The sequence below is a fragment of the Schistocerca cancellata genome, chromosome 7 (assembly GCF_023864275.1).
Source record: "Schistocerca cancellata isolate TAMUIC-IGC-003103 chromosome 7, iqSchCanc2.1, whole genome shotgun sequence".
NCBI lineage: Eukaryota > Metazoa > Arthropoda > Insecta > Orthoptera > Acrididae > Schistocerca > Schistocerca cancellata.
In genome coordinates, this window is record NC_064632.1 from 488441353 (window position 1) to 489018068 (window position 576716).

A 576716-nucleotide genomic window follows, 5' to 3' on the forward strand; every position below is an offset into this window, starting at 1 on the left:
TAACTGCTAAGGAACAGAGGCATTGTTGGACAGGAATAATCGCGAGCAATGATGGATGACATAAAATATGTATATAATAGAGGTGGAGTGGTATATTTATAAGGAATAGTGGATAGATTTCACCACAAGGGAAAGCAGGATAACAGACATATACAACTTTCATCTTTGACACAGATCAGAGCCCCAACATAAAAGTCGATGTCGGACTCTCAGTAAAGAATATGCCCTCATTGGGCATTAATGCACATTTTGCACCTGTTATCAGTGCCGGCTACCAGACTGTTGAAGAGTCTTTGGGAGATATTGTCAAAGTTCTTTCTGAAGCTGATTTTCAGTTCTTACACGGTGCGGGGAGCGGAGTGTTCGTTCAGAAACGCGTGTGCCTTCAATCTCTTCAGTTTCCAGTATGTCCGACACGTCGCCCATAAACAGAAAGTAGGGACCCAGCTCACCCCTAAACAGACGGACGCGATGCTGAATAATTACCGTGCAACACTGCTGTGCTGTAACGGTAGCTCTCGCAAAGATGTGCAGTAGTGTTTGGCCATTGCGCATAATGCCTGCCCTTACCATCACGCCTTGGCCGTACCGATGACCTTCATGAACATTCTGTGGAATGCGCCACGTCCTCCCCCTCCCCCCTCTCTCTCCATCCTATATGGTGGCCAGAATATCTTGCCACGATGAAGGGGAATTCGTTGGAGAACATCACTCTGGATCACTGTTGCTGACAGGAAACGTACATGGTCCCTACACCAACGAACTCTTTCTCGACGACGGTGTGGGTGAAGTGGGATGCATGTAACAGGCTTCCGAGCATACAAACCAGCCTGGTAGCAGTTGCAAGGTCTGCAGGGATCTGTCTAGGAGTGAGATACCTGTTCCTCCTCGCCACTAGGGCTATGTAGCGACCCTCTTGGAATGTCGTGGTCCGTTTACGAGCATTGGCATGCTTTTGCATAGCATTTCCAAGTTCAGCGACCTTTTTCAATTGGAAGATGATACTTTTGGACACACCCATTACTGTGGCCACAGTAGTGACACTTCGAGCCGTCCAGCTGCTTGTCCGCGATCGTAAACATGCAAATAATGTCTTTTAGGCATGTTGTCGTACTGAGCCGTGCGTGGCTCGTTTTCCCGCCGTCATGTATTTTACACCCTTTTTTTAACGTACTTCCATCTCTATACAAGAGCGATGTACTAGAGGACAATATTATGGAATGGAAGAGGATGTAGATGAAGATGAAATGGGAGATATGATACTGCGTGAAGAGTTTGACAGAGCACTGAAAGACCTGAGTCGCAACAAAGCTCCGGGAGTAGACAACATTCCATTAGAACTACTGACAGCCTTGGGAGAGCCAGTCCTGACAAAACTCTACCATCTGGTGAGCAAGATGTATGAGACAGGCGAAATACCCTCAGACTTCAAGAAGAATATAATAATCCCAATCCCAAAGAAAGCAGGTGTTGACAGATGTGAAAATTACCGAACTATCAGTTTAATAAGTCACGGCTGCAAAATACTAAAACGAATTCTATACAGACGAATGGAAAAACTGGTAGAAGCCGACCTCGGGGAGGATCAGTTAATATCGGAACACGTGAGGCAATACTGACCCTACGACTTATCTTAGAAGCTAGATTAAGGAAAGGCAAACCTACGTTTCTAGCATTAGTAGACTTAGAGAAAGCTTTTGACAATGTTGACTCGAATACTCTCTTTCAAATTATGAAGGTGGCAGGGGTAAAATACAGGGAGCGAAAAGCTATTTACAATTTGTACAGAAACCAGATGGCAGTTACAAGAGTCGAGGGACATGAAAGGGAAGCAGTGGTTGGGAAGGGAGTGAGACAGAGTTGTAGCCTCTCCCGGATGTTATTCAATCTCTTTATTGACCAAGCAGTGAAGGAAACAAAAGAAAAATTTGGAGTAGGTATTAAAATCCATGGAGAAGTAATAAAAACTTTGAGGTTCGCCGATGACATTGTAATTCTGTCAGAGACACCAAAGGACTTGGAAGAGCAGTTGAACGGAATGGATAGTGTCTTGAAAGGAGGATATAAGATGAACATCAACAAAAGCAAAACAAGGATAATGGAATGTAGTCGAATTAAGTAGGGTGATGCTGAGGGAATTAGATTAGAAATGAGACACTTAAAGTAGTAAAGGAGTTTTGCTATTTGGGGAGCAAAATAACTGATGATGGTCGAAGTAGAGAGGATATAAAATGTAGACTGGCAATGGCAAGGAAAGCATTTCTGAAGAAGAGAAATTTGCTAACATCGAGTATAGATTTAAGTGTCAGGAAGTCGTTTCTGAAAGTATTTGTATGGAGTGTAGCCATGTATGGAAGTGAAACATGGACGATAAATAGTTTGGACATGAAGAGAATAGAAGCTTTCGAAATGTGGTGCTACAGACGAATGCTGAAGATTAGATGGGTAGATCACATAACTAATGAGGAGGTATTGAATAGGATTGGGGAGAAGAGAAGTTTGTGGCACAACTTGACTAGAAGAAGGGATCGGTTGGTAGGACATGTTCTGAGGCATCAAGGGATCACCAGTTTACTATTGGAGGGCAGTGTGGAGGGTAAAAATCGTAGAGGGAGACCAAGAGATGAATACACTAAGCAGATTCAGAAGGATGTAGGTTGCAGTAGGTACTGGGAGATGAAGAAGCTTGCACAGGATAGAGTAGCATAGAGAGCTGCATCAAACCAGTCTCAGGACTGAAGACCACAACAACAACAACTTCCATCTCACTACGTTAATTTAAATTACTACTGTTACTGAGTTGCTGCTTTGCCTGACCGTGAGCAGCGCTAGCAGTGCTTATCGATGTATCCCCTCTCGTAGTATCTTTGCTCGACTGCTATTACTCCAGCCCGCATCTTGTGGTCGTGCGGTAGCGTTCTCGCTTCCCACGCCCGGGTTCCCGGGTTCGATTTCCGGCGGGATCAGGGATTTTCTCTGCCTCGTGATGGCTGGGTGTTGTGTGCTGTCCTTAGGTTAGTTGGGTTTAAGTAGTTCTAAGTTCTAGGGGACTTATGACCACAGCAGTTGAGTACCATAGTGCTCAGAGCCATTTGAGCCATTTGCTATTACTCCCCAGTGGTTGTCTGACGTAAGGAGTTCCGGTCGCGAGTTCGGGCTGCCAGTCAGTTGGAAAGCGTCTGGAGCGCAGTCCGGACCTGCCAGAGGCGGAGTTGCAATGCGGCACTAGTATAGACGGTTGGAGGAGCAGTGAGGTCTGCGACGACATGGATCGCCCGACCATTGCCGCCACGCATCACTTGAGCCGTGCCACGGTCTTGGTGGATCGTCGGTCGGTCGTCCAACCGGGCGACGCGTTTTGGCTCGCCGATCGTTCATGAGTCGGCTGTGTGTGTGTGTGTGCATCGGCTCCTGATTTGTCTTCATGTGTGCTTAGTTACTCTTTGGTATCGTTCAGGTCTTCATGCAAGTGTTCGTCAGGTTGTGTGTGTAGTTGGCGTTATTTCTATTGACGACTATTTTAGATGTTGTCGGCATTCTGAGAGGAGTCGGTCGGTTCCTGCGGACGAGGGAAGTTATCGCTGCGCGGTGCAGTCGGCTGGGTCCGCTGGCGGTCCCTGCGCAGTGTCGGAGCGTGTGTGGAGCTGTCCGATCGCTACGAGCTTCGTGGTTCACCGACCCAGGGCATCATAACTGAGTAGTGGTTTCAACTACCCAAGCCACGTTCATTCATGTTGTGTGATTCGTTTCGGTGGTTCGCTGTTGGGGGAGGTTTTCGTGTGAGCAACACCGAGTGTTTCTATTGCTGACATGTAGCCGCCATGCGGTGGAATTAACTATATTGGTTGACTACAATTCAAGTGCACCAGCGGAATTTTTTGCCTTGTGGCCGTTACTGTTCTGGTTACCTGTTGTGGCCACTAACGCAATTTCAGGCAGAGTCCTTTCCTCGCCTGTTGTCGCTGTCCAACATGCTGTGTAGTTTTGACAGCTAATACATATTTCATTGTGGATAATCACGTTCGTAGCTTTTGGTGTTTGAGTTCTCATGTACTGATTGGTGGCAAGCTAGTCGTTGTGTCGGTCGGCCCGTGGCTGTACCCTGGTTGGGTTCTGACGGATCAAGTGTAGTTGGGCTCACCACCTGTCTCACCTGAGTGAACGAGGGCAGACCGACCTCCCTGCAGACTCTTGAGTGCCGTTCTCTTAATTATCCTTTTAGCAGTGTTAATGTTGTAATTCAACTGTATTTTATATTTTCAATTTGGCAAGTTAGTTGTGAGCCTTCAGCCCTGGAAACATGTTCTCAGAGTTTCCTTCAAGTGCAAACATTATCGCCTTCTTCTCTTGAAAGGTTATTGTAATTCCGTCTGAAACATTTTGCAAGTTATTGTGGGCCTTCCGCCGTTGGTGTTACAAAATGGAAATCTTTAAACTTTCGTATTTTTTTTGTATTTGTTTTGTATTGCTTTGTATTGTAGTGTTTTTGTATTGTTGTACCTATTGTTGCAATATATATTTCCTTAATTTTCAGAATATAACCTTGCGGCCTTCAGCCATGTTATTGCGTTTGTTTATCTCTTTCTGTGCACCTTGTGGGCCATCAGCCCTGTTAGCATCTTAAAACATTGTGGCCTTCTGCCTTCAGTAATCATAATAGTATATTTGGAATTTTGAAGATTTAATCCGGCGGCCTTCAGCCGCTCCGCATGCTGATTTCATATACGTATACGATTTATCTTATTCGTAAATTTAACTGTGTGTCGTGTCTTTTCAAAATTGAACTTATTCTAAAGCATCTGTTTGGAGTCCTTTAGCCGCGAAGCAAATTTAATTCTTTCAAAAGTGTATTTGTGAGCTAAATGATAATAAATTACAATTGTGAAATGAATCCGACCGCAACTCCCTTGGCCCTGTCCACAATCCTTATTACCTGCTAGCCCTGCGTGATATAGCGTGCGTTTCACGTACCACACACGGAGTGTCGCACTAATCAGTTCCACAACAAACTTCAGCAAACACTGTACTTCATGAACTGGCAAATGCGTACAGAGCGTTCGTGCACGGACTTCACTGCAGTTAATACATATCGCCCCCCTATATTTTCTTTTTACTATCATTATTGCGTAGCTATTTTGTTTCTTAGAAAGTGTCAGTTGTTCCTCAGTGAGCTATGGCGCTCGATTCGGTACACCACAAGCGCGCTGGTTCGCGACCCTTGCGTACACAATTGGCTGGTTGGTGGTGTGAGGAAGGTGTGGTGTCACCGCCAGACAAGTGTGGACTTGCCAGGTGGTAGCCTTTAAATCGGCCGCGGTCAGTTAGTATACGTCGGACCCGCGTGTCGCCACTATCAGTGATTGCAGACCGAGCGCCGCCATACGGCAGGTCAAGTGTAGGGAGGCTCCCTAGCAATCGCCCCAGTTGTACAGCCGACTTTGCTAGCGATGGTTCACTGCCTGCATACGCTCTCATTTGCAGAGACGACAGTTAAGCATAGCCTTCAGCTACGTCATTTGCTACGACCTAGCAAGGCGCCATTTTCAGTTGCTATTTATCCTGAACAGATAATATTGTGAATCATGTACCGTCATGGTCGACGTTCATCATTAATGGATTCAAGTTAAGTATCAAACTAATTACGTCCGCTTTCTGAATTCAAATTCCTTTTCATGTTCCAGACCTCACGTCAGTATAGTCCTTCCCTCCTCATGCCAGCCTGCGTGAGCTAAAACGCGTGCATTTCGGCCTCCACTAGTAACACGGTGTTGGCTCTTCTGCCAACACAAAAGAAGGTCCAAAAAGGGCGCGAGCGGTTCGGCGGCGACGAGTGAGGTCACGAGATATACGGCGGACTCGCATGGTGGAAAAGGGAGGCTATTGGGAACTTGAAGTGGATGCGGCGTGTGGCGTGCGTGGAGCTGAGAAGAAAAATCGAGCCCTGGTCGGTGGGGTCGCCGCCTTTGTGTTGGCACGTGTGGTGTTTGGACGCCTGCATCACCACTGGTAGGAGCGACAACCCTCAGGTGCTGATTTCCATCCAGGACTTCTTGGCAACCCATGTGGCCAGTTCCAGTTTCTGAGTATGGTGAGACATTTCGTCAGATAAGTGTGTGTTTACACATAAAGGACAACGTCTTGCACTGCTTGGAAGTTCCAGTGGGGCTTAAGTATAACAATTCTACCAATTGTTGAGGTGCAATAAACTCCATTTAAGACAGCCAATGTTCCGAAGCAGTGTAATATGTGACAGTCAAAATGTTAGATAGTCTTGACTATTAGACAGATAGCTGTGCCCTTAAAGCCCAATATTCTACCCTGAGTTCGGTGACCAGTGGTACGGGAGCAGCATTAATTGCCTGACTTGTGGCTGAGTTCCCAATTTATTGTGTAAAACGTGTATATTTCTATTAACTATTGTCAAATCACAATTTATGAAAGATGTTTATATTTTATTAATAGGATTAAGTAGGAATAATTAATATTTGTCATTTTGGAAATAATTGTGGTAGCAGGGAATGTCTGCACCAAAGTATTGTTGGCGGGAGAGACCGCACATTGATATAATTTTAAAAAGGGCGGGAGAGACCGCGTATGGATACATTTTAAGAAAAGAGCGGGAAAGACCGCGCATTGATACATTTTGTAATGGTAGCAGGGACTGTCTGCACCAGAAAGCAATGTTGGCAGGAGAGGCCGCACTTTAGCGTTCGTAGGAAGTCAGTAGTAAGCGAGATGTGAAGCGAGTCGGTAGCAGGTCTGAAGCGAGAGGTTGAGAGGAGCGGTGTGCCTGCCAGCCATCAGCTATGATTTACACGAGATTATGAACGGATGTACAGAGATATCAGCTAACTATTATCATAAGAGGAACTAATATTTTTGAATTTTTTTTGTTTTGAGAAACTTGAGACTACTGAAGGTATGTTTGAGCAACGCTAGTTGTAAAAAGTAAGTCCCATTTGAACGTTTGTAAAATCATTTCATTACCAACAGTAAATATTTGAAGAAACGTTTTCAGAATATAATTAATTTTTGCCAGCAATATTGAATAACTGATTATAATCCATCCCAAAAACCATCAACGTAAAACTTCGCAAAATTTTATTGTTGTCAAGAAATAGTTTAATTATGAATTACGTAACTTCAGTCAAATTAATTAAAGAATAAAGTCAGCTTTGCTATTAAAGAATAACGTCAGCTTTGGTAATAAATACAGCCACTTACTACGACAACCCACCAGCAGCTAATAGAGTATAGTAAAACAGAGTAAGTATATTAATGTCGCAGTTCGATGTAGCAATCAGATGGCGATCCAGTAACAGTAAAAAAGGTAAGGAACAGTTTTGGGTTATTGCAGGTAACGACTGAGGGCTACGGCGACGACACATTCTATGTTTCGTCGAAATAATCAGCAAAAAAAAAAAAAAAATGTTCAGATGTGTGTGAAATCTTATGGACTTAACTGCTAAGGTCATCAGTCCCTAAGCTTACACACTACTTAACTTAAATTATCCTAAGGACAAACACACACACCCATGCCCCAGGGAGGACTCGAACATCCGCCGGGACCAGCCTCACAGTCCACGACTGCAGCGCCTTAGACCGCTCGTATAGTAATCAGCAAATCACTTTTAGAAAGCAGCATTTAAATCTGTATGCGAAGATTGCACTTATTATTATTGAGAAAGAGAATTAATATCAAAGGGAAGCCAACCGGAGTCGCCGAGCGGTTCTAGGCGCTACAGTCTGGAACCGCGCGACCGCTACAGTCGCAGGTTCGAATCCTGCCTCGGGCATGGATATGTGTGATGTCCTTTGGTTAGTTAGGTTTAAGTAGTTCTAAGTTCTGGGGGACTGATGGCCTCAGAAGTTAACTCCCATAGTGCTCAGAGCCAGCATTTTTTCAAAGGGAAGGTTTCATTTGTTATAATTAAGCAAGAGGTAGAAATCCTAAGGGAAGGTTGCGTAACAAAAGAGATATAGAGGAGACGGGAATGTTTCAATTGTAGCTTAAATTCAAAGCCACCGCTAACGTTTATAGACATTGTTTGTGTGCTGGAACCTCACTCTCACTCCCACTAACTGGAACTGGTTTGTTCTTCATTTGCAATTGTTCACCCTCGTGTTTAACAATTTGTTAATTTAGAATCTTAGTCTGGTATGGTTCAGCCCATCCATGGCCTGTGTAGTCTCCGAAGTTAACAGGCGAGACCTTAGCGCAGGTTTCCGCTGCCCCGGTCGGCCACGGGTTTGGCGCCGCACTCTTAGCGACAGAGCGATGTGCCGCTGATAGAAAAGGCCGAGCCATCTCATGTCGGTCTGCTGACGGTTCGAGGCCGCAGCTGTAAAACCGTAATAACTTAACTGTAACTATCTTACTTTCTTAAACACAACTGTTTTTATTCTGATGGCTGATAACATTTAAATTCGGAGCCTACTTAGCAGTGACCTAGTGATATGTAGTTAATCATTTATTGAGGGCCGTGGCGCGTTTTGATTCTCACTATCTTGCAACCTGAATTGCTATCAGTTAAAGACTTAGTGGGTGAGGTGGCGGACGTTGCTTGGTTGCAGTTGTTAGCTGGAAGGTTGTTAACAGTGTTTGGTAAGAGCCAGGAGCGCATTTTTCTAAAAATGCACATATTATTGAAATTATTTTAACAAGATTAATTGTTGTTGGTAGATGGTTAAGCACCAGGTGTATGTTTAGCTAAAATTGAGCATTTGGTTCAAATTGGTTTGAAAAGACAAATTGTTATTGACAGACAGATTAGTAAGTGGTAGGTGCATATTTTCTAATATCTGAAATTTATTGAAATTCTTACGAACATACGCTTTTCTGAGTGTTGCGGCGTATTTTTCTTAACTAGAAATTGTTTACTGTGTAATCAGCATTTCATTCGAGTATTTCATACACGAAGAAATTTGCTAAATTTTGTCCATGCACTCACTGGTTAAACTTGAACAAATAATTTGTCATATTGCGAACTGTAAAATATGTTGCTGTTGCTGGGATAAACTTCCCACTGCACAGCCTTGTATGCTGACCCCTGTTACCTTTCTCTATGACCATCATTTCATTTAGGAATTGTGAAGCAGTATAAATTTACCCAAGCTATAGAAACAACGGACTCGGTACGGCGTAAAGAGGGAGAATTAGTAATAAAGGTCGAATCTTCTAATTTCTTCTTTCCACGGATTTAAACTGAAAAAGAAACCCACCTGGATATTAATTAACGACTTAGTTCAACGGCCTTCTTGTCATTATAAGTCTTCGACAGTTGTAAACAAACTTATGAATGCTCCGTGGGCTGTATTCACTTTTGTAAGACTGAGTTCCTGGATTATTTTTACTCAGTTTTTCGCTTAAGAATAATGATTACATACTCATGAGTTGTTTATTGAACAGGAGGACTATCTAACTTTGTACAACAAAGCCGTAAAATTTCTTGGTCAGTGAGTGAATATTATGCTCCAGAGAATCACTTTTTAATCCCCTGCTATGTGTTACAAACTGAGTTGCAATTATGTATACAACGTGAAATACAATCATTATTTTCACTCCCCTCTATTCCACTTTTTCCCTTTGTGCTCTTGTGGTAATACTATGAACTGTAAGGCACGGGCTGTATCACATCCGATCTCTTTCAAGTAATGTTCAACATTTTCTACTCGAAGGACACTGCGTGTCAACATAAGATATTTTGATAATGTAAACCCTTCCATAACCTGTTGCAGTAGATATTGCTCCATGTGACACAAAACAAAAAAATACTCGATCTTCCTTGTGGGACTAATACCGTTTTATATTGCGGCTACAAATTCTCTAAGTGTGGTGGTACCACTTATTTTTCAGAAAAATCCGAGCGATTTCAGCGTAAAAATGAGATGCAAAAGAATTGAAAAGATTTAAAAATGAGATAAAACTTTATTTCTGTCAGAGAGAAGAAACGGTGTGACCATAAGAGCTCATGAAAATTCACAACAATGTGTTAACTCCGTTCGACCGATGTTGCCTGTCTGAATGGGATCCACCAAAGGGAAGGAGCATACGCACACATGGAATCGTTGATCATACTCATTCACTCGCTCTCAAAGAACATACGCGATCACAGAGATAGATGGATGACGTACGCCTTGTGTTCTTGTGCAGACTCGCGCCTTTTTACGAGTGGCAATTCAGATAGGTACGAGTCCGACAGAACAAAGACCCTGGCGCTCTCTTCGCTCGCGAATGTTTGACATCTCCCTTTAGACTCACGGGAGTTGTTTTCTACTCGCAATTTCCTGGAGATAATGTTAGCTTCTACATCTACAGCTACATGGTTGCTCTGCAATTCACACTTAAGTGCCTGGCAGAGGGTTCATCGAACCATTTTCATACTACTTCTCTACCATTCCACTCTCGAATGGCACATGGGAAAAAGGAACAACTAAATCTTTCCGTTCGAGCTCTGATTTCTCTTATTTTATTATGATGATCATTTCTCCCTACGTAGGCGGGTATAAACCAAATATTAATGCATTCGGAAGAGAAAGTTGGTGATTGAAATTTCGTAAATAGATCCCGCCGCAAAGAAAACCGCCTTTGTTTCAGTGACTGCCACCCCAACTCGCGTATCGTATCAGTGACACTCTCACCACTATTGCGCGATAACACGAAATGAGCTGCCCTTCTTTGCACTTTTTCGATGTACTCCGCCAATGCTACCTGGTAAGGATCCAATACCGCGCAGCAGTATTCCAGCAGCGGACGGACAAGTGTAATCTAGGCTGTCTCTTTAGTGGATTTGTCGCATCTTCTAAGTGTTCTGCCAACAAAGCGCAGTCTTTGTTCGCCTTCCCCACAATCTCTTTCTATGTGGTCTTTCCAATTTACGTTGCTCGTAATTGTAATTCCTAGGTATTTAGTCGATTTGACAGCCCTTAGATTTGTGCGAATTATCGTACATCCAAAATTTATCGGATTTCTTTTAGCACCCATGTGGATGACTTCGCACTTTTCTTTGTTTAGTGCTTATTGCCACTTTTTGTACCATACAGAAATTATCTCTAGATCATTTTGTAATTGGAACTGATCGTCTGATGATTTTACTAGTCGGTAAATTACAGCGTCATCTGCAAACAATCTAAGGGGGCTGCTCAGATTATCACCTAAGTCATTTATATAAATCAGGAACAGCAGAGGGTCTATGACACTACCTTGCGGAACGCCAGATATCACTTCTGTTCTACTCGATGATTTACCGTCTATCACTATCAACTGTGACCTCTATGAGAGGAAATCACGAATCCAGTCACACAACTGAGACGATACTCCATGTGCACGCAATTTGATTAATAGTCGCTTGTGAGGAACGGTATCAAAAGCCTTCTGGAAATCTAGGAATATGGAATCGATCCGAGATCCCTTGTCGGCAGCACTCATTACTTCATTGGAATAAAGAGCTGGCTGCGTTGCACAAAAATGATATCTTCTGAATCCGTGTTGGCTATGTATCAATAAGTTATTTTCTGATAATGCTCGAGTACAGTATATGCTCCAAAATACTACTGCAAATTCAGGTCAGTGATATGGGTCTGTAATTCAATGAGTTACTCCTATTTCCTTTCTTGAATATTGGTGTGACCTGTGCTACTTTTCAGTCTTTAGGAACAGACCTTTCGTCAAGTGATCGGTTGTATATGATTGCTAAGAAAGGCGCTATTGTGTCTGCATACTCTGAAAGGATATACATCTGGATTGGAAGACTTGCCTTTCTTAAGTGATTTGAGTTGTTTCGCAACACCTGAGATATCTACTTTTATGCCACTCATGCTAACAGCTCCTCTGGTTTCGAATTCTGGAATATTTACTTCGACTTATTACGGAAAACTGTATTTAGTAACTCCGCTTTAGTGGCACCATCATCGGTAACATTTCCAGCGCTGTCGCGCAGTGACGGTATTGTCTTTTGTCACTGCTTGTTTCAAGCAATAATATAAAATAATTATAGATTTTTGAGATTAAGGAACAAATATTCCAATAGGAATGTTGATATCAGGTTTTTCCACCATAATGAATCTATGATGCAAAATTAAAGCGTCAAGAAATTCCTGTCTGTCTTGCCACGACTTTCTTTGACTAAGGTTATCGAAACTGTTAAAACATTTCCCTTTCCTCGCGATGGGATTCGGAAAGCATAACAGATTCGAATCTCAGACAGCTACAACAGTCTGATTTTGGCAACAGCATTTCAGTCCTTCAGCACAGTGAGTTTTGCGTCGTGTATGTATTGAATGCTGAATTATCAAGAGAATAAGTTGATGTGTAGAAAAATATCCGCTACCAGACACAATAAAAGGTTATTTATTTGTCACACGACCGGTTTCGGGCTTGCGCCCATCCTCAGGTGTTTATACATTCATGTAAACGTTTCGACTGTTGGATATCAACAAAGATGAAGCACCATTATTACAGTTACGTTGTGGTGACAGATTTGCCACTCAGTTACACACTTATTAACTAAGTGGCAAAACTGTCACCACAGTGTAATTGTAATAATGGTGCTTCATCTTTGTTGATATCCAACAGTCGAAACGTTTACATGAATGTATAATCACCTGAGGATGGGCGCAAGCCCGAAACCGGTCATGTGACAAATAAATAACCTTTCATTGTGACTGGCAGCGGATAGTTTTCTACACCCTATAAAGAAGGAACAGTCACGGAGTTCGAAAGCATCCACTGTGGATAAAATTCATATAAGTTGATGTTCATGAATATGATGATGTGGATTCTCGGTGGTTGTATGTTAAATATCTACTTAAGTTGATTTGTACCTGGCCGTTCCCATTTACTACAAACATTCTGTTCCTATTTAATGCAGATAAAATTAATGTTTGCGACGTGAAGCATAGAGCTTAGTAGAATCTTTTGATGATGACTAAACACTTGAAATTGACCAATAGAAAATAAACTGAATTTGTACAACCCAAAAGGACGTTCTTTTGTTCACAATAATTTACATGGTTGTATAACAATCTCACGGCTCCTCTTTCTTATAGATTCCTCTTAGCTGCGACAACAACGCACCTGATGCGCACTGCTTATTTGTAAATTATGCCCCAGCAAATCATGTCCATAACATTTGTCTGGTCCTGGAGATATTTCCATATCACTCTAATGAGATAATGTCTGAGATCTCAATCCATCCTGCACCTGAACTGGTGTGGGTCTACTACACGACAGAGAAAGGAAAAAAAAGTGAAAGAGACGAAAATGTGCCACTTTCCAAAATGTGAGTTCCGTACTAACAATAATAACTTCTTACAAGACAAATACAGTTTCCTATAAATGAGCCGTACGTAAGTTACTATTTAAAAATACACATTTGGAACTTTAGTAAATGTGTATTTTTAGTTGAGTACTATTATAGGCCTTACCAACGCTGATGAAAGAAACAAACCAGGCTCCGAATGAGCTGCTTTTGAAATGAATTTCAGTCCATCAAAATGCGTTAGCGAATTTGTCTACCAAGACGAGTACTGGAGGCTAAGCAGTCAAGGCGAACAACTATTCTTTCTGTAATCTCCTTCTCTAACACGACTTAATTGTGTAATTTCTCTCTGATATAGCAAATTTTGGATTTTCCATTTTATTGTGCGTTGGTTTTTTCCACTCTTTATTTGCAGGTTTTACCGAACATAAGCTCGATTTACATTGCAAATGTTATTTTCGAACAGGGATACTGTCTTCCTAGAAGACAACAGTGTAGCTGTAACTGTTAGCCCAGTCTATGTGTTACAGTGTCTGAGATGGGGAACATACCCTTTCTTGATCAATCCCTTTGCTAGAGAACCGTCTATGATTATGCGTTGATTGATATGCGGATCTTCCCACCATGATTTGCAGCAAATATAAATACAGAACATAACAATGATGGAAATGCAGTTCCTACAGAAACAAGTAGCGGACGGTATTGAACTACTTTGTCGTGGAACCAAGAAATAAGAACATATTTCCATAACAGCTTATCAGAATGGTTACAGAATTAGATGATGCTATGTCAAAAGACATTCGACAGACAGTATTGCGCTATTCATATAAATAAGAAAAAAATTGGAAACAGAACGTGGCAAAAATGTTCCACAGCAACACAACAGTTAATAGTGGATGTACAGGGTGTTTCAAAAATGACCGGTATATTTGAAACGGCAATAAAAACTAAACGAGCAGCGATAGAAATACACCGTTTGTTGCAATATGCTTGGGACAACAGTACATTTTCAGGCAGACAAACTTTCGAAATTACAGTAGTTACAATTTTCAACAACAGATGGCGCTGCGGTCTGGGAAACTCTATAGTACGATATTTTCCACATATCCACCATGCGTAGCAGTAATATGGCGTAGTATCTGAATGAAATTACCCGAAACCTTTGACAACGTGTCTGGCGGAATGGCTTCACATGCAGATGAGATGTACTGCTTCAGCTGTTCAATTGTTTCTGGATTCTGGAGGTACACCGGGTCTTTCAAGTGTCCCCACAGAAAGAAGTCACAGGGGTTCATGTCTGGCGAATAGGGAGGCCAATCCACGCCGCCTCCTGTATGTTTCGGATAGCCCAAAGCAATCACACGATCATCGAAATATTCATTCAGGAAATTAAAGACGTCGGCCGTGCGATGTGGCCGGGCACCATCTTGCATAAACCACGAGGTGTTCGCAGTGTCGTCTAAGGCAGTTTGTACCGCCACAAATTCACGAAGAATGTCCAGATAGCGTGATGCAGTAATCGTTTCGGATCTGAAAAATGGGCCAATGATTCCTTTGGAAGAAATGGCGGCCCAGACCAGTACTTTTTGAGGATGCAGGGACGATGGGACTGCAACATGGGGCTTTTCGGTTCCCCATATGCGCCAGTTCTGTTTATTGACGAAGCCGTCCAGGTAAAAATAAGCTTCGTCAGTAAACCAAATGCTGTCCACATGCATATCGCCGTCATCAATCCTGTGCACTATATCGTTAGCGAATGTCTCTCGTGCAGCAATGGTAGCGGCGCTGAGGGGATGCCGCGTTTGAATTTTGTATGGATAGAGGTGTAAACTCTGGCGCATGAGACGATACGTGGACGTTGGCATCATTTGGACCGCAGCTGCAACACGGCGAATGGAAACCCGAGGCCGCTGTCGGATCACCTGCTGCACTAGCTGCGCGTTGCCCTCTGTGGTTGCCGTACGCGGTCGCCCTACCTTTCCAGCACGTTCATCCGTTACGTTCCCAGTCCGTTGAAATTTTTCAAACAGATCCTTTATTGTATCGCTTTTCGATCCTTTGGTTACATTAAACCTCCGTTGAAAACTTCGTCTTGTTGCAACAACACTGTGTTCTAGGCGGTGGAATTCCAACACCAGAAAAATCCTCTGTTCTAAGGAATAAACCATGTTGTCTACAGCACACTTGCACGTTGTGAACAGCACACGCTTACAGCAGAAAGACGACGTACAGAATGGCGCACCCACAGACTGCGTTGTCTTCTATATCTTTCAGATCACTTGCAGCGCCATCTGTTGTTGAAAACTGTAACTACTGTAATTTCGAAAGTTTGTCCGCCTGAAAATGTACTGTTGTCCCAAGCATATTGCAACAAACGGTGTATTTCTATCGCTGCTCGTTTAGTTTTTATTGCCATTTCATATATACCGGTCATTTTTGAAACACCCTGTATTTACCAGTTGTTTTCAGAAACGCTCGTTAGTGATTTTTTTTTATTCTAGGATGTTGGTCAAGACCTCTTTTTGCAGTCGATCCAGTTCCTGCGGAATTGCCTGTGGCAGTTTATCATTCTGATGGACAGTAAGTACGATCTGAAGCATCTACTGTGTCATCAGTTTACTCTGTAAAGGCACGCATATTTCTGTTGAACTCTGACCATTCGCATGAGACCATATAACAAGAAAAAGCCCTAGTAATCCTGTTTTATTCCTAAACTCCGTGTGGCCTCCCTCTTGAGGCTGTTATGGCCCGACGATACTACAATCGATTAGTCGTAACTGTGGCTTCTTTGATTGCTCTGGGAGATGGTCGATCGGTACTACAACATGCGAAACATCAGTTCACTTTATTACAAGAATGATAAAGATTTACTTAACTTTATACGGTCCATTTCTGCAGGAACGAGCCGAAGATTTACGGCTGCATTTGAACAGTAAAGCATCATTCGATGCACATAATTACTAACTCTTATCTTGAAGTATAAGGCCAAAATTTACTAAAGTACAGTTCCATCTGAGGCATGAATAGCACTGGTGTCCTAACTACACTCATGCTCATAAATTAAGGATAATGCTGATACATGGTGAAACAAAGCTCTGGTGGGCGGTTTGCGGGTTTAAATCACTTCGGGATATGACCATGCGGTGCATTTGACCTGCGGTCATCGCACGGTGGCGCTGGCAGCAGTCCACATACACAGAGGTGTGTTGGTGAATGTCAGAGTACGGTGTAACGAGTAAGTGAGCAGATGTTTTCAGATGTGCTAATGGTGACTCTGTATTGAAAATGGCTCAAAGAACACATATTGATGACTTTATGAGGGGTAGAATACTAGGGCGACTGGAGGCTGGTCAAACACAGCAGGTCATAGCACGGGCCACCCGTGTGCCACAAAGTGTGATCTCAAGATTATGGCAACAATTCCAGCAGAGAGGAAACGTGTCCAGGCGCTACAGTACGGGACGTCCACAGTGTACAACACCACAAGAAGACCGATATCTCACCATCAGTGCCCGCAGACGGCCACAGAGTACTGCAGGTAGCCTTTCTCGGGACCTTACCGCAGCCACTGGAACAGTTGTCTCCAGACACACAGTCTTCAGACGACTGAACAGACATAGTTTGTTCGCCCGGAGACCTGCAAGGTGCATTCCACTGACCACTGATCACAGGAGAGCCCGTAAAGCCTGGTGTCAAGAACACAGTACATGGTCATTGGAACAATGGTCTCAAGTTATGTTCACGAACGAGTTCAGGTATAGTCTGAATAGTGATTCTCGCCGGGTTTTCATCTGGCGTGAACCAGGAACCAGATACCAACCCCTTAATGTTCTTGAAAGGGACCTGTATGGAGGTCGTGGTTTGATGGTTTGGGTGCACGTACACCCCTGCATGTCTTTGACAGAGGAACTGTAACAGGTCAGGTGTATCGGGACGTCATTTTGCACCAGTATGTTCGCCTTTTCAGGGGTGCAGTTGGTCCCACCTTCCTCCTGATGGATGATAACGCTCGGCCCCACCGAGCTGCCATCGTGGAGGAGTACCTTGAAACAGAAGACAGGTGAATGGAGTGGTCTGCCTGTTCTTCAGACCTAAACCCCATCGAGCAAGTCTCGGATGCTCTCGGTCGAGAATCGCTGCGCGTTTTCAAACCCCTACGCCACTTCAAGGGCTCCGACAAGCACTGGTACAAGAATGGGAGGCTATACCCCAGCAACTGCTCGACCACCTGATCCAGAGTATGACAACCCGTTGTGCAGCCTTTGTACGTGTGCATGGTCATCATATCCCATATTGATGTCGGGGTACATCCGCGGGAAACAGTGGCGTTTTGTAGCATATGTGTTTAAGGACGGTTTTCTCAACTTATCACCAGTACCATGGACTTACAGATATGTGTTGTGTGTGTTCCCTATGTGCCTATGCTATTAGCGTCAGTTTTGTGTAGTGCCACGTTGTGAGGCATCACATTCTGCAATTATCCTTAATTTATGAGCATGAGTGTAGATGATGTTGACTGCTTCATCGGGGGTCACGAAGTGGACCATAGCGCTTTCATGATCAGCTCTATGTTGAACTCCGTGTGATGTCGCTGCTAAGCTGAGAGAGAGGACGTGTCTCCAGGAACATTCAATTCGTTGTTGCGGGTTGCAGCGAGACGTCACTAATGTCTGTGACACCGATGCACGTTGTCCACGCTGACGTGGCACCATGATCGTTGGACGATACGATGCAGATAATGCGCTGTGAACTTGAACTGCATAAGATACCGTATTATTCAACAGTTCTTCATGTGTTGCTAGTGCACATGAAGTTGTGATCTCTGACAGCTTCTGGAAGGGATGTATCACTTCAGAACAACTTGTGTGTCCTTAAATATGACGTTCAGCACTGTTGAACTTTACCTCGATACATAATCCTACCAGTATAAACAATATTTAATACAATTACAGGTCTGATTGGCTGTAATAGACTTTTTTCGCAAAGTACACATTTTTTGTGTAATTTAGGACAGGATATTAAATGAATGCAGAATGAACTTAAAATGCTATCATAATCTACTCGTTAAAGGCTTAACACAGAAAGTCAAGTATTGAAGTTAGAAACTGTGGCAGTGTGAGTCATGGTGCACAACTTACCCACACTACATTCGTCCAATGTTTCAGAATGAGAGCACTTAGCGACTGCCAAAAAACTTTACACATAATTTCAAACCTTTCTGAAAATTTTTCTCTCCGACATCGCCCACAAATAATATAAGGAATAAAGTTTCAAACACTACATTTTCGCCGATTATGCAAGAACACTTCAGTTTCAGACATGACGTGTTAATTTATTACTTCTTTACTAATAACTCTATTTATAGCGTATGTTTCGTCTTCAGTCATAAAGATTTTACGCCCTTAACGTCAAATATGTAAAACATTAACTCATATGTAAAGCAATCACACGTGTGGAACTGCGTTCTACATGGGAGATCGATTCGTTAAAGAAACGGGGATGGGGCTGTGAGGGTGGTTATTGGGTAATGATATTTCGTGAAGTGTTGTAGTCACTTTGCTAACCTTTTCTAAATAGCAGTACTAAACTTGTAGTTTATCTTAGTTATACGTCAAAGTTGGTTACAAGGACTGTGGAAGAGCTGGGAATATAGTTGAGCTAACATGATTTTTAACTCTTATCATTGGCACAGCCAACTAAATCGTCAATAAAAACAATCCTCAGCTGGATAGCTAATAGACATAATAATAGATAAGGCTAAAGAGTAATCCAATCTTTAGTAATTAATTTGCACTATCTGCCTTCTTATATCTACCTCTGCTGTCGAGGACGCTGAAATATACACTAATGCAAGGGTCTCGATCCGTATGTAGCCGATTGGTGTCACGCCCCTGTCTGAGTTTTCATCACTCAGATGTGGTCGGTAAACGGAGCGGATCTGTGAAGCTCTAAATTACCAAACTATGCACCAGTGTTATGTGTCAGGTCCTAGTTAGCTTCATACCACCTCATGGGCTGGAAGTGTAACACTACCTCCTTGGATGGGTTTGTGTAGCTTAATACGAGGGTACTCCCAAAAGTAACGTCTCCTATTTTTATAAGTACATAGACCTGTTTATTTCTACAATGGTTTACATCAGTTTACACCTTGAACATTTAGCTATTTTTCGACATAATCACCATTTCTGTCGATGCATTTTTGTAGACGCTGTGGCAGTTTTTGTATGCCCATGTCATACCAGGTCGCCGCCATGCTGTTCAGAAGTTATGGACCTCTTCTTTCACCTCGTCGTCGGAGCTGAATCGCTTTCCGGCCAAATGTTCTTTTAACCTAGGGAACAGGTGATAGTCACTGGGGAGCCAAATCAGGACTATAGGGTGGGTAGGTGATTATGTTCCACTGAAACTGTTGCAGGAGAGCAACGATTTGCCGAGCGATGTGTGGGCGAGCGTTGTCATGGCGAGTGTGTGCGCCCTTGCTGAACATCCCTCTTCTCCGGTTTTGAATTGCCCATTTGAGTTTTTTCAGAGTCTCACAGTACCTTTCAGCGTTAATTGTGGTCCAAGCGATTCAACTCCGACGACGAAATGAAAGAAGAGGTTCATAACTCTCTGAACAGCATGGCGGCGAGCAGTTATGACATTGGCATACAAAAACTGCCACAGCATCGAGAAAAAAGCATCAACAGAAATGGTGATTATGTCGAAAAGTAGCTAAATGTTCAAGCTGTAAACTGATGTAAACCATTGTAGAAATAAACAGGTCTAAGTACTTATTAAGAAACAGGAGACCTTACTTTTGGCAGTAGCCTCGTAGATCACGATATCGTACGAATATTTCCCAGTTGAAGACGGACAGACGAGAAACGGCACTGATCTAACTGGAAGAAGGAGTGGATTTTAACATGGGTCCTGGATAATTATTTTTATAAAAAAGCTCCGCCTGTAAGGTAAAGGGAGACATATCCGTGGCAGTTTTATATTCACAACATTTGTCCAATCTCTGACATGAAACAATTTCATACAGTTATATATTTATCATATTAACATGATCAACTATATGCAACAGTTGTTATGTTACAAGGACAACTGGAATTTTAAATGATGATCAAGTGCCAAGTGCCAAGAGGTAATTAATTTCGTGATGTGGGCAGATAATTTCGTAATAAGTTTAAGTGATTTCTTGATGTTTGTTACGTCGTTTCATGGCATTTATAAGATGGTTAGTAGAGTGAACCTAAGTCAACAATACCTACCAACAATGGTTTCCTAGAAACTTCAGGCCAAAGTTGCGCGTTGCCCCTCCAACACGTGTTGCAATGAGTTAACAAAAAAAGTCACAAAATTAACTGAACTGTCTGTATAACGAAACCACCTCCGTTTTTCCTTAATCCACGCTCGGTTGTAAGAAACTTACACAGGCACGTCGCAAGTCAATTCTTCTTTGATATTTTCCAATTTTTTTTTATTTTGGCGTATTTTGATCTGAAATACGAAGACAGACGGTAGGTAATTTCGTATTACGCCTAAACGAAAAAATGTACGTGAACATGAAGCCAATTATACAACAACTTAAATTTGCTTCGTACACCACTTAAAGTAGAAAGGAACCGAATTAAGGAGCAAAACAGTGGGCAGCTAGTAAACTCCACTCCACGTTAAAGAACCACGAATTTCCTTCAAAAAACTTGGGCTGTAACTTTTGTCACGTAAATAATGAAACTAAATGCGGTACATAACACATTAGCAACATTCTTGACTAAGAATATGATATGTAGTTTTCGCTCTTACCTTGACTGGTTATCTCAAATTTTCAGAAACAGGGCACGCACTACTACAACTATTGACTCTTACGGCGAACAACGGCACAAACACTATCTTTTTTCTCTCCTTGACTGAGTGCTTGCAGCCAGGTAAAAAATAGCTTTTGCTGACAATAAAGATGTCCCGAGAAATTACAAACCGAAGTCGCTCGCCTCTCCAACAGGTATGGTCGCAGTGAGCTAATGAACAAATATCACGAGATTACCTGAGTGATGAAAACAACTTCCATTACCTTACTTGAGCAAAAAACACTACTTTTACATCCGCATTAAAATAATGACTTCGCTGAGGAAGATGGCTATCGATGAAAACGGCTCTCTCTCTCTCTCGTTTTACAGAAGTTTCAGCGTTCAACTCGAGTTCTTATATACGCCCGATGGCACTGAGGAAGTTTGATTAATGTATTCCTACTTCAGTAACAGAAGAACGAGCCGTTTCACTACCAGTAAGTCAGGCTTCAGAAGTGAAATCCTCACACAGAAAAAATAGTTCCTGGGCATCGCGAATGTTCGCAGAGCCCTGCAAGAGGACGTTCTCTGCCTCTCTGAATTTTATTGGGAGTGCAGTTGGGAAGGAAGGTGGATGGAAGAGAGCCGATTTGCGAGACAGTAAGTCGCAGAATGGACTCACGAGTAATTTATTTTGTTCGCATTATAGTATACCAATAGAGCTCATAAACTGATCGGGTCGAAACGACCCATTTAAGAACGTTGCGTAGTGTCTCTCTTCCGTTTATACGTCCCGTTCCTCCATTTTACGGCCTTTTATCCGTTTTATTGTTCCGGGAAGGGCAAGGGCAGGACTGTCAACTTGATGGCTGCCTGGAACTACTTGGCTTTTGTCCAGTTCTGGATTGGTGATACGGCAGCAAGTGTTCGGCACCATCCAACGTCAGCAGCAAAGCACTATCGACAAAAGAATGTAAGAGAACCACTTGTAATTTCTCGTGCTTACTGCTATCAGTACAACTGTACACTTAATAAAATGTTCCCTACACTATACGCAGGATATGTATCGAAACGAGGATCGAGTCAGTATGTCTGTTTATGGGGCTGCACGCAGCCAATTTACAGGATACTAAATAGTATACTGGCTCAAATTTAGTAAACATTATCTTAAAACACTTTATTACTTCTCATTACCCAATCGAAATACAGATGTAATGAAAAAGTAAAAAAAAATTCTGTAATACTACTCATACCACCAGTGTTTAAGTAAATATTCATCTATAGAATAGAATTAGGTGTCCACAGAAAAGTGTTCAGATTAGATTAAAATTTTCCTTGCTACCGTTTAAATGGTTTCTTATTGGGCAAATGATAAAATATTTTTTGGGTGCGTTTTTGCGGTGATTTTTCGGGTGCAGTTCCTTTCTAACCCACAGACATATTTAACAATGAACTACGAAAGTAACATTTTCCCTACAGTAGTTACTGTGGATGTTACTATTCTTCTCTGAAATTGTTATGAATTATTTATTACAAGCTTCGTAGTGAGTGTTTCTGTCCATGCTGTACGTAGTATGCCGTGCTGAAGTTATTACAGTTGTTGGCTGGCGACTAGCGAGTCACCTGATCAATTCCCGCCCCGACATCAGCAGTTATTTATGATTTAACATTCCTGATTTCTAGATGGTCCTGAGACCTACTTATTTATTATATTTTTTGATATGCTACAGTATTCTGTTTTTGTATAAATAGATACCTTCTCTGCTTATATGGAAAGTTCAGGTCCGTCTACAAATGACCAACAGACATGCTTTCTGTGTGACCCAGCTTTCGTAAGTGGTACCTGAGTCCAGGTTCTACGCGACAGAGATGTAAAAGTTGCGATAGAATATCTAACTCTTGGAAGAGGTCCCTACGGGATGACTACGTACACTCCTGGAAATGGAAAAAAGAACACATTGACACCGGTGTGTCAGACCCACCTTACTTGCTCCGGACACTGCGAGAGTGCTGTACAAGCAATGATCACACGCACGGCACAGCGGACACACCAGGAACCGCGGTGTTGGCCGTCGAATGGCGCTAGCTGCGCAGCATTTGTGCACCGCCGCCGTCAGTGTCAGCCAGTTTGCCGTGGCATACGGAGCTCCTTCGCAGTCTTTAACACTGGTAGCATGCCGCGACAGCGTGGACGTGAACCGTATGTGCAGTTGACGGACTTTGAGCGAGGGCGTATAGTGGGCATGCGGGAGGCCGGGTGGACGTACCGCCGAATTGCTCAACACGTGGGGCGTGAGGTCTCCACAGTACATCGATGTTGTCGCCAGTGGTCGGCGGAAGGTGCACGTGCCCGTCGACCTGGGACCGGACCGCAGCGACGCACGGATGCACGCCAAGACTGTAGGATCCTACGCAGTGCCGTAGGGGACCGCACCGCCACTTCCCAGCAAATTAGGGACACTGTTGCTCCTGGGGTATCGGCGAGGACCATTCGCAACCGTCTCCATGAAGCTGGGCTACGGTTCCGCACACCGTTAGGCCGTCTTCCGCTCACGCCCCAACATCGTGTAGCCCGCCTCCAGTGGTGTCGCGACAGGCGTGAATGGAGGGACGAATGGAGACGTGTCGTCTTCAGCGATGAGAGTCGCTTCTGCCTTGGTGCCAATGATGGTCGTATGCGTGTTTGGCGCCGTGCAGGTGAGCGCCACAATCAGGACTGCATACGACCGAGGCACACAGGGCCAACACCCGGCATCATGGTGTGGGGAGCGATTTCCTACACTGGCCGTACACCACTGGTGATCGTCGAGGGGACACTGAATAGTGCACGGTACATCCAAACCGTCATCGAACCCATCGTTCTACCATTCCTAGACCGGCAAGGGAACTTGCTGTTCCAACAGGACAATGCACGTCCGCATGTATCCCGTGCCACCCAACGTGCTCTAGAAGGTGTAAGTCAACTACCCTGGCCAGCAAGATCTCCGGATCTGTCCCCCATTGAGCATGTTTGGGACTGGATGAAGCGTCGTCTCACACGGTCTGCACGTCCAGCACGAACGCTGGTCCAACTGAGGCGCCAGGTGGAAATGGCATGGCAAGCCGTTCCACAGGACTACATCCAGCATCTCTACGATCGTCTCCATGGGAGAATAGCAGCCTGCATTGCTGCGAAAGGTGGATATACACTGTACTAGTGCCGACATTGTGCATGCTCTGTTGCCTGTGTCTATGTGCCTGTGGTTCTGTCAGTGTGATCATGTGATGTATCTGACCCCAGGAATGTGTCACTAAAGTTTCCCCATCCTGGGACAATGAATTCACGGTGTTCTTATTTCAATTTCCGGGAGAGTATTATTATTGCTGCTCTATTTTGTGTAATCCATACTTTCATCGTACGTGATAAGCTGCCTCAGAAAATGATGCCATAAGATATTAAGGAGAAGAAATATGCAAAATATGTTAAGGTGTTAAGAGCAGTACAACTGTTCGAGAAGCGCAATAAAAGATACTAACACAGGCAATAAATAAACGGTAAATTGAACTACGAATGCATTGTCCTCATTTTCCACGTGGCCTTTGGGTGCAACTATAAAGCAGCCAGTGAATCTTTCTCAAGGGCGAGAGAAACAACAAATGATCAACTAATGAGAGCCCAGTGAACCGGTTTCAAATTTCAAGGTAACCAGCTACTTTTCCTGCAACTTTATTTATACCAAACCCGTTCCGGGCTTTCACCGATCTTCAGTAGTTGGCATAATGCTTTTATACTCTGTGATACGTCCCCTTTAAAAAAATTAATGAATTACTGTGCTGTAAACCTCTTACATTATTTGATTTTCAAACAGCTGAGAAGAACTGAACGTACTCAGACATTTCGCTCTTTACCTATTCTGATCAACACTAAACTGACACAATATTTTTTAGCGCAACGCAGTTTGACTTTCAATAATCCCTACAAAAGAACGGCCCTGACTAACATTAACCTAGATCTTTCACAAATCACTTACCTCACAAAAATCTTCGTTACTCGAACTACTGCAATACAGCGAGCGCCACTACTGCCAGCTACATAAAAGATTCAAACTACTGAAGGCACTAACTACTGACAGTCGTAGCTAGAAAATGAAAGATTTTGATAAAGAACAAACAATGTATTTACCTTAATAGTATTAAAAAGTCATAATATATGTATCAGTTCATGACATCCAGTCTTACAAATTTACTGTCTCTGATGGACACACGTCCAGATCATCCACTCTCTGAACTCCGCCATCTCTCTCCCCACACTGCTGGCGGCTCACCTCCAACTGCGCAACGCTACGCGCTGTTAACAGCCAGCTGCCCAACAGTACAATAGCAAACAACAATACAAACCAGCCACAGACTGCACACAGCACAGCCAGTGATTTTCATACAGAGCGCTACATGGCGTTACCAATAAAAAAACCTAAACAGCCTGAACATTATGACCACCGTCCTACTATCGGTACAAACCCGTCCAGGCGAAAGCAGCGTCACCTGACGGGGAATGACTGCTAGTCAGACACAGGCACGTTGCAATATAGTATCAGTGAGCGTGCTGTCCACATGTAGAATGGAATATATCTGAGTTTGACCGAGAGCAGACTGTGTCCGGCCCGAGGCTCGGGACGAGCATTTCGTAAACTGGGCGAGGAGTGCTGTCGTGGGTGTCTCCAGCACGGGGCGGAAACATGGTGAAACCTCGCCCAGACGTTGCGGATTTGGGTGGCCACCCCTCTTTACAGATGTCGGATGCCGTAGGCTGAGCAGACTGGCGGCGAACTGCGGCGGTAGTAACATCAGACTTTGATACTAGGCAGCGTTCAAGTGTGTGTGAACACACAGTGCTCCGAAAACTCCTAACACCCCAGAGCGTTGCATGGTCTGATGAATCCCGACACCTTTTTCATCAAGTGGATGGGTGGGAGCACATCCGTCATCTTCCAGGGGAGCAGGTCCTTGACACCTATAGTGCGGCACGGAGACAAGCTGGTGGCGGCTCCATTATGCTCTGGGGAACATTCAGGATATCCATGGGTCCAGTGCAGCTTGTGCAAGCCACCATGACGACCAGGGAGTATTGTACACTGGTTGGAAGCCACGTACACCCCCTTCAAGACGTCCGCAGCTAGTGGGCGTGCGGTAGCGTTCTCGCTTCCCACGCCCGGGTTCCCGGGTTCGATTCCCGGCGGGGTCAGGGATTTTCTCTGCTTCGTGATGACTGGGTGTTGTATGCTGTCCTTAGGTTAGTTAGGTTTAAGTAGTCCTAAGTTCTAGGGGACTGATGACCATAGATGTTAAGTCCCATAGTGCTCAGAGCCATTTGAACCCCTTCATAACGAGCATGTTTCTCGACGGCAGTGGAATTTTTCAGCAAGCTAATGCGCCATGTCACTAGGTCAGAAGTGAGATGGGATGGTTCGAGGAACACAGTGTCAGTTCCAGTTGATGTTCTGGATCCCCGACTCGCCAGATCTGAACCCGATCGAACACATGTGGGATGTGATTGAAAGTGGTGTCAGAGGTCATCGCCCAATTTCCCCCCCCCCCCACACCCCACACCCCTCGCCATTCCCGGACCGGAAATTACGGGAATGTACCTGGTGTGTGCAGATATGAACTCCCTCCATTGACTACCAAGGCCTCATTGCTCCCATGCCATGACGCGTCGCCGCTGTTATCTGTGCCAAAGATGGACATACCTACTATTAAGTAGATGGTCATAATCTTCTGGCTGATCAGTGTATATTAGTAAGTATGACGTTTTTGTCGACTGCATTTTGAGCTCCTCCGCTCAGTGATTGTCACACTGGGGCCCGCGTGCAGAATCCGGCCCGAATCAATTGTTCGTGTGGCTCACGGTCCTCAGCGGTATTTTATAATAATGCACCTAGCAACTAATAGTCGAATCCAAAAATACCAACTAATATTAGGAGGTTCTTAAGAGTGTAGTGCCGGCCGTGGTGGCCGAGCGGCTCTAGGCGCTTCAGTTTGGAACCGCGCGACTGCTGCGGTCGCAGGTTCGAATCCTGCCTCGGACAAGGATGTGTATGATGTCGTTAGGTTAGTTAGGTTTAAGTAGTTCAAAGTTCTAGGGGACTGATGACCTCAGATGTTAAGTCCCACAGTGCTCAGAGCTATTTGAACCATTTTTAAGGGTGTAGTATTCCTGTTCAGTAACAAACAAAGATACTTACAGAGGCAATAATATTTTAAGATATGCTAAATTTCAATTGACTTGTTGGATTCGGCCGTGACGTAAGTCAAGCTGGCCTCTTACCTCAGTTGCTGGAGGGTACGTAGCGCAACGACTGCGGGGTTGGTGGGTGTGACAGAATCTGTTTGGCTTTGGGAAAGGTAAGGGCACCAGGGAGGCAGTTCTGACCTTCCCTCTGACGTTGCAACTGATGTTAGAAACCGGAATTCAGAAAAGAAAATCGAAACACGTTCATAGGATCTGTCTACCTGGAAAAAACGATCGAAATTGTAAAACGATGCAAAATGTTCGAAATTTTTTTTTTTAAAAAGGCGTAATTTGTGGGTGGACACGGTTAGCATATAATATGTACGAGAAGCAAGAACTAAGACCAAGAAGTGGTCAAACTGAATGTAAGACAGGGCTGCAGTTTTCCGCCCCTTCTGTACAAGGTATCTACGGTGGAGAAGCACTGGCGGCAATAAAAGAAAGGTTCAGAGTGTGATTACAATTCGAGGCTGAAGGGTGTTAATGATAAGATTCGCTAATGACATTACTATCGTCAGTGAAAATGAAAAAGAATTACAGGACGTACTGAATGCAATGAATAGCCTGAGTATGGAATTGGATTGAGAGTAGACTGAAGAGAGAAGAAAGTAATGAGGAGTGGCAGATAAAGACGTTGTAACCTCCCAACAGATAAATTCCGTAACCTCCCAATAAAGAAGAAGGGATAAAAGAGGGAGCTATGGAGGGTAAAAACAGTAGAGGGAGCTGAAGAGCGTAAAAATTGCAGGAAAACAAACACTTGTTCGGAGCATTCACATACCCGGTTCAACCACTCATCATCCGAGGAAATGGAAAAAGCATTTATGATGATTTTCTGATGCGAATAACTTTTAATTCTATCTTTCAGATAACCGTCACTGCAATTTTGTCAGATTTTCCAGAATGAATCAGTCCGTAGCTCAGTGTGAGCTGTTTTGAAACTTTATAGGAGATTGAAACTATGTGACTGATCGAGCCTGAAACACAGAACCTTGTGTTTCGGCGACAGCAATCATGTCCGCTTTCTTTCACGACTCGCGGCTCGTCCTCATAGCGAAGACAGAGCTCAGGGTTCGAGTCTCATCCTTTTTTAATCTGCCACGAGTTTGCCAGACTTTTCTTCAGGATATCTTTCAGTTGAGCTGTTCAGTGCGAATAGTTTTCCTATTATCTACACCTTGGTCGGATTACGTTGTAACGAAATGCTAAAAAATATCTGGACTTATTTTTATTTTGACCGACCTGTATGTTTTACCGCCCACTGTCCTTGGACAAGATGATGACGTGATAAAGGAGGATCTTCACGCAAGCGGGTGACGTCAGCTTCTGAGTGACACTATATGTGCTGTTTTCGGTGCTTGCCGCCACAAAATTCCATTCTACGACCACATCCGGCGTCTACAAACTTACATCCAATACTACTCTGATAATTTATCACGTGTACCTTTGTCTGAAAGTGAGTTACGTGTGAAGCTGCACGAAGAGACACATTTGAAATTTGCTAGCTCAGGCTGCGATTCTATCCTGAAAATCACAGTACGCCAGGACCCTTAAGCCAAAGCTAGCTTCTGCTCTATCAAAAGAAGGGTCAAATACGTCGCTTAAAGACGCTGTAACCTCCCAACAGTAAATTCCGTAACCTCCCAATAAAAAAGTGACTAACCTCCCAATAAAAATGTGACTCATATACAGGGTGTTACAAAAAGATACGGCCAAACTTTCAGGAAACATTCCTCACACACAAAGAAAGAAAATATGTTATGTGGACATGTGTCCGGAAACGCTTACTTTCCATGTTAGAGCTCATTTTATTACTTCTCTTCAAATCACATTAATCATGGAATGGAAACACACAGCAAAAGAACGTACCAGCGTGACTTCAAACACTTTGTTACAGGAAATGTTCAAAATGTCCTCCGTTAGCGAGGATACATGCATCCAGCATCCACCCTCCGTCGCATAGAATCCCTGATGCGCTGATGCAGCCCTGGAGAATGGCGTAATGTATCACAGCCGTCCACAATACGAGCACGAAGAGTCTCTACATTTGGTACCGGGGTTGCGTAGAGAAGAGCTTTCAAATGCCCCCATAAATGAAAGTCAAGAGGTTTGAGGTCAGGAGAGCGTGGAGGCCATGGAATTGGTCCGCCTCTACCAATCCATCGGTAATCGAATCTGTTGTTGAGAAGCGTACGAACACTTCGACTGAAATGTGCAGGAGCTCCATCGTGCATGAACCACATGTTGTGTCGTACTTGTAAAGGCACATGTTCTAGCAGCACAGGTAGAGTATCCCGTATGAAATCATGGCGGTGAATCGAGGAAGTACAGTACATACTGACGAAACTAAAATGAGCTCTAACATGGAAATTAAGCGTTTCCGGACACATGTCCACATAACATCTTTTCTTTATTTGTGTGTGAGGAATGTTTCCTGAAAGTTTGGCCGTACCTTTTTGTAACACCCTGTATATAACCTTTCAACAGAACTCTCGTAATGTAACCATTTAATAATTAACTAACTGTGACTCTAAACTGGTAAATCTGGACGTCAGCAGTGCTGCGTCATGGCCCTGAAAAATCATTCTGAATAAATCGAAAATTCTTACCTAAATGATGTCGCCGGATAACGCGTATATATCTGCTCCTGTAAGAAATTTTTCTGGCGCAGCCCAGTGCAATGCTGGCCACTCGATTTTGTTATATATGAAAAACAACTGATTTTCTTTACGATAATCGGCATGACCATGGATAGGAGAAATTTTAAAAACTTTAAATTCAGATGAATGATTGTCAAAAATTATTTTGATAAGAAAGATTATTATTAAAAGATTTTTTTTAAAAACTTTTACATGGGACTTTGATATAGCAATAGTTCAAAAATCAGTTGTAGCAATTAACATTTGCGCGCAGCTATAAAGAACAATAATATTTTACTTTTACCTTATACTACATCGTTTAGGCACCGCCATTGTTCTCCACGACCGGCCTTGGTAAATTCATAACTCTACTGCTCTTCTCGAGCACTACTGGACTGCATTGTCCAAACTCGAGGACACAGGTGGTCTCTGCGAGCTATGCAACTCGACAACTGCTGTCTACGAGCGACCTGACCCAACCGCCCGACTACGAGCTACTACTACTGCTGCTGACACTGCTCTATGGTCTGCGATTCTATTGTAGCTTACATATCGCAGGCAGCGCGTGAGCAATCCATCGAACTTACATCTGCTCGAGTGCGCTAGCAATAAATTCCTTAGTCATGGACCTCTTACAACGTGATCACGGCTGTTGAACCTGTGAAGCGTTTCGTGTATTAAACAGCTGAACAAACGTTGTGACGCTTTCTTATATCGATGTCCTTTAATGCGTCCAAAAATGTATTTCGGTTAAGTTTCATATGAGTAAATCTAAGAAACTAAAGATACAATTTAACCGTGTTAATCACGTTTAAGAGTAGTGCATGTCCTGCAAAAGTACTTCATCTTAACCTTGTCAGGTTTAAACTCCAATGAAAACGGCGCAGCGCTCCTTCGTTTCATTCCTTTACACACGTTTGTGAACTGCAACATAAAAATGCTTAAACCAGAGAGCTTTCCGGTACCTGCTACACGTTGGAAACTTCGCTCTTTGCCGCAATGGACAAAGCATGTTACCAACGTCACAGCAATATTTCACAAACCTCTCATCCACTCCACTGTGCTCGAGCATTAAATGGCTGCAGTAGGGTGGAGCGAGTGACAAACACCAGCTGCGCGCGAAATTTAAAAATTGGAAATTTATGGACATGTCTTATGGGGCCAAACTGCTGAGGTCATCGGTGCCTAAGCTTACACACTTCTTAATCTAACTGAAACTAACTTACGCTATGGACAAGACATACACCCATGCCTGAGGGAGGACTCTAACCTCCGACGGGGGGACGAAATTTAAAAGCTGTACATTCAGTCCATAACTGTGCACTATCGGAATTATGGCCAAAAGTTCCACGAGAGTCGATTGCTGGAACTGATAACTTGCAAGTGTCTTTTTTCCCTTAAAATATGAAGTCAAATAGATGGTATAAGTTTGAAAAGAAATCCAAACGAATTCTCCTTGCTCCCAGTACAACTGCATTTTGCTATCCCATGAATTGGTACATGGGAAGGCATGAGGTTTATAAAATAAATAAAATAAAAATATTATTTAAATATTAATTTTTCTATCTGTATGATGGTGATTGTAATTGTAATTGATATTTGCTTATCTGGAACGTGGACGTTTAATTATTCGGTATCAGACGCTTGACAATGGCTTTTTCGTAAAGGCAATGTTACTCGTAGTTGACCGTGAAATAAAACTGAAATAATCGGACTTCGTAATTAAATCGTTTCCAAAGACTGCTGCGGTAGGTGCGGACTCATAATCTAAATCTCAATATTTCAATAATTTGCCAGCCATGCCAATACGTCGTACAGAGGTGATTGTCTACTAAACATAAGAAAAATTACACAGTTAGTTAAATCAGATATATTCATTGAATAAGCCTACAGTTCATAATCCTACTTACTTTTATAAATGTAAATTCTTTACAGAATCGAGTGCCTAGTCTGGTTGCAACTCGCAGTATTCTTCTACATATAACATGAAGTATGGCGGTGTGCCAGACAATAAAATAAAATACGTGCTTCTCGCACCACTTCTACCAGAGCTCTCTCCTTTTCTTAATCAAACATAAGAGTAACGTAATTGTGCTTTTGTTTTATCAGCGACACAGCGCTGCAGTTGTGTGCCATAGGCTTTATTTATTTGTCACTGATTATTTATTTAATTAATATTTCGCGTTTCCGAGGAAACTCACGCTCGGCATGCAAATGTGCCTTTATATTGCCCCCTGAATTGCGAGGCGAAAGGACACACCTGCAGGCGAGCAATTCACCTAAAGGCACAAGAAAATCTAAGTTATCTACAACTATTTACATGACCTACATTATACACATTATATACAAAATTTGAATGACGCGGGTGGGCCGTAAAAGTTCTTATGTTGGCAGATAGAGTGCGCGCATGCGCAGAAGCGTCTGTGTGACTCCGGCACTGCCGTTATATCGTACAGTTAGATCACGCGGCACAGTATTGCAGTTCATATTGTTCGTGTGCGCGCGTATCTCAGTCGTTGCACAAAGTAAATATTCAACCAAGATTACATATGAAGACTACATTCTATGACAGGTAACTTAGTTTTAAATTTACAATATTTGTTATAACACAATACAACTTAGATTGTTGAATGTTCTTAGTTACATAGTATTGTTTTGAAATACTTCAAAGAAAAATGTCCGTATGTTTCAGGTGCGTTGACCTATACACATCGTGTCGTTATTACAGTTCATATTCATCTGCTGCACAATAATTTTTTACAGGTTAGTATCGTCGTGGTAAAGTTTTTTTGATCACAGTAACATCGTTGTATAACAACGTGATTAATACATAAGCGTGTCCATTTCCCATTTCCATTATAGTCGTTGTGATGCAGTTCGTTGTGACTAAAAGCATTGCTTATTACAGATCAGACGTGACCCGTCGAGTAATTGGTCCACGTGCAGTTCGTTTTTTACATTCCGTGGAAGCTTGGTTGCAGAACCTCGGACGGCACATAGCTGGCGTCGATCCTTGGACAGTCCAGGTAAGAGTGTCCGTCACATTTCGAGAACATTTCATTCCCTGAAGTTCCAACCAAAATTCTTCCACCCGTCGTGTTGTTTTCTGGACAGGCACCTTGTGTCCATTTAATCCAGTTAACATCTTGAAGTTAGGTACTGTAGTAATGTCACTAGACGATGCACGAATTATGCCCTTCACATTTTCAGGTTTTTTTTTTTTTTTTTTTTTTTTTTGAATATAGCTCACCTCAATGTTCGTAGTTATTAATCAAAGAAATCATTCATTGCGTTTACATAGATACGCTGCATAATGAATGGCATTAACCGTTTTTTTTTTTACATAGGTTTCTGCGTAGTTGCAGAGTTAGTAATGTTCGTTAATGTCTGTGAACAGAGGTTCACTATGCAATGTCTTTTTGGCACTCGTTTTGTTCAAATTTTTTACATAGTAACAGTTACATGATACATCAGTTAAAAAAATAAGTAATTATACATACACACGTCACATATTTTCTTAGCATAAACATAATACAGTTGCAGATAAACATGTTTGCATCATCATTACATAGCTATAGGTTATTACATTGTGTCACGTGATGATATCTGAAATTAAGATAGGTTAGACACAACATTCATTACATCAGTAGGCAAGACCAGGCGTTTTCACTACTCAATAAATATTCAAAATAGTAAGAGAGAAAAAATGTTCGATTCCTCGCGTTTTGTGCGTGTGTGTAGAGTGTCTGTGTGGCCTTGACTACTGATAGATGCTTTTCGTGTTAAGAGATGTGCGTCTAATCTATTTCTCAAAGTAAAAGATCGCTTCACAGATGACGTCTGTCAGTTCGTCAGGTGTCATACCAAGTCAGTGGTACCTACAATAACAAATGTTCCGTGAAAAATTAATATATCATTCACTGCTACGTAATCATAAATTTTATTTTAATATTCCGTCTTCCAGGTGGAGGCGCGCGCTGAAAGAAGAGTTCTTCTGCCTTCAACTGCGACTCTGGAACCGCTGAAATGAAAATTTCTACACCACTTATTATCTGTGTTGTGACAACAGAGTTTTTCGAGTTGCTTAGCAATATTTCGATGGGTATGACTTTGACATTATTCAGCATGAAATGCTCTAAGATCTCGGTGTGCGTATTTTTCTAAAATTCTTTGAAGTGTGTCAACGTGTTCCTTCCAAGACTGTGTAGCTATCAGTATATCATCTACATAGTGTGTGACTGTCTCAACTAAATCGTCGCCAAGCACGGTATCCAGGGCTGTAATGAATACCCCAGAGCTGACATTCAGTCCGAAAGGTAGAACACAAAACTGATAGGTTCGCCCCCCGAACATAAATGCAGTATATTTCCGTGAATCAGGAGTGATACCCACCTGCCAAAACGAATTAGCGAGATCTATTGTGGAAAAATATTTTGCATCTAGAAATTTCTGTAATTGCTCTTCTAAATTTTCGGGTTTTGTGTGAACCGGTAAAATTATTTCATTAATTGCTCGTGTGTCTAACACTAACCTAATGCTTCCATTTAATTTTTTGACAACAAGTAGAGGACTACAATAAGGTGAGGTGGATGGTTCAATGACCTTCCAGTCTAACATTTGCTTTAATTCTTGCCACACAGCAGGTCGTTGAGATAACGGTACGTTATATGTCTTGTGGTAGAAGATCTTGTGAGGCTTAACTTCAATCTTGTATACATACGTGTTGATAACACCTAATCGTTTGGTAAAAACTTGTAAATATTTGGATAACACTTCCTGTAGTTTTATACGTTCATGTACACTGAGAGCTGTAGCTTCACTTATCTTATGATCAAGCAATGTTTTCAAGTCCATTAGCTCTGTGTCAGATGAGTGTGTTTGCATATCTTGAATGTCATTGTCAAGTACTAACTGAACCTTGTACCCTGTACAGTGTTTGTCATGCTTTAGAGTTCTCCTGTCCAAATCAATAATAATTACACTGCCTTTATCATTTAAAATACATTTACCTTTGGAGAAGTCTATAATACAGTCCTTCTCGCTCATAATATCTATTCCTAATATGCAATTAGTCACAAGGTTTTGTACAACCAGGAATGGCCATTGTACGGTTCCATTACCTATTTTAACGTTTACAAAAACTTGCTTCGTAACCCTACATGACTTATTACCTAGTGCAGTAGTTATTTTACAGTTTTGGGCAGGAAACTCAGGCACAGGTTCCAATTCACACATCTTTTTATAGAAATTAAAAGACAAAACGCTCACAGCTGCACCTTTATCTAGGATAATAGTAGTTGGAATCCCACCTACTACACCAGTAGTAGATGCTAAAACAATTTCATTTGTGTTTGAATGACATTGTGTACTGTCTTGTAAAAGTTCATCTGATATATTCTCATTGTGGTTGTATCTTATAAATAAAACAGGTAATTTTTGTTTAGAATTATTCGGCATATCATTATTCTGTTGTTCAAGTGTGGTGTCAAATAACTGATTAACATTGCAGTCGCCCCGCAAGAATTCTTCAGCCACGACCTGGGGCATAGAAGTGACTGTTTCTAGTTTGTTGGATTAGCATTTGTACTAGGTACTGACACAGATTGAGGTTGTGCATCAGGTGTCATTTCTATTATATTCACATTCGGATATTGCCTATTATGATCTCCAAACTTTTGCGGTTGTTGTTGCTGTTGCGCATTATAACTTACCTGTCGGTCGTAAGGTATGCTCCAATTTTGTCCTGGTGGCTGCTGTGGTAAAGCAGAGTTTGAATGAAAGTACTGATCGTTACGAGTCCAACCTTGATGCTGTCTTGGCTCGTAGTTATTATTATTTCTATTTCTGTTTGTGTTTTTGTTGTTGCCTTTGTATCCGTTGTTACCGTTGTAGTTATTACCGCGGTGCCTTATGTATGGATTGCCGCATGAAGTGTTATTACTGTTGTAACTATTGTTTGTATTGGAATACGCGTGTTGATTTTGATTTTCGTATTGAGACGGCATGTCAATTTGCTGTTTTTGCTGTACCGCGTATCCAACTGTGGGCGCGCCAGAATTGAGTTGGCAAGCCTGCATGTTTTGCATACCACTAGTGTAAACATTGTGGCTGCTGTTTTGCCGCGCGAAGCGCTGATCTTCAAGTAACATGTCAACCGAATCTAAGGCTGTTAAAAAATAATCTGAATCGTCATCCGGGATATGTAGGAGTTTTTCTTTAATGTTGAAAGGCAATTTGGCCTTCAACGCACGGAGTATATCACGCGTTGCGACTGGTTCGTCTAAAAAGTGTCCCATGTTCAAGTATTTTTCAAAATATCTGCGTAAGTTGCCATTTTTACTGTTAAAAGTTTCAGGTTCTAAAATTTGTCTTCTGAGTCGCTCCTGGACGGATTGCGACCAGAATTTGTTCAGAAAAGCACGCTCAAACTCACTGTACGTGGTACATACGTCAGCTTGACTGTATGCCCAGACAGCTGCATCGCCTTGGATGTAACCGACAATATATGAAATCTTTTTCCGGTCACTCCAAGTGCGTGGAAATGCGTTACTAAAAGATTTAAGAAAAATCACCGGATGAATGGTTCGTTTTTCTGGGATAAAAATCTGAAATTGCCTGTGTTTCATTAAGCTTTCTTCTTCCTTCGCATTGTGATATGGATTTATTCCACTGTAATTACTGGTATGTTCAGTTGGCGAATAATTACGATAATGTTGCTGTGGTTTACCATGATAATAGCTTGTGTTTGTGTTTGCACATCGTGGTATGTGTTGTAGTCGTGGTGTGTTTTGTTCTTGTGTGTTTGTCGTGTGCGGTATGTGTGTGTCATACTCGAATGTATATTGGTTCCTGAACTGTGCATTTTGACTGATATTTTCGTTACATTCAGACTGTGGTCGATCGGTGAATTGTCTCATGGGTGCAGTGACGGATTGTACTGCGTCACTGATCAGCTGTTTGTTATTAGTAATGTATTGCGCTACGGAGTCGTGCACAATTGTTGGTAAATTTTCACGTAAGCATCTATCAAAATGTTTGTCTTTGTTCACTACCCAATCATGAAATTCTTTATTAATATTTTGAAAATGAGCTGTGGCATCAGATTGTAAGATGTCAGTCAGGTGTTGTTCAACATTGTCAAATTTATTCTGTACGTCAGTAATTCGTTTTTCAAGGTTGTCATGTACTGAAGGATATGTTTGAATTTGTTCAGTAAGAACTTCACACGTGACATTAAGGTTTTTTACTTGTGTCTGTAAAAGTGCTACGTCAGTTGTAGTCTTTTCTTGTCTCGTATTAAGCTGGGAAAATTTAGTACTGAGTTCAGTCATCTGTTTGGTCAGTGTGGCGTCTATAAGTTCCACACGTTTACATAAAGTGTCATTACCTGTCTTGAGTGCTATGAGGTCAGATTTAATTGCATCATTTTGTGTCTGTAAGGTTGCCATGTTTTCGGCGTTCTGTTTCCTTATGTATGCCATATTTTCTGCGTTTTGTTTCATTAGCATTTGTAACATGTCGGCAATGTTTACTGTTTGCAAGGTCTGTGCCCCCGTCGCGTCATTAGACGTGACGTCATGCATCAACATGGGCTCTGACTGAGACTTTGAAATTTTTGTAGTGGACGGCCTATTGCCAAAATTTCCGTCAACACTTGCGTCAATGTTTGATAAATCGTCACTACCGGTTGCTGTCGTAAAGTCATTTTCTAACATTTGTCTCTCGTCCGAGTCGGATTGCGTCTGAATAGTACGTCTTTGCTGTTCCATTTTTGCGTATTGATTTCTAGTTATTACCATGCCACACGTGATATATGTTTCAAGAAAATATTTGACACTGATTTTAAAATAAAATGCAGTTGCGCATGAATCGCTCGTAGCAACAATGGCTGTCTGTTAATTTAAAAATATAAACTGAATTTGAGATTATTGGTAATGGCTGCTGTCCATGTTACTACGTATCGTACAGAAGTCGGCCATATTGTACACTCGTGTATTGGTATTGTTGCATACGTTATTGTTTAAGGAAAAGTACTGAGAATGAAATTTATCACTGAAAACTGTTATGCGCGAAAGAAACACTACAGAATCTACTGAAAAGCTAATACACTGAATTATACGTCTGGTCAAGCCTGCTAATGCAAAGATGCTGCGTCTTACCTTATTTTGCTGGAAGTTTCATTGCGTCTTCCCGCAAAATTTTAGAATTGGAAAATATCTTCAGATTTTTTTGTTATCTCTCATACATTCACGTCCAGGTCCAGAAAGTTGATTTTTCACATGAAACAAAGAGAACAATGTAACAAATGACAAAATAACAAGTCCGACACGCAGTCGCCAATATAAAATAAATAAAATAAAAATGTTATTTAAATATTAATTTTTCTATCTGTATGATGGTGATTGTAATTGTAATTGATATTTGCTTATCTGGAACGTGGACGTTTAATTATTCGGTATCAGACGCTTGACAATGGCTTTTTCGTAAAGGCAATGTTACTCGTAGTTGACCGTGAAATAAAACTGAAATAATCGGACTTCGTAATTAAATCGTTTCCAAAGACTGCTGCGGTAGGTGCGGACTCATAATCTAAATCTCAATATTTCAATAATTTGCCAGCCATGCCAATACGTCGTACAGAGGTGATTGTCTACTAAACATAAGAAAAATTACACAGTTAGTTAAATCAGATATATTCATTGAATAAGCCTACAGTTCATAATCCTACTTACTTTTATAAATGTAAATTCTTTACAGAATCGAGTGCCTAGTCTGGTTGCAACTCGCAGTATTCTTCTACATATAACATGAAGTATGGCGGTGTGCCAGACAATAAAATAAAATACGTGCTTCTCGCACCACTTCTACCAGAGCTCTCTCCTTTTCTTAATCAAACATAAGAGTAACGTAATTGTACTTTTGTTTTATCAGCGACACAGCGCTGCAGTTGTGTGCCATAGGCTTTATTTATTTGTCACTGATTATTTATTTAATTAATATTTCGCGTTTCCGAGGAAACTCACGCTCGGCATGCAAATGTGCCTTTATATGTTGCTGATCAGAAATGACTATACAGAAAAACAAAATAAAATATCCTACAGAATTCGACCTCCAAGCATGGCCATGTAAAAGAAAAAAGTTAATACTGCTCAGTAACAAGTCAGTAAATGTCATAATTATGGACGAGATCGAAAGCAACGTACGTCTTTCACATGTATTGAAACTTTTGTTTTTATTTTCCACTTCTAAACAATGCTACAGGCGAACAGAAATCATATTTGGTACTTCAGCTTTAGATAAATCGATTTGACGATGGTGATTTAACCACCTGATACTAGTTGCATTGATACGTGCATATTGCGTAAGGATGGGCGGAGCAAGGAGGACATAAAAAGCAGACTGGTACTGGGCATTCCAGGCCAAGAGAAATCTATTTACTATCAAATTTAGGTGTTAATGTGAGGAAAAAATTTCTGAGACTGTAAGTCTGGATTACAGCATTTTATGGTAGTAAAACATGGACTGTGAGGAACCGGAACAGAAGAAAATCGAAGGATTTGAGATATGGTGCTACAGAAGAATATTGAAAATTAGGTGGATTGGTAAGGTAAGGAATGAGCAGATTCTCCGCAGAAACGGCGAGGAAAGGGATATATGTAAAACGCTGACAAGAAGAAGTGACAGGAAGATAGGACATCTGTTTAGACATCGGGGAATAACTTCCACGGTGTTAGAGGAAGTTGAAGAAAGTAAAAACTGTAGAAGACAGAGACTGTAATACATTCAGCAAATAAATGAGGATGTAGGTTACAACTGCTACTCTGAGGTGAAGATGATGGCACAACAGAGGAATTCGTCGTGGGTGTCATCAAACAAGTCAGAACACTGACGGAAAAAAAAAATTTGAGGCAAATTGTTGTTTACCTAAATTTCCATGACGATGCAAAAGTAACATCTGCCTGGTGGTTATAGGCACTGGCTGCAAATTTCAAAGAAGAGTATACAAAATCTTATCCCAATCTACGATGCTCCCTCAGTAATTAAGACAATGTATGAAGGTAGAGGGGTGTTATGATGTTTCTCTATTATCAGAGTCAAAAGGGTAGACAGTTCAGTCCGACACCCACTTACGAAAAACACGTGTACACACACACACACATACACACACACAAAAACACGCACACACACACACACACACACACACACACACACACACACTCTATCAGATATTTCAAACATATTATATTTTATTTATTTATGATAAATAAACAGTATATATATATATATATATATATATATATATATATATATATATATATATATTGGAATATCGTTTTCGAAAGTTATAGCTGGAGTTGGCCCAAATACTGTTCATTATGAGTTTCATGCTTCACTTAGTGTCAACGGGAACCGTCTGTTTATTTTCCACAAATAAATAAAATATAATATTAGTTTGAAATATTTGACAGTGTATGTGTGTATGTGTGTGTGTGTGTGTGTGTGTGTGTGTGTGTATGTGTGTGTGTGTGTGTGTGTTTTTCGTTGGTAGGTGTCGGACTGAAGTAATTTCCCTTTTGATTCTGATAATAGTGCAACATCATGACGGTCATTACCTTCATAATTTATGAAAGTTTATTGGAATGTGAAGTAGTATCTAGTTGCAAGAAGGTATTTCAGAAACGAGTGAGATCAACTCGTATCTTTAGTAAATGGAAGTGAGCGAATGGCATCGTTTTCTATCTTTAGTGACAGCAAAGCAAGGCGAAGGAAATCTGTTGGGAAACGGTTTCCGCTGCATGAATTCCGAGAATCAATATTCCTTCATCAGTCAAGTGAAGACTTAACTGAAATCTGGCTGAAATGTAATTATTTCGTATAAAAATAAGGTGAAGCAATTACGATTTGTTTTCGCCGTTTCGGATTGCTTTGATCTTTTCCGCTGCTCTTACCAATGGGACGCCTCATCGACTGGAATAGCTTTCTCTTGTTATGAAGAGGCAGCTCATTATCTCACAGGCAGGCTTCCTATCTGCCAGCTGATTGCTGTATTTACTGTGACATTCGGAAACAAGCAAGGCCGTTGCTAACGAGAAGAATAAAGCGTCCTATATTTCCGGTTGACAGGCTGTGAAGTGGAAAGTTATTAAGTCCGAGTAAAAACAACGGATACCATTGCGTGCCACACAGTGTCCAAATGCTGACTGGTCCTATCGATGAGAACGTGTGATTGGAAAAGTCATGAGAACATAATCTTCCCCTTAAGTAGCAGAAAGTACCAGCCCTATGAACGGCAAAAATAAATAATGCAGCGTAAATGGAGTGATAAAATTTGAAAAAAAAAAAGAATTAGGCGAAGCGGATGAAAACATACGTGGATATATCTATACCCATTAACTTTAAGTAAGGGCATTATACAGGGTGTTACAAAAAGATACGGCCAAACTTTCAGGAAACATTCCTCACACACAAAGAAAGAAAATATGTTATGTGGACATGTGTCCGGAAACGCTTACTTTCCATGTTAGAGCTCATTTTATTACTTCTCTTCAAATCACATTAATCATGGAATGGAAACACACAGCAAAAGAACGTACCAGCGTGACTTCAAACACTTTGTTACAGGAAATGTTCAAAATGTCCTCCGTTAGCGAGGATACATGCATCCAGCATCCACCCTCCGTCGCATAGAATCCCTGATGCGCTGATGCAGCCCTGGAGAATGGCGTAATGTATCACAGCCGTCCACAATACGAGCACGAAGAGTCTCTACATTTGGTACCGGGGTTGCGTAGAGAAGAGCTTTCAAATGCCCCCATAAATGAAAGTCAAGAGGTTTGAGGTCAGGAGAGCGTGGAGGCCATGGAATTGGTCCGCCTCTACCAATCCATCGGTAATCGAATCTGTTGTTGAGAAGCGTACGAACACTTCGACTGAAATGTGCAGGAGCTCCATCGTGCATGAACCACATGTTGTGTCGTACTTGTAAAGGCACATGTTCTAGCAGCACAGGTAGAGTATCCCGTATGAAATCATGGCGGTGAATCGAGGAAGTACAGTACATACTGACGAAACTAAAATGAGCTCTAACATGGAAATTAAGCGTTTCCAGACACATGTCCACATAACATCTTTTCTTTATTTGTGTGTGAGGAATGTTTCCAAGTTTGGCCGTACCTTTTTGTAACACCCTGTATACAGTTACCACTACCTGCATCTACTACATCTGCAGATTTTTTATTGTTCGTCTTGACTGCATTAATTAAACTAAAGTTGCGTCATCAGATACATATTCAAATCATTCACAGCTGCTGCGGTTTTTAAATTTGCTTAAGAATTATGTACTTTTAAAACATATTCGGTTTTCGCGTTCCGGTAGTTGTTTCAAAGAACTGTAGCGAAGATGGTTCCGTTAGAAGCTGTTGGCTATCTTAAGCCATGCTGGGTAGTGGCTTCAGCAGCTGTTGGAAGATACGTAGTGGAGGATTCCAATATGTTCGAGCACGGATTTAGAAACTAACTCCCGTGCGAAACTCAGCTTGCTCTTCCCTTGCACGGCATCCTGTGAACTATGGATGTTGGGCAACAGGCAGAATCCACATTCCTAGATTTTCGGAAAGCATTTGATTAGATGCCCCACTGAAGTATGAACATACAGAATGGATTTCCAGATATGGGAGTGGCTCGAACCCAGTACGTTGCCCTTGATAGAGAGTGTTCATCAAAGGAAAGGCAATCGCCAGGAGTAAGTGTGACAGGATCGCTCTTGTTCCCTACACAGAGTCGAATACTTTGAGAGATGGTAGTGCTCATCGAAACAAGAAAAATAAATCTAGTGAACATGGAACTGGAAATTCCCACTGTCTGAGATAAGTCCAATAAGCATGGGTTGTAAGGTGCTTCTTACGTGAAAAGACATTTTTACCAGTTTCAATAAATTACTGTCTCGTATTGATGTATTCATGACAATTAGGAACTGCTGTAGTCCGTAGCCGGCCATGAGTCGGAGAGCATTTCCCACGCTGGCTGGCTAGGTGACGAAGCGACCATATGTCGCGCGTAGTGGGGTGGTGCTCGCCTCTGGACCGTAGCAACAAGCGTCAGCCTGGGAAATATACGTGGCGGGAATTACCGCCATCTTGGCGCCCAAGCCACCGATTTTGTTTATTTATATTTAATAATTAAAGTCATTTATGACAACATAAATACTAGGAGCAGCCTCTGGATGTTTAAAACTACACTCCTGGAAATTGAAATAAGAACACCGTGAATTCATTGTCCCAGGAAGGGGAAACTTTATTGACACATTCCTGGGGTCAGATACATCACATGATCACACTGACAGAACCACAGGCACATAGACACAGGCAACAGAGCATGCACAATGTCGGCACTAGTACAGTGTATATCCACCTTTCGCAGCAATGCAGGCTGCTATTCTCCCATGGAGACGATCGTAGAGATGCTGGATGTAGTCCTGTGGAACAGCTTGCCATGCCATTTCCACCTGGCGCCTCAGTGGGACCAGCGTTCGTGCTGGACGTGCAGACCGCGTGAGACGACGCTTCATCCAGTCCCAAACATGCTCAATGGGGGACAGATCCGGAGATCTTGCTGGCCAGGGTAGTTGACTTACACCTTCTAGAGCACGTTGGGTGGCATGGGATACATGCGGACGTGCATTGTCCTGTTGGAACAGCAAGTTCCCTTGCCGGTCTAGGAATGGTAGAACGATGGGTTCGATGACGGTTTGGATGTACCGTGCACTATTCAGTGTCCCCTCGACGATCACCAGTGGTGTACGGCCAGTGTAGGAGATCGCTCCCCACACCATGATGCCGGGTGTTGGCCCTGTGTGCCTCGGTCTTATGCAGTCCTGATTGTAGCGCTCACCTGCACGGCGCCAAACACGCATACGACCATCATTGGCACCAAGGCAGAAGCGACTCTCATCGCTGAAGACGACACGTCTACATTCGTCCCTCCATTCACGCCTGTCGCGACACCACTGGAGGCGGGCTGCACGATGTTGGGGCGTGGGCGGAAGACGGCCTAACGGTGTGCGGGACCGTAGCCCAGCTTCATGGAGACGGTTGCGAATGGTCCTCGCCGATACCCCAGGAGCAACAGTGTCCCTAATTTGCTGGGAAGTGGCGGTGCGGTCCCCTACGGCACTGCGTAGGATCCTACGGTCTTGGCGTGCATCCGTGCGTCGCTGCGGTCCGGTCCCAGGTCGACGGGCACGTGCACCTTCCGCCGACCACTGGCGACAACATCGATGTACTGTGGAGACCTCACGCCCCACGTGTTGAGCAATTCGGCGGTACGTCCACCCGGCCTCCCGCATGCCCACTATACGCCCTCGCTCAAAGTCCGTCAACTGCACATACGGTTCACGTCCACGCTGTCGCGGCATGCTAACAGTGTTAAAGACTGCGATGGAGCTCCGTATGGCACGGCAAACTGGCTGACACTGACGGCGGCGGTGCACAAATGCTGCGCAGCTAGCGCCATTCGACGGCCAACACCGCGGTTCCTGGTGTGTCCGCTGTGCCGTGCATGTGATCATTGCTTGTACAGCCTTCTCGCAGTGTCCGGTGCAAGTATGGTGGGTCTGACACACCGGTGTCAATGTGTTCTTTTTTCCATTTCCAGGAGTGTATTTATCGTAATTTTGCCTTGTTAAAATTCACACCCGTTCATTAACAAGTGCATATCTTAGTAAGTACGAACTTGATCGGGAATCCACGAACTGTGACGAAACTAGTAAGAGATGCGGACTGCGCGCCAAAGTCGGCAGTCGGCGTTAAGAGCTCTTCCTGTCTTGCTCGACGGTAGCCAAGCTCTCGGTTACGAGTAGTTTGTGACACGAGTGTTTCATTAGTGATCTAATAGGAATAAAAGTGATATTACATAATTCTGACTGTTAATTTCGAGTAAATAGATACCGCAAAGTTGATCGACAGCAATTTCAGATAATTAGCTTCTACCGACAGAGACATTCAATGCGCCAATGAAGAATCTGCACGGGACGACATTTACGAGAGCTGCACCGCGCACAGGTAGTAGGAAGTCCGACGACACGACCCACCAAGACGGATCAAGGAAGGTCCGACTTACACTTGCAAATTCCGGGTGGAAATGCTGACCAGTTATACTGTACGTCACATATACCACCCTCTACGGACTCGCGGCTAAGCTGAGTAATAACAGTATCAGTTTAGAAGCGAGGGGATCTTACAGGGTCCAGGAACGCATTCTTTCTACGATAAACATGTATTTACAGCAGGTGTTCAACGCGGCGTCCATTCATGACCACGCATCCCTCCGCACTCCAGTGCAAGGAATGACTTACCCTTTGAAGTATAGCCTGTTGCTGTACCTGCTGGCAGTCACTGAAGACGTGATCCTATAGGGTCCGCACATCGTTGATTGGCGTGGGGTAGTGTGTTCCCATAACCAAAAGTCTAGGGGATTTAGGTCTGCGGAACGAGCAAAAGAAGGTACGCCTCTCCCCCCCCCCCCCCCCCCAATCCAGCGGTGCAGAAATGTCTGTCAGATGTTCGTGCTCGTTGTGACGCAATTGTGCTGGTGCGCCATCGTTCATGGACCACATTCGTATTCGTTGTTGCAGTGGCACAGTCTCCAGCAGAATAGGCAATACATTAATGAGAAAGTCCAGATAACACGTCCCAGTTAACCTTTGTGGTAGTAAGGCCCTATTAATCTATCGCCAAGTACGCCTGTGCAAATGTTAATTGAGAATCGGTGTTGACGCCCTCTTTCCTGAACTGCTTGGGGATTTACACTACTGGCCATTAAAATTGCTACACTAAGAAGAAATGCAGATGATAAACGGGTATTCAGTGGACAAATATATTATACTAGAACTGACATGTGATTACATTTTCATGCAGTTTGGGTGCATAGATCCTGAGAAATCAATACCCAGAAGAACCACCTCTGGCCGTAATAACAGCCTTGATACGCCTGGGCATTGAGTCAAACAGAGCTTGGATGGCGTGTACAGGTACAGCTGCCCATGCAGCTTCAACACGATACCACGGCTCATCAAGAGTTGTGACTGACGTATTGTGACGAGCCAGTTGCTCGGCCATCATTGACCAGACGTTTTCAATCGGTGAGAGATCTGGAGAATGTGCTGGACAGGGCAGCAGTCGAACATTTTCTGAATCCAGAAAGGGCCGTACAGGACCTGCAACATGCGATCGTGCATTATCCTGCTGAAATGTAGGGTTTCGCGGGGACCGAATGAAGGATCGTAACACATCTGAAGTTAAACGTCAACTGTTCAAAGTGCCGTCAATGCGAACAAGAGGTGACCGAGACGTGTAACCAATGGCACCCCATACCATCACGCCGGGTGATACGCCAGTATGGCGATGACGAATACACGCTTCCAATGTGCGTTCACCGCGATGTCGTCAAACACGGATGCGACCATCACGATGCTGTAAACAGAACCTGGATTCATCCGAAAAAATGACGTTTTGCCATTCGTGCACCCAGGTTCGTAGTTGAGTACGTCATCGCAGGCGCTCCTGTCTGTGATGCAGCGTCGTGGCTGCACGATACGTTACAGCCATGCGGATAAGTTGCCTGTCATCTCGACTCCTAGTGATACGAGGCCGTTGGGATCCAGCACGGCGTTCCGTATTACCCTCCTGAACCCACCGATTCCATATTCTGCTAACAGTCATTGCATCTCGGTCAACGCGAGCAGCAATGTCGCGATACGATAAACCGCAGTCACGATAGGCCACAATCCGACCTTTATAAAAGTCGGAAACGTGATGGTATGCTTTTCTCCTCCTTACACGAGCATCACAACAACGTTTCACCAGGCAACGCCGGTCGACTGCTGTTTGTGTTGTGGGTTGGCAGGAGAGCCAACACCGTATTATTAGAGGAAGCCGAAAGGCACGCGTTTTAGCTCACGCAGGCTGGCGTGGGGTAGTATCAATAGTAACTGGTACTGGTGCCTTGCTAGGTCGTAGCAAATGACGTAGCTGAAGGCTATGCAAACATCTGCTCGGCAAGTGAGAGCGTATTTTGTCAGTGAACCATCGCTAGCAAAGTCGGTTGTACAACTGGGGTGAGTGCTAGGAAGTCTCTCTAGACCTGCCGTGTGGCGGCGCTCGGTCTGCAATCACTGATAGTGGCGACACGCGGGTCCGACGTATACTAACGGACCGCGGCCGATTTAAAGGTTACCACCTAGCAAGTGTGGGGTCTGGCGGTGACACCACAGTTTGTGTATGAGAAATCGGTTGGAAACTTTCCTCATGTCAGCACGTTGTACGTGTCGCCACCGGCGCCAACCTTGTGTCAATGCTCTGAGAAGCTAATCATTTGCATATCACAGCATCCTCTTCCTGTCGGTTAAATTTCGCGTCTGTAGCACGTCATCTTCGTGGTGTAGCAATTTTAACGGCCAGTAGTGTACATATGCCCATACATGTTGGTGATATGTATCACAACACCATCTCTTGCGAATCCTGTCTCATCGGTAAATAATCTCTTGGATGTGAACACTGGATCTGCGACAGTCTTCTGCAACAGCCATTGACAAAACTGCCGTCTGTCATAATGATCGTGTGGCCTGAACGTGCTGTAGATGGTATGGGTACAGTGACTGTTCATGAATTCCCCCCCCCCCCCCCCCCAGACAAGAGAGTGAGGCACGCCTTCTGCTGCTGCTAATCGTCGCACACTGGTCCCAGGGGTTTCTTCCATCTAACGAAGCACACGCTCCTCCATGTCAGGCGTGCGAACTGTACTGGGCCTTCCACTGTCAGTCTTCTGAGCTGGAAGCGTACCTGTGTCCCTCAGACGCTGTAAAAGTATGGCGAGCAGCTTATCGGAGGGCAATCTGCGCTGTAAATTTTTTCAGCGCAGTGGGCACTGGCTCGCAGGCTACGTCCATTTTCTAAACCATAGCTGAATATAATACCTGCCTTTTTACTTGTCGAGTAGTAGGCATCTAACAAGTGGTAGAAGAGAGGAATACCAAGATATTGCTACACAAATCATTACCAAACTCCCACCATGTTTCACTCTTGAGTAGGGCAACCAGATGTTCAAAATCGAAATATGGGACAAAAATTATAAGTTGAAATGAATCAACATAGCAGATTTGTGTTCAGATATGTGGTTTATGCTACAACTACATACACTGACGGAAGAAAATCGCAACAGCAACAACTAATTAACACGGAATAATGAAATTTCGGGAATACATCTGTCTAGGTAACATATTTAAACGATAAAATTGCAAGAGCACAGGTGAAGGTAAGCGATGTATCGCGAGGTAAGCCATTGCCAATGTGTAATGCTGGTACATTAAAAACGATGTAACCGCCTGATTATTGAACACAAGTGCATACATTGAGTTTGTAAAGACATTGCTTTCCCCGAAAGTCGATAATGTTTTTTTTTTTTTGTGCATTGCCTTGTCATAGGACGTATGTATCATTTATTTCAACTATTCTTTATTTGTTAATACGTCACATTGTTTCTTTATTCATTTTGCTACTGTTTTATGTTTTATATTGTACGAATATGAATGTTCTGGTTCTATATGCTTTGTAAATCTTTGGTTAGGCTCGGAGAAGTATTGTGTCAGAGAGAGAACGAACGACTATCGATAGAGAGCGTGCGAGTTGTTGTTGTATCGTGGTCGGTTCGCGAGTGTAAAACGTTGCAAATTTCGGCATGAAAGACGGTGATACGCGGAGGAACAATTAATTACAGCGCGTCCGCTGTGTTAATAGGAGATTGTGCGTTATTAAGTGAACAGTAAAACCTGAAAAGTATATCGATTGTTTGCGGTGACGATTTAACAAACTGTGTGAACATGTGACAATTAGCGATCAACCAGACACCATTGTTGTGTGGAGACACTGACTGTTAGAATTGCCTGAAAATGGACCAAACCAAAATGTTAAGTAAAAGAACAGTGCTGTGATTTGAGCAAGAAACATTTATTATATCGTCCAAACTGTCTTAAAGACGACGACGTAATTGAAATGATGTTTAACGGACTGTTATAGTGAAAAACACGTGACTGTTTTCCTGTGGCAACACGGTGAAAGAACTGTACGAAGTATTGGCACTAACCAGATATATATCTTGAATGCTAAAGACGTTGCATAATTCCGACCTACCCGCACCTCGTGAATAATAAACTTTTAATAATAAAACGTCGCGCGCGTAACGACAACGCGCGTACTGGAACTATCATCGCGTCAGTGCTGCCAGCTGATTCGACTACAACGGAGACGCGGACCACCGCCGTAACTGGAATATTAATGAAACAGGAGGATCCATCATCATCTTCACGCCACGACCCAGGATTAACATCACACATCGTCCGCGCGGACCACCACTGACGTGATCGCACTGCCTGCAGCAACAGTTAAGACATTAAAAGAAAATTATTACACTCTCTCTCATCTCAAAATAAAAAGACAATTGCAGTTAAATTAAGTATTTTAAAAATACTCTCACAATGTTTCAATTTTGTTTAGTCCCAATAAATATTCTTTCCATTATTTCGTCTTGTTGACAGTGTTGAAAACCCGCCAAATTAAAGTTCAATTAATAATTTCCTTTCAAAATTCTTCTCAGACATTTTGCTGCTCATTATAATTTTATTTTAATGTTTGTTTGTAACTTCTTTTGGAGGGAGTAGATATTTTAATTTTGTGTGGTAAAATTAGCTACCATAAAATTACGTGTATTACCAGCTGACGCTGTCCGCCACTGCTGCTTGAAAGCTGAACCTATTTTCTCATTGGCTGTCAGCTTCAAAACAAAATTACGTATTTCGTGGGTATCTAGCAGATGCGCGATGTCTATGTAGGCCCCTACAATAATTTGTTTTTACTTTTGCAGGTTTACTGGAATTATATTGACTTTGATTATTCATTTGGCCCCGTTAAAGTGATTTATCGCATCTATATAATAATGGTACTGAATTACGTAATTTATTTTTTTATCATGTTAACATTGGCATACCATATTTAGATTAAAATTGACGTCTTATTGGTCTCACATAAGATTCTACACGTTCTGACAAAGACTATTCCAATTACTTTTTTTTGGTCCATGACTAACATGTGTAATCAAATTCCTTGTATAGGTCATGTTTTATTATTTAAAAGTTTTTTATTTAAAGTAGAGAACCAGTTTCTTTACAAGTTGTACAGGTGGGAGATGTCAGATTGTTGGGTGGAGTTCCACGCCTGTTCCATTTGGTCGGTCAAAACAGGGACGAATAAAGTTATGTGTGGACGACGCTGGAGTTGACGTCCCAAGATGTTCTTTATGTGCTTGATTGGAGACATATCTGTGATCGAGCAGGCCAAGACAACATGTCGATACTCTGTAGAGCATATTGGTTTACAACAGCGGTATGTGGGCGAGCTTTATCCAGTTGGAAAACGACCCCTGGAATGCTGTTCGTCAATGGCAGCACAACAGATCGAATCACCAGATTGACGTACAAATTTGCAGTCAGTGGAATAACTCCGAGAGTGCTACTGCTGTCATACGAAATCGCTCCCCGGCCCACAATCCCAGGTGTGGATGCAGGTTGATTGCAGGCCCTCAAGTAGTCTCCTCCTAACCAACACACGGCCATCACTGGCTCCGTGGCAGAACCAACTTTCATCAGAAAACACAGCAGACCTCCACTCTGCCCTTCGATGAGCTCTCGAGACAACTGAAGTCACAAATGGGGTGGTCTGTGGTCAGTGCTACAGGGTATCTCGCTCGGAACTGTCCTTAAAGTAACCGATTTGTAACTGTTCGTTGTGGCGCCAACTGCTGCTCAAGTTGCTGCTGCAGATGCAGTACGATGAACCAGAGCCACACGCCGAACACGACAGTCTTACCTCTCGGTAGCCACGTGGTCTACTGACCGTACATTCTCGTGACCAATGCTGCCAGAAAACACGCATTGCCAGCCTCGAAAGAAAGAAAGGAAAATGATTCTAGTAGATATAATTTTTCCCTTTCACTGGCCAAATGCGTTATTATTTAACTGGATACTTATACCGATGTAACTAGGAATTGGTTCCACTGACATTTGATAACAGCGAGATATCAGACACTTCAATTTCACGTTTTGGTGACATTGAGTTTCTTTTGGTGGAAGGAATATGGGGTACCTCTACTGAACTTCTATCACGGACTATCCTGCGGCACAGAACCAAACTTCAGTTACACTTCTGTAGAATGTTACGCAACGGAAAGTTTACATGCAGATGACTGAATGTGGCCCTCAGCAGAGAAGCTAAAGTTGACATTATGTATGATATTCCAAAACAATTCCTATCAAGTCCCACATAAATAAATAAGGTAAACAATTTCTTCCTGATTAAGAGATGACATTTTAAGTAACTATAAATTTCTTACAACAGAGAATGAAACTGGACATTAATTGACATAAACAACATTAATTACATTCAAATGCTTCTGCAATCAAATGCTCTCTGTGTACCGATGTATGTTTGACAAAGATTGGGTGTGAAAGAAAAATTAACTTCTACTTAATCATTAACTACCGTAACGCGACGTGACTGAAACTAGTTTATAGACAGTGATTGTGTGCTGCAAACTGCAAGCTACCACGAAAAGCAAACTGGGAAACGGCTGCTGTTGCCTGAAAATGCTCGTTGAGGGCGGTGAGAATTCACCTTGAAAGCTCCTACTGTGCCGGAGGTGCAGAACACTTACTGTACGTCTGGTGTAGAGAGCGACCTACATCGACTCGAACGATGGACTTCTGTCTCGTTCTCTCTGTCCAAGTCCCAAATCCTTGCTCTTTTTGAGTAGTATCAGTAAGCTAAAATGACCAATTATAATGCGACAGCGCTTCCACACGCCAATTGCAAAATTTTCCGCTCTCCATGCAGCCACCTTCCAGAAGATGGCCAGATCCTCCTTCTCCAGCCCTACTGCTGCACCTCACAAGGAGTAGGCGCCCACCAGGATGCCCTCTGACACTACAGATGGCGTCTGAATCAAGAAAGTTTCTCCACCTACCCAGGAAGCAGCTTAGCTAGGGATCCTACGTGATACTGTGAGGGCGTCCTGCCGTGTCGGCCCATTTCAACCGCCACGATTCTTGCAGATACGAATCTCGGGAAGAAGGTCCACGGGAAGCATCAGGTGGGTACCTGGAGATACACAAGAATGCTGTCTCCCTGGCCAGGAACAATTATTACAAAGGTACCAAGGAGTAACGACTAACCTAAAGAAGTAAAAACTTCTTCAGTCTGGATCCTCTGGGACAACGCACTGTGGCCTGCTAGCCTGCTGAAAGCACTCTCCGTGAGGCTGGGACCTACTACACCCCCCCCCCCCCCCGTCCCACGCGTTCGGTCGACTGCATGGCTGCATGATGGAAGCGTCAGCCTGGCATCCCAGGCCCATTCCACATACCTGCGTCTGCATTCCTCAATTCCTCATTGTTCCAAAAAGTGATACTGTATCCGAACATTACACGTTTGATCTTCCTATTCATCCGCATTAACTTACCTTCTTCCACAATTAGGGATAGCTGCCATTCACCGCACCAACTGCAAATTTTGTCTGTCTTGTATTTCCTACAGTCACTCAACTTCTATTCCTTACTGAACACCAAGGCAAACAACCACAGACACTCCTGACGAAATTCTTGTCTCTGATGAACACTCGCCGCCGGGGACAACTTACTGGGTTCTATTATTAATTTTTTACTCGTGAAATTGAAAGACGCTAGAGCAGAAAACTGTGCACCGCCACTCTGTCTTTATCTGATTAATTTTATGCTTCTGACCACTACCCTGTGGATTTAATCGTTTACATTTGAAATAACTGCGATAGAATGACAGAAAAAATTCCGGAATCGTATTTCTACATAAGTTCCTACACTGAATACTTCAGTAGGATTAAAAACATTATATTGAGGAAGTATGATTGAAGCACCACAGTTTAGATTGTAGATGCAAAGGGTACCGGATTCAATTAGGATGAATAATCACTCAGTGCAGATACTCTGCATAATACTTTTATTGTCAACACGGACACACACTGCGAAAGTAACTGAAGGTGAAAAAATCATGAGATCGACTGCTGGTCAAAGAGTTTCCTGCATGGGACCCAGATCGACCGCCAGCAATGTTGCTTGGTGGAGCAGTGTTCCCAAAACCTCGTGTCGTGATTGGGAGGATACCTTAGCTGCGAGATATAGCAGATTGGCAGTCTTGCAGAAGTGCCATGCAATGGAGCCATCGGCGTACTGTTCTCTGATAAGGGAGTCACTGCCTATGAGCTTGACGTGGAGGTATTCAAGAAGGAAGACATGTACATCTAGTCGTAAGAAGTAGATCGACGGTGCCGCGTTGCTAGTGCGAGTGTCAGCTAGTATGAGAGAGGAGGTTGTTTGGCGCATGTTGAGGTCCAGGGAGGCGTCTTAAAGTGTCCACTTGGGTTAGAATCAGTTGACAGGCACCGTTGTATGTTTTCCGTTTACTAATACATGGGCGGTACGATAATCTCTTCAGAGCACTCTGTCAGAACTTGAGTGCTTTGTGAACAAAGACTTTAGGCGACGAATGTGGGAGGCGCGGTGGTAGTTGGTGGCATGCTATGTGAGTCTTACTCATGCGCTACTACGGTAAGTCTGGGTAAGTAGCCGAGGGTTCTTGGAGTACGAAGGACGCTGGGAGGGCTAGCGTCGCACTGCATAGACCTTCGGACAGTGACGCTCCAAGGTCGTGTTTTTGTATTGTGCAAACTTCGTCTTAATGACGTGATGGATTTGCTCCTACGGGAAGCGGGTGAGGCGGCGGAGTAGTGCATTCTGTTCGGGAGGAAGAGGGGGAGCCAGAAGGATATCACTTATTTTGTCTGCATGTTACCCCATCCACGCGGCTTAATGAAGTCACGAATTTGGCGGCATCAATAACGACGTCACTCGATGTGAAGATATTGTCCACGATGGCGAACCCCAAAGTAGGTTGGTTTGCCAGAAAAAGCAGTAGTTTGACATGTGTTTTGTGGGCGGAAGATTTCCTGGGAGATGTCAGAGATATTGTCCATACGTGGCACGATGTGATACGTGGGGGGAGATGCAGCCGGCTGCATGCGTTCGGGAGCGATCACGTTCGCGCACGGCGCGGTTGTCTCTTCGAAGGCGACTAAGCACGAATCAAACCTCTAGGATTGCTTTGGTTCGCAAGTAGCCCGCTTTGCAAAGGGAACTGGGTCCCGTGCGAGGTACATTGTTTATTATCTTCCACTGTTCGGCGGTGTTACACACTAGTCCAGGAGAGTGTCACTATCACATTTTATCACACGAGCTGCATGTGGGTTGTTTTCCATAACGACTGATTTAGTAGTTTGAGAAACCGAAAATTGCGCTGCACATTGTGGGCACGTTGGCAGCTTTGTTGTTGTGCAATAATCGAAACTTTGAAATTTGCATGTGATCACGTCGGGGAGGGCAGTATAGATCCACAAGGTATAGAAGCCAATTACGATGAATAGTCACGCGATCCAGATACTGCCTAAAACACTTTAATTGACAATATGAACTTACACAGGAAAAGCAACCGAAAATGACGAAGCCAAGAGATCGATTGCTGGTCAAAGAGTTTCCTGCGTGGGACTGATGTCGACTGCCAATGATGTGACTTCGTGGAACATTGTTTCCACGAGATCTTTCTTCTACATTTTCTTTAAAGCACTATTACTGCGGGTAATCACATGCCTTCTTAGTAATTTTACACTTGAGAGAGAGAGAGAGAGAGAGAGAGAGAGAGAGAGAGAGAGATGTTTACATAAACTGATTTTATATTAGCAATCAACAAAGATGCTTTCTTGTAAGTTTTCTTTATTCTGGCCTGTAGCCATTAAACACTTGATTATTTTATCTCAGTTGATTCTTTTGGAGTTACGAGGGTGAGCCAAATGAAAACCTTAAATTTGTAATAACAAATCGAAATTTCGCGCCGTTATCCTGTAAGCTGGTAAGCGTGCTACAAACAGCGTGCAGAATGGCCTGTAGGTGGCAGCATAGTGCAGATGCACACATACCGTCGCAGTATCAGTATAAAGATGGCCGCCCCACTTGCGACTTGCACCAGGGAAGAAGCGTTCTGTTATTCGGTTTTAGCGTGGAGAAGGTGTGAAACCTATTGAAATTCATCGACGAATGAAGGTTCAGTTCGGTGATGCATATTTGTCACAGCAGCAAGTCTACGAATGGAATAGGAAGTTTGCAAATGGTGTGACTTCAGTGGAAGATGCTCCTCGTCCAGGTCAGGCACAAAGAGTTGTGACTCCACAGAACATTGCAGCAGCTGAAGCCATAGTGAAGGAAAACCGCCGAGTGACACTGAATGACATTGCAGCATGTTTACAGATTAGTCATGGGTCAGCACACCACATTGTGCATGATGTGCTCCAGTTTCACAAAGTGTCTGCAAGATGGGTGCCACAGCAGCTGACTCCTGAAATGAGAGAACGACGTGTTGATGCTTGTGAAGAACTTCTTCGGCGCTTTGAACGAGAAGGTGATGGCTTCCTTAGAAGAATCATTACTGAGGAGGAAATCTGGGTTCACTTCCACCAACCGGAAACGAAGAGAGCTAGCAAGGAATGGCGCTATTCCTCATCACCAAAACCAAAGAAGTTTCGAACAGAACCATCAGCAGGGTTTGACTGACTCTCTTTTGGTACGAAAAAGGCGTCATTTTGGAGCATTACATGCCTAGAGGGACGTCTGTCACCAGTGCATCATACACAGATCTTCTAAAAATCATCTGCGGCTTGCAATCAAATCAAAGCGACGTGGATTGCTGTCAGCAGGTGTCATTTTGCAACATGATAATGCAAGGCCCCACACTGTCCGTACACCCGTTGCAACAATCACAGACCTGCATTTTGAGTGTCTTCCTCATCCACCATACTGACCAGACCTTGCCCCAAGTGATTTCCATATGTTTGGACCACTGAAAGACGCAGTTGGAGGAAAGAAGTTCCGTTCTGATGAAGAGGTACCCCACGCGGTGCATGAGAGGTTGCGCGGGCTACCAACAGAATTTTTTTCTAAAGGAATTTATGCACTTTGTAAGCGCTGGAGGACTTGCATTGAGCGTGGGGGAGATTATGTTGAAAAGTGATACAGGTTTGTACCACTTCTGCACAATAAATAATATTTAAAAAATATTTAAGGTTTTCATTTGACACACCGTCGTATAATATTACATTGACTGCTTCCACTGTTAAGTTACCAATTTTGTCAAAATAACGCGCCACAGTGTGTCCCTCTGCGTATTGCTTGGTTGGCTCAAATCACGTAGTGCACACGGAAAAAAAAAAAAAATTCGCATATCAGAAATTAGTCTTGTGTGAGGAACGATAGCTCTTTGTCATAAGGAAATCTAAAGCAAAATAAGTAAATAGATGAAATAAATGTGGCCCCTCACATACCGTACGTGACCACTTGGAATTCTTTCACGCACAACTGCGAATCAACAAGGAACTGGACTGGAAGGCCTTTTTCTGTGAGTGCATGCACGTTGCCGTTGAAAACTGTCTCTGCAAGAAATCTTCGGTGAGTAGCAACAAGCTTGGCACAGTGCAAAGAAGACTACCGTTCTTTGAAAACTACTGCCTGGACCTGTTTTCAGCCAGAGTCATTCTTATTGTCCGTGGAACAGACACAGTAGGCGTACTGTTTCCGCGAGGCGCCACTGGCTGCGCCGTGCAGATGACAAGCAGCAGTGTTTCCTCTGCAGTTGGCAGCGCTGCTCTTGTAAGCTGCTTAAAGAGCCTCTTCTCGTAGCCGCATCGCTCGCAGAGAGAGGAGCTGCCAGAGGCGGCGACCGTGGTACCAGTGCGGTTCCTCCCCGCTAACCGCCGTCTTCTGTCGTCGGCGCCACTTACCGCCGTGGCGCTACCAAAAGCTGAGCAAAGTGGCGGCACTCTCGGAGAACGAACGCACTGACAGCGCGTTTGCTTTGTGCGAGATCTCCCAGTCCGTTTCCAGCGGCGCGGTCGCACTCGCGGATCCTTTCAGCAAAACAAAGTTTTTATTGGCACCGTTCCTCCCAACGGTGTCGCTGTTCCTTTCAGAGATCTAATGTTTTAGAAATGCAGCACCATGAAACCGACGTGCCTGACTCTGTTTCGTAATATGCTGCGTGATTCAGCTGATCCTACTGCTGGGTTTTATGCAGCCCGCAACGCCTTCAAATACGACGCACAACATTTTTATCTGTCAGAGACAGCAAAGGACTTGGAAGAACAGTTGAACGGAATGGACAGTGTCTTGAAAGGAGGATATAAGATGAACATCAACAAAAGCAAAACGAGGATAATGGAATGTAGTCAAGTTAAGTCGGGTGATGCTGAGGGAATTAGATTAGGAAATGAGACACTTAAAGTAGTAAAGGAGTTTTGCTATTTAGGGAGTAAAATAACCGATGATGGTCGAAGTAGAGAGGATATAAAATGTAGACTGGCAATGGCAAGGAAAGTGTTTCTCAAGAAGAGGAATGTGTTAACATCGAGTATAGATTTAAGTGTCAGGAAGTCGTTTCTGAAAGTATTTGTATGGAGTGTAGCCATGTATGGAAGTGAAACATGGACGATAACTAGTTTGGACAAGAAGAGAATAGAAGCTTTCGAAATGTGGTGCTACAGAAGAATGCTGAAGATAAGGTGGGTAGATTACGTAACTAATGAGGAGGTATTGAGTAGGATTGGGGAGAAGAGAAGTTCGTGGTACAACTTGACTAGAAGAAGGGATCAGTTGGTAGGACATGTTTTGAGGCATCAAGGGATCACAAATTTAGCATTGGAGGGCAGTGTGGAGGGTAAAAATCGTAGAGGGAGACGAAGAGATGAATACACTAAGCAGATTCAGAAGGATGTAGGTTGCAGTAGATACTGGGAGATGAAGAAGCTTGCACAGGATAGAGTAGCATGGAGAGCTGCATCAAACCAGTCTCAGGACTGAAGACCACAACAACAACAACAACAGCATTTTTATTCTCTCTCTGTCTCACTTCACGCAACCTAGCATTCCTACAGATAAACTCTCTCTCTCTCTCTCTCTATTCGTTTAGTCGGTTCCGACTCTTCGTGACCCCATGAACCAAATCACGCCACTTTTTCCTGTCTTGCACTTTTTCCCGTAGACTTTCCAGGTTGGAACACATTGATTCTGTGATGCCATCGATCCATCTCATCCTCTGACGTCCTCTTCTTCTAGTTCCTTCAATCTTCCCCAGCATTAGTGTTTTTTCCAGCGAGGCATGCCTTCGCATTGTGTGTCCAAAGTAGGTCAGCTTTTGTTTTAACATTAGACCTTCCAGGGAGAAACCTGGTTTAATTTGCTCCAATATTGATCTGTTGGTTCTCTTTGTAGTCCATGGAACTCTAAGAAGTTTCCTCCAACACCACAATTCGAAGGAGTCAATTCTTCGCCGTTCAGCCATTCTAATGGTCCAGGTCTCACGTCCATACATCACAACTGGAAAGACCATAGCCCTCACAATACGGATCTTTGTTGCTAGTGTTATATCTCTGGACCTTATAACCTTGTCAAGGTTTGACATCGCCTGTCTACCGAGCAACAGGCGTCTCCGGATTTCATGGCTGCAGTCGCCATCAGCAGAGATCTGGGAACCGAGATAACTGAATGTGGTCACTACCTCCATGGTTTCTCCTGCTATATCCCACGAATTGGTAGGAGTAGTTGCCATAATTTTCGTTTTCTTCACGTTCAGCATAAGACCGGCCTTTTCACTTTCGTCTTTCACCTTCAGTAAGAGTGTTCTCAATTCTTCTTCACTTTCTGCCAACAGGATCGTATCATCCGCGTACCTGAGGTTGTTTACATTTATTCCAGCTATTTTAATTCCTGTTTCTCCTTCATCTAGCCTCGCATTCCTCATAACATGTTCTGCATACAGATTGAATAAGTACGGTGACAGTATGCAGCCTTGCCGGACCCCTTTCTGAATCTTTATCAATTTCGTTGTTCCATACATAGTTCTCACCGTGGCTTCTTGGTCAAGGTATAAACTCCGTATCAGATGAATGAGGTGATCTGGTACACCCATGTTTTTCAGTACAGATAAACTAGCAGGACCTTTTTGTAGGAAATGTACGAGCGGCGTTTTAAAAGTCCGCGCAAAAATAATAACTACTTACGTGTTTGGGGTGAACCTTTTTTATTCTTCAACATAGTCTCCTTTTATACTTACACACTTCGTCCAACGCTGTTCTAATTTGTTGATCCCTTCCGAATAATAGGAATTGTCCAAGTCTGTAAAATAGCTATTAGTTGCTGCAATCACCTCTTCGTTTGAATAAAATCTTTGTCCCGCCAGCCATTTCCTCAAACTGGGGAACAAATAGTAGTCTGAGGGAGCCAAGTCTGCAGAACAGGTGGGTTGTGAACGAGTTGGAATCCTGTTTCCAATAATTTTGCGACCACAACTGCTGAGGTGTGTGCTGGTGCATTATCGTGATGGAAAGGACTTTTTTGCGGTCCAATCGCGGCGTTTTCCTTGCAGCTCAGTTTTCAAACGGTCCAATAACGATGAATAATATGCACCTGTAATAGTTTTACCCTTTTCCAGGTAGTCGATGAGGATTATGCCTTGCGAATCCCAAAAGACAGTCGCCATAACCTTTCCGACCGAAGGAATGGTCTTCGCCTTTTTTGGTGTAGATTCTCCCTTGGTAACCCATTGTTTAGATTGTTCAAATGGCTCTGAGCACTATGGGACTTAACATCTATGGTCATCAGTCCCCTAGAACTTAGAACTACTTATACCTAACTAACCTAAGGACATCACGCAACACCCAGTCATCAAGAGGCAGAGAAAATCCCTGACCCCGCCGGGAATCGAACCCGGGAACCCGGGCGTGGGAAGCGAGAACGCTACCGCACTGTTTAGATTGTTTTTTGGTCTCAGGAGTATAGTAATGTATCCATGTTTCATTCACAGTGACGAAACGACACTTGAAGTCCTGCGGATTCTTCCTGAACAGCTGCAAACCATCCTTGCAACACTTCGTATAATTCCGTTTCTGGTCAGACGTGAGCAATCGCGGAACCCATCTTACGGATAGCTTTCTCATGTCCAAAAGTTTGTGCAAAATATTATGTACCCGTTCATTCGAGATGCCCACAGCACTAGCAATCTCGTGCACCTGAACACTTCTGTCATCCATCACCATATGATGGATTTTATCAATGGTTTCTGGAGTGGTAACCTCCACATGGTGTCCAGAACGTTCAGCAACACTTGTGCAAATACGGCCACTCCGAAAATTTTGAAACCAGTTATAAACTGTTCTAATCGAAGGTGCAGAGTCAATATAATGTTTATCAAGCTTCTCTTTAGTCTCCTGTGGCGTTTTTACTTTCATAAACTAATGTTTAATCACCAAACGAAATTCTTTTTCGTCCATTTTTTGATAATTACTCGACTTTCTTGAGCCACACGAATGCCAAACACAAAGAAATAGACCAATATGGCTGAAACTTGGTATGCGTTCTTTCCAAAGATGCTACTAACTAAACATGACCTCGATACATGCCGGTGGTTCCATCTCTTGGACTTTGCACGGACTTTTCAAACGCCCCCCGTAATACAATTAAATTTTGTATTGGGATGCTTTTACGCTGGATGCCACGGTTTTCCTGTTATTCAAGAAAGACGCATTTGAAGGTCAGTTTTGTACATTTTTCTTGAATAATTAGAATCTACAGCCCATAGCGAAAACTGATTCCTGTAGAAAATTTAACTACATTAAATTTCCTACAAAAAGGTCCTGTTTGTTTATTCTTTAGGACCAATAGTTTGCACACAGTGAGCAAGAGAATATGAAAATCTTGCAAGTGATATTTGAAGGTGTTGTGGGTTGCATCAAATCCAGAGGTAAGGCAGCTGAATCGCTCTGTAAAAGTAACTTCGCATAAATTACGTACAAGCAGCTGCTTCGGAAGATAAGGGAGCATATACATATATACATACTTCGAAAACCACTGTGAAGTAGAAGGCAGAGGGTACTCAACATTGTATCATACTTATGTTTTTCTTCCCATTGTTGTCGCGAACTGGCATTTGTGGCTGACTGCAGAGAGACTGTACTGCCGACAGCGTACATTTGTGGGAACGAAGTCTTTCGCGACGGTACTTATATGTAAAACATTCTCGGTTTTCTTGCCGCGTCAATTCGGGATAAAATCTCAAGCTTTCGACGATTATCTCCATCTTCATCGTCAGGAGCAACTGACTGTCTTCACTGCTGCTGTGGTAGCCTTTTTTTATAGCCTGTGGACGGCTTATGACTGGTCGGCTTGTGATTTGTTGGCGATTACGTACTGCTGTCGCAGACGGTGTCAATGTGTGCGCTGGTGGCGCCACCGCTTCTGTTGGAACGTAAACCTTGGAAGGAACGTCTCTGCTGCTTCTCTGCATCAAGCGCTCGTTTCCATGCACAGCTCAGATGGTATCCGCAATCGCGGTTAAAGTTCTTTTGGCTCATTCTTGTTTCAACAGCCTACTTAATAACAGAATCCCAATACGCGGAGGCATGGGACAGAATTTTTATTTCATCGAACAATATTTCATGTTCGTGAGTGAGGCTGTGCTCCGCAATTACCGATTTCTCCAGTTCTCTATTTTTAATACGGCGTTGGTGTTCTGCACAGCGGTCGGAAACGGTACGAATGGTCTGACCTATATAATTACTTCCACACTCACAGGGGATATTATAAACTCCAAGGACGCTGAGGCTGAGATTGTCCTTAACAGGGTGCATCATCACCTTAATTTTCTTAGGTGGACGACAAATCGATCTTATACCTCGTCTACGCAGGACTCTTCCTATTTTGCTGGAAATAGCGCCACAAAAAGGAAGAACCGCAATCGGTGTTTCATCCTTTTTTTGGAGAACGCTGCCTTTATATCGCGTGTACCATAGCCATTCTTTCGGAACACGTACTTCAGACGGTTAATCTCGGACTTTAAGTGGTCCTCGTCAGAAACATTTTTTGCTCTATATACCAACGTGTTCAAAGCGGCTCTCTTCTGAGCAGGATGATGGAAACTCTGTGCATTCAGGTATAAATTGGTATGCGTCGGCTTACGGTATACAGAGTGGCCAAGACGCCCGTCCGCCTGTCGTTGTACTAAATCGTCTAAGAAAGGCAGTCTCCCTTCCTTCTCCGTCTCGACGGTGAACTGGATGTTCGAATATATGCTGTTCATGTGTTTCATGAATTGTTCGAGAGCTTCTGCGCCGTGTGGTCAGATCATAAATGTATTGTCAACATAACGATAAAATGAGGATGGACGGAGGGGAGCCGAATTTGATGCACGTTCCTCAAAATTCTCCATAAACATGTTAGCCAGTGATGGAAACAACGGAGAGCCCATCGCCATACCGTCCGTCATTTCATAAAATTTGTAACGTTACAAGAAGTAGGTGGTCGGCATCACGTACCGGAACAACTTTATAGTTTCAAGAGGAAAAACATCCGCCAGCATTTTCAAAGTGTCCTCCACAGTAACTTTTGTGAACAGTGGCCTCAAGGTCCCTGGAGTTTATAATATCCCCTATGAGTGTGGAAGCAATTATATAGGTCAGACCATTCGTACCGTTTCCGACCGCTGTGCAGAACCCCAACGCCACATTAAAAATAGAGAACTAGAGAGGTCGGAAATTGCGGAGCACAGCCTCACGAACAAACATACACCACTGGCCATTAAAATTGCTACACCAGGAAGAAATGCGGATGATAAACGGGTATTCATTGGACACATATATTATACTAGAACTCACATGTGATTACATTTTCATGCAATTTCGGTGCATAGATCCTGAGAAATCAGTACCCAGAACAGCCACCTCTGGCCGTAATAACGGCCTTGATACGCCTGGGCATTGAGTCAAACAGAGCTTGGATGGCGTGTACAGGTACAGCTGCCCATGCAGCTTCAACACGATACCACAGTTCATCAAGAGTAGTGACTGACGTATTGTGACGAGCCAGTTGCTCAGCCACCATTGACCAGACGTTTTCAATTGGTGAGAGATTTGGAGAATGTGCTGGCCGGGGCAATAGTCGAACATTTCTGTACCTAGAAAGGCCCGTACAGGACCTGCAACTTGCGGTCGTTCATTATCCTGCTGAAATGTAGGATTTCGCTGGGCTCGAATGAAGGGTAGAGCCACGGTTCGTAACACATCTGAAATGTAACGTCCACTGTTCAAAGTGCCTTCAATGCGAACAAGAGGTGACCGAGACGTGTAACCAGTGGCATCCCATACCATCACGCCAGATTGGCGATTACGAATACACGCTTCCAATGTGTGTTCACTGCGATGTCGCCAAACACGGATGCGACCCTCATGATGCTGTAAACAGAACCTGGATTCATTCGGAAAAATGACGTTTTGCCATTCGTGCACCCAGGTTCGTCGTTGAGTACCCCATCACATGCACTCCTGTCTGTGATGCAGCGTCAAGGGTAACCGCAGCCATGGTCTCCGAGCTGATAGCCCATGCTGCTGCAAACGTCGTCGAACTGTTCGTGCAGATGGTTGTTGTCTTGCAAACGTCCCCGTCTGTTGACTCAGGTTCTAGGCGCTCAGTCCGGAACCGCGCGACTGCTACGGTCGCAGGTTCGAATCCTGCCACGGGCATGGATGTGTGTGATGTCCTTAGGTTAGTTAGGTTTAATTAGTTCTAAGTTCTCGGGGACTGATGACCACAGATGTTAAGTCCCATAGTGCTCAGAGCCATTTTTTTTTTGTTGACTCAGGGATCGAGACTTGGCTGCACGATCCGTTACAGCCATGCGGATAAGATTCCTGTCATCTCGACTGCTAGTGATACGAGGCCGTTGGGATCCAGCACGGCGTTCCGTATTACCCTTCTGAACCCACCGATTCCATATTCTGCTAACAATCATTGGATCTCGACCAACGCGAGCAGCATTGTCGCGTTACTATAAACCGCAATCGTGATAGGCTACAATCCGACCTTTATCAAAGTCGGAAACGTGATGGTACGCATTTCTCCTCCTTACACGAGGCATCACAACAACGTTTCACAATGCAAAGCCGGTCAACTGCTGCTTGTGTATGAGAAATCGGTTGGAAACTTTCCTCATGTCAGCACGTTGTAGGTGTCGCCATCGGCGCCAACCTTGTGTGAATGCTCTGAAAAGCTAATCATTTGCATATCACAGCATCTTCTTCCTGTCGGTTAAATTTCGCGTCTGTAGCACGTCATCTGTAGAAATTTTAATGGCCAGTAGTGTACAAAAGCGGACGACATTATTAGCAACTTATCTGCAGTGCTTGGCCCTCGGCCATCTGTCATAATACATGACACCGTTTTTCTCCGACTGGTTTGATGCGACTCGTCACGAATTCGTCTCATGTGGCAACCTTTTCATCTCAGAGAATCACTTGCACCCTACATCCTTAGTTATTTGCTGGACTAATTCCAGGCTCTGTCTTCCACTGATGTTGTTACCCTCTACAGTTCTCTCTAGTACACTGGAGGTCATTACCTGATACCTTAGATGTCCTGTCATCGAGTTCATTCTTCTTGACAGCGTTTTCCATATGTTCCTTTCTTCGCCGCATCTGAGGAGAACCTCCTCGTTTCATACCATATCGCCGTGCGGGGTAGCCGCGCGGTCTGAGGCGTCTTGTCGCGGTCCGGGAGGCTCCCTCCGTCGGAGGTTCGAGTCCTCCCTCGTGCATGGGTGTGTGTGTGTTGTCCTTAGCGTGAGTTCGTTTAAGTTAGATTAAGTAGTGCGTAAGCTTAGGGACCGATGATCTCAGCAGTTTGGTCCCATAAGACCTTACCACAAATTTCCAGTTTCATACCTTATCAGTCCATCTGATTTGCAACATTCTTCTGCACCACAACTCAAACGCTTCGATTCTCTTTTTATTCACTGTCCATGGTTAACTACCATTCACGGCTTTGTGCAGAACCCGCTCGTTCGTCTCCGTGCAGTGACTGACACCAAACCTTCAGGCACAGCCCGCTGTTGTGGGCACCTCGGCCGTCATTTCAGTCTGATTCCTAGCGACGCGCCGCTGGCTCGTCCATCGCTTCTGTGTTGCTGGTTCCACCAGCTGCAGCAGACTGACTACTGCATGAAATAACCGCAGTAGTCAATTTGGGATGTACGACGAATGTATCCGTCAAGACAGTATGGCAGCACTCGACGGACGCGAATGCCTTTGCTAATAGTACGACATCACCTGCAGCAACTCTCATGGGCTCGTTACCAAATCGGTTACATCCCAGAAAGGCCCCACGAACTCAAGGACCCAAGTTGTCAACAAGGCACTGTGCGATATGGTGGTGGCTCCATAATAGTGTGAGCTGTGTTTACGTGGAATGGACTGGGTCCTCTGGTCCAACTGAACCGTTCACTGACTCGAAATGTTTGTGTTCGGCCACTTGGAGACCATTTGCAGCCGTTCATGGAATTCACGTACACAAACGACGAAGGAACTTTGACGGATGACAATGTGCCATGTCTACATGTCACAACTATTTTCGACTGGTTTGAAGAAAATTCTAGACAGCTTGAGCGAATGATTTGGCAACCCAGATCACCCAGCATGAATCCTGTGGTGTCACCGCCAGACACCACACTTGCTAGGTGGTAGCTTTAAATCGGCCGCGGTCCATTAGTACATGTCGGACCCGCGTGTCGCCACAGTCAGTATTTGCAGACCGAGCGCCACCACACGGCAGGTCTAGAGAGACGTACTAGCACTCGCCCCAGTTGTACGACGACTTTGCTAGCGACTACACTGACGAAGCCCTTCTCTCATTTGCCGAGAGACAGAATAGCCTTCAGCTAAGTCCATGACTACGACCTAGCAAGGCGCCATTAGCCTTACAGTGCTTGTATTTAAAGACTCTCAATTGTTTCGTCAAGAGCGATGTACCACAATGATGGAATAAAGTTAAGTATTCGAGGAGCTACGTACTTTTCTTTATAGCATTCATTAAGTATCCTGTTTCAGACCTCACGCCAGCCGGCGTGTGTGTACGCGTGCCTTTCTGTCACCCGTCACTGTGGACTGGCTGTCTTGTCAGTCCACAACAAATCCCACCAAACATTTACGGGATATAATCGAGAGGTCAGTTCCTTAATTCTTTTTCCAATTCACTGAGGATAACAATGTCATCAGCAAATCTTGTCGCTGATACCCTTTTACCCTGAAATTTTATCCTAATCTTGAACCTTTCCTTTATTTTCGTCATTGTTTCTTTGATGTAGGGATTAAACAGTAGAGAAGGGAGGTAACGTCTCTGTCTTACGCCCTATGTAATCCGAGCACTTCCTTCTTGGTCTCCCAGTTTTATTGTTCCGTCTTGGTTCTTGTAGCTGTTGTGTATCACCCGTCTTTCTCTGTAGCTTACACTTATTTTTCTCAGAATTTCGAATATCTCGCACACTTCTACGATGTCAAAAACTTTTTCCAGGTCGGCAAATCCTATTAGTGTGTCTCAATTTTTCTTCAATCTTACTTCCATTATCAAGTGGAATGCATAGGCAACCCTTCCGCAATTATGGACAGCAATAGAGGCAACATGGCTCAATAATTCTGCAGGGGACTTCCAATGACTTGTTGAGTCCATGCCAAGTTTAGTTACTGTACTACGCTGGGCAAAAGGATTTCCGATGTATATTAGAAAGCTTCTGTATCTTTCCTCCTTGTAAGGTGACACTATACACTAAAAACTATAGATGGGTACCTGTTATTTATATGCTAGTAACCTATTTATTATTGTAGACACAACTGCCCCAAATATCAGATAAATACACTTAGTATTATACTGTATTATCGCATTAAGTCTCTATTCTTGAAGTTGCGTAATCAGTTGTTTAGGGATTGTACATTAAACGATATGCTTTGAAGCTTTGACTGTGTATTATGAGCCAGCCGGTGTGGCCGACCGTTTCTAGGCGCTTCAGTCTGGAACCGCGCGACTGCTACGGTCGCAGGTTCGAATCCTGCCTCCGGCATGGATGTGTGTAATGTCCTTAGGTTAATTAGGGTTAAGTAGTTCTAAGTGCTAGGGCACTGATGACCTCAGATGTTAAGTCCCATAGTGCTCAGAGCCGTTTGAACTACACTCCTGGAAATGGAAAAAAGAACACATTGACACCGGTGTGTCAGACCCACCATACTTGCTCCGGACACTGCGAGAAGGCTGTACAAGCAATGATCACACGCACGGCACAGCGGACACACCAGGAACCGCGGTGTTGGCCGTCGAATGGCGCTAGCTGCGCAGCATTTGTGCACCGCCGCCGTCAGTGTCAGCCAGTTTGCCGTGGCATACGGAGCTCCATCGCAGTCTTTAACACTGGTAGCATGCCGCGACAGCGTGGACGTGAACCGTATGTGCAGTTGACAGACTTTGAGCGAGGGCGTATAGTGGGCATGCGGGAGGCCGGGTGGACGTACCGCCGAATTGCTCAACACGTGGGGTGTGAGGTCTCCACAGTACATCGATGTTGTCGCCAGTGGTCGGCGGAAGGTGCACGCGCCCGTCGACCTGGGACCGGACCGCAGCGACGCACGGATGCACGCCAAGACCGTAGGATCCTACGCAGTGCCGTAGGGGACCGCACCGCCACTTCCCAGCAAATTAGGGACACTGTTGCTCCTGGGGTATCGGCGAGGACCATTCGCAACCGTCTCCATGAAGCTGGGCTACGGTCCCTCACACCGTTAGGCCGTCTTCCGCTCACGCCCCAACATCGTGCAGCCCGCCTCAAGTGGTGTCGCGACAGGCGTGAATGGAGGGACGAATGGAGACGTGTCGTCTTCAGCGATGAGAGTCGCTTCTGCCTTGGTGCCAATGATGGTCGTATGCGTGTTTGGCGCCGTACAGGTGAGCGCCACAATCAGGACTGCATACGACCGAGGCACACAGGGCCAACACCCGGCATCATGGTGTGGGGAGCGATCTCCTACACTGGCCGTACACCACTGGTGTTCGTCGAGGGGACACTGAATAGTGCACGGTACATCCAAACCGTCATCGAACCCATCGTTCTACCATTCCTAGACCGGCAAGGGAACTTGCTGTTCCAACAGGACAATGCACGTCCGCATGTATCCCGTGCCACCCAACGTGCTCTAGAAGGTGTAAGTCAACTACCCTGGCCAGCAAGATCTCCGGATCTGTCCCCCATTGAGCATGTTTGGGACTGGATGAAGCGTCGTCTCACGCGGTCTGCACGTCCAGCACGATCGCTGGTCCAACTGAGGCGCCAGGTGGAAATGGCATGGCAAGCCGTTCCACAGGACTACATCCAGCATCTCTACGATCGTCTCCATGGGAGAATAGCAGCCTGCATTTCTGCGAAAGGTGGATATACACTGTACTAGTGCCGACATTGTGAATGCTCTGTTGCCTGTGTCTATGTGGCTGTGGTTCTGTCAGTGTGATCGTGTGAAGTATCTGACCCCAGGAATGTGTCAATAAATTTCCAGGAGTGTATGTATTATGAAACTCCCCGCAGTATGCGGGCTAGGAGGATACGATATCTGTGGCTGTATATACGTAAAATACTATAAAGCTAATAGTAAATCATAATTATCACGGGTGAAAAATCCAAAATTGAGTTAATATTCAAAAATTCCCATGAGAATTAACTTACTATTTTTTATGTATAATGAAGCTGAAAACTGCGAGCGATTCTCCGTCTTTGTTCCGAGTTTACAATTTCTCACGAACAAAAATTTAATGTCGACCAATCAGCGGCCGCTTTGCAACGTTGTTATTATTAGCTAGTTTCAGTTTTCACGGTCCTCTGGTACTGATTCCGTTGTCAAGTTGTTGACAGGAATTCTGGAAGTAAATATATAGTTGTAGTGCTGACGATAGTCTTTTTGTGCAGTAGAGATATCACAATGAGCTTTACCTATAATTTTACTGAAATATTTATTTATTTAAGTAAACTAAAATAAAAAGTAGACTCTTAATTTTCTTATTCGAAATTCCACATCAAATGTGTTTTTATTCAAAACGTGTATCCGTGTTCACCCAAACCTATCAATGAGCTGGTCTATTAATCAACAAGGAAAAAATAAATATACGAGAGTCATTCCAAAAGAAATGCACACTATTTTTGTAAAAATACAGTTTTCATTCTGCATGTGTGAAAGTTTTACAGTGTGTAGATACATCCTTCCCGAATGATTTCGAACTGAGTTCGACCTGTTCCCGTGAGTGGCGCCGTCACAGTATGTCTTCAAGATGGCTGCTACACTTGACGTTCGTCAGAAGCAACGTACTGTCATAGAATTCCTGTGCTGTGAAAACGAGACAGTGGGAAACATCCACAAGAGGTTGAAAAATGTGTATGGAGATGCTGCTGTCGATCGCAGTACAGTTAGTCGGTGGGCAAGCACGTTACGTGATGAAAGCGGGCACGGCAATGTTGAGGATTGTCCTCGCGGCGGCAGGCCTCGTACTGCACACACTCCAGACAATGTGCAGAGAGTTAACGAATTGGTGGCTGCTGACAGACGCATCACAGTGAACGAATTGTCACGCTACGTTGGGATAGGGGAAGGAACTGTTTGCAGAATACTGAAAGCGTTGGCGTTAAAAAAGGTTTGTGCCAGGTGGAGTATGAGAATGGAGGAGATGAATTTCTTGGAAGAACTGTGACAGGTGATGAAACATGGCTCCATCATTTTTCACAAGAGACGAAGAGGCAATCAATGGAGTGGCATCATGCAAATTCACCCAAGAAAAAAAATTCAAAACCACACCATCTGCTGGAACAGTGTTTTTCGATTCCGAAGGACTCTTGCTTGTGGACATCATGCCAAGTGGAACCACTAAAAATTCTGATGCGTATGTGACGACACTGAAGAAACTTCAAGCTCGACCACATCGGCAAAAGCAGGATGTTTTGCTGTTGCACGATAATGCACGGCCACATGTCAGTCAAAAAACCATGGAAGCGATCACAAACCTCGGCTGGTCAACACTGAAACACCCGCCTTACAGTCCTGACCTGGCTCCATGTGACTATCATCTCTTTGGGAAACTGAAAGACTCTCTTCGTGGAACAAGGTTTGAAGATGATGTCTCCCTTGTGCACGCTGCCAAACAGTGGCTCCAACAGGTTGGTCCAGAATTTTACAGTGCGGGTATACAGGCGCTGGTTCCAAGATGGCGTAAGACACTTGAGAGGGATGGAAATTATGTGGAGAAGTGAAAATATTGTTCGTAAAGGATGTATCTACACACTGTATAACTTTCAAACATGTAGAATAAAAGACGGATTTTAAAAAAAATTGTGTGCATTTCTTTTGGAGTGACCCTCAAACGGATCTGAGCACTATGGGACTCAACATATGAGGTCATCAGTCCCCTAGAACTTAGAACTACTTAAAACTAACTAACCTAAGGACATGACACACATCCAAGCCAGAGGCAGAATTCGAACCTGCGACCGTAGCGGTCGCGCGGTTCCAGACTGAAGCGCCTAGAACCGCTCGGCCACTCCGGCCGGCTAAGGAGTGACCCTCGTAAATACTAATTTGCCACCGCTACTTTGACCCTAAAGTAAGTAGGATTTATCAGAGCTAAGCCTCTTGATGCGTTGGTGTCTACCTTATAATACTGTTCTCAATTTTTACACTTGTATGGACAAACGATGCAGTTATTTTTTAAGTGGGTACTAACATTATGCTTCCTTTTATTCCAACATTAATCAACTGACAGCCATAGATCTTGCTTGTTAGTGTACTAAGAATGGGTATCACGAAGCGAAGTAATTCTAGTAAGACTCATGTAATGCATGCCTACCAAACTCAGCACAAACAGTCGTCCTTCGATCTGACGGATACCAAATACCACAGTCATCAATAAATCGGAACAGCTCTCCCATCGAGAGTGTTCGCAACAGGGCACTAGCTTTGAAAACTGGAACAGAATCTGAAACGAATCGACGCGAAATAACTGCCCATCAAACTTTCCGCACCACCTCCGGCGGTTCAGGATAAAACCGCTTTCCATCTGAAATATTGAACCGAATTAATACGCCCTAGCACCTCGTCAAAGCTGCGCAAGTTCGAAAGTGAATTTGCTGCCTTTATAATGATCTCACTCACACAAGTTACACTACGCAACCACTGCAAAACTTTTCTGAACTTCCCTACTTATAGTGACTGAACCACGAGTGCAATCAGTAATTGAACGTTCCGTTGGACTCCAAGGGAACGTGAGGGTAGGTATAGTTATCGTCAAGAGTCTTTTTGACCAGAACTGACCATCCCAAGGGAGTACCGCCATATGTGCACCATGCTCACCATTCACATCTACTCCTGAACACAAGTCGTATATATTAGCAATCCATTTCGGCCAATACTAGGCCCTACCTGATGACTCATCCTCAGGTAAGAACATACCACAGAACTTAGCGATACTTCTGATATGATGAGATACAACTACAACCCTCAGTACAAACGAAGCCACTATTGTGCGCACAGCGATAATCTGTGTAGGGGAAGGTTAGGGAAGGAGACAGACACAAAGAAAGAGAGAGAGAGACAGAGAGAAAGAGAGAGAGAGAACTGCATCGTAACCCTCATTCACCCAACCACCACTTTACTTCCTCTCGTAAATTAAGTACTAAGTTAATAACAACCGTGGTAATAATCACTAGCGGTATTCCATTTATTCATCTGCACGCTGTATGTAAGCAATACTCGTTTTATTCGAATCAAGAGATTTACACTGGTACAGTTTTTAAGAATATTGCAAGATAATTTAGAGATGTTCTTCCTGGTAATATTATTTCATTATAGAATAAGGACTTTACTCCGAAAAAAAAACATAACAGCAAACTAAGCTTATAGAACCTTGAAATTCTGAAGGTACATCTTTGTCAGCTTGCTGTTGTGTAAAGGTAATGTACTGTATCGGTGAAGAGGGACGTTTATTTTACTCAACAACGGTGTCAGGACTGTATTAAGAGAAGCGTAGATCGCTGACCGTAGTAATTGGTCATTGGTGTGTGTTCGCAAGGTTTCTCATCACCCGTTCACATTTTTCGCATAATAAGTGTCACAGAAAACCATTTACACACCGCCGATGGTGTATGCGTGCACAAACTTATATTGGCATCCACCCTCGTGTCGTCAGGTAGTGTATTTCTTCTTCTCTTTCACTGCACAAAAAAGCCTTTCCTCCATATTAGCCGACATTGTTCAAAGCTTGTAGGAAACTTACAACAAACCGACAACCCTAGCACGGTTTAAAAACGATTGAACATCGACATGGGAGAGTACATCGATTGTGGAAGAGGAAATCTGGCCACCAAAACTGCATTTCCGGGATCGATACTGGAGTGTTTAGGTGGTCAGCCAGATGCGATAGCCGGCCGTGGTGGCCGAGCGGCTCTAGGCGCTACAGTCTAGAACCGCGCGACCGCTACGGTCGCAGGTTCGAATCCCGCCTCGGGTATGGATGTGTGTGATGTCTTTAGGTTAGTTAGGTTTAAGTAGTTCTAAATTCTAGGGACTGATGACCTCCGAAGTTAAGTCCCATAGTGCTCAGAGCCATTTGAACCCAGATGCGATATTGAAAAATAGGTTTACGAAAACGGGACCTGGGAGCATCATGTAAACGATTTATTTATATGGACAGGGTAGTATCGCTGGTCAGCGACTGTACTATTGCTAAAACGTGTACGCACGAAAGCGACGATTCTCTGAAGACTCTGTGCAGAGTCGTGTAACAGAGCAGACGCGTACTGGCAGAGGGCTTCACTTGACCACACACTTCCAGGGAGGAAGAAAAATGGAAATCAGGACACAGGACGTGCACATAAGAATGAAAAAAATAAATGTATAGAGCCATATTGCTTCTACAGGCATGCGATTGTAGAGCTGAGATTAATTAGTTGCATAACTCATTTTTTAAATCATGTAACGACACTGTAGGGAAGCAGCCTACTCACGCCGTATAAAATTCACATCAGTCTTTCCACTGTGTGCCAGCCTAGTCCGCTGTAACTAGCTCTGACGTCATAAATGTTGCGCAATACTTTAAAAATCAAGTAAATAACCTGAAACGTTTCTAGCATGTCAGGAGTAATGTTGTTGTTGTGGTCTTCAGTCCTGAGACTGGTTTGATGCAGCTCTCCATGCTACTCTATCCTGTGCAAGCTTCTTCATCTCCCAGTATCTACTGCAACCTACATCCTTCTGAATCTGCTTAGTGTATTCATCTCTTGGTCTCCCTCTACCATTTTTACCCTCCACACTGCCCTCCAATGCTAAATTTGTGATCCCTTGATGCCTCAAAACATGTCCTACCAACCGATCCCTTCTTCTAGTCAAGTTGTGCCACAAACTTCTCTTCTCCCCAATCCTATTCAATACCTCCTCATTAGTTACGTGATCTACCCACCTTATCTTCAGCATTCTTCTGTAGCACCACATTTCGAAAGCTTCTATTCTCTTCTTGTCCAAACTAGTTATCGTCCATGTTTCACTTCCATACATGGCTACACTCCATACAAATACTTTCAGAAACGACTTCCTGACACTTAAATCTATACTCGATGTTAACAAGTTCCTCTTCTTGAGAAACGCTTTCCTTGCCATTGCCAGTCTACATTTTATATCCTCTCTACTTCGACCATCATCGGTTATTTTACTCCCTAAATAGCAAAACTCCTTTACTACTTTAAGTGTCTCATTTCCTAATCTAATTCCCTCAGCATCACCCGACTTAATTTGACTACATTCCATTATCCTCGTTTTACTTTTGTTGATGTTCATCTTATATCCTCTTTTCAAGACACTGTCCATTCCGTTCAACTGCTCTTCCAAGTCCTTTGCTGTCTCTGACAGAATTACAATGTCATCGGCGAACCTCAAAGTTTTTACTTCTTCTCCATGAATTTTAATACCTACTCCGAATTTTTCTTTTGTTTCCTTTACTGCTTGCTCAATATACAGATTGAATAACATCGGGGAGAGGCTACAACCCTGTCTTACTCCTTTCCCAACCACTGTTTCCCTTTCATGCCCCTCGACTCTTATAACTGCCATCTGATTTCTGTACAAACTGTAAATAGCCTTTCGCTCCCTGTATTTTACCCCTGCCACCTTCAGAATTTGAAAGAGAGTATTCCAGTTAACATTGTCAAAAGCTTTCTCTAAGTCTACAAATGCTAGAAACGTAGGTTTGCCTTTTCTTAATCTTTCTTCTAAGATAAGTCGTAAGGTCAGTATTGCCTCACGTGTTCCAACATTTCTACGGAATCCAAACTGATCTTCCCCGAGGTCGGCTTCTACCAGTTTCTCCATTCGTCTGTAAAGAATTCGTGCTAGTATTTTGCAGCTGTGACTTATTAAACTGATAGTTCAGTAATTTTCACATCTGTCAACACCTGCTTTCTTTGGGATTGGAATTATTATATTCTTCTTGAAGTCTGAGGGTATTTCGCCTGTCTCATACATCGTGCTCACCAGATGGTAGAGTTTTGTCATGACTGGCTCTCCCGAGGCCATCAGTAGTTCAAATGGAATGTTGTCTACTCCCGGGGCCTTGTTTCGACTCAGGTCTTTCAGTGCTCTGTCAAACTCTTCACGCAGTATCTTATCTCCCATTTCGTCTTCATCTACATCCTCTTCCATTTCCATAATATTGTCCTCAAGTACATCGCCCTTGTATAAACCCTCTATATACTCCTTCCACCTTTCTGCCTTCCCTTCTTTGCTTAGAACTGGGTTGCCATCTGAGCTCTTGATATTCATACATCTACATCTACATCTACATTTATACTCCGCAAGCCACCCAACGGTGTGTGGCGGAGGGCACTTTACGTGCCACTGTCATTATCTCCCTTTCCTGTTCCAGTCGCGTATGGTTCGCGGGAAGAACGACTGTCTGAAAGCCTCTGTGCGCGCTCTAATCTCTCTAATTTTACATTCGTGATCTCCTCGGGAGGTATAAGTAGGGGGAAGCAATATATTCGATACCTCATCCAGAAACGCACCCTCTCGAAACCTGGCGAGCAAGCTACACCGCGATGCAGAGCGCCTCTCTTGCAGAGTCTGCCACTTGAGTTTGTTAAACATCTCCGTAACGCTATCACGGTTACCAAATAACCCTGTGACGAAACGCGCCGCTCTTCTTTGGATCTTCTCTATCTCCACCGTCAACCCGATCTGGTACGGATCCCACACTGATGAGCAATACTCAAGTATAGGTCGAACGAGTGTTTTGTAAGCCACCTCCTTTGTTGATGGACTACATTTTCTAAGGACTCTCCCAATGAATCTCAACCTGGTACCCGCCTTACCAACAATTAATTTTATATGATCATTCCACTTCAAATCGTTCCGCACGCATACTCCCAGATATTTTACAGAAGTAACTGCTACCAGTGTTTGTTCCGCTATCATATAATCATACAATAAAGGATCCTTCTTTCTATGTATTCGCAATACATTACATTTGTCTATGTTAAGGGTCAGTTGCCACTCCCTGCACCAAGTGCCTATCCGCTGCAGATCTTCCTGCATTTCGCTACAATTTTCTAATGCTGCAACTTCTCTGTATACTACAGCATCATCCGCGAAAAGCCGCATGGAACTTCCGACACTATCTACTAGGTCATTTATATATATTGTGAAAAGCAATGGTCCCATAACACTCCCCTGTGGCACGCCAGAGGTTACTTTAACGTCTGTAGATGTCTCTCCATTGAGAACAACATGCTGTGTTCTGTTTGCTAAAAACTCTTCAATCCAGCCACACAGCTGGTCTGATATTCCGTAGGCTCTTACTTTGTTTATCAGACGACAGTGCGGAACTGTATCGAACGCCTTCCGGAAGTCAAGGAAAATGGCATCTACCTGGGAGCCTGTATCTAATATTTTCTGGGTTTCATGTACAAATAATGCGAGTTGGGTTTCACACGATCGCTGTTTCCGGAATCCATGTTGATTCCTACATAGTAGATTCTGAGTTTCCAAAAACGACATGATACTCGAGCAAAAGACATGTTCTAAAATTCTACAACAGATCGACGTCAGAGAGATAGGTCTATAGTTTTGCGCATCTGCTCGACGACCCTTCTTGAAGACTGGGACTACCTGTGCTCTTTTCCAATCATTTGGAACCTTCTGTTCCTCTAGAACAAGTGGTTCTCTTCTCTCCAAAGGTCTCTTTAATTTTCCTGTAGGCAGTATCTATCTTACCCCTAGTGAGACAAGCCTCTACATCCTTACATTTGTCCTCTAGCCATCCCTGCTTAGCCATTTTGCACTTCCTGTCGATATCATTTTTGAGACGTTTGTATTCCTTTTTGCCTTCTTCATTTACTGCATTTTTACATTTTCTCCTTTCATCAATTAAATTCAATATTTCTTCTGTTACCCAAGGATTTCTATTAGCCCTCGTCTTTTTACCTACTTGATCCTCTGCTGCCTTCACTACTTCATCCCTCAGAGCTACCCATTCTTCTTCTACTGTATTTCTTTCCCCCATTCCTGTCAATTATTCCCTTATGCTCTCCCTGAAACTCTCTACAACCTCTGGTTCTTTCAGTTTATCCAGGTCCCATCTCCTTAAATTCCCACCTTTTTGCAGTTTCTTCAATTTCAATCTGCAGTTCATAACCAATAGATTGTGGTCAGAATCCACATCTGCCCAAGGAAATGTCTTACAATTTAAAACCTGGTTCCTAAATCTCTGTCTTACCATTATATAATCTATCTGATACCTTTTAGTATCTCCAGGATTCTTCCAGGTATACAACCTTCTTTTATGATTCTTGAACCAAGTGTTGGCTATGATTAAGTTATGCTCTGTGCAAAATTCTACAAGGCGGCTTCCTCTTTTATTCCTTCCCCCCAATCCATATTCACCTACTATGTTTCCTTCTCTCCCTTTTCCTACTGACGAATTCCAGTCACCCATGACTATTAAATTTTCGTCTCCCTTCACTACCTGAATAATTTCTTTTATCTCGTCATACATTTCATCTATTTCTTCATCATCTGCAGAGGTAGTTGGCATATAAACTTGTACTACTGTAGTAGGCATGGGCTTTGTGTCTATCTTGGCCACAATAATGCGTTCACTATGCTGTTTGTAGTAGCTAACCCGCACTCCTATTTTTTTATTCATTATTAAACCTACACCTGCATTACCCCTATTTGATTTTGTGTTTATAACCCTGTGATCACCTGACCAAAAGTCTTGTTCCTCCTGCCACCGAACTTCACTAATTCCCACTATATCTAACTTTAACCTATCCATTTCCCTTTTTAAATTTTCTAACCTACCTGCCCGATTAAGGGATCTGACATTCCACGCTCCGATCCGTAGAACGCCAGTTTTCTTTCTCCTGATAACGACGTCCTCCTGAGTAGTCCCCGCCCGGAGATCCGAATGGGGGACTATTTCACCTCCGGAATATTTTACCCAAGAGGACGCCATCATCATTTAATCATACAGTAGAGCTGCATGTCCTCGGGAAAAATTACGGCTGTAGTTTCCCCTTGCTTTCAGCCGTTCGCAGTACCAGCACAGCAAGGCCGTTTTGGTTAATGTTACAAGGCCAGATCAGTCAGTCATCCAGACTGTTGCCCCTGCAACTACTGAAAAGGCTGCTGCCCCTCTTCAGGAACCACATGTTTGTCTGGCCTCTCAACAGATACCCCTCCGTTGTGGTTGCACCTACGGTACGGCCATCTGTATCGCTGAGGCGCGTAAGCCTCCCCACCAACGGCAAGGTCCATGGTTCATGGGGGGGTCAGGAGTAATACTAAATCAATATGTGTTGAATGTCAGTTCAATAACTTTAACCATTTTCGAAATTTGGACGTTTTTCTGTAAAAATCATTGGCGCAACAGAAAAGAGCTAGAAACTTAAAAATTTATATTTGGATTCCTTTTGCATAATAATTTAGTAGAAACAGTATTCTGGATCTCACAAATTAAAATTTTAGTTGAAATTCATGATTTTTTGGTTTTTGTCTTAAAAATTAAGGAAGCAAGATAAATTAAGTAGGCGAATAAATAAGGCTTGGATGTTTAAATTTAAGTAGAAGGGAGATCCGCTATAATCATAAAGATGTGAGAAGTTTCAATTGAATAACTATAAAACTATAGCGATAGCGTATCTCCAAAGGGCAAGTTCAGAGCTCGTCTACTGCGTGTAGTGTAATTAAATTAATTCTCTCGCCGAAAATATTTGACTTAGCCACGTCAGACTTTTATTATGATTACTTACCTGTGTGCTGAATGCGCATTTAAATTGAGAGCTTCATCGGCCTTCAGCAAAGGTAGCGATGATTTATTCAGTAACTTAAAGTGGTGCATTACTAGCCCAGCGGCTAGTCGGGAGAGCGGAATTGATCAGGCGTTCCCTTAGCCGTCCGCACCGCGGCTTTATACACTCCTGGAAATTGAAATAAGAACACCGTGAATTCATTGTCCCAGGAAGGGGAAACTTTATTGACACATTCCTGGGGTCAGATACATCACATGATCACACTGACAGAACCACAGCCACATAGACACAGGCAACAGAGCATGCACAATGTCGGCACTAGTACAGTGTATATCCACCTTTCGCAGCAATGCAGGCTGCTATTCTCCCATGGAGACGATCGTAGAGATGCTGGATGTAGTCCTGTGGAACGGCTTGCCATGCCATTTCCACCTAGCGCCTCAGTTGGACCAGCGTTCGTGCTGGACGTGCAGACCGCGTGAGACGACGCTTCATCCAGTCCCAAACATGCTCAATGGGGAACAGATCCGGAGATCTTGCTGGCTAGGGTAGTTGACTTACACCTTCTAGAGCACGTTGGGTGGCACGGGATACATGCGGACGTGCATTGACCTGTTGGAACAGCAAGTTCCCTTGCCGGTCTAGGAATGGTAGAACGATGGGTTCGATGACGGTTTGGATGTACCGTGCACTATTCAGTGTCCCCTCGACGAACACCAGTGGTGTACGGCCAGTGTAGGAGATCGCTCCCCACACCATGATGCCGGGTGTTGGCCCTGTGTGCCTCGGTCGTATGCAGTCCTGATTGTGGCGCTCACCTGCACGGCGCCAAACACGCATACGACCATCATTGGCACCAAGGCAGAAGCGACTCTCATCGCTGAAGACGACACGTCTCCATTCGTCCCTCCATTCACGCCTGTCGCGACACCACTGGAGGCGGGCTGCACGATGTTGGGGCGTGAGCGGAAGACGGCCTAACGGTGTGCGGGACCGTAGCCCAGCTTCATGGAGACGGTTGCGAATGGTCCTCGCCGATACCCCAGGAGCAACAGTGTCCCTAATTTGCTGGGAAGTGGCGGTTAGGTCCCCTACGGCACTGCGTAGGATCCTACGGTCTTGGCGTGCATCCGTGCGTCGCTGCGGTCCGGTCCCAGGTCGACGGGCGCGTGCACCTTCCGCCGACCACTGGCGACAACATCGATGTACTGTGGAGACCTCACGCCCCACGTGTTGAGCAATTCGGCGGTACGTCCACCCGGCCTCCCGCATGCCCACTATACGCCCTCGCTCAAAGTCCGTCAACTGCACATACGGTTCACGTCCACGCTGTCGCGGCATGCTACCAGTGTTAAAGACTGCGATGGAGCTCCGTATGCCACGGCAAACTGGCTGACACTGACGGCGGCGGTGCACAAATGCTGCGCAGCTAGCGCCATTCGACGGCCAACACCGCGGTTCCTGGTGTGTTCGCTGTGCCGTGCGTGTGATCATTGCTTGTACAGCCCTCTCGCAGTGTCCGGAGCAAGTATGGTGGGTCTGACACACCGGTGTCAATGTGTTCTTTTTTCCATTTCCAGGAGTGTATATAAGAACGCTGCGCGAGAGAAAAAGGCCCCAGTTCTCTCCAGATGCTGAATAGCACACCACCTGTGCCGGGAGTCGCGTCGCGTCGCGTCGGTATCATTGCTATAAACAGCCTCAGATGCCGTAATAAGTTACTCGGGATACGCGTAACCATGAAATCGTTTTCGAGTTAAGTGTTAATTCTGGGATGACTTTAACGATCTATCTTCAGTTTGCGTATGTCGCAGTTTCACGTGCCGTCGCGGGACAGACATTCTACCATTATAAAGCGTGGCGTTTGATGAACATTATATTCAAATTATGGCGAGCATTCACTTAAACATTTAATTTGAACAGTTATAGTTGTATGAGCGCATTAGACTCTGAACTGCTCTATTAGTTGAATTGTGTGGATACTTTTTGGTCTGTGACTTTCAGAATTAGTGAGCATTTTTAGAGAATCGTTTTTGATTATGAATCCCAGACAATCTCCTAATTCCTCGGAGCTATAAGCTGTAGCTATAAGTGTATTTCTCCAATGAAGTGGACATTAGGAATTCTAATTACAGGCTTCACGTTTTGTTAATCACTTTCTGGTTGCCAATATTGTAGTTAGAGAGCCAGTGTTGAGAACAGCAAAAGACTGCATAAATAATAGGAACATTTTTATAACAATTAATTCCACCCGTCGCCCCACATATGGTTAATCGGCCAGGAAATGCATCTTTTCTACTTAACATTCTACATAAACCAACATTTAATTCCACCCGCCACCTCACATATGGTGCATTGGCTGGGAACTGCATCTTTTCTACTTTACATTCTACATTATATATGAACAAATAAATTCCACCCGCCGCCCCACAACACCTATTGTGATGTTACACCGCAACCTGAATCTGATGGCCTGTGTGCCGGCATGGTACCATTCTACCGGTCTACGTCTTGCTGCATCAGTAACCTTCCCAGCCTCGTTCTTTATCTCGTCGAGTGCGTCCTTTACTGGGCCAAACAGATGGAAGTCGGAAGGTGCGAGATCCGGGCTGTAGGCTGGATCAAGCAGAACAGTCCAACGATGATTTGTGAGCTCCTCTCGGGTGCACAGACTTGTACGTGGTGTTGATTTGTCGCACAGGAGGAGAAGTTAGTTTGCATTTCTGTGGCTGCGAACACGCACGTTCCAACACTGCAGGAGTCGCAGCTGTGTGCGGCCAGCCAGCGTGTGAGAGATGGGACAAGTTGGTGTGACTTTGTTGCGATGATGGCAGACACCTCGCCCAGCGACTCACCGTGCTTTTTGTTCATTGGCAGGTCTCCGTAGACATTATGAAAGCGCCCATGAATATCTGGAATGCTCTGGTTTTCCTCCAAAAGAATCTCCATGACAGGTCTCTGCTTGAAACGCACGTTCGCTACAGATGCCATTTTTAAGGCTACGTATAGCGCTGCCACCCATAGGAACTTCATGAAGCCATAGGGACTGGAGCGGAATTGTTCCACGATGTCCCACAACAAATTCTGCAGTTTTCTAACCGATATCGGCAGTGAAAAAAATGTGTTGCATTTACTTATTGAAAGCCCGTCGTAACTGTATCAGATCGAAACATGTTTAGTTGGATGGTTGGAGGCGAAAGTCTGTAAATACTGGAAAGAAAGAATATTGATTCCATACGCAGCAAGAAAAATGAATGGAACTGTCTGTTTGGCTGTGATAATTATGAAAGAAAAAGCGAGGAATCGAATGAACTTGCAGCATAACTTATGATGTGTGGAGCCTAACCAAATATAGAGTACTATGCAGTACAAAAATTCTCATTCGCTTATTTCTTACACCAGTAAATCATTAACATAAAATCGAATTGTGTTTGATTAAATGTTAACTGAATATTATTTATCTGTTGTTATTCTAAAAGTAACAATGTTAATTTGGTTTTTTTAATTATAAAGTTCAGTTAGATACTAAAACTTCTTGGGACTATTGGCTGAAATCTGGACCCATTGAGAGGAAGGTTACAAACTACTGTGGAAGAGCAATGAATCGACTGTGTGTCCACTGCAGAGTATCACTGCTGTCGTGAGGGCAGAGCACTAAAGTCATCACGTAATTTCATTTCAGCGTTATATCGCTCCTCTGAAATTTAATGGTTCCTCCAATAAGCGTCAATAATAGCAAATAGCAGCGTCTTTGGAAGAGGGAAACAGTTAACCGCCGCAAACTCGATTACGTTCAGACCGGAACCGTAACTGTGTAACTGGAGTGTCTGTCAAATTGCCTGTTAAGTTGGCAGAATCGTCACTAACTGTTTCCCGCTCCTTTGACGCTGGCTAAACTGATTATCGAAACTCGATTGACTAACAGCAACACAACGCAAAAGTCCATTGACTGGCCATCCAATACAATTACTCTGCCGCTCAGCGGGTCGAATAGAACGAAATCGTATCTCTACACAAGAACTTTTTTTATGACACATTAAACTCGAAACGTTCTGGATACAACCGCTACTATTCAAGAACGCAGTATTTTCAGCTGAAATGAAATGATCTTCCAACATACAGTAAAAATATGAATAAGGCTACACCACTAACAATATGACAAGAAAACAATTTTATCAAAACTAGACATAGTTGTCTCACTGGGAATTCCGCGATCGTTCAATAAGTAAAATATGGAGTTTCAGTCTTCGATCGCTATTCTTTATTTTCAATTACCGGTTTCGGGCTAGCTGCCCATCTTCAGATCATATGTTGTAGTTACAGAGTAACTTGTCCGTACAGAACACACTGTTCACTGTCATAAGTAAAGTAAATTTACTTTACTTATGAACTTCAAGAACTAAATTTACTTTACTTATGACAGTGAACAGTGTGTTCTGTACGGACAAGTTACTCTGTAACTACAACATATGATCTGAAGATGGGCAGCTAGCCCGAAACCGGTAATTGAAAATAAAGAATAGCGATCGAAGACTGAAACTCCATATTTTACTTTTAGAAAACAATTTAAAACAAAAAATAGAGTATGTATAATTCACTATTAAGAGAACTGAACTAGAGGAAAAGTATTATTAGTGGATCAGAAAGGAGCGGACAGATCCAATCACAATACAGAAGGAAAAGTATACGAACATCATAACGCTGCATATATAGTTTCGGAAGAGCTTCAAAAAGAAAGAAAATAAAACTGCAAGTACAAAAATGTTTTAAAGAAGAGGTCTTGGAGGTAACGTAACATAAAGTCATAGTGCCATAAAATTGGCATTTCACTCACATGTTTGTTGCCTAACAAGGTCGTTGGAAAGATCTCATTCAGTTATAATAAATACACTCCTTCTGATGATACTGTCTTTGTATTAACTATGTACGACTCATCATGAAAGATTTTTCCAACTTCTTTAACATTTCCTGTTACAGGGAGCAAGAGATGAGGAAAACATCACCGGTTCAAAAGTTTCATAAGTATGCTCAGCAGCAGTTAACAGACCAATCAGTCAATCCAGATTAAGACAAGGGTAGTTTAATTTAAGAAAAAGACGTTAGTATGTAAAAATCAGTTTCAACATTTACAAGTAAACAAAAACAAAGAAAGTTGTCATGTAGACATTTTTATTATATCGACAGAATTTAAAAGGGAAAAAGTATTTGTCTAACACACGCTTCTTTAGAAAATACCACAAGAAGATGGATATCAAGAAAGCGTTCCAAACAAATTAGAACTCTGTACGGGAGAAAAGTAGTGCGGTATCTGTCCGTTTCAGTCTGTGGACAAATTTGTATATATGAAGCTGGCGACCTGGAAAGTAGTCTCTCTCTCTCTTCCGCTTCTTGTACTTCCATTTGATGACAAACACAATAGGATCCTTTAAAATAACACGCTCAAACTAACAAGAAAGGCAAGTTTTGAAAAAGGTCATTTAGCAGGAAAGGGTACGAAGATCCACTGGAATTCTCCAACTGCAAGTCAAAAAAGTTCAGGTCTATCTATAATCTATATATTTTAAATAAATGAAGGCCAAGTAATCGCATTCCACGGAAGGTAAACATGTAAATCAGTAACAATCACTGATAATAAGCAAATGAATACGTTTTTATTATTAAGAATATTGGGTTTGTTATGTGTCCACTTAACTGCACTGTGCAGTTAAATTAAAGGAATACTTGTTGAAACTCCATACCTGTCACCCACTGCGACGCGGAAGTTTGCAGTTTGGCTCAGAGATGCCTCCAACTCCTCTGTAACGGCGAAAAAACACATAGCTCTGAGACGTCACCCTCACACTCGGCGACGCTTCAAACAGCAAGGTGTCGACACAAGCAAGTAAAAGGCCAAAGCTCAGAAGTTCATATAAGGTATAATTGGCACTAAATTTCAGCAAAATTCTGCATAACGCCATTGTGGACCTGTCATACGATGGGAATTTTACTACACCCACTCTTAACCATACGAGGTGCATTCAAGTTCTAAGGCATCCGATTTTTTTTCTAATTAACTACTCACCCGAAATCGATGAAACTGGCATTACTTCTCGACGTAATCGCCCTGCAGACGTACACATTTTTCACAACGCTGACGCCATAATTCCATGGCAGCGGCGAAGGCTTCTATAGGAGTCTGTTTTGACCACTGTAAAATCGCTGAGGCAATAGCAGCAGGGCTGGTGAATGTGCGGCCACGGAGAGTGTCTTTCATTGTTGGAAAAAGCCAAAAGTCACTAGGAGCCAGGTCAGGTGAGTAGGGAACATGAGGAATCACTTCAAAGTTGTTATCACGAAGAAACTGTTGCGTAACGTTAGCTCGATGTGCGGGTGCGTTGTCTTGGTGAAACAGCACACGCGCAGCCCTTCCCGGACGTTTTTGTTGCAGTGCAGGAAGGAATTTGTTCTTCAAAACATTTTCGTAGGATGCACCTGTTACCGTAGTGCCCTTTGGAACGCAATGGGTAAGGATTACGCCCTCGCTGTCCCAGAACATGGACACCATCATTTTTCCAGCACTGGCGGTTACCTGAAATTTTTTTGGTGGTGGTGAATCTGTGTGCTTCCATTGAGCTGACTGGCGCTTTGTTTCTGGATTGAAAAATGGCATCCACATCTATCCATTGTCACAACCGACGAAAAGAAAGTCCCATTCGTGCTGTCATTGCGTGGCAACATTGCTTGGCAACATGCCACACGGGCAGCCATGTGGTCGTCCGTCAGCATTCGTGGCACTCACCTGGATGACACTTTTCGCATTTTCAGGTCGTCATGCAGGATTGTGTGCACAGAACCCACAGAAATGCCAACTCTGGAGGCGATCTGTTCAACAGTCATTCGGCGATCCCCCCAAACAATTCTCTCCACTTTCTCGATCATGTCGTCAGACCGGCTTGTGCGAGCCTGAGGTTGTTTCGGTTTGTTGTCACTCGATGTTTTGCCTTCATTAAACTGTCGCACCCACGAACGCACTTTCGACACATCCATAACTCCATCACCACATGTCTCCTCCAACTGTCGATGAATTTCAATTGGTTTCACACCACGCAAATTCAGAAAACGAATGAATGCATGCTGTTCAAGTAAGGAAAACGTCGCCATTTTAAGTATTTAAAACAGTTCTCATTCTCGCCGCTGGCGATAAAATTCCATCTGCCTTACGGTGCTGCCATCTCTGGAACGTATTGAAATGAACGTGGCCTCATTTTAAAACAATGCGCATGTTTCTATCTCTTTCCCACCCGGAGAAAATAATCGGTGGCCTTAGAACTTGAATGCACCTCGTATTTCACTCCTTCGTTCGACGTCTCTGCGATGGAGGTCAGAATCGCGTCAGCTATCGTTGAAGTCGGGCGGGTTTCTTACAAGTGGACAAGGAAAACATTCCGAACACCCGCCGTTCACAATCGACACGAAATGGTCTCAGAAGGTGGTATAAAGGGCGACAATGAAACCACTGCTTCCCTAGGGGCGTTTATTATCACACATTTCGCGCTGGAAACGACAGTTTGCAGTGCGATGTATAACAGGACGCCGTCCTTGACAAATTCTCCCCCAGCTGACACTCCAACACTATTCAACTATTCCCTAACGACATCGTCGGGCTGCCATCCTATTGAACGTGATGGCACCCCTATGGAGTGTAGCATGATCTCAAGTTTTGCTTTGGTAAACACAGTGGAACCACAAGGGACCGTTCTTTCGAAGGGTGTCAGCAGTGTCGAAGACTGTTGAGAACGTCGTCCTGTTTTACATCACACTGCTAACTGTCATTTCCGACTGCTAAAAGTGTTAAAATGAACGCCCCTAGGGAAGGTGTAGTTTCATTGATGCTCTTAATGCCACCACCTGAGACCTTTTTGCGTCGATTATGAGCGGCGATGTGATCAGAATGTTTCCCTCGGCCACCCCTAAGAAACCCTTGTGACTTGAACGTCGGCCTCTGTAGCCGAGCGGTTCTAGGCGCTTCAGTCCGGAACCGCGCTGCTGCTACGGTCGCCGGTTCGAATCCTGCCTCGGGCATGGATGTGTTTGATGTCCTTAGGTTTATTATATTTAAGTAGTTCTAAGTCTAGGGGAGTGATGACCTCAGAAGTTAAGTCCCATAGTGCTTAGAGCTATCTGATTTTTGACTTGAACGCTAGGCATCGCAGTTCTGACGTCCATCGCAGAGGCGGCAAATGATGTGGTTAAATGGGGGTGAGAGGGAGTACAATGACCTTCCCATCTTTTGACACGTCCACAATGGCGTTGGGCAGAGTTGTGGTGAAATTTTGTGCCAACGTGCCATCATTAACCCATTGCACAGCTAACATGAACTTCTGAGCTTTGGCCTTTTATCTGCATGTGTCGACGCCTTGCTGTCTGAAGAGTTGCCAAGCCCGAGGGTAATGCTGATGCGTTGCGCCATACATCGCGCCTATTAAAATTGGACGTAACAGCGGTGAACAGGCCTGCAGTATGAGCCACGCGCATGGTAGGTGGCGTCAGGTGACCCGGTGTATTCAGTTTCTACGCGATCTAGCTCATAGACAATACTTGAGCTGCAGTCAAAATACTGTCATTTTTATTTGCAGTTCTATTTGTTTAATTTTCTATTTGTTTATTGATTATTATAATAATTGTGATTTGTTATGAGAGTGAATCCCGATTCCCGTGAGATTACCGAAGTTAAGCGCTGTTGGGCGTGGCCGGCACTTGGATGGGTGACCATCGAGCCGCCATGCGCTGTTGCCATTTTTCGGGGTGCACTCAGCCTCGTGATGCCACTTGAGGAGCTACTCGACCGAATAGTAGCGTCTTCGGTCAAGAATACCATCATAACGACGGGGAGAGCAGTGTGCTGACCCCACGCCCCTCCTATCCACATTCTCCTCCGAGGATGGACCCAGTAGGCCACTCGTGGCCTGAAGACGGAGTGCTTTTCTTTTTTATGAGAGTGAATGAAGGTGTGAATGTGAAATAATTTTATATGTATAGTTTTTATGCTATACACTAAACTAACTGGTCTCGTAAGGAATGCTCGAGAATGACGCTTCTGTTATTCTTTTGTACGGGGGAATTTGTTATAAACTATTTCGTCAGTTTATGGTACTGGGGAAATGAGATTACGGCCGGCCGTTGTGGCCGAGCGGTTCTAGGTGATTCAGTCCGGAACCGCGGTGCTGCTATGGTCGCAGGTTCGAATCCTGACTCGGGCATGGATGTGTGTGATGTCCTCAGGTTAGTTAGGTATAAGTAGTTCTAATTGTAGGGGAATGATGAACTCAGATGCTAAGTCCCATAGTGCTTAGAGCCATTTGAATCATTTTTTGAGATTACGATTTCGGTAAAGTAGTTTTTTGAGAGGGAGTTAATTTTATATTTGTGGGTTTCCAAAATTTATTTATATTAATTTGTAGTGTATTGTATTGTGTGTTAACCGGGGACCTAGAAACGACGGAGAGGCTCCGTCCCCGCCGCAGCCACAGTGGTCCACAATCTCACGACGATTACCGAAGTCCACTTCACCCCTCCGCCTCCCCACACCGAACCCAGGCTTATTGTGTGGTTCGGCCGCCGGTGGACCCCCCCTCCACCCAGGGAACGTCTCACACCAGACGAGTGTAACCCCTATGTTTGCGTGGTAGAGTAATGGTGGTGTACGCCTACGTGGAGAACTTGTTTGCGCAGCTATCGCCGACAGTGTAACTGAGGCGGAATGAGGGGAACCAGCCCGCATTCGCCGAGGCAGATGGAAAACCGCCTAAAAACCATCCACAGACTGGCCGGTTCACCGGACCTCGACACAAATCCGCGGGGCGAATTCGTGTCGGGGACCAGGCGCTCCTTCCCGGCCGGAAAGCCGTGCGTTAGACCGCACAGCCCACCGGGCAGGCTTATATTAATTTACTATTCTGACAGAGCGAAAAATTTTGATTGGTTCTGTATATGTGAGCGGCATTGAGCGGGTTTGACGCTACTTTCCGATTGGCTGTGATGTTTCTCTGGCAACCAGGAATTAGCATATTCGAGCATATTCGCACGTGTTTTGGGAACTAGAAACTTCTTTTGTGTAGAGAGATGAGGGTCGCTACTTTGATCTCATAGTGATGAGACCTACTGATAAGTGCTCCCATGAAAATTATTAATATTGTGACTTTCGTCATAAAAATGTTTGAGAAGTGCCGTAAAGTGTGGAAGAGAGTTCGATTTAATGCACAGTGTGAAATTCAGAACTTTCGGTGACACTTTAAATAGCTAAATTCCGTGTTGCATGTTGCTTACCAGCGACCATCAACATTTTGTTTCGTGAGGCTGATTATAGCTACATCTGAGTGAGATATTCTAAAAGAAAGACCGCCTTTGAAAACTTTCTGTGAAGGATAACTAATAATTATCATTAACTGGGTACGGTTATGAATGATGTCTGCTTGTGGACTTATCAAACATTCTACAGCTTCGTTAACGCTTGGTAGTAACTGGTGTGTGCAAGTCTACCGTAATAGACTCACATTTCATGCACATAAATACTTTCACTGAACTACTGTTAACCTTCCACCGACAAAACAATTCTGAGGGCGACTAGTGGTTGGGAGGCTGTTTTTTTTTTCTTGTTTCTATAGCTGAGATTTGCATTTCAATAACTTGAAGGAGGTGCGTGTGAGAAAAGGTTCAACAGAAGGTGAATAGAACCTTATTCGCAGCAGTGCAGTACCACGCCGCCGCAATGTCGCAGGTTGCCACAATTTTGCACCGTAAATGTACGTTGTCCAAGGCGTCACAGCGGCCTGCGGTAGGGACAGACTCTCTGCAGCGAAACGAGCTGCGTGCTCGTTCAGGTATGAGGCGACGCGACAGAATTTCGTCAGTAGTTGCTGTTTCCCAGGGTGCGACACAGCGGCAACGGGATGGAGAGAAGCGCGGCTAAATTGACTCTGACTTCGGGCCACTTAGGTATTTTAATGCAAGAAAAAAATGACGAGGTAAATTATCGTGGCTCCTCAACTTGATGATGAAGCAGAAGAAGATTAGTAGTTTTTTTACAGTACAGGGCAGTGAAAGTTGTTATAAAATTTTGATTAACAGCCAACTTCTAAAAGATGACACCAAATTCAGATTTCATTTACGCTCGGCTGCGCATATTTTGTACCGTACAGAAAAAAGGTGCAACCTGTTCAGGAAACCCATCAGATTAGCGGAAAAACTTGTAGTGATGCTTATTTTCTTCAGTAACAATCAAATTTTTTGTTGTGACTTGGCAAGACAGCCAAGTCACTATGCGAGGAAGCTGAAAGGCACGTGTTAAGCTCACGCAGACTGGCGTGAGGTCTGGAACAGGGCAATGTAATTAATATAGCAAATAAAGTACGTAGTTGATGTAATACTTAACTTTATTCCATAATTGGTGAACATCGGTCTGACGGTACAGGCTTTACAAGATACATATCAAATGTGACTGGCGCCTTGCTAGGTCGTAGCAAATGACGTAGCTGAAGGCTATGCTAACTATCGTCTCGGCAAATGAGAGCGTAATCCGTTAGTGAAATATTGCTAGCAATGTCGGCTGTCCAACTGGGGCGAGTGCTAGGAAGTGTGTCTAGACCTGCCGTGGGGCGGCGCTCGGTCTGCAATCACTGACAGTGGCGACACGCGGGTCCGACGTATACTAGCGGACCGCAGCCGATTTAAAGGCTACCACCTAGCAAGTGTGGTGTCTGGCGGTGACACCACATTTTTGGTTGAAATAATGAACATAATTTTTCTCTTTGTCTCGGTCGTAATAGTTTAACAAGCCATAACGATTTAATACACCATGGAACAGGCTGTTCCAACCGAGCTCCAGGAAGCCGGAGCGCTCCGGAGCGCTCACTGCGGCAGCTCGGAGCCCGCGTGGAGGGGGAAAGCGAACTCACTGCCCCCTGGCCGCATGCAGCCGCAACTGACGCAATATTCCGTGTTCAGTGACAGCTATGACTAGCCGCGGGAGCCCTGTACGCTGTACCTCTATTGGAGGATACCTTTCTGTTCATTGAGAGGGACGGTCGTCCGCAGTGTCTTTTATGTCTTAAAGTATTTAATTCTGCGAAGAGGTACAATATACAACGACATTGTACACGTCTTCAAGTAGCGCACTACGATCAGGTAGAAGGCGTTGCACGCAGAGAACAGGTAACCAGGTTTAAGAACGACATACCAGGAGACCTAAGTCTAAAAACGGTTTCGTAATACGGAGGGTATCAAAACATGCAACATAGTTCGTGTTCTGTAATGCGTTTATAATTTTCAGGCGAATGAGAGTAGAGAAAACACTACTGAATGTGCAATTCGAGTAAGCTACAGGGTGGCTCACATCATTGCGAGGTCGCTCACATCATTGCGACGAGTGGCAAGCCGTTTTCGGAGGGACCACTCGTAAAATCGTGCATGGTAGCAGTTGCAGAATGTTTGTTTCCAAGGGATGTGCAGGCAATAGAAGGGGTTTGCCTGTCGAAGCAAACAATGTCCCGTCAAATCCTGGACATGACAGCGGATTTAGAGACACAGCTCAGGGAAAAGGCGGAGAGCTTTGTTGCATTTTCGCTAGCGCTTGAAGAAAGCACCGACATATCGGACTGTGCTCAGCTTGCAGTCTTTGTGCGTGGTATCGACGTGGAGCTGCAAGTAACTGATGAACTCTTGGATGTGGTACCATTCGATTACAGCGCGACAGGACGTGACATTTTTAAAGCTGTTTGTGAATCATTGGACAATATGAATTTGCCGTGGGATAAGCTCCATTCTGTAGCGAGAGACGGTGCACCACAAATGATCGGGCGTCACCCAGGTTTTGCTTCTCGTTTGAAAAATAAACTCGGGGACGAACTCGGGAAAGACATTTTGACTCTTCATTGTTTTATTCACCAAGAGGCACTGTGTGCTGAAACAGTAGAGCCTGGTTGCGTAACGAATGATGCCGTGAAGTGTGTGAATTCTGTGCGGCGTCACAGTATGAATCATCGCCAATTCAATTCCTGAAAGATATGGAAGCGGAGTATGGGGATATACCTTACCACAGTACAGTTCGTTAGCTGAGTCGGGGAAAAGTTCTTGATCTTTTCTTTGCCATTTGTGAGAAGTATCCCTTTTTCTCGAAATGAAAGGCAAAGAAATGCGTTGTCTGGAAGGTATAAAATGTATATCAGACCTGGCGTTCCTAGCTGACATAACTATGCATCTCAGTAATTTAAATCTGTCATTGCAGGGCAAAAGGCAGCTAATTGTTGACATGCACGACCAGATCAAAGCGTTCATGCAAAAGTTACGTTTATTTCAGAGGCAGACGAGTAATGGACATTTAACGTTCTTCAATCGTCTTGCTTCTTTAAAACTACCTGAAGGTACTACTTTCGGTGATTACCAAGCAAAGTTAAAGCAGCTCATCACGTCGTTTGAAACACGATTCCGAGACCTCACTAGTTTGGAAATGGAACTTAAGGTGTTCAGCACTCCTTTTTCAGTTTCCCCCGATGACTTGTCATTGTCACTTCAATTGGAGATTATTGATTTGCAAAATTCAACTTTGTTGAAAGAGAGGTACTGCAACAAGTTGAATTTGTCACGATGGTATCGTACATTACAGCAAAAAACATTTCCCAAGCTTCACAACAATGCCGCTCAGATCATGTGCATGTTTGGATCTACGTATTGTTGTGAGCAGCTTTTCTCAGCAATGAAGAGTAAAAAGTAAGGAACAATCGTTTCTTCAGGATGCAACAATGAAGGCCATCCTCCGCATTAACGCTGCCAACACTTTGACGCCTGATATTTCCGATCTTGTAATGAAAAGAAAATGTCAAGCTAGAAAGGCCCAATAAATGTAGTATGCAATTTCTTGTAAAACAGTTGTTTCTTATTTATTTCCTGAACATCGTATACATTCTGGTGTAGCATGTCACCACGTCTTAGCAGATAAGAGTATGGGGTTGTCGATCTTGTAAGACGCAGCTGGCACATCAAAACGCTTGCCTTCCTGAGCCAGCAGTGCCACGTGCCAGCGTGCCGGCCCACTTGAATGGTCACAGCGAGCGACACGGCTCCGTGGAGCAGGGAGCGCTCCGCGGCTCACAACGGAGCCGAAGAGCTGGAACAGCCTGCCATGGAACGTTAAGTAATTCCTCATTTATTATTAAGGATGAATGTTTTCAGATGGTAATTGAACCCCTTCCTGCTTCATGCTGCCACATTTCTCCTTTAAGGGTCAAACAGTGAAACGTTTGGAAAATGAAACGTTTGTAAAGTAGCTATTTATGAACATTCTTGCACCTCATTTAAGTAATAAAGTCTGCATAGTACTGACTCACTGTATAAAAGCCCTTATTTACTCTTCCACCATCGACAGGTTTACTGTAACAGAGAGGGAGAGACAGGGAACTTGATATAAACTGTATTTTAAAAATGGTAAGCTGCTTTTAAGAAACTTACAAAATGTAGTAAAAATTTTATTTTAAAAGGAAATACACCATGCCCCTAAGATTACCATTCTCAAACAATATCAGTCTGTTCTGACACTATCAACCTTCTCATTTCTGAGTTTTGTATACATCACTTAATTCATAAATTCCGTAACAGATAAAATGGTGAGGCTCTGATGGTCTCATAGTCATTCCCGTGCTCATTAGAAGTAAGTGTATACATAACTTTGTCGGCGCCTTTAGGTACTTTATTTTGAATTCTCTTTCTCCCTTTCGGTTTTTTTTGTATCTTGTCCTAAACACTCATTTTCTTCCTCTTACGCTTTCTTCGGATGAAGACCATTGTTTATCTGATCTGCACGGAAGCTGTATGTCCATCTTCAAACAGTTAATGGAGCTAGTATCTTTTGTAAAGGCCTCGTCGCTACAGCTGTGGAGGCCGAGTTGCCGCTGTTGTTACGGTAGGCCGAGTTTGTGAGTTCGTGAAACGGATTCTGATGCAGTACACCGCTAAGACAATTTCTCCCTGCCACTACTACACAGCTATTCCCCAGGGTCAGGTAAAGGGATAGGACAACGAAGGTTCTACAACATTCCAACAAATTAGTAACAAAGTCACACAAATGAGTGAAAGAGGTTTACTTTGCTTTGTGACTTGTTGAATGATTAAGTCTGCAACACTGCATTTAATATGACACAAAAAAGGCCCTAAATAGCTAAGTGCAAATAATCGTTGGTCAACTGTACAGTACATAGTAAATACAGTTTTACAACAACTGTCTGTGATCTTCTAAGAGTTCACTAAACGACGTTCCCTGTCTAAGTCAGCCCCAGTCGATGATCTATAACCGAGTAGGCGAGAGTTGCTCTTCTGTTTTCCGAGTGGATTTATGTACACTGCCGTCCGGTAATTGGCGGATTGTACTCGGTCTTCAGTTGGCCGAGGCGAAGTCGATATCTTCATCCTCAGCGCCGCCCGTGGGGCTGGTGGACTCGCGCAAGTGGCGGGTGTCTATAGCACTGGCAGCAGCTCACATCTTTGTGCCTGTGGTGCTTCTTCCCTGGCTGAATCTTGTTCGGACGACACAGCACTATCTCTCTCTCATCTCTGGCTCTCCCGGGTCTATGGATACAGATATAACTCCTACATTGTCTCTGTAATCACCCGCAATGTTTGAAACGATACTGTTGGCCTTTTCTTCCGACTGAAAGAGTGAAATATTGGAGACAGACCTGCAACAAAATGTATCCCGTTTCAGTTCGTCAAATGTGTCAATACTTGCAGAAAGTTTAGGGAGACATCTAAAGTTTGTTGAATCCACATGTCACCTAAGTAACAATATTTCAGTCAATGTGTTACGTGATGTTATTAGGGATTAGAATTACGTGAACAGTTGAAATTTCACTGCTCTAGTTCTAATACTTTTGGAGATTTAACGTTTTTCTTGTTTGTAAACAGAGCTAAAAGTCCTGTTTTCCGACAAAAATGTTTTGTTTCTCTAAAACTGCTGGTTTTAGTGTTCTTAAATTTTAAAAGCCGCTTCATTACATCATAGCAATCACAAGAGTCATAATACAACGTGGGAAAAAATTCGTACTGATTGGTTACCTCTCAAACAAGATTATTTTTAAATTACACTGTAGCAAATACCGCAACTACCCACAAGTATTCTTTAAATGATTTTATTATACCATTACTACTAGTTCCAGGTCAGAGCCCATCGTCAGATAGCAGCGATGGCTTCTTTTACGTTTGTGTCATCCTGAAAAGCCCTCCTATATGTAAAGGGGAGCTTTCCAGGATAACACAAATGTAAAAGAAGTCATCGCTGCTATCTGACGACGGGCTAAGGCCTAAAACTGGTAATGGTATAATAAAATCATTCCAAGAATACTTGTGGCTAGTTGCAGTATTTCCTACAGTATAATTTACGAAAACAGCTGCGGTGTTCCCCAACCACAATGGATAAAATAATACGATTATTTTTCCCCAGTGAATTGGGTGTCAAGATTGGTCAGTTTGTTGCATGATAACTACTGACCTGCAACACTTAGACGAATACTGACCTCGCGTATGTTTTCTCTGTGTCTTGTTTGTAATGGATCAGCGGTCAAAATGGGCTAACCTGTTGCCAATTGGGAGTTGTCGCGGAGCGAACATGACTGGAATTCTGCCACCGAAAATATGGGGGAAAATATTGTTTGAGAAGCGACGATATGAGTAATTAGTATTTTTATGATTTATATGTTGCAATAAAATACCTGTAAACATTTCATAGACGTAGAAGTAGCGGTTTTCGAGAAAGGTAACATTTTAGTCAGAAAAACAGGTTTTTCACCTCTGTCTACAAATAGGTAAAACATCTCATTATTAGGGCCATAGCAGTGAAATTTAACTGAATACCCGTAATTAAGATGTCTAATAATGTCATGTAAAACATTGACTGAAATGTTGTTACTTTAGGGACACGAGCGGACTCAACGAAATTTAGGCCTGTCCTTAAATTTCCTGCAAGCGCTTTAACAGCCCAAATTTATTTTTCCCGAAGGCAGAGAAGTGAAAACTTCTGGCATAGGGAAGTAGTGTCCTCAAAATCAAGAAATATACTTATTATCTTCCGTGTTGAACTGTACTCAGGAAAACTTAGTGATCATTCAAAATCCATTTCTTTGGTTTCACTGACATTTGATCCTGTTCCAAGCATTCTTTCTCTTCTATTTCTACGGCATGAGTCACTACTGTTCCTCCATAAGTTCTTGAAATTATCACTTAAATTCCGTGAAATATAGACTTATTAAAAATAAAAGCGTACTAGCTGAATCATCTTTTTTTTTAGGTTTTTGGCAACAGGAGCATCTTCCCCATCTCTAGTACCTTCCGTCCGAATCTCTACAGAGTATGTCAGCAAAATTATGGAAGAAGTACTGTCCGCATTTTTCTACAAACTTTCTCTTATTTATTTCCAATTCCTTGAAGAGGAAATCTTTTGGGACAAGCAAAAGAATTTCTTGACCAAATGGCTTTTTTCCAACTGTGACAGTGCTTGAACAAAGCGCTCTTGTACTTATAATTGAAATCTAAAGACAATGACGCAGAGAGACTAACTTACAGGGTCTTAGTTTCTGAGAGTGTCTCATTTTAGTTTTCTTTGGGTAGACACCATGCGACAACAGTGGCGGATTTACATACAGGCCCACTAGGAACGGGCCTAGGGGCGGCACCTTAAGGGGGGGGGGCGGAATTTTTTGATCTGTACTCATTTTAACCTTTTATGTTTTAAAATAACTGCGCTTACAAACGACAAAATTTTTTAATATTGTTAAACAACTCGCTAGTTAAAAATAAGCCTTAAGAACGAAAATCGACAATAAAAGCTTGGAAATATACATAATTTACTTGGTGACTGACGGAAATTTAAAATTGGGTTTCTATCTGGTATCATCTTCATGATCGTTCAAAATATTCTGAAGTAAGCTGTTTGGACGGCAATCTACAATGCAATGTTTGAAACGTTATTGCTCCGAGAATGTTGTTGGCTTCTACTTAACTCTACCATATTTTCCCCACGAAAATACCGGGACCCCTGAATAGCTGTGATAAAGTAATCAGCTGTTTCTCAAATACAGTAACATGTGTGGGCCTCAGTACGTAAAACCCGACTCTACTTAAATTTCTTATAGAAATTACGGGAAAGTATCAAGTCAACCCTTCATTACTGTAATTAATGGCCTCGTACCTCCGACCGTGACAGGACGCCTAAGACCGCGAGGCTACCCCGCGTGGCTTAAAAATTTTATTTATTTATTAACTTAGTTACTTTTTTGGCGAGAAAAGAAGAAGAAACCAACTTTCGTTTGTCTCATTTATTGTGCTACAGCCTGCACGATATCAAAGTTCCCACTCTGTGCAATCGAATAGTATGTGGCATTGCAAATTTTATGTTAAACTTCTTAACCAAGCTTTTTTTCTTCGAGGAAAGGTTAATTTTATTTTATGATGGAACAAAAGGTTCATTTGCATGTAGACATAACAGCAGTTTTCACACAAATGACAACAGACCATATCAGCTGCCAACAAGACTACTCAAACTTTGTAGTCTGTCTTCTCTGCCCACAGAAACCGCTAAAATGTTATAAGAATAAGTGGGCTAAGAGACGATCCAGCACACCTCACTGCAAGAAATTGAAAAAAATTATTTGCTTTTTAAATTAGAAAGACAGTGTCAAGAATATTCAGAACATACTAGCGTCCCAGCTAAAATCCCGGCGACGGAGGAAACACAAGCCAAGAAAGGGACTGTCCTGTTTTCTTTATGAGATGAAAAAATTCCAGCCGGCAGGTGTGATTCTAATGTTTACTGAAAACAGAGAAACAGGGGAGAATGAAATTAAATTATTATGCATTGTCGTCCTTTCGTAGCATAGTTACGTCGAGTAATCCAAGTTGGTCAGGTCATCGCTCCGTGTTTAAAGGAAAAATCTTTGTGCTTGTATGCTGTGTTTAAAGTAAAAAGCTTTGTGCTCATGTGCGGTGTAGTACGAGTGGAAATTTCTTTCTTTACTTTCACAAATTTTTTCTTTTGTTTTGACTGTTGGTTGACAAATTTGTAACTGCCTTGACATGAATAACAGTGAGAAAGTAAACGTGCAAAATTAAGTGGGGCGGCATTTCGGAAATTATCGAAGGAAAAGCGAGAACGAGAAGCCAATGTTCTAAAAACGCTTGACAGAGTAGATAAATTTTTCGCAAAAAATTTTGCTGGTTCGACTTCGAGTTCAAGTAGTACGGATGATATTTCTGGCACTGCAGCTGTTGTAAAAGAAGCAAATACAGACGGAAAAAGTTAAAAATGAAGAAAAACAAATTGTTCCTGATTTCGAATTCTACAAAAAACTAAGCGTCGAGTCAGACATTACAAAAAGAAATAACATTGTTAGTGATGATGCTGCAGAATGGTGTGTCAATGAATCAACAATCGACATTCTCTTACAACGTGGCATTAATAAAAATTGTAATGGTGATTTATTAATTCAAGAAGATCAATAGTCGATAAAACCAGATATTTGAACAAAAATGTATTTTACCGTAAACTTTTAAATGATGAATAAACTTTGTGTGAGTTTCTAGTATACTCCTGTAGCAACGGTGCTGTTTTCTGTGCACCATGTAAATTGCTCGGAAGTACGGCCGCGATTGCTATTAATGGTAATTCAGATTGGAAACATATTTCTAACATTTGATCTCATCATGAGAATTCACTTGAATACAAAAAATACTGAGTTATCACTCTTAACAAGAAAAAGTCACTTGGAACAATAGATAACCATTTCGAGTCACATGGTGAGATAGAAAAAAATACTGGCGGAGTGTGTTGAAAAGAGTTTCTGAGAAGAAGCTAATAAGTTATGGACTTCCCCACGTGGACACGCTGAAAGAGTCTATTCATTACATCATAGTCAATTTATGATGTCTCTTGAACTTATAGCCGAGGTTGATCCTTTTATCGCAGAGCACATTGAACGTACAAGTTATCTTTCTCCATCAATCTATGGTGAAATAATAGACCTTCTTTCTGAACGAATAAAAAGAATTATCGTAAGCGAAATAAAACAGGCCACATATTTCTCTGTAATAGTAGATTCTACTGTGGATATTTCACATATAGATCTTATCTTTCATATTAAGGTATGTGGACGAGAATGGTGAACCTATTGAACATTTCCTTCTGTTTTTACCAAACCCGGGACACAAGTCCGAAAACAGCTGAGGCAGTACTAAAAGTACTGTCTACAAATTCCATTGATATTACTGACTGTAGAGGCCAGTCATATGACAACGCAAGCAATATGTCAGGAACATACACTGGTTTGCCGGCACGCATTAAAGAATGAAATCCGAAAGGGCATTATGTGCCTTGTGAAGCAGATGTTTTGAATTTATTCGGCACTAATACTGCGAGCTGTTGTCGGGAAGCATGTTCATTTTTCATTGTAGTGCAAAACCTTTATAGTGTTTCTCTGCTTCTACACCTCTTTGGCGTTAAACACTTCTCCTTTCAATTTCTGCTGAGAATATTATTAATGACTCTATGACTCAATATGACCACACAAAAATAAACACAATTAAAAAGACCGACATAAAAATGCTCATTCACCGCACCGCATTGCTTCCGTTATACGTCCAGAGGTGATGACGACGTATGCTGCACAGTTGGTTCCACTGTTCAAATGGTTCAGTTGGCTCTGAGCACTATGGGACTTAACTTATGAGGTCATCAGTCCCCTAGAACTTAGAACTAATTAAACCTAACTAACCTAAGGACATCACACACATCCATTCCCGAGGCACGATTCGAACCTGCGACCGTAGCGGTCGCGCGGGTCCAGATTGTAGCGCCTAGAACCGCTCGGCCACCCTGGCTGGCGGTTCCACTGTCACCGAAGACCTGAGGTGATAGCCAGTTCTGACACCAATAAATAAGGATCAATGGGCTGCGACACTTGCGGATGCGGAATGACGAAGTGTGGAGCACGATGGTGAGAGCCTGTCGTGCACCATGGGTGCTATCTAAACAACATTAGCGGATTATACTTTTGTTACACTCATGCTCACAAATTAGGGATAATTGCAGAATGTGATGCCACACAACGTGGCACTACACAAAACTGGCGGTAAAAGCTTAGGCACATAGGGAACACACACGACACAGATCTTTAAGTCCACGGTATTGGTGATAAGTTGAGAAAACCGTCCTGAAACACATGTGCTACAAAACGCCACTGTTTTCTGCGCATGTACCCCGACATCAATATGGGATATGATCACCATGCACACGTACACAGGCCGCACAACGGGTTGGGATACTCTGATCAGGTGGTCGTGCAGCTGCTGGGGTATAGCCTCCCATTCGTGCACCAGTGCCTATCGCAGCTCCGGAAGTGTCGTAGGGGTTTGAAGACGTGCAGTGATAAGTCGACCGAGAGCATCCCAGACGCGCTCGATGGGGTTTAGGGCTGGAGAACAGGCAGGCCACTCCATTCGCCTGATATCTTCTGTTTCAAGGTACTCCTCCACGATGGCAACTTGGTGGGGCCGTGCGTTATCATCCATCAGGAGGAAGGTGAGACCCAATGCATCCCTGAAAAGGCGGACATACTGGCGCAAAATGACATCCCGATACACCTGACCTGTTAAGTTCCTCCGTGAAAGACGGGTGTACGTGTACCAATCATAATCCCACCCCACACCATAAAACCACGACCTCCATACAGGTCCCTTTTAAGGACATTAAGGGGTTGGTATCTGGTTCCTGGTTCACGCCAGATGAAAACCCGGCGAGAATCACTGTTCAGACTATACCTGGACTCGTCCTTGAACATAACCTGGGACCACTGTTCCAATGACCATGTACTGTATTCTGGACACCAGGCTTTACGGGCTCTCCTGCGACCAGGGGTCAGTGGAATGCACCTTTCAGGTCTCCGGGCGAATAAACCATGTCTGTTCAGTCGTCTGACTGTGTGTCTGGAGACAACTGTTCCAGTGGTTGCGGTAAGGTCCCGAGCAAGGCTACCTGCAGTACTCCGTGGCCGTCTGCGGGCACTGATGGTGAGATATCGGTCTTCTTGTGGTGTTGTACACTGTGGACGTCCCGTACTGTAGCGCCTGGACACTTTTGCTGTCTGCTGGAATCGTTGCCATAATCTTGAGATCACACTTTGTGGCACATGGAGGCCCCGTGCTATGACCTGCTGTGTTTGATCAGCCTCCAGTCGCTCCTCGTACTCTACCCCTCATAACGTCATCAATATGAGTTCTTTGAGCCATTTTCAACAAACACTCACCATTAGCACGTCTGATAACCTCTGAACACTTACTTGCTGCACCGTACTCTGACATGCACCAACACACCTCTGCGTTTATGGACTGTTGCCAGCGCCACCGTGTGACGACCGCAGGTCAAATGCACCGCATGGTCATACCCCGAGGTGATTTAAACCTGCAAACTGCCCACCAGAGCGTTGTTTCACCATGTATCAGCATTATCCTTAATTTATGAGCATGAGTGTAGATTTAGTTGATGCTTAAGCTGGATGTATGGATATGGTGTTATGGGCGCTCAACAGTGTAGTCTTTAGCGCCCGCATGCGTCAGCTGTCTTCTCCACAGAGCAAAAAGAAGGACTATGAATGAAGAATGCAGAGTGAAACGCGCTGATGTGCGCAACTTTGCAGTTTCACGAGGGGTTTGGTGAGGTCACACTGGTTCACGCAACAGAGTGGCGCTGTGAATGGTAACCAACTCAGTTGGCAGTAGGTATTGCTCTTGCGGCGTCTAAGCATAACAGCTCGATACCGCTTTTGTCTGGGGTACACTCGAGGACCTCGTAGGGAGCGCCCCAGTCAGCTTACGGCAGTTCTGCACGGGATGGTGACAATAATGCGGAGTTACAACATAGCCTCTCCACCAGAGGAAGGACGTAGACGCCAGCGTCAGCTCGCAGATGGGCAGCAGCAAGTGCGCCTCCTGGGTACAGCAACAGTGTGATGGCGACCGGGTGATAGTGCATCAAGCAACATCAGTTCGACCTCAGTGAGGCGGTGGTGGAGGTTTCAAGTTTTCACGTCAGTAGACGAGAGGCTGGCAGCTTACAGCGGCTAAATCCAGCAGACTAGGCCAGCTGCAGTCTCAAAAGTAGTAGTCGTCTGGCGATTGGCAGACAGGGCATCATAGATCCTGACTCGAGCTGGCGCACTGCAACTAGAAGACAGAGGATCCCGGGAGCCCGAGTGTTTATAGTTGTCTGTCGTGCGCAATGATGTGACGCCTGTATGAGAATGACCCAATGTGGCCTCGTTTTCTAGGTTCGTCAGCAGTCTCCACTGCATCTCGGTGTCTCAGCTGTGATTTTCAGCTCTTCAGCTTGATGCTTTTTCCGAAGTATCAGCTGGTTGAAACATGTTCTTGCGTAAGAGTTACATGTAGTTATGGTATCTTGCAGCGTTGTCAAAAGGACGCTAAGCTCCATCCACACTGGGGTCACCTTGCCGAACTGACGATTCACACCTGTTGCTCAAGCGATGTGTGCCACTATACTGCAGTATTGGCTCTCATGCCCTTTGTCATTCCAGTTTCAACGTTGTGTCACCCCTGCCTTCTCAGGGATTAGTGCTAGCTGGGAAACACTTCAAAAAATTTTCACATTCGCCCAGTGTATCTGCCTGTAGTACAACAGAGCAAAACTATATTCAGTTTAACAATTTACCTATTTACAAAGGGAGTCCAGTGTCATACATACTGGCAAATATCTTAATGAATCACACTGAACAAAAATTTTTTTGATATACACTGATGTGCTATACTGCCACACACACACACACACACACACACACACACACACACACACAGACAGACAAAGCACAACAACCTCTCAGGCATATTGTCACACACACACACACACACACACACACGCACAGACACACACACATACACACACAAATGGTTCAAATGGCTCTGAGCACTATGCGACTTAACTTCTGAGGTCATCAGTCGCCTAGAACTTAGAACTAATTAAACCTAACTAACCTAAGGACATCACACACATCCATGCCCGAGGCAGGATTCGAACCTGCGACCGTAGCGGTCACGCGGTTCCAGACTGAAGCGCCTTTAACCGCACGGCGACACCGGCCGGCGCACACACACACACACACACACACACACACACACACACACACACACACACACACACGTGTGTGTGTGTGTGCTGTAATATGCCTGAGAGACAAAGCACAACAACAACCCAAAATCCGACAATGGACAGGGCATAAGCGTATTCAGAGCCGAAACTGCTACAGCCATGATAATGTACGAGAAATCAAACCAGCCATGTTCTCAAAAAATAGCAGCCATCAGACACATGGTGTAAAGACAGCCAGAACACCTCTAAGCAAGAACACAGGTCAAGAAGAGCTGCACATGATCATCAACATAGCATTAAAGAATGGACGCAACTGCAAAATAGTAGACAAGCTATAAAACAATTAAAATAACATATAGACAGAATAAAGCAGAAATGAGAATGGTCCATAGTACTAGCACATAACGCTAGCACACAATGCATACTCACAATAGCAAACTCATCCCACATCACAAACACAAAATAACACATCCTAACATACCACAACCAGTCACACATGACATTATTAATATCTTCAAAATACATAGAAGACGAACTGCAAAAAAGCCGTTAAAAACTTTTCATGAAGAGAAAGATAAGTACAATGTACTAGTTCATAAATATATGAATTAAGCTGTAGTAGCTGCAGTTGTTAATACATTGAGATGACTACAAGAAATTTTAGTATGAAATACAAAGCGCATATAAGGACAATGAAGAGTGAAGTGACCCATTCCACACGTGGAGAACGCCTAAAGAAAGGAACTCACCATCACACTAAGAAAAAAAGAACATGGCTATTTTATTCCATAATAATAAATGAAATCATATTCGTCATGGACTGGACTATTTATTTCAATATCGACTACCGCAATTTCGACCTTGTGTCGTTTTCAAGTGGTTAAAGATGCCGAAAACACAACAAATACAATTTTGTCATTTAAATGAAAGAGAGTGATGCCTCTCCAGGAAAATCGTTTCACGCTGATAGACATAAAGAAAATTGGAAATATTCTCAATCACCAAAAATAGGTAATACGGAAATGTTGGAGACTGGGCAGCATTTCAGGCATAATACTTGTCGCAAATGGGGAAGTCCACTGACTGAAACGCCACTGACGAAGTAGAGATTGTTATGGCCCTCCACCTGGAAAGAAGTATCTCGGAAGCGGTGAAGAGGTCGGCTGTGTTCATTCTACTGTCGCGAAAGTCAGTTGCTACACTAGACTGGACAAAAGAAGGCCCGACGCGATATTATTGTCACTGTAGCATACACCACCCAGTGCATTGTACCAACCATGAAGCCACCAGCGTGGAAACATCCGCCCCAAACAGCACTCAGGAGCACACTTCTTGACATGCAGCAGTACTTTCCTCCGCCATCTCGGGATTGCTGTCCATCCGGCTGGGGAAGGACACAAACCTCTCCACCAGGCTGTTGTGTCCACTGGTGGGCACATCCCGCGTAGACCGTAGTGATGTCTGGTTGACAATACTGCAGCACACCAGATTCTCGACGCCCGCGCTCTCAGCTGTGCCCTAAACTCTCTCATTCGTCTTCGCCCAGCGACTAATTATACCAACACCTACAAGACCAGCCCACCGTTATGGACACAGCCGCTGCGTCAATGTGGCCACTGGCGACTCACTGCAGACTTGTTCACCGTTATCTCCATCAGCTACAGCATGTAACATCAGCAATTTTTGTCTCGTGGCTCCAGCGCAACCCTCTGCTCAAAATGCCTGTCTGGCGGTAGGGAAAACAAGAATGTCGTTCAAGACGGCACATAGTTTTTCTCCACGTAAAATACTGGCTACTATTCCTCTCAGTGACGTTCACTGTTTTCTACAAACTTAATTGCTGATCGCCCAGTATGTCATTGTACACTTTCTTGAGCTTCCTTTTTAATCTTCCATTGCAATTTTGGAACATCATTTGCATGGAGTAATTTTAAGACAAGTGCGGCCACATTAAAATTCAGCCATCCAGCATTAGCTTTTGGAACGTAATTATAAGACTACTCACAAGTCTTCACTAACTTTTGACCAATTTCCATTGCTGATATTACGTATAAAATAAAATTTTTATGATGGTATGGATTCTAATTTATCAATTTGGATGACGTGTACAATATATTTTAGAAAGCCCTACAAACTTTTTCATGCGTGCAATATGCGATTTATTTACCAAACACAAACATACCACAGAGGTCTAGCACAGCTAATACGTCGCAAATGAGGGTTCTATATTTGAAGACAACAATCCTGTAGAAGTGGCCCAGATGTTGTAAAGTTGCTGATCTGGCGTATTTGTGGGGGTAGTTACTGGTAAGAAGACGGATATACACCTTACGTCACTGTAGGATGGTCACAGTAGGCAAGGGAGTGCATTTAACTAGTTTCTGGATTTGAAGGAATACATAGGTCAAACGTCGTTGGTTAAATTAGAAAATATCAAACTATCTCAAGCTGAATATCGTAAATGTCTATATCGCCATTTGTTACCATGCTTAAAAAATGTCTTGATATCGATGGTAAACGTGTATGTGAGTAAATAACAGTAGTACGGTAACCAGCGGAAATATGCTCCTATCAGAGCACAAAAAAGTGTTATCCGTTCCCGTAGTGAAATACTCTGACTGAAAGTTGAGGTGCCAGCTGCCTCATTCTACCTCCCTCAGCAACTTTAAAAAATTTCCCAAAAATTATTTGCAAACATATTCGCATTCTTTTTGACTCACAGATCACATCTAGCTCCTAGAAGCTCCCATAACTGTAACTCACTCACGCCTACTAGTTCATAGCTGTTAAGTAGCTCTTACCCATCCACTCCAACTTGCCCATTCTTACTCACTCATTCAGTCCAACTCGTTGTAGTTATTTCTTTGAGTCTCTCTAATTGTCACTGTCTTCTGTCTCACAGACAAAGTCCCCTTCGTTCTGTCCTATCACTATTGTTTCCTATCACTGTCACCGTTTCCTCCTGCTCTCTCTTACTACTCATCAATTCCTTCCCATTGTTGCTGACCCTTCTCACTGTCCCTACATCTCTCTTCCTCAACGTCATTGTCACAGACACTGTCTCTCATTATCACTGACTCTCATTCACTTCCACTTCCTTCTTTATTCCTTTCCTACTAGCGCTGACTTCCTTCACTATTTTCCTAGCACTGTTCTGTCACTGTCAACTGCGTTCCATTGCCTCTGTGTCCCTCTGTTGCTCTCATACTGCCCTTGTCGCCTTCACTCTTCCTATACCACAACCACTGTCTGGTATCTTCCAGTATTTATTACGAGGGTCGTCCAATAAGTAATGCCCCACATTTTTTTTCTCAGGACATATTTACTGTTAAGAGTCAGAATTTGGTGACAATATACATCAACACGTATTGTTCATGTCCTATTTTTCAACGTAGTGTCTATCACGTTCTACGGCTGTACGCCAACATTGTCGAAGAGTGTGTATTCCCTGCTGGTAAAAGCTCTTGTCCAGTAGGCGCAGCAATGTTTGCACTGCATGACTGACACTCTCGTCATCTTCAAAGTGTGTTCCCCGTAGAGAATCTTTAAGCTCCAACAATTCAGATGAAATCTCCTTTCTTTGAATCTTGTTGTCCGCTGTAAGCACTGTTGGAACCCATCCTGAGCGCCTCTTTGAGTATCCGGGAGTCTCGATCATTGCAGACGTACTTCCAATGCTGACCGACAACTGTAGAGCTAATTGTCGAGTTGTGATGCGCCGGTTGGCACGAATAATGGTATCTACACGATTGAGCATGTCTGCAGCAGTGGCTGTGACAGGACGTCGCGAGCGTGGCTGATCATGGAACTCTGTTTCCGCATTTCCTGAGGTTGTAACTTTCTTTACCCATCGCCCAACTGTGCTCCTATCAACTGCAGCATCGCCATGCACTGCGCACAAACGTTTATGGATGTTCACCATGGTTTCTTATTCTGCACACAATAATTCAGTAACAGCACGCTGCTTGTAACGTGAGTCTCGTGTAGATGCCATTTTGACTACGGCTCTGCCATCTGCCAGAATGGTTCTAAACTTCACCGGAGCACAGAACAAACATCAAATGTGAAGCACGAACAAGGACGTTTGTCTATGTACACTACTGGCCATTAAAATTGTTACACCAAGAAGAAATGCAGATGATAAACGGGTATTCATTGGACAAATATATTATACTAGAACTGACACGTGATTAATTTTCACGCAATTTTTGGTGCATAGATCCTGAGAAATCAGTATCCAGAACAACCACCTCTGGCCGTAATAACGGCCTTGATACGGTCTTGATATCCAGAAAGGCCCGTACAGGACCTGGAACATGCGGTCGTGCATTATCCTGCTGAAATGTAAGGTTTCGCAGGGATCGAATGAAGGGTACAGCCACGAGCCGTAACGCATCTGAAATGTAACGTCCACTGTTCAAAGTGCCGTCAATGCGAACAAGAGGTGACCGAGACGTGTAACCAATGGCACCCCATACCATCACGCCGGGTGGTACGCCAGTACGGCGATGACGAAAACACGCTTCCAATGTGCGTTCATCGCGATGTCGCGAAACACGTATGTGACCATCATGATGCTGTAAACAGAACCCGGATTCATCCGTAAAAATGACGTTTCGCCATTCGTGCCCCCAGGTTCGTCGTTGAGTACACCATCGCAGGCGCATCTGTCTTTGATGCAGCGTCAAGGGTAACCGCAGCCATGGTCTCCGAGCTGATAGTCCATGCTGCTGCAAATGTCGTCGAACTCTTCGTGCAGTTGGTTGTTGTCTTGCAAACGTCCTCATCTGTTGACTCAGGGATCGAGACGTGACTGCACGATCCGTTACAGCCATGCGGATAAGATACCTGTCATCTCAACTGCTAGTGATACGAGGCCGTTGGGAGCCAGCACGGCGTTCCGTATTTCCCTCCTGAACCCACCGATTCCATATTCCGCTAACAGTCATTGGATCTCGACCAACGCGAGCAGCAATGTCGCGATACGATGGACCGCAATCGCGATAGGCTACAATCCGACCTTTATCAAAGTGGGAAACGTGATGGTACGCATTTCTCTTCCTTACACGAGGCTTCACAACAACGTTTCACCAGGCAACGCCGGTCAACTGCTGTTTGTGTATGAGAAATCGGCTGGAAACTTTCCTCATGTCAGCACGTTGTAGGTGTCGCCACCGGCGCCAGCCTTGTGTGAAAGCTCTGAAAAGCGAACCATCTGCATATCACAGCATCTCCTTCCTGTCGGTTAAATTTCGCGTCTGTAGCACGTCATCTTCATGGTGTAGCAATTTTAATGGCCAGTGGTCTATATTAATGCCTTTTTAAAAAAGTATGGGGCATTGATTATAGAACGACCCTCACTCTTTTCTGTACCTTTCAGACTGTCACTGTCTCCTTCACTCTCAGTATAAAAAAGAGCGAATATGTTACCATGCAAAAAAATTGGGAAAAATTTGTAAACGTGACGAGAAAGGTAGAATGAGGCAGCTGGTGTCACATTTGGCAGTCAGTCTTTTAAAACGGGAGCATATTAGCATTTCTGTGCTCAGATAGGAGCATTTTCCGCTGGTTCCTTTCGTTTTCCTGCTACAGCAAGGCATGTCATTGACATGAAAAGAACTTTAGTGATCAGAAAAATTTAGAATGTTTACTTACGTGAAAGTGAAATAACGCAAAACTAAGTTTACACCCTCAGACCAGATTTTAGATGCACAAAATTTTTGCATGTGCTTGAGTATTACAACACAGCCTTTCCAGATATCTTCTGAAGATAACGGAGACACTTTACAGTACATTTCTGCGTACTACGTCACAGTATAAACGACATTTTCGCCTCTTACCTGAAAATAAGTGCATATTTTACGCGCACAAGTAAGGTAACTTTGAACCTCTGTATCTCGGAGGCGGATAGAGATAACAGGAAAATTTTTGTCATTCAAGTCATAGAAGACATTGAAGTCAGTAAACCAATTCAAAAACTAAAAAAATAAAAAGTCAGTAGGCTTAGATGAAGTACCAATGTGTGAAGTGAAACAATGCATAGGGATTATACAAGGCCCCTTAGCAAATATAATAAACGAATCCTTCACATCAGTGACATTTCCAGAGCAGTTAAAACAGGCAAGAGTTGTACCCTTGCTTAAGAAAGGTAATGCAGAAGACATAGAAAATTACCGGCCCATTTCCGTGCTGTCAGCATTCTCAAAAATAATAGCAGCAATTACGAAAGACAGATTAATGAATTACCTGAAAAAATACAATCATTTAAGCGAATCACAGTTTGATTTCCGAAGTGGCAAAAATGCGGAGTCAGCGATAGTAGAATTCTCAAAAGTTGTACTTGATGCTCTTGATAAAGATGAGTGTGTCACTGGCATATTTTTGGGTCTTTCTAAGGCGTTTGATACAGTCGACCACAAGATTCTATTAAATAAATTAGAAGCATTAGGAATAAGAGGGGTAGCTAACGATTGGTTTCGATCATACCTAACAGATAATGTACAAAGAGTAGAAATAACACATACTTCAAATAGATCTAAACATTGAGTAAAACACTTATCAGAACCAAAATACATTAATATAGGGGTTCCGCTAGGTAGCATATTAGGACCAATACTGTTCCTGATATACATCAATGACTTTCCCAGTAGTGTTACTCATGGTGAAAAAATCCTCTTCGCTGATGACACCAATATTCTAGTCACTGTAAAAACAAGAGAGCTCCTTGCCGAGAAAGCAAATGAAACTCTCAAGGAAGTTTATAATTGGTCAATAAGTAATAAAGTTTCATTGAATATAAAGAAAACTAACACCATGAATTTCAGTTTGAAGAGGAAAAATGACAATGTTAAATTAAATGTGGATGGCATCTCTATAGACTGTGTAACATATGCAAAATTTCTAGGAATGAATATTGATTCTCAGTTGAAGTGGTGTGAACACACAAAGGTACATGCAAACAGAATGTCATCAGCATGTTATGCCTTTAGTATCCTATCATCAGTGTGTAACATTCAGTGTCTTTTAGTTACATATTATTCATATGTACACTCAATTCTTAGCTATGGAATTCTTTTTTGGAAACAAATGCACAAAATATGAACACAGTTTTGAAACTCCAGAAAAGAGCCATAAGAATAAGAACCAAAAATACTAGTCGAGCTCATTGTAAAGATCTGTTTAGAACACTGGGGATTTTAACTGCTCCATGTGCATACTTTTGCGAGTCAGTTGTACACATCAAAAAAAAACATTTGTAATTACTGCACAAACGGCTCTGTCCATGACCATGCAACAAGAGATAGACTAAACTTACATTTACCAAGACAAAATAAACATATAACTCAAAACAGCATTTTCTACCAAGGAATAAAACTGTACAATAAATTACCAAAAGAGATTAAAGAAATTGCCGAAATACACTTATTTAAAAAGGCAGCTAAAAAGTACCTGTTATGCAATACATTTTATACATTGAAGGATAACTTAGCTAAAACAGAGTAGGGGTTTGATAAAAAATGTTATAAAAATAAATAATAACAATAATAATGATTGTAAAAGTCTAAAATTCCACATAATACCTTAACTTTATGTTTTTTTTCCTTCTTTTTTTCCTTTCTAGAAATACTTACCCCCAAGCTATGGATAGCACAATACTAACACCTCTTCCTCTTTCTGAGCTCAACATCTCACTCATTATGGAGGGATGCTGACTCAGTTTTTCAGGATAGCAAATGGGAAGTTGCGGTACAGAAAATGGCCCAGAGATCACCAGTGTGTGTGTGTGTGTGTGTGTGTGTGTGTGTGTGTGCGTGTGTGATGAGTGAAGTGTTATGAAACAATGTGTGTATAGTGTGTACAGTGACTGATAGTGAGATATGAGTGAACAATGTGGCATTACATTATTTAATAAGTTATTTGTAAGAAAGGTATTGTATACCAGGAGTAAATCTAATGATTGTCTCTAACTAGATGTCTGAAAATATATTTGAATACGAATTAGCTAATTTTAAATTTATCTATATTTGTAAATACTTTGACATGTCCTATATCCTTGTAAAAAGAGATCAACGGACGAATAAAGCTACTACTACTACTACTACTAGTACTACAACTACAATTCAGGACTACCATCAGCTGTAGAATGTAATGACAACAAAGAAAATTTGCGCTGAACCCGGATTTCCCGCTTATCGCGAGCGGTGGCCTTACCATTTGGCTATCCGTGCAATGCTCACGGCTAGATCCAGGCTTCCATATGTAGTCAACCAACGTATTTTCGAGACTGTTCGAGGTCATGATCTTGAGAATGTATAGTAGAAATTACAGTCACTTGCAGTGCATAACCGTCTTGCAATCTGCGGCTAGGGTTTCGTAACCAGAAACCATGTTTTGGGGTGCTTCTCGATAATGGATAAACATTTTTGATAACGGGAAAATGGCACTTCAGATAAAGGCCTAGAGATCATACTGTTAAAATCTGAGCAATTTTCAGCGGGGTTTATTATTTAGATTTCACATCAGACCGGATACTACGTTGGTTCTTTACGTGTACATGTAGCGTATCTTTGATCCTCTGTATCTCAGAAACGATAAAGATATCAAGAAAATTTTCGAGGTTGTTCGACATCTGGATCTCTGGGATTTATCGTCAAATTTTGGCCATTTTCAGTGTGTATCTGCCTTCGAATCGGCGGCTCGGCTTTTGTACCCAAAAACAGTGTTTATTTGGTATTCTCAGGAACCGCCCACAAAATAAATGCTGCCTCCATAAGCCCCTTCAGCTGCACCATAAAGCACATACAATGGAGAAAGATCCGACCCGATTTAGTCCGATTGCCGAAGCTGGAGGATGTATGTAACTTTTGATCTTTGACCCTGTACTCTAGGGTAGTTACACTAAGACGATACTTCTCTTGGGTATAAAAATAGTCCCTAGAACTATACAAAGCATCTGGGGCTAGCTTCCTAAGACCAATAGATATGAGCCGCGGAGGTATCCCATTTTAAAGCGTGGCTTTTTGGTACATACTGAGTGATATTGCATGCATATCAGTAAAAATGCCACTGCATCTTTAACCGAATCTCTAGACGTACTGCAAAGTAAGTTCATATTAACAGTATCGTACAAAATGTAACAATCAGCTTCACTGATAAGCCACGGCATTGTGCCCATCTCCATGATAGCGTGTTGATCCACCTTTAGATCGTAATACACAACGATTCTGCGTGGAATGGATTGGCAGTCCTTTCTAGCTTTCTGGAGTTACTTGGCGCCAGATGTACAAGGGGCGTTCAATAATTAATGCGATACCTTTTTTCCTCAGCCAATTTCCGATGAAAAAAAAGAGGAATGTATTGCGGGACCTCGTGGAATATTCCCACTGTAGGCCCTCTAGTTTAATGAAGTTCGGAAAGGTGGCGGCGCTATACGTAACACTGAAAACTGTAACGGAGAAAACTATCATTGATATACTTGAAAAAAGAGACAGCATTGGTCGTATATTTTTTACTATTGCAAAATCGATTTTCTGTCACTGAGTGACCATCTTCAGTGCTATATTGTATAACTTAAATTAGGGTGCACTGTTGTCACTAAGCTTACGGCAATCACATAGACTCACTGCGTTATAGGTACAGAAAGCTGGCTGAAGCCAGAGATAAATTCTGCCGAAATTTTTACAAAGGCACAGACGGTGTTTAGAAAGGATAGATTGCATGCAACCGGTGGCGGAGTGTTCGTCGCTGTTAGTAGTAGTTTATCCTGTAGTGAAGTAGAAGTGGATAGTTCCTGTGAATTATTATGGGTGGAGGTTACACTCAACAACCGAGCAAGGTTAATAATTGGCTCCTTTTACCGACCCCCCGACTCAGCAGCATTAGTGGCAGAACAACTGAGAGAAAATTTGGAATACATTTCACATAAATTTTCTCAGCATGTTATGGTCTTAGGTGGAGATTTCAATTTACCAGATATAGACTGGGACACTCAGATGTTTAGGACGGGTGGTAGGGACAGAGCATCGAGTGACATTATACTGAGTGCACTATCCGAAAATTACCTCGAGCAATTAAACAGAGAACCGACTCGTGGAGATAACATCTTGGACCTACTGATAACAAACAGACCCGAACTTTTCGACTCTGTAAGTGCAGAACAGGGAATCAGTGATCATAAGGCCGTTGCAGCATCCCTGAATATGGAAGTTAATAGGAATATAAAAAAAGGGAGGAAGGTTTATCTGTTTAGCAAGAGTAATAGAAGGCAGATTTCAGACTACCTAACAGATCAAAACGAAAATTTCTGACAATGTTGAGTGTTTATGGAAAAAGTTCAAGGCAATCGTTAAATGCGTTTTAGACAGGTACGTGCCGAGCAAAACTGTGAGGGACGGGAAAAACCCACCGTGGTACAACAACAAAGTTAGGAAACTACTGCGAAAGCAAAGAGAGCTTCACTCCAAGTTTAAACGCAGCCAAAACCTCTCAGACAAACAGAAGCTAAACGATGTCAAAGTTAGCGTAAGGAGGGCTATGCGTGAAGCGTTCAGTGAATTCGAAAGTAAAATACTAGGTACCGACTTGACAGAAAATCCTAGGAAGTTCTGGTCTTACGTTAAATCAGTAAGTGGCTCGAAACATCATGTCCAGACACTCTGGGATGAGGATGGCATTGAAACAGAGGATGACAAGCGTAAAGCTGAAATACTAAACACCTTTTTCCAAAGCTGTTTCACAGAGGAAGACCGCACTGCAGTTCCTTCTCTAAATCCTCGCACCAACGAAAAAATGGCTGACATTGAAATAAGTGTCCAAGGAATAGAAAAGCAACTGGAATCACTCAACAGAGGAAAGTCCACTGGACCTGACGGGATACCAATTCGATTCTACACAGAGTACTCGAAAGAACTTGCCCCCCTTCTAACAGCCGTGTACCGCAAGTCTCTAGAGGAACAGAAGGTTCCAAATGATTGGAAAAGAGCACAGGTAGTCCCAGTCTTCAAGAAGGGTCGTCGAGCAGATGCGCAAAACTATAGACCTATCTCTCTGACGTCGATCTGTTGTAGAATTTTAGAACATGTCTTTTGCTCGAGTATCATGTCGTTTTTGGAAACTCAGAATCTACTATGTAGGAATCAACATGGATTCCGGAAACAGCGATCGTGTGAAACCCAACTCGCATTATTTGTTCATGAAACCCAGAAAATATTAGATACAGGCTCCCAGGTAGATGCCATTTTCCTTGACTTCCGGAAGGCGTTCGATACAGTTCCGCACTGTCGTCTGATAAACAAAGTAAGAGCCTACGGAATATCAGACCAGCTGTGTGGCTGGATTGAAGAGTTTTTAGCAAACAGAACACAGCATGTTGTTCTCAATGGAGAGACATCTACAGACGTTAAAGTAACCTCTGGCGTGCCACAGGGGAGTGTTATGGGACCATTGCTTTTCACAATATATATAAATGACCTAGTAGATAGTGTCGGAAGTTCCATGCGGCTTTTCGCGGATGATGCTGTAGTATACAGAGAAGTTGCAGCATTAGAAAATTGTAGCGAAATGCAGGAAGATCTGCAGCGGATAGGCACTTGGTGCAGGGAGTGGCAACTGACCCTTAACATAGACAAATGTAATGTATTGCGAATACATAGAAAGAAGGATCCTTTATTGTATGATTATATGATAGCGGAACAAACACTGGTAGCAGTTACTTCTGTAAAATATCTGGGAGTATGCGTGCGGAACGATTTGAAGTGGAATGATCATATAAAATTAATTGTTGGTAAGGCGGGTACCAGGTTGAGATTCATTGGGAGAGTCCTTAGAAAATGTAGTCCATCAACAAAGGAGGTGGCTTACAAAACACTCGTTCGACCTATACTTGAGTATTGCTCATCAGTGTGGGATCCGTACCAGATCGGGTTGACGGAGGAGATAGAGAAGATCCAAAGAAGAGCGGCGCGTTTCGTCACAGGGTTATTTGGTAACCGTGATAGCGTTACGGAGATGTTTAACAAACTCAAGTGGCAGACTCTGCAAGAGAGGCGCTCTGCATCGCGGTGTAGCTTGCTCGCCAGGTTTCGAGAGGGTGCGTTTCTGGATGAGGTATCGAATATATTGCTTCCCCCTACTTATACCTCCCGAGGAGATCACGAATGTAAAATTAGAGAGATTAGAGCGCGCACAGAGGCTTTCAGACAGTCGTTCTTCCCGCGAACCATACGCGACTGGAACAGGAAAGGGAGATAATGACAGTGGCACGTAAAGTGCCCTCCGCCACACACCGTTGGGTGGCTTGCGGAGTATAAATGTAGAATGTAGATGTAGATGCTTACGGCAATCACATAGACTTAGTCTATGTGATTGCCGTAAGCTTAGTGACAACAGTGCATCCTAATTTAAGTTATACAATATAGCACTGAAGATGGTCAGTCAGTGACAGAAAATCGATTTTGCGATAGTAAAAAATATACGACCAATGCTGTCTCTTTTTTCAAGTATACCTGTTATCTGGTCGTAGTGCACAAGACAACATGGAGTCGCCAATCAATAACTATCATTGAGTTTCTTTCGACGGGAAACCAGAGCATCATAGATATTCATAGGCGCTTGCAGAATGTCTACGGAGACATCTTACTGAACAATAGTGCTCGCTGAGTTCTTTGGCGAGCCGTCTGTCGGTATCGCAACAAGCTTGCACAGACCTGTCCCATCTGCCGTGTGCCGGCCGGCCGCGGACAACTATGACCCTCGCAGTGTTGGAAAGTGCGGACACTCTCATTGGAGGTGATCGACAGGTCACAAACACCTGGTTGCACAATTGGACGTCTCTGTTGGTAGTGCTGATTCGCTCCTCCACCAATTGTTGTACTCTAAGGTGTTTGCCGGCTGGATTCAAAAAATGGTTCAAATGGCTCTGAGCACTATGGGACTTAACATCTGAGGTCATCAGTCCCATACAACTTAGAACTACTTAAACCTAACTAACCTAAGGACATCACACGCATTCAGGCCCGAGGCAGGATTCGAACCTCCGACCGTAGCGGTCGCCTGGTTCCAGACTGAAGCGCCTAGAACCGCCCGGCCACATCGGCCGGCCCTGCTGGATTCCTCGGCGCCTCACAGAAAACCATAAAAGTCATCAAAGGACCATTTGTGCCAATTACTAACGAGTTACGAGGCTTTTTGTCGGACGTTGTTACCGGCGATGAAACATGTATTCATCACATCGACTCGGAAACAAAATGGCAATCCAAGGAACGGCACCACACCACCTCTCCGCCGCAGATGTGTAAGTAGGCTGTTTAGGTTTTGATGTTGGTAACGCCACGTAGCGCTCTGTATGAAAATCACTGGCTGTGCTGTGTGAAGTCTGTGGCTGGTTGGCATTGTTGGAATATGCGCTATTGTAGTGTTGGGCAGTGGGATGTGAACAGCGCATAGCGTTGTGCAGTTGGAAGTGAGCCGCCAGCAGTGGTGGATATGGAGAGAGATGACAGAGTTTTGAGAGGTTGCTATAAGCGGACGATCTGGACGTGTGTCCGCCAGAAAAAGTAAACTTGTAAAGATGGATGTCATGAAGTGATAGATATACAGGGTATTACAAAAAGGTACGGCCAAACTTTCAGGAAACATTCCTCACACACAAAGAAAGAAAATATGTTATGTGGACATGTGTCTAGAAACGCTTACTTTCCATGTTAGAGCTCATTTTATTACCTCCACCCTCCGTCCATGCGACGGAGGGTGGATGCATGTATCCTCGCTAACGGAGGACATTTCGAACATTTCCTGTAACAAAGTGTTTGAAGTCACGCTGGTACGTTCTGTTGCTGTGTGTTTCCATTCCATGATTAATGTGATTTGAAGAGAAGTTATAAAATGAGCTCTAACATGGAAAGTAAGCGTTTCTGGACACATGTCCACATAACATCTTTTCTTCTTTTGTGTGTGAGGAATGTTTCCTGAAAGTTTGGCCGTACCTTTTGGTAACACCCTGTATATCTATCACTTCATGACATCCATCTTTACAAGTTTCCTTTTTCTGGCGGACACACGTCCAGATCGTTTTTGTACCTTTTTGTAACACCCTGTATATATGATGACTTTTGAACACAATTAAGGTAAATACATTGTTTGTTCTCTATCAAAATCTTTCATTTGCTAACTATGGCTATCAGTAGTTAGTGCCTTCAGTAGTTAGAATCTTTTATCTAGCTGGCAATATTGGCGTTCGCTGTATTGCAGTAGCTCGAGTAACGAAGATTTTTTTGAGGTAAGTGATTCATGAAAGGTATAGGTTATTGTTAGTCAGGGTCATTCTTTTGTAGGGATTTTTGAAAGTCAGATTGTTGTCAGTTTAGTGACGATCAGAATAAGTAAAGAGAAAATTGTTTGAGAACGTTGACTTTTGCTCAGCTGTTTGAAAATCAAATAACGTAGAAGTTTACCAGCACAGTCATTCATAATTTTTCTAAGGGGACGTTTCAGATGAAGTTCAAGGCCGCATCTTCAGCCTGTAACGTCGTGGCGACGGCCATCTGGGACTCTGGCGGAGTTACTCTGTTTGATGTACTCGCTCATGGTGCAGCGATCAACTCTGCATTGCGCTACCCTCAGTAAAGGGAAGAAACGATTTCAATGTGTTAGTTGCCGGAAAAATTCAAACGAAATTTTTCTTCTCCATGACAACGTAATCCCTCATAGAACTTTGCGCCCCCGAGAGGACTTCACAAAACGTCTTTCCACGCTACAGCCTGTATCGCGTACCTTCTGACTTTCATCTGTTTGTCCCATAGTAGGATGCACTCCGTCGGATGCAATAAGCGGATGATGGGAATACAACTGACACAACAACACGTTGGCTTCATCATCGACCAGTAGGGTGGTACCATGTGGGCGTACAGGCGTTGCCTGTAAGGTGGCGTAGGGCTATCGCGTTGACCCCATATTATATTGAAAAATACGATTTTGTAGCCCAAAGAGACCGTAATAATATGTTGTATTGGAATCCTGAACAAAACGAACTTGCTTTCGGAAAAAAATGTGTTGCATTACCTACTGAACGCCCCTTACACATGGTCAGGTCGCCCACTTTACTGATCAGTGGATTGTGAGTGTGGAGCTGGTGCGCAGTAAGCGTCGCAGAGAGGCGAATTTTGTAGACGGGACATCAACGTGAGTTTACTACCAGCTCCTCAAGCCACAGTGTCACGATTTTAGGCTTGTGACACAGTGACACAATGGGAATGTATGAAGGGATGCATATGATGCATGTGGCCCTCAATAATGGTGCCTTCGGTTACTACCACACTACCACAGGTATCGTGGAAGTGAGGTGAATGTGTCTCCTTAGCACAATACTGCCTGCCAATAGCCTGCGTCCATGGTGCGGTGTAGGTTGCGAGCTGCCACTCGCCAGTGGATTGGGGCGGTGCAGGTGGCACCCGATAGCGCCCCAAATTGGTACCAATGCGTTCAGAAGAGGAAAATATGATGGACAAGATATCAACATGAGTCTACTACCACACTCTTCAAGCCACTGTAGCACGAGTCCTGTCTTGTGACATGGACAATTATCCTGCGGGAAGATGCCTAGCTGTCAGGGAAAACACCAAGCATGAAGGGATGCAGATGGTCCGCAATAAACTTCTCGAAGTCCACAGTTGTGAGGGGCCAACGATTAACGCCGTACTACTACAGATCCTGTGGAAGCCCTAGTGAATGTGCTCCCTCACTCCCCCGCCCAAAGCATAATACTGCCACCAAAGGACTGCGTTTCCATTGTGGGTGCACGTTTCGACCAGCCATTTTCCTGGATAATGGCTTATCCAGACACTACTGTCGTTCAAAAAGCGCAAGAAAAGTGATTCATCCGACCAAGCGACACGTTTCCGTTGCCCGTAGTGCAGTTTCGATGATCCAACGCACACTGTACTCGTAACTGAGACTTTATCAGGAAGAAAGGCTCGTAAGACAAAATGATTACTCTTTGTACATCCATATATAAATTGGATGATGGTGGGAAATCAGGGGGGTATAATTTTTGTTATTGAAAATGAAACTCCTCCAGCTGTACTTAAGATTTCATATTTATTTGGCTTCTAGTTTCGACGTTGCGTCAACGTCATCTTCAGGCCCGTACACTTTGACCATATGAGTTGTGTGTGGCTGAGTACTAGACGTCCGCGGTGAGACCAATACGTGCTCCACATGGATGTTCAGGCCACACACAACTGATAGCATCAAAGTATATCGGCTGAAGATGACGTTGACGCAACGTCGAAACCAGTAGCCAAACAAATATGAAATCTTAAGTACACCTGGAGGACTTACATTTTCAATAAAAAGTGATTAGTATATTTTAAGAGTGTGTGTACTACTGTCAAGTAGATTAGTGTCGAGGTCCGGTGAGCCGGCCAGCCTGTGGATGGTTTTTACGGCGGTTTTCCATCTGCCTCGGCGAATGCGGGAAGGGTCTCCTCATTCTGCCTCAGTCACACTAGTTGGCGATTGCTGCATGAACACTATCTCCACGTAAGTGCACACCATAATTACTCACTCAACCATACAAACATTTGGGGTTACACTCGTCCAGTATGACACGTTCCTGGGTAGGGGAGGGGGGGGGGTCCCTGGGACCCGAAACGCACAATAACCCTGGGTTTGGTGTGGGGCGGCGGTGGGGCGGATGGACTGCTGTGACCTTTTGTGGGGTTGTGAACCACTGAGGGCCGCGGTGGGACGAATCCTCTCCGTCTTTCTAGGTCCCCAGTTCAATACACAACACACAAAAATATTGTCTAGCAAATCTTTCCATAATACTTTTTCACTTATGTTTTTAATGTGATCATCATCATCATCATCATCATCATCATCATTTAAGACTGATTATGCCTTTCAGCGTTCAGTCTGGAGCATAGCCCCCCTTATACAGTTCCTCCATGATCCCCTATTCAGTGCTAACATTGGTGCCTCTTCTGATGTTAAACCTATTACTTCAAAATCATTCTTAACCGAATCCAGGTACCTTCTCCTCGGTCTGCCCCGACTCCTCCTAACCTCTACTGCTGAATCCATGAGTCTCTTGGGTAACCTTGCTTCTCCCATGCGTGTAACATGACCCCACCATCTAAGCCTGTTCGCCCTGACTGCTACATCTATAGAGTTCATTCCCAGTTTTTCTTTGATTTCCTCATTGTGGACACCCTCCTGCCATTGTTCCCATCTACTAGTACCTGCAATCATCCTAGCTACTTTCATATCCGTAACCTCAACCTTGTTGATAAGGTAACCTGAATCCACCCAGCTTTCGCTCCCATACAACAAAGTTGGTCGAAAGATTGAACGGTGCACAGATAACTTAGTCTTGGTACTGACTTCCTTCTTGCAGAAGAGAGTAAATCGTAGCTGAGCGCTCACTACATTAGCTTTGCTACACCTCGCTTCCAGTTCTTTCACTATGTTGCCATCCCTCTTTTCCCAAAAATAAGTGTTCGTATGTTATAATGAGTAAACATTTCTGTCATCAAATTTTATTTTAACCCTCAGAACACATTAAAACGTAAGAGTAATAATACGTACGATCAAGAAAACTTCAGAAAGGTACATATTCTACAACTGTCATAAGACTGTCGTCGTTTGATACCCACTACTACTATTTACTGTTGCACAACTTTGACGGATTTCTTCGTGACGTAAACACAGCGCTGACTGCCGATGCTCCAAGTAAGCTGACTGAGCCGTGGCGGCTCCAGTTCATTTTGTCTGTCTTCCCGGTGCCTTCTTTAACTGGCGTTCCGATAAGCGGCAAGAATTTATCTTGCAGATTTCGTAGACGATGGCTGTCTCAGGGAGTTTGAAATAGGCCGGCAGTGGGTTGTGAGGTAAGAACAGGCAGGTGGGCGCAGCGTGGGGGTATCACGCGTGGGTTTTCGCACGCAACGGTTTCTTCCGCTGTTTGTTCTGTTTGTGCCGAGATCGACTTGTCACTCCTTTGGGTAGTGGCAATCACAGTGCTGCATCGACGGTGTCATCCTATGACCTTCAGTGGATTTTCGCTTCCGTGTTTATCCACGCTGTGCGGTTCTGGACGTTTGCAGTTTCGCCGTCAAAGTTCCCGCATATGCAACGACCGTTACTGAAAAATTTTGTTCAGTTGCTTCAAATGGCTCTAAGTACTATGGGGCTTAACATCTGAGGTCACCATTCCCGCGGGCCGGTGTGGCCGAGCGGTTCTAGGCGCTTCAGTCTGGAACCGCACGACCGCTACGCTCGCAGGTTCGAATCCTGTCTCGGGCACGGATGTGTGTGGTGTCCAGAGGTTAGTTAGGTTTAAGTTGTTCTAAGTTCGAGGGGACTGATGACGTCAGATGTTAAGTCCCATATTGCTCACAGCCATTTGGCCCATTTTTTCATCATTCCCCTAGACATAGAACTACTTAAGCCTAATTAACTTATGGACAGCACACAGATCCATGCCCGAGGCAGGATTCGGATCTGCGACGGTAGGAGCGGCCACGTTCCGGACTGAAGCGCCTAGAAGCGCTCGGCCACAAAAATTTTGCGGTCAGTGTTGCTCGCTCTCTGATATCTGTGCCTCTCCAGTTGGTGCCTTATGGATCACTGGAAAATATTAATTTACTGCGATTAATCTCGGTCCCAACAGTATTGTACCTCTGGATGTATTTCATTGGTAGAAATTTTGAGTGTAAATTAGTGACCGTCCCTGCGTTGGTGATAAAGTGTACCATTGAGACCTTTACTTCCTGTGGATTACCAAGCCCATAAGCCGTGCAGCAATTTCAGTTCAGTGGTTTACTAGTGAAACACCTTTCGCCTCGTCTGTATGGGAGTTTGTTCTTCGAACTTTAGTGTTTAATAAGTCCTTACTCAAATATTAACTTGGTCATGAGCTGTGTGGCATAATTCCTGTTCACTAAGTTCAAGATTTTTTATGTTTTGTACGGTTAGTAATTTCACTTCTTAATTACAGTATTTTGAGGGGAATTCCTTATATTAATGTATGTTCTGAAACTAGGTTCCAGATGATGTTAAGCCTGGGGACTGATTCAAGGAAACACTCTTTGTAATGTCTAGTCACTAACTATTCCCTTGGAGGGGCAAGGTTAATCATTTATTTGTTCTATCTGTTTGATTCAGGTAGGCATTTAGCCCTGCACTTTTGGTGTACAGTTTACCTAAATTTTCTGTGGAGACGTTAGTTACTACATTTTTATAGTCTCTTACCAGTGATTTAAGATCTATTTCCTTTAGACGAATTTTTTGGGGGTAATATTTGCTACCTTATTTTATGATGCGCATTTTTGGTCTTACAGCTGTGATCTCTTAAGAAAGTGGCGATTGTTATTCATGTAGTTTGTATTTATCTAGCTTGTAACTAATGTGTTGTTTGTCAGCAGCGCCTCTTAGCCTCGTGAATCGCGAGCCCGACGTTTCGACGTGTTGCTGTTGTACCCCTGCACGTGCCTCCCGGCTTTGTTTCAGGCGTGTCCGCTATGGCTATAGTGGAACCGTTCACCCCTGCAGCTTGCCTTCCTTGAGTTAACTTTTGCCTTTCCCTTCTTAAGACTTTGATGTACTTGCTTTAACTTTTAACTATTCTGCCTAAAGGCCTGTATGTGAGCGACGTTGTAATTAAATTTTGAAGTAGTTCCTTTGCCTGTGCAGATATTTGCGTATATACTTGGTGTGTTGGGGGAAATTTTAATATAATTTACATTCTGATTACCCTCTCCTTAGATTTATATTTTTAATTATAACTCACTATTCTTTGCGTGAGCTTGATTTGTCACTAGATCCGTTCTATGGATATAAGAAAATTTGTCAGATTTGCCATGTTTGGAAGACAGCCGTTGTGGCCGAGCGGTCCTAGGCGCTTCACTCCGGAACCGCGCGATTGTTGCGGTCGCAGGTTCGAATCCTGCCTTGGGCATGGATGTGTGTGTTGTCCTTAGGTTAGTTAGGTTTAAGTAGTTCTAAGTTCTAGGGGACTGATGATCTCAGACGTTACATTCCAAAGTACTCAGCTCCATTTGAACAATTTGAACCATGTTTGGATATTTATTCTAAATTACCAGTTCTGAACTTAATAACTGTGACTATTAAAGAAGACTGTGCAAGAGTTGTCGTTTACTTCTTTATTGTTCAATTTTTTTGTTTTTTGCTGGACTGATTCCTTGGGGTAGTAAGAATTGTAAGTTTAGTCATGTCAGTTTGCGGATAAAATCTAAAAAGGCTTATTTTCATTTAACAACCTCTCTTATTCAGAGATATTTGATGATTAGTGTATATGTGCATTGTAAATAAATGTGACAATTTAAAGGACAAAAGATGTAGAAATTGTGGACTCACCTTCCCATGTGATTCCTTTCCTATCCCAACCTGCATATTCAGGTTTCACTTGCCCACACATAAGCACTCGCTACATTAAACTCGCGCTATTCGTCCACGAGACTCAGAGGGCCATAGACACGGGTTCCCAGGTAGATGCCGTGTTTTCTGACTTCCGCAAGGCGTTTGATACGGTTCCCCACAGTCGTTTAATGAACAAAGTAAGAGCATATGGACTATCAGGCCAATTGTGTGATTGGACTGAAGAGTTCCTAGATAACAAAACGCAGCATGTCATTCTCAATGGAGAGAAGTCTTACGAAGTAAGAGTGATTTCAGGTGTGCCGCAGGGGAGTGTCGTAGGACCGTTGCTATTGACAATATACATAAATGACCTTCGGAAGTTCACTGAGACTTTTAGCGGATGATGCTGTAGTATATCTAGAGGTTGTAACAATGGAAAATTGTACTGAAATGCAGGAGTATCTGCAACGAATTGACGCATGGCGCAGGGAATGGCAATTGAATCTCAATGTAGAAAAGTGTAATGTGCTGCGAATACATAGAAAGAAAGATCCTTTATCATTTAGCTGCAATATAGCAGGTGAGCAACTGGAAGCAATTAATTCCATAAATTATCTGGGAGTACGCATTAGGAGTGATTTAAAATGGAATGACCAATAAAATTAATCGTCGGTAAAGCAGATGCCAGACTGAGATTCATTGGAATAATCCTAAGGAAATGCAATCCCAAAACAAAGGAAGTAGGTTACAGTATACTTGTTCGCCCACTGCTTGAATACTGCTCGCCGGTGTGGGATCCGTACCAGATAGGGTTGATAGAAGAGATAGAGAAGATCCAACGGAGAGCAGCGCGCTTCGTTACAGGATCATTTAGTATTCGCGAAATCTTTACGGAGATGATAGATAAACTCCAGTGGAAGACTCTGCAAGAGAGGATACGGGCTTTTGTTGAAGAGTCGAGAACATACCTTCACTGAGGAGTCAAGCAGTATATTACTCCCTCCTACGTATATCTCGCGAAGAGACAATGAGGATAAAATCAGAGCTGTTAGAGCCCACACAGAGGCATACCGACAATCTTTCTTTCCACGAACAATACGAGACTGGAATAGAAAGGAGAACCGATAGAGGTACTCAAAGTACCCTCCGCCACACACCGTCAGGTGGCTTGCGGAGCATGGATGTACGTGTAGGTGTAGAATGGGAAGTGCTACACGCAAAAGCATAAAGAAAACTCTTCCATGACCTCTAGCACTGAGATAATGAAACAAAACCTTGGTAGAAAAAGGGCCTATAGAAGGAAACTGCCTTAAGTCCCGATGTCGGGTCAACATGCAAATACATAGCGGTCGTCAGCTGTGTACCCACCCCATATTCAACAGTTCGTACTGAACAGTGGGCTCGGAAACACTCCTGCCTGTACTAGCATTATAGTCTGTCGTGACATGTGCCATAGATCGCTGTCTATTCTGCTTTGCAGGAATTACAGCACTACGAATTTCGCGATCCGTGATGCAGTGTCCACATCTAACAACTTGTCGCCTTCTTGTGGTTTCACCGTCCGTTAATAATTTTCCACTCGACGAGGCACGGACCCAACAAATATTTGGAAGTCCCCTGCAGGAACAAAGAGCCGTGCTGCCTCCATATAGCAGTCCATGATTGCGAAAGTGATGCCAGTGTCCCACAAACGTTCGATGGGATTCATGTCGGGCGATCTGGATGGTCAAATCATTCACTCGAATAGTCCAGATTATGCTTCAAACTAACCGCGAATAACTGTAGCCAGGTGAAATGGCGAATGATCATCCACAAAAATTCCATCGCTCTGTAGGAACATCAAGTCCGTGAATAGCTGCAAAAGGTCAATGGTCAGTTCAGACGGACCAGATAGATGCAGTCCATTCCATGTAAACACTGCTCACACCATTAGGACTCTTGCCAACTGAAATCGGGAGCCATCGTACCAGGCCACTGTTCTCCAGTGGTCTAGGGTCCAGGTGATATGGTCACGAGTCCCGGAGAGGCACTGCAGGCGATGTCGTGCTGTTAGCAAAGACACGCGCGTCGGACGTCTGCTGCCATAGCTCATTAACGCCAAATTCCGCCGAGCTGTCCTAAGCGATACGTCCGTCGTACGTACCACCTTGATTTCCGAGGTTATTTTACGGATTGTTGCTTGTCTGTTAGCACTCACAACTCTACGCACAACTCTCGTTAAATGGTTGGCTCTGAGTACTATGCGACTTAACTTCTAAGGTCATCAGTCGCCTAGAACTTAGAACTAATTAAACCTAACTAACCTAAGGACATCACACACATCCATGCCCGAGGCAGGATTCGAACCTGCGACGGTAGCGGTCGCTCGGTTCCAGACTGTAGCGCCCAGAACCGCACGGCCACTTCGGCCGGCAACTCTCGTTAAGTGAAGCCCGTCGGTCATTGCGTTGTCCGAGGTGACAGGTGTTGTTGTTGTTGTGGTCTTCAGTCCCGAGACTGCTTTGATGCAGCTCTCCATGCTACTCTATCCTGTGCAAGCTTCTTCATCTCCCAGTACCTACTGCAACCTAAATCCTTCTGAATCTGCTTAATGTATTCATCTCTTAGCCTCCTCCTACGATTTTTACCCTCCACGCTGCCCTCCAATACTAAATTGGTGATCCCTTGATGCCTCAGAACATGTCCTACCAACCGATCCCTTCTTCTGGTCAAGTTGTGCCACAAACTTCTCTTCTTCCCAATCCTATTCAATACTTCTTCATTAGTTATGTGATCTACCCATCTAATCTTCAGCATTCTTCTCTAGCACCACATTTCGAAAGCTTCTATTCTCTTCTTGACCAAACTATTTACCGTCCACGTTTCACTTCCATACATGGCTACACTCCATACAAATACTTTCAGAAATGACTTCCTGACACTTAAATCTATACTCGATGTTAACAAAATTCTTTTCTTCAGAAACGCTTTCCTTGCCATTGCCAGTGTACATTTTATATCCTCTCTACTTCGACCATCATCAGTTATTTTGCTCCCCAAATAGCAAAACTCCTTTACTACTTTAAGTGTCTCATTTCCTGATCTAATACCCTCAACATCACCCGACTTAATTCGACTACATTCCATTATCCTCGTTTTGCTTTTGTTGATGTTCATCTTATATCCTCCCTTCAAGACACCATCCATTCCGTTCAACTGCTCTTCCAAGTCCTTTGCTGTCTCTGACAGAATTACAATCACATCGGCGAACCTCAAAGTTTTTATTTCTTCTCCATGGATTTTAATACCTACTCCGAATTTTTCTTTTGTTTCCTTTACTGCTTGCTCAATATACAGATTGAATAACATCAGGGAGAGGCTACAACCCTGTCTTACTCCCTTCCCAACCACTGCTTCCCTTTCATGTCCCTCGACTCTTATAACTGCCATCTGGTTTCTGTACAAATTGTAAATAGCCTTTCGCTCCCTGTATTTTACCCCTGCCACCTTTAGAATTTCAAAGAGAGTATTCCAGTCAACATTGTCAAAAGCTTTCTCTAAGTCTACAAATGTTAGAAACGTAGGTTTGCCTTTCCTTAATCTTTCTTCTAAGATAAGTCGTAAGGTCAGTATTGCCTCACGTGTTCCAGTATTTCTACGGAATCCAAACTGATCTTCCCCGAGGTCGGCTTCTACTAGTTTTTTCATTCGTCTGTAAAGAATTCGCGTTAGTATTTTGCAGCTGTGACTTATTAAACTCATTTTTCGGTAATTTTCACATCTGTCAACACCTGCTTTCTTTGGGATTGGAATTATTATGTTCTTCTTGAAGTCTGAGGGTATTTCGCCTGTTTCATACATCTTGCTCACCAGATGGTAGAGTTTTGTCAGGACTGGCTCTCCCAAGGCCGTCAGTAGTTCCAATGGAATGTTGTCTACTCCGGGGGCCTTGTTTCGACTCAGGTCTTTCAGTGCTCTGTCAAACTCTTCACGCGGTATCGTATCTCCCATTTCATCTTCATCTACATCCTCTTCCATTTCCGTAATATTGTCCTCAAGTACATCGCCCTTGTATAGACCCTCTGTATACTCCTTCCACCTTTCTGCTTTCCCTTCTTTGCTTAGAACTGGTTTTCCATCTGAGCTCTTGATGTTCATACAAGTGTTTCTCTTATCTCCAAAGGTCTCTTTAATTTTCCTGTAGGCAGTATCTATCTTACCCCTAGTGAGATAAGCCTCTACAACCTTACATTTGTCGTCTAGCCATCCCTGCTTAGCCATTTTGCACTTCCTGTCGATCTCATTTTTGAGACGTTTGTATTCCTTTTTGCCTGCTTCATTTATTGCATTTTTATATTTTCTCCTTCCATCAATTAAATTCAATATTTATTCTGTTACCCAAGGATTTCTACTAGCCCTCGTCTTTTTACCTACTTGATCCTCTGCTGCCTTCTACTACTATATCCCTCAAAGCTACCCATTCTTCTTCTACTGTATTTCTTTCCCCCATTCCTGTCAGTTGTTCTCTTATGCTCTCCCTGAAACTCTGTACAACCTCTGGTCCTTTCAGTTTATCCAGGTCCCATCTCCTTAAACTCCCACCTTTTTGTAGTTTCTTCAGTTTTAATCTACAGGTGACAGGTAATGCCTGAAATTTGTATTCTCGGTGCGCTCTTGACACGGTGGATATCAGAATACTGAATTCCCTAAAGATTTCCGGAAATGAATGTCCCTTGCGTCTAGAGCTAACTACCATTCTTCGTTCAAGGTCTGTTAATTCCCATCTTGCAACCATTATCACGTCGGAAGCCTTTTCACGTCAGTCATCTGAGTACAAATGATAGGTCAACCAATGCACTGACCTTTTATACTGTGTATGGGACACTTCCGACATCTGTGTGAGTCCATATCGTTACCCCATCACTTTTGTCATCTTACTGTACGAGTGGTGCATTAGGTGCACTTGCAAATGAAAATGTTCTGCACGGAAGAATGTGGTTGCCCAGTGACAAGTTACGGTTGTTGTTTGATGGCAACCGGAAGTGCGACTGCATATGTTGCGAGCGAGAGCAATTCTGCTTGTTAATTACATATTGTCAATGCGATACTTTGTATGAATACAAGAGTGTTGTATTCACAGAACCTTGTGAATGTGAGTGCTGAGAAATCCTCTTGTTACTTGTTCTATGTGAAAAATCGGATCAGTGTGGGAGTGAATGTATGACTCTTTGTTGGAGTTTGTTATTGGTAGAGAAACCACACAATAGCATACCCTATAAAAGATCTGGAATTTATAAACTTAAGTGTAACAACTGTCCTAAATTCTACATTGGCCAAACAGGTAGTGCTTTTGAAACAAGATTCAAGGAACACCTTGATGCCCTACGTCTGAAAAACTAAGCAAATCTGCTTTTGCCACCCATCTTGTAGAAAACAATCATACAGTTGAGAATATAGAAAACAACCAGCAGATATTACACCTCAAAGACAAGGGTTTCACATTGAATCTCTTAGAGGAGATTGAGATTCATACACATAAAAACAGGTTCCCTGATCTCATTCTGAATGAACAGACAGAGTCAGTTAACACCCCCTTCTTAAATAACTTTGAAGAAGCTTTCAATTTTTAAAATAACTTAAGCCTAATATTCCATTAAAAACATTCAGTATATAGGCCCCGAAAAACTGTTTATATGTCATTGCATAATGAAAACATGTGCATTGCTTATCATGTCATATATTAGAATTTATCTCCTAAAATTGTAACAACTAATTAGTAACACACAGTATTTCTGTACTACATATAATGTTTGTAATCTTATTTGTATGTAATTTTATTTTTCCGTTTTAGATTAATCTCATACAATAGCAAAGAGATATTTTACTGTACCCATATCGACTATACAGCAACTGTAAGTTAACATCGTTATGACTGTAAGCTCTTTGCAAATATTGTTCTCGTTTGAAATATGAAGCTGGGCCACGTTTTGTAAACGTTATTCGTGTGTGCTGCGTGTGTAATTAAGATGATGAGGTTGGAAGTGACGTCCATTGACTGGAATAGCACTCAGATAGTGCATATTGAAAAGTGTATTAAGTTTGCGCTCGAAAACATAAACGCACGAATATTTCGTCAGGCAGAACTACATAGCTCGTAAGTACAATAACCTGCACGTTTACTAAGTTTAAAACAGAAAACTATCTCATGGGCAATTAGATTTTGTAAAAGAAGTAAATTTTTTGTAAAAATACCATTACCGATATGACAACAAAAATATTTCTTTTCTTTCCCAGTGCAGCAAACGAATAACAAAAACAAAACTAGGTCCACCTTAGAATGCTTGTAACTGCCATCTGAAGATGGATTTGTAAAGAAAAATCCGAAACCGGTCATGGTCTGAAGATAATAAACCTTTTTAAACCATACAAGTGGCTGGTAGCTGTTTTTTATAAATTATAAACCTTAGTACAACAGCCAACATGTCGATTTTCGACAAAATAGGATTTTGTGTATTGAAAGCGTATTTTTACTCTGAGAATGAAAACATGGTCTAAGTATGATTGTATTGTGTGTGTTATCCGTGTAATTCCAGTTTTCACTGTGGGTCATTTTCAAGCACATATTTTAAGCTCCACGCTTCATTTCACATTGTAAAACAGCGTTTGTACATGTGTTACAATGTGGAGTGAAGCGTGGAGATTTAAATATGTGCTTGAAAATGACCCACGGTTGAAACTGGCCAATTGCATGGATAATAAACAGAATGCAGCTATACTTCGACCATGTCTTCATTCTCAAAACACTTTGAGGCTGTAGACGCCCACAAAACCACAATTTTGAAAATATTTCCATTTTGATATCAAAATTTTTTGTGCTGTTAAAGAAAAGGACTGTGAAATTAAGCCCAAAGTTTGCAAAGCATGAACTCCACTCTACCTAAATCTTACACTACAGCTACACGAAAGCTTACTACAGGTCGGGTGCCACAAGTGTTGAATGCAGACAAAAATCAGAAGTGAAAACGATTGTGTAAGCAATTTACGAACTGTTTGGGAAGGAATCCAACTGATTTCCCGTATCGGTTGATTCCTGCAATTATGACGTGAGTCGACGATTTCACGCCACATACGAAGCCAGAGTGAAGCTCGAAATCACTGGCACAACACCGAAGTGGGTGAAATAAATTGCATCTAGAGCCTGTACGAAGTCTCCTGTGTTTCGGCCCTTTTCCTGAGAAACTGTTAGCGCAATGAATGGTTGCAGTAATCACGCTCCTGGATGATTTGGAGATACGACGTTTCACGCAATTTCGAGAACACGCCGAAAAATTCATTCCTTTTTGTAGACCGGAGTACAAATGGACTGGTACCTGAAAGTGAAAGGATTTATTAATAACTAGCTGTACCCAGCCTCGCTGTGCTGCGCTTCAGTCTGCTTAAACGGAAAAGAAATAAAAGAGAAAGCAGAAGTTTCTAATATGTCAGGGAATTGGATATACGCCCTTATCTCCTTCTCTCCCCTGTCTCTGTCTCTGTCCCTCTCCCTCTACCCCTCTCTTTGTCCATCTCCTCTTCCTTCCCCCTCTTTCTATCCATCACCTCCTCCCCCTTTCTCTCCACCTTCTCCTCCCCATCTCTCTCCCCCTTCTCCTCCCCTTTTCTCTCCACTTCTTCTCTCTCCACTTCTTCTTGCCCCCCTCCCTCACCATCTCTCAGTTCATCACCTCCTCCCCCTTTCTCTGACCATGTTCTCCTCCCTCCCTCTCCCTACATTCCCTCCTGCCCCCTCTCTCTGTCTGGCTGGTTCAAATGGCTCTGAGCACTATGGGACTTAACATCTGTGGTCATCAGTCCCCTAGAACTTAGAACTACTTAGACCTAAGTAAGCTAAGGACATCACACACATCCATGCCCGAGGCAGGATTCGAACCTGCGACCGTAGCGGTCACGCGGTTCCAGGCTGAAGCGCCTAGAACCGCACGGCCACACCGGCCGTCTGTCTCTGTCTGCTTCCTCATTTCCGCTTTCTCTGTCCGTTTACTCCTACCCCTCTGTCCATTTCCTCTTCACCCCTCTCTTTCCTCTTGAGCCCTCTTTACTGTTATTGCAAATTCAGGTACTGTAGTAGTTTCTAATCATAAACGAATAAGGCTTAAATATAACTTCGTTTGCTAACAACTTCTCATTGTTGTATATTTTATATATGTATATATATTCATATACTAAAAGGTACGTAGTATACATGTGTCTAAAGGCTTATTGCAGTAAGGTGTAAAAATCTGAAGTAAATCGGAGAGGTACATTTTGAGATTGACAGTATATACATATTAAAATACACATGTATTATAGAATCAGGCACCTAAAAACACGCCTGTATTAGAATTCAACGTTTGCCAAAATTTCAAAGCAACTGGTCAAGAGTTTTCGGAGATTAAGTATCTTGAACAAACGAACATTTACATTTTTATAATGTTTCCCCTTTTCTTAGACATGTATTACACATATATCAGATGGCGTTCCAGTAGGTACTTAAAAACACGCTAGTACTTGAATGCAATGTCATGCCAAAATTTCGAACCAGTCTGTAAGGAATTTCATAGATTTGAGATTTTGAAGAAACACAGATCGGCAGGCCGATGTGGCCGAGCGGTTCTAGGAGCTAACTATGAGACATAGTTTTCAACTTCATACTTCTACCTGTTCGCGAGAAAAAGGGGTCTTAACAGTCGCACGGACAGACAGTCTTATAACAAGTTACAAAAGAAATTGTTTTCGCGTGGTATAATTACAAATTCACAATCTTCGCGGCTTTTTTCCTTTACTTGCACAGTGAAACTTTACTTTTTGACAAATTTCATGATTCTGGACCAACGGGTAGTACCATATAGGTTTTGATGAGTGACTTTGCGAGAGTCAAAATATATCACATAAATGGCCTTATCTTTTGGTTACATTGAGTTAGATGTTTCAATTTTTTTCACCGCCAAGTTATCACAAACCTTAGTAAGTGACATAAGTTTCACTTGATAACGTCTACATGTTCCTGAGAAAAAGAGTTTTTAACGGTCTGACAGACAGACAGACGGATGACGAAGTGATCCTCCTAGGGTTCCATTTTTATTGAGTGAGGCACAGAACCCTAAAAAGTAATATTAGTGTGAAAATAAAAGCTTCGTGGCTCCATACGTAACTTCTAATTAACCCAAAGTTTTGATCTTCATTCTTGTAGAAGATGCAGACTTGTGTAATTGAATAAAGTTTGTCTTGGAAAATAAAAACTAGTCTCAGGATCTCTAATGTAACTACACTCCTGGAAATGGAAAAAAGAACACATTGACACCGGTGTGTCAGACCCACCATACTTGCTCCGGACACTGCGAGAGGGCTGTACAAGCAATGATCACACGCACGGCACAGCGGACACACCAGGAACCGCGATGTTGGCCGTCGAATGGCGCTAGCTGCGCAGCATTTGTGCACCGCCGCCGTCAGTGTCAGCCAGTTTGCCGTGGCATACGGAGCTCCATCGCAGTCTTTAACACTGGTAGCATGCCGCGACAGCGTGGACGTGAACCGTATGTGCAGTTGACGGACTTTGAGCGAGGGCGTATAGTGGGCATGCGGGAGGCCGGGTGGACGTACCGCCGAATTGCTCAACACGTGGGGCGTGAGGTCTCCACAGTACATCGATGTTGTCGCCAGTGGTCGGCGGAAGGTGCACGTGCCCGTCGACCTGGGACCGGACCGCAGCGACGCACGGATGCACGCCAAGACCGTAGGATCCTACGCAGTGCCGTAGGGGACCGCACCGCCACTTCGCAGCAAATTAGGGACACTGTTGCTCCTGGGGTATCGGCGAGGACCATTCGCAACCGTCTCCATGAAGCTGGGCTACGGTCCCGCACACCGTTAGGCCGTCTTCCGCTCACGCCCCAACATCGTGCAGCCCGCCTCCAGTGGTGTCGCGACAGGCGTGAATGGAGGGACGAATGGAGACGTGTCGTCTTCAGCGATTAGAGTCGCTTCTGCCTTGGTGCCAATGATGGTCGTATGCGTGTTTGGCGCCGTGCAGGTGAGCGCCACAATCAGGGCTGCATACGACCGAGGCACACAGGGCCAACACCCGGCATCATGGTGTGGGGAGCGATCTCCTACACTGGCCGTACACCACTGGTGATCGTCGATGGGACACTGAATAGTGCACGGTACATCCAAACCGTCATCGAACCCATCGTTCTACCATTCCTAGACCGGCAAGGGAACTTGCTGTTCCAACAGGACAATGCACGTCCGCATGTATCCCGTGCCACCCAAAGTGCTCTAGAAGGTGTAAGTCAACTACCCTGGCCAGCAAGATCTCCGGATCTGTCCCCCATTGAGCATGTTTGGGACTGGATGAAGCGTCGTCTCACGCGGTCTGCGCGTCCAGCACGAACGCTGGTCCAACTGAGGCGCCAGGTGGAAATGGCATGGCAAGCCGTTCCACAGGACTACATCCAGCATCTGTACGATCGTCTCCATGGGAGAATAGCAGCCTGCATTGCTGCGAAAGGTGGATATACACTGTACTAGTGCCGACATTGTGCATGCTCTGTTGCCTGTGTCTATGTGCCTGTGGTTCTGTCAGTGTGATCATGTGATGTATCTGACCCCAGGAATGTGTCAATAAAGTTTCCCCTTCCTGGGACAATGAATTCACGGTGTTCTTATTTCAATTTCCAGGAGTGTATTTGTTTCATGCATATACGTAAACGTAATCGGCTGAACATTAACGTCGTTGTAACATATTCAGTCAACAACACTGAAATTGGGGAATGTATGGGAATTCCCTCGGCATTACGCAAGGTACAGTAAGTACGTATTGCAGTGAATTTACACTTTAAATGCACATTCAAATTCGAAATTATTTAGAGAATTACGAGGAATGCTTTTGTTAAATGTAAATACCACGATAAATACGGATATTTTAAAATGCTCATTCACAGCCATTTTAATATGATTAAAAATTCTTTCCAATGTCACAGAGCAGCTTTTCTTTTGTACTGGGAAATAAAAATGCGACGCTTAAATCAGTGAATATTTGAATTTATTAGGAGCAGCGTATTTTGGAAAACCCAATAATAGCGCCAGCCTGTAACGGTGAACTGAAAGTTCCAATAACTTTGTATAAAAAAATCTTCAGATGTAATTACCATATGGCTCCAGATGTTAATTACATTTTATTCAAGAGGTGCCAGATTTGTAACTAACATCCTGTACCACTTTCTGTTACTGCTTTTTTATGCGTTCAACCTCCTGCTGCCTCGTGAAGACTGGGTGTTGTGTGACGTCCTTAGGTTAGTTAGGTTTAAGTAATTCTCAGTTCTAGGGGACTGATGACCGTAGATGTTAAGCCCCATAGTGCTCAGAGCCATTTGAACCATTTTTGAACCTCCTGCTTAGCCTCAATATTTATATACAACAATTTCAAATTTTCTCCCGCGACTTTAGGAAGCATGGCTGACAGCGATTCCAGTTTAATAACCACATCTCTCGCCTGATGAGCATAATACGCTGCTTCTGCTACTGCTGCAATTTATGAGTTGCGCGGTGCATTTTGAGGCTTTTATTCGCTCATCTTCAAGTGACCGGTCTTGTTAAACTGAAGTGAGCTGTGGCGTAGCGCACAGAAACGATGGCTGGCGTTCTGCGGGATCCAGTTCAAATCCGATCGCCATCAAATATTTGTTACTTTGTATTTATCATTTCTAGAAGGTCTTCGAAATTTCTTATGTTTGTAACGGTTGCACATTCTGGAATACGCCATGTTTGCATAAATAGCGCCACTCCCTGTCCAGGAGGCAGTTCTATTCTGTCTGTTTGTTGCTCCCTGTAATATATCGGTATTCAGTCCTGTACATCATTGACGACGCTGATTTCAGATTTGCGCCTCATTGTGATTAAGACGTGACAATATTACAACATTAGTATTGAACTTTAACTTTGCTTTGTAGTCTTGCTTGCCACCACAAATATTACATAAAATAATTAAAATTCATATGCTTCCTAATGATACATAGATAATATTATTTATGTAACGTACTAGCATAGGTAATCAGTTCTTAGCGGTCACCTGAAGATGAGTGAATAAAAGCCTCAAAACGCACGACGCAGCTCACATATACACTCCTGGAAATGGAAAAAAGAACACATTGACACCGGTGTGTCAGACCCACCATACTTGCTCCGGACACTGCGAGAGGGCTGTACAAGCAATGATCACACGCACGGCACAGCGAACACACCAGGAACCGCGGTGTTGGCCGTCGAATGGCGCTAACTGCGCAGCATTTGTGCACCGCCGCCGTCAGTGTCAGCCAGTTTGCCGTGGCATACGGAGCTCCATCGCAGTCTTTAACACTGGTAGCATGCCGCGACAGCGTGGACGTGAACCGTATGTGCAGTTGACGGACTTTGAGCGAGGGCGTGTAGTGGGCATGCGGGAGGCCGGGTGGACGTACCGCCGAATTGCTAAACACGTGGGGCGTGAGGTCTCCACAGTACATCGATATTGTCGCCAGTGGTCGGCGGAAGGTGCACGTGCCCGTCGACCTGGGACCGGACCGCAGCGACGCACGGATACACGCCAAGACCGTAGGATCCTACGCAGTGCCGTAGGGGACCGCACCGCCACTTCCCAGCAAATTAGGGACACTGTTGCTCCTGGGGTATCGGCGAGGACCATTCGCAACCGTCTCCATGAAGCTGGGCTACGGTCCCGCACACCGTTAGGCCGTCTTCCGCTCACGCCCCAACATCGTGCAGCCCGCCTCCAGTGGTGTCGCGACAGGCGTGAATGGAGGGACGAATGGAGACGTGTCGTCTTCAGCGATGAGAGTCGCTTCTGCCTTGGTGCCAATGATGGTCGTATGCGTGTTTGGCGCCGTGCAGGTGAGCGCCACAATCAGGACTGCATACGACCGAGGCACACAGGGCCAACACCCGGCATCATGGTGTGGGGAGCGATCTCCTACACTGGCCGTACACCACTGGTGATCGTCGAGGGGACACTGAATAGTGCACGGTACATCCAAACCGTCATCGAACCCATCGTTCTACCATTCCTAGACCGGCAAGGGAACTTGCTGTTCCAACAGGACAATGCACGTCCGCATGTATCCCGTGCCACCCAACGTGCTCTAGAAGGTGTAAGTCAACTACCCTGGCCAGCAAGATCTCCGGATCTGTCCCCCATTGAGCATGTTTGGGACTGGATGAAGCGTCGTCTCACGCGGTCTGCACGTCCAGCACGAACGCTGGTCCAACTGAGGCGCCAGGTGGAAATGGCATGGCAAGCCGTTCCACAGGACTACATCCAGCATCTGTACGATCGTCTCCATGGGAGAATAGCAGCCTGCATTGCTGCGAAAGGTGGATATACACTGTACTAGTGCCGACATTGTGCATGCTCTGTTGCCTGTGTCTATGTGCCTGTGGTTCTGTCAGTGTGATCATGTGATGTATCTGACCCCAGGAATGTGTCAATAAAGTTTCCCCTTCCTGGGACAATGAATTCACGGTGTTCTTATTTCAATTTCCAGGAGTGTAGATTCCTAAAGTAGCAGGCGAAAATTTGACAGTGTTGTATGTGAGTAGTGACGCAAAGCTTGAGGTTGGAGACATAAAATGCAGTGGACAGTAAATACCTCATATAAGAGAGAAGCTTTTGGAATTTGGCACTGCAGAAAATTGTTGCAGATTAGATGGGGAGATCGGACAAAATGGTTCAAATGGCTCTGAGCACTATGGGACCCAACATCTTAGGTCATAAGTCCCCTAGAACTTAGAACTACTTAAACTTAACTAACCTAAGGACATCACACACACCCATGCCCGAGGCAGGATTCGAACCTGCGACCGTAGCAGTCCCGCGGGAGATCGGACAACTAACGAGGAAATATACATGCTGACTGAAGCGACTAACGAAAATTCGTACCAACACAAGGATTCAATCAGCCGTCCTCTGCTCAGTAGTCAGATGCGCTAACTATTACACCATCATGTCACAGCGGATTCACGCAATAGCGTGGATTACACCAGTACACCTCCCGCCTCAATCCAAATCTCTGTTTACAATTTGGTCCACTGGTTCCCACTAAACTCTGAGCATTGCGGTATTTGGATTGAGGAGGGAGGCATACTGGGGTAAACTATGCAGTATTGTGATTGCGCTGTGACATGACGGTGTAATAGTTAGGGCATCTGCCTACTGAGCAGGCGACCTCTGTTTGAATCCTTGCCTTGGTATGAATTTTCATTCGTCGCTTCAGTCTGCCAATATAGATGATAGATATTTGAAACATGAAAATGTCTTGACCCATACAGTTTCATTTAATGAGGAAGTATTGAATCGAAGAGGGGAGAAATGAAATGTATCACACTGTGACTAGAATTGTGGGCACGTCTCGAGGAGACGTCTTGAGGCATTAATGGTAATTAATATGGTAATTGAAGCCCGCCTGGCTAGCCGCGCGTTCTAACACTCTGCTTCCTGAGCGAGAAGGTGAGCGATCCGCGGCACGAATCCGCTCTGCGGATTAGTGGCGAGGTCCGGTGTGCCGGCCAGCCTGTAGACGGTTTTTACGACGGTTTTCCATCTGCGTCGGCGAATGCAGGCTGGTTACCCTTGATCCGATTTTCTGCGCAAACACCGTTTTCACGTACGTGTATGCCATCATTATTCTTGTGGTTACACTCGTCTGGTGTGAGACGTTGCCGGGGGAGTCCACTGGGGGCCGAACTGCACAATAACCCAGGGTTCGGTGTGGGGCGGCGGTGTGATGAGTGGACTGCTGTAGCCTGTTGTGGGGTTGTGAACCACTGAGGGCTACGGCGGGACGAAGCCTCTACGTGGTTTCTACATACATACATGGTAATGGAATGAATGGTGTGGAAGGAGACAGGGTTAAAATTGTATACGGAGTTCAAGATTTGAGTACAATAAGTAGACTCAGATGGATCTAATCTGCTGTATTTATGAAGAGATGAACATATTTGTACAGGAGAGATAGCGCGAAGAGCACCGCAAAACGAGTGTTCGGAATAAGCGTTTTCTCAGGTTTCATTCGGAAGAAGTTTCGACAACTGCTCTGACTAATTGCACAAGGCAACCAAAAAGTTGCTGGTCCACAAAATAAACGCTTGAAATCAGTTTCGCATCATCTGTGTGTCTGCATATGTGAGTGGATTTAGATACAAGTAGTGCAGGAAATAAACTAAAAAAAAAAGAAAAGAAAAGACGACCTAGTTGTCAAATAACAACAAAGCAATAACCAAAATAAAGACAGTTGAAAAATGTGTTCAAATGTGTCTGAAATCTTATGGGACTTAACTGCTAAGGTCATCAGTCCCTAAGCTTACACACTACTTAACCTAAATTATCCTAAGGACAAACACACACACCCATGCCCAAGGGAGGACTCGAACCTCCGCCAGGACCAGCCGCACAGTCCATGACTGCAGCGCTTAAGACCGGTCGGCTGATCCTGCCCGGCGATAAAGACAGTCTTTTCGGATTTTCACATGTTTGCACATCTGTGAAGTCGACATTTGAGGCAGGCACCGTCCAAAACAGTGTTACACCTCCCCATAGACTGAAACATCCTTAGATCCACTTTGCCATGCAGTCCACAAGGGTTCTGATTTATCATTGCGCATATCTGTCCGAGTCTTCGACGGCAGCCGTATTGTAGTTGTGCAGTGTGAACAAGGCTCGTATGACGAGTCACTGTAAGTTTAAACTAATATGGTACGTGCTCAGTCGGCTTCATGTCAGCAGGTACCACAGGCCATTCCTTTCAGTTGTTCGTTATCTCCCAGATGAAGGCGTTCTTGATGTGGACGTGGTGCCTTCGTGCATTATCGTACTGAAACACGTACCAATCGCCGAAATGTTTAGGCTGGACAATAGTTTGGAGTATCCTGTCCCAAAATTGCTCGGTCTTCAAATTAGACTAAATACCGATCAGAGGTACAAGATGCTGGCCCGAAAGATGACTGACCCACTTCCCTTCTGAACCCGTCGGGCTGTATGTGTAACACGTGCACCGGCGCCTGGCAGCCTGTTCAAGCTTCTGCGACTGGAATCAGGCGTCAGACAAATCCTGCACTAGTCGAAGTTAAATTCATTGATCCAAGTTATACTCCAAGCGTTCCCTTCTTTAGTTTCTTCACGCACCACGGTGCTCGGGGGCTTTCAAATCTCGTTTGCAATAGATGCCAAACCCATCGTGTGGTTCGGCAAAAGTCTCCCATCTTACTTCCAAACAGATGGCGTAAAGTTGTGTTGTAGTATTTTAGTTAGAGTATCAGCCTGCTATTGAGCACGGACAACGACATCGAGGCAAATCATCAAGGTTTTTAAAATTTTTTGAAGCATAATTCTTGGAAATAACAGCGCTCGTAAAATGCTACAAGTATTCTTTATGTAATAAAAAACAGTCTAGGCTGCATACAATAATTTTATTTATGAAAAATGTGACCGAGTTTGATCACTGTTTGATGATCGGAGTGTAACTCCATGCTGACTGCCACAGATGATGCATGGAGCATAACCACCCTAGGGTATCGAGAAGAACAACTGCAGTTGAGGAGCTTTTGTTGTTGGTGGGCTTGAAGTTGTGTTTAGCGCCGCGTTTGTAAAAACTTCGAACTCTACGTATTTAAATTCTATACAAGCGTGCGGCGCTTAAATCCGGTCAAATGAAACTTTTTTTAAAGTAAATTTATTAAAACAAAATGCGAATGAAAATGGAAATCCTTTTGTATATATGTGGTGGTATCTTTCAACATTAACATTACCGTATGTAGCCCCCTCCAGCGTCAATGACCGCCTCCAGCCTTATCCTGAAGCGATAGCACGCACTCTTTAAAACAGCGCTGTCCATATCCGCGAATGCTGCTTCGGTAGCGGCGCCTAGAAATCCGACATTAGTATGCCTTATCTTATTAGTAACTCTTTTGACAGTACCCCAAACAAAGTAGTCGAGAATCCGGGCTATTCGGGGGCCAGAACTCCTTTGATCAGATCATGTCAGTGTTATCCCAGAGCCAGTCTTGGACTAAATGGTTCTTATGAGCCGCTGCACCGTCCTGTTGAAGACATGTTGTCTCCCCGAGGCCATTCACGGTTTCAAGACATTAGTCAAAACCTGCAGATAAACTTCTTTTGTCACAATTTGTCGCTTTTCAAAGAAATGTGACGGCATGATATCGCCCTCACTGGACTCAGCACCTAGGACGTGAACCCCGTACTTCTCCGAAGCATTGTACTTTGCCACAATATCGCAAAAAGTTAATCTCGGGTATCCGAAGGCTCGATCTATTTCAGTGGGCGAACGCGCAGCGCCAAGACATTAGGTAATCGCGGCTCTTCGGTTGTACTCCGCACTTGTCCGTAACATCTCGGCCATTTTGAGGTTCTGACTGATTACTAGACGCCTATGGCTGTCAACAACGCCAGTCTTGACCTCCCGCGGAAGTACGATGTGGCGGGAAATTCAAATTGAAATTTGTCCGGATTTAAACGCCGCATCCTGTACAATATATTAAAGCTATCTGGAGTATACTGTTAATTGCTCAGTTTAGGAACTTGATGGCAACTAAAATTCTTTATATTTTTAAAACTGCTCTTCAGCGGCTAAGCAATACTCCAGCGGTTGTGCACCATATTGTAACTTGGAACAAAATCTATTTAACTTGTGACTGATTTTTGATAATACTTCTGCTACGTTTCATTTCAGTTACTGCTGATTTGTCCGTACTAAATAACGTAACAGACAGACAACTAAATACAGTATTGACAAGACTTTCTCAATAGCAACGCTTGCTAATTTCAATATAATATTTATTCCTAGGTACAGGACAATGTTGTAACTTGGAACATGTTTTCGCATTTGGAAGAGCCTTAATTTTCCGGAGTAATTTTTGTAGTTTCAGAAAAAGACCGAATCACTTAAAAAGTGCTGCCGTCATTTCGAAATGGAATAAGAAAATATATTAAACTTCTATTACTGGGCTGTTTACAACCGAACGTCTGAAAAGTGTTCCATGGTACAACCCCCTCCACTACTGAAGTTTTCGAAAAAAGAAAAGAAAAAGTAATCTACGTAATGTTATGAACTAATCGTTCAAATTAATACCGTAGGGCCGGTCGGGGTGGCCGAGCGGTTCTAGGCGCTACAATCTGGAACCGCGCGACCGCTACGGTCGCAGGTTCGAATCCTGCGTCGGGCATGGATGTGTGTGATGTCCTTAGGTTAGTTAGGTTTAAGTAGTTCTTAGTTCTAGGGGATTGATGGCCTCAGAAGTTAAGTCCCGTAGTGCTCAGAACCATGTGAACCATTTAATACCGTAGGTAAAGAACATCAGAACAAATATATTTCGATAAGAAATATATGATCTCTAAAGTGTACTTGTAATGTCAGAGAACATTTTGTCAGTGCTACTGAGGTAAGCTGTTGTGTCGGTGTCGGTGACTGGGAATGAGTTGCCGACCGTTGTGGCCAAGCGGTTCTAGGCGCTTCAGTCTGGAACCGCGCGCTGCTACGGTCGCAGGTTCGAATCCGGCCTCGGGCATGGATGTGCGTGATGTCTTTAGTTAGGTTTAAGTAGTACTAAGTCTAGGGGACTGATGACCTCAGATGATAAGTCCCATAGTGCTTAGAGCCATTTGAACCATTTGGGAATGTAATTAGAATTATATTAATACTGTCAGGTGCTCACGGCCGTTGATATATATCAACGGGGACGGGTGAAAATGTGTGCCCCGACCGGGACTCGAACCCGGGATCTCCTGCTTACATGGTAGACGCTCTATCCATCCGAGCCACCGAGGGCACAGAGGATAGTGCGACTGCAGGGACTAACTCGCGCACACCTCCCGCGAGACTCACATTCTCACCTTGTATATCCACACACTACGTCGTAGTGTCCCACCCCAACACACTCATTACTCGTGGAAGACATTCATTCCAAGTCCCGTAAGAGTTCGGAGAATATGTGTGCATCCGCACAGAAGAAGGAGGTCATGGCCGGTATTGCCAGAACTATATACGAGGTGCATTCAAGTTCTAAGGCCTCCGATTTTTTTTTCTAATTAACTACTCACCCGAAATCGATGAAACTGGCGTTACTTCTCGGCGTAATCGCCCTGCAGACGTACACATTTTTCACAACGCTGACGCCATGATTCCATGGCAGCGGCGAAGGCTTCTTTAGGAGTCTGTTTTGACCACTGGAAAATCGCTGAGGCAATAGCAGCACGGCTGGTGAATGTGCGATCACGGAGAGTGTCTTTCATTGTTGGAAAAAGCCAAAAGTTACTAGGAGCCAGGTCAGGTGAGTAGTGAGCATGAGGAATCACTTCAAAGTTGTTATCAAGAAGAAACTGTTGCGTAACGTTAGCTCGATGTGCGGGTGCGTTGTCTTGGTGAAACAGCACACGCGCAGCCCTTCCCGGACGTTTTTGTTGCAGTGCAGGAAGAAATTTGCTCTTCAAAAAAATTTCGTAGGATGCATCTGTTACCGTTGTGCCCTTTGGAACGAAATGGGTAAGGATTACGCCCTCGCTGTCCCAGAACATGGACACCATAATTTTTTCAGCACTGGCGGTTACCCGAAATTTTTTTGGTGGCGGTGAATCTGTGTGCTTCCATTGAGCTGACTGGCGCTTTGTTTCTGGATTGAAAAATGGCATCCACGTCTCATCCTTTGTCACAACCGACGAAAAGAAAGTCCCATTCATTCTGTCGTTACGCGTCAACATTGCTTGGCAACATGCCACACGGGCAGCCGTGTGGTCGTCCGTCAGCATTCGTGGCACCCACCTGGATGACACTTTTCGCATTTTCAGGTCATCATGCAGGATTGTGTGCACAGAACCCACAGAAATGCCAACTCTGGAGGCGATCTGTTCGACAGTCATTCGGCGATCCCCCAAACCAATTCTCTACACTTTGTAGATCATGTCGTCAGACCGGCTTGTACGAGCCCGAGGTTGTTTCAGTTTGTTGTCACACGATGTTCTGCGTTCATTATACTGTCGCACCCACGAACGCACTTTCGACACATCCATAACTCCATCACCACATGTCTCCATCAACTGTCGATGAATTTCAATTGGTTTCACACCACACAAATTCAGAAAACGAATGATTGAACGCTGTTCAAGTAAGGAAAACGTCGCCATTTTAAGTATTTAAAACAGTTCTCGTTCTCGCCGCTGGTAAAATTCCATCTGCCGTACGGTGCTGCCATCTCAGGGACGTATTGACAATGAACACGGCCTCATTTTAAAACAATGCGCATGTTTCTATCTCTTTCCAGTCCGGAGAAAAAAAATCGGAGGCCTTAGAACTTGAATGCACCTCGTATTTATATGGATACGGTGTCTGTGCTTTAGGACATGTCCATATCCATATATCCCTGCAGTTGCTCTATACTCTGTGCCGACGGTGGCTTAGATGGATAGAGCGTCTGCCCTGTGAGGAAGAGATCCCGGGCTCGAGTTCCGGTCGGGGCACACATTTTCACCTGTCCCCATTGATATATATCAACGCCCGTGAGCAGCTGACGGTATTAATATAATTCTAATTTCATTCTAGACGGCTGCAGGTCATCAATGGTGTCTGTTCTTTCCGACATGTCCAAAAGAACAGACACCATATCAATATAAATATTTGGGAATGTGTTCTGACTTTCAAACATGCACAGTTCGCATGTTTGGGCATATTTGAACCTTTCAACAGCGATTCAGCAATCGTTGACTTATTAGACCATATATTCTTCCATTCCGCCTCAACTGGTTCAGATATTGTATTTTCATGGAACACGTGTTGCCACGACTGGTGGAGAATGTGCCGCCAAATGTTAGATAAAGGATGTACTTCCAGCACGATGGGGTGCCGGCCCATTTCAGCATTGCTATGAGGAATCGTCTGAGAGCCATCTTCGGGAATTGATGGATCCGCCGAGGTGACCCTGTGGTCTGACCACCTGCGGCCATATGAAGCAGCTGGTGAATGAAACCGTTGTGGAAATGGAAGAAACCTCATCGCTCGAATTGCTTTCGCTGCTGGTACCATTAAGATCATGGCAGGAATCTTCGAACGGACACGACAGTCAACGGTCCAACGATGTACTGAGTAAATCAGGCCAATGGTCGCGCATTCGAGCAGTTCTTGTGAATGCTACTACTCTAATCAGCATGGTGAACCACCTTCTGTGTCAATCGTCCCTAGTTTCAGAAATGCCATCGGGGAACATACGTATCTTTACTAAATATAAATGTTGTGATGTCCTCTACCTCCGGTATGCCGGCCGCGGTGGTCGTGCGGTTCTAGGCGCTCCAGTCCGGAGCCGCGCTGCTGCTACGGTCGCAGGTTCGAATCCTGCCTCGGGCATGGATGTGTGTGATGTCCTTAGGTTAGTTAGGTTTAATTAGTTCTAAGTTCTAGGGGACTGATGACCACAGCAGTTGAGTCCCATAGTGCTCAGAGCCATTTGAACCATTTGAACCTTCGGTATTAATTTGAACGAATAGTTTAGGAACACCCTGTACTTACAAAATGGTGCAATATGTTTCAACTTCTCAGAAAAAATAGGTGTAAGCTGTGGGGAAACACTGGTAATATACAGTACCTGTGAGAAGCAAGAAGAAATAATGGGAGCGGAAGACGATAAACGAAATGCTCGGATTAAAAGGGGTGTAAGATGCAGCCGTTCTCCTATTCAATCTCTACGTCGGAGAAGGAATGACGGAAACGAAAGGTAGGTACAGAAGCAAGATTAAAAGAGAGGGTAGAAGAATATAAACGATAAGAATCGCTGATGAGATTGCTATGCTCTGTGGAGGGAAGAATGTATACAGGACAGACTGAAGGAATGAGCTCAAAATACGGGCTGAGAGTAAACCGTAGAAAGACAGAAGTGATGAGGAGTAGCAGAAATGAGGTTAGCGATAAATATTACCATTAAAATTGGGGACCACCAAGTCGAGAAAGTGAAGGAATTTTCCTATCTCGGAATCAAGGCAAGGCATGAGGGATGAAACAACGGGGACATAAAGAAGCAGGAAAAGAGGGCATTTCTAGTCAGAAGAAGTCTACTGACACAAAACACCTGCCTTAGAGGAAGGAATTCCCGAGAGTGTGCGTCTGGAGCACAGCATTGTATGATAGCGAAACATGGACTGTAGGGGAAGCTGAGAAGAGAACGGTAACGTTTGAGAGGTGTTAGAAGGATGTTGGAAATTAGGTGAAGTGATGACATAACAAATGAGGAGGTTCTGCGCAGAATCGCCAATGCTAGAAACATGTGGACCACATTGACAAGGAGGAGGAACACGATAAGAGGACATGTATTTTCAGGAGATAACTTCTATGATAGTAGAGGGACCTATATAGGGTAAAAACCGAAAGGGAAGAATGAAATTAGAATACATCCAACAAATAATTGTGGATGTCTTGCGTAAGACCTACTCTAAGATGAAAAGGTTGGCACAGGAGAGGAAGTTGTGGCGGGCCGCATCACACCAGTCAGATGAGAGATGTTAAAAAGAACCATGAGTAGTTAAATTTACATGTGTGACAAGGAATAAGCGAGGCTAAATACTCTTAATAACCTGGATAACTACTCGTAAGAGAAAATGTTAGTCATGATCACCATTGATAGCCATTCAAAGTTACTTACAACTTATGAAACCACCGAGCGATGGCAGCAATAGCGTTCTCATTGTTCTGTGGCAGCTCTAAGTGCGTTGCTATTATATGAGTACATCTGACCCTTCAACAACCCCTCCTTCTGTCTCCATTTACGAGCCGAAATCATTTGTTACCGTTGCATTTTCTCCTCTCTACTCTTTACCCCAAGAATGCGTGCCAACGATGTACGTTGTGTGCTTAACCTTGTCGAATCTTGCTTCGTGTGATCGCTTTTTCACGTTCACCTTCCTTTGTCTCGGAATACCGAATACGCTTATGGAAGCAATTTTACTTTGGACACATTGTATCTGAGCAAACTACTCAACTTCACCTAAAAGGTAACGCTGAAACAGGATCGCTTCGAACGGACAAACAGCCAATCCCGCGGTCTTCTAGATATTCAGCAGAAACGTCTACGGCAATAAACACGTGGTCCGGAACCGAGCAACTGCTACGGTCGCAGGTTCGAATCCTGCCTCGGGCATGGATGTCTGTGATGTCCTTAGGTTAGTTAGGTTTAAGTAGTTCTAAGTTCTAGGGGACTGATGACCTCAGATGTTAAGTCCCATAGTGATCAGGGCCATTTGAATCAATAAACACATGTCACGCAGCGTTTGACGGAAACATGTGAGTGAAAAATGGTTCAAATGGCTCTGACCACTATCGGACTTAATATCTGAGGTCATCATCCCTCTAGACTTAGAACTACTTGAACCTAACTGCCCGAGGCAGGATTCGGACCTGCGACCGTAGCAGCAGCGCGATTCCGGACTGAAGCGCCTAGAACCGCTCGGCCACAGCGGCCGGCCTTGTGAGTGATGTAGACCTACCATGTCATCATTCTTTGTCACCCTCGCCGTCCTCCAAATGAGCCTGCTTTACAACACAATTGAGCATATCAAATCTATGGTGTATACAGTATCCCCTCTGCTTTTAGAAACAAGCCAAATATGAGCATCAGCAACCGTTGTAGAGCTCATACCGCCACAACACGGGCCACCTGTTCAGTACTTGCCGCAGACGCTCTAGGCGGTTCTGTACTTTTTTCTCTCATCACCGTTTACAGTCCACTGACGAAAAACACTATACGGCTGCGTGTAATCCGAAAACAGTGAGCCGAGTAAATTATCGCACAGCAGATAAACTGGTTGTCTATCCCGTCAGAAGTGGACACTGACGAATCAGTCTCTCTAGCAACATACGCTGATGACCCAAATGGTCATGACAACTGCCCACCTCGATTTTAAATGCTGCCTGGTTGCGGCCAGGTGACGCTGTGAGAAAAATGTACAGGGTTATTACAAATGATTGAAGCGATTTCACAGCTCCACAATAACTTTATTATTTGAGATATTTTCACGATTTTTTTGGCATTCACAAATGTTCGATATGTGCCCCTTTAGTGATTCGGCAGACATCAAGCCGATAATCAAGTTCCTCTCACACTCGGCGCAGCATGTCCCCATCAATGAGTTCGAAAGCATCGTTGATGCGAGCTCGCAGTTCTGGCGCGTTTCTTGGTAGAGGAGGTTTAAACACTGAATCTTTCACATAACCCCGCGGAAAGAAATCGCATGGGGCTAAGTCGGGAGAGCGTGGAGCCCATGAAATGAATTGCTGATCATGATCTCCACCACGACCGATCCATCGGTTTTCCAATCTCCTGTTTAAGAAATGCCGAATATCATGATGGAAGTGCGGTGGAGCACCATCCTGTTGAAAGATGAAATCGGCGCTGTCGGTCTCCAGTTGTGGCATGAGCCAATTTTCCAGCATGTCCAGATACACGTGTCCTGTAACGTTTTCTTCGCAGAAGAAAAAGGGGCCGTAAACTTTAAACCGTGAGATTGCACAAAACACGTTTACTGTTGGTGAATTGCGAATTTGCTGCACGAATGCGTGAGGATTCTCTACCGCCCAGATTCGCACATTGTGTCTGTTCACTTCACCATTAAGAAAAAATGTTGCTTCATCACTGAAAACAAGTTTAGCACTGAACGCATCCTCTTCCATGAGCTGTTGCACCGAAAATTCAAAGAGTTTGACTTTGTCATCGGGTGTCAGCAATTGTTAACGGTAAGGCTTCTGCTTTAGCCTTTTCCACAAGATTTTCCAAACCGTCGGCTGTGGTACGTTTAGCTCCCTGCTTGCTTTATTCGTCGACTTCCGCGGGCTACGCGTGAAACTTGTCCGCACGCGTTCAACCGTTTCTTCGCTCACAGCAGGCCGACCCGTTGATTTCCCCTTACAGAGGCATCCAGAAGCTTTAAACTGCGCATACCATCGCCGAATGGAGTTAGCAGTTGGTGGATCTTTGTTGACCTTCGTCCTGAAGTGTCGTTGCACTGTTATGACTGACTGATGTGAGTGCATTTCAAGCACGACATACGCTTTCTCGGCTCCTGTCGCCATTTTGTCTCACTGCGGTCTCAAGCGCGCTGGCGGCAGAAACCTGAAGTGCGGCTTCAGCCAAACAAAACTTTTCAAAAATGGCTCTGAGCACTATGGGACATAACATCTATGGTCATCAGTCCCCTAGAACTTAGAACTACTTAAACCTAACTAACCTAAGGACAGCACACAACACCCAGTCATCACGAGGCAGAGAGAATCCCTGACCCCGCCGGGAATCGAACCCGGGAACCCGGGCGTGGGAAGCGAGAACGCTACCGCACGACCACGAGCTGCGGACAACAAAACTTTATGAGTTTTTCTACGTATCTGTAGTGTGTCGTGACCATATGTCAGTCAATGGACCTACAGTGAATTTATGAAATCGCTTCAATCATTTGTAATAGCCCTGTATACTGAGATGACTAAAGTTGTGGGATACCTGCTAATATCGTGTCGGATTTCCTTACGCACGGAATAGTGCAGCATCTCGACGTGGCGTGGACTCAGCAATCCGTTGGAAGTTCCCTGCGGAAATATTGAACCACGTTGCCTCCATAGCCGTCCATAATTGCGAAAGTATTGCCAGAGTAGGGTTTTTAGTATGATATGACCTCTCGATTATGCGCCCCCATCGATATGATCCATGGCGGGCGATCACGGTAGCGAAATCATACGCTCGAAATTACCAGGATGCGATCAGTTGCGGTCCAGTATCATGGAGCATCGTTGTCTGGGAAGGAATCTATGAGTAGCTGCAAATGGTCTCCAAGTAGCCGAACATAACCATTTCCAGTCAGTCATCAGTTCAGTTCGACCAGAGGACCCAGCCCATTCCATTGGGAACACAGCCCACACCATTATGAAGCTACCACCAGCTTCCGTAGTGCCTTGTTGCGACTAAGGTGCAGGACTTCGTGGGCCCTGTGCCACACTCCAACCCTACTATCAACTCTTACTAACTAAAATCGGGACTTATCAGACCACGCCACGGTTTCCCGTTATCCTAGAGGCGGACAATATGGGAACAAGCCCAGGAGAGGCGCAGCAAAAAAATGGTTCAAATGGCTCTGAGCACTATGGGACTCAACTGCTGTGGTCATAAGTCCCCTAGAACTTAGAACTACTTAAACCTAACCAACCGAAGGACAGCACACACATCCATGTCCGAGGCAGGATTCGAACCTGCGACAGTAGCGGTCGTGCGGTTCCAGACAGTAGCGCCTTTAACCGTCGGCCACTCCGGCCGGCAGAAGAGGCGCAGCAGGCGATGTACTGTTAGCAAACGCATTCGCGTCGTTCGTCTGCTACCATAGCTCATTAACGCCATATTTCACTGTACTGTCCTCACGGATACATTCGTCGTTATTTTCCGCAGAGTTGCTTGTCTGTTACCTCCGAAAATTCTACGCAAACGCCGCTGCTCTCGGTCGTTAAGTGAAGGTTGTCGGCGACAGAGTCGTCCGTGGTGACAGGTAACGCCTAAATTCTCTATTCTCGTCACATTCTTGACACTGTGGATCTCGGAATATTGAGTTCCCTAACGATTTCCGAAATGGAGTGCACCATGCCGCTAGCTCCAACTACCATTCCGCATTCAAAGTCTGTTAATTCCTGCGTGCGGCCATAGTGGCGTCGGAAATCTTTTCGCATGTATCACCTTAGTACAAATGACAGCCATTTTATACCTTGTGTAGCCGACACGACCACCACCTACATATTTGCATATCGCCATAGTATGACTTTGATACCTCAGTGCAAATGGAGCAAAAACGAATGGGAAATCATTCCAGCGACGATACGGACTGCAGATCGGGAGATACACCAACATAAACGACTTTGATAAAGGGCTTATTGGGAACAATCTAAATTTTCTTATGAGCTACAGTCAGACCTTCGACACCTACTAGCCACATAAAAGACAGCAACACTGGTTTACGTGGAGGAACCCTGCAGCTACCATGAAAGCACGGCTTGGCTGAGCAGAGAAGGAGAACCCACTAGAAAAAGTGAGACAAACTGAAGCCACATCTCGGTTATGGTGACAATGATTGACTTTAATGGAACGAAACCGACTTATGCAATTCTATTTGTCACAAACACTGTAATATGTTTAGTCATATATAAAGGGTTCAAGTGGCACAAAAGTTAGTATCTGTCATCCCTGAGACCGCAGTTGTCTATTGGAAAAATTAAACCGTGAATTCCGTTTCCAAATGATCCCTCACAAAGACATTCATGATATGTTACCGGCATTCAACTGCCGTACGGCTGTAACTATGAATGATCTACGCTAAGGTGATAAAAGTCATGGGATAATGATATGCACGTCTACAGGAGGCGGCAGTATCGCGTACACAAAGTATAAGAGAGTTGTGCAGTGGCGGAGCTATGGGCTGAAAATGAAGATTTGTTCAATGTTACAATATAGCATAGCATCTTTGACACTCATATGTTTGTAAGCACTTTGTATGTATCAAAATATGTAGTGCATATTAGAAATCTATTCCGAGAGAAATCTAACGCGTTCAGTGAGAAAAATTTACATGTGCAACGATAAGAATGCAGTGGGAATGTATTCCCATCTGTTGGACGAGAACTATGAAAACAAACACTCCAAACCGACATTTCACGTGTAAGTCACATCCAATGCAAATCTGTAACGCAACCATCTGTGTGATGTGCTTATAATTACGTTTTATATATGTTTTAGGACAACTAATCTGATTAAAAAACGCACCACATGTTGTAACGAAAGCATGAAAACCGTCTGAAGATGAATCGTAATGATTAGAAACCGGTAACGGTACCTTTTGAATAAAGGAACTGAAAATAAATTTGTAGCTGGTTGCTGTCTCAACACCATCAACAAAACATATCTCCTGCGTCAAACGAAAACTGTGCACAGAGAAATGTCACTGTTATGTTCTGCGATAAAAAAAGAGATATTTCAGTATTGTTTGCTCATGGCAACCTGCATTTACTGGTTAGCGAGTGGTGTAGCTTAGCCTATCGTACTTACCCGTAAATGTGTCGGAGACTGTTCTAAATTTATTTTAATAATGAATCACCATTTAGTGATTGAGCTTTATCCTCATGTCATGTTATCTGGCACTGTTGTTACAGACTCAGTAAAGTCACGAAGATGTGTGTTTGTCAACGTAATTGTCAGACATATTCAGAATAGGTATTAAATACTAAAACAGATTTACAGCAGTCTTTGAAAAAGTTCAAAAATGGCTCTGAGCACTATGGGACTCAACATCTTAGGTCATAAGTCCCCTAGAACTTAGAACTACTTAAACCTAACTAACCTAAGGACATCACACACACCCATGCCCGAGGCAGGATTCGAACCTGCGACCGTAGCAGTCCCGCGGTTCCGGACTGCAGCGCCAGAACCGCTAGACCACCGCGGCCGGCTTTGAAAAAGTTTTACGCATACTTGTATACATATACTTTATACTGAAGAGCCAAAGAATCTGTTACATCTGCACGCAGAAGTGCCGCAATACTACGTGGCAAGGACTCGACTAATGTCTGAAGTAGCGCTGGAGGGAACTGACACCATGAATACTGCAGTTCTGTCCATAAATCCGTAAGAGTACGAGGGGGCGGAGATCTCTTCTGAACAGCACGTTGCAAGGCATCACTGATATGCTCAATAATGTTCATGTTCGGGGAGTTTGTTGGCCAGCGGAAGTGTTTAAACTCAGAAGAGTATTCCTGGACCCTCTCTGTAGCAATTATGGAGGTGTGGGGTATCACATTGTCCTGCTGGAATTGCCTAAATCAGTCGGAATGCACAATGGACATGAACGGATGCAGGTAATCAGACAGGATGCTTACGTACATGTCACCTGTCAGAGTCGTATGTAGACGTATCAGGGACCAATGTCACTCCAACTGCACACACACCACACCACTAAAGAGCGTCCACCTGCTTGAACAGTCCCCTACTGACACGCAGGGTCTGTGGATTCATGAGGTTGTCTCCATAGCCGCATACGTCTATCCGCTCGATACAATTTGAAATGAGACTCGTCCGACCAGGCAACATGTTTCCAATCATCAACAGTCCAATGTCTACATCTACATCTACATGTCTACTCCGCAATTCACATTTAAGTGCTTGGCAGAGGGTTCATCGAACCACAATCATTCTATCTCTCTACCATTCCACTCCCGAACAGCGCGCGGGAAAACGAACATCTAAACCTTTCTGTTCGAGCTCTGATTTCTCTTATTTTATTTTGATGATCATTCCTACCTGTGTAGGTTGGGCTCAACAAAATATTTTCGCATTCGGAAGAGAAAGTTGGTGACTGAAATTTCGTAAATAGATCTCGCCGCGACGAAAAACGTCTTTGCTTTAATGACTTCCATCCCCGCTCGCGTATCATATCTGCCACACTCTCTCCGCTATTACGTGATAATACAAAACGAGCTGCCCTTTTTTGCACCCTTTCGATGTCCTCCGTCAATCCCACCTGGTAAGGATCCCACACTGCGCAGCAATATTCTAACAGAAGACGAACGAGTGTAGTGTAAGCTGTCTCTTTAGTAGACTTGTTGCATCTTCTAAGTGTCCTGCCAATGAAACGCAACCTTTGGCTCGCCTTCCCCACAATATTATCTATGTGGTCTTTCCAGCTGAAGTTGTTCGTAATTTTAACACCCAGGTACTTAGTTGAATTGACAGCCTTGAGAATTGTACTATTTATCGAGTAATCGAATTCCAACGGATTTCTTTTGGAACTCATGTGGATCACCTCACACTATTCGTTATTTAGCGTCAATTGCCACATGCCACACCATACAGCAATCTTTTTCTAAATCGCTTTGCAACTGATACTGGTCTTCGGATGACCTTACTAGACGGTAAATTACAGCATCATCTGCGAACAACGTAAGAGAACTGCTCAGATTGTCACCCAGGTCATTTATATACACTCCTGGAAATGGAAAAAAAAACACATTGACACCGGTGTGTCAGACCCACCATACTTGCTCCGGACACTGCGAGAGGGCTGTACAAGCAATGATCACACGCACGGCACAGCGGACACACCAGCACACCAGGAACCGCGGTGTTGGCCGTCGAATGGCGCTAGCTGCGCAGCATTTGTGCACCGCCGCCGTCAGTGTCAGCCAGTTTGCCGTGGCATACGGAGCTCCATCGCAGTCTTTAACACTGGTAGCATGCCGCGACAGCGTGGACGTGAACCGTATGTGCAGTTGACGGACTTTGAGCGAGGGCGTGTAGTGGGCATGCGGGAGGCCGGGTGGACGTACCGCCGAATTGCTAAACACGTGGGGCGTGAGGTCTCCACAGTACATCGATATTGTCGCCAGTGGTCGGCGGAAGGTGCACGTGCCCGTCGACCTGGGACCGGACCGCAGCGACGCACGGATACACGCCAAGACCGTAGGATCCTACGCAGTGCCGTAGGGGACCGCACCGCCACTTCCCAGCAAATTAGGGACACTGTTGCTCCTGGGGTATCGGCGAGGACCATTCGCAACCGTCTCCATGAAGCTGGGCTACGGTCCCGCACACCGTTAGGCCGTCTTCCGCTCACGCCCCAACATCGTGCAGCCCGCCTCCAGTGGTGTCGCGACAGGCGTGAATGGAGGGACGAATGGAGACGTGTCGTCTTCAGCGATGAGAGTCGCTTCTGCCTTGGTGCCAATGATGGTCGTATGCGTGTTTGGCGCCGTGCAGGTGAGCGCCACAATCAGGACTGCATACGACCGAGGCACACAGGGCCAACACCCGGCATCATGGTGTGGGGAGCGATCTCCTACACTGGCCGTACACCACTGGTGATCGTCGAGGGGACACTGAATAGTGCACGGTACATCCAAACCGTCATCGAACCCATCGTTCTACCATTCCTAGACCGGCAAGGGAACTTGCTGTTCCAACAGGACAATGCACGTCCGCATGTATCCCGTGCCACCCAACGTGCTCTAGAAGGTGTAAGTCAACTACCCTGGCCAGCAAGATCTCCGGATCTGTCCCCCATTGAGCATGTTTGGGACTGGATGAAGCGTCGTCTCACGCGGTCTGCACGTCCAGCACGAACGCTGGTCCAACTGAGGCGCCAGGTGGAAATTGCATGGCAAGCCGTTCCACAGGACTACATCCAGCATCTGTACGATCGTCTCCATGGGAGGATAGCAGCCTGCATTGCTGCGAAAGGTGGATATACACTGTACTAGTGCCTACATTGTGCATGCTCTGTTGCCTGTGTCTATGTGCCTGTGGTTCCGTCAGTGTGATCATGTGATGTATCTGACCCCAGGAATGTGTCAATAAAGTTTCCCCTTCCTGGGACAATGAATTCACGGTGTTCTTATTTCAATTTCCAGGAGTGTAGATCAGGAACAGCAGAGGTCCCAGGAACACCTGATACCACTTCAGTTTTACTCGATGATTTGCCGTCTATTACTACGAACTGCGACCTTCCTGATAGGAAATCACGAATTCAGTCGCACAACTGAGACGATACCCCATAGGCCCGCAGCTTGATTAGAAGTCGCTTGTGAAGAACGGTGTCAAAAGCTTTCCGGAAATCTAGAAATACGGAATCAACTTGAGATCCCCTGTCGATAGCGGCCATTACTTCGTGCGAAGAAAGAGCTAGCTGCGTTGCACAAGAACGATGTTTTCTGAAACCATGCTGATTACGTATCAATAGATCGTTCCCTTCGAGGTGATTCATAATGTTTGAATACAGTACATGCTCCAAAACCCTGCTGCAAACCGACGTCAATGATATAGGTCTGTAGTTCGATGGATTACTCCTACTATCCTTCTTAAACACTGGTGCGACCTGCGCAATTTTCCAATCTGTAGTTACAGATCTATCGGTGAGCGAGCGGTTGTATATGATTGCTAAGTAGGGAGCTATTGTATCAGCGTAATCTGAAAGGAACCTAATCGGTATACAATCTGGACCTGAAGACTTGCCCGTATCAAGCGATTTGAGTTGCTTCACAACCCATAAGGTATATACTTCTAAGAAACTCATGCTAGCAGCTGTTCGTGTTTCAAATTCTGGAATATTCCATTCGTCTTCTGATGAAGGAATTTCGGAAAACTGCGTTCAATAACTCCGCATTAGCGGCACAGTCGTCGGTAACAGTACCATCGGCACTGCGCAGCGAAGGTATGGACTGCGTCTTACCGCTTGTGTACTTTACATACACATGTCGGTGTTGACGGGCCCAGGCGAGGCGTAATGCTTCGTGTCGTGCAGTGATCAAGGGCAGAAGAGTGTGCCTTCGGCTCCGAAAGCCCATATGGATGATGTTTCGTTGAATAGTTCGCACGCTGACTCTTGTTGTGGTTCAGCATTGAAAGCTGTAAAAATTTTCGGAAAGGTTGCACTTCTGTCACGTTCAACGATTTTATTGAGTCGTCGGCCCAGTTCTTGCAGGACCTTTTTCCGGCCGCAGTGGTGTGCGAGATTTGAGGTTTTACCTGATTCCTGATATTCACGGTACATTCGCGAATTGGTTGTAAGGGAAAATCCCCACTTCATCGCTACCTCGGAGATATTGAGTCCCATTGCTCGTGCGCCTATTGTAACACCACGTTCAAACTCCCTTAAATCTTGATAACCTGCCATTTTAGCAGCAGTAATCGATCTAGCAACTGCGCCAGACACGTGTTGTCTTATATAGGCATTGCCAACCGCAGCGCCGTATTGTGGCTGTTTACATATCTCTGTATTTGAATACGCATGCCTATACCAGTTTCAGTGTATATACACATACACAGGGTGAATCACATAAAATTTGCTTCGGAAATACTGCGGAAATGGAAAATGCTATTGATGTGTGTATTTCACAGAATGGATTGGTGATTTGGCGCGCGCCGCTATTCTGCGATCTTGTTTAGAGCGCGCGCTATAATCGATTATAGTTCGCTGTTCTGGTGCGGGTGGCGCTCCGGTGGTGATTTGCTATTACGTCACTGGCGTGTGTTTGCGGTGGCCGGCGAGAGGGTCTTCGGTTTCCGGGTATTGCACGGAACGCGAAGTTCGCTCTGCCTCACCTGCTGGTGACTAGCGCTAAGGTTGTTGTGCCTCGCAATATGAGGAAAGTGGTCTGGGGCGGAGGCGACTCGCCGCTGTGCTGGCCATGCGGTGGTGGATGAATTGGAGTCGGCATACTTGTTCTGCCTGTCTGTCTGATGTGGAGGTCCTGTGATACTCTGGTCCGGAGACAACTAGTTGCTGAATTTTGGAGTCGTCTGCCAGGTTAGGGTGTGGGCTCGGTTGGCTAGTCAGATTTTCCGCTGGAAGCTCCAGCAGTGGTTTCTGAACTTCATTCTGATGCGGGACGGCGTTGTTGGAAGTTTTCGCTGTGCGTGTGTGGCACGTTACGATATTTGTTGGTACTAAAGTGCGCGTCATTTATGTTGGCGGCCGAGTTTAGGTTCGTTCTGCGCATCTGACGTCACAAAACACAGTCAGCCAATGAACAGAGAACGACGTTGCCACATCTCGACTGCAGTGCAGAGCATGGACGAGTGTCTTCAGTTTTAGAAACGTTCAGTCATAAATAAAGTAATTGAACAAAAGCAATGTCTTGATAGCAGACATGCTTTTATAGAAAGTTTGGAAAAAGCATTCTTTATACCAATTGATTCATATTCTATTAATTAAGTAAACCAAACAAGCAATAAGACTCCTAATTCAGGCGATAGCAAGGAAAAGTGTTTGTATCACTCTCACGAACCGCTTTTTCGCAATAAAGAACAGCGGTAATTGTTTATTTCCTATTGTACTTCGCCGAAGCGTGAATAATTCATAATCATACCAACAGCGTTTGTCAGTATTTTGCGTGATGTATTATAGTCCTCATGGGGTTATGTAGTCAGATGAGGTGCATTAGCGTAATGGTTAAAGTGTTGGGCTGCTATGTGAAGGGTTGTGAGTTCAAACCTTGTGGGGTACGTAATATTTTCATTATTTAAAAACAATATCGAAGTGCCTTACTTCACGAATTATATTCGTTTGAATGCAATTTTTTGAAATTCCTAGTGCTTTGTCTCTTCATTAACCCTTTCGCTGCTGCAGACACGTGCTCCCCGCATTCCGCGCTGTGCGCGATTTTGTCATCACTGCACTGCTCGCCTGTGCAGACACATGGTGTTCCCACTGCTTTGACACACTTATCATTCGATTTCACATAAACTATTTGGCCCAAAAATTTGATTTTTACACGTCTTCTTGACTGATACCTTCCCCCCATAAATGACATAATTTTGTTTCGATGTTCAACGCAGTTATTATGCAGCATTAAATGTAGTAAACCATTGCACGAAATTTTGAAGAGTTTGCAGAGGTAGAAGTCCATAGCGTATACTTTCCGTATGGTCGATTTTAGTTGCCACAATGTTGAGAATGAAATGTGGACAAGATACCTAAATTTCATATAAAATTTACTGTATAACAATATCTCATTTAATTTAAGTACGACATAGGTGTAGTATGTAATACTGAGAAATATTCCGTCTTTCGCGACTGTAATAAAAGTATTATTTACACCGGACGCATTTGGCTTTATTTTAAAGCACTTCAATCAAGGAAAGGTATGGCACATACACAATGGTACTCATGTTCTCTTTCTTGTTTTTGTTCCACAGTTGCAGTTTTACCAATGGTACTGAAATATATTCCTTTTCTGCAACTGTAATAAGGGACTTATTTAGACCAGACGCGTTTCTCTCTTTTGAAGCATCTTCAGTGGACAGTATTTTGTCTCCTCCATTGCCAAGTCACCTTTCGTAGTTTTGTGCTGCGGTAACACAATATTCAACGTTTGTGTTGGCAGATCAGTGTTTTAGCAAATAAATGATGTTTGTATGTGCCACACACAAAAATTATATTTGACATAGCTCAGAGCACTTCACTGATAGACGGTATATTCAAGTCCTAATGTTTTTGAAAGTCCACAGTTTTGTTTAATGTATTTTGTTTACTTCCTTTTGATTGATTGAAGTGCTTTAAAATAAAGCCAAACGTGCTCAGTGTAAATAAAACTTTTGTTACAGTCGGGAAAGACGGAATATTTCTCAATATTACATACGACCCCTATGTGGTACTTAAATGAGCTATTGTTACACAGTAAATTTTATATGAAATTTAGGTATCTTGTCCACATTTCATTCTCAACATTGTGGCAACTAAAATCGACCATACGGAAAGTATACTCTATGGACTTCTACCTCTGCAAAGTCCTCAAAATTTCGTGCAATGGTTTACTATATTTAATGCTGCATAATAACTGCGTTGAACATCGAAACAAAATTAAGTCATTTATGGGGGGAAGGTATCAGTCAAGAAGATGTGTAAAAATCTAATTTTTGGGCCAAATAGTTTTTGTGGAATCGATTGATAAGAGTGTCAAAGCAGTCGGAACACGATGTGTCTGCACAGGCGAGCAGTGCAGTGACAAAATCGCGCACAGCGCGGAATGCAGGGAGCACGTCTTTGTAGCAGCGAAAGGGCTAATGCGGCCGTGGTGGCTTTACTTCATGAACTGCGCGCTCCCCCCTACACGTAAGCTTGCGAACTATGCTATACTATGGCGCTGCTTCTATTGGCGCGTGCGTCGTGTGCAACTGGCAACGCAGCAATCTCCCACGTCTGGGCGGGCATGCGCGAGCCGCCAAGATAAAAGAATTGAACTATAATTTATTTGATCAACTGGAATATCTTTTGGTTATCCCGGTGAGTGGGTCGTTGCCCACCCGGTCTGCTCAGCGTTACCTTTGGTGGTGCCTGTTTGTTCCTTTTTGAAGGAATTCACGTAGGTGGTTCCTGTTACCTGTCCGGAGTTGCGTTCATATATGGTATATTTGGCATTTCATGTGTTAGGTAAAGTCTGCCTAAGAAAAGCGGTTTTGGACAGTATATGCATAGTGAATTACTGCTGCTTGGTATATGTGGTCTTCTGGGACCTGAACAACACGATCTCGTCAATTTGGATTGTGTAACAGTATTTAGTGGTATGTTCTGTATTTTTATCTCACTCTTTTATTATTAACTTAGTGGAATAGTCGCGTTTGGTGTCGTTAAGGCACTTCTAAGACTGTGGTTTGACTATTCATGTGCGCTTGGCTTTTATTGTTTTGTTTTAAGAAGCGAGAATTGTTTATTAAGATTTGTGTGTGTTGGATTCCTGCACTTGTTAAGAGCACCCGAGTTAATGGAGCCGTGGTTATCATGTGCTGTCGGCATGTTATATTATTATTTGACTTCTGAATTTTATCTTGTGTTGATATTATCTGTCGTGTGTTACAGAACATAACCAAGGTGAGTAAGTGATGGGCAGTTGTGGGAGGCATGTCGGGGAGCTCTCAGCGGTTTATTTCGGGGACCGTTTCTAGTGGGAAGGCTCCGAGTGTAGAGAGCTCGCTCGTCTGTGATTCCGTTGGGAGTTGCCCTTGCCCTTTTGTTTTATCAAATTACTATTTTGTTATTATATTTATTGGTTGTGTGTTGCGCTTCTTTGATTTTATGGTGCCAAGTGCCATTATCTTTCCCAAGGTTTTTTTATATGATTGATTTTAAATTGTAATGCCAAGTTAACTTATTATTGGATCTTGGTCTGTGGAGTAAAATCTTTTAAAGCACCATTGTAATTTGTTCTTGCAGAAGAAATTTCTCTTATTTTATGGTGCCAAGTTTGAAACGCGTACGCAGCGGTGGTGAGCCATAACAATCCTTGACCAGAGAGCATGTAGTCAGCTCAGTTGCGAGAGAGTAATAGCGCGCGAGAGTTCAGTGCAGTTGCATGTAGCGAGACGGTAGGTACAGTTGCGAGTTAGCTGTTGTGTGTGACGAGTCGGCGGGCGTCGACATGACTCTGGTCAAGATTCAGGACGAGGTATATTGTTAAATAAGGTAATGAAGCAGCTTTGCGCACATCTGATAATGTAATGTAAATTAACTGTAACTAATTTGTTCAAGAATCGCCCCAATAATAATTTCGTTTTGAAACCAACCATTTTTAACAAAGAATCCCTTTTTTGAAATAATATTTTCCTTGCATTTCCTTAAAGAAAAGTTTCCCTTAAATTAAAAAAAATATATATATTTGCGATACATTTTTTCCAAGCTATGGCGAAAAATAAGAGCAGATGCAGTTTTACTGAGGTAAGAATTTGAGTTTAACCAGGGCCTAAAGATCGACATTTCGGTCTATTTGCGTTTTGATTGTCATTGAGATTCCATTCATATTTAATAATAGTTTCATAAAATTTTTCTTGGGAGGTTACACTTGGCGACATCCGGTCCAGGGTCGTATTTTTGAGAATCTTCTGAGAAATAGTCAGATATCTGCTCTTACTTGCTTAAATATAATTAGCATTTGGCGCAACGCTTTTACTAATTGTGTGACCTTCTTTCCACAGATCATCGGCAATTCGTTGCTTTGTTGTATTTGTGTGTTGCTTTTGCATTGTGCTTATTTCTTTTGTGAATAATTGTGACTATTGTAAAAATGCCGCGAAAGACTGTGAATAGTGTATCGCGAGGTATTATGAACGAAATTACCGACTTAAACAACATGACCGATAGTAATTGTGACACGCAGTGTAATGATGACAATCCTGCGTTCACCGACAATCAGTGCGTTCCAACCACTAATGATGATTTTTGTCTTAATGATGTACAAACGAACTCAATTGTCTCCTCTGTTAATTTGACGACAATTGATGACGCGGGGCGCTCTATTGTAATGAGCGCTGTCCAGCTTAACACACACGGTTTAGAAAATTCAAGTAACGCACAGACAAATTTTTCTAATGAAAAGGAACAGGATACTCAAAGTACGACGGATTTATTTAATTCCGAAATAGTGTCTGACAGTGTACATCCGACTGATAATCCTTTTTGTAAATTACAGAATGACCAAATGGTCACACAAAACGTGACAATTGCAGGTACACTATCAAACAACACAGAGAATAGAAATACTAATTTTGGCTCGGATCAAATTATGGCACTATTGCTACAACGAGTTAACGAAATTATTGAAAAACAAGACAACCTTAAGGAAGACAACAAACAACAGAGTGAAGATTTCAAACAACAACTTAGTAAACAGAACGAACAGTTAAATGAAAAATTAGACAACAATTCCAGACAGTTAAATGAAAAATTAGACAACAATTCCAGACAGTTAAATGAAAAATTTGACAACAATTCCAGACAGCTTAGTGAACAAATTAGAGACGTTGCTGCGCAATGTCATGATACTAAAAAACAGTTACGCGAGGAAATTGAGGCTTGTTCAAGAAAAAGTAGCGAAGAAATTAGATCTGTTGCTCAAGAATTACGGGATATGCATACAGCTACAACAGAAACACTTAGAGAGGAAATTAGCGCAGTCGGTAAACAATGCTCTGAAAAAGCAACACAATTACGCGACGAGTTTAAAGCAATGACAGCAGAACTTTCGCGCACAATGGATGAAAAGATTGACGCGAAATTCGACCAACAGAACACTCAGATTGACGAACGTTTTAATCTTCACATAGAAAACAGTAATACCCGTTTCCGCAAATTTATTCAGGATTAAAATAAAGTAAAACGTCAGGTAATGGAAACAATCACAGCTCAGAGACAGGAAGACAAACGTAAAATGTTTGCGAAGGCAAAGAAATACATAGACAACATTATTGCTACAATGTCCGACGAAATTAATACCATCAAACAGTCGAACACAGAATTACGTGACGAAATTTCCGATCTTAAATCGAAAACAGACACATACACAACAGATTTTCAAACAGTGACCGACAGACTCGAACAATTAGAACTAACACAGGATTCCGATGTCGTCAAAGCTGATGTTAAAAAATTGAACGAAACCACACGTAAATTACAAAAACAGATTAATGCTTCTGACAGTAAAAACGATGATCAGGCAAAAATACTGACTGAAAAATGTGATGAATTGGCCAGTCGTATTGATCTTATTGAAAGTAATAATGACAGCAAATCAGACGATACCTCACCGGTTTCATTTAACCAAACACCTGAATTCCAAAATTTACAGCAGACAATTAATGAGATCGATTCGTCTAATAACACGTTGCGTAGAAAATTGGCAAGTTTAGAGCAAGAGGTAACAGAGATAAAAAATATTTCAGTTAATAACACATCACAGCAGACGCCACTTTGCGAACATTTGTCAGACTCACGCAGCGCGTATAACTTGGGTAATCTGCAGAGAATACGGGACTTCGATTCAGAACAGACACAGACAAATAGATTCTCTTACAATAAAGAACCTGTTCCATCATACAGAGACGATAATTTCGATTACAAACATTTTCTATCAGTGAGAAAGTTTAAAGTATTTAAAAATGACAGAACACAGATTCACCCACTCGATTGGATACAACAGTTTAGCTTTGCATTTCCACCGAATTGGCCTGTAACGCATAAACTTGAATTTATTTGCAGTTTTTTGGAAGGCGAACCGGCAACTCGTATGAGACCGATCGCGAGACAATGCTACTCGCTAGAAGAATTTCAGAATGCTTTTCTGTCAGCGTACTCGTCGAAGACGACACAGCGCGGAATTAAAGACCAGTTAATTAGTTTGCCAAATTATGAGAACTCCAATTTTCCCAGTGTGACGCAATTTTTTGAGCATATGGTCCAGCAAAACCAGTACCTAAGTGAACCGTACAGTGAATCTGCACTTATACAATTATGCATCTCTAAATTGCCACGATCATTAAGAGTGTCACTTTTAACGGGTCAGCAAAAAGAAAATATTTCGGCATTCAGGGATCTGTTGCAGCTTTTAGAAGTGCAGCAATCAGATTATTCCTCCGTAAACAAAAATTTTTCATATAACAACCAAGGCCAACAAACGTACAGTAATTACGGTCAGACACGTAATTTCAATATGAAAGGTAACAGACGCTTTAGGAACGACAACCACCAGGACTTTAATAGCAGACAAAATTTTGATTATCAATATCGTCAAAATTTTCAGCAACAGGAACCACATTTTAGTAACAACAGACGTTTTCCACCACAACAGCATGATAATCAGCCGGTTAGCATACCTAACCAACAATGGAATGCACAAGGTCAACCAGGCTTTAATGTTTCGCCGCGTGCACGTATAGTCCCAGATCCAACAAATAGTAACTCACGGCAGCAAAGGAACAACTGTGTACAGAAAACACAGTATTTCAATTCCTATCGCAATGCACCGTATAAGAATGACTATTACGACAGACGTAAAAATAACGAACACAATTTTCAGCGTACATCTAACAACAGTCGGTCTTAGTAACAGCAAAATTATCCACAAGAACATATTATCATGAATGAACCCGACAGTAGATTTCATCCAGAGCGTAATACGTCTGGAAGAAGTAATAGAACAGTTCAAATTGTAGAAATGCCACAGAATCGTCCTGACAATAATAACACGTCAGATAGAATCTGACTAGATACTGTACAGGCCGCATCTTCCAGTAACACAAGCACTTCTTTTGACACGCAGAATGTTGTTCACGAAAATGTAATTACTTTTGACGATATCCGAGACACTCTTTTCCAGGAAAGACCAGTTGTTCAAAAAACTATTTCACACCCTGTCATCGAAATTAAAATTGGTTCATCAAAATTTTCAGCAGTAATCGATTCTGGATCACCTATGTCAGTAATAAATGAAGAAACTTTTAACGAGTGTAATAAAGAGAATACGTATCCTACATTACCACTAGGTAAAACGAAAGTAAAAGGAGCAGTATCGAGTAAAGGAGTAGACGTTAAATTACAGACACATTTATCATTTTGTATTGCAGGTCACACATTTCACTCAAATTTTTGGATTGTTCCTTTATTGACAACAGACGTTATTTTAGGTACTAATTTTCTCGTACAACACGACGCAGTGGTTGATTTTCAGAATTCCTATTTAATGCTAAAGGATGAAGATGTACAATTGGCTTTAGATTTTCAGCACTCATTATCTGCGGAAGAACAAACAATTAATCGCACAGAGGTCATTTCCGTATCACGTGGCATAGACTGTAATTCCACATTGTTCACGGATACGTACGTACATAACTATAACACCCCAGACGAAGCTGACTATGATGTAATGCAGATGATTTCTGATAAGGTTAAACAGAGTTGTGCAAATACAGACGACGAACGTACACAACTACAGAAAATTCTCTTACAGCAAGCTCCAGTTTTCGACAACATTCCTGGTACTATGTCCGGTTTTATGTATGAATTTCAAGTCAAACCGCATGATACATTTAAAGCTAAGCATTATCCTATTCCCTATATTCATAGAGAGTAGGTTAAGAAAGAATTGCAAGATATGCTCGACCAAGGAATTATTGAACCAGCAGTTAGTCCGTACATAAACCCGCTCCATATTGTTAAGAAAAAGGATGGCTCACTTCGCCTCGTACTTGATTCACGTCACATTAATGACATAATTATTAATGAAACAGATCGACCACAGACATTAGAGGAACTGCTACAGAAATTTCACGGTACTGCTATTTATTCTACATTAGATTTGAAATCGGGATTTTGGCAAATTCAACTTCATCCGAATTGCAGAAAGTATACAGCTTTTCTCTGTTTTGGTGATTGTTATCAATTTTGTAAATTACCGTTCGGTTTAACAATTTCTTCTGCAGCTTTTATTCGCGGCTTGAACACAGTACTTCCGACAGAACTTAAAGACAGAATCACGACGTACGTAGACGACATTCTTATTGCAGAAGCTAACTGGTCTGAACACAATCTGATTTTAGAACGACTGTTACAAACTTTTCATGCACAAGGACTTACAGTTAATCTTAGTAAATCGCATTTTGGCAAAACTTCTATAAAATTTCTTGGACACGTAATTTCAGCAGAAGGCATTGCGCCTGATCCGGAAAAACTTCAAGCTCTACGTGATATTACTGTTCCTACGACAAAGAAACAATTACGCAGCTTTTTGGGCTTAATTAACTTTTTTCGTAAATTTATTCATCACTCTGCTTTAGACACACCTAGATTATGTCAATTGACAGGTAAAACAGTATTTGGTCTTGGGATAAGCAAGCACATTCTGAATTTGTGAACCTGAGAGAAGCCTTGTTGAATGCACCACTTTTATCGCACCCAGATCTTACCAGAAATTTTTCCATTGCCACCGACAGTTCCAACACAGCTTTAGGCGTACATATTTTTCAGGAAATTGAAGAAGATGGTTCTACAGTAATTAAAAACATCGCATTTGCAAGCCGCATTCTATCACCTGCTGAACGTAATTATTCCGTTACTGAACTTGAAACATTATGTGTTGTTTGGGCTTTCACGAGATTTCGGCACTTTCTTTACGGAAGACATACCACCGTCTATACAGACCACAGAGCGATACAATTTTTACTTTCAGCTAAATTCACTCACGACAGATTAAGTAGATGGAAGCTTTATTTACAGGAATTTAATTTTACAATAGTTCATATTCCCGGTACACAAAATGTTGTAGCAGACGCACTATCTCGTTCTCTCAGCAACAATCAGCAAGACGTCGCAACCAACTTCTGCAAAGCAAATTTCAGCGTCATGTACATCCAACAAGTTGCATTTGAAAATTTTATTTCATCGTCATTACAGGACATAGCAAAAGAGCAAAATAAAGACAATGTGTGGAAAGAAATTAAACAGCTTTGGCAAGATAAGAATAACGTTACAATTAGAAACCATTACACTGTACGCAATGACATTCTGTTTCGCCGCTCTCATCCAGACAGCAACAATTGGTTATTATGCATTCCTGACGAACTGATTAATAAATTAATCTGGTATACTCATTTAAGTTACGCACATTACGGAGCTAGAAAATGTTTTCTTATACTGAGACAGAACTGTTATTTTACGAACATGGAGAAACGTATACGACGAGTTTTAGCGTCATGTAAAATTTGCCAGAAAGCTAAGTCAGACACCACTTCACATATACCTCCATTATATCCCATTATACCTGTTAAATTAAGGCATATGGCCGCTGTAGATATTTTTGGTCCGATTCCCAGAACTAATAGAGGTTTTTGATACATCTAATTTCTGATAATGGATCACAATTTCGTTCTACTGTATGGACACGCATGTTACGAGCTAGAAACATTTCTCCGATCTATATATCCAAGTACCACGCTTCTTCGAACCCCTGTGAGCGACTAATGAAAGAAATTGGTAAACTGTGTAGAATATACTGCCACAAAAGACATATTGATTGGGACACACACATACACTCATTCCAGGATGTAATTAACTCCATACCAAATGAATCCACTATGCTATCTCCGTCTGTTATACTGAAAAATATTGAACCACCAAACAAAATTAAAGAATTAGTAAACTTTCCTACATCTCGTCGACTACGACACCGTGAAATAATTGACATTGCACTGAACAACATCAAACGTGCCGCAGAGCGCCAGAGAAGACAGCAAAAACAGGTTTGTACACGCCGAGACTTCCACGTTGGACAGAAGATATTAGTACGAACACACTATTTATCCAACAAAATAAAAGGTAAGTGCAGTAAATTTGAACTTCTATACGCAGGTCCGTATCGGATTCGCAGCATTCCTCATCCCAATGTTGTACACGTCGAAACTTTGAGAACCAGTAAAAGTAAGGGGAACCATCATGTGTCAAACATTACACCCTTTATTGAGTGAATGCCATTTTCTAATTTTTTTTATGACCGCTTATGCAATTATATTCACATGAACACCTAATGATGATTATCGTATTTTTTCTTGGCAAGTGCCTGGCAAGGTAAGGTTAGCAGGTCGCTTTTCTTGTCGTTACACATCAGACCGTGCACATTTTCCATATTTTTTATGTATGTATGATTATTTTCCTGTTTTGTTCGTATGCACTATGAATTGGTTAAGATATAACACACACCAGTTGACTTTGACATTTTTTGCCCTATGATATCTCAACATCGTGACTATTTTACATTTTTCTTTTTTTTTGGTGCTGCATTGTGATATTCTGTGTACATTTTTGCCTTTGAACACTGTCTATGCTTTTGATAGATTACGTTTTTTGTCATGTTATGCTGTATGCTTAATTATGTTACCGTTAATCAGTAATTATTTAGTGAGTATATGATGTAAATGCAAGGCATTAATCTCTGTTCATCAATTTCAGAAAGAAATGATGCGTAAATGAAATAAATTAAACGGAAATGGGAATTTCAACTACGGAATAGACGAGAGAGGATACAAAAACCATATGAAGAAGAGTAAATGGATCAGAATTAACAAGCATTAACAAGAATATACAATACACATCGCAGAATAGCAGTCTTAACTAATTTTTTCTTTCAGAATACGAGGCGATTGATGCAGGCTGTCAGACAGAACTACACATCTTAGTTTTAGTGATGAAATATGATAGAAATAAGGAATAATTGTATAATGAATAATGAGGTGATTTTTTTTTTGCAGATGATAATGAGTGATGATGAATAATGATGAAGAATATTCTACTATGAATAATGAAGCTTTTCTTTACAGGTGATGATAATGATGGAGTTATGGATAATGAAGTGATGGATAATGAAGTTTTTTTCTTTACAGATGAGGATGATGTTGAAGTTTATGTATTTATGCTATGTAGTTATTTAAGTATTTGTTGCAGTTCGTTTTGACAGTAGGTATTTTATTGCTTAGTAGGATGACTAAATGATTTGGAAGGGACAGCTATGGAACACATTTTTTATACACATTTCACTACCTGTTAATTCGAAGTTCACTACTTTTCAGCATAGTATACGTTTTTCTTTCAGCTCAATAATCCATTTTGTATTTTTTCGAGCAGAAGCTTTTCATGATACTTACTAAACCTGTTAATTATTATACCGTTCTAGTACTTGCATTTTTATTTTTTATCCATTTGTGTCTCTCATTTATAAATGTGATCACATATACTGCCTTGTTTCATAACCTTGCTGCAGCTGACTCATGACGAATGACGTTACCTATCCTCATTTGCAGCAATAGGTCAAAAGCAATTATTGTTATGCCTCAGCAATTAATTGTCGATCCCAACGCAATGCATTGCTAGCACAAAAACAAAATGTATTACCAGTCCCGAATAATGCTACTACTTTAAGAGAATTCTGAATGATACTGATTAGCTCTGAATAGTATGTTACTTCAGTATTGACTTCTTAATGATACAAAAAAATATATATATAAAATAATGCTTTGTAACTGGCTAATAACTGCACTGTTTATTGTAATGAGACTACTTATAATGCGCATGATTATTAATGCTATGACTGTAAGTAACTGATTTTTAGTAATGACTTCTTAATGACACATAAAAAAGAGGAGGTTTATATCACCAGTTTCAAATAATGCTACTCATTTAAGAGAGTTCTGAATAATACTGAATGATGAAAAATGTTTTGTACTATTAAATACTTGCTGGCCACTGAGTGCCAATAATTAATGTAACTAAATGAATTGTTAGCAATTATGCCATTAATTAGCTCCTGTTTTCAATGATGACTTCTCATGATAATACTGAATGATGATAAATGTTTTGTACTATTTAATACTTGCAGGCCACTGAGTGCCAATAATTAATGTAACTAAATGAATTGTTAGTAATTATGCCATTAATTAGCTCCTGTTTTCAATGATGATTATGCCAATAATTGACTCTCCTTTTCAATGATGACTTCTGATGAACATTATTCTGTCATGCTAAATATGCTTTGTAACTGGCCAAGGACTGCCACTGTTTATTGTAATACGATTATCCATGATGCCAATAATTTAATTTTATGAACATTTTTCTGTAATACTACATTCATGGTACAGAAATGTTCAATAGTTAGGCTATGAATGCCGCAAACTACTAATGTAATTACTAATGACGACTTGTATGTGACTTAATGTCCTTCACCTTCTGAGATAACTACCCTGAATTACTGTAATATCCATTTGTCCTGTCCATCCTCATGATCATGGAGCACTATATTTGGTTTTTGCACTAATTCTACGTTGATGTGCCTTGTAAAAGCGTGGTGTTGACACGACATGTTGTCCACCAACGTGAGCGATGGAGACGTTATTATGGTCCCACTGTTTGGTGTACCTGATGTAATGCTAAAATGTTAACTGGGAATATTACTACGACATTTTAGTGTCTTGGATACGCTGATAAATACTTCTGGGAAAAGAACTGCAGATTGTCTCACTTGGTGTTGTATTTCTGTGGAAAGATATGGACTTTCAGTGCAGCTGCGTGCAACCTAAGTGCTACAACCATGACGCAATCCTTCCTATTCCTTTCCTAATTATTGTGAAATGAAAAAGTCATATACAGTGCGTGTGCACTTTTCTTTTGTTGATGAGATCAGTTATCCTGAAAATACTAAAGACTTCGATAGTGCATGTGCACGTATGTCATGTTAATATGTTTTCTACTGAACTTCAGTGCCTGTGCACTTTTCTCATTTTTCAATATGATCTGTACTCATTACGTATACATTCTGTAATTCCCAGATATGTTCTGTACTGCAGTATATCTGCACTCTTGTCATTTGTAAACATGAATTGTACTTATGTATACATTTTGTGATTTCGTGATATGTCCAATACTTCAGTGAGTATGCACTTATGTCATGAGTTAATATGTTTACTACTGAACTTCAGTGCCTGTGCACTTTTCTCATTTTTCAATATGATCTGTATACATTTTGTGATTTCCTGATATGTTCAATACTTCAGTGCGTATGCACTTATATCATGTGTTATTCATTGTATATATATTTCGTCATTTAGTGAGATATTCTGTACTTATGCCATTTGTGAATATGTTTTGTACTCATTGTGTATATTTTGCCCTTGTCTGAAATATTTTGTACTCGGTGCATGTGCACCATATATATTTCATGTTCTATATCTGTATTTTCTTTGTAATTGTAAAATTTATTAGTTAAGAAAAAATTTTGCCGCGATTGGCAAGTCCAAATGACTCACCATCGCTGCCAAATTTTTGCCCCCCCCCCCCCAGTGGAGGGTTATGAAACGCGTACGCAGCGGTGGTGAGCCATAACAATCCTTGACCAGAGAGCATGTAGTCAGCTCAGTTGCGAGAGAGTAATAGCGCGCGAGAGTTCAGTGCAGTTGCATGTAGCGAGACGGTAGGTACAGTTGCGAGTTAGCTGTTGTGTGTGACGAGTCGGCGGGCGTCGACATGACTCTGGTCAAGATTCAGGACGAGGTATATTGTTAAATAAGGTAATGAAGCAGCTTTGCGCACATCTGATAATGTAATGTAAATTAACTGTAACTAATTTGTTCAAGAATCGCCCCAATAATAATTTCGTTTTGAAACCAACCATTTTTAACAAAGAATCCCTTTTTTGAAATAATATTTTCCTTGCATTTCCTTAAAGAAAAGTTTCCCTTGAATTAAAAAAAATATATATATATATATTTGCGATACATTTCCTCCAAGCTATGGCGAAAAGTAAGAGCAGATGCAGTTTTACTGAGGTAAGAATTTGAGTTTAATCAGGGCCTAAAGATCGACATTTCGGTCTATTTGCGTTTTGATTGTCATTGAGATTCCATTCATATTTAATAATAGTTTCATAAAATTTTTCTTGGGAGGTTACACTTGGCGACATCCGGTCCAGGGTCGTATTTTTGAGAATCTTCTGAGAAATAGTCAGATATCTGCTCTTACTTGCTTAAATATAATTAGCATTTGGCGCAACGCTTTTACTAATTGTGTGACCTTCTTTCCACAGATCATCGGCAATTCGTTGCTTTGTTGTATTTGTGTGTTGCTTTTGCATTGTGCTTATTTCTTTTGTGAATAATTGTGACTATTGTAAAAATGCCGCGAAAGACTGTGAATAGTGTATCGCGAGGTATTATGAACGAAATTACCGACTTAAACAACATGACCGATAGTAATTGTGACACGCAGTGTAATGATGACAATCCTGCGTTCACCGACAATCAGTGCGTTCCAACCACTAATGATGATTTTTGTCTTAATGATGTACAAACGAACTCAATTGTCTCCTCTGTTAATTTGACGACAATTGATGACGCGGGGCGCTCTATTGTAATGAGCGCTGTCCAGCTTAACACACACGGTTTAGAAAATTCAAGTAACGCACAGACAAATTTTTCTAATGAAAAGGAACAGGATACTCAAAGTACGACGGATTTATTTAATTCCGAAATAGTGTCTGACAGTGTACATCCGACTGATAATCCTTTTTGTAAATTACAGAATGACCAAATGGTCACACAAAACGTGACAATTGCAGGTACACTATCAAACAACACAGAGAATAGAAATACTAATTTTGGCTCGGATCAAATTATGGCACTATTGCTACAACGAGTTAACGAAATTATTGAAAAACAAGACAACCTTAAGGAAGACAACAAACAACAGAGTGAAGATTTCAAACAACAACTTAGTAAACAGAACGAACAGTTAAATGAAAAATTAGACAACAATTCCAGACAGTTAAATGAAAAATTAGACAACAATTCCAGACAGTTAAATGAAAAATTTGACAACAATTCCAGACAGCTTAGTGAACAAATTAGAGACGTTGCTGCGCAATGTCATGATACTAAAAAACAGTTACGCGAGGAAATTGAGGCTTGTTCAAGAAAAAGTAGCGAAGAAATTAGATCTGTTGCTCAAGAATTACGGGATATGCATACAGCTACAACAGAAACACTTAGAGAGGAAATTAGCGCAGTCGGTAAACAATGCTCTGAAAAAGCAACACAATTACGCGACGAGTTTAAAGCAATGACAGCAGAACTTTCGCGCACAATGGATGAAAAGATTGACGCGAAATTCGACCAACAGAACACTCAGATTGACGAACGTTTTAATCTTCACATAGAAAACAGTAATACCCGTTTCCGCAAATTTATTCAGGATTAAAATAAAGTAAAACGTCAGGTAATGGAAACAATCACAGCTCAGAGACAGGAAGACAAACGTAAAATGTTTGCGAAGGCAAAGAAATACATAGACAACATTATTGCTACAATGTCCGACGAAATTAATACCATCAAACAGTCGAACACAGAATTACGTGACGAAATTTCCGATCTTAAATCGAAAACAGACACATACACAACAGATTTTCAAACAGTGACCGACAGACTCGAACAATTAGAACTAACACAGGATTCCGATGTCGTCAAAGCTGATGTTAAAAAATTGAACGAAACCACACGTAAATTACAAAAACAGATTAATGCTTCTGACAGTAAAAACGATGATCAGGCAAAAATACTGACTGAAAAATGTGATGAATTGGCCAGTCGTATTGATCTTATTGAAAGTAATAATGACAGCAAATCAGACGATACCTCACCGGTTTCATTTAACCAAACACCTGAATTCCAAAATTTACAGCAGACAATTAATGAGATCGATTCGTCTAATAACACGTTGCGTAGAAAATTGGCAAGTTTAGAGCAAGAGGTAACAGAGATAAAAAATATTTCAGTTAATAACACATCACAGCAGACGCCACTTTGCGAACATTTGTCAGACTCACGCAGCGCGTATAACTTGGGTAATCTGCAGAGAATACGGGACTTCGATTCAGAACAGACACAGACAAATAGATTCTCTTACAATAAAGAACCTGTTCCATCATACAGAGACGATAATTTCGATTACAAACATTTTCTATCAGTGAGAAAGTTTAAAGTATTTAAAAATGACAGAACACAGATTCACCCACTCGATTGGATACAACAGTTTAGCTTTGCATTTCCACCGAATTGGCCTGTAACGCATAAACTTGAATTTATTTGCAGTTTTTTGGAAGGCGAACCGGCAACTCGTATGAGACCGATCGCGAGACAATGCTACTCGCTAGAAGAATTTCAGAATGCTTTTCTGTCAGCGTACTCGTCGAAGACGACACAGCGCGGAATTAAAGACCAGTTAATTAGTTTGCCAAATTATGAGAACTCCAATTTTCCCAGTGTGACGCAATTTTTTGAGCATATGGTCCAGCAAAACCAGTACCTAAGTGAACCGTACAGTGAATCTGCACTTATACAATTATGCATCTCTAAATTGCCACGATCATTAAGAGTGTCACTTTTAACGGGTCAGCAAAAAGAAAATATTTCGGCATTCAGGGATCTGTTGCAGCTTTTAGAAGTGCAGCAATCAGATTATTCCTCCGTAAACAAAAATTTTTCATATAACAACCAAGGCCAACAAACGTACAGTAATTACGGTCAGACACGTAATTTCAATATGAAAGGTAACAGACGCTTTAGGAACGACAACCACCAGGACTTTAATAGCAGACAAAATTTTGATTATCAATATCGTCAAAATTTTCAGCAACAGGAACCACATTTTAGTAACAACAGACGTTTTCCACCACAACAGCATGATAATCAGCCGGTTAGCATACCTAACCAACAATGGAATGCACAAGGTCAACCAGGCTTTAATGTTTCGCCGCGTGCACGTATAGTCCCAGATCCAACAAATAGTAACTCACGGCAGCAAAGGAACAACTGTGTACAGAAAACACAGTATTTCAATTCCTATCGCAATGCACCGTATAAGAATGACTATTACGACAGACGTAAAAATAACGAACACAATTTTCAGCGTACATCTAACAACAGTCGGTCTTAGTAACAGCAAAATTATCCACAAGAACATATTATCATGAATGAACCCGACAGTAGATTTCATCCAGAGCGTAATACGTCTGGAAGAAGTAATAGAACAGTTCAAATTGTAGAAATGCCACAGAATCGTCCTGACAATAATAACACGTCAGATAGAATCTGACTAGATACTGTACAGGCCGCATCTTCCAGTAACACAAGCACTTCTTTTGACACGCAGAATGTTGTTCACGAAAATGTAATTACTTTTGACGATATCCGAGACACTCTTTTCCAGGAAAGACCAGTTGTTCAAAAAACTATTTCACACCCTGTCATCGAAATTAAAATTGGTTCATCAAAATTTTCAGCAGTAATCGATTCTGGATCACCTATGTCAGTAATAAATGAAGAAACTTTTAACGAGTGTAATAAAGAGAATACGTATCCTACATTACCACTAGGTAAAACGAAAGTAAAAGGAGCAGTATCGAGTAAAGGAGTAGACGTTAAATTACAGACACATTTATCATTTTGTATTGCAGGTCACACATTTCACTCAAATTTTTGGATTGTTCCTTTATTGACAACAGACGTTATTTTAGGTACTAATTTTCTCGTACAACACGACGCAGTGGTTGATTTTCAGAATTCCTATTTAATGCTAAAGGATGAAGATGTACAATTGGCTTTAGATTTTCAGCACTCATTATCTGCGGAAGAACAAACAATTAATCGCACAGAGGTCATTTCCGTATCACGTGGCATAGACTGTAATTCCACATTGTTCACGGATACGTACGTACATAACTATAACACCCCAGACGAAGCTGACTATGATGTAATGCAGATGATTTCTGATAAGGTTAAACGGAGTTGTGCAAATACAGACGACGAACGTACACAACTACAGAAAATTCTCTTACAGCAAGCTCCAGTTTTCGACAACATTCCTGGTACTATGTCCGGTTTTATGTATGAATTTCAAGTCAAACCGCATGATACATTTAAAGCTAAGCATTATCCTATTCCCTATATTCATAGAGAGTAGGTTAAGAAAGAATTGCAAGATATGCTCGACCAAGGAATTATTGAACCAGCAGTTAGTCCGTACATAAACCCGCTCCATATTGTTAAGAAAAAGGATGGCTCACTTCGCCTCGTACTTGATTCACGTCACATTAATGACATAATTATTAATGAAACAGATCGACCACAGACATTAGAGGAACTGCTACAGAAATTTCACGGTACTGCTATTTATTCTACATTAGATTTGAAATCGGGATTTTGGCAAATTCAACTTCATCCGAATTGCAGAAAGTATACAGCTTTTCTCTGTTTTGGTGATTGTTATCAATTTTGTAAATTACCGTTCGGTTTAACAATTTCTTCTGCAGCTTTTATTCGCGGCTTGAACACAGTACTTCCGACAGAACTTAAAGACAGAATCACGACGTACGTAGACGACATTCTTATTGCAGAAGCTAACTGGTCTGAACACAATCTGATTTTAGAACGACTGTTACAAACTTTTCATGCACAAGGACTTACAGTTAATCTTAGTAAATCGCATTTTGGCAAAACTTCTATAAAATTTCTTGGACACGTAATTTCAGCAGAAGGCATTGCGCCTGATCCGGAAAAACTTCAAGCTCTACGTGATATTACTGTTCCTACGACAAAGAAACAATTACGCAGCTTTTTGGGCTTAATTAACTTTTTTCGTAAATTTATTCATCACTCTGCTTTAGACACACCTAGATTATGTCAATTGACAGGTAAAACAGTATTTGGTCTTGGGATAAGCAAGCACATTCTGAATTTGTGAACCTGAGAGAAGCCTTGTTGAATGCACCACTTTTATCGCACCCAGATCTTACCAGAAATTTTTCCATTGCCACCGACAGTTCCAACACAGCTTTAGGCGTACATATTTTTCAGGAAATTGAAGAAGATGGTTCTACAGTAATTAAAAACATCGCATTTGCAAGCCGCATTCTATCACCTGCTGAACGTAATTATTCCGTTACTGAACTTGAAACATTATGTGTTGTTTGGGCTTTCACGAGATTTCGGCACTTTCTTTACGGAAGACATACCACCGTCTATACAGACCACAGAGCGATACAATTTTTACTTTCAGCTAAATTCACTCACGACAGATTAAGTAGATGGAAGCTTTATTTACAGGAATTTAATTTTACAATAGTTCATATTCCCGGTACACAAAATGTTGTAGCAGACGCACTATCTCGTTCTCTCAGCAACAATCAGCAAGACGTCGCAACCAACTTCTGCAAAGCAAATTTCAGCGTCATGTACATCCAACAAGTTGCATTTGAAAATTTTATTTCATCGTCATTACAGGACATAGCAAAAGAGCAAAATAAAGACAATGTGTGGAAAGAAATTAAACAGCTTTGGCAAGATAAGAATAACGTTACAATTAGAAACCATTACACTGTACGCAATGACATTCTGTTTCGCCGCTCTCATCCAGACAGCAACAATTGGTTATTATGCATTCCTGACGAACTGATTAATAAATTAATCTGGTATACTCATTTAAGTTACGCACATTACGGAGCTAGAAAATGTTTTCTTATACTGAGACAGAACTGTTATTTTACGAACATGGAGAAACGTATACGACGAGTTTTAGCGTCATGTAAAATTTGCCAGAAAGCTAAGTCAGACACCACTTCACATATACCTCCATTATATCCCATTATACCTGTTAAATTAAGACATATGGCCGCTGTAGATATTTTTGGTCCGATTCCCAGAACTAATAGAGGTTTTTGATACATCTAATTTCTGATAATGGATCACAATTTCGTTCTACTGTATGGACACGCATGTTACGAGCTAGAAACATTTCTCCGATCTATATATCCAAGTACCACGCTTCTTCGAACCCCTGTGAGCGACTAATGAAAGAAATTGGTAAACTGTGTAGAATATACTGCCACAAAAGACATATTGATTGGGACACACACATACACTCATTCCAGGATGTAATTAACTCCATACCAAATGAATCCACTATGCTATCTCCGTCTGTTATACTGAAAAATATTGAACCACCAAACAAAATTAAAGAATTAGTAAACTTTCCTACATCTCGTCGACTACGACACCGTGAAATAATTGACATTGCACTGAACAACATCAAACGTGCCGCAGAGCGCCAGAGAAGACAGCAAAAACAGGTTTGTACACGCCGAGACTTCCACGTTGGACAGAAGATATTAGTACGAACACACTATTTATCCAACAAAATAAAAGGTAAGTGCAGTAAATTTGAACTTCTATACGCAGGTCCGTATCGGATTCGCAGCATTCCTCATCCCAATGTTGTACACGTCGAAACTTTGAGAACCAGTAAAAGTAAGGGGAACCATCATGTGTCAAACATTACACCCTTTATTGAGTGAACATACTTTATGATTTATCACACTGTAATGCCATTTTCTAATTTTTTTTATGACCGCTTATGCAATTATATTCACATGAACACCTAATGATGATTATCGTATTTTTTCTTGGCAAGTGCCTGGCAAGGTAAGGTTAGCAGGTCGCTTTTCTTGTCGTTACACATCAGACCGTGCACATTTTCCATATTTTTTATGTATGTATGATTATTTTCCTGTTTTGTTCGTATGCACTATGAATTGGTTAAGATATAACACACACCAGTTGACTTTGACATTTTTTGCCCTATGATATCTCAACATCGTGACTATTTTACATTTTTCTTTTTTTTTGGTGCTGCATTGTGATATTCTGTGTACATTTTTGCCTTTGAACACTGTCTATGCTTTTGATAGATTACGTTTTTTGTCATGTTATGCTGTATGCTTAATTATGTTACCGTTAATCAGTAATTATTTAGTGAGTATATGATGTAAATGCAAGGCATTAATCTCTGTTCATCAATTTCAGAAAGAAATGATGCGTAAATGAAATAAATTAAACGGAAATGGGAATTTCAACTACGGAATAGACGAGAGAGGATACAAAAACCATATGAAGAAGAGTAAATGGATCAGAATTAACAAGCATTAACAAGAATATACAATACACATCGCAGAATAGCAGTCTTAACTAATTTTTTCTTTCAGAATACGAGGCGATTGATGCAGGCTGTCAGACAGAACTACACATCTTAGTTTTAGTGATGAAATATGATAGAAATAAGGAATAATTGTATAATGAATAATGAGGTGATTTTTTTTTTGCAGATGATAATGAGTGATGATGAATAATGATGAAGAATATTCTACTATGAATAATGAAGCTTTTCTTTACAGGTGATGATAATGATGGAGTTATGGATAATGAAGTGATGGATAATGAAGTTTTTTTCTTTACAGATGAGGATGATGTTGAAGTTTATGTATTTATGCTATGTAGTTATTTAAGTATTTGTTGCAGTTCGTTTTGACAGTAGGTATTTTATTGCTTAGTAGGATGACTAAATGATTTGGAAGGGACAGCTATGGAACACATTTTTTATACACATTTCACTACCTGTTAATTCGAAGTTCACTACTTTTCAGCATAGTATACGTTTTTCTTTCAGCTCAATAATCCATTTTGTATTTTTTCGAGCAGAAGCTTTTCATGATACTTACTAAACCTGTTAATTATTATACCGTTCTAGTACTTGCATTTTTATTTTTTATCCATTTGTGTCTCTCATTTATAAATGTGATCACATATACTGCCTTGTTTCATAACCTTGCTGCAGCTGACTCATGACGAATGACGTTACCTATCCTCATTTGCAGCAATAGGTCAAAAGCAATTATTGTTATGCCTCAGCAATTAATTGTCGATCCCAACGCAATGCATTGCTAGCACAAAAACAAAATGTATTACCAGTCCCGAATAATGCTACTACTTTAAGAGAATTCTGAATGATACTGATTAGCTCTGAATAGTATGTTACTTCAGTATTGACTTCTTAATGATACAAAAAAATATATATATAAAATAATGCTTTGTAACTGGCTAATAACTGCACTGTTTATTGTAATGAGACTACTTATAATGCGCATGATTATTAATGCTATGACTGTAAGTAACTGATTTTTAGTAATGACTTCTTAATGACACATAAAAAAGAGGAGGTTTATATCACCAGTTTCAAATAATGCTACTCATTTAAGAGAGTTCTGAATAATACTGAATGATGAAAAATGTTTTGTACTATTAAATACTTGCTGGCCACTGAGTGCCAATAATTAATGTAACTAAATGAATTGTTAGCAATTATGCCATTAATTAGCTCCTGTTTTCAATGATGACTTCTCATGATAATACTGAATGATGATAAATGTTTTGTACTATTTAATACTTGCAGGCCACTGAGTGCCAATAATTAATGTAACTAAATGAATTGTTAGTAATTATGCCATTAATTAGCTCCTGTTTTCAATGATGATTATGCCAATAATTGACTCTCCTTTTCAATGATGACTTCTGATGAACATTATTCTGTCATGCTAAATATGCTTTGTAACTGGCCAAGGACTGCCACTGTTTATTGTAATACGATTATCCATGATGCCAATAATTTAATTTTATGAACATTTTTCTGTAATACTACATTCATGGTACAGAAATGTTCAATAGTTAGGCTATGAATGCCGCAAACTACTAATGTAATTACTAATGACGACTTGTATGTGACTTAATGTCCTTCACCTTCTGAGATAACTACCCTGAATTACTGTAATATCCATTTGTCCTGTCCATCCTCATGATCATGGAGCACTATATTTGGTTTTTGCACTAATTCTACGTTGATGTGCCTTGTAAAAGCGTGGTGTTGACACGACATGTTGTCCACCAACGTGAGCGATGGAGACGTTATTATGGTCCCACTGTTTGGTGTACCTGATGTAATGCTAAAATGTTAACTGGGAATATTACTACGACATTTTAGTGTCTTGGATACGCTGATAAATACTTCTGGGAAAAGAACTGCAGATTGTCTCACTTGGTGTTGTATTTCTGTGGAAAGATATGGACTTTCAGTGCAGCTGCGTGCAACCTAAGTGCTACAACCATGACGCAATCCTTCCTATTCCTTTCCTAATTATTGTGAAATGAAAAAGTCATATACAGTGCGTGTGCACTTTTCTTTTGTTGATGAGATCAGTTATCCTGAAAATACTAAAGACTTCGATAGTGCATGTGCACGTATGTCATGTTAATATGTTTTCTACTGAACTTCAGTGCCTGTGCACTTTTCTCATTTTTCAATATGATCTGTACTCATTACGTATACATTCTGTAATTCCCAGATATGTTCTGTACTGCAGTATATCTGCACTCTTGTCATTTGTAAACATGAATTGTACTTATGTATACATTTTGTGATTTCGTGATATGTCCAATACTTCAGTGAGTATGCACTTATGTCATGAGTTAATATGTTTACTACTGAACTTCAGTGCCTGTGCACTTTTCTCATTTTTCAATATGATCTGTATACATTTTGTGATTTCCTGATATGTTCAATACTTCAGTGCGTATGCACTTATATCATGTGTTATTCATTGTATATATATTTCGTCATTTAGTGAGATATTCTGTACTCATGCCATTTGTGAATATGTTTTGTACTCATTGTGTATATTTTGCCCTTGTCTGAAATATTTTGTACTCGGTGCATGTGCACCATATATATTTCATGTTCTATATCTGTATTTTCTTTGTAATTGTAAAATTTATTAGTTAAGAAAAAATTTTGCCGCGATTGGCAAGTCCAAATGACTCACCATCGCTGCCAAATTTTTGCCCCCCCCCCCCCCCCCCCAGTGGAGGGTTATGAAACGCGTACGCAGCGGTGGTGAGCCATAACAATCCTTGACCAGAGAGCATGTAGTCAGCTCAGTTGCGAGAGAGTAATAGCGCGCGAGAGTTCAGTGCAGTTGCATGTAGCGAGACGGTAGGTACAGTTGCGAGTTAGCTGTTGTGTGTGACGAGTCGGCGGGCGTCGACATGACTCTGGTCAAGATTCAGGACGAGGTATATTGTTAAATAAGGTAATGAAGCAGCTTTGCGCACATCTGATAATGTAATGTAAATTAACTGTAACTAATTTGTTCAAGAATCGCCCCAATAATAATTTCGTTTTGAAACCAACCATTTTTAACAAAGAATCCCTTTTTTGAAATAATATTTTCCTTGCATTTCCTTAAAGAAAAGTTTCCCTTGAATTAAAAAAAAATATATATATATATATTTGCGATACATTTCCTCCAAGCTATGGCGAAAAGTAAGAGCAGATGCAGTTTTACTGAGGTAAGAATTTGAGTTTAATCAGGGCCTAAAGATCGACATTTCGGTCTATTTGCGTTTTGATTGTCATTGAGATTCCATTCATATTTAATAATAGTTTCATAAAATTTTTCTTGGGAGGTTACAAATTGCCATTATTTTTTTTTTTTAGTTTATTACTGCTCTTAATGTTTTCCGATTTTATGGTGCCAAGTGTCATTATCATTCTTAAAGGTTTTTGTAAATCATCTTAAGTTGTATTGTGGATTTAACTTATTATTGGATTTTGTCTCTTGGGTAAACTCTAAAAGCACTATTGTAAAAGGTTCTTTGATTTTATGGTGGCAAGCCGCCGTTATTGTTTTTTAAAGCTCATTCTTTTAACCATTTGTTAAGTTCTGTAAGTTATATAAATTTGTTGTTATTTAAAAGCGTTTAGTTTTTGCCAATTTAATAAATTGTGTACAGAGTCTGCTGTTTGGATATTATTGGGTGGAAATCCTTGGATAGTTGTCCTATAAGAACACACATTCCAGATTGGTATTCAGGGGCTCATATTGTTAGCTAATCAACAGATTGTAGTAATGCTTAGAGAGTTTATTTTTGTGCAAACATACTCTTTTAAAATGGAACAATGCATATTAATATTTACAAACTGAAAGTAGGGTAAATTAGTATGTCGGTGGTGTCTGTTGCAGGATTCTAGTGCTAGTTGTTTGGGAGATATCGTATTTAGAAAAGTTCCCACATCGACACTTGTGCAATACCTGTGGTAGCACATATTAAAGAACAACACAAGTGCATACGCTAGTTATGTCGATTGTTACCAGTAACGAGAGAACTGATCGCCGCAGGTTGTGCTCAAAATTAACAACCAGAAACGGCAATACAAGCTTCCTCTCAGGTATGGAACAACCGCTCCGCATTTGCTAGCATTTGAGCAGAGGTGTCCGAGCAGGCTGCGGTAATAAGTCGCTGCATATCATCGGGTGTAGTTGGTATGTCCTTGTAGGCAGAGTCTTTTAGCATTCCCACAGGAAGAGCCTGCAGACATCAAATGTGGGGAACAGGTCGGTCAAAGGAGAGCTCCTCTGTATCCAGTCCAGCGATTTGGAAACAATTCATGAAGACTTACTGTAGTACTTCGTGCACTATCGGATGGACAGATATCATGTTGGTACCACAGGTTCCTCCTATTCTGCAGAGGAACGTCTTCTAGCATCCGTGGAAGATGGTCCGTCTATGAAAAATGAGCCTATGAGCTGTAGAGTATCCTGTCTTAATGGCTATGTGCAGAAGTTAACATAATTCTCATAATCGCTTCGATGCAGCTGTTGATTGAGAGAGGTGTGACAGGTATGGAACCTATGTCGATGGAGAATGTGTAGGATAGTTGCCTGACTAAAGTCACTTCCTTGTGCTATTGTGCGGGAGCTAACGTGCGGGTCAGCGAGAACATTTATTTTCTCCTCTTCCATCGTCAGTTGCTTTCTTCTGTTACGTTGTCTAGGAATTACACTACCACTTTCGAGTAGCTGGTTGAAGAGACTCATAAATAACTGACGAGATGGTTTTCATCTATTGGGATGTCTTGCCGCAACCACCGTGCAAGAGTGGACTACATTCTTCCTACACTCTCCATACACCATAAGCACGTCGACTTTTTCTACGTTGATAAATGCCAGTTTCCACTCATGACCTACTGCTTGGGCTGTCACACACACACTGACTGGCACGCCGAAATGCGCTCAAGGAACACTAGCGACACTGTAAGCAAACATCGTACCTAGCAACTATGCAGATTGAATTGCACAAACAAGTGTCAGGGTGACAAATTTTCAGAATGAGATATCTCATAAATGGATCGCAACAAACGAGAATGACAGTCTAATCTGCACTACTTTCAGTTTGTCAACGTCAATAGGCATTGTTACATTTCAAAAAAGTGTATATTTGGACCAAGAAGACATATACTAAGTATTAGTACAATCTGTTTATTGGATGGTTCAAATGGCTCTAAGCACTATGGGACTATGAGGTCATCAGTCCCATAGAGCCGGCCGGAGTGGCCGTGCGGTTCTAGGCGCTACAGTCTGGTTCTAGGGGACTGATGACCTCTGCAGTTCAGTCCCAGCGCTCAGAGCCATTTGAACCAGTTTTTTGATGTCCTGTAGACTTACAAACTACTTAAACCTAACTAACCTAAGGGCATCACACACATCCATGCCCGAGGCAGGATTCGAACCTGCGACCATAGCAGCACGGGGTTCCGGACTGAAGCGCCTAGAACTGAATATGCCACCCGTAAATGCTAGATGCATGATTCACTAATGCGATTGCCTCTTGAAGGTACCTAACGCAATACACTCGTTTTTAGAATTCCGTACCTCAACCGCTGGCTGACAAGTGCTAGAATTATCGTACAATCAGCTTAACAGCTCATGCATCGAAGCTGCTTACAAGAATAATATACAGAAGAATGGAAAAGAAAATTGAGAATGCGCTAGGTGACGATCAGTTTGGCTTTAGGAAAAGTAAAGGGACGAGAGAGGCAAATCTTACGTTACGGCTAATAATGGAAGCAAGGCTAAAGAAAAATCAAGACACTTTCATAGGATTTGTCGACCTGGAAAAAGCGTTCGACAATATAAAATGGTGCAAGCTGTTCGAGATTCAGAAAAAAGTAGGGGTAAGCTATAGGGAGAGACGGGTCATATACAATATGTACAACAACCAAGAGGGAATAATAAGAGTGGGCGATCAAGAACGAAGTGCTCGTATTAAGAAGGGTGTAAGACAAGGCTGTAGCCTTTCGCCCCTACTCTTCAATCTGTACATCGAGGAAGCAATGATGGAAATAAAAGAAAGGTTCAGGAGTGGAATTAAAATACAAGGTGAAAGGATATCAATGATATGATTCGCTGGTGACATTGCTATCCTGAGTGAAAGTGAAGAAGAATTAAATGATCTGGTGAACGGAATGAACAGTCTAATGAGTACACAGTATGGTTTGAGAGTAATTGGAGAAAGACGAAGGTAATGAGAAGTAGTAGAAATGAGAACAGCGAGAAACTTAACATCAGGATTGATGGTCACGAAGTCAATGAAGTTAAGGAATTCTGCTACCTAGGCAGTAAAATAACCAGTGACTGACGGAGCAAGGAGGACATCAAAAGCAGACTCGCTATGGCAAAAAGGCATTTCTGGCCAAGAGAAGTCTACTAATAACAAATACCAGCCTTAATTTGAGGAAGAAATTTCTGAGGATGTACGTCTGGAGTACAGCATTGTATGGTAGTGAAACATGGACTGTGGGAAAACCGGAACAGAAGAGAATCGAAGCATTTGAGATGTGGTGCTATAGACGAATGTTGAAAATTAGGTGGACTGATAAGGTAAGGAATGAGGAGGTTCTACGCAGAATCGGAGAGGAAAGGAAGATGTGGAAAACACTGACAAGGAGAAGGGACAGGATGATAGGACATCTGCTAAGACATGTAAGAATGACTTCCATGGTACTAGAGGGAGCTGTAGAGGGCAAAAACTGTAGAGGAAGACAGAGATTGGAATACGTCAAGCAAATAATTGAGGACGTACGTTGCAAGTGCTACTCTGAGATGAAGAGGTTAGCACAGGAACCTCAACCGCTAAAATACAAAGTGTTCCCAGCACCGTGCGCACCGGAAGCCGAGATGTCGGGCCTGTCAGGAGTCGCGACAGCTGTGTGCACCGGAGGCAGCACATAAGAACACAGTCCTGAGAAGGGCAACGTGCTGACAACAACCACAAGTGAAGCAACACGTCTTGTGCACAGTCTACAGGTAGCCGTGGAGGCAAAGTAGGACTCGGCATAACCAGGAGTCGGGGAGTCCCTGATGAAGTCCGGTCTGGTCGAGGTCCGCTGCCAACACTCTTGCGACGACGGGAAGGCTGCCGAAGCAGAACAGCAAAGCTGCCGATGCAACGATGTCAACATATGCCAAATGACAAACAGCGAAACAAGTTTGATAAACTGGTTATCACTGTTAGCATTCAACCGCGATTCTTATACATATATTTTAACAACGCGTTTCAAGAGACAATGCTCCCATCATCTGGTTGTAAAATCTATGTCATGAAATTAAACGGACTAAAAAGACAAAATACCATCTCAAATAGTTGGGAAGTCCATAGAGTTAAACAGAATTAAAAGTATGTTGGACTGTGGGTCCTCGTCTTAGATTGAAGTTGTTGACACAAGTCGATGGCCGTCCCATAGCTACCAAATATGCTGTCGCACTGTGCCGGCTCGGGAGCTGTTGTGGACTGGCATGCCTAGGTGTTGTGGCGTGGTTACAGCCGTGTGCTTGACGGTAACGCTATGCTATTGGGCGCCTGATTTCCTTATTGCATTGGTCTGCTATCGTTAGCCTCTCGCAACTCCGTCAGTGACATGCTACAAGTTTAAAGTCGCATACCGACCCTAAAATAATTCTAAAAACCCGCTAAAAAATCTCATTTCTTTAAAGTTATCTTGTGCATTTAGAATATTGCTTTGTTTCTTTTCATGGATAGCTATCTCGAATTTCTCTAGTAAATCAAGTTTCCTCCCTTTCTTTTCTACATGCAATATTTCTACGTTGTCTTCTATGCTATTAAGGGGATGGCCTGTTTCATATATATGGTTCGCAACAGCTGATTTGTCATAATTTCCTAACCTGAGCTCATCTTTATGTTCTTTATAGCGGATCGCGAATGATCTTCCTGTCTGCCTTATATATATATATATATATATATATATATATATATATATATATATATATATATTTAAAAAGAAAGATGATGAGACTTACCAAACAAAAGCGCTGGCAGGTCGATAGACACACAAACAAACACAAACATACACACAAAATCTAGCTTTCGCAACCAATGGTTGCCTCGTCAGGAAAGAGGGAAGGAGAGGGAAAGACAAAAGGATTTGGGTTTTAAGGGAGAGGGTAAGGAGTCATTCCAATCCCGGGAGCGGAAACTCTTTGCCTTTACAAATGTCTGCTTGTGTCTGTGTATATGAGGATGGATATGTGTGTGTGTGCGAGTGTATACCTGTCCTTTTTTCCCCCTAAGGTAAGTCTTTCCGCTCCCGGGATTGGAATGACTCCTTACCCTCTCCCTTAAAACCCAAATCCTTTTGTCTTTCCCTCTCCTTCCCTCTTTCCTGACGAGGCAACCATTGGTTGCGAAAGCTAGATTTTGTGTGTATGTTTGTGTTTGTTTGTGTGTCTATCGACCTGCCAGCGCTTTTGTTTGGTAAGTCTCATCATCTTTCTTTTTAAATATATTTTTCCCACGTGGAACGTTTCCCTCTATTATATATATATATATATATATATATATATATATATATATATATATATATATATATAAGAATCGCGGTGATAACCAGTATAACGACAACTGCTACCTCGACTACATAATGGATTATATTAAAAAATTTGATAAAAGTTAACATACACAGTAATACTTAAACGGACAATTGAAAACTCAACTATTAAAACTTCAGTATGGAGGCGGCCCGCTCATAACCTTCTCAGCAATAATAGGAAAAAATGTACAAGGTCGTTTGAAAGAATAATTACATAATAATTCCAGTAAGATTTACAAAAATGAAGGTATGGTCGGTTAAACTGTACAATTATAACCCTAAGGGCTCCTCAGTAAGAGACGAAGAGACGGTGCAAATACAAGCAGACATACACACACACACGGGCGCGCAAAAAATGGTTCAAATGGCTCTGAGCACTATGGGACTCAACTGCTGTGGTCATAAGTCCCCTAGAACTTAGAACTACTTAAACCTAACTAACCTAAGGACATCACACACATCCATGCCCGAGGCAGGATTCAAACCTGCGACCGTAGCGGTCGTGCGGTTCCAGACTGTAGCGCCTTTAACCGCTCGGCCACCTCGGCCGGCCGGGCGCGCGCGCAAACGCACACACACACACACACACACACACACACACACACACACACACACGATCCACACATGCGCACACAACTTTAGTTACAGGCCAAATCCATTAACTCGCCCCAGAAAGAGCCATAACGTCTGCAACAAACGGAAATTGCAATAGCTAATATTAAGTGCTCAATGATAATAAACACAGATTTCAAGTACCAGATTAACATTGCAAAATACTGTAAGAGGTCCATGACTAAGGAATTTATTGCTAGCGCACTCGAGCAGATGTAAGTTCGATGGATTGCTCACTCGCTGCCTGCGATATGTAAGCTACAATAGAATCGCAGACCATAGAGCAGTGTCGGCAGCAGTAGTGGTAGTAGCTGGCAGTCGGGTGGTTCCGCCGGTCGTGGGCAGCGATGGCGGTGCCTGATCGATGTAGTATAAGGTAAAAGCAGCCGCGTGCGTGTGTAATCTGTAACAACTGATTTTGTACTATTGTTATATCAATTACCATGTAAACTTTTTAAAAAAATCTTTTAATAATAATCTTTCTTATAAAATTAACTTTTGACAATCACTCTTCTCAATTTAAAGATTTTATTAATTTATCCTATCTATGCTCATCCCGACTATCGTATAGAATAATCAGCTGTTTCTTTTTTATACGTGACAAATCCAGCGGACAGCATTACACTGGGCTGTGCCAGAAAGAATTTCTTATAGGAGCAGATGTGTACGCATTATCCGGCGACATAATTGAGGTAAGAATTTTCAGTTTACTCAGAATGACTTTTCAGGGCCATGACGGAGCACTGCTGACGTCCAGACTTACCAGTTTAGATTCACAGTCAAGTAATTATTGGAAGGTTATATTGTTGTTGTTGTTGTGGTCTTCAGTCTTGAGACTGCTTTGATGCAGCTCTCCATGCTACTCTATCCTGTGCAAGCTTCTTCATCTCCCAGTACCTACTGCAACCTACATCCTTTTGAATCTGCTTAGTGTATTCATCTCTTGGTCTCCCTCTACGATTTTTACCCTCCACGCTGCCCTCCAATACTAAATTCGTGATCCCTTGATGCCTCAGAACATGTTCAACCAACCGGTCCCTTCTTCTGGTCAAGTTGTGCCACAAACTTCTCTTCTCCCCAATCCTATTCAATACTTCCTCATTAGCTATGTGATCTACCCATCTAATCTTCAGCATTCTTCTGTAGCACCACATCTCGAAAGCTTCTATTCTCTTCTTGTCCAAACTATTTATCGTCCATGTTTCACTTTCGTACATGGCTACACTCCATACAAATACTTTCAGAAATGACTTCCTGACACTTAAGTCTATACTCGATGTTAACAAATTTCTCTTCTTCAGAAACGCTTTCCTTGCCATTGCCAGTCTACATTTTATATCCTCTCTACTTCGACCATCATCAGCTATTTTGCTCCCCAAATAGCAAAACTCCTTTACTACTTTAAGTGTCTCATTTCCTAACCTAATTCCCTCAGCATCACCCGACTTAATTCGACTACATTCCATTATCCTCGTTTTGCTTTTGTTGATGTTCATCTTATATCCTCCTTTCAAGACACTGTCCATTCCATTCAACTGCTCTTCCAAGTCCTTTGCTGTCTCTGACAGAATTACAATCACATCGGCGAACCTCAAAGTTTTTATTTCTTCTCCATGGATTTTAATACCTACTCCGAATTTTTCTTTTGTTTCCTTTACTGCTTGCTCAATATACAGATTGAATAACATCGGGGAGAGGCTACAACCCTGTCTTACTCCCTTCCCAACCACTGCTTCCCTTTCATGTCCCTCGACTCTTATAACTGCCATCTGGTTTCTGTACAAATTGTAAGTAGCCTTTCGCTCCCTGTATTTTACCCCTGACACCTTTAGAATTTGAAAGAGAGTATTCCAGTGAACATTGTCAAAAGCTTTCTCTAAGTCTACAAATGCTAGAAACGTAGGTTTGCCTTTCCTTAATCTTTCTTCTAAGGTAAGTCGTAAGGTCAGTATTGCCTCATGGCGCAGATGTGGACTCTGATACAATCTATTGGTTATGACCTGTAAATTAAAACTGAAGAAACTGCAAAAAGGTGGGAATTTAAGGAGATGGGACCTGGATAAACTGACTAAACCAGAGGTTGTACAGAGTTTCAGGGAGAGCATAAGGGAACAATTGACAGGAATGGGGGAAAGAAATACAGTAGAAGAAGAATGGGTAGCTTTGAGGGATGAAGTAGTGAAGGCAGCTGAGGAGCAAGTAGGCAAAAAGACGAGGGCTAGTAGAAATCCTTGGGTAACAGAAGAAATATTGAATTTAATTGATGAAAGGAGAAAATATAAAAATGCAGTAAATGAAGCAGGCAAAAAGGAATACAAACGTCTCAAAAATGAGATCGACAGGAAGTGCAAAATGGCTAAGCAGGGATGGCTAGAGGACAAATGTAAGGATGTAGAGGCTTATCTCACTAGGGGTAAGATAGATACTGACTACAGGAAAATTAGAGAGACCTTTGGAGATAAGAGAACCACTTGTATGAACATCAAGAGCTCAGATGGAAACCCAGTTCTAAGCAAAGAAGGGAAAGCAGAAAGGTGGAAGGAGTATATAGAGGGTCTATACAAGGGCGATGTACTTGAGGACAATATTATGGAAATGGAAGAGGATGTAGATGAAGATGAAATGGGAGATATGATACTGCGTGAAGAGTTTGACAGAGCACTGAAAGACCTGAGTCGGAACAAGGCCCCCGGAGTAGACAACATTCCATTGGAACTACTGACGGCCTTGGGAGAGCCAGTCCTGTCAAAACTCTACCATCTGGTGAGCAAGATGTATGAAACAGGCGAAATACCCTCAGACTTCAAGAACAATATAATAATTCCAATCATAAAGAAAGCAGGTGTTGACAGATGTGAAAATTACCGAACTATCAGTTTAATCAGCCACAGCTGCAACATACTAACACGAATTCTTTACAGACGAATGGAAGGTTATATATGAGTCACAATTTTATTGAGAGGACAGCCACCATTTTTATTCCGAGGTTATGGAAACAATTTAACTGTTGGGAGGTTCCACTACTAGCTTCGGGCTTACAGAAACCTCAGCCGAAAAGGGGTCACTGAAAGGCATAAAGAAACCCGATTCCTGGCCAGCTCACACCGGACAGAGTTAACAGTCTTCAGGTACAGTACTTACTAAACAGTACCGAGCGAGGTGGTGCAGTGGTTAGTACACTGCTCTCGCATTCGGGAGGGTGACGGTTCAATCCAGCGTCCAGTCATCCTGATTTAGGTTTTCTGTGATTTCCCTAAATCGCTTCAGGCAAATGCTGGGATGGTTCCTTCGACAGCGCACGACCGACTTCCTTTCCCATCCTTCCCTAATCCGATGAAACCGATGACCTCGCTGTTTGATCTCTGCCAGCAAGTCATACGCGGTGCATTCAAGTTCTAAGGCCTCCGATTTTTTTCTAATTAACTACTCACCCGAAATCGATGAAACTGGCGTTACTTCTCGACGTAATCGCCCTGCAGACGTACACATTTTTCACAACGCTGACGCCATGATTCCATGGCAGCGGCGAAGGCTTCTTTAGGAGTCTGTTTTGACCACTGGAAAATCGTTGAGGCAATAGCAGCACGGCTGGTGAATGTGCGGCCACAGAGAGTGTCTTTCATTGTTGGAAAAAGCCAAAGTCACTAGGAGCCAGGTCAGGTGAGTAGGGAGCATGAGGAATCACTTCAAAGTTGTTATCACGAAGAAACTGTTGCGTAACGTTAGCTCGATGTGCGGGTGCATTGTCTTGGTGAAACAGCACACGCGCAGCCCTTCTCGGACGTTTTTGTTGCAGTGCAGGAAGGAATTTGTTCTTCAAAACATTTTCGTAAGATGCACCTGTTACCGTAGTGCCCTTTGGAACGCAATGGGTAAGGATTACGCCCTCGCTGTCCCAGAACATGGACACCATCATTTTTTCAGCACTGACGGTTACCCGAAATTTTTTTGGTGGCGGTGAATCTGTGTGCTTCCATTGAGCTGACTGGCGCTTTGTTTCTGGATTGAAAAATGGCATCCACATATCATCCATTGTCACAACCGACGAAAAGAAAATCCCATTCGTGCTGTCGTTGCGCGTCAACATTGCTTGGCAACATGCCACATGGGCAGCCATGTGGTCATCCGTCAGCATTTGTGGCACCCACCTGGATGACACTTCTCGCATTTTCAGGTCGTCATGCAGGATTGTGTGCACAGAACCCACAGAAATGCCAACTCTGGAGGCGATCTGTTCAACAGTCATTCGGCGAGCCCCCAAAACAATTCTCTCCACTTTCTCGATCATGTCGTCAGACCGACATGTGCGAGCCCGAGGTTGTTTCGATTTGTTGTCACATGATGTTCTGCCTTCATTAAACTGTCGCACCCACGAACGAACTTTCGACAAATCCATAACTCCATCACCACATGTCTCCTTCAACTGTCGATGAATTTCAAGTGGTTTCACACCACGCAAATTCAGAAAACGAATGATTGCACGCTGTTCAAGTAAGGAAAACGTCGCCATTTTAAGTATTTAAAACAGTTCTCATTCTCGCCACTGGCGGTAAAATTCCATCTGCCGTACGGTGCTGCCATCTCTGGGACGTATTGACAATGAACGCATGTTTCTATCTCTTTCCAGTCCGGAGAAAAAAAATCGGAGGCCTTAGAACTTGAATGCACCTCGTATGTACGATACGTGTTTTTTTAAGTAAGTATTGTTTTGAAATTAAAAAACGACATGCTAAGATAGCTTAATAATTTTATTTTTACATGAAAGCCTGTACCTTAATCTACGCACTGACGCCATTACAGTCTGATTCTTCCTTGTTTACGTTGTGTACTGAGTGTTTAAGATGCCTCCGATAATCGTGAGTCCCACCGACTGTGAAGTACGGGCTGTTATAAGATTTCTTAGTGCTAAAGGCCTAAAAGCGATCCATATTCATCGTGAGATCTGTGCATTTTACGGAGAAAACATTATGAGTGATGGAATGGTAAGAAAGTGGGTGAGAGCATTTAAAGATGGCCGCACAAATGTGCATGATGAACAACGGAGTGGGCGTCCTTCGGTCGTTAATGAAAGTTTGTTGCAGGAAGTGGACAATAAGGTGAGACGCTTTACGATTTCCTCCTTGTAGGATGGCTTTCCTAATGTTTCTCGTAATGTTTTGTTCAAATGGCTCTGAGCACTATGGGACTCAACTGCTGAGGTCATTAGTCCCCTAGAACTTAGAACTAGTTAAACCTAACTAACCTAAGGACATCACAAACATCCATGCCCGAGGCAGGATTCGAACCTGCGACCGTAGCGGTCTTGCGGTTCCAGACTGCAGCGCCTTTAACCGCACGGCCACTTCGGCCGGCCGTAATGTTTTGTGTGGCATTGTGACCGAAAATTGTGCGCACTTTGGGTACCGAAAATGTTGACGGATGTGCACAAAACCAAACGTTTAGACAGTGCACTGACTTTTCTTCAGCGGTACCACAACGACGATGATGATTTCTTAAGTCGAACTGTTACGGTCGATGAAACATGGGTGGCTTACGTCACACCAGAATCAAAGCAACAGTCCATGGAAGTTGAGCAAGGGCATCGTTTTGCTGCAAGACAATGCCCGTCCGCATGTGGCGAATCAGACCAAATATCTCATCACATCTTTTCGATGGGAAACTCTAGATCATCCTCCGTACAGCCCAGATCTTGCTCCCAGTGACTACCATCTGTTCCTGCACTTGAAGAAACAGCTGGGCGGTCAGCGATTCAAGACGATGACGAAGTCAAAACAGTGGTGATGCAGTGGTTAACAAGTCAGGCGGCAGATTTCTACGAGGTGGGTATTCAAAAACTGGTACAACGTTATGACAAGTGCCTCAATATTGACGGAAATTATGTAGAAAAGTAGATTAAGGTACAGGATTTCATGTAAAACTAAACTTATTGAGATATCTTAGCACGTCTTTTTTTGATTTCAAAACGGTACTTACTTAAAAAACACGCCTCGTATAACTTTGAACAAATGCCAAGGGGACCAATAGCTTCAGGACTCCAGGTAGGCAACGGATAATACTGCCCTGCCGCTCGTGGCTGCTAAAGATTTAAATACATCTCGGTGAATTTAGCACACCACAACTGACTGATGCACTTCGTAACCAGGTTTCACGCGACGAAGCCTTTCCTTACCCGCTAAACTCTGCGGTAGCAACGGTCGACGCTGCAGAAAAACGCGGGCCCCATGGCCATTGGTGTTAACTCGCTGCAGTCGCCCGGGTGCCGAGTATTCAAGCACACCCGTCCAACACCGTCTCCGACACACCACTCTCCCTCACACGGCCACAGAAGAAACTCATAACCCAGCAAAAGATGGTAAGACGAGGGCCAGAGTCGATGGAACGAACGCACTAGTGGCGCCTGTAGGATCACGCGCGCACCTCACGGAAGCCGCCAGGATTCAAAAACATTTTCGTCCCCCAGTTTGTCTGTCTGTATGTTCGACTCTTAAGAACACTTTTTCTCAGGAACGGGAAGACGTATCAAGTTCAAATTTATATCACTTACTGAGGTAAGGAATGACGAGGTTCTCCGGAAAATCGGGAGGAAAGGAGTACCGTTTAGGGAGAGCACTGACAAGGAAAGCGACGGGATGTAGGAAAGCTGTTAATGCAAGACCAAATTTACTTCCGTGGTACTAGGGGGAGCTGTAGAGGGTAAAAACTGTAAAGGATGACAGACTTGGAATACATGTAGCAAATTATTGAGGACGCAGGTTGTAAGTGCTACTCTGAGATGAAGAGGTTGGCACATGAGAGGAATTCGTGGAGGGCGCATGAAACCAGTCGGACGACTGGTGAATCAAAAAAAGTAAGATCTACGTCCCTTGGTGGTGTATTGCTGTCAAAAGACACGACCATTTCTGCCACATATTTCGATACTCACAAACTCAATTATCAAAACCTATAACATACTCGTATTACAAATGGCTCTGAGCACTATGGGATTTAACTGCTGAGGTCATCAGTCCCCTAGAACTTAGAACTACTTAAAGCTAACTAACCTAAGGACACCAAACACATCCATGCCCGAGGCAGGATTCGAACCTGCGCCGACCGCGGTGGCCACGCGGTTCTAGGCGCTGCAGTCCGGAACCTCGCGACTGCTATGGTCGCAGGTTCGAATCCTGCCTCGGGCATGGATGTGTGTGATGTCCTTAGGTTAGTTAGGTTTAAGTAGTTCTAAGTTCTATGGGACTGATGACCTCAGATGTTAAGTCCCACAGTGCTCAGAGCATTTTTTGATTCGAACCTGCGACCGTAGCGGTCACGCAGTTCCAGACTGTAGGGCCTAGAACCGCTCGGCCACTCCGGCCGGCATACTCGTATTGCACTTTGACCTAGAATTACCAAATTCCACAAGCAGCAAGGTTTCACAGTACAAGTAAAGGAATGGCTCTGAGCACTATGGGACTTAACATCTGTGGTCATCAGTCCCCTAGAACTTAGAACTACTTAAAGCTAACTAACCTAGGGACATCACACAACACCCATTCATCACGAGGCAGAGAAAATCCCTGACCCCGCCGGGAATCGAACCCGGGAACCCGGGCGTGGGAAGCGAGAACGCTACCGCACGACCACGAGCTGCGGACAAGTAAAGGAATAAATCAGATGTATAGATAGACAGATATTCAGCGATCACACGCCCTGCAGACCACTCGCTGCTTCCACAAACTGCCTCCATAGCTTTCTCTTTTGTGCCCGGTTCCTCCAGGTGTATTCAATTCCCAGGGCTGCTAGGTCCTTCGCCAGGTCGTCCATCCAGCGCTACCTTGGTCGTCCAATGGAGCGTTTGGTGTTTGGTGTCCACGCTAGTGCCATTTTCGCCTGTCTTCCATCTGGCACACGGGCTACATGGCCCAACCATTGTATTCTTTTGCTCTTTACCTTCTGTAGGATAGTTGGTTGTATCATCAGAATGTAGATTTCCTCGTTTTTCCTTCTCCTCCTCCGTTCTCTGTTATCTAAAACTGGTCCCCATATCTTCCTCATTACTCTTATTTCAAATATTAATAGTTTTTCCCTTTCTCGATTAGCCATGCTCCATGTTTCTGAACCGTACGTTACTGCTGGGCACATCACTGTGTTGTAGATTTTCATCTTAGTGTTCACTGAGATCGATTTAGAGCCGAGCGTCTCTCTGAGGGAATACAAGCATTTCGTTTCCACTGCTATTCTTTCCTTGATGTCCATTTTTATGTTGTTACCAGTGGTAAACCGAGATCCCAATAATTGAACTGGGGTACTCTCCTGAACCTCGTGACATCTCTCTCAAGAAATTCTTCCTGCAAGAACTCTGTTTTGTCTCGATTCACTTTGAGCCCTACTTTCTGTGCATAATTGTCCATTTTCTGATACATTTCTTTCGACTCGTACTTTGATTCACTTAAGAAAATGTTCAAATGTGTGTGAAATCTTATGGGACTTAACTGCTAAGGTCATCAGTCGCTAAGCTTACACACTACTTAACCTAAATTATCCTAAGAACAAACACACACACCCATGCCCGAGGGAGGACTCGAACCGCCGCCGGGACCAACCGCACAGTTCATGACTGCAGCGGCTCGGCTAATCCCGCGCGGCTATTCACTTAAGACAATTGAAGTTACCATCCATCTCTTCTCCAGCCCACTCCTTTTGCTTACACTCTTTTATTACTTTCTCTAAGATGACATTGAACAGAACACATGAGAGAGCATCACCTTGTCTGAGGCCTGTCTCAGCCTCGAATGTTTCTGATGTGGCTCCTCGGAAACATACTGCTGCCTTCGACCCTTCCATACACGCTTGCACCATTCTCACTAGCTTCTCAGGGATTCTGAAGTTACGCATTGCATTGTATAGGCTATTTCTCTGGATTCTGTCATATGCCCGTTGAAAATCGACGAACAGGCTGTAGATATCTTTATCATATTCCCAGTGTTTTTCAAAGAATTGTCTTAGCGTGAAAATGTGATCTATTGTCGATCGGTTTGGTGGGAAGCCAGCTTGGTACTCCTGTATGTTGTACTCTATGAATGGTTACAATTTTCTGAGGATAATGATGGACAGCACCTTATACGTTTCATTCAACAAGCTGATTCCTTTGTAGTTACCGCATTCTATTTTGCTTCCCTTCTTGTATATTGGGCATATCACAGCCATTCTTCTGGCAGTATCTCCTTCTCCCATATGAAATGGATCAGCTCATATATCTTTAAGTGTAAGCTCTCACCTCCATCCTTGATTAATTATGATGTTATTCCGTCCTCCCCTGGGGCTTTGTTGTTTCTGAGGCCTTTGATTCCTATCTTCAAGTCTTCTTCACTAACTTCCCATTCTTCCTCATCCTTCCTTTCCTCCGTAGTGTTTGCAGGTAATCTCTCATCTTGGTCTGGCCGATTCAACAGTTCTGAGAAGCATTCTTTCCGTCTTTCTACAATTCTTTCCTTGTCAATTTAGCAAAATTGCCGTTCTTATCTCTAATGAAAAAAGTTGGACTCTGAAATCCACGTTTGCGATTAAAATCATAAGATTGTTAATTTGTAATTATATCACTACAAAAACTTTTTTTTATTTGTTATCCGTCTGTGTGTCTGTCGGTTAAGACCCCTTTTTCTCAAGCATTACAGTAACGAATCCGAAACTATGCAAAAAATTAATTTTTTGGAGCCTCTGTATGTACGTACATAAATTTGTACGGAATCCTCAGAGCGCGAATCCTAGTCTCATTTGGCCAATTTCTTCATTCTTGCTGTTGATCTTAGAAAAGTTCAGCAAGCGGTATGTTATTCTATGAATTTTCGTAACGTTTATTAGAAGATTAATTTAATTCTTCTGTTATTGGGATTATAGGTGGTGACTGTTCACTCACACTTGCCCAACAGATCTGAGAATTTAATTGTAAGGAAACTAGTTCAGTTTTCTATGATTAAGGATATGGTTTTTTATTATGTGCTCATGCTTTTGATATTTATTCACATTATATATGGTTATTGTGTCCTTGTGAAAAAGATTTTGTTAGTAAAAGTATATTCCTAGTAAAATATATTTGCTGCCCCACAAGCTCCTCCCACTTCCATTCTGCAGCCAGTGCTACTGCTTAGTCCCTCGTGTCAATCGTAAGATCGGTAAACTGCTCGTAGCCCCTTTGCAGGACCTCCTGTATCGGCGCCCCACGGATTGTTGGCCAGTGCAGGGAGCAGCCGGAATCAACAGCCCTACTCCCTCCTCACAAAGGCCGGCCAGATCAAAGTTGTCCAAATGTATGCGGAGTGTGGGGGCGGTCTGATCTTGCCGCGACGCCAAGAAAATTGGCAATATCGGGGGCACCACACAGGCTGGGGACTTGGAGCGTGTGAGATTACTCATCCGAGCAGGCACTCCCGGTGGGTCGATCACCTACTCCGCTGGATGCCAGGCCCGGTTGCTAGGCAACAAGGAGCTATGAATGGAGGGCCGCTCTCGTCTGGAGGTACGTCGAGAGGACAACAGAACGCACGTTATCGAACATTTTACGCTTCAACGAAACTCTACAGCTCCTCACGAGGAGGTAGTTGATCCAGACACGTGCCACGAATAGATCAAGCAACGCAGCATGTAATCCCCCCCCCCCCAAAAAAAGTATTAAATTAACTAGGACGAAGGAATCTAATGAATGTTATGTAGATGTCGTGTGATGAGAAAAGGCCGACAAGTGGAAAAATCCATTTATTAATATTCTTGAGCGTATTTACGTTCTGTCGATGCAACTACAAAATATGCGTGCTTTTATTTTCACCACATGCGTTTCGCCTCATCGAGGTAAAGCATCATCAGTGGTCTGTAATTAAATTATTCACATTTTGACTTGCTTTAAGGTCGAAAAACAGTTCGTTAGCAGTATGTTGGTTTTTACTTACGGCGATTTCCGCTTGATTTCTAGCCTACATAGGGAAATTCGTCTGCTAGCAATTCGTCGATGTTTTTCTACTTTAGACACTGATAGATGTAGGCTGATTTTTAGTTGCTGTGCAGAACTATGCATTTTTTTATGTTTTACACAGCATACTTTCTCGCACTCTACTGTTTCTGTTTGCTTTTATACTTCTAGGTATGTATTGTGTTTTGTGTTTTGTAGTGTTGTCAACATAACATCTTTGACCTATACCTCCTTTTTGTCTGTTGTTTCTGTGTAATTATATTTAATTATGTTGCTGTGTATTTATACACTGTGTAAGAGTAGTGAAGGAATTGTGAAGGAGTTTTTGTTGTGGGAGGGTGATGCAGTGTTGTTTGGAGGAGAAGATGAGAAGCAAGAAGTGAAACGAAATTGGGAGGGCGGGGGATTTGGTAGGAGAGTGAGAGAGATTGAAGGGTGGAAAAGGCTCTTATTTTTCATTTATTTTCATCAATTACTTTATGAGGAGTCTGTTTTCCAATATTTATTTGGTCAATGAGCAACTGTTTATTTTGTGTTAATGGTTTGTGTATGTCGAAATTTTCTTGGAAAGGAAGGAGGTGCCTGTCTTTACTAATTCTTATGATGTTTTATCTTTTTCAATATTGCTTGGTCGATGATGCTCTTGTTTTAAATGATCTGCAAATGTTGTGTGATTTATACCGTATGTAAATGCTCTAACGTGTTCCTTATGTCTTGTGTCGAATGTTCTGGCCGTCATTCCTGTGTACATCTTTTCACAACCCGTGCACTTGAGCTGATAGATACAAGACTGTTGGTATCTGTCCGGTATTCATTTCAGCTTTGGGATGTGCTTCTGTATTGAGGTGTTTGTTTATTAAATTACCTATTTTAAGTGAGAATTTGTTGTGGTAGGTCACTGTATGCCATTTCTAGCAGTAGTGCAGGTTGTATGTGTTCGTGTTGTTTGCTAAGTTGTTTTTCTTTATTTGTGTCTTCATTTTTCTGTTAGGTTGTCTAAAATAGTTTCCTTGCGTCCATTTTTAATGCTTTTTTATAATGGCTAGCTCTTTCTTGTAATCACAAGAGTTTAGGGGGTTACTGTTCAGTCTGTTTAACATATATCTGACAGCAGACTGTTTCTGATTCTGCGGTTGGTTTGAGGTTGCATTTAAGGTAGTGTCACTTGTGGGTTTCCTATATACACTGCTGGCCATTAAAATTGCTACACCAAGAAGAAATGCAGATGATAAACGGGTATTCATTGCACAAATATATATTATATTAGAACTGACATGTGATTACATTTTCACGCAAGTATGTTGTTGTTGTTGTGGTCTTCAGTCCTGAGACTGGTTTGATGCAGCTCTCCATGCTACTCTATCCTGTGCAAGCTTCTTCATCTCCCAGTATCTACTGCAACCTACATCCTTCTGAATCTGCTTAGTGTATTCATCTCTTGGTCTCCCTCTACGATTTTTACCCTCCACACTGCCCTCCAATGCTAAATTTGTGATCCCTTGATGCCTCAAAACATGTCCTACCAACCGATCCCTTCTTCTAGTCAAGTTGTGCCACAAACTTCTCTTCTCCCCAATCCTATTCAATACCTCCTCATTAGTTACGTGATCTACCCACCTTATCTTCAGCATTCTTCTGTAGCACCACATTTCGAAAGCTTCTATTCTCTTCTTGTCCAAACTATTTATCGTCCATGTTTCACTTTCGTACATGGCTACACTCCATACAAATACTTTCAGAAATGACTTCCTGACACTTAAGTCTATACTCGATGTTAACAAATTTCTCTTCTTCAGAAACGCTTTCCTTGCCATTGCCAGTCTACATTTTATATCCTCTCTACTTCGACCATCATCAGCTATTTTGCTTCCCAAATAGCAAAACTCCTTTACTACTTTAAGTGTCTCATTTCCTAATCTAATTCCCTCAGCATCACCCGACTTAATTCGACTACATTCCATTATCCTCGTTTTGCTTTTGTTGATGTTCATCTTATATCCTCCTTTCAAGACACTGTCCATTCCATTCAACTGCTCTTCCAAGTCCTTTGCTGTCTCTGACAGAATTACAATGTCATCGGCGAACCTCAAAGTTTCTATTTCTTCTCCATGGATTTTAATACCTACTCCGAATTTTTCTTTTGTTTCCTTTACTGCTTGCTCAATATACAGATTGAATAACATCGGGGAGAGGCTACAACCCTGTCTTACTCCTTTCCCAACCACTGCTTCCCTTTCATGTCCCTCGACTCTTATAACTGCCATCTGGTTTCTGTACCAACTGTAAATAGCCTTTCGTTCCCTGTATTTTACCCCTGCCACCTTCAGAATTTGAAAGAGAGTATTCCAGTTAACATTGTCAAAAGCTTTCTCTAAGTCTACAAATGCTAGAAACGTAGGTTTGCCTTTTCTTAATCTTTCTTCTAAGATAAGTCGTAAGGTCAGTATTGCCTCACGTGTTCCAACATTTCTACGGAATCCAAACTGATCTTCCCCGAGGTCGGCTTCTACCAGTTTTTCCATTCGTCTGTAAAGAATTCGCGTTAGTATTTTGCAGCCGTGACTTATTAAACTGATAGTTCGGTAATTTTCACATCTGTCAACACCTGCTTTCTTTGGGATTGGAATTATTATATTCTTCTTGAAGTCTGAGGGTATTTTGCCTGTCTCATACATCGTGCTCACCAGATGGTAGAGTTTTGTCATGACTGGCTCTCCCGAGGCCATCAGTAGTTCAAATGGAATGTTGTCTACTCCCGGGGCCTTGTTTCGACTCAGGTCTTTCAGTGCTCTGTCAAACTCTTCACGCAGTATCTTATCTCCCATTTCGTCTTCATCTACATCCTCTTCCATTTCCATAATATTGTCCTCAAGTACATCGCCCTTGTATAAACCCTCTATATACTCCTTCCACCTTTCTGCCTTCCCTTCTTTGCTTAGAACTGGGTTGTCATCTGAGCTCTTGATATTCATACAAGTGGTTCTCTTCTCTCCAAAGGTCTCTTTAATTTTCCTGTAGGCAGTATCTATCTTACCCCTAGTGAGACAAGCCTCTACATCCTTACATTTGTCCTCTAGCCATCCCTGCTTAGCCATTTTGCACTTCCTGTCGATATCATTTTTGAGACGTCTGTATTCCTTTTTGCTTGCTTCATTTACTGCATTTTTGTATTTTCTCCTTTCATCAATTAAATTCAATATTTCTTCTGTTACCCAAGGATTTCTATTAGCCCTCGTCTTTTTACCTACTTGATCCTCTGCTGCCTTCACTACTTCATCCATCAGAGCTACCCATTCTTCTTCTACTGTATTTCTTTCCCCCATTCCTGTCAATTGTTCCCTTATGCTCTTCCTGAAACTCTCTACAACCTCTGGTTCTTTCAGTTTATCCAGGTCCCATCTCCTTAAATTCCCACCTTTTTGCAGTTTCTTCAGTTTCAATCTGCAGTTCATAACCAATAGATTGTGGTCAGAATCCACATCTGCCCCAGGAAATGTCTTACAATTTAAAACCTGGTTCCTAAATCTCTGTCTTACCATTATATAATCTATCTGATACCTACTAGTATCTCCAGGATTCCTCCAGGTATACAACCTTCTTTTATGATTCTTGAACCAAGTGTTGGCTATGATTAAGTTATGCTCTGTGCAAAATTCTACAAGGCGGCTTCCTCTTTCATTCCTTCCCCCCAATCCATATTCACCTACTATGTTTCCTTCTCTCCCTTTTCCTACTGACGAATTCCAGTCACCCATGACTATTAAATTTTCGTCTCCTTTCACTACCTGAATAATTTCTTTTATCTCGTCATACATTTCATCTATTTCTTCATCATCTGCAGAGGTAGTTGGCATATAAACTTGTACTACTGTAGTAGGCATGGGCTTTGTGTCTATCTTGGCCACAATAATGCGTTAACTATGCTGTTTGTAGTAGCTAACCCGCACTCCTATTTTTTTATTCATTATTAAACCTACTCCTGCATTACCCCTATTTGATTTTGTATTTATAACCCTGTAATCACCCGACCAAAAGTCTTGTTCCTCCTGCCACCGAACTTCACTAATTCCCACTATATCTAACTTTAACCTATCCATTTCCCTTTTTAAATTTTCTAACCTACCTGCCCGATTAAGGGATCTGACATTCCACGCTCCGATCCGTAGAACGCCAGTTTTCTTTCTCCTGATAACGACGTCCTCCTGAGTAGTCCCCGCCCGGAGATCCGAATGGGGGACTATTTTACCTCCGGAATATTTTACCCAAGAGGACGCCATCATCATTTAATCATACAGTAGAGCTGCATGTCCTCGGGAAAAATTACGGCTGTAGTTTCCCCTTGCTTTCAGCCGTTCGCAGTACCAGCACAGCAAGGCCGTTTTGGTTAATGTTACAAGGCCAGATCAGTCAATTATCCAGACTGTTGCCCCTGCAACTACTGAAAAGGCTGCTGCCCCTCTTCAGGAACCACATGTTTGTCTGGCCTCTCAACAGATACCCCTCCGTTGTGGTTGCACCTACGGTACGGCCATCTGTATCGCTGAGGCACGCAAGCCTCCCCACCAGCGGCAAGGTCCATGGTTCATGGGGGGGACACGCAAGTATGGCGATGACGAATACACGCTTCCAATGTGCCTTCACCGCGATGTCGCCAACCACGGATGCAACCATCATGATACTGTAAACAGAACCTGGATTCATCCGAAAAATGACGTTTTGCTATTCGTACACCCAGGTTCGTCACTGAGTACACCGTCACAGGCGCTCCTGTCATGTGATGCAGCGTCAAGGGTAACCGCAGCCATGGTTGCCGAGCTGATAGTCCATGCTGCTGCAAACGTCTTCGAACTGTTCGTGCAGATGGTTGTTGTCTTGCAAACGTCCCCATCTGTTGATTCAGAGATCGAGACGTGGCTGCACGATCCGTTACAGCCATGCGGATAAGATGCCTGTCATCTCGATTGCTAGTGATACGAGGCGGTTGGCATCCAGCACGGCGTTCCGTATTACGCTCCTGAACCCACCGATTCCATATTCTGCTAACAGTCATTGGATCTCGACCAACGCGAACAGTAATGTCGCGTTACGATAAACCGCAATCTCGATAGGCTACAATCCCACCTTTATCGAAGTCGGTAACGTGATGGTACGCATTTCTCCTCCTTACTCGAGGCTTCACAACAACGATTCACCAGGCAACGTCGATCAACTGCTGTTTGTGTATGAGAAATTGGTTGGAAACTTTCCTCATGTCAGCACGTTGTAGGTGTCGCCACCGGCGCCAACCTTGTGTGAATGCTCTGAAAAGCTAATGATTTGCATATCACAGCATCTTCTTCCTGTCGGTTAAATTTCGCGTCTGTAGAACGTCGTCTTCATAGTGTAGCAATTTTAATGGCCAGTGGTGTATATTAACGCCTTTTTAAAAAAGTATGGGGCATTGATTATAGAACGACCCTCATTCTTTTCTGTACCTTTCAGATTGTCACTGTCTCCTTCTCTCTCAGTATAAAAAAGAGCGAATCTTCGTGGTGTAGCAATTTTAATGGCCAGTAGTGTATGTCAAATGTGTGTTTGTTTTTGTCTTTTCTGATGGTTATGTCTAGAAAGTTAAGTGAGTTTTCTTTTTCTTCTTCTATTATGAACTTTGTGTTTTTGTGTACAATATTTACGTATTTGTGTAGTTGCTACATTCTATTTTTAGTTTCATCTACGGTGGATGTTATGTCATCCTTGTACCTGTACCAGTAGATGATGGTATAGCTTTTCTTTTTAATTGTGTCTTCAAATATTATTTTTTCTGTATGCTTCATGAGAATATTGACAAAGACAAACCAGTGGCAATATTATATTGGCAACACTACAAAATACACACCATAATAATACCTAGAAGTATAAAAACAAACAAAAACAGTGGTGTGATAAAACGTATGCCGTGTAAAACATAAAAAAATGCAAAGTTCTGCAGAGCAACTAAAAATTAATAAACAGCTATCAGTGTCTAAACAAGAAAAACATGAAAGACGTGTTAGCAAATGGCATTTCGCGATGTAGGCGGGAAATCAAGTGGAAATTACCGTAAATATAAACCAACATATTGCTAACGAACTGTTTTTCGATCTTAAAGCAAATCAGAATGTAAATAACTTATTTACAGACCACTGATGACGCTTTACCTCAATCTGGTGAAAAAAACAAACATTTTTTGTAGTTGCAACGACAGAACTAAAATTCCCTCTAAAATTATAAAGCAATTATGGACCATACGGGCTCACAAATAAACATTTGTTGATAGTTTTGTAAAAATCCGTGGCAAAGGTCATCCGAGCCACCTCTCAGCGTCGCGTTCCTGGCACTGGTGTTGTCTGCGGATGTGGATGCGGTGCAGGGTCGGAACGACCAGCATGGGACAATAGGCACTGCATATCCCGGCAATGAGTACTTTTCTGAGAAGAAACAAAATTTTGTATGTAAAATCGTTACTTCTTGTTTGGTGTTCATCTTAGATTGACATTTGAGAAATCTGCACCACGTCAGGACTATTGCACTTATTACTGGTACAATTTATTGAAAAAGATTACTTCTATGGTACACAGTGGCTATATATTAATGGATTATTATTATTATTATTATTATTATTAATATTCTTTTACGTATCAGCCTGCCGGCCGCTGTGGCTGAGCGGTTCTAGGCGCTTCAGTCCGGAACCGCGCTGCTGCTACGGTCGCAGGCTCGAATCCTGCCTCGGACATGAATGTGTGTGATGTCATTAGGCTAGTTAGGTTTAAGTAGCTCTAAGTCTAGGGGACTGATGACCTCTAGAGATGGGCAAAGTCGTTCATCCTTGGGAACTAGTTCACTGGTGATCGCTCTTGTTTGGGAACCGTTCATTTTTACTCGTTCCCGTTCATTGTACTTGGCACATGGTTCTTATGAAAAATTGAAAATTAGTAGCATAGTTGACTGAAGATGGAAGGCGCCAAGAGGGGTACTTGCCTCCCCCCTGGAGTACAGAATTTTTATTCATAACAGAATTCTCTCACACTTGTAATTTTCGTGATTGTGCAAAACATCTCGTTTACCCAACTGTAGCGTTATGTGGCTGGTCGCAGTGAAATAATATAACTTAAAAGAGAAGTTAATGAAATAATATAAGGTGGGGCACGAAAAAACGGCCCCGAGTACAGACCGCTCGTCAGTTACGCGGGATTCGTTGATCGCTACGAGCAGAATACATAAACATGTAATAATTTGGCAGTGAAGAAATAACCAGTAAACTAATGCAAACAACTTTGAAACAATAGATAACGATTGGTAAGCGACAATGAGCATTCTAGTGCTAGGGGAAGATTTTTCGTGCGCCACCCTGTGCCACTGAAATAACATTGTAGGAGTTATCACATTCTCTTTACAAAATGTTACACCATACACTCGATTACGAAGTGAGGTCTTTATTCGGTTATGAGTCGGTCTGCCTTCCATAATAATGAACATGCTCTTTTACCTTGGATCAAAAAAAGACGGAAAATGGCCACTCGTGTCTGCCGTGCCAACGTCCTTTGCATGTGTATAATGACAAAAAATCTTTCCTTTTTACAAGTATTTCTTCTACTGTTTATCGAAACAGTGAAGCAAGTCCATACGCCGGTTTTTAACCTGAAAAGATGTATGTATTACATACCACGTAATTTTTATGTAGTTTAAGTAATTATAAAATACATTTTAATTACCGGTCGTGGACGCTGAATAGAATACGAAAAGAACCAGAAGTTCATAGTTCAAAAAAGGTTTGAAAAAGATCTAGAATGGGCGTTCGAAGTGAACGAAACGAACAACAACAACTCTATACTGAACTATGAGCAGTCGGCAGTGGAACTGTGACGAGTGGCCACGCGAAGAAGGACGAGTCCGGGCGAGCGAGACCGAGACAGACGGGAACGGGACCGAAGCTGGAACCAGACCGACCGACGTGCCGTTGGAGTAACGAGACCGACTGTTTCCCGTTCCCGGCAACTATAAGTAGAAAGCCGCGACCGAAGTGAACTATGAAAGACCGTTCCTTAGAATTCGTTCCTCGCTCGTTCCGGTTATCTTGGTGAACTGTTCCTTTGGAACCGTTAGTTCGCGAACGACCCATCTCTAATGACCTCAGATGTTTAGCCCCATAGTGCTCAGAGCCATTTGAACCATCAGCAGCTTTGGCCTACGTTTAGTTCAACTGTTTCTCCTTTCTTTTTTCCACGTTTCTCTCATCATTTCTCGATGTTTCTCTCTTCTTTTTTTCTGTCCAAGTGGTTCCAGTCTTCTACTAGGGTTTTTCACAAAAACCTTTGGAGTCCTGTAGTCCCGTAACTTCTTTCTGAGTGGCAGTCGTTCCTCAATATCTCCCTTACAACTCCTTTGCACTGCATCTTACCCATCTTTAATTTACCGTGAACAGTCTTTTTGTCAGTCTGTTGGGATTTATCCTTTGGATGTGGACGTAGAAAGCTATTCATCTTCTTCTAATCATGTCTGTGATTATTTCTGTGTCTGCATCAGGTTAATTATTTTCATGTCGCCTCTATTGCGATTGCTCTTTAACTGATCCAAAAATTTTCCTTAGTATTTTCTCCAGATTTTAAACATGGCTGAAATAGCAACTGTTGAAATTCTTCACGGTAAATGATAACAGCCAAACAGTTGCAGGATAAAGATGTTTTAACTACTGACGACACCTTTGGCACGAAGGTTTTATTTATCTCCACTGCATGATGTGATCTTAGTGTATTTTACTTCTGATGAAGGTATATTTAGATATACCGAAACCGTGGTCAAGGATTTTAATAAATCTTTATCCTGCAACTGTTTAGCTGTTATCATTTACCATGATTTTTCTTTCTGTTATTTACAGTGCTTCCATCATCGCATTTTTGTTTAGACTAAAAAATTCTGCTTTATAAAATGCTTTTGGGCGAATTACTGTACAGTAGTATGTAAGTTTAGCGTTATTGATTTATTATTCAGTGGTCCGTAGTCACGTAGTATGATGTTTTCATCTTTTTAACTCTTTCTTCAATGGCTTCTTTCACCAAAATGTCTTGTTCAGTTACTTTTCCTAGATATCTGAACTTAGAAGTTTCAATTTTTCCATACATAGTTTTCATTATGTTTTGGACTGCTTTAACTTTAGTCATAAATTGCGGTTTCTCAAAGGAGATTTGTATCCTGCTTTTTGAGCTTGTTTTCTGAGAAGTTCTATTTGTCTAGCTGATGTTTCCATTGTGCCTGAAAAAATAGCTAGGTCATCTGCAAACGCTGAATAGTGTATTTGTCGGTTGTCTGTTTTGTAACCTAATCTAATTCTCTCATTGGTTTGTCTACTTCTCCATTACCTTACGACTTTTTCTATCGGATCATTCAATTTTCGGCGTTTCCAAGCAGCTCTCATGTTTTTTACGTCATTTCGTTTTGTTGGTACACTGCACTTTGTCCCTAGTGGGGTGGTAACTTCATTCTCTGGCAGTACTTCCCGTTTGCTAAATTCTTGTCTGTAGGAGTTTCTGTTGAAAATTTATGATGATCTTTTCTGAGCCTTCTATAAATCCTTTTGGATCTGTTAGCTCCAAGTTATGGTTATGAATTGTTCTACGTTTGTCGCTTTTGTAAATCCTTGAGGATCTGTCAGCTCCAGGTTCAAGGTTATGAGCTGTTCTCTGTAAGTCGCAAATTTTGCTATTTTGTGAGTTTTGTTATTGGGAGTCCTTGTATACGCACATAAAATTTCAGTTTTCTTTTTCTGATGTCTGCCACGAGACTATTCACTTTCTCGGTGGTTTTGCGGGATTGTAGTCTGTATCTATCTTCTGTTCTTTTTTAGAATTTAGCGTCCTTCCTCTAGGATATCATTCAGATCTCCTTTTCTTTTTAGTTTCACTAAGAACTTGATAACTGTGTTACAATGCCTCATTTTCATTTGTAATGACATAATTTTTCTGTTTTAAATGTTGCAGAATATACTTAAGCTCTTCTAAATTCTCGGATTGGAATTTTCTGTTGCACTTCCCTCCCCATGTAGGCTCAAGGATTTCCCCTAAATACTTGAAGTATGGACCTCTCTCAATCTGTCAATATTTTTAGATCAATTCTGAGTGTTTTTTTTTTTTTTTTTAGGAGATGTAGGCTTACTTGGTTTTTTGGCAGGATATTAGGAGGCCAACTGTTTCTGCGCATTCCTTGAGAGTTTCTATCTGATTTTTGTCCTGTCGTCGTCTGTAGTCTGCACTTCTCAAATCGCTGCGTAAAGGTATGGCAATCGTTTACTCCTTGGGTTTACAGTTTTTGATCACTTGCTTAGTTAGCGGCGCCGGAGCAGAGGGACATTTTTATTGCTGCCAGATCCAAACCCGGGAGCCTCGTTACAACTTTTATACTGGTAACGTAATTTTTAATTCGATCCCCTAATACGGTGGTTCACCCGAACCAAAGTATGATAAACTTTATGCTGAAGATGAACGCTCGGGATGGCTATCAAATGTCATTTAAATAAAATTCTCATTTTAAGAAAGTAAACCGTTACAACATTACTACTATCTTGTACGTTACCTAGGCCAGGGAAACAATATGCAGCTTTAAATACTATTTCTGAAACGGTCTATTTGAATGTTCGTTAGCATTTAAAAGGTAGCATATAAGAAACTAGCTCAAAACAACAATGAATAGAAATAAAATAGAGAGCGGACAGAATAATTAATCTCTGAGCACATTTTTATGTAAACATTGTAAATGAAGTGATAATAAAAAAAAATACGGTGTTCAGAAAGCTGACCTACGCTGTATGGCCTAAAGCTCCCTGATCACACTATGCATGATCCATGCTATACAACCAGCCACGAGTGTGTACAAGGAGTTTCTCCTGTGACTGTCACCGTCCCTTCTTTTACGTATCTCGTACAACAGGTGGTCTGTCTTCGACCACCAATGCTTCCAGTTTCCGTCTTTCCCCGACGCGACCAGACACGAAATTCGTTAGCGCACGCACTCTGTCCCTCTTTCCACCTTGTAACGACGTGCACGCAACACTCAGGTACACGAGATCCATAGCCTAGATTTCGAATGCGGTGTAATGTCGGGTCCCAGAAGCTAGTGTCAACTATTGATAACTAGCGAAACTGATAAATACGTACTGCATACTCTGACGTCTCTATTTTATGTTTAATTCATACCGAAAGCTGTTAAATTGTGTGTGATATTTATTAACATTTAACGAGTAGATCGCGAAGAGATAAAAATGCAAAAACAGTTGAGAAAACTTGATGTTATATCTATGATAGACTCGTGCTATAAAAATTAGTCTCGCAAGATATGAGTAATCTTGAGTTCCAAGGTGTGTCTATTGACGAAGTCAATAAAGGCGTACTAAAGGAATAAGATAAGTATTTTAATGATTTGTTGAACAGAAACCTCTCAGTTGTGTGAATCTTTGTAACAGTAATGTGTCAAAACTTTCATGTGCCTTTTCGTGAGCTGATTTCGATTCATACTACAAAACAGTATCGTATTTTGAATCACAACATTCCCCAGATAATTCCTGATTTGCACTGAGACTGAAAATCATTAATAATTACTGAACAGGCTTGAAGCTTGCTGGGAAACATCCCATATGTATATCACGAGGCTGTAGCAACTAGAGTACTACAGTTGTAAATGATTCATAAAGTGAAATTAATTCAAACTGTAGTTAAGTCAGTGAAAATACTAATGCCCACTTTTCAGTTTTCACTCCACGTAATTTTTTCCAGGACACAGTACAGTGTTTCCAATATTTTTACAATTTGTGTCGCTTCAGTTATTATTACATGAACAAAGTTACAAAGTGCTTGTTTTTATTTCTGCTTGGTTTACTAACGACTGATTCTTGCGAACAGCGGTCACGAAAGCAAACACTGAACCTTTTGTACAACGTGATAGCATTACAATCAGTATCTTGCTTATATTATGAGAAATGTTGTTGAGTGTCTCTTTAAGTTTTGTGACCTAGCATGTGTGGCCATCTGAAAATGGTGTCTGGATTAACACTGTGAATGCTGCTAGTATAAAGGTTTCAGTTATAACAGTGGCCAACTTCTTCCCTCCCTTTCTCATGACAGATTGCCCAAGGATTCACTTAACTCATTAGTAAATTACTGTAATACTGCACTAGGAAGTGCGTGCTGTATTGATATTACAATAGGCTCTGAGCACTATGGGACTCAACTGCTGTGGTCATAAGTCCCCTAGAACTTAGAACTACTTAAACCTAACTAACCTAAGGACAACACACACATCCATGCCCGAGGCAGGATTCGAACCTGCGACCGTAGCGGTCGTGCGGTTCCAGACTGTAGCGCCTTTAACCGCTCGGCCACTCCGGTATTACAATAGGATTTGTAGGTTAACTGAGTGACTGATTATTATTACAGGCAATGTGATGGTTGTCGTCCGATAGCCCAGGGTGTACGCAAAATTGTTCTTAATTAAGAAGATGAACGTAAAGAGCGCGTTGCAAACTGTGAATACAGGAGATTTTAGAATCCCACTCTGCAAACAGTTTTTCGTAAGTAAGGCTACTATTGTGGTAACTCACGGTGTCTGATTCACAAATTCTTACTGTAGCAGTCATTATCCCAAACTTTCCTTTGGCCACTAGGACAGCGAAATTTTTGCGACTTCACTAATTCTGACAAGGAACCCCTTGAGTGCGTAGTCGCAAGTTCAATCTTTAGTAAGTGTTGCGTTAACAGTTGACAGGAAAAATATTAGCCGGCTGATGGTTCACCATTTACATCAGAAGCGCGGCAAAAAATGAATGTCCGGGAGGTGCAGAGGTCAAACCTGTGGGATGTATGTGTTACATTTCACAAAATGGGGTATCGTCTCAGTTGTGCGACTGGATTCGTGATTTCCTGTCAGGAAGGTCGCAGTTCGTAGTAATAGACGGCAAATCATCGAGTAAAACTGAAGTGATATCAGGCGTTCCCCAGGGAAGCGCCCTGGGACCTCTGCTGTTCCTGATCCATATAAATGACCTGAGTGACAATCTGAGCAGTTCTCTTAGGTTGCTCGCAGATGATGCTGTAGTTTACCGTCTAGTGAAGTCATCCGAAGACCAGTATCAGTTGCAAAGCGGTTTAGAAAAGATTGCTGTATGGTGTGGCAGGTGGCAGATGACGCTAAATAACGAAAAGTGTGAGATGATCCACATGAGTTCCAAAAGAAATCCGTTGGAATTCGATTACTCGATAAATAGTACAATTCTCAAGGCTGTCAATTCAACTAAGTGCCTGAGTGTTAAAATTACGAACAACTTCAGTTGGAAAGACCACATAGATAATATTGTGGGGAAGGCGAGCCAAAGGTTGCGTTTCATTGGCAAGACACTTAGAAGATGCAACAAGTCCACTAAAGAGACAGCTTACACTACACTCGTTCGTCCTCTGTTAGAATATTGCTGCGCAGTGTGGGATCCTTACCAGGTGGGATTGACGGAGGACATCGAAAGGGTGCAAAAAAGGGCAGCTCGTTATGTATTATCACGTAATAGGGGAGAGAGTGTGGCAGATATGATACGCGAGTTGGGATGGAAGTCATTAAAGCAAAGACTTTTTCGTCGCGGTGAGATCTATTTACGAAATTTCAGTCACCAACTTTCTCTTCCAAAAGCGAAAATATTTTGTTGAGCCTAACCTACATAGGTAGGAATGATCATCAAAATAAAATAAGAGAAATCAGAACTCGAACAGAAAGGTTTAGGTGTTCGTTTTTCCCGCGCGCTGTTCGGAAGTGGAATGGTAGAGAGATAGTATGATTGTGGTTTGATGAACCCTCTGCCAAGCACATAAATGTGAATTGCAGAATAATCATGTAGATGTAGATGTAGAAATGGACATGATAGACATTTACCAAATGTTCAAAAGAAATCATTAACTTGCACCATGAACAGTGAATGCAAAGTGGCGCGCCACAGTGATCATGAAGATTCGCACCATCTGTGATATTCGCTATTTTTGGTTTAATTAAAACAGCAAATTCAGCCAGAAGGCAGATACTTGTTTATAAAGAATGATTAATATATAATAAGGCGTCGCATGGCGACGGTGGAATTTTCTAGATAATGTAATTCGTCGTCTTTGGGCGGCAATATAAACAGAAAAGTACGGATGGATATGCGATCCTTCACTATTTTGTTCGCTGGAGAACAAATGAAGCCTTGAGCGCTAAAAAGACTTGTACTGTTTTTCTCGAGTAAGACGGACGCAGATTTGTGGCGGTCCGATCTAATTATTTTTACTAAATAAATAAAAACGTGTTCCGTCTAAGTTTTGAGTGAAGTGTAGGAAGAAGAACTGTGGTAACTTACCGTGACGAAGCACGAGCGACTCAAGAGGACAATGGCTATATAAAAGAGCGCTCAATGGACATGATATGGACATAAAAATCTACCGTCATTGTAGTATTAAGCTTAAGGTACGATATATGTTTTAGTTATAATAAATATTTGTTCTGGGAATACGGAATCATTTAGCAGTGCTCATTTCTATTATCTCCTCAGTATTATTTTCATTTTAATTATGCATTTTGCTAATATTACAGACTCCAAGATCAGCAGTCCAATGTGCGTGTTACATTGATAAAAAGAAAACTGTTTTATCGTCTTCTTGCATCAGCTTTAATATTGAATTTCCCTTTTGTGTGATGTTACAGTTGTTTTTGCGCCCTTAAGAACTTTCTGGTCCCTTAGGAAATTGTTTTGTGATAACAATAACTTCACAACCGGGTATGATCGTATCTACGATCATGAAGTAATTAGAAAGACGATAACGCAACTTCTTAATCAATAGCACGCTAGTTGTGACTGCCTCAAGCCACGCGAAACCGCAAGTAAAAACTATTCACATCTCATAATGCAATATTTTATGACAATGGTCAATCCATGATTCTTACGCCAATTGTGATTGATAAAGCAGTTAGTTAAATCTCAATTTCCAACTTCCCATTGAATAACAACATCACTTCTATTTTGTAACATCACACATCAAAATCTAAGGCGAACTCCTTGGGTGTTACAAATAGTGCAGGCGTTCAGATAGGTATCCACTTTTAAAGAATGCATATAGTATCCTGTCGGTGTAACGGGGAGATAAGAACTGATGGAATGTGACGGCATACAAGAACGGATGGAATGTGATGGCATGCAACCGAATGCGGAGTAGTGCGTCGTGGAGTTTATAGTGAAACAGGCTATCCTCTAAGGTGTAGCAGCAGATAATGCAAGGAGAAAACAATTATCCAGAGACTGAATAGGGATAGTTTGCTCTAAAGGAGTATAATTTTTACACGCAGACCAGGAATCAAGCAAAAGCAAGTTGTTTTGGCCAGCTATTGGCCAAAATCAGTGGTCGTAGCATAGTTGTAGTTCTCTTAAGTCCGTTTTTCACTCTTGCTTGCTGTGACGCACACATTCAATACTGTCCTCACAAGACCACACACGCGAGAAAGAATTATAGTGGACAGAGCACTTCCAGCTTCTCCCAGCACAGTAAATAACTTTCCAGTCAGTTTACTACCCAGATTAACAGCTGGCATAATTGTAAATGAATGCGTTGAGGTGTTGATGTTAGCTGATATTGATAAAACCCTCTTGGTACCTCTAATTTTCAGGGTTCCTTTCACATGCATTTCCTCTTCAAATCCTGATTGGTTGACGCTGAAAACAAGTTCCTTACTGGACGAAGAGATTAGTTTATTTATCTCATCTATAAATTTTGGGTCGGATTCCGCAGTTTGCTGTGCATCGTCAGGGTCACGCTTTGTTTGAAATTTTGCTATCTTACATCTTCCAGTTCAGTGGCGCTGTTTGAAGCTATGCAACCATCCACTGTGAGCCGTGGTAGCGCGGTTTGCTGCCCTAACTACCTCTGGCACCGGTAGCGATAGTCACCTCCCTTATGAGTTATCTTTGGTTTTCCTGGTTGAAGTGGAGACTCGGCGCGGCGGAGTGAGTTGTGAAGGGCACGTGACGCAAGGAGGAGGGCTGGAGCAGCAGTGCCTGGCGGCGGGATTTGGTTGGGCCGATTTGGGATGGACAACGCATGTACCCAGCCGGATCGCTGAGCGACTTGTCGAATATAGGGCAGCCGCTAAAGAAGGTGACGAAGGTCGTGCTCTGGAACCCTGGTGATGGGGGCCTCCTCCTGTTAGAGAGTTATAAGGATAATTCACGGTGGGGAGACGGCACCGTAACATAATACCTATGGACGTCCTGGCCCTGTGGTTTCATTGTTTGAAGGAAAACTGGCGCAGTATTATTGTGTCGTGTTCAGTCAATAATACACTCCTGGAAATGGAAAAAAGAACACATTGACACCGGTGTGTCAGACCCACCATACTTGCTCCGGACACTGCGAGAGGGCTGTACAAGCAATGATCACACGCACGGCACAGCGGACACACCAGGAACCGCAGTGTTGGCCGTCGAATGGCGCTAGCTGCGCAGCATTTGTGCACCGCCGCCGTCAGTGTCAGCCAGTTTGCCGTGGCATACGGAGCTCCATCGCAGTCTTTAACACTGGTAGCATGCCGCGACAGCGTGGACGTGAACCGTATGTGCAGTTGACGGACTTTGAGCGAGGGCGTATAGTGGGCATGCGGGAGGCCGGGTGGACGTACCGCCGAATTGCTCAACACGTGGGGCATGAGGTCTCCACAGTACATCGATGTTGTCGCCAGTGGTCGGCGCAAGGTGCACGTTTCCGTCGACCTGGGACCGGACCGCAGCGACGCACGGATGCACGCCAAGACCGTAGGATCCTACGCAGTGCCGTAGGGGACCGCACCGCCATTTCCCAGCAAATTAGGGACACTGTTGCTCCTGGGGTATCGGCGAGGACCATTCGCAACCGTCTCCATGAAGCTGGGCTACGGTCCTGCACACCGTTAGCCCGTCTTCCGCTCACGCCCCAACATCGTGCAGCCCGCCTCCAGTGGTGTCGCGACAGGCGTGAATGGAGGGGCGAATGGAGACGTGTCGTCTTCAGCGATGAGAGTCGCTTCTGCCTTGGTGCCAATGATGGTCGTATGCGTGTTTGGCGCCGTGCAGGTGAGCGCCACAATCAGGACTGCATACGACCGAGGCACACAGGGCCAACACCCGGCATCATGGTGTGGGGAGCGATCTCCTATACTGGCCGTACACCACTGGTGATCGTCGAGGGGACACTGAATAATGCACGGTACATCCAAACCGTCATCGAACCCATCGTTCTACCATTCCTAGACCGGCAAGGGAACTTGCTGTTCCAACAGGACAATGCACGTCCGCATGCATCCCGTGCCACCCAACGTGCTCTAGAAGGTGTAAGTCAACTACCCTGGCCAGCAAGATCTCCGGATCTGTCCCCCATTGAGCATGTTTGGGACTGGATGAAGCATCGTCTCACGCGGTCTGCACGTCCAGCACAAACGCTGGTCCAACTGAGGCGCCAGGTGGAAATGGCATGGCAAGCCGTTCCACAGGACTACATCCAGCATCTCTACGATCGTCTCCATGGGCGAATAGCAGCCTGCATTGCTGCGAAAGGTGGATATACACTGTACTAGTGCCGACATTGTGCATGCTCTGTTGCCTGTGTCTATGTGCCTGTGGTTCTGTCAGTGTGATCATGTGATGTATCTGACCCCAGGAATGTGTCAATAAAGTGTCCCCTTTCTGGGACAATGAATTCACGGTGTTCTTATTTCAATTTCCAGGAGTGTATGTACACTACTGGCCATTAAAATTGCTACACCAACAAGAAATGCAGATGCTTAACGGGTAGTCATTGGACAAACATATAATACTAGAACTGACATGTGATTACATTTTCACGCAATTTCGGTTCATAGATCCTGAAAAAATCGGTACCCAGAAGAACCACCTCTGGCCGTAATAACGGCCTTGATACGCTTGGGCATTGAGTCAAACAGAGCTTGGATGGCCTGCCGGTGTGGCCGAGCGGTTCTAGGCGCTTCAGTCTGGAACCGCGCTACCGCTACGGTCGCAGGTTCGAATCCTGCCTGGGGCGTGGATGTGTGTGATGTCCTTAGGTTAGTTACGTTTAATTAGTTCTAAGTTCTAGGGGACTGATGACCTCTGATGTTGAGTCCCATAGTGCTCAGAGCCATTTTTTGAGCTTGGATGGCTTGTACAGGTACAGCTGCCCATGCAGCTTCAACACGATACCACAGTTCATGAAGAGTAGTGACTGGCGTATTGTGACGAGCCAGTTGCTCAGCCACCATTGACCAGACGTTTTCATTTGGTGAGAGATTTGGAGAATGTGCTGTCCAGGGCAGTAGTCGAACATTTTCTGTACCCAGAAAGGCCCGTACAGGACGTGCAACATGCGTTCGTGCATTATTCTGCTGAAATGTAAGGTTTCGCAGTGGTCGAATGAAGGGTAGAGCCACGGGTCGTAATACATCTGAAATGTAACTTCCACTGTTCAAAGTGCCGTCAATGCGAAGAAGAGGTGACCGAGACGTGTAACCCATTTCACCCCATACCATTACGCCGGGTGATACGCCAGTATGGCGATGACGAATACACGTTTCCAATGTGCGTTCACCGCGATGTCGCCAACAAGGATGCGACCATCATGATGCTGTAAACAGAACCTGGATTCATTCGTGCACCCAGGTTCGTCGTTGAGTACAACATCGCAGACGCTCTTTTCTGTGATGCAGCGTCAAGGGTAACGGCAACCACGGTCTCCGAGCTGATAGTCCGTGCTGCTGCAAACGTCGTCGAACATGCGGATGAGATGCCTGTCATCTCGACTGCTAGTGATACGAGGCCGTTGGGATCCAGCACGGCGTTTCGTATTACCCTCCTGAACCCACCGATTCCATATTCTGCTAACAGTCATTGGATCTCGACCAACGCGAGCAGCAATGTCGCGATACGATAAACCGCAATCGCGATAGGCTAAATCCGACCTTTATCAGTCGGAAACGTGGTGGTACGCATTTCTCCTCCTTACACGAGGCATCACAACAACGTTTCACCAGGCAACGCCGATCAACTGCTATTTGTGTATGAGAAATCGGTTGGAAACTTTTCTCATGTCAGCACGTTGTAGGTGTCACCACCGGCGCCAGCCTTGTGTGAATGCTCTGAAAAGCTCATCATTTGCATGTCACAGCATCTTCTTCCTGTCGGTTAAATTTCGCGTCTGTAGCGCGTCACCTTCGTGATGTAGCAGTTTTAATGGCCAGTAGCGTAAAATGGTTTACATCTTTAACTGTTCTTTGCAGCAGTACAATATCCCTTCCATCTCCTCCAGCAACTAGATATTCGGTTTTGCTCACATTTATTCTCATGCCTCGCTCAAATGCTTCCATTGACTTCTTTATCGTAAATTTGACATTCTCTCAACTTTGCGTTATCAGTACTTGATCGTCGGTTAATAATAATGAGTAGATAGATGCAATCTGGAAATAATTCCCGAACCTACGTTCCAAAATATGTATTTTATGTATGTTCTGAACAGAGTCGGTGACATAATGGAGTCCTGTCTGAGTCCTTTTGATGTCTGGTACGGCTCACTCAACTTTCTCTCTGTTTTAACTGCCGCGAGGATGGGTGATATATTTTCCGAGTTAGTGATATTTGTTGTGCTTCTACACCTATATACTTCATTGCTTCCCATAGCGCGGTGATGAGTACAGAATCATACACTTTTTCTAAATCCACAGGTATTTGGTATACTTCCTGACCCTTAGAAACGTCTTCTAACTTACTTGCCTAAGACCAAAAATATGACCTTCCGATTAAGTTCTTCCAGTGGTTTACTAATCGTTCAGTCCTTTTTTGTTCAGTTAAACTAGCCTCTGCGGTTGTTATCTCTCAGAATGTTTTTCACTCACTCTCCAGGTCCGAGTGGTTTCACACAGTGTGTGAGAAGCGACTGACTAAAGTCCATGTGGTCTTACTTGTTCAGCCTTGTCGGTTACACATGAACTATGTCTAAGTTGTCAACGTTTTTAGACGCGAATGAGGTATCTTATTTCCAGGAGAGGGAAAAAACCATACATCTAAAAATGAAGCATTTTCAAAATTCGAGTATTTATTTACTTGAACACGAATTTTTCGTCCTGCTGACACTAAATAACAATTTTTGGTTGATTTTAAAACTTTAATAACTGATGCTTCATTTTAAATTTATCCATACTAATATCACCTAGGCAAAAATAGCTCTGTTACTTTTTGTCGACTATAGGCTGCACCGATTCTGATAAAATTTGGTATGAAGACAGCTTGAACGCCTAGGATGAACGTAGGCTACTTAAGGAAGTGTGCGAGATCTGTTAAAAAAATCTGGTAGATTTGTAATTTCGCTCCAATGGTGAGTTGGGGCGAAATACTGCTGGCACCTCTGTGCGCGCCTGTGATTGATGTGTAACTGCCAAAAGTTTGATTGTCGTATGTCTGTTAATTATTGTTCAGTACTGTATTGAGTAGAATGCTGTGTCGCAGTGTTTGCGAATTTCGAAATGGTAGAGTTAGATGAACAACGCGTCTTCATTACATTTTGCATCAAACTCATGAAAACCTTTACAGAGACTCACCAAATGATGGAAGCTTATGACGATGAGTTCTTAAGCCGTACTCGGTGTTGCGAATGGTTCACACAGCTTAAAATGGTCGGACGTATGTTAAAGATGACCACCGTCCAGGACGGCCTTCAACGTTTGCCGACGACGCTCATGCCAGGGACGTCAACGAAATTGCGCTAACAGTCACAGACTGACTGTCTGTAAGGTTGCAGAAGAATGTAACATTTCAGTTGGATCATCTCATGAAATCTTGACGCTGCGTCTTGGAATACATCTTCAAGTCAGGTCAAGTGTCAAAGCCATGATGGTAGTTTACTTTGAAGGGACGAACTATCAATCGATGGTACTATCGGTGATGTGTTGTGATACCTGTGAGAACGTCCCGAAATGTGGCGAGGCAATTCATGGCTCTTGCATCACGATGACGTATCCGCACATTCATCCCTATTGGTGCGTGACTACTGCACAAAAAACGAAATCGCAGTACTGCCTCATCATCCGTACCCTCCAAACCTGCTCCCTGAAGACTTTCGTTTATTTCTAAAGCTGAAAACCCCGTTAAAAGGACGAATATTTGCAATGATAGATGAGATTACAAAAAAAAAAAAAAAATCTCAGGTGGTGCTTCACAAAATCCAGCAAGTGGCGTACCAAGACTGTTTTCGCAAGTGAAAACGACTTTGGGAGCGGTGTATCAGTTCTGGTGGAGAGTATTTCGAAAAGACGATGTACAATAAGTAAAAGGTAAGCGTATAAAAATTTTGTGGACAAAGTTCCGGAATTTTTTGAAGAGACCTCGTATTTATTAATTTGAAGAATATAAAGCGAAATATGAAACAACAATTACTTTACAAAAAGCTATTTACTCTTTGACTTTGGAACTTTATCTTACTAATAGTGAAAATGCTTTAACTGTTTGATATATTCCACATGATATGATTCAACGTAATGAATGAAACGCTTATACAGTCCTGTAAGTGTTTAATCCACACTTATGTACTAATGCCAGTAAATCACTCTTTTCGCGACTCTACCGCTAAACCAATTACGATGGCATCTGGTATGGAGATAACCTCAGGAAGACCATAGACTACTTTAGGAAGTTGTACCTTTTTGAGTATTATTAACGTTTTTAAATATGATATATGTGAGTGGCATGCAGACGACGCTGGCGTGATGGTCCACCAGTGTTAGTGTTTATACAATATTCCGTGACAGTGCAAATCCAACGTTACTGCGCGCGTTGTTTATGGTATTGAGTTGTTACACCACCTGGCATTTCTGGAAAGTTTTGGTCGAGACACAGCAATAAAATCGGACGTTAACGCCAAGAACTATATTTAAAACTGTTACAACAAGCTCGCTTACGCAAGTCTGATTTAGCGCATAGCTCTAAGAGAGCTCAAGCTGCGAAAGTTACACGAATCCAACAAACTTCAGAGCAATCTCATATCCTCCGGAAATTGGATGCAGAACGTCACGCGGCCTTAAGAGATACAGACTCACTAGAACAGTCACAAGCCCGTCGCATTTTAGACTCGGAGCGCAGCGAGTCACTTACAGCTTCCGAGATGCTTCAAGACTGCCAAAAACAGCGTCATATGAAGGCTGTACTACAAAGAGAGGCTTTCGGAGAGGCTGCGTTTGACTATGCTCTATGAACTGACTATGATCGAGCGAGGTGGCGCAGTGGTTAGCACACTGGCCTCGCATTCTGGATGCATGACGCATGGTGCAGGGAATGGCAATTCAATCTCAATGTAGACAAGTGTATGTGCTGCGAATACATAGAAAGAAAGATCCTTTATCATTTAGCTACAATATAACAGGTCAGCAACTGGAAGCAGTTAATTCCGTGAATTATCTGGGAGTAGGCATTAGGAGTGATTTAAAATGGTATGATCATATAAAGTTGATCGTCGGTAAAGCAGATGACTAACAAAGGGTGTCACAACGCCATTTGTTAACAGTCGCACTGACGGCTGCTTTGTTTCTTTCACACGTGATGTGCCATGTTCACTTCAGAGAACTCTAGTGGAAGCGTGTAATCTACGATTAAATTCCTAGGCCCAGAGAGATATTCTAACGCCCTCTCTGAAATCTGATTTTAGAATCTGAAAAAAAAAAAAAAAAAAAAACAGAAACCGAGATTCATTGGAAGAACCCTAAGGAAATGCAATCCCAAAGCAAAGAAAGTAGGTTACAGTACACTTGTTCGCCCACTGCTTGAATATTGCTCACCAGTGTGGGATCCGTAGTAGATAGGGTTGATGGAAGAGATAGAGAAGATGTAACGGAAAGCAGCGCGCTACGTTACAGGATCATTTAGTAATCGCGAAAGCGTTACGGAGATGATAGATAAACTCCAATGGAAGACGCTGCAGGAGAGACGCTCAGTAGCTCGGTACGGGCTTTTGTTGAAGTTTCGAGAACATACCTTCATCAAGCAGTATATTGCTCCCTCCTACGTATATCTCGCGAAGAGACCACGATGATAAAATCAGAGAGATTAGAGCCCACACAGAGGCATACCGTCAATCTTTTTTTCCACGAACAATACGAGACTGGAATAGAAAGGAGAACCGATAGAGGTAATCACACCATCAGGTGGCTTGCGGAGTATGGATGTAGATGTAGATGTAGACGATGGTTCAATCCCGCGTGCGGCCATCCTGATTTTGGTTTCTCGTTATTTCCCTAAACCGCTTCAGGCAAATGCCGGGATGGTTCCTTTGAAAGGGCACGGCCGACTTCCTTCCCCATCCTACCCGAATCCGAAGTGACCGATGACCTCGCAGTTTGGTCTCCTCCCCCAAATCAACCCCAACCCCCAACTGACTATGTAAATCATAAATTAGTCATCGAAAGGGGATTGATCAAAAATGGAGACACTATAATGCATTGAAGGAAGAAACGGTCGGTACGTGTTGCTCTGGTTGCACATCCAATACTAGGTTATCCAGAACAACCCCCAGGAGATCTACTTCTGCACGAATGTAATGAATCGAGGCATTTTCTAAAATATAATTAGAAAATATAATGCATTATTTCATAGTCGGCAAACAGCAAAATAATAAAAAACACATTCATTATATACCTACATGCCCGCATTGCATACACTTTTATACATACGTCACTAAATCTCTATATACACAGACGTTTGGTAAAATTACTATAATTCTTACTCACCATCGCTCATTACAACAAAGTTACTCATATACAAACGAAGCAGCGACTAACAGCTAGTATTTACATAAATGAACAATTCGTTTTTTTATCTAAATTTATTGAAGCTCTGTTTTTCTTCTCTCATTAGTTTACATAAGTGCCGATAATTACCTTTTCTGATGAGACTCGAGCAGGAAGCATACGTAATACAATATTTTTTCTATTGATTCGTAACTTACGCGGTTGATTTGTAAGCGTATACTGCCATTTGTCGGAAGTCTTTTTGGTGAAAAATATTCGTTTTCATTCATCGTCAGCATATTACTTTAACTAATACAGATTCAGAACATGAATCTACCTTGGGGATACTGTATACTGTATATCAGATTGGATTTGTCTCGGCAAGTCTTTATGCAGTCATATGGGGTCTCGCTTTACTATGCCACTGAATGTCTCAGCATTTTGATCCGGACATGAAGTACACTGATAAGTAAATGCGCTATTCATAAACATGCACCGAGCGAGGTGGCGCAGTGGCTAGCACACTGGACTCGCATTCGGGAGGACGACGGTGCAATCCCGCGTCCGGCCATCCTGATTTAGGTTTTCCGTGATTTCCCTAAATCACTCCAGGCAAATGCCGGGATGGTTCCTTTGAAAGGGCACGGCCGACTTCCTTATCCGTCCTTCCCTAACCCGATGAGACCGATGACCTCGCTGTTTGGTCTCTTCCCCCAAACCAACCAACCAACCATAAACATGCACGAAAAACTGAACTAATAGACACTTATTGACAAGAAATAGAAACTAATTATTTTAACAATGTTTTGATGAAGCTGGCATTGGTAACAATCTTGCAGCTGTACTAAATTTATAAGATTTATTTGCAGTTGCAGAATCTTTCTGACAGTAGCTGATATTAGCTATTGGTGACACAGAAATTTGTGCCAGACCGGGACTCGAACCCGGACTTCCTCCTTCTCACGAGCACTGGCTTTAACCTCTTCAGCTGTTCGAGCACGCTTCCACCACCGACAAAAACTACCACAAGTCGTACTGTCTATGATCCCATCACTCGCAACTTAAATTCAGATTCGCACCACGGGATTTGTCTCTTTGAAACCCTGTGGCAAGAATGCACGTCAAGTTGCGAGCGATGGGGACGTTGATACTGCATCGCCAATAACGCTCTAAGACCGGAGCAATTCGGCTTTAGGAATCACCACTCAACAACACAACTCCTCCGCGTAGGCGAACATATAACACACGGCTACAACACGAACAAAGTCACAGGGATAGGATGTGCTGGACATCGAAAAAACTTTCGACCGTCTCTGGCACAACGACCTTATACGCTAACTAAACAGTGCTGGTTTCTCCACCGGACTCATACGTCTCATAGACTTATATCTCATGAACAGATGTTTTAACATCGACGTGCAGAGCAAACAACGGCATAACACGGTATCCAAGCTGGAGTTCCCCAGGGAAGCATCTTATTCAACCTCTACATTAATGAATTTCCAGCAACACAAAACACGACTGAGCCATGTGCAGCTCGCATTGGTGGCGTTGGTAGGTCGGCATCGTGTAATAGGGATAGTGGCGTCTCGTTTTCTTCTGTGTTTACTGGGGCCACCACGTTTGCTAGTGTTGTCTTTCTGCGAGCGCCACAACCTCGTTGTCCACCGGACCCAGGCTGCATGAGTTGAGTGAACATTAACCCAGTAGTGAAACCTCCACTGTTTTGAGATCAAGCCCTTTGTTCATGCGTTGCTGCTCGCAGGGTCACTGAGACGAAGAGGAACGGTGGAGTGTTTGGAGCTGGCGAAATTAATTGGCCGTCCTCCACTTCTTATTATTAATCATTGAATTCCTTGTGTTTATTCATGAAGTTCAACCAGCGGTATTTTTCTGCCTAGTGGCCGCTAACGCCCCAGTTACCTGCCCTGGAGGTTAGCGTATTTTCGCGGCAGTGTACCTTTCCTCTCCTTGCCGCTGCTGTTCGTTGAGGCACGTAGTTCGACAGCCTCGTTGATTGTGTTTCTGATAGTTTAGTTCTTTTGGACTACTTTGGTCGTAGGGGGTCCTTCTGCTTCTGGATGTTCTAAACACCTGATTCTGAAGACGCAGTGCTGTCCGTCATTTTCGCCTTGCCTGGGTTATTCCATCATTGTGTTCGTTACCAGATGTTAGGTACATTTTGCAAGAGTTTTGGTCGGCATTTAAAATGTCACTAGTTTGAGTTGCCGTGCAGTCAAGTGAATACAGCTCTTGGCTGCCTGCCTCATCGGTTACGAAGTTGAACGACTTTTCCCAGGCTGATCCTGGGACCACTGTCTGTCTAAAGTATTCTTGATTTATTATTACTTCTTTTGCAACTGGTGAAAACGATAACTGCTGTTTGTAATATGGGATATGGTTTGTAATCTACATGAAAAGATATAAAATGAATGTGAACCGTGAATTTACTGTCAAAATCTTTTCTTGAAGAATTTACTTTATTATTTACTAACGATTCATCACGAACATTAACACATTTAATCACACTTTGTGAGCGTGGAAGTAGTTGCCAGTGGATAACTGATGAAAACAAATTAAATTTCAACAAATAGAAATTTCATTCCTAAAAACCCTTTCTTTTAAAAAAAAAAAAAGATTTAAATATTATAATCAGAAAGCACCCTCTAAATATCAAGTTAAAATTTATTCAGAGGCAGAAATAACAATTTTTTTTGACAGTATGAGCTTTCGGGCTGAGGAGCTTGCCGCTCCTTTTTAACACGGCCGTAGTCACGACCGCTCACAACAACCTCTGACAGACTACACTGGTGCACATCTGCAACACATCAGATTACTTTAAACTAAAAATTTTAACAACTCACACAAACACATGAACTATGCACCCCGTAGGAGGGATGAAAATGGTGCAAAACACTCACATAAAAAAAATACTTGCCGCCGAAAGTGCAACTTGTTTTTAAAAGAAAACTCTTACGGTGGAGGGGTGGCAACTTTATATGCTAAAATGACCATTTACATAAAAACCCACGAAATGCAGACTTACATAAAATGTACAAGCATGCTCCACGTTACACATATACACCTCTCAAGATGATAGGCAAGACAAAAACATATTTCAGGAATTCGGCCTTTACACCTTAAGCAATAATTTTGTTAACGCCAAAACCGACAAACATGACAGAGGCAGCTATTAAGGTATGGCAGATTGACAGGGGGATTACTGAACAACCCGAACAGCAGATTGCTCTAACCCGCCCCAACTCCACAAGGGAAAAACGGACTATCCAATTCATAAATAACCACCACCGCCAGAAACGGAGGGCTACCGCTTCACACAACGCGCTGCAGCGCGCTCTTCAAAACAGAAACTTATACCACGGCTCAACCTCCTCCCCTCAAACCAGAACAGGCGCCCGAACTCAGAGACTCAAATGGACTCGATATTCCCTACCGGTCTGATCATGTCTGACTAACAGGTTTACCGGCCCTAACACACGGAGCACCGTGCATGGACCTATAAAGCGGAGTGTGAACCTCCCTACTCGGCCCCCCATCCTTCCTCGACCCTGGACATTCTTAATATAGACTTGATCCCCCGGTTTTCCCTGAGAAGGACGCTTATTGCGGTTGTACCGCACGGCTTGGCGACCATGGGCAGCCGCTATATTGCGACGAGACCGATTCCAGTTCTTTCTAATTAACCCCGGGGATACCTGCTCAGGAAGTAAGTCTTGGATGCGCCATAAGTTAGACAAAGGCGAACTGATAGGACAGGCCAATAATACAGAGACGGAGTAGTCTTCAATGCCTCATGAACCGCAGTGTTAAACGCAAAATTAATCCAGGGCAAGTTAGTATCCCACTTACTCGGTTTAACTTGATGGTAAATTATTAAAGCAGATTTTAAGTTGCGATTCACACGTTCAGCAAAGGACCCCTGAGGGTAATACGATGTTGTGTTTATGTGCTTGATGCCATTCCTGAAACAAAAGGCCTTAAACTTATCTAACACAAAATCAGGAGCATTATCACTAACCAAGTTCTTAGGAGGCCCAAAGATCGAAAAGATGTTAGTAAGATGAGAAATAGGTACGTTGGTTGTACTACTTCTACTGGGAATAATCCAAGTAAAGCGAGAAAAGGCATCAATTGCCACCAAAATATACATATTCCCTCTACTGGAACGTGGCAACGGACCCACATAATCAATATAAAGACGATCCATCGGATAATTTTCACGTTCCGAATACAATAGACCTTGCTGTAGGGCATTGCTAGGTTTCGCGGCCTGGCACAAATGACAACCGGCTACTAATTTCTTAATGTCACGCTCAAGATGAGGCCAGGTCACATACTGCTTAATTTTCTGAATCGTTTTACATGTGCCTAAGTGACCTCCCACCGAAGAGCAATGATAATACTGGAATATTGGCTGGATTAATATTTGTGGCATACAAATTCGGATGTGGCGCTCTGGAAATGCTTCAAGGTCATCATAATCTGCTTGATTGCCCTATACAACAGCAAGTGTCAACCATGTGCTACCTCCAGACACTGCTTGTACATCACAGGTAAAGTTCAGATGGAGTCCACGAAAAACATTTGGACCTCCAATCAATTGGTGTTTATTAAACTGCCCAGCCAAGTCAATATCAATAGCCTTCAAACTGCGATACACAGGTACACTCCGCCGCCAGCGACGACGGTAACCACGTCGCAGAGGCATTGCTGTGGCACGTTAACACAAGTGGTACTCTTGTTCCAAGCATGCCATTTGTTTTGACTACGAGAAGGAAGAAGAAGTTAAATGCTGATGAGAACCTCTTTTTATGGGCGAAAGTCGGCAATGGCAATTGTAAAATAAAGATCAACGATGATTGTATGATTTATTATAGACAATAAAGTGTGTTCTGTCCTTTCCTTATCTCTTTTCCTCATCTCCTTCGCTTTTATTATTAAAAAAATCTATTCTATTGTTTGTTGTCCAGCTGCGCCGCCGCACCATTCGCTCTGCGAACGTCGAGGAGTGCGGACGCTAAGCTCTGGGTGTCTCGCTGGGCGTTGGCTTGCTACGTTCACTTGTGTTAATTAACGTATGCCTCTGCGACGTGGTTACCGTCGTCGCTGGCGGCGCAGTGTACCTGTGTATCGCAGTTTGAAGGCGATTGATATTGACTTGGATGGGCAGTTTAATAAACAGCAATTGATTGGAGGTCCAAATGTTTTTCGTGGACTCCATCTGAACTTTACCTTTGAAGTACAAGCAGTGTTTGGAGGTAGTACCTGGTTGACACTTGCTGTTGTATGGGGCAATCAAGCAGATTATGGTGGCCTTGAAGCATTTCCAGATGCTAACATTTTGGCTTGGAAGACATGGAGTATAGCTGAGACTACAGGACTCTTGGCTAAACAGCCTTATGGTACTCTTGTTCCAAGCATGCCATTTGTTTTGACTACGAGAAGGACGAAGAAGTTAAATGCTGATAAGTACCTCTTTTTATGGGCGAAAGTCGGCAATGGCAATTGTAAAATAAAGATCAACGGTGATTGTATGATTTATTATAGACAATAATAAATACCTTTCCTCAAGCTGTTACCTTCGACTACCTCACCCGACCTAATCCGCTGTTTGATGGAACCCAATTCAACATCCTGTTCCTGGTTTTCTTCGAGATTAGTAAACAGTCGGGGTACTTCCCCCAAAACCAAAAGCTGACCCTGAAGTGGACCCTGGTGGTGCTCCTTCGAACAATCGGTTGGTGGGTCAAACATGCGGCTGAGGGCATCTGCGACCACATTCTCAAAACCCTTGATGTGCCTAACCTTAAATTTAAAGGCTGAGATTCTCACGGCCCAACGTGCGATCCGACCGGTCTTACGTGGCCCAGCAAAGACCCAACTCAAGGCTTGATTATCAGTCTCCAGCAAAAAAGGTTTGTGCTCAAGGTAAAAACGGAATTTTTCTAATGCAAATAGGACAGCCAAGGCCTCACATTTGTAGACTGAGTATTTTGCCTCAGCATCATTCAAACGGCGCGAGGCATAGACCAAAGGTTGCCGCTGACCTTGCCATTCTTGTAATAAGACGGCTGACACACCCGCACTCGACGTGTCCGTCTGAGCTATAAAAGGCTTATCAAAATCAGGCACCACAAGCACCGGTGGGTTAGCAATGGCGGTTTTGATCTGTTCGAAGCTTGCCTGCTGGGTGGGACCCCAAGTAAATTTGACTCCTTTTTTACGAAGCTGATTCAAAGGGGCAGATGAGGCCACACCAATGAACTTAGCGACTCCCCGCTTATCAGTCGGGGGTGGGAGCGCGCGCAAGGCTTTAGTACGATCTTGATCGATCCAAACCGCATCGCCTGAAACAATATGGCCTAAGAAGGAAATCTGGGGCCTAGCAAGTGTGTGACCTTGGAGAGTTTAACGCTTAGACCAGCCTGCTGAAGTTTAGTAAATGCTTGGTGCAAATGACTCAAATGCTCTTCAAACGATTTACTGTGTACCACAAGGTCATCCAGGTAGTTACAGACAAAGCGTAGTTTAAATTCACCCAGTATACTACCTAATAAACGAGTCAAAACAGCAACTCCGGTGGCCAGGCCAAAGGGCACCCGGTGAATTCAAAGAGATTCCAATCAGTGCAAAACGCTGTGACATGTTTACACTCCTCTGTCAACGGGATTTGGTAATAAGCCTGATTTAAGTCAAGAACCGTAAACCAAGACGCGCCTGAAAACCAAGTAAAGGAATTGTGTAGATCAGGCAATGGGACTGATTCCAAAATCACCTTTTCATTTAAACGACGGTAATCTACCACCGCCTGAAATCACTACCCGGATCCTTCGGTACCAAGAACATCGGAGAGGCATACGGAGAAGTCGAGGGACGGATAACCCCTTAATCTAACATCTTCTGTACCTTTTCCCGCAATATTTTCAACTTAGGTGGTGAGAGACGATATGGGGAGTATCTAACCGGAATATTGTCAGTCAAACGAATATCATATTATAATTTATTCGTTACCCGACGTTTATCACTAAATAAGCCAGGAAACGCATCCAACAACCATGGACTTGTTGATCCTGCCGCGGAGAAAGATGACAGAGATCAATATCATTAATGGGAGTGACTGACAAGGAAGGAGGCGTGGATGTTAACGCCGCTCGACATTCACAAAATCCAAACTTCTGATTTGGCGCAAACTTAAAAGAAAACTTACCCCCGGAATAATCCAAAACTAGTTGAGTTTTAGAAATGAAATCACAACCCAGCACCATATTTACCGGCAAGCTAGCAAAGAGAGCAAAGGTCATTGGCCACGAAAACTGTAATACGGTAACACTACCCTTAACCCAACCCGCCAGAGGCAAAACCTGACCATTGGCCACATGACATCTCCGAAGCGGAATTTTTTTAGGTCTCAGGTTGGTAAGATTGCCAGATTCCAGAAACCAAGCCTCATTAAGCAAGGAATACGTGCTACCCGTATCTAATAAAGCGCGCAGAGGTTCCTGATTCAAATGAAGACAAATGTAAGGTAGGCGTAACCGGGAATCGGCAACTACGGCACGCCCCTCACTAAACAATAAGTTACTACCGGAAACGTGCCGTCTGCCCTTATGTCGTTTAGTATTTCTTGCCCCACGTGAAACCGGACAACCCCTAACTAAATGCGTAATAGCACCACATCGAAAACATTTCCTAGGTGTGCCCTGATAACTTCTTCTTGGATTGTGTCTTTCCACCTAAAAATTTTGCTTCTCTCGCCGCAACACATTAACACTCTGTAAGTCCTCACTCAACTTCAATGCAGAAGCAGAAGTAACAGTAACAGAGAGTTCTTCCCATGTCGTACTACCGGTAACGTGCCGTCTGCTCTTATATCGTATTTCTTACCCCACGTGAAACCGGACAAGTCCTAACCAAATGCGTATTAGCACCACATCGAAAACATTTCTTGTGTACGCCTTGATAATTACTACTCGGACGATCTCTCTTCACTCCAAAATTTTCCTTCGCTTGTCCCGACACACTAACATTGCTAGAGTCCTCTCTTAACTTTAGCGCAGATGTAGAAGTAACAAGAACAGAGAGTTCTTCCCAGGTCTTCGGGGGTGAGTTGAAAATAAAATTTATTTTGTCAGCAGCCGCCATCCCTTCCAGAACTACTGCAATGAATTGTTCATCTGATAAATTGATCAACACAAAACCGGTCTAAATGTTGTTGAAACTCACCGACCTCTCCTGACGCCGCTGCCATCGCTGTCGGAAAGGAACCAACAACATCTGGTGAAATTTGGACCAGATTGAGCAAGGCATCTTTTAAATCCGCAAGCAACTCAGGAACAGTGCCTTGTTTGTTTGCCGGCCGGAGTGTCCGAGCGGTTCTAAGCGATAGAGTCTGGAACCGCGCGACCTCTACGGTCGCAGGCTCGAATCCTGCCTCGGGCATGGATGTGTGTGATGTCCTTAGGTTAGTTAGGTTTAAGCAGTTCTAAGTTCTAGGGGACTGATGACCTCAGTAGTTAAGTCCCATAGTGCTCAGAGCCATTTGAACCATTTGAACCTTGTTTGTTTATATTACGAATGCGCAACTCATATAATATTTGATTTTTGCGCAATAAGCCGAATCCTGGACATTCTCTGGGCGCCATGACAACCTGAAACATGCAGCTAAACTGTTACTTCGCCAAAGTGAAATATTACAAAAAATGGTTCAAATGGCTCTGAGCACTATGGGACTTAACTTCTAAGGTCATCAGTCCCCTAGAACTTAGAACTACTTAAACCTAACTAACCTAAGGACATCACACACATCCATGCCCGAGGCAGGATTCGAACCTGCGACCGTAGCGATCACGCGGTTCCAGACTGTAGCGCCTTTAACCGCTTGGCCACCCCGGCCGGCTGAAATATTACAAAATTATAAAATAAGTACAACTATAATTCCATCCAAGAGTAGTAGCAAGAACACTAACAAGCTCTGCTACCTCTAATGAACCGTGAATTTACTGTCAAAATATTTCTTAAAGAAGATACTTTATTTACCAACAATTCATCAAGAACATTAACACATTTAATCACACTACGTGAGCGTGGAAGTAGTTGCCAGTGAGTAACTGATGACAACAAATTAAATTTCAACAAATAGAAATTTTATTCCTAAAAACCCTTTTTTAAAAAAAAAAAAAACAGATTTAAATATTATAATCAGAAAGCACTCTCTAAATATCAAGTTACAATTTATTCAGAGGCGGAAATAACAGCTTTTTTTTTGACAGTATGAGCTTTCGGGCTGAGAAGCTTGCCGCTTCCTTTTAATACGGCCGTAGTCACAATCGCTCACAGCAACCTCTGAGAGACTACACTGGTGCAAATCTGCAACACACCAGATTACTTTAAACTAAAAATTTTAACAACTCACACAAACACATGAACTATGCACCCCGTAGGAGGGATGAAAATGGTGCAAAACACTCACATAAAAAAAAATACTTGCCGCCGAAAGTGCAACTTGTTTTTAAAAGAAAACTCTTACGGTGGAGGGGTGGCAACTTTATATGCTAAAATGACACATTTAAATAAAAACCCACGAAATGCAGACTTACATAAAATGTACAAGCATGCTCCACGTTACACATATACACCTCTCAAGATGATAGACAAGACAAAAACATATTTCAGGAATTCGGCCTTTACACCTTAGGCAATGAATTCGTTAACGCCGAATCCGACCTACATGACAGAGGCAGCTATTAACGTATAGAAGATTGACAGGGGGATTACTGAACAACCCGAACCGCAGACTCCTCTAACCCGCCCCAACCCCACAAGGGAAAAACGGACTATCCAATTCATAAATAACCACCTTCCCGCGGGTGGGCAAACGGAGAAGAATGGTGGGATGATCCCAAAACAAAGCGGCGGGTGACCTCACTAAGAAAACAAGTAGAATTTAACAAGTAAATGAAACAACATATCTCCAATCACTTAACTTCTAATAAACTGCGATTTCTGGCGAAGACCTGGCGCAGCACCCCCAATGCTCTCCCGCGAAGCCACTACCCCTTTCTATACGGCGCGGCCCACTGCACTCACGTGGGGACCTCACGTGTGCCGACGCTCAAGGCGGACAAGTCATCTCGTGTCTCAGCGCGCGACGGACCAACCGACCAATTCAACCGCCAATGACCATTGCCCGAGCAACTCGAGCAGACTGGCGGCCTAACGCGCAGACTCAGATACAGGAACTCAGTCCCGAACGGGCGACCAATAGCTGAGTTCTGCTACTGGCGGAGTGGCAAGACTCTCATTTTCTGGCTTTAAAGATTGATCCAAACGACAGACATACCACACTCCTGGAAATTGAAATAAGAACACCGTGAATTCATTGTCCCAGGAAGGGGAAACTTTATTGACACATTCCTGGGGTCAGATACATCACATGATCACACTGACAGAACCACAGGCACATAGACACAGGCAACAGAGCATGCACAATGTCGGCACTAGTACAGTGTATATCCACCTTTCGCAGCAATGCAGGCTGCTATTCTCCCATGGAGACGATCGTAGAGATGCTGGATGTAGTCCTGTGGAACGGCTTGCCATGCCATTTCCACCTGGCGCCTCAGTTGGACCAGCGTTCGTGCTGGACGTGCAGACCGCGTGAGACGACGCTTCATCCAGTCCCAAACATGCTCAATGGGGGACAGATCCGGAGATCTTGCTGGCCAGGGTAGTTGACTTACACCTTCTAGAGCACGTTGGGTGGCACGGGATACATGCGGACGTGCATTGTCCTGTTGGAACAGCAAGTTCCCTTGCCGGTCTAGGAATGGTAGAACGATGGGTTCGATGACGATTTGGATGTACCGTGCACTATTCAGTGTCCCCTCGACGATCACCAGTGGTGTACGGCCAGTGTAGGAGATCGCTCCCCACACCATGATGCCGGGTGTTGGCCCTGTGTGCCTCGGTCGTATGCAGTCCTGATTGTGGCGCTCACCTGCACGGCGCCAAACACGCATACGACCATCATTGGCACCAAGGCAGAAGCGACTCTCATCGCTGAAGACGACACGTCTCCATTCGTCCCTCCATTCACGCCTGTCGCGACACCACTGGAGGCGGGCTGCACGATGTTGGGGCGTGAGCGGAAGACGGCCTAACGGTGTGCGGGACCGTAGCCCAGCTTCATGGAGACGGTTGCGAATGGTCCTCGCCGATACCCCAGGAGCAACAGTGTCCCTAATTTGCTGGGAAGTGGCGGTGCGGTCCCCTACGGCACTGCGTAGGATCCTACGGTCTTGGCGTGCATCCGTGCGTCGCTGCGGTCCGGTCCCAGGTCGACGGGCACGTGCACCTTCCGCCGACCACTGGCGACAACATCGATGTACTGTGGAGACCTCACGCCCCACGTGTTGAGCAATTCGGCGGTACGTCCACCCGGCCTCCCACATGCCCACTACGCGCCCTCGCTCAAAGTCCGTCAACTGCACATACGGTTCACGTCCACGCTGTCGCGGCATGCTACCAGTGTTAAAGACTGCGATGGAGCTCCGTATGCCACGGCAAACTGGCTGACACTGACGGCGGCGGTGCACAAATGCTGCGCAGCTAGCGCCATTCGACGGCCAACACCGCGGTTCCTGGTGTGTCCGCTGTGCCGTGCGTGTGATCATTGCTTGTACAGCCCTCTCGCAGTGTCCGGAGCAAGTATGGTGGGTCTGACACACCGGTGTCAATGTGTTCTTTTTTCCATTTCCAGGAGTGTATGTTGCCAACAGAGCGCACGCGAGGCTCAAAGAACTCTACCCAATGCTCAACATGGAAAGCACACTGAATAGGGGGGTGTCGAGGTCCACATACATGACACTGATTAGACCAGGGCTTAACAACTGGCCGGTTTTGAGCGCGAGTACTCGCGTCTGCTCAGGCACGTGCTCACGAGCAGGTGCAAGGTCGCGGAGTAGGGAGAGAGGGGAGGGAGATCTCGCGTTCTTAGCAGATTTAACTAGTCATCTGAATGCTTTGAACATTTTACTACAAGGTAAAGATCTGCTAATTACTCATTTCATAGATCGAATACGAGCTTTTAAAATGACATTGACACTTTGGGTGAGTCAGCTGGAAACAGGAAACCTAGCTCATTTTCCTAAATTATCATCTATGTAAGATGTTCACAAAGACTGTGAACGTTATTCACATAGTTTAGTTGATCAGCGCTTTCAAGATCTGACAGCACTAGACAGTGATTTTGATCTGTTCTCTCCATATTCAGCGAATATTTAAGAGATTCGTGCTGAGCTGCAGCAAGAAATTATTGACCTGCAGTGTGACAGAGAATACAGAGACAAATTTCAGAACAAGAAAAACATTTTGGAATTCTACAGACACTTCCCTCAGGATACATTTCCTCGTTTGCACAAACTGGCGGCTACAATAATATCAATGTTCGGTTCCACGTATGTTTGTGACAACTGTTCTCTGCAATGAAATGTAACTAGACACGCCTGAAAAACGCATTGTCTGATCGAAATTTAAACTGCACGCTGCGCCTAAAATGCACAAGAACAATTACTCCGAACATAGACGCAATTGTAAAGGGCAAAAAGTACAAGATAACCGAGAATCCCACACTTCAGTGACACCTTTTATTGTGTAACAGTTCACAAATTAATGCGAATGTAGAGGCATACACTAAGCTAATAAAATTATGTGGCATTTGTACATTCTCCTTTATTTGTTTCATTTGTCGGAGTAACAACAATTCGTGAGTGATATCCCTGAAGGTGGCCGCGGATTTACATTGACTGGCGGCAGCTGTTGTGTGCCCCACGTGACTTTCCCCACTCTCCGCTCTGGTCCGGTAGTGGGGGTAGCGTGCTCGCGCTGCTCCGTGCTCGCGCCTTGCTGCTCACAGCTTGCTCCGCAAGCACGTATGTTGTGAAGCCCTGGATTAGACCTCTGATGACGTACGCAGCGGCTACACGCCTGCGCCGCGTGCAGATCAAACAGAAAAGTGCTACACATCATTAGCAACGCTCCACGCTACACACGCACCGTGCATCATCACAATGAATACCGCCTTGAAACCCTCAAGCAAATATTCAAAAAAACACGCCACTCGACTCTACAGGAACTAGAGACTCTCGAACAATCCTTTCATCCTTACTCTGGGAAACTAAGATCACAACCATAGGTGGAAGCATATGTAGCCAAAGATTCTACTAGCTGGGGCATAACCACCTATGGAAGCTAACATACACCCACAAGCGACATCGGCAAACCGCTGCAAATCAGCAACAGTGACTGGATAAGCCAGATGCTATTAAAGCCGACCAACAGGCTACAGCAGGGAACCAACGCACCAACAAACCACCAACACTACCCTACACTGGCGCTTCTGGCGCTGCGGGCCGGAGCCGCGGGACTGCTACGGTCGCAGGTTCGAATCCTGCCTCGGGCATGGGTGTGTGTGATGTCCTTAGGTTAGTTAGGTTTAAGTAGTTCTAAGTTCTAGGGGACTTATGACCTAAGATGTTGAGTCCCATAGTGCTCAGAGCCATTTGAACCATTTTTTTACCCTACACTGTGAATCCGTCATATGACCTATCGGACATAAAACGATGATGAACCTAACTGTTACAGGTATGCTGACGCTGACCGACCGAGAAGCCAACATCGGCACCCAGCAGCAGCCGCCGGGTAACACCACCGCACAGCGTCAGAGGTATCAACCTGCATAATACCCACTACTAACAAGGCCTACACTTACATCTTCTCTCTCAGGCACCAAGAAAACCTCTACTGCTCTTACAAACCGATCAAACTATCGCAGAAGTTTTTTTTTTTCCTTGGTTCTTTCCTTTGCACATTTTTTCCTCTCTCCTCCAAACCGCTACCCTTCGTTCAAATTTCGACCTAATCTATCTCCAGATGAGCGCTTATTAATGGTTAATCTTAACCAGACATACGCAAACATCGCAGTACTCATATCCTGCGAGACCCCACTTTAGTGAAAGTTAATCTTTATGCAGAGATGGCATCAGACCTTTTGTGTTGGGCCGGCCGCGGTGGTCTAGCGGTTCTGGCGCTGCAGTCCGGAACCGCGGGACTGCTACGGTCGCAGGTTCGAATCCTGCCTCGGGCATGGGTGTGTGTGATGTCCTTAGGTTAGTTAGGTTTAAGTAGTTCTAAGTTCTAGGGGACTTATGACCTAAGATGTTGAGTCCCATAGTGCTCAGAGCCATTTTTTTTAACCTTTTGTGTTGACCATCACGTCGGTGTGGGCGCGGAGGGGCTCCACCCATATTAAAGGGTCGTTGACATTGTGACTAATGGAAGATTTTGGTTTGATTTGATTTATTGCTCATTTAGAGACCTTTTCCTTACATTTTATAACAGTTCATTCTGAGCCGTGATAAAAATTGTAAAAATTGCTGTTTTGAAGAGCGCGCCACAGCGCGTTGTGTGAAGCAGTCGCCCTCCGTTTATGGCGGTGGCGCCGCTGTGGCAATCGCAGCTTTGGTGTCTCCCACTGGTGGGAAAGGGGAATGGTTGCCTGTTCACGTGCATTTAAGGGGCGCTATCAGCGGCAGTTGGTCAGTCGGAGTGAGGCTGGGTCAGTCTCGCGTCACCAGTAGCTGGTCTGTCTCTCGTTCACATTTATGCGGCAGTTAGTGTCTGTCTGTCGTCGGAGAGCAACACTCCTGGAAATGGAAAAAAGAACACATTGACACCGGTGTGTCAGACCCACCATACTTGCTCCGGACACTGCGAGAGGGCTGTACAAGCAATGATCACACGCACGGCACAGCGGACACACCAGGAACCGCGGTGTTGGCCGTCGAATGGCGCTAGCTGCGCAGCATTTGTGCACCGCCGCCGTCAGTGTCAGCCAGTTTGCCGTGGCATACGGAGCTCCATCGCAGTCTTTAACACTGGTAGCATGCCGCGACAGCGTGGACGTGAACCGTATGTGCAGTTGACGGACTTTGAGCGAGGGCGCGTAGTGGGCATGTGGGAGGCCGGGTGGACGTACCGCCGAATTGCTCAACACGTGGGGCGTGAGGTCTCCACAGTACATCGATGTTGTCGCCAGTGGTCGGCGGAAGGTGCACGTGCCCGTCGACCTGGGACCGGACCGCAGCGACGCACGGATGCACGCCAAGACCGTAGGATCCTACGCAGTGCCGTAGGGGACCGCACCGCCACTTCCCAGCAAATTAGGGACACTGTTGCTCCTGGGGTATCGGCGAGGACCATTCGCAACCGTCTCCATGAAGCTGGGCTACGGTCCCGCACACCGTTAGGCCGTCTTCCGCTCACGCCCCAACATCGTGCAGCCCGCCTCCAGTGGTGTCGCGACAGGCGTGAATGGAGGGACGAATGGAGACGTGTCGTCTTCAGCGATGAGAGTCGCTTCTGCCTTGGTGCCAATGATGGTCGTATGCGTGTTTGGCGCCGTGCAGGTGAGCGCCACAATCAGGACTGCATACGACCGAGGCACACAGGGCCAACACCCGGCATCATGGTGTGGGGAGCGATCTCCTACACTGGCCGTACACCACTGGTGATCGTCGAGGGGACAGTGAATAGTGCACGGTACATCCAAACCGTCATCGAACCCATCGTTCTACCATTCCTAGACCGGCAAGGGAACTTGCTGTTCCAACAGGACAATGCACGTCCGCATGTATCCCGTGCCACCCAACGTGCTCTAGAAGGTGTAAGTCAACTACCCTGGCCAGCAAGATCTCCGGATCTGTCCCCCATTGAGCATGTTTGGGACTGGATGAAGCGTCGTCTCACACGGTCTGCACGTCCAGCACGAACGCTGGTCCAACTGAGGCGCCAGGTGGAAATGGCATGGCAAGCCGTTCCACAGGACTACATCCAGCATCTCTACGATCGTCTCCATGGGAGAATAGCAGCCTGCATTGCTGCGAAAGGTGGATATACACTGTACTAGTGCCGACATTGTGCATGCTCTGTTGCCTGTGTCTATGTGCCTGTGGTTCTGTCAGTGTGATCATGTGATGTATCTGACCCCAGGAATGTGTCAATAAAGTTTCCCCTTCCTGGGACAATGAATTCACGGTGTTCTTATTTCAATTTCCAGGAGTGTATTTAGTGTGGTCCCCCATGTAAGTTTCCGGTCCAGCCAGACACCGAGATATCTTACTTTCTCTGGGAAACGTATTGGGCGTGCATGTAGTTTTGCCTGTCGACAGTGTTGATGTTTGCGCAGCAGTTTCGGTCCGAATGTGAACATAACTGCTTCGCACTTGTCGTCGTTTACTTTAAAACGCCATCGTTCCAACCAAGGCTCGCATTCCTGGGCGCCGTCTCGACCGAGCTCTCCCCGGCCATTGTCAAGTGCATGACTTCCGTGTCGCCATGGTCACGTTGTTGTATAGTCGCGCTGCTGGCTGTGGTGTTTTCTACCTCGCCAAGTGTGGCAATGTTTTCATCCCACACCCGTCGCGCATACTTCAAACCTCGCGATGGCTAGGTCCCAGGCTACACTGAGCTGCAGATCGCCTTTCTGGTTGATGGTTTTCCCGGGTTCGATTCCCGGCGGGGTCAGGGATTTTCTCTGACTCGTGATGACTGGGTGTTGAGTGCTGTGGTTCTAAGTTTTAGGGGACTGATGACCATAGATGTTAAGTCCCATAGTGCTCAGAGCCATTTGAACCATTTGGTTGATGGTTTTTCAGATTTTTCTTTCTACTGGTTCTTTTATGACGCTATATCAAAATCCCTTCATCCTAATGACAGATGTTTCGTAGAATAGAATTCGGTGTCGATTTTCTAAAGCGTGCCCTGCCACGACTGATTTTTCAGGATAGCGTAGGCATAGGCACCTCTCGTGTTCTATCTTGCATTGATCCACAATGTTTACTGTTGGCAGACATAGTAGCAGCCACATTTGACACGGTATTTTTCTCACTCCAGGCATTCTAAGCCCTAGATCATCCTCATGAGCCGTGGTATTTTCGCTGGGGGTCTGACCACTGATGGGATGTTGTGTGTCTTTAGGAGCTGGCTAATCTTTTCGACACAGGACTTCAGTCAGGCAAAAGGTGCAAGTATCTTGTTCTCTTCTTGCATTGTTTTTCCTATGTGTCTCGTCACAAGTAGCCTGTGATGCCTAGCGGTGAGTGCAGCCGTTTTCCGGAAGACTTTTAAGAGGTGGCTTTGTTCTAGTGGCCACTTCCGACACATCTGCAAAGTCTTCCGGGAAAACAGCTACAGTCACAACCAGGCATCACTGTCTACTTCTGGCGAGACATGCAGAAAAAACACCACCGAAAAAAAGAACAAGAAACTTGTGGTTTTCGTATGTTTGTTGCACCATGTCGGGAAAGATTGTTTTGGTGCTGAAGAGACACAACATCTTATCGATGTTTAGGCCTCCAGCGAAAATTCAACAGCTCATGAAGCATGTCAAGGATGATCTAGGGCTTAGAACGTCTGGCGTGTACAGAATGGCATGTCAGTGTGGCTGCTACTATATCAGCCAAACAGTACGCACTGTGGAGCAATGCTGGACGGAAGACGAGAGGTGCTTACGCCTACGCTGTCCTGAAAATCAGCCGTGGCAGAATATGCTATAGAAAATCGACACCAAATTCCATTCGACGAATCATCTGTCATTGTGAGGACGGTGGGATTTTGGGATGGCGTCATAAAAGAAGCGGTAGAAAAAAATCTAAAAACAGCATCAACGAGAATGGCGATTTGCAGCTCAGTGCAGCCTGCGACCCCGACATCGAGAGGCTGAAGCGTGCTAGAAGGACGCGGGGCGAAAACATTGCCACATTAGACGAGGAAGAGAGCGCCTGTGACGTCACAGCCAGCAGTGCGGCCATATAACGGCGAGACCACGGCGACACGGCATTCACTACTTGACAAAGGCAGAGGAGAGCTCGGTCGAAAGCTCGTGGGTTTTAACCACCTGAGGCGACTGGAGGCCTGAGAAGATTGTCTGGGAGTTAACTGAAAAATCTGTTTGTTAAAATCATTTCATCTGCTATATCTGAATATATCCATGAACCATGGACCTTGCCGTTGGTGGGGAGGCTTGCGTGCCTCAGCGATACAGATAGCCGTACCGTAGGTGCAACCACAACGGAGGGGTATCTGTTGAAAGGCCAGACAAACGTGTGGTTCCTGAAGAGCCGTAATATTTCCCGAGAGCATGCAGCTTTACTGTACGGTTAAATGATGATGGCGTCCTCTTGGGTAAAACATTCCGGAGGTAAAATAGTCCCCCATTCGGATCTCCGGGCGGGGACTACTCAAGAGGATGTCGTTATCAGGAGGAAGAAAACTGGCGTTCTACGGATCGGAGCGTGGAATGTCAGATCCCTTAATTGGGCAGGTAGGTTAGAAAATTTAAAAAGGGAAATGGATAGGTTAAAGTTAGATATAGTGGGAATTAGTGAAGTTCGGTGGCAGGAGGAACAAGACTTCTGGTCAGGTGAATACAGGGTTATAAACACAAAATCAAATAGGGGTAATGTAGTGGGTTTAATAATGAATAGGAAAATAGGAATGCGGGTAAGCTACTACAAACAGCATAGTGAACGCATTATTGTGGCCAAGATAGATACGAAGCTCATGCCTACCACAGTAGTACAAGTTTATATGCCAACTAGCTCTGCAGATGACGAAGAAATTGAAAAAATGTATGAGGAAATAAAAGAAATTATTCAGATAGTGAAGGGAGACGAAAATTTAATAGTCATGGGTGACTGGAATTCGTCAGTAGGAAAAGGGAGAGAAGGAAACATAGTAGGTGAATATGGATTGGGGGTAAGAAACGAAAGAGGAAGCCGCCTGGTAGAATTTTGCACAGAGCACAACTTAATCATAGCTAACACTTGGTTCAAGAATCATAAAAGAAGATTGTATACATGGAAGAAGCCTGGAGATACTAAAAGGTATCAGATAGACTATATAATGGTAAGACAGAGATTTAGGAACCAGGTTTTAAATTGTAAGACATTTCCAGGGGCAGATGTGGACTCTGACCACAATCTATTGGTTATGAACTGTAGATTAAAACTGAAGAAACTGCAAAAAGGTGGGAATTTAAGGAGATGGGACCTGGATAAACTGAAAGAACCAGAGGTTGTACAGAGTTTCAGGGAGAGCATAAGGAAACAATTGACAAGAATTGGGGAAAGAAATACAGTAGAAGAAGAATGGGTAGCTTTGAGGGATGAAGTAGTGAAGGCAGCAGAGGATCAAGTAGGTAAAAAGACGAGGGCTAGAAGAAATCCTTGGGAAATAGAAGAAATATTGAATTTAATTGACGAAAGGAGAAAATATAAAAATGCAGTAAATGAAGCAGGCAAAAAGGAATACAAACGTCTCAAAAATGAGATCGACAGGAAGTGCAAAATGGCTAAGCAGGGATGGCTAGAGGACAAATGTAAGGATGTAGAGGCTTATCTCACTAGGGATACGATAGATACTGCCTACAGGAAAATTAAAGAGACCTTTGGAGAAAAGAGAACCACTTGTATGAATATCAAGAGCTCAGATGGAAACACAGTTCTAAGCAAAGAAGGGAAAGCAGAAAGGTGGAAGAATATATAGAGGGTCTATACAAGGGCGATGTACTTGAGGACAATATTATGGAAATGGAAGAGGATGTAGATGAAGATGAAATGGGGCGTACGATACTGTGTGAAGAGTTTGACAGAGCACTGAAAGACCTGAGTCGATACAAAGCTCCGGGAGTAGACAACATTCCATTAGAACTACTGACAGCCTTGGGAGAGCCAGTCCTGACAAAACTCTACCATCTGGTGACCAAGATGTATGAGACAAGTGAAATGCCCTCAGACTTCAAGAAGAATATAATAATTCCAATCCCAAAGAAAGCAGATGTTGACAGATGTGAAAATTACCGACTATCAGTTTAATAAGTCACGGCTGCAAAATACTAACACGAATTCTTTACATACGAATGGAAAAACTAGTAGAAGCCGACCTCGGGGAAGATCAGTTTGAATTTCGTAGAAATATCGGAACACGTGAGGCAATACTGACCCTACGACTTATCTTAGAAGCTAGATTAAGGAAAGGCAAACCTACTTTTCTAGCATTTGTAGATTTAGAGAAAGATTTGACAATGTTGACTGGAATACTCTCTTTCAAATTCTGAAGATGGCAGGGGTAAAATACAGGGTGCGAAAAGCTATTTTCAGTTTGTACAGAAACCAGATGGCAGTTACAAGAGTCGAGGGACATGAAAGGGAAGCAGTGGTTGGGAAGGGAGTGAGACAGGGTTGTAGCCTCTCCCTGATGTTGTTCAATCTCTATATTGAGCAAGCAGTAAAGGAAACAAAAGAAAAATTCAGAGTAGGTATTAAAATCCATGGAGAAGAAATAAAAACTTTGAGGTTCGCCGATGACATTGTAATTCTGACAGAAACAGCAAAGGACTTGGAAGAGCAGTTGAACGGAATGGATAGTGCCTTGTAAGGAGGATATAAGATGAACATCAATAAAATCAAAACGAGGATAATGGTATGTAGTCGAATTAAGTCGGGTGATGCTGAGGGAATTAGATTAGGAAATGAGGCACTTAAAGTAGTAAAGGAGTTTTGCTATTTGGGGAGCAAAATAACTGATGATGGTCGAAGTAGAGAGGATATAAAATGTAGACTGGCTATGGAAAGGAAAGCATTTCTGAAGAAGAGAAATTTGTTAACATTGAGTATAGGTTTAAGTGTCAGGAAGTTGTTTCTGAAAGTATTAGTATGGAGTGTAGCCATGTATGGAAGTGAAACGTGGACGATAAATGGTTTGGACAAGAAGAGAATAGAGGCTTTCGAAATGTGGTGCTACAGAAGAATGCTGAAGATTAGATGGGTAGATCACATAACTAATGAGGAAGTATTGAATAGGATTGGGGAGAAGAGAAGTTTGTGGCACAACTTGACTAGAAGAAGGGGTGATAGGACATGTTCTGAGGCATCAAGGGATCACCAGTTTAGTATTGGAGGGCAGCGTGGAGGGTAAAAATCGTAGAGGGAGACCAAGAGATGAGTACACTAAGCAGATTCAGAAGGATGTAGGTTGCAGTAGGTACTGGGAGATGAAGAAGCTTGCACAGGATAGAGTGGCATGGAGAGCTCCACCAAACCAGTCTCAGGACTGAAGACCACAACAACAACATATCTGAATACAGTGCATGCAGTCACTCACTCTGAAAAAAATATCCATCTTTTTTTTCACAAAAAGAAAGAGAAAGACAACATAAATTACAAGTTTCAGGTACCAGTATGTATAGTAAGATACAGTTCTGCCCAAAACCTTTACGTGACATGTCAGATGTTTGGTAATATAATTGTAGTTCTTTCATTGCTGTTTCCTGTTATTTCCAGATGAGGATAAAGTACATCATCATGTTCTTTCAGATGTCCATAACATTTTTCGAATGAGGAATTTCGGAGGAAACATTGAACGTTTTCTGTGGGATACTTTGTAAAACAGACTGAAAAATACTATCTTTCGTATCTCCTGGTAGTCTGCTAGCACAGAATGTCTCTTTAGTTCCGCTTCAGCTCTATACTGTATCCCAAAATTCTAAATAGTTACTGAATTCAGTATCTCATATTATTTGTAATTGAACGCAATGTTTGCAAAACATTCTACGTACATGTCAAGGTGACTGCTTCACTAGTCTTGGTGAAATGCAACATTGTCAACACATGACTGAAAGGAAAGAATAGTTAAGTTATATTTGCCATTTCCTGTCCAGAATTAGGAAAGATCGTACAAATTGTCTTCAAACAACTAACTACTGGTACACAATTCGCTTAGGATGTAACTATGTTTCAGGTCTCATTCTCAAATATCACGGACACTTGTTCCGAAGTCGTTAAGAAAAAAAAGCTTCATAAAATGTGATCTTTCTGACATTTCAGCATGAGAGACGAAATCTCGAAACTAGTAATGTCGGAAATATATGGTATATTGATGAATGTTTGGAGGTAATTTAAATCACATTTTAAAATTTGATCACCCACTTAATCTGCTTCCACCATCATGATAAATGACACCGTATAATACTTTTAAAAGGCGACGTACAAACTAAAAACCGAGCAGTCATACGGTTAAAGCTTATTGAATATATCTGTCAATTAAATTTACCGTCTGTAAAAATTATAACACCAAGAAGGATACAGTCCTGTAACTAAACTTAATATCACAGGTTGGATACGTGATAATACATACTTTCAGGATTTTCTGACATTAAGCGTCATGGCAGTGGAAGGAAGAAAATTAAACATGTTCCTGGGTAACCTATGTGTACACGGTTTGTAGACGATTCACCTAAGTACCAATAGTGGTCGCTGAAAGGTCGTGAAGACCAACTAGCCAGCCAAGCAAATCTCACATATCTGCAGTGGGCAAATAGAGATCGAATTAGGTCAGAGCAGCTGCGACACGTGTCGTTCATCGAAGACACATGTATCCTGCTGATATATGTCGCGAACAATTCAGAACGAGATGCAGTAGCTCGAGCTGTAAACCCTCCCTGTCGTAGCTGTTCCTATTCAGATGACCCTTAGCATGTAGTTGCCGTCATCCAATAGCGCCCCACACAAGTCACTTGTCGTTTGTCCTCTACACCTGGTGTAAGGTTGTGGACAGCACGGTAGTGACTAGCACATATGCTACCATAAAGCATGACGGGTTCAAATGGAACTTGTTCGAAAACAATATGCTTTGGCTTCCTGACAGATAGAAACTGTGTTCACGCACCATTTCAGAGGGAGACATTTCTGGATAATGAAAGTCAATTGAATAGCATGCGTGCCTCCAGTTTGGCCCCAGCATCGATCTGTCGAAACAGACAAAACGTTAACTGGTAGTACATTACGAAGGCTTCCAGTATGGTGCAAACAGAAATATTGCTTCCGGTTCAAAGCACACTCAAATTATAATACAGCAATCAGGCAAAGAAACAACTATGAAATTCACGACCTTCGTTAGTAAAGGATAACTACAGTAGGAATAGACTCTACATTATAAATGAACACACCGGTAAGCCAACATAAATTTTAAACGACGAATAATATTCGCGTTGCTCGAGATTAGAAATGAGAGAGCTGTCTGTGGAATCCACAAGTACTTGGCAGTGTTTCTGCGAGTGCTCGTTATCAGAGATTCCCAGTGCGAACCAAACTGAGAAATAAATAGCGTACAAAGAACTTAGTTTAGTTTTTTTTGCATGCTCTGTGGGCTTTATTCACGACAGCTTGTTATAATGTGGGACGTGTCAGCAAGTCTACAGTTAAGATAGATTTTCTCTGTGAAAACATCGCTACATGCTGGCCATTTACATAGCTGGACCTTTTGTCAACTTTAAATTAAATGAACTTGATTTATACAACACATACTCATACCTCCTCTCTAATCAGGAACTCAATTTTGGAGTAGAAACAGTCATCAAGTAAATTCAATTTTCTACTAGCACTTTTAATTCACAAATGAGGTAATCAGATATTTTTATGGCGGCATACTGTGTACCATTTTGTGCAGGAGTAAACTAAGTTGTTGGTTCCTAGCGTTATAATTACAAATGAAATTATTATTTTGAAGTTGTGGCTGATTATTCACAACAAGCTTCGATGTGAGAGTAAATGTGTTGTGATTCTATTGGTAGTATGCTTAAGTTTAAACAGTTGTCTAGTTCAAGTTAAAAGATAGACTATGGAAATTATCGTTAGACCACGTTCCTGCACAACGAATAATTTGTGTCTGTGTGAAATTGTCTCAAACAACTATTTCATATGACACCAGTGAATGGATGTACCCAAAGTAAGCTAATTAATGCATCACTCTGACAAGGCATCTTTCCAGGCAGTATACCATTGTTAGACCCATCTCCAAGAAAAGTTATGGGACAAATATAATTAACTATCAACCCGATTCACTTTTAACTTCCTTCTCAGAAGTTTCAGAAAAGTAATATAATTAAGAACGATTTCGTCACAAAAATCAGACAGCAAACGTAAAGCAAATGTTCCAGAGCTCAAGCATTTGAAAGATGTCATTTCCAAGTTTTGATCAATATACCCAGAAATAACAGATTATCAGTCTTACGTATTTCTTTTTCCATGTGCTGTGTTGCTGTTGTTCATGATCATATATTTAGCCTTGTACAAAACGCAATGTACTAAGTGTTTCTATGTTAAATGATAAACCATTTACTAAGTCTCAATCAATAATACAGGGTGATTCAAAAAGAATACCACAACTTTAAAAATGTGTATTTAATGAAAGAAACATAATATAACCTTCTGTTATACATCATTACAAAGAGTATTTAAAAAGGTTTTTTTTCACTCAAAAACAAGTTCAGAGATGTTCAATATGGCCCCCTCCAGACACTCGAGCAATATCAACCCGATACTCCAACTCGTTCCACACTCTCTGTAGCATATCAGGCGTAACAGTTTAGATAGCTGCTGTTATTTCTCGTTTCAAATCATCAATGGTGGCTGGGAGAGGTGGCCGAAACACCATATTCTTAACATACCCCCATAAGAAAAAATCGCAGGGGGTAAGATCAGGGCTTCTTGGAGGCCAGTGATGAAGTGCTCTGTCACGGGCTGCCTGGCGGCTGATCCATCGCCTCGGGTAGTTGACGTTCAGGTAGTTACGGACAGATAAGTGCCAATGTGGTGGCGCTCCATCCTGCTGAAATATGAATTGTTGTGCTTCTTGTTCGAGCTGAGGGAACAGCCAATTCTCTAACATCTGGATGCGTGCTACATTTTCATCACTCGTTCTCGGCTGTCCAGAACTTTTCCCTTTGCACAAACACCCATTCTCTGTAAACTGTTTATACCAACGTTTAATACACCACCTATCAGGAGGTTTAACACCATACTTCGTTCGAAATGCACGCTGAACAACTGTCATCGATTCACTTCTGCCGTACTAAATAACACAAAAAGCTTTCTGTTGAGCGGTCGCCATCTTAGCATGAACTGACGCTGACGCCTAGTCAACAGCGCCTCAAGCGAACAAATGTACAACTAAATGAAACTTTATAGCTCCCTTAATTCGCCGACAGATAGTGCTTAGCTCTGCCTTTTGCCGTTGCAGAGTTTTAAATTCCTAAAGTTGTGGTATTCTTTTTGAATCACCCTGTACTTTGGAGTGTTTCAAGCATTGCTCTTTCTGTTGTTACATTTCTGTTGGGCCTGATCATGGTGTTTGCAGTGACACTAAAGAGCAATATTTCTGTTCTATCTGTGTAAGGCAGAAGGTCATTTATGCATAGCAAGGACAGGAGCTGTCCCAAAACACCAGTAATAATTTGTCGTCACTCATGAAGGTTGCATGAATTATTTCGCATAACCATTTGCTTTCTGTTAATTAAAATAAAGTGAACCACTTACTAACTATACACTTACACTAAAAGTCATAAATATCAGGATTCTCCAATACAATTTTGTAATTTGCGCAGTGAAATGTCGTAGACAGCTGAAAAAAGTCTGGTGGGTGAAATCTGGTCATTCACGTACTGTAATACACGATCTGGCAACTGGTAGGTGGCAAGTTCAGTGTAGAGACCTCACTGGAATCCAAATTATGGCTGACTCAGAATCTTATATCTGCAGATATGCATAACCATCCTTAATTACGTTACCTTTCTCGAAACGCTTGAGAGGGAAGTTAATGGTGAAATGGTTTGATAGTTAATTGCATTTGTACAGGTAGGTCATAAAGTCACATAGGAAGCTAGTGGCCGTTCTAGTAAATATGCGTAAATCTGTACTTAAACTGACTAGGTCACATAACTGATCACAATGGAATTATTTCCAACGTCCTAAATCTACAATAAAAATATAATAAACGAATTGCTATACAAAAATAAAGTACGATAACTTTTCGGACAGTATTAACTAAACAACATTTAACAAAAGTGCAAACAAAGTCCCTTTCTACTTAAACAAGTGCAAAGGTAGCACAAGAGTATGAGAGCTACCAGATCAGTTCGTTACATGACATGACAGACTGCTAAGCAATTTCTCATAAACACGGGATAAGAAGACAAAATTGCCACTAGGTGGCAGCAGAGCGCCGTATCCTATGTTCCATGATAATGAATAAAATAAAATGACGAAATTAAAAGAGGGACATCAGTGCGCATGAGAATTATATAATACAATGAGCTATTTTCATAAAATAATAAAGGAAACATTGGAAAGAGAACTTTTATATGTAAATCATACGATCTGTGTATGTGGCACTACGCTTTCAGAGACATAGCTAGATCGTTGACCACTAATCATAAGAATGGTATAGTTTACTGTCAAACGATATCAAACCAACATCAACAATACGCTGTGGTAATATTGTAATATAAAGTGGAACAAAACCATTAATACAAAACTGACATTTGCAATCAAGCAGGCAAATGGATGCGCGAATAGCAGGACATTAAAATAACAAATGTCAGTAGTGTGGGTTTAAAATGTTGTATTATGGATATAAAATAGAAAAGCAGCAAATAAATAGGCAATAAAGTTGTATATGGATGATGGAGGGGGGGGGGGAGGGAGGACGGATAGGGGAAGATAGAGTAAGAGGGACTGAGATCGATGCAGATGAAGAAATGTGCGGCTTGTCAGTGATTCCTTCGACTGCCGGCCGCGGTGGCCGAGCGGTTCTAGACGCTTCAGTCCGGAACCGCGCGACTGCTACGGTCGCAGGTTCGAATCCTGCCTCGGGCATGTATGTGTGTGACGTCCTTAGGTTAGTTAGGTTTAAGTAGTTCTAAATTCTAGGGGACTGATGACCTCAGATGTTAAGTGCCATAGTGCTCAGAGCCATTTGAACCATTCCTTCGACTGATTTCATGCAATTTTTTACATCCACCCTCTGGAATGCTCGATGGTCCCAGTCCGTCAGTACATGTAATCTACCTGCTCTCGGTTTAGCTGTAGTTGTTCCTTCACGTTTCCATTTCACAGTGACATCACCAACAGTCAGGTAGGGCAGCTTTAGATGGGTTCAAATGTCCGTAATGAATTTGTTACTCCGGTCTACTCTAATGCCTAGTCCACTTTCGAAATCACTGAACTCTTCTCTGCTTGTACTGCTTCTCACAATACATTACTCGAAGACTCCATTTACACTGGAGTGTCCGCGTCTCGTGACATCTGGTGGTCAATTACGCATTACGTAGGGACGTCCGGATACTTTTGATCGGATACTGTATGTTAGTTTTGGCTTATGGCCGTGGGACATGAACATTTGAAACTATTCTGAAACTGCAGGTTGTTAAGTGACAATGGGAAGAGACGGGCAGTCAAATGGATCAAGGATCTGACTGGGGCGGACAACATAACTGTGACCACCAAGTAAATAAAATGGAGGCGGAAGAGACATGTAGGCTGGCTAATCTACTATGTGATCAAAAGTATCCGGACACCCCCAAAAACATACGTTTTTAGGTGCATTGTGTTGCCATCTACTGCCAGGTACTCCATATCAGCAACATCAGTAGTCATAACACAACGTGAGGCAGCAGAATGGATCGCTCCGCGGAACTCAAGGACTTCTTACGTAGTAATGTGCTTGGGTGTCACTTGTGTCATACGTCTCTACGCATGACTTCCACACTTCTAAACATCCCTAGGATCACTGTTTCCGATGTGATAGTGAAGTGGAAGCGTGAAGGGACACGTACAGCACAAAAGCTACGCGGGAGGTGAGAAAACTCAGTTTTCATGGTCTAGCGGCTGCTCATAAGCCCCCCATCACACCGGTAAATGTCAAACGACGCCTCGCTTGTTGTAACGAGAGTAAACATTGGACGATTGAACAGTGGAAAAACATTCTGTGGAGTGACGAAACACGGTATACAATGTGGCGATCCGATGGCACGGTGTGGGTATGGCGAATGCCCAGTGAACTTCATCTGCCAGCGTGTGTAGCGCCAAAAGCAAAATTCGGAGGCGGTGGTGTCATGGTGTGGTCGTGCTTTTCATGGAAGGGGCTTTCACCCCTTGTTGTTTTGCGTGGCACTATCATAGCACAAGCCTACATTGATGTTTTAAGCACCTTCTTGCTTCCCACTGTTGAAGAGCAAGTCGGGGATGGTGACTGAATCTTTCAACACGATGGAGCACCTGCTCATAATGCACGGCTTGTGGTTACACGACAATAATATTCCTGTAATGTACTGCCTGCACAGAGTCCTGACCTGAATCCTATAGCACACCTTGGGAATGTTTTGGAATGCGACTTCGTGCCAGGGCTCACCGACCGACATCGATACCTCTCCTCAGTGCAGCACCCCGCGAAGAATGGGCTGCCATTCTCCAAGAAAACTTCCAGCACATGATTGAACGTATGCCTGCGAGAGTGGAAGCTGTCGTGAAGGCTAAGGGTAAGCCAACACCATATTGAATTCCAGCATTACCTATGGAGGGCGCCAGGAACTTGTAAGTCGTTATCAGCCAGTTTTCCGGATACTTTTGATCACATAATGTAGTTGCTCGATTAAAGAAGAAATCTGGTTTCCATGTTCTAAGGAACGACCGCGACATCGACCAATCAGAAAATGGGCAAGCGGCTATACAAAAAGTGCAGGAGCGAAAATAAATGCGTATAGCTGAAAAGAGTAACACATGGAAAACTGCAGTGGAAGCTTTTAATCAGTTTTGGATGTCAAATGGATGAGTATGGTGATATTTACAGGTACAGGGGTTGGACAAAAGTATGGAAACATCACGATAAATGCATTCTTGAACATAACTGCAGATGCTAGCCAAGAACGCAGATTACGCTATTGTATATGACCAGGAACGACACCTGTGAAATTTCCTCATTAGGTTTCAAGTGTCATTCGTGGTGGGAATAGTGTTCCGTGTTGATGTGAGTGCTCTGAGTCGAAGCTAAGTGAGTTCGAACTTGGGAAAATTGTTGATGCTATGATGGGTTCATCCGTAGCCTTAGTATACTGTGTTTCCAGAGGCTCCATAGTGAAGATTTATACCGCATATAGAGAAAATGGATGACTGCTGCGAAAGTCAAACTGAATGTCACACTCACGTTGTAAGATGTCGTGGTCTGCTGACCTTCATTGCTTACATATTCCGAACTCACAATTATATTCCGCACATCAAGACGCTTCATTCGAACCCAAACTCGATAACATAAAGTCAATGTTGTATGAATTCATGTAAATGATATGCAAATAACAAGTGCGCACCGGGGTTGAGATACTCGAGGGTGGCAAACACACACACACATTCAAGACACAATGGTGACAAGAGTTTTTAGTTCGGCAGAGGCAGACCACATGCCGAGAGGCTGGTCCCTTCAGAGGACGATTCAGCCTATCTACGTCGGACAGCGACCGTCCGTGGAGTGGACAGCGTTTGCCCGAGTAAAAGGGGAGAACGACTCCATGTTCGGCTTAAAAGCAAATTCCGCTACATTGTGTGGGAGTGCCCAGCCTACGCATTCTTTACAAACATAGCACGTAGTTTCAGAGGTTTTCACAGTGAGACAGCAAACGCCAAACACCAATGCTACAGATTTCCAGATTGGTCGCCTTAAACAAAACGTCATTCTCTCGTTTTAGAAGAGCAATGCTGATTGGCAGACGATATTTCTGACGCTTTGAGCTGAAGGAGTAATGTAAGAGACCGAAAGATATACCCCTTCATGTCTGGCATGGAGAGGGGCCATTCCGTTGTCACTCTTGGAGCGAGAACACGTAACGTGAGCGTGTGTGCTCGTACGTGTACTCAAAGAGTAAGGAACAAGTCTCTCCTCAGTACTTCACTGGGAGAGCACCTCTGTCGAGAGCGAATCGGAGTGCGACTCTATATTGAGTCCTTGCAATTAAGCATTGTTCACTGTGTTGGCTGCCACACTTATTGTGCAGTGTGAACGGGCAGAGTTATAGTTAAACTATTACGAGCGAATTTTTGAGTGGCATCGCTATGGACTGGTTATCTGACTGGTGTACCATGCCAATAGTTAGACTAGGGGCGAATAGGAGTCCTTGACTTCATCAAGGCGTAGGGAGAGTTTGATTGGCAAAGGTCAATCCAGATAGAATGAGAGTTATCTTATTTGTCAGCAGCGAGCGGCGCAGACAGCAATCATCATAGCTTACGGTATTGTGCGCTACAGCTCTTGCGAGCCCCATATTTCCTCCACAACAATACACTTCACTGCATTTCACACGCGACAGCCTCGACCATACCTAGCAACATTCAAACGGATAATTATTCAAGTTGAGTAGGCACGGCTCTCAGCCATTCTGCCAAGTCAATTACAATCTTAAACTTTGTACAGAAATTTCATTAGCGAATCCTATCCTCAAGAGGTAACTTCACATTCCAAAAAGAACCCAGAAATAACTTGTTCAGTTCATAACTAAAAGTGCCATTGTGATTTCTCAGAATTTTTGCAAATTAAATAATAATTTTCGTTAGTTTCATGTTTTTATTACACTAACTAGCACTACACCAGTACCCAAGTATCCCACTAGTTACGTGAGAAATTTTGTGAATTTTTATGTCATTTCCTTACAGTGGATGACTCCAGAAGGTATTTATTGCTGAAAGTTTTTCAGGCATTTTTCTTTAGAACGTTAGGAACGCCTGTCTGTCTTCTGTAGTAGTGTGGGGGTGGAAATTGCATCTTGCAGGAGCCACAGGGTAAAGGGTATATCTCAGATTAACCCATTGCGCAGAATGACAAAATGGCACCCACACGCTCACAACGTACTGAGTCAGCATCAAAACACTACAAAGGGAGCTCCATAAGCAGGGAATAGCAGGGCCATCTGAAATTCCCAAACCACTCATTAACGATGAAAATGTTCTTAGCGGAAAAACATTGTGCTGAAGCCGTAAAAACTAGACTATGTTGCAAAGGAAGATTGTCATTTGATCGGATGAGTCTTGTTTTACACTGTTTCCAACTTCGCTCTGAGTTTACAACCCAAGAATGAAACACGGCGGAGATACGGACCATATCGTGGTGTTCTACAGACCCCACGGTTTTTCTGCAAGGTCGCAATGCCGGCAAGGGTTAAGTGACCGTTCTGGCTATCAGATGCATCCCATTCTACAACATTTGCCCTCCACTGGTGGCACTGGACTCCAAGATGACTGTTGCTCATTCGCATAGCTTGCATCGTCCAAGACTGGTGTATGACCACAGGAATGAATTGTCGCCTCTCCACTGGCCACCTGACCACATAGTAACCTGACCACAATATTATTGAGCCTTTGTTGTCTACTTAGGAGAGAAGTGTGTGTGTGTGACCACTATAACTCCATCAAAGTGCTGCTTGCCACTTGCCACTTGCCACTATTTTTACCTTGAAACTACTTCAGGAGCATTAATTATCCATTGCTGTTTTGAATAGCAACGGTTTTCCTACACGGTATCAGGCATGGTAACTTGTTGTGTATTTGGGTCCTCCATATTTGCACCTATCCCCTGTAGAATTCTTTTGTTAAAAATAATTCACTGAAAACTACGTCGACGTCTGGTTTCCGAAAGTTGTTAATATGATTTCCAGTCAGAATAATTAAACCTCAGCAGCACAGTAGTTTTGTAACTTGACATACACCTTTCCATATACTATCTATATATATATACTAGTTTAAATAGACATTCGTTGTATAAGAACAACATACCATTCAAAGACAAAGAACTCTTAACATTTTGCAGCGTATTATAAGGTAGCAAACGCTTTTCCGATTTACTTTTTAGTTCCTTGTAAATTGAATTTTGCTCCCAATAATTCTTATATTTGTGCTCTAGTACTCACGGTTTTAAATAGCGAAGTGTGAGCGACAAAAGTAGTCTAACATATAATATTCGTTTATTATGGACGTATAACTATGTTTATTTCCGTTTGGTTTTATTCTAATCCACGGGAATGTAGTTTTTCAAATCATTATATTCACGGTATTTGAATCTCATGTGTGTGATATGAAAATTTCAGGATCGCAGGTTTATTAGTTTTCAGTGTCCGAATTGTTGGTGTCATATCTTTCTCAGTGGGACAGATTTACGTCCCGCGAAAACTGTTTTACTCGGGAGTCCTAAAAGATTTTACTCCAGAAATTTAAGTTTTCTAAACAGTCGAAGATTCAGTCTGTTTTAGGTAAGAATTACTCTTTTGTTTAAATTGTAGTGCATGTTCAGAGTTGATTAATCGAAACTAATAACCAAAGAAATTTGCTTTCCACGCAGTGATAGCTGATAGAGGCTCCTTATGGGCAATAAAACAAATTAATTATGCCTTACGCATCATCTCCAATAATGCCAGTAAACTACTGCACGAAGAGTCTCTGCTGATTAAGGGAAGTTGGCTTTATGCCAGAAGCTCATCAGATACGCTCCATTGTGAGAGCTGTTTTGTCTAACGCCGTCTTGGAAGTCTTTGGGGGCTGTTAGCGCTTCCTCGGTTCCACAAGCAGAGGACAGAGGAAGCTTTATGCTGTGAATGATGTTACTCCGGGGCTCTTCCCACGCTGACTTCCACTGAGGATCACAATAAAAAAAAATCGAGTACGGCGGAATCAAATGTCAAAGGCTAAAAGCTAGAGAAGAAACACCCACAGAGACAAACTCTATTAGGTCGAACAGCGGCAGACAGAGATCAATACAGGTTCAAGACGTCAACAGAAACCAATAAAGCAGCCACGTAATGTTCGATCTCCGTTCTACGATGCCTGCGAGGTACACGCTGCGTACTCGTAATCCGTTTGTTTAAACTGAGACGCATACGTTTCAACTTTTAATATCTAAATTTAATTAAATACTAAACTTAAAATCTGTAGTACACTAATATCAATAACAAAAACAAAATACATACTTCTTATGTATTTGTATCACTGTAAACTGGAACTAGTTTGAACAATCTTCTGATACCTGAAGTTCTAATTTGTAGACTGGCGGGTTTGTCAATGCCTGAAATATCTATGAAGAATACACAAAACACGGAGGACCCTGTACATGTGACGCTACACAATGAGGTAAAGACAGTGATTTTTCAACAGCGGTCGGATGCTGCCGATATGGTGCATTCACGTATCGTACAGCCTTTCATGACCACCAGCGGCGTACGTCGTCCCCTCTAATACCAACCAAAAACAGCAGGGAACCTCCACCTGGCTTCACTCGCTGGAGAGTGCGTCTAAGACGTTCAGCCTGACCGGGTTGCTTCGAAACACGTCTCCGCCTATTGTCTGGTTGAAGACATATGTTACACTCATCGGTGAAGAGAACGTGATGCCAATCCTGAGCAGTCAATTCGATATGGTGCACTATCAGTCGGAGGATGGTATTCACGTATCGTACAGCCTTTCATGACCACCAGCGGCGTACGTCGTCCCCTCATAATACCAACCAAAAACAGCAGGGAACCTCCACCTGGCTTCACTCGCTGGAGAGTGCGTCTAAGACGTTCAGCCTGACCGGGTTGCTTCGAAACACGTCTCCGCCTATTGTCTGGTTGAAGACATATGTTACACTCATCGGTGAAGAGAACGTGATGCCAATCCTGAGCAGTCAATTCGGCATGTTGTTGGGCCCATCAAATGGTTCAAATGGCTCTGAGCACTATGGGACTTAACATCGGAGGTCATCAGTCCCCTAGAACTCAGAACTACTTAAACCTAACTAACATCCATGCCCGAAGCAGGATTCGAACCTGCGACCGTAGCGGTCGCGCGGTTACAGACTCCAGCGCCTAGAACCGCTCGGCCACCGCGGCCGGCAAGGGCCCATCTGTACCGCGCTGCATGGCGTCGTGGTTACGAAGATGGACCTCGCCATGGACGTCGGGAATGAAGTTGCACATCATGCAGCTTATTGCGCACATGTCGAGTCGTAACACGACGTTCTGTGGCTGCTCGAAAAGCATTATTCAACATGGTGGCGCTGCTGTCAGGGTTCCTCCGAGCCACAATCCGTAGGTAGCGGTCATCCACTGCAGTAATAGCCCTTTGGCAGACTGAGCGAGGTATGTCATCGACAGTCCCTGTCTCTCTGTATCTCCTCCGTGTCCGAACAACATCGCTTTGGTTCACTCCGAGATGCCTGGTCACTTCCGTTGTTGGGAGCCCTTCCTGGCACACAGCAACAATGCGGACCCCTTCGAATCGCGGTACAGACCGTCTAGGCATGGTTGTACTACAGACAACACGAGCTGTGTACCTCGTTTCTGATAGAATGACTGGAACGGACCGGCTGTCGGACCCCCTCCGTCTAATAGGCGCTGCTCATGCATGGTTGTTTACACCTTTGGGCGGGTTTAGTGACATCTCTGAACAGTCAAAGGGACCTTGTCTGTGATACAATATCCACAGTCAACGTCTATCTTCAAGAGTTCTGGGAACCGGGGTGACGCAAAACTTTTTTTGATGTGTGTATCTAGTGGTCAGTTCCGCATTACATAGGTGAGGTCGGCCTCTATCGATCGCGTAATGTATGTACGTCGGTTGGTTGTGCTGCGAGATCTTTAAGGGAGTGGAAGGAGTTGATATATCGTGTTTTATGACAGGTTTCTAGAAATGAACCTCGAACACGAAACACAAATAATTAGTACTATAAGCTTTTTGATCTGGAGGAGATTATCTTCGCTTGATGAATCATCACAGAGCACTATAATATACACTAAAGCGCCAAAGAAACTGATATAGGCATGACTACTCGAATATACTGCTCTTGGGTCGGCAACGCCTCAACAAGTCTCTGGCGCAGTTGTCAGATCAATACTACTGCTACAATGACAGCTTATCAGAATTTGAGTTTGAAAGTGGTGTTATAGTCTACGCGCGAGCGATGGGACACAGTATCTCCGAGGTAGCGATAAAGCGGCGATTTTCCCGTACGACCATTTCACGAGTGTACCGTAAATATCAGGTATCCGGTAAAACATCAAATCTGCGACATCGCTGCGGCCGTAACAAGATCCTGCAAGAACAGGACCAACGGTGACTGAAGAGAATCGTTCAACGTGACAGAAGTGCAACCCTTCCACAAATTGCTGCAGATTTCGAAGCAGGACCATCAACAAGTGTCAGCGTGCAAACCATTCAACAAACATAATCAGTATGGGCTTTCGGAGCCGAAGGCCCACTCGTGTATCCTTGATGACTGCACGACACAAAGTCTTACTCCTCGCCTGGGCCCGTTAACACCGACATTGCACTGTTGATGATTGGAAAAATATTACCTGGTTGGACGAGTCTCGTTTCAAATTGTACCGAGTGGATGGACAGGTACGGGTATGGAGACAACCTCACGGATCCATGGACCCTGCATGTTTGCAGGGGACTGTTGAAGCTAGCGGAGGCTCTTTAATGGTGTGGCGCGTATGCAGATGGAATGATATGGGACTTCTGGTACATCTAGATACGACTCTGACGCCGGCCGCGGTGGCCGTGCGGTTATAGGCGCTCCAGTCCGGAGCCGCGCTGCTGCTACGGTCGCAGGTTCGAATCCTGCCTCTTGCATGGGTGTGTGTGATGTCCTTATGTTAGTTAGGTTTAAGTAGTTCTAAGTTCTATGGGACTGATGACCACAGCAGTTGAGTCCCATAGTGCTCAGAGCCATTTGAACCATTTGAATGACTCTGACAGTTGACACGCACGAAAGCATCCTGTCTGATCACGTGCATCCATTCCGACGGACTTGGGCAATTCCAACAGGGTAATACGACGCCCCACTGGTCCAGAATTGCTACAGAGTGGCTCCAGGAACACTCTTCCGAGTTTAAACACTTCCGCTGGCCGCAGCCTCCCCAGACATTAATATTACTGAGCACATCTGGGATGCCTTGCAATGTGCTGTTTACAAAAGATCTTCACCCCTTCGTACTCTTATGGATTTAGGAACAGCCCTGAAGGATTCATGGTATCAGTTTCCTCCAGCACTACTTCAGACATCAGTCGAGTCCATGCCATTTCGTGTTGCGGCATTTATGTGTGCCCGCGGGGGCCTTACCACGTGTTAGGCAGGTGTACCAGTTTCTTTGGCTCTTCAGTGTAGTACATTTTGGAATGAAAAAAGAAATAAAAGAAATACGTCAGACTTAATACTTTTACATTTATATCTGAAAACATTTGCAATGCAAATAAATATTTCTTCAAGCATTACGACAGTACTGTGATACGCTGCTGTTCACTGATTTTATTACTAAATGTAATATGACGGCGTTAACAGTGTTTTGCGTTTCTATCCTCTTTATTTATTTATTTATTTAACCTGATATGACTAGGGCCACCAGGACCTCTCTTACATCGGATCAGGCCTTCACACAGTACCTGTTATACGTAATAGTTTCCTAAGAAATAACAGCATTACTATGAAAAATAGCACTAAAGTGATTTGACAGTCTGTAATGACAATGCGAGTAAATAATACTTACTGTGAACTACCAAAGTTAATGCTGGCAGTACTTGTATTACTCCTGCTGCTGCCATCAATAGTGATAACCGTAATAATAGTAATGATGACAATAATAATAATAATGATAGCGGAAGGTATAAACGAAATTTATGAGTGTACAAAATAAATTTTTTGTGTGCAGTGAGTTGACGGTCGGAGTTGCCGAACGGCTCTAAGCGCTTCAGTCTGCAACCGCGCGATCGCTACGGTCGCAGGATCGAATCCTGCCTCGGGCATGGATGTGTGTGATGTCCTTAGGTTAGTTAGGTTTAAGTAGTTCTAAGTTCTAGGAGACTGATGACCTTAGAAGTTATGTTCCATAGTGCTCAGAGCCATTTGAACCATTTTTTGCATTGAGTTCTATGGAGGGAAATATGAGGAGAGTGCACCAACTGAGAATACTGGAAAATGAGGAAGATCTGATTGCAAGGTAGGATGTACGAGGGTAACGACTGGGTAGGGACATTGGTAATCCTTATTGTTGCTTTGGTAGGTACCTCATGAACTGTCTTCTGAGGCTGGAGATGTTACTCATTTCGCTAATATAGTGCGGAACGTTATTCCAAAGTCGGGTTCCTACTATTGATATGCATTTTGAGAAAGTGGCTGTACGGTGGAGTGGGACAGAAAAGGTTTTGCTCTGATGGGAACGGGTGTTTTACCATTTTGTTCAGGCAATAACGTTAAGGTCGAGGTCGTTGGTAAGACAGTAGAAAAGACAGAAGCTATGGGAATGTCTGCGCTTGTATGCACGCAGCCAGTGTAGCTGTGCATATGATTGTGATATATGATGAAAGAGTCAAACATCACAGATATAACGAACACAGGCACAGTGAGCTTTCCTGACAAAGAACTTCTGGGATAACTTTGGACCAGTAACTGGAAGTACACTGATGTCCAAAACTAAAGCAACAAACGTAAATTTTGCAAGGTTGCGTTTATTTTCTCACTAAACGGTAGAAACAGGCGATTGTAAAGTAGAAATAATGTAAAGAATACAGAAACTTAACAATTGCAACATGCATAATGGTAGCAAAAATGTTCTTCGTTTTTTTTTTCAATTTAACGGATTTGCATACACATTCTGACAACTGGTTAATGTGCTCAGTATCGGGTATGACCACCTCAGGCACCAAATCGGGCCTGACACATGCTGTGTATCTTGTCGTCAATCTCATATAGAGGCAGTAACGCCAGTTCTTCTTGAAGAGCTGCTCACAAATCTTGGAGGGTGGTCGGTGGATGCTGACGTGATGCGACCTGCCTCTCTAGTGCATCCCGTACTGCTCTATGGGATTCAAATCCGGAGAGCGAGCAGGCCACGCCATGCAAGCAATATCTTCCGTTTTGAAAAACCCATCAACGACCCTTGCTGTATGATGTCAAGTATTATCGCCAAATGGTTCAATTGGCTCTGAGCACTACGCGACTTAACTTCTGAGGTCATCAGTCTACTAGAACTTAGAACTAATTAAACCTAACTAACCTAAGGACATCACACACATCCATGCCCGAAGCAGGATTCGAACCTGCGACCGTAGCGGTCGCTCGGCTCCAGACTGTAGCGCCTAGAACCGCACGGCCACTCCGGCCGGCTATTATCGCCCATCAATGCGAAGTCGGCCCACAGGACCTTGCAACAACCGTACATGAGATCCCAAGGTCTCCTCACGTTACCTGACAGTAGTTAACGCTTGCTGATTCACCCGTATAGTTTCATGAAGAGGTGTTCGAGTGGTCAATTTTATCCCTGCCCACACCATTAGGGATCCTCCCAGATATCGGTATCTTTCCACAATGTTTGGGTCCCGAAATGGTGTTCCACGTGCTCTCCAGATGCGAATGCGTCGAGAATCACTCTCCAGACCAAATCGGGACTCATCTGTGAAAATAATATTAGCCCACCGTTCGACCAAACAGATGGCATGTTGACGGCTCCACTCTACACGTCCCCTTCTGTGAAGAGACGCCAGAGCTGAAGAAACTACAGGTCTCCAATAATAAAGGCCACTCTGCTGAAGCCTTCTGTACACAGTTTGCCTCGATACAATACGTCCATGCGGAATCTGCGAAGTCAGATGCCAGTTGCAGCGCAATACTAACGCGGCAACATCGTGCCCTTCCAGCCAAATAACGGTTCACTTTTTCTTTGTCACAGGCAACGGCCTTGCCGCAGTGGATACACCGGTTCCCGTCAGATCACCGAAGTTAAGCGCTGTCGGGTGCGGCCGGCACTTGGATGGGTGACCAACAGGGCTGTGATGCGCTGTTGCCATTTTTCGGGGTGCACTCAGCCTCGTGATGCCAATTGAGGAGCTACTCGACCGAATAGTAGCGGCTCCGGTCAAAGAAAACCATCATAACGAGTGGGAGAGCGGTGTGCTGACCACACGGCCCTCCTATCCGCATCCTCACCTGAGGATGACACGGCGGTCGGATGGTGCCGATGAGCCACTTGTGGCCTGAAAACGGAGTGCTTTCTTTGTCACACGTTGCCGGCCCTGTGGTGGTCTCCACGATACAGTTTCGTTCTCATCTGGGAAACAACAGAACGATTCACATCACGCCATCGGGCCACATCAGTTTGCAACTCTTCTGCTTCCATGCTTCCTATGACCCTCCACAGCTGAGATTCTATAGGCGTCTTCTCTGTGCCATACTGCACCGTATCTGGCTGTGTACACAGCGATTGTGAATGTGGGACTACCTTGAAAACACTACGCTGATTCATCGGGCTCTGACGTCATTTCAAGCGTGGTTGTCCATTCATCGGAATGCCGTCTTCCGTGCAGAACACGATAGTAACGACAACTATTGACAGTTTGTATGGTTTTATCGCGAATTAGACACAACAGGGGGAAACAGCAGTTTGTCGCTTTAATTTTGGGCACCAGTGCATATGTGTTCGTACAAGTTTCTTTTTCAGATCAGAAGGGAAGAGCTTTTGATATTTGTGTAAGGAATGGAGAGATGCTGATACCCTCTTGCACACTGTAGTTACGTGCTCTGTCCAGTTTAGGTTATCATCGATTATTACTCCTATTCCCTTTTCGGAAGGAAAGAAGTTGATATTCGTTCCATTTAGCAGAAATTTGGTTTTGTGGGCTACATAAGCTGTAGAATAGCACCATGTTGAATAAAACGGCTTCAGCTGTATGAAGTGTCTTTATTTATGATTCGGCTAATTACGCTGCTCTAGAGCCACATCTTCAAAGATGCATATTAACTTTACTATTTATTCCAAACGATAAGCAGTAGATGACCCAACATTCTTTGTACCGTTGTGACAAAAAATTTTAACCGTCAAGAGGTCGTTTGTCCAATTTAAAACAGAACAGAATGCAGGTAAACATCATAATGATAGAGGAAAACAGGCTTAACATCGTCGTGACAATACGAGATCCACAGCAGCCACGTACGTCGCCTATATGGCTATCCGATGTAGGCAGGCGTCTGAAACAGGTAAGTGGAGCTCTGAACTGAGCCGTGCCAAGGGCTAGCAGCAGTCGCTGGTGCACCCTGTCTGCAGTTCTCAAGTCGGTAAGTGTCCTCTCAGCAAACGTTATGCAGCGCGGGATTAGCGTAAGCTTAGGGACTGATGACCTTAGCAGTGAAGTCCCATAAGATTTCACACACATTTGAACATTTGAACAGTCTCGTGGGCTCACTTTACCTGTCCATCTTCCATCCCCACTCTTCCTCCTACTAGCACCCGCGAGGCTCTCCCCTCCCAGCTAGTCCCTCTCCAGTGGCTGAAGCTAGCAATAGGTCGGTTTACTCGGAACTGAAGTTCAAATGACGTGTCACTCAAAACGGCAGATATATCGTCGTATTTCGCTGTTTCCCTGTTACAACCAGCAGTATTCCGTTTCGGCGCAACAACGATGTATCACAAAAAGTCAACTTTGGTACGACTTTTTACAAATAAATGTCACCGGCGGCAAAAGCCTTTAGCAGATGCAGTTATAAATAATACAGAAGTTTAAATTCTACATGCTTTTGGCTTATCACAATGACCAAGAGTTCAGCTTAGTGCGCCGAGCGGGGAGGTTCTTGTTTATTTCACTTTCCGCAGCGTCGCTTGTGTGAAGTTTCCTTCGTTAGTGTAGTTCTGTCTGCCGAGTGAGTCCTAGCTCCTCCGGTCCGCTTTTACTTTCTGTTTGTGTTCGTCTACTTGCAGCGGCGTCGGCCGCTCCGCTATGGCTACCATGGTTTCCACGTGTATTCCATGAAAATGTACTGTGAGCTTTACTTTCGATAAAACAACGCGACACGTGCAGCCCGGGTTTCTAGAAATCCACGACTGCCTTGTCGATACGATTCACGTGAATTCTGATCAGGTCACACCGCTTATTTTGATGCAGACGAGTATGTGTTTTGCGTGAAATTTATGGATCCCCTTCATGTCGAAAGATTATTCTCTCGACATGAGTCTCAAGTCCCGTTCAAGCATCGCGACAATTCCGTTAGTACGGTGTCACTTGCAGATGCTGAAATTCACGGTACCTATATTCGAGTATTCAACCTCCCGCTGGAACTCGATGATAACTTTCTAAAGAACATATTGACTCCTTATGGTACCGTAAAAAACGTCCGTCGTGAACGCTGGTCTACTCAACACAGATTACAGTGTTACAGTGGAATTTGTTCCGTGGAAATGCATGTCAAACGCAATATTCCATCACATTTACAAGGGTGTGGTTACCGCGTTCGCGTCATGTATACTGGTCAAGAGGGAATCTGAAAGTGGACACGTTCGGTTTCATTGCCCACGGATGGTTTTTGTTTAAAGCCGTCATTAGTGCAGCGTCGAAAACTGACATTTGCTGATCTTGTTCCTTCCACTCCTGCCGTCAAACCTACTTCTGCTTTGGAACATAATGAACAAAAGTCAATTCTGATAAACGTGTCAATGAATTTCCCCCTTTCCTCCGTGACAGGTTCGGAATCCTATTGCCGGCCGAAGTGGCCGAGCGGTTAAAGGCGCTACAGTCTGGAACCGCACGACCGCTACGGTCGCAGGTTCGAATCCTGCCTCGGGCATGGATGTGTGTGATGTCCTTAGGTTAGTTAGGTTTAAGTAGTTCTAAGTTCTAGGGGACTTACGACCACAGCAGTTGAGTCCCATAGTGCTCAGAGCCATTTGAACCATTTGAACCAGAATCCTATTGCTCCCAGGACAGAACATGTAACTGTGACAAACAAGTGACGTCCCACTCGAGATGGCGATGGTAAGGATTTGACTGTGCCTTCTGCGCCGCCGGCTAGAGTGGTCGAGCGGTTCTAGGCGCTTCAGTCTGGAACCACGCGACCGCTATGGTCGCAGGTTCGAATCCTGCTTCGGGCATGGATGTGTGTGATGTCCTTAGGTTAGTTAGGTTTAAGTAGTCCTGAGTTCTAGGAGACTGATGACCTCAGACGTTAAATCCCATAGTGCTCAGAGCCATTTGAACCGTTTCAACCTTCTGCGCCAATCATCTCCGCATCGATTGCGTCCCCTGCTCCTCTCTATGCTACGATGCCTCCCGTAGTACGGTGAGTGGCGGAGAAGTTATCACCGGCCGCTGTGACAGAGCGGTTCTAGGCACTTCAGTCTCGAACCGCGCGACCGCTACGGTCGCAGGTTCGAATCCTGCCTCGGGCATGGACGTGTGTGATGTCCTTAGGTTAGTTAGGCTTAAGTAGTTCTAAGTTCTAGGGGACTGATGATCTTAGATGTTAAGTCCTTTAGTGCTTAGAGACATTTGAACCATTTTTGAAGAAGTTATCTCCATCGTTCCTTCTGCTTGCGAAGTGGCTCCTTCTGAGCTGCCTGTGGGTGGAGAGGGAGTGGAGTTCCCCCCTTCGTCCTCCGTTACGGTCTGAGACGATGCAATGTTCTCGTGCTCCTTCGTCTTCAGCCGCCGAAGGTTTCCTGAATTTCCTGTCTACAGCAACTCCCGAGGAGTATAAAATTAGCGACCAAGTATTACCTGTTGCTTTGGCAGTTCCACAGAATGCTCGCCTTAGTGACTGGAACTGCATTGCATGACCCTTGTTCTGAGGGCCAGGAAGCTTTGCCTATGACCCCTCCCACACCTCCCGTCTGCAGAGACCGCCATGCCACGTAGCCGACGGAACAGCGTATACAACCTGACCGTGTGGTGGCACGTAAGAAATCTAAGAAAAAAGATTGAGATGACGGGGGTTCTGGTCCTCCAATGTCTGATTTCTCTGTGGATTCCGCAATGGACCTTGACTCTCAGCTGTCTACCTAGTTCTGCTCGGACTTCCCGCACATCCCTGTATAGCTGGGATCAAATGGTTCAAATGGCTCTGAGCACTATGGGACTTAACAGCTGAGGTCATCAGTCCCCTAGAACTTAGAATTACTTAAACCTAACTAACCTAAGGACATCACACACATCCATGCCCGAAGCAGGATTCGATCTTGCGACCGTAGCGGTCGCGCGGTTCCAGACTGAAACTCCTAGAACCGCTCGGCCACACCGGCCGGCTGGGATCAATGACTCAAACCTACAAGTTCCTTTCCTTGAATATTAATCATGTGGAATGAGAACTGCGATTGGCTTCACTGCGTCAGTTCATTTATGATTAATGTGCGGGCATAGTCTTCTTGCAGGAGGTGTTATTTAGGCATTTTTCCTTATCTGGTTTTCGTGTCATCTTTAATGTAGCATTCGAATTTGCTACTGGGACCGCCTTATTTTTTCGCGAAGGCATTCCTATTTCTGAGGTGGAAATGTTAAATTCTGGCAGGTGCATAGGTTGTCAACTTTTTAATCGTATCTTGGTCCTTTTATATGCTCCTTCTGGCAATGGATCGTTCGCGTTTTTACAAATTGTTTATCTGTTGCGTAAGTGCCCTCCGGGTATTCTGTTGGTTGGTGATATTAACTGTGTGTTGCGTCCTGCATATCAATCTCCAAAATTTATTTTCTGTCGCGTATTACATGAATTGGTCCGCTCCTAACGCCTAAGGGTCTGGATATGTAAATACCCGACGTTATTTAAATTTACCCACTTTACTGCGACTTCTACTAGCAGGGTAGATAGGTTTTACTGATCAGACTGCCTGCGCGACTGTATTCTTAATGTTGAAGTCATCCCAGCTTCTTTTGCGGATCACTGTGCTCTGACTACAACACTCAATCTAGAACGGCAACCAGTCAAATTGTTTCGCACTCCGTGGATGTTGAACGTCCCTCGCCTAGCTGACCCCTCTCTCGATGACGTGATGCGAGCCGTGTGGGAGCGTACTCTGCGGTCCACTGGGAAGTACTCTTCCATCCTTGACTGGTGGACACAGCTGGCAAAACCAAGGCTCAAGCAAACTTTGATACTGTTCTGTGCTGCCAAAGCGCGAGACTTTCGAGGAACTTACGAATACTACTATTCCATCCTTCGTGAACTTTATGATGCCGCGGATCACGCCCCTCTGCGAATTGCGGATGTACGGCGTGTAAAGGCAAAATGGTTGACCTTGAAAAGAATAAAAATGGAAGCGTTGAAAATGTGATCCAGGCCACGATCGTTGGTGAAGGAAGAACTGACTTCCCCGTATCATTTTCTTCGTCATCAGACCCATCGCCGACACGCTTGTATTCATTCTCTCACGCCAAATGATGGACGTGTCGTATCGGAGCAAGCTGATATAGTGCGTGCCTTACAGCAATACTGCGAAGACATCTACGACATCGATGAGTCCAGTGCAATCTTTTACTACCCACTTGTCAGCTTCTTGGATACGGCACTTACATCTGAATATAATGAAACGCTCTTAGCTGAATTTCAGCCTGAGGAAGTTTACAAACTTATTGTGGGATCGCCTTCTCAAAAGTCTCCGGGTCTGGATGGACTTCCCATGGAATTTTACGTGCGCTTTTAGCTGTTATTGGGTGCTATCTTTACGTCTCTTTTGAATGAAGTGTTACAGGGTAGAGTTATGCCGACCCCGTTCAAAGTGGGAAAAATTGTTTTAATCCGTACACCGGCTTCTCCTGATAGCTCTCGTCCAATTACTTTGCTAAACGTTGATTATAGCACTGTGGCGAGGGAAATTAATAGTAGGGTGTCGGCTCTGATGGAGATGATTGTCACAAAACCTCAAAGCTGCTTACCTGGTCGTACCACTCTTACCCTATAGTCGAGTGTCGTGACGTTGTTGCTGCTGTAACGTCCGCCTCTTGTGCCCTTGCTTTCCTAAACTTGGATAAGGCATTTGATAGTGTTAGTCAGGACTTTTTGCTTCAGATTCTGGAAGCAGTTGGTTTTACTGTTGACACAAGGCGAATGCTCTCAAATCTTTTTACGGGTATTTCAGATTCGGTGGCTGTTAATGGCCAACTGACGCCCCCGATAGATATCCGTCGGGGAGTGCCTCAAGGAAGCCCGCTGTCAATGACTTTGTTTGTGTTGTCTCTGGAGCCCCTACTTCGGATGCTAGCATCCCATCTGTAAGGCTCGACGCTATCCGAAGGGACTATAGCTGTTCGTGCATACGCGGATGACGTGATGGTTCTACACCGCAGTTCTGCGGAGATGCCGGCCGGAGTGGCCGAGCGGTTCTAGGCGCTACAGTCTCGAATCGCGCGACCGCTATGGTCGCAGGTTCGAATCATGCCTCGGGCATGGATGTGTGCGATGTCCTTAGGTTAGTTAGGTTTAAGTAGTTCTAAGTTCTAGGGGACTGATGACCTGAGATGTTAAGTCCCATAGTGCTCAGAGCCATTTGAACCATCTGCGGAGATATCTCGACTGAAGACTGTAATCGATGATTAGTGCTGGCGACACTCGCAAGATATGGCTACGAAGGGTTTCCCGGCGTAATAATTGATAATATTCTTCTCGGGTATGCAGCCGGATCATAACGTCTTCATGGCCGCCATCTTCAGGTGAGAGTGCTGGTGCACGATCTCGCCGGAACTGACTTCCTAGCGCAAGCGGCGGCCCCTATATAGGCCGCAGAAGACCCACAATGCATGCGCGAGAGGTGCCGTAACTGCCCTCTAGCGCAGTAAACATACCGTGCCGCCAGTGGTGGAAATAGGAAATGCGCTAGGAAGTCATTTCCGGCGAGGTCGTGCACCAGCACTCTCACCTGAAGATGGCGGCCAGTTGGACCGCGGAAATATTGTGTCATGAAGACGTTATGATCCGGCTGCATACCCGAGAAGAATATTATCAGTCGCAAGGTAGTTTGTAGATTCCAGGTGTTCTGAGACCTGCTGCGTCTTTAACTGGTCTGAGTAATTGACAGATTTTTGTTAGGGGCCGAAAGGTCGAGTGGTTCTTGTTTCGTTTCAGCAGGCGGCTTATCTGGCCAAAACTGAGCCGCAGAATGACAAAAAAGCTAGTTTCTTTTCCTTCTCCCTGTGGGTGGTGTTATTGCGATTACTGTTTGCAACCACTTCATTTACTTGACGAACGCCTTAGCCGTTGTTCCAAGACCTTGCGTAGGTGCCTCAGCTCATGGGGAAGGTTATCAGCCTTTGATATCATTCTATTCGCAATGTTCCTAGTGTCCCACTTGTGGAGCGACGTGATTGGCCAGGTACTTCGCAACCTTTTACGATGGTGGACCGACATCGTATTGACATCATATAAAAAGTGAGCAGACCTTATCAGACGAATTAACTGCCTTCGCCTTATGTGGGTGACACTGTTGTTAATTCTGATGTGGTAGTGCCTATCAATTACCCTTTGGACCTGGTATCCCATCTCTTTGAAAGTGACGTGGTCGAGCTATTTAGGAACATTCTTACGTCTTATTTTCTATTCAACGGCCAGGATTACGATCAGAAGGACGGAGTTGCACTGGGTAACCCGAAAGCTCCAGCTGTTGCGAACCTGTTCGTGGAGAATTTTGAGGATATTTCCTTAATAATAGGCCTACACACTTATTATTACAGTAGTATTTGTAAGCACTTCAGTTATATCTTACGTGCTGTCCTTCTCTTTCGGGTTCTCTGAGAAACATAGCCTTGATGTTAACATGTTTAATAACACATCAGACTGGGCGGAGGGCGTTGCAGAACTGGAGAAGGAGCTTAAGTACAGTGGGCGGGACTCCTTCACGCTTACCCTTCTGATATACGTAAGCTTTAAGCTCATGTGTCCGCTCTGTCTGCTCAGCAAGCAACACCAGCATCGCTAGAGGATGTCAGCACCGATATACGAATACATAAAATATTCAATAAAAACAGTAAAATTAGTTCCAGAGTAGGTACAATATTTATGGTTACATCTTTGATGTCCTATAAAAGGTCTATTCCGATAAAAAAAACCTCATCACCCATGTAATGCCATTATTAGTAATGTTATTAATTTTCATAAGTAAACTGTAGTAGAAGTATTTTCGATTACATACATCTTTCATAGACAGATGACATTCTGTCTGAAAGAGAATGAGGCTGGGAGAGAAGTGTCTGACAGCGTCTTTTCTTCTTTATATTCTGACACACAAAAAATTATCACCTTTTACTCGTTACTACTACTAGAGACCTACTGTACTGAACTTATTTTTCACGAACAGGCAGAAAACTCAAAATAATAACTGTTGCCGGATACTTATCAGAAACTCAGACGTAGTTCCTCGAATGTGTATATATTTCTCGTAGTTTTTACACATTTTTCACATGATATCTTGCGAACAATGGATGAAGGGTATCAAACGGATGCCATATTCCTTGACTTCCGGAAAGCGTTTGACTCGGTGGCCCACTGCAGACTCCTAACTAAGGTACGAGCATATGGGATTGGTTCCCAAGTATGCGAGTGGCTCGAAGACTTCTTAATTAATAGAACCCAGTACGTAGTCCTCGATGGTGAGTGTTCAGCGGAGGTGAGAGTATCATCTGGAGTGCCTCAGGGGAGTTTGGTAGGTCTGCTGTTGTTTTCTATCTACATAAATGATCTTTTGGATAGGGTGGATAGCAATGTGCGGCTGTTTGCTGATGATGCTGTGGCGTACGGGAAGGTGTCGTCGTTGAGTGACTGTAGGAGGATACAAGATGACTTGGACAGGATTTGTGATTGGTGTAAAGAATGGCAGCTAACTCTAAATATAGATAAATGTAAATTAATGCAGATGAATAGGAAAAAGAATCCCATAATGTTTGAATACTCCATTAGTAGTGTAGCGCTTGACACGATCACATCGATTAAATATTTGGGCGTAACAATGCAGAGCGATATGAAGTGGGACAAGCATGTAATGGCAATTGTGGGGAAGGCGGATAGTCGTCTTCGGTTCATGGGTAGAATTTTGGGAAGATGTGGTTCATCTGTGAAGGAGACCGCTTATGAAACACTAATACGACCTATTCTTGAGTACTGCTCGAGCGTTTGGGATCCCTATCAGGTCGGATTGAGGGAGGACATAGAAGCAATTCAGACGCGGGCTGCTAGATTTGTTACTGGCAGGTTTGATCATCTTTCGAGTGTTACGGAAATGCTTCAGGAACTCGGGTGGGAGTCTCTAGAGGAAAGGAGGCGTTCTTTTCGCGAATCGCTGCTGAGGAAATTTAGACAACCAGCATTTGAGGCTGACTGCAGTACAATTTTACTGCCACCAACTTATATTTCGCGGAAAGACTACAAAGATAAGATGAGAGAGATTAGGGCTCTTACAGCGGCATATAGGCAGTCATTTTTCCCTCGTTCTGTTTGGGAGTGGAACAGGTTCAAATGGTTCTAATGGCTCTGAGCACTATGCGACTTAACTTCTGAGGTCATCAGTCGCCTAGAACTTACAACTACTTAAACCTAACTAACCTAAGGACATCACACACATCCACGCCCGAGGCAGGATTCGAACCTGCGACCGTAGCGGTCGCCCGGTTCCAGATTGTAGCGCCTAGAACCGCACGGCCACTACAGCCGGCGCAGTGGAACAGGGAGAGAGATACCCTCCGCCACGCACCGTATGGTGGATTGCGGAGTATGTAAGTAGATGTAGATGTAGATCTAGATGTACTGCGTCAGCATCAAAGTGTCACTGTATGGCATGTATTCCCGATAACTCACCCGTTGCACTTCTCCTAGCTGCTTTCTAGTAGTGACTGTCTTGCTCCCCTGCACCGGCCGTTTATATAATTACTCCTGTAGGGCTGTTTTTCCTAAAGATTGTCTCAGAACTAGAAGGTTCTCGAACATTGTGGTTTATCATCCGGCAGGCCCTTTGGTTTCCCGGTGTGTTGTCGTCCCTGAGGCATTACAGCACCAATACTTCCTCAGCAGGTTGCCAACATGTCTGGCTTCATGTGGAGCACTGGCCCACTTTCTGATGTCTGCCTGACACAACGCCTTGTGTGTTGTCTGAAGTATTACTCTTAATAGAGCATCTCTCCTTTCCTCACGGCCACGCCACTTCTTGCATTAATGAAATTCAAAAGCCGCGGTAGTTCTTGGTGCATTCTGAATAGGTTAAAATATACTGCAGATAGTATACAGCTAATATTATAAAGAAAAATGTTGCGGGAATTTACTTCTGCTGCGGTTTTTTCCGCATTCTGCTCCAAACAAAATCTAACAACACAAATGTACTTAATTGTGTGGCAATTTCTGATGAATGCGTTAGCTCCTCATTTTGCCTTCTTTGTCCGCTCTTAAGTGGTGTACAGCTGTTTTGGCCTTCAGTCTAAAGACCGGTTGGATGGAGTTATCCACAGTAGTCTATCCTGTACATGTATCTTCATTTCTCCATAACTACTGCATTCCACAACTATCTGAACCTGCTCACTGTATTCGGGGCTTTGCCTGCAATCTAAAAGTTTCTGCTCATTCCCTCTACCTCCCCCCTTCCGCCTCCCCTCACCACTCCGCACTTTCCTCCATTATCAAACTGACATTTCCTTGATGACACAGGATTTGTCCTCAACCGACCCTTTCTTTTAATCAGGTTATGTTATGATTATTACTTTTTCCCCAGTTCGGTTGTGTACTTTATCATCGGTTATGCGATCTACCCGATCTACATGCGCAACCTTCAACATTTTCCTGTAGTTCTACATTTCAAAAGCTCATATTCTCTTACTCTCTGAATTGATTATTGGCCTCATTTCACTTCCACACGCTAGAATTCCTAGACAGATACCTTCAGATGACATCTTAACATCTAAATGTGAGTTGTTAAGAAGTTTTTTCTTTCGTAAATGCCTTTCGTGCTATTGCCAGTCTCCATTTTATATCCTCTCTAGTTCAGTAATCACCATTTATTTTGATGTGCAATCAGGAAACCTGATCCATTACTTTTAGCGTCTCAATTCCTAATCTAATTCCCTTATCATCGTCTGATTTAATTCGACTGCATTCCTGATGATACCTGGCATTGTCATCTGTCTCGGAGGCGATCTCAGAATCTAAAAACGGTTGTTCTTCTTATAGCTACTAGTTTCAACGGAATTAAAATGTCATCTTCACTTCATTTGTATAAACTGTTAAAAACTTTTACAGGGCCAATCCATTTCGTCGACTGTTCACATTAACTGGACACAGCTGTAAGTACATAAAGAAAAAATTATGGATATTTCTAACGTCAAACCAACTTAAAATGCATACGAATTCGAAGTAGATGTACCTTGCAGAGGCGGCATTCCATAGTCCTTATCTCGTCGACAATAAGAAAATAGCTGTGCGAATAGTGCATAATAGGCATAAATAAAATACCCAAGACATTTCTAAAACGTTTTCACATTGTGTCCTTGTTGACATCTGATAGGAAAATTATGAGACAACCAACGGAATACATTGTGTTACGACGTGCCACCAGATGGCAGCAAACTTTTACAACATACGATTACATCTTCGAAATAGAATGTAAAGAATTTTCTATTTTTAATATTCTTTATACATACCGAAATCCATAAATGTAAAAGGATTATATACCTGGTTTCCCAAAATGTACACGTCAAAAAATTAATACAAAAACAATTTTAATGTGTCTTATATCATTGTTATGGTCATTTTTACCAGATATATAAAGTATAAACTATTAACGTTGCAATAATCAATTCTTGGTATAAAGATAGAGTTTGGTCCGAAACTTTTGTATGATGAGTAAATATGCAACGTATGTCGTAACCTAGACCATGACTCAGACAACAGACTTAACGCATTAGGACCACAACCTCGGCCTCGAGCTAATCAGCATGCATCAGCTCACCGCTGAAGACACTTCATTATACAAGATTCTACAAACCCATGTCGCACAAAACCGTTTTCGTATTTTTAATCCCTATGCGTCAAGCATTTATTACTGTGACGTTGATACACACATCAAAAAAGTTTTGCATCACCCTGGTTCCCAGAACTCCTGAAGATAGACGTTAATTGTGGGTATTGTATCACAGACACAGTCCCTTTGACTGTTCAAAGATGTCACAGACCCGGCCCAAGATGTAAACAACCATGCATGAGCGGCGCCTATTAGACGGAGGGGTCCGACAGTCGATCAGTTCCAGTCATTCCACCGGGAAGGAGGTACAGGACTCGTGTTGTCTGTAGTTCAAAGATGCCTAGACGGTCAATACCGTAGTTAGAACGTGTCCGCATTGTTACTTTGTGCCAGGAAGGGCTCCCAACAACGGAAGAGACCAGACATCTCAGAGTGAACCAAAGCGATGTTGTTCGGACATGGAGGAGATACAGAGAGACAGGAACTGTCGATGATGTGCCTCGCTCAGTCTGCCCTATGGCTACTACTGCATTGGATGACCACTACCTAAGGATTATGGCTCGCAGGAACCCTGACAGCACGCCACCATGTTGAATGATGCTTTTCGTGCAGCCATAGGACGTCGTATTACAACTCAAACTGTGCGTAATAGGCTGCATGATGCGCAACATCACTCCCAAAGTCCATCGGGAGGTCCATCTTTGTAACCGCGACACCATGCAGTGTTGTACAGATGGGCCCAACAACATGCCAAATGGACCGCTCAGGATTGGCATCATGTTCTCTTCAACGATGAGTGTCGCATATGCCTTCAACCAGACAATCGTCGGAGACATGTTTGGAGGCAACCCATTCAGGCTGAACGCCTTTGTCCAGCGAGTACAGCAAAGTGGAGGTTCCCTGCTGTTTTGGGGTGGCATTATGTGGGGCCGACGTGCGCCGCTGGTGGTCATGGAAGGCGCCGTAGCGGCTGTACGATACGTGAATGCCATCCTCCAACCGATAATGCAACCATATCGGCAGTATATTGGCGAGGCATTCGTCTTCATGGACGACAAGTCGCGCCCCCATCGTACACACCTTGTGAATGACTTCCTTCAGGATAACGACATCGCTCGACTAGAGTGGTCAGCATGTTCTCCTGACGTGGACTCTATCGAACATGTCTGGGATAGATTGAAAAGGCCTGTTTATGGCCGGCGTGACCCACAAACCACTCTGAGGGATCTACGCCGAATCGCCGTTAAGGGGTGGGACAATCTGGAGCAACAGTGCCTTGATGAACTTGTGGACAGTATGCCATGGCGAATACAGGCATGCGTCAATGCAAGAGTATTAGATGTACCGGTGTGAACAGCAGTCTGGACCACCACCTCTGAAGGTCTCGCTGTACGGTGGTACAACATGCGATGTGTGGTTTTCATGAGCAATAAAAAAAGCGGAAATGATGTTTGTGTTGATCTCTATTCCAATTTTCTGTAATGTTCCTGAACTCTCAGAAACGAGGTGATGCAAATTTTTTTTTTATGTGTGTAGTTTACCATTTATGCGTCTGGTAACAGTGACCATAACACTGACATAAGATACAGTAAAAATAATTTTGTAATAAACTTTTTGACGTATACATTTGGAAAAACAGGTATATAATACTTTTATTTGCGTGGGGTTTTATATGTATAAAGAATATAAAAAATACACTCCTGGAAATGGAAAAAAGAACACATTGACACCGGTGTGTCAGACCCACCATACTTGCTCCGGACACTGCGAGAGGGCTGTACAAGCAATGATCACACGCACGGCACAGCGGACACACCAGGAACCGCGGTGTTGGCCGTCGAATGGCGCTAGCTGCGCAGCATTTGTGCACCGCCGCCGTCAGTGTCAGCCAGTTTGCCGTGGCATACGGAGCTCCATCGCAGTCTTTAACACTGGTAGCATGCCGCGACAGCGTGGATGTGAACCGTATGTGCAGTTGACGGACTTTGAGCGAGGGCGTATAGTGGGCATGCGGGAGGCCGGGTGGACGTACCGCGGAATTGCTCAACACGTGGGGCGTGAGGTCTCCACAGTACATCGATGTTGTCGCCAGTGGTCGGCGGAAGGTGCACGTGCCCGTCGACCTGGGACCGGACCGCAGCGACGCACGGATGCACGCCAAGACCGTAGGATCCTACGCAGTGCCGTAGGGGACCGCACCGCCACTTCCCAGCAAATTAGGGACACTGTTGCTCCTGGGGTATCGGCGAGGACCATTCACAACCGTCTCCATGAAGCTGGGCTACGGTCTCGCACACCGTTAAGCCGTCTTCCGCTCACGCCCCAACATCGTGCAGCCCGCCTCCAGTGGTGTCGCGACAGGCGTGAATGGAGGGACGAATGGAGACGTGTCGTCTTCAGCGATGAGAGTCGCTTCTGCCTTGGTGCCAATGATGGTCGTATGCGTGTTTGGCGCCGTGCAGGTGAGCGCCACAATCAGGACTGCATACGACCGAGGCACACAGGGCCAACACCCGGCATCATGGCGTGGGGAGCGATCTCCTACACTGGCCGTACACCACTGGTGATCGTCGAGGGGACACTGAATAGTGCACGGTACATCCAAACCGTCATCGAACCCATCGTTCTACCATTCGTAGACCGGCAAGGGAACTTGCTGTTCCAAAAGGACAATGCACGTCCGCATGTATCCCGTGCCACCCAACGTGCTCTAGAAGGTGTAAGTCAACTACCCTGGCCAGCAAGATCTCCGGATCTGTCCCCCATTGAGCATGTTTGGGACTGGATGAAGCGTCGTCTCACGCGGTCTGCACGTCCAGCACGAACGCTGGTCCAACTGAGGCGCCAGGTGGAAATGGCATGGCAAGCCGTTCCACAGGACTACATCCAGCATCTCTACGATCGTCTCCATGGGAGAATAGCAGCCTGCATTGCTGCGAAAGGTGGATATACACTGTACTAGTGCCGACATTGTGCATGCTCTGTTGCCTGTGTCTATGTGCCTGTGGTTCTGTCAGTGTGATCATGTGATGTATCTGACCCCAGGAATGTGTCAATAAAGTTTCCCCTTCCTGGGACAATGAATTCACGGTGTTCTTATTTCAATTTCCAGGAGTGTAGATAATTCTTTACATTCTATTTCGAAGATATAATAGTATACTGTAAAAGATTGCTGCTATCTGGTGTACTATCTGAACACAGCGTATTCCTCTGATTTGTTCATACGTTTCCTTTCAGATGTCAACAAGAGTACAACATAGAATACTACATGAAAGGATTTTGTGCATGTCTTACGTACTGTATTTGCGACTACTGTGCACTTTTCGCACAGATATTCTCTTGTTGTATGACGAGAGACGGTACTGTGGAATATCGATTTTGTGAGGTTTGTTTACTCTGAATTTGTATGCATTTTATGTCGGTTTGACGTTAGAATTTTCCGTAATTGTTTCTTTATATGCAATACAATTCTGTCCAGTTAATGCGAAGCGTCGACGAAATGAATTGGCTCTGTAGAATGATGAGCAGATGGCGATTTAATTTCACTGAAACTAATAATTATTGTGTATTTTTATGTGATCTGGGTGAATAAACTTATGTACAGGAAGTACAATGTGTTTCGGCTGCATTCCATTACCGTTGTTTTACTTCTCATTATATAGTCTCTTTTCAAGACCATTTCTTCCATCCCATCTGCCCTTCTAAATCCTTGGCCACATGTGTCGAAAATATAGTGTTTTTTCGGCGAGCTTTAATTGCCTTTCTAAATGTCTCCTTCGATCGCTTCATAGTTTGCACAATGTGCAGATTGAGCAACACCAGGGACTAGTTACAATGGTAACTCCTTTCTTATGCAATGTCTCCATAAGAATACATATATGGTGTATGTGCCACCTACCTTCTTAACTAAGAATTGTTCGTTTGAAGTAGAGATGGTGGCGGAAAGGACGCTTTTTAAAATTCCGTTCAGATGCAAAATGCGGAATTTAGGCGCCGCTCGCCGACCTGTAAATTAATTAGAGCCCGTAGCAGCATTCTGTGAAACAATAAACTTTAAACTAGGTTTGTTCCTTCCTCTTGCTCTCCCCCTAACTAGATTACAGAATCTCTGAAAGCTAAGAGAATTAAGCAAGAAATATTTTGCAGTTATTTTATGGCACTCCCCGTATTGTACGGAGGTCGATTACAAGGGAAATGAACTGTCAAGACGAAAATAAACCCAGCCACCTTCATTGAATTCGTTCATTCAGGTTCGTGAATTTCATTGAGAACTGTTTTTTTGCTTGTGAAACTGTTCCGGGGTAATGTTAGCAAAATGGAGTATTTTAATCATTCCATCTTTTGTTGGAGGTGTTGGAAAAACTCAAGGCCTTCAGGATATAAAAAACGTAAAGGACAAATACCATCAGAGAAGAATATGATTTACAGAAATGAAAATCCATTCAGCTTCAAGAATAAATCGTAAAATCCCGTTTAAGATGGGATTCATTCTTACCGGCCAAGGGCTAAATTTACAATATTGTCTCCAAACGTAAAATTTAATTTCAGAAGACGCAAGACTACGCAGAATTTCAACAGCATTTTTCAGCACACATGAAATGAGTAGGAATACGATGCGTACAAAAATGTACAGAGAATAGGATTTTTTAAATATAAGGAGACGTACTCATGTTAGTCTCTCTCAACATGAAAAGTAACGCAAAAATGCCAAAGGAGATACCATGAGGTAACTTCTGCTGTACTGATCGCATTCTCACATTAATCGTCTGTGCACTACCGACATTGAGCGATACATCTGAGCAAACCAAGAACATCGCTGTAGCGTCGCTAACAAACAATATTTTCCTCTATTTGCATAGATTTTTTTCCTTGTTCCAAGAAGCCCCTCTGTTGTCCTGAGCGGCCAATCGCTGTGTTAATCGCTATTGTTATACATAATTATACAGTTTTTCTGCATTAATATTAGTCAGCTATTAATAGCCCTGTTCCATGAAGTTTGCATCCAAGTGTATTATACATGGGCAGTTTCCGAAATGTATTGAGCGGTTTACAATTTTTTCAAAAACTAATTCGTCGGCGTCCGACACAACTGTGAAAGACGCCCGCGCGCACGCACGCACGCACACACACACACACACACACACACACACACACACTCACACGGACACACACACATACAATTTAGGGAGTATCAAGTGATGGCTGAAACGGTTAATGTACACTTAAATGCTTCTGATCATTTCACTGTTTCAGTTGTTCCTCGCGTAGTCCTTCTGATGATTTTGCGTTTCTTCTGTATATATCGGGCCTCTGTAAGAATATAATGAAGTCTTAACATTGGCTTATATTGTAACCTTCTTATGTCAAAAAATTATTGTGCTGTGATTGGTGTTTGAAAATCTGAAACTCTACACAGGCGGATTTGATGTACGGTTTCTTTTGATAGATTCTTCGTAGTAACAAAGTGAATGCTAAAGACGGCATATGCATGATATCTAAACGTAAATTTCAAAATTCCATTTACTTGTGTACCTAAAAGGACGCAGAAACTTCTTCCACTTTTAAAATAAAATGTACGCCAACCTCATACAGCTATGTAACAAAAGAAATCATGTATTGATGTGTTGTGTTGTTGCTCTACATAATTACGGTTGAATATTTTACTTAATGAAACAAGCGGCTACAGACTTGGACGCATGCTAATTCAGTCTGGTGCAATTTGCAATATTTCAAACTAGATTGTATGACAGCCTATCTGTAAGCAAATAGTATAAATTACTGTTTATTATTTAAATGACCTCCTGAAAACAGATTTGGGCACGAAGATATTTGCAGAAACTGGAGTAATCATGCTACATAAAGGAACAAGTGGGACACTTTAAAGCGGAATGATAATGTAAGTCCTGAAAAGAATACAGGCTATCAACATAAATAAACTCTTAAAAAGTGCAAAAAGCTTAAATAAAATAAAAAATAACGAATTGTCACCATTTGTCGGTACAATCAGCGAACTGTCAGACCTGCTGTGTTTATTTGATAAACTATATTTAGAAAGATGATTTTTTTAATTCTCTGTTTGATATATAATTGTATTAGAATCAGCTGGTAAAAATCTGACAAGCATTCTATCCGTACGCAACAAATTCTTACTTTACTTACGAATACAGGAATGTTGTTTTATACTGAACGAATGTTCACAGCATTTAAGACTGCAAGATATTGGCTCAGAACTCTTTACACCAATATAATAACCTGTTACACTCCTGTTTCACGAAAAGAAATATTCATCAGTAGGAAAATGTTAATAATTTCTGCCTTTGGCGTATGTAAATAAACGTTTCGCACCAATTTTATGATGAAGATCTTTGCTTAAAATTTCTTTAAGAAATTGGTAATTAAAGTCTGACTGCCACCAGATCTCGTTATTCTTCTCCAGATAACGTTTCGGACGAAGAATACAGTCTCAGAAACAGGTTACGAAAGTTTTATCGATATTACATCTACGGCAATCGCTAAACGCTCTCTAGTAGGAATCTGGTAACACATCAAATCTCCGACATCGCTGCGGCCGGAAGAAGATACTGCGAGAACGGGACCAACGACGCCTGAAGAGAATCGTTCAACTTGACAAGTCAACCATTTCGCAAGTTGCTGCAGATTTCATTGCTGAGCCATAAACAAGTGTCAGTGTGCGAACTATCCAAGGAAATATCATCGATATGGGCTTTCGGAGCCGAAGACCAATTCGTGTATCCTTCATGCCCGACAAAAAGCTCTATGCCTCGCCTGGGCCCGTCAACACCGACAAAGGACCGTTGACGAATGGAAACATGTTGCCTCGTCGGATGAGTCTCGTTTCATATTTTATCGAGCGGGTGGACGTGTACGTATGGAGACAACCTAATGAATTCATGGATTCTGAATGTCAGCAGGGGAGCCGGCCGAAGTGGCCGTGCGGTTAAAGGCGCTGCAGCCTGGAACCGCAAGACCGCTACGGTCGCAGGTTCGAATCCTGCCTCGGGCATGGATGTTTGTGATGTGCTTAGGTTAGTTAGGTTTAACTAGTTCTAAGTTCTAGGGGACTAATGACCTCAGCAGTTGAGTCCCATAGTGCTCAGAGCCATTTGAACCATTTTGTCAGCAGGGGACTGTTCAAGCTGGTGGAGACTACGTAATGGTGTGGAGCGTGTGCAGTTGGAGTCATACAGGACCATTGGTTTGTCTAGATACGACTATGACAGTGAGAAGCACGTAAGCATCCTGTACGGTCACCTCCATCCATTCATGTCCATTGTGCATTCTGACGAACTTGGGCAATTCCAGCAGGACAATGCGACACGCCAACCGTCCAGAATTGCTACAGAGAGGCATCTTCTGAGTTTAAATGCTTCCGTTGGCCAGAAACTCCTCAGACATGAACATTATTGAGCATATCTGGGATGCCTTTCAACGTGCTGCTCAGAAGAGATCTCCACCCCCTCGTAGTCTTACGGGTTTATGGACAGCCCTGCAGGATTCTTGGTGTCAGTTCCCTCCAGCACTACTTCAGACATTATTCGGGTCCATGCCATGTCGTGTTACTGCACTTGTGAGTGCTCGCGGGAGCCCTACACGATATTGGGCAGGTGTACCGGTTTCTTTGACTGTTCAATGTATTACAGTATACTATTCGTTCTTTATGATTTATTTTACGACTTCCCTCATAACATCAAAACTACACCCACATTTATACTCAACAAACCACAATATATTGTGTGGTGGAGAATAATTTGTATACAGCTATCACGCCCTCTTTCCTGTAGTGTCGCGAATAGTGTGCGGGATGATTAATTGTTGGTAAACCACCGTGTGAGCCCGAATTTCTCTACTTTATATTCGTAATCCTTTCACGAGTTTTATGCAGGAGGAAGCAGAGCTTCTCAATTGTAGTGTTCGCCACTGGAGTTGGCTGAGGATCACTGTGATGTATGCATGCTTATTGAAAGAACCTACGACGAAAGGCACCGCTGTTCTTTACATATTCCTTGTTTCCTCTATCAGTCTGGTAAGGATTGCAGGAAGACGAACAACAGTCAAGCATCCATTGAACGACGCTTTTGCAGCTTTTTGCAGCTACACTGACAGAAAAAATCGCAATGCCAGGGAGTTGTTCGACATAAACGAAAGTTGGCAAGTATGTATCTACACCTGAAACCTGATGTCTACTCAAATTTCGCCAGTCGCTGTAACACCCCAAATATAGAACCCATAATGACCACCCTTTTGTTGCAGAAGAAATAGGAAAATTAGTCATCCTGAGAGTGACAGCAACTACTGACAACAAAATTTACACTCTTTTCAGTTTGATTGACAGGAATGTTATACAAATACTAATGATTATCACAAAGAAAGGACTGAGTGAAAGAATACCATGTGATACAAAACAGAAACTTTAAAGAAGGAATTCAAAAATTATTATTTACGAAGGTTAAAGCCCAGACCATAAATCGACCAAAGATAACATTTAACATAGAAGAGAGTTGTAGCCGCATCGAGCTGTAAGTTCGCTCTGACTACAATGTAACTCGGCAATGGAGATGTTAACTTCACTTCTCTCTTGTACTCGGGCAGCAGTAGTACGCATGTTAAGCGCTTCTAGATTGTTTTAAAACTGATTCGAAGTTTAAAGTTTTACGTTATAGACTGGGAATATTAGTCAGAAGTCGGACTAAAGTAGGACCATCTTTGCCGTTCGACAAATAACGGGATTTTGATGTATGTGACAGAAAAGTGAATCGTGTGATCACTGATTTGTGATGGGACTCGGCCTTCGTGATACTTAATGGTCACGAACGACAAAGGACACAGAAAGAGACTGATCGCCGACGTAAACTCGATTATTAGACTTGAGTAGGCTACAACTAAACGCAGTCACGAAGAAATTACAATTTCGCCGTTTTGTCAGACGTTAACGTCAAAGTCAGAATTACTGATGTTAACGTATGTAATTCCCTGAATGACATATCGCTGTGTGTGCTCAGCTTAGTGACAAACAATAATTGCTAAAGACAATAAACCGTAAGTCAACTTTAATTCTTCGTGTCGCCTACATCATTTAATGGACATTTAAAGAGTATTTGTGGAACTGACTGAGTCTTCGGATAACATAAAAGTGCCAAGTGAATTAGTGATAATTTAAGTGTGAACAACAATAACTTTACACCAAAATTACGACGCATTCTGAACATTGCTGAACGGTATGCTATCTCTCGAGTTACGTCGTGGTATTGTTGAATACGCGACGTAGCGACGCCTTGACGATGGAATAATAATTAACAGCTTAATATCCTCGCAAAATTCATAATGTGGCCTTGGCTTGGGTGATGGAATGATGATTCAAGACCAAAAAATGGTTCAAATGACTCTGAGCACTATGGGACTTAACATCTATGGTCATCAGTCCCCTAGAACTTAGAACTACTTAAACCTAACTAACCTAAGGACAGCACACAACACCCAGTCATCACGAGGCAGAGAAAATCCCTGACCCCATCGGGAATCGAACCCGGGAACCCGGGCGCGGGAAGCGAGAACGCTACCGCACGACCACGAGCTGCGGACTATGATTCAAGACACTGTTTGTTAACGTTTGAGTGACCATTCTCAAACCGGGCATAAGAACTATAGTCAGCAAGTTCGCGTAAACTGAACGGTCTGTCGCGAACGCGCAAGGGACTTTTAGTTATTTCAGGTCAATGGAGGCATGGCGTTATCGAGTGTTGCAATCGCTACGTTTATAAGTGAAGAAGATCGACAGACAACGAAAAAAATTGCTTTCATTACAAGCAAGGGTGACGCACACACTCCGGCGTGCTGCTCCATCGAGACAGTGATATCGTTTTCGAGCTATAGTATCTCAAAGTAGCCAAACCACACGAGGAGTACTTTTTTTTGTAATACACTCCTGGAAATGGAAAAAAGAACACATTGACACCGGTGTGTCAGACCCACCATACTTGCTCCGGACACTGCGAGAGGGCTGTACAAGCAATGATCACACGCACGGCACAGCGGACACACCAGGAACCGCGGTGTTGGCCGTCGAATGGCGCTAGCTGCGCAGCATTTGTGCACCGCCGCCGTCAGTGTCAGCCAGTTTGCCGTGGCATACGGAGCTCCATCGCAGTCTTTAACACTGGTAGCATGCCGCGACAGCGTGGACGTGAACCGTATGTGCAGTTGACGGACTTTGAGCGAGGGCGTATAGTGGGCATGCGGGAGGCCGGGTGGACGTACCGCGGAATTGCTCAACACGTGGGGCGTGAGGTCTCCACAGTACATCGATGTTGTCGCCAGTGGTCGGCGGAAGGTGCACGTGCCCGTCGACCTGGGACCGGACCGCAGCGACGCACGGATGCACGCCAAGACCGTAGGATCCTACGCAGTGTCGTAGGGGACCGCACCGCCACTTCCCAGCAAATTAGGGACACTGTTGCTCCTGGGGTATCGGCGAGGACCATTCGCAACCGTCTCCATGAAGCTGCGCTACGGTCCCGCACACCGTTAGGCCGTCTTCCGCTCACGCCCCAACATCGTGCAGCCCGCCTCCAGTGGTGTCGCGACAGGCGTGAATGGAGGGACGAATGGAGACGTGTCGTCTTCAGCGATGAGAGTCGCTTCTGCCTTGGTGCCAATGATGGTCGTATGCGTGTTTGGCGCCGTGCAGGTGAGCGCCACAATCAGGACTGCATACGCCCAAGGCACACAGGGCCAACACCCGGCATCATGGTGTGGGGAACGATCTCCTACACTGGCCGTACACCACTGGTGATCGTCGAGGGGACACTGAATAGTGCACCGTGCATCCAAACCGTCATCGAACCCATCGTTCTACCATTCCTAGACCGGCAAGGGAACTTGCTGTTCCAACAGGACAATGCACGTCCGCATGTATCCCGTGCCACCCAACGTGCTCTAGAAGGTGTAAGTCAACTACCCTGGCCAGCAAGATCTCCGGATCTGTCCCCCATTGAGCATGTTTGGGACTGGATGAAGCGTCGTCTCACGCGGTCTGCACGTCCAGCACGAACGCTGGTCCAACTGAGGCGCCAGGTGGAAATGGCATGGCAAGCCGTTCCACAGGACTACATCCAGCATCTCTACGATCGTCTCCATGGGAGAATAGCAGCCTGCATTGCTGCGAAAGGTGGATATACACTGTAGTAGTGCCGACATTGTGCATGCTCTGTTGCCTGTGTCTATGTGCCTGTGGTTCTGTCAGTGTGATCATGTGATGTATATGACCCCAGGAATGTGTCAATAAAGTTTCCCCTTCCTGGGACAATGAATTCACGGTGTTCTTATTTCAATTTCCAGGAGTGTAGTTACAGATTGGCGTTGTCGTGATCGACGGACGCCGTTCCACGTCATCTCGACTGGGACACACACCGCCGTCGAGCTGAGAGAGAACAGCGCCACATCGCATAAGAGTGCGCCACTTTGAGGTTTCAAGTCAGGTTTGCTTTAAATAAACGCTATAACGGTCGGGAGCGTTAATTACCTTTGAGATGGGACGTGGTAAGTTGTGGTAGTCAAACCGGCCGTTGTGGCCGAGCGGTTCTAGGCGCTTCTGTCCGGAACCGCCCTGCTGCTACGGTTGCAGGTTCGAATCCTGTCTCGGGCATGGATATGTGTGATGTCCTTAGATTAGTTAGTTTTAAGTAATTCTAAGTCTTTGGGACTGATGACCTCAGATGTTAAAGCCCATAGTGCTTAGAGCCATTTCAATCATTTGTGGTAGTCAAGCATGCCTTAAGGCAGGGGTGGGCAAACGCTGCACGCGGCTCATGAGCACACAGCGCTGCACGTGTTCTGCTCGCGTGCAATCGTCGAACGGGACAGTGGCGACAGCCTGCAGGTTGCGGCAGTGTAGTACCAGGCTAAGCTGCGGACGTTGAAGCGAAGCGACCACTACGTGGTGAGCGTTGTATTTCAATAACCGGAAAATGCAGAGTGAATCAAGGAAACGGAGAATTGGAGATCTGCCATCTTTTAAAAAGGAATGGGAGAATCATTTGTTCTCTGTGGAAAAACGTGGAAATTGGAAATGTATAATATGTGACAGTATTCTCGCTGGTGAGCGGAAGTTTAATATTGAACGCCATTATAATAATTTTCAGTATGTTGCCGTTCTTAGTGCAATAAAAGAGGAATTTCTCAAGCGATTTGGGGATATATCTTACTTATCCCAAGGTTTTGAATAGTTCTCGAGAGAATCTGGTTTCTGTAGATGATATTCATCTCAGTTTGCAAATGGAATTAATAGATCTACAGTGTAATTCTCGTCTGAGTGACAAGTTCCTTTTGGCAAGACGTGTAATAGATTTCTATCACGACTTTCCACAGCAAGAGTTTCCTCGTCTCCATCGTGAAGCCATGAAGATAGTCAATGTTGGGCTAGACATACTTTTGTGAGAGATTTTTTTCTGTTATGGAAATTAATAAGTCTCGGTTAAGAGCAAACATCAGTAATGAAAATTTACGTAACTGTTTGCGTTTGTCTATATGTAGAAATTTTGTTCCAGACATTAAACGTATTGTAAACTCCACCTGTGATAATTAAATAAAACGTATCGTAGGTAATAGGTACTCTTTCAAACCATGATTTCTGTCAAGCACTCCTATTAACCTTATTCCTTCATTTAATAAAGCAGGCCAGGAAACAAAACGCATTACAGAGGAAGAAGCGGAGAGACTGTATGGTGGGGAGGGGTGAGAAGCGGGTGGCCAGCTTGCTCCTGAGTGCACGCAGAGGCAGAACACCTGTTAACTGCACACGTGCATGTGCACCGCACACGTGCAGAATTGCTGCCCGCCCCTGCCTTAAGGCGACAAAGACACCATTATCAAAACCTCACTGAGTCTGAACATGGTCGTTTAACAGGGCTACGAGAAGTTGGATGGTCCTTCTTTGATAATGCAGAAAGACTTGACAAGAATGTAGCTACTGTACATGATTGCTGGTAGTGGTGGTCACGACATAGGACGGTCGGAAGAAGGCCAGGCTTCGGATAGCCACGTGGTAATACCGAGAGGGAAGATAATCTGTTACGCAAATGGCCTTGGCTCATCGTACTGCATCTGCAGCAGCGATTTGACCAGCACCACAGTGACATAACAAATTGTTACAATGCCGTTAGGTCAAGGGAAGCTTCGAGACAGACGCCGTGTAGCATGCGTTCTTCGGACCGCAAACCATCGCCAATTACGGCTTCAGTGGTGTAAAGGGGCAGCTCATTTGATGGCAGGGTGGAGGTCTGTTGTTTTTTCTGATGAAGGCTGGTTCTGCCTCTTTTTCAGTGATAGCCGTGTGTTGTTTAGGGGGCCAGTTGAGCGCCTATAACCAGCTTGTCTGCGTGCTATACACACTGGAGACACACCTGGAGCTATGGTCTGGGCTGCCATTTCGCAAGACAGCAGTAGCACTCTTGTGATTAATCCACGCACCCTGATTGCAAATTTGTTCGTCGGTCCTGTGATTCGACCTGCTAAATCACCACTGATAAACCGCATTCCAGGAGGTGTTTTCCAACTGGATAACGCTCACCCACATACCGCTGTTGTAACCCAAGATGCAAAATTCCTTCCATGGACCAGGTAACCACAGGTGGACATGTAAACAATACATAAAAAATTAAAATAACAAAGAATAACAAACGATATCACATATAATATAAAATGAACGGTTCAAATGAAGAAACTGTGTTCTCGGTGGGTACCCAGACTCCTCACAGAGGACACAAAGGCAAGAGATTTGCCACTTCATTGGACTTTTTGATTCGTTACGAGGAAGAAGGGGATGACATGTTGAGTCAAATTGTCACTGGAGATGAAACATGGGTATCCCATATCACTCCCGAAAGCAAGCGACAATCGATGGAATGGCGACACAAAACCTCACCCGTCAAGGTCAAAGCCAAACAGACGCTGTCAAAGCGCAAGATTATGGCAACTGTGTTCTGGGATCGGCGCGGTGTTTTGCTAGTGGACTTTATGCCACGAGGAACGACAATTAACTCAGATGCCTACTGTGCAACTCTAAAGAAGCTCCGCAGAGCAATTCAAAACAAAAGGCGCGGCGTGCTGACAAAAGGAGTTTTGCTCTTGCACGATAACGCTAGGCCTCACACCTCTCAAAAGACTCGGGATTTGATTGATTCTTTTGGCTGGGAAGTTTTGGACCATGCACCATACAGCCCCGACCTTGCTCCTAGCGATTTTCACCTTTTCCGGTACCTGAAACACTATCTTGGCGGGCAGCGCTTCAATGACGACGATGAAGTGAAACCGGCCGTGAACTCTTGGCTGTCGGAGCAGGCGGCCGAATTCTTTGAAGAGGGAATTAAAAACTTAGTTGTACGGTATGACAAGTACTTAAATAAACAAGACAACTATGTAGAAAAATAGGTAAAAGTGTGTAGAATCAGAAAATAAAAGTTTTTTTTTACAAAAGTATTTGTATCTTTTTTTAAAAATAAAAACGGCCCTCACTTAAAAAACAACCCTCGTATAATTTAGTAGTGAAGTGCACCAGCGGTATCTTCTGCCTTGTGGTCGTTAACATTCTGGTTACCTGCCCTGGTCGTTGGCGTAGTTTCCGGGCAGTGTGTTGATACTGTCCAGCACGGTGTGAAGTTCGGCAGTTTGATGTTGTTCTCCCTTTTTCTTTGAGTGGTTATTGTGCCTTGACTTTGTTTAGACGCCAATTATTAAGACATTGTCCTGCTGCGATCCTAGTTCTCGCTGTTATTTTTGGTTGTCGTGCCACTGGTCGAGTGGAAGGAAATTGATTAGGTTGTTGGTTGGTTCTTCAGCCGTCCCTGGGTCGTGCTGCTACCCGATTACTTAGTGTTACGCTTGGCTGCCTGTATCACCTAAACTGTTGTTAGTTTCCTCCCCAGGCCGACCCTTGCAACACTTCTAACAAGGGAACCTCCCCATCGCACCCCCCTCAGATTTAGTTATAAGTTGGCACAGTGGATAGGCCTTGAAAAACTGAACACAGATCAATCGAGAAAACAGGAAGAAGTTGTGTGGAACTATAAAAAAATAAGCAAAATATACAAACTGATTAGTCCATGCGGAAGATATGATCCATCAAGGAGGAACAGAATTCAGGAGCACCGTGGTACCGTGGTTAGCGTGAGCAGCTGCGGAACGAGAGGTCCTTGGTTCAAGTCTCCCCTCGAGAGAAAAATTTTGCTTTATATTCGCAAAGTTATGAACTGTCCGTTCGTTCATTGACGTCTCTGTTCACTGTAATAAGTTTAGTGTATGTGTTTTGCGACCGCACCGCAAAACCGTGCGATTAGTAGACGAAAGGACGTGCCTCTCCAATGGGAACCGAAAACATTTGATCGCAAGGTCATAGGTCAACCGATTCCTCCACAGGAAAACACGTATGATATATTATATACGACACTGGTGACGGCATGTGCATCACATGACAGAAATATGTTGTCGACCCACCTAACTTGTACACTTGGCGAATGGGTAAAAAGATTCATCTACGTTGCACGATTTAGGTTTTCTTGTGGAGGTGATAATTACTCCCAAAAAAGTGATGAAAACATCAGAGTTTGTCACATAAACTGCAACAAATGAATCCAAAAGTCTCACAGTCGCACACTTTTCCCTGTGCTCTGTCAAAAGATATGTTTTTAACTTTTTCAAATTTTTCCGTGTGTAGACCGTCAAATCCTGCATATGTCCAAGCAAATCTGAACATGTCCTGGAATTTTGGAGAGCGAAGTTGATTTATGTGTGAGTGCCTGAAATCTGATAATTGTCTGAAAATAAAAAATTTAAATTGTCGCTCGAAGGAAGACTTCAACCAAGGATCTCTCGTTCCATAGCTGCTCACGCTAACCACGGTACCACGGCGTTACTGAGTTATGTATCTCCTTAATGGGGCATATCTTACACATGGACTAATCAGTTTGTATATTTTGCTTATTTTTTCATAGTTCCACACAACTTCTTCCTGTTTTCTCGATTGATCTGTGTTCAGTTTTTCAGGGTCTATCCACTGTGGCAACTTATAACTAAATCTGAGGGGGGTGCTATGGGGAGGTTCCCTTGTGAGCACCACTGTTCTGTTGTTTGTGATTTTGATTTCCTGTTGTCAGTAGTACTGTGCCAGTCCTTTAGCCGTGTATTAATTTGGTCTGTTCTATGTTCAGTATATGGCCTTCAGCTGAACCTTAAGTGAAGTATTTTAAGATTAGGCCTTCAGTCGTGTTTTATTCAAAATTCTTGTTTGCCCTGTATTTAGACCTTCAGCCGCATTTGTTTTAAAATCTGTGGCTTTCAGCCGTAGTGTGTAAATCCCTGCCTGTAAGGTTTCTCTTCAATTATCTTGAATTGTTAAATGGCCATCAGCCATACTGTGTAAATGCTTAAGGTTTGTCTTTAATTATTTTAAATAATTGTTTGGGCCTTCAGCCGTCAAGATATTTCAATTTTCCTTAAGATGGTTTTCTGTTGTACTGTGTAAATGTTTGTCTTTAAAGGTTACCTTTTATTATGTTGAAATATTATTGGGCTTTCAGGTGAGGAATTAATTTGAATTTCCTTTGCTGGTCTGAAATATTATTTGGGCCTTTAGCCGAGAAGATATTTTAATTTCGCTTAAGTAAGGCCTTCAGCCGTTTCTCTAAAACCTTGTGTTTTTAAAAGGAATTATTTAAACTTTATTATTGAGAAGTTACTTGGGCCCTCAGCCGTGAATTGATCCTTGTTGTTTTAAAGAGAAAACCGTGCATTGGTTTGAGGAATAAAGTTGTGTGTGTTCTGGTACAACGAACAGTAATTGACCTTGGACCCTTTCCACAACCTGACCCGCTCTGTCCTGCGAAACCAGATTTCAGAAGCTGCGTGTGGTCCTCCGCAGGAGGCGTCTGCTTCATGCAGCCATGCTGACTACTGTTCATCGCTGAGACGGCTGGAATTTACACTCCAGTGCCGTAACTAGACGCCCACTGGGTAGCAACAGGTGGCCTTTTCAGATGATTCATGTTTCATGCTCAATCGGGCAATGCCGTAGGCGTGTGCAGCGGACCGTACGGGGTAGCCGTGTGGTCTAAGGGCGTCTTGTCAAGGTTCGCGCGGCTCCCGCCGTCGGGGTTCGAGTCCTCCCTCGGGCACGGGTGTGTGTGTAGTCCTTAGCGTAAGTTAGTTTAAATTAAATTGTGTGTAAGGCTAGGGATCGATGAACTCAGCAGTTTGGTCCCATAGAACTTACCACAAAGTTCCAAAATTTCCCTTTGCGGCGTGAAACGCCAGAAAGCAAACTTCCTCCAACAATTGTCAAAAGTGAGATCTGAAGTTTTCCCGGCGTATTTCCAGTTTGAACAGTTCTCTGGTATCCGACCGAGTAGCGTCATAATTTCTCTATAATATTTCGGCAGACGTACACGCTTCCATTTTCAGGTGGTTCCTGACGAATGCTGTGCTGTTCCTCTCGGCGCCCTATATATACTAACCGTTACCCCCTCCACCGTTCCTCTCCTGGTGTCTTCGGTGCGGCCTGCGCGGCGCCTGGGTCTGAACTGGGGTCTGCAGTCTCCCTGCTGCCGCCGTCGGGGGCGGTCCTCGATCTCTGGGACCGCATCTTTCTCTCCAGGCTGAGTGCAGGGTTCCAAGCCTGACTAAGTTGAAGGCCGCTGTCTTTATTAATGAGATCGTCCTGTAGTCGGACTTCGATGGCCTCTTCAGTAACGCAGTCCCAGAAGTAGGAGAATTGACAGAGTATTTTTGTTTTTTCATAGTCCATAGTATAGCCAGTCTTTATACAATGATCAGCCACGGCTCATTTAGTGGCCTGGCGTAATTCAATATGGCGCGTGTTCGCGGCACCTCTCTTCTACAGTGCGAACTGTCTCCCCAATGTATGATTTTTCGCACTGACAGGGAATTTGATAAACGCCTGATTTTCGAAGGCCTAGGTCATCTTTCACTGAACCCAGTAGAGTCAAGGTTTTTGCAGGCGGTCGGAATACACATTTCACATTGTGTTTCTCCAGGATTCTGCCGATTTTCCTTGAGGTGTTTCCGAAAAACGGAATGCACGCCAACGACTTGTGTTCTTCTGTTTCTTCTTCTTGTTCTCTTGGCGCAGTCTGTCTGAGTGCGTGTCTTATTTGCTTCTGGTTGTACCAATTTTTCCGAAATGTTGTCTCGAGGTGCTGCAGTTCTGCTGGAAGGCTCTCCTGATCGCAGATCGATCGTGCCCTGTGAACAAGTGTGCGCAAAACGCCTTCACGCTGGGAGCTGTGGTGGCAACTGAAGACATTTAGATACTAATCTGTGTGTGTAGAAAACACAGCATTCGTCAGGAACCACCAGAAGATGGCAGCGTGTAAGTCTGCCGAAATATTACGACGCTACCCGGTCGGATACCCGAGAACTGTTCAAATTGTCAGAAGTGTCCAGGCTGGAGTAGAGAGCGTCCTGCTCTGCGGTATCTTTTCATGGTATTCCCTGGGTGATCTATGAGGTATCATACCATCTCACGGACGTCACAGCAAAGGACTTGAAAGTTTCTGTCAGACGACGATACCAGCATCACGGAATCTGGTGGACCCAATCGTGCGCGCCCTCTGAACCACACCTCCAGCAGTTCTGTACTTCGAGCGCCCTCTGCTACCTCAGTATAGGATGACCGGCGGCAGCAACGCGACCCACTCGCGCTGTGAGCCTCTACGGGACACCACTGAGACACCGCCGGTCACGGGTCTGTCACCATCGTTGTTACTCTTGTATCAGCTGGACTCTACCTCTTGCTGCATTATTTGCATTGTCTTCGCTCGCTTGGGAGACAAACAAGTTTAGTAAATCTTCTGATTGCTGTGGTAGTTGTTTACTAATCATTTGTGCTCCTATCCCGTGAAATCTGGTTTCGCAGGGCAGAGCGGATCAGTTCATGGAAAGGGGCCCATATCAGTTGCTGTTAGTTGCACAAAGATACAGACTTTATTTTGCTAAAACACTTAGTCACATATGCCCTTAAAAGAATTCAGAAACAATACGGCTAAAGGACAGAACACAAGTTATTAAAATTGCCTTAAGGAAACACACGGCTGAAGGCCTTACTTACAAAATAGAATGAGGGCTTAAGGCCTGGATGACAAGAATTTCAGTAAGAAATTTTAAAAAGTTTTAAACAAATGACCTTTCAATTTTAATTTAAGACGGCTGAAGGCCTTATCGTAAAATATTTCACATAAGTTTCGGCTGAAGGCCATATACTGAACATACAACAACTCAAGGCTTAAGGCGTGGATAAGAAAATTAAAATAATAATAATAATCATCATCATCATCATTTAAGACTGATTATGCCTTTCAGCGTTCAGTCTGGAGCATAGCCCCCTTATAAAGTTCCTCCATGATCCCCTATTCAGTGCTAACATTGGTGCCTCTTCTGATGTTAAACCTATTACTTCAAAATCATTCTTAACCGAATCCAGGTACCTTCTCCTTGGTCTGCCACGACTCCTCCTACCCTCTACTGCTGAACCCTTTCCTTCTTACCTCCCTTTCGAAGACTGCTAATTACACTCCAGAATGGTTTTCCAGCAGCTTGACCCATAGTCTCCAACCTGTTCCCAAAGTCTTCCCAAGATTTCTTCTTGGATGCTGCAATTATCTGTTTGGCTTTGTTTCTTTCTTCAACATAACTTTCTCTGTCTACCTGAGTTCTAGTATGTAGCCATTTTTGATACGCCTTCTTTTTCCTTTTACAGGCTGCCTTGACTGTGTCATTCCACCAAGCTGTTTGCTTCATCCTACTTTTACACACTACTGTTCCAAGACATTCAGTCAGAAAATTAAAATTGAAAGGAAAATTCTCAAATATTCAAATGACTTTTCAAATTTTAATGTAAGACGTCTGAAGGCCTTATCTTAAAATATTTCACTTAGAAGTTCGGCTGAAGGCCACATACTGAACATTAAAAAAAAACTAAATTAATACATGGCTGAAGGCACAGTACTTGAGACTAAAAGAAAATCACAACCCAAAACAACAGAACAGTGGTGCTCAGAAGTGTTCCAAGGGTCGGCCTGGGGAGGAAACTCTAACATACGTTTAGGGGAGACAGGTATCCAAGCGTCAGACTAAATAATCGGATGGCAACCAGACCCAGGGACGGCTGAAGGACCGACCAACAATCTAATCAATTCGCTTCCGCCCGACCAACGGCACGATAACGGAATAATCAGGGAAGACGGAGATACCAGCAGCAGCACTGCGTCTTCAAAATTGGCTTCTAAATACAGCCAATGCACAATGACCACTCAAAATATAAACAAACACCAAAGGCTGTCGGACTACACGCCTTGCCGGACAGCATCAACACGGCGAGGAAACTCACACTCGCTGTTCTGTCACAACCGACCGACCATCTACTCCAGTACGCAGACAGCATTCATAACTGCTCAGTGGAAATCACAAAAGCTACACACAGTTCCACGTAAACACTTCCACCAAGACTTCGACAATCCTAAAACCAATCACTGTAGAACAACAAGGACGTATCACAAGTCGACCCACACAGAGTTTCCTTAAGCGATCGACGACCAAATGCACATCGTCCGATGAGGCGACCGACCGAACGACCAACCAAAGTCGTTCCCACTCAAGTTATGTGTGTCGGCAACGGTGAGGCTAGTCATGGCTGTCCGTAGCTGACTGCAGCTCCATCCCGACTCCCTTGTTGTCCATTCGGATCTCGGAGACACGGCGACCCGGGCACACTGGCACGGACCCAACCATGCACAGGGAACTTGCCCATTGGCCGCCCGACATCTCTGCACAAGGAAGGAACCGACCCACGTCCGGCAAGATGACCAACTGAGGAGGCCCAGAAACGGTCAAAAGACCAAATAAGACGACCGACCTAACGACCAACCAACGGTCGTTCCCGCTTCACTCTCCTTCAGTCCTCGACTTGCGCCATAGGGTGATGGGGTTTCGGGTTCCGCTGGATAGGTCAGGAGTCCACTACACGCAACAAGCGGCTACACGGGTAGCAGGGGTTGTGTGGCGTGGGCTGGGCGGTTTTTTAGGTTAGATGGCCTCGGGCAAGTACAGAAAGGGCAACAGTCTCAACGGGTGCGGGGCAAAGTCAGGACATGCGGGGACCAAGCAGCAATCGGTATTGTAATTGTAAACTGTCGAAGCTGCGTTGGTAAAGTACCGGAACTTCAAGCGCTGATAGAAAGCACCGAAGCTGAAATCGTTATAGGTACAGAAAGCTGGCTGAAGCCAGAGATAAATTCTGCCGAAATTTTTACAAACGTACAGACGGTGTTTAGAAAGGATAGATTGCATGCAACCGGTGGTGGAGTGTTCGTTGCTGTTAGTAGTAGTTTATCCTGTAGTGAAGTAGAAGTGGATAGTTCCTGTGAATTATTATGGGTGGAGGTTACACTGAACAACCGAGCTAGGTTAATAATTGGCTCCTTTTACCGACCCCCGACTCAGCAGCATTAGTGGCAGAACACCTGAGAGAAAATTTGGAATACATTTCACAGAAATTTTCTCAGCATGTTATAGTCTTAGGTGGAGATTTCAATTTACCAGATATAGACTGGGACACTCAGATGTTTAGGACGGGTGGTAGGGACAGAGCATCGAGTGACATTATACTGAGTGCACTATCCGAAAATTACCTCGAGCAATTAAACAGAGAACCGACCCGTGGAGATAACATCTTGGACCTACTGATAACAAACAGACCCGAACTTTTCGACTCTGTAAGCGCAGAACAGGGAATCAGTGATCATAAGGCCGTTGCAGCATCCCTGAATATGGAAGTTAATAGGAATATAAAAAAGGGAGGAAGGTTTATCCGTTTAGCAAGAGTAATAGAAGGCAGATTTCAGGCTACCTAACAGATCAAAACGAAAATTTCTGTTCCGACACTGAAAATGTTCAGTGTTTATGGAAAAAGTTCAAGGCAATCGTAAAATGCGTTTTAGACAGGTACGTGCCGAGTAAAAGTGTGAGGGACGGGAAAAACCCACCGCGGTACAACAACAAAGTTAGGAAATTACTGCGAAAGCAAAGAGAGCTTCACTCCAAATTTAAACGCAGCCAAAACCTCTCAGACAAACAGAAGCTAAACGATGTCAAAGTTAGCGTAAGGAGGGCTATGCGTGAAGCGTTTAGTGAATTCGAAAGTAAAATACTAGGTACCGACTTGACAGAAAATCCTAGGAAGTTCTGGTCTTACGTTAAATCAGTAAGTGGCTCGAAACAGCATGTCCAGACACTCCGGGATGATGATGGCATTGAAACAGAGGATGACAAGCGTAAAGCTGAAATACTAAACACCTTTTTCCAAAGCTGTTTCACAGAGGAAGACCGCACTGCAGTTCCTTCTCTAAATCCTCGCACAAACGAAAAAATGGCTGACATCGAAATAAGTGTCCAAGGAATAGAAAAGCAACTGGAATCACTCAACAGAGGAAAGTCTACTGGACCTGACGGGATACCAGTTCGATTCTACACAGAGTACGCGAAAGAACTTGCCCCCTTCTAACAGCCGTGTACCGCAAGTCTCTAGAGGAACGGAAGGTTCCAAATGATTGGAAAAGAGCACAGGTAGTCCCAGTCTTCAAGAAGGGTCGTCGAGCAGATGCGCAAAACTATAGACCTATATCTATGACGTCGATCTGTTGTAGAATTTTAGAACATGTTTTTTGCTCGAGTATCATGTCGTTTTTGGAAACTCAGAATCTACTATGTAGGAATAAACATGGATTCCGGAAACAGCGATCGTGTGAGACCCAACTCGCTCTATTTGTTCATGAGACCCAGAAAATATTAGATACAGGCTCCCAGGTAGATGCTATTTTTCTTGACTTCCGGAAGGCGTTCGATACAGTTCCGCACTGTCGCCTGATAAACAAAGTAAGAGCCTACGGAATATCAGACCAGCTGTGTGGCTGGATTGAAGAGTTTTTAGCAAACAGAACACAGCATGTTGTTATCAATGGAGAGACGTCTACAGACGTTAAAGTAACCTCTGGCGTGCCACAGGGGAGTGTTATGGGACCATTTCTTTTCACAATATATATAAATGACCTAGTAGATAGTGTCGGAAGTTCCATGCGGCTTTTCGCGGATGATGCTGTAGTATACAGAGAAGTTGCAGCATTAGAAAACTGTAGCGAAATGCAGGAAGATCTGCAGCGGATAGGCACTTGGTGCAGGGAGTGGCAACTGACCCTTAACGTAGACAAATGTAATGTATTGAGAATACATAGAAAGAAGGATCCTTTATTGTATGATTATATGATAGCGGAACAAACACTGGTAGCAGTTACTTCTGTAAAATATCTGGGAGTATGCGTGCGGAACGATTTGAAGTGGAATGGTCATATAAAATTAATTGTTGGTAAGGCGGGTACCGGGTTGAGATTCATTGGGAGAGTCCTTAGAAAATGTAGTCCATCAACAAAGGAGGTGGCTTACAAAACACTCGTTCGACCTATACTTGAGTATTGCTCATCAGTGTGGGATCCGCACCAGATCGGGTTGAAGGAGGAGATAGAGAAGATCCAAAGAAGAGTGGCGCGTTTCGTCACAGGGTTATTTGGTAACCGTGATAGCGTTACGGAGATGTTGAACAAACTCAAGTGGCAGACTCTGCAAGAGAGGCGCTCTGCATCGCGGTGTAGCTTGTTCGCCAGGTTTCGAGAGGGTGCGTTTCTGGATGAGGTATCGAATATATTGCTTCCCCCTACTTATACCTCCCGAGGAGATCACGAATGTAAAATTAGAGAGATTAGAGCGCGCACAGAGGCTTTCAGACAGTCGTTCTTCCCGCGAACCATACGCGACTGGAACAGGAAAGGGAGGTAATGAGAGTGGCACGTAAAGTGCCCTCCGCCACTCACCGTTGGGTGGCTTGCGGAGTATAGATGTAGATGTAGATGTAGACAGTGGATGTGTGTCGCCAGCGGTCAGCGAGTACTGGCTGCCCGGACCTCACTGGCGCTGCGTGCCGATTGAACTCCCAATAGACGGCGACCCGGAAATACTAGCGGTCACTCGACACTCCCGGGATAACAAGGCCGCCCAGCAGTGTTAGTGACGTCACACTAAGCGGCCCATAGCCGACGCAGCAGTCCACGGACACCTCTGTACAGACGCGCCTGATGCTAACGATCTTCTGTCCGTCATACAGAAAGGAGCGAACTATAATTCGAACCAAAGACCAAATTATATATATTCTTGTAAACAGCATAAAGGTTCATAACGAAATACCGATTACATATACGGGCAAGAATAGGTTCTAGAACTCCTCTGAAAAGTGTTTATCTTCAGTACCAGAATGAACGTCAAATCGTCAGGTTTTCTAAATAGAAAAGCACTTTGTTAGTAACAGACAGCAATAATGAGACTTGCAGTTGGTGATTTCTACGTGGAAAAGGAAATAAGCTGTAGAGAGATTGAAAATGGTAAGTAAAGAGAGCCTCAGCCTTTTGCTCACACTCTTACACGTAATGCACTTGGTTGTTTTTCATTTCCTTACCTTTCATAACATTTTTAATATTATTTCAAGAAGTGTATCTTCAATAGCAGAGTGAACTTCAAATTGTCAGGCTTTTCTTAAAGGAAAGAGCAGTCCCCTAGTATCACAGTGCAAGACAGAATCTTGTGTTCAGTGATGTCTATGTTAAAAGGAGAATATTTGATATCTATCTTTTGTTTCCATTCTTTATTACTGGGGATACACTTGTAAAAATTCTTGAAAAGAGCTGTCACCGTGAACATATGAGTAAATTCACAATAGTCATGTGTTTTATGAGATAAAGCGAACTCTTGTTACCTTATTGTAAACGAAAGTTGTGAGGGTTTTGCTATGTATGACAGTGTTTAAGATAATTTACTTTCAGTGTAATAGCTTGAAAATGTTAAGTCCTGCTGTCAGTTGGCATTTGTCACCATCTGTATGCGAGTTTTAGAGTTAAATAGTGTTCTGACAATTATAAAATAGTGGCAAAGTTCCTCAATCGATTAAACTTATTCGTGCCAATATATGTGATCGGTATTTCGTTATGAACTTTTATGGTGTTTACAAGAATATATATAATTTTGTCTTTGGTTCGAATTACAGTTCGTTCCTTTCTGTATGAGGGACAGAAGATCGTTAGCATCAGGCGTGTCTGTACGGAGGTGTCCGTGGACTGCTGCGTCGGCTATGGGCCGCTTAGTGTGACGTCACTAACGCTGCTGGGCGGCCTTGTTATCCCGGGGGTGTCGGGTCACTCCAGAGATAGTACGACAGTGCACTTATCGATAAGCGCTGCTGCTGCCACTTACGGGCTAGCAAACCAGCAACTTAGTGACGCCAGTCAATCGAATAAGAAACGAGACAGCGGCACCACAAAGACAAGCTGTCAATATATAAACGGTACGAACGGTTCTACCTGCTTTCTACGACGACAGCGCACACAACAGTCTCGTCATTCGGGAAGGCATAGTGGATCAACAAGAGTATGCATCTATCCTTGGGGACCATGTCTACTCCTACATGCGGTTTGTTTTCCCTCGGCACTATGTCATCTGCCAGCAGGACAACGCAACGTATCACACAGCTCGCAGTGTATGTACGTAGTTCAAACACCAGGAGGACGACTTTACGGTACGAACACAACACACAGCAACGCAATCTGCAGGCTTTCCTACCGCCTGCGTTTACGCTGAGGCATACATTTCTTGTGGTATGCTTGTATGTGTCATGTTGTTTGGTGCAAAATTAAAAATTCTCGTGGTCTGTGTTCAAGGAAGCTCAATTACATCGTAAATATATCGCTCTTATTTGATGTATTAGCCGAATACATAACAATCATTTTTCCTTCGATCACAATCTCACCCCTATAATAAACCTAATAAACGACATACAAATATTATGAAGTAGCCTATGTGACAGGTCGTATTACGCATACATTAATCGTATGTTATTGACGTTACCTTTCTTGCATGCACTATAATCCAACATGAGTGCTCTGCAAATGGAAAAGCAGACATCTGAAATAAAGCATCTATTGGAAGAAAGTATAACGTATCTCAAGTTACTAAGACCCAAAGTTCAAAAGCTAGCTTTCTATTTGGTTTATACTGCTCGTCAGCAGTTAGTATCCTGGTTTGAAGTTTTCCTCTCATTACAATGGGAACGCAGGGAAAATTGTCAGAAGATATATTTTTTTTTATTATGAATTTGGCCAGCTATGGACCGCATACAACTTAAGACTTGTGTTTCTTTTCCTTCCGTTCTTCCCAGTACTTCTTCATTTTCTCGCCAACTGCTCCTCTCTGCTCATCTGTCCACACTCTCTTGGGTCGAGGTTTTGGCGCATCTTCTTCATAGTTTGCGTTTTCTATAAGTAGCCTAAAGTTATTCCTGTCACGTATTATTTCTTCTGTAACACCTATTTTGTTGGCGTCTTTCTTTACTTTTTCTATCTAACCTACAGTGTTTTTCAGCTTACTAACGTAATTAAAAATTTTCTTTGTAATCCGTGTTTCTTCCATTCTTTTTAAATGTCCATAAAATTTTAGCCGTCTCTTCCTCATTGTATCTGTGACCTTTTCTGTATTTTTGTATAGGTCTTCATTTCTCCTTTTAATCCACCTATTTTCCTTGTTTTTCTCAGGACCTAGAATTTTTCTTAATATTTTTCTCTCTCTTTTTTCTAGTTCTCTTAATTCGCCTTTCTTATTCAATGTTAGGCACTCTGATCCATATGTTGCTTGTGTCCTAATAACTGAATTATAATGTTTAATCTTTGCTTGTATGGATATTGATTCTTATTGTAGTAGTTTTGTGTTAATTTACATGCAAATTCCAACTTCTTTTTTCTTCTTTATTTGTTGTTTTATCCAGTCCAATGGCTTGGATCCACTCCCCCAGGTATTTGAATCTATCAACTCTTTTAATTTTTCCATACTTTGTTTTCATAAACTTTTCTGTATTATTTTTGTGTTCTATATATTCGGTTTTTTCGTAGGATATTTTTAGCCCAGTCTTTTCAGCAATCTCGTGTAACATATCAAGCATAACTGTTGCGTCTGTTCGGTTTTCAGTTATCAATGCCATATCATCCGCAAAGGCTAAACATTTTACTTCAAATTTGTTCTTTCCTTGGCCCATGCTTATACCCTTTGTGCCTCTGTTTTTAATGTGTTTTCCCACGTTTTTACTACTTTATCTAAAAGCAAGTTAAAGAGAATTGGGGACAGTCCGTCACCTTGTCGAACTCCTGTTTTGATTTTGAATGGTTCAGAAATTTCGCCTTGAAACTTAATTCTTGATGTTGTATCTGTGAGCGTTTGTTCAACAAGTCTTCTGGTGTTTTCATCTATCCGTGATTCATAAAGTATCTGGAACAGTGTTTGTCTGTCAACTGAGTCGTAGGCCTTCTTGAAGTCTACGAAAGTAACTACTGTATTTGTATTTTGTATAGCTCTCACTCTCAAAATTGTTTTTAAATTAAGAATCTGTTCTGCACATGATTTACCTTTTCTAAATCCTGCTTGATAATCTCCCATATTAGGTATATATATATATATATATATATATATATATATATATATATATATATATATATATATATATATATATATATATATATATATATATAAGATTTTCGAATAACGCTGAAAAAGGCTGTGGAGCTGCAGTCGAGTGATAAGTGCAGTTTATCCACAAGTTTCACACTTACATATAAATATCGAAAACCTGCATTTTCTTTTCCTAGGATATTTTACTTCCTTTGTGACCAATAGCGTGGTCGCTATACGAAATAATCCTGCCTGAATATAACAGTGATCGCACTGAGTGAAACCTTAGTGGCCAAAAGAACGCACAGCATTCATATGGTTAGCACTTTTAAAGTGCGTGTCCCAAGGTTCCGCTCTCAACTTATGGTGTTGCCGTAAGACAGGGAGTCAGAAGTAATCGGAAGGAGTCAGTCACAGGACATAATTAATTATGGGTTAGTCTCACATCATCAGTGACTTCATTATTAAAGTTGTCTAATGTTATCCTTAATGCAATTCACTGAAATACGAATGACTTTCACTAGCAAAAAATGAAATTAAATTAAAAGAATAATAAAGTCGCACATCCTATTTCACATTTATTTTTCTTTCTGACAGAACGCAAATATTTTATGAAACGAACTAAATTAGCAAAACAAGTAGGCTACACTTCAGAATTGGAATTATTTGTTTTTAGTTATAACAGCTACGAACTTCAGATTATTGTATTGTTCCTATTTACATTAGTATGAGTTTGTCGATAGTGTAAGGTTAAATGGATTGCAGGATGACGCCGAAATTGTAACCAAATTAGAGAGTTATGGTCCCTAGACTTGAAGCCCTTCCTTTTTTTCTTCAGAGGTTAGTCAGTAGCAAAACTATATATCGCCTACACTTCCCTTGTTGCTTCATTTACCAAAACAGTTGAAATTGCAACGGAATACAGACTGCTTAATAAAAACACTGCTGCAGCTGTTTGATTACTTTATTACAAAAAAATGGTTCAAATGGTTCTGAGCACTATGGGACTTAACTGCTGTGGTCATCAGTCCCCGAGAACTTAGAACTACTTAAACCTAACTAACCTAAGGACAGCACACACATCCATGCCCGAGGCAGGCAGGATTCGAACCTGCGACCGTAGCGGTCGCGCGGTTCCAGACTGTAGACTTTATTGCAAAAGAACTTTATTCAACATGAAGTTTTTCTATCTGTGGATGTCCGTTAAGTAAACATTTATGGACTACAGAGTGTGCTATTAAACAAGCCGCTGAGGACAGGACTTCTCAATAGCTCACGAAAAAGGTCCTGTTCAGTATAAAAAGACAAGTGTAATTTCTACATTTAGTGGTTGCAATACAACACAAACGATCTTTTCATGAGCTATCGGAGGTTCTTAGAGAATTGCGTTATCCCATTGAAAAACTATAGTCACTTTTTTCTCACGATAGATAAGAAAATTTCACATTTTAACTACACTCCTGGAAATGGAAAAAAGAACACATTGACACCGGTGTGTCAGACCCACCATACTTGCTCCGGACACTGCGAGAGGGCTGTACAAGCAATGATCACACGCACGGCACAGCGGACACACCAGGAACCGCGGTGTTGGCCGTCGAATGGCGCTAGCTGCGCAGCATTTGTGCACCGCCGCCGTCAGTGTCAGCCAGTTTGCCGTGGCATATGGAGCTCCATCGCAGTCTTTAACACTGGTAGCATGCCGCGACAGCGTGGACGTGAACCGTATGTGCAGTTGACGGACTTTGAGCGAGGGCGTATAGTGGGCATGCGGGAGGCCGGGTGGACGTACCGCCGAATTGCTCAACACGTGGGGCGTGAGGTCTCCACAGTACATCGATGTTGTCGCCAGTGGTCGGCGGAAGGTGCACGTGCCCGTCGACCTGGGACCGGACCGCAGCGACGCACGGATGCACGCCAAGACCGTAGGATCCTACGCAGTGTCGTAGGGGACCGCACCGCCACTTCCCAGCAAATTAGGGACACTGTTGCTCCTGGGGTATCGGCGAGGACCATTCGCAACCGTCTCCATGAAGCTGGGCTACGGTCCCGCACACCGTTAGGCCGTCTTCCGCTCACGCCCCAACATCGTGCAGCCCGCCTCCAGTGGTGTCGCGACAGGCGTGAATGGAGGGACGAATGGAGACGTGTCGTTTTCAGCGATGAGAGTCGCTTCTGCCTTGGTGCCAATGATGGTCGTATGCGTGTTTGGCGCCGTGCAGGTGAGCGCCACAATCAGGACTGCATACGACCGAGGCACACAGGGCCAACACCCGGCATCATGGTGTGGGGAGCGATCTCCTACACTGGCCGTACACCACTGGTGATCGTCGAGGGGACACTGAATAGTGCACGGTACATCCAAACCGTCATCGAACCCATCGTTCTACCATTCCTAGACCGGCAAGGGAACTTGCTGTTCCAACAGGACAATGCACGTCCGCATGTATCCCGTGCCACCCAACGTGCTCTAGAAGGTGTAAGTCAACTACCCTGGCCAGCAAGATCTCCGGATCTGTCCCCCATTGAGCATGTTTGGGACTGGATGAAGCGTCGTCTCACGCGGTCTGCACGTCCAGCACGAACGCTGGTCCAACTGAGGTGCCAGGTGGAAATGGCATGGCAAGCCGTTCCACAGGACTACATCCAGCATCTCTACGATCGTCTCCATGGGAGAATAGCAGCCTGCATTGCTGCGAAAGGTGGATATACACTGTACTAGTGCCGACATTGTGCATGCTCTGTTGCCTGTGTCTATGTGCCTGTGGTTCTGTCAGTGTGATCATGTGATGTATCTGACCCCAGGAATGTGTCAATAAAGTTTCCCCTTCCTGGGACAATGAATTCACGGTGTTCTTATTTCAATTTCCAGGAGTGTATATGATAAAATAATGCACTTTTTGGCCGTTATCATTCGCCCAAATGTCGACAGATCATCTTGAACTATTTAAGAACTACAATCGATATTATGAAAAATTAGTCTCGCTGTATTGCGTTATGTAATTGCGGAAGTGGGATCACTACGAGAGCGTGCTGAAAAGTAATGCCTCCGAATTTTTTTATTTTGTTCTCAGTATCGGTTGAGGTATTACATCTCACATATTACTCGGTCGACTTTACCGTTTCGCTGACGCTAGTTGCAACCCTCTGTCGCTAGAGGCCTCCGAATTACACCTGCAGTAAGGCAGTGTGTAACGTGAGTATGTCGGTGCTCAGAAATCTAGAAACACGAGTTCTAGAACTTCGTCCACACGTGGAGAAACTTCTCCTTCAGCGTGACAAAGCCTGAGCGCACACGAGCGCTTCGGCATCTGCAACAATCCGACGCCATAGGTTCACTGTGATCCGTCATTTTCCATAAGACTTGGTCCCATCCGATTTTCATCTCTTCCGAAAACATAAATGTCTTTGAGGTCTTTACTTTGATGGTGATGAAGGATTGCAAGCAGAGGTGAGGCTGTGGCTTCATCAGCAGAGTCAAACATTCTGCAGTGGAGGTATCAATAAACAGGTGTCTCGTTGGGAGAATTGTGTTGATCACCGTGTTTTTTTTACTTTTTTTTCTTTATTGTTATTCTTTACCTCATACAAAGGTGGGCTGCCAGCGGATAAATCTATTGCGCTCTTCAGCCGCAAGCATTACAATAAAAGAGACAAGGAAGACAGAAAAGTAACAGATTGGTGGGTAAAAAACAGTAGATACAAAAATTAAAAACACGAAGCCGTTCACACTCGAAGAGAAAAACATGAAAAACCGTCGGCACTGCGCACAAACACTGATGACGTAGACGGTACAAGCGAACGAAGGAGCGTGGCGGCGAAAAACACTAAATCACAAACACGATGGCACACGCACGAGTAACTGATGGCGATGATCTCCGGCGCGCGAATGTCCACTTAACATGTGCGAGTCGGGGGACCTGCCAAGAGGGGAAGAAGGTGGTGGGAGAGGGAGAGGGGAAAGCAAAGATGACAATGGCCGAGGAGAAGGTGGGAGGAATGAAGGTACGGGGTAGAGGAAGTCTGGGGCAGGAGGGGGGAAAAAGAGAATAGGGGGGGAAGGGGGAGAGAAGGGAGAGGGATGCCCATAGGAACAAACACAGGAAGTGGGAGGGGAGTATCAAAGTTGGTAGGAGTGCTAGATGGAGGGGAGGAGGGCATCATCAGGGAGGGGAAGCTGGTGGAAGCCACCTTGGGAGAGGGTAAGGAGAGTGGAGGGATGTAGAACAGGCGGGACATGGAAATACAGGTGTGGCAGTGGGTGGAGGTGGGAGAGGATGGGAGAGACAAGGGGGTGAGGATGATTGAGTTTACGGGAGGTGTAGAGGATCCGTATCTGTTCGAGGAAAAGGAGGAGGTGGGGGAACGGAATAAGGTCGTACAGGATCTTCGTGGGGGAGGGGAGATGGATGCGATAGGCGAGGCGAAGAGCATGGCGTTCGAGGATCTGAAGGGATTTGTAAAAGGTAGAAGGAGCGGAGATCCAGGCAGGGTGGGCGTAGCAGAGGATAGGGTGGATGAGGGATTTAAAGGTGTGGAGGATGGTGGAGGGGTCCAGACCCCATGTACGGCCAGAAAGAAGCTTGAGGAGACGGAGTCGGGAGCGTGCCTTGGCTTGGATGGTCTGGAGGTGGGGAGTCCAGGAGAGGCGACGGTCAAGGGTGACGCCTAGGTACTTAAGGGTGGGGTTGAGAGCGATAGGACGGCCATAGATGGTGATATGGAAGGAGGCGGAAGGAAGGGGTGGTTTTGCCTACAATGATCGCCTGGGTTTTGGAAGGATTGACCTTAAGCAACTACTGGTTGCACCAGGTGGTGAATCGATCAAGGTGGGACTGGAGAAGGTGTTGGGAGCGCTGCAGGGTGGGGGCGAGAGCGAGAAAGGCGGTGTCATCGGCGTACTGGAGAAGGTGGACAGGGGGTGAAGACAGCGGCATGTCCGCCGTATACAAAAGATACAGAAGAGGGGAGAGGACGGAACCTTAGGGCACACTGGCGGAGGGGAAGAAGGTGTAGGAATCCGTGTTATGACGTAGAAAGGACGTTGGGAGAGAAAGGAGCCGATCAGACGGACATAATTAATAGGAAGGGCGAAGGTTTGGAGCTTGAAGAGGAGACCGGAATGCGACACTCGGTCATAGGCGCGTTCGAGGTCGAGGGAGAGGAAGATAGCGGAGCGACGGGAATTGAGCTGTTCGGAGAGGAAATGAGTGAGGTGAAGGAGAAGGTCATCGGTTGAGAAGGACGGCCAAAAGCCACACTAGGTAACGGGAAGGAGGCGGTGCTGGCGGAGATGCTGGTGGATGCGTCGGGTGAGGTTGGATTCCAGGACCTTGCTGAAGACAGAGGTAAGGCTGATGGGACGGTAGGAGGAGACAGCGGACGGCGGTTTGTCGGGTTTAAGAAACATCAGGATGCGGGAGGTTTTCCACAGGGCGGGGTAGTAGCCGGTGGACAGGACCACATTATAGAGCCTGGCCAGACTGGAGAGGAAGAAGGCAGGAGCTTCACGAAGGTGGCGATAGGTGACACGATCGTGACCAGGAGCGGTGTTGCGTTTCGTGCAGAGTGTAGCGATGAGATCCTGAGTAGTGATGGGGGCATTGAGTTCGGTATGTGCAATGTTGTCCAAGTACTGGAAACCAGGGGCGAGGGGAAGGACAGAGGTGTCAGTTCGATCGTGGACATCTGGGAAGAGGGAGTAAACGAACTGGGGATCGTCGGGGGTGGTAAAGACATCGGAAAGGTAGGAGGCAAAGTGATTGGCCTTACTAAGGTTGACAGGGAAGGGTTGATCATTATGAAGGAGAGGGTAGTAGGGAGGGGGCTTAGATCGGGTAAGGCGGCGGAAGGCTGACCAGTACGTGGACGAGTTGGTAGGAAGTGTAGCATTAAGACGGGTGGGCTCACCGTGGTGAGTACGTTGAGAAATAAGTATGTAGACGTGAAGAATAAAGGTGTGGAATGTCAATAAAGTTTGTTTTATTTAAAGTGCTGTAAGAGTTTTCGCATAAAAAAGTACACAGTCATCATTTTTCGATACGCCCTCATATACAGCGTGCTCCATTGACAGTGACAGGGCCAAATATCACACGATATAAGGAACAAACGAAAAAAACTACAAAGTACGAAACTCGTCTAACTTGAAGGGGGAAACCAGACAGCGCTATGGTTGGCCCGCTAGATGGAGCTGCCATAGGTAAACGGATATCAACTGTTTTTTTTTTTTTTAAATAGGAACCCCCTTTTTTATTACATATTCATGAAGTACGTAAAGAAGTATGAATGTTTTAGTTGTACCACTTTTTTCGCTTTGTGATAGATGGCGCTGTAATGGTCCCAAACGTATAAGTACGTGGTATCAAGTAACATTCCGCCAGTGCGGACGGTATTTGCTTCGTGATAAATTACCCATGTTAAAATGGACCGTTTACCAATTGTGGAAAAGGTCGATATCGTGTTGATGTATGGCTATTGTGACCAAAATGCCCAACGGGCGTGTGCTGTGTATGCATGGCGACGACTTTGAACGTCGTGTACAGTTCTGCTACTGGGAACAAGAGAAATTATGGGACGAGATTTTTTGCACGCGTTCTATTTAGCGACGAAGTGTCATTCACCAACAGCGGTAATGTAAACCGGCATAATATGCACTACTGGGCAACGGAAAATTCACGGTGGCTGCAACAAGTGGAACATCAGCGACCTTGGCGGGTTAATGTATGATGCGGCATTATGAGAGGAAAGATAATTGGCCCGAATTTTATCGATGGCAATCTAAATATTACAGTGTATGCTGATTTCCTACTTAATGCTCTACCGATGTTACTACAAGATGTTTCACTGCATGACAGAATGGCGATGTACTTCCAACATGATGGATGTCCGGCACATAGCTCGCGTGCGGTTGAAGCGGTATTGAACAGCATATTTCATGACAGGTGGATTGCTCGTCGAAGCACCATACCATGGCTCGCACGTTCACCGGGTCTGACGTCCCCAGATTTCTTTCTGTGGGGAAAGTTGAAGGATATCTGTTGTCGTGATCCACCGACAACGCCTGACAACATGCGTCACCGCATTGTCAATGCATGTGCGAACATTACGGAAGGCGAACTACTAGCTGTTGAGAGGAATGTCGTTATACGTATTGCCAAATGCACTGAGGTTGACGGAAATCATTTTGAGCATTTATTGCATTAATGTGGTATTTACAGGTAATCACGCTGCAACAGCATACTTTCTCAGACATGATAAGTTCACAAAGGTACATGTATCACATTAAAACAACCGAAATAACATGTTCAAACGTACCTACGTTCTGTATTTTAATTTAAAAAACCTACATGTTACCAACTGTTCGTCTAAAATTGTGAGCCATGTGTTTGTGACTATTACAGTGCAATCTATCACAAAGGGAAAAAGTGGTCCAACTTAAACATTCATATTTCTTTACGTACTACACGAATATGTAATAAATATGGGGGTTACTATTTAAAAAAACGCAGTTGATATCCGTTTGACCTATTGCAGCGCCATCTAGCGGGCCAACCATAGCGCCATCTAGTTTCCCTCTTCAAGCTAGACAAGTTTCGTTCCTCGTAGTTTTTTCGTTTGACGCTTATTTCGTGAGATACTTGGCCCGGTCACGATCGATGCACCACCCTGTATAGTGCCGGTTCATATTGTTTGCAGAATTAAATTCCGGATTTATCCCTTGAAAGACGGAGACGCGAAGTTTTTGTACCCTCGCCATGTATAAATGAATGATGTGTTGTAAATAATTTTATGTTAAAAATTACGTCTCTTTAACAGTACGCAACCCTCCTATCAACTCTGATCCTCACTCCCCCTCCTTTCCTCTGTCCTTTTCCCGGGCTCCCTCTCTCCCCCTTCCATCCTCGCATTCGGGAGGACGGCGGTTTAATCCCGTCTCCGGCCATCCTAATTTAGGTTTTCCGTGATTTCCCTAAATCGCTTCAGGCAAATGACGAGATGGTTCCTTTGAAAGGGCACGGCCGATTTCCTTCCCCATCCTTCCCTTACCCGAGCTTCCGCTCCGTCTCTAATGACCTCGTTGTCGACGGGACGTTAAACACCAATCTCCTCCTCCTCCTCCTCTTTCTTCCCCACCACCCTTCTCTTTGCCCCCTTCTCTCCATCGCGTCCTTTTACATTTCCCTCCTCTGCCTCCTCTCATTCCCTCTCGCGTCTGCCCTTCTCCCCCATTATTAGTCCTCTCCCTCCTTGGTTCCCCCCCCCCTTTTCGTTTTTTCCTCTCCTCCCTCCTTGTTTTTCCTCCTACTCCAGGTCCCCCCCCCCCCCATCTGCCTTGGGTCGGGAGTGCCATCTTTGTGCCGCCTTTTTCGTGCAGTGTTTTACAGTGTGTTTTTCCAGTGCGTGCTCCGTGTTGTGTCTTTTGGGAAGTGTAGCGAACAGCCATCATACTGTCGCTGGGTGTGCTTTTTATTACTTGCGAACAGAAACCAGACTGTCGCAATGTTTTTTAATTGTGTGTCTACTGTGTTACTTGTCTGATTCCTGTGTCTTTTATCTACATTACCAACCCCCTTTGCTTTCTGTTTTAACTTTCCGCAATTTTACGCCATTTTTCACTTTAAATCGCCATTTTATCGCCTGTTTTTCCTTGTTTCTTTCTTCTTCCTTTATTTAAAAAAAGTCTGTAGGCTGTAGAGCAGCGTAGTAAGCTGCTGCCGGCCCGCCTCCTTCGGGGGGAATTGAAAATCAATAAAGAAAAAAAAAAAAAACAGTACGCAAGCGTGTATTTCTAAGCAAGTTATGGTACTTGTTACTGCAAGTATTTGTTTTGTTTTGTATTATTTATTTGATGTAATCTTTGGGTGGTACGCAGCTGCTGGAGATCGCCACGGAGCTTCCATCATCGCATGGACTGCATCGTCGAGAGTCGTCAACTGGGTAATGAAAGTATAAAAACGGTTTGTGAAGTATCGGCTGATCATTTTAGTGTTAATGGTATCTCCACTCGCAATGCATATCTGTACATGGTTACGTAATAAAAGTTCATAAATATATGTAGTCGAAAGTTATTTTAATAAAGCAGTTGATAGTTATTTTAAGAATATGGAAGAACAGTTACTAAGTAATAAGATTAAAATAGTACTAATGTATTTTAACGATTTTTGCTACCCAGATTCCTCTCAACATACAGTCCATTTTCTCATGACTGGAGATTGATACACATACCTGTATGCCTCCTAAATAAAAAAAGAAAAGTTCATTACGTTAGGTATATTTCGTGCACGACAGTGTAGGAGCTAAAGTACATCAAATGTAAACTCATACTGACTCCTGTTTTTCTTTCCAAACGATTCAGATTTTGTACAGTAGGGCACTTGATTTCGAATTGTCAGAAAAACTATGAGCATTAATAAAAATACACATTGTTCACCACGGGGTTCCATGTGTGTCTACAAGATGCGAAAAAAAAACAGTTGTTTCCTCTAATGGTGTCTTTCAAATAATTGAGAAAATTATTGGAGCAGCTGGCGAGTAGGGTAGGAAGAAGGGCTCTGCACTGGGCTTCAGCAGTCTCGGACGGGACGAGCTCGTGACGTCACCGTAAGGGCCGGGAGGGCCACCCGGCTGTGATCGGAGTACTGGTGGCCTGCGGCCCTTTAAATCAGCCCGTGGCACTGCTCCTCAGCGGGCAATAAATAGTCGGACGAAGCGAGGCCATGACCTCACTGCGTAGGCCTGGCTGCTCAACACAGTATTTTACCCTTTATTCCGACAACTCGGAAACACATGCTTTTATCGTTAAGTAACGTAATTCTGTTTCACAAACTAAATTTTGCTCTCGCAATTCAATCAAAACTACATGTCGTGGGCGTCGCTTCACGTAGTATAATTAGTGTTACGCCGGGAAGAACGTTTCAGTCAACAAATGCAACTCGGTGTCATAACTGCAGCATCTACACGTCGCTGTCACGTCGTAAGGCTCAGTTTAATTTTTATAATAGTTATCTAATAGATTTTTTAAAATTAATTTTAGCATACTACGGGTTCTGAAACTATGTATAGTTTTCGTAGTGTCTGAACCTGGAATATGACGAAGTAGATTGTAAGAAATCGTAATATGGCGTCTTACGTTTATTTGGATTGAAAAAAAAAATCCACAATTCTGCTATCCCGTTGCTGGTGTTTGTCGTTGTGAACTAGCAAATATTTGCTTCTGTTGGTGAAAGTTGTAAAATGGTTCAAATGGCTCTGAGCACTATGGGACTTAACTTCTGAGGTCATCAGTCCCCTAGAAAACTACTTTAACCTAACTAAGGACATCACACACATCCATGCCCGAGGCAGGATTCGAACCTGCGGCCGTAGCGATCGTGCGCTTGCAGACTGTAGCGCGTAGAACCGCTCTGCCACCCCAGCCGGTTCAAAGTTGTAGGTTTGGCCCCATCGGTACACGGGACTTTAAATAATGATCTTTTTCCCAGTGATGTATGCGTTACTGGAATAGTAAGAAATTGTAGGATTCAATACAAAATGTTAATACGTAATCATGTATGTAACATCAGAAATACCGCATGGTATGTGAAAACGAAGTTAATCTGTTCACAATTCGATAGTGAATGTTGACCATGGTTATTGTTAATGGAACTCGAATCAATATACGTTGAAAAATTCTTGTTAAAAAAAAATAGAGGCGAAAACGTTCATTCAGGAAAATACATTGAGGAATTCACTGTTGGAGACAAAGCGTCAAAGATATTATTTTGGTTGTATTTGTGAATTCAGAGTGCCTGCATGACAGCTGCGTCGCTATTTATCAAGGGAAATTATTTGTATTAACGACCTTGTGCCAAAACATCGATAAACTTATCCAGATGTGGGTTTTCTTATCTTCCTACTATAGCGAAGAACTACGAGGGTTGTAACTTTAATAGTGACAACTATTTATTTACAGCTCGTACAAAATAGATACGTGTTTCAAAGTTTTACTGACCTTCAGTGTAGTCACCAGAAATGTGTATAACCCGTTGCCAGCAATGTGGAAGTCGTAGGATACTCTTAGCAGTGCCAGTTGTGTTGACAGTTCGAGCGGCGCGGTCTATTGCCCGACGAATTTATAGCAATTCTGAAACGAATGCCAAGAAGTATTTCCTTCAGTTTAGAAATCGAATTGAAATTACGAGGGCTGAAGTCAGGGGAGTGCAGTAGGTGGTATAGCACTTAGCAGCCCTGTCAGTCAATCAAATCAGTAACAGCTTGCACTGTACGTGCTTGAGTATTGTCCTGCAAAATGATGGTCAGGTACTGCAGGAAGTGTCATCACTTCTGTCTCTAAGCTGGTCGTAGGTTGTGTTCCACATTACTGTTGACTACTTTGAAGGTCAGTAAAACTTTGAAACACGTATCTATTTTGTACGAGGTGTAAATAAATAGTTGGCACTATTAAAGTTCCAACCCTCGTATTATTAATTTCATTAGATGCATCTGCAGCCGTCATTCAGTACTAAATTAAGTAGTTTTATTGCTTCGATGTACACAGTCATACAATAATACGTTCCCTGTCTTTTCTCGATTTCTTTATCTTTTTCTGAGTCTGTTTTCTTCCATGTATAGGCCTATTCATATTATTCCATGTGCAATCTAGATTGTTATCAGACAGTCACTGTCTTCCTTTCTCAACGTATTGCGATTTTTGTGTTATTACCCAGAAAAATACGTATTATATCGGAAATCTTAGAGTTTCACTTTAGAGTTTAATCCAAAAGAGATACGACTTTGCAGAAGCAGTTGTAGAAAAACTGGCTTCTGTGTTTTGCAACATACTGCTATTTACTTTGTTGCCGTCTTTCCTCACATCGCCCTGTTTATTGCGTTGCCTAATGACACTGATTGCTTCGGCCACTTTCGTGCGCTCGGTTTAAGCTGTTCTAATTTTTATAACCAGGATAGCGGCAATTGTACGGCATTGTGACGACAATACACGTCTAAAACAGCTGCTCCGCCACAATTAGTAGCAATCGTACTGCGATGGACACAGATAAATGAGGCGAGAATTGTTAATAAATTATAGGAAATCGTTTACAAAAGTCCTTATTTAAGAAAACGGAAATAAAACAAAAATTAATGGCTGGCGAATACAGAACCATAGAGCCTGATCCACATCCCAAAAGTTCAATCTGGTCAGTGTTTAAGCCTGTAGCAGACGGTGTTGGCAACGGTGTTAACTATACTTGGTGTGTGAAGTGCAACGAAATTTATATGCGTGCTATTCGCGCTTGTCTAACAAACAAGAGGCACGGTTGACCGAAAACGCCTCCCAAATCTTCTCAGGGCAATATAACTGACAAACCTGAGACCTTATGGAGCTATTGGAGGTGAAGGATTTTTGGATCCGGCTCAGATATTAGTCGACACTGCAGCGATTCATGGAAAAGTATCCGTAAAACGTATTATGCCTCTCCCCCCCCCCCCCCCACTACCACAAATGTCCTACGAAATATCCCTGTAAAAGTGAAAAACCTTAAAAAGGAAATTATGCCTGAAGTAATTTATTACGTGAACGGAGGTGAGTGCTGGGCGACACAGATATATGGATTTTTTTTTTTTTTTGGTCATCAGTCTACTGACTGGTTTGAATTCCTTTCCTGTGCTAACCTCTTCATCTCAGAGTAGCACTTGCAACCTACGTCCTCAATTATTTGCTTGACGTATTCCAATCTCTGTCTCCTCTACAGTTTTTGCCCTCTACAGCTCCCTCTAGTACCATGGAAGTCATTCCCTCATGTCTTAGCAGATGTCCTATCATCCTGTCCCTTCTCCTTATCAGTGTTTTCCACATATTACTTTCCTCTCCGATTCTGCGTAGAACCTCCTCATTCCTTACCTTATCAGTCCACCTAATTTTCAACATTCGTCTATAGCACCACATCTCAAATACTTCGATTCTCTTCTGTTCCGGTTTTCCCACAGTCCATGTTTCACTACCATACAATGCTGTACTCCACACGTACACCCTCTGAAATTTCTTCCTCAAATTAAGGCTGGTATTTGATATTAGTAGACTTCTCTTGGCCAGAAATGCCTTTTTTGCCATAGCGAGTCTGCTTTTGATGTCCTCCTTGCTCCGTCCGTCATTGCTCATTTTACTGCCTAGGTAGCAGAATTCCTTAACTTCATTGACTTCGTGACCATCAATCCTGATGTTAAGTTTCTCGCTGTTCTCATTACTACTACTTCTCATTACCTTCGTCTTTCTCCGATTTACTCTCAAACCATACTGTGTACTCATTAGACTGTTCATTCCGTTCAGCAGATCATTTAATTCTTCTTCACTTTCACTCAGGATAGCAATGTCATCAGCAAATCGTATCATTGATATCCTTTCACCTTGTATTTTAATTCCACTCCTAAACCTTTCTTTTATTTCCATCATTGCTTCCTCGATGTACAGATTGAAGAGTAGGGGCGAAAGGCTACAGCCTTGTCTTACACCCTTCTTAATACGAGCACTTCGTTCTTGATCGTCCACTCTTATTATTCCCTCTTGGTTGTTGTACATATTGTATATGAGCCGTCTCTCCCTATAGCTTACCCCTATTTTTTTCAGAATCTCGAACAGCTTGCACCATTTTATATTGTCGAACGCTTTTTCCAGGTCGACAAATCCTATGAAAGTGTCTTGATTTTTCTTTAGCCTTGCTTCCATTATTAGCCGTAACGTCAGAATTGCCTCTCTCGTCCATTTACTTTTCCTAAAGCCAAACTGATCGTCACCTAGCGCATTCTCAATTTTCTTTTCCATTCTTCTGTATATTATTCTTGTAAGCAGCTTCGATACATGAGCTGTTAAGCTGATTGTGCGATAATTCTCGCACTTGTCAGCTCTTGCCGTCTTCGGAATTATGTGGATGATGCTTTTCCGAAAGTCAGATGGTATATCGCCAGACTCATATATCTACACACCAACGTAAATAGTCGTTTTGTTGCCACTTCCCCCAATGATATGTGGATATGAAGCGCAAAGAGGATTCATTACCTGACATGTCAGTTCCTCAGTTTGTTAATTGGGGCCTAAAATCAAGCTTCCTGTTTACGACCCGGTTTCCAGATGAGTCTAAAACAGGTGAAAATATTAGATACGAATTTTTGAGACTATTTATCTCAAACTTGTACCTTTTACAGCTGACCACCGAATGGCATTCTGATGTACTGGTAATAGCTCCAGGAGTAGAGAAAGCAGTTTTTGGACGATCCTCTGGAGCCACAGCTAACTGATGATAACCACTTGTCAAATTCATTGTAGGAAAGTGCTGGCACTGTCCTAAGTGATCCGATATGTTTCGAATGGGGTATGCGTCCGTTACTGTCTTATTATTGAGATATCGGTAGTCACAACAGTACCTGTATTTCTTAGTTCCATCCATAGATATTTCAGGCACAACGACAATGCCCGCTCCCCAGCAACTATTACTATGCTCTATAATCCATCTGCAAGCTGCTGATCAATGAAATCCTCCACTATCGGCTGCAAATACCTCAGTATTCTGTATGGTTTACTGTAAGCAAATGCTTCGTTCACTATTGGTATCCTATGTTGAACTAATGGAGTTACTGGTAACGGCCCTCGCGGAAAAAAGAAATCCTTAAATTCATACAACAGTTCTTCCACATGCTCTTTTTCTCCTCCTTTCAAATGCTCATTTTTGTTACGCAGTGCAGTTCCATCGGGAGTTAGTGGTTGATTGCTACGCCTATCTCTCGAACACCAGCCTTCGTCATCCGGTACATCCAAATTCTGTACTGAAACTCCTTTTTCCAAATTCGCGTCTACAGCGCTAAAATTATCCACGTTCATGGGGACTACTCGCCCGTCGTTTACCTCTTGTACGCGTACAATACTACGTTTCACAAAACAACTTAATGGATCCAAAACTTCATTATTCTCCAATGGTTCAATAACACATACTGTACCCACAGATAGATCTGACCCCACACTCACCCAAAGCGACTTCCCGGTGCCACCAGACACACACTCATGCGAATTAACTCTTAATACTAATGTACGCGGCTCCATTGGTTTGTTCATTATGTTGAACTCCCCCGTGACAGCTCTGCATTGACAACAGTTTCCCCTAGCTGAGATAACATTCCACCAAGTTCTACGGTTCGTTTTCCAAAGTCAATTTTGGCGTGATGTTGATGCAAGAAATCTACTCCTAGGATCATGTCATAGCCCTCGCTTACCCATGGTACTACCTCTAAGCATGCATCAAATCTGACTTTCCCTATGCGAAAGTCAACTGCCACTGACCCCAAACGTGAGACCTCCTTATCCCCCACTCCAAGCAGCCTATGACGTGGTGGGTCTAACTTCCTTCATCCCACTAAACTCTTAGTAGCCACTGACAGCTGCGCTCCTGAGTCCAACAAAACGTTAAACTTTTTAGTTCCTATGGATCCTACCACTGAACATTCCACCTCTGCATACATATTTGTAGCACTGAGATTAAATGGGAGCTCCCTTAGGTGGGTCCTGGGCTCCCTCTGCCGTTTAACGATTGTCCACCTCTACTAACTCCTTCATCCTCCACGATGCTGATTTCCAGCCCTTCCTCTATTTCTTGGTGACTGGGTACATTGCCTCTGCACTTGTCCCACACAACCACACTCATAACATTTTATACCCTCTGTAAACACTGTTCGTCTATCACGTACTCCCGTTGCCACGTCCATTTCCTCACATTGGATTGCCAGCTGAATGGCCATATACGACGGTAACCTCCTCATAAATACAACAAGTGCCCTTAGCTCGGCCATCTGTAACAGAACACCATTAGCTTCATCGCTCTGACCCAATCTGTAAGTATACTGTTAATTTCTCTTACTCTGTCCGCAAATTTCTCTACCATTCCCCCTGTCTCTTCGTCATTGTACTCAACCTCTCCCTAAAGTACCGAGCGCTATTTTGTTTCTTGTACCTCTGTAAAAAGCCCCTCCTTCAACTGCTTAAACTGTCTTGCCTTCCTTGAGGCCTGAGAACACCTCACATATGTCTTCGCTTCGCCCGTTAATCTAATCTTGCCTACATGTAACAACTGTTCATCAGACCAAACATTCATCACAGCTGAAGTTTCCAAGTCCTCCACAAACGACCTCCATATGGTCACACACCATGACAACTGTCGGGAAAGGAAGTGTCGTATCGTACTGGCGCAAGAGAGGCAATGGGGACCTACCTACCATGCTGGGCGCCAAGAAGAGAATCTTTTATTATTTACCATTACTGCTGATGACTTACTTGCACTAATAAAGTGTTAATTCACTCAATTCATCAGGAAATAATAATTACAAATTTTATTTACTCTCAGTGTTTATTGACGGAAAGGATGGACTAATCACAAGTGCGTCTTGAGAATACTAGTGTACGATCGGCATCCAAGGAAGTAATACGTCAATGCGTGCATAGAATGTGATCGCCTGTAAGTTTGCCTCGGATGACGCAATTATGCGATGCTCTGTTAATCCCAGGCAGAATACGATCGGTTTTCGAGGTGGCAACACGTGATCTTGTGTGTGAAGTGCTGCTCCACATAAAGACGGAAGTTACTGCTATAGTTGCCTCGGAAAACATATTTGTGCGAGCTAATATTGATTCTGAGATCGTGTGAAGTATGTTTGTGTCTTTTGCGGTGCTCGGGAACTAATGATTGATGACCGGGAATCCTGTTATGCATATTAAAGACAGACTGGCTCTAGAAATCGATTTACTAATTTTACAATTAGTGAAATTAAACAAAATTAGTTAGCATCCTAACATTTTACGGTTATTAATATGCTTAGCATCTAAACCTATCCACTTGTCACATTACATTACGCCGATTATGGCTGAAGCGTTAGAGTTAGCGACCGACGGAGAAGAAACTAAGCGGGACAGCGGCTATGGGACATCTTTAGAAGATGTGAGGTCAGCAAGTTGCCTCCAGTTGTGATGGGGAAAGTCTTCGCAGACATTGGTTGTTAAAATCCATCGTGTTTGTTAGTCCCGGCACATCTTGAAGGTGGGATTTACTGTAACCCAACGTGTAACTTATGGGGATCAAATCCGCGTTTAGTGCGAGACAAAATTGTACCGCTGACTGTAACATTTGTTACACTTGGCATCCCTTGTATGGGGAAAAATACATGCAAACAGCGGTTAATTTGAATAACATGCAGTAAACCCGCATAATATTCGTTTCAACATCCATTAGGATTCCTGCATCTGTATCTACACTTATGGGACCCTATATTTGTATTTAGTGGTTTTTCTCTCAATCCTCATTTCAGTTTCATATCATTTTCTAGTCTAAGACAATGCAGTCGGAAACTTCTTACTCACGTTTTTATCTCTGATGCGAATCTTGCCTTCTTGCCTTCCACACTCCCCCCTTTTTGCACTGCGCTGTGATACATCCGCAAAACACGTTCCTTTACTTGGATAAGTCATCTTGCAACATTTTGATGTAGGATATTTGTCTTTTTTCTTTCCTCTCGCTAGTCATTACTATAATTCTACTTCTTTTTATGCGATACTCATTGCAATGCTATAGCGATTCCTTTGCCTAGTATTAGTTCTCAGATTCGTGAAGAAGGTCGAAAAATTCTACAGACTTAAGCAATGGTATCGGTTTCCTGCTATTGATTTTCTCTGAATATCTATTTGAGTTGGGAACGTATCTTTCAATTTCTGCGTTTCTTCTGCGACTAAACGTTGAACTTCGTATAATTTGGCCCAGTATATACGAGGGTCACTCCAAAAGAAATGCACACTATTTTTTTAAAATCCATCTTTTATTCTACATGTTTGAAAGTTTTACAGTTTGTAGATACACCCTTTAGGAACAATATTTTCATTTCTCCACATAATTTACATCCCTCTCAACTGCCTTACGCCATTTTGGAAGCAGCGCCTGTATACACGCACGGTTAAATTCTAGACGAACCTGTTGGAGGCACTGTTTGGCAGCGTGCACAAGGGAGTCATCATCTTTAAAACTTGTTCCACGAAGAGAGTCTTTCAGATTCCCAAAGAGATGATAGTCACATGGAGCCAGGTCAGGACTGTAAGGCGTGTGTTACAGTGCTGTCCATCCGAGTTTTGTGATCGCTTCCATGATTTTTTCCGCGCATGTTTTAACGCCAACACTTTCAGTATTCTACAAAGACTTCCTTCCCCTATCCCAACGTAGCGTGACAATGCGTTCACTGTGATGCGTCTGTCAGCAGTCACCAATTCGTTAACTCTCTGCATATTGTCTGGAGTGTGTGCAGCACGAGGCCTGCCGTTGCGAGGACAATCCTGAATATTGCCGTGCCCGCTTTCATCACGTAACTTCCTTGCCCACCGTCTAACTGTACTGCGATAGACAGCAGCATCTCCATACACCTTTTTCAACCTCTTGTGGATGTTACCCACGTCTCGTTTTCACAACCCAGGAATTCTATGACAGCACATTGCTTCTGACAAACTTCAAGTCTAGCAGCCATCTTGAAGACATGCTGTGACGGCGTCACTCACGGGAACAGGTTGAACTATGTTTGAAAACAAGCGGGAAGGATGTATCTACACACTGCATAACTTTCACACATGCAGAATGAAAACTTTTTTTTATAAAAAATTGTGTGCATTTCTTTAGGAGTGACCCTCGTATAATACTTTTTCAGTTTTAGCTCGTCGTTACCAAAATTCCACTCTTTCTGTCTGCACTCTTCTTCTGTAGTGGTCAATCCAAGGATTGGTTTGCAACAGCTACAATGGCAGCTTGTCTGCATTCTGTGCGTCTTTCAGCTTTTCTCTTCATTTCTTTATAGGTGTTACATCCCACATCTTTCACGATTTGATCCATGTACCTCAGTCGTGGTCTTCCTCTTGGTCTTTTTCCCTCGACATATCCCTCTATGATTGTGCTCAGGAGTCCTTTATGTCTTAATAGATGACCTGTAAATAGCACTCTTCTTTTAACAATGAAACTGCAGAAGCTTCTCTTCTCACCTGCTCTTTCCAGAACCACTTAGCTTGCGACCTTGTCGATATATTTTATTTTGAGCATGCGTCTATAGCATCACATTTCAAAAGAATTTAGCTTCTGGTCTTCCTCTGTCCCGAGAGTCCATGTTTCACACCCATAGCATGCCACACTCCACACATAAGATTTCAAAAATCTTTTCCTGATTTTAAGGCTGATGCTCTTAGATGTTAAGATGTTTTTCTTCTGGTTAAAAGCAGCCTTTGCTTAAGCAATTCTACTTCTCACTTCTGCCTTGCTCCTTCCATCCCTGGTAATATTACTGCCCAGATAAGTAAATTTATAAACTTGTTCAAGCAGTTCATTGCCTACATGAACTTGGACATAGACTTGATCTTTTTTGTCGCATGCCATTACTTTTGTTTTTGCTTTATTAATTCTCATATTACATTCTTCCCCCATAACTTTATCCATTCTATTCAGTAGGACTACAAGATCTTCTTCACTTTCAGCCAGGACAGCTATATCATCGGCATATCTTATCATATGTATTCGTTGACCATGAATTACTGCACCTGTCTGTGAATTCTCCCTTACTTTTTTCAGCGCTCGACTACTGCAAATACTGAAAACAGAGTTGCCCTGCGGATACCCCAACGCTCGTCACCGTTCCTTGCCTTTGTTCTCTTTCTTGTGGTAAGGGAGACCTGGAGCGGAGTTCAGGCAACATTGAGAGGTCAACGTAACAGCAGGTAGCGCCAGGATGCAGCACACGTGTCTCTAAAGCGATGCTACATCAAAAGATTTTGCGTATAATCACATGAAGTCGCCTCTTTGTTGACAATATCACAGCCCGTGAGCTGAAACAGCATCTGGTCTCAAAGGCGTCGTTACGGCAGCAGTCGCTTTGGAGTCGATAACGTATTGGTAACACTCAGCTTGGCAGAGGCATCCTCTGCTGTGTCCCCGCGCCTTTTGCTACGTACGTACCTGTTCCTCCCGTTCCCTTACCCTCCCACCACCCCTCCCTCCTGCCACTCCTCGAGGCAGCGCATGTATAGAAAGCAGACGGGTGGCAAGTCATAACAGGGTATAACACCAGTTTTTCAGCTGTTACCGGGTATTCATGGTGTTTGTACTACCTTTCAATTAAGTAAGACAGCTGCAGCCCTTCCTCGACTGTTTGCCACCGTGGTGATGTGACATATATTTTCTGACGAAGTCTTTGCATGTATATCCTTTTAATGTGGCCGATGAAGCACGTAGCACGTAAAGGAAAACTTAAGATGAAATTTTCTCAGTGGAAAGCTGTTGAATGTAATGCAGATTCTGATTGAATATGGTAACTGCAAAAGCATATTGACATTTGTAATTACGCATAACTTTCTCAGTCGCCTACAGTGAGTCGCAAAATAATTTGTCGAGATGTGTTTCACTTTTTATTTATTGCTATTGACCTCTTGTTTTCTCATTTTCAAATCAGTGTTCATTCTATACTTTTTATTTATAGCTATTGTCCTCTTGTTTTCTCATTTTCAAATCAGTCTTCATTCTTTACTTGATTTTTGCTTTTCGTCCACTAGCCGTCTCTTTCTTCTTCTTCTATTACAACCATTTAAATTTTGTATATATTGCAAGTTTCTAAACATATTTTTGTATAGTATCATTTATTTTGTTACAGTTAACACAGGCATTAAGTTCTGAGACTGAATGTCAAGCCTTGAAAGTCTCACAGATGATTTGCTGTGAACAGTTGACAATTTGAAAGGTGCCTCGGCGGCCATTGTGGCGGAAAACTTTCGTGCCTTTGCTTATAACACTTCTTCCTCTGACCTGTATCACGAACATAATGTCTCATTGAAACAAGTAATTACAATATAGCAATTTAATTTATGAAAAAACGACAAACAGTAACTGTTTACCAATTCTTTCTTTACGTACTAGAATAAATGTTTGTTCAGAACCAAATGCACGTTATTGAGATACCACGAGCGCAAATTGTAACATTTTGTTGTTTAGTGTTCCTAATTTTTGAAGTGAACTGTATTTAGCATTACATGATTTTATCGGTATCTGGTACACCACGTTATTATCGTTTTGTGCCATAAGCAGTATTCAGGTAATCATGATAAATACCCCGTGATGTTCTCACCACATCTGAACTATTTTACAGAACCACAAAATGAAATTTTCGTCCACCAGTACTGTCAAAAAAGCAGCTATTGTTAAAAAACTATAAAGTCAATGATGTGTCCCTTCTGGAATTGTGTGTGCCTGAAAGTCATTAATACAAAACATCTAAACATATCGATGTGCTTGTGGAACTTAATATCGGTCCTTTTCCCGACTTTATTCGTGCAGTTAAAAGCTGCACAACTCTCCACCATTGCTCTTCACGCAATCTGGAATGTGTATACAGTACAATTGCTATTAACAAATATTGTACGTACGCACCGATCTGTGTCCCTACAAGCCACAATGCACTTCAACTAACCGCACTCTAACCGCAATGGCGTCCAGCCGAATGTTCAAAATATCGCGCGTCCGCAGCACCCTCCGGGAACTTGGTTATTTTTACAATGTCTTTGCCGGGCACGTATGGTGCGCTAGAACGCATCAGTGGAGAAATGGTATGGTACGTAGTTAATTGGTCTCTTGTCCACGGGGAGACAGTTGAGTGTACGCGCTATAAGCAGAACTATCGTTTTTATTGTGCCGTTGATCTGACTGCGCACGCTGGCACTCGAGTATATTGCAACTGCAAAACGGACAAACATGAAGGTCTGTCAGAAATCAGGAAAAACCGCTACTGAAGCATTTCAGATGATGCAGCAAGTTTACGGTGACGACGCACTGACCCGTACGGTTGAGTTCATGTGGAACCGGAGTTTTCACGAGAGAGGGACAGTTTGGAGGACGATGTGAGCACTGGTCCCCCACCGCGGTGTGTCAAGCATCCTGACGCTAGATCAACGTGATGTTCAGGTGACGATTTGTGGGGACCTGATAGGCAGCGCTGCGATGATCTCACTTCTCAGCCGCATCATAACTGGAGACGAAACATGCTTTTCCCTGTGCGACCCGCAACCCACCACCTGGCAAACGCCAAATTGTCACAACAGTAAAAACCGCATATAGACAGGTCAAAGAGCAAGTTGATGCCTGAACTGTTTTTCGATTCAAATGGAACTGTTCACAAGCAATTCATCCCATACGGTACAACGTAAACAAAACCCACTACAAGGAAATCCTTGGCCGTCCACGCTTTTCAAATGGTTCAAATGGCTCTGAGCACTATGGGACTTAACAGCTATGGTCATCAGTCCCCTAGAACATAGAACTACTTAAACCTAACTAACCTAAGGACATCACACAACACCCAGCCATCACGAGGCAGAGAAAATCCCTGACCCCGCCGGGAATCGAACCCGGGAACCCGGGCGTGGGAAGCGAGAACGCTACCGCACGACCACGAGATCCACGCTTTTCAGTTCATCGTAAGAGTCCTGAGGTTTGCATGGGATGAACTGGCTGTTCCTACACGACAACGCCCCTGCAGTTCGCTCTTTTTTTCCACCCTCGTTGAAGGTCTAACAAGGCAACAGGTCACCGCTTTGCCTCGCCCTTCGTACTCAGTCGACCTCGGAGCGTGCAATTTTTGTCTCTTTCCTCGCATGATAGCACTCCTACTTGGGCATAGATTATTTCAAATCGACCGAAATGGTTATGACGACCACAAGAGAAGCCGTATGGGATCTTTCCTTCAAAACGCTTCAGCGGTGCTTCCAGTATCTTTACTAACGTTGGCAGATATGCGTAGTGACCAGTGGCAACGCGACTGTCTTTTGACGGAGGATGTGGGGCATTAAAGAAGTGTGCTCTGTTTCATGAATATCTTTGTGACACATCTAGTTTATTGTGGACGCCTACTCTCCAGGTGACAGTCTCAAAACTTGAGGAGACATTCTACATGAAATTCGTTGAAAATTGACATTTTCTGTTTTCTACTCCATAATCTACTTTGGACTTGAAACTTCCTGGCAGATTTAAACTGTGTACCGGATCGAGACTCGAACTCGGGACCTCTGCCTTTCGCGGGCAAGTTCTCTGGCATCTGAGCTACCCAAGCATGACTCACGCGCAGTCCTCAGAGCTGTACTTCTGCCAGTACCTCGTCTCCTAGTTTCCAAACTTTACAGAAGCTCTCCAGCTAGTAACATACCACAAACTGTGGCTAAGCCGTGTCTACGCAATATTCTTTCGTTTGCTAGTTCTGCAAGGTTCGCAGGAGAGCTTCTGTAAAGTTTGGAAGGTAGGAGACGAGGTACTGGCAGAAGTAAAGCTGTGAGGACAGGGCGTGAGTCGTGCTTGGGTAGCACAGATAGTAGAGCACTTGCCCGCGAAAGGCAAAGGTCACGAGTTCGAGACTCGGTCTGGCACACAGTTTTAATCTGTCAGGAAGTTTCATATCAGCGCACACTCCGCTGCAGAGTGAAAATCTCATACTTTGGACGTTCCTGAACATTTTTGTATATAATACATTAAAATCATACAATTGTGAAGCCTTCAAACAATATTTTGAATGTTGACGTGTGACTGTCAAATTTCGCAGCTATGCATATATTGTCACAGCTGAGCAGTCATATCTTGGGAACTACACAGTCTAGAAGGCGTTAATTGCTTTGTTTTGTGCCTATTGCTACGTCTCGGAAGTTGGCATGTCAGAAAAAGGATGGGAACACGTCTGCATAACCTAAAAACAAGCTGGGTAACACAAAACTGTCTGATGGCAAGACAATAAAAAGTGCTGGAAGACTAACATACAAAGTAATTGATGATTACGGGAATATTATGGAAAGCCCATTAGAGATAACTGTGACAATTTAGAGAAGATGAAAAGAGCTGTGTGGAGCACTTTCTTTCATCGAATATCAACCGATTAAAAGCCATGTCATGCTTTGTGTCCACCTCCTTCAAACACTTGGTGTAAATATAGGCAAGCTGAATTTTGTGGCACCCTGCATGAATTTACACATAAACATTCTCTTCCTTTGGCAGTAATGGAGGCAATCAAACCTATTTACAGAGATTTGGCAAATCCTGAGCTACTAAAGAAGTGTTTACATGGTAAGATCCAGAATGTGAATGAGTCCTTCAGTAATGTTCTGGGTGCCGTGTGCCTAAAATGTGTTTGTTGGCCTTATGACTCTAAAGTTAGCAGTGTCTGATACTGTAATAACTTTTAATGGTGGGAACTATGAAAGACTTAAGGTTCTGGCGAAGTTAGGGCTAAGATTTGGACAGAATACAGCTAAAGGACTGCGGAAACTGGATGAGCTTCGTGTACGTGAAGCAGAGTTAGCTGCTCAGCAAAAGACAAAAAAAAAGCAAGAAAGAAAAGGAGGAGCCAAGCACTGGGCTGTTGTGACACTGAAGAAGACACACAGTATGGGCCAGGGCAATTATAGTGCATAAAAGACGCAGAAATGTATCTCTGTATAAGAATTTGTAATAAAAAAGTTTTAAAACTCAATATCTCTGAACTACTTTTATCGCAATAAATGCCCCGTTTTCTAAAAAAGTTCTGACGGTAGAGACATGAAATTTTCACAGCATGCCAAGTGTGAGGTTCGACAAATATGAAACTAGAATAATTAAAATAACGTGAGTTGTTTTCTTTTTATTTTCATTTATTTACAAAATTCTGTCAAAAAATTGAGTGTTTAAAAAAATATAACATGCCCCACAATACAATTTTAGTAATAATTCTAGTTCAGTGTATCTGAAAATGTACGTTCAATAATTATTGAAAATTGTAAGTTGGAGTCAAAAGTTTCCAAGATAATGGGTCAGAAAATTCGATAATTTAACATTGACGACATAAGACCTTCAATGTTCCTGTAATAAAAGTAATATTATTCACAGTTATAATAATTTTCTTCATTCACCTGTTTGCTTTTTTGGCTCTTGAAAATGAGAACTAGTAGTTGTAACTACGGTAAAGTAGCCTCTGGCTGCAAGGGTGGTTTGACAGCCTCTTTCATACATGATCGATTTCGAGTCTGTCAGCCCCATCGTGTGATGCATTTTAAGTAATATCTGAATGTGTACTTAAGTTGCATCTGAAGAAGGGGCTAGCGGCCTAGAGTGGTTCAAATGGCTCTGAGCACTATGGGACTTAACATCTGAGGTAATCAGTCCCCTAGACTTAGAACTACTTAAACCTAACTAACCTAAGGACAGCACACTCATCCATGCCCGAGGCAGGATTCGGACCTGCGACCGTAGTAGCAGCGTGGTTCCGGACAGCGGCCTAGAAGTCTAGAGATTCTAAAACCATCCATGCTACCAGAGGCTATTGAATTAATAATTACTGATCACATACGGTTGCGTTCCCGCCATCCACTACCGCAGATAGTTATGAGTGGGTTGATGAGTCTAGTGCTGACATCGTGCGCAAAAACCTGAGTCCGCTTTTTTCTTATGAGTCTAGTATCTGACAATTTAGCACTTTTTCCACCTTCATCGCGGAATCACAGAAATGACACGATGTGAAGTGGATTAGATTGGGTCACACTGACTGTGGTGCATGTACAACTTCATATACATGGGATAAGAAGAGCAAGGGCATGTGAGAGAGTATATTTTGGTTGGAACCTTGAAAAAAAAAAACAGTTGGACAAAGGGTTTTGTTTTCTTGGTGTTTGGGAAGAGGCAAGATGCCTCAGTAGCCATTGCTACTTGGGGGTGATAGCTTTGTCAATGTCTGCCATTAATCCCTGTACACACTCTGCTGTTTACACTATTGCGGGATGCATCCAGCATGTGTTATTTCTTGGGATTACAGCTTGATAATAAATTTAACTTGGAGATGCATATCACAGAACTGCTGAAGCGCCTAAACAAATCTCTAATTGACACGCGAATGTTTTCAGACATAGGTGATACACAAATAGAAACGCTTGCGTACTACGCTCACTTTCATTCCACAATGTGATATGGGATTATTTTCTGCGGTAACTCGTCAGGCTAAAGATTTCCGAGCCCACAAACGTGCAACACGGATTATTTGTGGCGAGAACTCAAGAATGTCTTGCAGAGGGCTGTTTAAGGAACTGCGGATACTAACTACTGCCTCCCAATACATTAATTCATAAATGAAATTTGTCATTAAAAATTTATCTTTTTATCAAACCAGCATATCAATTCATGGAATCAGTACTAGAAATAAAAATAATTTTCACAAAGATTTAAAGTCACTTACTTCGATTCAGAAAGGTGTCCAACATTCAGCAATACACATTTTCAGTAACATGCCAGCATTCATGAAAAGTGTAACTAATAATAAAGTTCAGTTTCAGAAGTGGGGAGCATCAGACCAGTAGAAAGACTGACAATTTAAACAAAATAATTGTTGTGTAGCAGAAATTTTACACATGACGGCCACTATAAAAATAGTGCCTGTATTATCCAAAGCAAGCAGCAGCATCAGTGTCTAAATGTTATGTGTTCCATACCACTTCAGTGCTGCATATTCAGTGACTTTATCACTACTCTGAAGTGAGATTCTTTAAAGGACGTGTCCACTTACTAAGATATAAAGTTTTTACTTAGCTGATTGCATCGGTTTTTGATTTAGTTGTCTTCTTCGAAGGGATGGTAATGTCCACTTGGCGGGACTAGTACTTATACAATTAATTGATGTGAGGATTGTGAATATCGGGTAAATCTCAAGTTACGATATGACGGAAAGAGTTTAAACTTTTAAACGTTTGCATTCTGAAGCTCTTCACTCATTGCATGGCATAACTTGAATTCGAACAAAACGTTTACTTTCTACATCCTGACAATATGACTTGATCATCATTCCTCACACCTTCCTACCGAGGCTGTACACGATGAACAACTACTAAGATACTATACAAATGAAAGAGTTTACATCTTTGTCAGATCCAATCGCTGGTACATGTTTAGTAACTTTGATTAGAACTGAATTTATAAAATTTCATACAATGTAAGAAAACTTCTGATATGAAGCTTTTTATTACCTTGATTGAGTTTAAGTACAGTGGATCACTAGTTTCGACAGGGCTAAGCTGCTATCTTCAGATCCACAGAGTTTACGTTATGAAATGATGCTGTGCGACAAACGAAAACGAACCTGCGGTTTATCGCAAAGTGATTTCAGAACCTGTACTCTGTGGATGTGAAGACAGCGGCTTAGACCCGTCAAAAGTAGCGATCCAGTCTACACGCACTCGATCAACGCAATAAAAAAATATCAGTAGCTTTCTTTACTTGAATCAGTTGATTGCCCTCCAGCCAACAATGTCATGTATGTACAAAATTTTATGTTAATACTCGAACGTTCTTCTAAAGACATTTAATGATTAATTTTAACTGGCATAGTTTTGATGTTAACTTTTCTTTTGTAAACCTACGATACCTCCACGTATCGTGGGACTAACAATGTGTCTTGAGTCTGCTTACATTGCACCTGGTATGTGAAACTAAGTTCCGCTTAAGGCGAAATTCTCAAAAGTGTACTTGTTAAATGAAGACAAAGGCAAATAGAAAACTTTCCAATAGGCCTTAAAACAAATTTATGTGTAGGTGTGTAAATTTGTCTTTAATCCTAACCATATCCACTACTGGCCACTAAAATTGCTACACCACGAAGATGACGTGCTACAGACGCGAAATGTAACCGACAGGGAGAACATGCTGTGATACGCAAATGAGCTTTTCAGAGCATTCACACAAGCTTGGCGCCGGTGGTGACACCTACAAAGTGCAGACATGAGGAAAGTTTCCAACCGATTTCTCATACACAAACAGCAGTTGACCGGCGTTGCCCGGTGAAACGTTTTTGTGATGCCTCGTGTAAGGAGGAGAAATGCGTACCATCACGTACCCGGCTTTGATAAAGGTCGGATTGTAGCCTATCGCAATTGCGGTTTATCGTATCGCGACATTGCTGCTCGTGTTGGTGGAGATCCAATGACTGTTAACAGAATATGGAATCGTTGGGTTCAGGAGTGTAATACGGAACGCCGTGCTGGATCCCACTGTTCGAGATGACAGGCGTCTTATCCGCATGTCTGTAACGAATCGTGCAGCCACGTCTCGATCTCAGAGTCAACAGATGGGGACGTTTGCAAGACAACAACCATCTGCACGAACAGTTCGACGACGTTTGCAACAGCATGGACTATCAGCTCGGAGACCATGGCTGCGGTTACCCTCGACGCTGCATCACAGACAGGAGCGCCTGCGATGGTGTACTCAACGACGAACATGGGTGCACGAATGGCAAAACGTCATTTTTTCGGATGAATCCAGGTTCTGTTTACAGCATCATGATGGTCGCATCCGTGTTTGGCGACATCGCGATAAACACACAATGGAAGCGTGTATTCGTCACTGCCATACTGGCGTATCACCCAGCGTGATGGTATGGGCTGCCATTGGTTACACGTCTCGGTCACCTCTTGTTCGCATTGACGGCACTTTGAACAGTGGACACTACATTTCAGATGTGTTACGACCGGTGGCTCTACCCTTCATTCGACCCCTGCGAAACCCTACGTTTCAGCAGGATAATGCACGACCGCATGTTGCAGGTCCTGTCCGGGCCTTTCTGGATACAGAAAATGTTCGACTGTTGCCCTGGCCAGCACATTCACCAGATCTCTCATCAACTGAATACGTCTGATCAATGGTGGCCGAGCAACTAGCTCGTCACAATACGCCAGTCACTACTCTTGATGCAGTATGGTGCCGTGTTGAAGCTGCACGGGCAGCTGTACCTGTACACGCCATCCAAGCTCTGTTCGACTCAATGCCCAGGCGTATCAAGGCCGTTATTACGGCCAGAGGCAGTTGTTCTGGGTACTGATTTCTCAGGATCTATGCACCCAAATTGCGTGAAAATGTAATCACATATCAGTTCTAATATAATGTATTTGTCCAATGAATACCCGTTTATCATCTGCATTTCTTCTTGGTGTAGCAATTTTAATGGCCAGTAGTGTCAATGAAGACAGAGATGAATAGAAAACTTTCCAATAGGTGTTAAAACATTTTAATGTGTAGGTGTGTAAATTTGTCTTTAATCTTAACCATATATTTTCTAAGAAAGATCAGTTTTGGATACCACCATGCAGCCAGGTAAATACTTGACTTTCCGTAGCTGTTAAATCTGTCTCGCAGCTCCAGGCTCACTAAAAGCACCCTCTCGAGGCTGTGGTCGGGCCAGAGGGAGAGAAACGCGCCCCTGGGCTGGCGTTCCATTAGCGGTGAAACCAGCGCTACATGACCCGGTCAGACGCTCATTTGCCGTCATGGTCCACCTGTTGATGGAGGCGCGCCACCAACGCTCCGCCCCTCCCTACCCAGCCTCGTTCCTTGTTAGCGGCCACCACATACAGGCCTCCATTTGCGTTCCACACAGTGGTTCGCATTTTACACACGAACACACAACCGCGGTCCTGCTCATTCGTATAGCTTTACATCTGTTATCGAGACGCAGTCTGCGCTGCTTTTTTTCTTCAGTCGAAAAATACGTCTTCTTCCCCTCTCGTCGTCCAAGCGTCGATTGTGTTCGATCTGTAAAGCATTCGTCAAGAAGGTGAAGTGATATCTGAAGAAAAGTGGTTCTGATTTTTCATTAATTTTGACGTTACGAAATCGAATCATGGTGGTGGACGAAATTCTCTCTGCCAGTATTTGACGGCAGTTGGAGGAGATGTGGTGGTATGACGTTCTTGTTCACCAGTCTGTGTCGAAATATCCCCGAATTAAATTCCAAACCGTCCTGCAGTGTTCCATGAAGTGAGGGCTCGTGACACTGTTGACTGTGTTCCATCCGCCGGATTGAGACGGTAAGTTCAGCGCGCGCCGTGATGCTAAACGAGAGGAGTAGGCTGTCTGACGGCACACTGTTCCACACTCTCCTTTATCTCAACATCATCATCTTCATGTGGTTCATGAACACACAACCGCATGTACTCGAAAGAACTTGCCCTCCACCCTTCTAACAGCTTTGTACCGCAAGTCTCTAGAGGAACGTGTAACGGAACTGAAATGATGGTGGGCTGACAGTAATTTGGAGCCCGCGCGTCGGAAACGGGCGCGCTGGTGTGAGACTGCCAGGGAGTGCACCCTGATGCCATCTATTGGCGAAACTGGGAATTAGCGCTACCTGTCAGACAATGCACTAAGCTCTCGGAGTCAAATGTATTCTTTTTCTTGGTAATTATAAGTTATTACTGTATGATTTAATGTTATAAAGCGCTAGTAGTAAATTATTATGACTGGTATGAACTCCGGGGTAATAAATATAAATATTCTTAAATACTAAATGATTTCGGTAAAAAGGTGGTAGGGGAACGCCCCCACTCTTGGTGATACGAGCGTAGGTAGGGGTAGCTGGAGACACAGGGACTGAACAATGGAATGGCCTGGGGAGTGTTGACATGATCGGACGTGTGTAACTGTGCTCATGCAAACGTGATTGTGCAACAGCGAAGAGGCGAATATCGTCGTCGTTTGTGGAGTAGAACGCGACGAATGGTTGTCGAAGCCGTCTCTATGCCACTGGGGCTGATTGTAAGAGTTCCTGCGCCCAGATTTTATGGCGGACGTGCTGTAGCTTATACGAGTGCTACGACTCGTAGTTCCAGCCGCCATTAAGGGCAGGAGGCGTGAAGAGCTGCGTTAGCCACATGCATCTCACCACCAGCACCGACACGTCTACCCAAGGCAAGACTGCTTGCAATTGTTAATTCGAACTTTGTATACATGTAAAAGGAGAATACCAGTTTTCTTTCATGCAAGTACAGAGGACAGAATATAGTAATGAGTACAGTTACGACGCATGTTGTTCATTGTAAAGTGTAGTAACCTCAAACATAGTATAGTGAAATCAGACTGAGGCCACCATCGCCTCTTTCATTTACAATTCTTTTTGTTGTAGAATACTTTAGCGTATAAGAATATTGAAGAGAGCAATGGTCACACCAGAATGAGTCGCCTATTTATAGTTACTTAAATTTTTCTGAGTAACCTTTCAAGTAAAGTCACTTAAGTAATCCTATATCAATTGTCCAAAGAGTAATATCCAAAATCATTACATAAAGTTGAAGGATAGAATTTTGTTAACCGAAGTTACATAAATAGTCTTGGTAGTAATTACCAAGCCAACTCACAGAAATTGAAAGAGTATTTGCTTTGTAGAATCACCTCGAATGATCAGAAATAGTAATATTCAGAATTAAGTTTAAATTCAACTCAAACCGTTTCACTTTGGAACGAGCCAAAAATTGATTTATTCTTTTGCTCCTTCAGAGCTGGCGACCGTAGTTATAAGTATTTTCAGGAGGGTTCGACGGTAAGTCTGCTGCTATCGTCGTGCTGATAGGATTATCCACTGCTGCTAGCAGTGGTGATTGGATACATAAGCTCACTATCAAGTTATGTGGGTCAGGTAGGCTGTGTTACCGGGTGAACTGTAGGGCACTGTAGGCCGTGGATCGAACCCGTTCAATCATCACAGCTCTTTGGGAAATAGTCCGGTTAGGAGTGTGCTGATCATTAGGTAAATACTGGCGAGTAACGGTCAAAATGTACACACAAGTGAATTTAGCAAGGTCCACGTAGCACATAGTTAATGTGGTGCAATGGCGAGGGTAGGAGTGGAGTAAAAGTGAACTGAGCTTGTGGCAGCTGTGCTGTATTCAAATATTAACAACGTGAATTCACTACTACCTCTTACCATTAGGACTGAGCTATTTACTGTTAAAATACGTAGCAGTAAGCGCAAAGGCGTGACAGCTACAAGTCCGTATTGGTTTTATACATACGGAATTAGGAAGCGGGTCATTCCGTCAGTGGAGGGGGTTAAAACAACCGAGTCAGTTGAGAACATACCCCATTTACTGATGGAAAGATTCGGCGGTTCGGTCGCAAACGGAAGGTTGCAAATGATTGGAAAAGAACAGAGGTAGTTCCAGTTGTCAAGAAGGGTCGTCGAGCACATGGGCAAAACTATAGGCCTTTATCTCTGACATCGATCTGTTGTAGAATTTTAGAACATGTTTTTTGCTCGCATATCATGTCATTTCTGGAAACCCAGAACCTAATCTGCTGGAATCAACATGGATTCCGGAAACAGCGATCGTGTGAGACCCAACTCGCTTTATTTGTTCACGAGACCCAGAAAATATTAGATATAGGCTCCCAGGTAGATGCCATTTTCCTTGACTTCCGGAAGGCGTTCGATACAGTTCCGCGCTGTCGCCTGATAAACAAAGTAAGAGCCTACGGAATATCAGACCAGCTGTGTGGCTGGATTGAAGAGTTTTTAGCAAACACAACACAGTATGTTGTTCTCAATGGAGAGACGTCTACAGACGTTAGAGTAACTTCTGGCGTGCCACAGGGGAGTGTTATGGGACCATTGCTTTTCACAAGATATATAAATGACCTAGTAGATAGTGTCGGAAGTTCCATGCGGCTTTTCGCGGATGATGCTGTAATATACAGAGAAGTTTGAAAGGTGGCTACACTGAGCCACAGCGCCAAAAATCGCGCCAGAGAGAGTATTGTTCCGCCGCCTCCAGTGGCAGTGCGTGTTGAGAGGTAGTGGCAGGCAGTTCTTGCCGAGCAGTTGTGGTGGACACTGATTGTAGCTGAAGTTAGAGTGAGATGCGGTAGTGGAGAGTGTTGTTCCATGTTTATGCAGTTATTTGATGGGAGAGATAGCAGATGTTGTTCCAATGGAGATATTGTAATGATTTGAGTGCTTTTCGTCAATATAAATTAAGGTAACTAACTACTGTTCTTTATTTTCTTATTATTTGTGTGTCCTGAATAATGCTTCATTACAGGTTCAGTCAACAAAGCATCTGGCTTGTGTTCTTGTATTAGAGTGTAATTTTGGTTTTCTTGCACAATTATAGTATTTGTAATTTTCTTTTATCACGTCAGTATAATTGGTATTTAAAAATTCTTGTCTTGTTGATGAAGAACCGTGCCAGATGTGCGTTGAGTCATACTACCACATACAGAACAGCTACACTTGTGCCTTGTTGGATTTGTAGGTTTTATAGTTGCTGGGGACTTAATTAATTATTTGGATTAACTGAAATTTTCATTTCATTCTTGGTTGTGGTTCTATGCAGTCAGATAGCGTAACAATACTAGTCAGGGCCATCCGTTTACGAGACTTGCGTAATCGGACATACAGCTACAAAAAATTATTTGCATTTCATTTTATTAAGCCCCCATGCACGTGGCGACCGCTGCTTCGGATCGTCCCTTGGAATCTTCTGATTGTAAAAATAGTAGACAGTAGTATTGTTGTAGTAATCTGTAGTTTAGTAATTGTAGTCTAGATTGCATATGTAGATTTGGTAATTGTCATTCTTCCAATGGTATTTCATAATTTAATTTTGTTGTCTTGTATACGCGTTTGACCATCTAGTGCAATTATTTCAATTGTTCGTTAATCGTGTTTGAGGGAAACATTTCATGTAAATGGTATTGTTGGTGATAAAGTGTCATTGTGTGTAATTTTCATATAGTGACGAGTTTTGTATGTTTTGTAAATGATTACGCGATCGATGAAAAAGGCAAAAATGATGAATAGTGAGAATGAAGAAATTGTTAACATGGCGAACTCGCCAACACAGGACAACAGTATGATGGATAATGAAGTGGAAAACAATGTAATAAGTCGGGAAAATAGTCCGGAACCAGTTCAAGGTTTTTCTCAATCAGAAAATTCACAGAATACGAGAGTAACGATAGAAGATTCTGGAACAGTATCGAACACAGATAGCTTTACAGCTATGACGAGGGAAACTGGTTTTGTGGGAAATGTTAGGGGCGAAAAGAAGTTCGAACCGGCTGATATGGAGCAGTTGATGGGTGCTATATTAAATTTGGGAGCACGAATGGAAACACAGTTTAGATCTGAATTAAAAACAGATAGGGAAACAATGAAAATACGGTTAGACTCACTGGGATCACAGTTACGATCTGAAATTAAAACTGATATGGAAACACGGTTAGACTCACTTGGATCGCAGTTAGGATCTGAATTAAAAACAGAGATGGGAACTTTGGCAACACGATTAGAAACTGATACGGGAACAATGGAAACACGGCTAGACTCACGAATAGGGACATGTTTCAAAAAGATGAAAGATGAATTAAAGAAAGAAATCAGAGAAGAAGTACAACCTATTTTGAATGCTCACAATAATAGATTAGTTGCAGTAGAGATTAGACAAAGGGAACAGGATAGAGAACAGGAAGAAAGAGATCGCGTGATAGTACAGAAATTTTCAGAGTTAAATTTACAACGTTCAAAGGATAAGGAAGAAATATTTGAGAGAATCGAGGAATCCGTACCAAATGACAGATTAAATAACCTAACACAACAGTATGAACAGTTAACTACTAAATGTGTTAATACCGAAACCCGAGTCGCGACACTTACGGAAGACGTAAATAAACAGAGAGAAAAAATAGGTGATTTAGCGGAAAGAGTTGAGGAGATATCAGATAAATTGACAAATCTTAGTTTACATGGGGACAAAGATTCAGATGATACAGCACCATTGCCATTTGCAGAAACCGAAGAGTACCAGAACATAAATAAGCATGTTGAAAATCAGGGAAAATTTAATGAACGCGTGAAAAGGGAATTTGAGGCATTAAAAAAGCAAGTCAAACAGATTGAAGGCGAAATCGTAGGAAAAGACGGCACAAGAAATTTAGAATCAGAGATACCAGAGGGGTTTGAAGAAAATAATTTGTTTCATTTACGGGATGCAACAAGAGAGCGCCAGGCGCGTGAATTTAACAATAATCGACATTGTGACTGGGACAGACGCGGTAGGTCTTTGTCGCCACGAGGCGAAAACTGACTATAAACACTTTTTGACTGTTCGGAAATTTAAGATCTTCCGCAATTCTAAGAATGACATACATCCATGTGCATGGTTAGATCAATTTATGTACGCACTTCCACCAAATTGGCCACTAAGTCACAAACTGGAATTTATGTGTGGGTATTTAGAAAACGAACCGGCGACGCGGATGCGCGCACTCATTAGAGATTGTAATAATCTGAACGATTTTTATCATGCATTTTTATCGGCATATTGGTCCGAAAACACACAAGACAGAGTCAAACATAGTCTGATTATGCAGCGTAATTTTAAACAGTCTGAGTTCCGCACGCCGGCAGAATACTTTGAAGACATGATTCGAAAGAATCAGTTCCTCTCCAACCCTTACAGCCCGACTGAATTAATTCGCATTTGTTTAACTAAGCTGCCACAATCCATAAGACAAATTGCCTTAGCCGGAAGATGTAAAGACGACATTGAGACTTTTAAGACTTTGTTGCAAGAACTTGCGTATGACAACGACGATGGGACTTCCTGTAATTTTTTCAGCAACAGTAATTACAGTATATTTTCAGAGAAAAGGGATAGTGATCGGAACGGGCGTTATATGGGGAACTTTGAGAATGACAGACGTAACAGACAGGACAATAGATACCAGCCTTATGACAATAACAGACGTTCTAACAGAAATTACACAGACAATTATAATAACGGTAATTCCTACCGGAATGATCAATCATACGGAAACAGTAATCGGTATCATCAAGACAGAAATTATTCATACAGTAATAGAAATTCTTACTACAGAAATAACCAGGGTAGTAGATACAACAATAATTTCAGAAGTGACAGTCGGAATTACACAAGAAGTAGTTATGCAGACAGACAGGAAAACAGAAATTTTAATAACAGACACAACCAAGAATTTGTATCTAACAGACAGGAGGGACCTAACTGGCATCCTCCACGTGACAGAACTTCAGAGAGACAAGTGCAAATCGTAGAAATGGATCCGCGGAATGACGCGAATACTCAAAGACGTGACGCAAACAATCGACAATGACTTGCAGCTTCGGCTTCTGGCAGCAATATAGACGGTTCAGAAAGTAATGACACTACGACTTTACACTACGTACGCCTGGAAGACATGAGAGACATTTTGTTAGACGAAAAGGAAAATAATGTAGACGCATTTTTACATCCTGTTATTGAAGTATGTGTGGGTAAGAATAAGTTCACTGCAGTTTTAGATTCTGGGAGCCCATTGAACGTCATTAGTGAATCAGTTTTTCGTATATGTGAAAGGACTATTGCCTGTCCTGTGTTACCTATTTCTAAAACTACAATTCGAGGAGCGATTTCTGGAAAAGGTGTAGAAGTTAAACAACAGACCAACCTAAATTTCAATTGCCAAGGATACGAATTTTCTGCTAATTTTATTATTGTTCCATTACTCAGTACACAAATTATATTAGGTATGGAGTTTCTTAACGCACATAAGGCAATTTTAAACTTTAAAGAAGGAAATGTGAAAATGACTGTTGCCGGAATGCCGAAATGTTTGAAATTTTTTGAGTGTTTAACAAGATCTGAGTCAGATACAAAATGTTTAAGGTTTCTTACTTCTGATGTTTTCGTTGAGCATTATGACGACAATGTGTTTATTCATGACAATGACAATAGATACAGAGACGCGATGGGTGACATAATTAATAGCGAAGAACTAATTAATGAAAAGGTTAAGAAAGCTGAAGTGCCAGATGACGTTGCAAGAGAAGAGCTGCACCAAATTATGACTTCACATGCTACAGTGTTTAGTCATCACACGGGAACTATACAAGGCTTACAATATTTATTTAAAGTAAAAGAACACACACCATTTCGCGGGAAAACGTACGCTATTCCTTTGGCTTACAGAGACAAGGTTAAGAATGAACTTCAGTACATGTTAGATCAGGGCATTATTGAGCCTGCAGTCAGTCCTTATACCAGCCCATTACACGTTGTTCTGAAAAAGGATGGGTCAATTCGTTTGGTTCTGGATTCCAGACAGATAAATAATATCATCATTCCTGAAACTGACCGTCCACAAAATTTAGATGAACTTCTTCAACATTTTCATGGAATTAAAGTTTTATCCACGATTGATATGCGCGCAAGCTTTTGGCAAATAGAACTCCACCCTGATTGTCGAAAATATACGGCCTTTCTAGCCTTTGGTAACTGTTACCAGTTTCGGAAATTACCGTTTGGACTTACTGTATCTTCAGCAGCATTCATTCGTAGTTTAAACGAAATTTTACCTGTTTATCTTCGTGACAATATTACTTCATATGTTGACGACATTCTTATTGCTAAACATTCTTGGAGTGAGCACAACAAAATTTTGGATTCATTGTTACGTATTTTTGCAAGAGTTGGCATTACAGTGAACTTAGAAAAATCCGAATTTGGTCGTTCTCAGGTGAAATTTCTCGGTCACATTATTTCTACAGAAGGTATTCTTCCTGATCCAGAAAAACTTGACGCTATTCGTAATTATGCTGTTCCTACCACAAAACGTGATGTTCGTAGTTTTCTTGGTGTCTGTAATTTTCTTAGACGCTTTGTTAGATTGGACAATTTGGCCACACCTCGTTTATGTGAACTATCCGGAAAGAAATCTAATTGGTGTTGGGATGAGGAAGCTCAGTCAGAATTTGAACAACTTCGTGATGCTTTAGTTGCTGCTCCACTTCTTTCACACCCGGATTTATCTAAAGATTTTTGTTTGGCGACGGATTCATCATACAAAGGCCTAGGTGCACATTTATTTCAAGAGATAGAAGAAGACGGCGTTGTAGTCCAGAAAACTATTGCATTTGGAAGTCGTGTTCTTTCTAAATCAGAAAAGAATTATTCGATAACGGAACTTGAAGCTTTGGCTGTTGTTTGGGCTTTTACAAAATTTCGCACGTTTTTGTTTGGCAGACATACTAAGGTTTACACCGATCATCGAGCTCTGGAATTTCTTTTGTCAACAAAATTAACTCACGGCAGATTGTCACGATGGGCGTTGTACCTACAGGAATTTGATTTTAGTATTGTTTACATACAGGGTTCTTCAAATATTGTTGCCGATGCTTTATCACGTGCACCTATGGGTTTGAAACAAAGTGCTGAAGAGGATTGCAAGGAAAACAATTATTGTTTGATGTATATTCAAGGTGTTGCGTTTGAGAACTTTATTTCGTCTTCGCTCCAGGATATCGCTAAGGAGCAAAATAAGGATCCAATCTGGAAGGACATTAAGGTGAAGTGGAGGAGAAAGGAAAGCGTAGCGATTAGACAGCATTATTTAGTTCGCAATGACATTCTTTTTAAACGAAAATCGGTCGACAACTCTGTTTGGTTAGTTTGTATTCCTGATGAGTGGGTTAATAAGCTGATTTGGTATACGCATTTCAGTTATGCACACTTTGGTCCCAGAAAATGCTTTCATAAATTACGAGAAAATTGCTACTTCAATAATATGGAAAAACGTATTCGATTTGTTCTTGCCAAATGCAAATTATGTCAAAAGGCTAAACCGCCGACAGTATCTCACAGAGCACCGTTGTTTCCTATCATTCCAGCGAAATTAAAGGACATGGCTGCAGTTGATTTGTTCGGTCCAGTGGTTCGATCTACTAATGGTTTTGCGTACATTTTCGTAGCAGTGGAGTTGACATCAAAATATGTGTGTTTTACACCGTTACGCAAAGCAACAGCACGTTCAGTATCTAACGCTTTCATCAAACATTTTCTTAAAGAAGTTGGTCATGTTGATAAGGTTATATCAGATAATGGATCACAGTTTCGTTCTAAAATTTGGCTTCGTACTCTACGGCGTCGTAAAATTAAACCAATCTTCATTTCACTTTTTCACCCTCAATCTAACGCTTCAGAGAGGTGGATGAAGGAAATCAATAAATTGTGTCGTCTTTATTGTCATCAGAATCACAGAACGTGGGATCAGTATCTTCATATTTTTCAAAACATTCTGAATGAACTCCCTAATGATTCAACTTCTTTACCGCCGATACTGATATTAAAAAACAAAGCACCGACAAATCGCATTTCTGAAATCGTTCCTTTTCCGCCTACACGGAAACTGCGGCATTCTGAAGTTGTGAATCTGGCTCTACAAAATATTGCATCTGCGGTTGCTAGAAGAGAGAAATCAGCTAAGCGTCCTGGTCGTTTAAAAATCTTGTCAGTTGGTCAGAAGGTGTTAATTAAGTTTCATCGATTGTCCCACAAAGGAAAAGGCTTGTGTCGCAAATTTTTTCTGCTTTATAACGGTCCATATAGAGTTCGCAAAATTATTCATGATAACACTGTTGAAGTAGAAACTCTTAAATCTCGACGCTCTAAGGGAATACATCATATATCTAACGTTAAAATTTTTGTGGAATGATATACTTTTGAAAAATTTTTGTAGAATGACATACTGGTGAGAAACTAACAGCTACATGTAAACATGCGGGGTGAGAAACTAACAGCTACATGTAAACATGCGGAGAGTACAAGGACACCGCGCTGTGTTTTGGCGGCGGCGTATACTCAAAGCAACAGTCAAGTCTGCGCGCCGCACAGGGCTGTCGTTGACCGCAAACAATCACTTCCTACGTCACGCGCCTACAGCTGATCGAGCGCTCAGTGCGAATGCACTGACAGCCGTAAATAAATACACAGTCTAATTTCTCGGATTAAATTCAGTATAAAGCTATAGTGACTTGATGAATTCTGTTATTAACATTCAGTATTTTTCAGGATACGGTTCTATAAGGTGTTTAAGAACTTCAGGTAAATTCTGTGCGTGTCCGACGCTAAGACGACTTGCTATTGAGAAAATTTCAGGAAAAATGTCATTTCGAAGAAGAAAGTAATAAACTAAAAAGGTAATTATTAATTGAGTTTATTTTTCAGGTAACATATTTCCACTTAGGTATGTACCTTAGACGTAATTTGCTGCGCGATTACGTGATTCATACTTTGTGCTAATTACATGTTCTATGAATTTGCTTGTGAAGCGACGTGCTTGCGTACGTTAACTGATTTTGACAATGATTATCCATGAATTGAGTTGTAACTTGTGTATATTATGCATCGCTTGGCTGCACTGCTTTTTCACTGATGTCATATTTTTTTATTATGTGCCTGCTGTGCCTATTTATTTAAATTATAATTGTCACCTGATTAATTGTGCTGATGTGGTTAGGTATGTAAGTTATACTTTGTGATTTATCTGCTTGCGCCTTCATGTTTACTTATTAAGATACGATGCTAATGACCTGTTTATTACGTAAGATATGTTTGCTGCTATGCGTATGGATTGCATATTTATACATTTCTGTTTGTTGTCACAACTACTCTTTAATTTTGTATATAGAAATGCTATTATACTGTGTATGAACATAGAGTTTAGGTTACACTATGGTACTAGTTACAGATTGTTCGCTTGGCAGAGCCTCGTTGTAAGAATTGTGCTGCATCCCCTTTTTGACATTCTGTTCACTACTGGTATATTTACTCGCTATTGCTTGCCTTGCTTACGCTCAGTGCTTTATATTTTAACATAAGAAAATGAACTGCAATAATTCGACGAACGACATTAGTACAAGAAACATCATAGAAGTCACATGAGCTGGAGGTTTTATGAAAGCTGTATAAATGTATGCCAATAGGAAGGAAGCTAACGACATGACATACCAACACAGTTATTACACTGCATTTTTCGTGAGCAATTGAAATAAGAAGTGACACTTGACACAAGAAATACTCCACATGTTTGCTTCTCTTTGTCATAATTCTTGAAGTGGTGTACACACTGTGAAATATTAGGATCATTCACACTCCGTAATCGGACTTACTTACTGAGAGTTATTCGAACTAAGTCTGTTAGAGGTCATGTATGCATTCTTTGTTTATAATTCATAATGAGTAGAAGATTTTGGTCAGATGGATTACACAGAGGTTGTGTGTTGACAGTGTGTCTTCGGATTGTATGGGATGAGGAGGTTTGCATTAGGATTTTATCTGTACTTATTCGAGGAGACTGACTTGAGGAAAGAGTTGTTATGGAAGTGAAATGATATTGGTGCTAAGGTTTATATGTATCGACGTATTGAAGAGGTATTATTGAGGTATTATTGAGATTATATGAAGTTGATTGGAGTTTTTGTGGATAAGAGGTAAAGTAAGTGAGGTGCATATTTTTTTTGTTGTTGGTCTATATGGAACAAGGAGGATGAAGATAGCAGACTAGAACACTAAAATGGAAGGAAGATTGTCTACACACAATTTGTTAAATCACTAAGCAGTATGTATTTTTTTTTGGAGAGAGGAAGTTGCATATCTTGGCACACTGACAGTTGTTCAGCAACCATACATTTTGATCTGGCTTGGCAAACATTGGACTTGACATGATGACTATGACGTTGACTTAACTATTATTGACTGTTATACATTGCTGCCACTACTACTTGATACACATGATGAACATGAAATTGGACAGAAGTGGATTCAGACAGTTAACACTATACAATTACACAGTAGTACTTAATGTGGATGAAAGATGAGTGAGTGTGTTTGTGTGTTTTCCTTTCCTAATCCTACCCACCTATCTCCTAAATATTATTTTATTTGTTTGTAGTGGCTTGCACTGACACTCATAAATGTTATAGGTTTACTGATGTTTGTGTACTTGTAATAGTAATATGACAATTATCTGATATCATTTGTGTGTTTGTTATGATTTGTATGTTTAGTGTAAGAGTGGAATGATCATATAAAATTAATTGTTGGTAAGGCGGGTACCAGGTTGAGATTCATTGGGAGAGTCCTTAGAAAATGTAGTCCATCGACAAAGGAGGTGGCTTACAAAACACTCGTTCGACCTATACTTGAGTATTGCGCATCAGTGTGGGATCCGTACCAGATCGGGTTGACGGAGGAGATAGAGAAGATCCAAAGAAGAGCGGCGCGTTTCGTCACAGGGTTATTTGGTAACCGTGATAGCGTTACGGAGATGTTTAACAAACTCAAGTGGCAGACTCTGCAAGAGAGGCGCTCTGCATCGCGGTGTAGCTTGCTCGCCAGGTTTCGAGAGGGTGCGTTTCTGGATGAGGTATCGAATATATTGCTTCCCCCTACTTATACCTCCCGAGGAGATCACGAATGTAAAATTAGAGAGATTAGAGCGCGCACGGAGGCTTTCAGACAGTCGTTCTTCCCGCGAACCATACGCGACTGGAACAGGAAAGGGAGGTAATGACAATGGCACGTAAAGTGCCCTCCGCCACACACCGTTGGGTGGCTTGCGGAGTATAAATGTAGATGTAGATGTAGATGTAGATGTAGATCAGTGGATGATGGGGAGGTTATTTGATGCAGCAAGACGTTGATCCGACGTCGACCAGTAGAGTGGTATCATGCGGGCATACAGGCCGTCGCAGTAAGGTGGCGCAAAGCCGTAGCATTCAGTGGAGATAATGTAAAAATAAATAAATAAATAAATGAATATTTTGTAGCCAAAAGAGTGTGCAGTAATGTGATGTATTGGAATCCTGAATGAAACCAACCTACGATGATAAAAAAGTGCTGCATTACTTATTGAACGCCCCTCGTATAATAACATGAGACTTGAAAACTTTAAGTTACTCATGTCGTCCCACGCTAAGACCTTTGCGCAACAAGACCGGCATTGTCAGAGGAGAGTGTCCTGCAGACATAGGTCTGCTGCCTTACGGATAACAGGAGCATAATAGTATAGGAATGAAATGTACATCTGCGGCTTGTGCAAAGAATTTGCATACAAACAAGATAGGGATCTGGATTATTGCGAATTGTGTAAAGCAAACAACCATTTCGCTGTGTAGCTGACATATTGAGCTGTGCACGGCTCGCGTATATCAATTTATTGTTTGTCATCTTCTATTACGATACTGCCGCCTCGTTTTCTCATTCCATTTTCTGTCGTCACGGACTTACTGCCTTACTTGGCCGTGATTGGCAGCAGCAGCGCGTATCGAAAAGTGCACTGTCGTACCATCTCTTGTGCGAGATATAGCATTTCCGTGTCCTCGTGTGTCTGGCAGGCAGTTGGAGACGGAGCAGCAGTGCAGTCGGGACGCAGCAGCAGTTAAGTCTGGGACGGAGCGCCGGTGAGGCGCCGACAGCAAGGGCTCGCCAACTGTCCAACGGATGGATATTGGAGCGGGACGACCGTTGATTGGTCGTTCGGTTGCTCATCTCATAGGCCGACGTTTCTGGGCCTGGGCAGTTGTTCTGTTGGCGTGGAGCAGCGAGGAAATCTCCACAGCGCGTACTTTGGCTGGGCCTGCTGGCGGCCTGTACACAGTGTCGGAGTGTGTGGCGGTGTTCCCATTGCTACGAGGTTCGTGCCTCACCCTTCCTGGACATGAAAGTTGAGTTTTGACTTAATCTACCAGCAAGTCACGACTGTTCACATTGTGTCGTTTGGAGTTCGTTGTCGGCTGTTGGGATATTCTCGCGAGCAACAACGTGTGTTTTCAAGTTGTCAAATTTTAGCCACCCTCCAGTGGAGTTTATCTGTACTAGGTTATTTGAATTGAAGTGCACCAGCAGAATCTTCTGCCTTGTAGCCGTTAACATTCCGGTTACCTGCCCTGGCCGTTGATGTAAATTCAGGCAGTGTATTTTCCTCGTCGTGTTGTCGCTGTCCAGCATGGTGTGTAGTTTGACAGCTCAATGTATAATTGGTTGTTGGTGCCAATACCTGCTACATTGTTCCATTGAACTACTTGTTGTGTGCTGGTTGGGTGAAGCGGTGGTTATCTTGTCGGTGGGTCCGTTGACTGTCTGTCGATTGGATTGTCGTCGGATCGCCAATGGCTGGGCCGACTGCCTGTCTCATCTAAGCGAGCGTTAGTGTTTGAATCCCAGGCCGACCCTCGGATCTTCTAGCGCTCTTGGGTGTACTGCCTTTTCTTGTTTGTTCTTGTTGTTTGTACTCGTATGGCTTCTAGCCGATTTTTAGATTAAGGTCGTTTTGCCCTTAAGCGTCAGATGGTTTGGGCTTCAGCCTAATTTAAGATCTGTTTTACGAAAGCATTTGGCATTTTTTTAAAGTTAATGTTATTGTTGGGCCTTCAGCCGATTTCGAATTTAAGTTGTTTGTTCTTAAAGTGTCAGATTCTTTGGGTCTTCGCCGATTTTGAATTAAAGTTGTCCTGCTCTTAAGGTGTTAGATGGTTTGGGCCTTCAGCCTAATTTAAGAACCGTTTTACGTAAAGCGTTAGGCATTTTTTAAAATTAATTTTACTGAGTCTTAAGTGTTGGGCCTTCAGCAGATTTTGAATTTAAGTTGTTTAATCTTAAGGTGTCAGATTCTTTGGGCCTTCAGCCAAATTAAGGAACTGTTTAAAGATAAGGCTTTGCCTTTTAAATTTCTGGTTTTGGTTGAGCTTTAAGTTATTGGCTTTCAGCCGTTTTTAAATTAAAGTGGTCTTGCCATTAAAGCATGAGATTGTACGGCGCATTCAGCCGCTAATTAAGTTCCAAAAGTAAAGCTTTGTTTTCTTTAAAAAAATTATTGGCTTATGTAATGTTTGATCAAATAAATGGTTGTATGTCCGAGTGTAACTGACAGCCGCTTATTTTGGCCCCTTTCCACAACTTAAACTACCTGTCCTGTCCTGCGCGTTTATCAGGGCGTCTCAGATATAATACGACGATAGAAAGAATAAGCTAAAAATAAATAGAACTACTCATGTTCAGAAAAAGAAACAGAACACCTTGACCGACATGAGATACGGCGTTCATATTCACAGGTCTACATCAGTATGTTCTGTTGAACGATCAGCATTTCAGTCACCTCGATTCAGCATGAGTCCTGTCTTCTAGTAGCCACAGTCTCCGCCATGGGCCCTGATAACTTGTTCCATGCGTGATGGCATCGACGCGCATAAGGCGCGGATGGCGTCCTGTGGTATAGCCATCCATGCTGCATTCACATGGTGCCAAAGTTCATCTGTTATAGTATGCACTGGGTCATAGCGCTGCACACATCGTTTCACCATATCCCACATATTTTCGGTTGGCGTCAACTCTGGTGATCTGGCGGGCCAGGGCAAAAGGATGACATCCTGTGACATCAAGAAAGCACGTGCTTCTTCAGCATATGGTTGTGCATTATCTTGCTGAAAAATGACGTCTGGGGTGTTGTGCAGAAAGGGTATGGCTACGGATCGCATTATGTCATTCAGGTGGGTCTCATTGGTCACAGCTCCTTGGACAAGCACCAACTGTGATTTTTGATTATATCGAATAGCATCCCACACTATAAGATCTGGTGTTGGTGCTGTATGTCTTGAGTGAATGCACACATTGTGATGCTGCTCCACCCATCTGTTGCGACCCAAAATGCGGTCATCATTTTCAAACAAGCAAAACCTGGATTCGTCCGAATACACGGTGTGATGACATCCCTGTCCCCAGTGACGTCGTCCCATACACCACTGCTGTCTAGCAAGTTTCTACACATTCGTAGGCGGGAGAGTGGACAAGACGCACGTAATCCATGCCGTGATGAACGGCGACAGATTGTCACAACTGACAGTGCACGACGTGTTCCGCTGTTCCACTAGAGCCGAGGAGGACGCACATCTGTCCTGCAGTGCCATTCGGGTGAGGTGTCGATCTTCTCGGGAGGTGGTCTGGATGGTGCGACGTAACCCATCTCGTCGCGTTCTGCTGTCTTTCGTGAACCATGCTGCACACAGCCGTTGCACTACCGAAACACTTCGTAACACAAGAGCAGCAATTTCCCGGATGAATACGTCACATTCTCTCGTGCCAATAATGCGCCCTCTTTCAAACTCACTGATTTGATGGTACGGCTCGCGCATTCATCTGCGAGGCATTCTGCACATATGCTCAATTCACACTGATACATTACCTTCGGTTTATAGCTGCAGACACGTTTTACCAGTAGGTGGTATTGCCCGCGATATCGATGTTGATCCTGAACCCACGGGCCAACATGGTTCAAACGCTAATCATTTTTGCAGAACATACAAGTGTGCATGGCCTGTGGATATGAACGTCCTCTCAGTAGTGGTTCAAGTTGTTCCGCTTTTTTCAGAACTTGAGTGTACTTTCTGCGTTATAACTTATAAACAATAGAGTAATTTCTTAAAAAGCAATGATCATTTGTCTATACGCGTGAGAATATGTGTATGTGTGTGTGTGGTGGAGGGGTGGGGGTGGGGGGTGTTGCTAAATGTGCGGGTGGATTTCGTACAGTCATAAACCTACAACTAAGTTACACTTTTGCAATTAAAATATTGTTACTGTGTAGCATGTATTTCTTTCTACTACAATCTGACGCACTGAAACATTATGTATCACAACAGATTGACTAGCATTTGAGGCACTGTAAAGACCACAAATTAACATCCGATGGAAAGTCAATAATCACCCGGATGTACTTTTGAACTCTGATGCAGCAATATTCAGAATAAATAAGTACCTCAGTTATCTACACTGTCTCCTTACCTTTCGATGCGCAGCCCACAAGCTTGCTAAACCGTCCGAAGAATCAATTTCGCAATGTCACGCGACTATTTATTAAGTGGTCCTCGGACATAATTACCCATAGAAAATTTAAAAATATGAATAAAACTTCTAGAGTAAAAAGCATCTACCCTTCTCACTGGAAGTAAGAAGACTGTTAGAATGACTACATATCACTGGTTTGTGGTTGAGGTAATAGAAAATAACGAAGACAAATAAGTACGTATGTCCTGTATGAGTTTACTCGGAAATCCGTGAAAATGGAATACATATGGCAGCAATGATTAAGAAAAGTGCCACTCTCTGTTTTTATTATTTGTTGTTTATTAATTCTCCAGAATATTAACGTCACAAGATCTGCGTAACAGTGTGAGGGGTTGTTCAGGCAAAGAATTATTAGCATTTCACCTAAAAAATTGTGTAATTTGGATTTATGGTAAAAAGATGGAGTATCAATACGACATTTTTATTGCTTTTTGATTTGGTGCTTAGTGGTATATCGCCTGAAGGTACGCAATCTCCATGAGTAAAAATGGAGAAATGAATTTGAGCAAAAGAATCCCTCTTTAATATTAGATTGGTGCACAAATTCGTAGCGTTTTTCTATAAGTTTAATGAACACATCAGATGCACATAACAGAGACTTTATAGTTATCAACAATGTATTCTCCTTCACTTTTACAACTGTCTGCCAACGCTGGGATAACTTTTCGATTCCGCGACTGTACAAACCATTTGGTTTTGAGGTGAAGAACTCATCGAGCCATGTTCGGAGCTCAGTTTCATCCGGAAGGAAAGTGCTTGAAGATTATTCGATAGAGAGCGGAGAAGGTGAAAAATTGAAGGCCCTTGTATCGTTTTTTTTTTTTTTTCAGTCTGGCAGAATGAGGTACGGCGTTATCGTGCAGTAGCATCTCTTCCCGCAGTCTTCCTGATCGTTGCACTTGGACTGCGTCTGCAAGACGTCTCAGTTGTTGACAATAAATGTCAGCCGTGATGATTACGCCTCAAGAATGCAGTTCGCGGTGCACCACACCGCCGCTCTTCCACCAGATGCATAACATTATCTTTTATGTAAGCGCGCAGAAGTTCCTGCGGGCAGTAGATGCTTTGTGTACATCTTCATATTTTCATCCCTAAAATTTGGGGCGTGCAGACACATAAATTCGACTTCTTCTTCTAATATTTCGGCTGAATACCATCCAGGCGTCTTCAGACTGAGTCGAGGTGACTGACGCTCCAGCACTTGCTCCGTCCTCTTAAAGCCGTGGACCGCACCACTGCGCATGCGGCCACAGATACACAAGGGGCCAGAGACGTTAATCGGCGGCAAAGACGTATGGCATATGCGTGGAAATAGATCTATGGCTGCGCAGTCGATCCACACGGTGATATCGATGTATCACTGCGAGCTGTACCGTCGTGGCGTCTTTGTGATTTTATTACTGAAAATGCTGGATTCCAAGATTTGTCCAAGCTGCAGCCGCTATCTCTATTAATTAAACTCGTCGCCAAGCTAATTTCAATTGCTTCCTTCACTGCTGAATCCCAGAAGGATGAAGTCGAGGCTAAAATTTCGATGTTATCGTACACCATAGAGTGTCCAGTGTCAATACAGTGCTCGGCCACCGCAGATTTATTAGGTTGTAAGAGCCGGGTCTACCTGCGGTGTTCTGTGCATCTCTCCTGGATAGTATGTGTCGCCTATCAGATGTATGAACGGCCACACTCACAGGGGATCTTGAAACCCCAGGCTTCCGAAGCACCAAATCATCTTTAACGGATCGCAGGAGTGCTGCTGTTTTTGGTGAAGGGCGAAAAATCACTTTCATTTCATGCTTACTGAGGATCCGTCCTATTTTTTGACAATAGGCTTCCCACGTATGGCAGAAAAGCCACTCTACGGTGCACGGTAACCTCCAAATTTTAGCCTCGAATTCATCCTTTTTGGACTCAGTAGTGAAGGAAGCAATTGAAATTCGCTTGGCGACGAATTTAATTAATAGAGATAGCGGCTTCAGTTTGGACAAATCTTAGAATCCGGCAATTTCTGTAATAAAATCACAAAGAGGCCACGACGGTGCAGCTCGCAGTGATACATCGATATCACCGTATGGATCGACTGCGCAGCCATAGATCTAATTCCATGCATATGCCATACGTCTTTGGCGCCTTGTGTGTCTGTGGCCGCATGCGCAGTGGTGCCCTCAATCGGTTTAAAAGAACGGAGAAAGTGCTGGGCGTCAGTCACCTCGGCTCACTCTGAAGATAGTTGGACGGTATTCAGCCGAAATATTAGAAGAAGAAGTCGAATTTATGCCGTTGCACGCCCGAAATTTTATGAATCAGTAGATGATTTGGGCTCAACCTTTCTGTTCTTTTCCTTATTATTAGCGTAAAGACACCAGTAACGATACAGAACAGGAATGGTTGGTATTGTTCACGAATTGATGACGAGCCAGCAGAGAAGATGATTTTTGTGATTTTGGCTTAGAACATGTGGTACGTATCCAACCGATTCCCGAATCTGCCCCACTGCATGCAAATATAGCACGATGGTGGAATGATCACAGTTCATCACATTCGCCAGCTCTCGAGTACACTGACGTGGATCACTGCGGATTAATGCGTTATAAAGATCTTCGTCAAACCCTGAATGCCTTCCTCACCGTGGAGAGCCACTAATATCAAATAGATCCTCCTTGAAACAAGAAAATCATTTTCTTGCCTGCTCTGACCAATGACATTATCTCCATACATGGCGCAAATATTCATGGCTGCCTCCGCTGTTGTAAACTCTCTACTGGAATCAAACTAAAGAATATGTCAGAAATGTTCCGGTTTCTCCACTTTTCACTCTATGTTCAAGCGTCCACAGCTCCACTCACTATCTCCAAATTACGAAATTACAATATGTAAACTCAAAGAACAACAGTGAATCACAAATAAAAATTGACAATCGATAAATGAACCCATAGCCACAGGAATACCAACATGCAAAACAAAAACGCTTATAACTTATGCACCATCTATTGTGTCTCACTGTTTAGAGGCACAAAACGCGTGGGTGTTGTCAGTTCATTACTAAATGCAAATAAGTAGGAGGCCGAGCTGATAGGAGCTGAAGGAGTCCAGGTTGCGATAATATGCGGTACGGCACACTGTTAGAGAGAAGGATTATTATTCAAGGAAACACATAGTACAATGAAAATTACTTATCTTCAGTAGTTTGTAGGATTGCAGCTACGGCTGTAACTAATAGAACATACGAGGGTTGTTTTTTAAGTAAGGGCCGTTCGCGCGTTAGTCCCGTAGTTCGCGCGGACGCCGCAACAAGCCACCGCGCCACTTGCCGCCATCCTTCCCGTTCACACTGATGCAAGTTGCAGCTCTGTAGGTGACGTGTACGCATCGCTGTGCTACTTTATAATGTTTACGTTTATTGAATCGCCCGCCGCGTGTGAGATACGGTCAGTGATACGTTTTTTGACCGCGAGAAGCCTATCAGCTGCAGAAATTCATCGTCAGTTAACAGAAGTTTATGGCTTGAATGCAATGAGTGAAGGTAAAGTGCGTCAATGGGTTAGAGAGTTTAAAAATGGCCGTCAAAACGTCCATGACGAAGAACGCTCTGGCCGGCCCACTGATGATTTGGTGGCTGCAGTCGAAACAAAGATTCGTGAGGACTGAAGATTCACAATTTCCACTCTTTCTTTGGAATTTCCACAAGTTTGAAGATCGGTTTTGTACAAAATTGTGTCTGAAAACCTAAACTTTAAGAAACTGTGTTCTCGGTGGGTACCCAGACTCCTCACAGAGGACCACAAAGGGGAGAGATTTGCCACTCCACTTTCTGATTCGTTACGAGGAAGAAGGGGATGACATGTTGAGTCAAATTGTCACTAGAGATGAAACATGGGTATCCCATATCACTCCCGAAAGCAACCGACAATCGATGGAATGGCGACACACAACCTCACCCGTCAAGGTCAAAGCCAAACAGACGCTGTCAAAGCGCAAGATTATGGCAACTGTGTTCTGGGACCGGCGCGGTGGTTTGCTAGTGGACTTTATGCCACGAGGAACTACAATCAACTCAGATGCCTACTGTGCAACTCTAAAGAAGCTCCTCAGAGCAATTCAAAACAAAAGGCGCGGCATGCTAACAAAAGGAATTTTGCTCCTGCACGATAACGCTAGGCCTCACACCTCTCAAAAGACTCGGGATTTGATTGATTCTTTTGGCTGGGAGGTTTTGGGCCATGCACCATACAGCCCCGAACTTGCTCCTAGCGATTTTCACCTTTTCCGGTACCTGAAACACCATCTTGGAGGGCAGCGCTTCAATGACGACGATGAAGTGAAAGCGGCCGTGAACTCTTGGCTGTCGGAGCAGGCGGCCGAATTCTTTGAAGAGGGAATTAAAAACTTAGTTGTACGGTATGACACGTGCTTAAATAAACAAGGCAACTATGTAGAAAAATAGATAGAAGTGTGTAGAATCAGAAAATAAAAGTTTTTTTACAAAAGTATTTGTATCTTTTTTTAAAAATAAAAACGGCCCTTACTTAAAAAACAACCCTCGTATTCTCAGGGACTAAGCCTGATGGGCCCTCCTCAGAGAATAAATGCAAACATTACAGAACTGGCTGAGGGCCGATTATGAAAGTGCGTCTGTCTAGGTTGAAATCCAGCTAAGAAGTGGACGAGGCACACTCCAGTTCCGTCGAGCTGCACAGTCCGCTAGAGTGCGCTGTGCTCCGCAGACGACGGGCTGCCAACATTGCGTTGGCGCGGCGATGTAGTAGCATCTGTGGCAATTATACAACACCAACCTAATACATGTAGGAGAGTAGTCTCCGTGACACAGTTTTGTCGTAATGTTTCTTGTGAGCATCAGGCTGTATTCCAATTTTTGTTGCTATATTGCTATTGGTTTCCATTTATCTTGTTTCAAGTGAGAACTTTTCGACGGGCTTAGCTTCCTTAAAAACTGCTTTAGACAGGAAATTATATACACGTTTTCATTTTTATTTGTGCCACTAATTCTTCTCCCGATGGTTCAACATACACTGCCTGAAAAAAAAGAAAGAAGAAAAAGGCCACGAGTGTTCATTTGTTTGTGTTCAGTGTTATTGGTGGGCAACGGCCTTGCCGCAGTGGATACACCAGTTCCCGTGAGATCACCGAAGTTAAGCGCTGCCGGGCGTGGTCGACACTTGGATGGGTGACCATCCAGGCCGCCGTGCACTGTTGCAATTTTTCGGGTTTGCACTCAGCCTCGTGATGCCAATTGAGGAGCTACTCGACCGAATAGTAGCGGCTTCGGTCAAAGAAAACCATCCTAACGATCAGGAGAGCGGTGTGTTGACCACACGCCCCTGCTATCCGTATCCTCCACTGAGGATGACACGGCGGTCGGATGGTCCCGATGGGCCACTTGTGGCCTGTAAACGGAGCGGTTTTTTAAATTTTTTTAGTGTTATTGGTAGGGTATAAAAGGGGTGGGAACAGCCTCAGATGTTCAGTGGTCAATGTGAAGAAGACGGAGATAACAGGATACCGAGTGCTCGTGTGGGACACCCTTATCAGCATCTGATCAAGTTTTAAGGTGGCCACAAGTTGAATTTCTATTTGGCTGACTGATTGTATTGTGCGACATCCAGTTTATGGGGCATTTGGATGTTACTTTGGCTTGATGTTGGACTGCTTGGGAACGTGAGGGCAGATATACTCGTCGGAAGGGTCCGTCCGACCACGTCTAACCACCACATGGGAGGATCAACGTATCGGATGTCAAGGTCATTGTAACTTTCTCCCATCAGAGGCCACCATCTGGGAATCAGTAATGGATACCTTACAACATTCTGTGTCATTACACTCCATTTGTCGGAGAATAGCAGCAGCCAGGCTAGGGAATTCCCTTCCAGTGTTTAGGCTGCTGTAACAACACAAATGGCTGCGTTGTGAGCGGTGCTGTGATCAGGAAGCATGGACTGCTAATGAACGGCATTGCACTTTGTTCAGCAGTAATGAATAGTAGTTCTGCACTAACATGGGTGACCACCGTCGGCGAATATGGCGGCAAACTGGAGAGAGGTAACATTCTTCCAATGGTTGAGAGATGCACAGCAGCGCTGCTTCTGGCTTCATCGTGGGAGCCATTGGGTATGTCTTCAGGTCACGACTGGGAATGATTGATGGAACTCTGACTGTAGAATGGTACACCATTGACATTCTGTGTCCTCCTGTGTTACCTCTCATGCGACAGTATCGTGGTGCCGTTTTTCAAGAGGACAATGCTCATCCACACATGGATCATGTCTCTGCGAACTGTTTGCGTGGTTATGAGGTACTCCCGTGGCCAGCAAGATCCCCAAATCTTCTTCCGATAGAACATGTTTGGCACCAGCTGGGACGTAATTTCCGTCCCAGCGTCATTATCCAGAATATCAAGGACCAGCTTGCCTTAGGAGAGGATACAGCGGCTTTATGACGTTCTACCCAACAGAATTAGTGGGTATATTCAGGCCAGAGACGGTGCATCTTCTTACCGAGAAGTTTGACACATGGAGAGTATTTCTGTTAATAACAGAGCATCAATATTGTTAGTGGAGACAAAGTCCTGTAGTCCTGCTTAGTTGTTCCGAACTCCATTCGCATTCCAGATGCAAATTTTTAAATCCTTCACGCATTTTCCTGCCATGGTCTGTGCTAATTTTAGTCAACGATGTTCAGTAGTTTGTCGACTAATATTATCTTCGTAATGGCGTCGATGCTTTCTTCAGGTTCCTACCCAAGTCGGTTAATTTTTGGAGCAAGTTGCTGTTCTTCTTTTTAGCGTGGTTAACAGCTTAGCTATCTCGGATAGGGCTTCACCCGCTTCCAGTTTTTCTGTGCTGTTGTCTGAGGTTTTTACCATCTCGTCTTCGCAGTTGCCCAGTACACTTGAATACAATTTTCCTCTTGAGGGCATTCTTCTTCATGCATCTCTGTGTTTGGTTTCACTCCTTATTCATGTACTGCCTTGAGTCGTCACTGTTGGTTCTATCGTCGTTGTTGGTGTCACTATTTTCACTACAGGTAAAAGTTGTAGCTTTTAGTTTAATACTGGTTCGTGCCATGGGGGCTCGGATGGCTTCCTGGCCTTTCTTTCATCCTACCCAATTTGCTAGATGACCATCCTCTTTGCAGTTTGCTCTTTTGGCTGGTTTGTCCTTCCGGTGGGAACAAGCCTCACTGTTGTGGGGTCCTCCGATCCTAACGCATCTTGCCGGAAGCGAGCAGTAGTTTCTTGCATTCGTCCGTCTTTGGCAATTGTTACATTGAGGGGAGATCGCTAGTGGAATATAATTTCATATTGTGACTTTTACGCAACTTGCATATATTTGACGTCATAGATGGCATCTAGTTTCTGAATTTTTGTCATTGTAGACGTAAATACGAGGGTAATCCCAAAAGTAAGGTCTTCTATTTTTTTATAAGTACAGAACTCAGTTTGTGTGGCAGTTGGTCACACTGTTATGAAGAGTGCTTCAGGCGCTGAGGCGCTCAGTCTTGACTTGGCAGCCGTTGAGAATAGAGCTTGCATGGGGGCTCAATTAAAATAAATATGAATGCAAATATTTTTAGTAGCTGTATGTCCGATTACGCAAGTCTCGTAAACGGCTGGCCCTGACTAGTATTATTACGCAATCTGACTGCATAGAACAACAACAAAGAATGAAATGAAAATTTTCGTTAACACAATTAATTAATTAAGTCCCCAGCAACTATAAAACCTACGAAACCAAAGCACAAGTATAACTGTTCTGTGTGTGGGAGTGTGACTCAACGTACACATCTGGCACGGTTCTTCTTCAACAAGACAAGAATTTTTAAATACCAATTATACTGACGTGATAAAAGAAAATTAGAAATACTATAATTGTGCAAGAAACCCAGAATTACACTCTAATACAAGAACACACGCCAGATGCTTTGTTGACTGAACCTGTAATGAAGCATTATTCAGGACACACAAATAATAAGAAAATAAAGAACAGTAGTTAGTTACCTTAATTTATATTGACGAAAAGCACTCAGATCCTTACAATATCTCCATTGGAATAACATCTGCTATCTCTCCCATCACATAGCTGCATAAAACATGGAACAAACACTCACTACTACCCCATCTCACTCCAACTTCAGCTACAAGCAGTGTCCACCACAACTTCTCGGTAAGAACTGCTTGCCGCTACGTCTCAATAATCACTGCCAGTGGAGGCGGCGGAACAATACTCTCTGGCGCGATTTCTGGCGCTGTGGCTCAGTGTAGCCACCTTTCATATGCTCTTCCTCCACGGGCTAGAATTTGATGGTATTTTTGCCAGCATTGGTGGTGAAAATACCACCAAATTCGTCAAAAAAATACATACAAAAATAAAAGATAATATTAATACGTAAGTATCATATAACTAGATAAAATTTTGGCTTTGCACTGACCTTACAATAGCCTAATATATAAAATACAGTAAGGAATACAAATTCTTTCATACATATGACTTTACATAATAGTTTACACAAATATCATGTGGTTAAACAATTCAATCGATAGCGTCAGCAATGACGAATATGAGCAGGTAAGAGTCTTATAACTTTTCACAAACAGTAATACACAAAAAATCAGTTTATACAAATATTCACATAAAATGTTTTCATAACAAGTGGTTGACAGTTCCAGCAGTAGCACCCAGCAATGTTGATTAGGTGCAGACACCATCAGGTGACATCATTTCAGTAGAAGCAGTCCATCAGTGGCACCCAGCATTGTGGAGCAGGTGCAGACTCCAACAGGTGACATCATTTCAGTAGAAGCAGTCCATCAGAGGCACCCAGCAATGTTGAGTGGGTGCAGACTCCAACAGGTGACATCATTTCAGTAGAAGCTGTCCATCAGTGGCACCCAGCATTGTGGAACAGGTGCAGACTCCAACAGGTCACATCATTTCAGTAGAAGCAGTCCATCAGTGGCACCCAGCAAAGTTGAGTAGGTGCAGACAGCAGTCCATAATATTCACTATCACTGATCACACAGTTCATGAGCAGAAATTAAACATGTCCTAGTGGCACCAATCATGTAGAAAAAGTACAAGTAACAGTCCATAATTTCACCATCACTAATCAGACAGTTCAAGCATGAACAATAGTTTGAATGCACATACAAATGCTTTTACAATGCTCTTACACTAAACATACAAATCATAACAAACACACAAATGATATCAGATAATTGTCATATTACTATTACAAATACACAAACATCAGTAAACCTATAATATTTATGGGTGTCAGTGCAAGCCACTACAAACAAATAAAATAATATTTAGGAGATAGGTGGGTAGGATTAGGAAAGGAAAACACACAAAACACACTCACTCATCTTTCATCCACATTAAGTACTACTGTGTAATTGAATAGTGTTAACTGTGTGAGTCCACTTCTGTCAAAATTTCATGTTCATCATGTGTATCAAGTAGTAGTGACAGCAATGTATAACAGTCAATAATAGTTAAGTCGACGTCATAGTCATCATGTCAAGACCAATGTTTGCCAAGCCAGATCAAAATGTACGGTTGCTGAACAACTGTCAGTGTGCCAAGATATGCAACTTCCTCTCTCCAAAAAAAAAAGTACATACTGCTTAGTGATTTAACAAAGTGTGTGTAGACAATCTTCCTTCCATTTTAGTGTTCTAGTCTGCTATCTTCATCCTCCTTGTTCCATATAGACCAACAACAAAAAAAATATGCACCTCACTTATTTTACTTCTTATACACCATAACTCCAATCAATTTCATATAATCTCAATACCTCCATAATACCTCTTCAATACGTCGATACATATAAACCTTATTGCCAGTATCATTTCACTTCCATAACAACTCTTTCCTCTAGTCAGTCTCCTCGATCGAGTACAGATAAAATCCTAATGCAAACCTCCTCATCCCATACAATCCGAAGACACACTGTCAACACACAACCTCTGTGTAATCCATCTGACCAAAATCTTCTACTCATTATGAATTATAAACAAAGAATGCATACATGACCTCTAACAGACTTAGTTCGAATAACTCTCAGTAATTAAGTACGATTACGGAGTGTGAATGATCCTAATATTTCACAGTGTGTACACCACTTCAAGAATTATGGCAAACAGAAGCAAACATGTGGAGTATTTCTTGTGTCAAGTGTCACTTCCTATTTCAATTGCTCACGAAAAATGCAGTGTAATAACTGTGTTGGTATGTCATGTCGTTAGCTTCCTTCCTATTGGCATACATTTATACAACTTTCATAAAACCTCCAGCTCATGTGACTTCTATGATGTTTCTTGTACTAAAGTCGCTCATCGAATTACTGCAGTTCATTTTCTTATGTTAAAATATAAAGCACTGAGCGTAAGCAAAACAAGCAACAGCGAGTAAATATACCAGTAGTGAACAGAATGTCAACAAGTGGATGCAGCACAAATCTTACAACGAGGCTCTGCCGAGGAAACAATCTGTAACTAATACCATAGTGTAACCTAAACTCTATGTTCATACACAGTATAACAGCATTTCTATATACAAAATTAAAGAGTAGTTGTGACAACAAACAGAAATGTATAAATATGCAATCCATACGCATAGCAGCAAACATATCTTACGTAATAAACAGGTCATCAGCATCGTATAACCGTAGGCAAATAAATGTTCATATGTAATCTTAATAAATAAACATGAAGGCGCAAGCAGATAAATCACAAGTATAACTTGCATACCTAACCACATCAGCACAATTAATCAGGTGACAATTATAATTTAAATAAGCACAGCAGGCACATAATTAAAAAATATGACATCAGTGAAAAAGCATAGCAGCCAAGCGATGCATAATATACACAAGTGACAATCCAGTTCATTAATAATCATTGTCAAAATCAGTTAACGTACGCAAGCACGTCGCTTCACAAGTAAATTCATAGAACATGTAATTAGCACAAAGTATGAATCACGTAATCGCGAGCAGCAAATTACGTCTAAAGTACGTACCTAAGTGGAAATATGTTACCTGAAAAATAAACTCAATTAATAATTACCTTTTTAGTTTATTACTTTCTTCTTCGAAATGACATTTTTCCTGAAATTTTCTCGATAGCAAGTCGTCTTAACGTCGGACACGCACAGAATTTACCTGAAGTTCTTAAATATTTTATAGAACCGTATCCTGAAAAATACTGAATGTTAATAACAGAATTCATCAAGTCACTATAGCTTTATACTGAATTTAGTCGGAGAAATTAGACTGTGTATTTATTTACGGCTGTCAGTGCATTTGCACTGAGCGCTCGATCAGCTGTAGGCGCGTGACGTAGGAAGTGATTGTTTGTGGTCAACGACTGCCTTGTGCGGCGCACAGACTTGACTGTTGCTTTGAGTATATGCCGCCGCCAAAACACAGCGCGGTATTCTTGCACTCTCCGTGTGTTTACATACAACTGTTAGTTTCACAAAAGTATGTCATTCTACAAAAATTTTTCAAAAGTATATCATTCCACAAAAATTTTAACGTTAGATATATGATGTATTCCCTTAGAGCGTCGTGATTTAAGAGTTTCTACTTCGACAGTGTTATCATGAATAATTTTGCGAATTCTATATGGACCGTTATAAAGCAGAAAAAATTTCCGACACAAGCCTTTTCCTTTGTGAGACAATCGATGAGCCTTAATTAACACCTTCTGACCAACTGACAAGATTTTTAAACGACCAGGACGCTTAGCTGATTTCTCTCTTCTAGCAGCCGCAGATGCAATATTTTGTAGAGCCAGGTTGACAACTTCAGAATGCCGCAGTTTCCGTGTAGGCGGAAAAGGAACGATTTCAGAAATGCGATTTGTCGGTGCTTTGTTTTTTAATATCAGTATAGGTGGTAAAGAAGTTGAGTCGTTAGGAAGTTCATTCAGAATGTTTTGAAAAATATGAAGATACTGATCCCACGTTCTGTGATTCTGATGACAATAAAGACGACACAATTTATTGATTTCCTTCATCCATCTCTCTGAAGCGTTAGATTGAGGATGAAAAAGTGAAATGAAGATTGGTTTAATTTTACGACGTCGTAGAGTACGAACCCAAATTTTAGAACGAAACTGTGATCCATTATCTGATATAACCTTATCAACATGACCAACTTCTTTAAGAAAATGGTTAATGAAAGCATTAGATACTGAACGAGCTGTTGCTTTGCGTAAAGGTGTAAAACACACATATTTTAATGTCAACTCCACTGCTACGAAAATGTACGCAAAACCATTAGTAGATCGAACCACTGGACCGAACAAATCAACTGCAGCCATGTCCTTTAATTTTGCTGGAATGATAGGAAACAACGGTGCTCTGTGAGAAACTGTCGGCGGCTTAGCCTTTTGACATAATTTGCATTTGGCAAGAACAAATCGAATACGTTTTTCCATATTATTGAAGTAGCAATTTTCTCGTAATTTATGAAAGCATTTTCTGGGACCAAAGTGTGCATAACTGAAATGCGTATACCAAATCAGCTTATTAACCCACTCATCAGGAATACAAACTAACCAAACAGAGTTGTCGACCGATTTTCGTTTAAAAAGAACTTTCCAGATAGATCGCAAAAACGAGGTGTGGCCAAATTGTCCAATCTAACAAAGCGTCTAAGAAAATTACAGACGCCAAGGAAACTACGAACATCACGTTTTGTAGTAGGAACAGCATAATTACGAATAGCGTCTAGTTTTTCTGGATGAGGAAGAATACCTTCTGTAGAAATAATGTGACCGAGAAATTTCACCTGAGAACGACCAAATTCAGATTTTTCTAAGTTCACCGTAATGCCAACTCTTGCAAAAATACGTAATAATGAATCCAAAATTTTGTTGTGCTCACTCCAAGAACGTTTAGCAATAAGAATATCGTCAACATATGAAGTAATATTGTTACGAAGATAAACAGGTAAAATTTCATTTAAACTACAAATGAATGCTGCAGAAGATACAGTAAGTCCAAACGGTAATTTCCGAAATCACTTCTGGGTAAAACAGTCATATCCGGTTATTGTTTACTTACTCTCTAGATAGATTGATAGTTGAAGAGTTATTTCGATAGATGCAAAGAATAGTAAAAGAGTAGGCAGCGGTACAGAAAACTAAAAGAGAAATAGCACCACTACAGCTCGGGGCCCTATGCTCGCTACGGCACATATTCACTTAGGAGTAGTGAATCCCCTGAGGACATTAATAGCTGCACATAATTTTCAGTTTGTGACTTAGTGGCAAATTTAGCGGAAGTGCGTACGTAAATTGATCTAACCATGAACATGGATATATCTCATTCTTAGAATTACGAAAGATCTTAAATTTCCGAACAGTCAAAAAGTGTTTATAGTCAAAGTTTTCGCCTCGTGGCGACAAAGACCTACCGCGTCTGTCCCAGTACGAATGTCGATTATTGTCAAGTTCGCGCGCCTGGCGCTTTCCTTTTGCATCCCGTAAATGAAACAAATTACCTTCTTCAAACCCGTCTGCTATCTGTGATTCAAAATTTCTTTTGCCGTCTTTTCCTACGATTTTGCCTTCAATTTGTTTGACTTGCTTTCGTAATGCCTCAACTTCCCTTTTAACGCGTTCATTAAATTTTCCCTGATTTTCAACATGTTTACTTATGCTCTGGTACTCTTCGGTTTCTGAAAATGGCAATGGAGCTGTGTCATCCGAATCTCTGTCCCCATGTAATCTAAGATTTGTCAATTTATCTGAAATCTCCTCCACTCTTTCCGATAAATCACCTATTTGTTCTTTCTGTTTATTTGCGTCTTCCGTAAGTCTCGCGACTCGGGTTTCAGTATTGACACATTTGGTAGTTAACTGTTCATATTGTCGTGTTAGATTATTTATTCTGTCATTTGGTACGGATTCCTCGATTCTCTCAAATATTTCTTCCTTATCTTTTGCATGTTGTAAATTTAACTCTGAAAATTTCTGTACTATCACGCGATCTCTTTCTTCCTGTTCTCTATCCTGTTCCCTTTGTCTAATCTCTACTGCAACTAATCTATTATTGTGAGCATTCAAAATCGGTTGTACTTCTTCTCTGATTGCTTTCTTTAATTCATCTTTCATATTTTTGAAACATGTCCCTATTCGTGAGTCTAACCATGTTTCCAAAGTTCCCATCTCTGTTTTTAATTCAGATCCTAACTGTGATCCAAGTGTGTCTAACCATGTTTCCATTGTTCCCATTTCTGTTTTAATTGTCCCTATCTCTGTTTTTAATTCAGATCGCAAAGTTCTCATATCTGTTTTAATTGTTCCTATTTGTGATTCTAACCGAGATCCCAAATTTAATATTGCACTCATCAACTGCTCCGTGTTAAGTTGTTTGAAATTCTTTTCGCCCCTAACATTTCCCACAAAACTAACTTCCTTCTGCATAGCCATAAGGCCATCTGTATTCGATACTATTCCAGAATCTTCTGTCGTTAATCTCGGGTTCTGTGAATTTTCTGATTGAGAAAAATTTTGAAATGGTTCCGGACTATTTTCCCGACTTATTACATTGTTTTCCACTTCATTATCCATCATACTGTTTTCCTCTGTTGGCGAGTTCGCCATGTTAACAATTTCGTCATTCTCACTATTCATCATTTTTGCCTTTTTCATCGATTGCGTAATCATTTACAAAACATACAAAACTCGTCACTATATGAAAGTTACACACAATGACACTTTATCACCAACAATATCAATCACACGAAATGCTTCCTTCAAACACGATTAACGAACAATAGAAGAATGACAATTACCAATCTACACATGCAAAATAGACTACAATTACTGAACTACAGATTACTACAACAATACTACTGTCTACTATTTTTGCAATCAGAAGAATTCCAAGGGACGATCCTGGCAGGGTCGCCACGTGCATGGGGGCTCAATTAAAATAAATATGAATGCAAATATTTTTAGTAGCTGTATGTCCGATTACGCAAGTCTCGTAAACGGCTGGTCCTGACTAGTATTATTACGCAATCTGACTGCATAGAACAACAACAAAGAATGAAATGAAAATTTTCGTTAACACAATTAATTAATTAAGTCCCCAGCAACTATAAAACCTACGAAACCAACAAAGCACAAGTGTAGCTGTTCTGTATGTGGTAGTATGACTCAACGCACATCTGGCACGGTTCTTCTTCAACAAGACAAGAAATTTTAAATACCATTTATACTGACGTGATAAAAGAAAATTAGAAATACTATAATTGTGCAAGAAAACCAAAATTACACTCTAATACAAGAACACACGCCAGATGCTTTGTTGACTGAACCTGTAATGACACATTATTCAGGTCACTGAAAGAATAAAAGAATTAAAGAAAATACCTCCATATATATTGACGAAATGCACTCTGACCATTACAATATCTCCATTAGAACAACATCTGCTATCTCTCCCATCAAACCACTGCATAAAACATGGAACAACACTCTCCACTACCACATCTCACTCTGGCTTCACGACAAGCAGTGTCCACCACAACTTCTCGGCAAGAACTGCTTGCCGCTACGTCTCAAAAATCACTGCCAGTGGAGGCGGCGGAACAATACTCTCTGGCGCGATTTCTGGCGCTGTGGCTCAGTGTAGCCACCTTTCAAGCTCCCGTTGGATGTTACCGCCAAGTGCGAGCTGCGCACAGTTATTCGGTTTTGAACGCAAAGGGGCACTGCGCCGACTGAAATCCATCGCCAATTGACGGAAGTGTATGGTGAGTCATGCATGGATGTCCAAAATGTTCGTCAGTGGTGAAGAGAGTTTGCAGCTGGTCGGACCGAAATTCACGACGAACAAAGGAGCGGGAGACCGTCAATTTATGAGGAGACAGTTTTGAAGGTTGAGCAAAACATGCATGAAGATCGGCGCATCACCCTGGATGATCTCTGCACGTTAGTTCGTGAGGTTCCCCGAAGCACCGCTCACAGAATTTTAAAGGAACATTGAACTACCGGAAGCTGTGCACAAGATGGGTGCCACGCTTGCTGACTGAGAACTACATGCGGCAACGAGTTGAAGCTTCCCGCACATTTCTTCACCGCCTTGCAGTCGAACAGGACAACTTTCTGGACTCAATTGTCACGGGATCGGAAATGGGTGTTGTTGGTCGACTTTATGCCCACTGGGACCACAATTAACGCTGACAGGTAGTGTGAGACTCTGAAAAAACTCAAACGGGCAATTCAGAACCGGAGAAGAGGAATGTTGAGCAAGGACGTACACATTCTCCATGACAATGCTCGCCCACACATCACTCGGCAAACCGTTGCTCTTCTGCAACAGTTTCAGTGGAACATAATCACCCACCCACCCTACAGTCCTGACTTGGCGCCAAGTGACTATCACCTGTTCCCTAGGTTAAAAGAAGATTTGGCCGGAAAGCGATTCAGCTCCGACGACGAGGCAAAAGAAGAGGTTCATAACATTCTGAACAGCATGACGGCGAGCTGGTATGAGATGGGCATACAAAAATTGCCACAGCGTCTACAAAAATGCATCGACAATAATGGTGATTATATCGAAAAATAGCTAAATGTTCAAGCTGTAAACTGATGTAAACAATTGTAGAAATAAACAGGTATGTACTCATTAAAAATAGGAGACCTTAGTTTTTGGATTACGCTCGTACAAGTTGCGGAAACAGTTGTCCAGTTTTGGGATCGTACGTGTGATACTGGTCCACTTCTCGGACCGTGAAATCTTTGTTTCGAAGTTTCTCTATGGCTTCTTTTTCTTCTGTGTCTGGTGGGAGATATTTGATGACCACTTTCGATTCGGTTTTGTCTGGTTACTGATGGATGTAGAACGGTATTTTGTTGACCTGGCAAAAGTTGAATCCTCTTTCTTTTTCTTCCCTGCTATCAAAATGGTATGACGGGTTGTCTCCTCTGAATATTGCTCTGAGCTCGCTTCCGTTGCGGTTTTGATAGCCTTTGTAAGTTTCTATGGTTTTCACCGTAGTAGGCGACCATACGCGGTACACATCGTTTCTTCTCAACGTTTTGTTGTGGCTCTGTAGCCTGTTGTGAAAGTGATTCGTTTCAAGTGGTTTCCCAGGCGTCGTTTTGTTGGTTGTCTCGATGTTCATCTTTCTTTTTTCTTCTCATGTGTCCTCTTCGCAGTCTTCCGACATGAGGATCTCCGAGTGGAGACTTTGATGAGTTGTTTGTGGTCATCGTCCTCTTCTGTGGTGTCTTGGTTGGCATCTACTTGCATTTAATTTTTTTGATATGAGATCGAAAACCTGCTCGATTCTTCTTCGCTGCGTTCCTCTGAATTGCTTACGTCCTGTAAAAGGTTTTGTTGGCTTCTTCTGATTTCTTCTAATGCCGTTTTACTTCGTCGTCTTCTCGCCTCTTCTGCTTCATTTCTTGATCTTTTTTTCCTTCGTTTAGGTGGAGCTTCGTTGTGTCTGGCCAGGGCCATATTAGTGATTGGTTTCTCCATTGTTCGTATTGATGGCGGTGGTTGTGTTGGCAGTGGGAGGCTGTTCCACTTGCGTGCGTGTTGGTGTCTGACACACCTTTGCCTACAGGCCGCCGCAGTAGGGGCCCTAGACCTGAGTTTTCCTGTACCTATGTCCCTATTTTCCAGCTAATCTGGAAAAATCTCTCGCCTGTCACACACTAACGTTCTGCTACCCGTCGTAACAGTAGAATCACGATACTTGTTCTGCTCAGCATCTCGTAAAGGCTCCAAACTGTATGCACTACCAGGACTCCAACCTGATTGATGTTATGAGTGGATCCTAGATTGGCTTAAATCGTCACTTTTCAGGAAGAGACGTGCTACCCCCTCGTCACTCGTGAGCGGATGGAGACGTGGTTTTGCGGAGCGCCCAAAGACCATTTGGTGATGACTAGCGAGCCCCGGAGATCCATAGCTCTCGGTGCACCTCTTAACGGTCTGGGTTTGAACTTGATGTTCTCGCGTGGCTGCAACGGAGCGCGCGAGCGTCGCCTACTTTTATCCACGCTTGCTAACTGTAATTTATTACATCTCATTTTCGTTTATGTGATTGCTCAAGCACTAACATTCATGTCTTTCAGTATATTCACTTGTTCTTTCTGTTTTTGGGATATTCGTCTAACACTTTGATGCTACTTCAATGTATCCGTTGATCTATTTTCGTTTGTCCTCTGTGTGTCATTTACTTTTGATACTATCTGTTTCCGAGGCTCCCTGGACACTAAGAGTAGTGTATGGTTTGCGAGAGTTGGCTACCAACCACCTACTCATCTCCATTTCTGTGAGGACCAGGAGTTTCTTTCTCTCTCTCTCTCTCTCTCTCTCTCTTAGCCAATATGTTCTCATTATTTAAAGGCGTCAGAAATCTCACCTTTTATTCTCTCCTGTCTTTTTGGACATGAGACCAGGGTTTGTTGGCAGAGCTGTCTTGAACTCGTCAAGGTCCGATTCGTTCATCAAATTTCAGTGAACGTTTCTCAGAGTTTCGTTTCGAAACAGGTATCGGCAGCCGAGGAAAGACATCGGGATTCTTCGGCAACGTTCGAAAGGAAAATGAAAGCCACACTCGGGCCTAGAACTGTTGAGATTGAAGATTATAATAATAATAATAAATATTGTGGAAAGCTACGGCGCCATATCTTCCTTCGCGTAAACGTCGATTCAAACTGGTGCAAGATCGAAATCACCCCGCATGACACAAACCATTCTCCTTGTTGCTTTCATTCATGGAATCATGAATAATTCATTACACTTCGGGCATGCAGCAATGTAAATTCCATTTCCTTCACTGATATTTGTACCGCATACGTTCAGACCATCATCGGAGAGGTCTGTAAGACTGACGAAACGCCGCCGCCGTGAGATTCAGTGCTAGAAACTCTTAACTTTTAAGTTTAAAACTAAGCTTTAACATTCTGTGTTTTACGTCTTCCTGTGTGGTTTAAAGTGCGTCCCTTACGAATGGTTATCATTATTTTAGCAGATTTGGTGGAAATGAGGGCTGCTACAGAAATACTAGATATTTTTTCTATTTTATTTTTATTTCATTTTTGATAATCTCATGATATGAGTCGTGAAGGTGATGTGGTCATCCTAGAGTTGTTTCCAGTTCTCGCCTTTGCTGCTCAGGTTTCTAATGTGTATATTCGCATATCTGTCAGTCTATGGAAGAACTTTCTAGGAGATTCTCAGTATCGTTCTTTCAGTCACGATACATCGTCCAGTAGGAGCAGGTCTCGCGATAGTGTAGAACCTGCCGCAGAGCCTCGTTCTGGACTCTTTGCAGCCGTCGGAGATGTGTACAACTGCTGACTGCTCGAAAGGAGTTCGTATTAGTCATTTGCAGATAACAAGATTGGAGTGCTTGGGCAGCGTAGTGTATGAATCATCCAAGGTCCCTGGCACACAATGCTGCTGTGTGTTGGTGCCATGTTGACGTCCGTCCAGCATCAAGCAAAGGTATCGAGCACATGACGCACAGTTTACTTATGTTTTTATAACATCGACGGGCTTCAAATGGCTCTGAGCACTATGGGACTTAACATCTGAGGTCATCAGTCCCCTAGAACTTAGAACTACTTAAACCTAACTAACCTAAGGACATCACACACATCCATGTCCTAGGCAGGATTCCAACCTGCGACCGTAGCGGTCGCGCTTCCAGACCGAAGCGTCTAGAACCGCTCGACCACACCGGCAGGCACATCGACGGGGGGCAGAGCTGCGGGTTCCAACATCTTCATGATAATGATGTCCTGCGTCTTCTTTGGGTTGTAAGTTAGCAGCCACATTGTCGTCCAATCCTCAAGTTTATTTGTTATCTCAAGTCGTCGTAGCAGTACTTGTGCATCAAGACTCTGGTGCACCAGGCTATTCGAGTTTAGCTACACCTGTGGTGTTGTGGGGGTATCTGCTGTATACAGTGTGTATATGATGGGGGCCAAACGAAGACACTTGCGATATCTCAGCAGCGATAGGGAAAAGCGATAACACTCAGTCGGCAGCACGTACATGGAAGATACGTCACTCCCAGAGCTGCACAGTAGTTCCATGTGCGGGATAGTGACTGAGGACACAATGCCAGTAGTGGGCTTCTTACATAGTTCCACAGCGGCGGCACAGTGCATGAGAGTTAGTGCCGCAGACGATGGTTGGCGGTGAAGACATATACCTTCTTGACGCGTGTCTCCTGTGATGGATGGAAGAAGGTTTCACATAGTCAAGATCTTTCTCGATATGCCTTCAGACGGGACAACAACTTGGTGACACTCCGGAATTAATTTTAGCAAAGGCCGGTTCCATATCATGTCGGATGGAAACCACCATCATAATTTATTGAATGATTTGCCAATCGAATCTCCATAGCTTCCATAAAAATTGAGTACGAAAATGACGTGACAGCTAAAATTTTCGTCTTTTCCAAGGAATTTAGAGTGGCCTATATTTATGCAGTGTTTCGGCTCTGCTGACGTGTGTCGGCCGCTGTGGCCGAGCGGTTCTAAGCGCTTCAGTCCGGAACCGCGCTGCTGCTACGGTCGCAGGTTCGAATCCTGCCTCGGGCATGGATGTGTGTGATGTCCTTAGGTTAGTTAGGTTTAAGTAGTTCTAAGTCTAGGGGACTAATGACCTCAGATGTTAAGTCCCATAGTGCTTAGAGTCATTTCAACCATTTTTTTTCTGCTGACGTGTGTGGTTGTAGTAGGTAAAATTACCGTTGATCTTTGCGAACAGTTCGGGTGGCTTGGCCGTCATGTGGACTGGCATAGCTTGTAAGGCACTCCTTCTGTCCAAGCCGCATTTTGCTTCCTTATTTTACAGTTTAAATTTTTGTATCACGTATGCAAATACCACGCAGCATTCAGTGAGTAAGGCGGTACTGCAGAACGCAAATAAGATTTCAGTTCCCATGCTGGCTGAAGAAGCCGGTGGACCATATGGCTTTGCCAGTGGAAGGTGGTGTGAGGCGCTGTGGCTAGACACGAGAATGCTCTGTACGTCAGCAGCGAGGTACGAGTGAAAAACACAGTTTTTTTTAGCGCGAAGCAAGTTATCTTGCTTAATAAGTATTTGCTGTTAAAATTCATGTTCTTCAATGCAGATATCAGGAGAAGACTACAGTTCATGAGTACTTTCTAACAACAATAACATAAAGCCAGAAATCGTTCATCTTATTAAATAAATGAATAATGTTTAAGCTAATGAAAATGTACTAACTAGGCCCCGGGAGTAGACAACATTCCATTAGAACTACTGACAGCCTTGGGAGAGCCAGTCCTGACAAAACTCTACCATCTGGTGAGCAAAATGTATGAGACAGCCGAAATACCCTCATACTTCAAGAAGAATATAATAATTCCAATCCCAAAGAAAGCAGGTGTTGACAGATGTGAAAATTACCGAACTGTCAGTTTAATAAGTCACGGCTGCAAAATACTAACGCGAATTCTGTACAGAGGAATGGAAAAACTGGTAGAAGCCAACCTCGGGGAAGATCAGTTTTGATTCCGTAGAAATATGGGAACACGTGAGGCAATACTGACCCTGCGACTTATCTTAGAAGCTAGATTAAGAAAAGGCAAACCTACGTTTCTAGCATTTGTAGACTTGGAGAAAGCTTTTGACAATGTTAACTGGAATAATCTCTTTCAAATTCTGAAGGTGGCAGGGGTAAAATAAAGGGAGCGAAAGGCTATTTACAATTTGTACAGAAACCTGATGGCAGTTATAAGAGTCGAGGGACATGAAAGGGGAGCAGTGGTTGGGAAAGGAGCGAGACAGGGTTGTAGTCTCTCCCCGATGTTATTCAATCTGTATATTGAGCAAGCAGTAAAGGAAACAAAAGAAAAATTCGGAGTAGGTATTAAAATCCATGGAGAAGAAATAAAAACTTTAAGGTTCTCCGATGACATTGTAATTCTGTCAGAGACAGTAAAGGACTTGGAAGAGCAGTTGAACGGAATGGACAGTGTCTTGAAAGGAGGATATAAGATGAACATCAACAAAAGCAAAACGAGGATAATGGAATGTAGTCAAATTAAGTTGGGTGATGCTGAGGGAATTAGATTAGGAAATGAGATACTTAAAGTAGTAAAGGAGTTTTGCTATTTGGGGAGCAAAGTAACTGTTGATGGTCAAAGTAGAGAGGATATAAAATGTAGACTGGCAATGGCAAGGAAAGCGTTTCTGAAGAAGAGAAATTTGTTAACATCAAGTATAGATTTAAATGTCAGGAAGTCGTTTCTGAAAGTATTTGTATGGAGTGTAGCCATGTATGGAAGTGAAACATGGACGATAAATAGTTTGGACAAGAAGAGAATAGAAGCCTTTGAAATGTGGTGCTACAGACGAATGCTGAAGATTAGATGGGTAGATCACGTAACTAATGAGGAAGTAATGAATAGGATTGGGGAGAAGAAAGGATCGGTTGGTAGGACATGTTCTGAGGCATCAAGGGATCACCAATTTAGTATTGGAGGGCAACGTGGAGGGTAAAAATCGTAGAGGGAGACCAAGAGATGGATACACTAAGCAGATTCAGAAGGATGTAGGCTGCAGTACGTATTGGGAGATGGAGAAGCTTGCACATGATAGAGTAGCATGGAGAGCTGCATCAAACCAGTCTCAGGACTGAAGACCACAACAACAACAACTAAGAAATATCACGAGTGTAAGTACAAGGTACAGGCTGCGAGAAATAGTAGCCAGTCGCCAATAGGATGCCTTCCGATCTACTTCTGTCTCTCAAAAAATGGTTCAAATGGCTCTGAGCACTATGGGACTTAACATCTGTGGTCATCAGTCCCTAGAACTTAGAACTACTTAAACCTAACTAACCTAAGGACATCACACACATCCATGCCCGAGGCGGGATTCGAATCTGCGACCGTAGCATTCGCGCGGTTCCGGACTGAGCGCCTAGAACCGCTAGACCACCGCGGCCGCCAATCATGAAATTGTTAGTTTTCATTTTTTCATTAACATTGCGTCGTTATCATTTTATGCTGTTACATCATAATGACATTCCTTTTGTACGTTATTCCGAATAACATAGCTTCTCACGTCATCACATAGAATTACAGGAAGTAGAATCGCACTTTACAGAGAACCCGACGGCCCTTATACTGCTTCTACGATGGACGTAAAATTCGAGAGCTTCTGAGCAAAATAGGAAGAAAGATCCCGACACGACGACTCAATAAGGTAGTCCAAGGACGGATTGCCTTAATCTCTGGTATGGAAAGACCAGGCGTACTTTACACGTCTTATACCATCCTCTACGTACTAACAAGGGAATGGTCTGACTTGACATGTCGAAACATGTATTGCTTTTTTTAGCACTGTTATTTAACTGTGCAAAAAGGACCGTATGCAAAATTGTAGCTGCTGACATGAACTGGAAGTCACCTAAAAAAAATCACGAACATGGCTGTGTTTTCTGCTTGGCGCTTGCGGTGACGGCTGGCCACCCCTGGAAATGGCGAGTCGCGAGCGCTGTGCGCATGGTCGGCAAGTGCGGCCGTCTTATCGCGGCGTTCACTAAAGAGGAATATCGCTGCGCGGTTTTGGTGGGAAGGGGAAACGAATATTCGTTTCTGTGGAATGCACGTCCTTTTAATTTCTGGTACGTATTTCGAAACATACCGCCCTGAAACTGGTTAGAGATGTGAAAGATGTTCGGTACATGTTCATCTATACTCCGCAAGCCACTTTACGGTGACCATTTAATCTCTCCTCACAGGTGATGGCGAACCCTGAAATGGTTTGCTGCTTGCCATGGAGATATACCACAGACGCCAAATGAAGCAATCAACAGAAAACACGCGTGTAGACTGTGTGTTGTGCGACATGGTTGTTAAACTTCTAGACGAGCATGTAAATGGCACAGACATGTGGCTAGAAACAACTGAAAAACTCGATATTGCAGACTGTGAATCTACAGACGGTGAAGACACCGACGAAAGTTGCACTCATGAGGACTCTTCGAGTGATAGTGCCACGTACCATCATCAGTTATCTCCGAAATTAACACCAGCAGCTACAATTACCTTATCAGACAAAGAAAAAGCGGTGACGTACTGATTGAACGAAAGTGGTAAGAAACGCCTACGTGTCTGTACTGTTCAAAATAAGTATCGCTTTGTCCGTTCTGAACGTGAATTGTATAGATGGAAAAAGGAAGTCGCTGGACGACGTAAGACTCGACTGGAAATTGCGACGGAGATAAATTCGCGACTTTTTGAGCTATTTACCGATGCCAGACAACAGTCATTTATTGTCAGCAATACAACTTTGCGTAATTGGGCGTTAGAGATTGCCAACGCCATAGGCGCTAAAGAATATACAGCTTTCAAAGTTGGATTAGTCGCTTCAAAAGATCACATAAAATTGTGGCACGAAAAATAACAAAATTTGTATCGAGAAACAGGTCGGAAAATGAAGTGACACAAATCGAAATGATAGAAGCTTTTCTTACGAATGCAAAAAAGTAAGATCGCTAGTTTTAGTGAATCGTACGTGTACGATGCAGATCAGTCAGGTTTTCAAAAAGAAATGCGTACGAAAAGAACACTGTCATTCAAAGGGGAAAAACATATTGAGGCGATTGCGCAGTCCACGACTTCACTCACCCATTCATACACTATAATGCCCATAATTAGTCTGGATGTTTCATTGCTGCCTAAACTATATGTGTGTCTTCAAGAAGCAACTGGACGTTTTGGACCACGTGTCAAAAGAACAATGTTCTACGCAAACGATCTTGCGGTAGACGCATCAAAGTCTGGAAAAATGGGAAATGAAAACGTTACACTTTTCATGCGTCATGCTTTTATTCCGATCTGCGGGAACAAATCTTCTCCTAGATTCGTGGTCAGGTCATAAAAGGTCCGATTCATTAAAGCTGTATTTCGAACGCACCCTGACAAAGAAGTAGAGATTCTTCAGATTCCACCCGGTACGACGAACGTAATCCAACCTTTAGACAGAGAATTTTTCCGTCAGTGGAAGGCATTTTACAGAAAACTAACAGAGAAAATTATTGTGTGCAGATCACTGCAATTTCCTATCACCGTGACAATATTCCCAAGCTGCAATCAGAAGTACATTATCAGTTTTCCTCCCCACGGTTTCAGAATTTGATTGAATATGCGTGGCACTCCTCGAAATATACTGATACTAGGCCTGATTCATTCCTAACACCACCCCAGTTTTGTCTGCGGACATCTAACAACGTCTGTGATTCGGAGGGTCGTCTTTGCTTGTATGTTCTTGGTGCACAAAAAACCTAGGTTTTGAACATTGTATCAATATTTCGCATTTTTGCGGTAATTACAAGAAATAAAATTTTGACGTGTTCTAAACCGTATATTTATTTGTGTCTATTTCATTGCTATTTGGAAAGAATATTGTAGATAACATATCAGCCATATTTGTCAACGAATGTTTAATTATCATACGATCGCTTTCACTGGGGAATCAGTTCTCTGTCCCGAGATGGCGTTGGTATAACGTAGCGAGAGAGGTCAGGGTTGTAAAAGAGGCAGTTATAAGCGCGGAAACCATGCGACAATAATGTCTTACTTCATAAAATTGTTTACAGTCTTCCAGGTCATGTCAGCAGCTAAAATTCTGCATACAGACTTCTTGCAATGTTAACCCACAGTGGTAAAAAAAGCAACACAGCTTTCGACATGACAAGTCTGACGATTCCCTTGTAAGTGGCTAAATTGAGACATTTACGGTGGTTTAGTACAAGCAAGGGGGTTCTTGAAAACTCTACAAGAAGTCTTGTACACACTCACCATTAGAGACAACAAGTCATCCTTCGAAGATCCGAGTGAAGATATAGGACGGCGGAAGATCACTTTGATGATGAGGCCTATCTTAGAGGAACGAGCATCCGCGTAAAGCAGAAACGGAACTGATTTGAAAGTATCACTCCTGTTATCCTAATCGCATACCTGCCTCCTTCATTACACGTAGAAGGCGTTCCGAAGCTCTTACGTTGGTTTAGTAGTGACATTCACAGCCAAGGTCAAATGAGTGCAACATAACATCATGTCATGCCAGTCGTTCTTGGTGAGTACGTTTCGTTGATCAGTTCATGGGACGCTGAAGTCATATGACTCCCTGATGAAGTACAGACCTATTTCCTGTCAAGATCTGTTGTTAAATTTTGGTTTACCGCCTTTTCTTTCGTTAGTAGATTTTGTACTTTTCTTGTTCTTTTATTGCTTTATTTTCTTGCGACAGACCTCAGTGGTTGAAGGAGGATTTCATGTTCTTTCAGTTAGGAATGTCGGTTCTCGCTGAAACAATCGATTTTCGGTTGCACCGTTTTTTTTGTCTCCAGTTTAAACTGACTGTTAAAACCTCTCAAAATAATCGGTTTCTACGTTAATCGATTTTCTTTTTTTTATCGCTGTTGTTTCCAACAATTAATACAGATATCGTATAAAGACTGAAAAATTCTAAGACTCCCTCAGACTTTTGCATTATAAATTTCATGATACATCCAATCAAAATATCATATAAAATGGGTATTCGCTGCTTTCCTCGAAAAATAATAAGGAGTTGAATAAATTCAAAAAACACACTAATGTTTTGCTATCGATTCTAATTTTTAAAACAAATCTCTTAAAAAATGACATTCTAGTCGAGAATTATACCACTATTTAACATTACGAGTACTCAGCGCTAAAGATTGAAAACGGAGGTTAGAAAACTATTTTCGTGGTACGTCGTTCGTCTCCAAAGGGTACAAGCAAAGAAAGGCATACTATGCAGACACAGGCAGCAGAACAGCTACTTTATATTTTTATTGTAAACTGTGAATGAATTGATAAGTTTTTAATTTTTGTTTTTACTCTTTACTTCCTTCCCGTTTCATTATGTCATAGAAATGGTAGAGAAATAAGAGGATCTTCTGTAAAAAATTTTAGTGTATCTTTTCTTTCACTGTTTCGGAGGAGAAACCCATTTTTAGTCAAATATGTATCTTTAATTTTGTGGGAATTCGAATACTATTGACGCTTTGCTGACAACACCGAAAATGCTGTTCAAAAAAATTCAAACGAACAGTTGAAATAGTAAGCAAAATATAACATTTACCAGGTAGGATGTCCGCCCCAGTAGCTGAGTGGTCAGCGTGACGGATTGCCGTCCTCCGGGCCCGGGTTCGATTCCCGGCTGGGTCGGAGATTTTTTCCGCTCAGGGACTGGGTGTTGTGTTGTGTTCATCATCATTTCATCCCCATCCGGCGTGCAGGTCGCCCAATGTGGCGCCGAATGTAATAAGACCTGCGCCAAGGCGGCCGGACCTGCCCCGCGAGGGGCCTCCCGGCCAATGACGCCAAACGCTCATTTCATTTCATACCAGGTAGGATTACTTGAGAATAGTTAAAATATCGCTAATGAATTAATCGCGTGGCGAATCTTTATTTTTCACGCTGCTAATGTATTTTTTGTATAACGTGTTGATAAGGAAGTTGACTCTTTTGATCAAAAACAGTTTCCTTCAAAGATAGTACCAATTTTTCAGAAGTCACAGAATGTCCAATCCAATATATTTTTTTTAAGTATCTAGAATCAGAAATCTTAGAACGACTGCTATGGAAAACTGATATTTAGGTTTTATACACGGTTATCAATGAAAAAAGAAAAATACCTGTGTTAACCGAGACAAAACAAATACCGGTTATTCAGAACTAAAATTCCGGTATCGCTTGTAACCAGTTTGTTTTTCCCATCCCCACTTTCAGTGAAAGAAACAAAAATATATTTAATATTAATGCAATCGAAAAGGTAGCCTTCAGTTTCTTGAATTTAAATATAAAGAGAGTGCTCATAAATAAAGAAAAATGACCTTAGTAATGCTTTAGTAGTGAAATGACAGCGTAGGAACGAGCATAAACATCAGTTTCCTGAGATTATTTCGCTATTAGAAATCAAGTGCAAGAACAGAAGACGAAGGAGCAGCAGAATGTGCCCTTGAGTTTTGTTTTCTCATCTACAAATGTTTTTTTTCTGGAGAACGAAATGGTTTTTTTTTCTTGAAAATTTTGCGGGTCAAGTTATGTTCTTCGAATCTGCACTGTGAGGTTTCCCTCAACAGACGCAATTGTAGGCATATAGGTGCTAGTTTCTTAATGCTGAGAAAAAAATCCCATTTTAATTATGAGTCGATCAGTTGCTAGGTTACATTCTCCGATTAGCTCTGTGTAAAGAGACACTGCAGAATTACGTGACACTATTATGTGGACACTTCGATCTAAAAACGCAGAAATGTCCTCTCTGTGACGTGCGTCCACTGTGAGTCGACTGTGAGTTGACGCAGTCGTGGGAAGAAGCGCACAAGGTGCTTGTCCAAGAGGGCTGCGGAGGTGGCGGGGGCGGAGGCTGCCGGGGCGCTGAGTACTGCTGGTCAAAGGGGGTGGGATGGGGGAGGAAGGGGGACAGCCGCGCGACGGAGGCGCCCCATTACCTCCGCTAATTGACTTCTCGTCCCGCGGAGACCGAGTTTTCCTGAGGCGTCTCTGCTATCTGAGCTCGCGGCTCACTACTCCCTGACCGCATGAGGAGGGTGGCTGTCGTCGCACCTCCAACCAGCCGTGTAGCCTATCAGCAACTTGCCTACAGTTGTCGGCGCAACTGACGCTCTGATAAAACTTCAATTTTTTGAAGACATGAAGAAAAAATCACAAAGGTACACTACTGACCATTAAAATTGCTACACCACGAAGATACAGACGCGAAATTTAATCAACAGGAAGAAGATGCTGTGATATGCAAATGATTAACTTTTCAGAGCATCCACACAACGTTGGCGCCGGTGCCTACACCTACAACGTGCTGACATAAGGAAAGTTTCCAACCGATTTCTCATACACAAACAGCAGTTGACCGACGTTGCCTGGTGAAACGTTGTTGTTGAAATGGCTCTGAGCACTACGGGACTTAACATCTATGGTCATCAGTCCTCTAGAGCTTAGAACTACTTAAACCTAACTAACCTAAGGACATCACACACATCCACGCCCGAGGCAGGATTCGAACCTGCGACCGTAGCGGTCACGCGGTTCCAGACTGAAGCGCCTAGAACAACACGTCCAATGACAGTTAGCAAAATGTGTAATCGGTGGGCTCAGGAGGGTAATACGGAACGCCGTGCTGGATCCCAACGGCCTCGTATCACTAGCAGTCGAGATGACAGGCATCTTATCCGCATGGCTGTAACGGATCGTGCAGCCACGTCTCTATTCCTGAGTCAACAGAGGGGAACGTTTGCAAAACAACCATCTGCACGAACAGTTGGACGACGTTTGCAGCAGCATGGGCTATCACCTCGGAAACCATGGCTGCGGTTACCCTTGACGCTGCATCACAGACAGGAGCGCCTGCGATGGTGTACTCAACGACGAACCTGGGTGCAGGAATGGTAAAACGTCATTTTATCGGATGAATCCAGGTTATGTTTGCAGCAACATGATGGTCGCATACGTGTTCGCGACATCGCGGTGAACACACATTGGAAGCGTGTATTCGTCATCGCCATACTGGCATATCACCCGGCGTGATGGTATGGGGTGCCATTGGTTACACGTCTCGGTCAGCTCTTGTTCGCATTGACGGCACATTGAACAGTGGACGTTACATTTCAGATGTGTTACGACCCGTGGCTCTATCCTTCATTCGATCCCTGCGATACCCTACATTTCAGCAGGATAATGCACGACCGCATGTTGCAGATTCTGTACGGGCCTTTCTGCATACAGAAAATGTTCGACTGATGCCCTGGCCCGCACCTTCTCCAGATCTCTCACCAATTGAAAACGTCTGGCCAATGGTGGCCGAGCAACTGGGTCATCACAATACGCCAGTCACTACTCTTGATGAAATGTGGTATCGTGTTGAAGCTGCATGGGCAGCTGTACCTGTACACGACATCCAAGCTGTGTCTGACTCAATGACCAGGCGTATCAAGGCCGTTATTACAGCCAGAGGTGGTTGTTTTGCTTACTGATTTCTCATTATCTATGCATCCAAATTGCGTGAAAACGTAATCCCATGTCAGTTCTAATATAATATATTTGTCCAATGAATACCCGTTTATCATCTGCATTTCTTCTTGGTGTAGCAATTTTAATGGCCAGAAGTGTAATTCGGGTTTTATTGGAGTCAAAAACGAGCTCAATAACAGGCTAACAGACGGCGCTGGGTTACATGTCGCATTAGAATCATTTGACATTAACGACTCAGTGCTTCGAAACTACTTATGTGTACCCTTAAAAATTTCATTGTTCTAATGACTGTGGCTTGACGACCGTTTATGGTATCAAATAAACATTTTAAATTTCATTTAATCGCACTCCTTGATGACAGTTCTGTCAGAATACAAAATCATACATAAAATGATCCGTTGTGATGGAGAAAGTCACCAGTGCGGCATGTTAACTTCACGAGAAGAGGGACTGTTTGTGTTAAGTTCCTGTGGGACCAAACTGCTGAGGTCACCGGTTCCTAGGCTTATACACTACTTAAACTAACTTGCGTTGAGGATAGCCATACATCCATGCCCCAGACAGGACTCGACCCTCCGACGGGGGGAAACCGCGCGAACTGTGGCAAGGCCCCTAGACAGCGCAGCTACCTCACGCTGCGGACTGTCAATGAAGCTTTGGTATTAGAATGGCGAATCCGCTAATACAACTTTTCGACTATGTTGGAGCGAGTAAAGAGCCTGTGATAAGTGTCGCTGTGACGAAAATGAACACCTAATGGAAGGTAAGATTTTTATGCAGAATGGCGCTGCATCGCGTGCTTGGCCTTCAGTTCCCCAGACCTCAACCCATGTGATTATTCGTTGCGGCGTTACCTGCAGTCGCAAGTCCATAGCGATCGTCAGACGTCATTAGGGATGCTAAAAGACAGCATCCGACGGCAGAATCTCACCATTCGTACTGATATGCTGTACAGTGGTGTTCACGACATTGTTCCTTGACTATAGGTCTTGCTGACGAACGACGGCCCACATGATGAGCATTTGTTATAAAGAATACCGTCTTTGTTAAAAATCAATTGTTACGGTAATTATTGCTTTTGTATGGTATGAAGTGCAGTTTGTTGTTCATATCGTGCACTTTTTTGTTTCAATAAATATGTGTCAGTTGTCACCTCTTTACGTACTTTATTCCGTGAAGAATTTTTAAATGATTACTAACTTTTTGATCACTCTGTAGTTTACTTGCATGTTAAAGTCTTTAACAACAATATTTATGGACGAGAGGGGCATGCTAGTCGATATTTTGGAAGTAGCTGGCTGATAGAATTCTGGTCCATCTGAAACAGAAGAACTTATTGTGTTGTATATGAAAAATTTCAGTTTGTGGGATTGTGTGTTCCTAATGATTAATTTATTTATGCATACTGTACAGATGATGGATTTAATTTGAGAAACAAATTTATGGGAAGGTGCCTTTGGAGTTAAGCATTGCAATGAAGTGAATCACAGAAATATTAGAAAAGAAGAGAATGGATGTATCTGAGATGTAGAATTAAAGAATGATGTTGAAAAAGAGGTGAAATGATAAAATAATTAAAAAGGTTCTCTGTAGAAAACAGTGAACAGGATGACAGGACTTGAAATGTCAACGAATAACCTCCAAGGTACTAGAGAGAACTGTAGAGTGTACAGGGTAAAAATGTAGGGGAATACAAGGATCAGAACGTACCCAAGTGAAGCGGATTGCACAGAGAGCAAGTCGAAGCGGGCTGCTTCAAACAAGAGGAGTGATAAAACGAGATAAAGAATGTGCTACGTCCCAATAATTTTTAAAGGGTTACATGCAAGAAATATAAGGAATGAAATATCGAGCTTGGACCATATAACGGCACGCTAAACGTATTTGTCGGGACTGACAGGCATGTGAATCCATCTTACTTTGTGTATCTTTTGATGTAATGAATGGCGATTCAGCATAAAGTCTTGCAAGACGCAGCATTATTACAGAACAAGCTACGCATTGTTCTGCCTCATGACTTTTGCTCGATTGTTTACGACACTTTTAAGACAAAAAGTACTTTGAACAAACAATTGATTTTCAATTAAACCGCGCCTAATAATTCACCAACACTATGCGCACAACAAATGGATAATACTACAACTTTTGATGAATATTACTTTGATCTAACCTATCAACTTGACCAGAAGAAGGGATCGGTTGGTAGGACACGTTCTGAGGCATCAAGGGATCACCAATTTAGTATTGGAGGGCAGCGTGGAGCGTAAAAATCGTAGAGGGAGACCATGAGATGAATACACTAAGCAGATTCAGAAGGATGTAGGTTGCAGTAGGTACTGGGAGATGAAGAAGCTTGCACAGGATAGAGTAGCATGGAGAGCTGCATCAAACCAGTCTCAGGACTGAAGACCACAACAACAACAACAACCTATCATAGAGTGTGCGAATGTAATCTAGATAGCTGGCCGTTTTGGTCGAGTGGCTCTGGGCTCTTCAGTCCGGAACCGCGCTGTTGCTGCGGTCGCAGGTTCGAAAAAAATGGCTCTGAGCACTATGGGACTTAACATCTGAGGTCATCAGCCCCCTAGAACTTAGAACTACTTAAATCTAACTAACCTAAGGACATCACACACACCCATGCCCGAGGCAGGATTCGAACCTGCGACCGTAGCGGTCGCGCGGTTCCAGACTGAAGCGCCTAGAACCGCTCGGCCACCAACGGCTGGCCGCAGACTCGAATCCTGCCTCGGGCATGGATGTGTGTGAAGTCCTTAGGTTAGTTAGGTTTAAGTAGGTCTAAGTTCTAGGGGACTGATGACTTCAGATGTTAAGTCCCATAGTGCTCAGAGCCATTTGAGCCATTTTTAATCTAGATATCTGCCCAAGTCAAATTCTACGAATCTCACCTAATCTTGGAAAGCAATGCACCATCCCCTATGTGAGACCTTTCAAAACTCATCATACCCTCCTCTCGAAAATACCGAAAACCCATAGTTCCAGAAACCTCAAGTCCAACAACTCCATTACTCCCCTTCTGGTTTTCATCCCGGACCCACCGCCAATGTTATGAGTATGCCATCCACACTACATCTGCATCTACATCTACATCTAAATCTATAGCTACATCAATTCTTCTGTTGTTACCTTACAGTGTTTGGCGGATTATGGTGCCACTCCAATTTCCCCCTTCTTTTGTTCCGCTCGGAAATGGTAGGCCTATGCGACTGTCAGAAAGCACTTGTTGGAGATACGTTTTTCTAGTCGGGGTCACTTCCAGGAGCATGTGTAGCAGGAAGTAACATGTTGAGCGAGTCTTTTCGAAAGTACTCTCTCGGAACTTTAACACTAAACAACGTGTTGCACAACGCCTGTCTTGAAACGTCTGCTGAAGGAGTTTGTTGGGCGTCTACATAACGCGCCCCCGCATACAATACGAACTTGTAACGGAACACGCTGCTCTCCGATGGAACCTCTCTCTGTTCTATTAATCAAATTGATAAGCGTACGAGTAGTAATCGGTCGAACGTGTACCGTAAGCCACTTTTGTTGATTAATGACATTTCCTTAGTACTTTTCAAATGAATCTCAACCTGGCAATTGCGTTACCTACCGCTATTATTACGTGACCATACGACTGCAGGTCGCTTCAGACGGGTAATCCTTAATATCTCGTAGACGTTGCTGTTTCCAGTCGTTCATCGCCGATAGCGTAATTGAACCGTCATGGATCTCTAGACATATTTATACGCCATACGCTACGTACAGTATATTTGTCTACAGGCCTTCCTGTAGTTCGCTACCGTCTTGTCTTTCCAAAGCCAACTACATCTTCCGTAAACAACTTCACGTTACTCACCAGATGATTTATATATACTGTACACCGTCACGCCCTGTAGGCTTCTCTTGAGTTAATTCCGAAATTACTATTACATCTACCTAATTCGTCCCGTTAAAAACCGTCTATCGAGATCTTTGCAGTAGGAAGATTTGAATTGCGTCATAAATCTGTTCAGATCGCAGGTAAGTCCATAATTTCAACTTTTATAGTCCTGTCTTCCTCAGTTGCGTGTAATATTACGGTATATTGATAATTTTTACTTATGGACCGTCTGACAGCAACTGAATAAAACACAATTTTAGTGCCATACGCGTTTCGCCTTTATTTTCTGCAAGGCATCATCAGTGGCCTGGAATATGTACATATGTTAGCTATTTTATTTACATTTTGGTCACTGTGCCTATAGGTTATAAACAGTTCTGGTGGTTGGTATTTCCTAATAAGTAGTAATGTTTTGAACTGTACTTACAGGTTCCGTGGACAATTTCTTACATATTACGCTCCTGTTGCATTTTTGGTGCTGTTCTTCTTCCTATGATAGCCAATTTGCGGTTTTTTCGACATTCCACAGCACTGTGCACTGAGCGCTTGTTTTAATGCAATGTTTTGGTTTCTGTTGTCGACCGTCAAATGTTTTTGCCAAAGATCGAATGTTATTGCCAAACTTACGAGTGTAACTGTTGAAGTATCTGTGGTCTGTTCGTGTATGCACTTGCGTGTGCGTTTGTGTATGTGTATGTGCGTGTGTGTGTGTGTGTGTGTGTGTGTGTGTGTGTGTTTTGGTGTGATATATATTTTTTGTGCTGTGTGTGTGGTACGATTTTTTTTGGGTGTGTATGTGTGTGTGTGTGTGTGTGTGTGTGTGTGTGTGCGTGTGTGTCCAGATGGTGTGGGGAAGAGTTTTTTTGTTTTATGTTATCATTTCCTTTATTAAGTGTAGTAGGGAGCCTGTGCTGATGTGTGTTTGTTCATTTATCACATGTTTGTTTTCTGCTATGGCTTTCTGGATGTGGAAGTTTTCTTGCGTTTGTATAAGATGTTTGTCATGGTTGCTTATTCTCATTATTTTCATTTCTTGTTCCATGTTTGTAGGATGATGGTTGTAGTGTTTTAAATGCTCTGCAAATGTGGACTGGTTTGTTTCATACTTCCAACATCTGATATGTTCTTTGTATCTTGTTTCAAAATTCCTGCATATCATGCCTATGTGTACTGCATCCCAACTTTGACATTCAACTTTGACACACACACACACACACACACACACACACACACACACACACACATATACATATACAAACGCACACGCAAGTGCATACACGAACAGACCACAGATACTTCAATAGTTACACTCATAAGTTTGGCAATAACATTCGATCTGTGGCAAAAACATTTGACGGTCCACAACAGAAACCAAAACATTGCATTAAAACAAGCGTTCAGTGCATAGTGCTGTGGAACGTCGAAAAAACCGCAAATTGGCGATCACAAGAAGAAGAACAACACCAAAAATGCAACAGGAGCGTAATATGTAAGAAATTGTCCACGCAACCTGTAAGTACAGTTCAAAACATTACTACTTAATAGGAAATACCAACAACCAGAACTGTTTATAGCCTATAGGCACAGTGACAAAAATGTAAATAAAATACCTAACATATGTACATATTCCAGGCCACTGATGATGCCTTGCAGAAAATAAAGGCGAAACGCGTATGGCACTAAAATTGTGTTTTATTCAGTTGCTGTCAGACGGTCCATAAGTAAAAATTATCAATATACCGTAAGTCCATAATTTGTTCGCCAAACGTCAGTAAAAACCTGTATAAAACAGATTTATGACGCAGTTCAAGAATTCCTACCGCAAAGACCTCAATAAATCGTTTTTAACGGGACGAACTAGGTAGATATAAGAGTTTACTTCTTTGTGACAGACAATCGCTGGTACATATTTAGTAGCTCTGAGTAAAATTGAATTTACAAAATTTCATACACTATAAGAAAGCTTCTGATATGAAGTTTTTTTATTACCTTGATGGAGTATAAGTACGCTGGATCCCTAGTTTTGACAGGGTTAAGCTGCCATTTTCGAATGACTAACGAAAACCAACGTGCTGTTTATCACGCAGTGGTTTCATAGCCTGTACTCTGCGGATATGAATACAGCAGCTTAGCTCCATCGAAATTAGTGATCCAGTCTACATGCACACGATCAGTGCAATAAAAAACTTAATATCAGGAGCTTTCTTTACACTAAATCAGTTGATCGCCGTACAGCCAACGATGTCATGTATTTACAAAATTTTATGTTAACAACCCTAACGTTCTGCTAAAGACATTTAATAATTAATTTTAATTGAGATAGTTTTGATGTTAACTTTTATTTTGTAAAAGAGAAATCGATACCTCCAGGTATCGTATGACCATGTGTCTTGAGCTGTGTTACGTTACAAATGGTATGTATAACTAAGTTCCGCTTAAGGCGATATTCTCAAAAATACACTTGTTAAATGAAGACAGATATAAATAGAAAACTTTCCAATAGGCCTTAAAACTTTTTTATGTCTTGGTGTGTAAATTTGTCGTTAATCCTAACCATATATTCTCTACAACTGCGGGCGCCACGGATCTCATGGACGAACATAGCGAGATCTCTGTCTGAGGAATCCCATAGCACTTTTGTCTCCAAAACGAATTTAATTTGTGTGCATGAAAAGTCTCCACAATCATGAAACACTGACGTCTGTGGTACAGCCCATCAATTATGTGCGTCTTCCTGCCGAACCAGCTAGAAAACGGGTATGACCTGCACATAAGCACTTTGTCCTGCGTTGATTCAGTGACTTGCTATGAACCGCAGTTCCTTCGCATATTCTGTGTGGATACCTATAGTATCTTATCAGGTGCCCATGCCTTGCCGCTGCTGAGACATTTTAGTATATTTTATATTTTTTGATAATGGAAATCTGCGAATTTGGCGTTTGTGCGAAGCGTGGTAGGCGAAACAAAAAAAGTCTTCTACAATGAAACAATTTCACGTGAATGAATTCAGTGTTTATTCGTCCTCTCCGTCACTTTTGGTTTCAATGCCAATATGAGTAAATACATTTTCTTTACTTTTTACTTTCGGATTTACTGAAAGCTTTTCGATTTTTTCTCCTTACTTTTTTTCGGTTCGTTCAGCTTCTGTTCGTCCACAAGGTTGTGACTTCGATTAAATCTGTGATGAAGCTTTCGTTGTAGCTTCCTACTGCTCTTACTGAACTGCGGTGTGTCTTTCCTATCTCTTTCACCCTTGATCGGGATATACTGATCTGAGATTTTTTTTGAATGATTTCGACTTTTACCATTTGTGTTCCAAATTTTCCTCCTCAGAGCTGAATATCTGATTTTCAGTACCCACAGCCACTGCAATTTGTTTCGTACAACTCTTGTTATGAAAAATATTTACCTCCTACATTTCTTAACAGCTGGAGTCATTCACGCTATAACCTACGAACCCATCATATCTTCTCTCAGCGGAACTTCTCCAAAAGGGTACTGAAATCTGCCCTGGCGTTTACCCTCATCAGACTTGTCCCATTGTCCCGCCTAGTGCCAAAGATACGTTACTATAATGATAACAAAAAAAAACACACTCACACACACACACACACACACACACAAACACACAAACACACACACAGTCCCGAGAGGAGAAAATGATCGACCTGTCAAGGAATCGAACTTGGGGTCTGTGGTCGAGAATAGGCAACGCCAACTACAAGATCGCGAGGTACTGACATACGAAGTAACTGAGCTACTGCACTGCTCCTGCTTGTAGAGGTATGTACTTAACGGAGTATGTTCTACAAACGTAGGTCTTGGTAGCGTCATCACAAATTGCAATGATTACTAAAGGAGAAAAGGCTGTAATTGTTCTTCAAAAAGTAAGTCACGACTTGAAGTGAATTTCTTGAGAGCTCTTTATTTCTCCATGTCAATAGCACATTAATGTATATTGATAACTAAAGAGCCGGCCGTGGTGGCCGAGTGGTTCTAGGCGCTTCAGTCCGGATCCGCGCTGCTGCTACGGTCGCAGGTTCGAATCCTGTCTCGGGCATGGATGTGTGTGATGTCCTTAGGTTGGTTAGTTTTAAGTAGTTCTAACAAGGGAACCTCCCCATCGCACCCCCCTCAGATTTAGTTATAAGTTAGCACAGTGGATAGGCCTTGAAAAACTAAACACAGATCAATCGAGAAAACAGGAAGAAGTTGTGTGGAACTATGAAAAAATAAGCAAAAATATACAATCTGAGTAGTCTATCCACAACATAGGCAACATCAAGAACAATCCTTCAGGAGCGCAGTGGTCCCGTGGTTAGCGTGAGCAGCTGCGGAACGACAGGTCCTAGGTTCAAATCGTACTTCGAGCGAAAATTTTACTTTATTTATTTTAACAAAGTTATGATCTGTATGTTCGTTCATTGACGTCTCTGTTCACTGTAATAAGTTTAGTGTCTGTGTTTTGCGACCGCACCGCAAAACCGTGCGATTAGTAGACGAAAGGACGTGCCTCTCCAATAGGAACCGAAAACATTTGATCGCAAGGTCATAGGTCAACCGATTCCTCCACAGGAAAACACGTCTGATATATTCTATACGACACTGGCGACAGCATGTGCGTCACATGACAGGAATATGTTGTCGACCCACCTAACTTGTACACTTAGCGAACGGGTAAAAAGATTCTTCTACCTTGCCCGATTTAGGTTTTCTTGTAGATGTGATAATCACTCCCAGAAAAGTGATGAAAACATAAGAGTTTGTCGCATAAACTGCAACAAATGAGTGCAACCTTTTCACAGTCGCACAGTTTTCCTTGTGCTCTGTCAAAACATATGTTTTTAATGTTTTCAAAATTTCCGTGCGTAGACCGTCAAATCCTGCATATCTCCAAGCAAATCTGAACATGTCCTGGAATTTTAGAGAGCTAAGCTGATTATATAAAAAATTAAACTTTTCACTCGAGGGAAGTCTTCAACTAATGACCTCTCATTCCGCAGCCGCTCACGCTAACCACGGGACCATGGCGCTCCGGAGCTTACACAATCCTAGATGTTGCCTATCTGGGACATGGACTACTCAGTTTGTATATTTTGGTTATTTGTTTCATAGTTCCACACAACTTCTTCCTGTTTTCTCGATTGATCTGTGTTCAGTTTTTCAAGGCCTATCCACCGTGCGAACTTATAACTAAATGTGAGGGGGGTGCGATGGGGAGGTTCCCTTGTAAGTTTTAAGGGACTGATGACCTCAGTCCCATAGTGCTCAGAGCCATTTGAACCATTTTGATAACTAAAGTAGATCAACCCAAATATTTGCATACATAATTATGTGAAAAATATTTATTACTCTGTACTTACGACCATTGCAAAAATCTGCTTTGATGACTACTATCATTAGCTTTCCTCTCTCAATAGCATGCTGATTGACTTTACCGTTTTTGTTTGTAAATGATACATTTAAACTATCGTTCATTCATGATCGATTCTCTTCACTCGACTCTACCTGAAATTACTCCATGTCCATTACCCCACTCTGCCCTTCTTACTACACATAATTTTCGGACTTCGTTCCTACTTAGATCCACACACTTCTGTTGTCAATTTCCAAGACTAAAAGGGTATCATCTGCAAAGAGCTCTGACATCGAAGAATGGATCATTCAGTTTGCAGCAGAGTATGAATTTGAAATTTACTGGTATATTAAAACCAAGTGCCTGTTCAGATTCATTTAGGAAACAATCCTCTAGGTTGTGGCCAAGATCAGAATTCAGCTTTACTGAACAGAGTTAAACTATACGTAAAATGATCCTGTGGCAAAACGCGCCGTCATTCTTTGGATATTTTCTGACTCCTCTCTTAATCCTACCTCATATGGGTTCGAGACTGGCGATCGATGTGTGTTTTGTAAACTGTTTCTTTCGTCCATGTATTATCTCCCCTTAGGCTTATCTGGAACAAACGGAAATGGATTATTTCGTCTCGACGATCCTCTGCATTTCGCAGCAGTTTTCTGATATTGCGACTTTCCACGATATACAGGGTGAACGAGAACTCCACCGACAAATTGTCGGAGTTGGTGGTAACGACCACAATAAGGAAAGAAGTCCGTAAATGTGGGCTCTAAGACATATAACTTAAGAGCTATGAACACTTGTTCACTGGAAGAGATGCGTTTCACAGTACTGAAGAAGAACAAGTGCTCGTAACTCCTAACGTATGCTTTTTATAACCGGTAGAGGTCTGGTTGACAACACCTCTGAAATCATATTTTGTCAACATGAGGAGTAAACGTGCTACGATTGCAATAATTCAAAGAACGTTGATGAAACATGTGTAGCTGTGCAATTACGTACTTTACATTACATTCTTAACGTAGCACATGTCAAGAAAAAAATACTTTCTTCGCGTTAGCTGTATTAACCTAGACGATAATTCCACAACGCTACACTTCAGAAGGTACGTGGAGTTATAATGCACGCTGGTTTTTAAGTCAACAACGTCAGAGTTTTTTGGAAATGTAAATAGTTTAATTATTTATTTGTAATTTCTGCTACCAGTCACTTTTATTTGTTTTATCTTTAATCCAAAATTAATACAACGCCTTTCGGACATGTTCTGTTCATCATCAGGCGTTTATACATACATACGAAGAAATTTTACTTAAAATAATTTGTCTTAAACTAAATTAACCTAGAAATTTTTGTCCACTGTTCGTTACTCTAGTGGCCGGTGTGGCATTTGTAGGCAGGGGAGGGGGGCAGTGGATGGCCAGAAATCGATGTCAGTGATCAGAACGAGATTTTCACTGTGCAGCTGAGTATGCGCTGATATGAAACTTCCTGGCAGATTAAAACTGTGTGCCCGACCGAGACTCGAACTCGGGACCATTGCATTCCGCGGGTAAGTACTCTACCAACAGGTCCCGAGTTCGAGTCTCGGTCCGGTACACAGTTTTAATCTGCCAGGAAGTTTTTAGTTTTTGTTGGTTATGCATGACATCACAGCCTCTATAGGATGCAGATCGTTTTGCATCAGTTGCGTGTTGAGAAAATCGTGTGAAAGACTTTTATGTGACAGTTGATCACATACGATTTTGTCCAGGTTGATCCCACACCAAAATCTTTCTTCTTTTGCTTGGGCCGTTTTTCCCGCGGATACGCAGGGTCCGCATGGTTAATCGGATGTGGCAATGTTAGTTGAAGGGGTGGCCGGATGCCCTTCCTGCCGCCACCCCGTACCCCCCTGGAAGGAATCAGTGTACCCCAGCTGTCTGCGACTAGTGTAATCCATGGAATAATGCGAAAGTGTTCAGATGTCTGCGAGCCGTGTAACTGAGGCGGGACGTGGGGACCAGCACGGTATTCACCTAGGGGGATATGGAAAACCACCTAAAAACCACATCCAGGCTGGCCGGCACACTGGCCCTCGTCGTTAATCCGCCGGGCGGATTCGATCCGGGGCGGGCGCGCCAACCCGAGTCCAGGAAGCATCGCGTTAGCGCGCTCGACTAACCTGGCGGGTTGATCCCACACCAAAGTGTCAAGCTAAAATCAGAAAATGCCTCAACAACACTAACCTCCTTTTTACTAAGAACGAAGTACGAGACCTTGCTGTGATGAACCCAATAGCCACTAAACTCTGAGCACAACCAAAATTCCATAATACCAACACACCCATTACGCCTATTGTGAATTCAGTTAATAACCCAGCCTACAAATCAATGAGAGAACTAAATGACATATATGTAGAAAACTACACGTTTGAAAAATCATATTCCATAAAGAACAGCTATGAACTTACTAACAGTATGAAACATTCGACAGAACCTCCTCAAGCTAAGCTTCTATATTGTAAAGCTTTACAGCAGTATACCTGTAGATGAAACAGTTGGGATAATAAGAATGAACCTACTGAGAAACAAGACAATGAGCAAACCAGAAATCATAAAACATATAGATGTACTTAATTTAGTACTCTCACATAATTATTTCTCTTTCAGCAATAAAATTTACAAGCAGCACCTAGGACTATCAATGGAAAGTCCGATCAGTGGCCTAATAGCTGAAATATTTATCAATCATACAGAAAATAAAATACTGACACTAAATGATAACACCATAAGCAAAGTCAAATTCTGTAAGAGATGTGTAGCTGACACCCTCATTCTATTTGATGGCACAGAAGATGAAGTGAGAAATCTTTTCAATAAATTCAGTAGCCTACATAATAATAATTCACCCTTGAACGAGAAGAGAACAACACCAAACCATTTTGTGACATGAAAATATCAAAACAGAGCCAAAAGGTAGCTTTCAATGTTTACAGAAAACCCACTGGCACTGACGCCACAATACCAAACTCCTCTACACATCCCTCCTCCCACAAAAAAACTGCTAATAGATCAATGCTGTACAGAGCACACAAATTTCCACTTCAGCATACTAAACTCCACCAAGAAATAGAAACCATAACATATATCGCAATAAATAATGGATATGATCGTTCACTAATTAATACCATGTCACAACAGATAAAAAATAAACTGAACAAACAACATCAAATTTCACTCACAACTGACAGTGCCCCAGAAGTCAAATATGTGAAAATGCCATATCTTGGAATAGTATCCGAGAAATTAGCACGAATATTCAAAACACAGGTGTCAACAATCAGCTTAAGCAGCAACAACAACCTAAGTAGGAAGCTTATTCACGATATAAAACTACCAGATACAAGTCTTGATGCATCTGGCATTTACGAAATTACCTGTAGCCAGTGCAATAAATATTAAATAGACCAAACAGGCAGAAGTTTCAGAACTCGAGCGAAATAATATTTATACTGCTACAGACTTGATAAATGTAACAAATCAGCAGTAGCAACTCCCATTAAAGACACAGGCCACCCTTTGAAAATTGAAGACAACCTCGAAATTTTACACAAAATAGGAAAAGGTAAAATAATGGATATCATGGAAGAAATGGAAATTTTCATTCATAATACAAAACATGAAGATAACATTCTTAATGAAACGACCGAATTGAAAAGCTCAAAATTCTTCAGTCATAAGTCAGTTCCAATTCAGTATGTTCAAGATCTGTCAATGTAAATGAACGACTATAAATCTGTCAGTACCAAGGATATCAATACGAAATCTCGATAATTGATACTGACTCACATATAAGTTCGCTATCTTGTATTAAGTGCATAATGTTTACATATATGTTAAAACAATTTGTGCAATGAATTACGTCGGAAAACAGTGACAAAACACAAAGTGCAATAGTGTAATGTTACTCAACAGCTCGACCATTACACCAGTGATGCAAGTGAAGCTATAAGGCTATAAAACCCTAAGTGATCAACTGCCATATAAAAGCCTTTCACACGATTTTCGCAACGCACAGCTGATGCAAAACTATCTGCATCCTATACAGGCAGTGATGCCATACATAACCAACGACAAGAAAAACCAGCAGAAGACATCACTCATATCGATTTCTAACCAACCACTGCCCTCCCCCCCCCCCCCCCCAAATGCCACTCCGGCCACTACAGTAACGAACAATAGACAAAAAGTTCTAGGTTAATTTAGTTTAAGACAACTTATTTTTAAGCAACAATTCTCTGTATGTATGTATGAACGCCTGATGATGAACAGAACGTGTTCGACACGCGTTGTATTCTATTAAACACAAAAAAAATAATAATGACTGCTAGCAGAAATTATAAATAAATAATTATCCCCACAGTTATGGTTCACAAACGTAGCCATTATGGCCAAAATAAATAGCTTAAAATATTTCTAGCAGGTAATTAGACTGTACATAAAGCGTTTTACACACAGTGTTTCATTTAATTTAGGACCACTGATATTTTTTTCTGGCTCAAGAAGGGCGTTATTGTCTCGTTGAAAATGCATAAACTTTATCTCTGTGAATACAAGGTTAAAACAGTTTTCTGTGAAACAATTGTAGGTTTTTTCAGGCACAATGTGGGTTGTGTCTGTTGCGAGTGCATTTAAATCCCTGATTAGTAAATACGTACCATTGGCAAACATTACAGTTTAGCCACTTACAATCCATTTACGTGAATTACGAACGGCCGCGCGGGATTAGCCGAGCGGTCTTGGGCGCTGCAGTCATGTACTGTGCCGCTGGTCCCGGCGGAGGTTCGAGTCCGCACTCGGGCATGGGTGTGTGTGTTTGTCCGTAGGATAATTTAGGTTAAGTAGTGTGTAAGCTTAGGGACTGATGACCTTAGCCGTTAAGTCCCATAAAATTTCACACACACATTTTGAATTACGAACGCAACCGAATGGAGTAGAGCAGCTCCATCTTGTACGCTCCCTCATATTAAGTTCAGTTCTGTGCCGTGGCACCGCTTGTCAGTGCGACCCTCTGCTTAATGTTGTGAAAAAAGAACTCGCTACACCTGGGAGGTATGCTCCTAGAGCCATAAAACTTCGTTTGGCACATAGAATTATATAACCCACACAAAAAACTAGATGGTGAAGCCACAGACTATACAACAGAATTATTTCTGTTATTTAACTCTAGCAGTACTAAATTTGTGATTTTATTTTTGCTTTATCTACAGATCACACTTCATGAAGACAAAATGAGAGGCAGTTATACTGTGAAAAATAATCACTATTCTATTACAGGCTGTATCCTCAAACTTTTTGGTAAAGAGATGACATTTTTGTTGATGAATATCACTACTCTATGTTAAAGACTGGTAGGAAATGTTTCTTGAATCGCCGATTGCTAAAGATATCGCAAGCATGGTCCTATATGAAGTCACTAACTTATTTCACTTTTTGCTGGAAAGCGAAAACGTCACAGAAATTGCCAGTTTCAAACGAGTAGACTTTTCTGTTTTTAGTTTCTTTTGTCTTTGTACTTTTGAGTTGAGTGGTTGTTATTGCTTTGTACCATCTGTTAGTAAACCTCATCTATAATTGATCGTTAATGTTTATCATAGGAGGTACTTTTGCAGTTTGTGGCTAATGATTTCATTGTGCTACTCCAAGTCTCAGCCATTGTAAGAGAATCAATAATATTGTTTCCTTGCTGTTTTAGTTTGTTTCTTAATTAAAGTTGCTCCTGAGTGACTAGCTTTTTATGAAGCGTTTGTATTTTGTGCCTTTTTGTAAAAGACTGAAGTACTTTATTGCAGAAATTGTGACTCTAGCTTGTTCTCCGAAGCTGGCAGGACTTTGTTTTCCAGGCACAAAGCACTTTACCCCCAGATGCTACCCAACCACTCTACCGTTTAATTTTCCCGTCGTGTTATTTAGCGAAAACATTACTGAAAGTACTGTAGGCTTCATTTCAAAGAAGTCATTTTTTAAGCACTTGATCAGTAAGCCTCTTACAAGTGGTCTTCTCGTATTTTTTCTCTAACAAGCATGTCGGAATCTCTGTTTACGTATCTGTTGTTTTGTGATGTGAGCCTTCCATATGATATTTATTCTTATCGTGGAAACGGTATGACGACCATCAGTACACAGTACCTATGTAGGAATTTCTTGGCTACATGGTACGAACACTAATCAAGGTTAAAAACAACCCTAACTGGTCGGCGTGTTTTGTTGTCAACATTTGACAGTAATTAGAAGCAAAAGTCTACTATCGCGTTTACATTATTTTTCAAAACCTATAACTGCGAAATCTCGTTGCGAAGTTAACTGCAGAAAATAACCCAAACTGGACATCTTGATGTGTTACATTCCACTGTCCTCCAACTCTCCACGTCATGATACGGTAAGTGTCGGCTTGTATTTTAGTTGCCTTCCCTTTTTTTCTGTACCAATATTAAAAGATATCCTTTTTTTTATGTGTCATTTTTATATTTTGATGAAAGGACGCTGAATCAATGCTCTTTCACATCTATGAGTTCGTCCTAGCTCCCGTTTATTGTTTTACTAGTAGTTGCTTTGCTTGTAGCTCCTCCATCTGTAGCTATGTTTACCACACTGTATTTCGGAAGAATTCATACGGAAAAATGCTTTTGTAACGTAAGATACAAAGCATTTTTGACCCGTGGGAGACAGCGTATGGTTTCTCAGTTTCTCAAGGATGACGTTGGACACGCGAAAGGCGATAGCTTTAAGTAAATCAGACCATATCCGGTATTATATCGCCCGTCACCTTGCCCAGAGCAGATGCAATGCTGTTATGAGCGTGATAACAAATATAATCACTCCTCTTTCCTTATTCTGAGCGTCTTTGATCATTCGGTACTACAGCTGCCTACAGATGATCTGATAGTGATTAGCAGTTCATCTTTATTATTGTTTATCTTTAGTCCTCACTCATTTCTTTTATATCTTCTGCCTTCATATAGACACGAAAGTCCGTTCTACTTCCGCTTCGCCGTGCCGCATTTCCGCAACTAATTGACCTCAATTTCCTACTGCCTCCCACTGAGCGGCCAATGAAGGCGGGATGAGTGCTGTTTCGACCTCACCCTCCCACACGTTCACCCACACGTCTACCCACGTACAGATACACGCAGCACACACTAACACACATCAACCCCCCCTCCCCCCATCTCCGCCCACGCACCCACTCCACACACACAGAGCCAAATGGAAGGCGGAACTTGGACGCAACGTTGAGAAGTAGGAGGAAAACCGGAGAGCGAAAATAGTGTAGTGCGTGCAGCATGAACTACAGTACAGAGCTGCCCAATATTATATTTTTGTACAGATTCGTTTTAACTGTGTATTTCTACTTCTACCAATATGTATAATCAGTTTAATTTATTATTCATTGAATCGTACGTCGTAAAATTTATTTTTTGCCGTTTGTTACGGAATAGTATATTTACTTAAGTGAAGGTAATGATAAAACTAAAGAACAAATAAAAACATAATATTCCTACATAATTTTAAAACTGTTTACTGAATCTAGTAAGATTCGGCACATTTTCAAGTACCATCATTTACATAGATGAAGTGATTCTTTTTCAAAATTGAGATGGATACTTTAGCTAGTGTGACTGAATGGTATGTTAACTTGCAATTTTATCATTATTTTACACTCACTGTTTTGTCATTCAGGATTAAGGTCAAGTACTCTCATGTCCATAGCTCTTCAAATACCGCAGTACGATATGATTATTAAAGTTTTCCCTGCGGCCAAAATATTCCATCATTTCTCGTGCTTACATCCGGTACATCAATACTTCCTTTCGCGATATTTCGTCTGTGAACCTTACAAACATCTTAAAGACGAGTCGGTGACTGAGTACCGAGTGTCAACGTGCAACTGTTAGATTAAGATACTAAAAATAAGATGCTCTTCATAAAAAGTAAAACTAGGTAATGGAATTTTGGTAAACATTTTTGGAAACAGAATCAACCCCTTAGGATGGTAGGCGGAGCTCTCCTCGCTGCTGCGCAGCAGCGAGGAGAGCTCCGCCTACGGGGTCCGGGTTCGTTTTCGGGCTGGGTAGGAGATTTTCTCCGCTCAGGGACTGAGTGTTGTTTAGGGAGCCATGGGTATAATTAATTTTATCTTATCTTGTTAAATTTTGACATCATTAGACACTTTCATTTTATTTAAAGATTGGTATCTAGTATTTCTTAAAATTTACCCACAGGTCTGATGATGGTCCTGTAGAAAGAACCGAAACCGGTTACCTATATCATTAAAACATACATGAGTGATCAAGACTGAACTTTAGTCAAAATAGGTAATGGAATGCTTTCTTACGCTTTCTATCGTCCGTATCGATAGCTGCGTGGTCAGCGCGACGGTATGGCATGCTACGGGGTCCGGGTTCGTTTTCGGGCTGGGTAGGAGATTTTCTCCGCTCAGGGACTGAGTATTGTTTAGTCTTCATCATCGTCTCCTCCCCATCGACACACAAGTCCCCGAAGTGACGTCAACTAAGAAGACTTGCACCATGTGACCGGTCTACCCGACGGGAGGCCCTAGCCATACGATATTTCAATTAATTTCACTGTTTCTATTTTTTTTATTAGTAGAGGTTGAGACTGCTCAGCATTTTTTGAAGCGATTACTTTATTTGCAATTTTGTGAGATAATGAATGTTTTTTGTTTTTAAAATCGAGTTAAGGCATCTTATCTTCTGACTATAGTTTGTTCTCGAAAGCTGGTAGGACTTTCCTTAGCAGGCACAATTGGGTCCCAACTGCTGTTAAATCACGATACCGTTTTATTTTTCCGTGGTATTATTTAGGGGAAAAAATTACTGAAATTATTGTAGGTTTATGTTTAAGAAAGTTACTTTATTAATCATTTGATTAGTGAGCGCGTTCTAAGTGATCCTCCCGTAAGTTTTCTCTGAGGAGCGAGTCAAAATTAGGTTAGGAAATGAAATAGTGAAAGCATCAGATGAGTTTTATTATTTATGCAGATACGTAGTTACTGATGGTCAAAGTAGAGAGGATACAAAATACACACTAAAAACAGCAAGAAAGAAATTTCTGTAAAAGAGAAATTTGTTAACATCAAATATAACTTCAAAATGTTGAGTTTTTTCTGAATGTTCTTGTCGGGAGTGTAGCATCTTACAGAAGTCAAAGGTGGACGACGAATAGTTTGGATAAGAGAACAGAGGCTTTTGAAATGTGGTGCTACAGGAGCGCCAAAGATTGGATGGGTAAATAGAATAACCAATGGCGAGATTCTGAGTCGAATTTGAGAGAGAAGAAACTTACGTAGACTAAAATAAGCGATCAGTTGATGGAATACAACCCGAGGTATCAAGGAATCGTCAGTTTGAGGAGGAAAAAACTGTTTAGGGAGACCAAAACTGGACTACAGCGCGAAGTTTCAAGTGGATGTAGGTTATAGTTGTTATCCAGAGGTGAAGAAAAGTGGGCTGCATAGAGCAGCGAGGAGAGCTAAATTGAACCAATGTTCTGTGCGTAAATTATGCATGTGTAACGGAAAATTCACAGGTAGTCGGCGAAAAAGGCACCAGTTACAGATAAAAATTACGGTTCAAAGACGAAAATGTTGCAAACGACGAGTACAAATAACCCTGGAGCAATTACAAATCAACAGTGTTCGTCAACCTACTGGTTAATCGTAAAGTTGCTGGTACCTGTCGGAATACCAAGCATCAAATTCCTTTGAAAGCGCAGATATTTAATTGCAGGTTTCCATGTATTGTCGAGATGGATACCCTCGTTTTAGCTGTTCTATGCCAGTTGTCAGCTATCGTAGTTTCGTTTTGCTGTAGCGGGTGGGCGTGCCGTTCTTGTGCAGCGTGTGTTGCTTCTCCTACACAGTTTTCACCAAGGTATAAAAGAAATTCATAGACGCTTACCTTTCTTAGAAACACATCATCTTTCAAATGGTTCAAATGGCTCTAAGCACCATGGGACTTAAGGGGAGCCGGATGTGGCCAAATCAAAAAAATTACGATTTTTTTTTTGCTACCGGAAATTGATTGGAACATTCCTCTTTAATGTAAACTTCGAATTATTGTTCTACTCGTCCTGGAAGTGGAGTTATTACCATTTTCCCCCAAGCCTGCAGAGGAAATGGGCGAGCGCTGAATGCATCTAACACCCTCTCGTGACTTCCTGGCGAACTGCTTGGGATTTTCTCGGCCTGTTACGCATACAGCGAGTGTGCAAGGGTTGGCTACATTGTTTTCTGTGACAAATGAAGCGCTAAGAGCGCGGAACATCGTCTCTTTGCTGTTTACAGTTTCGAATTAGTTCAGTGTTGCGCCTGGTGTTGGTAGTATTATACTTCTTGTGTAAAGCGGGTAATATGCAGTATGTGCAAGAATCAGGAGGGAACAATAAAACCAATTTTTCATGACTTAGCACAGCCAGAATTGTTACACAAATATCTACACGGAAAGACGCAGAATCCTAATGAGAGTGTAAACAATTTGATTTGAAAAGTGATTCCTAAAAGGGTGTTTGCAAGCATAAAAACACTGCACTTTGGCATTTATGATGCAATAGCAACCTACAACCAAGGGAGCAGTGTGAAGTTCTGAAGGCATTAGGATTTACAGCTGGGGTGAACACTGTACGAGCACTAATAAATATTGACAGAGAAAGGATAAGAGGAGCAGAAAGAAGAGGAAGGCATATGAAGTATGATGGAACAACAAGCCAGAAAAGAAGACAGAAGAGGAAGCTTTTGGAGGATGAAGAAGAAGACGCTGATAATTCATCCTATAGTGCAGGAATGTATTGAGAAACTTTGATAGCCATTTCCCATAAATTAGAATTTTTCGAATATAAGGAACATTTTCTCAAAATCCACTGAAGCTAGAGAGATGAAATTTTTATATAGCACTCCTAGTGGTCAAACTTACATTGTAACACAGCCATTTGGCAATATGTTCAGTAGTTTCATTTCAGTTTAATTATAAAGCAATTCTTTGTAAAAAAATTTGGGTCATTAATAAAAAAAATAATTGGAAGGAAACTAGAAAAGATACTCCAAAATCCCTCTGTCATAACTGCAATACTAAACCACTCTATATGTAAAAAAAAATTCAAATTTTTCTATTTGGTAGTTTATTCATAAATGTTCCTCATTCTTAGTGATTTTAACATGGGCAGCATAGGCACCTCCGGCTCCCCTTAACATCTGAGGTAATCAGTCCCTTAGACTTAGATCTACTCAAATACAACTAACCTAAGGACATCACACACATCCATGCCCGAGGCAGGATTCGAACCTGCGACCGTAGCAGCAGCGCGGTTCCGGACTGAAACGCCTTTCCTGCTCGGCCACAGCGCCGGCCATCACCTTTCACGGATCTTACCTTCTTGGTCGGTTGGCAGTATAAATCGGTGTCGCTGGACTTACAGCACTCGCAAGGCTCTAGACATCCATCGTACTGTGTCCAGTGGGGGTAGTACATAAGGGCACATGGGTATTGAGGAGAACGAAAGGGCGACTTTAGCAGCGAAGGAGGATGTAGCGATCCTCAGCTAGTTCAGTGTGCCATAGTCCTGCATGCTATCGTCTCGCTGTTGAGAACAATCACGCGTCGATTGGGAGAAGAGTGGCTGGAAGTAACAGACAACAAACTTAGCCCAGTAAAGTCCACAACGCGGCCGAGGTGTATCTACGCAGAAGAGACGAGGTTCTCCTTACTAATCTTCACACAGGCCACAGCCCTAACACGCATGGCTTCTTGCTCTGGCGAGAGCACTCTACATCTACATCTATACTCCGCGAGCCACCTTACGGTGTGTGGCGGAGGGTACTTATTGTACCACTATCTGATCCCCCCTTCCCTGTTCCATTCACGAATTGTGCGTGGGAAGAACGACTGCTTGTAAGTCTCCGTATTTGCTCTAATTTCTCGGATCTTTTCGTTGTGATCATTACGCGAGATATATGTGGGCGGTAGTAATATGTTGCCCATCTCTTCCCGAAATGTGCTCTCTCGTAATTTCGATAATAAACCTCTCCGTATTGCGTAACGCCTTTCTTGAAGTGTCCGCCACTGGAGCTTGTTCAGCATCTCCGTAACGCTCTCGCGCTGACTAAATGTCCCCATGACGAATCGCGCTGCTTTTCGCTGGATCATGTCTATCTCTTCTATTAATCCAACCTGGTAAGGGTCCCATACTGATGAGCAATACTCAAGAATCGGACGAACAAGCGTTTTGTAAGCTACTTCTTTCGTCGATGAGTCACATTTTCTTAGAATTCTTCCTATGAATCTCAACCTGGCGCCTGCTTTTCCCACTATTTGTTTTATGTGATCATTCCACTTCAGATCGCTCCGGATAGTAACTCCTAAGTATTTTACGGTCGTTACCGCTTCCAATGATTTACCACCTATGGCATAATCGTACTGGAATGGATTTCTGCCCCTATGTATGCGCATTATATTACATTTATCTACGTTTAGGGAAAGCTGCCAGCTGTCGCACCATGCATTAATCCTCTGCAGGTCTTCCTGAAGTACGTACGAGTCTTCTGATGTTGCTACTTTCTTGTAGACAACCGTGTCATCTGCAAATAGCCTCACGGAGCTACCGATGTTGTCAACTAAGTCATTTATGTATATTGTAAACAATAAAGGTCCTATCACGCTTCCTTGCGGTACTCCCGAAATTACCTCTACATCTGCAGATTTTGAACCGTTAAGAATGACATGTTGTGTTCTTTCTTCTAGGAAATCCTGAATCCAATCACAAACCTGGTCCGATATTCCGTAAGCTCGTATTTTTTTCACTAAACGTAAGTGCGGAACCGTATCAAATGCCTTCCTGAAGTCCAGGAATACGGCATCAATCTGCTCGCCAGTGTCTACGGCACTGTGAATTTCTTGGGCAAATAGGGCGAGCTGAGTTTCACATGATCTCTGAGTGTCGCTTTATAGGTTTTATGCTCACTGCGTGACAAAAATTTTCGTAATTTTATGCACATTCGATTCTTTTAATGTGTATAAGGGCTCTGACAACCTCACCGATGAGCATCTGTAAGCTACACACGCATACGCACACGCACACTCACTTCCTCATAATTCTAGAAACGTTTTAAGAAATATTTCCCACGTACCCAAGAGACGTCGTAAGCTTTACATCTCTTCCCACTTCCTCTTCCTTTTGATTGGTCTGACGTTTCTGCTTGCATAGCTCCCTTAACCTGGTGTTACGTAGACAAACTTTTCCTGAACATTGCCTCGTGGTCCTGTAGGTTTCCAGCGAAGGCAATAAATGGGCCTTGTGAACTTAAGTTTAAAGTACACTCGTGAAGTGGCAAGTATGGTGGCAGCTGGACGTCTGGAAGAATGAATCAGTCTGGCTGGACTTACAGTACTAGCAATGGTCTAGACATCCATCGTACTCTGTCCCGTGGAGCTACTACATCAGGAAACAATAGTCAGGCATTGTTCTCCAGCTCTTGATATTGCGTGAATGGTATTAAAATGCCCCAAAACCTCCAACAACTGAGTCTCACGTGAGCCGACATTGTTATAGTATTGTTGACAAATCTCCAGGATGTTGTCGTTTCTAAGAGTTAACTTTTTTCAGATTCGTAAATAAGTTTGCTACCAGGAGGGAGAGAGGACTACCCACGGGCAGAACGTCAATCTGTTCCAAATACTAGTGATCAAATGAAAACTGAAGTTAGCTCACACTTAAATAACGGTGTTATGTTCTCTTCAGGCTTGTTGACAGCCATTGACAAAGGTCAGCAGTTTATATTTGGAGACGAGTTAAAGTTAAGTAAGAAATTACAGTTGTTCTGTATCGTTGACCAATTACAGATGATAGAGACATATCTACCGTAGAATCCTACTTCAGCTTACGTAAACATCCAGCACACGAGAATATCACATCCCCAGTCTGATGGTGCTCCGTTAGCATGTGGAATGTATAGCCTCTTCAGATTTCGATGCACTTGTAACGTGCGATAGGGATGTCATTAAAACTGTAACATCATGAAGGCGGTATGCAAGAAACGTTCTGGGTTCCTTATAATGAGATCGTGTTATGCCTCGTGTAAGAAGGAGAAGGATTTACAAGCAAGTGCCTATGAACAATGCGGTTTACATGTTTTTGACACAACAGTTATGTAACGGAATGCATTGTTAAGTACGTGGAGATACCGCTCCTGTTGCTACTTGTGTCAAATGTATTAGGCTTATGTGACACAAAGTGAGTGTGTGTGACAGTACGAGAGGCTTGACTGTATAACTTCATTACGTGATACTGCCGCTCGTTTTGGTTAAGATTCCACGACAGTCAAGTATGTATGAGGCACCACAGACTGCATGGCGACAATTGTTGCACTGCAACAATAAGAACAGTGGAGCACCCAAATGACACTGGATACTGGAGTCGATTCAGACGAGCCTTGGTTCTGACTATAGCATCACGACAGAAATGTAATGAGCGTCTGGCATTGTTGGCCGGGAGGCCCATCCGGGGAACTTCGGCTGCCAAGTGCAAGTATTATTACAGTCGACACCACATTTGGCGACTTGCGCACCGGTAATGATGATTACGACAACACAACACCCAGTGCACGAGTGGAGAAAATCTCCAACCCGGCCGGGAGTCGAACCAGGCCCGCTGCACGGGAGGCAACCACGTTACCACCCAGCTAAAGAGGCGCACATCACGGTAGACAAATCAGCGAACGTAGGTTCCGAGGAGAAGTGACGTTGGCAGATGGTATTCGTCAGGCCCAGCAATTACAGGAATTGGAAGCCAGTGGGTACACAAGATAATCATCTCGGGTTCGCATAGACGGTAATTTGGACCGCAGGGGTTGCTGACGTGTTAAGGCCAGTGAAGAAGTTGGTCTCCATGACATCTTTCAGCAACACAAGACAGCATAAACTGAGGTTACAAGTCATGGGATACTGATATGCACACACACAGATGGCGGTAGTATCGCGTACACAAGATATAAAAGGGTAGTATACTCTGGTAATTCAAGTGAAAAGTTTTCATGGATGCATGACCGGAATTATCAGACTGAACGGAATGGTAGTTGGGGGCTACACGTATGGAACATTCCATTACGGAAATCGATAGGGAATTAAAAATTCTGAAATCCACAGTGTCAAAAGTACGCCGCGATACCAAATTTGAGGCATTACTTCTCACACGGACAACAGTGGCCGACGGCCTTCACTTAATGAGGAACAGCGGCGGCATCTGCTTAGAGCTGTCAGTGTTAACAGACAAGCAACACTGCGTGAAATAACCATAGAAATCAATGTGGGACGTACGACGAATATATCCGTTAGGACAGTGCGGCGGAATTTGGCGTTAATCGGGTACGGCAGCAGACGACCGACGCTAATGCCTTTAGTAACAGCACGACATCGCCTGCAGCGCCTGTGCTGCGCTCGTGACCATATCAGTTGGACCCAAGATGGCTGGAAAACCGTTGCCTGACCAGATGAGTCCAGATTTCAGTTGGTAAGAGCCGATGGTAGGATTCGAGTGCGGCGCAGATCCCACGAAGCCATGAACCCAAGTTGACAGATGACACTGTGGGCTCTGTTTACATGGAATGGACTGAGTTATCTGGTCCAACTGAACCGATCGTTGACTGGGAATGGTTATGTTCGCCTACTCGCAGACCATTTCCAGCCATTCGTGGACTTAATGTTGCCACGAACGATAGCATTTTTATGGATGACACTACATCATATCACTGGGCTACAATTGTTCGCGAATGATTTGAAGAGCGTTCTGGACAATTCGAGCGAGTGTTTTGGCCATCTGATCTACTGACATGAATCTCATGGAAGATGTATGGACATAGTCGGGAGGTCAACGCGTGCACAAAATCCTGCACTGGGAACACACTGCCAATTATGGACGCCTATAGAGGCAGCATGGCTCAATTATCGGCAGGGGACATGCTGAGTCCATGCCAGGTAGCTACACGCCACCAATCGCCAGTCACTACAATGGATATGAACTTGCCATAGAGTTGAAACAACATGGATGGCGAAACCGAATTCGTTATGCAAATTCAGCTCGGCTCGATGCCCTTCTGGTTAGACTCATCACTGTTGCTCTCAGGCAACTATTTTGCAGCCAGCGCCTTTATTCCTCGTGGGACAACGCTCTACGTAAGAACGCGAGAGCGATGCATCTTCGAAAAAAAAAAAAAAAAGAAAAAACGCAGACCAAAGGTTTGACCACAACTCGCCAATCAGGGCGCTAGCAGCGAGTTGCATTTGAGATATAAAGTCACTCTCTTCTCGTCCTTCGCCATGGCCAGCACGCTGTAGGAAGCAGTATCAGACTTATGTGTTTGATATGCACACATTCGCTTTGCAACCTTCGGTATAACAGTGAGACTAGCGGGGACTCAAATGGATGGGATGCATGATAACATTGAAACAGGTAAAACACTGTCTTTTTCGCGTTAGCTTTACTGTGTGGACTTCAAGTGCACAAGACTGGGTCTTTGCTCTCGTTTTTGAACACGTAGTGACTCGAATACGTCTCTGCGTTAATCATGTGTAAATTCAGGTGTCTTACAAAAAGCTTGTCTCACACGCGACCACGTTTCTAAACAGTTTGGAACATAATATTTATTTACTTTTGTAATTGTGTGATATGATATTCGGAACGGGTGTTAGGCGAGGGCCCGCATCGTGCGGTAGCGTTCTCGCTTCCCACTCCCGGGTTCCCGGGTTCGATTCCCGGCGGGGTCAGGGATTTTCTCTGCCTCGTGATGGCTGGGTGTTGTGTGATGTCCTTAGGTTAGTTAGGTTTAAGTAGTTCTAAGTTCTAGGGGACTGATGACCATAGATGTTAAGTCCCATAGTGCTCAGAGCCATTTGAACCATCTGTTAGACGAGGGTTGAAACTTAAATAGTGGCAACTATTTATTCACAACCGATAAAAAAGTGTTACATGTTTGCACCTGTTTCGGTCCTTCAAAGTAGTCACCAGCGTTGTGTAGATCCCGTTGCCAGCGTTGTGGAAGGCGTAGTATACCGCTAGCAGAGCCTGCTCTGTTGATGGTGCGAATGGAGCGGTCTACTGCCTATCGAATCTCTGGAAGAGTTCTGAAGCGAATGCCACGAAGTGGTTCCTTCATCTTCGGAATCAAACCAAAGTCACAAGGACTTAAGTCCGGGGAGTATGGTGGCTGGTACAGCACTTCCCAGTCTCATCGACTGAACAGAGCAGCCACAGCTTGCGCTGTATACGCCCGCACATTGTCGTGCAAAATGATGAGTGGGTTGCGCAGAAAGTGTCGCCGCTTCTTTCGAAAAGCTAGTCGCAGGTGATGCTCCAAAAACGAACAGTAATAGTGCGCAGTGACGGTCTGCCGTGGAGGAACGTTATGCGGTAGGATAATACCATCACAGTCGTACACGAAAATCACTTTCACAATACTGGGGCTCTGACGCACTTTCGACTTTCGCGGCGATCCATAATGACGCTATTCGTTGGATTGGAGTTTCTGTTTGGCTCGTATGATGTGGCCCATATCTTATCCAGTGTTACGATACGGCGTAAGAAAGCCTTTCCTTTGCGCTCATAGCGGTCCAAGTGCGTCTGAGCAGCGTCGTAACGCATCCATTTCTGTATTTCCGTCAATTCATGCGGAACCCATCATGATGCAATTTTTCGCATGCCGAGGCGTTGCTTCAGAATGCGAAGAACAGTCGTGTGCGGTATCCGGTTTCGTGGGTGAGCTCACAAATCGTATGGCGTCGATCACTGTCCACTAACTCGGCAACAGCATGCACTTCTTTTTCAGAGACCCTAGGACGACCTGCCCGATGCAGTCGTCCGACCTTCGTTCCCGGCACGACTGTTGAAGACCTTGATGACACTGTCGTGCTGTAAGACCTCTGGAACATTCAATCTTGATCCAACTCCGTTGTTCCTGTTTCGAAAACATAGTGACACCGTTACGTTAGACCGCTCGCTCACAAGTGACTGTGTTTCCCTCGATTATGTTCCAGTCTACGTATATTCTGACTCGATGTTTGTACATAGCCACAATGGCTAAACTGTACATCTGATCAGTTTGTGTATTGTACTGTATTTCGTATAGTTTTGGATTTCACAATCTCATTATATTACGCCTTTAGCTTTATCTATCAGTTCTACCAAATGTGGTTTGCCTCCATGTTTGAATATTTAAGCCTAATTGCATGGGTAGCGTGATCCATACACTCGCGCTGGATTTCGCTCGGGGACTAGGTTGGACATGCGTGCCACGTTTGCACTTTAATTTTGCAATAAATATTACCAATTCAGTTAAGTCGAAGCTGTTGCAGATTTTTTGAGATATGCGGTGGCGTAGAAGACGCAATTACAAATCGTCACTTTCACCAACAAGCTCTAAGTTGTCAGGTTATTAGGTAGTGTAGATAGCAGAAGGCAGAAACATTTGTTCCTGCAGAAAACGTGCCTATAAGGAGCGAATTACTCTACTTTCAGGCCTTGTAGCATGGTATTTGCAGTTCATGCTCTGAGTTCTGTAGTGAGCTGTGTTACTCCAGTGCACTTCTTCTCCTTCCCCCTTTCTCGTTGCGCTTTGGGGAAGCTTTGCCATTTTCTCTTGAGATTTCAGAGTCAGATAACGTTATCAGTGGGACATATTCACTGTCTAGGGATGTATTTCAAGTCACAAAAAGTATTCATAACATTCTAAGAGCACAACAGTATAGTTGTGAGAGGAGTGGCACCTTACAAGTTCTATTTACAAAATTTCACCAACCACAGGCAATAAGAAAACTTTGTTACACGCCGTCATACAGGTGTTGTGGTTTGTATCTCCAGAGGTGTACTAATTTACACCGCAACCATTCCATTCGACCTTATTCCATGATTCTATCGCTTAAGATGCGCTCAAAATAAGTATCAAACTACTGTACACAATATCATGCAGGTGGGTTCGGTGTGGTGTGGCTACTCGCTAGCTGCAAGGTTCGCAATGTCCGCCTGCTTAGCTGGCTGGTAACTTGCTTGCCTCCCATGCCCTGAGCCCGGGTTCAATTCCCTTACGGGATGGAGATTTTCTCCGCTCGTGGACTGAGTGTTGTGTAGTCTTCATCATCGGTCACAAATCGCCAAATGTGACGAGGACTGAAATAAGACTTGCACATGGTGGCCGAACCCGAATGGGACATCCCGGCCATCTACATCTACATCCATACTCCGCAAGCCACCTGACGGTGTGTGGCGGAGGGTACCTTGAGTACCTCTATCGGTTCTCCCTTCTATTCTAATCTCGTATTGTTCGTGGAAAGAAGGATTGTCGGTATGCCTCTGTGTGGGCTCTAATCTCTCTGATTTTATCCTCATGGTCTCTTCGCGAGATATACGTAGGAGGGAGCAATATACTGCTTGACTCTTAGGTGAAGGTATGTTCTCGAAACTTTGACAAAAGCCCGTACCGAGCTACTGAGCGTCTCTCCTGCAGAGTCTTCCACTGGAGTTTTATCTATCATCTCCGTAACGCTTTCGCGATTACTAAATGATCCTGTAACGAAGCGCGCTGCTCTCCGTTGGATCTTCTTTATATCTTCTATCAACCCTATATGGTACGGATCCCACACTGCTGAGCAGTATTCAAGCAGTGGGCGAACAAGCGTACTGTAACCTACTTCCTTTGTTTTCGGACTGCATTTCCTTACGATTCTTCCAATGAATCTCAGTCTGGCATCTGCTTTACCGACGATCAACATTATATGATCATTCCATTTTAAATCACTCCTAATGCGTACTCCCAGATAATTTATGGTATCAACTGCTTCCAGTTGCTGACCTGCTATTTTGTAGCTAAATGATAAAGGATCTATCTTTCTGTGTATTCGCAGCACATTACACTTGTCTACATTGAGATTCAATTGCCATTCCCTGCACCATGCGTCAATTCGCTGCAGATCCTCCTGCATTTCAGTACAATTTTCCATTGTTACAACCTCTCGATACACCACAGCATCATCTGCAAAAAGCCTCAGTGAACTTCCGATGTCATCCACCAGGTCATTTATGCATATTGCGAATAGCAACGGTCCTATGACACTCCCCTGCGGCACACCTGAAATCACTCTTACTTCGGAAGACTTCTCTCCATTGAGAATGACATGCTGCGTCCTGTTATCTAGGAACTCCTCAATGCCTTATGATCATTTCATTTTTCAGTTCACCACTGTATCGGTGAGTGGTTTACTGAACTGTGATACATTTTTTTGGTGTTACAATCCACGATGATCTTGCACGACATCACACATTAATAAAATCTTGACTCCAGCCACGGGATCGGTTTTCCCTGGATCGAGATACTCTCAGTGCACAATTCGTAGTGTGGCAAATGACTTGCGGCCCACACTTATACGATGTTGGACAAAGAGTTTAAGGTATATTGATTCACACCATCAGGCCGCAATTAACTATATTGATATCTTTGTCTTGGCCTCGCATTCTCTTAAATGCCGCATTCAAGGTCTAAATGAAGTCTGGCGTGATTCCTATCGCTTAGAACGCTACGTATTACGCTAGTTCGAAGTAAATAACATTAAAACAATAGACGAGGAAGGAAGTCTATGGAAAATGATCATAAAGGCGAGTAGCATACTACAACACATGCTGCAGTATCCAGGAACAGTTTTCATAGCACTGGGAAGGGCATCAGAAGTGTAAATTTTCAATGGGCAATGGAGAGTAGAATATTCAAGATGCGTTACGGAGGTAGTTATATACATTGAGTATCTAGTGAAGAGAATATATTGTGCCACAGAACGATGTTAAATCTTGAGTGGACCAGAAAGTACTTAATAAAAAAGTATTTGAAAGCATATATGAGAAATGTCTGAAACAAAATGTCTCGAGAAGCGACATGTTAGTAGCTGATTAGCTGCTGTTAGAGAGATTTTCCGAGCGGTTCTAGGCACTTCAGTCCGGAACCGCGTCACTGCTACGGTCGCAGGTTCGAATCCTGCGTCGGGCATGGATGTGTGTGATGTCCTTAGGTTAGTTAGGTTTAAGTATTTCTAAGTTCTAGGGAACTGTGACCTCAGACGTTAAGTCCCATAGTGCTCAGAGCCATTTGAACCAATTTTTAGAGAGATTGTTCTTACTAACACTTCTGGAACTGTATGAAGTAGGTCATACTGAACTGCTCAGAGATAAGAGATGCTTGGCACATGTGACTAAGGGATGCGAGTGTATTTTTCAGTAGTTATAAGAGGTTCTCTTCCATTTGGGCTGATAAGAGGGCTATATGATGCTCTAATAATTTGTCAGTTGATCTTTTATACCAATTAGACTGAGAGCGGATGTTAATAAATTAATTTAAAAGTAATGTACGCACTCAGATATCCTCGATAGCGTCGCCCATTACACTGCACTGCTAATGTAACATAACATGTAGCGCCCAAGGTTGTGAATCAGATCCGGAGAGAATCTTTCACGAATTAAAAACCGTTGAGCCCGTCCAACAACCAGGACGCATGTAATGCACTTGTACCACAAAGAGACAGAACAGATACAGCATTCGATGACGTACTTACACTATGTTTGTCCACCCTCTTATGGAGTACTGCTATGGTACACCAACTAGACCAGTTTTCCCCAACCTTTCTTAGGCTATTACCTTTCTCCTGAGTGCCATCAGGTGTTACCTAGTGACACCCCCACCTAACGTCGTCATCAGTGCCTAACTAAATTTTAGAATGAAAAAAAAATCTGTTTGATCACTTTTATTTTTATTTTTAGAATAACGAAAGATAGCTTGTGTAGGTGTGTTATTATATCATGAACCAATTATTGTGCTTATTTCTAACAATCTTTTTTTATAGAATAATGAGACACATGCTTGTGCACCGCAAGTGCCACCTATAAGTCGTCCTCAGGTAAGAAAGCTGACTACCCACATTGAGGACAGACGCATGTTACAAAATATGCTTCCTCGACACCACTCCTCTCCCTCGAGACACTTGCTCCACCCACACTCAACACCACCATTTAAAAGCAACCGAATTAAAATGTGTGCGCTACAATTACAGTTGTAAATTACTTCACTGCTGGACTCCTTGCATCTGAAGTGGTAGACACTGGAAGACCTTAGGCTGTCAAACCTTTATGTCTGACAACTACGGGGTGTTCAAAAAATCTCTCCACAGTGCCGTATGATTGTTAGCCGCGCGTGCCGTATGATTGTTCGCCTGCCTGAGTTACTGTACTTCCCTTCAAGTGTACTCTTCCAACATTCCACTGTTTCGTTTATCTCAGCCAGCGTCAGTAGTATTGTTGGTGTGTGTCGTTACGTGTTGACGTGAACGTTTAAGTTTAGCTCCTTTGTTCGTTTGTTTCGTTTTTCTCAGTGTTAAACCAAAGAAGAACGTGTGTTTTTAGTCGAACAAGTGTTCTAAGCTGGCGGTAAATATACAGTTTCAGTTCGTCAAACATTTAATTCAGTTTTCCCGGTGACAACACTCCCACATCGCGATAGTGTGCGAGATTTGATTAATAAATTTCGAAGTACGGGTTTAGTGGCAGATGTACCGAGAAGTGGTTGTCCTAGCGTTTTGTCTGAGGATAAACTACTCGATATTTCCGATAAAATGTCCATGAGTCCGAACAAGTCAGAAACAAAACTAGCGTGAGCGTCAGAACGGCCCACACAGCTGTAAGGAAAAACTTAGGACTTTTCCCATACAAAGTGACAGACGTGCAAGAACTGAAAAATACTGATCATGTCAAGAGACTGCATTATTGTCAATGGTTCAAAAATTTCGTTCCACAAAATGGAAGGGATATTTTTAATTAAATGTTTTTCACTGATGAGGCGTGGGTTCATTTATCCGGGTATATGAACTCGCAAAATTCTCGCGTGTGGAGTATAGCAAATCGATTGTGTTACAGAATAAATGTTACAGTTTGTGTTTGGAAACATGACTGGATGAATTGAATTGTGTATTAAACAACAGGGGGGGACACTTCCAACATTTAATGTGAAAATTTGTAAGTTAAACTGAATATTCAATAAATTAATAACTTGTATTTCAATGAGTTTCACTTCGGTATATTCACTGCGGCATACGGCACGCGCGGCTAACTATTATACGGTACTGCGTAGAGACTTTTTGAGCACCCCGTACTACTAAAATTTATAACACTGTGAAGGCTCTGCACCAATTTAGTAACCATTACGTAGTTACTGTTGTCTGGTGCCGTCAATTAGATGGGTCATCTGTTGCCAAATGAATAATGAAGCAAGTTATGGTCTATTGTGAGATCTGCCTACAGTTAACAAAAGGCTTTTTGATGAGATGTTAAAGCATGAGCATAATTTTGCTGCCATAGAAGCATGACACAAAGTACAGTAGAGTCTCGATTATCCGCTCTTCGGTTACCCGACCTTCTGTGTTATGCGACCCTTTCCCGGGCCGGCCGTGCGCCAGCCGACGACGGGTCAGTGACTAACGTGTTGTTTGTTGATACTCAGTTCATTGTCGCCGCCTGCTACTCCTCACTCCTCAGTGCTAACTTAGATCTGTAGTGGAGTGTGCGTGTTGCACTTCGTTTATTGTAAAAATTTGTGGTGATGGCTTCAAAACGGAAAAAGGTGGTCGTTTCAATGGAAGATATACTTAAAGCTTTATAAAGAATAGACAGTGGTGAAACTTTATTAAAAGTGCCGTAAGATTATAACGTCGGGAAAAGAACAGTTGGAGACTGGAAAAGGAACCGCAATGAAATTGAGAAGTGGTGTTCTCAGCTAGCAACCTCGGCTGTTTTGGAAGATCGTAAAACCATGAAAATATGTGATTATGAAGAAGTAAGTGAAGCTTTACTCCTATGGTTTACTCAACATAGAGATAAAGGTGTACCCATGTTGGAACCTATTTTGCAGGAAAAAGCCTTAAAGTTTCGTAACGAACTAAGCGAAGGTGAACCTGATTTCACAGATGGTGCAGGCTGGCTCGATGGATAGAAGAAAAGATACGGAATTCGGCAACTTTATGTCTGTGGTGAAAAGCTTTCAGCAAATTTTGAAACTGTTCAATTGTTTAGGAATAAACTTCACAAGGTATTGGACAAGTAAAACTTAACAGGTGATCAAATTTTTAACTGCGACGAGACTGGTCTCAGTTACAGAATGTTACCGGAAAAAACATTAGCGTCAAATGCCGAAAAGGCAGCGTTAGGCTACAAACGCAGCAAAGAAAGAGTGACAATTCTTGCATGCAGTAACGCCACAGCAAATTTGAAAATGAAACTGACTGTGGTAGGTAAGCCAAAAAACCCAGAGCATTTAAAAATGTATTTAAAATGCTTTACCGGTGAAATATCACAACCAAAAGAATGCTTGGATGAGCTCAGACATTCTTAATGAATGGTTTCTTAACGAGTTCGTGCCACAACCTGAAAAGTTTTAGATAACCAACAACTTGCCCCGCAAAGCACTCTTTCTTCTAGACAATGCCACTTGTCATCCTAATGAAGATGAACTTCAAGATCAAGATATGAAGGCCATGTTTTTGCCTCCAAATGTCACACCCTTATGTCAGCCTATGGACCAAGGGACCTTAGAGACACTGAAGAGAAACTACCGCAGAAACTTGCTTTCCTCTTTAATTAATGCTAAGGATAAGGGGGAAGACATGCTAGAGCAGTGGCGCCGTAGTAATTTGAAAGACGTAGCTTATGACGTGGCCCAATCTTGGGAGACTGTTGGAGCAAATACAATTGCAAAATCCTGGAAAATTTTGCTACAGGAAAATCAAGAAAATTCTCCAGATGATGAAAATCTACAGCAGCAGACCGAACCAGAAAATACTAACTTGCTTTCATTGTTACGAAAAGTTTCGGGATGTGCTGACGCCACAGATGACATAAATGAATGGATTGTCCAAGATGAAGAATTTGAAGTGACAGATGAAGATATAGTCAACATGGTATATGAAAAGAAGAAGACGAAGAAGCGGATGTAGTGGAGGAAAGTGCGCACAATATTTCTCACAACGAAGGACACAAGGCCTTAGAAACTGCTTTAAAATATGTAGAGCAACTGGAGGAGACATCTTCTACCGAGGTTTTACTTCTTAAGAGACTACGTGATTTAGCGGCAAACAGCAGGCAAACAAAAGACAATTACTAAATTCTTCACACTGTAAATATCTATTCAGTCTAATTTGATTTGTTTTGTACTAAATGTTTAACTCATTTGGCCTACTTTAGTTTAATTTTTGTGTTTTTTGTATTATTTTCCGTGTTATCCGACCTTCCCGCTTATCCGACCTTGCCACGGCCAGTTTAGGTAGGATAATCGAGAGTCCATATATTCGTTTTATAAGCCTTAACCTCAACCAAGTTGTCATGAGTCAGCGCTCACGTACGTAAAAAAGATAAGGACTGGTAACTTAGTACTCAGTATTACAGTCTTATTAAGTAGTGATAATAATAATTATCTTTTTAAAAAATTAGTTTCGTAATAGTAACGTAATCGAATTCTCTCGTTCTGATCCCTTAGAAAATTTCAGTTTACTCTTCAGGGAGTAATTTACCCCAGGTTAGAAACTCTTGAACGAGAGAGTATTGACGAGGGTCGAAAAAGTTCAAAGAAGGGTAGCTCGTTTTATTTTACCGCGAAACAGGAGAGATAGTTGCACGATTATGATGCGATTGGGATGGCGGTCATTAAAATAAAGGCTTTTTCTTGGCTGCGAAACCTTCTCACGAAATTTCAGTCATCAACTTTCTCCTCAATGCGAAAATATTTTGTTGCATTCCACCTATGTAAGGAGAAACGACCGTCGTAATAAAATAAGAGAAATCAGAGCTCTCACGGAAAGTGTTCATTTTTCCCACTGAAAGTGGTTCTGGAACCTCTGCCAAACAATTAAGTGTGAACTGCAGAGCAGATGTAGATATAGTGCACATGTAGATGTAGACGAAGATGTGGATGACCCGTGTGTGTATTTTTTCTTCCTGCATTAGGTTAAATAATGAGGTGATAGATATACTTTCAGCAAAGAGCATAATAGCACTAAATCCAAGGCAATGGAGTTCGTATTAATACTGGATCCCAAAATTGAGGATAACTCTAGAAAAAGACGTAGACAGTTACAGTTGTGCTAAGCCGTATAAAAACAACTGACAATGTCAGGAGCCGTGAAGGAGAAAAATAGAAGAAACAGGCAACGGCTGGAATGCGTAATACACATTACCAGTTAACTATTCGTAGGTGGAGTTCAGAGTCTTTATTTTCTTTTTTTTTTTACTATATCATGGTTATCTTTGGCTGTAAAACTATTTATTGATAAGATCATCTAGTATTTCAGTTTCTATCGCGCGGCCATTAACAAATAGAATATTTCGAAAATTGCGCCTCAGCGCATATCGAAACTTTAAAAGTATCTGACATGTACCTATATCGGCACCACGAGCACAGAATGAGTATTTGTCAGCTTTTTCATTAATAATATTAAATCACTACAAATGGTCACTTAAACGGCATTAGCACAGTAATCATGAGTAATGGCTTAATGTTATTCATGCATTCATTCTGTGTGTAAATAGTTTTTACATTCAAAGGCTACCCTGCTGTCTTTTACAAAACACGTTATCGAGTTCGTGGTTATAGAAAACATATATAGATGACGGATATGGGTTATGAGCCGAACCAATCGAAACACACAAGAAAATTTAATTCAGAGTAGACGTTGTGTTCACGAAATAAAGTGTGGTTCCTGAATTTCTGCTAGCTTGTGTGACTACAACACTAAACATGTGACTGTTTCAGAATACAGGTTGTCTTAGGGTGTCTCGCACCTTTTTGCGTTGTCCACTTTTTATACAAAGAGAATATGCAACAAATACTTTTAACAGTGAATTTGTTAAAATATAAAATTTTGTTAGGTAATTTGAAGTTCGTAATCCGCTTATTTAGATTCCATATACGGTACTAATGTTACGCGGTAGAGTAATAAACTGCTTCTCCAGTCAGGAGTTCTTGCGAAGTTTGAGCCTCCAGTCCGCTTAAAAACCGATCGTTGGGAACGCTTCCTGGAAGCTCGGAGGGTGCAGTTGACAACTAAAGTGGGGGGGGGGGGATTTGAGGGGAGGGAGGAGAGGAGATAGAGGGAGGGGGTACATCTGTAGGGAATTCCGTAAGACGAACTTAAGACGGTCCACAATTTCCTGCGCCCGCCGGGAACAGCTGCCGCATCCCGCAGCCAGCAGGGTGTCTCCTTCTGGTTCAACGGCGCACAAAGTGTATCCACCCAGCCTGGCGGTGTTATCTCAAGGAAAGTGGTTCATTTAACCTTTTAAGCGGGGCGTTTATTAGGCGGAAGAGAAGAATGAACTGAGAATAACGTCCATCAAGTGCGCTTAATGTACCGTATCAGCGTTGTTACGAAATAAATTCCTCCTTCTGTTTCACAGACACGGATAAAAGATCAGTATAATTAGGGTCTTGGATACATGGAAGAGTTTTTGCACGTAATGACAATTAAATAATACAAAAATTTGTTGATGAACACGAAGCTCTACGCTGAGATCGTGAAAGTCTGAACTGGTATTGTAATGTAACAAAACAAAATATTTTATTTGTTTTGTGACTATTAGTGTAATGTAATAAAATAAAAATTTGAGCCGTGACTTAATCAAAAAAGAAACACACATTAATGCAATGTAGGAATATAATTAACAGTGTAACATGTTTAATTTAGCCCGACGTGTATAAGCACTCAGTAAACTAGTTCAGTTCTCAGGGTAGTTACATAATCGTCTATAATTAATTGTCCTTTTCTTATTTCCCAACACCAGTGATATTATTCCAGGTTCGTGAGAAGTCGTGTACTTGTTGCACCAGAGAATATTTGCCAGGTCTGTTCGATGAACACTACTGTAATACGTAACTTGTAGTGGTTTCGTCTCAATATCCCAACATAAGATAACAAAAGTAGCATCTACAAATGAAATTCTATAATGGAACTAGAATCCTGTGACCAGACCTTTTCTACCTGGGATGTCATCTCGTTATATAAAGAAAATCAGTAAATAAAATTGTTGCTACGGTCGCAGGTTCGAATCCTGCCTCGGGCATGGATGTGTGTGATGTCCTTAGGTTAGTTAGGTTTAACTAGTTCTAAGTTCTAGGGGACTAATGACCTCAGAAGTTGAGTCCCATAGTGCTCAGAACCATTTTTTTTAAATAAAATTGTTAAATTATTAGTAGCTGCCTCCGGCCTCGTGGGATCTGAAATAAAGTTAATTGTCCTAACCGACGGCACGTCTCGTAGTTGAGCTGAAAGAAAAATGTTAAAGATTTCTCTAAGATGGCGCCTAACAATGAAAATTCTTTGTTAAGGACGATATCTACTTAAGACAGTCTAGTTATCAGACTAACAATAGATTGACCACATACACAAAATTCTTTTGACAAAGTAACCATTATATTTTTCGGGTTTGAAGTACAACTTACATTATCAGCTGGTACAGCAAGATGAGCTTTACACAAGAACGTCCTCTTAGATCCGAATCCAAGCAGATAAGGTAAGCGAATGACAAAGGAAAGATCGTCCATGCATATAAGCGCAAGAGTCCACGGAATAACATGTCCATTGTAGTTCTATCTCTTCTTCTTTGGCGTACTTGTCGATTACTTATAAAATTTATCGTAATATTTATTTTATATCTTTTTTAAAACCCAGGTCCACCCAGGAGAAACAGTACAGCATGGAATCACTACATTCTTAGATCATCCAGAAGCTCACATACATTGCCGGAAAAAAGGCGACACCCTCTAGGACAAGGCTGTTTTACTTGAGAAGTGAAGTGGCAGGTAGAAATGTAGTACATGATACACATTCAGAACAAATGAGACACACGTGTAAAGGGTGCCCAATCAATCACATCAATACAATGTATCCCCTCTGCCGGCAATGCAGGTGTGTATTCTCGCATGCCAAGATCACAATGCTGTGGAGTGGCATCTTGCGGTAGTTCCAATCATATAGAGACTTTTGTTGCATTGCGATAATAGTTCTCGCAGGACCTGGTGAACGACTAAGATCCCTCTTCATCATGTCCCATACGGGTTAATTGGGGGTGAGATTTGATAATCTTGATGACCACGACAGTTGTACACCAAGAAGAGCACGTTGCGTCGCAGCAGCCGTATGTTGAAGCGCATTGTCCTGCTGAAAAAGCTCATCACCTTCCTGTCGAAGAAATGGTGGCAGCATGGGGTAAAAGTCTGAGCCATGCAGCAGACACTGGTTACTTTAACCTGCAGAAACGCCAGATGTAATCGCGAGTTGTAACTGATGGTCGCACACACCATGAAACTGACATCGGACCTATGTCTAGTGGGAGAATACACTGTGGGATAGGCAGCTCATCAGATCTACGCCACACAGGCGTACGTCTATCAACCGCATACAGACAGAACTTATTCTCATCATTGAGGACAACAAAGCGCCGCTACACTCTCTACTCAACTTTTTCACGACAGGAGCGTAGCCGTACTTGGCGGTATAGTGGTGCCAGTGGCTGCAGATGCCACTTGTACTCAGTTTTTGATCCATTCAGCAATAATGAATTGGTGGTACAGTGTTCATTACCAGCTGATTCTCATCTGGCAGCCCTGAATTCGGTCTACCGTAATTTGTTTGCAGATAATGCTGTCGTTTATCGCCTTGTAAAATCATCAGAACAACAGAAGAAATAACAATTTAGAAAATATATCTGTATGGCGAGGATATTGGCAGTTGTCCTTAAGCAGTGAAAAGTGTGAGGTCATCTACGTGAGTGCTAAAAGGAATCCGTTAAACTTTGGTTACACGATAAATCAGTCAAATCTAAAGGCTGTAAATTCAACTAAATACCTACAAAATTACTGAGCCGTGCGTGGTTCGCACTCGTGCCACCTCTTATTTTATATACTGTTTTTTGCGTGTTGCCACCTCGTTATGTTAGTTTCAAATCCTGTTGTCACTGAGTTGCTGCTCTGTCTGCCCGTCAGCGGCACCAGCAACCCCTATCCATATAGCCCTCACCTGTTATCTTTGCTGCACTGCTGTTACTTCCCGGTTGTCGTCAGTCATGGAGTCAGTTGGAACCTGCCAGGAGGGCAGTTGGGACCTGCCAGTCGTGGAGTTGGAACGCGGCACTAGTTCAGTTAGGTTGGAGCAGCAGTGAGGCCTGGATGTCCATGGCTTGCCCGACTGTTGCCTCCACGCTTCACTTGAGCCAGGGACGTCTTCATGGATCGTCGGTCGGTCGTCCTACTGGACGACGTGAATTGGTTCGCCAATCGCTTATGGGTTGGCTGTGTGTGTTTATCGACTCCCCATTTGTCTTCGTGATTGCAAAGCTACTGCTGAGTGTCGTTCAAGTCTTCGTGCAAGTGTTTGTCAAACTGTGTGTGTAGTTGGTGTCATTTCTACTGACAACTTGTTTTAAATGTTGTTGGCTTACTGACAGTGAGTCGGTCAGTTGGAGTGGATCAGCAAGCAAGTCTCCCCGCGGTGCAGTCGGCCGGGCCCGCTGGCGGTGTTTATGCAGTGTCGGAGCGTGTGGGAGGGGGGGGGGGGAGCTGTACCGAGTACTACGAGGTTCAAATGGTTCAAATGGCTCTGAGCACTATGGGACTTAACATCTATGGTCATCAGTCCCCTAGAACTTAGAACTACTTAAACCTAACTAACCTAAGGACATCACACAACACCCAGTCATGACGAGGCAGAGAAAATCCCTGACCCCGCCGGGAATCGAACCCGGGAACCCGGGCGTGGGAAGCGAGAACGCTACCGCACGACCACGACCTGCGGACAGTACTACGAGGTTTGTGGCTGACCGACCCAGGACATGAAGGTTGAGTGGTGATTTAAGGGAAAGTTTATTATCGTTTGGTTCAAAAATCGATTTTTTAAATTGCATTTTTGGATCCATAAAAGTGTTTAGAATCGAGCTCTGAAACGGTTTTTCCGAATACGGAACGGAAATGTTTGTTATTCGCGGTTGAACAGAAAAATGCATCTGCCTGAAATCGGCCTTTTTCATACACCAACTTTTTCTTTCGGAGGACGATTTATTGTACCGGTGCTTGGGAGAAAACAAACAAAATTCAAATGAAAATTTGAACACGTGTGTTTACAAGTTAGCCACCAAGCATTTGCATTCTGGTGCAAAGACAGTGGAGATTGCGACTTTCCTGGCAGCGAGCAGCTTGAACGAAGGGTATCCAGCAATTATGAAGACCATGAGAACGATGGACGTCATCCTGGGACTCTATTCGACGCAGTTCGCCAAGCATTCGGACGACCACCGGATTCGGACGGCCGAAAACCGCTTGTCACCGGCTGTACGAGCGGCTCTGGAGCAGTGCAGGATGGCCCAGATCGAGCAGAACACTCTGTGAGGAAGAGGAAAGACTAGTTTATGGACCCGGAATAGCAGACTGAACGTAATTTGCACAATATTGCATTTATATGTAGTCAAATCTTCAAACGCGTGTTTCTCGAAATGATCTTTTTTTTTTTTTTTTTTTTTTTTATCGCGCGGTGTGGTAACTTCAAATCTGCTGAACCAATTGGCATGATTCTTTGTTTCCGACGAAGCTAACTAAATTGTCTAGGTGTTGTACCACTTTTATTCCGATCCATCAACTCAAAATATCGTACTTGGGCGACGAATTCGAAAAATTGATTAAAAAAAAACAATTTTTTTCCAATGACCGCCATTTTGTTTCCTGTGGTCCAAATAACTTAAGCGAGGTACAACTTCTAAAGAATCTTATATACTTCGCTAACGTCAACTCTTGCTGACCGGTGACATACCGCGCGTGGAGGTCTACATCTAAATTTTGTTTCGTTCCAACGGCAATTCCGCCTTTGCTCTTCCACATTTCCGGTCTAAAAATTTCCAGTTTGTAGAGAAAATATCAATAAATATTTTGCCCAAATTTGACACTGATATCTATAACACATCCCGAGAAAAAAATTCTCAAAAAACATGCTTTTTTTCGGGCCAAAGATAGTAAACCTCCCCTTAATTACCGAAGCCACGTCTGTTCACGTTGTCCCCTCGGTTGGTGGTTCGCTGTTGGCGGTATTCCTGGGAGCAACAGCGAGTGTTTCAGTTGGTGAATATTTAGCCGCCGTGTAGTGGAATTAACTATACAGGGTGATTCAAAAAGAATACCACAACTTTAGGAATTTAAAACTCTGCAACGACAAAAGGCAGAGCTAAGCACTATCTGTCGGCGAATTAAGGGAGCTATAAAGATTCATTTAGTTCTACATTTGTTCGCTTGAGGCGCTGTTGACTAGGTGTCAGCGTCAATTGATGCTAAGATGGCGACCGCTCAACAGAAAGCTTTTTGTGTTATTGAGTACGGCAGAAGTGAATCGACGACAGTTGTTCAGCGTGCATTTCGAACGAAGTATGGTGTTAAACCTCCTGATAGGTGGTGTATTAAACGTTGGTATAAACAGTTTACAGAGAATGGGTGTTTGTGCAAAGGGAAAAGTTCTGGACGGCCGAGAACGAGTGATGAAAATGTAGCACGCATCCAGCAAGCATTTGTTCGCAGCCCAGGAAAATCGACTCGCAGAGCTAGCAGAGAGCTGTAAATTCCACAATAAACTGTATGGTGAGTCCTACGAAAAAGGTTAGTTATGAAACCTGAACGTCAACTACCCGAGGCGATGGATCGGCCGCCAGGCAGCCCGTGAAAGAGCACTTCATCACTGGCCTCCAAGAAGCCCTGATCTTACCCCTTGCGATTTTTTCTTATGGGGGTATGTAAAGGATATGGTGTTTCGGCCACCTCTCCCAGCCACCATTGATGATTTGAAACGAGAAATAACAGCAGCTATCCAAACTGTTACGCCTGATATGCTACAGAGAGTGTGGAACGAGTTGGCGTATCGGGTTGATATTGCTCGAGTGTCTGGAGGGGGCGATATTGAACATCTCTGAACTTGTTTTTGAGTGAAAAAAAACCTTTTTAAATACTCTTTGTAATGATGTACAACAGAAGGTTATATTATGTTTCTTTCATTAAATACACGTTTTTAAAGTTGTGGTATTCTTTTTGAATCACCCTGTATTTGTCGGTTTGAAATTCAAGAATTTTCTGCCTTGTGGCCGTTAGTGTTACGGCGACATGCCCTGGTCGCTGACGTAAACTCAGGCAGTGTCCTTTCCTCACCTGTTGTCTCTGTCCAACATGGTGTGTACTTTTTGACAGCTTAATTTATTTTTGGTTGTGGTCGGCTATGTCTATAACGTTTTCGCTTTGGAATTCTTGTATACTAGTCGGTGGTTAGCAAGTCGTCTTGTCGGTGGGTCCCTGACCGTCTCTTGGTTGTGTTGCCGGCAGATCGAGTATAGCTGGGCCGACTTCCTGTCTCACCTAAGCGAACGTTAAGATTTAAGGGGCACGCCGAGCCCCCTGGAAACTTCTGAGCACTGTTGCCTATACTGCCTTTCTTGTTGGCGTTTAATTGTGTATTTTTAATGGCTCATAGCCGGTGGTTGGAATTTGTATACTTGTAATTGTGTTTTTAAAATCAAAGGCTCTAAGCACGATGGGACTTATCATCTGAGGTCATGAGCCCCTTAGACTTAGAACTACTTAAACCTAACTAATCTAAGGACATCACACACATCCATGCCCGAGGCATGATTCGAACCTGCGACCGCAGCAGCAGCGCGGTTCCGGATTGTAGCGCCTAGAACCGCTCGGCCACAGGGACTGGCTAAAATCAAAGGCTTTCAGCCGTTTTAAAAGTAAGTTTTTCTAAATTGGGCAAGTCAAACATTGTCTGAAGAAAAAAGCTTGGGCTTTCTGCCTGTTTAAAATTTACTGTATTCTTTTAAAGCATCGGCCTTCAAGTTTTAAGGATCCTACTTATCAAGTATTACCTTTTGGAAGATGTAGCTGTGGGCTTTCTGCCTGTTGAAAATTTATTGTAATTGTATTGTTTTTAAAAGCATGGGCCCTCAGCCGCTTTGAGTTTCAAGGTTCTCACTTATCAAGTATTACATTCTTTCAAGATAAAGCTGTGGGCCTACTGCCTGATGAAAATTTGTTGTAGTTGTATTGTTCTTAAAATGATGGGCCTTCAGTCGCTTTAAAATTTTGGATTCTGGCTAGTCAAGTCTTACATCGCTTGGCCTTAAATACTATTTAAGGTTAAAGCCCACAGCCTCCCGTCTAAAAAAAAAAAAAAAAAAAAAAAAAAAAAAAAAAAAAAAAAAAAAAGACAGTTGTAATTAATTCATGGATGGACCTTGAGCCGTTTTAGAATTAAAGACGTTTTCTGTCGATAGTCAAGCTTAGTTGCGCTGTAATATTTGGACAACTAAATAAGGCCTCAATTACAATCACCGACAACTTAAACTGGAAAGAGCACGTAGGAAATGAGGCGTTGACATAAGTGCCAACACCGTGTTTCTTGAGGAGGCCGAAATGCACGCTGTTAAAGCTCACGCAAACTCACAGGTCAGAGAAATAAGACTAGCAAACAGGAGGTAACTGGTAGAATACTTAACTTTATTCCATAATTGGAGAACATAGGTCTGACGGTACAGGCTGTATAAGATAACCAGCAAAAGATAAATGGCGCCTTGCTAGGTCGTAGCAATTGACGTAGCTGAAGGCTATGCTAACTATCGTCTCGGCAAATGAGAGCGTAATTCTCAGTGAACCATGGCTAGCAACGTCGGCTGCACAACTCGGGCGAGTGCTAGTACGTCTCACTAGACCTGCCGTGTGGCGGCGCTCGGTCTGCCATCACTGACAGTGGCGACACGCGGGTCCGTCGTATACTAGCGGACCGCGGCCGATTTAAAAGCTACCACCTAGCAAGTGTGGTGTCCGGCGGTGACACCACAGGAAATGTTGTGGGGAAGGAGAACCAAAGACTGCGATTTATTGGCAGAACACTCGGGAGATGCAACAGATGTACTAAAGAGACGGCCTACAATACGCTTGTCCTTTTGGAGTACTGCCGTGAGGCGTAGAATCCTTACCAGATAGGTGGTTATAATTAAACTGACGGTATTCCGAGTGCTGCAGTGGAGGCTGTACGCGTCGCAGTGTAAGTAGGCTGTTTATGTTTTCTTTATGTAAGTAGGCTGTTTAGGTTCTTATATTGGTAACGCCGCCGCCACGTAGCGCTCTCTGTATGAAAATCACTGGCTGTGCTGTGTGCAGCCTGTGGCTAGTTTGCATTGTTGTCTGCCATTGTAGTGTTAGGCAGCGGCAGCTGGATGTGAACAGCGCATAGCGTTGCGCAGTTGGAGGTGAGCCGCCAGCAGTGGTGGATGTGGGGAGAGAGATGGCGGAGTTTTGTAATTTGTCATGAACTGCTATATATATTATGACTATTAAGGTAAATACATTGTTTGTTCTCTATTAATATCTTTCATTTGCTAACTATCCCTATCAGTAGTTAGTGCCTTCTGTAGTTTGAATCTTTTATTTAGCTGGCAGTAGTGGCGCTCGCTGTATTGCAGTAGTTCCAGTAACGAAGATTTTTGTGAGGTAAGTGATTTGTGAAAGGTATAGGTTAAAGTTAGTCAGGGCCATTGTTTTGTAGGGATTATTGAAAGTCAGATTGCGTTGCGCTAAAAATATTGTGTGTCACTTTAGTGAATGTTTGAGTACGTTCAGTTTTGCTCAGCTGTTTGAAAAGCAAATAGTGTAAGAGGTTTATCAGCACAGTCGTGTATAATTGTTCTAAGGGGACGTTTCATAGCAGGACGCTGAAACATCGTAGGTATGTTCATTAAACGCTGCTCTCTCGGAGTATGCTGAAAAAATAATAATTCCACTTCTGCCAATAGCTGGAACTATGGCGCTGTAAGCAGTCACAATGTGTAAAGTTTCCTGTTTTGACGTCAGTATGCTGTTTGTTGCTTAGAGACGCTTGTTGATTTATTTTGTGAAATGACTGTTGGTGTAAAGGATTAAGAAGGTAGAAGTTTTCATCTACATTTACATCTACAAGGATACTTTAAAAATCACACTTAAGTGCTTGGCAGAGGGTTCATCTAACCACCTTCACAATAATTCTATATTATTCCACTCTCGAACAGCTTGTGGAAAAAACGAACACCTATGTATTTCCGTGCGAGCTTTATTTTATTATGATGATCGTTTCTTCTAATGTAGGTCGGCGTTAACAAAATATTTTCGAATTCGGAGAAGAAGGTGATTGAAATTTCGAGAGAAGATCCCGCTGCAACGAAAAACCCCTTTGTTTTAATCGTGTCCATCCCAAATACTTTATCTTGTCCGTGACACTCTCTCCTCTATTTCTCGATGATACCAACCATGCTGCCCTTCTTTCAACTTTCTCGATGTACTCCGTCAATCCTATCTCTTAAGGATCCCACACCGCGCAGCAGTACTAAAAAAAAAAAAAAAAAAAAAAAAAAAAAGACGGACAACCGTAGTTTAGGCAGTCCCATTAGCAGATCTGTTGCATCTTCTCATTGTTCTGCCAACAAATTGTAATCTTTCATTCGCCTTCCCTGCAGGATTATCTGTATGTTTTTTCCAGTTTAAGTTGTTCGTAAATGTAATTCCTAAGTATTTAGTTGAATTTACGGTGTTTGGATTTGATCGAGTTATCGTGTAACCGATGTTTAACGGGTGCCTTTTAGCACTCATGTTGATAACCTCACACTTTTCATAATTTAGGGTCAAATGCCAATTTCCGCGCCATTCACATCTTTTGTAAATCGTTTTGCAATTCGTTTTGATCTTCTGAAGACTTTCCTAGACAAACGAAAGCATCATCTACGAATAACCCAAGACGGGCTGTTCAGAAGATGTCTCCTAAATCGTTCATATAGATAAGGAACAGCACCGTAGCCTATAGAACAATCTTGAAGAGCGCCAGAAATAACTTTTGTTTTAGTCGACGACTTTCCGTCAGTTACTACGAATTGTGGCCTCTCTAACCGGAAATAATGAATCAAGTGGCATAACTGAGATGATATTTTATAAGCTTGCAATTTGATTACAAGTCGCTTGTGTGGTACAGTGTCAAAAGACTTCTGGAAATCTAGAAATACGGAAACAATTTGAAATCCCTTGTCAATGACACTCAATACTTCGTGTGAATGAAGAGCTAGTTGTTTAACATGAATGTTTTCTAAATCCTTGTTGACTGTGTGTCAATAGACCGTTCTGTTAGAGATAATTCATGATTTTTGAACACAATATACACTCCTGGAAATGGAAAAAAGAACACATTGACACCGGTGTGTCAGACCCACCATACTTGCTCCGGACACTGCGAGAGGGCTGTACAAGCAATGATCACACGCACGGCACAGCGGACACACCAGGAGCCGCGGTGTTGGCCGTCGAATGGCGCTAGCTGCGCAGCATTTGTGCACCGCCGCCGTCAGTGTCAGCCAGTTTGCCGTGGCATACGGAGCTGCATCGCAGTCTTTAACACTGGTAGCATGCCGCGATAGCGTGGACGTGAACCGTATGTGCAGTTGACGGACTTTGAGCGAGGGCGTATAGTGGGCATGCGGGAGGCCGGGTGGACGTACCGCCGAATTGCTCAACACGTGGGGCGTGAGGTCTCCACAGTACATCGATGTTGTCGCCAGTGGTCGACGGAAGGTGCACGTGCCCGTCGACCTGGGACCGGACCGCAGCGACGCACGGATGCACGCCAAGACCGTAGGATCCTACGCAGTGCCGTAGGGGACCGCACCGCCACTTCCCAGCAAATTAGGGGCACTGTTGCTCCTGGGGTATCGGCGAGGACCATTCGCAACCGTCTCCATGAAGCTGGGCTACGGTCCCGCACACCGTTAGGCCGTCTTCCGCTCACGCCCCAACATCGTGCAGCCCGCCTCCAGTGGTGTCGCGACAGGCGTGAATGGAGGGACGAATGGAGACGTGTCGTCTTCAGCGATGAGAGTCGCTTCTGCCTTGGTGCCAATGACGGTCGTATGCGTGTTTGGCGCCGTGCAGGTGAGCGCCACAATCAGGACTGCATACGACCGAGGCACACAGGGCCAACACCCGGCATCATGGTGTGGGGAGCAATCTCCTACACTAGCCGTACACCACTGGTGATCGTCGAGGGGACACTGAATAGTGCACGGTACATCCAAACCGTCATCGAACCCATCGTTCTACCATTCCTAGACCGGCAAGGGAACTTGCTGTTCCAACAGGACAATGCACGTCTGCATGTATCCCGTGCCACCCAACGTGCTCTAGAAGGCGTACGTCAACTACCCTGGCCAGCAAGATCTCCGGATCTGTCCCCCATTGAGCATGTTTGGGACTGGATGAAGCGTCGTCTCACGTGGTCTGCACGTCCAGCACGAACGCTGGTCCAACTGAGGCGCCAGGTGGAAATGGCATGGCAAGCCGTTCCACAGGACTACATCCAGCATCTCTACGATCGTCTCCATGGGAGAATAGCAGCCTGCATTGCTGCGAAAGGTGAATATACACTGTACTAGTGCTGACATTGTGCATGCTCTGTTGCCTGTGTCTATGTGCCTGTGGTTCTGTCAGTGTGATCATGTGATGTATCTGACCCCAGGAATGTGTCAATAAAGTTTCCCCTTCCTGGGACAATGAATTCACGGTGTTCTTATTTCAATTTCCAGGAGTGTATGTGTACCAGTATCCTGCTGCATATCGACGTTAATGATATGGGCCTGTAATTTAGTGGATTACTCCAATTCCCTTTCTCGAACAATGATGTGACCTGTGCAGCTTTCCAGTCTTCGGGTGCGCACCTTTCGTCAAGCGAGCCGTTGTATATGGTTGTTAAGTACGGAGCTATCTGTACGAAAAGGGAATGGCTATTGAACGAATGACGGTGCACTGCTGACGCATTGCGATGCATTGCAGGAATATCGCCGACAGAAGCATTAATGGGCTAAGAAATATGATCTTGAAATTTGGGGGAGGCGGTCCATTCCCAAGGCAGTGGTTGATGAAGTTGCTGTGGCTATAGCCGATCGTGCAGCACATGCCTCAAACCCTGCAACCACTACTCGAACTGTGTCTTGGGAATTGTCTCTTCCCTGGTCAACAGTTCAAACGATTTTGCGGGGCATTTTACATTGGCATCCCTACAACATTCAGAATGTGCCTCAAGATAGGCTACAACGCCATGATTTTTCCCCTAGTTTTTTGGCACACCTGTGGTCGGGGAACATTCTTTCGACGGACGAGGTAGTGCGCTGAATGCATTGAACTGTCGCATATGGGGCTCTACTCCACCACATGTTGTGTTGTCCAAGACCTCCCACAGCACTCAGCTAATGTGACTGCGTGGTATGCATGCACAAGCTCCTTCATTCTACGTCCATTTTTCTTCTGGGAGTTGACACCTCACAGTCCTGTTAGGTGTACAGGGACATAAGCATACTATAACGACTTCCTTGTGCAACACCGGATTCCAGCAGCAGAGTTCACATTTCCATGCCGGGTGGGGTGACAGCACATGTCGCTTTCCAGCTGAAAGACTTGCTTTGAGAAACTTTTGGTAACGCCCACATCGTGTTAAGTAATTTCAAAATGTGTGGCCTTCCAGAATCCCAACCTTACCAGCGTGTTGACCCTTAACATAGACCCTTAACACAGACAAATGTAATGTATTGCGAATACATAGAAAGAAGGATCCTTTATTGTATGATTATATGATAGCGGAACAAACACTGGTAGCAGTTACTTCTGTAAAATATCTGGGAGTATGCGTGCGGAACGATTTGAAGTGGAATGATCATATAAAATTAATTGTTGGTAAGGCGGGTACCAGGTTGAGATTCATTGGGAGAGTCCGTAGAAAATGTAGTCCATCAACAAAGGAGGTGGCTTACAAAACACTCGTTCGACCTATACTTGAGTATTGCTCATCAGTGTGGGACCCGTACCAGATCAGGTTGACGGAGGAGATAGAGAAGATCCAAAGAAGAGCGGCGCGTTTCGTCACAGGGTTATTTGGTAACCGTGATAGCGTTACGGAGATGTTTAACAAACTCAAGTGGCAGACTCTGCAAGAGAGGCGCTCTGCATCGCGGTGTAGCTTGCTCGCCAGGTTTCGAGAGGGTGCGTTTCTGGATGAGGTATCGAATATATTGCTTCCCCCTACTTATACCTCCCGAGGAGATCACGAATGTAAAATTAGAGAGATTAGAGCGCGCACAGAGGCTTTCAGACAGTCGTTCTTCCCGCGAACCATACGCGACTGGAACAGGAAAGGGAGGTAATGACAGTGGCACGTAAAGTGCCCTCCGCCAAACACCGTTGGGTGGCTTGCGGAGTATAAATGTAGATGTAGATGTAGCGTGGCGTGACTTCTGCTGGTGCCGGTCGGAGTGGTCCTGCGGTTCTGGGCGCTACAGTCTGGAACCGGGCGACCGCTACGGTCGCAGGTTCGAATCCTGCCTCAGGCATGGATGTGTGTGATGTCCTTAGGTTATTTAGGTTTAATTAGTTCTAAGTTCTAGGCGACTGATTACCTCAGAAGTTAAGTCGCATAGTGCTCAGAGCCATTTGAGCTACTTCTGCTGGTGGGGACATCTGAAAAATGGTGTCTATCAGTAATGTAGTCGGACTATTCCTGATCTGAAGGATAAAATACGACGACATGTCGCTCTGATTACACTAGATATGCTGCGAGCAAATGCCGACCATGCCGTGTTATGGTCACAGTGTGTTGCTGAGTCGGGAGACTATACCGAACATACATCACGTAAAACTTCCGGGGTAATACGCATTCTCCAACAAGTGGGAGACATCTGTAGGAATAAAGTTAGGGAGGAGACGTTAGAAGGAAATGTTGCATATCGACCAAGGCCTATTAGACCAGAAGTTTTAAGCCGTGAAAGTTTACACTATCTGTTATGTTGAACATAACTGGTGAGCGTATCGTAATAAACGTTCCAGCACCACCGTTATCACGCATTTCATCGTTCCTCCCCTTTTTCTGCACCCAGACTACATTGACTGCTTACAACGCTTTTTTCAGCATACGCCACGAGAGAACTAACATCTACGATGTTTCAGCCACCTGCGACGTATACAGCCAGTAATGCAGCACTCGGAACGCACTCCGCCTCTTCTTTATTGAATCCTCGCTTGTATTTTTACTGTGATGACCTCTGTCGTAAATTCGTTTCGTTCTTTTTTCCAATGGAACATAGTGTCACGTACCTACCAATCCCATGTCACACTTCATTATGACCCACTGATACAGTACCGTTAGCTGTCACATAATCAAGAAACTAATGTCAATATGGGGAAACATTAACTTTGTTTTGACGTTACCAACTTTCAGCTCTAAAGTTCTAGGTAAAAAAGGACACAGTATCTTAGAAAAGACTCTCGCGTTTTTCATCCCTATGAGGAAGTATACCTGCTCTGCTATAACATGCACTGGCAATCAAACGAACATACAAGGTCGGTAAATGAAAAAAGGAAATTTATATTTCTTGCTCCAATTTGTGCCAATGTAACGGAACTAGAACGGTTTACTTTGTCTGGAATCTACTGATATTTAGCAGTAGTTAGCGCAGTGGCTATAGCAATATTAATTGAGAGAGATTCATATGAGCTTTGGGCTGTTGTAAGTTCTTTAAAGTGCTTAGGGAATGGGAAATACGTTTAAGGTTCCATTTCGGCAGGAGAGAAACGGTAAACATCTACATGTGGTAGAGAGCAGGTAACGTTTGAGGTGGCCAAAGAGGCAGGGACCGAATGATGGCTGGGGTAATCAACGTTCATCTTCTAATGACTGAGAACTCTCTCATGACACAGAGGTGAGAAATTGCACCTGAAATGAGAGGCATTGGATACGGTCAACGATGTGAGAATACAGAAAAGGAGACAACAGTGTTAGATCTTTCACGACATCCATATCCCGCAGGACTCTTCGACGAAATCGTTTAAAGTTAACAAAAGATTTATTTTAGTGTCTTACTTTCTAACTTTGGAATTAAAGAGACATGTCTGATTGTAAATTTCAACACTTGTTTACAATAACCCCTCCTCCTTGACAAATATTTAGGGTATACAACAGTCGCAGGATTTACATTTGAACGTTCGTCCTTCGTATCTGCATCAGTAACTAAGCGGACAGAATGGCTAACTGATATACGGATGACACGGGTTCAGTGCATTCAATTCCCGCTGCTGCTAGCGATTTTTCAACGGGGAAGGTACTCAGAAGACTACTTGACCGAGAACTTCGTCATAAATATGCATCAAAAGGGAGCTCTTAGCTGAGTAAACAGACTGAAATTTTCGAGCGTTTTGCATTTTGTTTCTTATTGGTTACTCTGAATTACGTTTTATCGTCCTAGTATCATATCCAAGGTTTCCGACTGGACAACAGTTCTTAGCTTTCGTTCTAAATACTTTCACATTAAAGTCTCCTAATAGAAACGATGAGGTCATATAAACGGAGCACAGCCTAGGACTAGATGAAGAATAGGAAGGAAATCGGGGATATCAAAAAATGTTGAAATGTGTGTGAAATCTTATGGGACTTAACTGCTAAGATCATCAGTCCGTAAGCTTACACACTACTTAACCTAAATTATCCAAAGGACAAACACACACACCCACGCCCGAGGGAGGACTCGAACCTCCGCCGGAACCAGCCGCACAGTCCCTGACTGCAGCGCTATAGACCGCTCGGCTAATCCCGCGCGGCTCGGGGATATCCATTCGAAAATTTGCCTTAGGCCGTATTCACTGAGCCACCATTTTTCTGCCTGGTTCGATGTGGCCATCCACAAATTCATTCCTTGTGTCAGCTTTTTCACCTCGGAGAATCACCTCGTCTTCTGTTTATTATTTGTTGAATTTATTCCAATTCCTGTCTTCGCCTAAAATTTTACCCTGAAGTGCTCTCCCTGTTACCATGGAAGTTATTTATCGATGTCTAAACACATGTCCTGTCATAAAATCCTTCTTATTGTCGTGTTTTCCAGAAGCTCCTTTCTTCGTCAGTTATGGAGAAAAGATCAATACTCATCAGTCTGTCTAATATTCTGTATCCTTCTACAACACCACATTCCAAATGCTTCGATTCTTTTCCTACTTTTGCACAGTCCATGATTCACTATCATCACGTTCGCAGAAATTTCTTCCTCAAATTAAGGCCTATGCCTGATACCAGTAGGTATTTTTTGGCGAGGAATGCCCTCTTTGCCTGTTCCTGTCTGCTTTTTAAGTACTTCTTGTTTCGTCCACTATGGTTTCTTTTGCTTCCATGGCAGCAGAATTCCTTAAATCCTTCTATGTCTTGAGCACCAATTTTGATGTTATGTTTACCATTAACCTCATTTCTGTTACTGCTCATTACTTTGATTTTCCCTCAGTTCATTCCATTCAACAGGACCCGTGATTCTTCTTCACTTTTACCGAGGACACAGTTTCACTAGAGAATCTTATCACTGATATCTTTTTGCACTGGATTTGAATCCCACTCCTGATCTTTGTATGTGTGTGGGTGTTATGTTGACAAGTTGCACAAGAAGCAATTTCCAGCCCACACTACTACAGAAGTAAGACAGACGCTCCTAATATACCAAAAAGAAATGCCTGAAAAACTTTCAGCAATAAATATCTTCTGGAGTCGTCCACTGTAAGGAAAAGACACAACAATATTCTATTTTCTTACCTAACTAGTGTGATACTTGGGTACTGGAGTATTGCTTGTTTGTGTAAGAAAAACATTAAACGAACGGAAAACATTATTTATTGCAAAATGTGAGCAAATCAAGTGAAACTTTTATTTATAAACTGATACACAAATTTCCGGGTTCTTTTTGGAATAGGAGGTTACCTCTTATGGATAGGAATCCTGTTAATGAAATTTATATACGAAGTGTGGGAAATCTCTTTTATCCCTTTTCTTTAAGAATGTTAAAGAATGTTATTTACTTGGCAGAATGGCAGAGACCCGCACCTACTCAACTTGAATAATTATCCGATTGAATTTTTCTAAGTACAGTCGAGGCTGTCACGTGAGAAATGTAATGGAGTGACATGAATGAAGTATGTTATTTCTGATGGAGGAAAGATGGGGCTCGCCTACGCTGTAGAGAACAATACCATGAGTTGTGATGACTGCTGCCTATGTCGTTCACCGCTGAAAAATAACAAAACTACCTCTTTCTATCTGGATTGACCTTCGCCAATCGAACTCTCACTACACCTTGGTGAAGCCAAGGACTCCTATCTGCCCCTAGTCTAACTATTGGCGTGGCACACCGGTCAGATAACCAGTCCACCGGAATGCCACTCAGTGTTCACTCGCAGTCACTAACGAATACTCTGTCTGTGTGCACACCGCACATTAAATGTCGCAGCCCACACAGTGAACAAACGCTTAATCACAAGAGGAGTATCACTCCAATTCACTAGCGACAGAGGTGCTCTCTCAGTGCAGTACTGAGTAGAGACTTTCTTCCTCTCTGCACATACACACGAGCGCACTCGCTCCCGCTATGTGTTCCTGCTTTAAGAGCGACACTGGAACGACCCCTCTCCACGAAAAAGGTGAAAGGGTATATCATCTGCTGTCTTTCCCTCACTTCTCCAGCTCATTGCGTCAGAAATAGTCCGCCAGTCAGCGTTACTCTTACAAACGGGAGAATGGCGTTCCGTTTCAGCTGACCAATCCGGAAATATATAGCATCTGCGTTAGGCGTTTACTGTCCACCTGTGAAAACTCTGAAACTGTGCACTAGGTCCATCAAAAATGTGTATGCTGGGGCTTTCCCAAACAATACAGTGGGTTTTCCTTTTAAGGTGATCACAAAGGCCATTATCCCTTTTCCCTGGCAAAAAACTGTTTTGGTCCCTGGGCATTCAGCCGACCGGTGCAGCTGTGTGCTAACTCACCCTCCTACGGACTTTCCAGCGGGCTGGTTACCTCCCGTGGCCGTCGTGTCCTGGATGTTTGTGTACGCCAGGCCTCTACTTTTTTAACTCGGTCCACACTTGCGATTTATTTATTAGATTTGCATATTGGTTAAATGGAAATATGTAAAATTGACTCCACCCTATCGAGTTTGGGCTCAAATGAAACGTCTTGAGACACAGAATACGATGGTGACGTCGGAATATGTAAGAAATGAAGGTCAGGAGACCACACCAGCTTACAACTTTTATTTTTGTCGTTGCTTCTTTGATGTATAGAGTGAACAGATAGGTTGAAAGACTGCACCATTGTCTCACATCCTTTTAAATTCGAGCACTTCTTTCTTGGTCTTCCAGTTTTGTTCCCGTTTGGTTCTCGTACAAATTGTACATTTGTGGTGCCATTCGCAACAGACACCAGGTTGGTGTGTCAGTTCATAATTCAAAGGCTGGCATCAGACATCACTACTATCGCCGCTGCAGGCAGCCAATTTAACCAAAGGCTGCCAACAGAAACACACTACAAGGACGCGTCCTCGTTCCATGGCGCAGGCAGTGCAGCCATCAAAGTGGATAGGAGGCCATAGCTTGCTTCCATCCGTCCAGTCTTCGTGATATCAGCCTGTGAGTGCACAGCCTCTCTATCAGTGACTATAGCGTAACAGACGTGGCTGCAGATTGGCACACTCTCTAGAATTCTACTTGGACCTGGAAACTTGGCATCTCATTAAGTAAACGTATTTTACGTATATGTTGTTGCCTCTCGTTCCTCCTTTCTGCCTTTAGAAACTCTGCATCAATACAGGCTGCAAAAATATTACCTGTCTTTCGCTGCATCTTAATCTTATTTTTCTCAGAATATCGAACATCTTGCACCATTTTACGTTGTCGAACGATTTTTATAGGTCGACAAATCCGCTGAACACTTCTTGATTTTTCTGAGGTTTTGCATCAGTTACCAAGAGCAACGTCAGAACTGTCTCTCTTGTGCCTCTACCATTCCGAAAGCCAATGTGATGGGTAACAAATCCCGAATCTCCTTTTCCATTCTTCTGATGCTGTTCTTATTGGCAATTGAATGCATGATCTGTTAAACCGGTTGTACGATAGTCTCTGTTATCTACTCTTGCTATACTCGGGATTGTGTGAATGATATTTTTACGCTTTTTAGAGATGTCCATTCCTCCTAAACTAAACTGGCTACCGTGATATTCATTATCGCAGTATCTACATCCTTAGAGAACTTAAAAAGCGCCTCTTCATTTCTCAGTACTTCAACATCCCACTTCCTTGTCATGCTGACTCTTCCGGGCGATTTTCTTGAACGTCATTGCACTCTTCATCATTACTAAATTGTAATCCGAGTCTGTATCTGCTCCTGATACGGCTTACAATCTACTGTCTGATTGTGGAATCTCTTACCATGATGTAATTCACCTGTAAACTTCCTCTGTCTGCGGGCCTTAATCAGGTACACGTCCTCCTCTTGTGATTTTTGAGCAGTGTATTCACTGGTACCAGCTGAAATGTATTGCAGAACTCTATTAGTCCTTCTCCTCTCTCATTCCTACTATCGAACTCATACTCTCCCGTAACTCTGTCTCCTGTTGCTTTACCTATGACCACTATCCAGTCCCCCTCAATTATTAATTATCTATACTGAATTACCCATTTAGTATCCTCACATGTTTTATGTCTCTCTTCGTCTTCTGCTTTTGACACTGGCATGTGTGCAAGAAGTAATGTTGGTGCTGGTTTTCTGTCTATTCTGTTCAGAACAACCTGACCACTGCTCTGCTCACACTCCCTATCTGCCCTATTTTGTTGTTTATAACGAACATTCGTCCCCTTAAACCATTGCCATCTCTTGTTAATTTTACAATATACTCGTCTGACCAGAAATCCTTATCTTTCTTCCATTTAAATTAACTGACATGTCGTAAAGCGGTGGTTTCCACTGGCTTCTGCATCCTTTTACCACTGATTATTGCTGAATTTTTACGCCTTTTGGGGGCGGTTCCCCATACCGAGGACAGGAGTTTTCCCTGAGACTCTGTCCTCTCCTCTGCCCGCCTTGACAGTGTCGTTGGTAGATAGAGGGTGACTCATTCTAAAGGAGGTCTTCTGCCACCGTTGCTGATGATTTCCAAACAAAACTTAAGCAGTGGTTGTGTTCAAACGCAAGACGTTCCTTGATCACTGCTCAAGGCGAAACGACATGCATTTAGGCCATTAAAGAAGATCAAAGAAACCAAGGTCTGAATTGTCAGACAGCGTTTCCAGCCGTCTCCGAAGGACTACATCAATTTTTTCAGCTATTAAGATATAAATTAAAGTAAAAAAGCCTCGGTTCCAGATTTTCTATGCTTCCCCAGAAACTAGAGTGAGACGGGAATTACATATCATCATTCCCTCTGTACGGGAATGATGTAACGCAATTCAAATTATAATTATCGGTGAACACCAAGATTGTGGTGATTGTAGAGGGGCTCAGTCATTTGAAGAAAAACGACGTGAGTGCAGAGATACCTTCCAGGGAGGACGATAGCGGTCATGACGAGTCAGGTAATGGCAACCTATCTGGTGAGTTCCCTCGCAACTTACTGACGAGACGAACATATCTTTCTGTAGGAAAGGCCCTTTCGGGTGGCAACAGAGAATAGTGCTTACCTGATAGTGTAATGTTTTCTTTCTGTGACCGAGTTTTTAAGTAGGACCCAGTAGGGTTGAACCGTGAATTTACTTTCAAAACCTTTTCTTAAGAATTTACTTAAGAATTTGCTTTATTTACTAGCGATTCATCAAGAATTTTAATCCCACTCTTGAACTTTTCTTTTATTACCGTCATTGGGTATTCGACGTATAGATTGCTGAACAGTGGCGAAATACTATATCCCTGCCTTACTCCCTTCATAATCAGCGCACTCCGTTCTTGGTCTTCCACTCATATTGCTCCGTCTTGGTTCTTGTACAAACTATGTATTACCAATCTTTCGCTCTAGATTACCGATATCTTTTTCAGAGTTTCGAACGTCTTGCACCATTTTACACTGTGGAATGTTTCTTCCAGGTCGAAAAAAACCTATGAATGTGTCTTGATTTTTCTTCAGTCTTGCTTCCATTATAAACTGCAACGTCCTAACTGTCTCTCTGGTGCCTTTACCTTTACTAAAGGCGAACTGATCGACATCTAACAGATCCTCAATTTTGTTTTCAATACTTCTGTTATTATCCTTGTCAGAAAGCTGGATGCTTGAGCTGCTAGGCTGATTAGGAAGTAGTTCTCGCATTTGTTGGCTCTCATTCCTACTACCAAGCTGATATTCTCCCGTAACCCTTCCTTCTACTCCTTCCCGTACAACCGCATTCCTATCCCCAGTGATTATTAGATTTTCGTCTCCCTTTACTTACTAAATTACCCGTTCAGTAACTTCATATGCTTTCTCTAACTCTTCAATTTCTACTTTTTGTCGGCTTTGGCTTGCTGTCGATTCTGATGAGAACAACCCTATCATTGAATTGTTCACAGTAACTCTCTGTCCTACCTTCCTATTCATAACGAATCCTGCTCCCGTTATGCCATTTTCTGCTGCTGTTGATATTATCCTACACCCATCTGACCACAGATCCCTGTCTTCTTTCTATTTCACTTCGCAGAGGCCCACTATATGTAGATTGAGCTTTAGCATTTACCTTTTCAGGGTTCCTATCTTCCCTACCATATTCGAACTCTGACATTCCACGTCTCAACTTGTAGAACGTTACCCTTTCATTGGTTAATCAATCTTTTTCTCGTGGTCATCTCCCCATGGCACTCTCCTTCCGGAAATCCGAATGCGGGAATTGTCAGAATGGTTCAAATGGCTCTGAGCATTACGGGACTTAACATCTGAGGTCATTAGTCCCCTAGACTTAGAGCCACTTAAATCTAACTAACGTAAGGACATCGCACACATCCATGCCCGAGGCAGAATTGGAACCTGCGACCGTAGCAGCATCGCGGTTCGGGACTGAAACGCCTAGATCCGCTCGGCCACAGCGGTCGGCAGGGATTAGTCCTGTATCTTTGCCAATGGAGAGACCATCATGGCACTTTTTCACTTACAGGCCACATGCTGTTTCCATTGCCCTCTGCATCTTCATATCATTGATCATTCTTGATTCTACACGTTTAAGGGGCAGCTTCCCACCCCGAGGGCGAGGCAGTGCCCTGAACCTAGTCCGCTCCCCCATTTTCTTTGACAATTGATTGCTTTTTTGCCGTTTTACATTAAATGATGCTTAACAACACGTGAACTTCATGTTTAATACTGTATTCTTTCCCCTTCAGTGCTTACTACTCGTTTTCCTCTTTGTCTGCAAATCTTAAATGCAGAATTCATTTCGATTAATGGGTCAAGTTTGGGCTCGCACCTCCCGTTATTGTGATTGATTCGATCCTTCCTCTTTATGTATATCCACGATAATCTCTGATTATTCGCTGTTCAAATTCACTGTTGATTCACGCCTGTAAGTAGAATATAATCAGATACTTCAAAGGTCCCATGGTAAGGCAACACATCAACACATTATTTAGATTACATTCGTTAGAGTGTGTGTTGTAAGTGGGGAGGAGGGGGTATTTTTCGGGGACTTGTACCACTACACATCCTCCCAAACATGTATCCAGTGTCTTACGGCTCCGTCACGTCGCTTGATGACTCTCGTCGTACGTCTAGTATGTGTTGTACTCTGTGGCTTACAGGGAAACTGAGTCGGTTGTACGCAAAAGTAAAGCTAAAAACCTGAACTAAAGTTTAAGAATGGACTACGTGTTAATGTAGAAGTAAGGTGTAAACTCTGTGTAGATATTAGGAACCTGGAAAAAGATTGACCAGCAGACAAGTTAATGAGCCCACTAAGAAAACGGGTGACTCGTTCCTCAAAAACAATTGTTCATGATACTTAAGTAAAAAGTTTGCAGTAACAGTAACATTTTAGCGTTAATTCAAGCCTCCAGCGCCGGCCTGTGTGGCCGAGCGGTTCTAGGCGCTTCAGTCTGGAATCGCGTGACCGCTACGGTCGCCGGTTCGAATAGATGTGTGTGATGTCCTTAGGTTAGTTAGGTTTAAGTAGTTCTAAGTTCTAGGAGACTGATGACCTCAGAAGTTAAGTCCCATAGTGCTCAGAGCCATTTGAACCAAGCTGCCAGCACGGGAAGATTGCTTACATTTCTCTATCCATACTTTTCATCCTGAGAGAAACAACCTACTACGCAGATAACACAACCCTGAATATCCTCTTCTACACTGAAGTAACAAAAGTCATGGGATGCCCTCTAACATCGTGTCGGACTTCCTTTTCCCTCGCGAAGTGCAGCAACTCGACATAGCGTGGACTCAACAAGTCGCTGGAAATCCGCTGCAGAAATAGTGAACCATACTACGTCCTTAACCGTCCATAATTGCGAAAGCGTTGCTGGTGCAGGATTTTGTGCACGAACTGACCTCTTGATATGTCCCATAAATGTTGGATGGTCAATCTGGATGGCCAGATCATTCACGCGAATTGTCCACAATGTGCTTCAAACTAATCGCGAACAACTGTCGCGCCGGCCGGTGTGACCGAACGGTTCTAGGCACTTCAGTCTGGAACCGCGCTACCGCTACGGACGCAGGTTCGAATCCTGACTCGGGCATGTATGTGTGTGATGTCCTTAGGTTAGTTAGGTCTAAGTAGTTCTAAGTTCTAGGGGACTGATGATCTCAGATGTTGAGTCCCATAGTGCACAGAGCCATTTGAACCATTTTTTTTTTTGAACAACTGTCGCCTGGTGACGTGGGGCATTGTCGTCTATGGAAATTCCATCGTTGTTTGACAACGTGAAGTTCATGAATGGCTGCAAAAGGTCTCCAAGCAGCCGAACAATATTTACAACCTATGATCTGTTCAATTGGACCAGAGGATCCAGTCCATTCCATGCAAACACAGCCCACAACATTATTGAGCCACAACCAGCTTGAGCAGTAGTACCTAGTTGACGACCTGGGTCCGTGATCTAGTACCTTCCGCTGCGGAAGTCGAACACGCGGCAGAACCAATGGATGTGGTCAGCCCATAGAGGGCTCCGCCTCCGCGCCACCGCTAAGCCACGTGCAGACAGCGGCCAATAGCCGCTCCCTCCTGTTTCGTACACTCCTGGAAATGGAAAAAAGAACACATTGACACCGGTGTGTCAGACCCACCACACTTGCTCCGGACACTGCGAGAGGGCTGTACAAGCAATTACAAGCAATGATCACACGCATGGCACAGCGGACACACCAGGAACCGCGGTGTTGGCCGTCGAATGGCGCTAGCTGCGCAGCATTTGTGCACCGCCGCCGTCAGTGTCAGCCAGTTTGCCGTGGCATACGGAGCTCCATCGCAGTCTTTAACACTGGTAGCATGCCGCGACAGCGTGGACGTGAACCGTATGTGCAGTTGACGGACTTTGAGCGAGGGCGTATAGTGGGCATGCGGGAGGCCGGGTGGACGTACCGCCGAATTGCTCAACACGTGGAGCGTGAGGTCTCCACAGTACATCGATGTTGTCGCCAGTGGTCGGCGGAAGGTGCACGTGCCCGTCGACCTGGGACCGGACCGCAGCGACGCACGGATGCACGCCAAGACCGTAGGATACTACGCAGTGCCGTAGGGGACCGCACCGCCACTTCAGAGCAAATTAGGGACACTGTTGCTCCTGGGGTATCGGCGAGGACCATTCGCAACCGTCTCCATGAAGCTGGGCTACGGTCCCGCACACCGTTAGGCCGCCTTCCGCTCACGCCCCAACATCGTGCAGCCCGCCTCCAGTGGTGTCGCGACAGGCGTGAATGGAGGGACGAATGGAGACGTGTCGTCTTCAGCGATGAGAGTCGCTTCTGCCTTGGTGCCAATGATGGTCGTATGCGTGTTTGGCACCGTGCAGGTGAGCGCCACAATCAGGACTGCATACGACCGAGGCACACAGGGCCAACACACGGCATCATGGTGTGGGGAGCGATCTCCTACACTGGCCGTACACCACTGGTGATCGTCGAGGGGACACTGAATAGTGCACGGTACATCCAAACCGTCATCGAACCCATCGTTCTACCATTCCTAGACCGGCAAGGGAACTTGCTGTTCCAACAGGACAATGCACGTCCGCATGTATCCCGTGCCACCCAACGTGCTCTAGAAGGTGTAAGTCAACTACTCTGGCCAGCAAGATCTCCGGATCTGTCCCCCATTGAGCATGTTTGGGACTGGATGAAGCGTCGTCTCACGCGGTCTGCACATCCAGCACGAACGCTGGTCCAGCTGAGGCGCCAGGTGGAAATGGCATGGCAAGCCGTTCCACAGGACTACATCCAGCATCTCTACGATCGTCTCCATGGGAGAATAGCAGCCTGCATTGCTGCGAAAGGTGGATATACACTCTACTAGTGCCGACATAGTGCATGCTCTGTTGCCTGTGTCTATGTGCCTATGGTTCTGTCAGTGTGATCATGTGATGTATCTGACCCCAGGAATGTGTCAATAAAGTTTCCCCTTCCTGGGACAATGAATTCACGGTGTTCTTATTTCAATTTCCAGGAGTGTTTATAGGGACGCGCTCTGCCCTAGTCCAGGCGTCACCCTCGACCGTCGCCTCTCCTGGACTCCCCATCTCCGGACAATCCAAGCCAAGGCACGGTCCCGACTCCGTCTCCTCAAGCTCCTTTCCGGCCGTACGTGGGGTCTGGACCCCTCCACCATCCTCCACACCTATAAATCCCTCATCCGCCCTATCCTTTGTTACGCCATCCGGCCTGGATCTCCGCCCCCCCCCCCCCCGCCTTTTATAAATCCCTCCAAATCCTTGAAAGCCATGCTCTCCGCCTCGCCTATCGCATCCGCCTCCCCTCCCCCACGCGGATCCTGTATGATCTCATCCCCTTCCCCCACCTCCTCCTTTTCCTTGAAAGGATACGGATCCTGTACACCTCCCGCAAACTCCATCCTCCTCATCCACTTGTCTCATCTGTCCTCTCCCACCCCCGCCCGCTGCCGCACCTGTATTCCCACGTCCCACCCAGTCTCCATCACTCCACCCTCCTTACCCTCTCCCAAGGTGGCTTCCGCCAGCTCCCCCTCCCTGATGATGTCCTCCTCCCCTCCATCTACCCCTCCTACCAACTTTGATCCTCCCTCCCTCTTCCTGTATCTGTTCCTTTGGGCACCCTCCGTCCCTCCTCCCCTTCGCCCCACTCCTCCCCCGGGCCACCGTTCCCCTGTCCTTCTACTCCTCCTCCCATCTCCTCAGCCATTGGCATCTTTGTTCTCCCCTCTCCATCCTCTCCACCCCCCTCACCCTTCTTCCCCTCTTGGCAAGTCCCCGGACTCGCACACGCTACGTGAACTTTCGCGCGCCGGAGATCATCGCCATCAGTGTCTCGTGTGTGTGACGTCATTTTGTGTTCTTAGTGTCCGCCGTCACGCTTCTACGTTCACTTGTGCCGTCGGATTCATCAGTGTTATGTGTGCCGTATCAACGTGTTTTCAGTGTCGTTATCGTCGAGTGTGAACGGCTCCGTGTTTTTTGTGTATCTGTGACCACTATTTTTTGCCCGTCACTATGTTCATTTTAATTCTCCGTTATTGTACTGTTATTGTCAACACTATGGCTGAAGAGCGGTGTAGCATGCCGCTGCGAGCCTACCTGAGTGTTCAGGTGTTAAAATAACAATAAAGAAAAAAAATACCTAGTTCAGTCAGTCTGGTACTCGCTCTGGATTTCGTTCCTATCTCGGCAGTACTGCGTTCTGGTCGTTGCTCGTTGTTGACATTTGCCTGGCTCTGGTTCTGAGTGGATTTACGTTTGGTGTTCGGTGTTGTGGTTTCCACAAGCCTCCGTTGTTTATCTCTTCCTTGTTGTGTCGCTCATAGTCGGTCGTGGTCGGTTGTTGTCAGTTGTTGTTGGTCTGTCGCCCGACTCTTGCTATTCTTACCCGATGGTGCGTTCTCCACCGCCGGCGGCTTCCCCGCCTGGCGGCTCCGATCCGCAGCCCAAGGTGTTCCCGCTGTTGGTTGTGGTTACTACACGTGGCTTCCTGAGGTCTGCGCATATTCAAACCATGCCATCAGCTCTTGCCAACTGAAATCTGGACCCATCTGACAAAGCCACGGTTTTCCAGCCGTCTAGAATCCAACCGATATGGTCAGGAGAGGCTCTGTAGGCGATATCGTGCTATGAACAAAGACACTCGCGTCGGTCGTCTGCTGCCATAGCCTATTAACGCCCTATTTCGCCGCACTGTACTACGCTCCTCGTACGTCCCACATTGATTTCGACGGTTGTTCAAAAAATGGTTCAAATGGCTGTGAGCACTATGGGACTTAACATCTGTGGTCATCAGTCCCCTAGAACTTAGAACTACTTAAACCTAACTAACCTAAGGACATCACACACATCCATGCCCGAGACAGGATTCGAACCTGCGACCGAAGCGGTCACGCGAGTCCAGAGTGAAGCGCCTTTAACCGCACGGCCACACCGGCCGGCGACGGTTGTTCCACGCGGTGTTACTTGTCTATTAGAGCTTACAACTCTACGCAAATGACTCTGCTATGTTGTTAAGAGAAGGCCGTCGGCCACTTCTTTGTCTGTGATGAGAAGTAATGCTTGAAATGTAGTATTCTCGGCACATCTTGACACTACGGATCTCGGAATATTGAATTTCCCAACGATTTCCGAAGTGGAATGTCCCCATGCTACTTGCTCCAACTACCATTTCGTGCCCAGAGTCTCTTAATTCCCGTCGTGCTCTCATAATTCCGCCAGACACATTTTCACTTGAATCACCCGAGTACATATGACATCTATGCCAATGCACTGCCTTTTTATAACTATCCCATGACTTTCGTCATCTCAGTGGATGTAAAAATATGGAATTTGGTGTCTGCAATTTGAATTTCCCTAGAGGTATTTTGAAGTATTATTAGGAATTTGAATTACCAACTGCAGTTTGCCTTGCTAATAGTCATCTGGGCTGTTAATAGAGATATGAATTGTATATTGCTTCAGCGAAGTGCAATTTTTATTACATTACATACCTTTACGGGGAGGAAATGTGGAAAAAATTTAACAGCTTGAGAAGAAAGGCGTAATAATAATAATAATATTCGTCTTGCCACTGTAGAGGAAACATTACACCAGAAAGCCGTTGAACACAAACGGTCGCAAGATTATGGCCGTCTACGTGCGGCTGATGGAGTCGTTTCCGCTTTAGTTTGGGATCGCATCGGCAAGACCAGTGTAACATAAAAAATAGTATTACAAAAGAAAGCAACGGAAAGGCAGAATGGGAAATTCAGTCGTGTAACATGAGGGTGATCGTAAGGCAACAGAAGGCACCGTACTAGCATGACGACGAGAAAAACCAAAGCGTTTGCCAGCTTGGTGTTTTAGAGGGCCCTTACTCTTGAGCTATCGATATGGAGTATCCCTTTCGCTGACACTATATTGGTTTTCTTTATTCCACAAAAACAGTAACAAAAATGGCTAGCTTTCAATGAAGTGACATAAATAAGGTGACAGATAATTGCAGTCATAAATTACAGCATTGATAGAATGAAGAATGATATTCAGTCTTTAGCAGTAGCACACATTTAGCACCTTCACTGTCACCGTCAACTTGTGGCAGTTCAGCATGTACATTTTCTTCTTCTGCAGCCTGTGGTTCCTCATCATCATTTCCCAGACCCAAATTAATCATTCAGTATATCCGTGATGTGTGTCCTTCTAGGGTAAGTTACGTGGACAGAAGAGCAATCCCGAACATCTACGTCGCCAAGTCCTTCAATGCCTTTTTATTTTTGTCAGTTCCAGCCTTCTAAACGCATCCTTAGGTAGTTCAAGACCTTCCTTTACAACATACGCCAGATCTTTGCCGTCATATCCATGTGCCTGCTGTACTACTGATTTATTTTTCATTTGTGACTTGCAGTTGAGGTTAGGGTCGGGAACGTGACACAACCCATCCCCTCTCCCATTCTCTGTTGAAGACAATTCGGAGCATGTTACCATATTTGTTATTGTGGTTCTGATACTTAACCCTTTCAGACTCTGTGGTTACAATTGTGTACATTAATTTTCACGACGTATTAACTGCAATAGAAATATTTTTCCTCAATTTGGAGCTGATGTACACATTTGTGAATGTTCATTCGTTTCACCATGCACAAGTGCTGCCATCTGTTGTGCAGCGCTATAAACATATCAACAGATTAATGTAGCAGTGCAGAGCAGTTTGTGACCTTGAAAGTGCCTGGTAGTCTTTGGTAAGCTATAACACACAGTATAGTTGAGTACCAGTATTGTTGTTTTGCATGAACATTGCAGAATGTTCGATTTCTTTATTACAACGATCAATATTACAAAATCATTTGTTTTAGTCAACAAAAATAAGCGATGTTTTTCTGTGTGCACAATAGTAGACATGTGGTCTCAAGAACAATGTTTTACATAACTTTGAGTATCTTGTGTTTCCTTCATATAAAGTGCTTGTTGGAACAGTTTCTTTTTATCCTGACGATTGTATGAGTTTTGACTGGGATTTATTCAAAACATATGAAGTATGTTGTATTGTTATGAGCAACAATGAGGAAAATAGACATAGCATTGAAGCTCCAGTTGATGACAATGTCGTTAGGTCTACTGTAAACTATTATTTTAGGGAAATACCACTACTGATATTGTTATTTGTGAATATTTCAGTTCTGTTGATCATGTCTAAGAAACAGTATTTCAACATTTAGCGAGATGCAGATGCCATTTTAGAGATGCTGCTGAATGGAGAGGTGTCAGATATCGATTTATCATAAGATGAATCATTTCCTGATGTAGAATCCTACTGTACTTCAAAAGAGAAGGAAGTCAGAGTGGGGGCTGACAAAATAAATGGGGGAGGAACCAATGATGAGGCAACAGCAAATAATGAAAGTGGTGTGTGCAGTGACAATGATAACAACGATAGTGATATTCAAGACAGTGATCCACTTACCAACAATGAGCTCAGTGATGTAAAATACATTTTGTCAGAAAAAAAAGACATCAAGTGGCGTCATCGTCCTCTCTCTATACTGGATTCATATTACGAGTGTAACAATGTATTGAAGAACAGGAAATATTTTCTCCTTCAATTTATTTCAGCAAGTACATTACCAATGATCTGTTCAGTACTATGGCTGATATGACAAACCTATATGCCTTGCAGAGTGGAACAAATAGCAATTTCAAACAAACTACACCAGCAGAACTCCAAATCTTGTTCGGGCTTCATATTATTATGTGAACTCTAAAATTTCCTAGAGTCCAAATGTATTGGGACACAACATTGAAAATGCAATTATTCTTGGACAGTGTGCCCAGAAATAGATTCTTCCAACTCAGAACAAATTTACATGTTGTTAACAACATGGCTAAACCAGCAGACAATAAAGACAAGTTTTATAAAGTTCAGCCCATATATACTGCCATCCGTACCAGGATACCTCGAATAGAAAATGAGGCCGACCATCTGCCACACCTCCAGATACACCTATTCAAAGATAACGAGGAGAAACTAGGCCTCCTGAAGAGATTCAGTTTGATGGAACACAACACTTGCCTCTTCATGAAAGTGGTACACTGCCTACAAGGTGCAAATTTCTGGGATGCAAGGGACGTTCATGAATAAAATGTGAAAAATTTAATGTACATCTTTGTTTGTCAAAGGAAAAAAAAACTTTCTGTTCATTTCATGTCAATTAGAACCACATAATGAACATAATTACTGACTCATTTCATTTTTAATTAAAATTATGGTAAATTTTGCATGTATTTTGTTTGTAAATGATTTCAAATTTATGTGTTATGTTTAAATAAATTAGTTTTGTCTGCTATGATTTCAGTGTTGATTGAGACCCAGTGTACACAAATGTGTACATATTTTTTTTCGAAAATGGTAACATATCTTTTTATAAATGTTGCTTCTAAAATCATAAAAAAATCATCCAAGTCCATTACAGTATTTAAAAAAAAATTCCTTCCTCCAGAAAAAATTCGGGTCTGAAAGGGTTAAGTGTTTTCTCAAATTCACTTTCCGTATACATCTTGTATTCAATATATTCATCGATCCCAATATTGTTAAAAATTTACTGACCCACAAAATTCATTTTATGTATGCAGCACATCCTGCTGTAACAGGGGAAACGAGGGACCCATCTGAAATATGCTCCTATCGGAGCACAAATAAGGCGAGTATGCTCCTCTTTAAAAGACGGGCAGAAATGCGGAGAACCAGCTGCCTCAATCCTAATTCCCTCTTCCTCGCCAAAAATCTGGGCATGCAAATATATTCGTACTTTTTTGTTGTGAAAGAGACTAGCAGAGAGGCTGTGACGGTGGAAGGGAGAGGAGACAGTACCAGTGGAAGAGAAAGAGAGAGCAGACAGTGGAACTGAAAAAGAGATGAGTGACACTATACATAGGAGTAAGAGTTCTGGAATCCTGCGGACCGGCGAAATTTAACACTTAAACATATGCCCACATTATCTCATGCTTTCTGTCTATCGATTGCGGCTTTGTTACGCATTTTACGCATTTGGCATGTTAATGTGGTGGCCGGATGCCCTTCCTGCCGCCACCCCGTACCCCCTGGACGGAATCAGAGTAGCCCATATGTCTGTGTCCAGTGAAAATCATTGAGAAGTGTGGATTTGTTTCAAATGTCTGCCCATATGTCTGTGTCCAGTGTAAATCATTGAGAAGTGTGGATTTGTTTCAAATGTCTGTGAGTCGTGTAACTGAAGCGGAACGTGGGGACCAGCCCGGTATTCACCTAGAGGGACGTGGAAAACCGCCTAAAAATCACATCCAGGCTGGCTGGCACACTGGCTCTCGTCGTTAATCCGGCGGGCGGATTCGATCCAGGAAGCAGCGCGTTAGCTCTCTCGGCCAATCTGACGGGCTATTTCCCCATGCTCTCTATCCACGTGTAATGTTTCCCGGTCTAGGTGTCAAAACACCGAACAATCTCGAAGGACATGTGTGGAGAGGAGACAATGGTGGTTGAAAAGAAAGAGAGCAGACTGTAAGCGAGAAAGACAGAGACAGTGGCAAATGGAGAGAAAAGAATAACATGAAGACTATGGTAGCAGGACAAAGAGACAGCAAAAGTGTCAGAGAAGGAGACAATGGTAAAGAAGAGCGAGAGAAAAGGATGAAGACAGTGACAGTGGGTGATACAGAGAGGAGACAGTTGCAATGGGAGAAAAAGGAGACAGTGGGAGACAGAGGTATACAGGGTGGTAATAAATCCGACCAAATACAAGGATGGATTCCTGACTGGAAATGGAGGAAAAAGGTCCTGGCGAAGATGTGTCCGGAAATGCATCGTTGCCATGATATATGGCGCTGACAAATGAAAGTTCCTCCGACCACATGCGTGTGTTCTTTGTGTGTCGCAGGCTGTGTGATTGTCTCAGCGTACTGTAAGCAGCAGAATCGTCCCGTACTCATGTCGGGGAACAAGCCGAGATGGTGTTTGTGTAGGCTAAGCAGATCTGAACGGCGAAGAGGTAGTAAGACTATACCAGAACGAGTACCCTCACAGACATCAATTGGGTGTTTGTGTGACCGTGGATCCTTTCAGACAGACGAACGTGCAAGGAGGCTGAAGACTTTGAGTACACCAGATTTGGAGGACAGGTTTCTACAGGATACTGAGACGAATCCTAGTACAAGCTCCAGGCGAGTGTGCCATCAACACGTCCATCTGTCTGAAAGGGTCCAACAGACATAGTCACGAGCCCAGGAGAGGCACTGTAGACTGACGTGCTATTACACTATTGGCCATTAAAATTGCTACACAACGAAGATCTCGTGCTACAGACGCGAAATTAAACCGACAAGAAGAAGATGCTGTGGTATGCAATTATGAACTTTTCAGAGCATTCACACAAGGCTGGCACCGGTGGCGACACCTACAACATGGTGACATGAGGAAAGTTTCCAACCGATTTCTCATACACGAACAGCAGTTGACAGGCGTTGCCTGGTGAAACGTTGTTGTGATGCCTCGTGTAAGGAGGAGAAATGCATACCATCACGTTTGCGACTTTGATAAAGGTCGGGCTGTAGCCTATCGCCATTGCGGTTTATCGTATCGCGACATTGCTGCTCGCGTTGGTCGACATCCAGTCACTGTTAGCAGAATATGGAATCGGTGGGTTCAGGAGGGTAATACAGAACGCCGAGCTGGATCCCAACGGCCTCGTATCACTAGTAGTCTAGATGACAGGCATCTTATCTGCATGGTTATAATGGATCGTGCAGCCACGTCTCGATCCCTGAGTCAACAGATGGGGATGTCTGCAAGACAACAACCATCTGCACGAACAGTTCGACGACGTTTGAAGCAGCGTGGACTCTCAGCTCGGAGACCATGGCTGCGGTTACCCTTGACGCTGCATCACAGACAGGAGTGCCTGCGATGTTGTACTCAACGACGAACCTGGGTGCATGAATGGCAAAACGTCAGTTTTTTTTCGGATGAATCCAGGTTCAGTTTACAGCATCATGATGGTCTCATCCGTGTTTGGCGACATCGCGGTGAACGCACATTGGAAGCGTGTATTCGTCATCGCCATACTGGCGTATCACCCAGCGTGATGGTATGGGGTGCCATTGGTTACACGTCTTGGTCACCCCTTGTTCGCATTGACGGCACTTTGAACAGTAGACGTTACATTTCAGATGTGTTACGACCCGTGGCTCTACCCTTCATTCGATCCCTGCGAAACCCTACATTTCAGCAGGATAATGCACGACCGCATGTTGCAGGTCCTGTACGGGCCTTTCTGGATACAGAAAATGTTCGACTGCTGCCCTGGCCAGCACATTCTCCAGATCTCTCACCAATTGAAAACGTCTGGTCAATGGTGGCCGAGCATCTGGTTCGTCACAATACGTCAGTCACTACTCTTGATTAACTGTGGTATCGTGTTGAAGCTGCATGGGCAGCTGTACCTGTACACGTCATCCAAGCTCTGTTTGACTCAATGCCCAGGCATATCAAGGCCAGAGGTGGTTGTTCTTGGTACTGATTTTTCAGGATCTATGCACCAAAATTGCGTGAAAATGTAATCACATGTCAGTTCTAGTATAATATATTTGTCCAGTGAATACCCGTTTATCATCTGCATTTCTTCTTGGTGTAGAAATTTTAATGGCCAGTAGTGTAGTAAAGGCACTCTTGTCGGTCTTTTGTTGTCATAGCCCACTAACGCCAAATTTCGCTGCACTGTCGTAACGGATACGACAGTCGCGCGTCCTACGTTGATTTATGCGGCTGTTTCACGCATTGTTGCTTGTCTGTTAGCACTGACAACTCTTCGCAAACGCTCTCGTCGTTAAGTGAAGGCTGTCGGCTGGTCGGCACTCGCTTCACACTGTGGATTGCGAAATACTGAATTTCCGAAAGATTTCCGAAATGCCGTGTCTCATGCGTCTAGCTCCAATTACCATTTCGCGTTCAGAATCTGTTAATTCCCTTCGTGCTTCCATAATCACGTAGGAAACTTTTTCACATAAATTATCTGAGTATACGTGACAGCACCGTCAATGCACTGTCCCTTTCTACTTTGTATACGCGATACTACCATCATCTGTATGTGTGCATATCGTTATCCCATGACTTGTAACCATAGTGTAGAGAGAGAGAGAGAGAGAGAGAAAGAAAGAGAGAGGGAGAGAGAGAGAGAGAGAGAGAGAGAGAGAGAGAGAGAGAGAGAGACAGAGAGTGTGAGGAGGGGGGGGGGGGAGGGAGAGCCTACCGTGTGATCTAATACATTGCTGTTTTGCTGTCCAAGCGAGGCTCGCTTCGTTAAATTAAGCGAACTGTGCGCAGCTTAACGGTCTGTGTTCCCTCTCTGAAAAATCCCGCCACTCGTTGCTTCGGCCTTTCCGGAAGTTTGGATGTATTCTCCCAGGGCGAGTCGCTTTATTAGTCTCCAATTAACTGAGATCAGATTCCGGAGCCTTCGAGCAAAAAAATGTCCGGATCCTTAATTAATCTGCTGCCGGAGGGCGTCGTGATTAATCTGAGGCGAACGCAGCCGCCGAAAGCGAATACTAACGCTGTGTTCCCTGTTAATAAGAAACCCGGAAAAATGCGAGCCCGCACCTCTGTGCTTTCCAGTGGAGGTGCCGCCTTCTGCTTTTATCGAGCGAGAGCTATAAATCAATAACTCCTCCCCATACGATGAAAGGCATTCGTCAAGCAATGGGTCTTTGAACGTAAAAAAGGAAAAAAACGTCTCGGGCTTAAAATGGGATTGAACATGACGTACATCACGCTGCCATAGCGGCCACTCATCCATCCACACCGGAAATAATCATATGTATCGTTAAGCGTATACATCCATCTCATAGCCCGCTAAACACTGGCCTTACTGAGCGCGGGAAGAATAAGTGCTTTAATGCCTCTCTGTTGCCTCTGTAATTCATTTAATCTTGTCCGCCGGTCGGTGTGGCCGAGCGGTTCTAGGCGCTACAGTCTGGAACCGCGCGACCGCTATGGTCGCAGGTTCGAACCTGCCTCAGGCATTGATGTGTGTGATGTCCTTAGGTTAGTTAGGTTTAAGTAGTTCTAAGTTCTAGGGGACTGATGACCTCAGAAGTTATGTCCCATAGTGCGCAGAGGCATTTGAACCATTTTTAATCTTAGCTTCGTGGTCCCTTCAGGAGCAATGCGTAGAACTTGCAGTATATGGCTAGATTCCGCACGTTACAATGGTTCTTGAAAATACAGTCCCAGAAAAAAATTTGTCCATTCTTGTAGAGGTTTCCAGTTCACTCACGATTTATTGTTGCAACAGTGCATGTGGAGTACATGAAATTATTACATTTGCAGATCAAGATCACAAGTGGTTGTGAGGTATCACGTATCGGCTGGTGTTAAAACATCCATGTTGGTATGTGGTGTAGCCGCCGCGGGTGGCAACGCAGGCGCTGACTCTGGCATTAAGTGGATCGTACAAAAGGCGAATACTGTCCTGGGATACGTTATTCCACGCCTGCTCGACCTGTTCACGTAGTTCTGTAATAGTTGTTGGTTGACGATTCGCACGAGTCACTTCTCGTCCCATCATATCCCACATGTGCTCGATTGGAGACATGTCCGGAGACTTTGCTGGCCAGGGAAGTTGCTGCCTGTCCAGCAGAGCACGTTGAGCTTCACGGACAGTGTGTGGGCGAGCGTTATCTTCGTGGAACAATGCATCAACTACCTGTTGCAAGAATGGCAAAAGCACGGATCTACACTACTGGCGATTACAATTGCTACACCAGGAAGAAATGCATATGATAAACGGGTTTTCATTGGACAAGTATATTATACTAGAACTGACATGTGATTACATTTTCACTCAATTTGGGTGCATGGATCCTGAGAAATCAGTACCCAGAACAACCACCTCTGGCTGTAGTAACGGCCTTGATACGCCTGAGCATTGAGTCAAACAGACCTCGGATGTCCCATGCAGTTTCAACACGATACCACAGTTATCAAGAGTAGTGACTGGCGTATTGTGACGAGCCAGTTGCTCGGCCACCATTGGCCAGACGTATTCAATTGGTGAGAGATCTGGAGAATGTGCTGGCCAGGGCAGCAGTCGAACATTTTCTTTATCCAGAAAGGACCGTACAGGACCTGCAACATGCGGTCGTATCACATCTGAAATGTATCGTCCACTGTTCAAAGTGCCATCAATGTAAACAAGAGGTGACCGAGACGTGTAACCAATGGCACCCCATACCACCACGCCGGGTGACACGCCTGTATGGCGATGACGAGTACACGCTTCCAATATGCGTTCACCGTGATGTCACCAAACACGGATGCGACCATTATGATGCTGTAAACAGAACATGGATTTATCCGAAAAAATGACGTTTTGCCATTCGTGCACCCAGGTTCGTCGTTGAGTACAACATCGCAGGCGCTCCTGACTGTGTTGCAGCGTCAACCGCAGCCATGGTCTCCGAGCTGATAGTCCAAGCTGCTGCAAACGTCGTCGAACTGTTCGTGCAGATGGTTGTTGTCTTGCAAACGTCCCCATCTGTTGACTCAGGGATCGATACGTGGCTGCACGATCCGTTATAGCCATGTTCATAAGATGCCCTTCATCTCGACTGCTAGTGATACGAGGCCGTTGGGATCCAGCACTGCGTTCCGTATTACCCTCCTGAACCCACCGATTCCAAACTGTGCTAACAGTCATTGGATCTCGACCAACGCGAGCAGCAATGTCGCGATACGATAAACCGCAATCGCGATAGGCTACAATCCGTCCTTTATCAAAGTCGGAAACGTGACGGTACGCATTTCTCCTCCTTACACGAGGCATCACAACAACGTTTAACCAGGCAACGCCGGTCAACTGCTGTTTGTGTATCAGAAATCGGTTTGAGACTTTTCTCATGTCAGCACGTTACAGGTGTCGCCACCGGCGCCGACCTTGTGTGAATGCTCTGGAAAGCTAATCATTTGCATATCACACCATCTTCTTCCTGTCGGTTGAATATCGCGTCTGTAGCACGTCATCTTCGTGTTGTAGCAATTTTAATGGCCAATAGTGTAACAACCTTCTGAACGTATCGAGTGCTGGTTGCTGTCCCCTTCATAAACACCAAAGTTGTAAGAGAGTTTTAGGTGATCGCACCTCACACCATAAGGCCTGGAGTGGGGCCACTGTGTCCTGGACGAATGCACTCTACGAGACATTGCTCACCATGTCTACGCTGCACACACAAACAACCATCCCTTGCATGCAGGCAGAATCTTCCTTCATCGCTGAAGACCACGACAGGCCATTCCATCTTCCAAGTGGTCCTCTGACGGCACAACTCGAGCCGTACTCGCCGATTCTGTGGTGTGAGTAGAAGACGCGCTAGAGGTCAGCTTGCCCATAGTCCCAGTGCTAATAACCAATTCGTAACAGTTTGCGTTGACACGCCTGGGCTCACAAGAGCCGTGCGTGGCTCGTGTTTGTGCCATCTCTTATTTAACACCCTGTTTTTACCGTACTACTGCCTCGTTATGTTAATTTTCAATTACTGGTGTCACTGAGTTGCTCCCTTGCCTGCCCGTGAGCGGCAGTAGCAGTGCTTATCGATATAGGCCCTGCCGTATATTCTTTGCTGGACTGCTATTACTTCCCGGTCGTCGTGTGTCGTTCAGTTTGTTGGAATGCGCCAGCAGTGGAGTTCGGACCTGGCAGTGTATGAGTTGGCACGCGGGTCAAGTTCAGTCGGGGCGCGGTAGCAGTGAGGTCCGGACCACCATGACTCGCCCGACTGTTGCCGACACACATGATTGGAGTGTGGACGACTTTGACTGGTCGTGGGTCGGTCGTCTTGTCGGACGTAGTGTATTTGGCCGGCGATCGCTTATGGGTTGGCTGTGTGTGCCGACTCGTGATTCGTCCCTGTTGTTGTACAGTCACTGCCGCTAGCATTGTCTAGTTCTTTGAGCAAGTGTTCTTGAAACTGTGTGTGGTTTGTGTGATTTTGACTGACAAGTTATGTTAAATGTTGGCGTACTGGCTCTCGGTCGGTCGGTTTGCGTGGAGCAGCGATGAATTCACGGCGGGGAATAGTTTGGCCGGGCCCACTGGCAGTCTCTACGCGGTGTCGGAGAGTGTGGCGCTGTTCCCGTTGCTACGAGGTCCGTGGCTCACCGACCCTGGACACGAAAGTTGAGTTTTGATTTTACCTACCAGCAAGTCAAGGTTGTTCACATTGTGTCGTTCGGAGTTCGTTGTCGGCTGTTTAATATTCCCGCAAGCAAAAACGTGGTTTTCAAGTTGGAAAATTCTAGCCACCCTCCGGTGGAGTTTCACTGTATTTGGTTATTTGAATTGAAGTGCACCATTGGAATCTTCTGCCTTGTGTCCGTTAACGTTCCGGCTACCTGCCATGACCGTTGACGTAAATTTCAGGCAGTGTAGTTTCCTCCTCTTGTGGTTGCTGTCCAGCGTGGTGTTTAGTTTGACAGCTCCATGTATGGTTGGTTGTGGGCGTCAATATCTTCTGTGTTGTTCCGTTGAACTCCATGTTGTGCCTCGGCCGGGTGACGTGGAAGTTATCTTGTCAGTGGGTCCGTTGACTGTCGGTCAGTTTGGTTGTCGTCGGATCGTGAATGGTTGGCCCGACTGCCTGTCTCACCTAAGCGAGCGTTTAGTGTTTGAATTACAGGCCGACCCCCGAACATCTGAGCGCCCTTGGGTGGACTGCCCTTTTTTTAAAAGTTTGTTCTTGTTGTTTGTACTTGTATGGCTTCTAGCCGATTTTTTAAAAATTAAAGTTGTTTTGCTCTTAACGCCTTCAGCCTAGTTAAAGTACTGTTTCACGTAAGCCCTTTGGCATTTTAAAATTTTTAATGTTGTTCAATTTTCAAGTCTTGGGCCTTCAGCTTATTTTGAGTTTGAGTTCTTTTAATCTTAAGGCCTTCAGCCTAAATTAAAGAACTGTTTCACATAAGGGCTTTGGTATTTAAAAAATTAATGTTATGAGCCTCCCCCCCCCCCCATGAACCATGGACCTTGCCGTTGTCGTGGAGGCTTGCGTGCCTCATCGATACAGATGGCCGTACCGTAGGTGCAACCACAACGGAGGGGTATCTCTGTTGAGAGGCCAGACAAACGTGTGGTTCCTAAAGAGGGGCAGCAGAGCAGTCTTTTCAGTAGTTGCAGGGGCAACAGTCTGGATGGTTGACTGATCTGGCCTTGTAACACTAACCAAAACGGCCTTGCTGTGCTGCTACTGCGAACGGCTGAAAGCAAGGGGAAACTGCAGCCGTAATATTTCCCGAGAGCATGCAGCTTTACTGTACGGTTAAATGATGATGGCGTCCTCTTGGGTAAAATATTCCGGAGGTAAAATAGTCCCCCATTCGTATCTCCGGGAGGGGACTACTCAAGAAGACGTCGCTATCAGGAGAAAGAAAATTGGCGTTCTACGGACCGGAGCGTGGAATGTCAGATCTCTTAATCGGTCAGGTAGGCTAGAAAATTTAAAATGGGAAATAGATAGGTTAAAGATAGATATATTGGGAATTAGTGAAGTTCTGTGGCAGGAGGAACAAGACTTTTGGTCAGGTGAATACAGGGTTATAAATACGAAATCAAATAGGGGTAATACAGGATTAATAATGAATAAAAAAATAGGAGTGCGGGTAAGCTACTACAAACAGCATAGTGAACGCATTATTGTGGCCACGATTGACACGAAGCCCACGGCTACTACAGTAGTACAAGTTTATATGCGAACTAGCTCTGCAGATGATGAAGAAATTGATGAAATGTATGATGAGCTAAAAGAAATTATTCAGGTAGTGAAGGGAGACGAAAATTTAACAGTCATGGCCCTTGGGTGACTGGAATTCGAGAGTATGAAAAGGGAGAGAAGTAAATGTAGTAGGTGAATATGGATTGAGGGTAAGAAATGAAAGAGGAAGTCGTCTGGTAGAATTTTGCACAGAGCATAACTTAATCATAGCTAACACTTGGTTCAAGAATCATAAAAGAAGGTTGTATGCATGGAAGAATTCTGAAGATACTAGAAGGTATCAGATAGACCATATAATGATAAGGCAGAGATTTAGGAACCAGGTTTTAAGTTGTAAATCGTTTCCAGGGGAAGATGTGGACTCTGACCACAATCTGTTGGTTTTGAACTGTAGATTAAAACTGAAGAAACTGCAAAAAGGTGAGAATTTAAGGAGATGGGACCTGGATAAACTGACTAAACCAGAGGTTGTACAGAGTTTCAGGGAGAGCATAAAGCAAATTTTGACAGGAATGGGAGAAAGAAATACAGTAGAAGAAGAATGGGTAGCTCTGAGGGATGAAGTAGTCAAGGCAGCAGAGGATCAAGTATGTAAAAAGACGAAGGCTAGTAGAAATCCTTGGGTAACAGAAGAAATATTGAATTTAACTGATGAAAGAAGAAAATATAAAAATACAGTAAATGAAGCAGGCAAAAAGGAATACAAACGTCTCAAAAATGAGATCGACAGGAAGTGCAAAATAGCTAAGCAGGGATGGCTAGAGGACAAATGTAAGGATGTAGAGGCTTATCTCACTAGGGGTAAGATAGATACTGCCTACAGGAAAATTAAAGAGACCTTTGGAGAAAAGAGAGCCACTTGTATGAATATCAAGAGCTCAGATGGAAACCCAGTTCTAAGCAAAGAAGGGAAAGCACAAAGGTGGAAGGAGTATATAGAGGGTCTATACAAGGGCGATGTACTTGAGGACAATATTATGGAAATGGAAGAGGATGTAGATGAAGATGAAATGGGAGATACGATACTGCGTGAAGAGTTTGACAGAGCACTAAAATACCTGAGTAAAAACAAGGCCCCGGGAGTGAACAACATTCCATTAGAACTACTGGCGGCCTTTGGGGAGCCAGTCCTGACAAAACTCTACCATGTGGTGAGCAAGATGTATGAGACAGGCGAAATAATATTGGACTTCAGGAAGAATATAAAGCAGGTGTTGGCAGATGTAAAAATTACCGAACTATCAGTTTAATAAATAACAGATGCAAAATACTAACGCGAATTCTTTATAGACGAATGGAAAAACTGGTAGAAGCCGACCTCGGGGAAGATCAGTTTGGATTCTGTAGAAATGTTGGAACACGTGAGACAATACTGAGCTTACGACTTGTCTTAGAAGAAAGATTAAGGAAAGGCAAACCTACGTTTCTAGCATTTGTAGACTTAGAGAAAGCTTTTGACAATGTTGACTGGAATACTCTCTTTCAAATTACAAAGGTGGCCGGGGTAAAATACAGGGAGCGAAAGGCTATTTACGATTTGTAGAGAAACCAGTTGGCAGTTATAAGAGTCGAGGGACATGAAAGGGAAGGGAGTGAGACAGGGTTGTAGCCTTTCCTCGATGTTGCTCAATTTGTATATTGAGGAAGCAGTAAAGGAAACAAAGGAAAAATTCGGAGTAGGTATTAAAATCCATGGAGAAGAAATAAAAAGCTTGAGGTTCGCCGATGACATTGTAATTCTGTCTGAGACAGCAAAGGACTTGGGAGAGCAGTTGAACGGAATGGACAGTGTCTTGAAAGGAGGATATAAGATGAACATCAACAAAAGCAAAAAGAGGATAATGGAATGTAGTCGAATTAAGCTGGGTGATGCTGAGGGAATTAGATTAGGAAATGAGACACTTAAAGTAGTAAAAGAGTTTTACTATTTGGGGAGCAAAATAACTGATGATGGTCGAAGTGGAGAGGATATAAAATGTAGACTGGCAATGGCGAGGAAAGCGTTTCTGAAGAAGAGAAATTTGTTAACATTGAATGTAGATTTAAGTGTCAGGAAGTCGTTTCCTAAAGTATTTGTATGGAGTGTATCCATGTATGGAAATGAAACATGGACGATAAATAGTTTGGACAAGAAGAGAATAGAAACTTTAGAAATGTGTTGCTACAGAAGAATGTTGAAGATTAGATGGGTAGATCACATAAATAATGAGGAGGTATTGAGTAGAATTGGGGAGTAGAGGAGTTTGTGCCACAACTTGACAAGAAGAAGGGACAGGTTGGTAGGTCATGTTCTGAGGCATCAAGGGATCAGAAATTTAGCACTGGAGAGCAGCGTGGAGGGTAAAAATCGTAGAGGGAGACCAAGAGACGAATACACAAAGCAGGTTCAGAAGGATGTAGGTTGCAGTAAGTACTGGGTGATGAAGAAGCTTGCACAGGATAGAGTAGCATGGAGAGCTGCAACAAACCAGTTTCAGGACTGAAGACCATAACAGCAACGACGACGACAACTATGTTATGAGTTTCAAGAGTTAGGCCTTCAGCCGATTTGAATTTTGTTTGTTTACTTCAGCCTAACTAAAGAAATGTTTTAAGATAAGGCTTGTCTTTTAAATTCCTGATTATCCTTGTGTTTTAAGTTATTGGCCTTCAGCCGTTTTTAAATTGAAGTGGCTTCCAGCCGGTAATTAAGTCCCAAGGATTAAAGCTGTGTGCTTTATTTTTTTAAAAAAATATGGTATCTTGTAATTTTTGATCAAATAGTAAAGTTTATGTTCCAGTGTAACTGACAGCCCCTTATTTTGTCCCCTTTTCACTATCTATTCTATCTGTCCTATCCTGCGGGATTAGCTGTGCGTCTCAAAGACCTCTTATTTGTGCTGTGGTAGCTGTTTGATCTGCCACTGCTGCCCTTAAAATACGAAGGTGCTGGCGGGCATCAGTACCGCGTGATCGTCCAAAACCTTGTCTAAGGGTGTGAGAACGTTCAAGAGACCACTGATATCGGTAACGTTGCGCAGCATGTCAAACTTGTGTGGCAGTTCTCCGAAAGGACCATCCTGCCACTCTGAAGGCGACAATTTTATTCCTTTGAAACTTCCTCAGTTGACTGTAGGAAGATGAGTGCATCAGGAGTGTGGTTCACATGTTTGCACTGCAATGAGAAATGGCTCTGAGCACTACGGGACTTTATCATTTGAGGTCATCAGTCCCCTAGAACTTACAAGGGAACCTCCCCATCGCACCCTCCTCAGATTTAGTTATAAGTTGGCACAATGGATAGGCCTTGAAAAACTGAACACAGATCAATCGAGAAAACAGGAAGAAGTTGTATGGAACTATGAAAAAAACAAGCAAAATATACAAACTGAGTATTCCATGCGCAAGATAAGCAACATCAAGAAGATTGTGAGCTTAGGAGCGGCTTGGTCCTGTAGTTAGCGTGAGTAGCTATGGCAGGAGAAGTCCTTCGTTCAAGTCTTCCCTCGACTGAAAATTTTACTTTCTTTATTTTCGCAAAGCTATGATCTTTCCGTTCGTTCATTGACGTCTGTGTTCACTGTAATAAGTTTAGTGTCTGTGTTCTGCAACCGCACCGCATAACCGTGCGATTAGTAGACGAAAGGACGTGCCTCTCCAATGGGAACCGAAAACATTTGATCGCAAGGTCGTAGGTCAACCGATTCCTCCACAGGAAAACACGTCTGATATATTCTATACGACACTGGTGACGGCATGTGCGACACATGACAGGAATATGTTGTTTACCCACCTAACTTGTACACTTAGCGAATGGGTAAAAAGATTCTTCTACCTTGCTCGATGTAGGTTTTCTTGTGGATGTGATAATCACTCCAAAAAAGTGACGAAAGCATAAGAGTTTGTAACATTAACTGAAAATAAAAAATTAAACTTTTCACTCGAGGGAAGACTTGAACCTAGGACCTCTAGTTCCGTGGCTGCTCTCGCTAACCACGGGACCACGGCGCCCCTTCGTTCACATTGTCCTTGATGTTGCCTATCTTTGCATGGACTACTCAGTTTGTATATTTTACTTATTTTTTTTCATAGTTCCACACAACTTCTTCCTGTTTTCTCGATTGATCTGTGTTCAGTTTTTCAAGGCCTATCCACTGTGCCAACTTACAACTAAATCTGAGGGGGGTGCGATGGGGAGGTTTCCTTCTTAGAACTATTTAAACCTAGGTAACCTTAGGACATCACACACATCTATGCCCGAGGTAGGATTCGAACCTGCGACCGTAGCGGTGGCGCGGTTCCAGTCTGAAGCGGCTAGAACCGCTCGGCCACACCGGCCGGCTCCGCAATGAGCTTTCTGGCTGTATTTCCTATTGAGTAGACGCAGACATCGAGACGCATTTCACTTCCCAGTATCCCACAAATAAACTAAAGTCTGCTACTCTATTTGACTTCGATTTAACCTGCGTGACAGTGTTACACCGAATGACGTACGTGAGTTGAGTGATTCTAACTATGACTCACTAATATTATAGTGATAGTGTGCTATATTTCTGTGTTTGTAAAGTCGACAGTTTTATTCTTTTGATTCTTCAAAGCAAGTTGCCCAGGTCACTTGTAGTGAAAGCACTTACTCTGTTATTAGCAAAGACTCGTATTCTGTAAAACTAGTCATTTGTAGGTAGTTCCTTTATATACGTGCATTTATTTGAAAGCACTCACTCAGTTATTAGTAAAGGCTCGTATTCTGTAAGAGGCAATCATTTGTACGTAGAATTTTATACGCGTGCATTTATTTGAATGCACTTACTCAGTATTAGTAAAAGAGCAATTGGTTCTTCATTTATTTGTTGTTTATTTTTCTCTTAACTTATATTAATTGATGTTTGGTTGCTGTTTGTCGTGTCTTCTGCATTGTGTTTGTGTTCCAGTTTTCTGCGAGTTGGGGTGTGTGGGAGCGGCTCCACGTTCCGCTTCGGTGCACAGAAGCTGTGACGTGACGTCTAATGGGAAGTGACTCCCGGTTGGGCCCCGGCGTTTAGGTGTTGTTTGGACGGCTGGTCTGCTGCTTCCGGCATTTTAAGTTAAGTCACCTTTTGTCCTGGGCAGCCTGGCGTCACTGCCCGTTTGGTAAACATTTAACGTGTTTCATGTATATTTTTTAAAAAAATATAGGTTTTTTAATTTACTTGGTAATGAATTGTAATAAATTGTAACTTCTGTGCTGCTTGTGTTATTTGTGTTCTTTACGAACTGGTATGCGTTTCATAAATCACTTTCATATTGCAAATTATTGCTCTTTTAAATAAATTATCTGTGCCACATTTCTTTAAATCACTTGCTGATTGTAATTTATTGTCCCTTTAAGTGCCGAATCTCCGTGGCTCACCTCTTTAAGTCAATTTTCGTAATTGTAATTTTCTGCCTTGCTTGAGAAGCAAGCTATGTGTGATATTTTGGTATTATCTTGAAGATGGCCACCTGTTGATTGTCTCTTAGCTGTTTTATAAATATTATCTTTGAATAAACTGTTAATTTATTGATTTGGCCGTTGTTGTGTTTAAGGAGTGACATTATAGGGGCCTTGACCTTCCATGCTAAGTGTACCCCGCATCCCGACTTCCTCAGTCACAACTATTTACAAAACATTTGGTCAGTTACGCCAAATTTTATCGATCGTGCACCATCTTGTACCTTGAAACGGAAGGTGTTTTACCACGGAGTATGTGGCACTTTCAAATGAACTCAGTTTGTCTTATACCTCTGTTGAAATAGGAAACTGGTTTTACATTCCAGTGGATTCTATCTTAAAATGCTTTTAACTAGTAACTAATTTTCGATAATACTTCTGCTTCATTTGATTTGACTTGCTGATTATTCGTATGCAGTCTGGCGCAGTGTAACAGACGATTAAATACAGTACTGAGAATATATTCTCGATTTCAACACTTCTCAAGTTGAAGAAGGTATTTGTTCCTAAGTATAGTTCCATGTTCTACCTTGCAGCATGTTTCCCCGCTTGCAAAAACCTTAATTTTGCGGAGTAATTCTTGTAATTTCTGAAAAAAGGCTGAAGCACGTGGTCATATAAAAATGAAATAAGAGAACATGCTCTGCCCAGTCTATATTCGACGTAAACCCCCAATAACTGCCCACAGACAGCAGGTGGCAGCACTAGAAGCGGAGGGAATACAAAGCGTGTCGAGGACATTGCGTAAAATAGTGCAGCCATCGTCGTAATCCGGAAACGAAGTGATTTATCTAACATCCAAAAGGGTATGATCATTGGCCTTCGGGCCAAGGGTGGAAGCATTTCCAAAACTGCTAACTGACGTTTTACACCTGGGATTCACAGTAATGTAGAACTGTATAAAAGACATCATATTTACGCCAGTCACTGGCGTAACGGTAACACTTTCTTTATTTCACGATTGCAATTTCGGCCTTAGGCTATTATCAAGTGGAGATGTTATGGCTATTAGGCCTTGTCAACCTAAAATGAGCTGAAACATTTATATGTCGTTGTCATTACTATTAAATACATTGGTTGGGTTGTTTGGGGAAGGAGACCAGACAGCGAGGTCATCGGTCTCATCGGATTATGGAAGGACAGGGAAGGAAGTCGGCCGTGCCCTTTCAAAGGAATCATCCCGGCTTTTACCTGGAGAGATATAGGGAAATCATGGAAAACCTAAATCAGGATGGCCGGACGCGGGATTGAACCGTCGTCCTCCCGAATGCGAGTCCAGTGTGTAAATACATTGGTGGCTCTGTTACATAGTGCGAGCACACATATCCATATGTGATAAAACAACATAGTCTGTAGACACTCATGTTCATTAGGCCATCACTAGTCACATATGCACTAATGACCATAACATCTTCACTTGATAGTGGTCTAAGGCCGAAACTGAAATAGTGAATAAGAAATAAAGAAAGTGGTACAGTCACTGGCGTAAATATGATGTCTTTTACAAAACTGCTAAGTTTGTAAATATTGACATGCTACTTTGGTTTAAGGATACCATGCATGGCAAAATGATGCTATCCAAAACCGGCGCCGAGACTACTATGGCACCGCCGGCCGTGGTGGTCTAGCGGTTCTAGGTGCTCAGTCCGGAACCGCACGACTGCTACGGTCGCAGGTTCGAATCCTGCCTCGGGCATGGATGTGTGTGATGTCCTTAGGTTAGTTAGGTTTAAGTAGTTCTAAGTTCTAGGGGATGATGGCCACAGATGTTAAGTCCCATAGTGCTCAGACCCATTTGAACCATACTATGGCACCAAGAGCCATAGGTGAAAGGGGTGACCGACGGCTGCGAAGATGCAGCAACCAAGGAGCCATCAGCAGTGTCTCCTGAATGACCGTTCGGTGAACGTTGCGGCATATGGGGCTCTGCAGTAGACATCCGGTTCATGCACCCATACTGACTGCTGCTGGTCAGCGGTGAAGGCTGGAATTTCCAAACAAATACCGCAAGTCCACTGAGAGGCGATAGGTGGCTTTTTCAGATGAATCACATTTTATGCTCCTCTGGACAGATGACCGTTGGCAAGTACGACCTGAAACGTCTGAAATCATCCAGCGACAATCGTCTGAAATGTCCAGGCTGGAGGAAGTAGCTCTATCGTCTGGGGGTGTTAACGTGGCATTCCATGGCTCAATGAATTAACAGAAGTGTGCATCTATCCTTGAAGATCATGACCATCCCTACGTGCGGTTTGTTTTTCCTCAGCACTTTGGCACCTACCAACAGGAACGTGCAACGAGTCACACAGCTTGCAGTGTACGTGCGTAGTTTGAAGAGAGGGATGAGTTTACCGTACTCCTCTTGCCACGAAACTCCCTGGATTTAAACCGAATCGAGAATCTGTGCGACCACCTCGATCGGGCTGATCGCGCGATGGATCCTCAGCCGAGAAACCTAGAGCAGCCACGCCAGTGGAGTCGACGTGGCTCCACATCCCTGTCAGTACGTTCCAGAACCTCACTGGCTCTTTTCCTGCACCCCTCGTAGCGGTCCGCACTGCAAAAGACGGTTTTCAGGCTTTTGACAGGTGGTCACATTGCGACTGGACAGTGTACTAAAAGTCTGTTACAGGCCAAAGTAGGTAAAAGTGCACCAAATTCCAACACTCCCCTGAATTCAAAATGTTCTGATTCATCAGTGATTGTTAGTATCCTGATGAATATAAATGATTTCTACAGCCACTATTAAACTTAAACAGGCCAGTGGGAAATTCCAAGTTGAAATGTGCCAGGCAAAGAGATTCCATTTTACCAAAACAATTTCAGCAATACTAAAAGAAGCTTTTCAAGTATTCAAACTGGGAAAATTAAGGATCACCGTATGTCAATGGAAGACAGCTGTACCACTTTCGTTTTTAGGCGGATTTATATACACACATCAAAAACAGTGTTGCATCACCCTGGTTCCCAGAACTCCTGACGATAGACGTTGTCTGTGGATATTGTATCACAAACACAGACCCTTTGCCTGTTCAGAGATGTCACCAAACCCGCCCAAAGATGTAAACAACCATGCGTGAGGAGCTCCTATTAGACAGAGGGAGTCCGACAGCCTATCAGTTCCAGCCATTCCACCGGGAATGAGGTACACAGTTCGTGTCGTCTATAGTTCAACCACGCCTAGACGGTCAGTGCCGCGGTTCGATAGCGTCCCCATTGTTACTTTGTGTCAGGAAGGGCTCTCAACAAGGGAAGTGTCTAGGCGTCTCGGACTGAATCAAAGAGATTTTGTTCTGATATTGAGGAGATACAGAGAGACAGGAACTGTCGATGACATGCCTCCCTCAGCCCGCACAACGGCTACCACTGCAGTAGATGAACGCTATCTACGGATTACGGCTCGGAGGAACTCTGCACAGCCACGGCATCATGTTGAATAATGCTTTTCGTGCAGCCACAGGACGTCGTGTTCCGACTCTAACTGCGCGCAATAGGCAGCATGATGACCAACTTCACTCCCGACGTCCATGGCCAGGTCCATCTTTGCAACCACGACATTATGAAGCGCGGTACAGATGGGCCCAACAACATGCCGAATGGACCGCTCACGATTGGCATCACGTTGCCTTCACCGATGAGTGTCGCATGTGCCTTCAACCAGACAATCGTCTGAGACGTGTTTGGAGGACCCCGGTCAGGTTGAACGCCTTAGTCACACTGTCCAGCGAGTGCAGCAAGGTGGAGGTTCCCTGATGTTTTGGGGTGGCAATATCTGGGGCCGACGTATGCCGCTGGTGGTCATGGAAGGCGCCGTAACGGCTGTACGATACGTGAATGCCATTCTCCGACCGATATGCAACCATATCGGCAGCATACTGGGGAGGCATTCGTCTTCATGGACGACAATTCACGCCTTCATCGTGCACATCCTGTGAATGACTTCCTTAAGGATAACGAAATCGCTCGCCTAGAGTGACCAGCATGTTCGCCAGACGTCAACCCTATCGAACATGCCTGGGATAGATTGAAAAGGGATGTTTGTGGACGACGTGACCCACCAAACACTCTGAGGGATCTACACCGAATCGCCGTTGAGGAGTGGGACAATCTGGACGAACAGTGCCTTGATGAACTTGTGGATAGTATGCCATGACGTATACAGGCATGCATCAATTCAAGAGGACGTGCTACTGGGTATTAGAGGTACGGGTATGTACAGCAATCTGGCCCACCACCTGTGAAGGCCTCGCTGTATGGTGGTACAACATGCAAGGTGTGGTTTTCATGATGAATAAAAAGGGCGGAAATGATGTCTATGTTCATCTCTATTCCATTTTTGGAGGGCCCATATTATTAATAAAAATGCATATCGAATCACAATGTTCTTTGTACGTTCTTATTACTATAGTTGCCTATGGTCATCACCAGGAAGTTCCATATACTGGATAAAAAAGTGATACCATTCGGATGTCGTATGAGATGCGAGTGATATTCTTTGGGCTGATAGTAGAAAACTATTCTGAATACCCACTTAATAAGAGAGTACCAGTAAATGATTTACAGAAGTACACTGGTCACAAAAATATAAAAATTACCAGCATTTACTAATAGCAAAAATGAGTTAGAATTATTGTATTGGTATCTGCAGGAGAGACAGGAAACCAATCAGATGGCACTGCGCATAGACTGAAGTCAAACACGTAATTGTGACCATACCATAACAGAAATGTTGGTGGATGAGACATGTAGCCAGCTGAATCGACGATGGATGGACCACGTAAGTCTTTTACTAGATTCCAAGAGGCAAGGAAAGCCTGAAACGACAGCTTCATGGGAAATGTCTAGATGGTATCAGCAAATATGCAGAGGCAACAGACGAAAATTATGCATAAAAATTATGTAGAAGCATTTATCCAAGTAGTGAACGGCAAATGGTTGTTAATAATGATGGTTATTAATAACATGTGTTCAGAGTGTCCCAGGCGGAATGGATAATATTCAGGGATATGACAGGAATGCTCATTTGAAGCAAAGAGCTTCGCCTGGACATATTCCATATTTCGTATTAATTCTGAAGTAGAAGACATTTCATATAACGTGTTGATAGGTCCTGTCATTTTAGAAAAGCGAATGACGGGACGGAATTACTTGCATTTTTCGGAAAATTCGTTTGCTGTACACCGTGAGGACGTTCCTTTAACCACACGGGCTGCACTGTACTTCCATTACGGCGGAGACCCTCCACATTTTACCAGACGTGTCAGGGAAAATCTCAACCACACTTACCCTAATTGCTTGCTTGGTCGTAGTAATACAATTAACTGACCAGCAAGATCGCCAGACCTTAAGCCATTAGTGTTTTGTTTACGGGGTTGGATGATATCTGAGCCCTACAAACCAAAGAATGAATACCCGAGATGCACTGCTTAGTCGCATCGCAAACACTACTGCCCCCATTAGAGAGGTTGCAGAGGCACTCAGACAAGCAACACAACACCTTCTCCCAAGAGTGTACAAGTGCACTGAACTTGACTGTGGGGACGTGTATTGTGAGCTATACAAGAGCTGTAATGTGACGTGTACGGTAATGTTTAGTCATTGTGTTAGAAATACGAATTTTTCAATTTATACTTTGCAACCGCATGTTATAATGTTCACTAACTGTTGACAGGTGCACATGTGTAAACCTAACAATGTTTTATGTAATACAGAAAACAAATAACAATGTTCATGAAATGTGTTCTATCACGGAAACCATTCGGAATAGGGAAAACGTCCATATGAAATTTCTTTTGCGTCAAATTATCGTTGCTGTCATATACCTGTACACTGACCATTCCTCCTGGGATCACGTCTACGTGAACAATCTCCATGCGGTACCATTGCTGCATAGTGTTTATTCGCCATTACTCTGTAATGGACACGGGAGGAAAGATGGAATTTATAAGTACAGTAGAGAGAAGAAGGGGCGGGGGGAGGGGAAGGGGTGAGATCGGCGAGGGCAGCATTCCCCCTCAGTAGATAGAAGGGACTCAACCGATGCACACCGTGACCTGCACAACAAGCACAAAGCGAATTCACAAATTCGGGAGTCCTGCCCTCCGGAGTTACAGACCGTGTTATTGCGTCGGCTGTGGGAAACTTGCGCTCTGGATGGAATATTTCACTGGAGGCCGTTGGGCGGAAAGACATTCTCATCGAAGTTTGCTCATTAAAATCAGCAGTATGTTCGTACATGCAAAGAAGCATATGCGGGCATGCTTTAATTAGAGATCCATAGAGACTTCAGCGAACGCTGAAAGACGTCACGAACAACCCTCTCTGAATCTCTCGTTAGCTAAGAGAGGAAAATCTGAACATTGTATTCACCCAGATTCCGGAATAGTCCCCCATTCGGATCTCCGGGAGGGGATTGCCAATGGGGAGGTTACCAAGAGAAAAACATTGAATAATCAATGAAAGGATAATGTTGTCGAGTCGGGGCGTGGAATGACAGGAGCTTGAACGTGGTAGGCAAACAAGAAAATCTGAAAAAAATGCAAAGGCTCAATCTAGATATAGTAGGGGTCAGTGAAGTCAAGTGGAAAGAAGACAAGGATTTCTGGTCAAATGAGTATAGGGTAATATCAACAGCAGCAGAAAATGGTATAGTGGGAGTAGGATTCCTTACGAATAGGGAGGTAGGGCAGAGAGTATATTACTGTGAACAGTTCAGTGACAGGGTTGTTCTTATCATAATTAACAGCAAACCAACACCAACAATGATAGTTCAGGTATACATGCCGACGTCGCAAGCTGAAGATAAAGAGATAGAGAAAGTGTATGAGGATATTGAGAGGGTAATACAGTATGTAAAGGGGGATGAAAATGTAATAGTCATGGGGGACTGGAATGCAGTTGTAGGGGAAGGAGTAGAAGAAAAGGTTACAGGAGAATATGGGCTTGGGAGAAGGAATGAGAGAGGAGTAAGACTAATGGAGTTCTGTATCAAGATTATCTAGTAACAGCGAATACTCTGCTCACGAATCACGAGAGGGGAAGGTATACTTGGAAAAGGCCGGGTGATACGGGAAGATTTCAATTAGATTACATGATGGTCAGACAGAGATTTCGAAGTGAGCTACTGGATTGTGCGGCGTAACCAGGAGCAGATATAGACTCAGATCACAATATAGTAGTGATGAGGAGTAGGCTGAAGTTTAAGAGTTTAGTCAGGAAGAATCATTACGCAAAGAAGTGGGATACGGAAGTACTAAGCAATGACGAGATACGGTTGAAGTTCTCTAAGGCTATAGGGGCAATAATAAGGAATAGCTCAGTAGGCAGTACAGTTGAAGAGGAATGGACAACTCTAAAAAGGGCCATTAAAGAAGGTGGGAAAGAAAACATAGGTACAAAGAAGGTAACTGCGAAGAAACTATGGGTAACAGGAGAAATACAACCGATCGATGTAAGGAGGAAGTACAAAAGTGTTCTGGGAAACTCAGGAATACAGAAATACAAATCGGTGAGGAATCAATTAAATAGGGAGAGCAAGGAAGCTAAGACGAAATGGCTGCAGGAAAAATGTGAACACATCGAAAAAGAAATAATTGTCGGAAGGACAGACTCAGCATACAGGAAAGTAAAAAAAACTTCGGTTACTTTAAAAGCAAGGCTGATAAGATTAAGTGTGCAACGGGAATTTCACTGCTAAATGCAGAACAGTGAGTGAATAGGTGGAAAGAATACATTGAAAGCCTCTATGAGGTGGAAGATTAGTCTGGCGATAGAAGAAGAAACAGGAGTCGATTTAGAAGAGATAGGGGACCCAGTATTAGAATCAGAATTTCTAATATAATTGGGGGAAGTGGCAACAAAAGACGTTAGTATGTAGAATGTACGAGTCTGGCGACGTACCATTTGACTTTCGGAAAAGCATCATCCACACAATTCCGAAGAAGGTAAGAGCTGACAAGTGCGAGAATTATTGCACAATCAGCTTAACAGCCCATGCATCCAAGTTGCTTACAAGGAAATTGAGGATGCGCTAGATGACGATCAGTTTAGCTTTAGGAAAGGTAAAGGCGCGATAGAGGCAATTCTGACGTTGCGGTTACTAGTAGAAGCAAGACTAAAGAAAACTTAAGACACGTTCATAGGATTTGTCGACCTGGAAAAAGCTTTCGACAGTGTAAAATGGTGAAATATGTTCGAAGTTCTGAGGAAAGTAGGGGTAAGCTACAGCGAGAGACGGATCATATACAATACGTACAACAGCCAAGACGGAAGAATAAGAGTGGACGACCAAGAACAAGGATGTAGCCTACTGTTCAATCTGTACATCGAGGAAGCAACGATGGAAATAAATGAAAGGTTCAAGGGTGGAATTAAAATTCAAGGTGAAAGGTTATCAATGATACGATTCGCTGACAACATTGCTATCCTGAGAGAAAGTGAAGAAGAATTACATGATCTGCTGAACGGAATGATCAGTCTAGTGAGTACCGAGTATGGGTTGAGAGGAAATCGAAGAAAGACGAAGGTAATGAGTAGTAGTACATATGGGAACAGCGAGAATCCTTACACCAGGATTGATGAACACGAAGTAGATGAAGTTAAGTAATTATGGTACCTAGGCAGTAAAATAACCAGTGACGGACGGAGCAGGGAGGGTATCAAAAGCAGACTAGCAAAGGCAAAAAGGGCATTTCTGGCCAAGAGTAGTCTACTAATATCAAATATCGGCCTTAACTAATGGAAGAAATTTCTGAGAATGTTCGTCTGGAGTACAGCATTGTATGGTAGTGAAACATGTACTGTGGGAAAACCGGAACAGAAGAGAATCGAAGCATTTGAGATGTGGAGCTACAGACGAATTTTGAAAATTAGGTGGACTGATAAGGTAAGGAATGAGGAGGTTCTGCGCAGAATAGGAGAGGGAAGGTATATGTGGAAAACACTGATAAGGAGAAGGAACAGGATGATTGGACATCGGTTAAGACACGACGGAATGACTTCCATGGTACTAGAGGGAGCTGTAGAGGGCGAAAACTGTAGAGGAAGACAGAGTTTAGAATACATTCAGCAAATAATTGAGGACGTAGGTTGCAAGTGCTACTCTGAGATGAAGAGGTTGGGACAGTATAGGAACTCGTGGCGGGCCGCATCAAACCAGTCAGAAGACTGATGACAAAAAAAATCATCCAGCAGCAGCAGAGAGCTTAAGTTATTGTCTTCAAACATTTATCGGAATTGGTGTTACGTTTCTTCGAAAGGGATATTCACTGGTTCTTCATTGGAAAGCGATAGACTTTGTGCCTCACTATGTTTTCTGGTGTGGTTTCTGTGTCTATGGCAGATCTGTATTTTGCCTCGTCAAAATAATGGCCACGCGGTATATAGTTAACTATAAAATTGCGTATTTTCTAAAAGTAGGAATGTGTCAGGCATGATAATGATTATGCATTTGTTAATTTTCGCAGTTATTTCATCTCTACAATATGAAAACTAATTGAGAAAGGAATGCACCGCCGACACTACTACATACCAGTTGAAACGTCCCCTTTCAACAATTATACAAGACTGTGCTTAAACTGACACACAATAATTTTAGCGCAACGCAATCTGACTTTCAAAAATCCCTTCAAAAGAATGGCCCTGACTAACATTAACCTATACGTTTCACAAATTACTTACATCACAAAAATCTTCGCTACTCGAACTACTGCAATACAGCGAGCGACACTACTGCCAGCTAAATAAAAGATTCAAACTACTGACTAACTACTGATAGGCACAGTTAGCAAAAGAAAGATTCTGATAGAGAACAAACAATGTATTTACCTTAATATTGTTTAAAAGTCATATTATATATATCAGTTCATGACATCCAGTCTTACAAATGTACTCTTTCTGATGGACACACGTCCAGATCACCCGCTCTCAAAAATCCGCCATCTCACTACCCCACATCCACCATTGCTGGCGGCTCACCTCCAACTGCGCAACGCTACGCGCTGTTAACATCCAGCTGCCCAACACTACAATAGCGAACAACAATGCAAACCAGCCACAGACTGCACACAGCACATCCAGTGATTTTCATACAGAGCGCTACGTGGCGTTACCAATATAAAAACCTAAACAGCCTACTTACACAGTGAAAAAGATCTGTGTTAAAGTAGAAAATGAAACTGTTTTCCGCAAAGGGATCACTTAAACTATGATTAATTTGGCTTTCGTAAACATACGACTTTTCACAGTATTGGTGCATGCACTTTTCGAAATTTTTCTAGAGTTGTATCGCTTAGTATTCAGTGTAGTATCTATTTCCGCACGTGATTTTATGGGTTACGAAACGCAATTACTTTAGTCTACAGTCAGACATAAATTCTCGATTGCGTTGTAAGTCGTTGTCGTGGAAGACTCTTAAGGTTCCTCATATGTTCGTCAAACACCCTCATTATCTTGCCTAGCACTGAAAAATTCTGAGTTGAAGGAATCTTTGGGCACAGATATGTTATATCACTAGGGTTGTCAACTGTCACATAAATCTCAGGAAATCCTGTATTTTCGCCATTTTCTGTCATATTCCACGTACGATATTAATTGTAATTCATCCCGTACTTTCCCAACATTTACAGCGGTAGTTAAAATAAGGTAGTAATTAAAATAACGCATTTCGAATGACATGCTTCGACTTTGCCTACTATCTCTGGTCCTGTGATGAACAAGTAAACAAATCAACTGGCAACAGGGCTTAGGTTACGTGTCTGCTCTACCGGCCGGTGGCCTAGAAATTGGATGAAGGACCATATTACGCTAAGCTAGAGGACGTGAACATAGATATGGTCAGATTCGAACTTCGTGGTTTCTTGTTTTAATTCAAGTGGCAATGACTATATGGTGAAATCACAGCCAAGGGAAAGAAAGCACTAAGAAAATGTGTGTTTACCGTTCAGGTAGGGAAGAAACATATTCCTGGATTCGTTCCTGAAATGTAATTGTTTGAAAGCCTTATGATCTGTTTTAAACTGGAATTTAGTCTGGCACATAGCGCAATACCGACTGTTCTCAGCTTGCGAAAAATACAGGTAAGTCGAAGTCAATTTTGTAGTACCATTACTTTTTATTGTTTGGTGCATTTTTAAAATTATGTAAACGAGAGTTTAACTCAGTAATAAATATTTTTAATATCGTTAGGTTATACGAACAAGGAATAGAAAATAAAGAAATCTTTCAATATTTTCAAATAATAGAGGTAGCTCAACCACAAGTGGATTGAGCAGGTCTGTTCCAGCAGAATTGTGTATGACACAGAGAATGATAAGTCGGTTACATTAGCTTGGACTGAAGTGTTTCGCGAAGGACGTGTTCATTGATTCCAGTGTTGCGAAAAAAAATGCACTGCGTGAGCACAAAAGCTGAATCTCTAGTAAAAGAGTTTTAGCTTCAAAATGTGTTTCATATTTTGTTACAATTTTAAACGATTCCGATGAGGCGAGTAAATTCTTCTCTATAGCAAGTAAGAAACTGGATGAGTTTACACATTGTTTTGAAACATTTTGATCTCGAAATCGGAATTCGAAATAAACTTGTAGATTTTGTAGAAGAGACGAGTAAAACAGTCAATGTCCATTTAAAATTTGTTAAAACGTTCATTGAATTCCCACATACTTGATATAAACTACTGCAGTGCTTTTTGTGCCGATAATACCAACGTTAATTTTGGAAAGCATGATTCAATATTCAAACTTTTAAATGCTAACAAGAAAATCTTCAAGGCAAACTGTTCAAACCATACTTTGCACAGTGTGATAAAACATGCCTGTGATACCTAGATACTGATGTCGAAACGTTGATCCCAAAACCGATGACCACTTTCTATTTCCGAAAAGCGAAGTGAAGTTTTAAAATCATTTTTTGAATTGGAAGATGTAGAATGGAGCGAAATGTACCAACTAGATGGCTTTCTTTAACACGAGCAGTTGACAGAAACGTTAGAAATTGGAACCCATTAACAATTACATGATTGCGCCAAAGCTCTAAAGATATATTGTAATCATTTTAACGACATTGAAAGAGAGTTAATTTCTGAGACTGGTTCAGATGCTGAGTCAGGAAGAAGTTTTTCCTTATGACGCATAAATGGACAGAGATGCGCATCAAATGTACCACAGAGCTTACGAAATCAGAACTGCTAATAACAGTGAATTTTAATTTTGATTGTGGAGAATTCATTGCGTATGTAACATCGAATAGATATTCGCAAACAGAAACGAAGTCTGGAAATAAAAACAAGCAACAATGTAAAATGAAATACGTAAGATCTTTTTAAATATATTCCTACTGTTCTTTTTAGAAAACTCTATATGAAATGTTTATTTTGTAGGCTTCTTCCTCGATCCTTTATTTTCTAACCATTAAAATTAGTCTTTGAGAACAGACCTAGGAAATAATACAAATCAAAAATGAAATCTTCGAAACAGTCCAGTGTTGTGTTTAGTAGAACAGTGGGAAAGACACAAAAAGAGAGAGGAAAAAGAAATAAATTTTGCCTCAAGTTCGTTAGGTTAATTAAACGGTTTTATTAGCCGATTTCAGAGATAGGAGTGGGACATGAACTGTTAATAAGAACCTCATTCTGAACCTGCTGACTGTTCTCAGAATAAGGGAAAAATGCATATTGGGAACTACTAAGAGAGGTAGGAAAACATGTAAATCAATCAACGGACATAACTGGGTCGGACTGTAACGATAACGAAGTGTGTGTGAGTGGGACATGTACCCAAGCAATTGGATAACTGCAGGATGAAGGAAGGTCTTTGCTGGACTCCAAGAGGTAAGAAAAGTGTGAATGTGAGTGTTCTACGATATTGTGAAAAAATAGATTTTTGTGCTTTTCATTTACACAGATCAGTCAGAACATTATGACCACCAAGCTAATAGTCGGTATGTCAGCCTTTGACACGCTTAAGAGCGGCGACGCGTCGTGGCCTGCAAGGAATGAGGCCTTGGTAGTCGCTAGAGGGAGTTGGCACCACTTCTGCACACACAAGTAACCTAATTCCCGTAAATTGCGGAGAGCAGGGCTGTGAGCGCTGATGCCAGTCTCATTCCAGAATATGTGTTCGATCGGGTTCAGATATGGCGAGTTGAGAGGCCAGCACATCAACTGGAAATCAGCAGTGTTTTCCTCGAACTGTTGAATCGTGCCTAGTCGTCGAATATGGGATTTCTAGGAAACCTGCTTTCTCGGATCGCTAGACAACAATTCAAGCATATCGTATTAATTAGTTTTATTACGAAAAGAAAAAAAATTCAGTACTTAACTTAGTGTCAAATACACTCATGCTCAAGAATTAAGGATAATTGCAGAATGTGGTGCCACGCAACGTGTCACTACACAATACTTTCGCTAATAGCACAGGCACATAGGGAACACACACGACACAGATCTATAAGTCCACGGAGTTGGCGATAAGTTGAGAAAACCGTTCAGAAACACATGTGCTACAAAACGCCACTGTTTCCTGCGCATGTACCCCGACATCAAAAATGGCTCTGAGCACTATGGGACTTAACTTCCGATGTCATCAGTCCCCTAGAACTTAGAACCACTTAAACCTAACTAACCTTTTCCGAGGCAGGATTCGAACCTGCGACCGTAGCGGTCGCGCGGTTTCAGACTGTAGCGCCTAGAACCGCTCGGCCACCTCGGCCGGCACCCCGACATTAGTATGGGATATGATCACCATGCACACGTACACAGGCCACACAACAGGTTGGCATACTCTGGATCAGGTGGTCGAGCAGCTGCTGGGGTATAGCCCCCATTCTTGCACCAGTGCCTGTCGGAGCTCCTGAAGTGTCCTAGAGGACGTGCTCGATGGGGTGTAGGTCTGGAGAACAGGCAGGCCACTCCACTCGCCTGATATCTTCTGCTTCAAGGCACTCCTCCACGATGGCAGCTCGCTGGGGACTTGCGTTATCATCCATCAGGAGGAAGGTGGGACCAACTGCAACCCCGAAAAGGCGGACATACTGGTGCCAAATGACGTCCCGATACACCTGACCTGCTACAGTTCCTCTGTCAAAGACATGCAGGAGTGTACGTGCACCAATCATAATCTCACCCCACACCATCAAACCACGACCTCCATACAGTTCCCTTTCAAGGACATTAAGGGGCTTGATACCAGGTTTCTGGTTCGCGCGAAATGAAAACCCGGCGAGAATCACTGTTCAGGCTATACCTCGACTCGTTCGTGAACATAAACTGGTACCACTGTTCCAATGACCATGTACTGTATTCTTGACACCAGGCTTTACGGGCTCTCCTGTGACCAGGAGTCAGTGGAATGCCCCTTGCAGGTCTCCGGGCGAATAAACCATGTCTGTTCAGTCGTCTGTAGACTGTGTGCCTGGAGACAACTGTTCCAGCGGCTGTGGTAAGGTCCCTGCAGTACTCCGTGGCCATCTGCGGGCACTGATGTAGAGATATCTGTCTTCTTGTGGTGTTGTACACCGTGTATGTCCTGTACTGTAGCGCCTCGTCAAGTTTCTTGGCTGCTGGAATCGTTGGCATTATCTTGATATCACACTTTATGGCACACGGAGGGCTCGTGCTACGAGCTGCTGTGTTTGACCAGCCTCCAGTCGCCCTAGTATTCTACCCGTCATAACGTCATCAATATATGTTCTTTGAGCCATTTTTAACACACAGTCACCATTAGCACGTCTGAAAACTGCACCGTACTCTGACATGCACCAACATATCCCTGCGTATGTGGACTGCTGGCAGCCCCACCGTGCGACGACCACAGGTCAAATGCACCGCGTGGTCATACCCCGAGGTGATTTAAACCCGCAAACCGCCCACCAGAGCGTTGTTTCACCATGTATCAGCATTACTCTTAATTTATGAGCATGAGTGTAGATGTGTTACAAGCGAACAATATAAGAAAACTCTTCAGTATAACAATTCCAAGTTTGAGTTATACACAATGTACAAGGAAAGTAGTGAGCTCTGACACTTCTATCTAACTGCTAGTCTTCAGGCTGCTGCAGAACTGGGCCGCGGCCACTCGGGCGCGGTGCTTATATCCTCTTCGCATAGAGGCCGCTGCTGTCGTGTTGTCGTCCTGGAGAGGGGTCGGTCAGCGTGCAGTTGGCTGATGTCTCTTTCACAGCCCTCCCTGCTCTCTCGTTTCCAACTGGGGCGCCGGCGCTTGACTTTACGCCGTAACATTCCCCACCAAAGCGAAGGACCGTCGTCGTATAGGGAGCATACTAACGGCGGGGAATGCAGGAGCGTGCATGCTGCAATGGACTGGAAGCTGTGGCTGCAGGGGACGGCATACCTCCATTCGTACTCTGCCATCCGGCCTTCGCACTGGCGGAAACGTCCCCCGGAAAACGAACAGAAGGGTACGCGTCCACCGCCTAAGGACCATAAGATTTAGAAGCCATCGGCTGCTGCGGCGTAGGCAGGTCCATCTCCATCGGCAGGACGAGAGGAGGCGGAGGAGGCGAAGGTTCTGTCTCCATACCGCGGTGTCGTGAACAGACCCTCTGGCGGCAGCTGTTGCCGCGCTGTCCCCGGGATCCTTGAATCTGGAGGTACATATACATAAGGATCACCGTGCACATGACAGTCGCGAATTTGATTCTGATGTCCGCGCTGCAATCCGTCTGAGCATGAAATGAGATACATGCATGCGCCAAGTCGACGAAGCATCTAGGCTCGCACCCACCGTCTGCTGCCGCTAAAAGCCCTGAAAAACACAATATCATGCGGCGCGAAGCGGTACTTGTGGTCTTCTTTCCGCGCCGGATGCTGAGGAGGCTGGAGTCTCCGATGGCGGCTACCGTGAAGCAGTTCAGCCGGCGGCGATCCATCACGTGGATGCGAAAGGTAGGAAGCGAGGAACAGTTGCAATACTTGATCCCTGGTGTGTGCGGTGCGAAGTTCGGTCATCTGCTGCTTGAATGTTCTGATGAAACGTTCCGCTTCGTCGTTTGACTGTGGATGGAACGGTGCACTACTTAGATGTTGTATGCCAATGAGCTCACAGAATGTTTCAAATTCATTAGACGTGAACTGAGGGCCGTTGTCCGGCACTATGACTTCAAGTGAACCTTCGAGGCCAAAAATAGAGCCGGCCGAAGTGGCCGTGCGGTTCTAGGCGCTGCAGTCTGGAACCGCGAGACCGCTACAGTCGCAGGTTCGAATCCTGCCTCGGGCATGGATGTGTGTGATGTCTTTAGGTTAGTTAGGTTTAACTAGTTCTAAGTTCTAGGGGACTGATGACCTCAGAAGTTGAGTCCCATTGTGCTCAGAGCCATTTGAACCATTTTGGACCAAAAATGGAGGACAACGGCTGAATCCTAAATTCTGCTACGTGACGTATTCGAGTTAATTGGCACTTCAAAAGGAAACTTGCTGTAAGAGTCTAACACAATCAACCAAACAGTGTTCCAAAAAGGTTCCACAAAGTCTGTATCCTCACGTTGCTATGGTGACTGCGACGTAGGCCAAGCAGAGAATTTTTGTGACTGAACGGACTGATTTTACGCACATGCGTGACACTGTGACGTCATCTGTACTATCTGGGTGTCCACCCCTGCCAAGTACAGCGTCGATGCTCTAACTGTTACCTACGAAGAATCCCCCATTGTCCTTGTAAAGTAACTGAAACATTTTTGCAAACTTTTGGGGATCAACACACGTGCCTGTCCACTGCCATTCTCAACAAGAATCACACCTTGCTGTATAACAAGGCTAAGCCGACGAGCAGAGTAACGGTTCACTACAGAGTTCTTTATCCTATGAAATGAGCAAGGTCAAGGCGTGCGAATGTACACACATCAAAAAAAGTTTTACTTGAAAAAAGAGACAGCATTGGTCGTATATTTTTTACTATCGCAAAATCGATTTTCTGTCACTGAGTGACCATCTTCAGTGCTATATTGTATAACTTAAATTAGGATGCACTGTTGTCACTAAGCTTACGGCAATCACATAGACAACAGTGCATCCTAATTTAAGTTATACAATATAGCACTGAAGATGGTCACTCAGTGACAGAAAATCGATTTTGTGATAGTAAGAAATATACGACCAATGCTGTCTCTTTTTTCAAGTATACCTGTTATCTGATCGTAGTGCACAAGACAACATGGAGTCGCCAATCAATAAAAAAAAGTTTTGCATCACCCCAGTTCCCAGAACTCCTGAAGATAAACGTTGACTGTGGGTACTGTATCACAGACACAGTCCGTTTGACTGTTCAGCAGTTGAAACCTACCCAAAGATGTAAACAACCATGCATGAGCGGCGCCTATTAGACGGAGGGGGTCCGACAGCCGATCAGTTCCAGTCATTCTACCAGGAAGAGGTGCACGGCTCGTGTTGTCTGTAGTCCAACCATGCCTAGACGGTCAATACCGAGGTTCGATCGCGTCCGCATTGTTACTTTGTGCCAGGAAGGGCTCTCAACAACGGAAGTGTCCAGGAGTCTCGGACTGAAACAAAGAGATGTTGCTCGGACGTGGAGGAGATAGAGATAGAAACTGCCAACGACATGCCACGCTCAGGCCGCCCAAGGGCTACTACTGCAGTGGATGACCGCTACCTACGGATTATGGCTCGGAGGAACCCTGACAGCAATGTTTTTCGTGCAGCCACAGGAGGCGTGTTACGACTCAAACTGTGCGAAGTAGGCTGCATGACACGCAACTTCACTCCCGACGTCCATGGCGTGGTCCATCATTGCAACCACGACACCATACAGCCCAACAACATGCCGAATGGACCGCTCACGATTGGCATTATGTTCTCTTGACCGATGAGTGTCGCATGTGTCTTCAACCAGACGATTGTCGGAGACGGCTTTGGAGGCGACCCCGTCAGACCGAACGCCTCAGACACACTGTCCAGCGAGTGCAGCAAGGTGGAGGTTCCTTGCTGTTTTGGGGTGGCATTATGTGGGGCTGACGTACTTCGGCCGGCCAGTGTGGCCGAGCGGTTCTAGGCGCTACAGTCTGGGGCCGCACGACCGATACAGTCGCAGGTTCGAATCCTGCCTCTGGCATGGATGTGTGTGATGTCCTTAGGTTAGTTAGGTTTAAATAATTCTAAGTTCTAGGGGACTGATGACCTCAGAAGTTAAGTCCCATAGTGCACAGAGCCATTTGAACCATTTTTTGACGTACTTTGCTGGTGGTCATGGAAGGCCCCGTAATGGCTGTACGATACGTGAATGCCATCCTCTGGCCGATAGTACAACCATATCGGCAGCATATTGGCGAGGGATTCGTCTTCATGGACAATTCACTCCCCCATCGCGCACATCTTGTGAATGCCTTCCTTCAGGATAACGACATCGCTCGACTAGAGTGGCCAGCATGGTCTCCAGACATGAACCCTACCGAACATGCCTGGGATAGATTGAAAAGGGCTGTTGATGGACGACGTGGCCCACCAACCACTCTGAGGGATCTACGCCGAATTGCCGTTGAGGAGTGGCACAATCTGGACCAACAGTGCCTTGATGAACTTGTGGATAGGATGCCATGACGAATACAGGGACGCTTCAATTCAAGAGGACGTTTAACTGGTATTTGAGGTACTGGTGTGTACAGCAATCTGGACCACGACCTCAGAAGTTCTCGCTGTATGGTGGTACAAGATGCAATGTGGGGTTTTCATAAGGAAAAAAAAAAGCGCGGAAATGATGTTTATGTTGATCTATATTCCAATTTTCTGTACAGGTTCCGGAACTCTCGGAAGCGAGGTGATGTGAAAGCTTTTTTGATGTGTGTATTTTAGCATGATGTTGAAATCTGAATCGGCTTCGGTGGCCTATGCAATTTTCCTGTTGTTCTGAAGAAAGGGTTGAAGTAATTCAGAATCCTCAGAATCGATGTGACAACAAGGTGTAGCATAAGCGTTGAAGTCTATACCAGGGCCAATCGGAAGACGTGAAAGTGCGTCCACATACCCATGTCCAGCTGTTGGACGATACACAATGTCGTGTCGGTATTGACAAAAGAACAAAGCCCACTTGTCCAGTTTTTGGGAGGTTCGTACAGGATTCGGCTTCGTCGGATGAAACAATAACTGCAGTGGCGTATCCGAGCGGTTCTCGGCGCTACAGTCTGGAACCGCGCTACCGCTATAGTCGCACGATCGAATCCTGCCTTGGGCATGGATGTGTGTGATGTCCTTAGGTTAGTTACGTTTAAGTAGTTCTAAGGTCTAGGGGACTGATGACCTAAGAATTTAAGTCCCATACTGCTCAGAGCCATTTGAACCATTTCAACTGCAGTGGCTTGTGATCCGTTATGTAGTGTCCCTTTTGCAATATTCACCCTTATCGAGGTGAAACATAAATAAAAATGACTGTATGTGACTCAAAATGAGCTGCAAACATCGATTTATCTGCGAAAGGTAATAACACTAACTGTAAAAATATACAATATAGATCGATAGATGCAGAAAAGACATTTTTTTAGTGTATGACATTATAATGTGTAAGTAATTAAAAGAAGTATTATTATCTTTGTAAGATTATAAAATACAATGCAATGCTCATTCTTCGGTATAGTCTGTTTTGTTCTGTTCGTTCTGGTGTTAGCTGGAATAAGGTACGCAAGCTATTGTGCTGCGCTAGCCATCGTTTCTATCGTAACGTAATTGCAAATATTTAATGGTGTAAACTGTGTCCTAGTAAGAATATATTAGTATAAAGTGATCTCCGTGTGTTATTTCAAGAACCTACGCCACATTTATCTTATGAAAAGAATATTTAATGAAAATTATTTAGCATGTTTCCAGCTGCTGCGGAGTGAGTAACAGTGATCTCTGACTGTTAACAATTAGCCGCCATTACGCGTTACATTTAAAAATATTTTTTCACAGCACAATGTCTGATAGCCGGAGCGGAAGAAATTATGTTAAAATATTCAGTGAGATTAATTGAAGGAATCCAGTTAAATAATTTTATTTAAACTTGTCTATTTTCTGTGATAGTAATAATTTCAGAGCTGAGTAATACTACGCTATTGCATTTACAGTAATTTGTAGGGAGCCTGGCGCTCGGTAAAACCAGATACAATACGTAATTGGCAACCTACGAAATTCATTATTTTGATTATTATATCTCTTTTGTATTTTTTTTTTTTGAAAGCTAAACGTAAAAACTAACTTCACTAACAGTAACAGATGACGATAAATCGAAGGACAAACAAATTTACTAGGAGAGTGTTTCCTCTAAATAAATAGTTACATTATTTTTTAAGAGATATAATAGTTACTAAGTAGAATTTTCTGTCATATAAATAGCAGTGGAATTTGGTGACACCATACGCAATAGCGAATGTCTCTTACTCTATTTCTGAGTAGTTACACCGAGCTTCGGACAATACTTTTGATGCGAAAGCGATAGACCTGTCCCTATCACCAATTCTGTGCGAAAGCTCTGCACCGATTCCGTAAGAGGAAGCGTCAGCTTGCAGTACAACCGATTTGGCAAGATCAAAGTGAACCAAGCACCGATCACTGAGCAATGCATCTTTAAGTTTTTGAAAAGTTTCTTGGCACTCAGCTCTCCAAACAAAGGGGACATTCTTGCGACGCAAGCGATGTAGTGGAGCTGCAATTTGTGCAGCATTCGGTATGAACCGAATATAATAGTTCATTTTCTCTAAAACTGACTACAGTTCCGTGACATTGTGAGGAACTGGCAGTTCACGTATGGCTAACAAATGCGTCTGAAGAGGCTGTACAGTTTGACTGTTTATGAAATGACCAAGATACTGCAACTCAGGTTTAAAAATATCACACTTTTCTAGTCCACACTGTAGTCCTGCATCGGGTAACACGCGAAACAACGCACGCAAATTTGCAAGGTGTTCTTCAGGTGTACGACCTGCTACGACAATGTTGTATAAGAAGTTTGAACAGTTTGGTACTTGAGCAAACAGCTGTTCCAAATGCCGTTGGAAAATGGCAGCATTGGAAGCGCTGCCAAAAGGCAAATGCAAATATTTAAACAAGCCCAAGTAACTGTTCACAACACACACGTTTTGAGATTCTTCATCTAATGGCGTGGTAACGAATAAGTATCATAGTTTCTGGGTTGACTGTAGACTGTCAACACTGATGCGAATGCGAACTGAAGGTTTTGGGAGCAAAGCCAGTGGACTTGCCTACTGATTAGATTGTACGAGGTGCATTCAAGTTCTAAGGCCTCCGATTTTTTTTCTCCGGACTGGAAAGAGAAAGAAACATGCGCATTGTTTTAAAATGAGGCCGCTTTCATTGTCAATACGTCCCAGAAATGGCAGCACCGTACGGCAGATGGAATTTTACCGCCAGCGGCGAGAATGAGAACTGTTTTAAATACTTAAAATGGCGACGTTTTCCTTACTTGAACAGCGTGCAATCATTCGTTTTCTGAATTTGCGTGGTGTGAAACCAATTGAAATTCATCGATAGTTGAAGGAGACATGTGGTGATGGAGTTATGGATGTGTCGAAAGTGCGTTTGTGGGTGCGACAGTTTAATGAAGGCAGAACATCGTGTGACAACAAACAGAAACAACCTCGGGCTTGCACAAGCCGGTGTGACGACATGATCGAGAAAGTGGAGAGAATTGTTTTGGGGGATCGCCGAATGACTGTTGAACAGATCGCCTCCAGAGTTGGCATTTCTGTGGGTTCTGTGCACACAATCCGGCATGACGACCTGAAAATGCGAAAAGTGTCATCCAGGTGGGTGCCACGAATGCTGACGGACGACCACATGGCTCCCCATGTGGCATGTTGCCAAGCAATGTTGACGCGCAACAACAGCATGAATGGGACTTTCTTTCCGTCGGTTGTGACAATGGATGAGACGTGGATGCCATTTTTCAATCCAGAAACAAAGCGCCAGTCAGCTCAATGGAAGCACACAGATTCACGGCCACCAAAAAAATTATGGGTAACCGCCAGTGCTGAAAAAATGATGGGGTCCATGTTCTGGGACAGCAAGGGCGTAATCCTTACCCATTGCGTTCCAAAGGGCACTACAGTAACAGGTGCATCCTACGAAAATGTTTTGAAGAACAAATTCCTTCCTGCACTGCAATAAAAATGTCCAGGAAGGGCTGCGCGTGTGCTGTTGCACCAAGACAACGCACCCGCACATCGAGCTAACGTTACGCAACAGTTTCTTCGTGATAACAACTTTGAAGTGATTCCTCATGTTCTCTACTCACCTGACCTGGCTCCTAGTGACTTTTAGCTTTTCCAACAATGAAAGACACTCTCCGCGGCCGCACATTCACCAGCCGTGCTGCTATTGCCTCAGCGATCTTCCAGTGGTCAAAACAGACTCCTAAAGAAGCCTTCGCCGCTGCCATGGAATCATGGCGTCAGCGTTGTGAAAAATGGGTACGTCTGGAGGGCGATTACGTCGAGAAGTAACGCCAGTTTCATCGATTTCGGGTGAATAGTTAATCAGAAAAAAAATCGGAGGCCTTAGAACTTGAATGCACCTCGTAATGCAATAGCTCCGGTATCCTGCAATTCTTGAAGTTCAGCAGCGACCTTGTCCCATAATACTATAGGAACAGTACTGGCGTAGCAAAATTTCGGCTGGGCATTGTCTTTTTTCATAATATGTGCAGCAAAATTTCTAGCCTTGCTAAAACCTTCAGAAAGGATTCCAGGAATTCTTTCAGGAAGCTAGCGACATTGTCTTTTGCATTGAATGCAGTCACTGACAACACGTTGTTCTGAATTTGAATGCGAAGCAAATCAAATGAATCGTGGCCAAATATGTTCTCAAAATCGAGTGATTGTAGCACAGTGAAAGTCACAGTTCGTATATGCGAGCGATACTTAGTAGGCCAAGTACATTTTCCAAGAACGGAAATGTTTTGTCCATTATAAGTCTTCAGGTGCATGCTAGTTTTAGACAGGCGTGGGGAGCTTAACTGTTCATATGCGTTACAATTCAGCAATGTAATGGAAGCACCTGTGCCCAACTGAAATTTCACACATTTTCCACTAATATGCAAATGAACAAAAGGTTTGTTGGACTGCCGTAGCACTGAAGAAACTGTTTGCTTGCTAGTTTTGCTAATGTTGCTGATGCCTGCAGAAGACTTTGAGTACACTGCATTAATTACATGGGCCTTGTGACTAGATTTTAGTGAGTGGGCAGAATTCTTATGTTTGTTGCATTGCAGACATACAGGATGTACGTGGCCTCTCCTGCCTCAAGTGTAACGCTGTGCACCGAGGGCATGACTGAACTCCGTTCGCCTGATTAGATAGCTGTTTGCGCCGTGTGGAGAACTGTTTACGCGGCGTGGCCCGCGCAAGCTGCCTAATGGGGTGGTCGCTAGCAAGGGACAACTCGAACCGACAAATTGGTGGTTGCTGAAATTTATCGGCCCACATGGCACCTGAATCTTACTGATCTAGTATCTGAACTACGTGCTGAAATAATGGATTGGACTGTTTCAAAATCTGTTCTCTAAGTGTGACATCAGTTACATTGTACACGATCGTATCACACAACCTAACATCTGAACATAAAGCACCAATAGCACATTTCGATGTGCATTTCCTCATCATATCCTGCAAATCTATTACCCACTCGTGATAAGTTTGTTCTGATCTTTTTTTACAATTAAAGAACTGGTACCTAGCTGCCACCACATTCACTTTTTGGACATAATAGTTAGTGAATCTGCAACCCAATTATAGGAAAGTTCGCAGTTGTGTATGGGATCAATTTCTGAACGAGGAGAAAAACTGCACTTCCTACCGCTGAGAAAAAGTAATTGCACAGTACCAGGTACATTGTGAGCAATTACGTGGGCTTCAAACTGTTGCAACCACTCGAGCCATTCCTCTTGTTGTTCATTAAACTGTCGAAACGGTGGTATGGTAATCGGAGTTACAGTCGTTGTATTTTGCAGTGTATTGGTGGCTTGAGTCATCAGAAGCTGCTGTACCGTATTTAGCAGCGTGGCTGTTTGCTGGGTCTGGAACTGAAACATCTGGGTTAGCTGTGTTGCCTCGCTTGCAGCTGAGGCACCTCAGCAGGGCGTGGGAGTGGTGGGTTGGTCATTTTGGACTATGCGAATCCTATTTGACACAATGGGCACAACGGCATCTACTTGAATAGCACGAGAAAACATTAAAATGACAAAGTCCGAACAAATATCAGATGACAACGTGCCCTGCACACTAATACAGATTGTTAAGTCGCAGAGTAACGCCCCGGCACTATTTACACTTACCAAATACTGGTACTTTTTCGTAAGTCATAGTTTGTACTCGTTTCCAGTGGTTCACTAAATGTTCTTGACGACGTTACTTTCATTCCCTCATATCCTGTGTCCCTACACCACCTCCTGATATTTTCTTTTCAGAATTGTACACTAGCCCTATACAAAAAAATTCTACAAATTTAAGCATCATTGTGCAGTGTATAAAATCAGAGAATTTTTGTCTCTATGACACACATAACGTAATGTAATCCACCCAACAAGGGGTGACACAAATCATTTTTCGCCTAACTTGAGATAACACATAACACGGCAAGAAAAATACATGGATGAATGCTGTAATGGACAGGGGAAGGGGTGGGGGGACGCCTAAAGATTATCTTCCTGCTGGAATGGATGCAAAATTACCGATGATAATGATGGTTACACACACTATGCAATGAAAGGTATGTGTACACCCTTATGTAATCTGGAATTGACCACTAGATACCATGAGAGTCGGATCAACCAGTATACGAGGTTTGTTCAAAAAAATTCCGTAACTTCGTTCACAAAATTTTCCTGTGTTTACCCTTTACTTATTGTGCATGGTCTCCTCCGAAATACTGTATCCCACAATTGATATAGCGTTCCCAATCCGTTTCTACTTCTAGGAGCAGTCTTGGCACGTATCTTGCTGGCCCACGCGATGAGCCGTCTGCGAATTTTCCTTTTTCTCATCGATGCAATTCTTCGTCCTTAGCCACGGACCAACAAGGATGAATGTGCGGATGCGTTATCATGATGCAAGAGCCATGACTTGTCTTGCCACATTTCAGGCCGTTTCCTTCTCACATTTTCTTGCAGGCCTCGAAGTCACAACGTGTCTCGATAGCACCATCGATTAATAATTTATCCCTGTGGCACGAATCCATGGTGAACTAATCCTTCAAATTCAAAGAAAACTATCAGCATTGCTTTGACATTTTACCTGACCTGGCCTCCTTTTTTTGGTCTTGGAGAACATTTTCTAATCGACTGTGAAGAATGACCCTTGGTCTCACCATAACCTTACACCAAGGAATCATCACCAGTTATGATTGTCTTAAGGAACATCTCTTACTCATCTGCAATAAGCTCTTCACAGATTGTGAGGCGAAGGTCTTTCTGGTCTTGACTCATGAACCGTGGGACGAACTTGCCAGCAACGCGATGCATTGCAATATGCTGCGTCAGAATTTCATGACATGATCCAACTGAAATGTTACATTCTTCTGCAATATCTCGGACAGTCAGTCTTCGATTGGCAATTTCGCTGATGTTCCTCAGATAAGCGTGCTCGGTTGGCGTCGAAAGACGTCCTGTACGAGGGTAGTCTTTAACTTCCGTCTGACCATTTTTAAACCGTGTGAACAATTTGTAACACCAAGTACGTCTTAAGCACTCATCACCGTAGGCATCCTGCATTATTTGGCGTGTCTCTGTAAAGGTTTTCTTGATTTTGGCGCAAAATTTAATGTAGACGCGTTCCTCCTCTAACTCTACCATCTCCAAATTCGCAAACTGTGCGACACAACATTCTACTCAGTACAGCACTGAACAATAACTAACAGACATACAATTATGAAGCTTCCGGCAATTGCACGTTAAACACAGGTGTGTGCAGGAATGCCAACCGCATCTCGCAACAACACACCAATGGAGTGAAATTACGAAAGTTCCGGAATTTTTTGAGCAGACCTCGTAAACAGAAGCGGAGAGACTTCTGTTTTCAGTACAGTGGCATTAACAGCATAATAGATCAGTGAGGAGAGTTGAGTGACTTCGAACGTGGACTAGACATTGTATGTCACCTGAGTAACAAATCGATAGGGTCATTTCAGCCCTTCTAAAGCTGCAAAAGTCAACTGTTACGAGCGGGAAACGTGAAGGAACAACCACAGCTAAACAAAGAGCTGTCAGAAATGCGTGAACGGTAGGGGCCATCGAGCCTTCCGAAGGATGAAGGGAAAAAAAAATCGCATGAAATCAGCGGAAAGAATCACTCATGAGTTCCAAAGTGTTATATCCTAGCCAGTCATGCCAACCGAGCCCGCTGCCAAAAGGTTGGCAGCATCAAAGTCCGGACGCCGTCCGCAATAAGCAGCGCCAGCGATACAGGAAATCGCCGCAAGTCTGCGCGCGCCACCGCTGGCTTCTGGCTTCTTAAGCGCTGGAGTCGCGAGCGCTAGGACAGTTCTGTATTCGCCGCTCAGTTGTATACTCGCCACCGATTTGTGTACTTGCTAGTCAGTTGTGTGTTCATCGCAGCAGAGTTGTTGTTTGTCGTCAGCCGACGCTGACCTAGCCGCTCCGACTCGAACTAGACAGATTTCTGTAGACACGGAGTTCACTACTGTGTTTCTGTATCTTCGTTAATAAAGATAAGTACCGACTTTTATTTAATCAGAGTGTTTGGGTTTTCATCTTTCTGTTCACTGTTTCAGCGGACCGGTCGGCCCGCTATTAAAAGTGTGGCGGTGACTTCGTAAGCCGTTTCTACAGCGAAGTGTTTGTCGCTACAAACGCCGCTACAAAACAAAGTGTCACCAGCAGTCCAATTAGCAGAGTACCTGTACGAAGGAAGTTAAAAAGAATGAGATGGAATGGTCGAGCGATGCCACTCGACGGTGGTTGAATGGAAACGAGTGTTTTGGAGTGCTGGATAACTCTGTAGCCTGTGGCAATCCGACGGGGGTTTGGGGGAACACCTTTGGTGTGAGTCAGAACGTAGAGTGCGCTCCAGATCCCAGTGTCTAACACCACTAGCTGTTCAGGAAGAATGGGCTGTCATTAAAAGTGTCTCCAGCGGAATTCAAGCCGCCGCAAAGGCGATGCGTGGACACATTCCTTATTAATTTCTACCAATTAGAGTTCAGATGACAACGGCCTTGCCGTAGTGATAACACCGATTCCCGTCATATCACCTAACTTAAGCACCGTCGGGCTGGGCTAGCACTTGGGTGGGTGACTCATTACGTCTGCCGAGCGCTGTTGGCAAGCGGGGTGCACTCAGTCCTTGTCGGGCAAACTGATTGAGAAGTAGCGGCTCCGACTCGTAAACTGACATGCGGCCGGGAGAGGGGTGGTGCTATCCACATGCCCCTCCACATCCGTATCCGGTGACGCCTGTGGCTTCAGGATGACACGGCGGCCGGTCCGTACCGTCAGGCCTTATAGCCTGTTCGGAGGAAGTTAAGTGTTCAGATACATTTGATCAAATAGTGTACAGACTAAAAAGTACAATGAGAACTCGGTTAAGTTTATATTAACATTATTATTTTATTCATTTTCACGAAATTTATAGGTCAGTCTTACTACTCTTTCCGTATCGGATATACCACATAACCTGGATCGTACTTAATACGGCGAAAACACTATATTACTGTTGATTTTGTTGGGATATATGTGTAACAGGTATACAGTGTAATGTTATCTTCATGAGGGTATTCACCGAACTGAATTAACAGTGAGCATTAGAACGCATCCAGTACCGAGCCGCAAAGTACTTGCAGTTGCCGCCAAATCACGAACGGACCGAAAATGTCGCTCTGATCTATACAGGTCACTGCTGCGAAACACTTTGCTTGTGAAAATCAATATCGATGCTAAATAAATGGCCTAAAACGCATCAGGCCGGCCTAAAATCTGGAACCGCGCGACCGCTACGGTCGCAGGTTCGAATCCTGCCTGCCACATGGATGTGTGTGATGTCCTTAGGTTAGTTAGGTTTAAGTACTTGTAGGGGACTGATGACCTCAGAAGTTAGGTCCCATAGTGCTCAGAGCCATTTGAAACATTTTTTTTAAACGCAACAGGGAGCGGGTGTCGTAATTTGAGCACAACACAGTTCTAATACACAGACTCAGAGTCTTCTTAAAAAGCAACATACAACCACGCATTGTTCTGATTCAAATTCCAGGACCACAAAGCGAGGTAAAAGGTACATTCGAATATTAGCGTACGACGGGTTCAGTAACGATACACGTTTTACAGTGGAGGCGAAAGCGAAACCATGTTCAACACGAGTAACATCGCTCCCAATCTCAGAGTTTCTCAGTATATCGCTGGAATATTCGATTTTACACAGAGTACGCCAAGGAACTTGCCCCCTTCTTGCAGCGGTGTACCGTAGGACTCTAGAAGGGCGTAGCGTTCCAAAAGTTTGGAAAAGGGCACAGGTCGTCCCCGTTTTCAAGAAGAGACGTCGAACAGATGTGCAGAACTACAGGACTATATCTCAACGTCGATCAGTTGTAGAATTTTGGAACACATTTTATGTTCGAGTATAATGACTTTTCTGTAGACTAGAAATCTACCCTGTAGGAATCAGCATGGGTTTCGAAAAAGATGCTCGTGTGAAACCCAGCTACCGCTATTCGTCCACGAGACTCCCACAGTCGTTTAATGAACAAAGTAAGAGCATATGGACTATCAGACCAATTGTGTGATTGGACTGAAGAGTTCGTAGATAACAGAACGCAGCATGTCATTCTCAATGGAGAAAGTCTTTCGAAGTAAGAGTGATTTCAGGTGTGCCGCAGGGGAGTATCGTAGGACCGTTGCTATTCACGATATATGCAGGGTGTTACAAAAAGGTACGGCCAAACTTTCAGGAAACATTCCTCACACACAAAGAAAGAAAATATGTTATGTGGACATGTGTCCGGAAACGCTTACTTTCCATGTTAGAGCTCATTTTATTACTTCTCTTCAAATCACATTAATCATGGAATGGAAACACACAGCAACAGAACTTACCAGCGTGACTTCAATCACTTTGTCCAAAATGCCCTCCGTTAGCGAGGATACATGCATCCACCCCCCGTCGCATGGAATCCCTGATGCGCTGATGCAGCCCTGGAGAATGGCATATTGTATCACAGCCGTCCACAATACGACCACGAAGAGTCTCTACATTTGGTACCGGGGTTGCGTAGACAAGAGCTTTCAAATGCCCCCATAAACGAAAGTCAAGAGGGTTGAGGTCAGGAGAGCGTGGAGGCCATGGAATTGGTCCGCCTCTACCAATCCATCGGTCACCGAATCTGTTGTTGAGAAGCGTACGAACACTTCGACTGAAATGTGCAGGAGCTCCATCGCGCATGAACCACATGTTGTGTCGTACTTGTAAAGGCACATGTTCTAGCAGCACAGGTAGAGTATCCCGTATGAAATCATGATAACGTACTCCATTGAGCGGAGATGGACGAAACTAAAATGAGCTCTAACATGGAAATTAAGCGTTTCCGGACACATGTCCACATAACATCATTTCTTTATTTGTGTGTGAGGAATGTTTCCTGAAAGTTTGGCCGTACCTTTTTGTAACACCCTGTATAAATTACCTTGTGGATAACATCGGAAGTTCACTAAGGCTTTTTGGGGATGATGCCGTAGCATATCGAGAGGTTGTAACAATGGAAAATTGCACTGAAATGCAGGAAGATCTGCAACGAATTGACGCATGGTGCAGGGAATGGCAACTGAATCTCAATACAGACAAGTGTAATGTGCTGCGAATACATAGAAAGAAAGATCCTTTATCATTTAGCTACAATATAGCAGGTCAGCAACTGGAAGCAGTTAATTCCATAAATTATCTGGGAGTAGGCATTAGGAGTGATTTAAAATGGAATGACCATATAAAATTAATCGTCGATAAAGCAGATGCCAGACTGAGATTCATTGGAAGAATCCTAAGGAAATGCAGTCCGAAAACAAAGGAAGTAGGTTACAGTACACTTGTTCGCGGACTGCTTGATTACTGCTCACCCGTGTGGGAACATCTCGATCACAAAAACTGTGCATTTCACAATTACCGGTTTCGGCCGTTGCCGTCTTCAGATCTGTTACAAAAAGGACGACAGTGGAGTAACTAAGTAACTACAGTTAGCTCAAGCAAAATGTACGACAGGTCTAACATAAATACAAAATAAGAATCCTAACATAATTAACAGCGATTCATACCAGCCATACATACCATTCAAATATTTCAACGTCAAATCTATATGTCTACGCACATAGTAAATGCTGGTGATGGCCTTTTTACGTCCAGTATTTAAACAAGTAGCTGAGTCCGGTAGAGCGGATGTTTGCTATGGTGCATGGCTAACCAGCATAGTAAATACAGTACTTAAAACGCACTATGCGTAGTCATTAATTAAAAATATTTCATTCGAACAAATGAGTATCAGACGATAAAACATCGACTAAGATAAAATATGTGGAAACAAAACCCATACTTAAAATTCACATAAAATGCGTAGAGAATAATAATAAAAAGCTACTAGCCGGGTAAAATAATAAAACTGTAAAATCCAGAAAAAAAATCTAAAGTAATTTCACATATATAAATCGAACTTTTCAGCGTGATGATCAAACATAACCGTAATGTAAGATAATTAACAAGTCAGTGGCTCTTTTATAAAATACAGAATAAAAAATTTAAAAGTAATATCACATATACAGGGTGGTCCATAGATAGTGACCGGGCCAAATATCTCACCAAATAAGCATCAAACGGAAAAACTACAAAGAACGAAACTCGTCTAGTTTGACGAGGGAAACCAGATGGCGCTATGGTTGGCCCGCTAAATGGCGCTGCCATGGGTAAAACGGATATCAACTGCATTTTTTAAATAGGAACCCCCATTTTTATTACATATTCGTGTAGTACGTAAATAAATATGAATGTTTTAGTTGAACCACTTTCTTCGCTTTGTGATAGATGGCGCTGTAATTGTCACAAACGTATAAGTACGTGGTATCAGGTAACATTACGCCAGTGCGGACGGTATTTGCTTTGTGATACATTACCCGTGTTAAAATGGACCGTTTACCAATTGCGGAAAAAGTCGATATCGTATTGATGTATGGCTATTGTGATCGAAATGCCCAACGTGCGTGTGCTATGTATGTTGATCGGTATTCTGGACGACATCATCCAAGTGTTCGGATCGCTCGTTGGATAGTTACGTTATTTAATGAAACAGGAAGTGTTCAGCCACATGTGAAACGTCAACGACGACCTGCCACAAATGATGATGACCAAGTAGGTGTTTTAGCTGCTGTCGTGGCTAATCCGCACATCAGTAGCAGACAAATTGCGCGAGAATCGGAAATCTCAAAAACGTTGGTGTTGAGAATGCCACATCAACATCGATTGCACCCGTACCATATTTCTATGCACCAGGAATTGCATGGCGACGACTTTGAACGTCGTGTACAGTTCTGCCATTGGGCAGTAGAGGAATTACGGGACAATGACAGATCTATGCACGCGTTCTATTTAGCGACGAAACGTCATTCACCAACAGCGGTAATGTAAACCGGCATAATATGCACTATTGGGCAACGGAAAATCCACGATGGCTGCGACAAGCGGAACATCAGCGACCTTGGTGGGTTAATGTATGATGCGACATTATGGGAGGAAGGATAATTGGCCACCATTTTATCGATGGCAATCTAAATGGTGCAATGTTTGCTGATTTCCTACATAATGTTCTACCGATGTTACTTCAAGATGTTTCACTGCATGACAGAATGGCGATGTACTTCCAACATGATGAAAGTCCGGCACATACCTCGCATGCGGTTGAAGTGGTATTGAATAGCGTATTTCATGACAGGTGGATTGGCCGTCGAAGGACCATACCATAGCCCGCACGTTCACCGGATCTGACGTCTCCGAATTTCTTTCTGTGGGGAAAGTTGAAGGATATTTACTATCGTGATCCACAGACAACGCCTGACAACATGCGTCAGCGCATTGTCAATGCACGTGCGAACATTACGGAATGTGAACTACTCGCTGTTGAGCGGAATGTCGTTACACGTATCGCCAAATGCATTGACGTTGACAGACATAATTTTGAGCATTCATTGCATTAATGTGGTATTTACAGGTAATCACGCTCTTAACAGCGGGCGTTCTCAGAAATGATGAGTTCACAAAGGTATACTCGTATGTATCACATTGGAACAACCGAAATAAAATGTTCAAACGTACCTACGTTCTGTATGTTAACTTAAAAACCTACCTGTTACCAACTGTTCGCCTAAAATTGTGAGCCATATGTTTGTGACTATTACAGCGCCATCTATCACAAAGCGAAGAAAGTGGTCCAACTAAAACATTCATATTTATTTACATACTTTTTTTCCCAGCTGGCCGGTGTGGCCGTGCGGTTGAAGGCGCTTCAGTCTGGAACCGCGTGACCGCTACGGTCGCAGGTCCGAATCCTGCCTCGGGCATGGATGTGTGTGATGTCCTTAGGTTAGTTAGGTTTAAGTAGTTCTAAGTTCTAGGGGACTTATGACCACAGATGTTGAGTCCCGTAGTGCTCAGAGCCATTTGAACCATTTTTTTTCCCACTTGCAGCCCTGATTTTACGACCCACCATCTAAGTGCTTAAGGTGGGTCTATTTTGACCACTTGGCCGCTACGACCGGTGTACGGGGTACGGGTGCTGCTGTAGTTGATGAAACTCCCACCAGTTCCCGCATCCGGCCGCACCGTTGCCCGTGTCCCGCCACGTGGAGGCGGGTCTTTGCTTTTTTTTTTCTTCTTATTTCTTTCTTTTCTTTGGCAGCTTTCCCAAAATCGTTTTAACAAAATTTTACAAAATTAAATTTGTATTAAAAGAAGGAAACACAAGGAATAGTTTAGACTGAAGAGGAGAAAAGACGATAGAAAAGGAAGAGATGATAGTCCCTCCACTCTAGGGTACTGAGGATGAGCGCCTTGGGAATTATCTTCAAGCCTCTGATCCTCAGTTTCCTGACCTTAGCCTAGGAAGTTCTATTCTATTCTATTTGTAACAATTAATGTCTCTATTTATTTCTAGGAGGTTATATTATATATAGGTTTAAAGTGCGGTGGTAGCTGATGGCAATTGCGACGCTCGCCGACACTGTTTATACCTAATTTCATACATTAATCTAATCAGTATTGTCCATTGCAGAACTTCTTATGTGAGTCTATTGCATGTCAGTTGTTTTATATTGAGTCTTAGTTTACATCTTCCACACTATGGTGTCTGTCTGGGTGCTGCATATGGGTGTATCGTCTGTGTGGTCTTTCGCTCCTGTACTCTTTGTGGCATTCATCAGAAATTTTGTCTGTTAGTGCGTTCAACTCGTCCCAAAGTTCTGGTGTTCTGATCGCGTCGTATATATGTTGCTCTGTCTGTAAGTGTTGTATCCCAGGTGTGTTCCTGTGCTGTCTGTATTTCCCGCAGAATAGGATCGTATGTTCGGGGGTTCCCATACCTCCACATGTACATGTTGACGTGACTCTTAGACTCACGCGATTTAAGTGCGCGGGATAAGGTCCGTGGCCAGTCAAGAAATGCACCATGCCGCGGCTAGGATCGGCATGTTTCATTCTTAACCCTTCCGTTATGTTCGGAAAAAATGTATACACTCTCCGTCCCTTATCGCTTGTACCCCATTCCTGTTGCCATATGTCGATTTTCCATTTTCTGAGGTCCCGCTTATTGTTCAGCGGGGAACCAGTCATTATGTTGACCTGGTCTAGTCTACCCATCTTTAACCCGTACAGAGCGGCCCAATATTTGATTGTAATATCTATCGGGAAGATTCCTAGCACGACACACAGTGCTTCGACTGATGTAGTGCCGAAAGCTCCCGATAGTCGCAGAAGGACGCTTCTCTGCCCTCGCCTAACCGCTGTTCTGTTTGTGGCGAGGTTGAGTCTGTGCGCCCATGTACTGGCCGCAAAGCTTAGCACTGATTCTAAGAGTGCGCAGTGGTAAGTTCGTGTGACTCACAGAGGAAGTCTGTATTGTCCTGAATTAATCCTTGCCAGTTTATGTAGTATTTTTTCTGTCTTGTCTGTTGTTATTCCGATATGTTCATGGGAAGTTCAATTTCTCATCTATGTATACGCCCAAGTAGCGGGTTACTGTCATTCTCTTTATGTTGTTGTTCTCTATTTTTATTGATGGATTGCGTCTGAGTTGTCCTTTCAGATGTGTGTATGTTGTTTTGTTGCCCGCTATCTTGAGCTTGTTTGTGTTGCACCATTGTGTTATTGTTTGCAGTGTGCCACTCGCCTTCTCCTCTAGCTGGGCTCTGGTATTTGCTGAGATAACCACCAGTAGGTCATCTGCATAAGCGACAGCTCCGTCTGTCCTCATATCCTCATCCAGCAGTTGCAGGAGAGTTTCAAAAATTACGTCCCAGAAGATGGGCCCACAGATCGATCCCTGCGGACATCCTTTGGTAATTTTCCTTATTACCTTCCGGTTGCCCACATGTCATTCCACTATTCTGTCCCTGCAGTAGTCTAATAGACTGTTGTATAGGGCTGCGGGTACTTCCATTTGGCGTAACCTCAGAAACAGTGCTGGCCACCACAGGTTGTCAAATGCTCCTGCGATGTCAATCATGATTGCCAAAGAGTATGTTTTATCTGTGTTTTGTGTAATTTCTAGAGCTCTGTTTATTGCATCACCAATGCTTTTTCTTTTCAGAAATCCAAATTGGTGACGATTCATTCCAAGTAGGGTTCTGTGAGCCTGAAAGCGGTCACACAGTAGCCTCTCTTGGATTTTTGCCATAGTGTTTATGAGGCATATAGGTCTGTAGGATTTCGGATCTGATTGGTCTCTGTCTGCTGATTTTCGTATGATGACTGCATTTTTGAGGTCTTCCAGACTGTCGGTACACGGCCTAGCCTTAAGGCGTCATTTAGTAGTTCTGTTAGGTATGGGGTGATCCGTGGTGCTAGCTTCTTGAACACTTCTGCATGGATCCTATCAGGTCCAGGTGCTTTCTTATTTTTTTAGCTCTCTTATCGCTACCGCAACTTCCTCGTGCGCAAAGGGACAGGTGACGGCATCAGTGTCATACTGTTCATGTAGTCCTTGCCTGAGTGTGGTCTGTTCCTGTGTGTCTGTGTCCGTGGCGTCTTCCGGGAGGAGTTTGTTCAGCAGATATTGCGCTGTGTTTCTCCACGTACTACACGAATATGTAATAAAAATGGGGTTCCTATTTAAAAAAAAACGCAGTTGATATCCGTTTGTCCTATGGCAGCGCCTTGTAGCGGCCCAGCCATAGCGCCATCCGGTTTCCCCCTTCAAGCTAGACAAGTATCGTTCTTTGTAGTTTTTTCGTTTGACACTTGTTTCGTGAGATATTTGGCCCGGTAACAATCAATGGACCACTTTTCAGCGTGACAAACAAACATAACCGTAATGTAAGGTAATTAACAAGTCAGTGGCTCTTAATTAAAATGTCGACAGGCGAAGAAAGATTGGGAGTGGAATCACAGTGATGCCGTGTCGTAGCTTCTCTGTAAGAAGTTTTGCCGGCCTGATTGGCCGAGCGGTTCTAGGCGCTACAGTCTGGAACCGCGCGACCGCTACGGTCGCAGGTTCGAATCCTGCCCCGGGCATGGATGTGTGTGATGTCCTTAGGTTAGTTAGGTTTAAGTAGCTCTAAGTTCAATGGGACTGATGACCTCAGCAGTTAAGTCCCATAGCGCTCAGAGCCATTTTTTGTAAGAAGTTTTTGTTTTACTGTGGCGGAGCTTGCCGAAGAAAGCCCGGTCTCCTCGTCGTTGGTGGCCGACACACACCACCTCACACCAGGCTGCTGCGGCGGTCGACGCCGCTTGAACCAGTAGGCCTCTACATGCACTGAAGAACCAGAGAAACTGATACACCTGCCTAATACCGTGAAGGGGCCCCGCGAGCACGCAGAAATGCTGCAACACGACGTGGCATGGACTAACTAATGTCTGAAGTAGTGCTGGAGGGAATTGACACCATGAATACTGCAGGGCTGTCCATAAATCCGTAAGAGTACGACGGGACGGAGATCTCTTTTGAAAACCACGTTTCAAGGCATCCCAGATATATCAATGACGTTCATGTCTCGGTAGTTTGGTGGCCAGCGGAAGTTTTGAAACTCAGAAGAGGGTTCCTGGAGGCAGTATGTAGCAATTCTGGACGTATAGGGTGTCGCACTGTTCTGCTGGAATTGGCCAAGTCCGTCGGAATGCAGAATGGACATGAATAGATGCAAGTGATTAGACAGGATGCTAATTTACGCGTCATCTGTCAGAGTCGTATCTACATGTATCAGGAGTCCCATCCCACCCCAAACGCACAATCCTCACACCATTACAAAAATGGTTCAAATGGCTCTGAGCACTGTGGGACTTAACATATGTGGTCATCAGTCCCCTAGAACTTAGAACTACTTAAACCTAACTAAACTAAGGACATCACACACATCCATGCCCGAGGCAGGATTCGAACCTGCGACCGTAGCAGCAGCGCGGCTCCGGACTGCAGCGCCTAGAACCGCACGACCATCGCGGCCGGCTAAACATTTACAGATCACGCCTGAAGCCCGTTTCAAGAATTCAAGATAATTAAAGAGAAACCTTACAGACAAGGATTTACATATTAAAGCCACAGATTCTGAAACAAACGCGGCTGAAGTCCTAAATACAGAGCAACAAGAATTTTAAATGAAACACGGCTGAAGGCCTAATCTTAAGTTGTTATGAAGATCAGCAGAAGGCCATATACTAAACATAAAACAGACGATATTAATACACGGCTGAAGGCCTGGCACAATACCTGCGACCAAATAAAATGACAATCACAAACAACAAACAGTGGTGCTCAGAAGAGTTCCAAGGGTCGGCCTGGGGAAGAAATTCTAACCACAGTTTAGGTGAGACAGACAGCCAAGCGTAACACTAAACAATCGGGTTGCAGCACGACCTACGGATGGCTAACAAACCAACCAACTGCCTAATAAATTCCCTTACACCCAACCAACAGCACGACAACCAAAGGTATAAGCGAAGATGAGGATCACAGCAGGATTATGTCTTAATAATTGGTGTATAAACACAGTGAAGGCACAATAAACACTCAAATAGAAAAAGAGAACAACACCAAAGGCTGTCGAACTACACGCCGTGCCGGACAGCATCAACACGGAGAGGAAACACACACTGCCGCAAAACTATGCTAACTACCAGGGCAGGTAACCAGAACGTTAACGGCCAAAAGTCAGAAGATACCATTGGTGCACTTCACTAATAAATTAGAATCATTTCAAAGGTTAAACACCATACAAGGAGACGGCTGTAGAATTTTGCTGACTCAATCACACTATCACGTTGCTGCTTGCGGGGACAGCCCAGAATACAACAATCAGCAATCAACGAAGAGATGTCACAACGGTTGGGCTTTCGTGACAGGTTCGCTGATTACTCAACTCCAGTATGCAGGTGCGGTGGGCGATGAACTTGGCAGTTCTCGCAGCTAGTACCACACAACTCCGACCGCGTGTGCACGTCGCCAGCGGCCCCAGACCTGATCATGCGCAACACAGAGTTCCTCGCTGCTGCGCCACAACCGACCAACTGCCACACACACCATGACACGGAAATATAACTGCCACACCAAATACGTTACGGCAATACTAGTATCGATAAACGCCGCTGCTGCCACTGATGGAGGCAAGTGAGCAACTCGTTCAGATGTAACTGAAGGAGGAATAAGACGCCACTCGATGGTGACAAAATGCCCAAAAGGAAAAACAGCATTAGCGCGAGCCGACCACGGCTTAGTGCTGAAGCCGCGCGGGATTAGCCGGGCGGTTTTGGGCAGTGGAGTCACGGAGTGTGCGGCTGGTCCCGGCGGAGGTTCGAGTCCCCGCTCCGGCATGGGTGTGTGTGTGTTTGTCCTTAGGATAATTTAGGTTAAGTAGTGTGTAAGCTTAGGGACTGATGAGCTTAGCAGTTAAGTCCCATAAGATTTCACACACACATTTGAACATTTAGTGCTGAAAAACTTGCAAGTATTTACATCCCGCGAACCAGTCACACAGACCTGTGTCTTTATGATATAGAGAACCTAGATATTTTCATCATCGTGACAAATGAAAATGATGCTTTACCGTTTCACAAATTACTACACATTACATACCCTGACAACACCAGAATGAACTTCTCTTTCAGTTCTATATCCCATGCTTCATTAACTTTAAGTGCTCTTTCCCCCCCCCCCCCCCCCCCTCAATTTGTAAGCAGTGTCTTTTTTTTTCACTACAAAAATCTTAGTTTCATGGTGCGTCTTGAACATCGTAGCCAATTATGGGAAGGCACAATGATCACCAAACTCAAGAAAATAGAAGTATTTTACCCAACAGACACGGAAGAATGAAAATAGCAATATTGCCTCATTCTGGGACAAACTATGAAAACAGAAGTATTCCTTGACACGAAAGTAGAGCATTACCTCAACGAGTAACGTTAGTGACTCATCAAGTATTGAAATACATCTGTGGACGCGAAATTACTGTTGGCTCGTGCTGTCGGCGGAAATATCTTACTTTCCCCACTTTCGGTTCGCAGCTGTGTAGTGCTGGTGTATATCATGGGGTAGGAGGGTTATACCCACAGAACGTAGCAGGAAAGCAGAAAGTGATGTTTCCTCAGACGCTGTACTTCGATTGAAATAACACTGTGACTGATTGTTCAACGAGTCGAGTGGTAAGGAACAGCCATAATCCAATCGCAGTTGCTTCTCCAGTTTCACGGTCTGAAGGATCGCCTGTTTCGTACATACAAGAGAGGCCACGTTCTACTTAAGAGTTACGCAGGGGGGTGAGGAGCACGCAAACTGAATACTAACGAATTTTGTGTCATCTGTTCCACTTCTGAAAAAATAAACCGTAAACTAAGGAAAATTGAATCGATATCTGATGTTCTTTTCTTAAGGGAAAGCGTTAATTACTTATGTAAAAAAATTTTGAAAGCAGTTTTTTAACGCATGGACGTTTTTACAGCTGCGCTGTTCTTATCAATAAACATTAAGGAACGTACTAGACAAAACAATCAACGTTTTCGCATCTTATGGCCTCTCATAAGATGCTGTAACATACTGTCCTTCCGTTATTATTACTACAGCTGAAAAGGACCCACTTCGCTTGGTATGTTTTCCATTTGCATTCTTAATCGGATCAATGTCCCAGTAATCCTCTCATTTGAATAGCATCTAATTTATTCATGCTATATTCTTCTAAACCCCCCATGAACCATGGACCTTGCCGCTGGTGGGGAGGCTTGCGTGCCTCAGCGATACAGATGTCCGTACCGTAGGTGCAACCACAACGGAGGGGTATCTGTTGAGAGGCCAGACAAACGTGTGGTTCCTGAAGAGGGGCAGCAGCCTTTTCAGTAGTTGCAGGGGCAACAGTCTGGATGATTGACTGATCTGGCCTTGTAACATTAACCAAAACGGCCTTGCTGTGCTGGTACTGCGAACGGCTGAAAGCAAGGGGAAACTACAGCCGTAATTTTTCCCGAGGACATGCAGCTCTACTGTATGATTAAATGATGATGGCGTCCTCTTGGGTAAAATATTCCGGAGGTAAAATAGTCCCCCATTCGGATCTCCGGGCGGGGACTACTCAGGAGGACGTCGTTATCAGGAGAAAGAAAACTGGCGTTCTACGGATCGGAGCGTGGAATGTCAGATCCCTTAATCGGGCAGGTAAATTAGAAAATTTAAAAAGGGAAATGGATAGGTTAAAGTTAGATATAGTGGGAATTAGTGAAGTTCGGTGGCAGGAGGAACAAGACTTTTGGTCGGGTGATTACAGGGTTATAAATACAAAATCAAATAGGGGTAATGCAGGAGTAGGTTTAATAATGAATAAAAAAATAGGAGTGCGGGTTAGCTACTACAAACAGCATAGTGAACGCATTATTGTGGCCAAGATAGACACAAAGCCCACACCTACTACAGTAGTACAAGTTTATATGCCAACTACCTCTGCAGATGATGAAGAAATAGATGAAATGTATGACGAGATAAAAGAAATTATTCAGGTAGTGAAAGGAGACGAAAATTTAATAGTCATGGGTGACTGGAATTCGTCAGTAGGAAAAGGGAGAGAAGGAAACATAGTAGGTGAATATGGATTGGGGGGAAGGAATGAAAGAGGAAGCCGCCTTGTAGAATTTTGCACAGAGCATAACTTAATCATAGACAACACTTGGTTCAAGAATCGTAAAAGAAGGTTGTATACCTGGAAGAATCCTGGAGATACTAATAGGTATCAGATAGATTATATAATGGTAAGACAGAGATTTAGGAACCAGGTTTTAAATTGTAAGACATTTCCTGGGGCAGATGTGGATTCTGACCACAATCTATTGGTTATGAACTGCAGATTGAAACTGAAGAAACTGCAAAAAGGTGGGAATTTAAGGAGATGGGACCTGGATAAACTGAAAGAACCAGAGGTTGTAGAGAGTTTCAGGGAGAGCATAAGGGAACAATTGACAGGAATGGGGGAAAGAAATACAGTAGAAGAAGAATGGGTAGCTCTGAGGGATGAAGTAATGAAGGCAGCAGAGGATCAAGTAGGTAAAAAGACGAGGGCTAATAGAAATCCTTGGGTAACAGAAGAAATATTGAATTTAATTGATGAAAGGAGAAAATACAAAAATGCAGTAAATGAAGCAGGCAAAAAGGAATACAGACGTCTCAAAAATGATATCGACAGGAAGTGCAAAATGGCTAAGCAGGGATGGCTAGAGGACAAATGTAAGGATGTAGAGGCTTGTCTCACTAGGGGTAAGATAGATACTGCCTACAGGAAAATTAAAGAGACCTTTGGAGAGAAGAGAACCACTTGTATGAATATCAAGAGCTCAGATGGCAACCCAGTTCTAAGCAAAGAAGGGAAGGCAGAAAGGTGGAAGGAGTATATAGAGGGTTTATACAAGGGCGATGTACTTGAGGACAATATTATGGAAATGGAAGAGGATGTAGATGAAGACGAAATGGGAGATAAGATACTGCGTGAAGAGTTTGACAGAGCACTGAAAGACCTGAGTCGAAACAAGGCCCCGGGAGTAGACAACATTCCATTTGAACTACTGATGGCCTCGGGAGAGCCAGTCATGACAAAACTCTACCATCTGGTGAGCACGATGTATGAGACAGGCGAAATACCCTCAGACTTCAAGAAGAATATAATAATTCCAATCCCAAAGAAAGCAGGTGTTGACAGATGTGAAAATTACCGAACTATCAGTTTAATAAGTCACAGCTGCAAAATACTAACGCGAATTCTTTACAGACGAATGGAAAAACTGGTAGAAGCCGACCTCGGGGAAGATCAGTTTGGATTCCGTAGAAATGTTGGAACACGTGAGGCAATACTGACCTTACGACTTATCTTAGAAGAAAGATTAAGAAAAGGCAAACCTACGTTTCTAGCATTTGTAGACTTAGAGAAAGCTTTTGACAATGTTGACTGGAATACTCTCTTTCAAATTCTGAAGGTGGCAGGGGTAAAATACAGGGAACGAAAGGCTATTTACAGTTTGTACAGAAACCAGATGGCAGTTATAAGAGTCGAGGGGCATGAAAGGGAAGCAGTGGTTGGGAAAGGAGTAAGACAGGGTTGTAGCCTCTCCCCGATGTTATTCAATCTGTATATTGAGCAAGCAGTAAAGGAAACAAAAGAAAAATTCGGAGTAGGTATTAAAATTCATGGAGAAGAAGTAAAAACTTTGAGGTTCGCCGATGACATTGTAATTCTGTCAGAGACAGCAAAGGACTTGGAAGAGCAGTTGAACGGAATGGACAGTGTCTTGAAAGGAGGATATAAGATGAACATCAACAAAAGCAAAACGAGGATAATGGAATGTAGTCAAATTAAGTCGGGTGATGCTGAGGGAATTAGATTAGGAAATGAGACACTTAAAGTAGTAAAGGAGTTTTGCTATTTAGGGAGTAAAATAACCGATGATGGTCGAATTAGAGAGGATATAAAATGTAGACTGGCAATGGCAAGGAAAGCGTTGCTCAAGAAGAGGAATTTGTTAAAATCGAGTATAGATTTAAGTGTCAGGAAGTCGTTTCTGAAAGTATTTGTATGGAGTGTAGCCATGTATGGAAGTGAAACATGGACGATAACTAGTTTGGACAAGAAGAGAATAGAAGCTTTTGAAATGTGGTGCTACAGAAGAATGCTGAAGATAAGGTGGGTAGATCACGTAACTAATGAGGAGGTATTGAATAGGATTGGGGAGAAGAGAAGTTTGTGGCACAACTTGACTAGAAAAAGGGATCGGTTGGTAGGACATGTTTTGAGGCATCAAGGGATCACAAATTTAGCATTGGAGGGCAGTGTGGAGGGTAAAAATCGTAGAGGGAGACCAAGAGATGAATACACTAAGCAGATTCAGAAGGATGTAGGTTGCAGTAGATACTGGGAGATGAAGAAGCTTGCACAGGATAGAGTAGCATGGAGAGCTGCATCAAACCAGTCTCAGGACTGAAGACCACAACAACAAACAATTCTTCTAAACTATATTTGGTGTTTCGCTTTCGGGTGCAAAGACGAATAAGGGTTGTAGTTGTCCGACACTCTACGTATAGTCGTCCGTGGGACTTCTTAAAATTCACTCTGCAACACTGCACTGTTGGCTCTTGTGCTTTGATATAATGCACGCTAACCTTGCTGGAAACTGGAACCCTTTGAACCTAAACTGAAGGTTGTACCTGAAATGACTGGAATTCGTGATACGAATACTGATTTGCCTTTTCGTCTTCTAATTAATATTTGCGCTTTTGTGACGGTGTTTAGAAGATTTATGCAAAGACATACCGGAAAAACTGACGGAATCTGGGAATTCTGTTGGGAAATTTACGCTTTCGTCTTGGTTTGCAGTGGTACACAAATCAAAAAAAGTTTTGCATCACCTCGGTTCAGAGAGTTCCGGAATCTATACAGAAAATTGGAATACAGATCAACATAAACATCATTTCCACCCTTTTGATTGCTCTTGAAGATCACACATTGCATATTGTACCACCACACAGCGAGACCTTCAGAGACGGTGTTCCAGTTTGCTGTACACACCGGAACCTCTAATGCCCAGTAGCACGTCCTCCTGCATTGATGCATGCCTGTATTCGTCGTGGCATTCTATCCACAAGTTCATCAAGACACTGTTGGTCCAGATTGTCCCACTCCTCAACGGCGAGTCTGCGTAGATCCCCCAGAGTGGTTGGTGGGTCACATCGTCCTTTTCAATCTATCCCAGGCATGGTCGATAGGGTTCATGTCTGGAGAACATGCTGGCCGCTCTAGTCGAGCGATGTCGTTACCCAGAAGGAAGTCATTCACAAGATGTGAGCGATGGGGGAGTGAATTGACCGTGTAGACGAATGCCTCGCTAATATGGTTGCACTATCGGTTGGAAGATGGCATTCTTGTATTGTACAGCCGTTACGGCGCATTCCATGACCACCAGCGGCGTACTTCAGCCCCACATAACGTCACCGCAAAACAGTAGGGAACCTCCACCTTGCTGCACTCGCTGAACAGTGTGTCTAAGGCGTTCATCCTAACCGAGTTACCTCCAAACACGTCTCCGACGATTGTCTGGTTGAAGGCATATGCGACACATTAATGACGGGAACGTAATGGCAATCGTGAGCGGTCGTTTTGGCATGTTGTTGGGCCCATCTGTACCGCGCTGCGTGGTGTCGTGGTTGCAAAGATGGACCTCGCCATGGACGTCGGGATTGAAGTTGCGCAATGCAGCCTATTGCGCACAGTTTGAGTCGTAACACGGAGTCATGCCACTACACGAAAAGCATTATTCAACATTGTGGCGTTGCTGTCAGGGTTCCTCCGAGCCATAATCCGTAGGTAGCGGTCATCCACTGCAGTAGTAGCTCTTGGGCGGCCTGAGCGAGGCATGTCATTGACAGTTCCTATCTTTCTGTACCTCCTTCATGTCCGAACAAGATCACTTTGGTTCACTCCGAGACGCCTGTACACTTCCCTTGTTGGGAGGCCTTCGTGACACAAAGTAACAATGCGGACGCAATCGAGCCGCGGTATTGACCGTCTAGACATGGTTGAAATACAGACAACACGAGCCGTGTACCTCCCTCCTGGTGGAATGACTGGAACTGATCGGCTGTTGAACCCCTCCGTTTAATAGGCGCTGCTCATGCATGGTTGTTTAAATCTTTGAGCGGGTATAGAGACATAGTCAACGTCTATCCTCAGGAGTTCTAGGAACGGGGGTGATGCAAAACATTTTTTGATGTGTGTATCAATGGATTTAAATATTTTGTCTTCACCTGGTCATAGTTTATTGCTGAAATTGTTCACTCACCTAACCACTCCTTGCTTACGTTTCTCTCTGTAAGCGGAAACACTTTTGCGATGAGTTGTTGCCCTGCCTTGACTACGTGCCACAATCCATCACGTAAGATGATTTTGTCACAGTGCAGATCATTGCCTTATATTCCATTGGGAAGTTGTATTCTAGAATATTAGAAAATATTCTAGAACATTCGAAATCATTCATTAACAATTAACAATATTGGTATAACCTCGAGAACGTTATAGAACGATCTCGAACTTTTCCATTGAAAATACATAGAATCGAAAGAGATAGATGATGTTCTGGTGAGCATTACTGTGCGACCATTTCGGTATTTCAATTAAAATGCGGTGATTAGGTACTTCATACGTTTGGCGAGCCTTGGGCGCCAAGATGTAACATACAAAATTAGACTAACCTATCGAAAGATGCCCTTGCGTTGCATGGAGGGAATATAAGTTCCACGGTGTATTTGTTACACCACAGCAGGCAATGTGTCTAAAGATGTTCTAGGGCGCTATTAGCAATTTACTAATGTTTCCCGTGTTGCTCTTTCATATACGGCCACTGTCACAGTTAACATTGTTTGTCAATAAATCAGGGACAATCAACACCGTAGCGAATCGCATATTTATATAGCTTGCCCTGCGAATGTTTTGTTAGCGAACGACATGTAGGAACCGCCACAGTTAATGATGTGTTAATATGCGCAGGTTCTGATGTAAATAGTGTCGATACGTTCATAATGTAACTAGTCGTTGTCTCCTAACACATTCGGCATCTACCTATTCAGCGTTTATCTCGACAGTATTTCATCTGTTATTTTTTAAATTAAATTTCTTCTTGTGCAGCACTTCGCTCACGTCAAAATTCTTATCTCTGTTGCTTTTATTTTGATGCCATGTTTCTTTTTTATGAAAATTATATAAAATCTATCCTTGCAACTACTATCAGCTGACGCGTTCCGTTTGATTTATTTAAAACATCGTCAGTGGTCTGGAATGAAACATATTTGCAATTGTGGTTGGCTTTCTTGATCTAATACAGTTCGTTAGAAGACACATTGACTTCTGAATTTTGCTTGCAACTTTTTTTCCTGGTTTCTGTTAACATATATGAAATGGCATCTGCTTCCACAGTTCCCAGGTATTTCTGATTTCAGCAGAGATGGTTTTTCATGGTCAACGAAAGAGGAATGCTTCATCTTTATTATTTACCTAACTCTCGCTTCCATAATAACAGTAACGGATTCGTCATAGTTTTATAAAATTTAATGTCTTTTCGGATTTTGTTGTCAAGTGTTCTGTTTATTATTTCATATACTGCGACGTTTACGCAGCGTTTCATATCCATCATTATTATCAGAACGTCCAGAAAGTGAAGATGACCTCCACTTAGAAGTAGATCAGCTAAACCATATATGTTCAGATTTCGATCTGAAGTTGTTCATACAGAAAACTACAGTTGGGTCTTTCAGTGGTAAGTCCTCAACATGGTCAAAAGAATTAGATAACAGTGAAAAAATGAAACATATACCACATTTCAAATGCATGGGCTGCGAGACGTGTTTGGATTATGGAAAGATGCAGCAAATATTAACATATAAAATTTGTTCCAGTTTGCTTAGGATTGTGGCTATGAAAAATAACAGGCATAGATTATGTTCACAAAATCACTGTATTTCGTCAAAATGGTCTCCGTATGTATAAAAACACAACTGAAATCGCTTTAAAAGTGTTTTGAACGGTCTCTGTCGTCCTTTTTTTTACAGCTGTTCTTTGTGCTGCAGTACAGTTTTCTTGGGTGTCCTTAACTGCGACGTAAGTGTCCTTTCATAGTCCAGTTTGGGAAACATTCAGGAGTCGGCTGGGGCCAAATCCAACGAATACGGTGGGTGGTCCACAACTGTGATCCATTTGTTGGCCAAAAACTTGTACAAAATCTTCGCTTTGTGTGCTGGGGTGTCGTCATGTAGAAGCAACCAGGAACCTGTCTCTCGGCGTTCATGGAATTCTAGCCCGCAAACGGTGAAGGTGTCAAAAAACTTGATGTCACCTCACTGCTCCACTGCAAGTCAGACACGCTTCATTATATTCGCAAGGCAGGATCGTAACGCTGCAACTCGTCACGTGATAAAATTGCAGTTTGGAATTTCACAAAAGGACTCCTAACGGAGCTAGGACACACTGTATGTTAGTTACCTCAGTTTTAGAAAGTTAATTAGTTACTTCCTAGCTGAACTAGGCCACACGATATATAAGTTACCTCAGTTTTACAACGTTAATTAGTTACTTAACTATAAATATATATTGCGACACATTGGTTGACATGTGGCTGCTACTGAAGTTTAAACATTTAATTACACGCGTCACAATAACTATTGTTCCAGCTTCTACCTACATCGCTACTGAACCCACCAAGATGACGAGAGCTATGGTCTTTACGTATATTACTTGTCTGAAGTAAATTTACTGCTGTGCAGCGATGATGCTGTTGTTTGTTGACAAGAGGCCGCACTGCAGCATAAGAATAAATGTATTGGCTACTGATAATGACTCTTATTCATAACTATATGCAGCCGTATATTCTGTAGTGAGTCAAGACATTGTGAACTTCAGTCTGTAGTCTGGGTTGAAGCAGCTCCCCAATCTAGACTGCACTGTGGAAGACTCCATCTCTGCTTAACTGCTAGAGTCTATGCCTGCTTCAATCTGCAAACCGTTACTGAGCCCGCTAAACCCGCTAAAGCCGCTGGGCAGAAAAGGTGCTTAGGATTGTGGAAAGGGCAAAATAAGGTAGGCGTCAGTTTCACCTAAAAATTTTAATTTATTGTAATTTAATAACACATTTACAACCGGAGCGGCACATAGCCGAACCTTTACAACTAAGAATTTCAAAATGCAATTCTTTCACGGCCGAAGGCCTCCAAACAAGAAATCTTAAAAACCAACAAGATAAAAATGCAGTTAAAATAGCAAATAAAATAATTAAAATATATATGGTATCACAACTAGGCTGAAAGCCCACAATCAAATTTTCAAGATTTTAAAAGGCAGAAGGCCGCAATGTTTAAGCTTGAAAGGTAATTTTAAGAATAAGTTTCCAAGGCTGAAGGCCCACAATTAATTTTTCAAGGTTAAAAAAAAATAACCACAAGCCTTAAGTTTCCAGTAGGTAAAACCAGACTAAAAGAAAAGACAACACAATGACAATAACCTTTCAGCAAATATCCACTTGCTGGAATTCAAACTTACTTACATAAAACACAGTAAAACCAAGAACTTTTATATCATTGGCTACGATAGATTATAAATTGACAATTAAACACCGGTGACGAAGCCAGTAAAGACAACAGCACTCAGAAGCCTCCAGGGCGTCGGTCTGACCTCGTTCACTTGGGTGAGACAGGTGGTGAGCCCAAATACACTTAATCTGTTGGAACCCAACCAAGGGATAGCCACGGACCGACCGACAAACGACTTGCTTGCCACCAATCGGTACATGAGAATTCAAACACTAAATGTTACGGGTGTGATTGTCCACAATCAATGTGTGTATGTATTAAGCTGTCAAAACTACGAGGTGCATTCAAGTTCTAAGGCCTCCGACTTTTTTCTCCGGACTGGAAAGACATAGAAACATGCGCATTGTTTTAAAATGAGGCCGCGTTCATTGTCAATACGTCCCAGAGATGGCAGCACCGTACGGCAGATGGAATTTTACCGCCAGCGGCGAGATTGAGAACTGTTTTAAATACTTAACATGGCGACGTTTTCCTTACTTGAACAGCGTGCAATCATTCGTTTTCTGAATTTGCATGGTGTGAAACCAATTGAAATTCATCGACAGTTGAAGGAGACATGTGGTGATGGAGTTATGGATGTGTCGAAAGTGCGTTTGTGGGTGCGACAGTTTAATGAAGGCAGAACATCGTGTGACAACAAACCGAAACAACCTCGGGCTCGCACAAGCCGGTCTGACGACATGATCGAGAAAGTGGAGAGAATTGTTTTGGGGGATCGCCGAATGACTGTTGAACAGATCGCCTCCAGAGTTGGCATTTCTGTGGGTTCTGTGCACACAATCCTGCATGACGATCTGAAAATACGAAAAGTGTCATCCAGGTGGGTGCCACGAATGCTGACAGACGACCACACGGCTGCCCGTGTGGCATGTTGCCAAGCAATGTTGACGCGCAACGACAGCATGAATGGGACTTACTTTTCGTCGGTTGTGACAATGGATGAGACGTGGATGCCATTTTTCAATCCAGAAACAAAGCGCCAGTCAGCTCAATGGAACCACACAGATTCACCGCCACCAAAAAAATTTCGGGTAACCGCCAGTGCTGAAAAAATGATGGTGTCCATGTTCTGGGACAGCGAGGGCCTAATCCTTACCCATTGCGTTCCAAAGGGCACTACGGTAACAGGTGCATCCTACGAAAATGTTTTGAAGAACAAATTCCTTCCAGCACTGCAACAAAAACGTCCGGGAAGGGCTGCGCATGTGCTGACCACCAAGACAACGCACCTGCACATCGTGCTAACGTTACGCAACAGTTTCTTCGTGATAACAACTTTGAAGTGATTCCTCATGCTCGCTACTCACCTGACCTGGCTCCTAGTGACTTTTGGCTTTTTCCAACAATGAAAGACACTCTCCGTGGCCGCACATTCACCAGCCGTGCTGCTATTGCCTCAGCGATTTTCCAGTGGTCGAAACAGACTCCTAAAGAAGCCTTCACCGCTGCCATGGAATCATGGCGTCAGCGTTGTGAAAAATGTGTACGTCTGCAGGGCGATTACGTCGAGAAGTAACGCCAGTTTCATCGATTTCGGATGAGTAGTTAATTAGAAAAAAAAAAATCGGAGGCCTTAGAACGTGAATGCACCTCGTACATACAGTGTCGGACAGTGACAACAGGTGAGGAAAGGGCACTGCCTGAAATTACGTTAGGGGCCACAAGGCAGAAAATTCCGCTGGTGCAGTTGAATTGTAGTCAACCAATCTTCAGCAATAGAAACACTCGGTGTTGCCCACAGGAAAACCTCCCCAACAGCGAACCACCAAAACGAACCACACAACACGAATGGACGTGGCTTGGGTACTTGAAACCAGTACTCAACTTGACGTACTGGGTCGGTGAACCACGAAGCTCATAGCGATCGGACAGCTCCACACACCACGCCCGGGTTCCCGGTTTCGATTCCCGGCGGGGTCAGGGATTTTCTCTGCCTCGTGATGGCTGGGTGTTGTGTGCTGTCCTTAGGTTAGTTAGGTTTAAGTGGTTCTAAGTTCTAGGGGACTGATGACCATAGATGTTAAGTCCCATAGTGCTCAGAGCCATTTGGAAAAAAAAAAAAGCTCCACACACGCGCCGACACTGTGCGGGGACCACCAGTGGACCCAGCCGACTGAACCACGCGGAGATAACTTCTCTGGTCCGCAGCAACCGACTGACTGCGCGCAGACCCCCTAGCCGGAAACTACACTCCTGGAAATGGAAAAAAGAACACATTGACACCGGTGTGTCAGACCCACCATACTTGCTCCGGACACTGCGAGAGGGCTGTACAAGCAATGATCACACGCACGGCACAGCGGACACACCAGGAACCGCGGTGTTGGCCGTCGAATGGCGCTAGCTGCGCAGCATTTGTGTACCGCCGCCGTTAGTGTCAGCCAGTTTGCCGTGGCATACGGAGCTCCATCGCAGTCTTTAACACTGGTAGAATGCCGCGACAGCGTGGACGTGAACCGTATGTGCAGTTGACGGACTTTGAGCGAGGGCGTATAGTGGGCATGCGGGAGGCCGGGTGGACGTACCGCCGAATTGCTTAACACGTGGGGCGTGAGGTCTCCACAGTACATCGATGTTGTCGCCAGTGGTCGGCGGAAGGTGCACGTGCCCGTCGACCTGGGACCGGACCGCAGCGACGCACGGATGCACCCCAAGACCGTAGGATCCTACGCAGTGCCGTAGGGGACCGCACCGCCACTTCCCAGCAAATTAGGGACACTGTTGCTCCTGGGGTATCGGCGAGGACCATTCGCAACCGTCTCCATGAAGCTGGGCTACGGTCCCGCACACCGTTAGGCCGTCTTCCGCTCACGCCCCAACATCGTGCAGCCCGCCTCCAGTGGTGTCGCGACAGGCGTGAATGGAGGGACGAATGGAGACGTGTCGTCTTCAGCGATGAGAGTCGCTTCTGCCTTGGTGCCAATGATGGTCGTATGCGTGTTTGGCGCCGTGCAGGTGAGCGCCACAATCAGGACTGCATACGACCGAGGCACACAGGGCCAACACCCGGCATCATGGTGTGGGGAGCGATCTCCTACACTGGCCGTACACCACTGGTGATCGTCGAGGGGACACTGAATAGTGCACGGTACATCCAAACCGTCATCGAACCCATCGTTCTACCATTCCTAGACCGGCAAGGGAACTTGCTGTTCCAACAGGACAATGCACGTCCGCATGTATCCCGTGCCACCCAACGTGCTCTAGAAGGTGTAAGTCAACTACCCTGGCCAGCAAGATCTCCGGATCTGTCCCCCATTGGGCATGTTTGGGACTGGATGAAGCGTCGTCTCACGCGGTCTGCACGTCCAGCACGAACGCTGGTCCAACTGAGGCGCCAGGTGGAAATGGCATGGCAAGCCGTTCCACAGGACTACATCCAGCATCTCTACGATCGTCTCCATGGGAGAATAGCAGCCTGCATTGCTGCGAAAGGTGGATATACACTGTACTAGTGCCGACATTGTGCATGCTCTGTTGCCTGTGTCTATGTGCCTGTGGTTCTGTCAGTGTGATCATGTGATGTATCTGACCCCAGGAATGTGTCAATAAAGTTTCCCCTTCCTGGGACAATGAATTCACGGTGTTCTTATTTCAATTTCCAGGAGTGTATATGCACAAAACCAAAGATGGTACACGGTGCAAATATCGATACACATCGCTGCTGCCACACGTAGAAGGAAGAAGAACCACGGCATAACCGCAACAAGGGCAGGAAACTAAACACAGATAGACAGCCAAGTTCACGAAACCGCATAGTTGGGAGTGAGCACGGCTCTTCTTTTTTTTTTTTTCTCTCTAAACAAGTGCTATCTCTCAAACTTATTGTAGTATCACATATCGATACCAACCACGGGCATCAGGCAGTTGGCAACGGCATTACAAGTTACCGCCAGACGACGATGGCGGTCGTGTGGGATCCGACCATGGAGGTAAGAATAAGGGGAGAAGGCGCTACGTATCCCAGCCGTACTACGTTTTGAAGCCATGGGGGCGTGGCTCGCTGCCATGACACTCTCACCAAAACATTGCCAGTGTGCTATAGCGCTGCGTGTATTACAGTCGCTAATTGCACCATATACGCATGTAACGTCATCAGTTTCGTTGTTTCAAAGTTTTTGTTTAAAATAAAATCTCGTAAAGGCGAAATTCCGCGTTTCTTCTGATTAAAAATAGTTTTTAATGTAATATTACGAATAGCTAGCCTTCAATGTAAACGATACAATTTTGTTAATTCAGTAATAAACGTGTATCACAAACTAAATAATAGAAACTGAAAACTAAGTTAGCTATACCCTCCCTCCAAAGTCCCATAAATACATCTTGTATGTAATACGTACTGGGACATTTCAGTTACGTTACACTACTGAGAAACACTGTTCATTACCACCAATATTTACTGAAATACGGTACATAGAATGGCAAATCTACACAGTGTCCTGTTTAGGCCTATTCTTTACGCCAGTTAATGTAGTGTTAGCTTTTAATTTGGTACATGATGAAGTCAAAGTGAGTTACTCAACACTTCGATTATCGACGATACGTACGTATTATACTGAAACGTGAACTTGAAAACTAAGAATTTAATTCTTTGAATTAACATACCTTTTGCTAATGTTTTGGGTGTGTAGGAAAAACTGATGGTACAGCATTTTCTCGGAGCCTTACTGTTGAAAGGGAAGTTCGGTCTATGTCCTCTTCTCGGAAATGCTGAGAACATATAGTGCTCCATTTAGACGCACGCCAATTCTTCCTCCTCACGGCATTCTCCCACAGAGCTTTCCGACTTTCATTTTTAGGAAATCTAAAATCATACAGGAGAAAAACACGCTATAGTACAAGTACCGATGTAGCACACGTTCATTCACAATGAAGTTGTAAAATCACACTTAACGAGACAACTTACACATGAAATGTTATTCCCTTCAATTTCGCATCACAATCAGAACGATTCGTACATCCGAACACCACACAAGTCACCATAATAGCGCAAAATCCTTCCAAAAGCGAGCGACAAGCCTATACACACAAGCTTACAGCAGCAATGTTTTGGTCGGATTGAGACGGCTACCCTCGGTTTCACATAGCTTCACAGCTGTGACGTCACGGCGTCTCTCTCTATTCTTACCTCCATGGATCCGACAGACCCAATGGTGCACGGCCGCTGACCCACCCAGTGCCCTCTGTCGCCGCGATATAGAACATCCATCGGCAGTGACACGGCCTCTCGCATTCGGAGCCCTTCACTGTGCAGACGCCATCAAATTGCTACTCCAACACCATCGTTTGTGCTGTAGTGCAGAGATCCTCTTCTTTGTTAACATTGAGAGTTGGGCTTCATTTCTTGCTGCAGTATCTGTAATTAGTCTTCGTTCGTTTGGAGAAATACAAACTAAGTAAACTTTCTGTTTGTTGTGTTAACTTTTCGCTAATGTTTTTGCTCCTGTCTAGCTTTCCTACGACGACAGTTGCCACCGCACTCTGCAGCCCACTTCTCATTATCGTTGCGTTCCCTCCATTGCCAAACTGAGTCCTTGTTTCCTCTGGTTGAATCAGATCAGCCTATATATTATGTCAGTCAAATTGTATCACAAAGCTATCTTCTCCCCCAACCTGGTACAATACTTTTTCAATAGATATGCTGTCTAGCACCAAATCCTCAGCAGTTTTCTGTACCACATTTCAAAAACTTATATTTTAATCTTGTCTGTACTGCTTGTCGTCCATATTTCACTTACATCCGAGGCCATACTGAAAACAAATATATTCATATTTCCTAACTCATGAATGTATCTACAATGCGTCTTGGACTCTGCAGTGGAGTGTGTGCTCATCAGAAACTTCCTGGCAGTTATAAACGGCGTGCCGGAACGGAACTTGAACTCGGAAACTATTCTCTTTGTGGGAGAATTCTGTATGGAACTGAGCTAACATGGAACGTCTGGAGACACGCCGTCACATCTTCTATCAGTACCTCCCTTCTACTTTCCAAACTTCAAAGTTCTTGTGCATACCTAGGTTGTGGCAATGCCAGTTACGCCCTTTCTACAAGAAGTACTTATTGTGTGAGGTATACAGGATAACTTCCATGTAATTTGGAAGGTAGGAGACGTACTGGTATACGTAAAGCTGTGAGGGCAGATCGTGTGTCGTATTCGAATAGCCCAGTAAGACGAGCATTTTTCGACGAAAGGCAAATGTCCTGAGTTCCAATATCTATCCGCATACAGTTTTGACCTGCAAGGAAGTTTGACTTACATTTGTATTCGCTGTAAACAAGATTTCAATTTTCTGATCAGCCTTCAGTGCTATGGCAAATCTGCATTCTATAACCTCATCAGTTCTACCACGGTCAATTAAATTGGTGCCCAAATAGCAAAATTCATCTTTGTCTCATTTTTTAATCTAATTGCCTTTCCATCGTCATATTTAATTATTATACCTTTCTTGTTTTTGTATTATGTGTAGCTTTAAGACAGATCCACTCTATTTGACTAATCTTTCATACCATTTGCCATCTCTGCGAGAAATATAACGTCAATGCCAAATCTTATAGTTTTTTATTTCTCCTCCCTGAACTTCACTTGCTTTACCGTATCCTCTTCAGCTTCCTTTACAGCCTGCTCAGCCAGCAGATGGAATTATATTGGGGTTGTGCTACAGACCTGACTTACAACCTTCTTAATTCTGCCTCCTTTACACGTCTTTTGACTCTTGTCCCATCTTTCAGCTTTTCATTCTTTGCTATGTCCTGACTTTCCATCTGAGCTCTTGGCATAGCTTCTTGGAGTTTCTCCATAGGTTTCTTTAATTTTGCTACAGGCTTCATCGACTTTTGCAACTTTACACTTCCTGTCAATTTCATTATTTTTGGAGCCCATTTGCCAGCTGTATTTACGCCAGTATTTTCTTTCATCAGTTAAATTTAATAGATTGTGTGTTACCCAAAGATGTCTTCTAGGTCAGATTTTTTTTTTACCTTTTTCTCTGCTACCTTCACAATTTCATCTCTCAAAGCTACTCATTCATTTCATAAGCTATACTTCGACCCATTTCAGTCAGTCGTTGCCTAATGGTCTCTCTGAAAGTCTCAAGAACCTCTTGTGGTTACTGTTATCGTTAGGTTTGACAGTGTACATAAAAATAAAAGAAAATCCACTACAGAATTAAGGAAGTCGATTCTAACAGAATCCTGATCCGCTACTATTACAATTACTACATGATCCTTTGGTTCGTATTGCAAGTCAAGTAAGAAAATAATACGAAAGGGAAATAAAATACTTTCGGAATTTATGTAAAACAGTGCTGTTACTGATTAATAAGATGTCCTTTAAAAACAGCTCTCATTAGTGTTGAAATTACTGACTTTATCACTTGAAAACTGGTACATGTTAACCCACAGAACCGGAAAGACTGACAGATGACACGTTGAAAATGTAAACACAACTGTCATGTACCAGCTGTCAAAGTCAAACAGGCCGCTGTATACGAATGTTCTACGAATGAGGAACACTATTTTGACCTTATTGTGTGAAGGTGTCCTACCTAATGTCGAACGCCGAAGTGCCCTCATACTTTGTTCGAATGCGACATTACGACACTGAGTTTCTGAAGTAAATACCCCTACACACTTGTATACACAGAAGAGCGTTCTCCAAAACACCGCCGGCCGGTGTGACCGAGCGGTTCTAGGCGCTTCAGTCTGGAACCACGCGACCGCTGCGGTCGCAGGTTCGAATCCTGCCTCGGGCATGGATGTGTGTGCTGTCCTTAGGTTTAAGTAGTTCTAAGTTCTAGAGGACTGATGACGTTAAGTCTCATAGTGCTCAGAGCCATTTGAACCATTTGAACCAAAACAACGGAATACACATACAGATTGCTAAAGGTAATGACAACGTACGTTGGAAAAGGTGTAAACAGTCCGGGAACGTGTGGCACATGTCATCTCAAGAATCTTAAATATGAAAACATCACACAGTAAATAGATACTGGTAAATGTGTACTTTTTTTTTTTACAATGCTCGCTGGGGTATTGATACTCTTACTAGCACACAGTACATTTAAATTTAAGCGAGATCAAGTAAGATATTTGTAATTGCATTGTATACTCTTACACAAACATTTATTGGAAAGACACACATTTTTAAGTTAAACGTTATTACAAGAAGAGCTTGCTAATCGTTTAAATGTTAAGAGTCACTTAGCTGTAGCAGAAAGGTGACGGACTCTCGCGTTGGTGGCTCTCGAAACAGCGCCACTCAGCGTGCAGAGTACGTGCATTTATACGAGAACTTCCGTTCTTGCAGTGTGCACATTTATCTTTACTGCGGAAAAATGGGCTTTAATTAGCCTGTTCTGCAGTTTCCTTGGAGCAGAAAGTGGAAAAACTCGTTGTGCAGAATTATTAGAACGTGGCAGCGACTGCCACTTTGCATTCACAGTATGAGAAAAACATCGCTAAACAGAGTTTCAGCGCTGTAGCACGCAAATAATCACTGTAGGCAGAAAACATTTCGCTTGGGTGCACTTGGTCGAAAGCATTTACGTATACTACAGGAGTGGCACATACATCGCGACTGCTTATTAGCTACACTCACTTGTTCGGATGCTCCTTGCTTCGACTCAAATGTCGATAGCTACAGTGTTTTCACTCTCTCTCGTCAAGTAAATCCAGCATTATAAATACAAAGCACAATTTACAGAAAATAATCATTTTGTAATAAAGGCATACATTGAAAACAATAGTCAAACATTTCATAGTGTGGCCGTTTTTAAAGATTTCCATAGAAATGTAAATGAGCGTTTGGCGTCATTGGCCGGCAGGCCCCTTGCGGGGCAGGTCCGGCCGTCTTGGTGCAGGTCTTATTACATTCGACGCCACATTGGCCGACCTGCGCGCCGGATGGGGATGAAATGATGAAGTCAGCACAACACCCAGTCCCTGAACGGAGAAAATCCCCGACGCAGCCGGGAATCGAACCCGGGCCCGTAGGACGACAGTCCGTCACGCTGACCTCTCAGCTATCTGGGCGGACAAAAATTGCCCTCACAACTGGCGGCTGCATTGCCAGTGCTAGTTCGTGGCAGTTTACTCTTATGCCGTGTCGGCCATCTGCCTACGAATATCACACCCGAAAATTTAAGAGCCATTGCAGAGCTCTACTCCTGAATCGCGAAGAAACGCCAATAACCACGGGGGATCAAAAAACACATTATCTTCATTATTAAAAAGAAAATGGTTGTAAATATACGACTAAACAAACTAATTATTAGGATGTTACAGTATTTTAATCCATGCAGCCATCTCGTACTGTCTGTTGTTTCATATTTCCCCCAGTTTCCTGTATTCGTTGAGTTCCTTCATTTTATTGACATTCACATAGTGTATAGCTACAGTTGTTAAGTCATTTTTTTAACTGGTACTTGTCTTACTTTCCATGTTTAATACAACTTGAAGTTGTCTCGTCAAGTACTGTTTTCATTTTATTTGGTTCATTTATTTAATGCAAACTAGGGTAATGTAGGCACGGGTTTTGAGTATAGTGTTAATGTTTTTTTCTGTTTGCTTCCTTTATATTTGGGTATTGTTAAAATTTTTACTTTTTTAAATGCACTGTATGAAAGATGGCATGCACTGTATGTTCCCTCACATTCCTCCATTTTACTGGGATTTATTCATTTCTGTTTGTCTTATAGATATCGCTTACGTTCTCCATACAGTCTGTAGTTGCAACTGATAATTCTTTCTTTTGATTGGTTTGTGTATCACTCTCCTTGTTTTATAATTCTTGAAGTAGCCTTGTCAAGTACTAATTTTATTTTATCGGTTTCGTTTATTAATATAAACTGTTATGTAGGCATGCTTTTCCAGTTCTGTGTTAATTTTTTTTTCCTGTTTACTCCCTTTACATTTATTTATTGATCAGATTTTTACATTTTACATTGCATTACCATCACACTGTCAAAGATTTCGTTTACTGTGCGTTTCAGTCTAGTTGTGTAACTACTTTTACAATGCTGTTTACAAACATTGTAACTTCAAAAATGGCTCTGAGCACTACGGGACTTAACTTCTGAAGTCATCAGTCCCCTAGAACTTAGAACTACTTAAACCTAACTAACCTAAGGACATCACATACTCCCATGCCCGAGACAGGATTCGAACCTGCGACCGTAGCAGTCACGGGGTTCCGGACTGAATAGCCTAGAATCGCACGGCCACCGCGGCCGGCTCATTGTAACTTCTTTGGCGACAGTAGTTAGTAAATGTGCCGCGTAAGCCGAAAACCGGTTAACTCAACAAACTAATACTGCAGAACGAAAAAAAAAATACTAGCGCTTTTCATTTATTATAATGTTGTTCTACCAAGAACTGACGAAAGATTGAGTTAACACGAGTAATAACTAATCCAATGCCTCACGCACTAAAAATTAGACGTCTTTTAATTTAAAAGTTTAATTCTGTCTGCAACATATTTCAGCAAATCCTACACGAATGCTGTTGCACTGAAATGGCAATGACATGGTGGAAAGCGCAACAGTGTATGACTATTTTCTTCCGCAGTTTTGTAGTTTTATCACTGTCGTAAAGAATACTACGCGATTGATGCTCTTTCACGATTTCTAGCAAGCGTTCCTTTTTCATTTACTCATCATATTATTTGTACATCTCTTCTCGAGCAACAACACTGTGTCATTGTTCATACGGTTTCGCGAAAGGGCTGTGTTTAATTGAACGGTTTGATTTGGTGCACTACTGAATATTGTAGTGGAGTTATTTCCTATATTTGGAAGCAAAGTGTTTACGAATCACTGTCTGAATTTCGTTGGCGTCATTCCCTGATGGTAATCCCTGGATTTCTTCGATGTAAAAAACAAACAAAGCACTTGGAACAGAGCCACCAATATAAAATAAAGAGCCGACTTCCAATTGGAGCTATCATTTTTCCTCATGGATAGTCATTAGCTGACGTAGTCTGTCTGGAATAAATACCACTTACCCACATCCCTTCCAACAAAACGATTTGCGAGGTTTGCACTTAGATACGGCACCACCAGGCAACGACATTTCCCCATTCAGGTAGAACTTTTCTTCCAGAAAACGTTTTCTATCGAAGCCCTAACTTAAGTAAAGCATCATGTTCCGGTTGGGACTATCTTTCCGCACTTAATACTCATACATTCGCATACTGTGAAAAAGAATTAAAGGATCATTTTTCCGAAACCCCGTCATTTCCACCATTGTGACGCAGAGGTTGAAACGTACCCTTAGAAAAATTTATGTATTACTGTGTTGGTAAACTTCTACGTTATTTGATTTTCAAACAGCTGAGCAAAACTGAACGTACGCAGACACGTCTCTCCTTACTTATTCTGATAATCACTAAACTGACACAATATTTTTAGCGCAACGTAATCTGACTTTCAATAATCCCCACAAAAGAGTGGCCCTGACTAACAATAACCTATACCTTTCATGAATCACGTACCTCACAAAAATCTTCGTTACTCGACCTACTGCAATACAGTGAGCGCCAATACTGCCAGCTGAATAAAAGATTCTAACTACTGAAGGCACTAACTACTGATAGGCATAGTTAGCAAATGAAAGATTTGATAGAGAACAAACAATGTATTTACCTTAATAATGTTCAAAAGTCAGCATATATATATATATATATATATATATATATATATATACAGGGTGTTTCAGGAATGACCGGTATATTTGAAACGGCAATAAAAACTAAACGAGCAGCGATAGAAATACACCGTTTGTTGCAATATGCTTGGGACAACAGTACATTTTCAGGCAGACAAACTTTCGAAATTACAGTAGTTACAATTTTCAACAACAGATGGCGCTGCGGTCTGGGAAACTCTATAGTACGATATTTTCCACATATCCACCATGCGTAGCAATAATATGGCGTAGTCTCTGAATGAAATTACCCGAAACCTTTGACAACGTGTCTGGCGGAATGGCTTCACATGCAGATGAGATGTACTGCTTCAGCTGTTCAATTGTTTCTGGATTCTGGCGGTACACCTCGTCTTTCAAGTGTCCCCACAGAAAGAAGTCACAGGGGTTCATGTCTGGGGAATGTGGAGGCCAATCCACGCCGCCTCCTGTATGTTTCGGATAGCCCAAAGCAATCACACGATCATCGAAATATTCATTCAGGAAATTAAAGACGTCGGCCGTGCGATGTGGCCGGGCACCATCTTGCATAAACCACGAGGTGTTCGCAGTGTCGTCTAAGGCAGTTTGTACAGCCACAAATTCACGAAGACTGTCCAGATAGCGTGATGCAGTAATCGTTTCGGATCTGAAAAATGGGCCAATGATTCCTTTGGAAGAAATGGCGGCCCAGACCAGTACTTTCTGAGGATGCAGGGACGATGGGACTGCAACATGGGGCTTTTCGGTTCCCCATATGCGCCAGTTCTGTTTATTGACGAAGCCGTCCAGGTAAAAATAAGCTTCGTCAGTAAACCAAATGCTGCCCACATGCATATCGCCGTCATCAATCCTGTGCACTACATCGTTAGCGAATGTCTCTCGTGCAGCAACGGTAGCGGCGCTGAGGGGTTGCTGCGTTTGAATTTTGTAGGGATAGAGGTGTAAACTCTGGCGCATGAGACGATACGTGGACGTTGGCGTCATTTGGACCGCAGCTGCAACACGGCGAACGGAAACCCGAGGCCGCTGATGGATCACCTGCTGCACTAGCTGCGCGTTGCCCTCTGTGGTTCCCGTAGGCGGTCGCCCTACCTTTCCAGCACGTTCATCCGTCACGTTCCCAGTCCGTTGAAATTTTTCAAACAGATCCTTTATTGTATCGCTTTTCGGTCCTTTGGTTACATTAAACCTCCGTTGAAAACTTCGTCTTGTTGCAACAACACTGTGTTCTAGGCGGTGGAATTCCAACACCAGAAAAATCCTCTGTTCTAAGGAATAAACCATGTTGTCTACAGCACACTTGCACGTTGTGAACAGCACATGCTTACAGCAGAAAGACGACGTACAGAATGGCGCACCCACAGACTGCGTTGTCTTCTATATCTTTCACATCACTTGCAGCGCCATCTGTTGTTGAAAATTGTAACTACTGTAATTTCGAAAGTTTGTCCGCCTGAAAATGTACTGTTGTCCCAAGCATATTGCAACAAACGGTGTATTTCTATCGCTGCTCGTTTAGTTTTTATTGCCGTTTCAAATATACCGGTCATTTTTGAAACACCCTATATATATATATATATATATATATATATATATATATATATATATATATATATATATATATATATATATATATATATTCATGACATCCATCTTTACAAATTTCCTGTTTCTGGCGGACACACGTCCAGATAGTCCGCTTATAGCAACCTCTCAAAACTCTGGCATCTCTCTCTCTCCCCACATCCACTACTGCTGGCGGCTCACCTCCAACTGCCCAACGCTATGCGCTGTTCACATCCAACTGCCAAACACTACACTAGCGAATATTCCAATACTGCCAGCCAGCCACAGACTGCACACAGCACAGTCAGTGATTTTCATACAGAGCGCTACGTGGCGTTACCAACATAAAAACCTAAAACAGCCTACTTATAAGGTGTGAAACTTGACTCGGAGGTGCCTAGGCGTACCTCTGTAATGGTGCAGTGGCGTGGCATCCTGCGACATTGTCCCCGACCTCGCTTCAAACACCAAGTTGTCGACACATGTGGAAAAAAAGGCCAGAGCACAGACGTTCATGTGAGGGCTAATGTGGGCTAATGAGGGCATATTCGCACCAAAGTTCACCACGATTCTCGCCAACGCCACTATGGACGTGTGACGCGGTACAAACGTTGTTATACCGTGTCTTACCTCCATCTCACCCTTTCTCCTAATCGCCTCTGCAATGGAAGGCATAACTGCGCCTCCCAGCATTTAATTCATGTCAGGTTACCTTTCATTCAGAAGGCTGTTGCACGCAACGACTGTTATACTGACTTGTAAATAATAGATTTCAACTGTCAGTCGTCCTTTTAAATTTTATTGGCAGATCTAGATTTCAGCTAGAAACTAGCCATTCTCAATGCACTATCATTTTTGATCAATGCATGTAATGCCTGTTGGTCGGGCTTCGACCACAGTTCATTGAATGAAATCTAGATCTGCCAATAAAATTTAAAAACGATGACTGATAGCTGAAATCTATTATTTAAAAATTTAATTCACGCTTTTGAATGCCGAGGAAAACATTTCAGACACGGCAAATCTCAGAAAAAGGCCTCAGGATGTGACAAATGGCGTCAATGAAACCGCCCTTCCCTTGGGACTTTCATCTGCGCACGTTTCACTGCCGAAAACAAAAGTTTGTAGTGCAATGTGTAATAAAACGACGTTACTGACAACTTCTAATACTGCTGACAACCCCCCCCCCCCTTTCTCTAAGGACATTGTGGGGCTGCAATCCAAATCAACATGACCTCGCCCCTTTGGTGCTTAGTGCGACCACAGTATTTGCTTTGGAGGCTGGCAGGAATTTTGCACTCGTGGTCTATGGGTTGCGTGTTTGATTCATAATCAAAACGTCTTCGGTCCCAGGTTCGAATCCCGCCGTTGCTTAAATTTTGATTAATAACCAGCATTGGCGGCTGAAGACATCCGGCTTAAGAAGTCTCTCCTCATTCTGCCAACGGCCTTGTCAAAGAGGGCGGAGGAGCGGATAGAGGTTCAGGGCACTCTCTTGTCCCAGGGGTGGGAAATTGCCCCTAATGGCTGAAGAATCAGCAATGATCAATGACTTTAGGATGCAGAAGGCAATGGAAACCACTGCATTAAAGACACGTAACGTGTATCCACAGGACATGTGGCCTGTAACTGAAGCAGTGTCATGCTGATCTCTCCATTGGCAAAAGATTCTGGGATTCGGATCTCCGACAGGGGACTGCCAACGGTGAGGTTACCATGAGAAAAGGACTGAATAATCAACGGAAGGATAACGTTATACGAGTCGGGGCGTGGAATGTCAGAAGTTTGAACGTAGCAGAGAAACTAGAAAATCTGAAAAGGGAAATGCAAAGGCTCAATCTAGATACAGTAGGGGTCAGTGAAGTCAAGTGGAAAGAAGACAAGGATTTCTGGTCAGATGAGTATAGGGTAATATCAACAGCAGCAGAAAATGGTGTATCGGGAGTATGATTCGTTATGAATAGGAAGGTGGGGCAGAGAGTGTGTTACTGTGAACAGTTCAGTGATAGGTTTGTTCTTATCAGAATCGACAACAAACCGACACCGACAACGATAGTTCAGGTATACATGCCGACGTCGCAAGCTGAAGATGGAGAGATGAAGAGTGTGTATGAGGATATTGAAAGGGTAATAAAGTATGTAAAGGGGTATGAAAATCTAATTGTCATTGGAGACTGGAATGCAGTTGTAGGGGAAGGATTAGAAGAAAAGGTTACATTAGAATATGGGTTTGGGGCAAGTAATGAGAGAGGAGAAAGACTATTTGAGTTCAGTTACAAGTTTCAGCTAGCAATAGCCAATACTCTGTTCAAGAATCACAAGAGGAAGAGATATACTTGGAAAAGGCCGTGTGATACGGGAAGATGTCAGTTAGATTACGTCATGGTCAGACAGAGATTACGAAATCAGATACTGGATTATAAGGTGTACCAAGGAGCAGACATTGACTCAGATCACAATATAGTAGTGATGAAGAGTAGACTGAAATTTAAGAGATTAGACAAGTAGAATCAATACGCAAAGAAGTAGGATACGGAAGTACTAAGGAATGACGAGATCCGTTTGAAGTTCTCTAAAGCTATATATACAGCAATAAGGAATAGCTCAGTAGGCAGTACAGTTGAAGAGGAATTGACATCTCTAAAAAAGGCCATCACAGAAGTTGGGAAGGAAAGGAGATCAGAATTTCTAAAATCATTGAGGGAAGTGGCAACAAAATGACTATTCACGTTGGTGTGTAGAATGTATGAGTCTGGCGACATACCATCTGACTTTCGGAAAAGTATCATCCACACATTTCCGATGACCGCAAGAGTTGACAAGTGTGAGAATTATCGGAAAATCAGCTTAACAGATCATTCCTCCAAGCTGATTACAAGAATAATATACAGAAGAATGGATAACAAAATTTAGGATGCGCTAAATGATGATCAGTTTGGCTTTAGGAAAGGAAAGGCATGAGAGAGTTAATTGACGTTGCGGTTAATAATGGAAACAAGAGTAAAGAAATATCAAGACATGTTCATAGGATTTATCAAGCTGGGAAAAGCGTTCGACAATGTAAGATGATGAAAGATGTTCGAATTTCTGAGAAAAGTAGGGGTAAGCTATAGGGAGAGACGGGTCATATACAATATGTACAACAGCCAAAAGGGAATAGTCTAATAAGAATGGACGACCAAGAACGAAGTGCTCGTATTAAAAAGGCTGTAAGGCACGGATGCAGCCTTTCGCCCCTACTGTTCAATCTGTACATCGATGAAGCAATGACGGAAATAAAAGAAAGGTTCAGGAGTGGAATTAAAATTCAAGGTGAAAGGATATAAATGATACGATTCGCTGATGACATTGTTATCCTGAGTGAAAGTAAAGAAGAATTACATGATCTGCTGAACGGAATGAACAGGCTAGTGGGCACCGAGTATGGGTTGAGAGTAAATCGAAGAAAGACGAAGGTAATGACAAGTAGTAGAGATGAGAACATTGAGAATCTTTACATCAGGATTGATGGTCACAAAGTAGATGAAGTTAAGGAATTCTGGTACCTAGGCAGTAAAACAACCGACGACGGACGAAGTAAGGAGGACATCAAAAGCTGACTAGCAGTGGCAAAAAGGGTATTCCTTGCCAAGAGAAGTCAGGAAATATCGGCCTTAATTTCAGGAAGAAATGTCCACGTACGTCTGGAGTACAGCGTTGTATGGTAGTTAAACATGGACTGTGGGAAATCCGGAACAGAATAGAGTTGAAGCATTTGAGTTGTGGTGCTACAGACGAATGATGAAAATTAGGTGGACTGATAAGGTAAGGAATGAGGAGGTTCTGCGCAAAAACGGAGAGGAAAGGAATATGTGGAGAAGGGACAGGATGATAGGACATCTGTTAAGACATGAGGAATTGACTTCCATGGTACTATAGGGAGCTGTAGAGGGGAAAAACTTTAGAGGAAGACAGAGATTGGAATACATCCATCTAATAATTGGGGACGTAGGTTGAAAGTGCTACTAAAAAAAAAAAAAAAATCCGGGAGGAATCGCTAGGTCCGTTCAAAAGCCCACGACAAAATTTGAACGTAATGAAAGCAGCAAAGGCTGTGTATGCTTTTTAGCTCTCCTGTTTTGCTGTTTTGTGGTCTCTTGCGGTGTGATCGTAAGGTTGGAGGGGAGGGGAGGATGTGGGATTGGCATATCCATGGATGAAACGTCAGAAGGGTCCCTATAAGACCCTCTCCCCAGTTCGTCAGCACCATCGGTGCAACCCCTACAGTTGTGTTGAGTACTTTAAAATGTGTCTATAACTCCTGATCGAGCGATTCCGAGGCGTGTGCAGGCAGTAAACCCTTCAACATGCTACATATGAGTGGCACTACACTGAAGCTCATGCGCGTTCTTGCGGGAATCTGGAATCGGGTGTCGAAGGTGTTGCCTGTCTGCAAGCGCCTAGGAATCAATCAAAGATTTCCTCAGTATAGGTACATACTTGAAGCGTAAAATCTGTCAAGAATGTGATCCTGTTGCAAATCGCACTGCGAACTCTAGTTTTCGATGGGCAAATGTACGAAAACGAACGCCCCAAGTGGTGAGGTGGTTTCGTTGTAGCCCTTTATGCCATCTGCTGAAGCATTATTAGTGTCTTTTCCAGGCGGCGTCATGTCTGAAATGTTTTCGTCTCCCACAGATAATTCAAAGTTGGGCGTCGCGGTATTGACCCTCCATCGCAAAAGGCGTCGAGAGGATGAGTGAGGTATGGGTATGGACAGGTATGATGTCCTTTCAATTGTATGACACTTCCACAGTGGCGTTGGGTAGAACTGTGAAGAAATGTGGTGCCCACCTTACACTTAATATGGAGTTATGAGGTGTGGCTTTTTTTCCTCATGTGCCGTCAGCTTTGTGCATGATACGTCGCCGGGCCAGAGGATGACGCTGCGGGGCGCCACGCAGTATGTACGTCATCGAATTGCGTCCTTTTGAAAATTATCCAGATCCGTCCTTTTAGCAGATTGCAGTTTTGTTTATCCTGAAATCTAAGAATCAGCGTTTGGTTTCTCTAGATCAGTCGCCGTCACACTGTGGCATGTATCAAGCAACCAAGAGCCGTATCCAGAAACGTCAGCTGACGTTAGTTTATCTGCTCATAATCAATAACAAAATACACCACTGGCCATTAAAATTGCTACACCAAGAAGAAATGCAGATGATAAACGGGTATTCATTGGACAGATATATTATACTAGAACTGACATGTGATTACATTTTTACTCAATTTGAGTGCATAGATCCTGAGAAATCAGTGCCCAGAACAACCACCTCGGTCCGTAATAACGGCCTTCATACGTCGGGGCATTGAGTCCAATAGAGCTTGGATGGCGTGTGCAGGTACAGCTACCCGTGCAGCTTCAACACGATACCACAGTTCATCAAGAGTAGTGACTGGCGTATTGTGACGAGCCAGTTGCTCGGCCACCATAGACCAGACGTTTTCAATTGGTGAGGGATCTGGAGAATGAGCTGGCCAGGACAAAAAATAGTTCAAATGACTCTGAGCACTATGGGACTTAATTTCTGAGGTCATCAGTCCCCTAGAACTTAGAACTACGTAAACCTAACCAACCTAAGGACATCACACACATCCATGCCCGAGGCAAGATTCGAACCTGAGACCGTAGCGGTCGCTCGATTCCAGACTGAAGCGCCTAGAACCATTCGGCCACTTCGGCCGGCGCTGGCCAGGACAGCAGTCGAACATTTTCTGTATCCAGAAAGGCCCGTACAGGACCTGCAACATGCGGTCGTACAATATCCTGCTGAAATGTAGGGTTTCGTAGGGATCGAATGAAGGGTAGAGCCACGGGTCGTAACACATCTGTAATGTAACGTCCAGTGTTGAAAGTGTCGTCAATGCGAACAAGAGGTGACCGAGACGTGTAACCAATTGCACCCCATACCATCCCGCCGCGTGATACGTCAGTATCGCGATGACGAATACACGCTTCCAATGTGCGTTCACCGTGCTGTCGCCAAACAGGGATGAGACCATCATGATGCTGTAAACAGAACCTGGATTCATCCCAAAAAATGACGTTTTCCCATTCGTGCACCCAGGTTCGTCGTTGAGTACACCATCGGAGGCGCTCCTGTCTGTGATGCAGCGTCAAGGGTAACCGCAGCCATGGTCTCCGAGCTGATAGTCCATGCTGCTGCAAATGTCGTCGAACTGTTCGTGCAGATGGTTGTTGTCTTGCAAACGTCCCCATCTGTTGACTCAGGGATCGAGACGTGGCTGCACGATCCGTTACAGCCATGCGGATAAGATGCCTCTCATCTGATACTGCTAGTGATACGAGGCCGTTGGAATCCAGCACGGCTTTCCGTATTACCCTCCTGAACCCACCGATTCCATATTCTGCTAACAGTCATTGGATATCGACCAACGTGAGCAGCAATGCCGCGATACGATAAATCGCAATCGCGATAGGCTACAATCCGACCTTTATTAAAGTCGGAAACCTGATGGTACGCATTTCTCATTTTTCACAACAACGTTTCACCAGGCAACGCCGGCAACTGGTGTTTGTGTATGAGAAATCGGTTGGAAACTTACTCATGTCATCACGTTGTAGGTGTCGCCACCGGCGCCAACCTTGTGTGAATGCTCTGAAAAGCTAATCATTTGCATATCACAGCATCTTCTTCCTGTCGGTTAAATTTCGCGTCTGTAGCACGTCATCTTCGTGGTGTAGCAATTTTAATGGCCAGTAGTGTATTTGAAATGTGTTTATCGGGATTGGCATTGGTGAATCGGCCGTGAACTCAGTACAGGTGGCCATTTATCTCACTGACACAACGGTAAACAACGCGCCCACGGCGGAGGTAGAGCATGTGTGAGGGGGGATGTTTATTGTTTATCTTCCAGTGCTGACAACTCGTGACTGTGCCTCCTAACGATCACCTGCTACAGTATACATGCCAATCGGAAGTAACATAGGGTCGTGAATGTGCGTTATAGGGATGGTCATATTCAAACGCGGTACGTATTTGTAGCAAAGTTGTTGTTGTTGTCTTCAGTCCTGAGACTGGTTTGATGCAGCTCTCCATGCTACTCTATCCTGTGCAAGCTTCTTCATCTCCCAGTACTTACTGCAACCTACATCCTTCCGAATCTGCTTAGTGTATTCATCTCTTGGTCTCCCTCTACGATTTTTACCCTCCACGCTGCCTTCCAATGCTAAATTTGTGATCCCTTGATGCCTCAGAACATGTCATACCAACCGGTTCCTTCTTCTTGTCAAGTTGTGCCACAAACTCCTCTTCTCCCCAATTGTATTCAATACCTCCTCATTAGTTATGTGATCTACCCATCTAATCTTCATAATTCTTCTGTAGCACCACATTTCGAAAGCTTCTATTCTCTGCTTGTCCAAACTATTTATCGTCCATGTTTCACTTCCATACATGGCTACACTCCATACAAATACTTTCAGAAACGACTTCCTGACACTTAAATCTCTATTCGATGTTAACAAATTTCTCTTCTTCAGAAATGCTTTCCTTGCCATTGCCAGTCTACATTTTATATCCTACGAAGTATACAAAATTAAATTAAGGCTATTGTAATACGACTGGAAGAAAGACATTGAAAACATTTGGTAAGTATTTGTGATCGGCCCGCACATTACATAATGCTTTTAAATTTAAGTGCAGTTTCTGTTATTAATCATTCATCTGCTCGCACAACACACCACCACTTAGTCAGACGATTACAGTGTCACTACTTTGGGGTCTCCGATGGTGGCAGCATTCTGCAACGGAACGGTCGACGGGAACTGTTCCGAATGATGCTGACTTCTAAGGATCAGTACCTGGGAGGCAGCAGGCAACTTATAGTGCCCTTTCTGTAGATAGCGGGGAGATCCTAATACACTAATTTATGAAGGTTAACAATCATTCATAAGATCTGCACAAATGCAGCCGGAGATGCCACCCCGCGTGTCATTGTTGGCTCTTGAACAAAAAGGTTTGACCACCGCTGCTCTAGATCCCCAGCACACTTTTCGCTCTCAATTTCTTCACAAACGGCGCTCCAGTTTCCAGAGCTGCATATACTTGTGGGAAGACTTCCGACAATGGTATAAGATGCCCGCCGTTATCACTTTATTCCTGAAAGCAGCATCGTACGTTAAATACGAGATCACGATATTGGCTCTTTCAGCTAGAGTTCTGCCTACTTTCCTGCTACTTGAAGAAGAGGCAATACTTTCAGATAAGACTGAAATCAACAACTTAACAGTTTACGCCGCACCGGCAGCACAAGCTGAATCGATACGATGTGCGACAGACGATGAACACAAAGGAATGTGGCTCCGTGCGCAACCTTGAGTGGTAGAGGTAGCAACGCGGCACCGTTTACGTTTAGAAATTCAAGAGCTCGAAATGGCGCTACTGTGTCCCCTCCACCCAATGTGTTTCTCATGCATGAAATGTCAACGACGTACTTTCAGCTGACTGTGACTTCAGTAAAAAAAAAATCACCATCTGAACAGGCCTTGAAGGTCCAACGGTCTCGACCGGCCGCCGTGTCATCCACAGCCTCAGGCGTCGCCGGATGCGGAGGGCATGTGATCGGCAAACTACTCTCCCGGCCAAAATAGCTAATACAGAAACGAAGTCAAATTAAATCATGCAGTGTTGTGGGAACCGAATTAGGAAATGAGACACTGAAAGTAGTAGATGAGTTTGAAAGTTGCTCGTTAAACGGCACTTTCTACTTTTCTATACTTTTGCTTTCAGTAGTTCACAAACTTGCAAAGACATTGTGTAACTAGTATGGATATGCAGTGTAGGTTCTTTGAACTGTCGCAGTCAGAGATGTTTTGACAGAACCGTAGTAACCTCGTGTCGTTTCTGTGCACTCCCAGCCAATCAGACCGCTGGCGGTTAGTTGGGTATACTCGTGAATAAGTTTGAAAGGGAGTTGTTCCGAGACACATGTTGTGCGTAGGTGCAAATCAGACGCGATTAGTTGTGTGCTCTGGTGAATAAGTTTGAAAGGGAGCTGTTCCACGAGACATGTCAGCAATTCGGTACATTTGGCGAGAACGTATAAATTGTTCGACATGTTTGCTAATAAGGAGGGTTTCCAGTCAATTCATTCGTGTGGTATTCATATCGCACGGGTTATTCTTGACTAATTTCAAGTGCAAAGTTCGTGATGAACTGCGAAAGCAAGCAGATATTTACGGACGAGGTGTTTTGTTTTCCTTGAGCTTGAAGTTAATTAAAAGATTTTCTTCTGGTCTTTCACACGCATTTAGTTTGGTCACTCTCTCCTGCAATTTAGGTCATTCTGTTTTTGATGGAAGTCGTACATACAAACTTAGAAGCGATGTGATTACTGAAATTCTCGAATCATGTTCCACGTGTTTCTTGAAATCCAAGTGGCTTCTGTCTTGTTTGCTTGGTTTGAAGTCAATATAGATCACTTAATTGCACTTTTTGTTATTCGTTTCTACTTTCCTAAGTCATTTACTGAATATTTGCGTATATGTCATTCGTCAGATGCCATTTTTTGCATCCATGTTGCAAAGAACCTACTTTGCCTACTTAATGACTGGAAATATTCATACAATGAAATAATTCAGTTCTCATACAGGTTTCCTCCCAATAACTGTGATAAATATCCCATTTCATGCAGGCAAATTTTCAAGTGATAAGCTAAGTTTTGTCGTCGGCTTGCGGAGTGTACAGTTGTTTTGCGGCAGATTTTCTGTAGTGTATGTTTGTGTGAGTGCGTTCATGTTCCATAAAATAACTTGCAAAGAACGTTATATTAATGTGTTCATCATTCCTTAATAGTTCATATATATTCTGTGCTTTCAATTTCCATTATCATTCAACTACAATGGAGAAGTATTATTAGCAGTTAGTCATTTACATAGCTAAGTAATGTTATTATGAACAGGGAACGCGGTCCCCATTGTACAGTTTTCAGTTATGGGTCGGTCATTACTATACTCCTGCAATTGTTGAAGGATCTTAGGAGTGATTTTCACAGTGTTTGATTTTCAATTATACAGGCTATATCTAACATTTATTAGTTGCAAGATTAATTGTAACTGTCAGCTACTTGGTTAATTTATTAATTTTCGAAGTCAGATACTGTTACGATGTTGTTTATTAGGGCACGAGTTTAATTATGACTGCTTCAGGTTTTAGAGATAGTACTTGCATTAATAGTCCAGTCTCTAAAGACAGCAGCCGCCTTACAGATTTCGCTATTTGATCACTAAGGTAACTGAATATAGCCGAAGTGGACATGGTGTAAAATGCAGAGTGGAAATGGCAAGAAGAATGTTTTTCGAAAAGGGAACTCTGTTAACATCTCACATACATTTAAGGTTCAGGAAATACTTTCTGAAAGTCTTGGTTTTGTATAGAAGTGAAATATGGATGAAATACAGACAAGGAGATAGTAAAACCTTTTGAAAGAATGCTGATGATTAGTTGGATAAACGGATAGTTGATGAAGAGGTACTGAATCAAATCGGAACGAAATGTAATTTATGGTACAATTTGACTAAAGTAGGGACTAGTTCGCGGCCTACATTCGGAGGTATCAAGGAATAGCCAATCTCAGGGGATGAGCGATAACAATTATAGAGGGGAACCAAGGACTGAGTAAAGTAAAAAGATTAAAATGGATGTAGGTTTTGGGTGTCAAGAGGAAATGAAGTGGCTTGCACAGCTGCATGAAAACAGTGATTACAACAACAAAAGGGTTTAATACGGAATGTAGAACTGCATAAAGATCGACATCTACATCTGCATCTAAATGGATACTCTGCAAGTCACTCTTAAGCGTTTGGCAGAGGGTTCATCGAACCACCTTCACAATAATTCTCTGTAATTGCACTCTCGAATAGCGCGCGGAAAAAACGAACACTTATATCTTCCCGTGTGAGCTCTGATTTCTCTTATTTTATGATGAATGTTTCTCCTTATGTAGGTCAGCGTCAACAAAATGTTTTCGCATTCGGAGGAGAAAGTCGGTGATTGAATTTTCGTGAGAAGGTTTCGCCGCAACGAAATACGTCTTTACTTTAATGATGTGTTCCGAAATCCTGTACCATGCCCGTGACACTCTCTCCCATATTTCGTGATAATACGAAAGGTGCTGCTCTTCTTTAAAGTTTATCGATGTACTCCGTTATTACTGTCTGGTAAGGTTCCCAGACTGCGCAGCAGAACTCCAAAAGAGGACGTACAAGCGTAGTAGAGGCAGTCTCTTCAGTAGATTTGTTACATTTTCTAAGAGTTCTTTCAATAAAATGCAGTCTTAGGTTTGCTTTCCCCCACAACTTTTTCCGTGTGTTCTTTCCAATTTACGTTGCTCGTAGCTGTAATTCCTAGGTATTTAAATGAATTTACAGCGTTTAGATTTCACTGATTTATCGTGTATCCGAAGTTTAACGTATTCCTTTTAATACTTGTGTGGATGACCTCACGCTTTTCATCATTTAGGGTCAATTGTCAATTTTCGCACCATGCAGATATTTTTCTAAATCGTTTTGTAATGTGTTTTGATCTTCTGATGACTTTACTAGACGATAGATAACTGACGACAGCGTCATCTGCAAACAACCTAAGACTGCGGCTCAGATTGTCTCCTAAATCGTTTATATAGCTAAAGAACAGGAAAGGGCCTATAACATTACATCGTCGAAAGCCAAATCGCCTGATTTTCCGTCATTTACTACGAACTGTGATCTCTCCGATCGGAAATCAAGAATCCAGTCACATAACTGACACGATATTCCATAATCACGCAATTTCACTACAAGCTGCTTGTGTAGTTCAGTGTCAAAAGACTTCTAGAAATCTAAAAATAAGAAATCAATTTGAAATCCCTTGTCAATGGTACTCAACACTTTGTGTGAGTAAAGAGCTAGTTGTGTTACACAAGAACGATGTTTTCTAAATCCGTGTTGACTGTGTGTCAATAGACCGTTCTCTTCGAGGTAATTCATAATGTTCGAACATAATATGTGTTCCAGAATCCTGCTGTATATCGACGTTAATGATATGGGTCTGTAATTAAGTGGATTACTCCTACTACTTTTCTGGAATATCGGTGTGACCGGTGCAACTTTCCAGTCTTTGCGTACGTATCTTCGTCTAGCGAGCGGTTTTATATGATTAAGTATGGACCTATTGCGTCAGCATACTCTGAAGGGAACTCAACTGTATACAGTCTGGACCGGGAGATTTGCTTTCGTTAAATGATTTAAGTTCCTTCACTACTCCGAGGATATACACTTCTACTTTACTCACCTTGGCGTCTGTTTTTGATTCGAATTCTGGAATATTTCCTTCGTCTTCTTCGGTGAAGGAATTTCGGAAGGCTGTGTTTAGTGCTTTAGCAGCACTGTCGTCGATAGTATTTCCATTGCGTCGCGCAGAGAATGAATTGATTGTGTCTTGCCGCTAGCATACTTTACACGCGACCAGAATCTCTTTGAATTTTCCGTCGGGTTTCGAGACAAAGTTTCGTTGTGAAAACTATTATAAGCACCTCGCATTGACGTCCGCGCTAAATTTCGAGCTTCTGTAAAAGATCGTCAATCTTGGAGATTTTGTTTTCGTTTGATTTTGTCATGCTATTTTAGTTGTTTCTGCAACAGTGTTCTGACCATTTTATGTACCAAGGGGATTAGCTCCGTCGTTTCTTAATTTATTTGTTATAAACCTCTCAGTTGCAGTTGATACTATTTCTCCGAATTGATGCCACATCCGGTCTACACTTACACTGTCAATTTGGAAGGCTAGGAGATTCTCTTTCAGGAAGGCGTCAAGTGAACTTTTATCTGATTTTTTTGAATAGGTATATTTTTCGTTCATTTTTGAAGGATTTGGTATTTACAGTATTCAGTCTCGTTACGGCAGCCATGTATTCACTAATCTCTGTATCCGTTCTCATGCTCGTCATTAAATCGGGATTATTTGTTGCTAAGAGGTCAAGTGTGTCTCCACAACCGTTTACTATTCGCGTGGGCTCATGAACTAACTGCGCAAAATAATTTACAGAGAATGCGTTTAACAAAATTTCGGGTGATGTTTTATGCGTACCTCCTTATTTAAACATGTATTTTTGCCAACATATCGAGGTGTAGAAGTCACAACCAACTATAATTGTATAAGTCGGGTACGTGTTTGAAAAGAATCTCAAGTTTCTCATATGGGCCTTAGTCGAAAAATTTACATTTCAGATACATTTGTACAAAGCGGGGCAGTGTTTAACACTGAAGGCAATGTCTGTTAGTAACAACAAATTCACAGTTATCTTCCAAACGGCTCATCTAAAGGGCCAATTTTGCCAACCAACACAGCTATTTTTACGACTCACAGGTATTTTCATTAGCTCTATTAATACACATTAATAAATTAATTATCCATGCCCTGTCAGTACTAACGGAAGCCGTTACATTGCCTGGAGATGATAATCTACTGCAGGGTATTGTAAGCTAGCACTGATATTGCAGTCCATTCATTCCAGCACGCATATCGTTTGTACACAGTTCTAGCGTCCTGAAATATTCTGGTCGAAGCGTGATACTGCCGTTTCCATAGACAGAACTACTTCAGAACTATAGAACAGCATGTATCAAGTTATGAGCTTTTTTATACACACAGCGTTTTATGCTCCTTGAATCCAATTTGTTAGTCTGTCATCGTGTTTTGTTTGCTGCCTCCCCCAATCTATGGCGCCTTTGCTGACCCCTGTTATCTCGTCTCAGTTGTATTTGCACTGAAAAATTACTTATCTATCGATGAACAGAGTGTAATATTATTTATAGCGGAACCTGGCACAGGTGAAAGTACACGGTAATGGACGCAAGAACATCCAGCAAACAGAGGAGCCGTTTCGGAGACTACTGCGAGTTTTTGGTTACGAGTAGACATTGCCTTCAGTGTCAAATACTGTCCTGATTAGTGCAAATGTATCTGAAACGTAAATTTTTCGACTAAGACCGCATATAAACAAAAAATACAAATTCGCTTCAGCCAGATACGAGTTATACTATACTGACTCTCATCTAGTAAAGGAAGTGTTCGATGTGACGTAATCGCATTTGGATGCCACACTGCATTCGGTGCCGGGTACGACCGATTTCCTTCGCTGTCCTCGACAAATACCGAGCTTGTGCTCCGTGTAAAATAATCTCAATGTCGACCGGGCGCTAAACCCAATCTTCCTTCCTTCCTTCCCTCCTTCCCTACTGCATTCGACTCGAATATTTTCAAACGCCCCCACATCAGCTAGAAAATCATGTCAAGACTGCATAATTAGCTCCTCCACTTCTTCAACAACTTCATCGTAGAGAGTCCCGAACACTTCGCCTTTACGTTGAACCCAGACGGAAATATCCCAGGAACTGAGCACCGGTCGTCTCTGGGGTGATGGTCAGGACACGTTTATCCTATTACGGGGTAGCGTCTTCTGGCCAAGCACGAATGTTTATGATTTAAGTACGACCACTGGCGAACTTACAAACAATTATTTGTCACTACGAGTAATTTTAGTAGATTGGAGTACTCATCTCATGTTTGGTTGTTCTCCATATAGAGTCCAGGGTGTAAATCTGTCGTCGGAGCCCCAATGATCATAATGTATGGGATCCGGGTTTCCTAAAAACTGACACAACTTTAAGTCTTGTTGGTAATTGTGAATTTCCTCCACTCCACCATAAGAAATAACAAAACTCGTGACAACTAAAAAATCTCTCTGTTGCCTCTGTAAACAAACAGTAATTGCCGGCCGCGGTGGTCTAGCGGTTCTGGCGCTGCAGTCCGGAACCGCGGGACTGCTACTGTCGCAGGTTCGAATCCTGCCTCGGGCATGGGTGTGTGTGATGTCCTTAGGTTAGTTAGGTTTAAGTAGTTCTAAGTTCTAGGGGACTTATGACCTAAGATGTTGAGTCCCATAGTGCTCAGAGCCATTTGAATCATTTGAGCCAAACAGTAATTATTGTCATTGCCAAATACATTACTTCATTACTTAGAGCTGAAAAAGATAATGACGATACTTCTTCCTGCAGTAGTTTTACATGAAATAAATTGCCGAATTTACATCGACGGAGGTAAAAGTAATTTCCGGAGTACCCCAAGCAAGTAGGACCGTTACTGTTTACAATGTATATAGATGAGCTAGCAGAAAGTGTCTAATGCCCTTTAAGGCTGTTGTAGAACACCAAAGTAGCAACGTCAGAATGAGATTTTCACTCTGCAGGGGAGTGTGCGCTGATGTGAAGCTTCTTGGCAGATTAAAACCTTCCCGGAGAGAGACCCGAACTCGGGACCTTTGCTTTCGCGAGCAAGTGCTATACATACTGAGTTACCCAAGCACAACTCACGACCCACCCTAACACCTTCAATTCCGCCAGTACTTCGTCTCCTAGCTTCCAAACCTCACAGACCACTAGTAGTGGTGCACGGTACCTTCATCCATACACCGTACGGTGGGTTGCAGAGTATCTACGTAGATGCAGATGTAGTGTGCTCATAGGAGAGAGGAGATTTATTTCTGTGTACATATGGATCTAGTCGGTGCTAGAGGGATTAATGGTTATTCCCTGCATGCTCAGTCCTGTTACAGAATTACACCTGGTTCTGGGTACGATGTATTGTTTATTCAGTGCAGTTGTCCTGTAGCACTCAGTGATTCGTGCTTATTGTACATGTTGCCAAGTGATGCGAACACGTATGATGAAGACAGAACTTGGCATATTTCACAAGAATGCTTGTCTCGATCTTGCTTTCCTTTTGCAATGACTGTGTTTGATGCCTGTTTGCTCTGGTTAATGTGGTTGTCACAAATTCACTCTTTGTGCAAAGTCTAAATTATTTTGAGAATACGTGAAAGCATTTTGTGACAGTTCATTTGTCATCAGAACCCGCATATCTGAATTACCGCTCAGCGAGTACACAGTGGCACACAGGCTGCTGGAGCAAAAGGTGCTTCTCAAGAGACGGCGGCAGCGGCAAGTATTTTCCGCGGTGATGCGGCAGCTCGCTGAATTGGCGTTCCCACCTGGTTGTGGCAGACGCTAGTGTTAGCCAATATGGACCACCACTGAAACATGAGTGGGGACCCCCAGTGCATTTAATTAAGGGGCTCCGGAAAGCCTCAAAATCATGAAAAGTTCAATTTTTACTTTTTTGCGTTTTCTGAATCTGCAGACTATTACCTTTTAATAGATATATAATTTATTCAATTCCGAAGACTACAACTATTTTTAATTTTTTTTGAAATGTGTTCTACATGGGCGTGACCCACTGTGGCGCTGTTAAACTGCTGTCAAATGGTGTTATTATTAACGTCCGTGTTCATGAGGTACATTTTAGTGATGTGAAATAAAGTATGTGTTGTGGCTAACCTGTGATGGTTCAATATATATCGCTGGTGTGATTGTCGATTGTTTCATGTTTATTTACTCTGTCGTTATCTCGAAAATATTCGTAATTAATTCTGTTTCTTGAGTCTCTGTTTTGTTGAAGTATAATAATGAGTAAAAGTAAAGTTATTAGAAATCCTCTGAAGGCTTTTAAGAAAAGGAGAAATGTTGGAAAGCCAAAGGTATGTGTTATTACTGTAAACAATAAAGACGAGCGATGCTTGCTTTAGACAAGGAACGCCTTCGGGCTGCAGACAGGGCTGTAAAGAATCTACAAATACAAGCAAGAGTAAACAGGAGGTGGAACAAGAGGAAGCTGGAGGAGGAGTTTGCAGAGGATGAAGATAATCCATCCTATGGACCTGGAATGCACTAAAAAGTTAATCCAATCTTTGTCGCTCGATTCCCAAAACTTTTATTTTCTCATACTAATTACATGTTTTCTAAGGATCTTCCAAACATATTTGTTTCAAACTTTCAGTAAATGTTACACAGTGCCTTCTGCATAATTTAACACAGCCTTTTTCCAAAAAACTGTATATTTTTGAATATATAAATAAAAAATTGCAAAAAAATGTTGTAAATTTTCATTACAATTGAAAAAAATCATCTTAATAACTGAACTAAAATTTTGTAAAATCCCTGTGTTAAGTTGTAGCCCATATTCCAATAAATAATCTGTAAAAAGTTCAACTTCCTACCTCAAATACTTTGTGAGGAAAGATGTAATTTATAAGCGTTATTTTAACATTGCAAGTATAGGGCGTTCCGGAGCCCCTAAACTGTACCATGTACCTAAATCAAAGAAATACAAAGATAGGTGAAAAGTGAGCCGCGCTGCGGCTGGCCTTTGTGCTGTTTATAGTTTTCTGTCCTCTGTTGGAGGCCAGACCGTATCGTTTAATTGACATGGTTGCGGTTGTTTGTCTTCTTCTCGTGTTGACTGGCACCACTTGGTTTCGCAAGCGTTGCCTGCCCGCAAGCGGCAGCAGCGGCGGTTATCGGTATGTAGTAACTGTGGCCCCATCTTTGGGGCGACGTTGTGGTTCTCCCAGGTCGTGTCAGTGTGCAGTTCGGTTGGGGACTCACCAGCAGCCAGGTCTGCGCAGCGCAAGAACACACCGGGACTGCTGGCGGCGTGCATGGACTGCCAGGTCGACGGCCTGTGGTCACGAGGGTGGACGACCTCGTCGTAAACCGGATCCTGCAGGTTTTAAGTTGAGTGCATTTGGATTCAAGTAGAGAAACCTCCACCATCGTGAGATCTTGCGATTCTCCAGTGACTTGGGTTCGTGTTGCTGCTCGTAGTGTTGCTACGGTGAAGACCAGCGAGCGGAGTGCTTGGGGAAGGCGGATCTGATTAGCTTTCCTGGACTTCTCATTACTACTTATTGCATTCACTTTGTTACTATTTGTTAAGTTCAATCAGCGGTATTTTTCCTGCCTCGTGGCCGCTGACGCCACAGTTACCTGCCATGGGGGTTAGCGTATGTAACGGCAGTGTACGTTTCCTCGCCTTGCTGCTGCTGTCCAGTGAGGCGTGTAGTTTTGACAGCTTATTTGATTGTAGGTTGGTTGGTGATTCTTCTACTCTGGTGGTAGTGATTCCTTTCTCGTTCCGGGCGCTCTAAGCACAGTATTGTGCGGACGGATTCCAGACCGCCGGTTCCGGCTTTGGCGTATTTTTACATCTTCGTATTTGGTTTATTGGACGTCAGGTGGCCTCACCAGTAAGATTAACATTAGTCATTCGTTAGAGTTCCGCTAGTCTGAGTTACCATATTGTGAGGTGAATTCAACTCTTGGGTGCCTATCTTATCGCTCGCGAAAGTGTTTTATTGCCAAACCTACTCAGAGATCGATTCCTGGTGCACCATCTGTGACTGGCCCTTGTGTTTTATTATTGTATTTGGTGTTTTATTGTATGTTTCTAAATATTTTATATAATTGTCATTCTTGGCGTTACAGCAGGTTTAAATGGTTGTGCTACCAAGTTTACCATCATTTAGTCTCACCTGTTTGGTGATCAGTTGCTTGTCCTTTTAAATTGACCTATGGTGTTATATTTGCTGTTTTACTGCATGTTTTTTTAAATGTTTTATATAATTGCCATTCTTGGCGTTACAGCAGGTTAAATGGTTATGCTACCTAGTTTACTATCATTTTGTCTCACCTCTTTGGTGATCAGTTGCCTGTCTTTTTAAATTAACCTTGCTATTGCATTGCTGTTTTACAGTATGTTTGTTAAATTTTTTATAATTGCCGTTCTTGGCGTTAAAGGCCTTCAGCCGTGACTGTGCTTACTTGCCTTAAAATACTAATTGGGATCATAGTGGCTTGTTTTTAAAACATTATTTGCTGTGTCTGTATTTTATGCTCATTTGGTAAATTGTAACGCACTGAAAGCACTATTAATTACATGGTTGTTATGCGTTAATTAATAACGTGTGATATCTTTATTTATTGCAGAGTCTGGAATTACAGTTTTAAAATAAATGTGTGTAATTGCAAAAGGGAACCAAAAGTAACTGGTTACGGCCCCGCCCACAATCGTAACCGAATCCTGCACTCCTTGGCTACCAGGTTTCAAAAAGATACCAATATTTTACGTTCCCTACGAAATATTCTTTCACATATCTCATTACTGACGTTTTTTTAATTTCAGATTTGATGAATCACCATGTATAAGTGTTCCCTGCAATTTGCAGTACCTAAATGCTGTTTACTGTCTTATTGGAACTTAACATTTCATGTGGTAGCCATTTATTCATAACTGAAAATGTGTGACAGTTGAACCTCACTATTTGCTATGTTTAGGTTACATACACTGGTGTCCTAAATCATAGCAACAGACTACTCTTTCCCCATCCTGTGTTTAGTTCATGATAACAATAATATGAACTGTCAACAGATGTCTGTACCACCGTGTCCTGCTCAACAGACAACCAAGCCAACGATGACGTCAGGGCACTTATCAAACGGGGTAGTGTTTGCCGGCTATTCCCAAATCCACAATGCTTGTGTACACTGCACAGACGGTGCAGTGTGCCACAGAGAAAATGTCTACCAGGCTCTCTTTGGTGGAGGGGCATGGGAAGAATGGAAGCAAGGCAGTCGCAAACTCATGTGGTCCATAGATGAATGTGAATCGTTCTTTTGTTTTTCGGACAGTTTATAGAGATCGAAACAGTATCCGGAAGACCAGCGTGGGGTCGACCACGTGTGGCGTCAGAAAGAGTGGACCATTATTTGGCTTTAAGGGCACAGCGGCACCACCTTAGTACTGTACGGCAAATCGCACCTGACCTCCCAGCATCGACTGGACGTGTTGTAGTGAGGCAAAGGTGTACAGAAACTTCAGCAGAGTGGCCTTTATTATCAGAGGTCTGCTGTATGTTTACTTCTGACGCGTCTTCACAGAAGGGAACGTCTAGAGTGCCACCGCCAACATGCCACCTGGACGGTTGAACAGCGGGCTAATGTTCTTTTCACATATTAGTTCCGAGTTGATCTGGAGAGTGATTCTCGACGGATTAGCATCTGGAGGGAACGTGGAACACGATTTAGGGACCCAAACATTGTGGAAAGAGAGTGATATTGAGGGTGATTCCTAACGGTGTGGACAGGGATTATTTTGAGCACTCTAGCACCTATTCACGAAATTTTACCGTTAAATTGGCAAGGTTTAACTGCTGTCAGGTATCGTTACGAGATATTAGGACATAATGTGTGGTTGTAGTGAGGTGCTGTGGGCTCAGACTTCGTACTGCTGGACGACAGCATGCGTGGTTGATGTTTTTTTGGAAAGGGAAGATATTGCACTCACGGCGTGGCCTGCTTGCTCTCCTGATTTGAATCCTTTAGAGCATGGCTGGGATGCGCTAATGAACAGGTTGTATCACGTCAGCAACCGCCAACCACTCTCCAAGGTTTGTGAGCAGCGCTGCAGAAATAGTGGGCGTTATTTATAACACTCCACTCCTTTTCTCTATTTTCAGACATCAGCAAAAACACGCAGTGAGTGCGTTAACGTCTACAGAATAAATGACAGGGATTAGGAGTGGACCCTTAGTCTATGACAGAGCAGAACTGTGTTTAGCTGTACACAAATTGCTTTTAATTCAGGATTATTGTCAAAGAAGTACACGAATTTACATAGGTTGTAACATGAGAGTGTTAGGACAGTTGTTTAATCAAAAGAATACTGAACACAACACTATCAAGTTTTAACCAGAAGGTTCTCCACAATATTATTCTTACTACTACATCGTGAAGTTGGCCAATATTACGACAAATCATCGAATTCCTGTTATAAGTTCGGTACTGTTTAGGAGGACAATCAAGTCTGCAGAGGATGGTTAGTTTTTGTGACAAGTTGAGCAAAAGATTGCTCAAGGTTGCTCGAATTCACAGTGGATACAAGCTGGTGCACCAACAAGTTTATGCCTCTGCTAGCGGTATTTACCTTAACTGCGATGACCTGTCGGCTGCATGGCTGCTCTCGTCCTCAGAAAGTCCTGTAAAAGTGTTGTGTACATAATTCCGCGTAGTCACCGCGTACACAACTTTCCCACTAAAGCGCGCCCCGCTAAGCACAACAGCGCAGGCTCAGCGCTCGTCCATCTCCGCACTACGAGATGGCGCTGCCTTGGAGACGGACCAAATTCTGCTTCCGCCGATCCGCATATTAATATGTAACGCAGCCAATGAGATTGCTGCTAACGTAGAACCTTTTCTCCTCATGGATCACACTCACGCAGTGATACCTGAATGTGTGAGGTATTAAAACTAGTGTACAGACCTCTGATCAGTCAGTCTGCATTTGTCTGCACTAGTCTGCACCAGTCTGTACCAGTCTTCATTAGCCTGTACCAGTCTATAGTCAAGTTTCAGTCTGCGCCTAATAAGATTATCATATTCCTGTACATAGCCATGATGATAAATGTATAGACACTTTGTCAAACATCAGAGATATGTGAGAATAAGATTAACATACCCAGACCAAAGGAACTTCAGATTGTCAATTGTAAATAGCATCGAGAATCAAGTTACGTAATGTCTATGCTTTTTATTATTTTAATAAATCTGTGTGAAAATTAATCAAGTTCTGTTTAAAGTTGGTCACCGTCAATCTGCTACTCTAAGCGTGCAAGTGGTTCAAATGGTTCAAATGGCTCTGAGCACTATGGGACTCAACTTCTGTCGTCATTAGTCCCCTAGAACTTAGAACTACTTAAACCTAACTAACCTAAGGACATCACACGCATCCATGCCCGAGGCAGTATTCGAACCTGCGACCGTAGCAGCAGCGCGGTTCTGGACTGAAGCACGATTGAACCGCTCGGCCACAGCAGCCGGCTCTAAAACAGGACAACGAATTTTATTACCCATATATTAATAATCGAAGAAAATGGAAAACAATTCAACCCATCTTTTCTTTCCAATCTCTACACTGAATAAGGAGTATGCTTTTTTGCTACAAATATCTTCTAGTTCTTCAAAGTTCCTGGTAATCTGTTTACACCTTGATGAGTAGTTGACAAGATTTTGCAATTTTAACTGTTTACAGATTTCATAGATCATTGAGATACAAAAAGAAAATTCCTTGGACAGTTTCGGTCCAGATCATTCGTTATTAAATGACACTGGTGCACAGATTCTGCCGAGATTTCAACGGACGTAGCGATTTATTTTCTCCAGACATCTTATTCGGTACCAAGTTTTGGGTTACATTTAAGCTGGCTTGTTCTGCCAAATCCAGCTTATAAATATTCGTATCTACTAAACGATCATGAAACAGCAACTGATGGAAAGACAAGTAAATTGTTTATAAAAATATTCATTCCTGGTATAAAAATAAACTATGATTTATTAACAAAATAGTTTCAAACCACAGCAGTTCTTGTTTCGCCAGCTATCGATGACGCTTAAAAATTACATCATTCCGTTGAAAAGACGGAACTTTCGCATATTAATCATATGGCGAAATACTGTCCTCTTTACATAGTAACATTTGCCAAAAATCTTGCTTCGGTAGCTTATATCATTTACGACATACGAGGAATTTTATGAATACTTCATTCTGGCCTTTTCCCTGGCGCGAGAGTTCAGGACGAAGCGCTTTATATACAATCCATGTTCTCAAGACTGGTGATAGATAGCAATATCTTTCCAAGTTTAAAGAATAACTCAATATGCTAGTTACATTTCATATGCAGCAACATACGACCTAACATGTACCAAAAGCAAATTCATGGCGGCCTCTATTTTTCAAAAATGGCGCTTCCCAAAATTCTGGCAATAGTTTACTTAATCCTGAAATACCACAATAAAAATGACCATTAACGAAATGATAGGCAATACGTCATAAAAGTGATGAATTAAGCTATAAGATGTGAGAATTATTTATTACTGAACAGTTTCTTTACAATAGTTTGAGAAGGATCTTAGATCTGCCGGTGGGCGCGTGACATTCTGCTTGATAGGTTCACGGGAATTACGCCGGATAATACTGCATAAACCGCACAATATTTCAGCGAGACAACTGCCCGTCATTTTCAGGGCAGTTCAGGACGAAGTCGCGAGAGTCGCGACAGTAGCAGCTGAAGATGGCGGGCAGCTGTCTCGCTGAAATAGTGTGCAGTTTCTAATATATTATCCGGCGTAATTCCCGGAAACCTATCAAGCAGATGCAGCGCCGGGAAAGCCTCAAACAACATGCGTGACGTTCTGTTTGGTCTCGAGGATTAACTGACATTGCCCGAGATTTCCTGCCCTGTAGGTTGAGACTTCATACGGCAAACTACACTCCTGGAAATTGAAATAAGAACACCGTGAATTCATTGTCCCAGGAAGGGGAAACTTTATTGACACATTCCTGGGGTCAGATACATCACATGATCACACTGACAGAACCACAGGCACATAGACACAGGCTACAGAGCATGCACAATGTCGGCACTAGTACAGTGTATATCCACCTTTCGCAGCAATGCAGGCTGCTATTCTCCCATGGAGACGATCGTAGAGACGCTGGATGTAGTCCTGTGGAACGGCTTGCCATGCCATTTCCACCTGGCGCCTCAGTTGGACCAGCGTTCGTGCTGGACGTGCAGACCGCGTGAGACGACGCTTCATCCAGTCCCAAACATGCTCAATGGGGGACAGATCCGGAGATCTTGCTGGCCAGGGTAGTTGACTTACACCTTCTAGAGCACGTTGGGTGGCACGGGATACATGCGGACGTGCATTGTCCTGTTGGAACAGCAAGTTCCCTTGCCGGTCTAGGAATGGTAGAACGATGGGTTCGATGACGGTTTGGATGTACCGTGCACTATTCAGTGTCCCCTCGACGATCACCAGTGGTGTACGGCCAGTGTAGGAGATCGCTCCCCACACCATGATGCCGGGTGTTGGCCCTGTGTGCCTCGGTCGTATGCAGTCCTGATTGTGGCGCTCACCTGCACGGCGCCAAACACGCATACGACCATCATTGGCACCAAGGCAGAAGCGACTCTCATCGCTGAAGACGACACGTCTCCATTCGTCCCTCCATTCACGCCTGTCGCGACACCACTGGAGGCGGGCTGCACGATGTTGGGGCGTGAGCGGAAGACGGCCTAACGGTGTGCGGGACCGTAGCCCAGCTTCATGGAGACGGTTGCGAATGGTCCTCGCCGATACCCCAGGAGCAACAGTGTCCCTAATTTGCTGGGAAGTGGCGGTGCGGTCCCCTACGGCACTGCGTAGGATCCTACGGTCTTGGCGTGCATCCGTGCGTCGCTGCGGTCCGGTCCCAGGTCGACGGGCACGTGCACCATCCGCCGACCACTGGCGACAACATCGATGTACTGTGGAGACCTCACGCCCCACGTGTTGAGCAATTCGGCTGTACGTCCACCCGGCCTCCCGCATGCCCACTATATGCCCTCGCTCAAAGTCCGTCCACTGCACATACGGTTCACGTCCACGCTGTCGCGGCATGCTACCAGTGTTAAAGACTGCGATGGAGCTCCGTATGCCACGGCAAACTGGCTGACACTGACGGCGGCGGTGCACAAATGCTGCGCAGCTAGCGCCATTCGACGGCCAACACCGCGGTTCCTGGTGTGTCCGCTGTGCCGTGCGTGTGATCATTGCTTGTACAGCCCTCTCGCAGTGTCCGGAGCAAGTATGGTGGGTCTGACACACAGGTGTCAATGTGTTCTTTTTTCCATTTCCAGGAGTGTAGATTCCTAATTGGCCGGCGCAGGTAGCATTCGGGGGACCTTACCATGTCGCAGAAGGAAAATAGCGCCGTACTATCGTGGGAAATATCCACAGCTCGCTGCGAGACAGCGGTATGCAGACGACAGACGCCAGCCATGTGCGTGCCGGTAAGTAAGCTTGTAGCGAATCTTATTCCAGATGAGAGAAGGTTTGGTGGCCGACGTGGCCGAGCGGTTCTAGGCGCTTCAGTCTGCAACCGCGCGACTACTATGGTCGCAGGTTCGAATCCTGCCTCGAGCATGGATATGTGTGATGTCCGTAGGTTAGTTATGTTTAAGTTCAAATGGTTCAAACGGCTCTGAGCACTATGGGACTCAACTGCTGTGGTCATAAGTCCCCTAGAACTTAGAACTACTTAAACCTAACTAACCTAAGGTCGTCTCAAACGTTCCCTTAGAACAATTTATACAAGGCTGTGCTTAAACTGACATACAATATTATTAGCGCAACGCAATCTGACTATCAAAAATCCCTACAAAAGGTGGCCCTGACTAACATTAAACTGTACTTTTCACAAATCACTTACCTCACAAAAATCTTCATTATTCGAACTACTGCAATACAGCAAGCGCCACTACTGCCAGCTAAATAAAAGATTCAAACTACGGATGGCACTAACTACTGATAGGCATACTTAGCAAATGAAAGATTTTAATAGAGAACAAACAATGTATTTACCTTAATAATCATAACATATATATAGCAGTTCATGCCATCCAGTATTACAAATTTCAAAACTCCGCCATCTCTCTCCCCACATCCACCACTGCTGGGGGCTCACCTCCAACTGCGCAACGCTACGCGCTGTTCACATCCAGCTGCCGCTGCCCAACACGACAATGGCAGACAACAATGCAAACTAGCCACAGACTGCACACAGCACAGCCAGTGATTTTCATATAGTGCGATACGTAACTTTGCCAATAAGAAAATATAAACAGCCTAATTACACATCACACACATCCATGCCCGAGGTAGGATTCGAACCTGCGACCGTAGCGGTCGTGCGGTTCCCGACTGTAGCGCCTTTAACCGCTCGGCCACTCCAGCCGGCTAGGTTTAAGTGGTTCTAAGTTCTAGGGGACTGATGACCTCAGATGTTAAGTCCCATAGTGCTCAGAGCCATTTTTTAGAGGAGCTTTGGTGGCCACAAATGCTGCGAGGACACCTCACGGACTGCAGGAGCAGCACTACACTCCCGAAATTCCTGGGGAGCGATCCATCTGGTCAGATAGCTCTAATTAGGGCGATAGTTCCGGTACCGCGTGCAGCGGGTTTTGTATCCGCGCCAGACGGCATGGACGTCGAACTCCACTACAGGTCTCTGCACCGTCGCGTCATAAGCCGTGGCGGCGCACCTCCTGCCCCACGTGTAATGTGAGGGCGCCACGGTGGAACACGTGGTCCCAACGGCCAATAGCGACGTCCCCGATAGAGTATTTAAGCGCCTGCCTCTCGCTCAGCCAGTCAGTCTGATCTTGGTGTGCGTTAATCGACATCTCGCCTATAAATAATAAATAGCGTGTTTACATTACTTTGTTCCGTGTACGAGTGGACGTGGTTGATTCGTGAGGTTTTCCTGTGACTCTGTTGCTTCTTGCGTGTTGTTGTTCGTAAGGTCTCGCTCGGTTGTCCTTCGTTGTTTGTGTCCGTTCTTTCCCGGTGGGCTGTTGTTCGTTGGCCGCTCCGTGTGTCTCACCGCGCTTTCCTTCACGGCAACCCCTCGACCGTTCCGGTCGCGGTTACAACAATAGTGCGGACACACCTGGTGGTGCATGGCGACTGGACTTGTGCATTGCCACCAGAGGGCACATTTTATTGAGAAGCAACTGCACCGTGTATCCAGAGAAAGCTATCCGTCCATGGATTGCAAGCAGTTTCGCTATACCATTCCAACTTACAGACACTGTATCAAAACGGAAGGTGAATGTGTTAATTTCTAAGATTTGTGGTTTATGAGCAAGCGAAGTTAGAACATTCTGTAGTCCTACTGGAGAGGCTGGTGTTCGATATCTAGTCCTTAGTTTAAGAAAGTTTTATCTGTTATTTAAAGGATCTCATAGTGACTGGTTCCTGAGTTCATTTCTTTTACAGCTGTGTTCAGTCAATATTCCACAGGCACAGTTCCGACTACACGTTATTTATTTTTTGTAAGATTTATTGTTGTAAAGCTATTATGTTCATTATTAGAAATTTCTTAACATTTCTGTGTCGTAGTTCGCCAACTTTTAACCGAGTTTCTTGATACTATTTTAATAATTGGGGCTTGTTGATTTCTTAATAATAAAGTACAAAGCTAATCCGGGAGCTGCCCCTCCTGACAAAGAAGTAGTGTACAAGACTGTTTTAAGAAAAAAAATTGTTAAATTATGTTCAAACTGTTATGCGCACTATCACGGTATAATATATTTACAGTGCTTGTATTATATATTGTATATATTATTATTTATGATTTATTGGCTGGGGTGTCTTTAAATATTGTGGACTAGCATGAGACTTTTAATTAACACTAGTATGGACATCGGCTGCCCCGAAGTACGTACGATGCAATATTTTTTAAACACAACGCGTGACTCACCGCCTTCTAATAAATATTTTGCGTGAGCGCTGCCATTTAGAAAAGAATGTATGCATATTCTTACGCAAACTGTAATTATTAATATGGGTCTCAGGGGCTACTGGTTATTTATGTACCAAATTTGCAGAGCTTATTGAATGGAATGATTTTTCACTATTTCTTGTTCATTACTTGCAAGACAAAACTGGAGAGAATCTCATCTGCCGTTAAGCGGCCAAAATGAAACATACTGAACTCATTCAGTGCTGTGAGTTTTAGTAAATGAAATCTGTCACTACTATCTTTAACTTTGAAATTAATGAAAGATCAAAATTGAGAAGTCTCTTGCATTTACATTTAATATTATAACATGAATTATTAATTACAAAAGATCGTCAGCATAATGGCCGACCAAATGCTGCCAGGGGAGAAGAGCTCCTCACAACTCGAACTTCTGAAAAAACTTGGTTAATGATGATTAATGGTTGCAACCATGATAGTTGACAACTAAGTCAATAAAAACACTTTCTAATAACAATTTCTATTATATTTTGCTAAAATACAGAGAAAACTTACAATTATTATCAGACAGTGCTACAATGGCGGCCTACCGCTAGACGGAACAAAAACAGGAGAGAAAAGTTCAAATCATTGTATCTGATCTTCATGGCCTATGTTACACAGAGATTATACAAAACTGTTCTTTGTTAATTACATCGATATTTGTGAGTTTTGATACTAATAATTTACATTCTTTACTATTTGTTATACATCGCCCAGACGTACTTAGTCTTTAGATAATTTATGGTTCACACATCTCAAACACAAACTTATTTTCCCTTTATCCAAATGTCCATTTATGTGACGTACCGTCACAGCACCTCTCAATTCCAGTAACACCACTCATAAAATCGTTACAAATTTGGTCATTTTGTTGCATTGTCAAATTACTTAGGTATTAGTTGTGTCTCGTAACATTGTCCGTAAATTATAATTGACTTAGTGTCCAGACAACGTGGGCTAGTAATTACAAAAAGCTTTCCTCTAAGAATACTTACAGCTACAGCAAGCTTTCTGTCTTGGTCCTTCACAACGCACAAAAGTTTATTTTGAATGCGTTATGCATATCAGAATTTTTCTTAATTTTACTGATTTTGGTGGGATGCGCTCTTAAATTTATTATTGCAATTGTTTTAACATTGTGTTGAGATCTTTGGGGGGGGGGGGGCACTAGCTATTTTTGAATATTTTATGTTTACTCTAATGCTTTGAAACTTCGGCCTGATTCAGAGACTCAGTCTATTAATACTATCGAATGTTACTAGTTTAAACAGTGTCACTTGAAATAGTGGAAATTCATTGTAATTTTTTTTTGTATTTCATTAAACGAAAATTTTGAAGAGTATGAATTACTCACAGCTGAACCCAGTCCTGTCACTCCTTGTATAGAACAATCTTAAAATGAACTGTACCGATAGTTTTAATTTTTAGAGTACTGCTTCTCTTTTGAACATAACGTCACTTACGCTATTTAGAAAAACATTGAGTTCTAATAATTCTCCACATTCATCAAATGTATCATGTTAAACGTTACTGACGTTTACATAATACTGGCGATAATATTAAGGAAGGCTATTATGTACACACTGAATTGAAAGTAAAGTAAATGCCATATGAATTTCAGCAGAATTTTGGGACTAAAAATTTTGGCTGAAGCCTTAATCATGAACACTTTCTTAACAGTTCATTGAACATGCAACAGAACTGAAAATTCGTACTGTTTATGTAAGCATTCTGGGACCAATCGGAACTCATACTGCGACGCAGGGACACTTCTCAGACAATGGATTGTTCCAAGAAATCTTCTATAAAGGACTGGATCGAGCTTGTGCATCAACGTGTCGGCCACATTGTTGGCAGCATGTCAGGCAGAGCCCAAGTATATTTATAACGTACTTGGAGGTGCAACATGGTACTCAATAATGCCAATCAGTGGGTTTTAATTAAATAGATGTGCAAAGATTTTCAATTTGGAAAGGGCTGTTCTGTTATGCTATGATATGATAGATTTCTGTTTGTGTCGGATAATGAATGTAATCTACATCTACATTCATACTGCGCAAGCCGCCTGACGGTGTGTGGCGGAGACTACTTTGATACCTCTATCGGTTCTCCCTTCTATTCCAGTCTTGTATTGTTCGTGGAAAGAAAGATTGGTTGGTTCAAATGGCTCTGAGCACTATGGGACTTAACATCTGTGGTCATCAGTCCCCTAGAACTTAGAACTACTTAAACCTAACTAACCTAAGGACATCACACACATCCATGCCCGAGGCAGGATTCGAACCTGCAACCGTAGCAGTCGCGCGGTTCTGGACTGAGCGCCTAGAACCGCTAGACCACCGCGGCCGGCAAAGAAATATTGTCGGTATGCCTCTGTGTGGGCTCTAATCTCTCTGATTTTATCCTCCTGGTCTCTTCACGAGATATACGCAGGAGGGAGCAATATACTGCTTGACTCCTCGGTGAAGGTATGTTCTCGAAACTTCAACAAAATCCCTACCGAGCTACTGAGCGTCTCTCTAGTAGAGTCTTCCACTGGAGTTTATCTATCATCCCCGTAACGCTTTCGTGATTACTAAATGATCCTGTAACGAAGCGCGCTGCTCTCCGTTGGATCTTCTCTATCTCTTCTATCAGCCCTATCTGGTACGGATCCCACACCGGTGAGCAATATCCAAACAGTGGGCGAACAAGTGTACTGTAACCTACTTCCTTTGTTTTCGGATTGCCTTTCCTTAGGGTTCTTCCAATGAAACTCAGTCTGGCATCTGCTTTACCGACGATTAATTTTATATGGTCATTCCATTTTAAATCACTCCCAATGCCTACTCCCAGATAATTTATGGAATTAACTGCTTCCAGTTGCTGACCTGCTATATTGTAGCTAAATGATAAAGGATCTTTCTTTCTACGTATTCGCAGCACATTACACTTGTCTACATTGAGATTCAGTTGCTATTCCTTGCACCATGCGTCAATTCGTTGCAGCTTCTCCTGCATTTGAGTACAATTTTCCATTGTCACAACCTCTCGATATACTACAGCATCATTCGCAAAATGTCTCAGTGAACTTCCGATGTTATCCACAAGGTCATTTATGTATATTATGAATAGAAACTGTCCTACGACACTGCCCTGCGGCACACCTGAAATCTCTCTTACTTCGGAAGACTTCTCTCCATTGAGAATGACATGCTGTGTTCTGTTATCTAGGAACTCTTCAATCCAATCACACAATTGGTCTGATAGTCCATATGCTCTTACTTTGTTCATTAGACGACTGTGGGGAGCTGTATCGAACGCCTTGCGAAAGTCAAGAAACACAGCATCTACCTGGGAACCCTTCTCTATGGCCCTCTGAGTCTCGTGGACGAATAGCGCGAGCTGGATTTCATACGATCGTATTTTTCGAAACCCATGCTGATTCAAACAGATTTCTAGTCCCCAGAAAAGTCATTATACTCGAACGTAATACGTGTTCCAAAATTCTACAACTGATCGACGTAAGAGACCTGTGCCCTTTTCCAATCCTTTGGAACGCTACGCTCTTCTAGAGACCTACGGTACACGGCTGCAAGTTCCTTCGCGTACTCTGTGTAAAATCTAACTGGTATCCCATCGGGTCCAGCGGCCATTCCTCTTTTGAGCGATTTTAATTGTTTTTCTATCCCTCTGTCATCTATTTCGATATCTACTATCTTGTCATCTGTGCGACAATCTAGAGAAGCAACTGCAGTGCAGTCTTCCTCTACGAAACAGTTTTGGAAAAAGACATTTAGTATTTCGGCCTTTAGTCTGTCATCCTCTGTTTCAGTACCATTTTGGTCACAGAGTGTCTGGACATTTTGTTTCGATCCACCTACCGCTTTGAAAAAAGACCAAAACTTCTTAGGATTTTCTGCAAGTCGGTACATAGAACTTTACTTTCGAATTAATTGAACGCCTGTCGCATAGCCCTCCTCACCATACATTTCGCTTCGCGTAATTTTTGTTTGTCTGCAAGGCTTTGGCTATGTTTATGTTTCCGTAGTAGTGTTCTAACTCGGTTGTTGTAACACGGTGGCTCTTTTCCACCTCTTACGATCTTGCTTGGCACATACTCATCTAATGCATATTGTACGATGGTTTTGAACATTGTCCACTGATCCTCAACACTATCTGTACTGGAGACAAAACTTTTGTGTTCAGCCGTCAAGTACTCGGAAATCTGCTTTTTGTTATTTCTGCTAAACAGAAAAATCTTCCTACGTTTTTTAATCTTTCTACTTACGGCTGAAATCATCGATGCAGTAACCGCTTTATGATCTCTCATTCCCTATTCTGCGTTAACTGTTTCAAATAGTTCGGATCTGTTTGTCTCTAGAGGGTCTAATACGTTATCGCCACGAGTCGGTTCTCTGTTTAACTGCTCAAGGTAGTTTTCAGATAATGCACTTAAAAAAATGTCACTGGATTCTTTGTCCCTGCCTCCCGTTATAAACGTTTGAGTCTCTCGGTCTCTATCTAGCAAATTAAAATCCCCACCCAGAACTATAACATGCTCGGGAAATCTACTCGAAACACTTTCCAAATTCCCTTCAGGTGCTCTGCCACAACAGCTGCTGAGCCAGGGGGCTTATAGAGACATCCAATTACCATGTTTGAGCCTGCTTTAACCGTGACCTTCGCCCAAATTATTTCACATTTCGGATCACCGTCAATTTCCTTCGATACTGTTGCACTTTTTATCGCTGTAAACACGCCTCCCCCTTCACTGTCCAGCCTGTCTCTGCTGTATACATTCCAATCTGCGTTTAAAATTTAATTACTGTTTGCATCTGGTTTCAGCCAACATTCTGTCCCTAGTACTATGTGGGTATTGTGACCGTTTATTAACGAGAGCAGTTCTGGGACCTTTCTATAGACGCCCCTGTAGTTTACTATTACCACATTAATATTGTTATTCCCTGTTGCGTTTTGCCTACTACTGCTTTGTCGCGTCTCAGGAGGCGTCTTGTCGGGCCTATGGAGAGAATTCTCTAACCCACATGTGCACTCCACACGTTCTCCGCTACCCTTGTAGCCGCTTCCTGCGTGTAGTGCACGCCTGACCTATTCAGGGGGATCCTGCATTTCTCCACCCGATAGCGGAGGTCGAAAAATTTGCAGCCCAGATCTCCGCAGAATCGTCTGAGCCTCTGGTTTAAGCCTTCCACTCTGCACCAAACCAGAGGACTACTGTTTGTTTAGTGAGACTTATACATAGGAATACCATATATACCTGTACACATTTACTAGCGATGTACAGTAGTGAAAATCGGTATAAAGGTACAGTTCCTACGAAAGCAATACACATCATCTGAAGCATAAATGTATCGAATTTATTATGAAAGTGGTAGATACTTATAAGACAATCACGACGGAATTGCAGATATTTTTTTTTATATCACGAGTAACAAAATAAAGCTTTTGCATTTTCTTGATGGAAATTAGTATAAAGGCATTCACTACCCTATTGTGTTACTGCACCGTTAGTACTTTGTCCAACCTCTGTTCTTCCTAATTACCTAAAAAATTCTCTTTAGTATTGTTTTCGTTAAGGTTCGTAGTTCTTGCAGTGAATCTGTCTTCCACTCTTCTGGTATCCCTGTGTACAGCTCACATACGATCTCTACTTGCAGTCAACTGCGTTAAACAGGGCCTGCAAGTATTCCTAAGAAGTTTTCCACTGGGATAAAAGCCAGGCTAGATGTAAGCCAGGGCAAGACATCGATATCTTTATCTTCAATCCACTTTTTCGTTGTGCAGAAACCTGCACAGGATGCATTATCTTATTGGGACATTAGACTTTCGTTCCCTTGCTCCTCCTATATTCCAACCCATTCTGTCTCTAGCATCTCAGTATACATATTAGAGTTCAGTCTGGCGTTCACCCAAGTGATGTGTGATTTCCCTTTAGTGCAGAATACTGCCCAAATCGTAACACTCCCCCCTCCAAAATTTCTGCTTACTCTTACCTGCTGCTCTGTTCTCAGATCATGCCAATCATACTGAAATCCATCCAGACCATTTAATTTAATCTTCTTCTTATCACTGAAGATCAGTTTATCTCATTCTCAAGTCCATGACAGATGTCTTCCAGCACAGTTCAATCTAGCCTGTTTATGTTTGGGTGTTGGAGTAGGTTCCTGCTGGCGTTTCTTGAATGCAAGATGTTATCATTTGACAAAATTTGTCCTAAACGTCTGGTAGTTGCTAGCAACTGTAAATCAGCAACAGGTTAAGAAGAATAGCTGTTTTCCAGCCTTGCGTTTTGCGCAAAAGTAGCCGTTTCGATGCTTCAGATAATTTATACTTTGCCCATATTTTCCGTTCTGTGCATATTGCGCGCCGAATCAAACGAAATTAGAAATCACTGTATCTGAAGTGTTAAATTTTTGTCCATGAGACGATTAGAGTCAATTCCTTCAGCGCAACGATTTTTGCTCTTTCATAACATGATAACTGTTTTCCTCGGCCGGCCGCGGTGGTCTAGCGGTTCTGGCGCTGCAGTCCGGAACCGCGGGACTGCTACGGTCGCAGGTTCGAATCCTGCCTCGGGCATGGATGTGTGTGATGTCCTTAGGTTAGTTAGGTTTAAGTAGTTCTAAGTTCTAGGGGACTTATGACCTAAGATGTTGAGTCCCATAGTGCTCAGAGCCATTTGAACCATTTTTGTTTTCCTCGTGGCTATGTCACAATCGTGGTTTAGGTACAAAATACGCACTGTCACTAATGGTGTCTGTTTCCTGGCTGCAGGAAAGACACGTACACATACTAACAACGCACAAAGACGACTGCCTTTATACCGACTCCCAACCTCTACCACCTGACTGGTTGATGTCTTGTCATACCCTGTTCTACTGATGTCAAATGCGATACCATTTGTCAGTATACTGGATCTCATACTATTGTGTATACACTGTGTGCAACTATTCCAACCAACAATGTTAATTTTCTTACAAATTCTTGATGCTGCTTTTGATCAGAATGTGAAATGAACCTGGAAGCTTAAGATATATGCTTGAAAATTTCTCGCGCTTGAAACTGGCCAATTGTACGGCAAATAAAAAGCATGCAGTTTACTTGGACCCCACAAAATAATTTAAAATAGCTTATTGTTTTGCTTTTATTTCGCAGTAATTTTCTTAGTTTGGAAAGGTTTATTTTTTCATTTCATGATGCTCCTGAAAATAATACGGAACTCTTTCAGATGGTACGTAACTCGTTTGAGCAGAAAGTAGTTTTTCACAGCAATATTTACCTGATTGATAAACGAGTAACTTCATTTCTCATTAACCGCATATTTCTCATACGTAGATGGTATTTACCTCCTAATTGTTTACTTGGTTTAATAGACTAATCAAATTAGCGACCAATTGCATTGCGACTAATGCAGCGAACGGTACGGCTGATGCATCGCTCATTGTTTGCGCTGTATTTGACGAAAGCCAATTTGTATTCTAAAATGAAACCATCACTCAGAGCTCGTTACGAACTATCGGAATATAATAGTTCAAAATTGAGTGATGAATACGGAATTGTACTGTACGGTATAATTATGGGTGTAGTTACGTAAATTGAGTGTTTGGCAAGTAGTGAAAAATGTGCAGCTTTTGTGTTTTACTCGTAGCACTTAAATAAAACGACAGCACAGAGTAAACTAATTTTTTCCATCTTTCTGACTTCCGGTAACGTTCTGTCTCAAATGTATCCGTACTGTCTCCTTGAATTGCAGCTAAGGAAACAGACGATTTCCGTAGCGTTTTCATAGTTTCGTAGATACTAACGAGCGACTTGGAGCAGTGTTCAAGACACTGGACACGCTTTCTGAGCCGGCCGGGGTGACCGAGTGGTTCTAGGCGCTACAGTCTGGAACCGCGCAACGGCTACGGTCGCAGGTTCGAATCCTGCCTCGGGCGTGGGTGTGTGTGATGTCCTTAGGTTAGTTAGGTTTAATTAGTTCTAAGTTCTAGGGGACTGATGACCTTAGATGTCAAGTCCCATAATGCTCAGAGCCATTTGAACAATTTTTGAACGCTTTCTGAGAGATAGTTGGCACCTTTCTGCAGCAATCAGTTTTCCATAGTGTCTTTGAACCATTCAGAGCAAACTCGAGGATGCAGCTTCCTGCAGATTAAAACTGTGTACCGGACCGAGACTCGAAGGTCCCAGTTTCGAGTCTCGGTCCAGCACGTAGTTTTAATCTTCCAGGAAGTTTCAAATCAGCGCACACTCCGCTGCAGGTTAAGAATTTCATTCTGAAATTCGAGGATGATTCTCTCAGAAGTACACTATCGATTTCATTTCTTATCCTTAGCAAGCATCTCGTGATTTCGTTGCCGAGAAGACTTTGTACCTTATTTCCTTCCATCCTTCCTGTTCTAATGTAACCCTTATTTGGTTTATACATTATATGAGTCCCAGCATATGATACGTTTTCAAATTTGGTTTCCAGTTCAAGATATTGTCTACTCAGTCCCCTATGCAAGTCCTAGAATTCGTAAGGGGAATAGTAGACATATTGCATATTATTGTAAGATGTTAAGTGACTTTGATTTTAGACCTTTCACAAATTTTTAAGAAATTTAAATGTAATTTATTTCCTTCTATATATACAAATTATTCTTTAATTGTTTAATACATGCTGATAAGTGTTAAATCTTCATAAAAACATTTATTTACTCGGTATTGTCGTTACATTTTGATTACCTTAACTTTTCATATTCTCGCCTGTACAACTGCACCATGAATGCCGATAGGGTGAGAGTACTTCGTAACACTTCATCTTTTGTGTAGGACTGTACGTGCTTTTTCCCTAAAATTCCTGGGTTAGCAGAATTGTTCCCCTTTTATTTTTAAGACCTTATTCTGATACTTGTTCCAGTTTGTAGCCACTTCTTAAACTCTATGGCTCTTTTCGTTCGCCTCCAAGGACCCACTCATTGTCAGACAACAATACAGTATTTCATTAACAACATTATTTCATCCTTGACTTCCCATTGTTTGAATATTTCATTTTACTTTTATCACAGCTGTACTCTGCAGTAGTGTCAATATTGTCATTATTACACCAATATTTTCTATTACGGTGTTATTAAACGGTTTGTTTTGCGATTCGGATATGTATATTGCACAGAGTGGTCGGTCCTCGTATGGAAATAGTGAAGCCATAGAGTCCGAAATAAAAAGGAAATAGAAAGTTACGGTACGTTGATAATTTATACTTATGGACCGCCTGACAGCAACTGAATAAAACACAATTTTAGTGCCATACGCGTTTTGCCTTTATTTTCTGCAAGGCATCATCAGTGGCAGGTTGCGTGGACAATTTCTTACATATTACGCTCCTGTTGCATTTTTGGTGTTGTTCGTCTTCTTATGAATGCCCATTTGCGGTATTTTTCCACATTCCACAGCACTATGAACTGAACGCTTGTTTCAACAAGCAACCTGCCACTGATAACGCCTTGCAGAAAATAAAGGTGAAATACGTGTGGCACTAAAATAGTGTTTTATTAAGTTTCTGTCAGACGGTCCATAAGTAAAAATTATCATCATACCGTAATATTCGAAATGTGGTGCTACAGAAGAATGCTGAAGATTAGATGGGTGGACCACATAACTACTGATGAAGTATTGAATAGAACTGGGGAGAAGAGGAGTATGTGGCACAAATTGACAAAAAGAGGGGACCGGTTGGTAGGACATGTTCTGAGGCATCAAGGGATCGCCAATTTAGTACTGAAGGGCAGCGTGGAGGGTAAAAATCGTAGAGGGAGACCAAGAGATGAATACACTAAGCAGATTCAGAAGGATGTAGGCTGCAGTAGGTACTGGGAGATGAAGAAGCTTGCACAGGATAGAGTAGCATGGAGAGCTGCATCAAACCAGTCTCTGGACTGAAGACCACAACAACAACAACCGTAATATTACACGCAACTGAGGAAGACAGGACTACAAAAGTTGAGGATGAAATAGAAAGTAGATTGTTTATCTAATGGGTGTTCAAATGGTTCAAATGGCTCTGAGCACTATGAGACTTAACAGCTATGGCCATCAGTCCCCTAGAACTTAGAACTACTTAAACCTAACTAACCTAAGGACATCACACAACACCCAGTCATCACGAGGCAGAGAAAATACCTGACCCCGCCGGGAATCGAACCCGGGAACCCGGGCGTGGAAAGCGAGAACGCTACCGCACGACCACGAGCTGCGGACTCCTATGGGTGTTTTTTCGTGTGGTGACAAAAGATGCCCAATCCCTGAATGTGTAGTGTGTGATGAAAAACTCAGTAATCCTGATATGGTTCTCAGCAAGTTGAAACGGCATTTGTCAATAAAACATTTGTCTCTTTTTAACTAGAGATGTGAATTATTTTCGTCTGGTGTTGGAACAAGATAGAAAAACAAGTGAAGCTTATGGCTATGTTAGGATGTTTCGCAAAATGTACAGGAAATCAGCTATACGGCAGCCAAAGATAACGTAAAGAGCAAAAACTCACACAGCAGCAAAACTGTTCATACCTGTGTGAAAAAAATGTTAGAAACAGTCCTAGAGTCAGAAACAGCAACTGAAATTTCAAAAATTTCTCTGTCTGCTGCCACAATCACCGCGCGCTGGTGTGTTGCTTCACGTGAACTATCGTTCTGTAGCGCTGTTGTTGCTGGCACCCAAGTCGGTACCCGTCTTCTCTGTTCTTATTGGCCGGTCGCTTGGCTATTTCTATTGCCTCTCTAATCTTCCTCCTGAAAGTAGGAGCCTGTTTCGCCAGTACGCCTACTTCAACAAGTACAATCTGTTTGCCGCACTCATCCTGGTGTTCAGCCACCGCTGACTTGGTGTGCTGTATTAGCCGGACATATCTTTCGTGTTCAGATATCCGTGTGCTAATAGGTCGCCCCGTCTCGCCTACATACACTAATCGACATTTTCACCTGATTTCGTAAACTCCAGCAGCAAGTAGTTTGTCAACTATACCTTTCGTTGTGCGAAAAACATCTTTTATTCTGCTGCTGCTTCGGAAAATCGACTTGATGCCTGCTCGTCGGAGAATTTTGCCGGCCTGTTCAGCGACACGTTGAACTTATGGTAACAGAGCGATGCTTTGTGTGTTCTTTTGCTCTCCTCTATTGCCTTCATTTTTTGTCGCCATAGTTTTATCTATTACTTTCATTTCATAACCACTGGTACAAAGTTGGACTTGAGATTTGCAGTTCACCCTTTAGATGTTCTTCATCGCTGATCCTGTGAGACCTCTAGGTTAAAGTGTGCAGGGCGGATTTCTTCTGCGTAGGGCGACGATGGGAGAAGGCATGTAGGTACCTGTCAGTACTGGTCGGCTTCCTGTGTACCCTATGCCCCACCTTACCATCAGGCTTTCTGCACGTCTACGAGAGGCAGCACCCCTTTCTTTTCTGTCTCCACAGTGAACTGGATTCTGCTGTGCTGCTGGTTGAGGTGTTGGTGGAAATTTCGTAGCTCGTCCTCTCCATGTGGCCAGATAACGAAAGTACCGTCAACATATTGGAGCCACCATTCTGGGCGTAATGGTGCGGACTGGAGCGCTGTTTCTTCAAATGCTTCCATAAAGATTGAAACGTCCCCTTAGAACAATTTATACATATGAAACGTCCCCTTTGAAAAATTTATACAAGACTGTGCTTAACCTGACACACAATATTATTTTAGCGCAACGCAATCTGACTATCAAAAATCCCTACAAAGGAATGGCCCTGAGTAACATTAAACTATACCTTTCAAAAATCACTTACCTCACAAAAATCTTCATTACTCGAACTACTGCAATACAGCGAGCACCACTACTGCCAGCTAAATAAAAGATTCAAACTACAGAAGGCACTAACTACTGATAGTCTTAGCAAATGAAAGATTCTAATAGAGAACAAACAATGTATTTACCTCAATATTCATAATACACACCTGGAAATTGAAATAAGAACACCGTGAATTCATTGTCCCAGGAAGGGGAAACTTTATTGACACATTCCTGGAGTCAGATACATCACATGATCACACTGACAGAACCACAGGCACATAGACACAGGCAACAGAGCATGCACAATGTCGGCACTAGTACAGTGTATATCCACCTTTCGCAGCAATGCAGCCTGCTATTCTCCCATGGAGACGATCGTAGAGATGCTGGATGTAGTCCTGTGGAACGGCTTGCCATGCCATTTCCACCTGGCGCCTCAGTTGGACCAGCGTTCGTGCTGGACGTGCAGACCGCGTGAGACGACGCTTCATCCAGTCCTAAACATGCTCAATGGGGGACAGATCCGGAGATCTTGCTGGCCAGGGTAGTTGACTTACACCTTCTAGAGCACGTTGGGTGGCACGGGATACATGCGGACGTGCATTGTCCTGTTGGAACAGCAAGTTCCCTTGCCGGTCTAGGAATGGTAGAACGATGGGTTCGATGACGGTTTGGATGTACCGTGCACTATTCAGTGTCCCCTCGACGATCACCAGTGGTGTACGGCCAGTGTAGGAGATCGCTCCCCATACCATGATGCCGGGTGTTGGCCCTGTGTGCCTCGGTCGTATGCAGTCCTGATTGTGGCGCTCACCTGCACGGCGCCAAACACGCATACGACCATCATTGGCACCAAGGCAGAAGCGACTCTCATCGCTGAAGACGACACGTCTCCATTCGTCCCTCCATTCACGCCTGTCGCGACACCACTGGAGGCGGGCTGCACGATGTTGGGGCGTGAGCGGAAGACGGCCTAACGGTGTGCGGGACCGTAGCCCAGCTTCATGGAGACGGTTGCGAATGGTCCTCGCCGATACCCCAGGAGCAACAGTGTCCCTAATTTGCTGGGAAGTGGCGGTGCGGTCCCCTACGGCACTGCGTAGGATCCTACGGTCTTGGCGTGCATCCGTGCGTCGCTGCGGTCCTGTCCCAGGTCGACGGGCACGTGCTCCTTCCGCCGACCACTGGCGACAACATCGATGTACTGTGGAGACCTCACGCCCCACGTGTTGAGCAATTCGGCGGTACTTCCACCCGGCCTCCCACATGCCCACTATACGCCCTCGCTCAAAGTCCGTCAGCTGCACATACGGTTCACGTCCACGCTGTCGCGGCATGCTACCAGTGTTAAAGACTGCGATGGAGCACCGTATGCCACGGCAAACTGGCTGACACTGACGGCGGCGGTGCACAAATGCTGCGCAGCTAGCGCCATTCGACGGCCAACACCGCGGTTCCTGGTGTGTCCGCTGTGCCGTGCGTGTGATCATTGCTTGTACAGCCCTCTCGCAGTGTCCGGAGCAAGTATGGTGGGTCTGACACACCGGTGTCAATTGTTCTTTTTTTCCATTTCCAGGAGTGTATATACAGCAGTTCATGACATTTTTCAAAACTCCGCCATCTCTCTCCCCACATCCACTACTGCTGGCGGCTCACCTCCAACTGCGCAACGCTACGCGCTGTTCACATCCAGCTATCGCTCTACAATGGCAGACAACAATGCAAACTAGCCACAGACTGCACACAGCACAGCCAGTGATTTTCATACTGAGCGCTACGTAACGTTGCCAATAAGAAAACATAAACAGCAAACTTACATAAAGATAACATAAACAGCCTACTTACAAGATATCTGTTGCAATAGGCGAGAGAGGGGAGCCCATAGCTACACTATCAGTCTGTACACAAAATTCCCCTTTCCACCTGAAATAGCCCCCCGCTGTGGCCGAGCGGTTCTAGGCGCTTCAGTCCGGAACCACGCTGCTGCTACGGTGATGGCATGCCACGGGCATGGATGTGTGTGATGTCCTTAAGTTAGTTAGGTTCAAGTAGTTCAAAGTCTAGGGGACTGATGACCTCAGATGTTAAGTCCCATAGTGCTTGGCGCCATTTGAATTTGATTTTCCATCTGAAATAGGTGGTCGTTAAACAGGGGCGCACTAGATCGCAGATATCGGGTACCATGCTTTCATCCAAGATGTCCATAGTGTCTCCTACCTGCATATTCGTGAATAAAGACTTCACGTCGAAGCTAACCATCAGGTCTGTGACCGAAATACACTTTTCTTTTAAAGGTTCCACAAAGTGGGTGGAGTCCTTAACGTATGAATTTGTGTGGCCCACCAGATGTCGCAGCTTGGTACCAGTTCCTTTGCTAGACTGTACGTCGGTGAATTAATGGTACTCACAACCGGTCGTAAAGGAAAGGCCTCTTTATGGAACCTCGGTGGACCATATATTCTTGGTGCCTGTGGAACTTGTGGCATGAGTCGTCTGGCCTTGCCGACATTGATTCTAGTTTGCTTTAGCAGTGGTTGCGTCTATTTGATTATCTTGTCCGTCGGTCTTCCTTAAGTTTCTTATAAATGGGTTCACTCAGAAGACGCTCCATTCGTTTGTTATGATCTTCCGTGTCCAACACAACGGTCGCATTTACCTTGTCTGCTCGTGTTATTACTAAGTTAGAGCTGTTCCCCAGTTCCGCGATAGCTTGACGCTCATATTTTGTTTCGGAGGCTTTGTGCGTGTCAGGACCCGTGCCATTTCTTGTCTAATCTTCTCAGCCTCTGCTTGTGGTAGATGACGAACTACACTCCTGGAAATTGAAATAAGAACACCGTGAATTCATTGTCCCAGGAAGGGGAAACTTTATTGACACATTCCTGGGGTCAGATACATCACATGATCACACTGACAGAACCACAGGCACATAGACACAGGCAACAGAGCATGCACAATGTCGGCACTAGTACAGTGTATATCCACCTTTCGCAGCAATGCAGGCTGCTATTCTCCCATGGAGACGATCGTAGAGATGCTGGATGTAGTCCTGTGGAACGGCTTGCCATGCCATTTCCACCTGGCGCCTCAGTTGGACCAGCGTTCGTGCTGGACGTGCAGACCGCGTGAGACGACGCTTCATCCAGTCCCAAACATGCTCAATGGGGGACATATCCGGAGATCTTGCTGGCCAGGGTAGTTGACTTACACCTTCTAGAGCACGTTGGGTGGCACGGGATACATGCGGACGTGCATTGTCCTGTTGGAACAGCAAGTTCCCTTGCCGGTCTAGGAATGGTAGAACGATGGGTTCGATGACGGTTTGGATGTACCGTGCACTATTCAGTGTCCCCTCGACGATCACCAGTGGTGTACGGCCAGTGTAGGAGATCGCTCCCCACACCATGATGCCGGGTGTTGGCCCTGTGTGCCTCGGTCGTATGCAGTCCTGATTGTGGCGCTCACCTGCACGGCGCCAAACACGCATACGACCATCATTGGCACCAAGGCAGAAGCGACTCTCATCGCTGAAGACGACACGTCTCCATTCGTCCCTCCATTCACGCCTGTCGCGACACCACTGGAGGCGGGCTGCACGATGTTGGGGCGTGAGCGGAAGACGGCATAACGGTGTGCGGGACCGTAGCCCAGCTTCATGGAGACGGTTGCGAATGGTCCTCGCCGATACCCCAGGAGCAACAGTGTCCCTAATTTGCTGGGAAGTGGCGGTGCGGTCCCCTACGGCACTGCGTAGGATCCTACGGTCTTGGCGTGCATCCGTGCGTCGCTGCGGTCCTGTCCCAGGTCGACGGGCACGTGCTCCTTCCGCCGACCACTGGCGACAACATCGATGTACTGTGGAGACCTCACGCCCCACGTGTTGAGCAATTCGGCGGTACTTCCACCCGGCCTCCCGCATGCCCACTATACGCCCTCGCTCAAAGTCCGTCAGCTGCACATACGGTTCACGTCCACGCTGTCGCGGCATGCTACCAGTGTTAAAGACTGCGATGGAGCACCGTATGCCACGGCAAACTGGCTGACACTGACGGCGGCGGTGCACAAATGCTGCGCAGCTAGCGCCATTCGACGGCCAACACCGCGGTTCCTGGTGTGTCCGCTGTGCCGTGCGTGTGATCATTGCTTGTACAGCCCTCTCGCAGTGTCCGGAGCAAGTATGGTGGGTCTGACACACCGGTGTCAATTGTTCTTTTTTTCCATTTCCAGGAGTGTATATACAGCAGTTCATGACATTTTTCAAAACTCCGCCATCTCTCTCCCCACATCCACTACTGCTGGCGGCTCACCTCCAACTGCGCAACGCTACGCGCTGTTCACATCCAGCTATCGCTCTACAATGGCAGACAACAATGCAAACTAGCCACAGACTGCACACAGCACAGCCAGTGATTTTCATACTGAGCGCTACGTAACGTTGCCAATAAGAAAACATAAACAGCAAACTTACATAAAGATAACATAAACAGCCTACTTACAAGATATCTGTTGCAATAGGCGAGAGAGGGGAGCCCATAGCTACACTATCAGTCTGTACACAAAATTCCCCTTTCCACCTGAAATAGCCCCCCGCTGTGGCCGAGCGGTTCTAGGCGCTTCAGTCCGGAACCACGCTGCTGCTACGGTGATGGCATGCCACGGGCATGGATGTGTGTGATGTCCTTAAGTTAGTTAGGTTCAAGTAGTTCAAAGTCTAGGGGACTGATGACCTCAGATGTTAAGTCCCATAGTGCTTGGCGCCATTTGAATTTGATTTTCCATCTGAAATAGGTGGTCGTTAAACAGGGGCGCACTAGATCGCAGATATCGGGTACCATGCTTTCATCCAAGATGTCCATAGTGTCTCCTACCTGCATATTCGTGAATAAAGACTTCACGTCGAAGCTAACCATCAGGTCTGTGACCGAAATACACTTTTCTTTTAAAGGTTCCACAAAGTGGGTGGAGTCCTTAACGTATGAATTTGTGTGGCCCACCAGATGTCGCAGCTTGGTACCAGTTCCTTTGCTAGACTGTACGTCGGTGAATTAATGGTACTCACAACCGGTCGTAAAGGAAAGGCCTCTTTATGGAACCTCGGTGGACCATATATTCTTGGTGCCTGTGGAACTTGTGGCATGAGTCGTCTGGCCTTGCCGACATTGATTCTAGTTTGCTTTAGCAGTGGTTGCGTCTATTTGATTATCTTGTCCGTCGGTCTTCCTTAAGTTTCTTATAAATGGGTTCACTCAGAAGACGCTCCATTCGTTTGTTATGATCTTCCGTGTCCAACACAACGGTCGCATTTACCTTGTCTGCTCGTGTTATTACTAAGTTAGAGCTGTTCCCCAGTTCCGCGATAGCTTGACGCTCATATTTTGTTTCGGAGGCTTTGTGCGTGTCAGGACCCGTGCCATTTCTTGTCTAATCTTCTCAGCCTCTGCTTGTGGTAGATGACGAACTACATTCCTGGAAATTGAAATAAGAACACCGTGAATTCATTGTCCCAGGAAGGGGAAACTTTATTGACACATTCCTGGGGTCAGATACATCACATGATCACACTGACAGAACCACAGGCACATAGACACAGGCAACAGAGCATGCACAATGTCGGCACTAGTACAGTGTATATCCACCTTTCGCAGCAATGCAGGCTGCTATTCTCCCATGGAGACGATCGTAGAGATGCTGGATGTAGTCCTGTGGAACGGCTTGCCATGCCATTTCCACCTGGCGCCTCAGTTGGACCAGCGTTCGTGCTGGACGTGCAGACCGCGTGAGACGACGCTTCATCCAGTCCCAAACATGCTCAATGGGGGACATATCCGGAGATCTTGCTGGCCAGGGTAGTTGACTTACACCTTCTAGAGCACGTTGGGTGGCACGGGATACATGCGGACGTGCATTGTCCTGTTGGAACAGCAAGTTCCCTTGCCGGTCTAGGAATGGTAGAACGATGGGTTCGATGACGGTTTGGATGTACCGTGCACTATTCAGTGTCCCCTCGACGATCACCAGTGGTGTACGGCCAGTGTAGGAGATCGCTCCCCACACCATGATGCCGGGTGTTGGCCCTGTGTGCCTCGGTCGTATGCAGTCCTGATTGTGGCGCTCACCTGCACGGCGCCAAACACGCATACGACCATCATTGGCACCAAGGCAGAAGCGACTCTCATCGCTGAAGACGACACGTCTCCATTCGTCCCTCCATTCACGCCTGTCGCGACACCACTGGAGGCGGGCTGCACGATGTTGGGGCGTGAGCGGAAGACGGCCTAATGGTGTGCGGGACCGTAGCCCAGCTTCATGGAGACGGTTGCGTAGGGTCCTCGCCGATACCCCAGGAGCAACAGTGTCCCTAATTTGCTGGGAAGTGGCGGTGCGGTCCCCTACGGCACTGCGTAGGATCCTACGGTCTTGGCGTGCATCCGTGCGTCGCTGCGGTCCGGTCCCAGGTCGACGGGCACGTGCACCATCCGCCGACCACTGGCGACAACATCGATGTACTGTGGAGACCTCACGCCCTACGTGTTGAGCAATTCGGCGGTACTTCCACCCGGCCTCCCGCATGCCCACTATACGCCCTCGCTCAAAGTCCGTCAACTGCACATACGGTTCACGTCCACGCTGTCGCGGCATGCTACCAGTGTTAAAGACTGCGATGGAGCTCCGTATGCCACGGCAAACTGGCTGACACTGACGGCGGCGGTGCACAAATGCTGCGCAGCTAGCGCCATTCGACGGCCAACACCGCGGTTCCTGGTGTGTCCGCTGTGCCGTGCGTGTGATCATTGCTTGTACAGCCCTCTCGCAGTGTCCGGAGCAAGTATGGTGGGTCTGACACACCGGTGTCAATGTGTTCTTTTTTCCATTTCCAGGAGTGTATATTTAACCGCACTTGATGTCCCAAGATCTATCACAATACCTCACAGCAGTTAAACCTTGCAAGTTCATTTGTACAATTTCATGATGAGGTGTTCGGGTGAACAACATAATCCCTTCACACAGCATTACGGTTCTAGGCGCTCAGTCCGGAACCGCGCGACCGCTACGGTCGCAGGTTCGAATCCTGCCTCGAGCATGGATGTGTGTGATGTCCTTAGGTTAGTTAGGTTTAAGTAGTTCTAAGTTCTAGGGGACATGACCACAGATGTTAAGTCCCATAGTGCTCAGAGCCATTTGAACCATTTGAACAGCATGACGGATCCTCCTCGACATCTGTCTCTTTACACAATGTTTGGCTACCGAAATCATGTTCCACGTCCCGTCCAGATGCGAATCCGTCGAGAATCACTCTTCAGACCAAGATGGTACTCATCTGTGAAAAGAACGTTGGACCACTGTTCGACCGTCCACGTGGAATGTTAATGATTCCACTCTGGACGTTCTCAAAAATGGTTCAAATGGTTCTGAGCACTATGGGACTCAACTGCTGAGGTCATTAGTCCCCTAGAACTTAGAACTAGTTAAACCTAACTAACCTAAGGACATCACAAACATCCATGCCCGAGGCAGGATTCGAACCTGCGACCGTAGCGGTCTTGCGGTTCCAGACTGCAGCGCCTTTAACTGCACGGCCACTTCGGCCGGCTGGACGTTCTCTTCTGTGAAGACGCGTCATGTACAGCAATTCGCCGACAATGAAGGTCACTCTACCTGTGGTACTGATAGCTACGATGCCACAACGTAGGTGCGTTCTGCTAGCTTGGCACTACGACACCGACACCGACGACAGCGCCCTCTAGCTGGCGCTGTGCAGATCCACGAGCTCCCAGATTCAGCCCATTTGATTCCGAGGAGAGGAGCAAGCAACATTGTTTCTATTTCATAGTGGCGAGCCACTACAGATTTTGCCAGTGTAACTAGATTGATGTACAGCTTCGCACCTACGTCCTCATCTCAGCCAAAGTTAAGTAAAACTACTTTTAATTGCAGTACCAAGTGTTCTACCTCACCTGCTCCTCCTAGCTTCCTACATTCGGCCTACCCTTCAGTTTTCAGGAGCAGACCCACGCGCCGCCTACCTGACGGGATACAAAACTACCGAAGCCTTCTGTACATCGGTCTCCTCGATACAGCACGTCCAGCATTTCTGTTGTTGCACGTGGTCAGCCATGCTCTGGTGTTCGGGATACAGTTTCGTACTCTATAAAATGTCGCCAAATCCGAGAAACAGTAGAACAATTCACATTAACCCATTGGGCAACATCAGTCTGCGACTGTCCTGCTTCCATTCCTCCTATGGCCCTCCACCGCAGAGGATCTGGTAGGCAAGGCTGTGTCATAATGCATCGTCTTTGACTGTGTACAGAGCGACTGGGGATGTGGGACTCCCCGGCAAACAATACTACCCCGTTATTGGTTCAATGGCTCTGAGCACTATGGGACTTAACTTCTGAGGTCATCAGTCCCCTAGAACTTAGAACTACTTAACCCTAACTAACCTAAGGACATCACACACATCCATGCCCGAGGCAGGATTCGAACATGCGACCGTAGCGGTCGCGCGGCTGCAGACTGTAGCGCCTAGAACCGCTCGGCCACTTCGGTCGGCGCTGGCCAGGACAGCCGGCTACCCCGTTTTTGACAGGTATCCTGATATCAACATTGGCGTGATTGTCCGTGGCCGGAATACGGTCTTTCGTGCAGAACATGATAGTAATGACATCTGTTGGCAGTATGAGTATATCATAAATTACTCACAGGACGGGGTAACAGCCGTTCATTGCCTTAATTTTGGACACCAGTGTAGGTTGCGGCGCAACTCAACTCAGGTCAGACCGAGCTGCCTGCAACTCGTCTTCTCCTGTCGCCAGAGGCCAGAACGCCTTTATAAGCAAAGGCCGAGAGCTCCACAGACGTGATCACTACTTAAGAAGCAGCAATAAAATTTCCTCTATGTACTGACAGCCTTACGAAAGGAACAGGCACGAAACCACGTAAGAAGACTCAAGGTACAATACAACGTGTTAAAACATCGATCCATAAGATTTCGGCGTACTGCTGGAGGTCTGCAATTTCCTGGCACCATATTGCGGCACAGAGTCTTCTGGGCATCTCCAAGTGAATAATAACAAAAACGTCTTGGGATCACCTACTTAAGATACTGCGGCCACATTTGTGGGTATTTGGCGATACGTTGATGGCGCTTAATTATTGTTTGGCATCATGGTTTGGACAGTCTCCGACAATTGCTTCAAGATCTGAACTCTATGGAAGAAAATGTAAAATTTAGTATGGAGATGTTGAAACATGGCTGCTTGCCGTTTTAGAAGTACTTGCGCGAGGGAAGAGCGATGGCACACTTGGGCATTCAGTTTGTCTAAACTCCTCTCATACAGGCTTCATTTACGAGTTACTAATTGTCCTCATCCGGCACAACAATTTGGTGTCGTGGAGACATCCACCGAGCCCATACCATCTCAGATACCGATAATCTGCAAACGGAACTGGAAGAACTGTAAACTGTGTTCCAGAACAATGGACATTCACCCTAGCAAATAGAGAGCGCTACTGTCCTACAAACGTCAGAACAAAGAAGAGGATGAGGCCTTCAAAACGACTGCCTATCTACTATATACTGGAAATGTTTCAGTGAAAATAGGTAGAATATTAGGAAGACTTAAAGCAATCTTTCGTTCTTCTTCCAAAATCTCGGTGAATTTAGGCTCTTTTAAAGACTTGTTGCGCAAGGGAGTTGTTGACAGAATTCCGTGCGAATGCTGAAAATCGTACGAAGGTTGCCCAGAAAGCAATGCATCGCATTTTTTTCCAGACTAAAACATTGCTACGAATGCGAAACATTACGTATTTATTATCTGAATTCTCCTCAGTGAGCGTGCGAAGTTTCCGCCACTTCCTACAGATAGCGTAGCTACAGGACAATTTCAGGATGGCGTCTGTAGGTGATGTACGTTACAAGCAACGAGCCATCATTGGATTTCCCCCTGCAGAGTAGGAAATTGTGGGGAATATTCACAAATGCTTGTGCAAAGTCTATGAATCAGCTGTTGTCGACAAAAGCACATTAGTCGCTGGGCACGCAGGGTGAGGTCGTCAGAAGGCGATTTGACGGAGCTCCCCGATTTGCAGCGGTCGGGGAGACCATTCACAGCTGCCACACCTAATATGTTGCAGAGAGCTGATGTCATTCGCGAGGACAGACGCATTACGACTCAGCAGTTGGTGGTGCATCTGTCAATTAGCAAAGGAAGCGTGGGTGCAATTATCCGCACTCGTGGATATTCAAAACTGTGTGCAAGATGGGTCTAACGGTGGACCGCAAATCGAAGAAAAAACATTTGTCTTGATATGGTGCAACGTTTTGAGGCTAAGAGGGAGGCCTTCTTCGTTCCGGCATAAAGTCAAGTACCGGCACGACGGTCAAGAACGGTAGAGCAGAGAGGGCTGTGAGACGACGTCAACCAATAGTAAGCTGACCGATGCCTCTCTAAGACGACGCTCAGACAGCAGTGGCATCTAGGCGAAGAGAATATAAACGCCGCGCCGCCTTGCCACGACCAAGGTGAAGACGAGCCGTTCTACGAAAGCTACAGCAGGGACGTGAACTGTATTGTTTCACTTGTATCACGAATTGTATATACTGAAGAGCTTGCCTATGTTTGATTGTCTCCCTTCGCTCGCTACAAGTCTGTATCTCACAAAGTTAAGTATTGTCATTTATCTTACTGTAATAAAAATTCATTACTACAGTTTGCTTGAATTGTTGTCTAGCGATCCGAGAGGTTTCCTAGGCGCCCTACATTAGACGAGTACGTAGGAAACAACATTCTTGTCCCGAATTGTGACAGGTGATGAAACCTGGGTGCATTTTGAGCTTGAAACAAAACGACAGTCGATGGAATGGCGCCATTGAAAGATGCCACTCGTTGAAGTCATTTTGAGGACGATGAGGAGGTGATTCACACAGTGATGTACTGTCTTCCCCACCAGGACAAGTATTGGTACCGACTGGGAATGCACGCCCTTGTTTCACGCTGGAGGAAGGCTTTACAACGGAATGAAGATTAAGCGTAAAAATAGGGTGTGTAGATAAAAAACCATTCTTTCGTGTGTGTAATACTCATTATGTTCAATAAGAAAATGTTGAAAGAAAAAATGCGGTGCATTACTTTCTGGGCAACCATCGCATATACGCCATACGATGCGCATTGTGCAGGACTACGTTTTAGAGCATGAACGCCATACTCGTCTTCTTCAAGCCAATAATTCTACTATCGTAAAACATTGTATTTCCATTGGTCATTTGATTAAATACAATGAAACAAAACTGTGGCTCACACGTCAAACTTTTGGAGATCCGGCATCAATGAATCAATGGAAATATGACTGTGATTCCCTTGTTAATCTGGGGAGTGGCTTCTAGTTCAATTCTGCATGGAATCCTGTGTAAGTAGGCTTATGTAGGTAGGTTGTTTAGGTTTTTATGTTGGTAACGCCACGTAGCGCTCTATATGAAAATCACTGACTGTGCTGTGTGAAGTCTGTGGCTGGTTTGCATTGTTGGAATATTTGCTATTGTAGTATTGGGCAGTTGGATGTGAACAGCGCGTAGCGTTGGGCAGCTGGAGGTGAGCCGTCAGCAGTGGTGGATGTGGGGAGAGAGATGGCAGAATGTTGAGAGCGGACGATCTGGACGTGTGGCCATCAGAAAGAGTAAATTTGTAATATTGGATATCATGAACTATATATATATATATATATATATATATATATATATATATATATATATATATATGATGACTTTTGAACATTATTAAGGTAAATAAATTGTTTGTTCTTTATCATTTGCTTACTATACCTATGGCTATCAGTAGTTAGTGCGTTCAGTAGTTAGAATCTTTTATTCAGTTGGCAGTATTGGCGCACGCTGTATTGCAGTAGTTTGAGTAACGAAGATTTTTGTGATTCATGAAAGGTATAGGTTAGTGTTAGTCAGGGCCATTCTTTTGTAGGGATTACTGAAAGTCAGATGGCGTTGCGCTACAATAATAATAATAATAATAATAATATTGTGTGTCAGTTTAGTGATGATCAAATAAGTAAAGAAATAAATGTCTGAGTATGTGCAGTTTTGCTCAGGGTAGCACGGGTAGTGCTATCGAAAATCAAATAATGTAAGAGGTTTATCAGCACAGTAATTCATAAATTTTTTCAAAGGGGAGATTTCACATGTCGTATAAAAAGTTTGTGCTCTGCGTAGCCGGTGTCGTTCCGCGATTGTGCGATGGCAATCGAAACGACATCGATCGACGAGATTTCACCACGGAGGACGCGCAGCTCACCGCACAGACTTCCAGCAGAAGCGCATGCGCTCAAGTAGCACGTGCGCAACACCAGCTGCACTGGTCACGAATGTGCCGGTGCGTTGTTAATTACGTGAACTCCAGGCATCTTCGTCAGTATTCGCCTAAAGATGGCCAGAGGACACTGCTCCGAAGCATTGTGGCAGGAAGATGCAGACATCCGGCAGTTCTCCCGAAATTTAATGGAACCATCTGTACACCAGATGAGTTTTAAATTGTGAAAACTTCGCCTTAAAACTTAAGAGTTTCCAGTACTGAAGCTTGCGTCGTCATCGTCCACAGACATCTCAATCGCTGAGTGAAGACTGTTGATATCATCTTCGTGACGGGCCACTAGATCCTGGCTGCCCTCTACATGATTAGACTATGAGTTGCTTTATGGAAGTTTCATTGCTGCTCTGATAACTAGACGAGAACTTACAGAATTTTTGGTATCATTCTTTGCTCGCCCACGACGACTAATCTCTTTCAGACTTGTTTGACGTTAATTTTGTTCTGTACTTTTTTATTTGTGAACTAATAACAACTGTTTGCACTTTGGACACAGAAGGCAAATAACTGTTCACTAAAGAGACTCGGCCGGCGGGAGTGGCCGTGCGGTTCTAGGCGTTACAGTCTGGAGCCGAGCGACCGCTACGGTGGCAGGTTCGAATCCTGCCTCGGGCATGGCTGTGTGTGATGTCCTTAGGTTAGTTAGCTTTAATTAGTTCTAGGTTCTAGGCGACTGATGACCTCAGAAGTTAAGTCGCATAGTGCTCAGAGCCATTTGAACCAAAGAGACTCGAAGTGTTTCAGAGATAGTATTACAGAAGAGAATGAAAATTAGATACGTTGATAATACGCTAAATGAGATTGTCCGCAGACTTGGAAAGGAAGGGTTATATTGAAAACATTAATCGAAGGTAATGATGGACTGTTGATACGTGATGGCATAGCTCCCATTATATCAAAGGTAGATGTAAAGCGTAAAATCTGTGGAACTCAGGTTACAATAAATGTAAATGTAATGTGACTAGGGCCTCCCGTCGGGTAGACCGTTCGCCGGGTGCAAGTCTTTCGATTTGACGCCACTTCGGCGACTTGGGCGTCGATGGGGATGAAATGATGATGATTACAACAACACAACACCCAGTCTCTGAGCGGCAAAATTCGCCGACCAAGCCGAGGATCGAACCCGGGCCCTTAGGATTCACATTTTATCGCGCTGACCACTTTTTTTTAGGTCTTTTTTTTCAATAAACTTTATTGAACAAACTAACAGTACACACACACACACACACACACACACACATATATATATATATATATATATATATATATATATATATATATATATATATATATATATATATATATATACAACAGTTCTTCAAGGCACCATTTAAACATATACAAATGATTGTTAGTTAAACAAAAAATATTAGAAATATTTTTTTTGGTCCTTGCATGAGAACGTGGATAAGGATGTTGCATCATGTGACGGGTAGGCATGGCACACCCGAACTTTGAGGTGGGTCAAGGAAGACGCTGCGGAGACAACCGGCAAAAGTTTGTCGGTAAGATGTTTTTTGGGTGGGGGTGCTATGCGCGATCACAACTTTCAACTTTGTACCAGTAGTCCTGTATAATTTTAGGTTGACCACTCAGCTACCGGGGGCGGACGGGGTTATAATATACGGAACGAATTAATGATGGCGCTGAGTACAGCAGAGACGAGGACACTCCTTAGATTATGTAACTATTACAACACTGCTTTGCACGTCTTCTGTGTCCCATATTTGTGGCGTAAACTATTTTCAAAAGCGATACGACCTTCACCAGCATTTGATAACTGCATTCACTGTTTAAATTAAATGCAGTGCTGTTTAAAAGGTAATATGCTGTAGTCCCACGTGAGATAGTAGTGGCTAAGATTAGAAAAGAAATCCAGAAACCAGCCACCTGTCTGTTGACATCAATTGTTCCATATGGTTACCGTCCGCTCTCAAATCTTGAGCCTTTCGTGTCAGACATGTGATGGAACTAGTAGCGCTGGGTAGTGCCGACTTCATTGACGGATGGACGAGCAGGTGTGGGATTCTCAGGGTAGCACACTGACCGAGGGGTTCACCAGTGAGGAGCAGGGAAGTTTAGCAACGATCATTGTTGGAACGCCATACGTATACACTACCTGACAAAAAAAGTTAAGTACTCAGAAAACATGGTCGAATGTCAAAGTGATTTCGTACACATACACAATGGAGTTGCAAATTCTTTCTGATGGATGGAATGGGCGACAGAGGGCGTTAGTGTTGTTCGTGTTTGGTGGTTTTACCAGGCTGGACAGAGTACTGAAGGTGTGTAAACTGCGTCAAATGTTGATTAATCAGTATGAAGGACTCATAGGTGCTGCATACTCATGTGAGACAGCGTTAGCAACACCTAATAGTGTTAAAGGGGCCACAGTGTTGGTCTCCATTTGACCAGATGGCCGAATCGTGCGTTATCCAGATTCGTGCGGCGTTCGGATGTGACGATGGCCCGATGTTTAACTGCATCGGAAGGTGTGAGCAGGCATACTTGTCGACATGGGCTTGGTCGACATCTGACCACCACGACCTCCTGTGCACCAAGCATATCGAACCCGTGCACATCTGCACCTACTATGCCAAAACAAGTAATGGACTCCCTGCACCAGCGGTCAGAGACTGGGGTGTGTTACCACCCCCTGCAGAGATGTGTCGTGAACACCACAACACAGATTGCTGCGTCTGAATTGTTGCCACTATTAGGATGGACAGACTGCTGATGAATGGTATCGCATTGTGTACAGTGATGAATTGTTTCTGCACGACCTCGAATAACCATCGTCGGCTAGCATGGCGATGACTTCTGGAGATTTCTGATTCTTCCGGTGGATTTGGGAAGGCGCAATGGTGATACTGGTGTTGACATGGTGTGGGGAACCACGGATTTGATTTCGGGTCGTGGCTGGTAGTGACTGAGAGAGCTTTAAGGCAAGACTGAAACATCACTAACATCGTGCTTCCCAGTGTGTTACTTCTCATGTGGCATTGTCGTGGTACCAGTTTTGAACAGGACGTCATTGGTCCACACACGATGCGTCTCTAGCAACTATTTGTCTCGGTTCGAGATATTCCCACAGCCAGCAGAAGCCCGAGATCTACCACTGATGGAATGTGAGTGGGACCAGGTCGGATGTCAACTCAACCTAAGCGCCAGTTTTCACGATATCGAGGACCATTTACAACGGTTGTGGTCCATCTGGCCTCAGAAGAACGGGTTTGAAACCCTTTCCAGCCGAATCGAGACATGCATCCAGGCTATAGGGGGTGCAACGTTGTGCTGACAAGTTGGTCATGATACAAAGATGCTTTAAGGTCACATCGAGCAATCATGATGGGTGTCAACCTCACGGTCCTCTTCAGGATCCGTTCACAGCTGTAAATAGCGCAGCAAGACTCTGAACGGAGCGCTCATCCTAGTCGGGTATCAGCTGCCCGCTGTTACATGAAACAATCATCCCATTCTGATGCACCTGTCAGTCCTATGAATTTTTCACAAGCACAAATGCTCCTGTAGCGTGTGGAGATGTCCTCTTTATGAGCCAACAGGGCTATAAATCCAAAGGGTTGAGACTGTTCTACCCTCTTTTAGAAGAGCGAGACTCTCTGAAGTGAGACATACAGTTTTCAATAACAACTGTTTGTCACAAAAACTAAGTTAAATACAACCTTGTAACCTCCCCGCAGAAATATTAAAAGGTCAATGATTATTAAAAATGTGCCAAATGGTGTCTTCCGACAAAACTGAATAATAAAAATGAGCCAAGCGTAACCTGCTTGCAAAATTAAAGAATAAAAATTGCGCAAATGTAAACTCCCCACAAAATATCGTTAAGGAATGAAGATTGCTCATTAAACCCACAATAATATTAATTAAATAATGAACCATGAACTGAATGTAACATCTCAACACAAATAATTAAACCTGACAAATTTTATAAGGGCAGCTGCGCTGACCTTCGGCCCTGGGAAATAATTAAACCTGTTAAATTCTTACCTCAGTACAACTGCATCTATATCTGCTCTTATTTTTTGGCACAACTTCGTGCAATGCTGGCGTATATTTAATTCTGATACTAGGAGGAAATGCATAGGAAATGTTCTTTGAATTGAAATCAATGTTTTTTCTTCAAAAGAGTGGAAAAATTCTTTAAATTGAAATGATTCTTTTTCTTTAAAAAAGATTTACTTGATAAAAATTATTATTGGGGCATTTCTTGAACAAATTAATTACAATTACCATACATTATTAGCTGAGCGCAATGCTGCTTAATTACCTTTTACAATACTACACATCGTCCTGAATCGTGACCAGAGTCGCGGGAAGATCGCGCCGCCGACGCATGCCGACGTCTGCTCGGTACAACTGTCCACTCGCTACTACTGTATCCGACTGCCTACACGCAACTAGTACTGCAGACAAGAGTGCAACTCGCAACTGTTCCTGTCGACTCGCTACGTGCTACTACCGACAATGTAAGTAGGCTGTTTATGTTTTCTTTATGTAAGTAGGCTGTTTAGGTTCTTATATTGCTAACACCGCCGCCACGTAGCGCTCTCTGTATGAAAATCACTGGCTGTGCTGTGTGCAGTCTGTGGCTAGTTTGCATTGTTGTCTGCCATTGTAGAGGGGCAGCTGGATGTTAACAGCGCATAGCGTTGCGCAGTTAGAGGTGAGCCGCCAGCAGTGGTGGATGTGAGGAGAGAGATGGCGGAGTTTTGAAATTACATATATTATGACTTAAATACATTGTTTGTTCTCTATTAAAATCTTTCATTTGCTAACTATCCCTATCAGTAGTTAGTGCCTTCCGTAGTTTGAATCTTTTATTTAGCTGGCAGTAGTGGAGCTCGCTGTATTGCAGTAGTTCGAGTAACGGAGATTTTTGGTGAGGTAAGTGATTTGTGAAAGGTATAGATTAATGTTAGTCAGGGCCATTCTTTTGCAGGGATTTTTGAAAGTCAGATTGCGTTGCGCTAAAAATATTGTGTGTCACTTTAGTGAATGTTTGAGTACGTTCAGTTTTGCTCAGCAGTTTGAAAAGCAAATAGTGTAAGAGGTTTATCAGCACAGTCGTGTATAAATTGTTCTAAGGGGACGTCTCATATGTCGACCCGTAGCCTAGGATACCTCACTGGAATCTTCTCATTTTTTCTTGTAGTTTGTGTATTTAGTGTAGCTTTTGTTTATTGCTAGTGCGTAATTGTAGAGAGAATCTCCTTTGTAGTTGCAGTCTTTCATTGTTGTACTGTAAGACAGTTGTGGCATGCATGTAGATTTGCACCAAGTATTTCGCAGCTGCAATTAACTAGATATTATTTTCAGTGCTATATTAATGTGTTCTCTTATTTTTGCTCTTCAAATTGTGTTTTTCTGTGTTATCGTGTGAAATATTGTCACAAAATGGCGTGTGAAAAACGTAACACTAGGCT

At 43.3% G+C, this 576716-nt stretch overlaps 1 pseudogene; it reads left to right on the plus strand.

Annotated features, from left to right (window-relative positions):
• Positions 1–260397: 260397 nt before the first annotated feature.
• LOC126093783 (5S ribosomal RNA) lies at positions 260398–260515 on the plus strand (annotated as a pseudogene).
• Positions 260516–576716: the final 316201 nt, after the last annotated feature.